This window comes from Vipera berus (genome assembly GCF_964194415.1).
Source record: "Vipera berus genome assembly, chromosome: 2".
Taxonomy (NCBI): Eukaryota; Metazoa; Chordata; class Lepidosauria; order Squamata; family Viperidae; genus Vipera; species Vipera berus.
Window position 1 is genome coordinate 161,707,033 of NC_138203.1, and position 483,425 is coordinate 162,190,457.

The 483,425-nt window shown below is 42.1% G+C and overlaps 7 protein-coding genes and 1 long non-coding RNA gene across 14 annotated transcripts; 5 read left to right on the plus strand and 3 right to left on the minus strand.

Annotated features, from left to right (window-relative positions):
• Positions 1–54,126: 54,126 nt before the first annotated feature.
• On the plus strand, positions 54,127–163,939 carry BAHCC1 (BAH domain and coiled-coil containing 1). Its single transcript, XM_081317299.1, has 29 exons — positions 54,127–54,293; positions 55,876–56,428; positions 58,516–58,885; positions 115,771–115,950; positions 120,204–120,326; positions 120,736–122,421; positions 123,669–123,774; positions 124,155–124,363; positions 125,834–125,992; positions 126,131–126,342; positions 127,846–128,161; positions 129,942–130,625; positions 135,065–135,264; positions 136,761–136,897; positions 137,208–137,333; positions 147,715–147,829; positions 148,654–148,918; positions 150,192–150,389; positions 151,189–151,496; positions 151,772–151,873; positions 152,453–152,585; positions 153,112–153,226; positions 154,671–154,746; positions 155,911–156,019; positions 156,158–156,277; positions 157,122–157,289; positions 158,648–159,729; positions 161,221–161,457; positions 163,396–163,939. The coding sequence occupies exons 3-29, from the start codon at positions 58,720–58,722 to the stop codon at positions 163,600–163,602; spliced, it is 7,539 nt and encodes a 2,512-aa protein (XP_081173425.1). The 5' UTR covers positions 54,127–54,293; positions 55,876–56,428; positions 58,516–58,719; the 3' UTR covers positions 163,603–163,939.
• A 16,471-nt stretch (positions 163,940–180,410) lies between these two features.
• SLC38A10 (solute carrier family 38 member 10) lies at positions 180,411–277,492 on the plus strand. 5 transcript variants are annotated; one of them, XM_081317288.1, is made up of 16 exons: positions 180,411–180,868; positions 197,608–197,725; positions 204,631–204,676; positions 207,727–207,820; positions 209,805–209,948; positions 212,686–212,810; positions 218,606–218,708; positions 220,506–220,688; positions 222,140–222,251; positions 223,999–224,105; positions 252,650–252,800; positions 267,901–268,068; positions 268,285–268,701; positions 271,886–271,987; positions 275,013–275,189; positions 275,714–277,492. In XM_081317288.1, the coding sequence occupies exons 2-16, from the start codon at positions 197,653–197,655 to the stop codon at positions 276,826–276,828; spliced, it is 3,117 nt and encodes a 1,038-aa protein (XP_081173414.1). In that variant the 5' UTR covers positions 180,411–180,868; positions 197,608–197,652; the 3' UTR covers positions 276,829–277,492. The 5 variants fall into 5 exon arrangements, with proteins under 5 accessions (XP_081173414.1, XP_081173413.1, XP_081173415.1 ...); XM_081317287.1 differs by lacking the exon at positions 180,411–180,868 and adding an exon at positions 186,766–187,045; XM_081317289.1 differs by lacking the exons at positions 180,411–180,868; positions 197,608–197,725 and adding an exon at positions 202,692–202,799.
• Positions 277,493–279,005: 1,513 nt separating this feature from the next.
• On the minus strand, positions 279,006–285,819 carry LOC308661979. The gene is made up of 3 exons (XR_014025064.1): positions 285,708–285,819; positions 280,727–280,893; positions 279,006–279,210 (listed from the first exon to the last, which is right to left on the minus strand). It is a non-coding gene; the product is annotated as an uncharacterized lncRNA (long non-coding RNA).
• Positions 285,820–286,176: 357 nt separating this feature from the next.
• TEPSIN (TEPSIN adaptor related protein complex 4 accessory protein) lies at positions 286,177–306,089 on the plus strand. The gene is made up of 13 exons (XM_081317292.1): positions 286,177–286,227; positions 287,560–287,632; positions 288,000–288,091; positions 288,229–288,322; positions 289,442–289,509; positions 289,623–289,701; positions 290,335–290,400; positions 299,984–300,187; positions 301,066–301,237; positions 301,597–301,710; positions 303,578–303,656; positions 304,200–304,334; positions 305,507–306,089. The coding sequence occupies exons 1-13, from the start codon at positions 286,183–286,185 to the stop codon at positions 306,035–306,037; spliced, it is 1,752 nt and encodes a 583-aa protein (XP_081173418.1). The 5' UTR covers positions 286,177–286,182; the 3' UTR covers positions 306,038–306,089.
• A 7,513-nt stretch (positions 306,090–313,602) lies between these two features.
• On the plus strand, positions 313,603–348,543 carry CEP131 (centrosomal protein 131). Of its 3 annotated transcripts, none has more exons than XM_081317283.1 (26): positions 313,603–313,847; positions 316,550–316,746; positions 323,497–323,594; positions 323,842–323,965; positions 324,830–324,933; positions 325,851–325,964; positions 326,412–326,573; positions 327,465–327,582; positions 327,905–328,027; positions 328,483–328,654; positions 329,110–329,210; positions 329,445–329,639; positions 330,082–330,273; positions 330,699–330,836; positions 331,981–332,106; positions 332,441–332,557; positions 338,316–338,418; positions 339,026–339,227; positions 340,042–340,149; positions 340,677–340,794; positions 341,957–342,031; positions 343,618–343,760; positions 344,808–344,985; positions 345,272–345,468; positions 346,312–346,372; positions 348,185–348,543. In XM_081317283.1, exons 2-26 carry the CDS (start codon positions 316,567–316,569, stop codon positions 348,257–348,259), a joined length of 3,324 nt encoding a protein of 1,107 aa, XP_081173409.1. In that variant the 5' UTR covers positions 313,603–313,847; positions 316,550–316,566; the 3' UTR covers positions 348,260–348,543. The 3 variants fall into 3 exon arrangements, with proteins under 3 accessions (XP_081173409.1, XP_081173411.1, XP_081173410.1); XM_081317285.1 differs by having other exon boundaries at positions 338,325–338,418; XM_081317284.1 differs by having other exon boundaries at positions 323,842–323,959.
• Positions 348,544–356,474: 7,931 nt separating this feature from the next.
• On the minus strand, positions 356,475–370,463 carry PVALEF (parvalbumin like EF-hand containing). The gene is made up of 5 exons (XM_081317293.1): positions 370,344–370,463; positions 364,530–364,639; positions 363,491–363,626; positions 361,510–361,625; positions 356,475–356,559 (listed from the first exon to the last, which is right to left on the minus strand). Exons 2-5 carry the CDS (start codon positions 364,633–364,635, stop codon positions 356,513–356,515), a joined length of 405 nt encoding a protein of 134 aa, XP_081173419.1. The 5' UTR covers positions 364,636–364,639; positions 370,344–370,463; the 3' UTR covers positions 356,475–356,512.
• Positions 370,464–388,790: 18,327 nt separating this feature from the next.
• Positions 388,791–389,316, minus strand: LOC308661975 (small ribosomal subunit protein uS10-like). The gene has a single exon (XM_081317294.1). It carries the CDS (start codon positions 389,225–389,227, stop codon positions 388,868–388,870), a length of 360 nt encoding a protein of 119 aa, XP_081173420.1. The 5' UTR covers positions 389,228–389,316; the 3' UTR covers positions 388,791–388,867.
• Positions 389,317–392,900: 3,584 nt separating this feature from the next.
• On the plus strand, positions 392,901–477,799 carry AATK (apoptosis associated tyrosine kinase). The gene is made up of 14 exons (XM_081317300.1): positions 392,901–393,471; positions 448,893–449,026; positions 453,225–453,366; positions 457,988–458,067; positions 459,220–459,338; positions 460,830–460,917; positions 461,393–461,526; positions 464,806–464,890; positions 465,906–466,027; positions 467,086–467,235; positions 468,782–471,722; positions 472,666–472,822; positions 474,413–474,646; positions 476,535–477,799. Exons 1-14 carry the CDS (start codon positions 393,384–393,386, stop codon positions 476,561–476,563), a joined length of 4,503 nt encoding a protein of 1,500 aa, XP_081173426.1. The 5' UTR covers positions 392,901–393,383; the 3' UTR covers positions 476,564–477,799.
• Positions 477,800–483,425: the final 5,626 nt, after the last annotated feature.

A 483,425-nucleotide genomic window follows, 5' to 3' on the forward strand; every position in this document is an offset into this window, starting at 1 on the left:
AAAATCTTGCTGCCGTAATTAAATTCAACATCAGTTTAGTATCTATGACAGTACAATCTGTAATAATACCCAACAGAAATAACTGTGGAGAAAACCTTATCTTTTTCTTAAATATCTTTTGCATGTTCCACTAAACTTTAATCCAAAAAGCTTTAACTTTTTTACAAGTCCACCATATATGATAATACGTTGCATCCTCACAACCACACCTCCAACATTTGGGCTGGCAGTTCGGATACATACTTGCTAATTTTTTAGGATCTAAATGCCATCTATAAAACATTTTATAAAAATTCTCTCTTAAATTTTGAGCCTGTGTAAATTTTACATTTCTGACCCATATCTTTTCCCAAGTATCCATTGTTATAACCTCCTGAAAATTCTGGGCCCACTTTATCATACAATCTTTAACAAGTTCCGTTTCTGAGTCAATTTCTATCAGTGCATTATATATCCTTCTTATATGTGCTTGACCTTGATCTCTAATTTGTTTTACCAAATTTCCATCAGTAATCGAAATACCAACTTTCTGATCTTCTTTCCATCTTGCTTGTAACTGCCCATACTGGAACCAAGTTTGTACTATCTTTCCTTCTTTTAAAATATTATATGGCTTTAATTGCCATACATTCCTTTCTATCCTAAGAATTTCTTTGTATGTAATCACATCATGTTTAAATCCCACATTTATATTTTCTATTGCATGTTTAGGTATTGCCCAAATTGGTATTTTATAATTTAACTTATGTCGATATTTTTTCCAAACTCGCAACAGAGCATACCTTAATATATGTGTCTTAAAAACATTATCCACCTTCTTGTCATACAATAAATATGCATGCCAACCAAATAACAAATCATAACCCTCAATATTCAATAATCTCCCTTGTGTTAAATTAAACCAATCACTAATTGATGATAAAGCAGCAGCCTCATAGTATAATTTAAAATTGGGCATTTTAAGACCACCTCTTTCACGTACATCTTGTATTATCTTAAATTTAACTCTTGGTCTTTTCCCTGCCCAAACAAATTTATTAATACCTTTCTGCCATTCCTCCAAATTTGAATCTTTTTTAAGTATAGGTATCATTTGAAACAAAAATAAAATTTTTGGCAAAACATTCATTTTTACTGATGCCATTCTTCCCAGTAAGGATAATTGTAGTTTTTTCCAACTATCTAACTCTTTTTGTATTTTTAACCATAACAATTCATAATTATTTTTATATAATTTTACATTTGAAGCTGAAAGATATACCCCCAAATATTTAATCTTTTTTACTATTTCGAATCCCATTAACTCTTCTAAAACAACCTTTTGTTCTATGGTCATATTTTTAGACAATATTTTAGTTTTTTGCATATTTATCTTAAATCCAGAAACTTTTCCATATGACATTATTATCTCCATCAAATCTACAACTGAGTAAGTCAGTTGACTTAATGTAATTACCAAGTCATCCGCAAACGCTCTCAATCTATAATCTTGATCTCTTATTTTAATTCCCTTAATTTTATTTGAGTCTCGTATCTTAATAATATTTCCAATGTTAAAACAAACAACAAAGGTGACAACGGACACCCCTGTCTTGTACCCTTTTCAATATTACATGTTTCTGTCAAACTACCATTGATTATTATTTGAGCTGTTTGCTTCTGATATATTGCCCTAATAAGTTGTAAAAAATTATCCCCAAACTCCATTTTCTCCAGTACCTTAAATAAAAATTGCCAGTCCAATTGATCAAAAGCTTTTTCAGCATCCAAAAAAATCAGCGCTGCAGAGACCTGGTTATTTCTTTCCAAAAATTCCAATAAATCTACAATATGTCTCACATTATTCTTCATTTGTCTACCACTTATAAATCCTGTTTGGTCACTATGAATCATTTGCTGCATTACCTTCATTAATCTATTTGCTAAAATATTTGCAAATATCTTATAATCAGTATTTAAAAGTGATATTTGCCTATAATTTTTGGTTTGGGTAGGATCTTGATCTTCCTTCGGAATCAGCGATATAAAAGCTGTTTTCCACGATGGAGGCACTTCTCCTCCAGATTGAATTGTTCTAAATAATTCTTTTAAAGGTTCCACCATTTCTAACTGTAAATCTTTATAGTAAACGGCAGTCAAGCCATCTGTTCCTGGTGCTTTCCCCACCTTTAATTGTTTAATTGCTAAAATAATTTCTTCATCATTTATCAGTTGATTCATCCCTTCCCTTTGCTCTTGTGTAAGAACAGGGATATTAACTTCTTGTAAATAACTATCTATATCTACATCTTGAATCTTATCCCTAACGTATAACTTAGAATAAAATTCAACAAAGGCCTTTTAATAAGATTCTGCTGAAACACCTCTTCACCCTTGTAATCTATTCTATCTATATTACGTGGCCTTTGTTTTTTCCTTAACAAGTAAGCTAACCATCTACCCGGCTTATTAGCATTACAAAAAGTATTATGTTTAACATACCGTAAATTGGTTGCCACTTGATCTGCCATCAACATATTAAACTGACCTCTTAACAAAGTAATTGCCTCTTTAATCTTCTTATCAGATGTATTCAAAATTAGAGCCTTCTCTTTCCTCTTAATTTCCTCCTCTAACTCTTTTCGCTTATATTCCAGTTTATGCCTATGTTTATTATTCAAATATATTAACACTCCTCTCATATAAGCTTTGCTTGCATCTCAAACCATTTCAATAGAAGTACTCTTATGCATATTTATATTAAAAAATTCTTTCATCTGTTTTTTACATTCTTCCACATTTTCTTGATATCTAAACAAATTTTCATTCAATCTCCAAGACCTCCTATCTCCACTCTCTTTTTCCAGTTCCAACCATACTGGACTATGATCTGATAGAGTTCTTGGACATATCTTAATCTTCTTAATCCTAGAAAAAAATCATTAGTAGTTAATACAAAATCAATTCTAGAAAAGGATTGGTGTCTATCGGAAAAAGGGTAAAATCTTTTTCTTCCAAATTTCTTTCTCTCCAAACATCTCTCAATTCCAAGTCATCTTTCATCTCAAAAAAAGATTTAGGCAATCTAGCATGATTTGGTATACTTCTGAAAAGACCTTTTTTGTCTTTTTGTGCATCCAGGACACCATTGCAATCTCCCATCAAAATACACGATTTATAATCCCATTGAATTATCTTGCTATGTAAAAGTTTGTAAAATTCTCCTTGCTGTTCATTAGGATCATATAATCCGACCAAAAGTATTTTCTTGCCTTCTATTAACAATTCAATTATAACATATCTTCCTTGTTTGTCTGTTTCAATTAAATTAGCTGTTAAATTCTTCTTCACGTAAATAACTACTCCATTTTTCTTATCTGGAGCAGACGCACTAAACTGTGTACCCAATCTAAAGTTTATCAAATATTTTTGATCAGCTGCTCGAATGTGCATTTCCTGTAAACAAATAACATCATTTTTAAATTGTTTCAAATACTGAAATACTTTCTTTCTCTTGTGTGGGGAATTTAATCCATTAACATTCCAGGTTAGAAACTTTGTCGCCATCTTTTGCAACCTGAAGCTTTTGGAGCGCCTCTTGTAAAACCACCTGCACCTGCCTCTTCGGTTTCGCTCCTCCCACTGCTTCACTATAAGTAGGTTCTTGAGATATGATTGTAGCTTTCTGTTGTTCTTGTTCTTGTCTCATTCGTCTAATTGCAGCCCGTGTCATTCTTTGTTCTCTAACCTCTTCTGATGGCATCTGGGACTAATCAGCTTCTGAAATTTGCTGAGATTCTTTATCCTTCTGCAAAGTAACTCCTTCAGCTCCTTGTATACTCTCCACTCGAGTGACGCTCTCTTTCGTCCTTCCTTCCTTTAAATTCTGAAGATGGCGGAGAACCTGCCTTCAATATATTAGAATAAAAATCTTGTGCCTTCAAAACTGTATTAAGACGATATCTCGTGCCAGCATAATTCACCACCAGGCCTACTGGAATCTCCCATCTAAACTGAAGCTGCCGTTTCTTTAATTCATTTGCCAAAAAAGCAAATTCTTTTCTTCTCCTTAAAATTCTTGGAGAAATCTCTTTCAGAATTAAAACTTCTTGCTCAGCAACTTTAAATCTATTGTTGTAAAAGGCTTGGATAATCACATTTCTGATTGATCTCTTTGTAAAATAAACCACCACATCTCTAGGTAATTTTCTTTGTCTGGCAATCCAAGAGTTAACATGAAATATTATGTCTATATCCCCCATAATATCTTCTGCTTGACGCTCCAAAACCGGTTTGAGGGCTTGTGCCAATAACTCTTTCAAATTTTCCTTAGGGTCTTCTTTCAATCCTCTAATCCTCACAACAAACTCCATATCTCTATATTGTATCATAACTACATCATCATCAATCTTTTCCATCACATTTTCAGCTTCCAACATTTTAGCATCCAATCTCAAATTATTTTGATTCAGCTCTTCCATGCGATCATCCAGACGCTCAATACAGACTGCAAGCCCTTGAAATGCAGCTAAAATGTCTGCTCTTATTTCAGTATTCTTCTCCTCAATAAGTTCAGCTATTTGCTGGGATTGTATTTTTAAAGCATCTTGTAAATCTTTTATTGTTAATGCGGGTGCGGGTGCCACAGGAGGAGGCATCAAAGCTTGTAGTGAAGAATGCTAAACTGGTGAAGCACCAGCACTTCTAGTAACTTTAGTTGGTTTAAAAGCTATCTTAACATCCAGTTAATTTCTGTTGCGCACTTTCACTTTCCACACCGCTTGCAACTTTTTCTTTCAAAGTAAACAGAGTTAAAGTTCGAATACTTGCTGTTTCAATATTCTCCTGCACAGCTCTGCCTGCATCCAGGTAATCCAAAGTTAATTGTTGATTGCAGGGATGGTTGCAGCATCCTGCTCCGCTCCAAAGCCTTGGAGCAGAGGAGTCCCCGAGTCCGGAGCTAATTCAGGCTTCGGGGGGGCTTTCACCCTTCAACCCCCAGAATTTGAACTCTGGGGGTCTAGGGGAGCTCTACTGCTACCTAAACTCTCACCCCCCCCTCTTCTCCCGAGGAGAGGGTTTCCAAGCCGCAAAACAGCTGATTGTCGCTGTTTTAGCGGCTCCAACGGAAAACAACGGGCTGACGGCTGGAACGGCCGCTATCAACGGAGCCTTGCCACCCGGAAGTCTAGGTGGCATTGTTTATACCATAGATGGAGCAAGCCACTCTGTCAGATCAGGTGTGGTGGGCAGAAATAGGCAGAGGCAGTTTTGAAGTAACATGATTGCATGCTGTGTAGGCCTTTAAAAGTGACAACCCATGCTTTGAATTGCATCTGGAAGCCTGCTGGAAACCTCTGCAACTCCATAGCAGTGATGACACATGGGCATACCACAATGCATTCCTAATTGAACATGCCACTGCATTTTGGACCAGCTGAAGCTTCCAAACACTCTCCAAGGGCAGCGGAAGGTAGAGTATATTGCAATAGCTCATTCAGAAGGAGAATAAGGTGGGAGTGTCCATGAGCAGCATCTCCTGATCTAAGAATGGGAGTAACTGGCACACAAGATGCATTTCTATGAAATACAACTGTTAACTGCTGCTTGAAATGGAGCCATGAGCCCATGTTGTGCACCGAGTGAGGGAGTGTAACTCAATTCAGGGTTAACAATGGAAAGTCATTAGATCCAGGGGACCCTAAAACCCACAGCCATTCATAGGTGAACCAAAGCTACTTCTTCCCTATCCAGATACACACAACCTCCAGGACTTGGGAAAGCATCTTGGCAGCATCACTTGACTGGTCCAGGGCCCAGGATGTATGACTAAATATAATCAGCATACAGTACTGATTGTGCTTAACTCCACATTGATGACTTCACCCAACGGTTTCATATACAGTAGATGTTAAAAAGAAGTAAGTAGGGAGAAAGTCAAGCACTGAGGCACCCTGCAAAGCAGAGGCCTAGGACTGGATCTCTCTTCCCCAACAACACTTTTAGAAACAGGCTTTAGAGGGGGAAAAACAGTGCCTCTTCTCCCACCCACCCCTAAATTGGTCCAGAAAAATAGCATGAATGATGATACAAAAAGCTGCTGAAAGATCAGAGATGGATATATTACCTCATCCAGAGCCTGCCAGAGGTCATTAACAAACATGATCAATGCCATCTCAGTGCTATACGCAAGGCTGAACCTCACCTGCCTAGACCCAGATAATCCTCTGGGCAGAAAATTCCATGGTTAATAGGGAGCAATCTGTCCATGACAAGGGACTGGTGGCAACCTCTCCCAACTCCAGATCACGTTGCCACTGCCCTAATAGGCAACCATCTAACATGCAACCACCAGTGCACTGACTAACCAATATGGAATGTGTTTATTTATTTGGTTGTTACTACTTCCATCTGTACTACCACCGTAATACTCATTTGCATAAATTCATCAAAATTGCTGATATTTCATACAATCCATTGCTATAATATTCCAACTGGGACCTAGCTTTTTCCATATTTCACAATTCTTTCTATGTTAGAGGAGAACAATCTTCTTGGTGTGACAAACAGAAATAATCTTACAGGTCCATCTGTCGCCATGCATGCATTTAAATTAGATTAATTTAGAATAAAAGATAAACAGATTAAACTATTTGTTTGTTCTCACCTTTTGTCCAGGAACTCAGAGAGGCAACAACCCTATGACATACGCCTGATCCAAGATCATCCAATAAGCCCTTGTTTATGAGGGTAGACTTGAATCTGGGTCCCTGAGCCTAGTCTTTCCTTCCTTGCCTTCTTCCTTTATTTATAAGCTTTATTGAATGCCTCAATCCTAAGGGATTCTAGGCAATGTACAAAATATAAAACATAACAAATAACGTACAATAATTTAATACAATATACTCTAGTCTACAACAACATACAGTATAACATAATTTCCCACTGAATGTAAGATTTTTTTTAAAAAAATAGAATAATTGCTGTGCTGCCACCACGTGGCTGTTTTGGAGTAATTACAATGTGGGCAGTCAGACCCTCCTACCCTATGATGTATTTCCTCTTCCCTCCCCTTTCTGGGATGGACTTCCTCCTCCTTTGTCTCTGGAGAGAATCCCATCCTGCATTGTCCAGCTAACGTGACAACAGCAGATGTGCAGTCGCTGGGAATATTACCATTTTCTGACCTTGGAGATACCTTGGAAATATCTTGGAAATGCTGTACAAACATCATCTTAATCTACATGCAATAAAAGTATTTCTATATGATAAAGGGTGTTTCCACGAGTTCAAAGTATCTGGAGAGAACTGTTAATGGTAATGGCCTGCTTATATAGACCATAGAAGTCTTATCAAAGGGTTAATTACAGTACAACGGCTTTGGATCCAGAATAATTGCTTTTTTAAAAAACAACTTATTTTATAATGCAAAAAACATCATACTGGTCAATACTCTATGATACATGATAATTTACAGATGTTGCAACTATCAGTTTCAGCATCAGCATCATCATGTTCAATATTGCTATTTACATGTTTCCGCAACCCAGTCTTATGTCTTGTCTCAAAAGAGCTTGGACCTCAGAACCACTTAGAATCTCAGTGCATTTGAGGGTAGCAAGTTGGACTGGTAGGAATGAGGAGAAGAGCGATTTGCATCTGCTCTTTCCCTCCCTCCCTCCCTCCCTATGTTTGAGCAGTGAAAGAGAAAACCATGTCTTAAACTCATTTAATATTCTCCCATCTGAAAGTCTGGCCAAGATCTGGAAAGACTGCCTCCTCCCCCAGCTTGTTGCCTGTTCACCCACATGACATCTTTGCTTTGGCCTTCTCAACATGGGAACTTCTGATGGTGAGAAGAGCTGGGTCTTGGAATCCAGAAACAGTAATGGGGTTTCTGAACACAGTCAAGAAAACCTGAGGCACTAGATCTCATATATCCCATCCCAGGGGCTATATGCAAGAATTAGTCAGTATGTGTAACATCGTCTGTGGAGTAATAGTAGGCAAGGAATCCATTTATCTATATCTATATCTATATATCTATATCTATATCTATCTATCTATCTATCTATCTATCTATCTATCTATCTATCTATCTATCTATCTATCCCCATACGTGAAGGGTTGTTCAGTTCAAATCTGAGAGCTGAATGCAATGAAATTTCATTTTAATGTACGCTGATTAGTGTACATTTAAAGTAAAAGTTATTCTATTCTATTCTATTCATCTGATTTAAGAAAAAAGGAAAAACAAAGAACATTGAAGTTGCCTATCAACTTGAGCTAGCAGCCCACTTGGGTGAATTCTTCCCTATGTCAAAATTATATTTATTGTATTTTTAAAATTCTGTCTCTAAATGAAACAAACTGAGGAAAATTATATGTAAAATTCTGCCCTTTCTTGGAGTCACTTTGGAGAAGTGGTTCCCTTACAGAAATTTCCTTCACAAGAAGGAGTGCAATTCTTTGTTCCAAATGTCAATACCATTATCTGCCCAATCCCTCCTAACGCTCTTTTTGTCCTTCCCCCTCTCCCACTTTTTTTTAAGTAGAGAGTCAGCTCAATTTTGCCTTACTGTATGTTGTTTTGAATATTGGAGAAGAGGGGAAAAAAGAATAGTTCAAATATTTGGCCTGTTATAGCTTAATTGTGTGTGGGTGGGTTTGATTTCACCAGTTCATTTTAAGAACAATAAACATCTCTTGCTAACAGGTCTATGCAGACTATGTGTACAATTTATCTTTTCTTGATGTTCCATTTGTTCACTGGTGGGACTTTGCAAGCTATTACTGTAAAAAAAAATCTGCACACTAACAGGAAGAGAACTATGGAAATTCTATATCCCTCTCCCTTGCTTATTTATAGACATATTAGGAAGCAATTCCATTGGAGTGGATGACTCAGTTACAACTTCAGTGTTGGAGATAAAGATCCCAAAAAACCCAACATCTTCCCACCCTTTTGCTTCTTTAAGTCAATCTTCTGTACTAGGACTAGGCAACAGGTTATGGAGTGTTCCCCACAACTGCCTGAGAAACAGACCATCCAGATGTCAAAGTATGTTAGGCCTCCACTTATATGGCTGGAAAAGCAGCATGAGGTCACACTTGCAAGAGACCAAGTGCATCTCATTGTTATTCAGCTGACTCATTTAGCTTTCATTATGTGGAGCTGTTCCAGAACAGGGAGGGTATTAGCAGCTACCAGTAAACAGTACTGCTTGGCTATGGTCCAAATGTTCACCCACTGTCCTTTTCCCAAGAATTTCAATACAGGTAGTCCTCAACTTACAACAGTTCATTTAGTGACTATTCAAAGTTACAACAGCACTAAAAAACATGACATGATTTTTTATCATACTTAAGGCACCAGGCTCGAAACCAGGAGACAGAGAGTTCTAGTTCCACGTTAGCCATGAAAGCCAGCTGTGTGATCTTGGGTCAGTCATTCTCTCTCAGTCCAATCCACCTCACAGGGTTGTTGTTGTGGGGAAAATAGGAGGAAGAAGGTGTGCTGGATATTTATTTATTTATTTATTTATTTGGTTTATATACAGCCCTATTCCCAAAGGACTCAGGGCGGTTTACAAGGCAAAATTTAAAAACAATCCAATATAAAATTAAAATAAATTAAAATAAATTAAATTAAGTCTAGCCACAAAAATTAAATCACAATTTAAAAACATTAAACCCCTCAGTCCAGACCAGATAGCTCAAAGAGCCAGGTTTTTAGGTCCCGGCGAAATGAACGAAGGTCGGGGGCAGTCCGGAGTTCCATTGGCAGTTGATTCCATAGGGATATGGAATCATATCCATAGGGATATGTTCACCACACTGAGTTATTTGTAAAAAATAATAAAAGTGCTAGGTAGGTAGGTAGGTAGGTAGATAGATAGATAGATAGATAGATAGATAGATAGATAGATAGATAGATAGATAGATAGATAGATAGATAGATAGTAGACAGACAGACAGACAGACAGAGCTCTGTCCCCACAAAACCAAAGTTCTTCTGAGCAGTTCTGGGTGCACCAAAGAGAAAAATGGGACCCAACACATGCCTGGTTAGTTTGGTGTTAGCCCATATTCTCCTCTCCTTCAAGAGAACCCAGGCTGCCTACTTGCTGGCTGACCTTTATGCAGCAAGCAATCCCAGCAGTAGTTAAAAGCAGGGACTGGTCCGCAGAATTGGTTGGCCTCCAGCTGGATGGATATATCTTGGGATAATATTGGGGAAAAACCCAGGCAAGCGAATAAAGAGACTCAAATAGGTCAAAGGAGGCTTGTGGCTAATTGTTGCTGGTGCTTTCCCCCCCTCCCGCCCCCACCCCTACCCCACCCACTCCAATCATGAAGAAAACATACTTTTGGAGGGGGAAAAAAGAAAAATGCTACCATCTGTCCCTCCCCAGTATTTAATGCCCACCCCCCCTTTTCAGCTCCCACCAGATGCCTAAGTTCCCAGTTCCCAGCTCACCCTCTGGCTCCACTCCAGAAATAAATCAAGGTGTCTCTTAAACTCATTTATGTTCTTTTGCTTCGGAACATCTTCAGAGCAGTCACTTTGCCAAAGCCCTCTGGGCAGAATCCTTGGTAGACATTAGCAGAGAGCACTTCATCTTACCGACTACACAGATCTGTTTTGTTTCTTGGGGTTGGGGGGGGGAGGAGTAGAACCTGGAAGATGAAGAAGAGGCAGGAACAGGAGAGACTTATGCACACTGGGGGGGGGAGAAGGAGTGGGGGAAATAGGTTCAATGCTGAAACGAAAAGGGCCTGAGTCAGAATAATGAATTGAGGACATTATCCTCGCTCTACCACACCGCTCAGAACTTTCCCAGACCTGCATGGGTGACACTGACCTTTAAAATGTCTGGAAAGATGCACAGTGAAGCATACTATAAGCAAAGATAGCCAGGCAGTGGGGGGAGGTGGCGGGAGACTTCACAATGATTTGTTCCCTGTTTCATTGCATTTGCACATCAGATGAGGACTGTAGCTCTGATGTTGAGGAGACAACAAGATCTTTGATCTGCTCAGCCAGGCAGGCAGGCTGTCATATATAAACTGCAAAGGCAAAATGGCACCACGGTTGTTCAGCATTGGTGCCACCAACATTTAAAGGAATGGCTAGAAGGGAGTCTATGAGCCATGTTCTGCATTGATTGCTCACTGCTAACTCTCACTGGGACCAGTAATTGAAAGGAAAGTCACATGGGTGTTCAAGGGGATGAGGGAGACAAATCATAAAATGACAATGACACAATTGCAGTGACCAACATTCTTATGAGTATATAATGGTGACTTTTGCAAGGTGATATCACTGCTCATGTAGCATCATTTTGGCATCATTGTTGTTGGTCATAGAAATATACCCCAAAGGTGCTTTTTCAAAAGGCAGCTGGACTTTGTTTTTCCTTGAAGATGTTTCACTTCTCATCCAAGCTTTTTCTTGGATGGGAAGAACAAAAAAAACATCTTGAATGAGAAAAAACAAAAAAACATCTTCAAGGAAAAATAAAGTCCAGTTGCCTTTTGAAACAGCACCTTTGGGACAACCATGACCTAGATGACTGAGAATCTCCATAGACTTCTAGAAATATAATGGTTGTTTCTACTATCCTTGTACCTTCTGTTCCTTTATTGCAATTAAATTTTTTAAGATTTTTTTTTCAGCAAGCTATTCCCAAGTTGCTTCCAAACTACAAAGTGTAGCAGATTCCCCTAGCCTAGGTATCCTTTAGATGTATGAATTTCAGCTCCCAGAATTCTTACCAGACACCATGCTAGCTGGGAATTCTAGGGGTTGAAGTCAACATACTTAGAGAATGCCCAGGTTGGCACACGCTGTTACATAGGATCACCAAATACTAACTCTAGTAAGGAAAAGTGAGTTTCTTAAAGGCTGGGATTACAAACTGAAGTAACAATTGGTTCAAGTAGAATATTCCTGCTGATCAGATAGCATGGTCTTCATTCTACCAATAGGCTCTGCAGTCTTGACTAGTTCAAAAGAACAGGCAAAAAAAACCCCTAAGATTGAGACAACTTGCATATTTCTCATTCATTCTGATAAGGCTTTCACTGTAATGTAGTGTTTCTCAGCCTTGACAACTTTAAGATATGTGAACCAACTCCCAGAATCTCTGATCCTTTACCACTAGATGAAACTGACTCTGGCTGATCTTGATGACTGTAAGCATCCGTTGGCATCAAGTGGGTTACAACTGATGAAGGAAAGATGACCAATGTTTCCACAAAGGTGGTCTTCACCATCACTAAATATTAAGAACCAAATTCAGTTTTCCAACCTCTTGCATCTATGTTGCAGCAATTGATATATGCAAACCCACGGCCACTCAAAACTGAGAGCCTGGAAGAATTCTCAGCTCTTTTTGCTTTAGGAAGTAGTCTGACTTCCGATACTTGGATAAGCATTGTTTAAATCTTGAGAAGAAGTTTCCATTTCCTCAAGAATTTGGCTTTGTGTATTCGGGATGACCAAGCCCATCAGTGTAGCTCCAGTGCCACCCTATACCTACCTCAGTAGCAATTTTTGAGAGGGGAAAATCCATCCATGGTGCTGGGCTCCATTGGCAGGTCCGTGCAAAATGAATGGCAGGCCATGACTAATGGGCCAACCTGACATGTAGTTCAGAGCTATCTGCAAAGTTCCCTTCTCCATGACTTCCTTTCCTTTTGGAACACCTGTAATTTAGAACAGCGCACCGCACACTTAGGCAGGAGGCTCAGAAATTGGGGGTGAAAGAAACACCTTGATGTGTCTTGTAATGAGGCGCAGCTTGTAAGCCTTACTCCAAGGGACACCAAATTAAACAGCCCTGTAGTACAACTGGACAGGCTATTTCTATAATCATAGAGCTGCAACAAACTGTCTTTGCCACAGGCTTTTATTTGAGATGCTAATAACAGGCTGTGGTTTTGAGGAACCGGAGCTCTCACTAGACAAGACAGAGTCTTGTCGAATTATTGACTTTGTAGTGTGTATCATTCCCCATTGCAGCAAGGTAATGGCAGCTCTCGCTAGCATTTTTGGAATACGTTAAGAAACTGTGCAGGGCACCGATGGAATGTTTCTGTTTTATCTTATTAGACTTATGCAATGTCACATTGCTATTCAGCCTAGCTAACGCTGTGCTGTTCAGGAAAAAGTCTTACATTAACGACTTTTGTCACAAAAGTCATTAACATAATAGGACTTCCACATCAAAATTGAATATTAATGCTACACCAGGCTGAGGTAGCAAGAGGGATAATTGCTCTAATACATTTTCCAGTCGGATTTTCCCGTCGTGGTAGCAATTGCATTAGCAAACCCGATTATTAACACATCTGATACAATGGTAGTGGCTAATAGGCGTTAAGTTGGTTCTTTTTTTTCTTCCTTTGACCCCCATTTGGGGCCACAACCCTTGTTCCAGAACTCAGATCACAGATGCTGCCAAACTCAGCTTCCACGTGTCGGCAAGAAACGCTTAAGAAGGGCAGTGAACAACACTGAGGTAAGGAAAGGGTTAGGGCTGTATGCAAAAGAAGACCCAGTGAGGACTTTTATTCCTCACTGCGCAAGGACACGACTTGGAGACCTGGAAAATGTGCTCTGGCCGACTGGAAAACTCAGCCATGAGGATCATCTTCATAGCAATGGAAAGTTTTGACAGGCCATATACAAGATCAATATAATTTGGGTGCAGGAGGGAAGCCAAGGCAGCATTCAGATTAAGTTATAAACACTAACAGTGTGTCTAGGTACAGTCTGGCTGCTTGATTCAGTGGGAATGAAGCAGCCTCTCGCAGGGTAAAGATGCATCTACTGTCATGGCCACAGCTGCTTTGAGCACATTCATTTTAGCACATTAGTGGGCCAATTCTAAATCAGGATGTGAGACCCTCTAGGTTCAGCAAAAGGCACTTTCAAGTACACAAGGCTATGAGTGTGCTTAGGATTCATAGCCTCACAATTTACCCTAACTCCTCTTGTCTGGCCCCTAGGTAAGGATCTATCAGGTTGCCTTTAGGTAAGGCGTTGCTCAGTTCCTTCTGTCCTTTCTCCTTAAAATACCCTTAGATTTTTATCTGTTCCTACTTTAACAGATAAGGAATTGAAGCAGTGGGGAAATGACTTGCCTAATTCCAGCTAATTAATATGTTTAGAGATTTGCAGAATTCCAATATTATGACAAGGCTGAGATGATTGAAAGCAAATATGAAGGGAGAACACCAGCTGGATAGTGCAGGGTGTGGGAAGAGGATAGCAAGGCGGTGGGGGAGAAATTATTAAGGGCACAGTAGTCCTGCCTTCAGTAATCATGTCTGCAAAAATTCCAACTTTCCTTCAGAAAATCAGATTCTTCGTCAGAGATCAGAATAACAGGGACATATATCTAAGTGAGAAGAATAAATGCAACCTTGAAAGATTAAAAGCTTGCCTCCAGAAATGTTGTGCTTCACAACGAAGAAGGGACATTTCTATCTAATGTATGCATGAAAGTGCCAGTCCCAAAACTCATTGGAGGTTTGTTCATCTATGTGAGCCTTACGCTTGCCACTGCTAGAAAGATTCTGAACGTACACATTTTGACAACCTTCCAACCTGTTGAACAGCAGGGGTTCAACAAGACAAGGAAATAGGAAAAGGGTACCAGCTTAATTCACAAACAGGGTGATGACTGCCTAGAGGCCAGCTTGGTTCTGATCACTGGCATGACTTCCCCAGTGTCACCTACTGCATTTTGCCACTTGAATATGCTGTGCAAATTTAAGTGTATTGCCTTCACTTAATGCTTGGATGCTTCTTTTACAATTTGGGTTTTGAAATACAGGAACGAGACAAAGGGCATGGTCATGTTTTCAGACTTTGCTTGTTACTGCTGGTGTCATTCCCAAGGCAGGAGGAGCTCCACTTCCTTGTCATCCCTATTGTCAAATAGGATTCCCCTCAGTTTTACTGTCCCTTTTCCAGCTTTACCAGACTCTTTCTCCCCTTGCCCTTTCACTCACAGGCAATCTTCCTATCCATTTATCTTTCTAGCAAGAATCACCTGCAGTTCATTTAAAAAAGAGAGAGAGAAAACGTGCAAATAAAAAAAAAAACTATTAATAAAAGTGAGTTGTCAGCAGTGTTCTGCACCATATGAGAAACTAGGAAGGAAAAAGAAAAATATTCTAAAGTTAATGAACCTTAGTGTGTTGCATAAAGATTTTAATTTGGCAACGGGCTATGTGTAAGATAAAGCTATTCATCAGGTGGCTTTATACTGGACTGAAGACTCAGCTCAGCCCTTGAGGGATATGCTGGGACCACACTCTAGAAATCAGTGGAAATGCTGTAGATGAAATGACATTTGTCTATGGAGATTCTCAGGTCATGGTTGTCTCAAAGGTGTTTTTCAAAAGGCAATTGGACTTTCTTTGTTTTTCCTTGAAGATAGTAAAGGTAAAGGTAAAGGTTCCCCCACACTTGCGTGCTAGTCGTTTCCAACTCTAGGGGCCGGTGCTCATCTCCGTTTCAAAGCCGAAGAGTCAGCGCTTGTCCGAGGACGTCTCCGTGGTCATGTGGCTGGCATGACTAGATGCCAGAGGCGCACGGAACGCTGTTACCTTCCCACCGTAGTGGTCCCTATTTTTCTACTTGCATTTTTACGTGCTTTCAAACTGCTAGGTTGGCAGAAGCTGGGACGAGTAACAGGCGCTCACTCTGCTACGAGGCACTCGGGATTCAACCCGCCAAACTGCTGACCTTCTGATCGACAAGCTCAGCGTCCTAACCCACTGAGCCACCACGTCCCTTCTTGAAGATGGTAGGCAGTAGATTGAGCAGCCCTCTCTCAACAGAGGGGGAAGGATCCGACACCACTTATCTCTTGTTTCCAGTACAGTCCTTTCAGCAGTTCCAAGAAGGTTCCACATCCATTTGCACTATTCAGGTAACCATGAGGGCACAGATAAACTTCCATGTGGCCTCAATGCCTCTCAGAGAGAATGCTAACAATCAGATGACTGCAAGGAATATAAATCCTTCCATTCTCCACCATTCAATCAGAACTGAAGAAGCTTCTTGGATGAGAAGCGAACCATCTTCAAGGTACAACAAACAAAGTCCAGTTGCCTTTTGAAAAAGCACCTTTGGAACGTTTGATTTCATTTCATTTATGTATTTCAATAAGTTAAATATTGTTAATGAGATTACTCTCCAATCAGATGTTGATTATTTTTCCTTCTGTCACATTAAAATCACAGGGGAATAACCATTTAGGAAGGTGGAAAAGGCTACCTTGTTAGATCACTCATTCTGAACCTAATATGAATGCACAGATCAGTTTTCATTTTGCTCAGTGCTGTGTTCAGTGGTGATTAATTTCCCTGTTGTTTTTTAAAAAATATATATTTTAAAGTAAGAAAATTTTATATTTTGAGTCCATATTAGCCTAGAATTAATTAACATGCACATTTGTGTAATAAATAATTAAAATAAGGTCTGGGAAGTCTTTGGAAGCTGGACTTGAGGTTTTTGGAAAAAGGCGGCAATCCAGAGGCCACAAGTTATACCTACCCAACACTACGTTTCTCTGTCCACTTTCACATATTTGACATTACAGTGAGCTGACATGAAGATAGAATTTGCCCAATAAATATCTACAATGAAAATTAAACGATTGTTTTTTAAAAAATTCAGAGCCCACAAGAATACAATTGTAAAATGCAGCGGTAGAAAAACAGCACAATTGTAAATGAATCCCAATGGCAGGCATGTTTTGTACAGGAAGGATTAAAAGCCTGGGAAACTGAGCAGGTTTTCCTGTATGGGCATCAAGAGAGGTGCCCAGTGAAGCTTGCTGCAGATCTTTGCTGGCCATCCACCGAAGACAGGGTTGGCCTCCTCCTGTAGCTCTTCTGTACAACTTACATGGGGAGGATTCTCTCAAAAAGACTGATTTTCTCAGCCTTTGATGGAAATGCAAAGGAACAAGGGGAAGATTCCCTACATGCCATGGCAGAGCAGAAAATGCCTCTCGTAGAGGAGTTGTTTACTGCAGTATCTCTCAAATGAGAGCTGCTTAGAAGGAAGCATCTTTTCTTATGCACCCTACCTCTGACTTTCACTCAGCCATTGCTTCTGCTGTTGAAATCTATCAATGAATCAATTAATTTATAAACTGCCAATCTTATGTAATTCAACCTCATGTGATTTACAAGCAATAATACAATAATAAATGCATGAAATCCACGACCAACAAAAATCCTGGCACCCCAAATACACCACCAACCCACATGTGTGTAACAAACTAGAGTTTGGAGTTGCTGTAGATGTAGATGTGGGATTAACACAGAAGGCTGGATCTATGCTGGCAGAGATATAAAAAGTGGGGAGTTCAGCTGATCCACCTGGATCAGCTGGACCCTCTACTTATTATATCTCTGCCAGCATAGATCCAGCCTTCTGTGTTAATCCCACTATTTGTATGTAATATGTAGAAATAAAGTTGGGGTGCAAAAGATCCAATTTCGGCTTAGAATTGTCAATGCTCTAGCTGGCACTTCACCCACGTCAAAAGAATATAATCCTACCAGAAGTAGTTGCAGAGGAATTCAACTATATAATGGAATAAAGGGTGTGTGTGTGTGTGTGTGTGTGTGAAGTAAATTTCACTCTACTTGTACATTTCTGCATGATTTGTAGTAGTTGGGCCATTTTCAGCTGAAAATAAACAATGACAACAACCTTCACATCCAAATTAGACTGCTGAAACAGATTTTATGGTGACTAGAGAGGAACATTTACAGGGTAAGCTCAGTTCAGTACTGGTGGTAAAAGAAATCTCAGGGCTCTGAATACGCTCAAAGCTATGCTTGCTTCATCTAATTTATTTCTATTTCTCCTGACTGATTGATAAACCTGAGTATTGGTTAAGCACAATATAGTCAGTGTAACAAACCTGAAACCTGTCCAGCTCTAACATTAAGACAGAACCTAGGAGTAGTGATTTTAACTTGAAACCAAAAGTATATTTTAAGTAAACCATTTCTTCATCTAGTTCAGGAAAAAATAATTTAGAAATATTTTACCAATATACAAAACGTATTTTGTTAGTTGCTACCAGTATTTGGATCATTATTCCAAATCTAGTAATCATTTCAGTTGAACAAGGGTTTGAACTTTTTTTAGAGAGATAGCCAGCTTAATCCTTTGCAACCAAACAATGAAAAATTTAGTCATACCTTAAAATTTAAAAACTCATTATCACATACATTGTTATGGACTACACATCATCAGATGCAAGAAGCGTACCGTATTTAAAATTAGTTCTTATTAATCTATGAAACACATTCTTATCTAGCATTCCCACTCAGTGCCCTCCAGGTAAGGTTGGACTACTATTTCCAACATTCCCAGTTGATATGGTCTCTGGGAACCCAACACATCTGGACAGCATTTAATCTGCCTTGGATCTGTAAATGACTACCAGCAATGAGGAAAGAAAATGACAATGTTCTACTACCTTCCAATATTCTGTTGAAGTTTTCAAGTTTCTAATTCCTTTACCGATGTTGGGGAATTCCTAGCAAGCTAAGGGGCAGGGATCAAGCAGGGAATTAGCCTTGAGTTGTTGTGGGGCCACAAGAGACTGACCCCCCCTCCCCCCAAATTCCATGGAACCTTGTTTGTTTGTCCCCAAGGAAAGGTGAGCAGTCTGGGGAGATTCTTGTAGTTTAGGTACAATACAATAAACTAGTCCAGGGCTTTTCTTTTCTTTTTTATTGAAAAGTTTTAAAATACATTTTATCTTTAACAATCCCCCCTCCCCCTCCCCTACCTATCCCTCCCTACCCCTCCCCCCTTTCCCCCCTCCCCCCCCCCGACTTCCCAGAGCTAAGTACAGGGTATAAAAACAAAGAACAATCATAAACATCCATATGCTACCAACAATAAATTCTTAAATCTATCACTCTCTAGCTCATATAAGATAACTACAAACAATACTAATATTTCATATAGAAAAAAAAAGAAAATAGAAAGGAAGACTTATTCAAATGCTAAATGAAACTTTTTAGTCCCATATTTCTTCTGGATATATTCAATCCATTTTTTCCACTCCATAATATAGCGTTCTTGCGAATGATCTTTCAAATAAGCCGAGATCTTTGCCATTTCTGCCAGGTCAGAAACCTTTAAAGTCCATTCTTCTATAGTCGGCAGATCCTCCTTCTTCCAATACTGACCTATTAAAAGTCTTGCTGCTGTTATTAAATTTAACATCAACTTAGTGTCCACAACAGTAGCATCTGTAATTATACCCAACAAAAAGAATTGCGGACAAAACTTTATCTTTTGCTTGAAGATCTTCTGCATATTCCACCAAATTTTTATCCAAAAAGCCTTGACCTTTTTACAAGTCCACCATATGTGAAAATATGTTGCATCTTCACCACCACACCTCCAGCATTTTGGCTGATAGTTCGGATACATACTTGCAAGCTTTTTAGGATCTAAATGCCATCTATAAAACATTTTATAAAAGTTCTCTCTTAAGTTTTGAGCTTGTGTAAATTTTACGTTCCTCACCCAGATCTTTTCCCACGTGTCCATTGTAATAACTTCTTGGATGTTCTGGGCCCATTTTATCATACAATCTTTAACCAGTTCTGTTTCTGAATCAATTTCTATCAATGCAAGATATATCCGTTTGATATGTGCTGGACCCTGATTTCTAATTTGCTTTATCAAATTTTCATCAGTCATTGCAAAACCAGTTTTCTGATCTTCTTTCCACCTGGCCCGTAACTGAGTATATTGAAACCAGGTTTGAACAATCTTCTCATCTCGCAAGAGATTATACGATTTTAAACACCATACACTTCTTTCCAGGCTTAAAATCTCCTTATACGTGGTCACGTCATGTTTGAAGCCAACATTTATGTTTTCTATTGCGTGTTTTGGAATTGCCCACAATGGCATCTTACAGTCTAACTTGTATCTATACTTCTTCCAAACTCTCAACAATGCCTGTCTTAAAATATGCACTTTAAACACATTATCTACCTTCTTATCATACAACAAATATGCATGCCAGCCAAATAACAAGTCGTGGCCCTCAAGATTTAATAATCTCTCTTGTGTCAAATTAATCCAATCACTTATCCCTGCTAACGCAGCAGCTTCATAGTATAATTTAAGATTGGGCATTTTAAGACCACCTCTTTCACGAGTATCCTGCATAATCTTAAATTTAACTCGTGGCCTTTTCCCTGCCCAAACAAATTTATTGATACCCCGTTGCCATTCTTCCAAATTAGAATCTTTCTTAAGAACCGGTATCATTTGAAATAAGAATAAAAATTTAGGCAGGACATTCATTTTCACTGCTGCGATTCTTCCCAACAAAGACAATTGCAATTTTTCCCAACTCTCCATTTCTTTTTGAATTTTTCCCCATAGTTTTTCATAGTTATTTTTGTATAACTTTGTATTAGAGGGTGACAAAAACACCCCCAAATATTTGACCCTTTTAGCAATCTCAAATCCAGTTAATCCTTCTAAAAGAGCCTTTTGCGATACTGTCATATTTTTGGCCAGAATTTTAGTTTTTTGTGCGTTAACTTTAAATCCAGAAACCCTCCCATATTGCATTATTATCTCCATCAGGTCCACAACAGAATTTTCTGGCTGGGTCACTGTAACAACCAGATCGTCTGCGAACGCCCTCAATCTATAATCCTGATCTCTAATTTCTATACCCTTAATTCTTTGCGAACTCCGTATTTTTACTAGTAATATCTCCAATGTTAACACAAATAGTAAAGGCGATAACGGACACCCTTGCCTTGTGCCCTTCTCAATATTACATGCTTCAGTCAAACTATTGTTAACTATTATTCGGGCAGTTTGTTTTTGATATAATGCCCTAATTGGTTGCAAAAATTTATCCCCAAAATTCATTTTATCTAAAACTTTCATCAAAAATTGCCAATTCAATTGATCAAAAGCTTTTTCAGCATCTAAAAAAATTAGCGCCGCAGGGATCTGGTTGTTCCTTTCCAAAAACTCTAACACATCAACTATATGCCTCACATTATTTTTCATTTGCCTACCCCTAATAAACCCAGTCTGGTCCCCATGAATCACCTGTTGCAGAACCCTCATCAATCTGTTAGCCAACACCTTAGCAAATATTTTATAATCTGTATTTAAAAGTGATATCGGTCTATAATTTTTAACTTGAATAGCATCTTGATCTTCCTTCGGAATCAAAGAGATAAAAGCAGTTCTCCAAGACGGAGGCACCTTTCCCCCTCTCTAAATTGTCTGAAACAGTTCCTTTAACGGCTTTGTCAACTCCATTTGTAAATTTTTATAGTAAACCGCAGTCAAACCATCCGTACCTGGCGCTTTATCCAACTTCAATTCCTTAATTGCTATGAGAATTTCTTCTTCTGTTATCAACTGGTTAATCTGCTCTTTTTGTGCTTGCGTAAGAACCGGGATGCTAGCATTCTCCAAATATACATCAATGTCTTTTTCATTAATCTTCTCCTTAGCATATAATTTATAATAAAAATCCACAAAGGCTTCCTTAATAAGATCCTGTTGAAACACAACCTTTCCCTTATGTTCAATTTTATCTATATTAGAAGCCCTTTGCTTTTTCCTTAGTCTATAAGCTAGCCATCTACCTGGCTTATTAGCATTGCAAAAAGTATTATGCCTAGCAAACCGCAAGTTGGTTGCCACTTGATCAGCCATCAATTTATCAAATTGTCCTCTTAATAGCTTAATAACCTCCTTAGTCTTCACATCCGATGGGTTCAAAATTAAGACCTTTTCTTTTTCCCTAATTTCATTCTCCAATTCTTTCCTTCTGGCTTCCAAAGTACGTCTGTATTTATTATTCATATATATCAACACCCCTCTCATGTAGGCCTTGCTAGCATCCCAAACCATGTCCATAGAAGTATCCTTATTCATATTAATTTCAAAAAAATCCTTCATCTGCTGTTTACATTCTTCCACATTTCTCTGATTTCTAAACAAATTCTCATTTACGCGCCACGAGCGCCTATCCCCATTGTCCTTATTGATCTCTAACCAAACTGGACTATGATCCGAAATAGTTCTTGCACAAATCTTTACCTTCTTAATCCTAGAAAAAAAATCATTAGTCAACAAAATAAAATCAATCCTAGAAAAAGATTGATGTCTATCAGAAAAAAAAGTATAATCCTTTTCATGTAGGTGTATGTCACGCCAAATATCTCGCAATTCCAAGTCGTCCTTCATTTCAAAAAAAGATTTAGGCAATCTGGCATGACTCGGAGCACGCTTAAAAGAACCAGCCTTGTCCATCTGTACATCCAAAACACCATTCCAGTCCCCCATAAAAATAAACGATTTGTAATCCAATTGAGTAAGCTTTGTATGGAGTGAGCTAAAAAAATCAGCTTGTTGTTGATTAGGAGCATACAGTCCAACTAAGAGCGTTTTTTTACCTTCTAACAACAAATCTATCATAACATATCTTCCTTGCTTATCTGCTTCAATTAATTCCGCTGTTAGAGTACTTTTGACGTAGACAACCACTCCATTTTTCTTATTCATCACAGAAGCAACAAATTGCGTGCCCAACCTTGAGTTCGATAAATACTTTTGGTCCATAACCCTAATATGCGTTTCTTGCAAACATATAACATCAATCTTAAATTGTTTTAAATATTGAAAAACTTTCTTTCTCTTCTGTGGTGAGTTTAGTCCATTGACATTCCAGGTTAGAAATTTAGTCACCATGCGTGGCATCCCGAAGCTTTTGGAGCACATCTTTAATAGCCCCTATATTTTCTTTGGGCCGCGCTCCTCCCACAGCTTCACTATAAGTACGCTTTGAAAGTTCCATAAACTTCTGCTGGTCTTGCTCTTGTACTTGTCTTGCTCGTTTTACAGTGGCGCGCGTCAACCTCTGCTCTCCAGCAGCAGCCGATGAAGCTGTAATTTGATCCCCTCCAGCACCATTCTCCTCTGTCTGTCCACCTTCAGCCTCTTGAGGTTTTCCCTCTCCAGATCCCTTTACATCTTCCATGAGTGATAGAGGGGTTGCTTTTAAAACATTATTGTAGAAATCACGCGCCTGAATCACAGTAATCAGACGATATCTTTTACCTTCGTGCATCACCACCAATCCAACTGGAATCTCCCATCTAAACTTAATATCACGTTGCTTAAGTTTCTGTACGAGAAATGCAAAATCCTTCCTTCTCCTTAAAATCTTTGGAGGAATTTCTTTTAAAACCAGCACTTCTTGCTCAGCAACCACAACTTTAGTATCATAAGCAGCTTGAATAACTTCATCTCTAGTTGCTCTCTTTGTAAAATAGACCACCACATCTCTAGGTAACTTCCTCTGCCTTGCAATCCATGAATTTACACAAAAAACTTTATCCATACATCCCTCTATTTCAGATGCTGGCTGGCCCAATACTGCTTCCAAAGCCTCAGAAATCAGCTGCTTTAGGTCTTCTTTAGGATTCTCTTTTAAGCCCCTGATTCTAATAGCATATTGCATCTGATGATACTGGACAAGACTCAATTCTCCGTCCATTTTATCCCTTAAATTTTCATTCTCCAGTACCTTTACTTCTAATATAGTGTTCTTTTGACTAAGATCCTCCATTTTTTCTTCCAAACATTGCACACATTCAGCCACGCTTTCCACTGTAGACAAGATGTCTACCCTCATTGCACTAAACTTCTCGTTAAACTTCTCTTCCATCCTCTCCTCCAATTTCTCCAGTTTCTCCTCCAACTTTACCATCTTATCATCCAGCATTTCTGACATTACCTGGGATTGCTTTGCAAAGGCATCTTGTAAGTCCTTAAGCGTCAATGCCACAGGAGGTGCAGGAGGAAGCAGAGCTTACAACGATGTCTGTTGCACCGGGGAAGTTCCCGCACTCCGAAGAACTTTAGAGGAAGATTTAGCCGCCATCTTTCTTCACTTTCACTTGTTGCGCACTTTCACTTTAAGTTTATAACGTCCATTAAGCTAGAGAGTAAGAATAAAAGTCCTCTTCCCCTTAACCTCCTGTGCCGCTTTGCCTGCTCCTTTTACTCCATAGTCTTTCCTTCTGGCAGGGGTGGTCGCAAACACCTGGCTCCGCTCCAAAAATCCCGGAGCAGAGACGCTAAGCAGCTGGGAGCAACCCAGGCTACGGGGGAGTTCAATCCTTCAGCCGCCCAAGCTTTCAGCTCAGGCGGCCCCGGAGAACTCAACCCCTACCTGGGGCCTCACCCCCTCCTCTTCTCCTGAGGAGGGGGCTTCAAATCCACCTAAACAGCTGATCGGCGCTGTTTTAGGTGGAAAAACTCAGCTGTGAAGCGGACAGCCCGAAACGGCTATCTTCGGCGCCGCGCCGCCACCGGAAGTCCTAGTCCAGGGCTTTTCAACCGGTGGTACGTACCTGGCTAGTGTTATGTGGCTGGTGGTACACTCTAGCGTGGAGAGAGGGAGGCCAGTCCCCATTTGGCCCGCCAGCCCCAGGAGAGCCCTGCGTGAGCGCCTCGCCAGCCACTGAAACCTGACTTTCAAGCAGGAGCAGCTGTCAAGCCCCTGGTTCGACAATCAATCGGGGGGGGGGGGCGAAATCCATGCAGCAACCCGGCTACCTGGCCTGCCAGCCGCTCTTTGCTCCACTGATCAGCTGGCTACCTCTCTCCCCCAGTCTTTAAAAATATTTAAAATAAAATACAGAATGTGTTGTTTCGGATGTGAGCTTCTCAAAATCTCTTGCATCTTGCCAAAAGCATGCATAGCCCTCTATTCAGCTATCCTCAATCACGTTTGGGCCCCTAACCTCATAAAAGCTTTTAATGGTTTCACAGATCGGAGTGGCTGGCAGGCCAGGTAGCCGCGTTGCTGTGCGGATTCCCCCCTCCCGGGTTGATTGTCGAGCCCGGGGTTTGACAGCCGCTCCTGCTCAAAAGAGCCTTGGTGGAGCAGTGGGCTAATGCCTCCTTAAGTAACACCAGCTGCCTGCAATTAGTGCAGGTTCGCATCCCACCAGCCTCAAGGTTGACTCAGCCTTCCATCCTTCCAAGGTAGGTAAAATGAGGACCCAAATTGTTGGGGGCAATAAGCTGACTTTGTAATAATGCCGCTTGGGGGGGGGGCGAAAGCCCTAATAAGCAGGCATATACATAGAATGAAGGCTACTGCTAAGCTTGTAAGCCGCCCTGAGTCTTCGGAGAAGGATGGGATATAAATGGAATTTAAAAAAAAAAAGCACCGGCGCTCCCAGCTGACTGGCAGCCCCGAGAGAAGGTTGCCGATGCTCCTGGCTGTTCGGCAGTGTCAGGGCCACCCGCCAGGACTTCCAGCTGGCGTCAGATCCAGTGTCCCAGCCTCCCAGCTGATCAGTGGTGCTCTCTGCTGGTCGGCGTCATCAAATCCAGAGTCTCAGCCTCCCAGCTGATTCCCCACCACCAACCAGTTGATTGTTGAGCTGTGGCTCGACAGCAGTCTTGCCCTGCTTGTCCTTGGCCGGCACCGGGAGAAGGAAGGAAGGAAGGAAGGAAGGAAGGAAGGAAGGAAGGAAGGAAGGAAGGAAGGAAGGAAGGAAGGAAGGAAGGAAGGAAATAAATGATGGAGGGAGGGAGGGAGGGAAGGACAAAGGAGGGAAGGAAGGAAAGAAGGGACAATGGGAGGGAGGGAGGGAGAGGGAGAGAGAGGGATAGAAATAGAAAGGGAGAGAGAGAAAGAGAGAGAGGGAGAGAAAGAGAGAAGGAGAAAGAAAGAGGGAAGGAGAAAGAAAAAGAAATAGAGAGGGAGAGAAAGAGAGAGGGAGGGAGATAAAGAGGGAGAGAGAGAAGGAGAGAGGAAGAAAGAGGGAGGGAGGGAGAGAGAAATAGAGAGGGAGAGAGAAAGAGAGGGAGAGAAAGAGAGGGGGAAAGAGAGATTAAATTAATAACATGGCTGTTAAGTGAATCTGGTTTCCCCACTAACTTTGCTTGTCAGAAGGTTGCAAAAGGCAATCTCATGACCCTGGAACAATGTGACCATCATAAATATCAATCGGTTGCCAAGCATCCAAATGTAAATCACATGACCTTAGGGATGGTGCAATGGTCATAAGTGTGAAAAATGGTCATAAGTCACTTTTTTCAGTGCCGTCGTAACTTTGAACAGTCACTAAGCGAATTGTTGTAAGTTGAGGACTACCTGTACTTTATCTTTTTTTTTTGGTCAAGTTTTTGACACTTTCCTGGGCGACTGGTGGTATTTGGACATTGCCTTATCCTAAAAGTGGTACAATGGGTGAAAAGGTTAAAAAGCCCTGAACTAGTCAACTGGAACCTTTCACTTATGGATCTTATTGCTTGTGTCTGATGACTCTCATCTCATACTACCTGCAGATTTTGGGGGGAAGTAGGGAATTGTTATAAACTCTTAAATCCATCTTCTTAGAAAGTTACTATCTAAAGAAGAAATGTCCAGACAAGAAATTCAAATAAATGATTCAGCGTGTTTTTTTTTCTTTTCCTGGGAAGTTCATATATTAATCTTAAGCGCTATCTGGATTAATTCAGGTCACATCTAAATGGAAATAAGGTGATTTCAATGCTGTTTAACCCATTGTGCTTAGCAGAACATGAATTTGATTTAGCTTCAGTTGAGGTTAAATAGTGCCACCTGTATCACATTTTCAGGCTCCAGAAAACATTATGCATACTAGGCACAGTCCAACTGGACTGGTAAACAGCCCAGCCAAAATGGCCATAAAGAGCTACCCAGAATTATGTGAGAAATGGTGAGCGTTAGGTAAATTCCAAAAAGGGCTTTTTAAAAGAAAAAAAATGGGTGGCGACTCAGAAAAGATGTCCTGCAGCATAAACAGCATGTGAAAGATAAGACAAGAATGACTGTCAAATACATCGGAGAGAGGTTATGCAAGAAGGCATGATGTTAAAGGATGATAAATAAGAAGATATTACCCAGATAACCTTTCCTTGCTTAACATCACAACCCTTAATGGAATATTTTGTCTTTTTTTTTAAAGACAAAAATCCTACACCACACTAAATCATCAAGTTGTTAGCTAGCCACTATGAAAATCATGTACTTCACTTATGCAAGGGACGCGGTGGCTCAGTGGGTTAGGACGCTGAGTTTGTCGATCAGATGGTCGGCAGTTTGGCGGGTCGAATCCTGAGTGCCGTGTAACAGAGTGAGCGCCTGTTACTCGTCCCAGCTTCTGCCAACCTAGCAGTTCGAAAGCACGTAAAAATACAAGTAGAAAAATAGGGACCACCACGGTGGGAAGGTAACAGCGGTCCGTGCGCCTTTGGCATCTAGTCATGCCGGCTACATGGAGACGTCCTCGGACAAGCGCTGGCTCTTCGGCTTTGAAACGGAGATGAGCACTGGCCCCTAGAGTCAGAAACGACTAGCACGCATGTGCGGGGGAACCTTTACCTTTACCTTATGAAAATCAACAAATGGAAGTGATAGGAGCATTTTCGTTTTGCTTGAAATATTTAGATGCTCCAAACCATCGTGTAACAGTTAAGACCCAGTTTCTGGTCATCATGGGATTTTCAGCCAGTCATTCTCTCTCTGTCTTCCCTGCAGAATAGGAGAACATAGCAGAAGGGAATCCTATGTAAGTCACCTTAAGTTCCTGTACCAGTCAGAACGAATGTAAAAGGAAGGAAAGGAAGGGAGGAAGGGAGGAGTAAAACAGAAGAGGTAGATACACAGTATAGATAATAGCAACGTAAACTGGAGGGAAACAAAACACTGATGACTCATAGATGAATTGAGACCTGTCAAGATCAAAATAATTTGTTGATTTTGTATCAGAACAGAATGGGAAATGGGCAGCCCTCCAAAGAGTTCAGCCAACATGAGAAATGGTATAAACTGCTGAGGATTAGGGATCAGCAATACTGGGGGACTGGATGAGAATAAAGATGCTTATAGAGAAGAGGTGAAGGCTCTGGTGGACTGATGCCATAAAAGTAACCTGGTTCTAAGTGTTGATAAAACAAAGGAGATCATTGTAGATTTCAGAAAGAGCCAGCATAGTCATATTCCACTCAGCATCAAGGATGCAGCTGTAGAGGTGGTCAACAGTATTAAGTAACTGGGAGTGCAGATAACTAACAATCTGAATTGGTCTCTCCACACCTCATCCTTAGTGAAGCGTGCAAACCAGCATCTGCATTTCCTGCCTCGGATGAGGAGAGCACATCTTTCTCCTTTGGTCCTGGCCACTTTTTACAGAGACATGATTGAAAGCATTTTAACAAACTGCATCACTGTCTGGTTCGGTGGCAGCAGTGCCTCAGATAGAAGGTCCATACAGAGAATGGTAAGAACAGCTGAGAAGATCACAGGAAGCTCCCTCCCTGGTATTCAGGATGCTGCTTATAAGCGCTATGTGCTTAGAGCTGGAAGCATTGTGAGAGACCCCACACACCCACTTCACGGTCTTTCTGTTGCTCCCCTCTGGGAGGAGGTTTCAAAGTATTTCTAGCAGGACTTCCAGATTCTGAATAGCTTTGTTCCCTATGCCAGGGGTCCCCAACCCCCAGTCCGTGGACCAGTACCGGGCCATGGCATGCCAGCAACCGGTCCACACAAACAAGCAAAGCCCCATCCATGGGATGCAGGCAGCACACAAAAAGCCATGCACTCTCCGGTCTGTGGAAAAACCTCTCTCCACAGAACTGATCCCTGCTGCCCAAAAGGTTGGGGGCCTCTGCCCTATGCCATCCGTCTGGTAAACTCACAAGATTCATTTTTCTCGCCATGCACATGTAGACATAATCCGAACTAGACTGTTGTTTCTCTGTGTCATATATGTGGGTATATGCATAATTCTGTGTGTATGTATGTATGTATTTTTGTCATATTTATGTAATGTATATCGGAGGTGGTAACCCTTTGAGAGCTGAATGCAATGAAATTTCATTTTAATGTATGCCAATTAGTGTACATTCAAAGTGACAATAAAGTTATTATCCTATCCTACCCTACCCTACCCTACCCTACCCTACCCTACCCTACCCTACCCTACCCTACCCTACACTATACTATTCTAGATGTTCTCACTCCTATATTTGGGTCTGTCAGGGACTTAGCAGCTCACTGTTTCTACAGGCCAAAACAGGCAACTGATCTAATGGCTGGATGATACTTGGTTTGTAGGAAAAAGATATTGAGACACTAGACAGAGTGCAGAGAAGAGCAAAAAAGATGATTAGGGGACTGGAGATTAAAACATATGAAGAATGGTTGCAGAAATTGGGTATGTCTAGTTTAATGAAAAGAAGGACTAGGGCTGATGTGACAGCAGTCTTTCAATATCTCAGGGGCTGCCACAAAGAAGAGCCACAAAGCACCTGAAGGCAGGACAAGGAGCAACGGATGGAAACTAATCAAGGAGAGAAGCAAGCTAAAACTAAGGAGACATTTCCTGACAGTGAGAACAATTAATCAGTGGAACAACCTGCCTCCAGAAGTTGTGCTGTGCTCCATCACTGGAGGTTTTCAAGAAGAGATTGGACAGCCATTTGTCGGACATGGTATAGGGTTTCCTGCTTGAGCAGGGGGTTGGACTAGATGACCTCCAAAGTCCCTTCCAACTCTGTTATTGTTTAAAACTACCTTTGATTCTTTTACTATGACAGGGGAATCAAGTTACACTGCTACATCCCATAAGCAGAATACTGTAGCAATCGTAGTAGAACATTAGTGAACTCCTTTCCAATTGGGAAAACCTAAACTTTCCAATAATGTGCCATAAACCTCTGCTCTCAGTGTTTCCCTAATCATTCAATAAGAATATAATGTGGCAGGTAGCAATAAAGGCACGTTGAAGAAATGCACATAGACTGTGAATGAATCAACAGGTGGTTTGAGATCCAGATATGAATTCTTCACTATCCTTCTCTGTGGGCGCCCCGGAACTATGGAATCGGTTGCCGGTTGAGCTCCGGACGGCGCCCGACCTTCGCTCCTTCCGTCGCGAGCTGAAGACACATTTATTTGAACAAGCCGGCTTGGCCTGATGGGGGATGGGTTGGGTTTTTTATTGTCATTTTTAATATATGTATTTACTGTTTTTAGCTTGGGCATATGTTTAATATTTTTTAACTTTTGTATTTTTGTATTTTTTATATCTCTGCCCTGTTCACCGCCCTGAGTCCTTCGGGAGAAGGGCGGTATATAAATAAAATTATTAAATTGTTAAATTAAAATCCTTGCAGACTGAAGCAGCACCTGGAAAACAAGGGGACAGAAACAGAAGTCTTCAGAGAAGGATGAATTTAATAGTAAAGGTAGGCAAGGAAACAAAATGTACAAACTTCAGATTATATAAATACCTTTTGAAGAAGATATCTATAGGAGGGATGGGCAATCTATGCTTCTTTACATTGTTTTTTTAGATTTTTATACCACCACCATCACCACCACCCCTTTCATTGGTTTTAGAAATAACAGAACCCAATGATCATAACTAATACTCCTTCCTCCTCCTACCATGTTTCCCCCCGCAACAATAACCCTGTGAGGTGGGCTGGGCTGAAAGAGAGTGACTGGTCCAAAGTCCCCCAGTCAACTTTCATGCCTAAGACAGGACTAGAACTCACAGTATTCTAGTTACTAGTCTGGTGCCTTAAATACAAACTTGTGGACTACAGAAAAAAATAGGAGTAGCGGGCAGGGGAAGATGTGCCTAGTCTGGCTCCACCCACTACCAACTTTGACGGCACCCACCTCAAACAGGCTGCTTGCCTGCCAAAGGTTCCATAACTTTGTCTTATTGTTGTTGGCTAGCTGCCTTTCTGAGTAAAGAAAAAAGCTATCAAATTTTTAGTTCAATATATCAGTCCAATCCCTCATCATTTGATGTGTTCAGACACTAGGCTATCCTGCACAGCAGCACAGCTTACATCTCAGTGGATTCAATTAATGCTGAAAGGCACTGGATTCCATACAACAATTCCTGGTAGTAGTGATCTAATTCACTTATGCCAGGGGCATTCTTATGGAATTTCACAGATTTAGCAGACCTCAATGCAAATCGATTTTAATGGAACTCCATATGGGCTTTTGAAGTACATGGATCCAAATGCAACTGAAGTAAAATATTCAAACTGCAGTAGACGAAGTGACTACAAAAGGGTGCTGCATTGGTTGCAAGAGCCATTGCACTTAATTTTCCAAAGTTTCATCTGACTGCAAAATTAGGCTGGTCGAAACATTCCTGTTTACGTTAATAATCCCACTTTATTTTTAACATTTATAGGAAAAGGTCATCTCAGTAGAATGCCTGGATTGCAAACTATGAGACGGGATAATTGAAAAACTCAACTGGCTTTTTGCTTCCTTCCTTCCTGGAAGGGGTCTCCAGGATAATATAATTATGCTAACTTGTGTTTGTATAAAGAATGTCTATGATTCCCATCTCAGTCTTGTGACCCTGGGCCACCAACAGCATATAAAGCATAAGATAGCAATACAAAATAAAACAATAAAATGCCACCAAAGCTCCTAATAAGCTGTCTCACAACTCATCACAATACATACCAGGCTCAACTAACACACTGCCCCCCCCCACACTTGAGGGAAAAGCCGGGCTTCAAGGCCTTCCAGAAGGCTAACAAGGTCACAGCCACTTGAATCTCATGTGGGAGGCTTCCTAGGGCAGGTGTCACAACAGAGAAAGTTGGCTTCCTGGTTCCCATTAGATGACTCAGATCATGGACACCCTGTTGGATCTGATGGGAGGCTCAGAGGCAATTGGAGATAGGTGGCGCCATGGAACTTTATAGGGGACAACCAGTACATGGAATTGTACCTGGAAGCCTACTAGTGCATCTCACAAAGCAGTGGTGTTGTCCGATCATACTGGGGTGTGCCCAAAACTGCCCGTATCATGTCATTCTGGATCAACTGCAGCTTCTGAAAGCTCTTCAAAGGCAGCCCCATGTAGAGCACATTGCAAAAATCCAACTGGGAGGTGAATAAGGCATGGCTGATCATGAGCAGAACCTCCTGATCCACAAACAGGCACAACTGGCATATACAATGGATTTGTGCAGGTGCCTCGGGGGCCCTGGCTGCCACCCACTCCTTGAGTAGGAGCTATCAATCCAAGCGGATCTCTAAACTGTAAATGAGAACTGCCCCATCCAGAGTCAGAGATGAAAAATGTCCAGTTCTGGAGAACTCCTAAACCTCCAGCCACTCAGCCTCACTAGGATTAAATAAAAACTGTTCCCATCCCAAAGCAGGAAGGAACCAGCATCATTTGCAAGGCCCAGGGCTGAGATATACAGCCTTGTATCATCAGCATACTGTTGATGCTTCAAACTGTGCCAATGAATGGCCTCACCCAGATGAGTTGGGAGAGAGACAAACCCTGAGGCATCCTGCAATGTAACACCAACACCAAGTATATCTGGCTTCAATGTAAGAACAACCACTGTAAGACTGCCCCCACTCCCAACCCCCTAAGCTGGTCCAGAGAGAGATTATTATCAGTGGTATCAGAGGCCAGTAAAATATTAATGAAGGGGCAAGGACAGATGCACCGTTCCCATCCTGACTCGACCAGAGATCATTAGTAAGTCGGTCAATGCTGTCTTATTACTATAGTCCAGCCTGCAAACCAGTTGAAATGGATTTAGATAATCTACCTTTTCCAGACCTTCTGGAGCTTCAAACTTTTTTTTTTAAATTCCATTTATATCCCGCCCTTCTCCGAAGACTCAGGGCGGCTTACAAGCTTAGCAGTAAGATAAAGATAAAGATTTCCCTGCCCGGTCATGTCTGTCTCTAGGGTGTGGTGCCCATCACCTTTTTTTGGCCTAGGGAGCCAGCATTGTCCGAAGACATTTTCCGTGGTCATGTGGCTATACACTAAAGGCACATGCTGTTACCTTCCCACCAAAGTGGTACCTATTAATCTACTTGCATTTGCATGCTTTCAAACTCTTAGGTGGGCAGGAGCTGGGGCTCACCCTGTTACTCAGCGCTTGGGTCCTACCACCCTCTTAATAGCATTCCCTAAGTAGGACGGTTGAAGACCAAATAAAAAATATCCTACTGCATCTAGCAATGACTTATTAAGGAGGCAGTGAGACATCCCTTCTTCAAATCCTACTCTAGGGAGGTGTTCTATGTAAATGGAGAAGTGTCCGGGGAAGGAAAGTGAAGATGGAGAGTGACTTTTCTGTAGGTAAACATGAAGAAAGCCCATCTTTTGGTGCTGGAAGGTCTGGCATTAAAAAAAAAATCAATTTCCCCCTTTTCTTCCTCCTCAGGCTCCTCTTGCCATGGGGTAGGAAAAGCAGGGGGAGGTAAGTGGGGTAGAAAGGCTTATTTGATGTCATTCCCAACTCCCATGGAACAATCTCCATAGGTTGGAGATTTAACTGAAGGAAGACCCATGGATCTTCTGCTCCCCAAAACTGGTACTACAGGCAGTGTTTCACACAAACACACATCCCTATTTCTGTTGTGGACAGAACCCCTATTCTGCTTCATTGCCAAGGCCACGTTAGGGTTGGAAGTGCAGCAGTAAATGTTTATAACAGCAGCCTTTCCTGCCATCCTGTGCAGCTTGGGGAATAGCTCTTTAACACTGCCAAGTTGAAGGGTCCTAGGTAAGTATGTAGTCCTGCACATTGGGAAAAATTTTTTACGAACAGTTCCTTTTTAAACCAATGAAGCTAAGTCTCTAGATAGCCAAAGACCATTGAGGGAAAATAATGAAAAAATGAAGGAACGCAAAGAGTTCCAAATAAAATCAATACAGTCAGCGTACCAAAATTAATTACATATTACTTGCTTGCATCAATGCAGGGGTTTCAGAATCTGTCTGGACTTCAGTGGAGGAAGGATAGCTGGGGAGAGATCATTTGGATGCTATTATACTCGCCCTCCTTCTTTTGTCCTTTATTCTAAGCATATCCTCTAGACTGAGGACACTTCAAAAGTAATTTAAAAACAAAAACAAAAAACCCTGCTCCAGATCTTGCACAAGTACAATTACTTACCGGAAAAAAATGATACTGCTTTAATGACTCAGTTCCTTAATACTACTCTTAAAGCAGCCACATCTTTTCTCAGGCTCTCACGCAAGCCTTAAAAAAATAATCTTTTATTAAAAACAGAGAGGGATTGTGCTCACATGAGGCCTGCAGAACTTTTTTTTTTTTGAGATTTGCAGAGCCCTATTATCCCCAAAGTTTGATCAAACATGGTGGACAAATGTAAGCCAGCTACTTTGAGGACATTGATTGTTGCTCAGCCCAATCAGGGCAAAATTCCACATCTGATGTAACTGGCTAAGCTAACAAATCAGGAAAGCATCTGAAGACTGAACCCACCTTCCTAAGCATTTTGTGATGGAATGTTAAAGGCACTAACCAGGTTCACCAGGTTATGCTATTGTGTGGAAAGGATTCAGTGGAGGAGTCCTTTCAAGGAAGGAAAGATAAACCATGCCTACTTGGGCTTCTCAGCAGGTAACCAACTAACCACAGGCTTTGTGTGTGTGTGGGGGGGGGACTTCTCCCATACAAATAAATAGTTCTTTGTCTAGGCATGAAAAGAAGGGAGAAGGTTAAAAGGGATAGAGAACTATCAATCTTTTTTTCAAGCAGGAGCACAGTCTAAGAAATTAAGCAAATACAGATTGGGTTTACATTTTCTGCTAAGCCATATTATTGCTAGTTTTGACTGAACATATTGTAGTTGGAAAGTCACAGTATATTAGCAAAAGAGTAGGCAATTTGAAGCCCCTAGCTACATGCCCCCTTGAACCTTGGGTGCACTTCTTGAGACCTCCAGAATGTGACAGAAGAGGGAACTGATCAAACAGATGACTAGATAGCAATCTGAGGAGCTGTTTTGAATTTTCAATCAAATCAAATTTAGTTGTCATGTTTCCCCCCCCCCCCACTCCCTTTTGGAATGTGGCCTTCAGCCCTCCATTCAAAGGCCCAATCAATCCCTTAGCCAAGAAAAAAAAATGAATAGCTTGGTTTAATATGTCACATGAAGCTTGCCAGTGGTGCTCTTTGCCACAAAAGATGGTTAAACTATGGTTCAGCACAGTGTATAAACCAAGTCAGAATTTTTAACACTGTATGCATCTGGAGCAGCATGTTATCCAAATAGGGACCCCAACTTTTTAAATGATGTTCCTCGTTGAGACTCTTCTTACCCTATGAAGAGTCCTTTCTGTAATTCTCTTTAGTTGTCTTCTGCAACTAGGCACAATTCAGACATGGTGAAGTGCAGCTGCCAATAGTGGTTTTTGGTCCTTGCAGTCCAATCTATGTATGTAGGGAACCATCTGGGAATTCCAGAGATGTTGGCTTGATTGGAAAGTTGCAAAACATCCTGGAAGAATGAACCACAAACCATTTCTGTCTTGTGGCCCAGAAGACAGCCTGGACATGTTTGTGAAATTGCCAGGAGCCAAGTTTAATTGAAACTCTTTTCCTTTCGTTGTGGAGGCTTCCCTACCACTTGTAGCATTGTATCTTTATCATGGGACTTTTCTAGTGAAAAGAACTGAATGGCTATGTAACATATGTCATGACGTTATAACAAAAGCCTAGTGCTGTGGTGGCAAACCTATGGCACGCGTGCCACAGGCAGCATGCAGAGCCCTCTCGGTGGGCATGCACACCATCGCCACACTCCTAGGCCTTCAGCTGGGTTTTATAAAACTTTTTTGTTTTAGTCCTCCGCAAAAATGTGCAAAAATAAAAAGGTTCAATCAATCAATTTCAACTTTTCGCAGGGAAAAAAAAGATCTCACAAAGTTGGAATTGATTGATTGAACTTTTTAGTCCCACCCAGTCTGCCATTACCATCACAGCCATGCCCACCCAATGGGCCACGCCCATCCAATCGTCCATGCCCACCCAGCACCCCACGATACATAAGTGGGTTTGGGGTTACAGTTTGGTCTCTAAAAGGTTCGCCATCACTGGCCTAGTGGTTAAGGTGCCAGGCTAGAAACCTGGACACGGTGAGTTCTAACCCCATTTTAGGTACAAGGCCATGTAGGTGACCTTGGGCAGTCACTTTCTCTCTGCCCCAGGAACGAAGCAATGGTCACTTCTGAAGAAGACCTAGACAAGAAAACTGCAGGCAGTTTTGGAGAATGGGATATGATTGAATGGTAGAATGGAAGAAAAAAAAAGGAAGAAAAAAAGTAGCATATATGGGTTTTTCAAAGGCAAATAAAGTATTGGTCATTTCTTCCACACAAAAACATTGTGTGGAAAAGAGAAGCTTAGGAGACTAATACAAAACATAATGCAAGAGCGTTATGAGTCAGCTTTCTCCAATCCAGTGCCATCTGAATATGTCAGGACTATGTTTCCCATAAGCCAGCATGTTTATTGCTATCCTCCAAACATACCTGCCCCCCCCCCTTGGGGAAGGTTGCCTTTAATATACAGCAGGGGTCGTCAAACTTGGCCCTTTTATGACTTGTGGACTTCAATTCCCAGAATTCCTCAGCCAGCATCGCTGGCTGAGGAATTCTGGGAGTTGAAGTCCACAAATCATAAAAGGGCCAAGTCTGAAGACCCCTGATATACAGTATAACGCGGGGGAAAGATCTGTTACCGAACTATTTCTTTCCTTCAGCAAGTGCGCGCGCGTTTGTGTGTGTGTGTGTGTGTGTGCGCGCGCGCGCGCGTGATGAGAATTAAGGAGATGAAAGGCAGATCTGAAAGGGGCCAGGACTGTGACGCTACACGCGCTCCCCTGCCGGTTGTCTCCCCTCCCCTCCCACCCCACCCTCGTGAGGTCAGTGACCTCCCAAGCTTAAACAGAAAGGAGGGGAGGGGGGGAGGGGAGGGAAGACCCGGGAGCTCCTTTGAAAAATGCAAACTCAGCGAGAAGGCCAGATCCATCTCGGTGGCTATTATGTCTGAGGTGCGGGAACAGCAGCGGAGTTGTAAACTTGTTCCAGACAAGGACGCTGAGATTGGGAGGTGGGGGATGGGGGTGGGGGTGGAGAAGAGCCTGAGGGGAAGAAAGAGAGACACGCACACCTAAAAAAAAAAGAAAAAAGAAAGAAAAAAGTTGAAAGTAAACGGCAAAGCTCTGGATTGTGTCCTTCTCCCTCCCCGCGTGCCCACCCACCCACCCCCGCTCTTTCGCCGCTGTCGTAGGTGCTTTACGTTGCGGGCTAGCGAGCGAGGCAATGGAGAGGAGCCCGCGGCCGGGGCTGCCGACCCGAGGGCTTCTGCATCGGGCGGCGGCGGCGGCGGCGCGGCAGTAAAGCCGGGCTGGAAGCAAGCCCCGCGCGGGCGGCCCCACTTTGGGGAAGCGGCCCGAGCGCTGCGAGTCTCGGTTTCCTCCTCTGGTTTGGAAGGCGGAGGAGCCGGGATTTCCTCCCCTCCCCCGCGCCGTTCGCAGCTGCAACAGGGACGTTACTTTGTCTCGATTCCAAGAGATCCTGTCAGGGCTCCCCGCCTGCCCCCCCCCTCTTCCCCCACTCGCTGTGCCGGGCGTGCGGGTTGGACGCCGAGGGAGCTTCTCTCTTCAAAGGCGGCGGAATGCAGCCGGGCTGAAAATGCAGCCCCCCGACTGCCCGCCTTGCCCGGGAAGGCTTCCTTTTCCTTTCGGCTCCCCTCAAAGCGTGGCCTAGCCGCGGACACCCGGGCTTTTCGCCTTGGGAAAGCGGGCGACCCCGACTCCCCCCCCCCCCTTTCCCTATCTCTTGCCCGGGAAGAAAATGCAACTCCGCACTAAAAAGCGCGAACCCAACCGGGTAAGTCCTCAGAGCCTCCGCTGGCCTCGACCCGAGGGAGGGCAGGCGGGGGGAAAAGAAAGAGAATATTGGAACTCGGGCGATCCTCATCTCAGCCGAGCCCAACGCTCGCCTCGGTTGTGTAGTGGAGGGGTCGCGAACGGGCGAGGAAGAAATGCCGGGGATTGGGGTCGGGAGGAAGCCTCGGCCATCCCGCTCCCCTTCTCGCCCCCAAGAGCGAGAGAAAAGCCTTCCTCCCCCATCCCCGGCAGCACCCCGCCTTCCCCTCTGCAAACCAGGGGGTGGGGTGGGGGGCAAGGTAGGCTGGCAGCGTCGGCGTGGAAGAAGTGGGAAGAAGAGATTAGATTTCGCTTCTCTCTCATCAATTTTCTGTTTAATGTCACTGGTCTCCATTGTGGGAGAGAGAGAGAGAGGCACGTCATCCGGCCATAAATTTGTGATTATAGAGCCTCCAGCTCCGTCTTGGTGCCCTAATTGAATGGATTTACTCCACATGGGCAGGTAGGGGGGGACCTTGGAGCTGGAGCAAAATACTACCGACCAAAGACGAAATTCATAATAGCGGCAGAGCCGGGACCGTCGTCGTAAAACCAGATTTCTCAAACACCCCGGCGGCCGGGGGAGGAGGAGGAGGAGGAGGGATGGGGGAATTGGGATCTCGGCGCACACAAGCAAAAGCCGTCCTCAATTTCCGCTTTCCAGAGGCAGAGAAGGCCAAGGGAAGCTCCAGGAAAGGGGACCCGAAGGGAAGAAAAGCCAATTTCTAACGTATTAGGCGCGCGCGTGTACTTCTCTCACCCATATCCTAAGACGGCGTTTTTTTCACCTATGGCTCGGATTGGGTGCCCTTCCTGTTAGGGTGCCCTTACTCTTTTGCCGTGAGGTCGGTTTTTCCTTTGGATTGCTTGGTGTCTGTGGCGTATTAAACGGAACGTTGACCCAGGAAAGCAGCGATCTGTAAGTAATTTTGCGGCGTCCGCGCCTGCTGTTTTGCATGCGTAAATTGCTCTTCTTCTTTTTCTTTTGACGTGTTGTCTTTCTTGATATTCCTTTTTTATTAGGAGAGGCACCATTTGCGCCGATTTAATTCTGAAGTGGGAAAAATGTCGCCTTTTCCTTCCATCCCACCATTGCAGGCTGTTTTGTTACAGCAAGTCCATTCCTAGGGCGATTTTTGCATTTATCTCTTTTCGTGTAACTTAATAAGGTTCTTGCACTTTTATCTTCGAAAACTCACATCATTAGCTAAATTCCTCTTTCCAAGCAAAAAATGTTTTATAAAGAAAACAAAAACAACAAAAAAACAATATAGTACTATCCCGTTAAGTACAATTTGTTCTGTATTTATTCCAAGATCCCATTTTCACTAATACTATCCTGAAAATGTACTACCTTAAGAAAAATAAATTTATTTCTTTTAAGTAATACCACTGTGCTTAAAGAGAAGGAAGAAACCATGTACTAATTCTTTCCTTTTTAAGCAATTTTAAAAGAAGTAATGAAACTTTATAGATCTTTTCCTACTGGATATCATCTCATTTGTAAATAGATTCAAATTTTGGTGGCTGGAAATTTACCCACATTTTTGCAGGCTTCCATCAAATCAAAGTCCTTTGCAAATAAGTATTACCCTTTTTTCAATTCTGAAATAGAAAAACTTCAGACTGCTGGATAGAGCACTGGAATTTTTAAAAATTGAATTACAAATTTAAGAGTCCATGTTTTTCTACTTTTTAAAGCTTCTTACCCTGGAAACCTCAAATTGCTCTAATAAAATTTGACACAAACCTACTTGCTTTCTGAAAAAAATCACAAAAATTGCAGCTCAAGTGCAAAAGAATTTGCCACAGTGCAACTTACAGAAAAGATATTTAAAAATTGCCTTTCCATCAAACCACAGCTGCATTTTTCTTTCTACAATTAAAACTGTCCTCTGAAGCTACCTGCAAAAATCTTTTAAAAACCATTTGCCGGTTTACTAGAATCACAAAAAACAAATGGCTAACTCTGACTCTCATCTGCTTAATTTAAATATTGCTGGTTTGTTTTCCACTAGAAAGAAGAGCAATTGACAATGTACAGTTGTGAATTTTGATTACTCGTGAGTGAATGCATTTACTTCTGTGTAAGTGGGCAGTTTTACATTAAGTCATAGCACACTGATCCTGGTTTAAGCCTTATTTTAGACAGTAAGTCTTGTTTTTGAATAAACGTGCATTAAGACTGCCCTATGAAAATACAAAATATGCAAAGAAAATTTATTTTAAAAGGAGAGAGCCGTTCTCTTTTTAAAGAACCTGATATATGGATGGGTGTGATTTAAAAAAAGCATTGTTTCTTGCTCCCCCATCCCTCCTCCTCCCTTCTGTGAAATCAAACTTATCTCCGGACCCTGCCGCTCGAGTTTCTGTCGATATCTTTTGCAAACTCGGTACAGAAAGTATATTTGTGCTAGTAAAGAGATGGATTTATTTAACGATTTTTAATTAAAGGCATTGACTTTCCGTTAACAAAAAGAGGTAGTAGCGAAAGAGCGGGCCTGGCTCGTCTCGAGCTTTAGGTGCGGCCGGAAGAGAGAAGCATCTCGCCCAGAGGAGTTAAGAGCAACCCGCAGGTCCGTCTTTCGTGGACCGCTCCTGCCCTTTGGGGAGACGCCCGGATGATCTCTAGGTCGATCTGATGACCCGAAGGCCGCCCGCCCTCCCTTCTTCTTCTGCCTCTTTCTGGCCCGCGCGGCGGCCCAGCGCTCCCGAGCGCCTTGATCGCCCGGGTGCCTTTTAAAGCAGGGCGCCAGGAATATTGGGGAACCCAGGAAGGGTCTCTCTTGCCTACTGCTCTTCCTCTCGGGGGTGGGCTGGGGGGCTCCCTTTTGCCGCCTTTTCCTCCAAGAAACCGTGACAAGGGCTTCATCTCCTCCTTCCCCCTCCCTCCCCCCCATGCTTTGATAACAATGTGATCCTCAAGGGCGATCAGGAGATAAGATCGTTCTTCGGTTTTTGACTTTTTTTTTTGCTTTCAAAATGGGGAAAAGGCCTGCCAGTGGTTGGATGCGGGAAGGGATCCCTCTCCGCTTGAGACGGCCGGCGCTGGATAAATACCCCCCCTCCCCCTCCGGCAAGCCTGCCCGCTCTGGCTCCTCTTCTCCCCGACCTACCCGCGGACCTTTTGCTCCTTGAACGCCTCGGGCCCGAAAAGCTGAAGAGAAAAGGCGGGTTCCCTTCCCGGAGGAGATTAGGCGGATAAAAGGAGGGCGTGGAGAGGACCGGGAAGAAGGCAAGGAAGATGGCTGGCGGAGAACGTGCTCCGGATCCGCTGCAAGCGACTTCCTCTCCGGCTTGCGAGGGGCTGGCTCTGCCGCTCCGGGAGTTGAGGCGGACTTCCTCTGCCGCCTTTGCGCCAAGGGGAAGCGAGGCAGCGGGCTTCTTTTGCTTCGGGTCGGTCCAACGGAGGCGATCGTTTGGTTGAAGTACTGGGTCCAAGGCCCAAGCGGCACCTGGAGGGGGTTTCTGGCGGGGCGCGGGAAAGAAAGAGAGAGAGGGGGAGAGGCTGGCCGGGCTTCTTCCACCTCGCGTGGAGCGGGAGTCGCAGTCGGTGGGGTTGGTTCTTCGACCGCAGGAACTCCCTCGCCAAGACAGAGGCGGGGATTTGTTTTGTCTGCAGAGGCCAAAGCGAAAGCACAAAAGCCAGCCTGGAACTGACGAATTTCCCTGCCTTTTCGTGCTCTTTCTGGGTCCGGCGAGAGCAGGGATTCTTTTTTTTACCGTTTCTTTCTTCCGCCCCTTTGCCACAGGAAACTCAAAGCTCTTTTGGGGGGCGCAAAGGGAGGAAAGTTCGCGTAAATTAAAAAAAAACTTAAAGCAAAAAGGAGTCTTCTATTCCTAAAGGAAGGATCAAATTTTGCCTCTCTTTCCCCGATGTTCCTCCACGTTCCATTACTGTAGAGTTCTTCAGACGGAGGATGTAAAATGTAATTTCTGTTCTGTATCCTATGAGGAGAGGGAAGAAATTTTTTTAAATCATAATAGCTCTCTGTCCCGAGCATTGGATGGAACCTGGCTCTCTTGGGTTAATTACAGGCAATATTTCATTCATTTATTACCTGAGGTTTAGAAGAGGGAGGGGGCCAAGGTGGAAATTATGGATAACTTTCCTCCTCCCTGGGGGGGGGGGGGTTGGGAGGGAGAAGGGGGTAGAGAATCAGGAAAAGTCATTTGCAAAACCTGGTCTTGATCTTTTTGAAGTAGAGAAACTGCAAAATTAAAAATCCCCTCTGCTCACTGAGATTTACATGATGCAATGTAATGAGTAGTATAACAATGGTGTATGAATGGCGACTCAGAGAACTAGACCAACATTTCATCAGCAGGAGGGGAAGATGCACGATGTGGCAAAGCCCTCAGAAATGTGTCTTTTTCCACTGAATTCTGGATCTTTAGAGAAAGAATATAGGGAAAGCTCAGAACTTTGAAAAGCAGTAATGTGTGCCACCAGGGCTGCATTCTATGAACTTTTTGCCTTTCACCAGCAATTTGTTGCAAAACCTTCAGGCCCTTTCCCATTTGGGGAACCTGAAGTTAAGCCAGCTAAAAGTTGCTCGGGTTGAAAAGGTTGGGGGGGGGAGCAAAAAGCAGAGATGTGTTGTCAGAAATAGTAGTTGTTGTTGTTGCAAAGTTCCATGGGCAGCGTTCCTCCAGGCCTTCCTGTCCTTTACCATCTTCTGGAGTCCATTTAAGCTCACGCCTACTGCTTCAATGTTTCCTCTGGCCCCTGAGTGAGGGATCCTCATTTATGGGCCCCTCATAAGAGATAATCTCTCCAAAGTGGAGCTGAGTCCACACAGTTCCCAAAGCTGCCATTTAAGCAGGGTGGGGCGTGAAAAAGAGAAGGGGCATTCTGTCCTGGGGTCTCCTTTCCTTGAGTCTTATCCTATTAGAACTCTAAATTAGTTAGCCTTGTTCCTTAACAAACCCAGCCAGGAACAGAGAGTGGGATCCAAACAAGGAATAAGATTGACCAGTCTTCCTTTACAGAGCAGTGGGTGAGGGCCATCTCTAGGAACTTCACCTACCACGTCTTTTTCCACTTGGTTGGTGACTCTGGAAAAGGATGGAGATGAAAAAAGGATGCCCTTTTGTAAAGGGATGGAGAGTTCTAGGAAGCTCAAAAGTTTGTTCCATTCTTCTGTGGTCTGAGACTCTGGTTGAGAGACTATTGGACTGGAAGCATTTGGAAAAGCTCCGGATCCTCCACAAAACCAAAAGTGGTGGTGATTTTGCCTGCTACACAGAAGCAAAGCAGCTGGGCTGGGGAAGTGGTTGTCTTGCCATAACTCTCCCCCCCCCTTTCCCCCCCTTTCACACACACACACACCACAGTTTCACCTCAGGGCCTTCACTTTACACAACAATAAAAGTAGTTAAGCGCCAACAGCCACTTTCTTCCCCTCTCCCACCCCCTCCCCAGTTAACCCCAAAGGGAACAGGGCAGAGGGAGAAAAAAGGCTGGTTTTGCTTCCCAGCAGCACCTTCTGAAATCAAGCCTTTCTCCCTCAGTTTTTCCCTTGCACAAACACCCAAATTTCCCCATGTATTTTTACATTTATTTCACATTTCAATCCCCCTCTCTTTGTGTGTGCATGCACTTGCATATGCTGCACATTTTCCTCTGCTTCTCTCCCCCCACCCTATCACCCAAACTAGCTCACCCCCAATTCAGCGAAAGAGGCTTTAATGATTGCTTGAAAAGTTCCGTTTTGTAAATCCGCTCCGATTGGATATGTGCTGCCTTGGCTATTATCTAAGTTATGCCTTTCTACCCAGCTGCACACACACATCCTGGCACTAATTATGTGTTTATCAAAACAGGCACCCTTTTGACATGTCACAACATGTTTGTGGGAAAACGGCCTCTCATTCACACACCACACACACATTCATCCCCTACACATGTACACACACACACCATACCCTGTTCCTAAATCTTGTTTGGATTATGTTGTCTCTTGGCTATAAAGAGTATGGTGGATGACAAGCGTGATCTGAGTATGAACATTCCTATATTTGCAGGTGAGCACAGAGGAAAGTTTGTGTGTGTGTGTGTGTGAATATTTCATTGGCAGAAGTACACCTCATGAAAAGGTTCAGGGGTTCTCTATTGCTCCCCAAAATACTGAGAAAAGGGGCTTATTTCAGCTCTGAATGTTCTAATAATGGTTGCTCCAAATACTAGTCTACTTCCAATTTGCAGAAAAAGTCCAGGCCTGGAATAAAAATGTTCTTCATCCAATCCCCAGAATGGAAAGAAAGAGTGAAAGAGATTTGGCTAGGCCTGGCACTGTTTATTAAGCTTGCTTTAATTTAACCCAGATGGGCTAGTTCCTTGATAACCTCACACAACAAACACATTCAATTATACTTTCAGTGTGTGAACACACTGGGATATATTTAACTACAAATTACAATTCTGCATTTAACAGGGGCTTTAACTAAAGGTTTAGGGGATTGAAAGCTCTTGGATACTTTTAAAAAATATTGTTTTGGGGGAGAAAGGCTGGGCCAGAGAAATGTACACTAGATCCACTGGTTGCATCTCACCCCATCAAGTGTGTGTTTGTGTATGTGTGCGTGCGTGCGTGCGCACTAGCATATGAAAGTCTGAGTGATTAATAAACTCTGCTAGGTTTGTGACTAATAAATGTGCATGTTTCAAGGGGCAAAATCACAGTGGAAATTGTAATGAGGATTGGTGGCATAAACATATGTTCATAAGAAATGTGCAAAACAAATCCTTGGTAATTATCAGTGGTCATTGTCTGAATAAAAACCCCTTTCTTGTGGAAAATCACTCTTTGTTGTATAAAATGTGTAGTAAAACTTTGCAATATTGGCTTGTCAATATAAACTTTTTATCTGTTTAGATTTCTATGATTAACAACTTTGTCAGTTACTCTTTGTACTTGATCTGGGTGAGAATTCCCTTCCCTGACCAAGACAGAAAACCTCTTGCTTCCTCCTAAATACCCCTCTACAAAAAAACACAGAAAGATAAATGCATCTGTCTTGGGAGATGGAGAAATAGCAGTTTAATCAATTAAATATCTTGATTGGGTCAGATTGGTAGAAAAAAATGGTTATCCTATCCCGTTCTCACATCTTTCCTCCTCCTCCTTTATTTCTTTGATTGGACTGTCCAGATCAAGGTACACAAAAATTTGCTTTAATCATGTCTTTGTTGCTGCTAAGACCTCCATTGTGTACTAGCTAACTTTTCCAGGTTTCATCCTCCTATAATTGTATTAAGGCTGATCACATACTATTATTGTTTTATTATTATTGATTATAAAATTCCTATTATAGAATTTAGAGGAATTCTAAAAAGGTTTTCATTTTCTGCTTGCGCTAATACTGGACTTGGGAAATGTGGAGAAAAAGCCACTGGGAACAGAAGCCTCTTGGAAAGTTCTTGGCTCTTGCTGGCTTTCCTTTGACTGAATAATAGGGTGGAAGCAAGATTAAATAAAATGATCTATCCTGTTGGCATTCCACATGGAGGTCAATTTGGAATGCCAGAGAAATAATGTTTTTCAGGCAATAAAAAACTGCAGCCCTTCTTTGCAAGATGAAGATGATGATAAGAGTAGTAGCGTATAATAAGATGATAGTAGTAATGACAATTGAACAATTTAGACTACAGGAGGAGATCAGGGGAGGAGACCCCACGCTTTTAATTTAACCTCCCTTTGCTGAAGTTGGTGGAACTTCACAATAACCATAAAAGAGAGCCAGGAATCAAGAATTTTGCTCCTGACTACATGGTTTGGGTATTTATTCTGTGGAAGTTAGTAGGGGGACTTTTTGAGGGAAGTGGGAGGAACTAGGATAAGAAAGAACAGTCAGCAGCTCCACTTTCTGTCGGGTTGCACAAGGAATATTCCCCAAAGCCGATCCGGCCAGTTAATATTCTCCCTTCCAGGAAAATTGGGTGAGGAGATGAAGCGACCCTTAATGGCGGGTGAGGGGGGGGGTGTTCCGGGGCTGCAGGAGGAAAGAGAAAGATTTCCTGAGTTGATGCAGTCAGTAAAACGGTGCTTGATTGAGGCTAAAGGTGTTTTGTTAGAAAAAAAACACGTCCCCACCCTGTCCTAAAAGCGAGATTTATCTTTTTAACCGCAACAGCAGCATTAAGAGTTTTTCCTCCTCCTTGGGGTGCTCACAAAGCGTCCCTTAACTTGAAGTCCGTCCCCCCCTTTTCTCCTCCCGGAAAGAAATGAGGAGCGGCAGTTTTCGGCCCGTGGAACTAAGCAAGGAAGAAGAAGCCTAGACTTTCACGCCGGACTAAGGGAAGGCCGATCACCTTTAGGCCCAATGGCGAGTGAGCAGACCTCTCCGATCTCCTAGAGAGCCCTTTCCGGGTAAAGCCCGCCAAGGTCCTGTTACAAAACAAAACAAAACAAAACGCACCCTTGCCAGAACCAGCGCGAGGTCTGCGAGGAAAAGTGGGTCAAGCTCTGCGGGGTTCGAAGCCTGGCGAAGCTTATGTTACGCCGTGGGAAGAGCGGTTGTCTTCGTTCTCCTTTCCTCTGCTCCCTTCCCACCCTCCGGCTTCGCTTTCCTGTTCGAAACAATTTGGATCGAAGTGGATCTGGCTAAAATGGGGCCGGGGGTGTGTGAAAGGAGAGATGTTTTTCCTTCTTTTCCCACCTTTTGTATCGGCCAGGAGTTGTCTGTTCAGTAATCGTAGGAAACAGGACGTGTTTGCACGGCGCTGTTGGCAGCAAAGGCGTAGCACGTGCTCGGCTCCCTTTCTCCTTTAGGAAAAGGATCGGGGGGGGGGGGGATCGCGAGGTCGTGCCTTGCTTTAGCCGACTTCTTGTTGCTTGTTGGAACGAGGAAAGCAGACTAGATCTGGCCTGATCTCAGCCGGACTCGTCAACTGCCTGGAGGCATGGCCGCAAGCCTGCGCTTCTTTCGCTATAACCTAGAGCTCCTTTCGGTACAAAGCACGTGTAAATTTAGAACGGGACCAGCCAGAGTACAGATCGCTTTGGACATTTCTCCCGAGTATGGACTGAATGGATTTCACCCTCCTGGCCACTTCCTCCCAATTTCCAGGGAACGTTGTATGTGCTACAAAAATGAAGAGTAACTCAAGCCAAGAAATTGTTTCTAATTTGCTCCTTGACCAAACAGCACATGGAACAATGAACCCGACCCAAACGATTGCATTAAGCGAGGCGTCCAATATACAATTACCCAAATGCAAAGATTTGCGTTTCCTAGCCCTTATTAGGCAATTATTTAGCGTGCTGTGTTAATCCATAATTTTATTTAACATACTGGGGGAGGAAACTCCCACCCTGGCTGCTGCTGCCTCTTCTCCCCACACACACACACACACACACACACACCATTTTTCCAGATGGAAGAATATTAAATTGCAATATTTTAGCACACTTCCCTAGAGTGTGAAGGTTAGCTGAGGTCTGAGAATTTAAAATGATTGCATATTCATTTAGACATGAAAAGAATGTTTCCATGTTGGCTACTTTGAGCAAAATTAAGAAGAGATTTTGTTATTTTCTTCCAGGCCACCTTGCTTAAAAGCTGGAGTCAAGGTGAATCTAATTCCCTGTACTTGTAGTTACAACATGGAAGGTATAAATTGGTCACTGAGTAAATATTTACCAAAATAGGAAAAATATATCTTGAACTTAATCCTGAATAATGTGGAAAGTGAATACCCGTAAAGAGAGGGCAGGCAAATTCCTGTTCCCAAAGAACATCCACTAGAATTGTTGCTAGCGAGGGGACAAATCCAACACAGTTACACATTATCATTTTAAATTGTAGGTTGAGGATGAAATGGCCAGATACTCCAGGGCGCTGATGGGGTTTGGAAGCCTGCAATCATTCCTTAGGGGAAAAAAAAACATGGTTTGCTCACCAAACCCGAATCTTGCAAATAGCTGTTGCCTAGATTCAAACAGAACTGAAAGGCAGTTTGGGACGCCTTTGCCTTTCAGGGAAATGTGCTTCACACGACTCCATAACCCATTCCATTCCATTCCATTTCCAGAGTGTTGTTTTAATAGGCTGCGCGTTATGGCTGAAAACAGCAGTTTAGCAGAGCCTTTGCTTTAGCCACTTCTAGTCTAGTTCCCCCTAGAGTCCATGCACTTTCTAAAAGACAGAGGGGATTTTGCTGACAGAGCCTTGATTCTAGTAAAAAGGCTTGTGGGGGTGGGGATGGAGAGCTTGGCTTTTCAATCTAGCCGTAGGAGGCGAATCAAATCCTCTTGATCTTTATCCTCTGAGGTAAGCAAAGTTCAGACTAGCACTAGAAATTGAGGCCTGAGCCAGACTAAACTGCAAGCCAAACTTATGCAAGCCTTACTTCTGAGTAAGCACCCACCGACCAAATGAAAGCTGATGGTAGGAGGACAGAGCATGATTATCCCCCAAGAAGAGCCCAGACCAGCTTTTGTGACCTAGAATCCAGGACTCTTAGTGCTTTTCCCTGAACCTGTATATTTTTAACTTCCCCCATCTGCCCCTTAAACACTGCAAACCCCAAAACAAGCATGGCTTAAGGGGTGTGTGTGAACAAATCATTTCTGCACACACATACACATATATACACACACACCGGAAGGTAGAGTTGAATCAGGAGATGAATGCGACTCTAAATATTTATTTCTAACTGCATTATCTTCTGCTTCATACAGAGCAAGCCATAGAGATACTGATGCTCTGCTTCAGTTAAATTAAAAACATTTGTTACCCACAGACAGATTTTAAAAAATAGTGGAAAGGGAAAAGCTCTAACCTTTGCTGACAATGTCTCGGCCTATCAAAAAGCTTGATGGAGTTTCCCTGCCTGCCTGCCTCCCTCCCTCCGGGTGGTACCATTCACTTCAGGAATACAAAAGGATTGCTTTAAAAAAAAAGGAAGGAAAGAAGAAACCTCCCCATCACCAGTTTTGTGTAAGTGAGTAGGCAGAATATGAGTTACTGGTAATTTGCCAACAGACCCCTGGTTTATACACCACTCCTGTCTAAAATTATTTGTTTTAACAACTGGCAAAAGAAAGAAAGAAGGAAAGAAAGAAACATTTTAACAAAAAAAAAAGACTGCAGAACCAAAAGAAGTTGGTATTCAAAATATAGGATATAATCAATAGCCATGGAATTTAAAGTCTGCTTTCATTTTTTTTAATGTGAAGAATAAATTGAGGAATGGGATTTTTTAATCTTAATTAAAAAAAATAATAATCCAAAGATATTTTTTTAATCCAAAATTTAAAAGGGTTACAAAAAATGAGAGGTGTGGGGAAGCTAATTTATTTACATATTAAACCAACCCAAGGCCAGTTTCCCCCATTTCCTTTCTCTTCAGCTGAGTTCATCTGCCCCAAGGTCCACCTCTGCCTTACTTGGCTGTGCTTTGTTTCTCTCTTTTTCTCTCCCCTACCCCTATTTCTTAATTTGGGACCTTGCCATTTGTTTTTAATTTTCAAACAAAATAATACTTAATTCCCTAGTCCAATAACAATTAGACTGAATATAGTCATCTTAAAATCAAAATAAAAGCAAGCTTTCAAACAATCTGAGATTTTGCCATTCTGGGCTTAAACTGGTGATAATATGCAGCACTGAGGTCCTTTGCCCCTAGGCTGAGAGATGGAAAAAAAGACTGTCAATCACTGGACGCTTCAGTGACCAGGGACAATCCCCTTTGCTGGACCGGCCTTCTTCAAGAGCAATCAGTCACTTTGCATTAATTACCCTTCCATCCATTTGCCACTGCAGGGCAACTGCTGCTTTTGCAGAGATCTGGTGCACTCACAACCAAACACCACCTGAAAGAACAAACACCCTAAACCATTTCTCTCCTGGCCCCAACCCACAACAAAATAAATCTGGAACTACTGTTGTTCCTGCACCCCAACTTTCACCTGTCTCCCTGTGTGCTTTGAAACAAACAAAATGATAATAAACACACACCTCACACAGTGGAGGAAGCCCTCTCCTGGATCAGTGTTCCTGATGAAAGTTTACCAAGAGGAGCAGTTCTGTGCACCAGGCCAAGAAATCTATCTTTCAAAGCTAAAGGATTGGGGGGGGGGGCTGGGGGGGAATTGCCACTTTTACAAACCAGCTATATCTGCCTGGAAAAAGGTTACCTAGATTCCAATGTACCTTTGACTTAATTTTGACTTCTTACAATTGTCTTAAACCTAACTAAAACAAGTGACTTCTTCTGGAGTGACATTGGCACTACAGTTTTGCTATGCTGGGAAGGGATTCCTGGCCGGTCAGGCATTTATTTCTTGGTAAATAGGATGGGGATCTTGCTGTTGCGCAGCTTTCCAAGATTACAAATAAATAATTTAATAATCTCTATTAAATAAATATAAATAAATCCAGACCAAAGTAGCCAGCCTTACTTACTCCAGGGAAATATATTTAGGATCAAGAGGGTCACCCTTCTTCACATGTTGCAATTTGTGTCTGTAATGTCTGAACAGAGCCAATTTTCTTCCATCGCAAAAGACAAGAGTACCCTGAGGTGGCATTTCCTCTTTTGCATGGGAAAGACATGGAACTGTAAGTCTTCCTTAAGTCTTTTTAAGACTCCAAACCTGGAAAACAGCAAGGATTTCTTATACCAAGGCCCACTCTGCCTTGCAGACACATCCCACTGGCTTGTTGTTGGAGGGCCAATGTAAGGAAACTGAAGGGCTCTCTGTCCATGGAAATGGTGGTGAGGTCAGGGTGAGAGACTGGTTTGACTAGGAAGCCATTGCCCATCTGAGTGAGAAATTTTCTCACTGCCGAGTGAGAATAAGGGGAAGCAGAAAGACAATCCAGTGATGGAAATGCAGGGCATGTTAAAGGAACATTTTAAGTCAGCAGGACCAGATGAAAACTCCCAGTCCCTATTCTTCTTTTGGGTTTGCTATTTGAAAATTTAGGACCTAGGATCGTTTAGGCAGATAAATTCTGTCTCACCATTGCTCCTATCCCCCAGAAGAATCTGCATGAATCGAAAGTTGCTTCACAGGTATTTTAGATCCTGTCCCAATGTGGCGATGTAATCCAGACATTACAGCTTTTTTTTTTTTTGGTAAGGCCCATTCTGCCTTGCAGACAGATCCAACTGAATCCCTTCTGACCCCTTCCCACGCCTACCAGCCAATGTTCTGGCAGAGGGCCTAGATAAACAGCAAGATCGTCTGCAGGTTGAAGTCTTTCGGAGGCCACCGTGCGCATACATAGACACACAGCTTTATCATTCTCTCCTGTTTGTGTATATATGCATATATGTGTGTGTGCGTGTGTGTATGTCAGATTTGCTGTTGCAAGTGTAGTTTTTTCCCCATTTTAATTTCAGCCTGCAGAATGGCCTCTTTCTCTTTCAAATCTCTGCTTTGAACCTGTAGGTCTTCTGATAGGGCCTTGTGTTCCCGGCAGAATGGATGAGTTGAAAAGTGCCTTTGATTTCAGTTCTTCTCTCTCTCTCTCCAGTTCTTCCCTCTCTCGGCTTTCACTTTTTATGAGACCAATTCAAGAGCCTCAACTCCCATTTCGAGGAACCAGTCCCTCCCTCCCTCGTCTTTCCCTCTGGCCACAAATAGGGTTCCTTTCAGAATTTATACACTCCCCTGCCTACTTTTTAAAATTCAGTTTTTATGTGCTTGTAATTTCTTTTTGGAATATATATTTATTAGCAGAAAGTCTATGTTTCTCAGGGTCTCCATGTAAATTTTATATCTAAAATATCTGGAAAGTAACGGGCCTAGCATGCTTGGGGTTTTTCATCTTGTTCGAACACTCTGTCTGGTTTGGGTATAAGACTGCAAACTGTAGATGCTTATTATAAGTTACTTACAATAATTGATCTATTAACAATGTGTTATAAAGAGCAGCAGTAGTGTTAATAACCGAAAACTCTCACTCTCACCATCACTTCGAAGGTGCTGATCCAAACTGAGTATTTTATCAGCACGTAGCGGGTTGGGACATTGGAATAATTCTTTCCCCTCTGGATATTCAACGTGTGTGTGGTTTCAGTAAACCCATCATCATCATCATGGAAAACGCAAGTTTTCTCTCCTTTAACTGAGGCATTGACATAAGCAGGGAGTATACACACACATGTTCACTCGCTGCTTTTTAATTTAATTCACTCCTCTAGTTAATGAATAGCTCCATTGTAATCTAATATCTCTTACGGGTTATTTTGATTTATTCTGCATTTTTAAATCAATTAGGCTCCTTTTAATTTTTTTTAAAATAATCGTAATCATGAGTATGGGGGGGGGACTGGAGAGAATTCTGTGCCTTCGAGCCGCTGCCATGGTATTGTGTGGGCGCACGCACGCACGCGCACACACATACACACATATACGTCCTTCAACCTCGTTCGATCAATGGAACTGACATTTCTCCCGGTTAGCTTCGCTATAGATTCCGCCTATGCCAAAGCTGGACGTTCTCCCGGAGGCGCAGAGTTTTGCACACTCAAGATGGATCTAGTTTGCTCCTCTGTCTGAAATTTGTGAAGCTCTGGACCGAGGTTATACATGCATCGGGGCATATGAAATCGACTTTTCCGTAGCGTCGTGTTCTACCCAGACTGAGAAGGCGGCTTGGTCGGCTTGCGGCTTCCTCGACATTCTCTTGCAGCCTTCTCTTCCTTGTCCCATTGAACAGCGAGACATTTCTAGCTTTTCTCCCCATCCTTCGTGGCTGCACCGCCGAGAGTCCTTAGACCACGAATCTGTAAAGGGAGGAGTCCCCGCTGATCAGTCCGCCCCTCCCCCCCGTCCCTCCGGTGATTGATGCACCAAACCTGCTTGAATGAATGGCTTTACTTTCAAAATCGCTAATGGGGACTCAGTCCGTTTCCCCTTTTCTTTCCTCCTTTTGATCCTCTCCACTCTTTGACCTTCTTTTGGCTCAAGGGACGGTGGGCTCTGCCTCGGGGAATGGGGGGAGTGCATTGGGTGTGTGTGCGCTGGAAACAGTCCCCAGCTTATCTCCTTTCATCAAACCAGCCCCGGGCCCCCTGCAAACCGCGGGGCCAGTAATTGCTTTTTTCAGGCAGCCCAGTGCGGACTGGCGAGCAGCCAATCAGCGCCTTGTTTACACTGGGTGATGGACAGCGGGCTGGGAGACTGCCAACCAATCAAGGCGTCTCCTGGAAGTGGGGAAGGAAAGACTGAAGGGGGTGGGAGAGAAACTAATGCCTCTGCGGTTAACCTCTCAATTGCCGGTACAAAGTCGTTTGAAGGCTTTATGTAGTGTGGTTTCTGCGTTAAAATAGGCCTCGGGAGTGATGGTATCATACAGGTAGGAAACGTGTATATGTGACTGACCTATTTACAAGAAAAGTGGCAATTTACCGAGACAGCATATCTTGGTGCAAACGGCAGGGGGTAGAGGTGGGCAGGGAGTCGTAACGGAAATGTGAAGCGTGGGAGACAAAAAGGAAAATGAAAGAACGACCGGATTACAAACAAAACTCCAGTTTTGATAAACCACAAAGGATTGTGCATGTGTTTGTGAGCAAGAACCTAGCAAAGGGACTTTCCTGAGTTTGCAAAATGCCCGTTTAAGGTGGCGGGCAAAGTGATTCGCCTATTCGAATTGTTTAAAAGACAAATGCACAGGCGGTGAAGACGCAGTGAACTATAAGAGCATACTTAGGACCTAAATCACTCTAAATCTCTTGGTATTTCGTTTGTCAAGTAACTCTTAAAAGCTGCCGGAGGGCAGGCAACGCAGTCTCTGACGTCCTGATCTGTACAGTGCTATGATTTCCCAGTTTTGCAGTTGTAGCGCATCGTCCAATTTATCAAAGCAAAAGGAGTACCAAAAAGTATCCCTCGCTACCCAGCTGATTGGCGTGAATGCCTGCCTACGAGCTGAAGCAGCTTTCTGGTGGGACTCCCTAGCTCCCCATTCTGCAAAGCTTCTCTCTCTCTCTTTCTTCCCCCCCCCCTCTCTCTCCCGCTTCGCATTGCTACGCATTTCCATTCAGCTAAGCAAAGGGAAGCTGCGCGAGGGGAGCTGCGCAACTGTAGGGACTTGAATTAGGCGCCATTGGATTGAGTAGTAGTCCTGCTGTTCTCTGATTGGCAGTTCTCTGGCCCCACGCCAACCTATTGGGAAGCCTGTTTACGCAGAGAGAGTGGCACGAGCTTATTACCGTGGAGGACAAGGCGTCCAATCAGCGAGCGTGCTCACCCTGAGTGAGTGGCACGAGCTTATTAGTATGCAGGGAGAGTTGCTTGTAGGACTGAGATGCGAGGCTGGGGAAGCTGAAGCTCGCGACAGGGTCTTTTTTCCTTTCTGCAAGGAGCAGCAGCCAGTGCATTTACAGTGCAACAGTCAGCACAGTGCAAATACCAATAGGAATACAAAAATCCCACTCACTGATTTAATTGTATTGCGTTCCCTCTGTGCAAAGGAACACCCCTCCCTCCAGTAAGTAACAAATTTATTTAGCATTTTGAACGTTCATGATTTGTTGATAAATTATGATTTATTGTTAATATGGATAACTTCACAATGTTCAATATATATATAATATTGACCATATATATATAAAAACCATTTATATTTATATTTATATATATATATATAACCATTGCTACAAAAAACCACCTTTGTTTGTGTGTGTGTATGTATGTATATATATATGTATGTGTGTGTATGTATATATATATATATATATATATATATATATATATATATATATATATATATATATATATATATATATATATATATATATATATATATATATATATATATATATATATATATATATATATATATATATAGCAATGCAAATACCTGGCGATTGAAAAATGTAACAATTGTATCCATTCCTCAACTAAATTGAACCTTTTTTTGAAAAAAAACACCCTTTCTTTGGGAAAGGAAATGTATATTGTTTCTAACGAAATGCAAACTTATGAGATATAGCCATATTCGTGTTTTATTTTTTAAATGGTTATTTCCTGGAAATTTTGTGCACTGCTCCGTGTAGTGCTAATAAAAATATGATTTTTCGCATATTTTTTACCTGAAATTCTAATCAGTTTGTCTGCTCTTTTTAAAAAATAGAACTGTAAATGGTTGCTTTGCAAGGAAAACAAATGGGCATTGTGGCAAATAGGCATTGTGGCAAAAGGAATTCATGTAAATTTGTAGCCTCCATTTTTCTTTAAAATGAATCAAATAGGGTCTTTGTGAATTTGATTCCTTCCTGCTGTATGTTCAAGATGATCTGCGTCATAAAATACTTGAATTCCTCAGGGTTCTAAATTAAACGAAAAATGAAAACAAAGAAAATACGCATTTTTATTTATTTACAAACCGGGGTGTGCGCATGTATACTGATCTTTCGCACAGTATGGTAACTGTTTTGCCGTGGAGGGAAACATGCCGTTAGGATCCCTCATAAGGATTTTTTTTGATTAAAAAAAGAAAATCCGTCTTGTTTGTTTGGGTTCAGTTTAAAACGGTGAACCGTGGTTGATTTTTCACGGACGGAAAAGGTTTCTCGAAACTGAATAATTCAGTGACACGCTTTTGTTTCTCGCCTTCCTCTTTCTCAGTCTTTCTGCCTGTGCGCGATGGTTGCGATAATCGTTTGATTTTAAAATGCCCCAAATGCTTTGGGTGGTAGCCTTATTGCTCAGCTCAATATATCGAAATAACTTCAGCCTCGCTTTCTTTTCATTAATAAAAATGATCATTATTACTTGGTAAAATTAAAAAAACAAACACGATTCTGGGGGAACCAAGCAATTGAATATCGAAGCAAAATGAAATTGTTCCAAATGCGTTTAAGCTGGGAGAGAAAAATCCCCACAATTTGGGAGAGATCTCTTGAGGTTTTTTAGCATGCTGTTCGCCTGCTGGAAGCCTTCGGGTTGTAGTAGTAGCAGCAGCAGAGCCTTTTGATGGCTGCCGCTCTCGAGAGATCTTCGATGGGCTAGGCTAGAGAAAGACTTAGCACGGCAAAGGCTTCCTTACCTTTTTTGTTTTTTCCGACAAGGCCCGAGAGCAGTGCGCCGAAGCGTTTGAACTCTGCCGGATCTGCAGTTTCTTTCTTCGTCCACCTCTTTGGAGAGTAGAACGTATTTCTTGTCCGCGCAAAACCTCGGCGACTCAGTACAATTGACCAGAGAACATACCGCTGGATTATTCTATTCTCTCAACCCCACCCCCGTTTCATTCCTTGCCCCAATTAAAACAAAACAAGGGAGGGGGCGTAGCTCTCTGGAGCCGAACCGTGCAAATTTACACCGTCCTTTTGTTCCTTTGGAAGTCCGAGCTCGGCTATTGATTTGAAAGTAACGTACCCTCGCTCTCTTCGGCGACGCGTCCTCCTGCTTGTAAAGAATCGTCTTTAGTTTCGGCCACGCTGAAGGGAAGCCAAGGAAGATCGAACACAGATCTCGTTCCTGGGTTTTTATGACTGGATCCGGAGACCCTCCCGCTGCACGCCAGCCCGTTTACCGGTTAGGAGAAAGGTTGATTTGACTTTTCCTGCTTCGGCTCTAGCAATTGCCAAAATGGACCCGACCTTAGAACAAATCCTCTGCACGGTACGTGGTAGCAAGTGCTGTTCCCGGAACGCTGATGCTAAAACTTTCCCTGGACCTATAATCAGGACTTCCAATCTGCTGCTATTTTTCAGTCCGATACAGTTCCCCCCCTTAAATATGCAAATATTTAAAAAAATCATAAGAAGGGGGGGAGGGGAGGTAAACTAATGTGCCATGTTCCCTTCATATTGATGTATCGAACTCAAACTTGCTGAAGTTGCTAATTTCCCTTTTGTCTTCCAGGCTTCAACTCTTCCACGACCCCCTCCCTCCAGTCCATTATTTTTTTACTGCTGCTTCTCTGGGAAGATTTTTACTGTTAAGCAGGGTGGGTGGAAGGTGATAAGAATATACTTTTTTCTTACAATTACCCCAACTGCAAAATATGAAATATTGGTAATATGCAATGATTAAAATTTCCAATAATAAACTGTTGTTTTTGTGCGTAGTGGTTCCATTTACTTACAATAGAAAACTATTTTTTTTCTATTTTATGTAGGTGTGTGTGCATACATACACACATGTGTATGTGTGCATGTGTAATCTTATCCGCTGTGCAAATACGTAGTCATTTAATACCTTGTTTTCAGTTATAGATTAAATCAAACACCAAGTAGTCGAGCAATGTTAAGAATTAAAAGCTTTATATCTAACCATTTAAAATAGTGTTCAGTAAATAAAAAAATATTGTTTCATTGTTCCAATCATGACACGTTAGGGTAAGCAAATGTGTTTTCCCTTTCTCCCAGATTGTTAATCAGTAAGCATGTTCAGTATGGAGTTGAATTCAGTATGGGTTCAATGGGTTGTGGATCCTTCAGACAATGTTCTTTACAAGAACAGATACATAGGATGAACCTCCTCACTATAAAGGAAGAAATAATTTTGGTACCCCACTTTCCCCCTGTGGAAGTATTAGATCTCCATTGATAGCTCAGTGAGGTTTTTTTATATGGGAGATACACATATTTTAGTTCCAGAAGCTAGTGGGATCTTTCAGTGCAGCACAAGTCTGAAGGGGGAAAAAAGGGGGGGGGCAGTGAGATCTTTTTATTCCCCCTCCTTCCTCTTGGCCTAATGTTACACACATTGGGTCTAAGCCAGAAACCCCTTATGTGTAAATGGAATGAATGCACAGGAAGAACCTTACATAACTGTTTTGTCTAAGAATACAGTTGTAGAATTTAAACTCCTGCCCTTGAAGGAGGAATGCAGGACTTTGCCACTCAAGTGTCTGCAGTGAAATATTTATTTCTGAGCTTGAGTAATTGAAGCCCAGCGAGCTCTTTTCCCCTCATCTGGGATCTACGCAAGGAACTCATTCTTTTGGACTGCATCAAGGCAACTGGTTTGTAAACTGGGAAGCCAGCAAACCAAGGATAATTCCCATTCCTTCCACCTGTACATACGTAATCACACTTAACATAGGGGCAACTGAAAGACACTCCCCTACTCCTAACAACATTTTTAAAACTATCCATTTGAAGGTTTAGTTTGTCTAGCAAGGAAATGATTAAAGTAATCATGGAACACTGAGCAGTTCAAAATAATAAATACCATAGTTGAACAGAACTACAACAAATAATAAAACTTAGAGCTTTTTCCTCCTCCAGACACCCCCCACCCCCATTATACTGGAGGCACCGCTCCTGTTTTCATCTTACGGGCCTCACTTTATCTGAAAATCTCCCCACTTCCCTGCCGTTGTAATAAAAAGTACAAGGCCTGGAAGCGCAGCATTGTTGCATTTTCTATTTTCCACGTAGATTTTTGAAAAGAGTTTGATGTATTTGTTTTCAATCTGGTGGTCGCCATGTTAACCCATAAAAACCAGTTGCTTCGTTCGACAAAGGAAGGCAGGGGCCAAACAAGGGAGAGACAGAAGGCGGCGCGGGCATCCGGCGGGGGTTTCGTTTCCACGACCTCAGGTTTTTTTTTGGGGGGGGGGGAGAAACGCATCAGCGGGGCTTCTAGGACGGGGTCGCCGCTTCTCGCCCTCGGGTACTGTTGCCCGCCGTTAATCTAATCCGTCCAGCGCCGATGGCTTCCTCACCCGCTTGATCTTCTCTTCTCCCTTTGCCTTGCAGAGAATGAGGCCAGCTCGCCGGTGCCACGAGAAGCGGAGGCCTCTTGGAGGAATACGATTAGCTTCGTGTTGAGGGGAGCCCTTCCTTCCCCGCGTCTGCGGCCTGCAGATTTCCCGGGGACGGGGCGGATCTTCGCCCGCTGCAAGGCCCCGTCCCGCAGCCCCTTTCCTGCCGGGGCTCCGGGCGCGGGAGTGCAGCCCCGGTATGGATGGCCGGGAGTTCGCGCCTCCGCCTCCCCTCCTGGCCGAGAGGGGCCATCGCAACAGCTCCAGCCGCCTGGCTTCCGCCGGGCACAACTCGGTGCAGCACGGAGGACACTTCCAGCCCGGGAAATACTTCCCCTCGCCCATCTCCATGGCTACGCACACAGGTCAGCGCGGAGCGCCGGGATGAAAGGAGCGGAGGGGATCGGAGGGGGCCTTGGAGAGCTGCGGGGAAGCTCGGGCGCCCCGACTGCGGAGGGGCGAGGGAGGGGTCGCCAGCGCCAAAGGAGGGGCGCCCGATTGAGCTGCCTTTTTCCCCCTAGGAAGAAAAGGACTCTGTGTGTGTGTGTGTGTGTGTGTGTGTGAGAGAGAGAGAGAGAGAGAGAGAGAGAGAGAGAGAGAGAGAGATTGCAGCAGATCGATTTTTGCATCGGTTGCTGCGAAGGGAGGAATCAAAACAGGAACGGTTTTACTTCTGCTTTCCAAATGCCCCTTTTTGCTATCTTATTTGAACGGCTTAGTTATTTTATTTCTATTTTATTTTATTTTATTTTATTTTTCTTCGCCCGGACAACGCATTCGCAGATAATTTCTGAGAGTCTCAGCAGGCGAAGGAGAATCCGTCCCCAGGCCTGCATCGGCGGCGGATCCTCGCGCCTGTGAGCGAGAGAAAAGCCGCCTGCCCTGCCCACTCGAGAGATTTCCTAGGCTCGGGAGGGTAAGAGAGAAGGGGAAGGAGGAAACCTTGCCTCTCCACTCTTTTCAGGGGGCTTTGCGAAATGGGGTGTTCAGAAGTGCAACGGAGGTGACCCTTTCTGACCCAGAATTCCCGGGACACACGTAGCTTTGTTTTGGGGCATGTGTGAGAAGAAGACGACATCGTATTTTTTGGCAAATCTGAATATTTCATTTTGGCAAGGAGCGAAACACTAATGTCCCCAGATCCCTCTCTTGATGGGAGTTTTTCTTTTTTAGTCGGAGAAGGCTGAAATAAAGGCTGTTCCACCTTCCTCCCTCTACCACATGCCCCTTAATAGAAGGCTGAAAGAGAACTGAGTGAACCCCCATTTTTTTCTTTTTGCATTAAAATTTTTTTGCATAAACAAGGCACTTTCTCTCCCCTACCCCACCCCACCCCACCCCGCTTCTTATTTGCTTGGGAAAGGTGAGCACCCTCCCCCCCCATGCTCTTTCAGATTAGGGGTAGCTGTATGTATAGGGTGAGCTTTAATGGAGCGGGTGGTATAAGACTAGAAAATCCTGTTTCTATATAAAGCCCTGAAGTGTCAGGGTGAGAATGGGTTTGCAGTGCATGTGTTAGTTTTAACAAGTGCTCTCGTGGTATCTTGCTGAAGACACAATGTTTGGCAAGAAAAATCAGGGAGAGGTGGTATGTGCCAGGTTCTTCAGAGATCGTCCATGGCATCCATTTTTAATCAATTAATTGCCTGGGACGGGGAGGATGTGCAAAATAGCAGGTGTTGGCTCCAGAACATTAGTGAGAACACATGGATAAAATGGGACAGTCGTATGCTAAAGCATCTCAGGATTTCAAGTTGCCCATCCCTGGTTTAAGATCTTTTTTGGAAGCAAGGTCTTGGGGAGCAAAAGGGGGCATTTGGAAATCAGAATGGTATATCTACGATTTAGAATAAGGTTTTATATATCAATATGCAAAAATCCAAACAATAGTATCTAGTCATTTCCCCCCCCCATACACACCAAAAGCGGGAATGGAAAAACTGTAATAAAAGTAATAGATGCTGAACAATGAGGGGTTTTGAAATTTACAAGATTCTGACTGTGCTTCAGAATGTCTTCCATTCATTGTGTTTTCACAGAAGCTGACCTAGGCTTGCTGCATTTGTTTTTGACTTTAAAAGACCTATCTGAAGTAAATAATTTGATGTTAGAAACATTTTATGTGTAACATTTCTAGTGTAACTTAACTAGCTTCTCTATTTAATCCACTCACTATTTGTGTTTCTGTCCTTAAGGTTTTTCTCATATGGTTGATTTTTTCAAATGTTGTGGCCAGCTCTGAATATGTTGTATGTACCTTCATTTGAGTGTACAGACTGTTTATGGGATATATATTTATGGAAGTATGGATTTAATCTTAGATTTACAAAACCACACACAGCCACTTAAGTTTTGTTTACAAGTTCCTTTAAACATTAGAAGAGGAAAATGTGTGACAGTTTTTATTTTTCTCTAAACTCAGTAGCAGCCATCGTCATTGCTAGCTTGACAAACTATGAATGGTAATAAAATTATATCTGCTTTAATGGGATTACAATTAGTATATGGATTAAAAAGAATGGCATGAGGTAAACCAGAATGGATAAAAATGATCAAACAGGAGTGCAGACATTTATTATTATTTTTTAAATGGCATATCCAGCTGCAAATTATTAATTAATTTTAGCATGATGAGATTTTTAAAAACTAACAATTGCAATGAGCTACACATACTTTGGGCTTTATTCAAAATGAAAGAATCATAATTCTGTAGGGTTTTAGAAGTTTTAATTTTTTTAACCTACCTTTCTTTTACATACTTACCTGCTCCATACAAAGTAGAAGATGCTCATTAGAGTGAAATCTTTAAAGAAACCTGTTGCATTCAGCAACAACAGAAAGGCATTTTAAAATGCAAACCTGGGTAAATTGGATGAAGAGTATGATTTGTGTCAATCACTCTGCTTTTCTTCCGTACTTTGGATTCAACACGCCTTGTGCTTCCAAGCTATTTGAAATCCTTCTATTGATCTTTTTTATACTTTCTATTTTTTCTTCCACTATCTGTGTTTTAAATATGAGTATTTTACTAGACTCATAATTAGAAATATTATTTTTAAAATTGTTACCGTGATCATTTTTAAAATACTTATAGAACATGTGCTTAGTTGAACACATTTTTCTTTTACATCAAAGAAGCAAGCTGACAATAAATAGAATAAATTATTGATGATATCTTGACACTGATGCACAATTATAATAGGGAAAGTCGTCTCCAGAACCAGAATTTGAAATATGTGAATACACAGACTAAGGTAATACTGAATTGCAGCCATTTTTAAATATTTTTCTGTGCTTGTTGTTAATATAAGGAGTGGCTGACTAATGTCTCCTAAACCTAATGTGTACATCTGTGTAATTTAGATTAATATAATGAAGAAACACAGAAGGCCCTGGTTCAAGGGAGTCATGATATATTAAAAAATGCAAAGGATAGCTCTTAAAGAAAATAGTTGGGAACGATTTGTAACCTACATTGTGGATACCAACAAACATTTTTAGGAAGTAAAAGAAGCAAAACATGTTAAAAGCAGAGCTCCAGAAGGCCAGATATAAAGCAAATCCACTGGGAAGAGACTGGAACGCAAAGTGCTCTACAAGAAAGGACTTAATTTTTACGTCTTCTCAGACAAAATTCCACAAGGCATACGTTCATTGATCAGGCATGTATTCCAACACTTCCTCCTCCCTACAATTGTCTCCTTATGGAGATAACTTGTACCCTCCCTGTCCTTACCCCTGAACAGTTTCTGTTTTAAAAGTGGCCATAGAGACCTTGAATTTTTGAAGTTAGCTTTTAATGTTCAGCAAATTGTTTTTCTTATAGCAGAGTGCTGATAGTTTTATAATCCCACTGTAGAAATTTTATGGTAAAGTGCTGTTTTAGTAACCTTGTCACAAAAGGTGCAATTAAAATGTTTTGTCTCATTATTTTTTTGTGCATTAGATTTGTGTGCGTAGTGCGTGCACACACATGCATCTCCCATACAGATGGTCCAAAGTCAAAGCTGTGAAATTTTTAAAGAAAGAAAGCGGGGTGGTGGTGGTGTATATTAGCAGTATTATTCATCATTATTCCTGCCTGAAGCTGTTTGGATTTTGTCATTGCTTTTGATTCTTTTATATGCTAGCAAGAATCTTACCAAAGAAAGATAGTAGAAGAAAACCTAAAAACTATTCCCTCTCACCAACTATGTATATACACATTGTTAAGGGTGGGGGGGGGGGTTTGGTAGTAAATAGGAAATATTTGAGATAACTTGCCCATCTATAAATGTAAACAATAGTGTCATCCCAGTTAACTAAAAAGAAGAAAAAGTAATAATTGTTCAGGATGGACATAGTGTTGGTAAGCCTGGCAAAAAATCTCAGGCATTTTGTTTGAATGAAAATGGACATAATAATTCTAGGCTTGGGGGGGCACTTTGGAAAGAGTACTAGAATTTTAAATAGATTTAGTTTTATTATTAAATAGAATAGGGGGAGTGACCAGGGATTTTAAAGAGAGGAAGGCTCTAAAAAGGATTCTCCCTCCCCATTACAAATTATCTCTTCCTTCTTGGCCCCCACATTTCTTAAAAAAAACAAAACAAAATTTAATAAATACTTGACAGCAATCACTGTTTCTGCAACATAGTTGCCATCAGTGAATAGGTACTAAAGGAGTTAATATTCAAAGGTGTGTTCTAAAGACTAACCATCTTTACTTATAAACGACAAGTGGCATGAGACATGAAAGGCAATGCAGAGATAATAACTAGAAACTGCCAGTGCTGATCTTTTGCACAAGAATGGCAAAGCACACATAGTTACACAAGGCAGTTGTGGTTGTACATGAGTGACTGCGCGCATGTGCAAACACAAATTAAAGTTCCATTTTTGAAATGTACATTGTTCCATTGGGATTTGCTCCATTATCTTGTCTGATTATTCATATAAAAGATTTTTTCACCCACAGTAGCAACTAATCCGTGTGTGCTAATTTAGGGGCATAGCTGTATTTCCATGTGCAAAGCAATCGTTCCAGTGCAAAATTTACACGACTGCATCTTCAAAACAGATCTAGCCCTGCGCAGAGGCTGCTCAACATATGCAAATCCAAATCGAGGAAGACTTTAACAAGCAGAAGCCTAAAAATATCATTTCAGAAAGTCACACTTCCTTTTATATTAAAAAGAAAGAAATGCCAAATCCTAGAACAGAAAGATCTAAAAATATTTTGGCAAGGTTCACAAAGTTAAATAAATTACAGAAGGGCCATTCATGGGAAAGATTCTACTTCTTATAGGAACATTGTTCAAATTAATAAAAATTGTAGATCACTAGCCACCAAGCTATTTATGACTTTTCATAAGTCTAAATTTAATTGGTCAGCCTTCTGGAGTCCATCATTTCCTGCTGAGAAGAACAATACCAACAACAAAAATCAATCCCAAATCAGAATCATGAAATAGCATATTTCTGGACCAACATGATTGTGAGGGGAGGGAGTCTCCCTTCCTTCCTTCCTTCCTTCCTTCCTTCCTTCCTTCCTTCCTTCCTTCCTTCCTTCCTTCCTTCCTTCCTTCCTTCCTATTTTCTTCACTCCAGCCACACAAATCTGCCTTGCCTCTTGCTTGCTTCAGAAAGTAAGATTTGTTGTGAAATGTAGAAATGTAAGGGGTACCAGGAATGCTGGTGTACAATTTAGATATTCCAAGCCCTTTAGAACACAGCAGAGTTATTTTAATTTGATAAATGATCGGGCACCTTTAAGAGTGTGTTTGAACAATCAAGATACACTTCAGCAAGTTGATAGGATGTATGCTGTCAACTTGCATATGCCATTAACGCAGACTGCACGCATAAATAATGTGAAAGCACAGCATCTCTCCTTACCCTTCATTTCTCTATGCAATACCCATTCACAAAAATGCCCTTTGCACATTAAACCAGGGGTTTCAGAGCCAAGAATCAACATTTTTCTTTTCCTCCATTTTAAAAACAGATTTTTCAAGATGGGTTCTTTTAAAACCAAAAAGTATTGAGATTATTAAATGTACTAAGTTGATTCTATGGATTGTCCTTGTGTGGGTGTACACGTGTGCACGCCTGCATATATCCATGCATGCATGAGAGAAAGAGGGCGGTCCTGTTGTGAATGCTGCTTCCTTATTATTTTAGTTTTACCATGTAACACCGTTGCATTCTTTTCAATGTTTTGCCTTTGGTATGTAAAACAAGCTGGTAGAATGGTTTGTGCAATGTGCAAGGGAGACTGGCATTTAAAGTGCAGCTTGTAATATTTAATTAGATTGACAGAATTAACACCAATAATTCCCAATAAATAATAAAATAAAGCTATCAGTAAGTTTTGACTTACAAGTGAACATCAGAAAAGCATTTGTGGTAATTCATGGAATTTTCTGTGTGTGCACGTGCAAAAGGGAGAAATATCTTGATAAGAAGTCTTGAAACTACTGCATGGGAGACAAAAATCTATCTGCCTTGGACAAGAAAAAGTCTGTTGGCAGAATTCCATTTATGTAATAAGGATGTACGTACTTAGAGGAGCTTCGAGTCACTCAGACACCTGAGGGTGCAAAATTGCTTACTTTTCCTAGTTTTGTTCATTGTTGATGTGTACTTCAGGAATTACTACAAACCATGCAATTTTTCCCTTACATTCGAACACATAAACACCTAGAACATTATTGGAATCAGGAGTGCAAATTGGCATATGATTTATAACTTCTGAGTGTATATAGATATGTGTATAAATGAAACTCGTGAGTTTCTATTTCTGTGAAATATTAAGCACTTAATTGATTTCAGACCAAAGATGTGAATATTGGATCAAAGTAAAATTAGAGGAACTGGTCAGAATCACCCATAAAACGTAATTGTGTACCTTCAGAAGATAGTTGTCTTCATGCTCTATTTCATACTTGGAGAACATTAAAAATAAACAAGTCTGAATACAGTAGTTTAAGGATTCTTAGTGCAGTAATGTTATTCGTTTACTCATCAAGTCATTTCCCACTACAATCAAAATCCCTAGTTCTCCCCCACTCAAAAGTAAACTGTACGTGCAGTATTTTGAACTGAATTTCTTTAATTTATGAGTTATTGATTTGTGTAATACCTAAGAAATTTCCATTAATGTTGATACATTCAGTTCATATTATCAGAGAATACTGTAAATTGGGCTGGTACAGCCTGTAGATGGGATGGTATATAGGTGATATTTATAGTGTTCCTCTGCTGATGATGGAATGCTCTGATTTAGCAGAGAGCAGTGGAAAAGAGGCACTTTTTTTTGGTGATTTCCCCTGCAGCCATTCAGCTGCAAAAACCAGTGTACAAAAGTCTTCTATAAATCGGGATACCAACTGGATGCAAGCCAGAAAGATGAACATTAGGACTCTGGGCTAAACAGCAAAGAATCTTCCCTATGAAAGATATATTTAAGCCAAACATGAAAAACTTGCATATCATGGTTTTAGAGTTTGCAGATAGAGGTAAAATTCAAGGCTTGCATGTAGTTGTAATCTTAAATAGTGAGAACATTAGCATATAGCAGTGGGTATACTCCTGAGAAATTTATGGCCAATATAACTTTTCTCCTGATATTTTTCTTTTAGAAAGTTTGTAAAAATAGCGAACAAGACACTTTTTAGGCTTCTAGATCTACAGGGCCAAGTTTTGATTATTCTTTTAAAACAGTTGAAATAGCTGATGCGTCTAATTAGAATGTCATAATAATAGCACATACTAGTACTAAAGCCTTTGAGCAATTAAAATTCTCTCAAGTGTCTAAAAAGGGCTATTACAGCAAGCCCACAATCACCTTATGGATAGAGGGATATCATATAAAGACAGAAGCCTTGAGGCTGTTAAACTTATTTGGGATAAATTAAAATAAAGAAATCAGATTTCTTCTGATACTCTTATAGGGGCATCTGCCTTTACTCTAGAACATCATTTCAGTGCTCTGTATGAACATATCAGTAAGAAAGACCAGGTAATAGCAGAGTCCTAGGAATTGGATGCTTAATGTACAAAGCCCAAATGAATTTTATCCCTTTTATGTATTTTTATTTGTGTAGTAAAGAGAACATCTCTATTTTCAAAGCTGAGACTCAGGATTGTCAAATCTCAACAATAGATGGTACATCACTCCATTTTAACAAAAACTTTTACCCTTGATAATCTGTTTATCCATTTTAACAAAAAATATTATCCTTAAATTTGGATGTCCTCCAGAGCACACAGATAAATAGGATGCTACTGTACATAATACCATGTACAGTAAGTACTCTTATTCTGTCCATTCAACAATGCTTTCTGCTCGATTTAATAATAAATAATACTTGTGGATAAAGCAGCAAATTGCTTTGCTGAGAAGAGGCTTGCATAAGAAGCAATGGGAGTTTTGCACAGGCAATCTCACGCGTGTAAGCAAATTGCTGGACAAAAAGGAGATCATGTCAGCACTATTTTGGCTAAACGTTCCTGGTAAATTGTTTATTTCTTTTGCCCGTTGGATGGTTGCATTCAGGGCCAAAGTTCCTAATGACTCCCCTTCAATAGATTGAATTCCAGACTAGAATTAGAAGCTCCTGAAATGGATAGTGAGGTGATGACGTTATAGGGAAACTGGCAGGACTGAAAGTGGTGGGATTGCATCCTGCTCTGAAATATTGAGAGGCAGAGTTGTGACTTTTAATTTCAGAAGACTTGGAACAGCAGCAGAGAGGGTCCTTGTCCCTAGAGACAACTGGTGGTTCAGGGAGGTAGGATCCCTTATCTCTCTTCTATAGTGCAGTGCAGTTGTGTCTCCCATGCAAGGCCATTGAACATGGTAAAAGAAAACAAAAGCCAGTTCTGGGTGGGAGTGAATAGACCTTGAGCTTGAGCTAAGCTGTATTTAAACTTTAAAAAAAAATCCTTTTAAGATTTCATCTTAGCTGTAATAGAAGCATGGGTTGAAACACTCTTAAGTTAAAACCAGCTAGCTGCAGTGTGAGATGATCAACCATCATTGTTTATGGAGCAAGCTTGGAGTTTCAGTTAGCTATTTATCATCCTGGCAGGAGCTTTCCCCCAAAACACACACTCATCTATTTTTCCTCTTCTACTACTACTTTCCCATATTGATATCTCCTTGCCTCTTGTGGTAGAGCAGATTCCCCTGAAAAATAATTGTATACTTCACACACACACACACACACACACACACACACACCAAAAGAGAGAGAAAATAGATGTGTGTGAAAGTTAAAACAGATTTGAGATTTTACTTGTCTTCTCCTTATTAGTGGCACTTCTTCTGAAGATTATAAAAAGGATGAGAGTAAGGGTGGCTGTGGGAGGGAAAGGCACATGTCAGGCTGAAGGAAAGCAGAACATTTAGAAACAGAAACCTTGTAGAATTACACTTGTGTAATTTTGCCTGTTTGTTAGTTTTATTATTTAGATCTGGGACATTTTGCTGTTTGCTTGCTTCTGCTAGAGGTTTTAGTGGGATAGGTAGGAATAATTTTGGGTCATCTTTTATGTGCTCATAGCTATCTTCTAAAATTTGGTTGAAGATAAAGCCTATGGCTTTGTTCCAAAAAAGCCATTAATTTAGCAACAGACAGCTCAGATGATCAAGGTTTTGTTGCAAAACAGAGTCATTATCATAACGAAAGTCCAAGCAGCTGCATTTGATTACAATAGAGGCTGCAAAAGGTAAATGTGGATCTGTTGGTAGACCTCTGGGTGGCTGTGAAAAGCATTTTGGGCTCCCAATTTAACAGTAGTAATTAAAAATGACTTCTCCCATCCTATGCTATGCTGCTGAAAGGAAAAATATTTTGGACAACGGTGTTGAACTTTGTGTGAAAAGAGATGACCTCCATTGGGTTTAAGCACTTGAATCAAATTTCTGGATGAGGAATTATCTTGGTGGAAAAAGCACCTTTGGGACAACCATGATGTAGAATCTCCATAGACATCCAGATAAATGCTTTTTGCACCAGGATCTGCTTAATGGACTTAGCGTCCAGGTTTTTTTTTAAACAAAGTACAGTTTCCTAACATTTTAAACTGGAGAAACCCATGAAACCTAAAGCTGACACTTCTCAGTTTTAAGATGGTTCCCCCCCTCCCGCCAACTTACCTTCATCTCTGATGTGCCTTGCTCACTTTGCAACCTAAAGTTATGGTAAGTGCAGCATTTGCCCAGCGAAATGTTTCCCATCCATGCCATAAGTCTATCTATTATCTGAAGCAGTATGTTTGCCTACAGTAGAGAGACAGTGAAGCAGAATAAGCAATACGTTATTAAAATGTTTATAATAAACAATTGTTAATTTAATAACAGATACTTTCATATTGGTATAACTTGGTCCTGAAACATTCCGTTGCTTGTTAAATAAAGGGAAGGAAGGTAGCTTTGGTACCTCAAGTCGATTTCATTAAAAACATGTGATGGATGAGGGGAGATGAGTTACTCCTATTAGGTAAAGGTAAAGGTAAAGGTTCCCCCGCACATGCGTGCTAGTCGTTTCCGACTCTAGGGGCCGGTGCTCATCTCCGTTTCAAAGCCGAAGAGCCAGCGCTTGTCCGAGGACGTCTCCGTGGTCATGTGGCCGGCATGACTAGACGCCAAAGGTGCACGGAACGCTGTTACCTTCCCACCGTAGTGGTCCCTATTTTTCTACTTGCATTTTTACGTGCTTTCGAACTGCTAGGTTGGCAGAAGCTGGGACGAGTAACAGGCGCTCACTCTGTTACGCGGCACTCGGGATTTGACCCGCCAAACTGCCGACCTTCTGATCGACAAGCTCAGTAAAAATTATTAACTTCTGCAGCTGCACATTCTTAATGTAAGTAGGGGATGTAGAAGCTTCTTTGCAGTGATTAAAGGGATGAAAATATGGAAGAGAGCATACATCTCAATTGTTGAAATTCATCTGATGGAAGTTTGCTTGTTTGTTTGCTTGTTTGTTTGTGCTGTTTATCCTTGCCTCAGTTCTGATGGATTCTAGGTGGCTCACACATATTAAAATAATAATAATAATAAACATCTGCCTATCCCAGGTCCTTGGGAAGGACTTGATGGGTGGACAAAAATGCCCAATCCCAGTCTGAACATCTGGCTGACTGTGCAATGAACCATAATAATGCATTATGTTAAATCATTAAAATAAAAACATAGAGGCGCTTGTAACTTCATAGTCAGCTGAAAATTCCAGGTGGTCTTCAAGGCCAATCCCAACTAGAGCAAATTACAGTAATTGAAGTGGGCAGTGATGAAGTCATGAACCAATATCCTCTGTGCATTCTGCTCTAAATAAGAACCAGGTAAGGAATTTAACATGAACAAGCAATGCTTGAGGGAAATAGCAGGCAGACTTCCTCAGCCTGAGTTGCCCTAGGCTTTTTAGACAACCGTTTCCACTACTCTTGATAGTTGTTATACTTTCATAGGGCGGCTGATGGGAATTGTAGACCCAAAATATTTGGTGCAACCTAGGTTGTGATGAAGACTGATTTAGTATTACCTGTGATAATTAATTGGAGGTGCCACTTTCAGAGAAAGTATCCCCAGTACGTTAAAACATGAGAGAGAAGAACTGGATTTCTCCTAATTGTCTTGCTTCTTCCCAGAGCTTTTAGGAAACAAAATATTGGCTCAAACAAGTTTTTAAACTCAACTTTGTCAGCTGCAGTTGAAAAATCACTTAATCCACCAAGAATACATCAGAGTTAAACTGAAGGGACCATAGCTTTAAAAGGAACAAATGCCAAGTAACTTTAAAAGGAAGAGTTGTTTTTTTTAAAAAAAAAAATTGTATTCATTTTAAGCAGATTTTATGATTGGGCCCTGAGAAGTAGCAGACCATGTCATGTGCATGCCTTTGAACCAGAAAGAAGTTATCGCCACCCCAAAGGGGTTTTTTCCCCCAGTACAAGCAATAGTGATAGATAACTTCTCAAAACAATGCCATATCCCAGGGCTATGCTTGCACATGAAGAGACCCGAAGATTGGAGGTTTATAGTACTACAAGGCTACTTGAGTACTAAAAACTCAGAAGGAGCCTGAGTTAGATAAATGCTTTGGCAAAAGAGAGACAGAACAGAACAAAACACAACAGTCTCGCCTAAACACTGGGGATATCTGCCTTCTGCAACACTTCTGAAGTGTGGTTCAGATTCAACTTCACATTGTGTGGGTCTTGTTTGTTATTGTGAGAAGATAGACACAGATGCATTCATGCACCCAGTGAGGCAATGAGAGAGCCCATGTGCAGTGTGGTGATAGTCTAATTAAATATTAAAACATCCTGGTATTGCAGCATTTTTAAAATGTACTTTTCAGAAGCATATTTATGACAGCTCATTTCTGTGAGGGCTGACTCAGCTGTCTCCTGAAAACGGGTGAACTCATCTTTGGCAGGCAGATTTCCCTTGATCCTTTCTTCTGTGCTGAAGGGGAAGAGAAGGAGAGGGAGAGGTGTGAGGAATGGGTTCCTGAAGTATATTGCCAAGACCTCTGATGGATGTCTGGATACACAAGATACCTTCTTCCATGCTGAGCAACAATAAAAAGCTTGTGTGCCAAAGATACTCTGTGGGAATGAATGGCTTTGATAGGATATGGTTACAATGTTCCCATTCAATGAAGAATAAACTCCAAAATCTTCTGAGTATGCCTGGTGTTTACCACACAGGTTTCCAGTGTGGCATTGGTGGCACAGATCTCTCGATAGCTACTGCTTAGGAGCAAGAATGAAGTATGCCATTATCATTTGCAATGTTCTAGCTGGCCACCTAAGGAAACTAGACATTGGAGCAAAACAACTATTTTATTAGGGAGAGCTTATGTCCTAAAATTCCACAAAAATAATTTAGTAGTGCCCACTGAGCTTCTTAATCTTCTGTGCCCTTTTTTGATGGACAATGCAGTTGAGGACATTTCCATAGCCAGAAAAGACTTAGATAACCCAAAATTTAGCTTCTGATTATTAAATACAGAGCTGAGAATACTGTAGTGCCTTAGCCTGATGACTTGATATCCGTATCAGGGCTTCATTTCAAAAGAAGTTTGTATTTGAAATGGTGTCATTCAAACTGATGCAAGTATCTTAATAGTGAAAGGATTCAGTCCTGTGCATAGTCAGCTTCTCCTGAACCTGGTGACACTTAGCAATCAGGCAGAAGAAGTGATTTCTAGGGCAAGATTCACAATCTGTCTTACCGTCTCTCTTTTTTTGAGCTGCATTATAGACTTGAAAATCACCATTCACTGAACTTGAGTTTGGGATGGTCTTGTATAAGTTGAAGATAGAAGAGAGAAGTTTTTTCACAACCTTAAATAAGATTCTTTTTTCCATCAAATATGGGCCCTATAGTAAGCAAAGAGATTTATAGAAGGACTGGTAATTTCCTTGAATATTTTAAAGGGCAGTTTCAGATACACTACTTTTTTTCTAATCATCTTTTGAAATAAAATGAAAATAGAAATAAACAGGGATATCATTCCGTGCATTTGTATGCTTGTGGTTAGATTATTTTGTTTGCTATTTGGACCTTTAAAAAAAAACCATGGACCTTAATTTTATCTCCTTTGCTCTTTTTATAAAAATGCACGTTATTTGCTTTTCTCCACCTATTCCATTCTGCAAAACACACAAGCATCTGATGTTCGCATCTTTTGCAAATGCATAAGCTTACAGTCATACTAGAAAAGACATTATTTTCAAGGAGATAGGTTGCCTGCTCACCAGGATCAAATCAAGTTGCCCAGATCACTGACTTACGGTCTGCTTTTTAAAGTTGCTCCTTAAATTTACAAATTAGAAATAGGCAAACATTATTTTATTCATACTTAGTAGCGTTTGAAGGACATGCTTAGTTTTGAATGAATATAGGATGCAACTGTTGGTACACATGCCTGATCTGAGTTTTTGGACATGCATACATGTGCCAGCAGCAAACAGGTAAATTAACCCTCCCTCACTTACACCTATTTTGTTATATCCTTAAAACAAAAATAAAAATAAATAAATATAAAACATGGATCATAAATCTTTAAAAGGCAAACATTCAAAGTTTCCACTGAATTTTTTTGTTTGAATTCCTCTATCGGGTACTTTTCTCTTTTGAACTCTTATTTCCCATAGTTCCCAGCATACATAGTCAACAACCATTTTGAGAGAGAATGATGGGGATGTGGTCCAATTTATTTCTGGAAGGTACCAGATTGGAAAAGTCTAACCTGAAAAACAACCACTCTCATCCCATGTAGATATTGCTGATAGCGAGATTCTGTCTGCTTGTAAAGATGTTCTGCTTCTGGAAAATTGGAACTGAAAAGCTCATTTTTATTCTTTCACCTCCTCCTCCCTACCAAAGAGCAGAAAAAAATGTGAGGGTAAATTTAAATAAATATAATATTTACTATTTAAATTAAACATATTTAAATTAAATGAAAAGCCATTCTCTTTTGCTAATCCACATGACATAATCTAAACTTAGCATATTCAGTTGTAGTGCCTGTTACAATGATGAAATGAAATGTACTATTTGTTTTATCTATTTTTAGATACCTTTAAAAGTAAAACTCCTCCCAAACAACTCATATGCCAGTTTATTTAGATATAAGACTAACCCTGAAGAGGGGAAAGGAATGTGTTTCCAGATTCTTTTTCTTTTGGCTCTTCAAATCTTATCCAGGTGCGTGTCTTTCTCTGTGTCTCTGTGTGTCTGTCCTCAATTTTCAACCATTCGTTTAATGACTGTTCAAACTTACTTATGACCGTTTTTCACACTTACAACTATTTCCGCATCACCACAGTTATGAGATCAAAAGTTGGATGCTTGGCAACTGGCTCATATTTATGACGGTTGCAGTGCCCTGGGGGGTGGGGCGGGATGTCATGCGATCACCTTTTGTGACCTTCCGACTAGCAAAGTCAATAGGAAATCGGATTCACTTAACAATTGTGTTAGTAACTTAACAACTGCAGTGATTCACGTGATAGCTCTGGCAAGAAAAGTCATAAAACGGAGCAAAACTCACTTAACTATCTCACTTAGCAATAGAAATTTATTTATTTATTTATTTTAATCCCATTTATATCCCGCCCTTCTCCGAAGACTCAGGGCGGCTTACAATTTAAGCACAAACCAATGTGCTTAGCAATAGCCTTCGTTCTATGTATATGCCTGCTTATGTTGAGGACAACTTGTAGTTCTGTTCATTCTAAGCCACCTGTCCTCTTACTACTGCAGTAATTCCTCCTCTTCAAAGAAGCGCCAAGTTAAAATGTAACTAACTCTATAGGTTAAAGAATATGCCTGCTTAAAACAAGGACAAAAGTCCCCATATTAAGGCAAATTAAGAGCAATTGCAAATTTACCCTATAGCTTATTGTACTAATCATATTCCATTCCTATCTACACTCAGCATCATTATTATATTTCAAGGTATGGTTAATTTCTTGAATCAACTGTAGCAAGATTCTGTTGAATCTGGGAAGCTGGTTAAAGGAGGGAAGGAGGAAGGAAGGAAGGATTGATTCTGCTAAAGGAAAAGAAATACCTAAGAATGCAGATAGCAGATTTTATAATATGCACATGGCTATATAGTTTTTCTGAACCATTAAGTATTTCAGGAGAAAAAAAAATCTGCTTTCCTTTTTATTCCCTCTGTTTTCAATATTACCAGTGTTTTCTTCTAATTCAATTGTATCTGTATTCTTTCGCAATTACATATTCCTGTTCCAAATCTGGTTATACTTTATTCACTTGTATGTTGCTTTTCATTTATCTACCTGCATGTAATCAAATAACACAGCAATGAAGAATCTCCCTTCTTAAAGTTGAAGTTGATTTATAGAATAAAACCAATATTTATCTTACTGGTGGTTGGAAAGCATACACCTATAAATTTGGTTTTATTACATACGTTCTGTTTTGGTAATTCCTTATAGCCATTCTCCTTTTTTTCCTTACCCATGTGAGACTTTGATTTGGGGAGTGGGAGGGGAGAAAGCAAGGTTCCCCCCCCACTGCAATTAAGTATCTCTTTTTTGGATGAGCCATTTCTTGGAAAGCATTTCACAGAGGTTAGATTTCAGCTGTTAAAGGTGTCCTGATTTCAAGCTTCCGAGAGGTCCTTACTCGGAGTGGAACCAATACCATATGGGTGCTTCAACACTGGAAATTTTAAACAAGAGATTGGACAACCATTTGTCTGAAATGATATAGGGTTTCCTGCCTGAGCAAGAGGGTTGGACTAGAAGACCTCCAGGGTCCCTTCCAACTCTGTTATTCCGTTAAAAGTTTGGAAGCCTCATGGAGTGCTAGTTATTCTGTAAATTGCATGATTTGTTTCAGGTCTAGAACCCATGCTTCTCAGAAAGTTCGTCCCATGTCAAGTTACCCAATGAGAAAGTGACAGTAAAATATTGAAGAATTTGGCATTTGATTTCAAATGAACAGTGAGCCAAACACATAATTGCATTTGGCATACACTACCCAATTGTCTTGTACAGCTCAATAAAATAGTGAGAATCCAATTTGCTTGTAGTCCCTACTGAGGATGGCCAACTTTTACATTTTCAAAGGCTACCGCATTACCAAAATGGGGTCTCGATGTTTATTATCTTCCTCTCAATTTGTGGTCTGACTGTCCATGAAAACGGGGATGGAGAAACAGTTGACTATAACTTGATTCTCGTGTAAGCAGAACCGTAAGAGAGAAATAAATTTCCTCAGGCATCTTTGGGTTGCCAGTTGGCTATCTTTGGCTTATACTGTTAGTTTGCAAGCAGCAATGAATATAATCAAAGAGAAGATATGACCATTGACAGCATTTAGCAATAGTAGCCTTCCCATATCTGGTCCATTCCAGGATATTATGAATGCAGCTTCCAGAGTAATCAGTCAGAATTGCTGGACAGCATAGACAGAATGGGCTCTAGAAGCTGTGACCGTTAGGTCCACAACTCTGGCCAGGCTAATTGCAAATTCTGGGAACTGCAACTCCCATCTCAAAGGTGCCAAGTTGGGGCAATGGGGACACCAAAATGTATTATCAAGAGCTACATTTCGAACCTTATGTACATACATGTACACCCACATTAATGGATTAGTTTTTTGTGTGCAGATGGTTTTATTTCTGCTAGTCTTAGCAAGGGAGAGAGAGACTAGCATTGGAACACCATCCTGCCCTCAGAAGGTCTGGTAAAATCCCAAATGCTTTATAGAGAAAATGCTGCAGGGGGCTCTATATGGGTTTGGCCTAGCAATCTCTCCCTTTCAGTCAGGTAAACAATCTCCATTTCCCCTAATATCTTGCCCGATAGATCAAATTTGTAGGCGATAATGGGTGGTTACATTCATCCTCCCCTGAGGATGGCGCCTTTCTTGTGCATTTCCATTACTTATGAAAATGAATGGATGTAGTGCTGATTTGCTCAAACCCAAGATAACATCTGTCTTGATTCAGAATTATTCTTGGGGAGAGGGTGGGTAGACTCATAAAAAGCATGTGGATAGAAGGTCAAAAAGATTTTGGACTTTCTTTTTTGTGCTGGCTTACAGTGCTGCTAAGGAGGCGTGAAACTTGCCAGCATCACAGTAACAGTACTTTACACTTGGCCTTGCAGAGTGTGAATTATACCACCTAGGGTGAAGAGGGAACAATCACGAGCTGAAACCCATATAAGAAAACTTCATAGATACAGGAGGAACATCCTCTATTTTCACTAGGTATGATACCCTATTGCAAGGTGAAATAAAGGTTGGTTGCTGCATAGTTATCGTTATAATATGCAACCCAAAGGTTTGAGACTAAACACTGCTTAACTGACTACTAAAACAAAGGCTCTGTTTAAGGCAGGTACACACGTGTATGTGCACACGTGCAGTTTATTCCTGGAAACCTGCATTTGTTTATACAAAGAAGAGCCTTGAGAATGATCTGAAGTTTGCATTAAAAACAAAAATCTAAGCAACTAAATTTTTAAAAATTCTATAGAGTGCTAAGCTTCACGTTTCTGGTTTTCAGCAGTAGAAGCTCCAGAGTTTTCACAATGTCCTGATGACCCCCAGGGTCCCAGTTCTTGATCCATGAGTTGCCAGCCATCTTCCGATATGGCCTGTTTCAGCTGCCAATCTCTAGGTCTTACAAAACCTATTGGCAATTTATATATTCTTCCTCTAAAGGTTTACATTTTTCAACATGCATAATTGCAGTGTCTCTTAGATGTTTGCTTTGTCCATCAGTTGCCCTCACTCTTGAATAAACATTAATAGTTTTATTTCTGTGTTGAAGATGTGGTTTGAGGCTAGATCTTGTTTCCTTTATTTTGAGAAGCCTCTGGGATATTAAAGAATTCCTCTTCATTCCCCTGGGAGGAAAAGCATAATAATCATAATCACAGTAATGACAATGATACAATAGTGATGATGATGATGATATAACTTTGCTAACATATGGATTACAGCATATCTTCTCTTGCAATTCTATATAGCAAGCCCGTTTTTCTTAGATTTAGGTTGCAAAGTATCACTAAACACACATTGGTTATTTTTTATTTTGTAAACTACAAACTATCCATCTATCTGATTAGATCAGATGGAAACAAATGGAAAGAAGTACAGGTAGTCCTCAGATTTACAACCACAATTGAGCCAAAAATTTCTGTTGTTAAGTGAGACATTTGTTGAGTGAGTTTTGCCTCAATTTATGACCTTTCTCACCACAGTTAAGTGAATCACGGCAGTTGTTAATAACTTGATAACGTGAAACCTGCTTCCCCGTTGACTTTGCTTGTCAGACGGTCACAAAAGCAGATCACATGAACCCGGGACACTGCAACCGTCATAAATGTGAGTCAGCTGCCAAGCTTCTGAAGTTTGATCACGTGACCATGGGGATGCTGCAACTGTCATAAGTGTGAAAAATGGTCATAGGTCACTTTTTCCAGTGCTGTTGTAACTTTGATCGATCATTAAATGAACTGTGGTAAGTTGAGGAATACCTGTATGCCTTTTTACTTTCACTTTTATTAACGTTATTAATAAAAGAACAATAAAGGTATTGCTATTCTGACAACATTTTTCATTAATGTTTAGCAATATAAATACAGAGCTTAAAACTTTTTGGGTGGGTTTTGCAAACTTCCATGATTGCACCAATCTTTAAAAATCAATGCCACAGAGAAAAATATTTTCACATCTATAAGGATTGTTACACAAGGCCTCTAAATACATCTAGAGGAGACAAATGAGTGAAGTGGAATGTTAAACTTTGTTTTGATTTTGTTCTTCTAGAACAGGGCTTTTCAACCTTTTCACCCATCGTACCACTTTTAGGATATGGCAACATCCGAGTATCACCAGTCGCCTAGCAAGGTGTCAAAAACTTGATGACCCAAAAAGAAAAAAGTGATGAAGTACAGGTAGTCCTCGACTTACAACAGTTCACTTTGTGAATGTTTGAAGTTACAATGGCACTGAAAAAAGTGCCCTCCAAGCCACAGCCGAGCAAGACACCTGCCTGCCCGCCCGCCCGGCGGCACTCTTCCTCCTGTCTGAGGTTTTCATTGTTGTGAGCATTTATGTTGAGGATTAGCAGTGGGGGTAGGGTGGAGGGGTGTTTGGTTTTTATTCCCCTCCCCCCCTCTGCTGGGTGGTTGCAGGAGGTTTTGGTCACTTCACATGACCCTGGGACACTGTGATCTTCATAAATGTGAATCAGTTGTCAAGCATCTGAATGTAAACCACAAGATCCTGGAGATGCTGCAACATTCCAGCAGGAGTCTGGCACTGATCCTGGCACTTCTGCTGAGCCCTGACAGTCCCAAAGAAGCGCTGATCTTGGTGCTTCCGCTGAGCCCTGACAGCCCTGCAGCTCCAGCCATGTCTTGCTCAGGTTAGGGCGGTGCTGCCACTGATTCAGCTCATTCCCCTCCCCCGCTACCACTTTTCTAGGATGGTCGCGTACCACCTGCCAGATGCCAATGTACCACAGGTGGTACCCGTACCACTGGTTGAAAAGCCCTGTTCTAGGACTAAGTCAGACATGTCAAACACAAGGCCCGGGGGCCGGATCCGGCCCGCGAAGTGGTTTCATGTGGCCCGCGAAGCCATCCTGGAAACAGTGAGGGAACGGCCCCCACTGCCTTGGCCCTGGCCCAGAGACCCTCCTTCTGCCAGAGACCCTCAGATCTGTCCCACTCCTGCCCAGGCCCCCATAGGCACCCTTGATGTGAACGATGTAGAGCTGGCCACGCCCACCCAGTAGGCCATACACACTCTAGCCATGCCCACCTAGTAGGCCACACCCACTCAGGCCACACCCACATGGCCCCCTGAGGGCAACCGCAATGCTGACGCGGCCCTCAATGAAATTGAGTTTGACACCCCTGGACTAAGTACACTGCTTATTTTTCAATAGAAAAAATAACTACTATGCTGATAACAGATATGAAAAAATACTTTGGATTGTGTAAGAACTCATGTGGCCCCTGTTTTCCAACTCTTTAATGGAGCTGTGTCTTAACCTGAGATCATGTGGCTGCCCTTCATAAGCTATGTCAAAAGATATAGCTGCTTTAAAGAGTGTGTGCCTCCATATGCTCCAAATAATATTTTGGAATCAAATCTGAAATATTGCAGAGCTTTACCATCTTTCCTCTAATTTAGCAAAATTCATATAATTGAATTGGAGAGCTGGTTATTTCTCTATATCCAAATTCAAAATAATACTAGATAACATCATTGCATGATGACCAAACTACTTATTGTTCTTATGGACACCACTCAAGATTATAGCTTCACCTCTTAGTCAGAGCACTACTCATCCATTTAGCTGAAACAGGAATATGATCCATCACAGAGTAGACTTAGTTTGATGACAGTCCCGCATATTAATTCATTGATGGTAGTCTTGCTCCTTGGATTGTTTAAGTTGATTCTCAAGTTGGAAGTCTATCCCAATTTTAAATTGTACATACTGTATTGATTTTATAGACAGATCTTTTGACTTACTGAACTGAAACAGGTTTTAAAAACTCCAAAAATATATATGAAGTGATAGAGGTGTCTATGTGTGCTACCCAACTTCGTTTCTTTCATGTCATCATGAACATTGAGAAGGTACAGCATTTGAAAAAAAACACCACCCCAATTATTTAATTCAGCTTATTGCTACACAAATTCAGTGCAGAATAGTAATTTCTGCCCTATTGGAATTTACAATGTACTTTTTAGGTTTTTAGCTCTTGCCATGGATTAGATATATCCACTGCATTTTTTCTTTTTCTCTCCCGCTCCCTCATTCCCTCTCCTTCTCTGTCAAAAGGCGACAGATTGCAAGTGGCACTTATAACATACAGACTAGGTTGTGATTACCCATTGGATAACATTTTAATTGTGCTTCTGGCATTCTGTCAAGCAAATTTGAACTGCATTTCAATATTACAGCATTTATTTAGAACCATAACAATATGGATTAAACTTAAATTATAATACAGGGAGAATTCTGTTGAATTTATTTCCTATTTGCTAATGTTTAAAAAGGAGGTCCTAACAGGAAACAGAATAGAAACAAAAAACAAAAACGAAAAATTATTTATCCAGCCCTGCATAAAACACACTTGAAATGGAGGAATAAGTTTCATTTTTTTTAAAAAATGGATTAGAACTTTTGATGATTAAAGTGAAAGAAGATCAAAAACAAACTTTTAAAATCCATTTCACTTTCCTGGTCCTGGTGGGAATGCACAAGGCAATACAATACAGCCATGTTATACAGTGGCTGTTTTCAGTTTGTAAAGGCATTAAACCTTGGTTTACAGAGTGAATTTTGCATCTAAGCACAGGAAACAGTTTTGAGTATCTTTAATAAACACAAAAATATGCACAGAAAAATAACATTTCAGCAAGAATAAGCCTGCAGCAATGCCTATAACGGTCACAGCTATAAAGTACGTGATTGCAGGTTAAACGTTATTGGGCCTATAGCCATTTTCCTCTAGTTTATAGTTTACACATTTCTTTGCACCACTTGGGCATCCTTCCCCATTTTCTTGACAGGACTGGGGGACTTTCCAGCACAATTTGGCAGCAGCCTTGGGGGGGGGGAGCGAGAGAGAGAGCAAGGGAAAGTCCAGCTTATAGCAAGCAAAAATCTTGCTTAATATCTGGTGTAGTTCTTGATTTCAGCAACATCGAGGGAAAAACGCAACATTGGTATCTTGCAGCAATGGGGAAAGTTCAGAATAGTTAATTAGATCTCCAGTTACTGCATATTTGAAAGGAAATATCATGAGACGTTACCCAAGCTGGTGTTTTGTCTTTGGCTTTCTTTGCCTGAGATTTTAGGAGTGGCACCAGGAGAATATGTCTGCATTTCCTTCTGTCCCAAAGGTTCTCTGGGAGCTTATTTTAAGAAGAGAGGTATTGGCTGAGCCCTCTGCTCCTTGCTGGCCAGCAGCCAGTTAGACCCATGTAATTATACTGAAAATCAAAATAATCCTCAGAGGTCTAAATCTTTAAATCTATCTAGACAGCCAAACGTCTGTTAGAAGCTATTCCCTGCTGAAGTGGATATAGCTCTTTGGAGATGAGGACTGCCAAGGGAGGGGCCTGGAGTCATGCCGTGTACTATCTGAGGAAGGAACTAGACCCTTACTGGGAGTAGGAGCAGGCCAAAGGTCTCAGCAATGGGTCACTGACATGATAAAGATCCCACATTGTCCCTACTTGCGGCAGGCCATTAATTAAAGGAGCTGCTAAGTGGGTCCCTCTCTGAGGATGCATCCTTGGGGACAAGAGTCCCTCCAGGAAAGATCTTGAAGGCAGCTTGGAATTAATCCTTCCATTGCAATTTGAAGTGCTGGGCCAAGTGGCCAACTGGAAGAATAACAAAGTTGGAAAGGACCTTGGAGGTCTTCTAGTGCAACCTCCTTCTCAAACGGGAGACCCTATACCATTTCAAGAGCTGTGGTGGCGCAGTGGTTAGGATGCAGTATTGCAGGCTGACTCTGCCCACTGCCAGGAGTTCAATCCTGATGGGGCTCAAGATTTACTTAGCCTTCCATCTTTACGAGGTGGATAAAATAAAGAACCAGATGGTTGGGGGCAATATTATAAACTGATATTATAAACTGATCAGAGAGTGCTGTAAAGCACGATGTAGCAGTATTTAAGACCAAGAGGTATATAAGACTAAGTGCTATTGCTATTTCGGACAAATGGCTGTCCAATCTCTTCTTGAAAACCTAGTGAGATAGCCTACCTTTTGGGACCGATAAGAACGTTTGTCTCCTGGTATTGTATGTCTTAAAGATTCTGGACATAAAAGGGTCTTTACTGGAATTGTTTTACCTTTGCTGCATGTTCACTGCAGCCAATACTGACTTGTGGTACTGTGAATTTTTAATGTGGGGAAGGAAGGTTCAAAACACTCAACTACGTCAGCATCTAAACTGGATAGGGACTTGGTTTGATTTGTGACCAAAACTGAGGCAAAAGCTCAGTGGAATATGCAAAGAAATAATGAGATGCTTCTGAACATGTGCGAAGAGGTTTTCTTTGTCACCATATTAATAAGGTGATCTGTAGTGAAATCTAGTCAGTGCTTGGTCTCTCCCCTTCTTGTTCTTCAGTGTGGCTTCTCTTCTCTCCAAGGATCAAGTGCCCTCTTCTCTTGTCATCCTCCTGTGAAGAAGCAGGATTGCTGATGAAGAGTCACAGCTAGTTTGACTGTGCGCGGAAGGCTAAGCGCAGGTCAGCAGTATAATAAGGACACCAAGCAAAGCTTATCTGCCTGGGCTGCAAATACACAGGTTGCATTAACCTCAACTGTTTAATTATGTTTCTGAAAAGTATGATAAACCTGTGACTTTCATGGATACCCACCAAAGCCTACTATACTTTTTTATCTCATTTATTTTTTTATTTAAAAATCATTTTACTACAATGAAACTAATAACTGAGCAGCTGGGAAGTAGCAAAACTTTGCCTGCCAATCATCACATCAACACACACACACACACCCTTTTGCTTCCCTTGAAGTGTTTCTGGGCCCCCACATAATACATGTTAAGGAAGAGGAGAGGGTTGATGGATGAGGGTCATTGAAGAAAGAGATTTGGAGCATTAGGGAAAATGGAGGGCATCTGGAGGAACTGGAGAGGGTTGGGGAGACCCATAGGCCAAGTCACAATGGGATTGAACAAACCAGATATAGATAAGGCTGGGGAATCCACAAAACAGCTAGAGGAAAGACCAAAGGGGAGATAGAAGGAGTTAAGCAGGCAATTGGAGAAGCTGGGGAGCAGTCTGTGGATGGGGTGGATGGACAAAGGGGGTTATGTTTACATGGTGGTTGAATGGGGTGCAGTGTCCTGTGATTGAGAAGGTAGGAGTAGTTATGTGTGTTTCGGAGTGATTCAAGAGATGGAGAAAGAAGAGATGGGTAGGTAGGTGGGGTGGGATTTTAGAGCAATTATTTTTTTTCTGTTCTAAGGAAGTAGTTGGGACAATGTTAAAATATTTTACTAAAAAGGAATTGGTTTGTCATTCAGGGATATCAGTGGTGTGCTGATGGGCTATGTTTATATTGGTCTTTCAAATTTTGCCATGAAGTTTCTGTTTAGATAGGTAAAGGTAAAGGTTCCCCCGCACATGCGTGCTAGTCGTTTCCAACTCTAGGGGCCTGTGCTCATCTCCGTTTCAAAGCCGAAGAGCCAGCGCTTGTCCGAGGACGTCTCCGTGGTCATGTGGCCGGCATGACTAGACGCCAAAGGCGCATGGAACGCTGTTACCTTCCCACCGTAGTGGTCCCTATTTTCCTACTTTCATTTTTACGTGCTTTCAAACTGCTAGGTTGGCAGAAGCTGGGATGAGTAACAGGCACTCACTCTGTTACGCGGCACTCGGGATTCGACCCGCCAAACTGCCGACCTTCTGATCGACAAGCTCAGCGTCCTAACCCACTGAACCACCGCGTCCCTTCTGTTTAGATACATAGTGGTAAATTATGATAGCCAGATTGTCATTTCCCTTTCCATGGTAGCCATGTTCACCCCCTAAAAGGTAAAGGTAAAGGTTCTCCCGCACATGCGTGCTAGTCGTTTCCGACTCTAGGGGCTGGTTCTCATCTCCGTTTCAAAGCCGAAGAGCCAGAGCTTGTCCGAGGACATCTTCGTGGTCATGTGGCTGGCATGACTAGATGCCAAAGGCGCACGGAATGCTGTTACCTTCCCACCGTATTTTTCTACTTGCATTTTTTACGTGCTTTCGAACTGCTAGGTGGGCAAATCTTGTAGCACTCTTAAGCTGTAACACGTCAGATAATTCCATCCTATTCCATGTTTGAGACTTATGCTTCGGCATTTTGTGGCTGTTCCCAAAGTTTTAAGTGTCATTTGAAAAATGTTCCCAGTCTTGGCCAATATGGGAAGAGACTGCAGCTCTGTGATCAGATGTACATATGTTGTCTACCAAAAGTCCCTGCTTCAACCTGTCACTTCCATTTTAAAGGATCAGGAGTCAGAGAATAGGTACAATCTCTCCTTGAACAGAACAATTGCCAGAGTAGGTAGGACTGGGCAGGGTAGCAAAATATGTTTCAACCTAACATAAGACAGTCATTTGTACAGGCAGTCCTTGACTTAACAGCCATTCGTTTAGTGACTATTCAAAGTTATAATGGCACTGAAAAAAGTGATTTAATGCTGTTCCTCGCATTTATGACCATTGCAGCATCCCCCTGGTCATATGATCAAAATTTAGGTGGTTGATAATTGGCATGGAATTATGACGGCTACTGCATTCTGGGGCCATGTGATCACTATTTCCCAGCTGGTTTCTTACAAACAAGCCAATGGGGGAAGCTTGATTTGCTTAACCAATGTGATTCACTTAGCAACTGCAGTGATTTGCTGAACAACAGTGGCAAAAAAATAATAATAATCCTAAAATCAAGCATAACTCATTTAACTGCTTTGATTTAGGAACAGAATTTCTAGTTCCAATTGTGATCATAAATGAAGGATCACCTGTATTCCTGGTTATAGATTTGTGTATTATACTGCAATCATAATAGTAATCCTAACTTGTATTCTAGCATCATGAACCATTTTAACCTAGTGTGATAAAGACTTTTTCCAGGGGGTTGTATCGATAGGCCCCTCACAAATGGAAAGGATATTTTCACTAACAGCCTCTTATTTTCACAATACACTCCCTGGAAAGGTTGCAGGGCACCACCATCAGGAAGATTTTCTTTTAAATTAGGGTATTTAGGTTTTCAGTTTGAAAAAAAAGGCTTTCTGTGCTATTTAAAGTTCTCTAAAACAATAGATTTTACTTTGGTTTTCTTCTGCAAGTTGTTTTAAAACAGGATATCATATGCTTGGATATTTTATGAAAAGAACCTTAGCTATTGATAGTACAGAAATGTAGTAAATAAATATTGGTAACCACAGTTTTGATGAGGTATTGCAACATCATGTCGTCTCCGTTAGAGCCCATGTAGTATCTCCAATGATCTTTACCTAGAGCTCCAATAGTCACGTAATTAACCAATAATGAAATTTAGCAAAACAGATAATTTCATGCAAGCCGCCATCTCTCTTTCTTCCTGGACTGCCTGCATGTCTACATCAGTCTTCAGTACCTATAAAGTACAGGACTTCCAAGCTGCAAAAATGGATTTGGCTGTGAGTTTGAGAGACCAGCTCTATTACAAGAAACAATTATTTATAAACCGTATTTTAAATCTACCATTTAAACTTTTACAAAGTTACATCTGAAATTGGAAAGGAATGTGACACATATAGTGATGAATACATGCATGGGGCCAAATCCACCATATAGACAAGTGGGTTTGTATAACATGCCTCTTTTCACAGCTCCTAGAGGTACTGAAGTATCTTGTGATGGATTGCTTTGGAAGTCTGCCAGCTAAAAAAGGAAAAGAAACCAAGTATTGGTTTACTCAGATGAATAAGTAAACAATCAATTTATGAGTTATGATTTGCCCTAGTCCCTATTATATGTACCTTTGTTCACATATGCAAATTTGCTCTTGCAGAAAGTAGGAATACTTTCTGGTGTACACAATTCAGTATTTCTGAATATTGATGGCCGGCCAAAAGAAAAGTAGTTTCCCTTTTTATATCAAAGCTTATTTTACCTTACTGGGTTGGCGAGTGTTGAATTAAAATTTCTGAAAGAGGTTCTCTTCTCTTCCCACATTTTGTGTTTTTCTCTTTTCCTGATTTGATACCCATAATTTATTGTAAAAGTATTCATTACATTGCAATTTACTTTCTAGTTGCCAACTGTTTTTGCTATCTCATTCTCTCTTGAATTGATATCCTGGCTCCATGTTTGTTCCACTCTTGGTCCCCTCCCCATATTTCTTCTAATTTTATTTTTTTTATTATTATTATCACGGTAATCATTGTTGTCATTATTATTTTGCTATAAATTAGGAGGCACAATCAATATTTGTAGAGGCCAAGTGAGATTTCTTCTATTTGCATAAAGTGATGAAGTGGATGTTTCTCTGATATTTCAGCCTGTCAAAGGACTTTATGAGACAGGATGATTGATTAAGCAAGACAGGGTAAGATTACATTGGTAAAGGCTTGCTTAAAAGGAAATTCAGATCTTATGAGTTGGGGGAGCTATGGGTGGGTGGGTGGGGAGAGTTCCTAGCCTGTCTTGCAATGCGACTTGGGTGCTAATTTGTAGCTGTTGGATTTTCCATTCCTATTACTGCACCTGCTATACTGTTTGCAAAGGGAGCTGGCAGATTGCTGGTGTCCCTGCAGGCCATTTCACACTTTTAGGGCCAAAACTTTAGAGAGATTGTCTCAATAAAATATAGTGTTATCATCTGAGAAAGCTGTGGAAATGAACTGCATTCCCTAACATTGATACTGTTCCCACCCCTTTCCCCACCCCCACCCCAGTAATTATGGGGTTTTTTTTTAAAAAAAAATCCAAAGTAATCTACAGTCAATTGAGCCACTGGCCTTTTCATTTATTTCCGGTGTTTCTCTTCTCTCTCCTTTTCTCTAGTCTAGCTCTCCATGCATGTTTTCAATAATAAAACAGCCTTTGGGATTTTCATAGTATGTGGGTTGAAAAGACAGTACAAATAATCTTTGACTTACAACCATTTGTTTAGCGACTGTTCGAAGTTACAACGGCACTGGAAAAAATGACTTATGATCGTTTTTCACATGACCATTGCAGCATCCCCATGTTCACGCGATCAAAATTCAGACCCTTGACAACTGGCATGAATCTATGATGGTTGTTGCAGTGTCCCTGGATCAAGTGATCACCTTTTGTGACCTTCTGATAAACCAACTAAATAACAACTGTGTTACTAACTTAACAACTGCAATGATTCACTTAACAGCTGTGGCAAGAAAGGTTGCAGCTGTCCTGCTTAGCAACAGAAATTTTGGACTCAGTTGTTGTAAGTCAAGGACTACCTGTTCTTCTGAGTGCCCAACATACACATAGAGACTGAATCAACATAGCACAGCAATTAGGCTTTAAACTTGTTCATTCTATCTACAAGGCCATCCTTGTGGACTCCATTCCTCCTGTTGCATTCCTATCACTTGGTTCCTTAAGTCTGCACTTATTGAAGAGTTATCTTGTATAGCCAGAAGGGTGTCTGCCCTATTTCAAGGGACATCTATTGTAGTTTAAAACTACTGGAAAGATACACGAAGATTTACCTAAGCAAAACTTTTGATTTGTAAGATTTGGATTCCAATCCATGAAGCTATGGACTGACTTGTTTCTAAGTAAGCCTCAGTTTTTCTCTCTGTAAAATTGAAATAGGAACATCTCTGATGCAAGCTAATTATATGGATGACTGAATTTAGGAATTAAATTCATAAATTCAAACATGTGGTGCGGGTGTTTAAATAAAAATACAGTACTTTGCCGTGTAACACAGAGCCAGTTGCATTCACAAGAGCTAATCTTTTCAACAAAGCTCACAACCGAAGTATATTTAATGTGATTTTACAGATGGGAAATGGAGTCCTGGGGAATAGGAATCATATGTCAAATTCATTTTTAAAAAGCACAAGTCTTCTGCAACTTTATAAAGCAAATATTTTGATACACTTGTCACCATATATATGATGTGGGGAATTTTGTGTATCCATTCAGGATAGGTTGACCCTTTTTGACTACGCATGTACTTTTTTTTTCCAAGTCATGGGATGATTCAGCAGACTAATTATAACATTAAAAGGTATCGTAACCCATACATGCTTTTAGACTTAAGGGATAAAGAAATGTATAGCAGAAAGATGATTCTGAAGCAGAAATGAGGTCACGGAATCCCATAGTAATCTCACAGTGGAGGTTGTTACTGTGAGCCAGTGCTACTGATTATTTAAGATATCCAAATTCTGAAATAATAATTTTAAAATATTTATTTATAAGTAATATGCATAAAGCCGCCAGGCTCTAGGCCAGGGGTGGATAACTATGGCAACTTTATAACCTGCAGTCTTCAACTCCCAGAATTCCTGAGCTCCACAGGTCATAAAGTTGCCATAGTTGCCCACCCCTGCTCCAGAGAGCAAACAGCAATAAATCCTGAATATAGAAACAGTTTATCAGAGAGAGAGAGAGAAATGTAGGAGGGAACAACCCACAACCAATCTCTTGTATTTGCTTTCTCTAAGGACCCCTCTGCTCATTCTAACCCAAGGCCTGGGGGGAAAAGCCAGCTTTTCAAGCCTTGTTGGAAGGAGAACAATAGGGGCGGTATGAATCTCTAGGGGGGAATGCTGATCCAGAGGGAAAGCAGATAAAAAGTCACACTTTTCAGGTCACCCTAAAAGAGCTGCTAGGTGGCTTTCTGTAGATGTAGCAAAAAGGGGGAGATGTTTTCTCGTTCTTATCTCCATAATGAAGTCCCCAATAGGAGGTTTTATACCAGTTTTGATGCCATCAAAAGAGTAAAAGAATTGAAATGGAAATAGGCTGGTCACATAAGCAAGAAGAACTGATGGCAGATGGGCTAAGGCAGGGCTTTTCAACCTTTTCACCCATCGGACCACTTTTAGGATAGGGCAACATCCGAGTACCACCAGTCGCCTAGCAAGGTGTCAAAAACTTGATGACCAAAAAAAAATAAATAAGGAAAAAAGTGATGAAGTACAGGTAGTCCTCGACTTACAACAGTTCGCTTAGTGACTGTTTAAGTTACAATGGCACTGAAAAAAGTGCCCCCCAAGCCACAGCTGAGCAAGACACCTGCCCGCCTGGTGGCGCTCTTCCTCCTGTCCGAGGTTTTCATTGTTTTGAGCATTTCTGTTGAGGATTGGCAGCAGGGGTGGGGTGGGGTTGAGTTTGTTTTTTATTCCCCCCCCCCCATCTGCTGGGTGGTTGCAGCAGGTTTTGGTCACTTCACATGACCCTGGGACACTGTGACCATCATAAATATGAATCAGTTGCCAAGCATCTGAATGTAAATCAGAAGACCCTGGAGATGCTGCAACATTCCAGCTGATCGGCGCTTCATCTAGGCTCAGAAATGTCAGGATCAGTGCCGAGCTCCAGCTGGAGCCTGGCGCTGATCCTGGCGCTTCCACTGAGCCCTGGCAGCCCCGAAGAAGCGCTGATCCTGGCGTTTCCGCTGAGCCCTGACAGCCCTGCAGCTCCAGCCATCTCTTGCTCAGGCTTGTGCGGTGCTACCACCGGTTCAGCTCATTCCCCTCCCCCGCTACCACTTTTCTAGGATGGTCACGTACCACCTGCTAGGTGCCAATGCACCAGAGGTGGTACCCGTACAACTGGTTGAAAGGCCCTGAGCTAAGACAGTCATAGAACGGACCCCACATGATAAAAAGCATCCACGAAAGAGACTTAAAACAAGATGAAGCGATGACATCAGCAAGTATTGCAGGTCCAACTGGCTCAAGACCACACTTGTTGGAAACATGCTAAAGAGACCTTCATCCGGCAGTGGATAGACAATGGTGATGATGATGATGATTGTGATACCAATTTTTCATCACTGTTTATATTCCTCCAGCAAGTTTCTAGCCATTTATTTTGTCATTCCATCACTCAGAGCGACTTGGGGAAACGAGGAGGCTTCTGGGATCAAACATGGAGAGAGATTGCATAGGAGCAGTCACAACCTTGTCACGTGTCCATTCCAGGTTGAGACTATAAGGGCTCAGTCAAACTGCACACCAAATTCCCAGGAAGAAACTGCAAGCTTCCTGTGGAATTCAGTACCTGTCCTCCACCTGCTGATCATGTCACACTTGTCTGAGATTATAACCGGATCTAATGTGTAACTTTTGGTATGCGTTGGGCCCCAAATGACTGGAATCAGGATTTTCACAATGGCCATGAATTATTAATTCACACATAATTTGAATGGAACAAGGAGTCCAAATCTGTGGCTTCTGTGTTATTTTCAGATTTTCCAAAATTTAGTGGGAGCCAAAACTTATTTGTTTTATCATACATGCATTAAGCATAGCTCCTGTTTTGTTTTCACTTACTGCAACAATAGCATGTTATGTCTTTTCTCTAATGCTGTCTATTAATGGATCTTTTTAATTCCTTTCCTTCATTCTGGTCAGTTTTTTTGTTAAATGGATCAAACAACAATAGGTTGCATTTATGAGAGCAAACTTCTCCCCTTTGATGGTACTAACCCTATAAAGTTAATATATAGAGTGTATATAGAATGGTATATGTCATTACCTGGCTAATTGATTGCTAGTTATGAATCTTAGGCACAGTTTTGCCAAGAATCATCAAGAACTCTTGGCTTACAGATAGGCCTAGATTTATAGGCCGATCCTGGAAAAAAACTTTTTAAGAGAATATTACTTCCAGTATATTCATCTACCAAGAGTCCTACACTCTTTTGCAAGATATCAAATTAATTGACATGGACCTAGATGTCAAAAGAAAGAGAACTTACCTTTCTTGGAATAAGACCCTAGTGATCCAGATAGATGCTAATTTAGCTGGTCTTTTCTTGGTGTTAGGTAAGTTTGGAGATTCTTAATTGCTGAGCTATATATTGGCTACCACAATAAAGTTGCCTTTAGATGTACGTATGCCATTTATGGTTCCTGTTTTTTGCACCAGTTGACATTAATCTTTGGTGATTGCACCTGATGCAGAGCATTGTAAAATTTAGCAAACTGTTATGAATAATAGAGAGATACCATTATTGTTTCACCATCTCAATCTGTAATGATTACTACCAGTGCAACTGTAACAGATTGCCAAGTTCATTGTCAATCCCTTTGGATTTGGGAGCCATGGTGTAGTACTGAGTTGGTTGTTCACATCAATGAGCTTTTGCTTCTGGGTGTATTTAAGGCATTTGGAGCATTCAAGAATTTCCTACTACATTGAATATACTATCAGAAAATATTACGTTTACACAGGATAAGTCAATAATCGTGATAGTGTGAGATTGACTCCTTTGTTAAATCACAGGAAATATTTTTGGAATTGGTGTGCTGTGTGGACAACTCCTTTGGTGGTAATTCAACTTGCTGGGAAAGGCAATCTGCTGGAAATTACTTTTTTTTAACTTGTCAATAGTCACCAGTTTGCTAATGAATTCACTATTGTAATATGACCAGTTCAAAATATTATTGTAAGGTACCACAAAATCTGTCATAGTAATGCACATTTCTTTGCATCCTTTGATAGTAGAAAATATTGCCTTTTTCAAAACAAGTAAATCACGTATTTCTGGCAACCATCCCTTGGCATCTGGAACAATACCACGTTTCTATTCATTCTTTTCAGTCATTCCCTGGTTTGATGCAAACATAATGCCTGATAAACAGTCAAATTCCAAAACTTTGGTATATAGTTCAACATTATCCAGCATCTAACAGTTGAAAAGCTTCCCATAAAGCTTTTTACATACATGAACGTATATTTGAAAAAGATAGCGACCACATTATTTTTATGTATTAAATTTATTTGCCACCCATTTCGCTACAAGGCTACAAGATAACATGACCACAACATGTGGAAGTGACCTGAGCTTTATCATCCACTTCCCATGACTGGTTCATATTTTTTGCAAGTGGAGTGTTCTGGCTACGAATGTCTTCATGGCCAGCAACAACTGATTGAGCAGCAATACTGCAGCAAAAATGGTTCTGGGTTCAATCCAAGGGATGTGTTCTTCTTCTGTTAGGCATGCCTGCTCCTTCATATTTCCATTTCATCCTCCTGACCAAGATGCCATGAAGCTCCAGAGGGACAATATGAATGGCATTCTGGTATCTTACCTTGCCAAAAACATTTTCCTTATTTCCTTTATACAAGGCCAAATCTCCTTTAGTGGTTTTGAACTTGTCTTCTCTGTGCTGAATTTTGGATCTCTCATCCAGACCTCCTCTGGAGGAGCCACCTTGAAGAAACTATGTAGCAGCAGTCTGTGGTCACTATATGCCAAAGGCTCCAGAATGCTGTTGCCTTCTTACCTAAGTGGTACCTATTTATCTACTTGCATTTGCATGCTTTGGAACAGGTAGGTGGGCATGAGCTGGGCCAAGTAACGGGAGCTTGCCCCATCACATGGTGCTTAGTTCTCAAACCCGGGCTGTCAGCTTTCCAACTGACAACTCAGTGTCTTTAATCACTGAGCCATTGTATCCCCTGCTTTCAAGATAGCCTGTATCAATGTAAGTTTAGTTCCAGCTATTCTCTTTCCTGACCTGGCCTACCTCGAAGAGCTGATTCCTGCAGACTTTAAAATTCCTTGTGTTGATGATTCACTCCTACAGCATCTCCACCTTCAGGATTGTAGACAACACTTTGTTGCAGATGAGGAAACTTTCTATGAGAAAGACATTTGCAACCAAATGGTATTGCTTCCTCACTTTTGCTGAGTGGGAGTATTTTGATCTTATAATTTTCAATACCTATTACATTCTTTTTCCCCCCCTCAAGATGCTTACTTCATAACATTGCCACAATATGGCTTTTCCCAGAGAGGAATCTTACATTTGGACTCATTGCTGAAGCATTTTATGAAAGGTTTGTTCCACATGTACCCACTCTCCCCCTCTCCTACTCTGACCTGAAATGTATTGTAGGATTTATCAATGCTTATCTCTCAACATTTTCAATCTAATGGCCACTTATCTTAACTACTTGCTCTCTTGAAAGATGTCCTTCTTCATTGCAGTAACTTCATCTCAATAGACAAATTCATTATAGCTCACTCTGAATCTCCTTGCTTTGCTTTCTATATAAGGGCAGATTGGTATTATGGACAGGCATCTCTTTTCTTCCCTTTTCTTCATATTTTAGTCTTACTTGGAATATTCTTCAATATTCTTCTTTGACACTACAATATCTCTCAAATAATCACTGCATATTCTATATATATCTAGTGGATGGTGGCTTTCAGTTTGAAGCAATAAGCTATGTTTTTGTATATTTAGAAACTACAGTATATAAAGGATTGGCCCAGTTTTTATAGTCTCTCTCCAGATGGGTCATGGCTGCTATTCATCCTTGCTATGACTTGGTGAAGGACCTAGTCCATATCCCATTAAGGTGCATTCCATTATGAGCTGTTATCTTCTGCTCCTTTCAAAGTTCCACTGCCGGAACTGCATTTGTTTATTTTTTTCTTTTAACAATACTTACAATCTGCCCTAATCCTGAAGGACTCTGGGCAGAATCCAGTAAAAACAAAAAGCAAACAAGCAGACCAAAAAAGAAAAACAACCATACGGATAAAACCCAAGGCAGATGCTATCCTTGAGCTCTCCCTTGCTCAAGCCACATCACAGCTGTTTGCACGGCTAAAATGCCTGGAGGTTGGACAGACAGCTGGATCTGTCTCTCCCCTTAGCTGTTCCTGGAAAGCTGTAGTTGCTGTCTTGTGCCTTTCTGATGGCTCGTAGAGGTGGCAGATGCTCTGGTCTGCCTTTCATTGAAATTTAATCTCCCTGGCCTCTAAGAAGCCCGTGTCTTGGCCTTTTGAACATCTTGCTGCTTACAATGAATTTGTGCCCTGGTGTGCTCAATCTTGCCAGTGTTCAGGGTTCTGGTTCCTTTGCTAGCACCAGGGCTAACTTTCTGTCACATCTGACTCCTTGGTGGAGTTCAGTTTATGTCCTTTGTGGTGCTCTGTCTCTACTATGTCTGGCCACAAATAGCCCTGTCCAGCTGTTGCCACTCTGCTGAATTATTCCAATCTCTCTTCTTGCTATTTTCTGACTTCTCATCCTGATGCTGCCACATTTTGCATGGTAACTGGGCTCTTTTAAATAGCAAGCTGTCTCAGAATTGTAAAGGCAGGGTCCTTCAAGGAGACAGGAAAAAGTAGGACAGGGGCATCCTTCATTAGGGATGCTTTTTGTAAGCCTATTTAAAACAATAGGCTTACAAAAAAAAAACCATTTCTCTATTAAAATTATAAATTTGAAATGAAATTTCCCCTTATTAGAAAGCATTAAGGAGGTAAAGGCAAAGGTTCCCTCGCACATGCGTGCTAGTCGTTTCCGACTCTAGGGGCCGGTGCTCATCTCCGTTTCAAAGCCAAAGAGCCAGCGCTTGTCCAAGGACGTCTCTGTGGTCATGTGGCCGGCATGACTAGACGCCAAAGGCGCACAGAACGCTGTTACCTTCCCACCGTAGTGGTCCCTATTTTTCTAGTTGCATTTTTACATGCTTTCGAACTGCTAGGTTGGCAGAAGCTGGGACGAGTAACAGGTGCTCACTCTGTTACGCGGCATTTGGGATTCGACCGACCTTCTGATCGACAAGCTCAGTGTCCTAACCCACTGAGCCACCACATCCCTTATTAAGGAGGTACCTGAACCCAAATGGCCTTGCACACATTTTTATTTATTTAGCATTTTGTAATTTCAAAAAGGTTAAAATAGCCCTTGAGAAGACCTTGAACACCTCTGATATCTAAAACAATTTGCAAAGAATTTAACTCTCCAACCCAAAAAGAAGTCAGAAAATTCTTGCTCTATCCACTTTGTACAGGTAGTCCTCGACTTACAACAGTTCATTTAGTGAACATTGGAAGTTACATGGCACTGAAAAACATGATTTATGACCATTTTTCACACTTACGACCATTGCAGCATCCCCATGGTCACATGATCAAAATTCAGAAGCTTGGCAACTAGTTCATATTTATGAGGATTGCAGTGTCCTGGAGTCATGTGATCACCTTTTGTGAACTTCTGACCAGCAAAGTCAATGGGGAAGCCAGATTCACTTAACAATAACTTAACAACTGCAGTGATTCACTTAGCAACTTTGGCAAGAAAGGTCGTAAAATGGGGCAAAATTCACTTAACAAATGTCTCGCTTAGCAGTAGAAAATTTGGGCTCATTTGTGATCGTAAGTCCAGGACTACCTGTATTGTCACCTGTCTGCTCTGAGCCTCCATCCTCAAAAGCCTTCCCATTCTTGTTGCAAAGAGGCAGGTTTCAGATTTTAAAAAAAACTGGTCAGGCTTGCACACTTGAAGAAGCAGCATTGTTAAACCTTGCTGTGCGCTTTGCTACTCAGTTTGCCTGCGCAAGGCCACAGTTACAGTATTGCAAAGTTGAAGAATCCTTGTGATATATAGATTAAAAATAATGATTAAATGTACGTAGTATATTTATTTCTTGCTCAAGCACAACCTCAATGAAATCATTCATTTTATATTTGGGGCTATGGGCCGCAGGGGATGTTGCACAAATTCACTTGCTATTTTAAAGTGTTGCAGTACTGCGAAGTTTTTAGAAACCCTGGTGTCAGCTGTCCTAAGTCAGAAAGTGGCTTACCCAGAAAACTTTAGGAAGGAGCCAGGATTTGAAATTATCTCTTTCCCAAGCCCTAAAAATGATCTAGATTCTGGCAAACATGTTTTATTTTCCAATAAACCTTTCATAGCCTTGGCATCTGCTACCACAGACTAACATTAAATGATTAGATTATTTTTTTTCCAGAGCTCACCCTGTTCTAAGCAATTCCTGGAGATGCCATCCCTTTGATTGAAGAAGTATTGCGTATATAAAACAAACGTCTGCACCCAACACAACAAACTTTTACCCAAAGAGCAACTTCCTGTATAAGGCAGGGAGTACCTTACCGCTGGTTTCAGTCTTGCATCCATTATGAAACTAGGGAGAGATTTTAAGACAGACTCCGGCTAAGTGTTCTACTGGGGCTTCCTTGGCCCACCTCATAGTGAGCTTGCATAATGTCCTTTCTGACTTTTGGCCTCCTTGGTCACCTCTTCCCCACTGTTACTTTTACCCATGCAGTTCCCCTGTACACAATTACAGGGAACATTTTGCTTAGGGATTGCTAAACTGTCCAGAAGTAGTTTTCTGGCTGTCTAACAGGGGAATGGGTAGAAATTTGGGAAAAACTGGAACCACAGTCCACTGGAGATTACCATAGAGGTGCAATTTTGTGTAGGTATTGATGCTACGTTTTGCAATTTCCTGAAGAGAGAATGCTTAAAGAAACAGGAAGTTGAGAGGAGGAGGAAGAAAAAAAATGTAGTTAACTCTGACCTGTCTTTTCCAGGTCGGGGGTGTCCAGTTAATAGACTCAATGAGCAGAACTTATCCAGCAGTAGTTGTAGGTAGAAATTCAGCTTGTAACTGTTTCTACCACCATTGTGTTTCCTTGATAGAAAATACTATCTGCTACGTTTTTAAACTTCAGCTGTTGAAGAGACTAAAACCCTGAGGATGAAAGGGTGACAATCAATATACATATATTCTGATTACCTTTGTCTCTCATGTTCATGTGAACTTTTGTGTTTGATATCTTAAGAAATTCTGAGCAATGCTAAACATACTTCCTTGAAAACAAACTCCTTTGTGTATAATGTGGACGAGACCCAGGAAAGTGCCATCGGATTAGCAGCCTTATCTATCTTCTTAAATCAAATTCTAGCTTTGGCAATTGCTGCAAATACTGTAGCTAATGGGCTATGTCTGGTGAATTTGCAAAAAACAAAGGAATTACTGGAGTTAGTCAGCAAGTGCCAAAGCTTTAAAGTTTGAGCTAAGTTTAAATCCCAAACTTCAAAGTTTGAGTATTGTTTTCCTTAATTGTAAGGTTGGGGGGGGGGACACATTTCAATAAACTGTGATTTGCTTAACCATGGCTTAGTGAACAAAACCACATGGTCAGGTTCCCAAAATATGCTTCATTGCAAACAAGCAAATAAAGTTTCACCCGTAGTATGAAGAGTGAGCTCCTTTTGTTTATCATTCTCTTTATCTTGCTGAGGGACGCGGTGGCTCAGTGGGTTAGGACGCTGAGCTTGTCGATCAGAAGGTCGGCAGTTTGGCGGGCCGAATCCCGAGTGCCACGTAACAGAGTGAGCGCCTGTTACTCGTCCCAGCTTCTGCCAACCTAGCAGTTCGAAAGCACGTAAAAAATGCAAGTAGAAAAATAGGGACCACTGCGGTGGGAAGGTAACAGCGTTCCGTGCGCCTTTGGCATCTAGACATGCCGGCCACATGACCACGGAGACGTCCTCGGACAAGCACTGGCTCTTCGGCTTTGAAACGGAGGTGAGCACCGGCCCCTAGAGTTGGAAACGACTAGCATGCATGTGCGGGGGAACCTTTACCTTTTACCTTTATCTTGCTGACTATCTGTTTGCCATTTCAATGCTTTTCTCTCTCCATTCTCCTTTGCCCCCATTGCTGCCTTGAGCTTCTTGTTGAATAGTTTTCATATCCTTTGAAAAGGGGAACCAATCAATGAATGTATTCAGATTATTATTATTCAGATTGGAGAATTTGAATATTTGTATTACACAATTTTGAACTGACTTCAGAGCACAGGTCATGCTGACCCAGAGCAGGAGTTACCAAAATGGATACTAGAGAAGCAATAGTGTGAAACCTGATCCTGGTGCCAATTCACTTTTCTAAAATTGGGTTGCGATGTTATTATAAGACCAAGTACTCCTATGTTATGGAAGGAGCTGATGGATTTGGTTCAACATGTCACACTTCTTTCGAATTTCTTCATGTGGCTGGGGGAATTTTGAAATACACACATCAAAATTTCACACTAACCTGTATAACAGTCTGAAAAGACTCAGAGTTTATATCCAATTACAATTAATATACCTGTAATTCAGGCCAGTTTGAGGCTATTTTTCCTCTTAGGCTTGCCAGTGTCGGCTATTAAGCTGGGCATTGATTATAGACCTTGCTTAAGACATCCTCTCAGAGGAGATTCACAGGCTGGGAAGGGAAGAAACAGGAGTCCTGAAGCTGATAAAAGCCCCAATCCAGAGAAGAAAAGGGGGCATAATTGGACAGTTAGTGTTTATATTGTATTCAAGTTATTTTCTCACAGTGCCAGGTATATAAACACAGAAGGGTCTCATTGGAAAGCAATTGGGAGAGCAGGTTGGTGCCTGGGGAATTTTTATGGCTTGTTTGTTTTGGAAAGGTAGAAATTTCTCACATGCCTTTGAAGGCAGGAAATTGGCTGCACAATCCAATGCTGGGCACATAGCACAGCTGGCTGGAGATGTATCTGCGGAGAGTCTGGGCATCCTGATGCTGAGCTATGCCAAGGATACATAATGCAAGCTGGATGGTTTTTAACAAGTCTTGTTTGCCAAGAGATGAAGCCTAGAACCATGCCCCACCACATTACCACTAGCACTTACCAGTTGAAACTGGTAACTTTCCATAAAGTACTGGTAATCCACTCCTTTGCCCCCATCTTTCATTTAGCAATAGTTGGTCTTCAAAGAATTCATAAATTAATTTTCCAGTGCCTTGGGATCACTTATTTAATTATGCAGCTAATATAAGAACTTGACAGAGGATGTCAGCCCTTTGAGCCCAAAGTCAGGAATTCTTTACATAGAGTATAGAAAGGAGCAATTTAAATGTATATAAAGCAGATTATGCCAAATGCGTGTCAAACCTTAAATTAAAAATGCTAAAGTTGTGAGTTTTAAACACCATAATTACCTCTTTTTCCTTTTCCTTTTTTGTTTGTATATTAAATGTTTAGGGCAAAAGCTATGCTTATTTTTAGGCAGTTTTCTGTGAAGGCAAAGTATTCCTCTTGAATAAAAATGTTTTAAATTAATGCCTAAGTTCTCAAATCTCACAACCAACCATGAATCTCTTTTTAAAGAGAACTAGTTCATGGGTTTGACTACAAACTAGGCTGAATTTCACTAGCTTTTCTCCTCCATCATTATCGAAATTGTATGAAACAAAAAACACTTCTGTCATGTGATCCTTGACGTGGTTTGCTTGTAGTAAGTCATAGTTTAGTCCACCATGGTGTATTGAACTGAGCACAGTTGGCTGGGTTTACACAATATACTAAGCCATAAAGTATGGTTTATTAACCACGGTGGCTGGGTTCACACACATGGTTTAATGTGATTGGTGAACCTAAGTCTAAAGCATTGTGCTATTGATGGTATTCTAATCTTCCAGTGTATGCATACAAATTAAAGAAATACTCAGAGGCACTTTGATGCTGGTTGCCTTTACAAAGGGAAAAGAATTATACTTCATATATACTCAAAACCACTTAGGCACTAACCATTCTTAAGATACATTTTTCTGATAAATAAAAGTTGATATTCAAAGCATGCAATTGGCTTCAAACTGGCCTCTCTACTTGCTTGGAAATACAGGGCTGTTTCTCAGGCCTCTTCCTTCCTTAAAATTTCCTCCAAAAAGAATAAATTAATAACTATAACACTAGAGCCAAGTTCTGCTTTCATTACACCCACTAGCACAGTATTACATAGCCATTCTCTGACTCATTATGGCAGATCTTAGGGGCCAAAGAGTTTGCTCTGAAAGAGAGAAAAAGTAGTCCCCTTTCACATAGGCCCTCATTAAGCAGGCCTGGAGACGGACCTGTACTAGTAATTAATTAAAGACCCCTGTGGCAAGTTATTCCTTATTCTGAGCCACCCTTCTCCAAAGAAGCCGGGAGAGAATACTTTTCAGTGTACAGAAAGCTGTGAATCTTCTCTAATGATAAATGCTCTGCATTTGATGGTTAGGTGTGAATGGGTCAGTTTGCCTGTCCCCTTCATTGTGTAAAATTGGAGCAATCCAATAGTTGATGCAAAAAAAAATCTACTTATTTCACAATAGCAAATACATCACAATTCTCGGCATTCCTCTGAGGACTGTTGAAATATACACTTCTACGAGATTGTATGAGATATATTTACAAGAGGTAAGATGTATTTAGCTTTTCAGGGTTCCGGCTTCTCATATGTAACTTTGTTCAGTCCTCAGCTTTATACCACTGTTGTTTAGCAACATTATTTAAGTGTAGTCCCCCTGTTCTATTCCTTGTACTATGTATACATTTTATATTGGTATAATTTATAATTGGCTGCACCTCTGGTTTTGCGTTCATGGACAGGCTTTTAGGTGGGTAGTTTTCCCATTGTGAGAGCACACGAGATACGCAAGCATGCATCATTTCTCTGAGGAAAAAAAATGTGCACTAAATATAATAGAGAGCTATCTCTGGGGAGATGGGTGGCATATAAATTTAAATAATTAAACACATTAATAAATAACTAGTGAAGAGCCTCATATGAGCTGGGTAGGCCAGGGCCTAGTCCTTGAATCTATTTTCCAGAAAAAATTGTGAAATAATTGTGTATTTGAAAAAGTGGAGTATGTTTTTAATCTCTAAGCACAAAACCCATGGGAAATGCTTGCATTGTTCACAGGCTGTTAGAAATAAAATATTACATTTGAGGGGTCGAGACGATATAGAGTAACTTGATATATTAAAATATCTAGGAATCCATGGCAACTTTTCTTGTCTCTCAGTTGGTAGAAGATCCCAACTTTAGAAATTCCAGTTGGGATTGCAATAGATTGGCCATATGGCTAGGATAGTTTTCAGTTTTGAGTATGACCATTGAAGGACCTAGTTGGTTGTTTTTACTTCAGTGTAGGGTTGAATATGGAGTGATAAGGTTTTGGAGGCAGTGGGAAAAGTAATTGAGGAAAAATCATTGGCATAAACAAGCTGTCACTGAACTCTGAGTGAACAACAACAACAACAACAAAAGCTGCCATCCAGCAGAAAACCAGCAACCTGGGACAAAATGGCCACCTACGCCAGTGATCAGCTGCGGGAAGGCACAAGATGGACCGGGGTAATACCAAATGGAGCTGGGGGCAACACTAAATCTAAAGTAAACATTTACTCTAAAGGGCTCCAGCCTCTTGAGCTTCAAAATATGGATAGAATGTGCTGGGAATCAGTGGAGGACTACTGATACGTTATCCATTCCTGCCCTTGAGAAGTGGTGGTAGCCAATTCTGGGGACAAGCAGAAAGGGTGGCTCTGCCCTGAATCTCAAAGGAGTCTTTGCAATTGAACCCAGGGCTGACGATTCTTTTTGAGCCTATTCTGGATGCTGCATCTTTTCCCAGCAAAGCTTTGTAGGCCTAGACTTATCTCTAAGGATTTATCTTCATCCTCCCGCCACTAAAACCAGAATGAGGAGCTGCAAAGGTCTCCCCTCTACTCCCAAGACTGGGGTTGGGTGAGGTCTCTCTTACCCAACTATTCCAGTTATGCCTTGCAAAACTTCTGATCCGTATCCTAGATTATGCTACTACGTATTCCAACCACTTCACTTTTCTTCTGATATTGGACCATGAATCCAGCAATGGAGTGGGAAAAGCCTAAGTAGTTTTGGGGACTGACTCTATAAGTGGGATGCATAACAGTGGGCCCAAGGCTGGAGGCTTTTTAATTGCCCTTTTTGTGGTCAGGATTGCTGAAAATACACGCTGCTGTTTCTTGTTATTTTGTGGAGGTGACAGATGAAAACTATAATGTAAACTCATATAAACCAGGGCTATCACTAAAGACATTTTTTTAAAAAAAATCTTTCCATTTGTCCCCCTTTTTACAGTATTTTCATCTTGGCTTTGTTCACACATTGCAATATCTCCTCCTCCCTCTCTGACCTGCATCACACCCACACCTATCTTCTAAGGTTGTGGAATTCAGAGCATGCAAGGGCACGCATGTTGCACCTGTCTGCAACCCTTTAAACAAAACATGGCTTTTCCTGAGGTTGCATAACAGCTGCAGAGAGGCAGCCACAGGAGCTTAAGAAGTTACAGACAAGTGTTACACAAGCACCTTCTTTGCACTCCAAAGTCCCTTTTTGCCTTCATATCCAAAAGGATGTAGGAGGACCTAATATCTTCTTTCTTTTATTCAAGTTTCGAGATTTCCTCTATTTCAGCTTCTTTTCAGGTCACAGCTGGTTTGGAATGCAAACTTCGTGGAGTTTTGCCAGATCTATCACATTGAACCTGCAGATCCACTGTGATGTCTCAAGCCAGGGTAAACGTTTAGAATAGTCCTTAAGATTTGCTTAGCACTTTTGCATATGAATGAAGCTATGGAAACTTTGCTGTTTATAGCCATTCCATTTTGCATTTTGGTGAACAAATAAACAAATTGTTCCTCGTCGTGTTTAATTGGTTTAAAGACATATGAGTTGTGCCATGTGTACATGGAAATACGAAATAACAGAGGAAAACCTATAATGTAAAATAGGAAGATTACAGTTAAAGCGATAAAAAAGTCCTACAATTTTCCTCCACCCCTTTACAGTATATTCTTTCTGGTTTTGTTTACACATTGCAGTGTCTCTCCCACCACCATCTCTCAGCCCAGCCCACCTAAGGCTTGTTGTGGGCAAAATAAGAGGAGGAAGGAATACTATGTATGTTCATTGCCTTGAATTACTTAGAAAGTACAACATAAATATGTTGTAAATACTTCATAGTCTTGTAGATGAACAGCTATTTGGGGTTGTCTGAAACCAGCAGTTGTATTTAATAACCATTTTGATCCATATAATATTAGCAGAATTTATTGTTCTTTTTCTGCATGAATTTTTCTTTTGTCACTCAAAGGTTGGCCCAATGAAAGATGCACATCACCTATTTTGTATTTCCATTTTGTAATACTTTTGCCATGTGTTGTCAAATTGGAGCTTTTCTAGGCTATCTAGGCAGGAACAGGATTAAATATTCTTGAAAAAAATCCAGAAATCATTCTGCTTCCCCCATATGTTGTAATGTAACCCACACCAGATACTGTGAGTCACAGATGTCTGAGCAGGAGACCTATTGTCTACTACTTCATTTTTGTGAAGGAGATATGCTCTGAACTAAAAAACAAACCAGGATCATGGATAGGTTGGTGTCCAGAAAAATGAGCTGTGCAGCCTGATGGGTCTGGAGAACAATGCTAAACATTCTTTACTGTGGTAATGGCAATCAAGGCCAACTCTGTGGAGAATATGTGGTCTATCCTGCTTCAGCTGATGATCTTGGGACCGATTTAGTTGCCTTGGTAAAACATAATAAATGGGGCCAAACTGGATTTAGCCCCTTGTTCACTAATTGCAGTGGTGGTATCGCTTCTGAAGTCTCATTAGGATTGCCAAATATGAGTTTCAAACTAAACAGGACCCTGGAACAACAATATCTGCAATTGTAGACAACCTGGAGTGTGTGTGTGTGTGTGTATGTGCGCGCGCGCACACGTGCAAATGGGGTAAAGAATTATGGGGATGTAGCACCTTTAAAATAAGAGGATCTGGCTGCCAGAGGCTTCAATAGCCCACGGCCAATTAACTAGCTTTCTCTGAGTATTCATGCAGATGAATCTCTGCCCTTTCACACACAATGGCTAAATTGTTTGATGAAAGGAGTGTTGAATCTCAGAATCAGGGCTTTGTAGTGTCACTTTCTCACCCAAAGCTACAGATGTTTTTCATACTCAACTATTTAGGGGATCCTCTCTTAACATTCCCCATATTTTCCCCATTCAGGAAGTACCAACTGAAGAAGAAGGGGTTGTGTGGCTTTGGACTGGAAGAATATTTCAGCCTCAGGTCTTGAGGGGGGAAAAAACAGAAGGTCCATCAACTTTGGGATTCAGGGATGTAGGGAAGGTTTTAAATGAAAAGCAGCCAGAGAGTAAAAACTAGGAGTAGAAATAAGTATCCGGGTAGTATCCCATCTGGAGCTGTTTGCTTTCATTTAACTATAATTGACTAGAGGCTCTGCTGATTCACAACGGGAAATTGTTAGGTGTGGTTAGCCCTAACGCATGCATTGCAAACCAGCGAAGCAGGCCAGACATAGGTCTTGCTAAACTGAGTAGTCGGGGCTTTTGCAAACACAAAATATATCTGGGAGCAAGCTCTTTCTTCCTTGGCCGCTAGCTACAAAGTGTAGCTGGTTGCCTGAATCGGCTTCTTCTTGGGAGAGGATGTCCTGTTCTTTTGCTTAGTTAAATTTGACTCTCTATTTTTAAGAGAAACACTCCCTCTTAGTATTTATTCCACAAAGCTGCTCCCAGCTTGGACCAGTGGGCAGATACTGGCACTTGGCTGTATTCGATTTACTGTACTCCCTCCCTCCCTCCCTCTCAGTGTGTTTGTGTGTATTTACAAACGTCCAGTGTCAAAAGACTTTCTACAATTTATGGTTAGTAAAACCTGGCTCTCCTAGAAGAGAAATCACTCTTGTATCTTTGTGAATTTAATTAAATCTTGGGTGGGGTATCTTTCTCTCATCCAAAAGAAAAAAGTGCTTTTTGCTTCTGGTGTATAGAAATGGTCTCTATGCAGGTCAGGCTCGAGGACTCGTGTTAAAGTCTTTTCAGGTCCTTTTAAAAGAAAATTTGAATTTCCTCTTCTAAAGTTGAGCTAGATTCCACATTTAGTAGTAGTATTCAGGCACCTTTTTTGGCAGCACACCTTGTTCACATCATGCAGCATGAAATGCTCAGTGTTGTTTGCTATGAAGAGTAGCATTACAATTAAATCAAGTCAAAAAGAAGAAACGGAGGGTGGTAACCTTGGGAATCTTGAGGGTGGGGTCATGCACCTTGCTAAGAGATTCCAAGACTTGTTTGGTTGTAACTTAGCATAGTAATCCAACCATTGTATTTTATTAAACATTAGTTTATAGCTGTAACTTTCTCCAGCTTGTTGCTCAGCTGCAATCTCCTGAATTCCTCACCCAAATTGAGAAATGCTGGCTTAATGCAATGTGGCTTATTCAACAATTCATGGCTTAATGCTGAGGGTGAACCCATTTTGAAAGTTGGTTTTGACTGTATTATGAAAGAATTCTTTGTTTTTCCTTTTATTTTGCCATCTGTGTTGCTTTTGAGTAAGTAACCTTTGTAGTAACTGGGTTACTTCTTAGCTTGGGGAATCTGTCTGCAACATCAGGATTCAAAAGTACAAGATATCAAGCAGAAATAAAGCATGCCATTGATTGATGGGACCTGGTGAAGGTAGTCCTTGTTTAGCAGCTGTAGTAAAGTAATTGTTCAAAGTTAACAACCAATCCCACAAACTTAGCAGGTCCGTAAAGCAAAGGAAAGCTGAAATAAGATTATAAACAGAGTTGCATTTTCACTTAGTGACCGCTTCACTTATCACCCAAATTGCTGGTCCTAATTGTGGTTGCTAATAAGGTCTACCTGTAAACATAAATTTGTCAAAATTATTTTTTCTTCATCATTAAATAATCATAATAGTTGTAACTATAGAGATCAAGCTATATGCTACTTTAATAATTACCAGTTGTCATTTTCCCCTCAAAATGATATGCATTGGATTTGATCCATATTGTGCAGCCTAGGGAGAGATTAATTCTCCTCTTAACAATTGTAGCACAGCAATTTAGTATGTCAAAAAGTGGTCTGTTCAGTGTAAACTGCATTGTTCAATGCAAACTGCACGCACACATCTTAAATTGGGATTGCATCATATTGTCGAGCAGAGCATCCCTATGGTTCTGTTACACTTACTTTTACACCAAAAAGGTTGGTGGGAGGGGAAATCAGCAAAAAGCGTGACTTTCTAATTGGTGCTAAACAATTTCCAGCAGAACCAGCAAAGGGGGATGATGCTGGGACTTGAACAGTGTGAGGGTTCTTCATCCTTGCTTTGAAATAATGTGTAGTTTGACCCTAGATTTGGAGTTGGGGTTTTCAAACCAGCGAGAGCCCTTCCACTCCTCAGCTTGAACACTGAATGCTGTGCATCAAAGAGGAGGAAAATGCAACAAAGGGGACAGAACGTTGAACACAATTGGACCTCCTTCTATGAGGCTATTGGTTTAAATATTCTGTTGTCCTTGAGACAACTGCTGCAGCCTCTACACAACTGACATTATGGAAGAGATTATAGTAATTCTTGCCCAGTGGGAAAAGAAGGAAATAGACATTTCTTCTTCTTTAAGGTGGAAATTCCCATTTTCTGCTACTCGTCGAAGGACCAGGAAAACAGTGCAACTCAGTTTTTCCACAGACTCTGCTGTATGGCACTGCTCCCAGTCCTAATGGTTTGCTTGCTAAGAATTTGGGGGCTTGGTTTGCTACTATGAGGATTTCATTAGGCCAAGATTATTAATTTTCCTGCCTTCCAGTGGCCGGAGATGAGTGAAACCTCCTGAAGAGAGGAACCCACAGAGATCTGTTTCCCGGCACTCACAAGAGAGTTTTGAAGCAATGGGAAGCCATGGGAAATAGTTGCTCTCTCAGCCTTTCTTGTATAGTTAAAGGCATGTTTCTTTCATAGACATCTTTCTCTCTGCCTGCGTTATCCACAGCTTGTAATGAATCCACTACATAAAGCATAGTGAATTTAGTAGGACTAAACCTAAATTCTACAGTGTGTGATGCAGGCAAACTTTATATAGTCAAAGATTGCAGTGTATAATGTCCTCATTGTTAACTGACTGGTGCTTCTCTTCTTAAAGTACTGAATCCCAGAAGAGTTTGGAATGCAAACAATTAGCAATTCACATTATTCGATGTAGAAAAAAATGGGACATTTGTACTTGAGCCCCCAGCAAGCCAACCCAACCAGATATTTTCTTTCTTTTGAAACTTTGAAGTGTGTGTGTGTGTGTGTGTGTGTGTGTAGGGTGAGGGGTGACATGATAGCAGTGTTCCAATATCTCAGGGGCTGCCACAAAGAAGAGGGAGTCGAGCTATTCTCCAAAGCACCTGAAAGCAGGACAAGAAGCAACGGATGGAAACTAATCAAGGAGAGAAGCAACCTAGAACTGAGGAGAAACTTCCTGACGGTTAGAACAACTAACCAGTGGAACAACCTGCCTCCAGAAGCGGTGAATGCTCCAATGCTGGAAGTTTTTAAGAAGAGACTGGCCAGCCATTTGTCTGAAATAGTATAGGGTTTCCTGCCTGAGCAAGGGGTTGGGCTAGATGACCTCCAAGGTCCCTTCCAACATTATTATTATTATTATTATTATTATTATTATTATTATTATTATTATTATTATTATTATTATTAATGTATATGTATATGTATGTATGTAAAAAAAATTTTGGCTTGCTAACAAAGAATAAAGGCAAGCCAAAAATAAAATTTACACAAATATGAGCTGCCACTGCTGTGGCTACTGCCTGTAGATGGCCTTGGGCTAGGCTGAAACAGGAAATAAGATTTGTCCCGTGTCTGGGACCAAGCAAGTATATTCTGAATGCTTAACAAACATTTAACACACACAAACACACACACACAAATATAAATGGAGAGGGGGCATAGGATCTCCTGTAGAGCTTCACATGTGCCTTTATACGTATCCTCCTTCATAGGTCTTTTTCAGGGATGAATGGATTCAAGACATTGTCTTTACTTGTAGAACTTTTGTGTTTTGGTGTTGCTGCTTCTGATCAGCATCACCCTTCCTATTCCTCCTCTTGAGACAGTGGAGTTTTGAAAAGTAGCAAATATTAAAAAATAATGCAAAGGGTTCTTCTGCATTGCCCACTAATGACCTGTGAGAGACAAGTCCCTGCAGTTTTCTTTGTAACGTTTCAGAAGTGGTTTGCCATTGTTTCCTTTCTAGGGCTGAGAGAAACTGGCTGGTCTAAAGTCCCCCCAGCTGGTTTTGTACCTAAGGCAGGACTAGAACTCCTAGTCTCTCGGTTTCTAGCCTGGTGTCTTAACTACTAGACCAAAGTAGCTCTCATCTGCTGCAGGTTACTGTTACTAAAGGGAGTCGTTTCTTACCCTACCTCTCTGCTGCTACCTGCAGCGTGAATAGAACTATCATTCTGCTTCTTTACTAAGGCCCAACTGGGATCCTAAGGGTGGGCAGCATTTTTGTGCCAACAAATTTTCCCACCCAAACTGAACTGCTCTTCCGAATACTCAAACGCATTAGGGGGATGGAGTTGCCCAAATCTGGATTCCAGTTTATGAGCACTCCAGTAGTGTGTGAGAGGCTCAAGCCTAAGGAGGATGCAGTTTGAGAAGGGAGTGGGAAGTTGGCGAGGGGCTGATCAGCTGCAGAGTCAGGGGAGCAGGAGCTTGCCAGCATTTTGTGACTCACAGGCTGGGAAACGCTGGCAAGCGTGAGAGAGACGAGGCACGGGGCTCAGTTCTCAGGGAGATGTAAGCCAAAAGGCTGCACTCGGCCTTCTCGAATAGACTTGGTCTGGAACCGGCAACTGTTCCCCTCCTTCCTATTTATTCCGTCTCCTTGGCAGATTAGCGCGAAAGGGCAACTGTTCTGCCCCAAGATGGCATCAGGATTTGTGAGGCCTAATGCAAGGGGGGAAGGATTATTTTCAGTAACACAGCCTGGCCTTGCAAGTATTATCAGTATGCCACACAGCTGGAAGGGTTTTGGGGGGGGGGAACAGCAGGGAAAGAGTAACTGCTGCAGCTGTCTGAAGCAACACTGACCAGTTAGAGAAAAACCTGTAGGCTGTGGAATGCTGTGTGGTCTGGGACTGGGAAACCGAGTGGGTGGGCAAGCTCTTGATTGCATGACAACCAATTACCTGATTGGATATTAGGACTGCAAACAGAGCTGATTTTTGAAGAGGAGGATGCAAAAAATATTCTCTGTAGCCAGAGGATGGGGAAAGCTTTTGATCCCTGTTTGTTACATCATTACTCTAGATGTCAGGTAGACTGTAAGGAAAGAAGATTTCGACTCTGCTGACCTTGAACCTGCAATCTGGCTGTAGTTCCATAAACAGCATTTCCCCTAAATCATACGTAAAAGCATGTCTCCCTCTGTATGTGTTTGCTGGTGTTTTGGCCTTCAGGTGGAATAAGTCAGGTGCTGTAGATTTAATTTACAGCATTTTTTTAAAGCTATGTTCCTACACTAGATGTTCAGTTTGGAATAGCCATCCTTTGTTCACTCCTGTTTTTACAGGGTGTCTTCCTGAAGTTATAATCAAACCAAATCTGTTCTTCCATCTCTGGAAACTGCAGAAACCACTTTTATTTGGGGGGAAAAAACCACAATGATAATGTATCCACAAATAAAAATTTCTTTAGTGGTATTTCTCTATTCTTTTTAAGAGCCAGGATTTTGATAGCACAATACTGTAACACAGACATGTCAAACACAAGGCCCGGGGGCCGGATCCGGCCCGCGAAGTGGTTTTATGCGGCCCGCGAAGCCATCCTGGAAACAGTGAGGGAACGGCCCCCACTGCCTTGGCCCTGGCCCAGAGACCCTCCTCCTGCCAGAGACCCTCAGGTCTGTCCCACTCCTGCCCAGGCCCCCATAGGCACCCTTGATGCGAAGGATGTAGAGCTGGCCACGCCCACCCAGTAGGCCATACGCACTCTAGCCACGCCCACCCAGTAGACCACGCCCACCCAGGCCATACCCACCCGGCCCCCTGAGGGCAACCGCAATGCTGATGCGGCCCTCAATGAAATTGAGTTTGACACCTCTGCAGTGTAACATATCCCTATGCCCTGTATCCTCTCTGACATACTTTCATTATTACCTTTCTATGGATGGCATTTTATCTGCTTGACTTTCTGAAATATATTCTAGGTTTTAAGAGTTCGATATATATATTTTTTTATTCATATCTCTACCAAAGAATGTCAGAAGTCATTCTTTTTCTATTTTTCTTTTTCTTTTTGCACCTCTTCCCTCTCTCTTGATCTTTTTTCTTTTCCAAATCTTTTTTTCTTGTCTGTTTATAGTTTGACCTTGTGTTTTTTGAAAATCAATAATTTTTTATATAACTTTATTGATTTTTCAAAAAACTACAAAGATAAAAAGATAAATAGACATAGAAAATTAAAAAAAGACTCAGGAAACAATAAAATTACAGAGAAGGAAATAGAAGAAAAAAAAGAGAAGGGATGATTTCTGACTTTCTTTGGTGCAGCTACAGATATAAGAATATATCAAACTTACTTTAAAGTGTTTAATGTTTGTCTGCATTATTTCAAATAATCCCAGGTAATACTAATAATTTCTCCATGAAGATCTGGCCATTTACATACATCTTCTGGGCACCCACCAGAATCAGGTCATTAGTCTTAACACTGGTTATGAATGTTTCTGTATCCAGTTTTAAAATTGCTCATTTTCATCCAATCCTATAATCCTAAATATGTATTATACACATAAACTTCATAAATAAGGAGAGAGTAAAAAGCCTTGAATCACTTCATTGCCAACCTGGAAGAGGTTGTTTCACGACTTTCTGTGGCTTTCTGACCTTGTGTATAGTTTTCATATGAGGACAATTGAGGAGCTCAGTCTTGCCCTTTTTTCTTAAGCACATCACACAGTTTCTCATGACGACACAATTGAAGGGTTTTCTATAATCAATGAAGCACATATTGACTTATTTGGGGTATTGTTTGGATTTTCTCAATCACCCATTGTGCATTGGCAGTAATGTCTTGTGTTCCTCAGCTTTTTCTAAAGCCAGCTGGAACATCTGGCATCTGCCTTTCCATGTAGGGCTCTAATCTGTGTTGGATGATCCCAAGTATTATTTTGCTAGTGTGTGTAACATAGTGTGTAACATAATTTGCATATCCAGTTCCCTCTCCTTTCTTTGGTAATGGCATGGAGATTGACCTCTTCCAGTATGTTCACCATTTCATGGTTTGCCAAATTTGCTAGCATAGTTTGCTTAGAACCTTTACTGATTTTTCTTGGAGCTTACCATATTTCTATAGGTATTCCGTCAATTCCTGTAACCTTCTGACTCAGTAAAGACCAGTTAAAGGGTCCCAAAGGTGCTTTTTCAAGAGGCAGCTAGACTTTCTTGTTTTTCTTTGAAGACATTTTGCTTCTCATCCAAGAAGCTCCTTCAGCTCTGACTGGATGGTGGGGAATGGAAGGATTGTTAAATCCCAGTTAAAGGGCCGATCTAACTTTATCTTCTAGTACTAGAGGTGCTTGTAAGCAGAGAACATCTTCTAAGTATCATGGATGTTGACATCTCGGCTGTATGGAATTCCAATGTATTCCTTTCATCTTGGTTTGATCTTCTTGGAATTAGTTGCTATATATCTGCTGGCATCCTTTAGCATACCAATAGGAGGCTGAAACCTCCTTCTGAGTTCAGAGGAATTTTGGAAGACCTTCCTTCTTTTTTCCATGTCTGTTTTCCTCTTCAGTGTCTTTTCAGATGTTGTTGTAATACTGCGTTCTGTCTTTCCTAGTAACTTTCTGAAATTCTTTGTTAAGTTCCTTCCTGAGATCTTGGCTTTGGCTTCATTGCTGCCCAATATAAAGGCCTGTTTGCTTTATTTGGGCAGCTGGGATGACCTTCATGCCTTGGGTGACCCTGCTGGGAGCACATACATAGCATACACTCCCAGAATTCAATACTCATCCTACCCAGGAACACATATAACCCGGCTGTGATGAGGCACCACAGCAGAACGGGGGGGGGGAGGGGAGAGGGAGGGAGGGATGTTTTATTTATTTATTTATTTTAATTCCATTTATATCCCGCCCTTCTCCGAAGACTCAGGGCGGCTTACAAGCTTAGCAGTAGCCTTCATTCTATGTATATGCCTGCTTATTAGGGCTTTCACACACACCCCAAGCGGCATTATTACAAAGTCAGCTTATTGCCCCCAACAATCTCAGTAAAGAATGTGAATAGTATGTATGAAATAAATAGGGACACAACATACAGTCCTTTAACCATTGGCCCTTGGAAGATGGCCCTCAGAAGGGATGGCTTGTAGCTTGCAAAGCATTTCTGACCATTGTAAAATGTTACACCCTCCTTTCCCCCAGTCACATGACTATATTTTAGGTGCTTGGCTACCAGCTCACATTCATGACTGACTACAGCATCCTGCATTCACATGACGGTTGATTTGTGCTGGGGTTTTTTACTCGTTTCTGACCAAAAAAACCCATTTAGAAAAAATGGATTCAGACTTACAACCACATGATTCATTTAATGACCACTATAAAAAACATAATAAAATCTGGTCCAGTCATGTGGGTGCCTGAACATAAGTCTTTCATGATTTACAACTGAAATTCACTCTTAGCTGTGGAGAGGAGAGGAGGGAGGGGGAAGGAGGGAGGGAAGGAGAGAGAGAGAGAGAGAGAGAGAGAATTCAATGAGAGAATGAGAATTCAATGCTCCATTTTCTAGGATTAGTTGCAACATTTTGAAGGAACCTGTGGAGGAAATATACTACATGAGTTGTCTGCTAGGAAGGGAAATTTAAATCCTCCTTTCATTTCTTGCATACTCATGGACATCTTTTGCCTTCTGACAAGTTGAGTAAGATTGCCCACTAAACATAAGGAATCGTTGACATGTATCAGCCATATTCCTAAATGGAACGCAGTACAAAATTTTGCCTAATGCCACTTGGGAGAAACAAATTCATAAATTTTCAAATGTTTGGGATTGTGTTTGGCACTTAAAAGCCATTGCCCTTTCTGATTCCTTTCCTGTACTTTTAAAATTCTACTCATTACTTGTTTCATTATTTCAGCCTAATTTTGCAAGGGCAGGGTGGGGGGAGTTATGAGGTTTGTTTTGCCCTGGACCACTCAGTAGCTAATAGCTGAGATGGGATTGGAACCAGCATGTGGTGCAGGTGCATTGCCTTTATTTGTACTGAACTGTGCAGGGGATTGCAAGGAAGCCACAACCAATATCTCAGTGGCTATTGGACAACTTGAGAATTAAGAGGCTATGTATAGACAACATATCTGGATGAAACTACACTCTGTACGTGTGTGAGAGACAGAATGCTGCGTTTCAAGGGGCAAACTAGATTTGGGAATGTATGGTGGATTGAATTTCATGGGACAGGATAAAAAGGGCTCAACTGTGTCCAGGGCAATGCTTTCTCTAGGAAGCAGATGTACAATATAATGTATTCTCTGCAACCATTGCGTTGACCTGGACAAACCTGGACTGGATGGGGGGTTGGAGACAGCAAGCCTCGACTGGGGCGGGTGGCAGCTAATTGTTTTATATACTTTGCATGTTTAAGCTCCCCAAATTATAAAAAATGAAGTTACCTATTTTGATTCAACCAAAAATCTAATTGTTGTAGTATAAAATACACGTTTCAGAGGATATTGAAAAAGTAAGTTAAACAGGAATATCTGAGTTGTGATTTAATCAATTTCGTCCCCGATTCATTATTTTGAAACTGAAAACTTTTAAAAATTACAGATTACTGATCTACTGCAATGCTGGCTTCAGCCTAGCTCCCAGGGCCAAAGCCCTCTCCTTTGTTTCTCCTTTGCTTCCCCTTTTCTTTCCCACTGCTGCTCAAGTTGGCAAAAGCTCTGCAGATTTCCGCTGAGCTGGATGAGAAGTTTCGTCTCCTCACTATCCCTTGCCTTTCCCCCCCCCCACTTTCTCTCTTTCTCTTTCCTTTCTCTGCTTACCCATTTGTAAAAACATATTTCCCTAGAGTGTCATCTTTGACAGTGAGTGGAAGACTTAGGTCCTGCATGCAAGTGTGTGCAACAGCCTCTGCACTCAAGCCACAGCTTTAGAGGGAACATTGGTACAAAGATAAAACCAAGTGAGGCTTGGTTTGTAAAACAAATCCGTATGGGAATTATAAGGTCATAAAGGAATTTACAGGTTAGGCAATGATAGAGATAGAGAACTACATACACGAAGGGGAGGGGAGGCCTGGGATGAAGGAGGCCTGCTGCATTTTCTTTGGAGGGTTGTAAAGACCTCAGATCTGAATGCTCCTTGACAAAGGCTGGCTGTTGCAAGAGAAGTTCTACAGCTTCAGAGAAATCTTGATTCTCACTATATCTCTTTGTTCAGCCTATGGTAATGAGCTCTAGGAACACCAGCCTGAGTGTACATGGAGCCCTCCAGGTTTAACTTTGACCACTTCATAGTGTCCAGAAAGGGACTTTCCTAGCTAATGCCTAAGTTCCCATCTCCAGCCCAGCTGTGGGGAGTGTCTTTGGCCATGCTGTGTAAACCACATCCCCATACTCATCACTGAGGCATCCCAGTGGGATTAGCTAGGGAGCGTGGGCTGGCTTAAAGTGAGAACTTCCTGCTTCTTAGTTGAATGCTTCATCAGGCACTCACCCACGTCAAATACCTAGGGATCATGACTAAAAATCCAGGCCCATTGCCATAGATAGTACAGAGCTTTATTAGCAGCCTCTATAAGATCCCTCATACAATCACAAGGGTACTGTTTTAGCCTCCTTTTTAGCAGGGTCACACATTTTCAACAACGTTGTGACAAGTATAAATTTAGGGGTATTCCCAGCACGTAAAGAACACTGCCTGCTTGTTGTGCTAATGCTGAAGTCACAGAAACCATATCAAACTTAGGACATATCCATTCACGCTTAATGCATATTTTGGTACCTGTGGGTCTGGGAAGTTTTTAACCTAGTATGGCACATTAGAAGTGAAGAAAGCACAGAAGAATTGGGGAAAGCTTTCCCTCCAACTGTTGTTATATTATACAAGAAAGATATAGCAGTGATTAATTGATGCTGGAGACCCAGATGACCTCTGTAAATTATAGATATTTCTTAGTTTGTGTTTGTTCTGACAATCACAAACTGGAAAAAAACACCCTTTCATAGACAGTCTACTTGCATGAGTAAAGGAATACAGGTGTATATCATCACATCACCTACTCTCTTCCACGAACTGCATTCACTTCCCCAAAGATACTAGCCAATCTCACATAAGTTCAGTGTTCCCACCTTACGGTACTCACAGAAGAATAAATGTCTTTGCACAGCAATAGTGTTGCAGCCTGTCTTTCAGAACTAATTGTCAGGCGTCTCATTAATAGGTCAAAAAAATACATAAGTGATTGAAACAATAACAACGGAATCAGGCAAGGGCCCCTTGCCAAGAAACCTGGAAGACTGTTTGTCTTTAAGTGAAGAGTTTCAGTGATTCAAAATATTGAAGGTTGGGGCACTCCCCTCCCCTCTCCATTTCTGTGAGGCATGTATGTGATGTAGAGTTTTTATATTGTGGCTTTGTGTTTTTTGCATTTAGGTTTATGATGCACTTGTAATTTTTGAATATATCTTGCGGAGGAGAACTTGGTTCTCTCTCATTCATTTTCCCATGACTATTTTTTTTATTTTTTTTCCATTCTGGAATGGCAGTGGAAGAACTCAATATGCTTGTGCATGGGTGGTTCTCATTAGCTTGCCCTCCAGGACTCATGCATTAGTGTTGAAACGCCTGGTGTTGAGTTGAAGTGTGATTGCTGACAAGGTTGCAGGCGTGTATTCCAAAAGGGTTCTTTGCTCCTTACTCACATTTTAGTCTCAGTGGGATTACATATGTACAATCACTTGTTTTCTGATAAGTAGGTATGTATAGCTATTAGTAGAAAATGACACTCCTATCCTTTGCTTTAATGGGAATGTAGCATACTTGGAAGATTTAGCCAGCTCGAGACTCTGAGAGGTCTTCAGTGGGCCCTAACATTAATGCCAACTCCTTCCCCAAAGTTAACAGCAACCACATAATATGTGCCCATCAGAGTTGCCAGATTGAGTGGCAAACTGTTTATACTTCTAGAGACTCTGTGTGAGGGCATGTAGGAGGGGTATACATCTGCTGAACGTATTTTCCCCTCCTGCTAACCCAGTGCCTGAAACAAACAGAATTTTTGATCGAATGAAATCAGCTACTTCTAAGCAAAAATATCAGTGATGCTATCATGTATTTTTTTTTTGCTCAGAGATGAATGTTCATATATTTGATTTGCCAAATGTTGCAGGAGTAGGTTTTTAAAAATCAGAATTAAATGTGCACAATTATGGGGAGATGGCTGAGCATCGTCCGTCCATTTCTATGCTGACACTGTCCTTCCTTCTTTGTGCACCCAGCAGGAAGTGGGCTGATGGGAAACTCACCTGCCTCATCCTTTATGGGCAGCTTTCTGAGCAGCAGTTTGGGCTCAGCAGCACCTCCGCATCCTTCAGGACCGGCATCATCCCCATCGGAACCTACTTTCCACGGCCCACACTCTGGCACCTCTCAGATTTGGTTCTCACATTCACATGAAGGTAAGGAGGATTGGTGGAGGCACTTGGGTGAGATGGTACCATTTCTAAATAATAAGGATGTTCTTAGAGGTGTCTTTTCAATAGACAGATGGGCAGGGTATGAAGGTGCAAGATCTTAAGATGTCTGGTACTGCAGATATTGTCTGACCGTCTTCACGTCACTGGCACAGTCTAAAAATGGTTAAATCAGCCGAACTTTTTCAATATTCTGCACAGGTAGAATAATAAAAGATATATAGCCCTGATCTGCAGGGGCAGAGGAGATCTCATTAATTTGCCCTACAAGCATGCTGGTAGCTTCCCATTGTTCTACAGTTTTCTTAGGAAAAAAAAAGGACTGTGCAGAAAGGAGAATTCAGGTGTAAGAATTCTCAGTTGCTTGGCATTCTGGCTGTTGTTAGATAGCAAGAAGAAGATACAGTGGGATGAGGCAAAGCTGTGGATTGAAGTAGAAACAAAAATGACTTGACAAATCGGCACCCTGAGGCATTTTGATATGGTGGATGGGTAGGAGACCCTCTGATTTTGGAGTCTTCCCCCCATCCCCATCCCCCTGACCATGTCATGTCAGGAAACAGCTCCATTTAACTTCACACAGCCTGGAGTTAGAGCTGTTTTTCCCCTGATTTATGCTGTTAGCACACTGCAGAGAGGGAGGGGGTTGGTTGGCAAGGGAATCCAGGGAATTACCTGCAGTTTCTCCTGTACTGTTGAGGCACTTCCTTTTTTCCTTTTCTGTTTTAGCTTCAGGAACCCTGAAAGTATTTCAAAAAGCTCTCTCTTCTCTCTCCTGTTTCTTAGAGGACCCTTGGGCCAAGTGTTTGGACTTGGAGAATGAATGTGCAGCAGGTCTGACCTATGCAATAGATAGATGGATGCCTTGTCCACCCCCCACCCCCCCAAAGCTGTTGCCAGCCCTCACTTCCCCCTTGAACCTTCCTGCGATTGTTCTGGGCCTGAACTTCCCTTTCCACAGCTCAGCCAATGTTCTTCAGGCTGTCCCCAAATGCAGCTACTCTGTCACATCACTCTCTGCTTATCAGTGGAACTTTCTCTCCATATGCTTTAGCCAGGCCCCTCATCCCTAAGACAGCCTGCCTCCCCACCCTTTGGACTGCCAAGCCACGGGCCTTCCTGATCGCCCCAAGCCCACCCACCACCCCAGCCCACCACCACCTTCCCACCCTTCCCGCTGTGCTGAGCTGGTGGCCACACAACTATTTTTAGTTTTCTTCATGCGCTTGTGCTTTCTCTCCCCTGCAGTGGCAGCCTCTTGTCGTGCCCTTCCCCCAGCGTTTCTCCCTTCTTGCAAGATGCAGAAAGTTAAAAGTGCGAGCGGCAAGGTGCTGCTGGCACTGTGCCCTGGCAGTCAGCCCGACTGCTAGCTTGAACGGCTGCCAGCTAGCTTCCGGCATGTTGGGTCTGTTGGGGGCGGGGTGCAGGCAATGTTGTCAGCGTGATGCTGACGGGCAGCCGGTCTAAAGGGGGTGGAGCAGTAGAGCTACTAGCTATGGGGAGCAGCCCGCTTGTTGGGGGAGATTAATCCGGCAGGCCAGGGGTAGGGAAGACTGCCTTCATCCTGCTGTGAAGGAACCATTGAAAAAGAGAATTCCACAGGACAGTCAGGCAGGAACTTCTAGGAAGGAAGGACTTGGCTTAGATGCTCCTGTCCTCATGGCTGTTGTTTAGCCTTTAGCCTGGGAAGCTCTGAGTCATGATGGGGTGTGTGTGTGAGGGGAGGAAGAGCTGTTTCTCTGGATTCAGCTACAGTATGCTATCTCTGAGAGGATGAGGATCATGCTCACTGTCTGGTTGCTCATCTGTGCAGTGCACCTTTCTTGTGTTGAGGATATACGTGCATGTACATGCATATGCAAGCATGTACACGTGGACACGTTTGGTATATATTCATTTTCTTTCTACATGCTTCTTACTATTAGGAAGACAAGGTGATTTTTTTTAAATATAATTCAACATCTTTAAAAAGTAATACTATTTTCCAGTCTCTCTCAATAATGTAGTGTTCTCCAAATGAACGAAATAAATAACAGATTTCTTGGGGAATTTTTATATCATCATCATCATCATCATCATCATCATCATCATCATCATCATTATTATTATTATTATTATTATTATTTATTATTATTATTATTATTATTTCTTCTATTGTTTCCAGTTTAATTTTACCAACCTCAGTCAACCTTTCTTTTTTTGTTTTCTTAAGCCAGTCCTATATCTTTTTAAAATGTTCAGCAAGAGGTAATTTCATTTTTTTCAACTGATATAACAGCAACCCTTTCCCTATCCTTTTGGTTGCAAGGGTTCTGGTTGTTGTTGTTGTTTGCTTGTTCCTTTTGTTGTGTTGATCTTTACCGTGCCTGGCAAATCAGTAATTCCCCTCCTTTTGCAAACTGGGGGATGAAGCTGACTTGCCTCTTTTTGCTGAAGCAGCTACACCTGAACTTGCTCAGGAAGTCTTGGAATGGCTGAGTGGTCTCAGTCCCTTTACACCAGGGGTGTCAAACTCAATTTCATTGAGGGCCACATCAGCATTGCGGTTGCCCTCAGGGGGCCGGGTGGGTATGGCCTGGGTGGGCGTGGCCTACTGGGTGGGCGTGGCTAGAGTGCGTATGGCCTACTGGGTGGGCGTGGCCAGCTCTACATCATTCGCATCAAGGGTGCCTGTGGGGGCCTGGGCAGGAGTGGGACAGATCTGAGGGTCTCTGGCAGAAGGAGGGTCTCTGGGCCAGGGCCAAGGCAGTGGGGGCCATTCCCTCACTGTTTCCAGGATGGCTTTGCGGGCCACATGAAATCACTTCGCAGGCCGAATCCGGCCCCCGGCCCTTGTGTTTGACATGTCTGCTTTACACACAACACACCTCTAATGCTGGGGTGACGCTCCAACAGTGCAGTTGCAACTAGCTGCCATCTTGACATTTTTTGGAAACACCCCCCCTCCCCTGGACAGCCCTGATCAAAAGCCTATTTTTGAGACTACAGTGGGCAATTGTAGTAATACCTATCTTAGAGGTTTTTCTTTTTTACTATTCCTTGTTTTTCTCCAAATAAAAAGTTTACTGGAAACATTTGACTTAGAACCAGAACTAGACTGTAGGAAGCCAAGAAGATGGACTCTAATAAGGGCAGTGGTGTCAGTGGTTATGTAGATTTAATCTGTTTCTGCTAGAGTACCCAGGCATGGAATAAGATTATGCCAGCCAGATTCTTTCCGTTTTCTAACCATAGCCATTTCTAGACTATGCCAGGAACTCAGAGCAGCAACTGCAATGGCTAGATTAGGATCATCAGTCCTTCTATTACTCCTTGTTCTTTGCTTGTGGTGCTCTTCATGTGCATACCCTTGCTAATAAGGCTGTTCTCACTTCAACCCTTACCAAAGCATTAAAAGGTTATTTGAGAATGTGATGTTTTCAAGAACAGCAAATTTATGCAGATATATACCTAAGCATAATATTATTGTCTCTGCAGAATTTTAGTCATCTGGGTGCAAAATTTTGATATATTTGGCAAAACAGCCCCAGCCCTGTTAGCCTGTGTTATTTTCTTTCACAATTTTCTGCAGAAAGCTGGAGATGATATTTTTCCTCAATTTTACTAAGAAGCCAGAGATCAATATCCATCAAGGGTTTCTTATGATAGCAGTATAGCACTTAGACTTATATACCGCTTCACAGTGCTTTTACAGCCCCCTCTAAGCGTTTTACAGAGTCAGCCTATTGCCCCCAACAATCTGGGTGCTCATTTTACCAACCTTGGAAGGATGGAAGGCTGAGTCAACCTTGAGCCGACGAGACTTGAACTGCTGGCAGCCGGCAGTCAGCAGAATCAGCCTGCAGCATTGCTTTCTAACCACTGCGCCACCATGGCTCTTAATCAGGGAATAGCGGGTTTTGTTCCCTCCATTTGTATCTGTTGTTCCAGGCGTCTTCTTCTTTTTTTTTTTTGCCAGATGTGCTTTGTGAGAACCTTCTGTCAAACTAGCATCAGAGAGTTTTCTGGTTCAGTACCAACACTATTAGCTATGGTCCATCCCATAACTGGCTACTGTTTGAAACCTAGCAGTGATTAATATAGCCAAAGTAATAATCTGACAAAGGACTTTGAATTCACCCCAGCAATCCTCTTTCAACCTACGCAAAGAGACAGATCAGACTAAGGCCCAGTGACTTGGCTTTGTGACTATTGTGTTCTGACATGGTCCTGTCATTCCTCAATGCCTCTTGTTTTAGCTCCAGGTTACCCGAGGTTCTCTGGGAGCTTAGCATCCACTTTTCTTCCCATGAGCCATTTGGATCACCATGGAAACAACAATGTCCTGTATGGCCAGCATCGTTTCTATGAAAGCCAGAAAGGCAAGTATTGGTTTGACTGTGTGATATTTCTGCCTCTGCCTCAAGGGACAGGAGAACCATGGTGTAATTGTTATCTTACTAAGGACACAGATTTAGGGAGCAACTGCAGAGAGAAGGTAGAGGAAATGAGGCAAAACTGACTTTTCTGGAACTGAAGTATATCTGATAGCCTGCTTCAACTCCACTAAGACTTTCAGGTGGGCACCTGACCTTTCACTAGATCAGCCACTGCTTTGTAAATGTCCCTTTGCAAACTGGGGAGTTTTTATTTCCAGCGTGACTTGGTGCCACAAGGCATGGGCAATTAGAGCCGCTGGGCTATTCTTAGGACTGTGATGGTTGCATGTTGTGATCTAGGCCACATTGTTGTCTGGGAGACTTTTCTTAACCGCTTCCCCTCTTTCTGTAGACAATTTCTACCTGCGGAACCTTCCGGCTCAACCTACACTGCTTTCAACCAATCACAATTTCCCCAGCATTGCCCGGGCAGCACCAGGGCATCCAATTGGCTCCTGCAGCCGAGACCGGGAGGTTGGGCACGGACAGAAGTGGCACAAAGACTATGAGCGCTGTGCGGTGTCAAAGGAGAAAGGCGCCAAGGGTGACAGCAAGGAGCGAGCGGCTGAGGAGGAGGCGGCCAAGGAGCGGCACAAGCTGGTGATGCCTATGACACCGGAAACAAACTGCAAGGAAGGGACTCTCCAGCGGGGCTCTTGTGACAACCGGCCCAAACACTTGCCCTCATGCCTGCTCAGTTCCAAGGTACTGAATGGTGACTCGGGCAAAGCCGTCCTCCCCAGTTGTGGCGGAGGCCTTTTATCACGCCATGCTGTTGCCCAGAGCCGTTGTGCCAAGGACCTTGGCCACCATGAGCCTCCTCAGTCCTACAGTGAGTGCCTGGAGCGAAGACAAATGTTGCACCACTCGGTCTCCTACACTGTCCCGTCCAGTCTGCCTGCTGGGCCCCCTGCCCTGAGCACGACAACAGGCAGCTTCCCCTGCCTGCAGCTTCATTCCAGCCCAGATGGGATGTGTCCTCTGCAGGACAAGGCGAGCCGGGAGCTACGGATCAGCGGGGCCACTTTTGTGCCTTCGGTAGGCCACTTGACTGACAAGAGCCGCTCCTTTCAGGTCCCTTCAGAGCCCTGTGAGGGCAAAGAGCGCCCCCACGAGGTGGGCCCAGAGCACCCCTCTACCTATGGGCACCATCCTTTCTCTCACCTCAAAGCTGAGGGCAAAGTGGAGCGGAGGCTGGACTGGCCCCAGAATCCCAATGCCCGGCTGAAAGGGCTGGAGTACCTGAATAGCACTGGTTCTGACAGCCATTTTGGCAGCTTGCCTCACCAACCTAAGGGTGGGCATTTTGAGATGATACCACCTCAAGATTGTGCCCGACCTAACTCCCAAGAGACGCTGTGCAAACTCAGCCAGTCCTGCTGCACTTTAGACAAGGCCCCTAAGGAGCCGCCAGTTTCCAGCACCCAGAAAGTAGCTCGCATCCGCCACCAGCAGCACTTGCAGACAGAGATGGAGCAGGCAGGCACTCATGCAGAATCCAAGCGCAAATCCATGGAGCTCAGCTCTCTGGGCTACAGTGGGCCCCACTTGCCACCATGGCCAGTTCAGGGCCAGGGCCCTCCTTTGTCCATGGCAGAGGAGAGAAAAGGCTCTTACTTGGACCCTTTTAGCAGCAGCCTCCAACAGGCTGCGCTCATGACCCAGGGTTCTGTGCTCACACAGGAAATGCAGACCCCGCCTGACGAAGTGTCAGCCATGAAAAACTTGCTCAAATACAGCAACCAAGCACTTATTGTGGGCCAGAAGGCTCCTTATGTGGGGCTGGGCAGCCTCAAGGCCAGCTGTGCCCATCAGGATGGGGGCAAACATCTGGGGACCAAAGGACAGCAGGACCTGGAACGTTCAGACTGTGCCCGCAGCAGAGACCATGACCTTGGCCACGGAGATGGTGAGGTGCGTCAGCCTCCAGTGGGCATTGCTGTGGCTGTGGCTCGTCAAAAGGATACATTAAGTCGGCCAGAGCCAGCCTATGGATCTAGCTCCAGTCGGCAGAGCCGGACTGCCATGGGCCTCAAAGGTAACAAACGTTAGAGAATAAAGTAAAAGGCAGTTGATGTCTTAAAAAGTATGTGATTGGGAGGAGGGGCATAAGCACATACATTGTGCTTCCTTTCACAATTCTATCACTACTCTCTGCTACAGGAGGCACAAGCATTGGCTTAAGCGTGCCTTTTCCTGTCCTGTTCCCCCCCCAAACATAAGTACCATTAGTTCTCTGTGGTTTTTATGATTGAACAGGGATCCTCTCTTCTGCCTTGTACATTAAAGGGCTGGGGGGTGGGTGTTAGCCTTGGGAGATTGGGAAGTGGGCAATAGGAGACCTATCAGGGGTGAGACTAGGCAGTGGCGTGCCCCGCTTGATTCAAGAAGACCCTTTTGTATGAACATATGAAATGGGCTTCAGCCTGAAGCCAAATATTAAATATATTCAGCTCCTTCCCTCTCATTCCTGGCCTTCCACTTTGGAAATTAAACCCTCCAGCAGTTGAATTTAGCTAAAAACTTCTGGCTGGGGAGGGAAGTTAGATCCTGGACTCTATCTTCACTCTTGTGGAAATCCCATCTGGATGCAGAATGGACACATGAATGTGAAAGGGACGTCGTAGGGCTTATTTTCAAGAGCATCTTCTTCCTCTTTTCCTGGGTTTTGTTGTCAGCTCTGCTGGGTAAACCAGACCAGGGATACTAGAATTACTTTTATCGAGATAGGCTGTGGTAATAGAATCTTGCAAGAATTATAGTGCTGTACTTCCCCATCTCCGTTTCAAAGCCGAAGAGCCAGCGCTTGTCCGAGGACGTCTCTGTGGTCATGTGGCCGGCATGACTAGACACCAAAGGCGCATGGAACGCTGTTACCTTCCCACCGTAGTGGTCCCTGTTTTTCTACTTGCATTTTTACGTGCTTTCGAACTGCTAGGTTGGCAGAAGCTGGGACGAGTAACAGGCGCTCACTCTGCTACGTGGCAGTCGGGATTCGACCCGCCAAGCTCGACAAGCTCAGCATCCTAACCCACAACCCACTGAGCCACCGCGTCCCGTGTGTGTGTGTGTGTGTGTGTGTGTGTGTGTGTGTGTGTGTGTACACACATACATATATATATGTATTTGCGGGGGAACCTTTACCTTTATACACACACACACACACACACACACACACACACATAATTTCTTAGAGCTCAAAACATGTTTTAACCCCTTTGTCTTGGTAACGGTTTCTTGCACACCTCCATCAACATCTCTGCTCTCCCGTTCTGTTTTTCACAGCTGGTACTGCGAGGCCTATGCATGTCATCGATCTAGATGCCGAGGAAGAACGGAACCGGCTGTGTGAGGAGCGTTTGGGGCTTGTGGGGAGAGATCTCCTGCTTCAGTAAGGGCCTTCTTAGCCCAACTACCGGAGAAGGGAAGGGGGATTAAACACTGTCTTGGTGGTGGTTAGTAATAATCTGTAATTAGACTGGGAAGGCGAGTGAAGGGCACTTAGTAAAGCTTACTTGCATCCCAGAAAAAAAATCACTGACATCTTTCAATTAGCATTAAAATTGTCAAATGGTGTATCTTTCCTTCTGAGAGCTACTTTGTTGTTATTGTTGTCATTGTTATTCTGCAATCCAAGCCATCTCCCAGGGTTAAGATTATAAAATAATTATACATTACTGGATGATTATACTGTAATTCCTTGGCCAGGCCAAGGGAACTCTTTATCCCAGCTGACCTGCATTTCTTTTATCTGTACTTCTAACTTGTCAGGGATAACAAAGATCTTGTGGAATTTGCCCGAATCCACCCATCAAGTAGTTGTCCTGGAGACCTCACCCCTCATCTGATGATTGCAGGCAGTTCCTCATTGCAGACCAGCCAACTGGGAGGAGATCCAGCAGCCCATACCCATCCTGCTCATGCACATTGGTTGCCTCGGACACGCAGCCCTTCACTTTGGATGGGTGGACACTCCTATGGTGAGTCAAGCAAACAGTCTGTATCTAAAACTGAAATTTTATCTGGATTTCATGGCTTCGTGGACTTGTTCTTTTATTTCTGACTTATCAGGGAAGTCCTTCACTCCTGATCTACCACTTTTAATCCAGCCTCCCACAGAATTCAGTCCAAAAAGAGTCTTAGTACCTCTTTTTGCTTCAAAAACCTGTCTTCTTGTATCCCATCCCTTACATTTTCCAATCTCCTATCACTCCTTTTTGCAGAGATGAACAATCTGTAGGTGGCCAAGAACAGAGGTGACATTTTGTAGTGGGCAGAATGCAGAGAGCAAGTGTTACACATGGGAAGGGCTGGAATTTTTGAATATTTTCCAATTTTATGAGGGTGAGAGGTATTTTGCTTTTATTGTTATACCTATCTTAGATCTTACACTAAGTTTCCATGTCTCTTGTGATGAGAAAATCCATGTCCCTGATTTTGACCAATCACACATCGAAAATTTAATGAACCATAAAAAAGAAGCTTGAGTCTGCCTTTTCCCCATGCGCTGCTTTAATAAGAGATCTAAACTGACCTTAACTTATAAACATAGGTACGATTGGGGTCAAGGGCTAATGGGGTCAAGGGCAACTTTGCTATTCCAACCGAATAATTGTACTATTCCAGTATTACAAGAAACCTACATGGTAATTAATCTGCAGTAATGTTTGGATCATACTATATCCAATCCTTCAGTGTTCAGCAAGAACCTGAATAGACATAAATGATTTCCTATATAGAATTGTATAACGTGCAGAGAAACTTCAGAATGAGCCTCTGGATTCTTGTATTCATTTCTGTCCAGTGATTTAACTCAGGTTGGTAAAATGGTTAAGCTGTTAAACTAGGAGTGGGATGACTCTGATTCTAGTTCACTCTTAGCTTTGGAAGTTTTTTGGGTGTCTTATAGCCTTCATTTCTTCACAGGGTAGATAATTGTGAAGAAAAATAGGAGAAACTATTGCTATATATGCCCATCTTGAGAGAGAGAGAGAGAGAGAGAGAGAGAGAGGAGAGAGAGAGAGAGGGGGAGAGAGAGAGAGAGAGAAAGAAGAGGCTAACTGCATGGGAGAGACAGGTGGAAATAGCAACACTATACTCAATTTTAACGTAGACCCCCCCTTTTATTGCTCAATACCGTGTTTCCTATTGGTGAGTACTCAAAGCAATTAACATGCTTGTCAAAATAAAACAGAATATAAAAAGTTAAAATACATATTGAAACTGATGCTAAAATCTATTAACAATATGTTATCTATGTTGTTCCATGTGATAAATCTACACTCAACCTATGATGGATGAAAAGTTAAATGAGAAATGTGAACAAGCAAAAATGTGTCCTTGTAAAACGCCTTTCCCTGGAGAATATGGAGTTGCTATACACATAGGTGAAATAAAGTTGGACTTTATCTCATGTCAACAAAAATGTTTTCTTTCCTAACTTATTCCAGGAATTGGGCACCCTGCTTTGCATCAAAACCTACCACCTGGTTTCCCACCTTCTATGCCCAGTGCCATGCAACCCGTCTTCCCTCTGTCACAGGAGCCACCTGCTCAGCTCGTTATTCTGCCCTCGGAGCCTCCAGCCCATGGAGCCCCCCACACCCTGGGTAAGTGACAGCCAGAGAGAATTAGCTGTGGCATATTCCCTGGGTTAAAGGTAAAGGTCCTTCTCCTGTAAGAAGAGGCAATGGGTGTGCCTGCAGGCTTTGTTTACTCCTCTGATTATCTCTCTTGCTTCTTTGCAGCTGAGGTGATGGATCAGGCAACTATCTGGCCATCCATGTATCCTAGCCGTGGGCCTGGTTCTCACTTGCAGCACACAGGACAACTCCCTGTCTACTCCCGGTCTCAGTTCCTGCGTCAGCAAGAACTCTATGCCTTGCAGCAGCAGCAGCAGCAACAGCAGCAACAGCGTGCAGCACAGGCCTTAGAAGTGCAGCGGCACACTCACAGCCAGGTAGGCATGTGAAAAAGATGGTATTATTGATGTCACACTTCTTGCTAACTCTTACTGGGAAGTTTGAAAAATAGCAAAGAGACCCACCTTTATGAGCATCTGGATAATCAGGGTGTAGGAATTACTGACAATCTTCCTTAAGGTATCCAAAACCTGGCTTTTTCCCAGGACGTTGTCAGCTAAGAAGTTGAGAGCCCATTTTTAGGCATTGTGGAGGTTGATACAGTTGTGCTGCCCTAGCTGTAATATGTTTTGAATTTTATTGATATTTGTATTGCTGATTTTTGTTGCTTGCTGCCCGGAGCTATTAATAATAAATAGGCAAACAGGGAACAAATCTCGTTCTTTGTAAAATCATCCAGACATCATAAAGCTCCTTTAATATAGATTGTTCCATGTGGTCCAGATCACAGGATGACGCAGACCCACCTAGATTTATTGCAGGAAGGTGATCGTTTAAAGTAATTTAGCCATTTACAAAACACCTATGTGCAAGAGAAGATGAATAAAATGGAGAAATTACATTCCATCCAATTGGGTGTGATGGGAAAAAAACCCCATCTAATCTTCAAACAATAGTGCTTGGCCAGATCCCGAATGAAAGCAATCTCCTGAATTCATCTCAAGGGAAGTGATATTGGCTAGAGATCCATACTAACCTTCCTCATGCTTGTAGTTGTGTGATTGTGATAATGATGAAATCCAACAGCATATGTGGAAGAAGAACTTGCTTTCTGACTCCAAAGTCTTTCTTTTAAGGCCTTGTGCTGAGGCTTTGAACAAGTACAAAATAATGTGTGCCCTGTTGTGTTGACCCTTTGGATCCAATTTTATGTTTGGCTCATTCAATTTCCAAAAAGATATTCTTGAAAAATTATGGGGGATGTTAGTTAGAGAGCTGGTTAATTAAAATTGCCAGGTTCAGAGAAAAGGGCTTCTTCTCTCCATGTAGGTGTTTGAGTAGCAGCCATTGAAACATTGTAGAGGAGAAAGTTCCCTACTTAATTGAATTTGCATGATTTTTTGTTTGCAGAACCTGAATGCTTTTAAGGCAGAATTCTACTCACTTACCATATAAGCCCAGTCCCGGTTCCTGCATGCACAGTCCAAGACAGAAGAGTAGAAAACATAAGCTAGCCAACCTCTCAAATGTATCTGATTCCCCGCTCATTGAAACTGTTCTTCCTGTTACTGCTCTGGAGGGATACAATCTCCAAAAGACCACCGAGTCAGCCTAAGGATAGGATTGCACATTGGCTATGATACCAACCGCGGTACTGTGTAAGGTATATCGAGAAACAGAAAGTGAAAGAATACACAGTGACATGCTCCATGAATCAATCCTGAAGTTATAGGTTGTTGGAACCACACGGAAGTCTTAAGACATGCACACTAATAGTACCACTATTGAGCTTATTGCTGCCATGTCATTATTTATTGATGTACTTGATTGATACACTTATTGACTATCCATCTCTTTCTCTTCCATCACCTACTTAATAGCGGAAGCCTGAAGAGCCTCCACCAGAGCTAGAGTTGCCGGGTCCTGAAAAGCCACTCAAACCATCTCACAAAGCAGTTGCCTTAAACGCTCCCCCGAAGGGCCTGTCCCCAGCAGCTGCCTGCTCAGTCAAGCGCTCCTCATGCTGCCATCCACCCAAATGCCCGGGTCCCTGCACTTTACCTGTCTGTCCTGCTGTGGTGCCACGCTCCCCTGCTGTAAGTCCAGGGCCCTCCCAGAATTCTACGGGTCCTGAAACTGAGGATAAGCAGCCTGAAGGGCGGCCAGCCCAGGACTATCCTAAATCACTGGAACCAGGTAGAGATTCAGTCATGGCAGGCTGAGAACTGGAATGAGAAATGCCCCCTCTTTTGTTGGTTTTGCTGTCTGTTGGGTTATTTTAATCTGGTCTATCTGTTGAATGCTTTAGCTGTTTTTATGACGGGGGAGGGGGTGTTTCTACTTTTGGTACGTTACTCAGAGTCCATCGGATTTGGGTGGCTAATAAGTTAATCATAATCTTAATAATACACCTCTGGACCACGATTTGAAGACCATTGGCATTGACAAAATCATCAGCAGTCAATTGCAAAAGGCAGCTCTCCTTGAAACAGCTTACATCCTGAGGCAATACCTTTAATATTATTAAATGACAACGTCTACCTGTTCTGGGTCCTTGAGAAGGATTGACAGGTGGACACAAATACTAAATCCAAACTAAATCTCTAGAAGACTGTGCAGTTCACAACAAGTACAAGGCCACACTGCTTGGATCTGCATATATGCTATCCCAATACATTATGACATCCTAGGTTCTTGGGAAGAAGTTGATGCATATGAAGACCAACACCAGCTAAAGAACTGGCAGCTGTGTGATTTCACTTTGCTCTGTATATAATGATAATAATAAGGGTCTAGCAAACATTTGGTATAGTTCTGTAATCCAACAGTTTAAATTCAATTAAGAGCACACTGAAGAAAGGATGAGTTGCTAGTAAGGATTCTGGAAAGTATAAGGGATGTTGATCAATAATTTTTTATAGCACTGTCTTGTTTCAGGTTGTTAAAATAGGGCAAATACAAACTCTTGTGGTTATAGAGAGATGCTTGACAAATGTAGTGAAAACAGGAAGGTTTTCGAGGTTGGACAACTATGTTAAAAGTCTTCGAACCTGGAGATGGAACCTTTCAAAGGTGGTTGGAACCAAAGTACACTTCACCTACTAACAATTACTAGGAAAGGAACAAGGACTTTTACACATGGAAGACCGCTCTTCCACGTAGCTCCCTGCTGTTGTTGAATGTTAAGGAAGCAGCAGTGTGTTTAAACTCCCCCCCCCCCCCATAGCTGATCATGAGCAGCAGTAGGGGGGATTACTGTAAGAGATGGAGTATGGACACATAGGCTGCCTATATTGTACGTATTGTAGTCTCAGAAACCAGAGGGACTTATGTAGTATTTCCATTGTTTATAATCAGGACCTCAGCATCTTTTTGTCCCTGTTTTTGGATTTTCCTTTCTCAACTTGAATTTCCCTCAATCTCAGCATTTCATCTTTCTTTCTTTCTTTCTTTCTTTCTTTCTTTCTTTCTTTCTTTCTTTCTTTCTTTCTTTCTTTCTTTCTCTCTCTCTCTCTCTCTCTCTCTCTCTCTCTCTCTCTCTCTCTCTCTCTCTCCCTTCCTTCCTTCCTTCCTTCCTTCCTTCCTTCCTTCCTTCCTTCCTTCCTTCCTTTCTTTCTTTCTTTCTTTCTTTCTTTCTTTCTTCCTTCCTTCCTTCCTTCCTTCCTTCCTTCCTTCCTTCCTTCCTTCCTTCCTTCCTTCCTTTCTTTCTTTCTTTCTTTCTTTCTTTCTTCTTTCTTTCTTTCTTTCTTTCTTTCCTTTTTTTTTTGAGACAATTCTGCAAAATATATCACGTGAATTTGAGCAATTTAGTACAAATAGAATTTTTGGAAGTAATCATACAGTCCGTAGAGAAAAAGGAATATTGTGTCAAGTGGTACTGCTCCTTGTGGGTTCTATATTTGAGACTATTAATATTTGCCATGGATTAGCTGGCCCCCTGCTATGCTTTACACCGGGACTCTTCTTCTCTTTGTAGATCTTCCTCCTGGTTATACCTACCCTGTGGCTGGTCTGGGCTATGCATCACCGTTTCCCCGGGACCCAGCTGATCCTGACACTATGCAAACTGTTTCTACAGCAGCTGAGCCTGAACAGTCACGCACCTTTCCACCAGAGCAGGAGCCACGCTGCGAGGCAGAAGCTAGCCCACCCAGTGGGACTGGGGACTCTGAAGTGGAACCCACCCATGCTCACCCTCCACATCTACTTGTCCATCCCCAGAGACCAAGCTCGACTGAAACGGTTAAGGATACCCCAAGTTGCTCCCTGCTGGTCAGGGATAGCTCAGATGACTTGGATTCTACCCAAAAAGAACATCAGGACGAGCCTAGTTCAGATGCTGCCACGCCAGGACCTTCTCCTGAAGTGATGACTACGGAAGAGAGTCCTGTTGCAGCATTGGAAGTTGACTGTCAGGAAGCGGAGAGTAATGCTGTCTTACCCGATGATCCATCCACACATACTGATGTACAGACAGCACCATGTGGCCTGGATGCCCTTATTGCTGCCAGCATCAACTTGGGTGAACTCCCAGACCTGGAATCCCCGTCTTCTGCAGCTTCCCTTCCCTTGCCCTCTCCGTGCAGCTCAGGGATGCCTGGCATTGCCCTGCTCAGTGAGCTGGCTGAACTGGAACTCTGTCAGCGGCACTGTGATTCAGGTAAGGAAACAACGGGTCATCCTGTCTTCGATTCCTTCCCTCCACCTCGGAGCAGGGAGGTGGAAAAATCAGCATTTGCTTCTTTCTTGGCACCTCTTTTTATTGGTATCTGAAGACTGCTGGCTTCTTCGGCTCACGAGGGCAACTTAACAACAAAATTGCACTTCCCATCTAAGGCAAAGGCAGAGCCAAATATCAAATGTCAGCAAAGGAATGAGAAGCTCCTTTTTCCCATACCCTAATCCTGCCTCCTGATTAGCCAGCAGGGAATTGATAAAGGAATACGGTACGAACGAACTGGATGTTGAACATTTGCTCGTGATGTGAGGATTGTCCAGGGACCAGAACTAGAAATTCTAGAAACTTTTCCCAGATCTTGGAAAAAAGATGTCCATGCTTGTCCTCTTGGGATATGTAATAATGGTTTTGCACACATACTAGGGTCTATTCCCCTATTTCCTTCCATTAGCTTTTCAGTGTTTCATGGAACAGCTGCTAATCAAATGTCAGATTCACATGCATGATGGTATATAGTTCTCCCTTCTCATCAGGTGTCACTCAGATAGTCTCATCCAGAGTTGTAAAGTAGGAGGGGATCCCAAAGGACACTAGTCCTTTTTGTAAAATAATAATTTTATTAAATATTACAATTGAAAAGCAAACAATACAAATGAAACATAAAAGTAAAAAGAATAAAAAATAGAAAAGAAAGAGAAGAGAGAAAACTATTCTCCTTTAATTGTAATATAGCTGTAGTAAATAGTTCCTTCTGATTCCTCTAGTATTCAACCTTATCATGTTTTTTTAAATAATTCAGAATAGCAGCATTTTCTCACAGGAATATTTCTTATAAATAATTTCAAAATCTTATTTCAAATTGGGACCCTTAGTCCATCGCTAAGTTTCCAAAATCAACATTCTAATCATCTTTCTGCTGTTTATTCAAAAATATTTTTTTAAAAATCCTTATATTTATATTAAGGTTTGAAGGAAACTCACCCTGTGATAAAATTTTGCATATTTGTTTTTCAATTCAAAGATTCCTAATAATTGGAAAAAAATTAAGAAATATTTCCAAAAGATATCAGGCCTGAAAAATTTTATGTCCACATAGGCTACCTTATAGCTGTGAGCTTGGTTGAAATCCCTCAACTCCCAGCTGCTTGATTCACAAGCTGACCATAAAAATTTGGCTCATGTAGTCTACTTACAAGGAGCAGGTGTCTGGAATACATCACTACCTCTCCTTCCTCCAGAGAGACTTTGTCAACCAGAGTTCTGCTATCTGGCCACCAGTCTCTGCTCCCATGCCGTCCTGTTCCTTCAGGGATGACCATGAGTTCTTACTGGAAGTCCTCAAAAGGTCACCTAGCTCAGTCCATCATTGATGAAGTATCTCTTCTGCTACAACTATAGTTTCTAGATCCCTTCATTAGACATCTGTTCATCGCAGATCGCTCTCAGGTACACGACTGGTTAGGAAGGAATCTCCTCTTTCTCTTTTTAGAAAAATAGACCAAAGATTGTGTCACATCTGTCCTAATCATGATCAGGTCCCAGATTGGTTAGGAGATAAAGTGAACTATTCTGACATGAGCTATTCCTCTTCAATGCCCCCTACTTCTTTTTTTTCAGAGGAACTGTATTCTTCCTTAGAATCCTGCACCCTGATACTCTATTATCCCACTCTGACTTTTGAGCACAGCTGGGTTTACAAGCCATCACTTGCATAATCTCTGGCATTATGAATAACTGAATGCTGTGAATTAGTCCATGTAAACAAAAATGGCACATAAATCCATGTAGATCATTGTTTTAGATATACCACGTTAAGGCAGTATAGACTCTTTGAAATGCATACAACTTTGAAAGTATCAGAAATCAATAGAGGAGGCGTGCACCTCTCAAAATATTCACCAGCAAGGAGAGACTTGCCCATCAGGCTACTTAAGACTAGCACCAGGGAATCTAGTAAATTCCCACTTAGAGGCTGAATTTGGAGGATTGCCCAACAACCAAATGAAATCGGGGCAGGTATTAGAATTGTTGCACTTGCTTGGGTCTTGCTGATGATCAACATGCCTCTTACTTTTGAAAGCTTAGAAAGCAAGAGCCTTGGACTTCATTACTGTATATTGCATGTAGAAAGCAGTAGGGTCAGGGGGATTTCCCTTGTTGGGTTTTGAATTGTGAATTAATTTGGGATGGGGTTTGCTTATTATAAGCATCCTAGACTGACCTATTACTATGAGGCCTTGCATGCTTGGAAAGCTGGAGAACGGCATATTTGACTGGTCTGTTACCAGATTTATTTTGATGTCTCCTGTTTTCAGAATGTCTTAACTCTCGAGAAGTATCTCACATTCCCTGCTTATGAATAATAATGGGTTTTGCTAATGCTAATAATAATCACAACCATCCAATATCATTTGAGTAGTGAAAGTCCTCCTTTTTTGTCCCTACACCTTTCCACTGCTGTTAGAAGCCTCCTACTTCCTGCCTCCCCAGTGGCGAGGTTTACACCAACCCACATATGCAGATGGTTATCATCCCCTGTGGCTAAGCGACGTCTGTGCTTTTCATCTGTACACCAACGGTTATTGCTCACACACCAAAACCGTTCTTGCCCACAGTGGAACGGAAACCGCATACAAGGACTCCCCTATGCGCCTTCTCATACGTGTGTGCAGGCACATTCACAAGCAGATGCACTTGTATACAAAGAGCAACAGCCCATGCGGGAGAGGTGTATGACTGCATGAGTCTTTAAAGAGATACACCCACACATGCATATTGCAGGGTTTTTTTAAAACAACAACAACAACAACATGTCCGTGGTTACCCTTTTTCCACTTATATATCTTCATGCGCAGGCTGGCCCTTTCAGCTCTCCCTATTGGAGCAACCGTTTCCCTCCTTCCTGAACACGTCTTCCACTTTTGAGGCTATTTCCATTAGGCCCCCTTTTCCTTAAATTCTGGCAATGCTAGATTTTGCTTGCTGCCCCAAATGGGCTTCTCAGGCCTCCTGCTTGGGCAAGTGACATCCTACGGCAGGGGTAGGCAACCTTGGCTCTTTTATGACTCATGGACTTCAACTCCCAGAATTCCTGAGCCAGCATGGCAAGCATGCAAACCTCTCCCTTTCCCCTCAGCATGGCTGGCTCAGGAATTCTGGGACTTGAAGTCCATGATTCATAAAAGAGCCAAGGTTGCCTACCCCCGTCCTACGGTAACAACTTTCCCTCTGTGAGAAAGGACATCAGATGTATTCTGCAAATAAATACAAATAGGGACCTGGTGGTTTTAAGCTATGGTTTGGGAGGAGCTTTCTGCTTTTTCTAAAATGACCATAGCTTGCAAGCCAACGTTTTCTATGTCATGGCTCTCTTTCAGGCCTTCCTATCTGGGGGTGGGGGGGCGGGGGGGAAAGCAGCTTGATGTTTCTTCCCAGGAAAGATAGGGTCTTTTCAAGAGATGGGCTAGATTGTGAGATGCCGCCAAATATACACAGAAGGCCAAGACACATACCTTCATCCAGTCACCAGAATTCAGAGATGTTACAAGATGAAGTATTTATTATACAGTTGAAATATTTTGAGTGTCTTCTTTACTACGGGGCCTTTTTGTTTGCGCCCTTCTCAGTTTTCCCTCTTTGGTTTCTGCCTTTTTCCTTCCTACAAATGAAGGCAAATATACATGTCCCAAGGGACGCGGTGGCTCAGTGGGTTAGGACACTGAGCTTGTCGATCAGAAGGTCGGCAGTTTGGCGGGTCGAATCCCGAGTGCCGCGTAACAGAGTGAGCGCCTGGTACTCGTCCCAGCTTCTGCCAACCTAGCAGTTCGAAAGCATGTAAAAATGAAAGTAGAAAAATAGGGACCACTACGGTGGGAAGGTAACAACGTTCCGTGCGCCTTTGGCGTCTAGTCATGCCGGCCACATGACCACGGAGACGTCCTTGGACAAGCGCTGGCTCTTCGGCTTTGAAATGGAGATGAGCACCGGCCCCTAGAGTCGGAAACGACTAGCACGCATGTGCGGGGGAACCTTTACCTTTTACCTTATACATGTCCCAGGATAATGTTGCTGGATCCAATCTGGGTCGGTCACCGGGACCAGAGGTTTAGTCTTCCGAGCTTACGGACTCGTGCAGGAGCCCCATCTTTGGATAGGAAGGGAAAAGAAGCCCTTTTTCCTTCATATCCGAGAATCTGCTAAGCAGCAAAAGGGGCCGTAACAAACTGATGCTATATGATAGAGGAGGGGTGTAGAAGCAGGCCAAGAAAGCAAATTTAGTCTGGAAGCTCTGAATATGATGGTTTCTTTGATGTGACAAGATTGAGAGCCCTAGGTGGGAAATGTAAGCTCATAACCTATTAATAACCTATTCTGTGAATGAGAATTGATCGATTCCGACTGTATCTTTCTGTTTTCCACAGTGCTGGATGAAGACTTGGCAGCCTTCAATTTGCAAAGTCTAGCTACCCTCACTGCTGCCTGGGCTCTTGTGGAAGCTGCTGGCTTCGAGAGTAGCCCACCTGACCTCCTCAGTCTGGCAGATGCCGCACCATGTGTGAATCTGCGCCCTCGCATGCGGGTCTCCCGACGGAAATACATCTGGACCCCTAAAACAAAGCCTGTAAGTCTCTTGTGTTCAAAATGAACGACAAAGCGGATGGACTGAAAGATTACCTGCTAGCGTTCCGATTTTGTAGCCATAGTTTGTCTCTTGGGACTCGTTCTTGGGAGGGGTAGCAAGGTGAGCAAACAGTGAAACTTTCATTATGATGTCACGGTGCAAATCCCTCCCCTTTTGTACATTAATCATAGTCACATGCGAGAGGTGGAGCTTGTGTGACATTGCAATGCATGTTTAATCATTCTAACAAAAATGTGGCTTGCTCCGGAAACCTCTGGATGAGACAGCAGGATTAGGCAAGACTGCTGTATTCTATAAGCAAAACTGTGTGTAGAAGATTTTGAAACCTTGGAGTGCATTTTTTTTATTCCTGTTTTTATTTATTTGTTTGATTATTGGACAATTATTAAGGCTCACCTTAATCAACTTTGCAGGATAGCTTTTGCTGTATCAGCCTCTCCAATTTTAATAATCACATTGATAGGGAAGTTTGGCTAGGTAGAGTGTATGGAGGTTAGAATGTTAGGCTTCTGATTGGGTACAGATAGTCCTTGACTTATGACAATAATTGAGCTGTGAATTATGGTCATAAATTGTTGCGGTTGTAATTTGAGGCATCATATGAATGAACCTGACTTTTTTGACAGTTTTTGCGGTGGTCGTTATGCAAACACCGCTGTTGTTAAGTGAACACCGCAGTTATTAACCAAATCCGTTTCCCCTGATGGGAGGTTTGTTTTTTTGCCAAAAATCAGAAGTACTGTAAACAGGAGAAACTGGTAAAAAAAATGGTGCAAACTGCCGGAAAGTTAAGTAAATTGCAAAGCGCCCAAAATGTGATTGTGTAACTGCGGGGGGAGGGGGGAGAGATAGTTTGTTCCCATTGTAACTATGAAAAGAAGACATAAGTAGCTTTTGATGGTCCGTCATAAAGCAACCAGGTTATAAGTTGAGGACCACTTGCAATCTGAGAACTGAATACAGTTCAGCAGTATTTTGTGGACTGCTTCTGCTTGAGTTCCTAAATGATAAGAATGTCCATTAAGAGAATGGGAAATCTCTAAAGATCTCTGTGTTTTTGGTATGTGCAGCAAGGAGATAGATCGTTATCAAAGTTAATCAACTAGGGGGGGGGGAAGAGAAAGAAGAAATTTCAACAGAAAGTATTCTTGTTACAATTCTGTTTTGAATTCCAGAAATCCCCTCACATTAATTTGTCTTAATTACATTTCTTAGTAGTTGAAGATGTTGGGTGGCCAAAATGGCTTTCACTTGGAACATGAATGAAGATCACAAAAATAGTCCCTTAAAGGTCATCCTACAAGTACATAAGTAGAACCAATTGGCCTTCTAAATTTGCTTCCTCAGTTCAAGAGTGCAAATAAGTCTCAGGGCATATAACTACCAGGAGCGAAAGCATGAATAAAACATGTTATGCGCCCTGTCACCTCTTGCTTTCCTCTGTGGCTAAGATGGCCTTTTCTCTCTCCCCAAAGGTTTGCCCTCTGAAAGCAGCAATTGAGAATTTGGACACACAGGAAGTGGAGATGCGCATGCGCCTAGCAGAACTGCAGCGATGCTACAAAGAGAAACAGCGGGAATTGGCCAAACTGCAGAGGCGGCATGACCATGAGTGAGTGTCTGTTTTCTTTAGTTTTCACAATAGGTTTCTAGGATAAGCACCTGAGTTGCTTGCCAGAAGGAATAGGGGTAAAGCAAAATGGTGCCAGGAATGATGTCAGTGGGTGAGGGGGTGAAATGACTTTGAATCTACAGGTTGGTCTGTTTACTGTAGCATCTGAAGGCCAAATGATCCCCTTGGTCAAAGACCTTCCCTGTCCTCTAAATTAGACTGGCGCCCACATCCAAAGAAACCCCCAACGTACGGGAGCAGGGCTATTCCTGACTTTTTGTTCTGTGTTTAATATGGTTATTACCTGTAGGCGAGAGGAGAGTTCCCGGAGTCCAGCTCGACGGGGACCTGGGCGGCCTAGGAAACGCAAGCACTCCAGCACGCTCAGTTCATTGCGACAGGTTTCGATGGGCAAGAGTGACAGCAGGAAGATCAAGTGAGTGATCTAGTATGATTTATGGTGCTTGGGGTTGGGGAAAGCACTATAAATGTGTGCAACGTTGCCTGTATGCTTGAAAGCTTGAGGGACCCAGTGGATGCTGTAAGAAGGGTCTGTCTGTGTGGTTGTTAAATGAATGGAAGTGCTTCTGTGTGCATTTCTGCAAGGATAGATCTACAGATGGGTCTATCAGGCCATTAGCAGGATGGGAGAAAGGTAGAACTTTTCCTGCAGCAAATGCTGTTCTCCTCATTCCCTCCTCCCCTTCCTCCTAATACCGTGGGATTCTCTCCCCCGCCCTCAAATCTGGAATTATTAGCTGGAATGAGGGGCATCGATGATAAAGGGGTTGTGATAGGAAAGGTTTTAGCCACCTGTCTCTATCCTTCATTTTCCTTTTAGAAATTTCCTCTCCATCCACTTTACAGGTGTTTGCTCTGTATAAATTTATCAGGCTAGACAGTATGAATGAGACAAAGTGTGAGCCTGTTTGCATTTGTGTATGTATGTCACTGGGGATCTGTAATTAGATTTTGGGGAAGGGAAATTTCACATAATGAAGCCCTTCCTTCCTTCCTTCCTTCCTTCCTTCCTTCCTTCCTTCCTTCCTTCCTTCCTTCCTTCCTTCCTTCCTTCTTTCTTTCTTTCTTTCTTTCTTTCTTTCTTTCTTTCTTTCTTTCTTTCTTTCTTCCCTTTCTCTCTCTCTCTCTCTCTCTCTCTCTCTCTCTCTCTCTCTCTCTCTCTCTCTCTCTCTTTCTTTTACTCTTTCTCAGCCTATATTTTTTTTTACATCCAACATGCTGTATAGTGTGTTTCTTTATACTGCTTTCTTGTATTTGTACACTATAAAAAGCGGACTCTTCCTCCCAGAACTCTGTTTGTAGCATAATAATTACAGACCACACTGGGTAGAGGCATGAGAAAAAGTGGTGGTGGTGGTGATGTTTGGTGAATATGTGGTGATCAAAGCATTGCTTGTTGTTTTGGGTTATTACTGTTGCCTTCACCCTAGAGGTGACTGCACTTTAGCACTAAACATGGGGAAGGCCTTACCCATCATAGTGGTCATCAGATCCGGAAGAATAAGAGGGCCAAAGAGATGCCTGTTCCTCTGTGCTCCCCTGCCTCCTGTCTATCTTGCCTCCTGCACTGCTCTGGGGGAAGAATTGCCCCTCTTTCAAAAGGAAGGCAGTGTTGCATAAAAGCCTCTTTATCTGTGCTGTATAAAGTCATTGGTCACGCTGCAGTGGTGTTCATTGCTGCTGGCGCTTTATGATTATCCATTAGCCGCCCGGCACAGTCATTCCCGCACTCACGGGCCCTGTATAATTGTCCTTCTCTGCTACAAATTGCCTCTCCCGGCAGGCCCATTTGCATAAATCCTCCAAGCTAGTCCAAACATGATTGGAGCACGCGTGTGTGCGCTGCATCAATCCTGATGATTTGGTAATAATAGTTAAATCTGTACTAAATGGTTCCTTCAATTAAGACAGAAGAAAAAAATTAATCTCTAGGTTTTATGTCACAAAACATTAGCAAATGTAGTGAAGGTTACAGGGGGAAAAAAAGCAGTTAGTGTTGGCTTTGGGTTGCAACATGGCTCCACCATATGGCTCATGGAAACCTTCCAGGACTCACTAGAGAACTTGCTTGCCTTCTCCCATTCCTCTCCACCCCAGTCCTTTATGTAGAATTATCCTGGGGGGGGGGAAAAGTAGGAGAATCCCTATTCTCGCTCCAAACCTTGAAAAGCTGTGCGGATTCATGCAAAATTAAATATAAGAAGGAAATCCATTCTTTAGCTTATTGGGAAGACGATCCCAGCTTTGGCTCCCCTAAGCTTCACTTCCCTTGCATTTTAACCCCACTTCTGTACGAGTCCAAATATCATCCCACCAGGATGGATTTGCCAGCAAATCTTTAAAAGCTGAAAGAGGAGATTCTGTGATTCCAGAACAGCATTCCAAGCGCTGTTTAGTATAGCGGCACTAAAGTGCCGTTATCTAGGATGAGAGCCAACACAAAAATATGCTGGTTGTAAGAAGTGCTGACCACATTTGGACCCAATTCTGCTTCAGCAGTGAAGGGGAAGAGGGGTTGTGTCCACAAGAGACATTCAAGGTGTGAGATGTGGAATATAGCTAGTACTCGTTTAACAATTGCCTCGTTTAGTGACCATTTGCAGTTAGGATGGTGATGAAGAAGTAACTTTACGACCTTCCTCACACTTATCCCCTTCGTAGATCTGTAAAATGAGAGAAAGCAGAATAAAATGGTAATATTATGATGTTTCACTTGACAACCGAGTTGCCGGCCCCCATTGCAGTTGCTAAACGAGGACTACCTCAAAGTCCTCTAATGCCAGTTACTGGTTGTAGAAGACCGATGAGTCTCCTGATGTCTGTTCTCTGATCCCATGGGTGGGATTGACACCAAGTAACCCATTCTCTCCTGCAACTTTCCCACACTTTCATCATATCTATCCGTACTTCTCCTTTTGCTCATGGTGAGAAAAGCAGTGCTGGAGAAGAGAGGCCTATCCCGGTTTCTGTCTTCCATAAAATGTCCTGGGTGAGAGTCCGAGTGAGGGTAAGAAGGACAAAAAGTGGAACTTCTCATCCTATCAACCCCGGGCAGGTGACAAAGCAGCTATTCCCAGTACTCGGGATAACAGCTCTGCTTTCTCCTTTCCCTTCAAAGGTGTCACTGCACACATGTTTAAAATGTGCCCTTCCCCTCCCGTTCAGCACTGTAATACTGAAGTAGGAGAGAGAAGCTGCTGAATTAGAGAACAGGGCATCCTCCATGGGGTACAGCCAGTAACCCTCTGGAGGGCTTGTTGAGCTGCAACGTTGAGGCTACAAAAGGGTCATTTTAACCAACTGCATGGTAGAGCACTGGGACATCAAAGCGATGTCTGTCTAACAAACTTCCAAAAGGCTGCCGGACAATTGGTTAAAACACGACTCCCCACCCTTATGGAACTCTGGCGTCTATAAGCGGTGCGGCAGGGCAGGGCAGGGCAGAGCAGGTGCAAGAGGAAGTGATTCTGCAGGGGATATCGCTGTGGCAAAGCAGACTTTCCATGGTGGGAGCATGTCTTTTTGGCACCAGGGGGCAGGGCAATGGGAGTAAGTGAAAAGTTGTGAGGGAGAACAGTTTCTTTGCTGTGATTTCCTGATCCCTCAGTGTTCAGAGAACTGAATACAGAATAACAGAGTTGGGAGGGACCTTGGGGGTCGTCTAGGCCAGGGGTAGGCAACCTCGGCTCTTTTATGACTCTTGGACTTCAACTCCCAGAATTCCTGAGCAATCCTGGGAATTGGAGTCCACGAGTCATAAAAGAGCCGAGGTTGCCTACCCCTGGTCTAGGCCAACCCCCTGCCCATGGAGGAGACTTTATACTATTCTGGACAAATGGCTGTCCAATCTTTTCTTATAGAAACTGATAGTAGTCAACACACTTTGTCCTCTTCTCTCCTGTGTGAGGATAAGTGATTTTTTTCTCATGCCAGAAGAATTGGCGCCCTCAAAACACCTGTGTTCCCTCCTTCTCTTCCTGCTTTGCCTGCCATCTGTGAGCTGGCAAGAGAGGTGGAGAGATGGTTGCTTGACAGTTCACAGCAGGCTGACCGCTTGGCCTGACTTGCACAGAAGTGGAAAAAGTAAGTTTGGAAGGAGATCACAGAAAGAGTGAGCAAAAAGTGCCTTTAGGGTGGGCTGGGGAAGGGTTGAGAAGAAGGTGCACACGCATTTAAAAAAAAAAGGAGACTTAGATTTCAGTCCCACCTTAGGCATGAAGCCAGCTAGGTGACTTTGGGCCAGTCACTGTCTCTCAGCCCAACTCACTTTATAAGGTGGCTATTGTTGACAAAATAGGAGGAAGAAAAAGGTATGTTCTCTGCCTTGAGTTATTTATAAAAAATAATAAAGGTAGGATTAAAAAAAACCCTTAAATCTAAATCTATACAAAAGTATCCTCCACCAACAGTTAGCAAGGAATTTTTGCATCTGGGAAAATGGGATATGTAGATGAGCCTTAAGGCTGAACTCCTGTCTGGGAAGTGTAGTCCAAATCATTTGATGGGCGTAAGATTATGTGGCACACTGCTGTGGTCTCCACTCAAATTTTTTAGCCTGTTTTTAAAATTTCCAGAAAATTTGACTTCTGGATTATTTTGCACGCATTAATTGCAAATGAGATTATGCCTGTCTGAAGTATCATCTCCTCTGTTCTTTTCAAAAGTCTCTGAGCTTTAAAGCATTTGGTGCTTTTTTTGATCTTCCAAAATGGGCTCAGCACAAAAAATGCCCTTCCAAAAGGCCATGAAGCAAGTATGCCTTCATGCAGCCATTTCTCTGAATGCTCACATGTGAGCACTTGTCAAGCTGACCCTTCGTCAGAGATCACAGAAAAGTCCCTTAATCATATAGCTCCCAGAAAAACAATTGGCATAGGTATACCGCTTTGAGACTGAAATCTTCACCTGAGTGGTAATCCTCTCCGCTTCCTGTTCTGCTCTTTTACGTTTGCACATTTGTATGTCTGCCCTTGTAAACCTGCCCGAGCAAACAGCTATGGCATAGGATTCCTTGATCGAGTGCCAAGGCAGGGCTCCTAGCCATCATGGCATCCCTACCCTGTGTCGGGTGGAGGCTTTTGGCCTCACTGAAGCAACACATGTTTCCAGAGCAGCTGCAAGCCTGGTCCCTTGGCCTCCTTCCTATCGAGAACATTCCTGTTTCTTGAACTTCCCACGCTAGGCGGTGATATCTGCCAAGCTTGCCTCCCTCCAGTCACTCCCCAGAACAGAGCTGTGGCCTTGAGCCATGGTAATTCCCTACTTTAGAGTAGGCTGAAGTGCAAAGGCTGAGGGCTTGGCATTATGGATTGCTTGCTGCTCCTAAGACAGCCCATTTTTCTTTCCCATCCATGGCCCTTGGGGTGCTCCGCTCCCTGCCTTTGCTTAACCAGGGAATTCCCTCCTTCCTTTCCTGTGATGCCTGCCAAATTAGAATTTGGCACCAGCTCTGGGGTCAAGACTGGGCCAAAAGGTGGAAGGTACAGGGTCAAGGCCCAAGAGAGAATCCCTAGGGAAGATGGGGGTTGTGCAGCTTCAGGTCCTGGGCCGCATTCCCATGCTGAAGCAAACAAGAGGCTACTTCTTAGGGACCTGGGTGCTAGAGTGGAGCAATTAGGGTCGAGGAGGATTGGAGATCAGAATGGGCCACCAGCCAGCCATGGCAGCCGGGACAAAGCCTTGAGAGTGCTAATTCACTTCCTATTTACTCTGCCAGGAAGACACCTATGAGAGCGATGCCAAAAGTAATGTGAAGTCAATCATTTAGTAGACGTTGGAAGGTGACTCAGCCCACATAAAGTCCCAAATTAATTCCTTGTAATTATTGTCATCGGGAGTAGCTCTTTACTTTCCCTTTCTTATCTGGACTGATTGCAACTTAGTACAATCAGCTATGGTTGCCTAGGGTTTTTTTCCCCCTTTCTTTTTCTCAGTATCAAGCCACATACCCCTTCGTTTTCCTTTCAATGTTCCAGATGGGATTAATTTGACTCCCTTCTTATCCCACCAAGCCAGTCTGATCTGGCTACACAATGACCCTGAAGAAAAAGGAAGAGTTTGGAACTGGAATCATAGGCAGGTACTAGTAATGAGAGTGTTGGTATGAGGAGCCTATGTGGCAGCTGCCAATAAGAACACAACTTGGAGTATGCTGTGATTCAGTAAAAGCACAGAAGGGTAAAATCTTATTTTTCATATCTTGAGCTTTCACGTACACCAGGGGTATCAAACTGCTGGCCTGCGGGCCGGATGGATCATAGCGAAACCACACCCACCCCATTGTCGGCAATGGGGAAAAAGTCGCAATACGTCACGACACGTCACGTGACGTTGTGAGTTTGACACCCCTGACGTACACAAACAATTTTCTGGTACTTGAAGTTGCAAAAATAAACTTGAAACCATGTGATCCCAGAAACAGGATTTGCAGTGATGATAGAAACTGGATTTATGTGTGCTATATAGCTCTGCACTCTTCCCCGTGACCAGCAAAACCAGAAAACCTACGTAAAATTAAAAATATCCCTGAATAAATTATACAACATAAGATCACACAAACACGGTTAATTTGCATGATTTATATAGGTCACTGGATTCTGTAGTGCACAATTTTTTCATTTCATTAATGTACAGTGAACCAAACCAGATTCAAGCTACTGTCTATATACAGTATGTGTGGAATATATATACTGAAAAATTATCGGGTTCTCTGACTTCCTACTCATGTCACATGTAATCTGCAAAGTAAGTTCAGTATAAAGCTAAGAAAAAAGATATGGCTTTGAATGGTCAAGATGAGATAACTTACTGTTTCTCACAGTAATAATTCTCTTTTCTGTAACTGCCTATCCTGTCCTTCTTCTCTTCAACAACCTACTCTGCTCCTTATTTTTCCAGAATTCTCTACAATTTTTCTCCCATCACATTTCCTGTAGAAAAAAATGTATAATATTCAGAAAAGAGAAATAGCACAATCAGCATCATGTACTTATTCATCAAGTGCTATGAAACTAGGGGAAATTTAAAATCCACAATACCAGGCTGCATATCTAAAGCAACGCACACATTCCAGTGCTGCTTCTACAGTCTTGGTTCTTCTAAGCCAGAGGTGTCAAACTGTGGGCCAGATGCATCATGCCGAAACTGCACCCACTCCATTGCCGGCAATAGAAAAAAAGTTGCGACACGTCACTTGACGTTGTTGACGTTGTGAGTTTGACACCCCTGCTCTAAGCACTAAAACCCACCCTTCTCCAACCACCTCAGTGGAAATTCATCTTTCCCCAAATATAGCAATACTTCTGCTGTTGTGACTTGAGTGGTCTGAGCAAGCGCTGCCCTGCACTTCTTGTGGCAATCTCTTTGCAAGTAAAATGCAGTGAACCCAGCTAAAAGAGGTGATTGTCCCAAGGCCCCCTCTGAAGCTAGTGAAGTAATGAGTTGCAGCAAAAGCAGCAGCCAGAAAGTTGTTGGAAGGCATGAGAAGTCTAGGAATGTCTCTTCCCTCTCCTAGAGCAGCCACGGGACATGTGGGAGGGATACACAATAATTATGCCATATTCTCCTCCTCCCCCACAGAGAAATATGTAAAGGAGGGTTTGTTCAATGTTCTGTGATCTGTTTAGATTCTCTAAGCAAGAGAATTCACCACTATGTGGCTGTCCCCCTAGAAACATCTTCTCCGTGTGAGCCTGCATATGCCTCTATAAAGAGGATATGCTTTAGATTCCTTCTCAAAAGATAGTTTAATTTACCAGTCATTCGGGTAAGGATCTACCATTACAGAGCAGTGGTCCAGTTTAGTTTGAGTCTCCACGTGCCACAGGAAATCCTGGAAACCTATTAGTACTTCGGAAAGGGTTGGGATACAGCACGAGATACAGTGCTCTCTGCTTTGTATGTTGTTTTTTTTTTAGTGCCCTCCAATTTTTGTGTCCAATTTTCTGCAAAACAAATGGGCAAGCTGCCTTGTGGGCCTTGATCAAGCAAGGAGTAAATGTGTTTCTGTGCATACGTGTTTAGTAACTCTGGCTATTCTTATATGTGTGGGGAGAAATTTGTTCTCCTTTTTTTCACAGCTATCACAAATCCATCTTCATCCAAGCTGCTTCCTGAGGAAGCAGTAAAATTCAATAGAAGCCAGATGTTTTGGCAGAGCATTCCTGCTGTGCCCTCTTGCTCCTGAGAGATGGGAGGAAGAGGGGTCGAGTTCTGTGTTTGAAAGTCAGAAGAAGTAAGAACCTTTATGAATACCAAGCCTTAAGACAGCGGCTTCAAGGGAAAGGCGCCAGGCCATAAAAAGTTACACCTGCCAACTTGTTCCCTTCGTATACTGGTATGGCAACCTTAAAGGAATAGTTTGCCTTAAGTTTGCCTTAAAGCCAGAGTTTGCCTTACTGTTAGCAGAGTTAAGCAACTATAACAGGCTGCAAATATTGGCGGGGCCCCAGTCACTTCCTCTAAGCTCTCTGGAGCCTCCCCTTGTTGAGGCATGGAACAGAATATGCCCTAACACCTGTCTTGAACTTTTCAATTGACCTGGAACTTCAGGTGTGATAGGAAATACCAGTCCAGTATATACCCGTCCAGTCCGTCTATGCAATTGGAATGTGTTTGGCTTATTTTGTTAACTTGCCTCAGGCGATAACTTCTCTTGGGCTGGCTCTTATCAGGCAACTTACAAATTTCATCTTACAGTGCATTGTGAAAGGTGAATACATGTTAACATAATTTGGGGTGGTTATGTAAACTTGTTAAAGCCAAATGTGTCCTCCTGACCAAAAATATATGGGCTGTTGATGTATGTATAAGATGTAAGGTGAGAAGCAGCTGGAGATTGTATCCAGAAAGTAAGTGGGAGGCAAGCAGGATGTCTAGATGGGCAAGTGGGCCAGAAATATTACTACCTACAAAAGTGATTTTTAGGTAGCATATTGCCTCTGACAGTTTACCTACAGCAGAGGTGGGGAATTATGCCCCCTCTATGACTTGTGGACTTCAACTTCCTGAATTCCTGAGCCAGCATGGCTGGCTCAGGAATTCTGGGAATTGAAGTCCACAAATCATAATAGGGCCATAGTTTCCCATCCCTGACCTAAAGAATGTCATCATCACTGCAGAACTGATTGTAGGGTGCCCATCCGTAGTAATCTTCCTCCAAAATGTTGTCCTATGTAGTGTTCTGGTATAAAGAGAAAGTCTAGGAGATACAAGTCTACGTAGGATATCCAGGAGCCCTTAGGCCCAACTACATCTCAGTTACCAAGAGGAGGAAATATTAGGCCAAGTTATAATTCATACAGTACTTGGTAATATTTATGGAACTATTTTTCATTTTTCTGTAACGGTATACTTTGATTCCAAATCTTGTGAGTGTCTAGCACTCACCAAAAGCTTAGTGTTTAGTGTACACTCAGATGTATCGATAGTAGAGCAGGAATATATTTCTTGAGCTTTTTATACCTTGTATTTTCACAACAAAAAAAATCACAGCCATATAGAGTAACAATGCAAGGGAGATGTAAACAATTATTTACCAGTGCTTTCTTTGTAAAAGAAAAAGGTGCCGGAACTCACACATGTCATACAACCCGCCTTGCCTACCCTACAAGGTTCCATCCAAAAAAGGTGCCGGAACTCCGTTCTGAGCGTTCTATGAGAAAAAAAGCCCTGATTATTACAAATGGTATTACACTTTAAAATGAAGAATAGTAAAGCAGATACAATATCCAAATCTTAAATAAGATGGAGTAGTATGTTTTCACACTAACAATAGCCATAACTTCCTTCCTTCATATAAATTGTTTCATTTTCTTCTAAAATAAAACATCTTTGTTTGCTGAACTTTTAGAAACTACTCAGGTTTCTAATTTGCTTCAAGTACCCAACTTCAGAAATAAATTAATGCACGTGTTTAATTGCTACCGTCTCCATTTTTACAATTAGGCCTGGAAAGGGCTGTCATGTTTGAATACTCTTTCTTCATTCAGAACTTACAACACTCTTCACTGTGAGTTAAGCCATTAAATGAAGAATGGAGGAGTCAAACATGGCAGCATTTTCCAAGGCCTAACTGAAAATGGAAAAAAGGGCAAGTCAAACAGATACATACTGTACATACATCATACATACATACATACATACATACATACATACATACATACATACATACATTATTTCTGAAGAAGGGCTATTCGAGCCATGTGTAAAGTTCATCAGAGTAGAAAGAGAGAATGGATTAGTTACAAAATAAAGTCATGATTTATAGCATATAGGAACTGTTATGCTGAAAACATGTTATCCCACCTTGTGGGGATTTGTATTTTGTAGTCTGGATCTGCTTTATTGTATGAACATTAGACTTTGGATGTTGATAGTCAGGGAGGTTAGTGTTTCTTTATGTGTAGTGATATCTCAGGAATGATCAGTCTATGCATAGACAAGGGAAAATATATCTAGTTGGAGGTAAAAGATCACCATAATAATAATCATGATATACTGATCCCCACAACAATGAGACCTGGGTCCAGAAGATGTGTGAGTAAATATCTAATGTATACCCATAACACATCTATCAGATTGCCATGGTTGGCTGTAAATAATGATCTAGTAGCCTAAAATATACAAGTTTAAATAAATAGAACTAAAAGAGATCAGGTCTTTTTACAGGTATGCTGTATGTTTGTTCGAGGCTGTTTCTATTAAAAAATGCTTAGATCCTGGGCCTGTAAGCTCCTCTATTGCTCATCTGAAATGAACTTTCTTTATCCAACTTGTGTATTCTTTTTCATTCACAGGTCTGTAAAAACTAGCTTATCCGTACTGTGTACAGAGCTGAGGGCCGAGGGGGAGCCCAAGAAGAAAAAACGGAAAATATCTGAAACAACTTACAGCGGCATCAAAAGTTCCCAGGTGCGTAAACCTTAATATCTTTACCTTTCTGTCTACATTGCATTTGGAGACAAAATAACTTGCTGCCTTTAGAAAATCAAGACAGCCTTATTCTTTCCATGGTTTTAAAACCAATTAGACGGTGATATTCACATCAGCTATGAGAGAATTTAGGGCCCTAAGATGAACCAAACTGGATGGGCAGATGCTCTTTCGGCAGATGTGAGAGGAATAGTCACATCTTTTACACCTTACATTTTATGGCACACCTCTCCCCTGCTGTTTACTAGGATGAGTTATGCTTATTTACCTTGCTTCAGAATTTGCATGGCCCAATTAAGTAGAAGTATAAAAAAAACATTTCATCTTAAGTTTTTCACGAGGCTTAGGGAGCATTGGTCATTGTTTTCAAGTATTTTATTACCTTAAAAAGAAAAAAAAAGATCAACATTACTTGTCAGCGAACAAAATAGAAACTAGGTGCTTGCAAATAAGACCATAAAGGTAGAATTTTCTTACCAACAGAGCGGTTGGTATAAGTTTCAGGATCTCATTGAGATAACATTAAGCAAGATTCGGTTATAGGTAGTATCCATTTTATCTATTAGTTAGCCATTTTTATTTTGGGTGTGTGTGTTGCATTAAGTATCCATTTTTATCCATTAGTTAGAGGTAGTATCTAGTATCCTCACTATTTGTGATAAGGTTTTTCGATTCTTTCCAAGTTCCCGATTCTAACATAGACTTCCCTTCTTGTGCAAGAGAGAAATAACAGGCAATAAGTATACTGTGCCTTTATTTTTACCAGCAGTAACACTTTTACTTTTTTGCCTTTTTTTCCCCAGGAGAAAGTTCGTTGCAAGAAGAGCAGTTCACAGAGCAAGTTGGCTTCCACAGTAGTACACAAGGCCTCTCATCTCAAGCAGAAAGTCAAAAGCAAAGTCTTGCCCACGAGCATTGGTCCCTTCCGACGGAAAGAGCCTATCCCTTGCACCCGTATCCAGAAGAAACTTTCTCGAACCAAGAGCTCCAAAGCGGCATCTCCCAAATACCCACAGCAGGATCTCTCTCCCTCCGAGGCCAAGCCTAGCACGGGAATTGCTGAAGCAGGTACAGACTCAGACTGAAGGTCTATGGAGATTCTCAGTGCTCCAGATCACGGTTGACTCAAAGGCGCTTTTCCAAGAAGGCAACTTAGCTTTCTTGGGGGTTTTTTTCCTTGAAAATGTTTCACTTCTCATCCAAGAAGAAGAAGAAGAAGCTACTTGAACTGGAGAAGCTTCTTGGATGGAAAGCGGAGGAAGGAAAACCAAGCAAGTCCAGCTGCCTTTTGGAAAAGCACCTTTGGGACATTCAGATTGAAGGGAAGGATCACTTGGCACCTGGGAAGGAAAGATGATAATGGGAAACAAGAGAATGCTATTCGCAACCCTGCAGTTGTGAGCATGTTCTGTCTGTTGCTGCTAAAAAAAGGACCTGGGCCTGATGTTTACCTGCATAGCAGAAAGGGGATTAGTGTCCAATGGATATTTTCTGAGCTCCAGACCATTTAACAGGCCTCCCAGGTATTCATCTCTCCACCGTGCCACTGAGGAAGTGCAAGTACAATTAGCTTCTCCCAGGCCCATTCCTAGGCGAATCCACCCTTCTACAAAGCTCTTATCTTCAGCTCTGGTGAGGAGCTTGCCACATAGCATATTTCCTGCTGGCAAGCAGAGGAAACTCTGGAATTTAAAAATAGCTGCACATGATGTCCTCTAATGGGGCCAATGTCCGCTCTCGTTTGACTGCAGGCTTATGGCTTCCCCTGAAGCTCCTGGGGCATCTTATCAGGAAAGCAATGCTGAGACAGAAATCCTGCTTCCACTCCCCAAAGCCAAAAGAACAAAGACTCATTGTCAAAGGGGCAAGAATCAGGATATAGAAGCCAGGATTGAAAGGCAGGTTTATAGCCAGTTCAATTGGGAGGCTGACGTCGAAGGAGGGAATAGCTCAGCCAAAACATATTCAGAGTTCTTGGATTGTTGGCTGGATATTTTTTAATAACCTTTACTCTGCTATTTTTATTCACCGTACCAATACAATTTTACCAAATCCTTACACGCCAGGCCTTGCAGCAATAACCAAGTGAGTCCTAAGTGGTGCATTGATATGAGGGTCACACTATACCAGCAGAGATAGATTTGAACAGCCTCAATCCTTTTGATAGCTCTGTGTTAAGATATTAACCTTAGAAAGAATGCAGCGACGGCCTTGGTTTTACTTTCATGATAGAAATAAGTGGTTTATAATGAAACAAAGTATCAGAATCCTCTTCTCTTCTTCAAGTGGCCCCTTTTTTCCTCTTGCCTCAATTTGTCTTGACTCTTCTTCTCATTTACAGATGACAATCACCACAGAGACTATCAAAGTGACGATGGTGGTGGTGGTGGTGGTGGTGATGATAACTTGAGGAGCGGCAACAGCTCCCCCATCCATGTAACAGTGAACCCTCCTGTAATTGGCCCTTCTCCTTCCTCTGTGGTGAAAATGGAGGCAAATCAGAAAGCAAAGAAGAAAAAGGAGAGGCAAGGTTTGCTAGGTAATGAATTGAAAGAAAGCTCTATTGGTGAATTGCTGAATTTATCCAAGTTGATGAAGGGAAGGGCAATGAAGCTTCATGAACGTCATGAAGAAATGGCTGAAATTATATCCAGCCCTTCTACCTACTATCATATCATTTTGTTTGATTTATGTTTGAGGGGGGATGCACAGTAAGATGGCAGTGAAAGATCTTCCTGGAACCAACTGTTTCTATGTTACACCTCTTCCTTCTTTTAAGCTAAAGGGGCATTTGGAGTCTTTAAAAACCAGATTCTGCTATTACATGCTGAGCCACAATTCTTAAAAAAAAAAGATAGCATTGGCCAATCTCACAAATTGCTAATTGATAAGGTTCTACCCAAAATCAGCTTAATTGTATTACACTTGCCTGGAGTGCAATTTGCATAAGCAAAGGGAAGCACTGGCTTATGCACTAAGGCAGGGGTGTCAAACTCAATTTAATTGAGGGCTGCATCAGCATTGCGGTTGCCCTCAGGGGGCTGGGTGGGTGTGGCCTGGGTGGGCGTGGCTTACTGGGTGGGCGTGGCTAAAGTGCATATGGCCTACTGGGTGGGCATGGCCAGATCTGAGGGTGTCTGGCAGGAGGAGGGTCTCTGGGCCAGGGCCAAGGCAGTGGGGGCCGTTCCCTCACTGTTTCCAGGATGGCTTCGCGGGCCACATGAAACCACTTCACGGGCCGGATCTGGCCCCCGGGCCTTGTGTTTGATATGTCTGCGCTAAGGTTCTGTTCTGCTTTGCCTAATTTTTTCATTGCTATAATCTCTGGATCTACCTAGGGCCCTGTCGAATCCCCAGTCCTGAAGGCCAAGTGAAAATAAAGAGGCGGGCAGTGAAGCCAGGCTTAGGGAGGTTGGAAAAGGTGCCAGTATGCCGAGCGGGATCTTGTGAGAATTCTAGCAAGAAAAAACTAAAGAGTAAAGCCAAGGAATTTCACTGTGGACCTGGAACATCAAGCACCGGTGACGGACTCTTCTCCAGCAGCCAGGCCCGCTCATTTGCAAATCGTGACGATGCAGGAAAACTCAGCAGTGAACGCCTCAAGAAAGCCACACGCAAGAGCAAAGTCCTGCAATCGGCCCTCAGAGTAAGCTGGGGCAGTAAGGGGCTGGATATGGTCCTCAGTGAAAAAGGATTCGTGATGATCTGTTTTGGGAGTCAAAGGGTACATTGGGTAACAGCAGACCTTCCTCAACAGAACCCTCTTTTGGCTGAACTTAACTGGTATCATAAAGGGCCACCAAGAAAGAGGAAAGGGTCTTTTTCCAGTTGTAACTGTTAACTTAGCTACATTGCAGTATGCTAAATATTTGTCCACTGCATGCTGTATTTGATTATTTTATCCTCATTTTCTTTCGGCAGAGAAAAAATGGAGCACTGACCCTCTCTCCTCGCAATGCCAAGGCCATCCTCAGCAAGGGCAAGAAGCTGTCTAAGGTTAAGAACAAGGTGGTCAGCAAACAGGTAGGAAATGTGAAAATGCCTGCAGTAGTGCAGGTCTTGGATAGGTCAGATACAGCTGACCTTTTGTTATCCAGAATAAAGGAGGCAAGCAGACGGTCAGGGCATTTTTCAGGCACCATTGTACATTGGCAGGGGTGCAAACCATTTTTAAAAAAAAATAATAATTGAAAAGCGGCATTAAGATAGTCTGTGAAATTTTAGCAATTTCATCCCTGAAATCTCATGAGATTTCAATTCTCTTACCTGAAAACCTCTGCCAGTGGGTTCTTTATTTGGTGTGTTGCTGTGGCTGTGTAAAACAGTAGCCCATTTGTAGAAGGTTTCAGATAAGAATATACATGTGTATGGGGCCCTGCAGAATCGAGGTGAAAATATCGCTGGCATAGCGTCCTGCTCCTTTTATTCCAAGCTAAGCCCTTCAGTCAAAAGCCAGAGTGATGCTGTGGATTAAGAATGAATTGAGGCTAGAACAGGCTCTTTTGTTTAATCCATTCTTGGCCTAGCCAATTTAACCTTAGTCTTGTGCATAAGAGGCATGCCTCTGTAAAACAGGGAAATATATTTTGCTTTGCTATGCAGTGCAAAGGCCGGGCAGTCAGTCGGCTGATGGAAAGTTTTGCCATTGAGGATCATTTTGAGTTTGATGACAATAGCAGCTTCTCTGAAGAGGAGGAGATGCCACCCACTGGTACGGAGGAAGATATGACCTCTGGTAAGTCACCGCACACACCATGACCAAAGAGTACCCTTGGGGGGAGCAATTAACAAGGCCTAGTATGGTCCAGGTGAAAGAACTACTATTAGCCATTTAGTGCAGTAGTCAAGAACAAAAATAAGGATAATGATGAGAAGAAGCATTAGAGATGGAATATGGTGGGATTGTATAGCTCAGGGGTAGGCAACCTCGGCTCTTTTATGACTCATGGACTTCAACTCCCAGAGTTGAGTTGAGCTGAGTCAGCTATGCTGACTCAGGAATTCTGGGAGTTGAAGTCCATGAGTCATAAAAGAGCCGAGGTTGCCTACCCCTGATATAGCTCCTAAAGTGAACTCTGAAGGCAAGATAAAGGTAGCTCAGAAAATTGAAGTGGGTTGTGCAGATCAAACCTGGATGGTGCCGTGTAGTCCCTACTTCAGGCTTGACTTCTTCAAGCTTTGACCTCTGCCTGAAGTTTCCAAATATAAACAAATCAGGAAGAGAATTAACCATAGATTCATGCTTTGTCTTATGGCTGCAGCCCAGTCTTGTACCATCCTCAAAGAAGATCTTCAGGATGGACTGCGTGTGCTTATCCCCAAAGAGGACAGTCTGCTCTACGCTGGCAGTGTAAAGAGTCTGCAGCCACCTGACATGTAAGGACCTGATTCCTAAGCATAAATATGGACAAAGGATACCGTAGAGAGATTTTTCAAGCTCAATTGGCTCCATTGCTGTTGATACTGTATAGTGCAGGGGTAGGCAACCTCGGCTCTTCTATGACTCATGGACTTCAACTCCCAGAATTCCTGAGCCAGCCAAGCTGGCTCAGGAATTCTGGGAGTTGAAGTCCATGAGTCATAAAAGAGCCGAGGTTGCCTACCCCTGGTATAGTGCATCTGTCACTTAGAACTATAGGCATTTCCTTTTTTTGCATTCCAAGACCTTCTCTTCTATCCCTTATTATCCCACATCTTTATAATGCTTATAGAGAATTGCGGTAACTGATCACAAGAAATCCAGGTACTTTCTTCTTACAGTAATTAACCCAAGACTTGCAACCTGATTCCTCTTCCTTATGAGTTTCTTGTAAGATCTTAGGGAAAACTATTTATTTATTATTTTATTTTATTTTAATTCCATTTATATCCCGCCCTTCTCCGAAGACTCAGGGCGGCTGACAAGCTTAGCAGTATTGCCTTTCTTCATCAAAACAAACTAGTATTTATTTATTTATTTATTTATTTTATTTTAATTCCATTTATATCCCGCCCTTCTCCGAAGACTCAGGGTGGCTTACAAGCTTAGCAGTATGCATGGAAGTCAAAGCATTTTGCTGGATCTAAAGCAGGAGACCCCAACCTGTGGGCTGCAGCCCACTACCGGGCTGTGGCCTGCTGGTCTCCAGGCTGCAGAACAGGCCGGCCAGTGCGTGCACCCCCACTCGCACTAGCGCCACTGCTGGTACAAAAATGGTGCCACGCAGCAAAAACGGGGTGCCGCGCGGCAAAAACGGGGCACTGCAGGGCAAAACCAGGGTGGTGCTAGCGAGTGTCACGCGGGTGCTAGCACTGCCCCATTTGTGTGCACGTGCATGCGTGCATAATATGCTTACCCCTCCCTTTCCCTCCGGCCCACCAACCGAGAAAGGTTGGAGACCTCTGATCTAAAGTATGATTTATGGGAAATATTCCAACACCCGGGGGGAGGGGGTTACCTGTAAGTAAATCCTATTGAATTCTGTGAAACTTGGGGCAAAAACCATGAGTAAATAAATACGAAATTGTTTAGTGTTCTTAGCTATAGGGTGGGAAGTGGGAGTTACAATTCAGCACATCTGGAGAGTAAGTGGTGTAACATTTCTTTCTTCTTAAATTTTAAACACTTGCGTACTAACGCTCTTACTAATCTGGGAACTAAATAGCACCATGCACTTCAATTGTACTGTGCTAGTTCAAAAGGGAGGACCAACAGCCTGTCTCCTGCCAACCAAGAATTGAGCTTCTCGTTAAATAACTATCAAAATTAACCAAGCTAGCTTCTCCTCTATTTCTTCAGATCATCACCTGTATAAATGCTTGTCACTTATTTGTTCCACAGCTACAGCATTGTCATTGAGGGAGAGCGAGGGAATAGGCAGAGAATCTATTCCCAAGAGCAGCTGTTGCAGGAGGCGGTAAGTCTCAGGAAACTAGACACTGTGATTAATCAGACTGACTGCGGGCATGGGCAGGGGGAGAGAAGCTGGACTCCCAAGAGTAATACCTATAGAACTTACTTGAGGGATAGGGGGCAGAAAGTGTGGCTTTCTTTTGCAAGTGTGCATGGATTTGCTACACCAGGTATTTCTTGCTCCTGATTTAATGACTGTAATTGGGACCAGAATTTTCAGGACTAGGCAAAGTGAAACATAACACATTCTGAGAAGAATACAACTATACTTAGATGAATGAATCAAGTTGCACTAATTGACCTGTCTTCTAGAAGAACTGATCCTCCAGCACCTCACAGCTGGTGGGAACAATCATGGGGCCTATGTGATTTGTAGTTACATGCAACGTCTTGAATGTCTGTGGAGAGTCTCATTCCTCCAGGTGATGGTTGTCCCAAAGGTGCTTTTCCAAAAGGCAACTGGACTTTCTTCGTTGTTTTTTTCCTTGAAAACATTTTACTTCTCAGAACTGAAACTTTTTGGACGAGAAGCAAATGTTTTCAAAGAAAAAAAACCCCCAAAAAGTCCAGTTGCCTTTTGAAAAAGCACTTTTGGGACATCCAGTTTTTTCAGTGCCAGAGTTTCTGGAGGACGGGATATTCATGGACACTTCTGTGTATTCATTTGTGAATCATACTGTGCATATAAATATAGGGGGACATGCAGGCCTCTCATTTCCTAGATGTAGCCTTTCAGAAGACAGTTCTACAGTCAGATATAGTCAGATGCCAAGAGGTTCCTGCACAGAGCACATCAACCCATTGCACAAAATAAAACATAAAAATCAAGACTGTATACTGTTACAGAAAAATCAAATGCTCTTAATTAATATTTATCCCAATAAAATATCTGGAAAATATTAGGTCTGAAGAACAAGAAGCCTTCTTGCTAGAAAAACAGGATACACTCGATATCTTGGGAAAAGGCAAAAGTGAAAGTAGTTGTTTGGTGACCATGAGAAAAGAGCAGATGCCAAAGGAAGGCACAAAACCATTGCAATCTGCAATTTTTCTTGGTTAAGCTCAAGCTTAATTGTAACCATAACTGCACGATGAAATAAAATAAACTAGTGTCTAAGAAGGTGGTGATCTACTGTATATGCCAATCATGCCCTTTGTTTTTCTCCAGGTTCTAGATGTACAGCCACAGTCAAGTCACAGTCTTCCACCTGGCACACGGGTCTGTGCTTATTGGAGCCAGAAGTCTCGCTGCCTCTACCCAGGCAATGTCATTCGAGGTGAGCAAGCTGGTAAATAATGACCTCATAATGGGGAGTAAGCGAAAGTATACTGTAGGCAACCAGATCATGGAGTCAGAGCTTCTTCTGTGCCTACAATGAAACTGGCCTGAAAGGTAACATGGCTTCTGTCCACAGGCTCTTCAAGTGATGAAGAGGAAGACGCAGAGTCAGTATTGGTAGAATTTGATGATGGAGACACTGGCCACATTGCATTGTCTAATATCCGCATGTTGCCACCCGACTTCAAAATCCAGTGTAAGTGTGCTTGAATGGATTAATGCTAGAATTATAGTTACCATGCTAGCCCGCGTGAACCCATCTGCCAGTGATTCCAGATGATACTGTTTTGCTGGGGGCCTTCAAAAATTAATTGAAATATTACCTAACATTCTAAGAGCCATTCTATGGGCACAAAATGTTCTGTGCAGTAGGGTGGGAAGGACCTTGCCTATCTCAGGTGGGGAAATCTAATGTGGATATCGGCAAAGTACAGGTAGTCCTTGACCTACAACCACAACTGGGATCGCAAAGTTTTATGATTTTTTTTTGCTACAACAAACTTATGGCTTTCCCCGCTGGCTTCCTCCTTGACTTTGCTTGTCAGAAGCCAGGTGGGAAGATCACAAAAGATGATAACATGATCCTAGGACAAGGCAATCATTATAAATGTGAACCTGGCTGCCAGGTATCCAGATCGCAATCACATAATTGCAGGGACACTGCGATGGTCGTAAGTGCAATAACTAATCATGTCATCAAGTGTCATCATAACTTCAAACAGTCACTACACGAATGGTTGTAAGTCAAGGACTACCTGTAGAAGGCTTGGGAGGCAAAGAGATTCAAGAGCAGTTTCAAGAGCAATATTGGTATTTATCTGGTGCATCAGAAGAACTCAAGGAGCAGCTTAATAACTGACCAATATAGTTATTATAGCGTTAATCTTTTGTGGCCTCATAGAATGTTGCATCATACTCTAGGCAAGAGAGAAGCAGATGCTTAAAAGCAGAAGTCAGAGGAAAGTGAAATCTAAATGAGAGGAGACAGTGATCTTTCATCTGAACCTGACCATGACACTTCTACCTTAATCCTTCCATAGGCACAGAGCCTTCTCCTGCGTTATTAGTCTCCACCTCCTGCCGTCGTAACAGAAGGTCTTCCAGTGATGTTCCCCATTCCAGTGAATCAGCACCAAGCCTTTGTGCTGAGGGATGTGAAGTCTCTGAGTCAAGCACAAGTAAAAAGATGATCAGCAAAGAAAAGACTGGTAAGTCAGTTTCTTTTGCATTTTTCCCCCAAGGGTTTTGTTATCCCATCTTATCCTGCCAGAAGGCTGTGAACTTAAATTCAGTTTGGAATATGATTTGCTCAAGATTATACCGAGAATTGTGGCTGGGCAGAGACTGAATTTTATATTTATTTTAAATTTGGGTTTTGTCTTTTAGATGTCTACTGTATATTCAGTTGCCAACCTACAGAGATGACAAAGAATACATCTCTGATTCAAAATAAATCCTCATTCATTTTTTTAAAAAAGGGGAAGTGAAAAATATAATGTAAAAATGAATTATCAGGCAAAATTCAACATTCCATTACGTATGCATGTGTATAATACTCTGTATTGATTAAAACAAACAAAAAAGACAAGACCACAGCCCTAAATTACAATATTACTAAATAAACAAAATTGAACATTAGCAAAAACATAAGTTTCTTAACAGTGAAATAGAAAACAATAACCTACAGCATTACAAAATATACACACGTAGGTGGCTCTCAGGTTTAAGATTCTGTTCAGTAGGCCACAAGAACTTGATGGGAAAATATCTAAAAAAAACGTAGACAAGGAGGTTAAAGCTAAAGACGGTCTAGATCACATTTAAGAGAAAATAATCAATTACAAGGAAAATATTTATGCAAGTCCCTATAAACCGTTCACTAGCATCTCCCTGCTTCAAATTACAACTGTCTTGAACCAACCTCTTTTCATAACTCTTCAAAACCATTCCTTTGCCCTCTGATAATGGCTACTTCAGCAGCTGCTTTTCTATACATTTTCACTAATTTTAGCCTGGATTCAGGGATCATGTACTAGATTTGATAACATACCGGTGCACCAGTCAGACTTAGCTAATTGCTCATATCATTAAGAGAAAATGAAATCCATTTAAAGTGAAGGTAATACATCCTGTGTTGGCCATTCAAGACATCCTAGGGATTTGGAATGATCTGCAGTAGAATGTAGAATTCTTGGTTTAAATAGTTACTTTACTACCTAGGTCTGTCTGTCTGTCTCTCTTTCTCTCTCTCTCTCTCTCTCCCTGTGTCACATATATATATACACACATGCACACTCACTCCTCCTCCAGAAATGCAACATCTTTTGTTTCAAATGGAATTTGAAAGGTCAGGGACATCAAGGGCTTGACATGAGAGAAAAGGAAAAAAGTGAGGATCAGACCTAAGAATTTCTGGGTTCCCCCTTCTGCAATCTGTTTTTCTACTTCCAAACCACAAGAAATGAAGGAAGCTGTTTAGGAAAGGCCATATACAGATTTGAACCAGTTCCATAGCACAGGTGACAGCGTCCACCTGTACTTTTATAACACTGTCCTTTCCCTGCAGGTAAATCTGATATGCTGCATTCAAGTTCAAAAGCCCAGCCTGGAGACCAGTTCTTGAGTCGTCGTAGCAACTCTCTGCTAAGTTGGACGGCTGTGAGCCAGAACAAGCGCAAGACATCCAGCAAGGGCACAGCCATGCGGCAAAACCTCTTCCAGCTCAACGGGAGCAGTAAAAAGCTGCGGGCCAAAGAGGTGCTCTTCCCTGTGCACAGTGTTGCTGCCCCCATATTTGGTAATGGCTTTGGCTCTGACTCTTTCAGCCGCATTGCCAACTCCTACTCTGCTTTTGGAAGCTCTGGCCTGATTCTGCCCTGTGCTCAGAAGCTTTTGCGTGCCAAGAAAGTTGAACGGTTGGACACCGAGCTGGGCAAGGCCGGTCGTAGGAAAGTTGGTGGCGAGTATCTTGTCAAGCTGGATCATGAGGGAGTGACGTCACCCAAAAACAAAAACTGCAAAGCCTTACTGATGAGCGACAAGGACTTTGGGTCCCTGTCTGGCCACGGCTATGTTCACCCAGGCTTGGGGATCAAAGAGAAGAAGAGCACTCTGCCTATGGGGCTGGCATTGCGCAAATACACTGGTCAGACTGAGTACGGGCTGCACTGTGACAGTGATTGTCACAGCTCTTATTCAGACATGGACGAAGACGAGGTGGATGATCTGGCCGGCAGTGTCCCCTCCCGCTTTCTGACACGGCTTTCGGTCTCCTCTTCATCTTCTGGATCATCCACTTCCTCCACTTCCGGCTCTGGCTCCACTTCTAGCCTCTGCTCATCCGACAACGAGGACTCTTCATACAGCTCTGATGATGAGGACTCCACGCTCCTCGTGCAGACCTGTCTCACACACCCAGTTCCAGCCTTGCTGGCTCAGTCCGAAGCCCTGCGCTCAAAGAGCAGCACCTTGCAGAGGTGTTTTGGCGCTGGGGCCAAGAGCAAGCTCAGGCGCAAAGAAACTCTGAGCTTCTCTAAAGCCAAAGAGTTCTCCCGCCGGCAACGGCTGCCCTCGGTGGAAAACCGGCCAAAGATCTCTGCTTTTCTGCCAGCCCGCCAGCTCTGGAAATGGTCTGGGAACCCCACTCAGGTATGGGAAATGTCAGGATTCTCTGTGTGATGAGTCTGGAGTATATAATGCAAGCCGAGGGAAATGGCTTGAATTTGCTTTGTCTGCTAGTGAAAACGATACTATTGAAGGTAGTTCTGGAGGTTTTTTGGCCTGAACTCTTGGGACAGAGCTAGGAGGAAATGCTGGAAGGAAGTGATTCATGCATTTGGTTATTGATCCCAGTCACTCGGTGATTTTTGAAAGGAGGGGAGGCTAAACTTGGGAAGCTTCCTCCCAGCTTCAGACTATCTTCCTGTTGGTGATCAGAAAGGAAAGGCCAATTTCCCTTTCTCTAGTTGTTGACAAAAGAACCGTAAATTCCTGTCTTCACATTGTTCTAAGGCTAACTACTTGAAATGCTAATGCTGCAGTCTTCAGCATACTTGTTCAGGATGTCCCAGTCAAAACAAGCAAACTTGCTTATTCTATAAATATTTGGGCTGTGCATTGTGCTGAACACACATGCAAGAAGGCACTTAGTGCTCATATCTACATGCCTTTAAAGCAGCTGCACAGTTCCCCAGAATTGCTCAGCGTCCAAGATACAAATGAATATCGGCATCCGTTGTTCTGTACCTCTTTTTGAGCAGAAAACAAACCAAGAAGTTCTTCCTTCAGCTATAATCTCCTATTAATGGAAACCTTTACCGAGTCGGAGAAAACATCTTCAGACCATGATTTTATGGCTTGTCCTGAAGCGTTTAAAAAGGAAATCATAGTTAAGTGGCACTTCCAGGCTTGTCTGTTCACTTACTGCATGCAAAAAGGAATAAAGCTATGTGCAGGAGAGCAAGGGGTGTTCGTATTTTGACATATTTAACCAAGCAGCCACTGTTCTAACAAGATCTGTGGCTTAGCAGCTGACAGTCAGTAGCCTTCCCTGTTTTAAATAGGATATTTCTAATACTGGCCACGTTCTGCAAATGTGCTACCAGTGCAGGATGGTAAAGGGTTTCCCCCCCCCAACTAACAGCCTCCCCTGAATCATTTTTCTCCAGAGTGGAGGCTGTTTGTTGCAGCTGTACCTGGCTGGGGCAGATGCAGTGGGCTCCCCTTCGGGGTCTTTTGGACAGCCAAAGCATGGCCATTTCCTGTGGGGTGCCAGACACGCTCTAGGAGGCTTATTCTTATTCCTGGGCTGCACTCCATGTCAGTAAATCCCCTTAGGACAGCAGTACAGGATGTATAAGGCATTTGCCAACCCCATTTGTGTTTCCTTGGTTATCCTCTCTCGGGCCTCCTCAGGCAAAAAGCATTGGGGTCTCTCTTGGTAGCAGAGGCTGGTTTTGCTGTAGTTAAGCTCAATTGCTGTCTCGAAGCTCTCCTTTGGAGAGCTTTGTTTCCATGGCAACCCACAGACTCCCTGGAGGATCTCTTCCAAAGGCCTAACAGCCAAGAGGCAGGGGCATCCCGGGTGTCATGCAGGCCACTGCTTATTCTGCTTCTGCATGCTCTGTCCCTGTCCTACAGCGCCGTGGCATGAAGGGGAAAGCACGGAAGTTGTTCTACAAAGCAATTGTACGGGGCAAGGAGATGCTGCGCATTGGCGACTGTGCGGTTTTCCTGTCAGCTGGCCGACCCCATCTGCCCTACATTGGCCGCATTGAAAGCATGTGGGAATCCTGGGGCAGCAACATGGTTGTCAAAGTAAAATGGTTCTACCATCCTGAGGAGACGAAGCTGGGCAAGCGACATAGTGATGGCAAGGTGAGGGAAGAGACCAACAAATGTGGCAAACAGGAATGTCCTCCTGGTGCTGGATCAAAAGGCATAATGAGCTGGAGCAGAACAGAAATCAGGACCTGTAGAGAGATCACTGGCTGATTTGCAGTAATTAGCAAGGCTTTCTTTAATGACTACAGCAACTATCGAATCTTCTTCTTAAATCAGACATGTCAAACTCGCGACGTCATGTGACATCGTGCAATGTATCCGGACGGTTTTGCCATTGCCGGTAATGGGGTGGGCGCGGCTTCCGGATGACGCATCCGGCCCACGGGCTGGCAGTTTGACACCCCTGTCTTAAATGATGTGGTTGATCCATAACAATTCAAATGGACACCTCTGCTATCAATAGTAAATCATCCCATGATATGCTTAGTTAGTGGAATTAGTAATTTGCCTTGGCCACAGGGTTTTTTTCCCTACTTCTTTACTTTGGGGTTTGCTTGGTAGATTTTGTGGCACCTTTAAAAAGGAAGTAGCTTCTGTAACTCTGCCTAGGTTACAGGAGTGCAAAAAGGAGCTATAGAAGACACTTCTTAAGGGGGAATGAACCTGCCATCTCTTCCTCAGTAGCAGCATCTCTAGGTTTACTGGACTCAGCCTGTAGTTTTGTACATCTGAGAGTAACTCACTTTAAATTCAATTGGAACTAAGTATATAGAGCTACCATGTTTCCCCGAAAATAAGACCGGGTTTTATATTAACGTTTGCTCCAAAAGACGCATTAGGGCTTATTTTCCGGTTAGGTCTTATTTTCATCCATCTGGCTGACGATCTTAACTAGGGCTTATTTTGGGGGTAGGGCCAGTGGTGGGATTCAAATATGTGAACAACTGGTTCTCTGTGTGAATGCCGCTTCCGGAAGTCCGTTCTGGGCCTGGGCAACAAAAAAAATAGCTACCGGTTCTGCCAAACTGGTGCGAACCAGCTGAATCCCACCACTGGGTGGGGCTTATATTACGAGCATCCTGAAAAATCATATTAGGATTTATTTTCCGGTTGAGTCTTTTTTTCCGGGGAAACATGGTAGTAGTTCAGAATTTATTGCCTTTCCCTTTGTTCTTTACGTTACCTTTGTTTCATACACCGCAACATTATAATTTTACAAGGGAACAGCCAGGAGCCAGAAAACATCAGCATTCTTTGACAGGATTGGTAAACTCCCCCAGCTCCACAGGCGCACATCAATATACACCCAAAACCAATTGGTTTTTCTGGCTTATTTGGTCAGTGCTTTCAACTGGGACACAACCAAGAAAAGATTTGTAGGATGGGAACTATTTTCATATCACTCTGCAAATTCTTTTATAAGGGAAATTTTCAGTGTTTGGAATGTTATAACGGAAAACAAATTTGAGGAGGAAATGAGCCAGAGAATATGATTGTGCTTGGTGTGGAAACAGGGGAGAAAGAGAGGTTTCCCTCTATTATCCTACAAAATAAAAATAGTGGCAGGTTCAGCCCTCAGCCACCCGCCCCCTTCAAATACAGTTCAAAATAAGGAACCTCTGGTAAGAGTCCTGCAATATCTGTTCCTTATTCCTTACAGAGTGCATGGGCAAATGATAGAAATGACTGCTATAAGATAGTGTGACAGACACTACTTGAGATGAAAAACCAAATAATGGAGACTATTAGTGTCTACTGGCCATGCTAGTCCAGCAGGATAGAAGCAGCTTGCTTTGAAGACCAGTTTTGAGGGAACAAGAGCCTTTCATGCTCTATAACCAAATACCAGTAGGTACCTAATTGGCCACTGTGAGATTTAACAGACCTTATTCAACAAGTCTGCTATTCTATTTGTGCAGAGAATTTCCATTATGCTGGGGAATTGCTGTCTTTGTAGAGAAATTTTTGTCCCTTAAAAGTGGAAGCCATGTTATCCTTTCAGTCCTTCATACCTCTTTCTGGTTTCTGCAGAATGCGCTGTACCAGTCGTGCCATGAGGACGAGAATGATGTCCAGACCATCTCTCACAAGTGCCAGGTAGTTGAACGTGAACACTACGAGCAGCTGACCCGGAGCAAGAAATACCAGGATCGGCAAGATCTCTACTACCTGGCAGGAAGTTACGACCCCACTACAGGCCGGCTTGTGACTGCAGACGGTGTGCCTGTCCTGTGCTGAAACTGTGGGACACGACCACTGCTCTAGGGCCAGAAAATGGCTAAAGGGGAGGGCAGAAGGGCCAAGGGACAGTGGAAGGGGCCAGTCTCCTTATATGACTTCCTGGCAGTTGCATGCAAGGCCTGAAATTATGCAAGGTGCCCGGCTTTGCCATGCCGGGGTTGCAGGCTGATCCCGGCTCCCCACATGGTTCTGTACAGAGTTGAATCCAAGCCATACTTTCCCTAGTACCTCTGACTGTTTGCCGCAGGCCAAACACAAATCAGGTTACCGCTCTATTTATTTTATGTGTAAATAATGTATTTCTGGTGGGAAGTTTTATGGAAACTTCCATACAGGCAGGTTTGGGGAGGGGTGGGTGGGAGGTGAGGGTCAATGGGTTTAATTTTTTGTTCAATGCACTGTTTTCCCTCCAGCTTAGCTGGGGGTGTGGACGCCAGGCAAGTGTGTAAATACAGAAGGGGGCACTTGAACGATGTGGCAGTGAAGTCTCCAAAAGGCTATGCTGTCCTCACAGGACTGTGTACTATAGACTTGCCTCACTCTTTCTCTCCTACCATTTTTTATTATTATTATTATTGTTATTATTAATTATTGTTATTCTAATGATAAATATTCTGACAATGTCTGCGGATGTTAATATGCTCCTGTTAAAGAGAAGATTATATATATTATTATAAAATCAGGATCTTGCATTCTGGTCTCCATCTGGGGATGGGAAATAGATTTAGCTCGATTTATGTCCATAGTTCAGGGACGCAGATCACGCTGTACATGCAGAAAAATCTCAGTTCGACCTATAGCATTTCTGACTTTGACTGAAAACTTGGAAAGCCACTACCTTATGTCAGCAGTGCTGAGTGAGATGGACCGATGGTCTTTAACTCAGTACAAGCAAACTTCCTATCTTCTGTGGACAGAAACCACTTGTCCTGTCACATGAAATACAATTTAATTAAATGATCTTTTCTGTGGAGGCCCTACTGGGGTGTCTGAATGGGAAATAGACATTCTCACAAATATCAACTAGTGTGAGCAACTCTATGGGAGTTATGTATGAGTTTCCCCCCCAACCCCATTAGAATGTGGCTAGTACGCATTGGTTTACTTGACACTATTTCCCTGTGGGAGCAGAATGTACATACAACCAATATAGATGCCATCCTACATTATGAGGCTGAGTGCAAATGCACTTATTTGTGACAACTGGTTTTCTTCCACTCCAGGCAAGTCATCTGTTCAAAGTTTGTTCAGAATTAAGCTTGCCTGAATACAAGTTGTGGCACCTGTAACCGGAATGTCTGATGTAGTCAGTCTCCGGCATTTGGATGACACCTCTAAACAATCATGGATCAGTAGTTTCAGGGAGAGGAGACGGTAGCTGTAAACACTTAGGTTTATGTTAAGCAAGCTATATTATAAAGGTGAGCAATTTGATTCTCCAGATATTGAACTCCAATTCCCATCATTTTAGCTGGCAAGATGAATTATAAAGATTGACAGGAGCTCTGTGGTCCAATAATATTCAGGAGGCCACACACAGTGTCCTTTCTAATAATAATAGAATAATGTTCAGGTCATAGATATCACAGAAAAGTTCATTACCTATTCCATGAGCGTTCCTTGCAGCATATTGGATTAGTAAATTTGATGAATGCATAACTCATAATGCTTTAATAATTTTCCTATTTGTGGGTAGGGGTTTAAAAATATACCACTAAATCCAAATCAAATTCTGTTCCTTTACAAATATGTAACTCATCCCTATACATAGATTCATGAGAAACTGCAAGCTGAACTATTACTTTTGAACAGCAAGTGAAATGTACTAGAAAACTAGCAAACAAATATACTAAAGCAGGGGTCCCCAACCCGTGGGCCGCAGCCCACTACCGGGCCATGGCCTATTTGCAACTGGCCCACGCAAGCGGTGGGCCAGCACACACACACACAGTGTGTCCACATCAACTTGCGTAAGTCAAGCTGTGCATGCGTGTGCGTGCCGGCCCACCGTTTGCGCAAGTTGAGCAGCGTGCATGTGCATGCCAACCTGCCCCTTGTGCAGCCCGGTTCCCCCCTTCCCCGCCCCACCGAGCAACCAAGCCACAAAGGTTGGAGACCGCTGTACTTGAGTAAGTTTTCTTCATATTCAACTTTATTCTTTAAAATACCCCTTGGATTAAGGTGAGTACCCAAAAGTAAATCCTTTTTTTTTAAAAAAAAAAAGCAGAGAGAAAGTGGTTTTCTCAACCTATTTCTGGATTATTCTAGCTACATGATAAGCTTTACTATTAAGCTCTAACTGCAATTAAGTTATTCAGACCATTTGTTCAATCTTTCTGGAGACGTTTATTCTCTCCCATCAAATTTGCATTTAATCAAAGCAAAAATCCACCCAGCCCTCCCTTTCCTAAAAAATATTTACTTGTTGAAATTCCATATGCTCTACAGCAGTTAAAATGTGCTGTTAGGAATCCTCTTCTGCCCACCATAGTGTAGATGCTTTTATAATCTCATTTCTGCCCCTGCCCTCCTTTCTCATTCTCTTGGAATGAATTTTTTATTTCATACAACTCTTAGTAACTGTTCATCAGTTGATGCTGGTGATTGCACAGCTAAGATGTCCATTGGTAAAGTAAGCCATTTTAGCTCTCCCTGAAATACAATTCCGTACAAGAGCTTCTTCCTATCTCCCAAGATTACTTCCACGTACCAGCACATCCCAACTGCGATTCAGTAAACAGATTCTTGTGACTCATGCTTTCAGGGGGAAAAATGATCTGCATTCATAACACATCAGGACCCTCCTGAAACAGAATCATTCAAGGATTGAATGAAAATGCCTCCATCTTCATGATTTTAGTTTAGAGCTATTTTAATAAGAAACAGAAAAATAATTTTTGAAGTGAACTCTTTTGCTATCTGTATTTACTTCTCTAGATAATCACTACCATTCAGTACATGCTTCTTCCAAAATGCACAAATTTCTTAAAGCTATCATGAAAAAACTGCTCTTATCTCCTCAATCACATCCTGACATTCCTTTTCACCTCTTCCACTTCGAAACAAGAATTCACCAGTGTTCAGAACAAAAAGGAATTTTTGCTATAACCTGACAGCCACTCAGGAGGCAACTATGAAGTTGGATATCATTCACCTAACCCAGCTGCTATACCAAGAGCCTTGGTGAAGCAGTGGGCTAATGCCTCCTTAAGTAACACCAGCTGCCTGCAATTAGTGCAGGTTCGCATCCCACCAGGCTCAAGGTTGACTCAGCCTTCCATCCTTCCGAGGTAGGTAAAATGAGGACCCAGATTGTTGGGGGCAATAAGCTGACTTTGTAATAATGCCGCTTGGGGGGGCGCGAAAGCCCTAATAAGCAGGCATATACACAGAATGAAGGCTATTGCTAAGCACATTGTGCTTTAGATTGTAAGCCGCCCTGAGTCTTCGGAGAAGGGCGGGATATAAATGGGATTAAAATAATAAAAAAATACATCATGAATTTCTTTCTTGTTGTTGTTAATTGCCAAGTCATGTCCGACCCATCGCGACCCCCATGGACAACGTTCCCCCAGGCCTTCCTGTCCTCTACCATCTTCTGGAATCCATTTAAGCTCACGCCTACTGCTTCAGTGACTCCATCCAGCCACCTCATTATCTGTCGTCCCCTTCTTCTCTTGCCCTCAATCTTTCCCAGCATTAGGCTCTTCTCCAGTGAGTCCTTCCTTCTCATTAGGTGGCCAAAGTATTTGAGTTTCAACTTCGGGATCTGGTCTTCTAAAGAGCAGTCAGGGTTGATCTCCTCTAGGACTGACCTGTTTGAACGCCTTGCAGTCCAAGGGACTCGCAGGAGTCTTCTCCAGCACCATAGTTCAAAGGCCTCAATTCTTTGGTGCTCAGCCTTTCTTATGATCCAACTTTCACAACCATACATTGCAACTGGGAAGACCATAGTCCTGACTATACACACTTTTGTTGGCAGGGTGATATCTCTGTTTTGTAGTGTGCTGTCTAGATTTACCATGGCTTTCCTCCTCAGGAGCAAATGTCTTTTAATTTCTTGGCTGCAGTCCCCATCTCAGTTGATCTTGGTGCCTAGGAAAATAAAATCTGTCACTGCCTCCATTTCTTCCCTATCTATTTGCCAGGAATTGAGAGGGCCAGATGCCATGATCTTGGTTTTCTTAATGTTAAGTTTCAAGACAACTTTTGCACTCTCCTCCTTCACCCACAACAAGACGCTCTTTAGTTCTTCACTTTCTGCCATTAGAGTGGTATCATCTGCATATCTTAGGTTGTTGGTATTTCTCCCAGCAATCTTAATTCCAACTTTTGATTCATCTAGCCCTGCCTTTCTCATGATGTGCTCTGCATATAAGTTAAATAGGCAGGGCGACAGTATACAGCCTTGGTGGACTCCTTTCCCAATTTTGAACCAATCAGTGGTTCCGTGTCCAGTTCTCACTGTTGCTTTTTGACCCACATATAGGTTTCTCAAGAGACAAATAAGATGGTCTGGTACTCCCATCTCTTTAAGAACTTGCCACAGTTTGTTGTGATCCACACAATCAAAGGCTTTAGCATAGTCAATGAAGCAGAAGTAGATGTTTTTCTGGAACTCCCTAGGTTTCTGCATGATCCAGCGTATGTTGGCAATTTGATCTCTAGTTCCTCTGCCTCTTCGAAATCCTGCCTGTACTTCTGGTAGTTCTTGATCCACATACTGCTGGAGTCTAGCTTGTAGGATTTTAAGCATAACTTTACTAGCATGAGAAATGAATGCAATGGTGCGATAGTTTGAACATTCTGTGGCACTGCCTTTCTTTGGAATTGGAATGTAAACTGATCTTTTCCAATCCTGTGGCCACTGTTCAGTTTTCCAAATTTGCTGGCAAATTGAGTGTAGCACTTTTACTGCATTGTCTTTTAAGATTTTGAATAGCTCAGCTGGAATACTGTCACCTCCACTAGCTTTGTTGTTGCTCAGCTTTCCTAAGGCCCACTTCACTTCACATTCTAGGATGTCTGGCTTGAGGTCAGTGACCACCTCATCGTGGTTATCAGGGACGTTAAGCTCATTCTTGTATAGTTCTTCTGTGTAATTTTGCCATCTCTTCTTAATCTCTTCTGCCTCTGTTAGGTCCCTGCCATTTTGGTCCTTTATCATGCCCATTTTTGCATGAAACATTCCCTTCATCTCTCCAATTTTCTTAGAGATCTCTGGTCCTCCCTATTCTATTGTTTTCTTCTATTTCTTTGCACTGTTCATTTAAGAAGGTATTCTTATCTGTTCTAGCTATTCTCTGGAATTCTGCATTCAGTTGGATGTATCTTTCCTCAGTTGTTTGCAAAGCTTTCTCAGACAGCCATTTTGCTTTCTTGCATTTCTTTTTGTTTGGGATGGTTTTAGTTGCTACCTCTTGTACACTGTTACAAACCTCTGTCCATAGTTCTTCAGGACTATCAGATCTAATTCCTTAAATCTATTTGTCACTTCTACTGTATATTCATCAGGGATATGATTTAGTTCATACCTGAACTAAATATCATTAACTATATATCATTAAAACTCTTGCGTCTGTAACCTTTAACTGGGCAAAATGGTGCATGGTAGGCCAAAACTTTTTCAATCAAGATACCTCAAACAGGCTAACTTATAGAATGCATCCAAAATCTATGACCCATGGCTCCTGTGGAATTGAAATTTGGCAAATTTTATATAATACTTTATGAAATAATTATCATAAATAATTATCACATAAGGTAAAACACTGCCTATGGTCAACTCCTGATGTTTGACTGTGCTACAGAGTTCAACATGGGCTACCTTCAGGGCAAATACATCTTTGAATATCTCCCTGAATTTTAAAGAACTTTTCAAGTACATTATTGTTAAGCCATTCTGGTAACAAAATATCTCAGAGGTGATGACCCAATGAGGGTTATGGGTTGTCTAGTATTTTCCCAAAACTGAATCACTGGAACATTTGCTTGATTCAAATGGAGAGAGGAGAAAATATTGTCCAGACTTGGTTGACAAGACAACGCGGAATTCTTTTGTGACAGCTTTAAGAAATAACACCTTTATTTTATATTTCTGACAACCCCACAGTAAACAGAAATGCAGTAGCCAACTTTTCTTTAGTACTGTTTTATCATGATGTGGATAGTTTCATGTTAAAACAAAAGCACTGCCTAAGTGTGGTGCAGGAAGTGGGAGGATGACAATCTTGACTATCACTGCAGGATGGCAAACAGTTAACTAAGATGAAGCAACCATCTCTAGAAGATCCATTTCGTCTTCTAAGTAGCCAGCAAACCTAAGGTCTTCTACCTCTTGTATTTAGTGGAGGAGGGAGGTTTCCTGGCCTAGATTGAGGACACCACTTGCCTAGGTTAGCACAGTGCAAGACTTGTGGAAAAGTTAAAAACAAACACCTAGTCAGCTCTTATAGCCAGCCAACACAGCAACCCTTTAAGAAAACTGGTGGTGACGATGTACAAGTCTGCAGCATGTTGCTAGGTAGGAGGAGGGAAATAAGACTGTACGTTGAAGGGGGCAACTTGGCTTTCTCTCATGGTAAAGCCAGTCTTCTGCTCCCTCAGGAAAAATGCATCTTCCTAATGATGCACATTTTTTTTCTTTTTCACTTAAGACTCACAAGTCTCCTGGGGAAAACCATCCAGGCAGCTACAAGCAGGGACTAAAGGAACTTCTGCAAACTTAAAAGAGCAGCAAGTTTCTTGTTTGGGCCAGTTTATCAAAAGCTGGAATTGTTAGATGACAACAGGAGACTCGTGAAATAAAGAGGGGAAATGGGGCCAAGGATGAAAGGAAGACAGACTTTCCAGGGCCACAAAGTCTTTGGCATCCTGCCAAAAGACTGCACATCTGTCACTGCTTTCAGCGGCAAACTGGTTGAGAAAAAGAAGCTGACTTCATTTCAACTTCTGGGCACCACACTTTGAGGAGGATACAGAGAAACTGGAACCAGACATGCTAAGATGGAGCTGCTTTGCCTGAGGGACTGGCAGATGCTTCGCTAAGGAACAGTGAGGAGTAAATTTGCAGCAAATTTTTAAGAAAAGGGTAAACATTGAAAAGAAGAAAGCCAAACTTAGAATGAGTTTTGAATGTGCAAAGCAAGGAGAAAAACCCAAAGGGAGTTCTGACTAGGCTCTTCCTGTGGGCAAAACATGGAAACCAGGAGCTTCTTCAAAGCTTGTTCCAACCTTACCTGGGCAATCCTGCAGTGGACAGGACATCTCTAGCGAATTTGAGAAATGATTAAACCTTTTTGTCTAATAATCCTAACTGTATGCCAACTATTATTATTATTATTATTATTATTATTATTATTATTATTATTATTATTATTATTATTATTATTATTAATTTTATTTGTATACCGCCCTTCTCCCGAAGGACTCAGGGCGGTGAACAGGGCAATACATGTTAAAAGACAAAATACAAAAATTAAAAGAGATTAAACAAATGCCCACAACTCTTACAATAGATTAAAACACATTAAAAATAATAAAAACCCAACCCCATCCCATCAGGCCAGGCCAGCTTGTTCGAAGAGATACGTCTTTAGATCGCGCCGGAAGGAGCGCAGGTCGGGCGCCAGTATCACAGTAGTATCACTTTATTTTATTCACGAGGTCAGTCATAAAAATTCGTTTATCATTTTAGGAGTAATGGTATCAGAAATTTAGAGCACTAGTTCAATGTGATGTGTGCACTTAGCAAGTGAGTTGAATTAAGAACTCTACAAAGAGGGCCTTCCATTTTGTTACAAAAGTACCGGTAGTCCTCATTTTACAACCATTCATTTAGTAACCATTTGAAGCTATAACAGCACTGAAAAAAAGTAACATGACCGTTTTTCACATGACCATTGCAGTATCCCCATGATCACATGATCAAAATTCAGATGCTTGCCATCTGACTCATGATGCTTGCAGTGTCCCGAGGTCATGTGATCAACTTTTGTGACCTAACAAGCAAAGTCAATGGGGAAGCCAAATTCACCGAACAACCATGTTATTAACAACTGCAGTGATTCACTTAACAACTGTGGCAAGAAAAGTTGTAAAATGGGACAAAACTCACTTAACATACGTTTTGCTTAGTAATGTAAATTTTGGGCTCAATTGGGATGGTAACTTGAGTACCTGTACAGATGAAATTTCTAAGCTGCAACATATCCCATAGTGGTGTTGTACAGGTACCCTTTTGGATATTAGCCATAGGTTTTCATGTCTGAAGATAGCCTGCTTTCTCTTTTTTGGGAGGGGGGGGACTAGGATATGAGAAACATTAGTGAAAAAGCCTATTACCATATCCCTTACTCCAGAGTGCAGCCTATGGAAGGGGTCCAAATCCTTTGGAGGAGAGACCAAAATAAATACAAAGAATAAAAAGGAAGCTGTGACAATAACAGGAATGTCACCCTTCCATTCTCCCAAAGACAATTAATGCCTTCCTTTGAAGCTCTTCAAGTTATTCATGTGCAAGGACTTAATTCCTTCTCCATCCTGATCTTTTGTTCACTCATTACTCTGGAAGTGCACAGAAACCTCAGTATGTTTATCTTAGCCATTAGCATTGAAGCACTTGGAAAGCCAGAAAAAAATAATTGTGGTGAAAGAAGAGACCTCAGTTGCTCTTGGGGGAGCAGCTTCAAAGAGAGTTGCTAAGAGGATGCAAGAACCATTTAATGATTGGTTAGCATTGTTCTCCTGTCTTGACAACTGAAAAAAAAACAACTACTGGACCTAAATCAATTATATATTTATTTGAATAATTTCTTATATCTCTCCCTTCAGCATGAAGTCCCGGGACAATCATAGTATATACAATCTTTTTCAATACCAATAAAATTCAAAATCATGTTTTATATAAGTGCAAAAGAGCCAATTATTAATCAAGGGACTGACAGAAAAGCTTCACCTTTACCTACTGGCAAAAGCTAGCTGATGCAGATACAATCTAATCTCCAGGAGAAATATATTGCACATCCCACAGCAGGCATGCCATTATTCAGAAGGTGCCATATGAGTCCAGAAGTTCTGTTTGATTACTTTATCAGCAAAAGTGACTCCCAGGAGTTTTCAATGCATGAGCAGAATAATATTCAGTCTCAACTTTTTATACATCAAAGCTAACACTGTGGATCAGATTCAAATGACAGATTGAATTCACATAAAGAACTGAGTCATGATTTGTTTAGTTATAGTTTACTAAATCACTATTGGCTGGCTTCACACACACATTAAACTTTAAACTGGTTTATAAATTGCTATGGCTAGCTTTGTACAAGCTACTAAACCAAAGTTGAATAATCTGCTTGATGGCTCAGCGTGAAATGTGAATCCAGTCAACTGCCTGCTAATATGGTCTTTAGGGATCATAGCAATGAGCTCTTTCACTGTAAATCAGCAGCCAAATCATCTAATTGTGTACGAGCTTCAGTTTCCAAACTTTCTTCAATAGCAGCCCTTATGCAGCACAATAACAGAGCATATTACTGTAAACAACTGCAACGGGAAGTAGGCATGGCAATACTTCTGCAACAGAGTTTAACCTCCCATCAATCAGGAAGGAACACTTCCAAGCTATGGACTTACTCTACTGCTCTGCCCAGAGGAAAAAAAAATCCTTCCTTGGACCCACCAGTCCTCTATATTTCCATATCCCCAGAAATTTTATTTTATTGCTTTTCATTCAAATTACCCCTCCTCCAGGTTTTAAACAAGTACCATCACAGTTTCATCAAATTCCATTGGAAAATAGAAAGAGAAAGAAGATTATTGGTGAATAATGGAATGCAACTACCTCATAATGCTTTGGCACAAGAAGTATTCAGAGTGTGTGTGTGTGTGTGTGTAAATATGAATATGAATATAATTTTATAATTATTGTTTCATCCCAAATTTCCTGTTGTTCTGACCCATTGGTTTTATACAAAGTAAATGTTAAGGAGGACAAGGGAGGCGCTTATGGGACTCCAGAACATAAAGCGCAGCTGAAAAGGGGCCATGTAGTCAGCCAACCCAGTCAAACCTTTCCGGAATAACTCTTGGAGTGAGGAACGGTGGCAAGGCAATGCAAAACGTTACCTTTATCTTCCAATCTACAGAGCCACTCCAGAAGTATAACTGGGCCAAAAGTAAAAATGAAACAGGTCATGCTTGATACATTGTTCATAACATTTAGCATTAAAATAATCCCTAGATGGGACCAAAGCTGTTTCAGATCAAAACCAGGCCTGAAGTCAGATAACAATGAGTCTCAATCAACTTGGTGTCCTCTGGGCTTCAGCTCTATTTGTGCTTGACATCTGCGCCTTTCTGCCTTGTAAAATAGGGGGGGGGGAGAACCATAGTGGGTGAAATTCTTGCCTATATCATAGCACAGAGGTTTAATTTTTACCAGATCCAAAGTTGCATTTTACTTTTGAGTGGCGTGCTAATAGCTGTACAACAAAAAGCAGTAGACCAGACAAAATGTAAATCTGATTTAAATTTTCATGTATAGTAACTAAATATATTAAACTAAGTTAATATAGCTGCTTTCCAATCATGAATTTTAATCATGAAATTAACTAGTTCTCCTTTCTGTCACATTAAAAATTTGGCAGTTCCATTTGGAGGTGTCAGGTTCCCTGCCTTGAACTTGACAGAGGTTTCCCAGGCACTTGTCACAGTACTAGATAAAAATCTTCCTTGTGCAGTAGGATGAAGCCATTTAAAATAGTTGGTTGCCCTCTGTCAACACAAAACAAATGCTATAAGATAACATTTGTCCTTTCACTTTCTCCATCTGAGTATAGATGATGGACAGGTAGAACGTCACATCCAATAGTTGAAACAGGGCCTGCCAAAAACATGGTATGAATTGTGAGTTTTTGTCAGAAATCAGGTGATGGGCAGATTAAGGTTCCAGAAAACTTGATGAATTGACAGGTTGTTTCAATAGTGGAAGGCAGACCATGACTGGGAGTCAAATAGGCCATTTTAGAGAAGAGGACCTTGAGAGTTGGTACTTCAGTTACAGAATCCATAAAAATAAGTACCATGAACTTGGAAGGGGAGGGGAGAGGGGAGGATACAACAAACCAATAATGTAGCCACAGGCAAGATGAAATGCAATTCAAAGTTCTTGATCCGATAGAAGGCTGGCAAAAGACATCGAAAAAGCTGCACTCTTAAATAACCCTTAATTAACAGCTAGCTACCTGTCATGTTAGAAGGGGGGGGGGAAAGTACTGCACCTTTACAACCTGTGGACTTCAACTCCCAAAATTCCTGAGCCATCCATGCTGGCTCAGGAATCCTGGGAGTTGAAGTCCACAGGTTGTAAAGGTGCCACAATTGCTCACCCCCGTGCTAGAGTTTTAAACTTCCTCCGTCAAGATATATATAGCTGACCATTCTGGTTAAGCTTCCCCTTCTCCTTGATAAAGGGAGGGGCAAATGACAAAGTTCCTTAAGGTCATCCATATTCACCTGCATGTAAGGGTCCTTCCTTTAGAGATCAGGGATTCAATCTCCTTCCTAGCAACAAGAGTCTTTAGAAAGCTCCCAAGTTTTTTCCCCATGTTGAATGGAGGCTGAAAGAGGGCAATAAGGCATCACCCCACTTGTTCTGAGTGTTTGGAATATAACAGATTTAAAGATCAAAGTGAGAAAAAAACCAAAATGCTTAAATGAGATTTGGAGAAACCTATAGATGTTCTAGATTTATCTGACCTATTTCAGGAAATGGTGCCAGGCTTCCTCCGAGACAAAAATACAAAAGCCCAATTTAATTCAGCCTGTAGCAGGTCTTAAGGGACACCCCCGCCCCCATAACCAAGATTATTTGCAAATCATGAAGCAGATTATATAATGAGCTCTCAGGGTGAAGTCTAATTTCTTTTTGACACTTGGTTCCTGCTTGCATTCTTGTTTTCCCTTATCTTTCTGCTCCCATAGCTTGAGCATTCATGTGGACTTCCCTTCTTCCACATTAGCTCCTCTCAATTCTTTGCAGGTCTTCTACTACTTCACCTGAGGCCCTGCTTCTTACTGCCCTTTGTGCCTGAAATTGCCTGCAGAACATCTATATAATGTTACTTTTTATATTTTTTAAATGGTTCTTTCAAATTTTCTTTTTTTCATGAAGATACATAACCCCACCATCTCCGCTGCTTGACTATAACTCTCTCTCTCTCTCTCTCTCTCTCTCTCTCTCTCTCATTCTGAAATAAACATATTCTGTTTTCCTATGTACCTCTGATTTCTTTTTTCTTTTCTTTCCACCAATCCTGGTCAGATTTTAAGGAGTCATCTTCTAAGCGCAGCCTCTGTTGTTTTCTATTTTATAAAATGCCATGGCAGCACATTTATGGTGGGTAATGAGGAAGAAAATGTTTGGCATAGTGCTTATGGCACCAGGCCAGAAACTGGGAGACCAGGAGTTCTAGTCCTGCCTCAAGCACAAAGCTTGCTAGGTGACCTTGGGCCAGTCACTCACTCTCAGCCCTAGGAAGAAGGCAATGGCAAAGTACTTCTAAAAAATTGCCAAGAAAATTGCAGGAATTAGTCCAGGCAATTGCCAGAAATCAACACTGATTTTAATGTGCAAAACCCAAAAGTAATAAGAAGGCTGTAAGACTATGCAGGTTTGGGGATCCTATTTTTTTATAAGAGAAAATAGGCTATCTTTCTTGCCACTGAGATTTGCAAAGCAACTGCAGAATTTCTAGAATTTCTGAAAACCCAGACCATGTCATTTTCCACTTGTAACCTTTCTTTTTTTAAAACATGGCTTCATCTACCTTTTTTTTCCTTACCACCAGCACTCTTGGAAAAAAAGGGGAAGAGAAGGAATGTCACTGGTAGACTTTCACTGGAAACACCATTTATGTTTCAGTGGGCAAAAAAGAAAAGCTTGAGCTGGCTATTTTTGTGTGAAGTCAATGTTTCAACAACACAAGAGACAAACAGAGAACAAGCTAACACTATAGAAATAGACAGAAACCAAGAAGAACTTTGGATGCCAAAGGTGGCCCAAGGGAAAGATTCAGTGGGAAAGAGACTTAAACAGAACACGGATGGGTGAATTTTTAGCCTGGTGGGATTGAAGTCACAGTGGGCAACTCTCAACCCAGAAGCTACATGCAGCGGCATATCCCATTTTTGCTGCCCCTAGATTGTTCTGCTAAAACTTAGTGGCATGGCAACTTACACTGGGACAGAAATTAAGGGGTCATATAGGTACATTCTGCTTTCATCAGATTTAAGGCACCATCAAATCCCCGCTGAACAAAAATTTAAAATTAATATCCTTCCCTGCACTGTTGACAACAGAAACCATTTTTTCCCCAAAAGCACAGTGCATAGTAGTATTACAAAATATTGGGTTTCTATGGATTATAGCAGTGATGGTGAACCTTTTAGAGACCGAGTGCCCAAACTGCAAACCAAAACTCATTTATGTACTGCCTGGTGCTGGGTGGGCATGGTCCATTGGATGGGTGTAGCCCATTGGGTGGGCATGGCTGTGGGGGTCATGGCAGACTGGGTGGGCATGGCCGGGATGGGCGTGGTCACCTTGATGTTGCTCATAGGGAGGGACACCTGTGGAGGCCAGGCAGGGTTGGGGGAGATCCAGGGGGTCTCCAGCGGGTGGGACGGTGGGCAGGAGGCTCGTCCTGCGGGGTGAGGCGAGGCAAGGCAGGGGGCAGGGCAGGGGTGCCATTGCCGCAAGGCAAGGCGAGGCAGGGGTCGTGGCAGCTGCTGCCTGACACTATCGGCCCCCGCACATAGTGAGCGCATGGGGGCCAACTGTGTCCATCAGCAGCCACAGCCTGCCAGCCCCTAGATTTCAGTGTGATGTGGCTGTTTGCCTCTGGCCGTGGCCATTTGCCACCTTGCACGTCGCACCCAATGCGGCTGCCATGAGGCCACAGAACCAGCCGGGCAGAGGTAAGGAACCGGTATACTGGTTTCTTACTGCCGCCCGGCTTGTTTCGCGGCCTTATGGTAGTGGCACTGGGCAGGAGGCGGCAAACAGCCGGTTTTGTCGTGATGCAGCTGTTTGCTGCCTTGCGTATTGCACCCAATGCTGCTGGGTCTTGGCCGAAAGCGGCTGTGGAACAAGTGGGGCAGGTTTCCCCCTCACCTGTCCATTCAGCTAAAGCTTTGGTGGCTCTGTAGGTAGAGCTGCGAAGTTCTCATCTAACAGAGAAGAGAACTTCACAGCTCTGCCTACAGAGCCGCCAAAGCAGCAGGTGGAGCGCCGGAGGCTCGGGGAGGGAGGGCACTGAAGTGGGCGGTCGGGCCATTGGCAAGAGCAATGCGTCTGAGCGGAAAGCGGCCTTGGAACAAGCAGGGCAGGTAAGGAAAGAAATCCTCACTCTCCCCAGAAATTGCCTTTCTTTCCTTACCTGACTTCCAGCCCTGTTCTGTTTCTCCTTCGCAATCTGCTGCCGCTGCTGTGTGCAAGGAAACAAAGGAAGGTTTTTTTTGGGGGGGGGGAAAGTCAATCAATCAATTCCAACTTCGCCCCTGCCCAGATGCCCTCGCCTCCCCCAAGCGTTTTTTTACTGATCTGCCTTTCAGCTTGAGATCTTGCGAGAAGTTAGAAAGTCTGATGAAACTTTTTTTTTTACCGATAGTCCCACAAACACGCGGCGAAGGCTGAGAAGTGAATGGAGAAACGGAATGCAGCTGAAAGGCAGATTAGTAAAAAAAACAACACAACACTTGGGGAGGCGGGGGCAGGCACGGCAACCTTACCCTGCATGGGTATTGATGCAGGTTGCTCATGGACGGGACTGAAGGCCTAGGACTGGGGCGACGCCGCACGTGCCCACAGAGAGGGCTCTGCATGCCCCCTGTGGCACGCGTGCCATAGGTTTGCCACCACGGGATTATAGGAATAGAAAGAATACTGATGCACAGACACACGTCTACAAACGCTTCTCCAAAGGGAGGTTTTCCCCAACACTGCTGTCACCTTCCATTTGTGCAGTGTCATTTTGGTTAAGATGGCCCGCGGACTGGACACATCACAACAAAACTGCACCCACCCCATTGCCGGCAATAGGGAAAAAGTTCCAGTACGTTGTGCAATGTCACGTGACGTCGCAAGTTTGACATGTCTGGTTTAAGTGCTAATGCTATTCTATAAGAATTGTGACAAGGAAGCAGAATTGTAATGGCAAACTGTTATAATTTATATCTCTCTCTCTGTGTGTGTATATATATATATATAGCATGTTAGTCTGTGTGTGTGTGTGTGTGTGTGTATGGGTATATACAGTGCTTTTTTGTAAAAGAAAAAGGTGCCGGAACTCACACATGTCATACAACCCACCTTGCCTACCCTACAAGGTTCCATCCAAAAAAGGTGCCGGAACCCCGTTCTGAGCGTTCTATGAGAAAAAAAGCCCTGGGTATATATTTTCTTTTGAGAGCGGGCATCAGAATTTCATTTTTAATGTGTCCCAGAGTGTTCACAGAAAAAAATCAAAATAAAGGTTATCTATCTATAACACAGAAAAAAATCAAAAAAGACTATCTGTCTGTCTGTCTGTCTATCATCTGTTCATTTATCTATCTATATTTCTATCATTTAATCATTTGCAGCCTGAATGATGGAAACAAAAGGAATTATTCAAGAATGAGTTTTAAAAGAACCATTTAGTGGCATCCTCCTTCCAGAGTACTGATTTTTGCCCTGGTCTAAATCAAGAAACCTGCTGATTTCGAGTTGCAAGAATTTAAGTGGCACCTGGAGGGAATTAGGCAGAAATTGCCTACCTCCTTGCAGGCCTGCGAAGAACAAAGTCTGGTGGCTAGCCAGTGCAACTGCAGCAAATTATATAAACAATGTGGAGTTTGTTTCAGTGGGAGTTTGTTCCAATGGGACTGTGCACTTGGCTCAAACAGAGCTAATCTGACATCATACGTGGATGTGTGTGTATACACACATGCCCGGACACAGAAACTGTTCAAGATCTTGGTCATGTCCAAGGGGATAGAAACAAGCAAAGAAATTGGTTATAAGAGTCCTGAGAAACACAATAACTTTTGTCTAGTATAAACAAAACATTTCTATGCATTTTGTAGCCCAACCATATTTGGATTTCAAATACAGCAATCTCACTACCCAAATTAATGGGGAATCAACAGATTTGCATATGCTATTTTTTATACATTAATTAAAAACAATGGCTATAATTTTAATACAAATGCAATTCATTTCATCATATAAAGTAGAGTTCCCCAACCTTTCAGGATTGACAGCCTGGAGTGGGGGGAGGGTGGAAAGAAGGTATGGTTTTATGGGAGGGGTAAATATGTACGCGCATGTGCGTGCAGACACCCATTGCTTGTGCAAATGGGGCCACAAGTGCCTGTGACGCTTGCAGCAATGCTTGTGAGTGGGGCTGCAAACGCCTGTGACTCTCATGCAAGTGGGGCCTCAAATGCTTGTGGTGACTCTCATACGAGTAGGGCCAGTTTGTTGTTTGTTTGTTGTACGCTCATGGTGGTGCTAGCATGAATGAAGCCGCAAACACCTGTGATACTTGTGATGGTGCGCACACACACCAACCAGCCACTCACATGGCCTGGTGGCCAATGGGCCATGGCCCACAGGTTGGGGACCCCTGATATAAAGTATCCTTTATTAAAACTTTTAATTCCTTGAATAACATATATATTGATCAGGATAATTCTTATGTTGGACTAAAATGAAATTTTTGAGAGAATATAATTCTCTCCAAGATTTTTGAGAGTAATAAGATTTTTATACTAATAGGAAACCCTTCCATAAGGTCAGATTGAGCAACCAATAAATGCTTAGATTTCCTCAACCTTCGGGATTGACAGCCCGCAGCGGGGGGGGGGGGGAGGGGGGAAAGAAGGGATAGTTTTGTGGGAAGGGGAAACGCACACACACAAACACCTGTTACTCGTGCAAGTGGAGCCATGAGCACCTGCGATGCTTGCGGTGACGCTCGTGCGAGTGGGGCTGCAACTGCCCATACTTGCAGCGACACTCATGTGAGTGGGGGCACAAATGCCCATAATGCTGTCCTGCGTACATATGGCCAATTTCATGATTTCTCCTTTTTTTGAAGAGACTTCACCAGCCAGAGTTCATCTGACTACTGATCTCTACCACAACACTGCCGCTACTACATCAGGAATGTCTAGTTCATCATGAATCCTCATCAGAAGCTGAACTAAACGTCTTGCTCCGGTCAGTAAACATGCTGATTTGTGCTACTCTACTATTCTGCAATTGAACTTTTTCATGGATCCAATGACAACCCTAATGCCAGAAATGACATCTGCATGATTGATTCTCAAACTGTAGAAACAGTATAATTGTCCACTATATAGGAAGGACCATTTATCTCAATCCAGTGATTAAATGCACTAGAACAGGAAGATTATGAAGTTTTGTGGTTACAGTCCAAAACATCATAGTTGCTTGTTCCTGGTGCTGATAATAAAGAACTAAGTGGGCTTATGTCAGCACTACCATATCCAGTACCCTAGAGAAGTATAAATTTAACACACAGTGTCACATACATTGTCCTGAAAATATGCTTTTAGAAACAATTTGACAGTTCTTAAGACTGTGGAGGTGGGTATTATAATACATTGGTAATGTCTGCTGAGATTTCTAGAATTCAGAAGAATTTTAGAATTCAGGTTCTCAAATCCTTACATAATTCCTTGCCTCTTTATCCAAAGAAGAGCAAAATGAATTATGTAGCTTATGCAACTATATGTAAATTTGCCTAATATACATAATGGTACATGTTGCAGAAGTCACTTTTACTAGATGCAGAATAGGTATGGGTCTGTCCATCTGACAAAGTATTTATGTATACGCCGTACCCCAAAGTCATGGATGCTGGAGTATTGACTGGGCCAGATCCTTTATCATTATTTGTCATGCCAAGGAGTATAATAGCATAAAGGAAAAACAGAAGTCTTCTCTTGTTAGATCCCTCAACCTAAACACAATTATACGTACATGTATTTTTATCATTTAGAACTCCAGGTTTAATCCTAACCACCAGTCCTGGGACAGTATACATGGAATTTCATTTTAGCATATAATCTAATTGAGAAATCCCTGGCTATAGCCCATCTGTGATTTTATAGGGCTGCTGGCAGTAAATTAGATCCATCCCCCTCTATTGGCCGTGTTGTCATTTTTATGACTTTGGGGGGTTACATAAAAGGGGAATGGGGAAAACAGGAGCAAGGGAAAGGCAGCCAGTTAGTCAAAGGACTAACCCATGGTGCCAAACTCCTTTCCCCCGTTTGAATGTTTAAAAATTCTGGTTACTTTACAAAAAATCACACTCAGTGTCAGTCTTGGCTGGAACACAAATCTTGTTGAAGTGTAGAACAAGAGGCAACTTCAAACAGCTGTTGGCTTGTGTCAGAAATGATAAAGTGAAATAGCAGGTTGGGGCTCCTAAGTCACAGGCTACAGCAGAGAAGCAGAATGTTTAGATTACAGAAAATTGTGCATAAACATGCATACAGCATATATTGTGCATCCTTACAGATTCTAATAAAAATCAAGTTAGAATGCTTTGTTCTTGTTCTGATTTTTTCCCATTGTATACAAAATACTTGTGATGACACCGTTCACTTCAGTGAAGGAACCAATTCGGCAAGTAGAACCACACTTGCAGCTGAAGAAAGCTGAGAAGTGTTGGAGATGGAATAACTCTGTAGGCAACGCCGCAATCATTGGGGAAGGATTTTCAGCCCGAGATATTTATGTAGCGTTGGGCAATTAGTCAGTCTTCCTGTCCACTGCTCACTGAGAATTCAATGAATAAAATAACACTGCCTGTCTTTATTCACAGCGGCCGTAGATGTGGCCTACAATGTGGGGCCAATCTGGCATGAACAAAGTCAATATAGCTTAGCCATGCTGTCATTGTAAAATTAGTTAAAACTACCAATAAAACCGATGAAGAAACAAATACACACATACAGTATAATGGTGATGGAAAAGCATCTGGCCTGCATAGCAAGGTGAAATTCTTTAAGATAGAACTTTTTGATGCAAGATTCAAAAAAGGATTATCCCTTGGCGAAGCTGTATGATCTAGTCTGGAAAATAATTCTTAGTGTATTTGTAGTTATCTTTCTCTTTAAACCCTTATCTTCATGGTTAATTTTGAAAGCAGAAGATGGAGTGATTTGTATATGCTTCCTCTTCAAAATTAACCTTCCAGTATTTTTTTTACAAATGTTCAGTTTGCAAGAAGCCTGCATTTTGTTACTTATCTATGCAATTCATGGGAACAACAATGCAGCATACATGATTCCTGTGTTTTGTTTAGCAATAGCAGGAATATTTGGTCTTAGTTATAAATTTTCCCACCTGCTGTTCCAGGATTCAGTCGTTGGATCATGCTTACTCTTGTGGTATGCATTAGGTTCTCATGACGTTAAAGCTTGTGATATGTAGCATGCAATACAATATCTATTGGTGTAAATAGTAGCAGAATCAGCCCAGGAAATAAGACAATCTCTATCTGATCTGAGTTATCCTGGAATATCTTAGTAGCTAAATATAAAATCCTGATAGCCCTTCTTCAAATTAATCTGCCCAGGATGTAATCTTTCTAGAAGTTATTTTATACAAGTGAAATGAGTTTTGCTCTATACATTTGCTAGAATATATCACTTAGCATGAATTATCACTGGTGAGTAGGTAAATAGGTATATCATAGAGAAAAGTTCAATCTAGCTTTCTCCCTGATTGCTTGTTTGCTAAATGCAGGATCTCCCTGTGGGGAGTTCAACCCCCCCATAAATGAGCATTCAAGTATGCAACCTCCCACCTGCCACCTGAAGTGGCGCACTGCAATAAAAGTGTTACTATCTGATTGATGATTGTATAAACTTAATTAGTCCATAGATTCCTACATACTGTGCAATAGGTATTGGGGAGCTTCAAGGATGAAAGATTTCTCCAAATGCAAAAGATTGCCATCGTCATGTAAACAGCTTTGGGGCTAACTCAATATTTGTGGGGAATGTATTAATTCCCCTCTCCTTAATGCTAATTAATTCCACAACCTTGAGCTCATATCCCTAGAGTAATCCACACTGCTCCATTGTCCTTTCAATTTCTTAAAGGATCTTTGCCCAATTTTGTATACTTCTCAAAAGTCTATGTGATAAACCTTAATAACTGACATTTTGGATAGGAAAAAAGTATTTGTGCTGTAGCCCAAAACTTACATATATTGCACCAGGTGGTGATCAGGTGATTATAATTCCTACAGCCAAGACATAGCTTTCTTCCTTCCTTATATCCCTTGTAATGTCCAATAGGTAGTCCTCGACTTACAACTATAATTGATCTTGCGGGGCGGGGAGGAGATTTTTAGGCTGTAAGTTGTGCCAGTCATTAAGTGGATCACATGACCACACCTGATTTTATAACTTTTTTTTGTAGCAGCCATTAAGCAAATGCCACAGCTCTTAAGTGAACCCCTTGTATCCATTGGGTGAGTTTTGCCAGAGGCTGGAAAGAAACTGGTTTATGGCAAAAAAAGTGTTGTAAATTGCATTCCTGTGATTGCAGGGGACATTGCAAATGGTGATAAATGTGGGCCTGTTGCCAAGCGCCCAAAATGTGGCTGTGGGGAGGGATGGGCACCAGCCATCAGAACTTCAAAAGCGGGAAAATTGATTATAAGCTTGAACAGTTGCTAAGCAACCAGTCGTAAGTTGAGGACTACCTGTATGTCATAGTTATCTTTTTTTGCTCCAGAAAATGATCACCATTAAACCTGTCATAATAGCATTCCTGTGATATTCCACTCAAACATCATGGATATTCAGAGTTGTACAGTGAGAGCCCCGGTAGTGTACTAGTTTGCATGACAAACTGAAATAATGGAATCTGATTCAAATATCTACTTGGATATTCGCTCTGTCATGTTATGCCGCCTACCCTTCTTTCAGCCTACCCTAGCTCATGTTATTCTAAGAATGGGGATGGGGAAAATTTGGAGGCTGCTCTGTACTGGTTGGACAAGAATCCAATCCATCCCAGAAGGTTGTGATATGGGGAAAATAGGAGAAGGGAGTTCAGATCAGTACAGGTAGTCCTCGACTTATGACCACAACTGAGCCCAAAATTTCAGTTGCTAAGTGAGATATTTGTTAAGTGACTTTTGCCCCACTGTACAACTTTTCTTGCCAGTTGCTAAGTGAATCACTGCAGCTGTTAAGTTAGTAATACAGTTGTAAAGTGTAACTAGTTTCCTCATTGACTTTGTCAGGAAACTAGGTCCCAAAAGGTGATCATGTGACCCCAGGACGCTGCAAGCATAAATATGAACCAGTTGTCAAGCATCCAAATATTGATCATGTGACGGTGGAGATGCTGCAATGGTTGAAAGTGTAAAAAATGGTCATAAGTCACTTTTCTCAGGGCTGTTGTAACTTGGTCACTAGATGAACTGTTGCAAGTCGAGAACTACCTGTATATGAAATATAAATTTACATCATAGACCCACTGATTCCTACTTAGTTGGACAATTTCTTGAACTCTTATCCAGATTTTGATATTTTGGGGTTTGTTTATTATCTTTCTTCTAATCAGCCCTGGGGAAAGAAGGAACCTAAGATAAAATAAGAAATAGAGCTGCCCATCTTTTTGTTCAAAATTAATTTTTTGCAATGGGATTTCTTCTCTACCACTACATATGTTCTGTTTAGCTGCTATTAAGCTGTGCTCCCAAAACACACTTAACCAGGTCAAGTAAAGACTTAGGAGCTGCTTTTGCACAACTTGCCAACTTTGGGCAAGATTAACTTTAAGCTATTTTTGTGGCTTTGTTTTCTGATATAAATCCAACGATAATGTACTTCCCTTTACCATGTGAAACAATGGACTTGTTCAGTACCCAGGTATAGCATGTTGCGCGAATGTAGCTGAAGAGTACCACATGGGTGCTCTGTCTCCTTCATATTCAACCTTGAAATTCAGTATACACCTGACAGTTCCTGGTGTCCTCATCAGCTGCAGGAACTGAGAAGGAAAAAGGGCTCGAGTTCTGTAACCAGGCAACAGTGCTCACACTACTGGTAGTCCTCAACTTCCAACAGTTCATTTAGTGACAGGACTGAAAAAAGTGACTTATGACCATTTTTCACACTTGCAGCATCTCCGTGGTCACCGCCCTGAGTCCTTCGGGAAAGGGCGGTATATAAATCTAAATAAATAAATAAATAAATAAATAAATGATCAAAACCCAGATGCCTGAGTTTATGACGGTTGCAGCGTCCTGGGGTCATGTGATCACTTTTTGCAACCTTCTGACAAGCAGCGCCAATGGGGAAACCAGATGCACTTAACAATGGCGTTACTAACTTTAACAACGGCACTGGTTCACTTTACAACTATGGCAGGAAAAGTCGTAAAGCGGGGCAAAACTCACTTAACAAATGTTTCACTTAGCAACGGAAAGTTTGGACTCAATTGTGGCCGTCAGTCGAGGACTACCAGCTTGTAAGCCGCCCTGAGTCTTCGGAGAAGGGCGGGATATAGATGGAATTTAAAAAAAAAACAACTTTTGCTCAAGCCTTTACGGGTTGCGGGTGCCCTTTGATGCTTCTCTTGTCCACGGAGGGGGGGTCCTATCGCATTCATCTCCCATAGGATTAGGTTGACTTGTCTTATTCAGAAATTCAGCCTGCCTCATTCTCTCGAGAGTAAGGCGCCGCTATTCAAACCACATTCGAGAGAGGTTCCTGGCGTGCCCACGTTGCCTCGTGTCGCTCCGTCCGCGTGGAACCGTCGCCTTCGCCTCGGTCTTCCCCGGCGAGCCTCGCTGCCAGCAGCATCCAAGGAAACCGCCGCCCCCTCCCTCTCCGCCGCGGTCTGGGAGGTGGCAACTGCTGGCGTCACGAGCGGTTGCTATGGCAACTTCGGTTCCCTCCCCCCCCCTCCCCCTTTCCCCCCTGGCTTCAGTCAGGGAGTCCTCCGGGGGGACGTCAAAAAAACGCTTGCTCCATTTGTGCCGCTCTAGGCGACGACCCTCGGTGGTTTTTGCATCCCGGAAGCGCCAACAGAGCAAGGGAATTAGGAAGTGCGTGCGACGTGTGCTTTTGGAGCCGGCTTTACGGGAGAGAGTTTGTTTTGGTGGGAGGCTGGTGCTGAAGCGGCGCCCTGACCTCGCCGTTATCTGGGGCCTGGAGCCGTCATTTCCCTCCCTCTTCGAGGCTCCCTTCCCTGTTACCTGCCCGCTCTCCCTCGCGTCCCTTGTTTTCGGCTATGGCTTCCTCCGCGCCTTCGGGTTCCCACTGGGGCCTGATCATGAACATCGTGAACAGCATCGTCGGGGTGAGCGTGCTGACGATGCCCTTCTGTTTCCGACAGGTCAGTCTGATTTTGCGCGCGCATCCCCTCGCCTGGTTAAATGTGGCGGGGATTACGGGGCTCCAGCGTGTCCGGGGTTCCCCTCGAGCCACCTGACCGCTTCGTCGCTCTGCCTAGCAGGGTGACCTTTCGGTAACTGCCCTTCTTTTCTCTTCCTGAGCATCTTTGTGTCGGAAAGGTTGTTCCTACCAGTAGTATTCAGTTAGTGCAGGGGTAGGCAACCTCGGCTCTTTTATGACTCATGGACTTCAACTCCCAGAATTCCTGAGTCAGCTATGCTGACTCAGGAATTCTGGGAGTTGAAGTCCATGAGTCATAAAAGAGCCGAGGTTGCCTACCCCTGAGTTAGTGGATGGACCCTGGGAAGACAAGGGGAAGAGAAACTACTCGTTTTAATCACTGTAATAATTTTGTTCTCAATTTAAAGATGGGGTTGGTTCTTGCCCGTTCAAACCTGGTTGGTCCTTATTGTCACTCTCTGCCTCCCCCCCCCCTTTTATGCTAAGCTTTATGCTGTTTCATTACTTGCCTTAACTTTTACAGGTATTCTGTAGTCATCAATTCTAAAGAGCCAATTTGGTATAGTGGTTAAGGTACCAAGCTAAAAACCCTGAGGCACAAAGCCAGCTGGCTGACCCTGGGTCAGTCTCTATCTCTCAGAATTAGGAAAGAGGTAATGGCAAATCATTCTTGCCAAGAAAACTGCAGGGACTAAATCAGGTAGTTGCCAGGCATCAGCACTAACTGAGAGGGACATATTTCTCCATGTGTGTGTTATGTTCTGCATATTTGCATGGTATCAATTTTGTGAATTAAAACTGACATCCTTGTACTTCATTTTCTCTTGATCTGGGGTTAATTCTTTTTTTTTGGGGGGGAAAATATTTTAAGCCACTTCCAAACTATAATCTATTTAGTATGATCTTGCATTAATGGTTATTATATAAAATATATAGGTTGAATATTCACCTTAGGAGCAGTAGCATGTTATATTGCTCAAGGATTGTGTACCTTTTTATTCTTATTTCATATTCTTTTTAGATTGACTTATATTGTCTGTTCTTAGAACATCTATCTTGCATTATTGATATAGAAGAGGATAGCATATAAAAGTAAGAGTTCTCTCGATACATGAATTCCAAGGTTCATTAATTTTTTAAATGCTTTCTCTCTCCTATATAGTTTGGTCATGTTTGTTATAACCAGGAGCTTAGACGCCTATTCATCTGTTCATTTGTGTCTGACAGACACTAAAATATAGAATTTGGGATTAAATTTTATGTTTCATAAATTGAAGAATGACAAAGTCTTTTTGTTCATCATTAAAGTAATCTTATATCTATATGAGAGTCATATAAATCTTGTTTCTTTTTTTTTCTATTTTTCTTTCCCCCTCATCATTCTCATGTATTACGTTCCTGGATGTTGAGAGGTTTTCAGATTGTGGAATCCAGTATAAAGCAGATTTTAGAAACATATGCCCTCAGGTTATTTCATATTAAGAAATTACCTATGTGCTCCAGATACATTTCTTAGGAGCCATTTTGATACAGTGGTTTAAGGCATTGGGCTAGAAAACACGGAGACTGTGAATTATAGTCTCACCTTACTCTAGTCCCACCTTAGGCCCGAAGCCAGTTAGTGACTCTCACACTCACTCTTTCTCAGGCCTAGGAAGAAGGCAGTGGCAAATCCCTTCTGAAATCTTGCCAAGAAAACTGCAGAGATGTTTCCAGGCAGATATCAGGATTGACTTGAAGGCACACACATTACATGGCTTTAGAGGATAAAAGGCCCTGGAATATGTTGTTGTTTTTTGCAGTAATGAAGAAAAATGTATAATCCTTTTTTGTTTAATATGGATTATGTTATAGGTACATCACATACACCAGCGTGGCTGGCTGGAAAATTCTTGGAGTTGAAGTCCACATATCTGAAAGTTGCTAAGGTTGAGAAAACACTGACATACACAGAAGTGAAACTGCCTGTCCAATGAATAAGTGGCATACATGTTATAATTTATGAATATGCAGCTTCCTATAACTGCCTTCCTTAGCTTGGCACCTTCCAAATGTGTTGAAATTCAACTCTGTAATTCCCAGCCATTGCAACCGTTCAATAAGTTGGAGATAATAGAATTTCAAGGGTGTCATTTTATCACTGTTCCCCTAGGACAGGGGTGTCAAACTGCCGGCCCGCGGGCTGGACGCATCATCCGGAAGCCGCGCCCACCCCATTGCCGGCAATGGGAAAACTCTCCCGATACGTTGCACGACGTCACGAGTTTGACATGTCTTCCCTAGGAGATAAACTTACAAAGGGCTTCTATAAAAGATTTATTTAGCCCAGAATACCACTTTCCATTGTGCTAGCCAAATGCCAATGAAAATAGGCATGCCAATGTAAATAGGACATGAGGTCAATAGTCTACACCAGTGCTGCATTCTTCAGTTAATATTCAGAAGCATGTCATCTCGAGTTCCCAATTCTGCTACACTTTGCAATGTAAGGTTTCTCAACATATTGTCCATTAGATTACATATCATATAAGTGAAGACAATAGGAAAACTCAGAAGAGTTCAATCTGCTGATATGGCTGACAAACTGCACTCAATGTGCAGTCCTCAATGGAACTACATCTACATGGAAGGAAGGAAGCAGTAGGGTACCCCAACATTCTGTTTTAGGCCCAGTACTCTTCAACATCTTTATAAACGATTTAGATGAGGGAGTAGAAGGGGAAATCATCAAATTTGCAGATGACACTAAACTGGCTGGAATAGCCAACACCCCAGAAAATAGGCTCAAGATCCAGATGGAACACTGGGTCCTATGTCACAAAATGAAATTTAGTGTAGAGAAAAGTTAGGTTTTACCCTTGGGCAAGAAAAACCAAATGTAGCATTCTCATCGAGAAGCTGACTGACTTGAAATTCTCCCCCGCCATGTGTGATTGGATTCAAGACTTTCTTAGCGACCGGTTACAAACAGTGAGGGTCGGGTCTGCTTTGTCCACCTCCCTGAAGCTTTGCACCGGCACGCCACAGGGCTGTGTGCTTAGCCCCTACCTGTACTCTTTATACACATATGATTGTGTATCATCTGACCCATCCACTGCGATAATCAAGTTCGCAGATGATACAACTGTGGTGGTTCTTATTACAGGTGGGGATGAGACAGCATACAGGGCGGAGGTACAAAAACTATCCATATGGTGTAGTAACAACAACTTGCACCTAAACATCGGCAAGATGAAAGAGATGGTGTTAGACTTCCAGAGAAAAAAGGAGGAACCTGCCCCACTTTACATCAGGGAGGACTGTGTGGAGAGAGTTTTCTCCTTTAAATTTCTGGGAGTCTACCTCTGTGAAGATCTGACCTGGAAAGTTAACACAACCCAGGTGGCTAGAAAGGCCCAACAGAGGCTTCACTTTCTTAGGGTCTTGCGGAAGAACAGGGTAGAACAACAGCTAATGACCCTCTTTTACCGGTCTACTATAGAGAGCGTCCTCTCGTATGGTATTGTGGTTTGGTATGCTGGTCTGACAGCCACGGACAGGAAAGTAATACAGAGGGTAGTGAGCACAGCACAAGACATTGTGGGCTGTTCCCTGACACCACTGGATGACATCGCCAGGGCTCGTTGCCTTGGAAGAGTGAGGAAAATTCTCAGGGATGACTCACACCCTGGACGGTATCTCTTTACTCTCCTACCATCGGGTAGGAGATATAGGAGTATAGCCAGCCGTACCAACAGGCTGAAAAACAGCTTTTATCCATAGGCTCTTAGGCTTTTGAATGGGATATAATCTCTGTGAACTTATGCAGAGTTGACTTGGGAGGCCGGTGTGTGGTGTAGTTGGTTCACATGGTGTGGTAGGATGGAGGGTTTGTTGTAACTGTGTGTTGGGGGGAGGGAGCACGGGGGGGAGGCTCAGCTAATCTCAATGTACACATGTTGTACTTTGACAATAAAGGTTTATTATTATTATTATTACAGGTACAGATTAGGTGAAACGTGACTCAACAGCAGTAACTGTGGGAAGGATATTGGAACCCTAGTGGACAATCACTTAAATATGAGTTATCAGTGTGTGGCAGCAGCCAAAAAAGCCAATGCAGTCCTAGGTTGCATTTACAGAGAGATAGAATTAGTAATAATAATCGCTTTATAAAAGCCTTAGTAAGACCAAACTTAAAATTCTCCATCCAGCTTTGGTTACCATATTATATAAAAGATGTAGAGACTCTGAAAAGGTGTAGAAAAGAGCAACAAAGATGATTAAGGGACTGGAGACTAAAACATGAAGAATGATTGTAGGAATTGGGTTTGTCTAGTCTAGTGAAAAGGATTAGGGGTGACATAATAGCAGTATTCCAATATTTGAGGGACTGCCACAAAGAAGGGGTCAACCTATTTTCCAAAGCACCAAAATGCAAGATAAGAAGCAATGGATGGAAACTAACCAAGGAGAGAAGCAACCTAGAACCAAAGAAAAATTTCCTAGTGAGAACAATTAACTAGTGCAGGGGTGTCAAACTGCCGGCCCGCAGGCCTGACGCGTCATTGGGAAGCCATCCCTCTCCATTGCCGGCAATGGCAAAAAAGCTCGGATACATTGCACGACATCATGTGATGTCACGAGTTTGACATGTCTGAACTAGTGAAATGGCTTGCCTTCAGAAATTGTGGGTGCTCCATCACTATAGGCTTTTGAGAAGAGTGTGGACAGCCACTTTCTACAATGGTATATGGCAGGGTTCCCCAACCTATGGGCCACGGCCTGGTAGTGGGCCGTGGTCTGCTGGCCACTGAGCCGCAGAACAGGCTGGCCAGTACACGCACATGTGCATGCACCCCCCCTCATGTGCCGTAGCCACAGGGCACAAAAACAGGATGCTGCACCTTGGGGTGCAAAAACAGGCTGCCGCCATGGGGCAGGGCACAAAAACAGGCCACTGCCGTGCCTTGGGGCATGAAAATGGGACGACAATGTGCCATGGGGTATGAAAACGCCACCACCGTGCCTCGGGGTGTGAAAATGGGCACCGCTGCATTGCAGGGCGCAGAAATGGGGCGCTGTGCAAGAACAGGGCAGGGCTAGTGAGTATCACGGGGGTGTTAGCCTCGCCCTGTTTGTGTCACGTGTAAAATGCTTCCCCCTCCCTTTCCCTCCAGTCCACCAACCAAGAAAGGTTGGTGACCTCTGATATAGGGTCTCCTGCTTGAACTGGGGGTTGGACTAGAAGACCTACAAGATCCCTTTATTATTCTGTAAAGATTCTGAATTCTTCTGAGCTTTTTTTCACTTCCCAATCTAGCCTAAAAGCTTGGGATTTTCTGTCCAAGCTCCATCAGGTCCAACCTTCTTTACTTTTCAAAACCAGCCGGGATCAGCTAGGTGCTACTACTTATCTAGTTAATAATTATTACAATATAGATAGCTACTATCTAGTTAATAATTTCTACAAAATGTCAGCTTGTTCTGTAATGCTTTGATTTAAAGCAGTTTATGAAATATAATTGGCGAAAGGGAAAATGTTCATACGTTGTAGGCTGATTTTGAAATAAGTTACACACAGCTGAAAGCATTATGAAGTTTCCTCAAGTTGAGCTTGACTCCTGGAGACCAGATGAAAACAGTACATCCATGTTATTCTCTTGGCAACATTAATGAAGGTTTGCCATTCCCTTCTTCTGGGATCTTGTTTGACTTCTCAGTCTAGTTGCTAACCAAGTTCGCCTAGTTTTTTCAGGCTCATCCAAGGCGTCTGGCACATGATTTGTGTTTATTACACAACAACTGAACAGAGGGAGAAGAAGGTTCTTGTCACATCACATACAACAGCAATGCAAGAATGTTTATGTCAGACTCCAGCAACAGTTTTGTGAATTTCAGTTTAAATAAGTTATTAACTCTGTCTGCAGCTCTTGCATTTTATCTCCTTCTGACCTTGCTGTTTACTATTTCCTCCTATCATCTGTGTGTGTGTGTGTGTGTATGATTGACCCATACTCTTCATTCTGAAGTTATCATTTTCATTCAGGTTAATATTCTGTGTGTAAAGTGGTGGTCTATAAAAACTTCATGCCACAGATAGCTTTATTGTTTTTAGTCCTGATAAATATGTAGTCCTACAACACAGGTTTTAAGAAAATAAGAAACTAAACTTGTTGACTACATTTTTTTTAAGTTGCTAAGAAAATAGATAGCCTGACATTGCTTTTTTTTCAAAATCATTAAAAGATTGGGGAACCATTGTTGCAAAAAATTAAAATTGTTGTTATCAGAAGATTTCAACCAATCAAGATGTTAACTGTTGGTTAGTTCCATCTTTTTCCCAACAGATGGTATTAACATGAAGCAAAGCAAAATACTTGAGTCATTTAAGTAGGTCTGTTAACAGATGGCACCATGATGTGGTTATATTTTTCATATGTAGATCTACATCAAGGTATTCTTGATGGAATAGATGATTAGTCAAAAATGAACATAGTTCTTTGATCAAATTCATACATCTAAAGGTCTGCTATTGTCAGCTTTAAGTTAAATTAAGAGATATTTGTTTGTTTGTTTGTATCCTGCCTTTATTATTTTTACAAATGACGTAAGGCAACAAACATACCCAACACACCTTCCTCCTTCTATAACAACTTTGTGAGATGGATTGGGCTGAGAGAGAGAGACTGGCCCAAGGTCACCCAGCTGGCATTCATGGCTAAGGTGAATATCAATATCTGCTGTTTGCAGTTAGCTGTTTGTTGAATATGGATTATATTCTGCAAACAAGTGTTAGCTTGCCTTAGACCATGGGTAGGCAACCTAAAACACTCAAAGAGCCACTTGGACCCATTTCCCACCGAAAAGAAAACACTGGGAGCCGCAAAACCCTTTTGACATCTAAAATGAAGATAACACTGCATATATTGTTTTTTACCTTTATGCTATGTATAAAAAAACTACAGTGTGCTGCATTTATGAAATCAATGAACTGCTACAAAGAAAACAAATCTTTATTTCTGCATGCAACGAAAGCATTTTGAACTCCAAAAAAAACAGATGCTGGGTCGAAGGTTACTTTCAGATAAAATACTCAAATGTCTATTTGAGTCCTCCTCGTATTTATGAAATAAAAAGTCAGTGCAAACTATAAAAACTACAAATAGAAAAATAGAAAAGAAAAAGAATTGCAGGTGGTGGTGAGAAAAGGACAGGAGACAGAGGGGGGAAAAAACTTTCTCCTTCATCCCAACAGGTAAAAACAATTTTAGTAGCTTATCTACCATCTTTAAGGGACGCAGTGGCTCAGTGGGTTAGGACGCTGAGCTTGTCGATCAGATGATCGGCAGTTTGGCGGGTCGAATCCTGAGTGCTGTGTAACAGAGTGAGCGCCTGTTACTTGTCCCAGCTTCTGCCAACCTAGCAGTTCGAAAGCACGTAAAAATGCAAGTAGAAAAATAGGGACCATTACGGTGGGAAGGTAACAGCATTCCGTGCGCCTTTGGCGTCTAGTCATGCTGGCCACATGACCACGGAGACGTCCTCGGACAAGCGCTGGCTCTTCGGCTTTGAAATGGAGATGAGCACCGGCCCCTAGAGTTGGAAACGACTAGCACGCATGTGTGGGGGAACCTTTACCTTACCATCTTTACCTTCCCACCGTAGTGGTCCCTATCTTTCTACTTGCATTTTTACGTGCTTTCGAACTGCTAGGTTGGCAGAAGCTGGGACGAGTAACAGGCGCTCACTCTGTTACACGGCACTCGGGATTCGACCTGCCAAACTGCCGACCTTCTGATCGACAAGCTCAGCGTCCTAACCCACTGAGCCACCGCATCCCTTGCATGAAGGTAACAGCGTTCCGTGCGCCTTTGGCGTCTAGTCATGCCGGCCACATGACCACGGAGACATCCTTGGACAAGCACTGGCTCTTCGGCTTTGAAACGGAGATGAGCACTGGCCCCTAGAGTTGGAAACGACTAGCACGCATGTGCGGGGGAACCTTTACCTTTACCTTTACCATCTTTAAATACAGCATAATTATCCCCATACCTCTCCTCTTATTAAAAAAATCAAAATATTTCATTAAACGCTCTTTATTAAAAGTCCAGTAAGGACAACCACATATATTCATATTCTCTCTCTGCCTCCCTCTCTTTCTCTCTCTCTCTCTCTCCCCCCTTTCTCTGATCTTCTGCTTACCTGGCAAGCTGGCTTCATGCTGTTCTGGACAAGCTGAGAAACATTCTTATTGGGCTGGCTCTCCTGCCCTTGAGAGCTGCTGCTTTTTGCTGCTTCCTGCTTCCTGTGAAAACCCAGCTAAGGCAGGAGCCCCGCCCAATAAGCTTGTCAGCTTCTCAGAGGACAGCGTGAGTTACACACACACACACACACACAGAGAGAGAGAGAGAGAGAGAGAGAGAGAGAGGCGAAGCGCAAGTGCCTCTGTGTCTCTGTCTCTCTCTCTGCAAACTGGGAGCCACAGGAGAAGGCTGAAAGAGCCGCATGCAGCTCCAGAGCCGGGGTTGCCGACCCTTGGCTTAGACCGTGTTTCCTTGTAAGATACCTATCCTTCGAGCATTCATTGGTTTTATGCATTCCTTATAGGGAAAGGAGATGAGGATTTCTGGAGTGATCTGAATGCTCCAGGATGTATACCTTTGATACATGTATCCCATTCAACTTTTGCTGTTGCATTTCTTAAGAAGTACTTGCTGTATAAAAACCAATGGTAGTGCAATCTTACATATAATTTCAGAGAATGCTGTTCTACTTAACAAGGCTTGTTCTGTAAGTACAAATGTAAGGATGAAAATTACATAATCCTAGAAAAAGGTGTATGGGGCTGTTGAAAGAGTTATTGTGCAAGGTAGCAAGGACATTGGAGAGAGTTTATACCTATTGAACTTGTAGAAGATTTGTATGCGATACTGCCTTGTTTGGCATCACATACTCTTCTTCATCTGTCTGTCTGTTTATAATTCTGATACTGCTGCTGCAGCAAAGAGCAGTAGAGATTAGTGTCCCCCACTGATAATTAAGCAAGACTGCCTTGTGCTTGGGACATTCACAGTTGATTTTTCTGTATTGGACTTAACAGGAGGTGGACTGCTGTTAGTAATTAAGTGCTTGTGGTTATAAAAATGCTTACCACCAGTGATATGTGGTTATGCACATGAACATCTGGTCACAGATGTTTTCCTAATGCATGGCAACACTTGTTGCCAGATGCTGATAATAGATGCTGTGGTCTTTGCTTGCATGAATGGTATGGGGGAAAATCACGATAGTAGCATGCTAACTCCTTTAAAACTTCTGCCCAGTAAGGTTGCATGAATGTACCACACTTTCTACGAGCAGCTCCTGTTTTGCTATATCTGGAAATGGCTGTCGATAATCTTTATTTTGTGGGGTGGGGGTGGAAATGGGCTGTGGCAGTTTCTTTAAGGCAGGGGTCCCCAACCCCCGGTCCGTGGACCAGTACCGGTCCACAGCATGCCAGCAAGCGGCCCGCACAAACAAGGAAAGCCCCATCCACAGAGTGCAGGCAGCGCACAAAACCACACACACCCCCCTCCAGTCCCTGGAAAAACCTCTCTCCACGTAACTGGTTCCTGGCGCCCAAAAGGTTGGGGGCCTCTACTTCAAGGAACATTTTGAAGGCTTTGGTTGTTAATACCAATACCAGAGCTGCTAACTGATGTCAATAAACCTTCCCTTGAAGAAAAAGGCTTTTCCAGCTCTCTGGATTTAAAGGGTCCTTAGAATAGGTCATATGCATACAGTTGCCAGAAGCTTCAAAAGCTGCAGCTCCTTTGATTAAAACAGAACAAATAGCAGCTGTGATTAAAATGTAGCACCACTTGTTCCTGTCCAGTGTCATGCATTGTTTTCACAAATGGTCAGCCATTCAGGTTCTCTCCCCCTCTTTCCCCCAAACCTCTTCCACTTCCTCTGCAAATGTGTCTAGAGAGCAAACCGGCACAGTGCTTTCAGGACAGGTAGCTAACAGGGTAATTTATGTTTATGCTGTAAGTGGATAGAAGAGCCAGTTTTACTTGCACAGAGGAGTTCAAACCCCTGGATCAACAGCATGCTAACTTGTTTAATATGAATCTGGTAGTAGTAGCTAGAGACAGATCACTCTTCTGGAATAGGCCCAAAGCCTGTCACAACAGCAGGGCAGGAAGGTTTTTCTCTTCCATAAATTGCTTTGGCTTCTCTTTCCAAGCAAGGAGTTATTGCAACTGAACCATTTAGTAAATAGGTGGCTGCTCTATGTCTTTGCCATAAGTGTGTGTGTGTGTGTGTGTGTGTGTGTGTGTGTGAGAGAGAGAGAGAGAGAGAGAGAGAGAGAGAGAAAGTTCATATTTCACGTTTTGGCTGATTCTTGCTCAGAAGTAGGGGAATCTCCATTGTGTGCTTGCAATTAAAAACCTGGCAGCCTCTGGGTGACATGGAACGGCAGTAAGGATACAGAAAAGAAGAACTGAATTGGGGGAGGGAGGGATGTTGAGTATTGCTCTAGTATTTATATAATTTCCCCTTCCTATTTTGTAGTGTGGCATCTTTCTGGGAGCCCTGCTGCTTATTTTCTGTTCCTGGATGACTCATCAATCCTGTATGTTCCTAGTGAAATCAGCCAATCTCAGCAAACGTAGGACCTATCCTGGACTAGGTGAGCATGCTCAGCTTGAGGGTGGTTTCATCCCAGTCTTTCCTTCCCGTTTCCTCATTTGCAACTTCGTACTTGCTATGGCTGAATTATTCACAGTGTATAAAATGGTGTCCCACACCACCAAATATTTCTCTTCTCCTTCATAGAGCAAACGTTCTTAGTGTACAGCAGGGGTGTCAAACTCAATTTCATTGAGGGCCACATCAGCACTGCGGTTGCCCTCAGGGGGCCGGGTGGGTATGGCCAGGGTGGGCGTGGCCTACTGGGTAGGCGTGGCTAGAGTGCGTATGGCCTACTGGGTGGGCGTGGCCAGCTCTACATCGTTCGCATCAAGGGTGCCTGTGGGGGCCTGGGCAGGAGTGGGACAGATCTGAGGGTCTCTGGCAGAAGGAGGGCCTCTGGGCCAGGGCCAAGGCAGTGGGGGCCGTTCCCTCACTGTTTCCAGGATGGCTTCGCGGGCCACATGAAACCACTTCGCGGGCCGGATCCGGCCCCCGGGCCTTGTGTCTGACATGTCTGGTGTACAGAGTTAATTCTTCAAAAAGGATGCAGAATGCTTCAGTTCAGTGGACTGAAGAAGAAGGGGACGGTCCAAGCAGAGGTTCTTCATGTCTGCTATACATGGTTGGGCCTCTGCTCAAACCCACTCCCTTCCCCTGCCCAGCGTACTGTCGAGGATGCTGGGTTCTGCCAGGAGGGACCCTAGTGTGGTCTTCTTGGAGTGTGTGCTTAGCGCAGCTTAAGGGGGAGGTTAAGGGAAACAGCGTTCCAAGTTTCAAGCGGCCAAGAACACTGAAACATCTGCAAGATTCATGTGTGGCTTTTTGGCAAGGGCCAGCAGTCCTCTTCCTCTTGGTTCGCTGTTATGTCTTGGCACCGGGATCACCGTCTATTTTTGACCTCTCCCCTTGATTCCCAAAGATTGAGGGGTGGGTGGGTGAGTGGGTGGAACAGCGGAGCAGAGCGGAGCAGAGCAGATACGTGGCCAGGCCTGAGGAGTCAAAACGTTTCTGCTTGGTATGCATTCTCTTGCTGGAAAACAAGCCGTGAGTGAGCCAGGGTGGGATATTCTCTCTCAAACTTTTCTTTTAAGCGGCTGCTCCAGAAGGGCCGAGCGCCTTTACCCATTTAAAGTTTGCTCGTTTGCAGAGGTGGAGTTTGTCTCTGGGGGTGGCGGAGGTGAAAGATTCTCATGACAGGAGATGCTGTTTTCGGCCCTCCCACAGCTGTAACCCCATCATGTGCTTCCTGAGGTGCCTCTTGGGGAGTCAGAGTGGGGAATTGGCTGGCTTCTCTGCTGAAAGGAGGATTTAAAGCAGTGTGCAGTCTCCTTAGTGACTGCTGAAAGACGGCTACCCCCCCCCCCCCGTTCCTCTGTTGCCCGAGGCTACCTCATTTAGCTGCACGGTGTAAGCATAGCAAAATATGTCCATTGGCAGCAAGAAAAAAATAAAAACCCCAACAAGACCTGTGGTCTTGAAGGTTAAACCTTAATGGCAAAAATATATGCTTAATTATAACTCTTTTCTCTTGAGGGGAGAGGAAGAGGGGGATCAAATGTAGCTCTTCCTCCTTAACACCAGATGCCCATAATCATTGATTTCCCCTTCTGTGTCACAATAAGTCTTTATACGCTTCCCCCTTTTGACTGAATACATTAAGTCCTGTTTACCTTGGGTTGTCTGCCAGGAATAAGAGGTTCCCTTCACTTTCTAAAACTAAGCAGCTTAGGAACACAGAAGGGTCAGTAAATGCTTCCAAACTTTCTGGCACATAAACATTGGTGCGGAAAGAAATAGCTTCCCCCCCTTTTTTGCCTGCCTTTGCCCTGGGAGAGATGCCATCAGCCAAAGTGGGGAGAATGCCTGGGAAAAAGGCATCCCTTAGCCCAAGGGAAGGCTTTGCTGCTAGAGTCATCCCGATGCCTCAAGGTTGAGCAAGTACACACAGCAACCTTTGTCATTGCCTTTCTTCTACACCGGTCCAGCTGCAAGCGATCCTGGCAGAACCTAAGCTGATTCTGTGGGAGGCTTTGGCAGCTTTGAAGGATGCATGAATGGTTTACAAATTAACTTAATTTAAGCTACGTCTTCCGGAAGAACATTCAAAGCTTTGCCTACAAGAGCCAAAGCAGCCAAGAAACAATAGGAGTAAACAAAACACCTCTAAACATTATTTGGAAGGGGGTTGAAGGGTGAAGGAACATTTGTTATGAGTCCAACAAATCAGCAGTGTTTGTTAGAAACTCAGAACTATGTCTTTTACATTTATTTTTAAACCATTGTGGAGCTATGAAAGGATAATTTAAAATAACTTATCCTTTAATGTTGCCTGTGTATTTTCTAGGCATAGATGTGGAAGTTATAACAACAGTGTCCAACCTCGATTTATCTTTGTGAATCCAGGTTCTCCTGTATATGTGAAAACCAGGATGCCCTTATTCTAAAATTATGCTGGTCTGTTACTGTAACAAAGATTTGATTGATACTCTAGAACAGTTCTTGCAGACATAGAGATAACCCTGTACACCGTCACGATTCTGAAGATAGAGAACACCATTTGCTTAACAATTCCCCACATGCTGCCAAGTTGAAAGACCAGTCCATTTCAAGAAACAGGGCTGGCTGTGCTGCAGTTGTTCCTCTTAATGGTACAGCAAAGGTGGAATCTAGCTGCCTTGGACGAAGTTAAAAGGGTGAAGTCATTTTATTTAGAACCAGATTTGGAACTTGCTTTCTCATTTTGGCTACTTGGCTTGAATTTAAAGAGATCTGAGACTGGTTAGCACCTCAGTAGAAAAAGATGGGGTGGGGCTGCTTTGGATACACTGCCTTAAAGGTATATGAAATAAAACAGGCAAGGTATAAATGTGTATAATGCCTAACACATACATAGTGGTACAGATAGTCCTCATCTTACAACCATTCATTTAGTAACTGTTTGAAGTTATAAAGGCATTGGAAAAAGTGACATGACTATTTTCCACATAACTATTGTAGCATCCCCTGTGGTCACATGGTCAAAATTTGGATGCTTGGCAACTGGCATGTCTTTATGACACTTGCAGTGTCATGGGGTCATGAGATCACCTTTTGTCACCTTCTGACAAGCAAAATCAATGGGGGAAGCCATATTCACTTAACAACCATGTTACTAACTTAAAAACTGCAATGATTCACTTAATAACTGTGGCAAGGTAGTTCATAGAATGGGGCAAAATTCACTTAACACCTGTCTTGCTTAGGCAGTTTTGGGCTCATTTGTAAAGATTATAATGAATATATTTTACTTTGATTGAAAATATTTTAATTATATGTTATAAGTACAGTAGGTATTGGGAGATTTGGAAGGTATTTTACTTTTATTTATATATTTAACTTGGTATAAGCTAACTAGCAGTTTCAGCAGTTAAAAAAATAATATTATTTACCTGGAATCATTATTAATCATGATTATAGAATTCTGTATGACTGAAATTGTTAAAAAGCAATAAAGAGATATGAGGGCCTGAAGTTACATTTGGGATAGATATTCATATTTAATATATGAGACTAAAGCTTAATATTTTCCTCCCCATTATATCTGACCACCTTAAATTTTGGGTGTGAACTTATTTGAAAGCCATCTTCACTCAGTTATGAAGCTTCTTTGGATACTTTGGGCCAGTCCCTCTTTTTCAACCTAATGTACCATACAAGATAGTTGCTGTGTAGATATAATGAGGGGAACCCTCATATGTCCTACTTTGAACTTTCAGAGCAAAGGTGTGATAAATGCAAAAAAAAAGTGTCCACAGTTATAAACTAGAGGGCAACCTCTTCCAACTTGACACCTTTTAAGAGGATTGGAGTATAGTATTAACCAACCACCAGTAGTCAGAATGTGCTATTATGGTTACAGTTGCTAGGGATAGTCTGGTAGTCCAATGCATCTAAAGGTATCATCCCTAGTGTGGCATCTTGATTGTAATGATCACTTGCTACCGTAGGTACTAGCCAGTAGGAATAACTTGACCTCCTAGGACAGACATGTCAAACACAAGGCCCGGGAGTGGTTTCATGCGGCCTGCGAAGCCATCCTGGAAAGAGTGAGGGAACGGCCCCCACTGCCTTGGCCCTGGCCCAGAGACCCTCCTTCTGCCAGAGACCCTCAGATCTGTCCCACTCCTGCCCAGGCCCCCATAGGCACCCTTGATGCGAACGATGTAGAGCTGGCCACACCCACCCAGTAGGCCACGCCCACCCTGGCCACGCCCACCCAGCCCCCTGAGGGCAACCGCAATGCTGATGCGGCCCTCAATGAAATTGAGTTTGACACCCCTGTCCTAGGACCTTGAACAGGGGTGGGGAACTATGGCCCTTTTACGACTTGTAGACTTCAATTCCCAGAGTTCTGAGCTGGCTCAGGAATTCTGGGAGTTGAAGTCCACAAGTCATAAAAGGGCTATAGTTCCCCATCTCTGTCCTAGAACATTGCTCTCCTTAGTTATTTCCAGTTTCTGTCAGAACCCTTCTTTTTATTCTGTCCATCACTTTTCCAATTAAGAATTTCCCCCCAAACTTTACTCCAAATTCTCTTCTGAAAGATTGCTCTTTCTCATGCTATTGCCTAGTAGTCAGTTGTTTTTCTTCTGACACTGACGAGATGTCCAGTGAAAATCTGAAATGATGATGATCTTGGGCACGCACAGATGAATGAATTTGGTTTATTAACTTGTATTTACAGCTGGGTTTATTCCTAAGGACTTGGTCAAGTAGGTTCTTCCTTTTCTTATGACAAAAGCAGGCATTTATTCCTAAACATCAGTGGGAGGCTATACGGCCTGGCTTACATGTTTAAATAACTGCTCACAAGCAGTTTTTTTTTTTCATGTGAACAATAGAATGCCAGAGAACATTCGTATAGACAATCCCAGTGGCTACTTCCACGAAGAATAAAAACCAGATTTCTCATTTCCAGCACACCCATTTAACTCAAGTAGCTACTGTGATCTTCTGGAAAGACCTCCCATGAAGTTATACTGAGCATGCAAATTGACCACCCATGCAAGTAACAATTTCCATAATCAGATAAAGTATGAACTACCTCTCGAGTGTGTGACTTACTCAAAACTGTTAGTATTACTCTCCAAATTTCCTAAACGCCTTTCTAAAGCTTCTCTATGCTGAATATTAAACAAATGACTCCCTCTGTCAGATTTTTTTTTTGGTCTGTTTTGGAAAGAGGCAGGGAGGCAGAATTTGGGCAAATTTCTTTCCCTGCCAGCATTTGGTTATTTTGGCTCTTTTTACTTTCTTCCACGAAAGCATGTGAAGATAAGATTCTCAAATCAACAAAGTTGCTAATCCCTTCTGGATTGTATGTTTAGACTTTTATAAGGCCAGAGAAAGCAAGAATCTAAAACGTTCGTAATATGAACCCCCACCCCAATAATTTGTGGAAACAAATCATTAAAATTTATCTTAAGGCTTCACTTACAAGTTTGCTCTTGGGACTAATTTTTCTCTGGCTATTCTATATTGGAGCCAGGGAAGTAAGTCTGCTCTGTACTTAAATGTATACATTCACAAACATTTTTAAAGCAAAGAAGAACATAGGAAACCGATATTCACAAATGCTTTCCTTGGAAAGCTAGTCATTGAGACTTAAATTGGAATTGTAACATGACATCACATGAAAAGTAAATCATAACTGAGCTTTACTCCAGGTTTGTGATGGCCAGCCAACTTGCCACTCTCAGCTAAACTGGGCTTGCATCGAAATTCTCTTTTGAAATAAATTTGAACGACTTTTCTGTCCTCCCTCTCCTTCCCTACAGATTTACTGAGGATGAACCATCAAGGACATTTTCCTTAACGGGCCTGCCTTTGTTGTATTCTGTTTTCTTACTTGTTTTAATTGAAAACCAGTGATTCTTTTTCAATTGAGAAATTGATTTCTAAGGAGACTTTATCCTTGGCCTTTTATGTTGTGAAGGGAGACGCTTTCTCTTGCCTTTATCTTTCTTCGGTAACATTCCTGCACTGGGGTAACTATTTTTTTTTAAAACAACAACAAAAAACAACAACAACAACACCGATTTCCCCAAGAGAATAAGTACATTCTGCAAAGTGAGGTTGAAAGCCAGCTGCCCTCCGTAAGCATTTCACACGAGTGTGGCATTAGTAATGGTTCCAGTTAAAAAGGTTCTCTCTCAGAATTGGAGGTGGTAATTTTCCTCTTACCCTCATAGTCAAATGGCTTTTGAAAATGCAAGCTGAGCTTTCCGGAGCAGCAGTGATTTCAAGGATGTTGATTGTTTTGTGTGGCAACCAACGATCAGTGTATGAAATGGGGGGAAAAAAATTCTATCAGTTAAATCCCTTCGGTGTGGTGGTGAATCCTGGATACAGTCAGGGCGGTTGAGGGTTCTGGGCACCCATCTCGGTCCTCCCCTCAGCAGCACAAAGTGGTTCAGCTACAAAGGGGGCAGGGAGGAATAAAATCAGGAACCCCACTGAAATTTTGCACTGCAGTAACTTCGAGCCACACAATCTCTTAAGGCCTGCATATTTTCAGTGTTGCCTTTCTTCTTTTAATGGTTACCATGTGTAACTCCTACTTAGTTGCTGTTGGGTTGGGGAGGAAGGTGGGGGGGGGGTTGAAGGAGGGAAGAAGAACCTGTTTTGAATCTTTCTTCCAAATTTGTTTTTGTGTGGCTTCTGATTTGTGAACGGTATGTCAAGGGAGAGGGGGGCGGGGAAAGCCCCAAAATGGTGGTGGGATGGAACCAAACTAGCAAACCCTGCCTTCTGAGTCGCTTCTGGTGAGCGATGTTCGTTTTATACATGCCACGTTTTGAACACATGTTTGAATAACAATTGTGATAATGTGTTTTCCCCTCCTCACTTTTTCTTCCCTTCTAGCCTACCACGCCTATGGAAAATCTGGTAAAATGCTTGTGGAAACCAGGTACTTATTTATTTTTTTTGCTCCTTTTGTTGCTCAAGATTTAAGTATTTCAAATTTTTGTTAACTGTTTAATATGCAACTCGTTTTTATCCCCGATGTTCTGGTATTTTGTCTATAGTTTCATGTTCTTTTTTTCTACCTAATATCTCCTTTTGTGAACTTGGCACATTTATCCAGGTAGGGGTAAGTATGGCAGGGAAAACAGATAATGTATATCCCCAAGTCCACTTTTTAAAAGCTCTTCCTAGGACTTTTTCTAGCCCTCAGCGCTGAGTTGTCGGGAATGCTGGGAGAGAAGCATACTTAAAGGTTCAGAGAAAACATTGTAGTACAGTACCTCTGACTGGCAGAAGATATTTACTCATGAGAATGACTTGTCTGCATTATAGATATGTAGGCCTTCCATCTTCTATGTATCCAGTTAGCCATTTCAACCATGACAATATAGTACATGTACAGTTGTTCCCTTGTAATCTTATGGCAGTTCCCTACATTTGTTAAAGATGTTCTTAATCTTTTATTTCCACTTTTTTCTCACAAATTTGGTTAAGGTGGTTGGCATAAAGAGCTGTATTTTCAGCTTCAGTATTTTCATGCTGAAGACGATATTCCACTTGAAAAGCTCAGGATGCATAAACATTTTTGCTGCCCATCCAAGTCTATAAATCATGTTGTGAACTGGTTTTTCACATGGGGAAAACAGTTGAGTGGTCCCACTTCAGTCGAAGGAGAGAGCTGTGAATAATTCAGTAGTGTCTTTTTATCTTGTTTGTGGTTATTTCCATCTCTGTAGAACACGAATAACACTGGTCCACATTAATGGGTTTGTTGACAATAATATGGCATGATGCTCCTGCCATCGTTTGAAGACCCATACTTCTTCTAATAACTTTTCATTTGCAAAGGGAAATGTCCCTAACAGATTCTCAACATGGTTCGCAACAAGCTTGAATTTTAAAAGAGGAACTTTGACCTTTACCATATATTACGCTTCTCAAAATAAGAAGAGGCATTGACTTGGATGATAGTTTGATATGAATGGGCTGCTTTTAATGACCGAGATGCTCAGTCTGTCGTATGTCATGAGTTGTCTGGTCATGTGATCCTGGCCTGCTTCTTTACGGTATCACCCAGCTTTGAACTGTTTTGAGAGATGCCTAAAAATATTCTCTCATTGCCATTACTCTCTCATGTTAGCAATTGTTATAATTGCCATTGGGGTCCTATGCAGTCAGAAAAGAGAGGGGAAGTGGTCCATGCTTTTGTGACAGGGAAAGTGCAGGACCTCAAGGAATGATATCCTAATTAAACTGCTGCCTAATCCACTCTTCACTGAGCAAGTATTGGCTTCTGTGTGGACTTTGATTGTATACTCAGTGGAATTCCCTAGACTATTCTAAATATGTTTCTCACATACATGCACATGCACATGAACATCCCCACTTGTACATACAGATGTCCTTCATTGAAAGTAAATAAATGAGTAATATATTTCTCCCAAAATAAAACTTCCATCTTAGTGGAAGTTAGTGGAGCCTTGGTGGAGCAGTGGGCTAATGCCTCCTTAAGTAACACCAGCTGCCTGCAATTAGTGCAGGTTCGCATCCCACCAGGCTCAAGGTTGACTCAGCCTTCCATCCTTACGAGGTAGGTAAAATGAGGACCCAGATTGTTGGGGGCAATTAAGCTGACTTTGTAATAATGCCGCTTGGGGGGGGGGCGAAAGCCCTAATAAGCAGGCATATATATAGAATGAAGGCTACTGCTAAAGCTTGTAAGCCGCCCTGAGTCTTCGGAGAAGGGCGGGATATAAATGGAATTTTTAAAAAAATAAAAATAAAAAAAATATCTGGACAAGCATATATTGCTGATATGCAGCAATCTCCTTGCTGACTGGATGCTTATTTTCTCTTCTATTAAAGTCTGATTCAGCTAATGCCTCACATTTCCTTTTCCATCCTCTCCATAGTGTCAGACTCAGACAGATTGAAACTATTTTATAAAACAGTTTCATTGCATTAAAACAGTTGAATGTATGTATGTATCTTGATATCTGTAAGAGGGAGGGAGAGAGGAAGGAAGGAGAAGGAAGGAAGGAAGGAAGGAAGGAAGGAAGGTTTCTAAGGCCACCCAGTTTGCCTATTATTCTGGAAGTGTACAATATAGCACAAAGAAGCACAAACAGAAATAGAAAGATGGAACAAACATACACTAAAAATAATGCTACTTTGGTGGATAAACACTGTTGTTTTTGGAAATGTTTATCAGTACTTTTTCTCTTTTATATGGATGCAGCAATCTATCCCCATATCTGCAGAGAAGCAAAATAGATTTAGGCTACCTCATTAAAATGTGCCACATGAGAATGAAATTGAGAAGTGCTTCTTTCCAGCCTACAAAGGAGAGGAAGAAGACATGGCAGTAGATGTTATGCTGGGCCACCTAGCCTGTGCAAGAGATCCTTTGGAATGCTTAGGTAGCCTGTGAGGATTCTGGAAGGTAATAGTTAATATTAGAATCATAAATATATGCAGGCCCCTTTAGTCAGTATTGGCTGCTACCAATATTCTTGAGGCACGCCAAGCCATGGCATCAATATGTTACTATTAACATCCAGCAGCCCTTAGTAAATATAGTTTCCCTGGAGTCCTGTCATGTCTCAGTGGTTAGTTGCTTCCCTTGAGGTACATTTTCTTTAGATCTGGTGATACCAAAAGCTAGTGCAATTGAGATGAGTGTATGGTTTCCAACTTATTTCTCTCTGCTGTGTTTGTAGGAGCCCACATTGGGTGCATGAAGAACAGCACCTTGGTATTGGGGGGGGGGGGGAAGATACCCTTCAGCATACATAATTAATGTTTCTTCTGAAACTGTCCTGTTTGCAAGATGGTGAGAATACTGTTGTCATCTAGGGCATTGGCAGCGGAAGATGGCTATATTTAGAGAATTTCTGAACATAGATCCCACATGAATTCAGCATTTAGCACATAGGTAAATAAAAGTTTTATTTCACATTTTTCTGGAATGACCAGTCCCTTTTGTTTTTACAGCATGATTGGATTGATGCTGGGGACCTGCATAGCTTTCTATGTTGTTATTGGAGACTTAGGATCAAATTTCTTTGCTCGATCACTTGGACTCCAGGTAAACTTGCTTTTTTAATGACCTTATCAATAGCAAATTAGATCAGTGCCTCTTTCATATCTATAGATAGGATAACATAGGACATATGGAATCCTGATTTCACTGCTAGTACTGAATATGTTACCTAGTTGGGTAATGAAATATCTGGAAGAAAATCAATCTCGGAGAGTACCAGGGACTCTGCAGTCCAACCTTGAGCTACAAATATTCTCTATTATTGATAACATAAGTCACATTTGAAAGCTTGTCTGAATGGTGTTGAGGTAGTATACACAAGCTGCCTGCCATTTTCAAAATTAATAGCCAGTACACAAACTGCAGAGCAGCCTACCCCACGAAAACCTGATTTAAGGCTAATTAAGTGCATTTAGTGATAAACTTCATTCCTAAGAGTATTCTCTCTCTCTCTCTCTGTCCACACACACAGACATACACACTCCTTCCTTCCTTCCTTCCTTCCTTCCTTCCTTCCTTCCTTCCTTCCTTCCTTCCTTCCTTCCTTCCTTCTCAAATGTTTGTATTTCCTATTCATCAACGTGGGGTGAAGGTAGACCAGGATCATGTGTGTAAATCATACTGACTTACAGTATGTTAGCAATGACTTCAAATGTTTAACAATGACAGTATTAATGTGACTAACCCTTGCTCATTAAATTATGCTGGAGAATTAAGAAATCCCAAAAGTTTAGGGTGCTTTTTTTTTTTAGCAGAAATGGGATTATTCAGACATGGTATTTAAAACTGGTTTCAAATTTCAGTGTTATGGTTGTTTAATAAAAACAAAGTAGCTTTTGCAGAACAGAAAATTGCTTAACTCTATTGTATATTTCTCATAATTTACCAGCAAGATTGTCTCTGCTTTTAGTTTATTTAGCCGTTTCATTTATGACTGCTCTCACCTACCAATCCTTCCCAATTATGGGAAGGATAATTCACACCTCTCCTAAGATTTACCATGCTTTTAACTTGAGGACAAGACAAGGCAGAACTGGACCTATTACTGGATGCTGAAGCAATCAACAGGGAACTTCCAGTTTGAGATGCTAAAGTTTGTAGTATCAAATATCCTGGGGACGGAATTGGGTAAATGTGAGCAGGGTTTTGTAGATTTATACTTTCAGATCTGTCAGCTCATTTGTTAATCTCATACTGTCAAGTAGGAATATACAACCCGATGGTGAATAACCTGGCAATCCAGGTCAAGAAAGTGCAGCGTTGATAGCATCTCTGCTGTTGGCCTTTTCCATGCAGGAGCAGTTTAATTCCCAATGGATAAATAGGAACCGAAGAAGTCCCTGTAGCAGGAGAGACAAGCCAGGAAAGCTACAATGGACATTCAGTAGCATTCAGGCATGGTTTTTATCTGCTCCGGCCTGATGTAGTTAAGCTCTGATTAAGGACCTAAGCAGCTAAAAAAAAAATGCATCATAAGCAAAGCCAAATTAGGTATTAAATATTTTGAGGCATTTCCAAGTTTTCTGCTATAATAAATGTAAAAAGCTGCTGGTTAATTTTCTGGGTCAGAATTTCCAAGACTCCCCTCGTTTCCCTTTTTAACAGCAAAGTTAGTTTTCATTTTATTTGCTGGAAGTACATAAAAGATATTCAAATAACGTGTTTGGATTACCATTTAAAACAGGCAGCGAGCCTTTGCCGTAAAACGGTTTTGATAAGTACTCCATAGAGCAACAGTGGCACCCAGTGTCTGTGTGGTCTCATCACAGACGCTCTGTGAGAAGCCGCTTTCTTGACGTTCCAGGTTTTTTCCTTCCTTCCCCTTCTGTTTGTTTTCAGAGTGAGTCTTAACCTTGGTCTACAGCAGAGTGGATGGTCATAGAATGTTGATTTTGAATACACTTTCTTCCTGGGAGTGCTGCCTGTGTAATTCTGCCTTTCTTGATGTGTGGTAGTCAAAGTGCAACACGTGTGAATGACATCTGATTGAAGAAGGCTGATGTAACTGTTCCTCCTGTTCATCTTTCAGGTGAGCGGCTTATTCCGGATCCTCCTGCTTTTTTTCATCTCCCTCTGCATTGTGCTCCCACTGAGTCTCCAGAGAAACATGATGGCTTCCATACAGTCCTTCAGTGCAATGGCTCTCATTTTCTATACGGTGTTTATGTTTGTGGTCAGTATTAATGATGGGAAGCTTTTGTTTTCTTCAATCTGGTGGTTAATTCCTTTGTGGGAAACCACAATGCATATTTAAATTCCAGGGTGCCCAAACATTTCATGTGGGTGGGCTCTCCGAGGACCTTTAAAAGGGAGGCCTGGTCTGTTTGTTGGCAACACCTCATCCTTTTTAGGGTTTAGTTTGAAAAGCTTTCTCGATTATTGGCACTACCTAGTGAGGGAAGACCACTACCAGTAACTGGGATGCTATTTGCTCTTATATGCAAACCACAGGCCCAGCAATGTGTCTCCCATATGCTACTCAAAGTTATATATTCTTCCAGGGAGATCCTGCCATGTCCTCATTTTCCAGCAAGTCAGCATTTTTATAGTAGTGTATACAACAGGATCTTAGGCCACACAGATTGTCAGAGGGACCCCTTAATGCTTCCTTCACTTTTTGTTTCACAGTGTTTAATCAAATGCTTCCTTCAAAGCTTTCTCATTGACCATTTGCCAGAGAGGCCGCTAACAAATTCCCCTGCAGTAAGACTCCTTCCTCAGTTTCTTTTAACTTCTCACCTCTGATATTGGTCCTAGAAATTCCTGGCTTTATCTCGTCTCTCTGCCATTTTCATCTTTCTTTGGGATACCCTTTATTTAGGGACATTCGAAATGGCCTCAAGCTTAAAGACTTAAAAAAGACTTTAAAAGGCTTAAAAGACTCTTAAGCGGTGCGCAAAAAGTGACAGCTGAGCCTCACCGCTAGAATAAACACATGCAGTAGGTTATAACCATTTATTTGCCTTTGATTATTTGAAATAATTATACATACCGACATATGGCACCAATTGTTTCCGTCAGTTAGAACTCAGGGGCTTCTTTAGGAAGGTCCCGGAGGCTCTAAGAGTGGCTCACTTGGTTCATAGGAGGGGAAATTGCCCGGGGAATGCCAGGTTTGGGTCTCCCTCCTCCATGCTTGCTGATGGGTGGGCATCTTTGGCCAGCCTTCCCTGAGTCACATCATAGCCATCTTCATGGTTCCCTGTTGTAAATACCTGTGCAGCTGGTACATCAGCCAAGCTGGTAAGGGGTATATAGCGCCATCTTTTCTTAAGCTACAGTTTAGAAGCAGAAGACATAGGCATCCTTAGCAAGCTACAGTGATATCAAAATAATGATTCAGGTAGCATAACATTGGCAGCCAACTGATACAGTGATATACTAGAGCAGGGGTAGGCAACCTCAGCTCTTTATGACTCATGGACTTCAACTCCCAGAATTCCTGAGTCAGCTATGCTGAGGTTGCCTACCCCTGTGCTAGAGGCTGACATCTTACGCAGGTATGTTGGTTGCATCATTTGTGCCATGACACACGTATTGTCATTTCCATTTCCATCACCCTCACCCTCACCCAACAAGTAATGATCTCGGATTACCTTGATAATAGGCCAAATAAAAAATGGTGCCTTGTAACAAAGCTTATAACAAAACGGATTATTATTATTATTATTATTTTTGCTATGTACAAACTGTGTGTTTTCTGAGTTGCTCAGTTGGATATTAAAGAGTTATACAATTCACTCCCCCCCCAAAAAAAGAAAGAATATTGGTTCCTCCCAGTAGGCAGCTTATTCTAAGATGGGGATGGGAGGTCAGGGAAGAAGGAAAGATAAGGGAAGGAGGGAAGGAGAGAGCAGCATAGAAAAGCAATTTTCTTCTATGCAACAGTTGCATTTGGAGTTAGCAGTTCAAATTAGGGGATATACTATAACAGCGTCAAGGGACGCGGTGGCTCAGTGGGTTAGGATGCTGAGCTTGTCGAACAGAAGGTCGGCAGTTTGGTGGGTTGAATCCCGAGTTGCCGCGTAACAGAGTGAGCGCCTGTTACTCGTCCCAGCTTCTGCCAACCTAGCAGTTCAAAAGCACGTAAAAATGCAAGTAGAAAAATAGGGACCACTACGGTGGGAAGGTAACAGCGTTCCGTGCGCCTTTGGCGTCTAGTCATGCCGGCCACATGACCACGGAGACGTCCTCGGACAAGCGCTGGCTCTTCGGCTTTGAAACGGAGATGAGCACCGGCCCCTAGAGTCGGAAACGACTAGCATGCATGTGCGGGGGAACCTTTACCTTTACTATAACAGCCTTGCCAGAAGTAGCAGATTTAAAAGTGAGAAGGAGGTGGCAGGTGTCTAGAGGAAGAGCAATGTGCAGTACAGTTCCTTCCTTGCAAAACTGGTGCTGGGGGTTTAGAACACATAGTGTATTTGGGAGGCTGTTGGCTGCTAAAGTTGGGAGAGCTCATTATTACCAAAAGCTAGAATACAAAAAGCCCCCCGAAAAAGAGCGGTTGGTTAGGAGATGGAAATGTATAAAGTTGTTGAAAGGACTTAATACTAGAAATGGAAGGGACTGAATGCCAATGAAGGGATTTGCATATTTTTATCGAGCATCCAGTTGAGAACATTCAGTTGGAGGAGAAGCAATTCTTGCACCGCCCTTTCCTTGTGATGCAGGTTGCTGCAATTTACCCAGGACCCAGAAACCCCAGATCTCCCATACATTTGGTGCGCTGTGATGCAGACCTAGGAAATGTGGCTTGTGGTGAAATATCTGCTTGTGAGCTTCTACTGTCCCTTTGCTGTTTCCCAGTTGCTGATAAAGTTGATGCAACCTGGGTTGTCAGTCACTGGGTTGGCATGGTGTCTCTCTTGTCTTGATTGTAACCTCTCTTTTCTTTTCCTTGGCTACAGATCGTGCTCTCTGCTTTCAAACATGGCCTTTTTGTCGGGCAGTGGCTGCAGCGGGTCAGTTATGCACGCTGGGAGGGCATTTTTCGCTGCATTCCTATCTTTGGCATGTCGTTTGCCTGTCAGTCGTAAGTACCAGCAGTCCTAACTGCTTGGAGATTGTGGGGTGGAATGAGTTTTTTTTAAGGGCAAAGGGTCAGGATGGCCTGTATGGGATAGATACCATCTGGTCCCCTTGTCTTGATTTTAATCAAAATATTTTACAGCCCACTGAGGTATAGCATCTGACTGGGTTGTGACCCTTTTGTTACCTAGCTGGGAGAGGGAGTTATATTTCACTCTGGACTCATTGTACTTGAAAAGCTTCTTGTTCATAGGAGGCAAATACATCTCCGGTGTAATTTTCCATTGGCTTTAATGTCTGGTACTTGGGACAGTATTGACCCCTGTTCTTGAGATGTAAGAACTTTAAGCAGAGATAATTATTACCATAGCGGGTTTCCAATGAGTTTTGTGGACAACTTTGTAACATAATGTTTTCACAGAGAATATTTAAGGAAAAGGTAACTGTTCTTAAGTCAGATTGATCTTCTGGATTATAAAGTCCCATTTACCCTTAGAGATGTAGGACAGGGGCTGGCTCCAGGCATTGTTTTGGTGTGTTGCACAGTGCAAAGCCTATTCCAGAATTTGGTTCAAATCTTTCAGTTCTCATTTAACACATTTACACATCCCTTACACAAACACACAATTTTTAAAACTTCCCAGTATCGGACTAGAAGTGTAAGTTTCTGGCATCTTCCTATACAGAAACCCCAACTTTAGAAACGATGTTTTTGTACCTTATGGTTTCCCTTGTTCTGTTCTTCACTGTTCCATCCTTCCATTTTCTGATTCTGCCATTCTTTTCCCCCCCCAATCCTTCAGTATGTCGGTTAAAAAAAATGGAAATCCACGCTGCATGTTGGCATAGTTTATTTTGGATGAAGAACTTAAAAGATTTTTATTTTTTTTGGTATAACACATGCCTGCCCTTAGTTGTCATACTTATTCTTGTGGCAGATGTAAGCTTTCATCCACAGATAATTCCCATTTCCATTCTAGTAGCAATACTTCTATCACCCTTTCATTTGTGGCTGGACTGAAAAGTCGCCCAGTGAAACCATAGAAGTGTGTGTGTGTTCAGTTGAGGACCTAAAACGGATCGTTAGCATTAGCTTTGATACAGCTGGACTCTCCTTCTCCCTCCTCTGCCCACTCCCCCAATTATGCTTCTCAGATTTAATGTGCTTCACTCAGTTTTAAGTGTCTGTGCTATAATTGGTGACAGAAGGGTTGATTCATTCTTTTATAGCTACCTAGTTACCACAGTGGGGGTTTATAAAATCCAAATTTGTCCTTTTTCTTGTGGACATTCAGCAACCAACCTTCATTTGGTGGGAGTTGGAAACAGCAAAATTATATGTTCCGGACTAGTATATTCACATATCTCTCTAAATATAGATTACTACACCACTGGTGTGGCAAGCCAAACTGAAAGTTAAATCCTATCAATTTTCCCAAGGGCAAGAATAACACAACGTTTCTTGGCCTGTGTGACGTCGCGCATGGATGGATGCCGGGGTTGCCAGGCTTGTAATAACTGACCTTTCAGTCGATTCACCCCCAAACTTTAAGAAGTGTTAGACAGAAGCAAAGAAGTAACATGCATTATTGATTGGCCACTTGCTATGGCTTCCGAATGCACAAGTATGCTTTGCTTGTAGAGTTGGCTGTCTCTGGCAATAAGGTTTGTTGTCATTGCCAAATTCAAAGAGAAATGCCTCTGCGTCCCCTTCCCTCCCCCCTCCCTCCCCCGCTCGTGTGTGCAGCATATGGTTTAACAGACTGCACAGGAGGCTGGGAGCCAGGAAGACTAGAAATATAACATTAGCTCTGCTGCAGCCTTCCTGTACGACCTCAGGATAGTGTCCCTGTCGTTAACTCTTTTGTAATACCAGCTCTACTGGTGTAAGCTTTGAATCAGACATTTCAGCCAGAGATATATAGATGTGAACCAACTGGAATGACTGGCACCGTTCTTAGTTTGGTGTCACTGCTATTGCAATATGAATGGCATATTAAAGAATTGGGAATGAAGACTCTGCATATTCTCTGCGTCACTTTCACTTGTGGCTACCCACATTTTATGACCATATGGCCCAATTTCTCCATTAATCAATGATCTTTAAAACAGTAATAGAAGTGCATTTTCCATTTGCTTTCTGAACCTATTTTTCTTTTATTACATGTAAGTTTATTTACTTACATACAGTAAAAGTAGAAATTGAGAGAGAGAGAGAGAGAGAGAGGTCACCAGGGACCGTTTACGTGGAGAGAGGTTTTTCCATGGACCAGAGAGTACGTGGTTTTGTGTGCTGCCTGCATCCTGTGGATGGGGCTTTCCTTGTTTGTGCAGACTGGTTGTTGGCATGCCGCGGCCCGATACTGGTCCACGGACCGGGGGTTGGGGACCCCTGGCATAATAGATGTGATGTAGACATTTAAAAAACAGGCTGGAAAGAACAAAATTTGGTAGAGAAAAAATTTGCCATGTGCGTCATTCGGAGGGGGGGGGGAAAGAGCAGTTTTTAATTAAGATTTGCAAAAATTCAATTCCTCACATCTTCTTTCATAGCACGGTAGCCCCACTCAGAGTCATTGGCTGGCGGGCAGCCTTAGATAGTGAAGTACATAAATACATATGCTTCGCTCAGGGAATTACAAGGGACACATTCCACTTTACAACTGAAATGTAACGCTGGAGGAGTAAGCCTATATCAGATGAAGCAAGATGCTATCTAATTCCGATCAAATATTCCAAGTGTTTTGTCCCGAGGCTTCTGCATTTTGCAGAATTGGGACTTTTCTCTGAGCAGCACTCTCTCCTGCCCAGAAAAATCTAAAAGAAACCCTGCAATTTTACCTTTTCAAAGTTCTGCAGGCAATGGGATGTTTATGTTTAATAAGATGGAAAAGTGGTCACCCAAAAAAAAACACCCCTCTTTTTTTTTTCTTTTTCCTTCACCAAGAACTATTTCGGGCTCTGAAGCTGCTCGCCTGTGCTATTTTTCCTCCTTGTGCTCATCTTGGAAATAGAGAGATACGGTGTAAAGCAGACATGTAAAACACAAGGCCCGGGGGCCGGATCCGGCCCGCGAAGTGGTTTCATGTGGCCCGCGAAGCCATCCTGGAAACAGTGAGGGAACGGCCCCCACTGCCCTGGCCCTGCCCCAGAGACCCTCCTTCTGCCAGAGACCCTCAGATCTGTCCCACTCCTGCCCAGGCCCCCATAGGCACCCTTGATGCCAACGATGTAGAGATGGCCACACCCACCCAGTAGGCCATATGCACTCTAGCCACGCCCACCCAGTAGGCCACGCCTACCCTGGCCATACCCACCCGGCCCCTTGAGGGCAACCGCAATGCTGATGCGGCCCTCAATGAAATTGAGTTTGACACCCCAGGTGTAAAGGCACTTGGACTAAATATTCTTCTTCAGTTTGCCCTGAGAGCAGCCTTCTGTGATTACAAGTGTGGTGAAGAATCCCTGTAGCATAAGGAAATGTTTATCAGACAAAGGTTTCTGCTCCCAAATACCTTGATCTTGACCTGGCCTTCCGGGTGGACATTTCAGCTGAAAAATAAAATCTGTGCACAGCAAGGTGCACTGCTTGTTATGCATCTTGGCGTCTTGATTGGCAGAGAAGGTTTGACTTGCACATCTGATGGGTTTGAGAGTCTTTCTTACTTCTGTGTCTGGAAAGCCAAAATGTCTTGGGGCTTGTTTATACAAAGCTGGGGTGGTGAGGGACTTCTGATCTTCTGTCTCTTTGAAACACCATCTTTTTCAAAAAACCCAAGAGCTTCCTCGTTAGATCAGACCAAAAGCTCTTTTAATCCATCCCCCTGTCTCCCAACGATATCCAGGCAAATGCCATGGGGAAGTTCACAAGGAGAATATGGTGGCAACAGTACTTTTATGATTTGTTCTTTGGGATTAGCCAGTCAGAAGTCCTTTGCCAGGAAAGTTTTATTTTCATTCTGCATTGCATACCCAGAATTTCACAAAATACTTTCATATTACTTGTCCAGCCTCAGAAGGAATGAACCAAGTAGAATCAAGAAAATTCATGAACATTCATGTTTTACTTTAAAAAAAATGAGGTAGGCACTAAAGAGCTAAAGAAGAGGGGGCTCATTCTCCCAGTTCCCCATTCTCTGAAAGGGCTCTCCTTATTAAAAAAATCAACTCTGCATCCATCATAACGGTGGGGACTGAGGTTTTAATGAAGAAAAAACAGGAATTAAAAAACAACCTTCTCTCAATCAGGGGACAATGCTTGCTATTAATATTTTTTTAAATGCAGGATGTCTGATCTGGTTCATAGGCTTTAAAAGGGAATTTGTCATTAGCACCTTCCCCACGTGCAAAGCTGCCTGGGTACAGGCTGTGTTTCAGGATTAGCATGTAGTTTGTTCTATAATTCTGGGCTGGCGGCGGAAGGATGCAAGGTTTTGTCCTTTTTAAATTTTTCCTGAAGCCCTAGTAGGATTGTTAAGAACAACCCAGTTGGATTGGTTTTATTTATAGATCTCTCCCCCCCACCCCACCCCTTTATTACATTTACAAATGATTCAAGGTGGCATCTTGGAGCCCATAGCTTAGCTGGGCTGAGAGAGAAAGAGAGTGACTGGCCCAAGGGCGCCCATCTGCCTATCACAGCTAAGGTGGGGTTTGAACTTAACGGTCTCCCACTTTCTAGCCTGGTGTCTTAGCCACTATCCCAAACTGTCTCAAGGTTCAGACTGCCTTTTATAGGAGAATGCTTAGAAAAAGAGGTCTACCAGTCAGATTTTAAATTATATCCCCTAACACACACACACACACACACACACACACACACACACATCCCAGTTCATAATTCTGATCTGGGGTAGTTTTAAAGGTGGGAATAAGAGCGGTTTGTGCTTTTAGAGGCTCCCGTTTCCACCCCTGCATCTAAAATCCTCTTTTAAAAAAGCTGGAACGTATTTATTGTGGGGGGATTTGATGCTGTTTTACGAGTTGGTCTGGGAGTAGTTTACTTCTGGGAAACTTCCCCTCCCATTGCTATCCTTAACCTTCCCACAAAGCCAAAAATGGCCAAAACAATTTTAGCCACACCCCTTCCAGGGATGATACTTAGACATTACTGGATTAAAAAAAAGAAAAGAAAAAAGGTTTGTGCTGCCCCCAACCATTCAAACCTTGCCAGACTCTGAATTAGATCTATGCAACCTCCAACTGCTGTAGTAAATTATATACCTGATGTTGGGAACAAGCTTATATAAGCACCCAAACCCCGTGTAATTGGCTCCTTCAGTTTTCTGGGAGCTTGGGCTCAGGCATTAGTGCTGAAATATGACAGGCACAGTGTTTAGTTTTGGTTGTTTAACTTTTCTCTTTGACAATCCGATGCTTTCGCTCCTTCCCTGCTTCTTATTCTGTAAACACCGTATTGCTTTAATTATCAACCCAGGATGCTCCAAGAGCAATAATCCTGAGAGTGCTTTCTGGAGCTCTGCCACCGTTGTTTGACTCAAACAAGTGGTCATTCCAGTTGCAACGTCACTTTCCCCCCCCCTTCTTTTTTTCGAAATGTGAAATATTTACATTGTACACGTGGCAGTGGCATAGAGGAGGAGAGCAGGCATATTTGTGTAACACTTAAAACTTGGGAATGTTTAAAATCTCTTGGCATTGGCGATATAAACCACCGTAGCGTGACAGGAGTCTTGTGGGGATATGATGGGATTACCTGTATAGTGGCAACTGTGCACTGGATTGAATATTTCTCTTCCTGACAACATTTTCTAACCAATGTTTGACTGTGTCTTGCAGCCAGGTCTTTCCAACTTATGATAGTCTGGATGAGCCATCAGTTAAAATCATGAGCTCCATTTTTGCCTCCTCGCTAAAGGTGGTCACTGCCTTTTATGTCATGGTGAGAATTTGTATTTGTTTATTTTTTAAATCTTTCCTGCCCTGTCCCCTTCTGTACTTTACAAAAACAAAACCATTAAAAATATTCTGGGGTAAAAACTCCTTAAAAATTAACTGTGAGGAGCTATAAACTATTCTGCCAATTCAGGATTTGCAACACCGTAAATTCCATTAAGCATGGCTGGAACATGGTATGTGTGATTAGTATTTAAATTTCCCCATATCTTAACTAAGCAATTATTTTGATAAGATGGATTAGCAAATGCTGCCAGAACTGTCTGTATAAAACAAAAATACTGGAAAGAAAGAATCTGCTTCAGCAACAAAGCATCAATATCTTGTCCTTTGTTGAGTTACTCATCTCTGATAGAGCCAAAAAAGAAAATTGTGAAAAGTCAGTCCTTCCTTCCTTCCTTCCTTCCTTCCTTCCTTCCTTCCTTCCTTCCTTCCTTCCTTCCTTCCTTCCTTCCTTCCTTCCTTCCTTCCTGACAGCGAACATAATTAATATTCTTTTGCTCCAATTTTCCCCACAACTAACAACCCTCTGGGGGGGGTTGGACAGAGAGTGAGTGACTGGCTCAAAATCACCCAGCTGGCTTTCATGCCTAAGGCGGGGTACTAGAACTCCTGGTTTCCTAGTTTCTAGGCCAGCACCTTAATCATTACTAACAATGTATGTATATCTAGACCAGAGGTATGCACTCTTTGATTTTTCAGTGATGTGTCAAAAGTTTCACCCCAAAAAGTGGTTAACTGAATTAATATTAAAAGTCCTAAGTGCAATTTATGTGATTATTCCATCTAAAGTTTAATAAGTTCCCCGCTTGATACATTCAGCAATGACATTTGAAGGGATTATATGAGATGCACTGGCGGGGGTGGTGGGGCAATTTGTGCCTATCTGGGCAATGCTTGACGGTATTTACATTTCTCAGTCGTAGCCATGTCTCAATACCATTGAGCTATTCATACTTGGGGCAGGGCAGGAACAATGAGCTTTGCTTGTAACTCTCCCAGTGCTACATTGTGAAATAAAGGACATTATTTTCTGATAAGAAAATAACCTGAAAACCTTCATGTTCCATTATGGGACCCAGTTAAAATACATAGCTCATCCTGGCCAGGCATGATCAGTTCATGTTGCTGGATATATTACCATACCTACCTTTTTTTTAAAAAAAGGAGTTAAGTTACCATCTTGCCTTCTGTGATAGAGGTGGAACTAGTTTGAAGAAAGCTTGACAAATTCTTCATTCTCTCTGTTTCCATCCTGATAATGTGTGACAATATCTTAAAATGCATTTAAGTTGATGGAATAAAATTGGAATTATTGTAACGTTTTTTACTTTTGGGAAAGCATTGCTAGACATTGTTATTGCCAAGTGCTCAGATTGACTTAATGGCACCCTCATCTTCCTATCATATTGGAACCTAATGTTTTACTCATAAGTCTATTACATGATTTACATACATACATACATCTATTCCTTTAAATATTCCCCACTCCATCTGTAAAACATATCCTGGAATTTGGAAATGTACAGGAAAACCCACTATAGATAATGTGATATTCCTGACAGCTTTCTTAAGAGACAGATTTGAACGGGTGATAAGCATTCCATTCTGAGGTAAGGGAGGAATAAGAAGAATATAATGAATTAAACGATGAAAGAAAAAGCTAGCTGTTTCTTAGTCTAGGGGGCAGGCCCAAGGGTTGCCTAAATTTATTCTCTCTTCAAAAATAAATAAATAAATGTATGTATGCTCCGAAACTAATTTCTGTTTCTTGTTTGAACAGGTTGGGTTCTTTGGTTATGTGAGTTACACTGAAGCCATTGAAGGCAATGTACTTATAAACTTCCCTTCCAATGTAGTGACGGAGGTGATACGTGTGGGGTTCATGATGTCTGTTGCATTTGGATTTCCAATGATGATTCTGCCATGCCGGCAGGCTTTGAATACGCTTCTTTTTGAGCAGCAGGTGAAATTGTATAAACTAGATTTTAGGCTTATTCTCCATGGTTTATCCTAAACCAGACATGTCAAACACAAGGCCCGGGGGCCGGATCCGGCCCGCGAAGTGGTTTCATGTGGCCCGCGAAGCCATCCTGGAAAGAGTGAGGGAACGGCCCCCACTGCCTTGGCCCTGGCCCAGAGACCCTCCTTCTGCCAGAGACCCTCAGATCTGTCCCACTCCTGCCCAGGCCCCCATAGGCACCCTTGATGCGAACGATGTAGAGCTGGCCACACCCACCCAGTAGGCCATACGCACTCTAGCCACGCCCACCCAGTAGGCCACGCCCACCCAGACCACACCCACCTGGCCCCCTAAGGGCAACCGCAATGCTGATGTGGCCCTCAATGAAATTAAGTTTGACACCCCTGCCCTAAACTGAAGAAATTGTGCTCACACTGCCCCTTCCTTCACTTTTTATATCCCATGCAAAAGGAACAAGTGGGATTTCCCCACTTTTTAGGTTTGGAGATAGCATTCAATTTGGTGGTGTTTTCATCTGATTTCCCATGGTTGCTTTATTATAAAAAAAATGGTTAGGAAAACAATTTATCAGTATTTGTTCTTGCATGGAATCAGTTTTGCTGGGGTGGGAAATGCCTGGAAAAAGAGCAAGAAGTAATGCATAGGATAACTTTATCAGGTAGGTTGATTAGGCCTTGCTGAGCATGAGTTTTATGCCTGTGAAGACAGTAGCCATTGACTGCTAGGTACGAAGTTGAATTTAGCCTAAAGTTTCATAATATCCCAAAAAATAAAGAAATTTCAGTTGTTGTGATGATGCCCTGGTCTCCTTTCTTTTGTTTTACCATTTTTCCCCCCCAAATGTAACCCCTTTCCTTAAGAAGGTCAGTCTCTGGTCAATGACTGAATCTTGTGCCATTCAAATGTAGTGTGGTATAATCCATTTTTACCATGGCCATTATCACTGTGTAGCTCGTCAAGCACAATAATTTTGGCCTGCTGAAGCTATGATGAATCTTGCCCGCTACTATGCTGATTTGTGATATGGCTGACATTTCTTTGAAATATAATTGCCTTAACATTTGCTCTACTACTTTGAAGCATAATTTGTTTTGCAGCACATAAAAAGTTTTAAAGACAATTTTAAACAGTTAACGAGAGTTACAATTAACAAGAAAAGACAAATGGAAAATATGGTATTTCATTAGTTATACTGGCTTGTTATCTTTCATACTGGATGATTTTTCAGAAGTCATTAAAGCATGCTGGCTGGATTATTTTAGTTTTCGGTCTAAAGTTTCTGTAAATAATTTCCAAAGAGTAATAAAATGATTGGTCAAGAGAAAGCATTGGGAAGAGATTCCAATTTACAGGGTCCCTAAAGAGATCCCTGGTAATTTGCAGGTATGTGTGTTTGTAGGCTTGTTTTATTAATCTTTTCTCTTTTTTAGCAGCAAAAAGATGGAACATTTGCTGCAGGAGGTTATATGCCACCTCTCCGATTTAAAGCTCTGACTCTGGCAATTGTGTTTGGAACCATGGTTGGTGGCATCATGATCCCAAATGGTAAGGGAAATTTTGGACTCTTAATCCCTGGTTTTTAAAAGCTCTTGTGTATTTTTTGTGGTTGCTGCATATGTGGTTGCTGTATATGAGCATATATTAGAATAAGCCCAATATGTGTGTGCGGTCAACTTTCGTGAAAGGTACATGCTTTGCACCTATGAATACATTTAGAATGATCACATTTATACCATGTAATCATTACTTCATGTTTATTTTCAAACTTTTTTTGCTTCTTGTTCCCAGTAATTTGTATGATCTTGTATATGTTGCCTTGAATTTCAGTATCTCTAGACAAAAATATGCCTGGTTACACCTTCCCTTTCTGAGATGCCTGTAAATATCTTAATATGTATATGGTGCTAACGGCTACCTGTTTAGAAAGACGAGATACATTGATCTTTTTAGCTGTTCTATACAATGGTAGTCCTTGACTTAACATCCAGTTGCTTAACGACCACTCGAAATTATGATGGGCACACAACAAATGCTTTGCAGCCTATATAACACTCCTGTCCATTGTAAAATATTGTGTCTCCATCCCCACAGTCATGTGGCTGCATTTTGGAGGGTTTATGATAATTGCCGCATCCCATAATCATGTGAGTGTAATTTGCGATGGGTTTTTCCAGTTATTTGCAAACCCCCCCCCCGCTCATTTGGACAAATGGATTCATACGTACGACTGTAGCATTTGCTTAATGACCACTGCAAAAATGTCAGACAATCAGGTCTGGTCATGTGGGTGCATCAACTCATGACCTTAACAACTTACGGTTCTAACTGGAGTTGTAAGGGTGTAAGTCAAGGACTAGCTATATTGTTATTTTTCACCAGGGAACTGGTTCAAGTAGAGAAGTGAATATATTATACTGTGTTAATGATATTATTTTAGGTATCACACTGAATAACTTTTCTAGAGAACACCAGGGCCAGTGCTATAGAAAGAAAAAAAAATACCAGGGGAAAATATGTGGGTTTTTTGCTTGCTCTCAAATCACGAGATTCTGCCATGTTAGAACTCCAGAGTAAGATGCCCTCCAATTGTTTTGTGCCTTCCGAATGATTTTAATTTCAATTCCCATCAGCCCTTATCCAGTATGGAAGGGCTTAAGGAATTTGAAGTCATCCGAGGGTATCACTTGCCTATTCCTATCCTATATTTCTACAAGAATGAATATCTGGATCTATACTAGAACTATAATCCCACCTCTGAGGAAGTTCGGTGGTTTAGACATAGGAAATATAAACAAACAAACAAACAAACAAACAAACAAACAAACAAACAAATAAATAAATAAATAAATAAATAAATAAAATAATTTCAGTGTCCTCTTAAGCGTTCTTTGTGATCAAACAGAAGCATTGTGACAAGTGTATGCTTTTCACTCTATTTTAATGCATACTTAAGGATGAAGTAGTATCCTAATCTACTGTATTTATGGTAAGTATGGAGCTAAAGATGTTAGTTCATCACATTATGAACTAATTATTTGCCGATGTGCTTACTTTTATCACAGTCAGTGATTTAGATTAAAATCTCTGCTTCACCGATAGGCCCAGAGCAGAAAGCAGGAAAAGTTCATTCTTTATAGTCTGGAGACCGAGAGTGGCTAAAGGGATCTAATTCGTATTATGTGACTTTGAGCATATGCCCCCCAGTTTTCCCCTGAGTCATTTCAGTGGAAGAGTTAATTCCTATGCCGTTAACTGGAGCTTCTAATAATTTTCTCTTACTCTTCTCTGCTAGTGGAGACCATCTTGGGCCTGACAGGTGCAACGATGGGAAGTCTCATCTGTTTTATCTGCCCAGCTCTAATTTACAAGAAAACCCACAAGAATGCCCTTTGCTCACAGGTCAGTGCCAGTTGTAATTAACTCTTACTCCATCTCCTGCTTACAGTAGAGTTTGGGCATCTTGTTAATTTCTCTGACGCCGAGGAACCCAATCGACTCCCTTGTTCCAGATGAATGGCAGACACGGTAGGCAGGGCAAGGGTCCTAACTACCGCACGTCCTTATCAAGAAGTCAGCATTTGTGGCAGTATACCTGCATCTTCTAACCTTGGGATGCCCCTATTTTTATGTCTGGCAGACTGCAATGCATTAATAGCCGATTCCCGACGCTGCATCAGCCTGTTCCTTGCTATTGTGTTCCCAACATGGAGAATTCTGGCAGCATTTCAATTGCTTAGTCTGCTTCTTTGGGACTGTGGCTGAAACAAATCCATTTCGGCACTATGGGCCTTGCTCATGATCATTGTTTTTTTTTTTTGTTTCATCCCCAAAATAACTGCAGAAAAGGTGCACGCATACAGACACAGGCGCGCGCGCGCGCAAACACACACACGCACACACTTATTATAGAAATAGATTTCTCACTGTAGAAATTGTTTAAAAAACACGCCCAAAGCGCCCTTGTTTTTTCAAAGATAGAACTGGTTCCACTTCCTGATTTATTACAGCCACTAATTTTTAAATGGAGCTGAAATTAAGGTTTTTACTATTCCCTCTGACCATAATATAGTAAGCTGACATTTTCAGGGAAGTTCATCATTTCTCTGAGAAGAAGTGGGTGATAATGCTTTTTTCCACTGCTTATTCTCTGTGTCTTTTCCTCCTTGAAACATAGATTTGTAGCATCTTTTTTTTTTTGGATGGCATGCAACATTTTAAGGAAAGGGATTGGGAGTTTTCAGAAAACTTGTTGGGTTAGGTCTTTGATGTTATTTTCTGAAGCCAGCCCAATGTTAGGCACAGCAGACTGGCATCACAAGACCAACGAAATAGCCATCTCTATTTTAGGATGAAACCTTATGTTGCCTCATTCTTCTCCTCTCTTGACACTTGTAAACAGTTGCAGCATGTGTGGCAGGCAGTAGAACAAAGGCAGCAAAATAACATTTGATTTTTAATCGGATACTATTGTATTCCAGTTCTGCCCCCTCCCCCACAATGCTTTTTGGCACTTTTTCATTGCAGGCTGTATCGTATCCAGTTCATCTTCAAGTTAGTTTAGATAGACGTTTGTGGTCTTTGATTGCTGGGGTCTTTTGTTGTTGTTGCAAACCATCCAGAGTATCTTTAAAATGGCTAGTGTGTCTTTTATCTGTCTGCATAGAATGGATATGGGTGTGGATGTTTGTGAGTATGCATTTAAATGCATTTGTAAATCACTCCTCAATTGAAGAGATTTTCCTTTCAACTCACACAGATCATTATTAACATTGGGTCAGTTGCCAGTTATGCTGCGATGATGCAACGGAATGGGCTATTGACTTACCGGTACTTGTCCTGGGGGAGGGTACAAGTGTCACAGTTCAAGGTGCAGCTTTGGAAAGCTGAATCAAATATGTACTCCTCCCAATTCTTCTTAATCAGAATCATTCCCGTGGAGAGGGGGGGGAATGTATCCCCAGTTGTTTTTGTTGGTTGGGTATCTAATGCCACCAACCATAGTTAATTGTTGCAGACAGCTGGTCAGTCAACAGTTGGCAGTGAGCCAGAGCCCCAGAAGGCAGGGTGGATTAAACAATGTGGGTAGAGTTCTCTTACAAGCTTTGAATGCTGGAAAGTTGATTCAATAATTGAGCAACTGGGGGGGAAGTGCTAAGAATTCTGCCAGACTTGTGAAAGAGCTGATAACTTTTTCTTTCCTGTGGTTCTGCTTGTAAGACTATATATTATTTCCTTGGTATGGCAGGGAAGGAGTACACTATGGTAGACAGTACGGTAGAGACTGTCATTTGAAAGTCTGTAAGTGGCTTTTCTGATGCAGATAGCTTGCCTGTGCTCTCTCAAACAACTTCTCAAATGAGAGAGGAGTCCCTGAATATGCTACATTTAACACAGAGGAGAAAAAAGCCAAGAAACTCTTGACTAGCTTAGTGCATCTTTTATTGGCAAAGATGCTCAAAAAGATAATGGGCTTGTTTCACTACCGTACTGCACTTTATATGGAGTTATCCTTGTGGAATGTCCAGAAGCTCTACTTGGTAGAAAATGTGAGGTTTTGGTTGCCAACAGGTTGCTAACAAGTACATGATATCTTGACTCCAACGTGGTAATGTTGAAATATTTGCAGTACTTGTCAATAGTTTTCAAAGGTGGTTCTTTGGTTTTGAGGAACTCTTTCTCTGTCTTCATATGAATTACCCTGATGTTTTAAGTTTTTCAAGGTAGTCTTCCAGTTGTGCCTGGAATCTTTTGAGTGAAGGGATTGTTAAGTGAGGTGCTACATGACTGCTTCACTCAATGACCATGATCCTAGCTCTCTCCGTTGTGGTCTTTACACAACTGTTAGGGTCATTAAATGGACAGTTGGGGATAGGGCTTGAGCTTCCCATCACATCTGAGAGGTCGGGCCGCTCTTTCTGCCCCACTGGGGAGAATGCCGAAAGAAACCCTTGGTGTGCTTGAATAACGGACTTCAAGTCTGGGAAAAACATTAGCAAACCCCTCCATTCTGAGGCTGGTATTTACTAGCATTTTCCTTTTTGGGGAAAGGAGGGAAATGGATAGATGGACTTTATTAGGTGAAGAAACCCTGTATAGCCTCCTCATGAGGCATGTGTCTGTACAATGAACCAGAAGCCAGGAGTTCAGATTCTCTACTAAGAGGTAATATATATCTACTCAAGAGTTAGCCATTTTTTTTTTAATTCCATTTATATCCCGCCCTTCTCCGAAGACTCAGGGCGGCTTACAAGCTTAGCAGTAGCCTTCATCCTATGTATATGCCTGCTTATTAGGGCTTTCACGCCCCCCCCAAGCGGCATTATTACAAAGTCAGCTTAATTGCCCCCAACAATCTGGGTCCTCATTTTACCTACCCCGGAAGGATGGAAGGCTGAGTCAACCTTGAGCCTGGTGGGATGCGAACCTGCACTAATTGCAGGCAGCTGGTGTTACTTAAGGAGGCATTAGCCCACTGCTCCACCAAGGCTATTTTAAAAGAATTTCTGCGTAACAATTTGAAGAAAGGATATTTTTTAAAAAATTTTTTGGTCTTTTACAGCTGCGCCGGCATTTTTCTATCCCTACAAGGTCCTGAATAGAGTGTAACCGCTAGGGATCTCTACCCGTTGCTTCTTATTTCATATCTCTTGAACGGCCTTCAGAAGGCACGCTATTTCATGAAGTCGGATTTGAGAGACACGTACCCTTTGATCACGAATGAAAGAGAGACACAAATATTTAACACCATTCGGGAACAGCCATGACAAATTTGAATACACAGTAATACTTTTGGTTTGGTTAATTATAGGGTAGTCTTCTCCATTAAATATTTCCTGATGTTTGGGAAAAATATGTTGTGGTTTACTGGATGGATATACTGATCTTTTCAAAAGATCTATCTTTACATGAGAGATGTCTTAGAACAATCCCATGAACCTAGACATTTTATTTGGTTGGAAAAATGTGCACTCAAAAACACAGTCTATAGCTAAGAACCTAGAAATACGAAGGATGCCATGCATTTTCAAAGCTTTATGAGAATGTGTATAAAAAAAGTCATTCCTAACTTTGCAGCATGTATAAGAGTGCTGTCTCAACTCTTAAACATAGGACAGTAATTTAAAATTGTCTACTCGAGAGCAAGCAGCATTTCAATAATCGCAAATCCTTTTCACAGCCATTACTCAAACATCTCTAGACCCCTCCTGCCCCCTTGTGGTGGAAACAGATCCCTCAGGTTTGCCCTAAGAGCCCATTTTTCTCCACACAGTGAAAAAGGTATGGATTGGGGGCGGGGGGAGAGACAGAGACAGAGAAATCTGCCACGTACGGGTAGTCCTCAACTTACAACCGTTCATTTGATGACTGATCAAAGTTACAATGGCATTGAAAAAAGTGACTTATGACCATTTTTCACACTTATGGCCCTTGTAGAATCCCTTGGTCATGTGATTAAAATTCAGTTGCTTGGCAGCTGGTTCATATTCATGACAGTCGCAGTGTCCCAGGATCATATGATTACCATTTTGTCACCTTCTGACAAGCAAAGTCAACGGGCAACCCAGAATCATTTACCAACGGTGTTACTAACTTAGCAACTGTACTGATTCACTTAACTGTGATAACAAAGATCGTAAAATAGGGCAGAACTCAATAAATGTCTCACTTAGCAATAGAAATTTTGGGCTTCATTGTGGTCAGATTTGAGGATTCCCTGTACATTCTATATCAGATTTGCTTCTCCCAAGCTGAATGAAATCATGACATTTTCAACGAAGAAGTTGCTTGCGATAAAAGTTGTGTTCCAATGACAGAGGCATCTGCTACATTGAGCTATTCATCCAGTACCAGTAATCCTTGACTTACGGCCACAATTGAGCCCATAATTTTAAGCGAGACATTTGTTAAGTGCCCCATTTGCCCCATTTGACGACCTTTTTTGCCACAGTTGTTAAGTGAATCAAGGCAGTTAAGTTAGTAGCGTGGTTGTTACATGACTTTCTAGCTTCCCCATTGACTTTGCTTGTCAGAAGGTCGCATACGTTGATCATATAACCAACCCCAGGACACTGCACCCGTCATAAATATGAGTCAGTTGAGAAGTATCTGAATTTTGATCACATGACCATGGGGATGTTGCAGCAGTCATAAGTGTGAAAAACAGCCATAAGTCACTTTTTTTAGTGTTCTTGTAATTTTGAACAGTCACTAAATAAACTGCTGTAAATCGAGGACTACCTGTATAGGTGCACACAGATCACAGAAATTTGGAAATTCTGCAAGAAGCACCATATCTTACACCTTGGTGGACACAGGTTTGTTTTTTATATTACCCATATTCCTGGCTCATAGAACAAATTATCAGAGACACTATTTCACTTATTAGCCCTGGTAGCAGTGTGACTGTCTCTGAAGGCCATTGCTGAGAAAGTAGTGGGCGTCCTTGTGCAGTTGCTTGGCCACTATGAAAACAGACAGTTGGACTGGTTAGCCGGGAATCCAACCCAATAGGGCATTGCTTATGTGCTCATATATCTGAATGTAATGTTCCATGCTCATGTGTCTCTACATGCAGCCAAGCAACTGTAACCTCCCCAGAGATTAGATCTTCCAGAAATATCGGAGGTTGGAATACAGGCCATGATCTGCTAGGTTGGATTAGAATGCAACAATAATAGGTTGCATATGTCAGGGCTCAAATGGATGATTTCTAGTGAACACCATAAGCCAAGTCTTCAACTTTATCTATGAATGATGAGCAGTCGTTCCATCTGTGTTCCTCTTCCTTTAAGGGAATAGGTGTTGCAACTCTGCCATGACAACAGAACTGCTGGACATGATGTAGGGGTCACTTAAAATTTTGCACTGGACAGAGGAGAGCTATTTTGGCTGAAGATGAAAGCATGCGTCAAGGATTGTTTCGTCTTGTCCTATTTGTTGCTGGTCCAAGATATTCCTGGAGAGCTGTTTCGCTTCAGTTCTCCTTCACCAGTTGCATCGTGGGACTTTATTACCGATTTTTTCCCCCCTGTACAGGGTTAAATAACAATTTTTGTGGCGATGGATTTGTTTACCAAGATTGCTCATTTCGTTCTTTGTAAGGTCCTTTCATCAGCACAACTGTACAACTTTGTGTAAACTGCACGTTTAGGTACAGGATTTCAGTCATGTGTGATCTCAGACCACGCTCCTTCCTCAATTAACATTCAGATTTTGGAAGGCTGTTGTAAGATTTTGGAAGGCACCTCCCTGGTTATCTAACAGATTATTCCAGTGGCTTTTAGTTTGCAATCACCTGCTTCTATGGAAGTTCATCTTCTTCCATTGGCCACTACTTGTACTTGAGGATCTTCCTGCATCTGGCATTCTAAAATTGTTCCTCCTCTGTCTCCCCCCCCCCCATTTTGGGAAAATGGAGAAAATATCACGTAGAATGCATTCTAGTGCAAGAAGAGGAGGAAAACTGAAAACTGATTCACTGGAAAGGCTACCCTGAATCAGAAAGGTTGTGGGAAACCACAACATATGTCCTTGCCTGAAGTCTTGTGCTCCAGTTTCATTTTAAATTCTTGCACACGCCCCTTTCCCCTGATCTCCCACCACTGTAAATAGACAGTGAACCACAGGATGAAGGGGATTCTGTGCTTCTTACCACAGTGCCAGTGTTTTCTTTGCTTAGGGTGGGAGATTGAATCTAATGGGGAAGATAGCAATAGCATTTAGACTTTTATACAGCTCCATAGCACTTTACAGCCCTCTCTAAGCAGTTTACAGAGTCAGCATATTGCCCCTAACAACCCAGGTCTTCATTTTACCGACTTCGGAAGGATGGAAGGCTGTGTCAACCTTTAGCTGGTCAAGATCGAACTGCTGGCTATGGGCAGAGTTTTGCCTGCAGTACTGCATTCTGCCCACTGCGGCACCGTGGGGCAAGTGATCTAGAGCAGAAGTCCCCAAGCTAGCACACACACATGCACAAACGGGTGCTAATGACCATGCACATGTGCAAGGGCCACTAGCACCTGCGTACCTGTGCAAACAGGGCCATTAGAGCCCGCATGCATGCACAAACGGGGCTGCTAGCAGCCATGCGGTGGCTAGTCATGGTGATGCTAGTTAGACCTGCCTTGACTCTTTTGGGAATAAGAAAGAAGGAAGGAAAAAAGAAGGAACATCCTTATGAATGGACCATTGCAGTACATTGTGCATGGAGCTGCCTTTGGTCCACTTGAAAACTTACAGCTAGCCCAGAATGCGGTGATATGGGCAGTAATGGATGTGCTGGGGTATGTCTATGTGACAGTTCTGCTCCACGAGCTGCACTGGTTACCAGTTGGCTTTCAGGTTGAATTAACAGGACTAGTTACAGCTATAAAGCCCTCCATGGCACAGGGCCTGATTATTTAAGGGGACTGCTTTATCTGATCATTTCTGCCTATCTTGTAAGATTGGGCAGAATGGATATATATCTGGACCCTTCAATTAAGCAGTATCATCTATCAAGGCCTAGAAAGCCACAGTGCCTATCCTCTAGAATAAGATATGGCTCCTACCCTGGTGATGTTCAGAAAGTCACTGAAAACGTGGCTACTCTCCCATGCTTTGAGGTAGAGTGGGCATCAAGCCCCTTTGGATTTGTAATTGTTATGGATTGTTGTCTATTCTATTTGTTGTTGCTATTATTTTCTTTTAAAGTTCTAACCCACCCAGAGTTTTTATAATTGGGCAGCCTTTAAGTTATTAAATTAAACTAAGCTAAAACTAAACTAAAATTTCACTACACTTCTGTTCTCTTAATCCAAATATTCTTCCAAATGTGCACTTGCAACTTCCATTCATGTTTATTTTACCAATTTAAATTTCAGGATTTCTGCATGCATCATCTATCCCACATAATTTTGCAGCTGGTCCCACTTGGAATATTTATGGAATTAAGATGAGACTAAACCATTTCTAACTGGATCTGTTTTTCCACTCTTGATTTCACAATTGGCACCATTTCTGAGTCATAATGTTTTTCCACTTTTATACATTGAGTGTTATATTCTCACCAAAGTGGTGCTTGTTTATCTACTTGCATTTGCATGCTTTTGAACTGCTAAGTTAGTAGGAACTGGGGTGAGGATGGGAGGTTACCCTGTTGCGTAGCACTTGGATCTCAGACTTGGGCTGGCGGTTTTCCAGGCAACAAGCCTAACGCCTTAACCACTGAGTCACTGCCCAGCAGTGTAACAGCGCTCTGTGACTTTGTGCTGACCACATGACTGCAAAAATGTCTTCGGACAGCACTGGCTCAACTGTCTTGAAACGGAGTTGAGCACCTCACTCTCTTTAGTCGGTAACAAACGGCGGAGTAGTAAAATCCACAGAGACTCCTTTACCTTTTTAAAAAATATATTGATTGTACTTCTCAGTCAGTTTTCTGTCAGAACCTGGAGTTTCTTCTCTGGATTCTCTGAACCAATTTGGTTCTCCTGGGCATGAAGAAGTTTGGGACAGTTGTCATTCTGCCTTTAATCACGCGAAAATGGTTTGCTCCTTTTTTTGATCTTTATTATCTTCGAAGAGATATCCTCAAGAATTCCTTCTCATATCATTGAAGTTGCCACAGTTTTTTTTTGTAAACAGTATATCCTGACAGAGTACAGGTAGTCCTCAACTTAAAACAATTCATTTACTGACCGTTTGAAGTTACGATGGCACTGAAAAAAAGTGAGTTGTGGCCAGTTTTCACACTTACGGCTGTTGCAGCATCCCATTGGTCATGTGATCCAATTTCTGACGCTTGGCAACCGGCATATATTTATGACAGTTGCATTGTCCTGGGGTCAAGTGATCACATCTGGCTTCCCCAATTACTTGCCTTGGTTTCTGACAAGCAAAGTCATTGGGTGAAGCCAGATTCACTTAATGAATGAATGATCCACTTAACAACTGCATTGAGATTCACTTAACAACTGTGGTAAGGAAGGTCGTAAAATGGGGCAAAACTCGGTCTTGCTTAGCAATGGAAATTTTGGGCTTGATTGTTGTTAAGTCAAAGATTGCCTGTACTCATTGTGTTTCATTGTTGAACCTGGTGAGCCTGTGACCCTTCCAGAATATTTAATAGTTGTTGTTCTGCTTGTATTGTGTACAGACCTCCGTGCAGCTGACGACAGCTTCACCTGCACACCTGTGAGGCTTCACATGCACTTTACTTTTTTCCCTTTGGGCATATGTTACCTTAGTTCATTGTGGAAGATGATAATTTTTGTTTCAAGCAGATTCACTTTACCCTTCAAAGGAAACAGATGTTCGTTTTTTATGGGTATACGGACGTGGGTGTGGATGTATTCATGTGGTTGCAGGAACTCTTGCCTCTTTAACGGTTTTTTTTAACAGCAGGTCTTGCTTTCAGAAGAGGCCAGCACTCATAAAGGTTGCACATTCTTGGCTCTATATGGGCAAAGGGTGGGTGACCGTCTGGACGAAACAATTCAGTCAGGTCTGAAAAATGTTCTGCCAGGATATTGGCCAGGTACATCAGTGTAGGGATGAGTGCACCTATTTCCAATCCTAAAGCTGGAGCAATTGCTTCAATATAACTTGTAGAGCAGGGGGGTCTTCAAACGTGGCCCTTTGATGACTTGTGGACTTCAACTCCCAGAATTCCTCAGCTAGTGGGCCTGCCTGAGGAATTCTAGAAGTTGAAGTCCACCAGTCACAAAGGGGCCAAGTCTGAAGACCCCTGTTGTACAGTATGTGTTTCTCCAAGTACTTTTTGCAGTCAGGCACTATTGAGAGGTTGGGTTTTGTTTTTTTTGTTTTTTTTACTATCTTTCGGTTGGTTTCTAATTCCTTAATCTTAAAAGTCTTTTTCTTCCCTTTTCATGCTTTGCACCAATTCAGTCAGCACTGCTGATCTATTCCAAAATTTCTAGGAGACATCTAACCTTCCCCAGCCCAAATGCCCGATAGACAGATAGGCCTCAACTTATGATCACAATTGTGCCCCAAATTTTTATTACTAAAACATTCGGTTGTTAACTGAGCGTTGCCCCCATTTTATGACCTTTCTTGCCCCCGTTGTTAAGTGAATCACTGCAGTGGTTAACTTAGTAACATGGCTGATAAGTGAATCTGGCTTTCCCATTGACTTTGCTTGTCAGAAGGTCCCAAAAGGTGATCACACGACTCCTGGGATGCTGCAGCCGTCATAAATATGAGCCGGTTGCCCAGTATCCGAATTTTGATCATTTGACCATGGGGATGCTGCAATGGTTGTAAATGTGAAAAAAAAAAGTCATAAGTCACTTTTTTCCAGTGTTGCAGCTTTGAATAGTCACCAAATGAATGGTTATAAGTTGAGGAGTGTCTGTACACCTCTTTCTAGAAAAGCATCTGCTGTGGTTCATTATGATTCTGTGACAATTTTCTTCTACAGCGCGTTGGTGACAGAGGCACAGGCAAAGCTACTCTTTTTGCCCCCTAGTTCAGGGGTCGGCAACCTCGGCTCTTTTATGACTCGTGGACTTCAACTCCCAGAATTCCTGAGCCAGCTATGCTGGCTCAGGAATTCTGGGAGTTGAAGTCCACGAGTCATAAAAGAGCCGAGGTTGCCGACCCCTGCCCTAGTTAAATGTTTTTGCTACCCTCTTGTTAATGATTTTGTCAGCATTACGGGAAGCTCAAGAAACATCTTTTTTTTAAAAAAAAACAAAATTCATTGAAATCACTCTCGCTCATTACATACGGATGCCTTGTCATCTCCGTTGTATTTAATGGGGTGTCACTTGTAAATGGAAAAGGAATTTTTTAAAAACACTATACTTTTTTTGTAAAAAAAAATTACTTTGGAGAGGGAGATTATTATATCGTGCTTTTTTCCAAAAGGGGGAAAAAACTCGGCATAGCTTGAAAACAGTTTTAAAACGTCATGGTAGTGATATCCTTTTTCAGATAAATAATATGCTAAGGAGTTTTGTGATGGTAATAATTTCTCTGTGCTGGTTGGTGGAGAGCTGTTTGATTTGTCAGAAGGGCGGCTGATCAGTTAGAAGGCCCTCTGATTATTATTGAATGGACTGTTTCGATCTCAGGATTCTGTTTGCCATTGATTGAACTGCTACCGTATTAAACTGCACAAGGATCGTGGCAGTACAAGGTCCTGAGCAAGACAAAATGCAGAGGAAAATAAGCTATGCAAAGAAGATTGTAATTGATTCAGAAAGTAAATTAAATACTAAGGGAGGGAAAAGAAATTAGAGAAGAGAAACGGAGAGAGAAAATGGCAATTTCGTGGCAAAGTTCAGAAGCATGTGAAGAAGGTTAATATTCCTATCTCAGCCTGAATCTCTTGCTGGAAAGCTATAGTCTTGTTAAATAGACTTAGTTAAATTTCTGACCAAGGCCAAGAAAATAGCAAAGGCATTCTGAAAAGCAAATGGTGGAAATCTTGATCATAGCAAAGATCACTGGATTTCCAGGTTTTAAGTACATTGAAACATAAACATTGGGACTTTATTGATTTGCACGTGCTGGCTTTGCAGTTAATGGGATTGATACATGGAACAAGCCAAATCCAATTAATTTTTCATAGAGGACAACATATATATATATGCATTGAGGGGAATAGCACATGATGCCAGAGTTCTGGGTTTTGTTTTGCTGCAGTTGTTCCCTCTGCCTAAAAAGATGCTTTTCAAACAGAGAAATAACTTTCCTCATTTGTGATGGGGGATGGCAAACACAAAAAATAATAAAGTAAAATTCTAGCTCTTAATATGCAATTCCCTTCTGCATATTCATAATGCCTCTTTAAATGGTTCCTAATAAAGCTTGCATCTTGTAGAGGTGTGCATTTGTTTTTACTTCTTTGTACTTTAGGTAGAAAATGCAATTTAAACTCCAGTCCAAATAGGAAAGCTAATTTTATTTGGCATCTCCAGTGTATCGGTTTTATTAACCAGGAAGCCCACTCTCCCAAAGTATAAAATCCCAAAAGCCTAGCTTTAATTCCTGATATAATTAAAAGCTTAAACTCAACAGTCTAGCATCCTAATTTATTTCAGTTTTTGAAATTTCTTTTAAAATAAGGAAGTATGATCACTTTGCGATAGTGCACATGGTTTGCATAATTGGAGAACTCTCAGGGTTTATGTGTAGCACGCAGGTTAAAAGCTTTAACGAGTGCTTAATGGAAAAGTCCTCTGACTTGAGACCTTTCCAGATCCCCTGCCAGTACAAAAATGATTCTAGATCCATTAGAGCAAGATTCTGATTCCTGTGTTTTAAAAGTGCGTAGCCTAATTAATCCATAATAGCGATCTGGACAGATCTGTAACTCCTAGTGTCCCATATTATATTCTTTTGTCTTATTTTATTTTTATAATTCTCATCTTTCCAAAGGAACCAGAATAGTATACTGTACAAGCAACAAAAACAATCTTTAATTTAAAAAGGTTAGATAAAACGGTATCTAATAAAGCCCTTAATCATAAAGCAAAACGATCAGAATGCAGCAATTAAAAACAAAATTAATTTTAAAAAGCAGTATGCTCTTGGAGCTGTTCTTACTTGCAAATGCATGTATGAACAAGCAATTACAACGATATTTTAAATTTGCTTTGGATTAAACCTATACTTTGCTTTCCCTTGAAGGAGCACTGGAATATGTAGATTTAAGTTAACCTTGGGAAGTAGAGTTAGTTGTAGTGATTAATATAAAGCCGGTCACAATAGAATTTATAATAGATCTACTAATCTAAGAACATATCTGCTCCTATCCTGTGCTGATGCTGTTTTACTCTAAGATAGCATAAAGAAATTCTTTTCCGAACTGGGATGCTTTGGCAGCCTTATAAAAAAAAATAAAAATCAGTCCAGACTACAGGCTGCTATGGCCATTAGACAATTCCCCTGCTGTTCTATGCCCTCTTTCCATTCCAGGAAAAACAATTCTCAAGACTTCTTTTCTTTTTTTTTCTTTTCCTTTGGCGTGCACACGCACACATATGTGTGTTTGTAATATGTATACGAACTTGAATTTATATATACAGTTAAAGCATCAAAGCACACGTATCAGGAAGCATGCAACCAAGTTTAAAGTAAAAAATTCCTTTCTTGTATTTTTCCAGCTTTTCCTCAAGGGAGCTGCGGATGAAATGTTTCTACTTCAAGTAACTAGAGAATTAATAAAATAGTGCCCAACTGTATTTACTAAAATAATAATAAAATAAAGGCCCAGAGGAAAAGTAAGTAACTCAAGGAAAGAAAAATGATATTTTTAAAAGTTTTGCTGGGTTTTGAATTGACGACATGTTGCCCGTGAAGCCCAGCATTATAGGGGTACTGCTCAGCTAATCACAGTAATTGGTACCAGAACTTCCATCACTAAGCAACACAGTGTAAATTGTGATATCATATGATCATGCTACTTTAGGGTTAGAAATTTTGGCACTTTTATATATAGTGTGTATGTGTGTATGTGTGTATGTATGTATGTATGTATGTATGTATGTATGTGTGTATATATATATATATATATATATATATATATATATATATATATATATATATCTGTGTGTGTGTGTGTGTTTTCTGAGGTTTTCGCGGGTGTTTGTATGTGGATCTTTGGTTATTCGGGTTTTTCCCCGCGTAGAACTAAAGGTGTAGGCGCAACGTTTCGACGGAATCCCATCCGTCATCATCAGGCTGGTGGCTTTAGCTTCCTTCTTCTGGGAGAAGCATGTGGCTGTTTGTTCCTCTTTTTTAAACTGCCAGAGGGGGTGTGTTCTGTGGGTGGAGGTGTGCTCTGATTGGGTGGGGGACCAAGTGTGTTCTGATTGGGTGGGAGTGTGTTTTGAATGGTGGGTGTGTTCTGATTGGGTGGGGGTGTGTTCTGAGTGGATGGGCTGGTCTCAGCTGCCAGCCCCAGACCTGAGCTGGTGAGTTGTGCTGCTTTTGTTCGGCTTCGTGTTTGTGGAGGTGCCATGTTTTTATAGTGGGTGTCAGTTTGCTTATTGTGTGGTTTGGAGGGGTTTAAAGTGGCTGATGTTGCAGCTGTAGTTAGGTTTCTGTTTTGTGGTTGTGCCTCATTATCATTGTGGGTTTGGATTTGCTTTTTGAATGGTTGTGTGGTGGTGATGTCATGTGATGTTATCATGAGTTTGGGTCTGGTATCATTCTTGGTGGTTGGGCCTCGTCTTTCAATCAAGGCAGGTTTCCAAATGGCTGGTAGGCGAGAGGTATCATCTCGAGATATATATATATATATAGTGCCTGGTGTACAGCGTGTTGTCTTGATTTATATTTTAAGAAAAAAAGGACAATAATTAATTAATCAATAATAGATTTGATAATTCCATAATTAATATATTAATTATTGATGCATTTCTTTGATCTTCCTTTCTCCCTTTTGTATTCTCCTTCAACATTAGCCAAAATATAATTCTTAATATTTTCAATAATAAATGATTAGATATAGGCATTTTTTATATTTATACAAATAATAATAATCTCTCTATATAACATTTTTTCAGCTTATATTATTCTCATAACCATCATCTCATTAGTTCAGCATACATCCTATTTTTATAATTTTTGTTCGCTTAAATTCCCTTATATTCAATCCAGTTCTTATCAGTCATCATTTCTTCATGTTAGTCATCTAACTTTCCAAATTTCCCAATTTAGGTACATCCTCCCAATATTTTATGTCATACATTATATGATATTTTATATCATACATTATACTATGCTTTTTATCTATCTTATAATATGTAGATATGACATCCTTTTCAATCAGTTTATATTTCACTTATATATTAATAAAAGTTACACCAATCTACTATTTTAACATTTCATATATTATAAAACTTACTATATTACTTAAGTCTCTTATTCTTGTTTTAAGGCCCCTTTGTGTTCAAAATTTTCAGTTCTTGTAGCCATGTTCAAACAAATGTTTATTCACATAATAGTCCATCTGGTAGGACAAGTCAAACCTCTTGTATCTGTCTCTGGTCTTCTTCTTTTGCCGAGTAATTTTCCAAGTTGATGTAATCCAGTTACCCAGCAGTTCCTGTATTTTTACAAATGTGGTTGGGAATACAAAAGATGAAGTAACATAAATATTTTCTGTCTCCCAAATTTTTCTTCTTGTATTAGGACCTTGAAGATTTTTTCCTGTTTGTGTCAAATTGTAGTTCTTTTCCTTTGTTGTTTCATCAATTTGATCATACTCTTCTAATTTGTAGTCTGCTGCCTGATTTATTTGTGCCTTTGTTGTTATTTCCTGGGTGTTTTTTAATTGTAAATTTAGATTGGAAATATCCTTATTTAAATCATCAAAGTTGTTTCAGGTTTCCTCGTGGTTTGAGTCTGTTGTCATTTGTATTTGTCCTAACATTACATATATTTCCTCTTGGAAAGTATTTAAATCTAATAAAGGTATATAAATCTAAATAAATAAATAAATAAATAAATAAATTTATCTTGCCTCGAAGTATTGCTTCTGGAGGCCCTTGATTTTCCAGGCTACGTCCTTCAGGAGAAAATATTGAACATGGCAACCTGTCATTTTTTAATACGTATATGATATCCATGTGGTCTCCCCCCCTTCAAATAATCTTTCATCAATGTTTTAATTCAAAAGTCAATTTATCAGTCAAAATTACAGTTCAGTATGTTAAGCTGCTTTAAATCCTTCCTACAGATTCTCCTCTAAAAGATTAGCCAAAAAGCCAAGGTTTTTCTTTTCCATAAACAGTTCTTAAATTTAAGCAACAGGCCAGGTGGGTTTTTTTTCTTTCCAAGCACTTTTTAATCTTATAACTGGCTCTTCCTTTGTTCCCAACTGTCTTCAAGGTTATTTGCAATTCAAAGGAACAACTTTTTCTTTGTTTTTAGGCACTCTGTCAGTTTCTGAGTCCTTATTGTTAGTGTTCTATTCTCTGAGTCTCCACTAGATGTCAGCAGTTATTTCTTTTTTCAGTTTTTCTTTCAATCAAAAAGTTATTTTTGTTATATATTTTTATAATTCCATCAAAAAAAAATAGGGTATAATCTTGACAGTTTTTTAGTTCCTAAATTTGTCCAGACTGAAATATTTTAAATCAAATTTTAATACATTTCTTCCCTCCTTTAATATTAATTTGCCGCTTCCATCTCTAAGGGAATGGGGATATAGTCCCCTCCCTTCACTTCTGGATATTTTCTTGTTTTGGGGATCTTTTCAAGGATTTAGATAGTAGATAGAAGAAAGAAGGTCAGTACTGTCACCAATTCCAAGCACACTGTTTGCCGATGTTTAGGTTCATGCTCTGGGACTTCGGCTGTAAGCAGCTTGGGCTAGACGCTGATCTCATGTTAGCCTTTCTCCTGTCGGGTTCGGAGGGTTTTCCCCAGATCAAGCGAAGCGATTGCCGTCGCTTCATGATCAACATGGCGCCCCTCCTTTACGTTCACCTCTCCAGGGAAACTTTGGACCCATCTAGGGTCCCCCAAGCAGGAAGAAACTAGTGGTGGGGAGCGAAGGTCCGCTCTCATGCGGCCATGTGCTGCAGGCGCAAAACCAGAAGCTTCTAAATTTCGGCACTTCTGTTTGTGTTGTGGAAGCGAAATAAATACATTTAGAATACTGGTTTGAAACTAGGCAAGGTGGTAGAGAAAAATCTGAAAACAGAAGACTAAAACAAATTCAGTGCGGATGGTGTTGCTGCTGATCCTTAAGGCACAAGTGTTGAGAAAATAAGCTTAAGCACAAGAAATGGAAATATAAACAAATCTTTGACCTCCGGGGAAGAAATAATGAAGACAGTGAAGCCAATGACTGCAGCAAAATGAAACAAGCCAGCAAGTAGACCAACTGTTTATAATTACCCTCTGAACAAGCAGGCAGCTTTAGATTGCCCACAGGTGCTACAGACAGCTGCTCCTTAGGAGGAGACAGCAAGACAGTGGTTTTCGATGGGCTTAGAGTTCTGAAGATCTTGCTCAAAACATGGTTGTGCCTTCAAAAGGATACCAAATTTGCATACTTTCTAATCATCTTCAGAAATTGCTTGTTAATTGTCTTTCAGCTATTAGGAATCTTAGGAGCCTAATACAGTATTAGGAACAACATGTTTTACAATACTGGGTGAGTTTCCTTCAATCCTTAGTGAAAGAAATCTTAATTATAATTTTAAGTAATTTTTTTGTTTCAAAGGTTTTTTTTAACCAAAAAGATCCTTAGAAGTTTGGTTTTAAAAAGTTAAAATGGAGAACAGATCCAGATAAATTTGAAGTGAAAATTTGGAATTATCTATAAAGACTCCTTCCCATGGGAAAATGCACTTGTTTTGAACGTTTTTTAAAAGAAATTATAAGGTAAAATTTTAAGACTTGGATACTTGAGGAAATTAGAAGGAACTATAAGGATTATAATTAAAAGAGAACAATAAACACATCTGAATTGAATGAAGCAAAATCTTTTATCATTAGACATATTGAAGGATATTATTGAACCATGTACCCAGAAATTAATTTTATTTGTGTCTGTCTCTATGAATAGACTGTGTTTAAAAGATGTTATGGAACAAATTCTATCTGACAAGATAAAGACTGATTTGAAAGTGGATTTTTAAATGACAGGCTAAAAGAATGACATGGAGAAAGGTACATGATATGCAAATAATATGCAAAAGAAACCAGTTGATAACTTAATAATTAAAAAGAATGTATAAATAAACTGTACAAATAAACTAAAAAAGTGACCTGGATAATTTTCCTATTTGGATTTACAAAAGAGACTTGTTAAAAGGTTTTAAGAATTTTGTGAAAAGAGACAAAAAAATAATAAATGGAAAAAAAAACAAGTTCCAGGATCTTATTTGCAGGGACTAGAGTCAGGTGCAGGGAGTCCTTGATTTACAACCACAACTGAGCCCAAAATTTCTGTTGCTAAGTGAGAAAGTTGTTACGTGAATTTTGCCCAATTTTACGATCTTCTTGCCACAGTTGTAAAGCGAATCACTGCAGTTGTTAAGTTGGTAACACCATTGTTAATTGAGTCTGTCTTCCCCATTGATTTTGCTTGTCAGAAGGTTACAAAAGGAGATCATATGAGCCCGGGATACTGTAACTGTCATAAATATGAGTCAGTTGCCATGGGGATGCTGCAATAGTCATAAGTGTGAAAAATGGTCATAAGTCACTTTTTTCAGTGCCATTGTAACTTTGAACAATCACTAAATGAACTGTTGTAAATCAAAGACTACCTGTACTCAGAAGAAAAGAAAGGAAGATAAAGTTGGTTTAATTGATCACGGTTTATATATATATATATATATATATATATATATATATATATATATATATATATATATATATATATATATATATATATATATTAACTTCATTGATTTATTTAGGCTTCATTTAGAGAGATGGGATATGAGAAAAAGAGATAATTTATTGTATTTTAAGAAAAGATGATAAGATACTAAAATTTCTTATATTTTGACGAAAAGGAAAGTCACTCTCTATATAGTATTACTTTACTGTATTTTTATCTTTTTTTCTATTTCTCATTCTATTTTTTTTCTGCACCTTACATTGTTTCTTTTTATTCTTTTATATTTTAGTCTGTATTAGTTTTTACTAATTGTAAAATTGTACACTTTAATAAAATTACTATTTCTAAAAAAAGATGTTCATTTAGAAAGCCTCTTGACACCCCTGATTTGGCTTCAGTTATTGAAGGTGCTGTTAAAATCCATGGAATTAATCCAAAAATAGTCCAATTTGACTGAAATCCATGTATTTGTAGTTCTTATTCTATTATCCTAATTTGACACATGATAGTGATTTTGCAAATGGAATTACTGTACTGTGCCTCCTTGAAAAGTTTCCCTTACTCACCAAGCATAAAGAATTCCAGGTCTCTGGCAGATATTATTTAAAATATTGTAAACTATCTAGCTCATCCTAGTTTACAATTTGCATAAAGAACTACAAACTTTTTATTTCCTAAGGGGGGGAAAATAGTTTAGTATTGCTTTTCCTTAAAGCATTTTGGTGTCTAGGGAGCCAAATGCAAATATTCTCTTTTGTATTGTTTGTTGCTAAACAGTTAGACATTCAAAAACTCAAGAAAGTTTGATTTTTTTAAAAAAAATAACCGCATAATAAGAAACATTTCTCTGCCACCACCACCCAAAACCCACAGAAATTACACAGAAGCAGGGCTTTTTTTCTCATAGAACGCTCAGAACGGAGTTCCGGCACCTTTTTTGGATGGAACCTTGTAGGGTAGGCAAGGCGGGTTGTATGACATGTGTGAGTTCCGGCACCTTTTTCTTTTACAAAAAAAGCACTGCACAGAACCAATTTTTTTTTGTTAGCAGGTGGCTTGGATTCTGTTTTCATTTATACCCCATTTAGAGGCCTCAGAATTTGGGACCAGCATGAAATAATGTAGGTGAAGGCTGAGGACACACATTGCAGATATAGGGAATCTGTGAAAATATTGGTGGTTCTTACACATCTCACTTATGGTGAGATTGTTTGGCTTTTGCACATATCAATCATGCTTTAAAAATGGCCAAATTATGTGTTCACACATTCAATTCAATTTGCCGTTCCCTCTCTTCTTCACTTTCAGTCATGCATGATAGTCCAAACATTTATTTGATCTTTTCATTCTGTATGTTTAGGTCTGAGGATGGTTTTTCATAAGCAAATGTTGCTAATTCCTATCTTGGAGTGGCTTTCACTTAACCCTTGGATATGGACCAGCTAATTTTAAATTTCAGAATATTCAGTGTCATGCCTTCCAGATCATTTTTCGAATAAAATCTGTGAGAAACTGCTTGTTGAAAAAAATTCTGTGACATGTCTAGAAGTGATTGCCAGCTAGTTTTGTCCTGGGTTAGCCTCTGTAACACTTTTTGTGATTTCATGCTGTTCTTTCCTAGATTATTTATTTTATTTATTTATTTATTTATTTATTTATTTATTTATTTATTTATTTATTTATTTATTATTGGGACTTATATGCCACCCTATCTCCCGAAGGACTCAGGGCGGCTAACAACAATAACATACAATAAATACAGAAGTTAAGATAAAATTAAAATTAAAGGCCTCTGTACAATAAATTAAAATTAAAATTAAAATAAATTAAAAATTAGAGTTAAAAAAATTAAAAACATAATACTGATTATGCAGTTTCTTATAAGTCTAGCAATGTTTTCTTTGTTCCAGTTGCTTGTAATACTATAAATTGACAATGTTTTCCTCTTTAGAAAGCAGCACAAAAACACTTGATTGTGAATACTAGACAGTGTGTGGGTTTAGTTTGTAATGAGAATCCATGAGTGGAATAGAGAACATAAAGTATTGTTGTCTGCAAGCTGTACCTTAGGTAAGATTGGGTGGTAGTTAAGGTGTTGGTCTAGGATTGTGGAAATATAGTTTATGTGCACACTGAATCATAGAAGTAAGTTTTGAGCCTGTCCTTCAACCAAGCTACTTCCCAAAATTACTGTTGTCGGTATAAAATTGGAGGCAGAAGGAGAACACTGCCTTGAGTCTCTAGAGAAAAAAACAGATACAAATCTAAAAAAATAGATAATAGTAAGTAATTAGTGATATCTGAATTCTTTACAAAACCAGACAGTTGCTACACAAATGTTAAAAAAATACAAACTGACTGTTATATGACCCTAACTGGTATATGACCCACACAATGAATCTGAAGTAGTGGAGGCAGCCATAAAGAAGTAGATTCTCCTGTGAAGATTCTATTGGATCCATGAAGGAAATTTCTAAGGGGAACAAATTTTTGTGAGCTACTTTTCATGAGTAAGTGAAAAAGATGATTGTTCAGTATACAAGGACCTTGACTACTGTCGTTACGGTGATGATCAATTCTGCTTCTTAGCACCTCTTGCAAATAGGATTTTCCCCAAATCCCTAATGGACTACCATTACCCTGCTTGATCTAATAACTCTTTGAAGACGGAGAGGATAAATACAGAAAATTTGTTATGCCTTAATTGACCCCTCTTTCTCCATCCCCTTTGCCTATTTTGTTACCTTCTGGCTAGCATTATTGGCAACTTTTTTTAAAAAAAAAGCATGCTTTCTCGGTTTTCCTTGCACTTGTAATAGTGGCATAGTTGACACGCAGACCAGGTTCCACATCAAACCCTTGCAGTGACAATTACAGTGATTAACTAGGTAAAAAATAATGCATCAGAGTTTAATTAAATCTCCTTCACTGTCAGCCAACAATCCATCCACTTGTCTCTCTCTCTCTCTCTCTCTCTCTCTCTCTCTCTCTCTCTCTCTCTCTCTCTCTCTCTCTCTCTCTCTCTGTCCTTTTTTTTATTTGGAGCTTGGTAGCTTGGCTAAAATTCTTGATGCCAATATTGTTTATCAGTTATTATTGTGTATCTGCTTAGTTGATCAACCCACAAATCATAAATTACGGAAACTTCAAGGGATAGCTTAAATCAAAGTGTTCTCTCTCTGTATGTGGGTTCACTGCAAGCAGGTAAAGCTGTGTAATAATAACCAGGATGTCTGGATTTTACATCTAAGAAACATCAAACCATTCCATTTCTGTCACTTAATTTTGTAATCTGTTTTGCAAATATTGTTCCCTTGTTTTCAAGCCCTTGGTAAACATGAGAACTGAAAACTTCTTGTTTGTTTGATGATGCGTTTAGAGTTTTTCAGGCCTTTTATAAGCCACATGAGAATGTTGTGCAAATTGGCTAGTTGGGATGGAGTCCCAAGTGGACTGCACTGTCTTCCTTCCTCTCCTTTGCCTTTCCTTCTCTGAAATTAAAAAAGGCAACTTGACGCTTCCTCTTAATTGAAATAGGAGCTACAGTAAATTAATTTAAATTAAATCGTGGCTGTAAGTTTGGCCACCTGTATTTTGGACTCATGCCCCTCCTGGTTGAGTAAGGCCTGCCAGGGTGTGGCTTCTGACTGGGTTCAAGTGGGGATTAATGTCTGTTTATGGGGATGGGGTGGTACTGCCTGCCTTGAAATAGGTGGTCGTGCCCCCCCCCTTTCTCAAGAGGCCTTTCTTGGACCCAACTGCATTAGATAATTTTTGTCAAGTTTCCAATCTTCTGTTTTGGGGGAAGGTTATTAAGAGGGTGGTTGTTATGCAACCCTAACCGTGGATGAAATGGATTATCTGGACCCTTTCCCAGTGTGGGTTCAGACCAGAGTGTAGCACTGAGTCACTTGCTGATGAATTTTGGAGGGCTAGAATGGGGGTGATGCAACTGTCCTGGCTCCCCTGAATCTCTCAGTGGCTTTTGATACCATCAAATCCTTCTGAACCAGCTCCAGAGGTTGGGAGGGGGAGGTACTGTTTTGCAGTCATTATCCTCCTTTCTCCATGGCTGGGTTCAGTTGGTGTTGGGATAGGAGGAAGTGTCAGTTCCTGCAGTGTGGGATGCCTTGGGACTTCAGTCTGTCGCTTCTCCTGTTTAACATTTACATGAAACTGCTGAATTCATCTGATAGGACAGAATGTGGTATCATCAGTACGCAGATGATACCCAGTTATGCATCTGCGGGGTCGATGGTGCACTCTGAGCTTGCCTGTTTCCTGGCAGACGTTTCATTATCCCAATTAAGTAACATCAGCAGTGCTAGTAAGGAGTGCTGTTTGCTGTCAGTTTATATTCTGGTGGCTTCCCTTGTCAGGGTTGGTGGAAGTGGTCTTAGAGATTCTTTGGTTGGACTGTTGGCTTTTGGTAGTTTCTTAATTGGGGTATTGTTTACTTGATTGTTTGTCTGATGTTAACTTTGGAGTTAATCTATGCGGATCTGGGTGCTGATTGCTGGTGGAGAGGTGCTTGGGTCTTTTTGTTCCCTTTTGGGCTGATTGACTGTCTCTTTTGCATAGTCTATAGAGGTTGTTAACATCTATGTGTCTGTTGATCGCTAATTTGTCAGAGTGCCAGGCTTCCAGAAATTTCCTGGCGTTTTTGGGCTTGGCCTGGTCTAGGATGGTCACATTTTCCCAATTGAAACTATCTTTAAATCTGTCTATAAGTTGTGAAATTAAAGAATTTTCATCATTTCTTCTGACAGCTAGTTGGTGTTCATGGATGCATTCTGCCAGTCTTCTGCCTGTTTGTCTTACATAGTGGTTGTTGCAGTTCTTACATTGTATCTTGTAGATCGGGGGTCCCCAACCTATGGGCTATGGCCCAATACCGGTCCATAGCCTGTCGGCCACCAGGCTGCAGCAATGGCTGGCGAGTGCGTGCATTCACCCCCCTTGTGCTTTCACTGCTGCGAGGCGCTATCTGCAACGTGGACTTTAGCAGCCCCGTTTGCCCATGCATGTGGGCACTAGCACTGCCACTAGCACTGCCGCAGGTGTGCATGGCTCCATTTGTGCATCCGTGTGGACGCTAACACCACTGCAAGTGCATGCAGCCCATTTGCGCATGCGCAGGTGTAAATTTGCCTGCTCCTCCCTTTCCCTCCGGGCCACCAAACTGCAAAGTTTGGGGACCTCTGTTATATGCGCAAATGGAGCTGTGCATACCTGCGGCGGCACTGGCTTCTATAATGTAAACCATATTTGCTGTTTGCAAACCTGTTTCTCCAACTTGGAGGTATCTTTTGAGAGGCTCTTCACTAGCCCTTGTTTTAAAGTATCCCAAATAATTTACAAAAATAGATACCTGATTCCTCATCCTTAATTCCAGATCATTTAAAAAGGTTTGGTCTTGATAAGATCTTCAGGATACCTTAATTTTTTTTCTCCTAACTCCATTGTTAGGACTTTTGTCCTACTTAGTTTTATGTTAACTAATTAGTTATGAACCACAAGAAAACATATCAAATAACTATTATTTTTTTCAAGAAGTCTAATTCTTCAGGATCAAGTAAACAATATCTGCTAAAACTCTCCTCTTGGTTTCATATTTGCTGATGCTCTCAAAGAATTCTAAGTGATTCAAATTAAACCTTAACTTCACCGAAGCTGTGCTGCTGTTTGTCTGCCAAGACTTGTCTTTCTGTATATTTGTTGATACAGTATTTGACAATATTTTCCATCAATTTAGTTGGAACAGATTTCAAACTGTAATTTATTGGATTTCCCTGAACCCTAATTTTAAAAATCTTATATTGGTCCCCTTTTTAATCTGCAGGATTATATGAACATGTGTACATGTTTAGAGTGTCAGGTTAGTCACTGCACATTTGAATGTTAAAAGTTCTCTTTGATGAATGTTGTCTGGACCCGAAAAGCTTATTTATTTCCAATTTGTTAATAAGATCTAGAGCTTCATCTCTTTACGTCTGTTAGCCTCTGTTCCTCAGGTTTCCTTGCTAAAAATGCTCATTTATCTATAGACATGTCTTTAATAGTTATATGCATATTTTGTCATCAAATATTTATTTAGTGGTTCCATAAATCTCTTACACATTCTGAATACTTTTTCATTGATTGCTGTGAGCATCCTTACGTTACCTTGGGGCATTGGTCGCGATTGGTGGTAAAAATATGCCAGAACTGATAAATGTTGACTTTAACATTAGCAGAGAATGACTGTAACCTAATTTACGGTTTTCATAAGTGAACTGTGAAAACCTGATATCTGTGGACCTATTTAGTGATGGCCATAGCATATGGAAGATTGCAGTTTGGAATATAAAGAAAAAGAAAGAAGCCAGGAGAAAAGGGCAGGATGTAATAGATCTGAATGAAGTTTGTCTGATCTTGTGTGGGGGGATTGATGAATAAACACAGGGGAGTGAAGGGATGGGTTTCATTATGAATGAAAGGCTGAAATGGGCTGAAAAGCATACTAAAATGTATGACTCAGTGTCGTGTAGGTTATCATAGTTAGGTATGGAAATTGGTGGTGAAAGTTACATGTCACACTTCATTTAACATTGATAATGGAAAGAACAAAAATGTGTTTGGACAAAAATGTGTATTGTTCTGAATGAACTTAATTTGGAGAAAAAAAATAGCTGACATGAATGGATGGGTGGGAACGAGACAAGAGGATACAAAAAAAAAAGTATAGAGCCATTCTGATACCCAAGAATGAAAGAAAATGATAATTGTTTAGTGAGTTCTTGCTTAGAAAAATCTCTCCTTCAATATGTGGTAAGTCTGTTCACAAATACACATGGCAAAAGAATAAATATACATCCAGATTCATTATTGGTTTGTTTAGGAGGAGTGAGAGAATGAAAAAAGTAAAAGAAATAAGAAAGTTAAAATGCTTAGAAAGAAAGTACAAGTCCTGTATGAAAAAGATTACAAAATAAATTAATCTTCAAATATAATTAATGAAAAACAGTGATAAAGACGATGAGTAAGCTGCTTGGAACAGTACGAAAAGAGTCATATTACAAAGTGTGAGAGAATATGTGGTGTTATGCTACTGAAAATTTTAAAAAGATTCTTTGTGGAATGATGAAGTGAAAAAGGCTGTACGCGAGAAAAGAATGCATTAAGAGAGAATGATAAAAAGTAGGTGTAATGTCCACAGAGAGAAAGATAGTTGCAAAGAATCTTGTTGAAGAGAAAGATACAATTAAGGTTAAAAGAAGTGGAGAGAATGCAGAGCAATTTTGATGGAAATTCAAATATTGTCTTAGAAGTAGATGAAAAGGGCCAAACAAGAAGCCTGTAGCAGAGTAAGTGAAATTAAAAATAAAAATGATGACATGATGTGGGATGAAACTGAAGTGAGGGAAAGCTGGAAGGAACATATTAGAAATCTGTACAAATGGTAGCAATATGTCAAAAATGGAATTGAAATCCTATAATTAGGGGCACTTCTAAGACTAAGCAACCAAGACAGTCACCTAGAGCACTAAATTTTAGGAGGTGCCCAAATTGGAAACACTACTGAAATATACAATATGAATATAAAATCTGATAATCTTTCCTCGTCACTTTAGAAATTTTTCTTTCTGTGCTTTTAAAAAACACCCGCAAAGTCGGTTGAGTGATAGTGAATAGCACACTAACCAAGATGTTCAAGTCATGAAAAAGAAATTATTACTGTACAGCTATGCTCCTCAGAAAACTGAAAATGTTACCAAAGCAAAACAACGCCCTAATGGGAAGGTACTGAATGAACAGGTTGCACGACTGTCAACTTATCAAAGTTATATCTGGAGAAGCAGAAATGCCCCCACCCCCCACAGGCGTCCCGTGACCTGAGTGATTTCGAGCTGGTCACGCTCCCCCCTCCGGCCAATGACTTCGCTTGTCAAAAAGTTGCAAAAGGTGATCACATGACCCTGGGACATTGTGACTGTCTTAAGTATGAATCAGTTGCCAAGCATCTGAATGTAAATCACATGACCCTGGGGATGCTGCAACAGTCATAAGTGTGAAAAATGGTCATAAGTCACTTTTTCAATGCTGTTGTAACTTCGAACAGTCACTAAGTGAACTGTTGTAAGTTGAAGACTACCTGTACTTTATCGCTTTTTTCCTTTTTTTTTTGGTTATCAAGTTTTTGACACCTTGCTAGGTGACTGGTGGTACTCGAATATTGCCATATCCTAAAAGGGGTACAATCTGTGAAAAGATTGAAAAGTCCTGATCTAATCAATGTTGAAAGAAGTAACAGGGCTGTGTAATAAGAGTGCTTCTCTTCACTTTTCACATATTCAATAAGTTGAATACGTTTTAAGTAATATAACACAGAGGTCCCCAATCTTTTGGGCACCAGAGACCGGTTCCGTGGAGAGGGGTTTTTCCACACACCAGAGGGTGCGTGGTTTTGTGTGATGCCTGGATCTCGCAGATGGAGCTTTGCTTGTTTGTGCGGACCAGTTGCCAGCATGCCGCACCCTGGTACTGGTCCACGGACCTGGGGTTGGGGACCCCTGATATAACAGATCAGCATCCTCCATTTTGTAACAAGCAGCCTCATTTTTCTTCTTCCATGTCTAGATCAATCTTTAAACTGCCAGAATGAAGCCATCTTCTTCGCTTTGTTGTTGACAAAAAATAAGTCATTATCTGTACATGTTTCTGGTATCATAGTAGCCGATGGGCTGGGCTCTGTGTCTCCATATTCACACAGCGTGTTGTTATCCGCTTAAGAGGCTCCACTTGAGCATAATTGGTTTTACACTTAGGCATTCCAACTCTCAACCTATTCAGAGTCCTCCAAGTAGTATAAGGAAGGTCAGATCCTTCAGCCATATCCTCCTTTAATTTTATTCCTTGCTTGATGGTCTCCTTCTTCTGTCTTTTAATTTGATATTCATTCCTATCTATCTAGCTCCATTCATATCTAAGGGTTGTCTTTATAAACTATGGACTGCCTATGTATGCATGTATTATGTAACATTGACCTTATTATTATACATATGTTTCCTTAAAATATTTGTTTGCATCTCATATTGTTTCTTTGTTGCTAAAGAAGTTTGGATTTCTTTTCAGTCTTCTCTTTGGGTAGAATTTCCATTTTCTCAAAAAACTTAAGTAGATGTTGCTATAACTGTACTCATATATATGAGGCCTGGATAATTACTGAAATGAGAATGACAAAGTTGGTAAAACCTTTGTAGCAGATTAAACGATTTTGCCTAATAAATAACTGACAGCAACAAATAGCAAAAAGACAGAGTTAATTCTGCAAATGTTTCCCCCCCCTACTGACAAATGGACAATACTGGGTTTTAGAATTCCACATGCTTCATATATGATACGGATGTGCTTTGGAATTTGTGTGAGTGTTGTATCTTTCTCTTGCTCATTAAAGCATGTGTGAGCCTGAAAAATGTTCCACTACCAGTTAAAATGACATGTATTAATTGACTTATTCAAGCAGTGGAAGCCTGAAAAAGATGATTATACTTCAATAAATAGTAGATGCTTAGAGTCCAAAGCACGTTTTCATAATTGTTTTACTATCATACAGTATATATTCCTTTCAATGTAGCTCAGTACAATCCAGGACTAGCTTCTTGAGTTCTTTCAGTATCAGTCCAATCTAATTGAGTTTAGACCCTATTTATATTATAGCACTTACCCTATTTAATTTTTACTGGATTATGCAGTTAGTGTGTTGAGCTTAAAGCGTAATTTAATTTTGATGTGACATGTGCTATAATGCGCTAGGTGTTTTTGGCTGGCGCTGATGAATCCTCTGGCTATGATACAATTGACTGGGATGTCTTAAAATCACAAAGATGTTGCAGGACAGAAAAAAATGGTCTCCAGCAGCTACTGGTTGAATTACTTAGGTTATAGTAAATGATAAGGGAAGATAGGAGGAAATTGCTGATAGAAGTAGTAGAATTTTAAGAAATGAAAAGAAGGAAGAAAATAAAAAGCAGAAAGCAAGCCAATTGGGAATAGGAGAAAATAGTTTTGAGGAAAAGAAATGAGGATAAGGAAGGAAGATTAAAGAAAATATAGGTAAGAAGACTGGGAGATAAAAAAAGAACAGTGTGTATTGTCAAGGAGCTGAAATGCTGAAGAAGTCTAAAGATAAGAAAGGTATACAATAGGTGCCAGTTGTTCTCCATGAACAAGCCTCTAATGTGTCTCAAAGCCCCTTTGTTTCCTCTCCCCTCTCCCCTTTATATTTGGCATCAAAGAAGGATAGACTGGGGGCCATGTTTAGTAGGGTAATAATGCAGGATGTTTTGAAGAATAATAACACATAGGTTTTCATACACACACACACACACACACACACACACACACGTTTCTTTAATTTGTACGATTACTTGGAGAAGTTTCTTAACTATATAATATTTACTATTAACAAACTGGAGAATTGTTACCTCTTCAAAACGCTAAAAAAATTATGCTAACACTGTTTGGTAATAGTAGTCAGGGAAGGGTCCTGAGGCCCCCCAAAACAGGTTGGGGAATTTTGTGGGGCCTAGGGGCTAGGAATTGTCCATCTCTGCATTCAAGATTCTGAATTTTTGTTGCACAGATCATACTATGGATTGGTTTGGGAGTATTAATTATCAGCACTTACACAACTTTATCAGCAACTCAAGAGATTCCAACAAAAATGGAAGCCGTGGAACCAGACCATCTGCCTAGAGAAATAAATAAGGAACAGGACTCTGCTAAAATTTCAGGTATGTGACATGTTCTTGGAAAACCATGCTGCAAAATGCTGAATAAATTCCATTAAGTATAGTTGCACTCCAATCGATTCATAGGATCACAGTGTTGAAAAATCATATTTCTAGAAAAGATAATGTAATGACTATAATCTCTTTTGTTTTCCTCACAATTGTTTTTAAAATTAACATATGGGACATTCTTTTTCTTGGGAGGCAGATTTTTAGTAGGGAAGGTAATACATTATATCACCTCCAACCTTTAAATGGTTAAATCCATTTATCCATATAAGTATTGCTTGAGCAGGGTGCGCAGGATTGTCTGGGACACTACACATCTTCTTCACAACCTATTTTCCTTGTTAGCTTCTGGGAGGAAGGGGCTCCGTGGTATCCGAAGCAGAACATACAGATTCAGTCACAGTTTTGTTTCATACAGTATTAACCTTGTGAATTCTCAAGCTTCCTCTTTCTGCTATGTATTCAAGATGGACAGTGATTAATATTTATAGGTGTATATATGTATGGGTGTAGGTATGTACATGTGTTGTATATAGCATGTTTATATGTGTGTTATGTACGTGCACACTTTTGAGAGCAGGCAACAGAATTTCATTTTTAATATGTGCCAGTGTGCCCACAGTAAAAAATGACAATAAAGGTTATCTTACATATCTTATCTAAATATCTGTTGGAATATGGCTCTAATCTTTCTTTTTCTTTTTCTTTTTTTGAAAACCCAAGAGCAAATGTGTAGTCATGGTAACTGAACCTTTATCTTGTTTGCTATATAACAATGCAATATTTTAAAATAAATAAGGTATATAAAAGATGACTTGACACCTTGCCTAGTATTTCAATTTTAAAAAAAATCTTTTTGCGATACTTCATCCCTTATCAATAATCAAATTGTAAAAGCCCACCACTCAGTCCTAATCAGCAAAGTTCTACTAAGAGTTACCAGAAATATTAATATACAGTATTTTAATCTTAATTAAAAATCCATTTGTAATCCAAACTTACCACTTTCTTTAAGAAATAAAGCAAAAGAATTCTTGTCTGGCTTCTACACAGATTCTTAAAACTTTTTCATACAGTTCTGGTCAAAAGGAAATTCTGTTAGTAGTTACCAGAAACCACAACATACATATTTTAACCCCAATAAAATAGATTCATTTCATAGAACACCTGTTTACTTTTTAAAAGCTTTAATCCTGACATGTAATGTCCATAAATTGACTTCTTATCATTTTCTCTTTGTCTCCTTGTGTTTGTGTTTGTGTGTGTGTGGGGGGGTGAGTTGGTTCCTTAGTTTCATATATTCCTTTTGTAAATCCTAGCTAAGAAGACTTTCCAGATCATTCTTTTGATTATTATTTGTATGACCCCTTTAATTTTTAAGAAATCAACTGGTTTCATCTCTAAATCTATTTTGGCATCTTTTTCCACATTATTTTTCTACTCTGACATTTTACAAACTATTTTCAGATCCACAACAATTTTTTCCATATTACTTTTGTAATCCATCATTTTTAAAACTCCAAATCCACATTCAAATCAGTCTGTTTTATGCAAATGAAGTTTGTTGTTTGTCTGTATCCTCTGCAGTATTATAAAAAAAAAGTAAGTAATTTTTGAGTACATTGTTCCCAATCAGCCTTAATTTCCTTTATAGTAAAATAGTATTGCTCCATTGTATCAATAGGTCTCTTCTCCTTTAAATGAAATTGTTTGTTCACTGTGGTTTCCACTAGTCAGCCTTCAAGTCCCCACTTATCATTTATTTATTTTCCAATGAACAAAACTTTCTTACATTGCTTACATATTGATTTCGAAATCTTCATATATTCTTTAATAAAAATGTTAAAAGCCCACATTTCAATACCATCAAGCCCTCTTAGCTTTCCAAAATCCACTTTCTGGTCCCTCCTTTTGCTGTTTTCCAAAAAAAAGCAAAGCTTTTTCTTTTTAATCCATAAACTTACATTGGAGCTTCGTTCATCCAGGATACAAGGAGATTTTCCTCATAATGGTGTAAAGCTAGCCAGGCCTTCGGAAGGTTCTTAACTTGAAAGAAGTTAACGTTAAGCAGCTTCCTAAAGTAGCAAAGAGGAATTAGGCAAACCCCATGTCTTTTTGAAAGGCACAGAACCACACAGCCTAAACAGGATATCCTCCCCCCCTTCCCCCCCCCCCAGCCTCTAGAGTTCTCAAACCTTCTGGAGATTGCAATTTTACAATCTCTTTGCAAGGAGTTTCTGGGTGGAGGAAATGTATGGGTCATCCTTGTCCTCAATCCGAAGAGGAATTCCAAGGAGCCGATCCATTCATTGGCATCTATTTTGGGTCATCCTTGTCCTCTCCTTAATCCGAAGAGGAATTCCAAGGAGCCGATCCATTCATTGGCTTCTACTTCCACCATGGTTGTTGGCTCTGCAAACAAGCAGGGTAGTAATCAGTTGGTCATTGCTATTCCTGGAAGTCCTTTTCTTCTTTCTTTTCCCTTTTTTTTTCCTCTTTGCACTTTTCCCCCCTTTTCTTTTACTTTTTATATTTTTCTTACTTTGTATTAGGCTTCTATCTTTGTATTTGTAAACTTTAATAAATTTATTGTAAAAGTAAAGATCTAGCTTTAAATATATATATATACATATATACATATACACACACACAAACATACACACACACACACACACACACACACGTGTTTGTTTGTTTGTGTGTGTGTGTGTGTGTGTAGTGATTTTCAATATTTTGGTCAAAAGTGGCAAATGTATCAAACCCAGCATCTAGCGGTTATACACACGACAGTTTTTTATTTTCAGGTTGATGAAAGAATATAATATGTACATTGTTAATTATGTGCAAACAAAGTATATAATTAAATAATACCGGTAGTTATTCTAGATCATGCTTTATTTATGGTGTGGACTCAAGTCTGAATTTTTTATCTTTTTTTTTTTTTGGATTAAGAAAGCTTGCTGTGTTGGAAAACAGCAAATCATAATTTTTCCTTCGGAGAGGGAACTACACAGTATGTGAGTGTTCTGCTGCCACTTTTATACACCGATATGCATTATAGTCCCTAAAGTTTATCAGCCATATTTCTGGGTTATCACCAGTTAACTGTTAAAACAAGCATTTGTCAGTTTTGAAAACGAACAGTCAAGGAAAACTGGAAAAAAAAATTGAATCTCTCTCACATTACTAATGTCATGCACGTGCGCGCGCGCACACACAGACACACACAGACACACAGACACACACATATGTACATATACATATACATATACACAGTGCTTTTTTTGTAAAAGAAAAAGGTGCCGGAACTCACACACGTCATACAACCCGCCTTGCCTACCCTACAAGGTTCCATATATACACACACACACACACAGATATATATATATACATATATATACATATACATATACATACATACATACATACATCATATATATATATATATATATATATATATATATATATATATATATATATATATATATATATATATATATATATATATATATATATATATATATATATATATCCAAGGAAAACAATAGGAGCTCACACGACTCAGCGTAGCTTTTGTACTACCGTATTTAATTGATAATTCAGGTTCACAAATAAATTCATTCAGTTGTTGTTTAGATTAGCAGGGTGAATCAAAGCTTGGTGAAAAATACTCATGGGCTTAGACATATGCTACAAATTAAGAAACACGATGCCTTTGAGCACATGCTCGGTTTAGGCAGTTTGTGATCTAGAAAAACCAAGGCTTGACGTTCTTTCCTCTCCTGGTTTTCCCCCCAAGCATTCTTTCATGATATTGAAATTACAAGAAGGAGGCACTGTGTTAATGGACAATGCGACCATACAAAAAGCATCCCATCATTGTTATTCCAGCTTGTATTAAAGGGAGTGACATCTCTCTAGGAAAATAAATGAATATTTAAAGAAAGAAAGTTTCCTGAGGATTACAGAGGAACAGAGACAGGTTATGAATGGAAAAGGACATTTTCCATATTTTCTTTTTCCATATTATTCTATATAATTCTTTCCTCTCCTGGTTTTCTCCCAGACATTCCTTTTCGGTAGTGTAATTTTAAGTGGAAAACATTTTTGAACTGTTCCTATTGTTAGTTGTTTGAGTATTGGGAACCTTTCCCAATCTGTTGTAAATCATCTGGAGATCTATAAATATATAATAGTCAAGCCAGGTTTAGATATACAGCCCCATCTTCCAAATGCTAGTTTAGGAAAAAGAATCCGTGAAAGAGAATAGGATTGTTGCATTCCCCCCCCCCCTTTTTCCAGCTTTTCTGGAGTTCTATTTAAGTAGATCTTAGAGTGATTCCTGATGATGCCAGGGTTTAACAAAATGAAGTGCTGTAACAGGTGGGAAATATCCAAACATACGTCTCTCTATGCTTTAGTGAGGCAATCTGACAGCCACAGAAGATAACATTTAAGGAATCTTTGGTGAAACTTGGAGATCATAAGAAACACACCCAAGGGGAGAACGTGGCTTTAAGTCCAGAATAGTTCAGAGAACTAGCATGGACAACAGAGTATTGTTTTAATGTATTTTGTTAATCTGTCCCTATTAGTTATATTAACCATATTCCAAAGCATGGAAGGTTTTCTGACTGGAAAGATTGCAGCCTTTTTGCCAGTGGGGTCAATGGGCCGTATCCTAGCCATTGAAAGCACAACTCTATTTAAGCTATGCATAAGAAAGCGCAGTCCATTGTAGCCCTCAGCGAGGTATGAACGAAAAATGTCTCCAAAGACCACAAGCAAAGCAGTGAAATCCATTCTTGAGGCACTCTAAAGGGGTGTCATCCCACAGCATTAGAAGATCTCCTTGCTAGGGTGTCAGAACCTGCCATCTTTCTTTCACATCTTATAACAGTGATGGCGAACCTTTCAGAGACCGAGTGCCCAAACTGCAATCCAAAATCCACTTATGTATCGTCAGGTGCCGGGTGGGCGTGGCCCATTGGGTGGGCGTGGCCCTGGTGGTAACGGCAGACTGGGTGGGATTAAAAAATTCAATCAATCCCAACTTTGCGAGATCTTTTTTTTTCCCCGCGAGAAGTTGAAATGGATTGATTGAACCTTTTTTTTTTTGGCACACGGCGGCAGAGGCCTAAAGCGAAATTTTTTTTTAATAAAACCCAGCTGAAGGCCTAGGACTGGGGCGACGGCGCGTGTGCCCACCGAGAGGGCTCTGCGTGCCCCCTGTGGCACCCGTGCCATAGGTTCACCACCACAGCCTTATAAGGTTATCTTTTAAGGGATGCTTGTGTGCTAAGGCACCATCTCCTCCGCTCTCTGTTGGAAATAATTTTGCAAAAAGAACCTGCTTCCCAGGGAGCTGCATTCTGTCATTCAAATCACGTATGGGGCTTCTGGGTTACTTGGCTGTCACTAGTACCCCCTCTTTCAGCCCACATCTGTTTCTCATTCTTGCACGAGCCTCTTGCGGAAACACATGGCTTTCCTCTTCAGGCAGCGTGCAAGGACTCTTTTCCCAGCTTGTTTCTGAATTTGTCCCAGCCCGGCCCCCCCCACAACCACCAACAATTTTAATTCGTGTTTGGCTTGTAAAGGCGGTCCTCATCGCTACACTATGCATTTCAGATATCTGCCTTTACCATATCATACCATACACATCAGTAGATGCTGGGGCTTGGGGTTGTTGTTGTTTTTAGAACTGTGGCTTTTGAGGATGTAGAGCCCCGAATTGTACAGACTTTCATTAAACTCTGCCCCATGGGTTTGGAGATGATGAATATTAGAATGCTGCCCTTTTATGTGAACACATATTGACCAGAAAATTTTGAATCATGCTTTTATTAATGACTCCCAAGTGCCCATTACACTCCCATCTGTATCTATAGGTGTTTACTGTCAGCCACTGCTTGTGAAGGTATAAAAACCCCTTCCAGAGCAAGGCGGCTATTGCAGGGCATGCAGATGTTAAGAGGTTGCTAAACTGCCTTTGAAAGTACGTGAAGGAATTATCCATTAAAAAAAATCTAATTAAGCAATTTCTTTTCTTCTTTTTTTTTTGCTTTTGAAAGATACCCTCCCCTTCCCCAGAGGGTCTTCCTGGGTGGATTACGGTTTTTTAATATTTTGCAGCTCCCTGCTTTAAAATCGTTCCTCAGAGCCCTCTTTCTGTTCCATCCCTCAGCGGCTTTCCATAACGAAGGTCTGATTCGCTGTCTCTCTACCCTCTTCCTAGCTAGTCCAGAAATGAAAAAAAAAACAATTTGGTCTCCGTGATTCACCGTTGCCATTAAAAAAAAATGTCTATCCATTCAGATTTAACATTTTTTGCCTCTGATGAGATGTGGCTGGGTCTTGCTTGGTGTCTAGTGTGCGCTGTCAGTCTGTTCCACTTACGGTCATCATGTGCAAAAAGCCCACAGTTCTGACATCTGTGTTAACAGGCGAGGGATTTAGAAGAAAACGTAGGGAGGCCTTTGCGAGCTTCAAAGGTTACACCTGTAATAGGCATTTTGGATGCACTTACTTTGTCATTCCCGTCTCGCACTGCCTTCTCCTCCTCCTCCTCCTCCTCCTCCTCTCCCCCACCCCCAGCTTGTTGGCTATGCAGAGAAGAAGCTGGAGCTCGTGTCTGAAATGGATTACCACCACCACCCCCCATTCCTCCCTCAGCTTCTGATAACTGCTGGAACAGCTTGGCTTGTTGGAGCACTCCCTGGTGCTTTGGGAGAACAATCTTTTAATAGCTCCTGTGACACAGAAAAAGGAGCTATTGCCCTGCTGTCATTTTTTGTTCAGTTTTACAGTCTGCATGTCAGGAGAAAACAGTGAACTAGTTTCCCCCCCCCCCTGCCATTCAGTCACCTTGTAAAAGTGTTAATAGTTACCATTTACAGATGTTCTCCGTGAAAGTATGTTCTCCTTATTGGGCAAGCCTTCGCAAACTTATCTGCTGCCCCCCCCTTTTTTTTTGTTGTTGTTGTCGTCTGTTCTTGGGTTTGAGCCCAAGCTATGCACCTGCACACAATCAAGGATTTGGGTCAGCTAAATGTCCTAGGAGGTGATGACTTTTCTGCATACATTAGGGAAGAACTGGGAACATTTTTTTCCTTTTTAAAATGCCTGTTAATGTGACTGCCTCCTTCCCAGAGTCGAGATAGGAGCGGAGCAGCGGTCTTCTGAACGTCTTCCCATTTGGAATGACAGAAGTAACAGATGATGTAGTACCTATGGATTTTCTTGGTTCCCATAGATTTCTCTTGTCAGTGGCCAGAGATTTGTGTTGGTGATCATGTCAAAACCATCTTTTTTTAGATGCTGTGAGACATATTAGTTCAGAAGCCTGGGGTAACATCAGATGAATTAATTCCTTCTCTCTACCAATAATTACGCCATTATCTTCATGTCCTTAGCTATAACTCTGTATTTATTGTCTAACAGCACGAGGGATTACTAGTTGGCATTGTGGATGCTGCTGAAATTTTACTTTGTTTCTTTACTAAAGAACTTTTAATTGTTTCTTTACTACAACAGCCTCATATTTGTCCATTAACACAAGTAAAGATTTTGCTACCTTAAAATAATCTGTTCTTTTTAAATTGTTGGATTTTCTTCTTTCATGATCTTCCGAAGCAGGGAAGGAGTAATAAAACAGGGTGTATGATAGGTTAGTCTAGAACAATATTTCCCAACTTGATGCCATTCAGATATATCAAGTTATATATCCTAGAATTGATACTGAGCTTTCTTTAATTTATTGCATTCCTCATGAATTGGGAGATAATGACAGTACAGGTAAGAGCCCGCCAAATTCAGCAGGCACCAGCTTGGGGAAAGCTAAAGGAATGTATTCTTCAATTCACCAACCATGTTAACTCTAAAAATTACCACCAGACCAAGAGAGGCAGTAGATTGCAGGAAATGCAAGCATGCACATGAATAACCCAGAGCAAAAAAATAAGAGTTCATTCATGTTTTCCTCAGCATCTTTAGAGTTTTAAACTGGCTACTCTTTTCTCAATAGACACCTAACTGGAAACAAGCATTTAAAATGTGTTACTTTTGTAACTGTTCTTTCCCTTTGCTGGTTAAAAATAAGCATGTCTATGTTTACCAATTAACAATTGCTGTGTATCCCCTCCCATTTTTTCTTTCCTCAAAATTTGAAAAGAGTAAAGACTTCTTAATATGTTTTTGTCCTTTCATAGGAACCAGAGCATTGATAATGTCAGAGGAGAGATGATGCTGGTTGAAATTGTGGGATAAGTGCCTTTACCTCTAGCACACAAGCTGTAGGTTTCATTCATTCATTCATTCATTCATTCATTCATTCATTCAATTTCTATAGGCGCCCATCTCAGTCAATGACTCTTCAAAATACAGTTTAAAATATATTACAATTAAAAATATTAAAACATTTTAAAAGCAATAAATACATGCTTTGTAGGGGATTGATTTTGCGAAAGGAGTGGGTGGCAGTGTCCCGGGGTCATGTGATCACCCTTTGCAACCTTCCGATATGCAAAGTCAATGAGGAAGCCAGATTCACTTACCAACCCTGTTACTAACTTAACAGCTGTAATGATTCGTTTAACAGCTGTGGCAAGAAAGGTCGCAAAATGGGGTAAAACTCACTTAACAACTGCCTTGCTTAGCAAAGGAAATGTTAGGCTCAACTGAGGACTACCAGGACTGAAGAACATGAAGAGGTTTGTCCTGGCACTTTATTTGAATTATTCCAGGATAAACTGCAAGAAGTACGAAGCAAAGCAATTATATTTTTCTTGTAAGGAGCTCTTTACCTGGGATATTTTGAAACAAAATCAGCTGCCATTGTGGCTTTAGAGGCCACAAAGAGCATCAGATGGGTTTTTTTTCCTCCTGCAGATCTGAATTGATTGTAATGCAGTGGGCCAGACAGTGCAATCCTCATCTTCCTGGGAGCAGAGCTGCCCCCCCTTAAGTCAAATTCTTGGAGAGAGTATTGGAAAAGCTTTTAGGGTTGCTCGCTCGTGATGAGATTTTATTGCAGCCCAGAGGGACTGGTTGGTGGGCCATTAAAGTAAAAGTGGATGCTTCGGAAAACCCTGTGGGAAAAGTCCTTCCCTCGCTCACCCTGTCCAATGCAGCCAGAGGAGTAGCTTGGGTTGGCTCGGTGTGAGCCATCATTCAGCCACTGGTCCTTGGGTGCACTCCCAACATTTGGAGGTTTTCATCTCTTCCCTACCCCCCTTTCTGCCTGATCTTTTTTTTTCCCCTTCTTCTGCTGTTTTTATAAGCTAAGAAGCTTTTTACAGCCTCTTTGCCTTTTTCCTGTCAAGCCCAGCACCCCTCATAAAACATTAAGAGGCACAACATTACTGTAACATTATCCGAAGGGACCGCAAGGGCGACTCCACAGTTTCAGTGATTATTACACATCCTGGGCAAAATGGTTCTCTCCAAACCACATATAGCCCCTTATAGATTTCCAAGCAGCATGAGAGGCCGTTAATTCACGCCCTGATGATGAACTTAATTTTGCTTCCTGCTGAGAAAATGACAGCTTTGAGGCAACTTTGTCTTATTACAGAGTGGAGACTTTTTTATCTCTTTTTTCCCCCTTTTGTTTTGCTCTGAGTGTCACACTGCATGTGTTTGCGTGTGTGTGTTTGCGTGTGTGTGTGTTATATATGCAAAGCCAGAGGTTTTAGATACAAGCTTACTAGTTATGTTCCACATTGTTGAACACAACTGGAGCATTAATAAATTAATGCCAAAACCCTCCACCTTATCAGAGGGGAATACAAAGCTGAAATAAACAAGGAATGTGCTGTATCTGTTCTGCTTTTCCCGGCGTAGGTGCCGTTTAGTCAAATGACCTGGAGAAAATCAGCTTGTGACAGTCCCAACATTCTAGGCCAGGTGAAAGGATCATGGTCCAGGTGATAAAGTTAAATTCCTGGTAGAAGCTGCCAGTGTTATTTCAGAAGCTGCTGAAATAAAGATTAATCCAGGGCTTGCCACTAAGCCCTGAACTTAAAAGGGGAAACATACATGTAACATGTGTTCCCTTTTAAATCTGCAACTCACTGACTGTGCCTGAAAGCTCGTCCGGGTTGTTTGGCTGCACAGCAGTCCTGCTGTGAGAAACAGGAAAGACAGTGTCCATTCCCTGTTTCTTTCAGCTTTCTATTCCCCTCTGATAAGGTGGGAGTCTCTGGCATTAATTCGTTAAAATGCTTCAACCATGGGTTTTTTCCAGCAGGGAATGCAGCTAGCAAGCTTGTATCTAAACTTCTGGCTTTGCAGCTGGATTTTCTCCCCCTGAGTTATTGGTAATCAGGGTTTTGGGGAGAGAGAATGTCCTTGTAAGTCTGCACAACTACAAAATTTGACACGTATTACATTCAGTCCACTATTTTTGTTTAAAGTAAGTTCCTTTAGACATATAGTAAGGGTAAAGAAACTTGGATGTTTACATGCAATGCATCTTCATGGCTCAAAACTGCTTCACTCTGATTTTTTTCCCCCCCTACGTGGCCCGTGGAAGGGAAAGCATATGCCACTGTGATTGAAAATTGCATGCTACGTATATCTGAGTTACAAAACAACAGTATTCCCAGCAGCATCCAAATATGGACGTATGGTTTGAAAAGTAGGGTTTTTAAGGTAGGGTTTCAACTCGCCATTCATAAAGGCCATTTTAGCTTGAGTTTCTGGGAACTGTAGACCCAGTGGAATGCTGGAACCAGCTCATACAAGCTTGCAAAAGCTGATTGTTAACTTTTCTGGAATTCTATGAGCCACTTGAGAGCAGAGCTGAGTCACAATAGAGCAGGCTGCTTAGCTGTTCAGTGGCTAGTAGTACAAACACTGTGGCAGCAATAGATCTGGAGATCCAATTGTTAAACATTTACCAGCACACCACTTAATCTAGACCCAATGTATATTTTGAAAATACCAACTTGGGGAAGATTGATGTATGTGGTTTCTTCTCCCCCCCCTCCTCTCCCCCCCCATCCCATGTCTGGTTTAAAAGTCTTCTTAGTCTGGGTTGGACTTCACAAGTCAGAGAGCAACTTTTCAATCTTATACTAAGCAGTGCCTATCTTATTGCCCATTAATATTTGTCCCCATCCCATTTTCTTTTCTTTCTACTCCCCAAGTCCAAATATGGGTAACATTTTAGCCGGGTGCTGCCATTGGGTTATATGATGATCGCCTCACCGGAAATTTGGGGATGTTTTTATTTTCCTTTTAGGGGTTGGGAAAGCTTATGGAAATAGGCGTGACAGGTATTCCCAGTGACTTAATGCATTTGCTTTATGCAGTAAATTGTAAGAGAGGTAGACATGCCTGGTTGAAAATTACTGTTTCTTTGCTGATGTTGCTGAGTTCTGGGAATTGCAAAAATATTCCATAAGTGGCCCAAGGGCTGTAGGATGCCCACTCCTGCATGGTCCCTAAACGGTATAGACAGAACTCAGCAGCCTGAGCAAGGATAATGGAAACAGAATGATTTCCTGTTTAAAACAAAATGTATCCTATCCTCATGTTGTCACATAAGAGCTCCCAGGTTTAAGGATATGAAGCAGAGTGCCTACAGGATTCTGTCCACATTTTCTCTGAAGAATCATGAGCTTAAGGTGGAAGGGGTCTAACTCCCGCACTTGGTACTCTGGTGAGTGGATGTGGAAGACAAGTCCTCTTACTTCCTTTCTTGAATCTTGCAGTAGGTAAAGAATGGCCCTGTCTTGAGAAATCAGATTTAACATATATTTAGCATCAGATCCAGCATGCAGAAGCTACTGTGCTTTAGGGAAAGTTTCCCAAATAATCTGGGCAATGAGCCATACCAGACCCTGAGCCTACGTTGTCTCACTTTTGGTTTTCATTTTATCTAAATCAGGGATGGGCACGCACATACAGAAATTGAGGGGGGGGAAATAGCGATCGCTTTCAAAATAAAAATCCATGTGGGGCGGACAAGGACAGCCAAAGAGCTGGATGTGTCCCAGGGGCCATAAAATGCCCACGTCTGGTCTAGATTATAAAGGTAAAGGTCTCCTCTGTCCAGTCATGTCTAGGGAGCAGTGCTGATCTCCATTTCTCATCCGAGGGAGCTCACTTTGTCCAAATATATTTTCTATGGTCATGTGGTCAGCATGACTATACGCCAAAGGCGCATGGAACACTGTTACCTTCCCACCACAGTGGTTCCTATTAATCTACTTGCATTTGTGTGCTTTCAAACTGATAGGTGAGCAGGAGCTCATCCTGTTGTGGAATGCTTGGGTCTTGAACCCGAGCTGTCAGCTTTCCAGCAGACAAGTTCACCATTTTTAACTGCTGAGCCATCTTGCCCCCTTCAGTCTGCATATATGCCACTGAGATCATAACATCCCCAACATATTCTGGGACAGGGACGGCTAGTCCCACTAATTTCAGCAGAAGACTTTGGGGAATGTTTTTGCAATTGTTGTAGCTACAGACTTCGTTTTGTTATTTGCTTCCTCTTGCATTTCTGGAAATACTGGTTATCTTTCTTATATCATGGCTGCCAGACATTCATATTGTCCAAATATAGTTCCTTACAAGTCAGTTTCTTTTAACTTGCAAATATCAAAGTCTCTGAAGTCACTATAATTGTGCCCTGTGCTGGTGATTTGCTAATCTACCGGATTCCAAAAGACCATGGAGTTCTAGTTTAGTTGTGGTCCCTGACAACATTCAAACAGTTTTAGAAACCCAGAGGTTGGTAATCATAGTAGTCTAGGTAATGTTTTCTCCTACCCATCCTCATTCCCTGATAGCTTCCTTTGAACAAAAAAGGGGCTATAGCAGGCATGCTGGCTGAGGAATTCTGGGGGTTGAAGTCCACAAGTCATAAAAGGGCCAAGTTTGAAGACCCCTGGGCTGTAGTTTGAGGTTGCTCATTCATTTGCACCTTGTTGCCTGTTGGTCTAGTTCACGGGTGTCAAACCACATCACATGACGTGTTGCGACGTATCGTGACTCTTTTTGCATTGCTGGCAAATAGGGTGGGCGCGGCTTCAGTATGATGAAACGGGCACGCGGCCCAGCAGTTTGACAACCCTGGTCTAGCTAATCTGAGCCTCTGATGCCTAAATCAGCCTTCCCTAATCTGGGTTCTCTCCAGCTGTATGGATTTCAAAATTTTCCACCCAGGGAAGCTGTTGTTTAGAATTCTGGGAGTTGAAATCCAGACAACATAGCAAGAGTCCAAGTTGGAGAAGGCTGGAACCCAGCCACGCAGCCACCCACCCCTACCCCAACTTGATGTTCTTTTAGACTGAGATGTGAACGAGAGAGAGGGACAGAGAGAGTAGAGTGAGGGGGATGCAGCTTGAATGGAGAACATGTTTCCCGAGAGCTCTCTGGAACATGGAGCCAGCTTGGATTGGAAGTAGGACTTTGGCTGTAATTCTTCAGCTGCATTACTTTCTCTTGCATTTGGTCTCCCTGACAATGCTAAGGCAGCTTCATGAAGCCAAGTACAGTACTCCTGTCTTCCCCCCACTGTGTTCTGTTCCTGGCAGCAGCCTACTCCAACTTGTGTACCTGCTGAAGATCATCTGCCCCACTTGGAAGGTGTGTGGGTGGAGGCAAAGTTAATGTTCACAAGGAGCTGAGAATGAAAATGGGACAGGGTGGGGAAGGGTGTTCACATAAGTGTGAGAATGACTATTTCAGACTTCAACTCTGCAGAAATGCTTGGCGTGACTTCAGCTGCCAGAAGTGAGGGAACAGTCTGAGCTGCGCTATTTTTTTTTGGGGGGGGGGCGTTGATAAAGCTAACTCCTCAGGCTGTTTCACCATGTAGGCCCCTGATAATGGGAGATTTAGTCTTCGTGTTCTCATGTATTCACTCTTTTTTTTTAAAAAAAAATGACTTTCAAGGTGAATGTCTGTGGCTTTGGTCGGATGGGAGAAACATTGAATGTATTCTTAACCGTTTAGTCAGTAAAGCAGCTGGAGATGAGAAGGATCTGCCCCATCCACCTGCAGAATTTCAAAGCCCAGGAGTAGGACTGTCACTCTTCCTCCTCGCTGCAGGCTGCTTTCCTGCAGAGAGCAATGTCAGGCTTTTAAACTAGAGGCATAATTGGGAAAGCCTGAAGCCTCTTCCCCGACACCCTATCTCCCTCCTGTTAATTCTGGTTTTAACAGAGAAGAGCTCTGCCTGTATCTGCAAGCAGGGAGAGAGGCTGGCAATTCCTACAGCAAGAGGCCTGAATAAACAGGCCCCAGACAGCCTTCAGCTGCCTCCTTTCTTCACTCTGCCTTTCTTTCTTGGTTTTCTCCCTCCTGGGAATTTCTCTTTGCTCTCTACCTCTTTCGCTTCTGTTGTAAACCAGCCCTTTAGTATGTTTCTTCTAGGTTTGCTAATTCCAGCAGGTAACTTCCCTCAGCCATGCCTGGCATCTTCGCTGCTTGTCATGCATAGCATGTAAATGAGCAAGAGCAATGCTGCCATCTAGTGTCCACCCACCCCAAACAGCAGCATTTTGTTTATACTAAGAATCCAGCACAATTATTTGTGTGTGTGTCTGTGTACAGTATATACCCAGGAGAGTTGTGATTACTTTTCTCTCTTATACTATAAAATGGAACAGTGTGTGTGTGTGAGAGAGAGAGAGAGAGAGATGGATGGATGGATTAGTGTCACTTCTTACACCTAAAGAATCTCTTGAGTTTGCACTTACGCTCATATTTCTCATTGGCAGTATGGTGGTATATAGATGGGGAAGATGGCGCAGAGTAAAAGGGAAGGTTGTCTCTTCCCAAGCATAATTGATGCCATCAAACTAACAACTCGTTTTCCACGACAGTTTCTTCAAAGCCGAAAACAACAGGAGATACAGCCACAAGAGAAATGGGGAGCTTGGTTGTATGTCAGATGGGCAGCCTGTTTCCTTAATCATTTCCAGTGCTTTTTTTGTAAAAGAAAAAGGTGCCGGAACTCACACATGTCATACAACCCGCCTTGCCTACCCTACAAGGTTCCATCCCAAAAAGGTCCCGGAACTCCGTTCTGAGCGTTCTATGAGAAAAAAAGCCCTGATCATTTCTTAACTATGTTTTTCAGATCAAGACCCTGCAATTCAAGAAGTGGCTGATAACCGTGACAGACCCAAATTGGTGAATGAGAAAGAAGAGGTGGAGCAACCACAGATCAAAGTTCCCATGGATATGCCTAAGAGAGAAGACAAGGAGAAACCAAAGGAGGAGGTACAACTGGACCGGCCTGATCAAGGTAGTGTAGAATTAGAACTGGAAAGAGCAATAGAGGCTAGAAATATTGAAGTCAGAGAAGCAACAGATTCACAACTTGTTGTAATTTTCGGTTCCCATTTATTTGATCAGAGAGCCCTGTAGACGTCAACTTATAAATATGCATGAATTGTATTTCACCAAATGCGTTGCTTTGTATGCTGTTCTTGATTGAGAGTCTGTGTTTCTTTTCCTATAGGCATTGCACAACCTGTGGGAGAAGCCCATCGCCATGAGCCACCAGTACCCCGTGATGGGGTAGCAGTGGATGAGGGCCAGGACCGGGAGGAATCTGAACAGAATCGGCCACCGGCAGACAAGGATGTCCTGGTAGAGAACAATGCTGTGGTGGAGAAGGAAGAACTTAAAAATGTTCCCAAACAAGCCGATGAAGAGAATGGCCAGAAAAAGTTGGAAGACCAGCCCATAAAAGATCACAAGCCAGTGCCCGACGTGGTTGCACACAAGGATGATCAGTCTCCTCAGAGAGAGGTTCAGCTAGAAAAGCAGAATGAGAAGAGAGACAAGGCTGTGGGCGGGAAGAATGGTGCCAATTTGCAAGGAGTTGAACATGGCAAAGAAAGGGTAAAATCCATGGAGATGGAAAATGAAGCACGTAGGTACTTTTCTCTGCTTCTTTTGGTTCCAGGGGAGTCTAATGTATTACCGTATATACTTGAGTATAAGCCGACTCGAGTATAAGCCGAGACCCCCAATTTCACCCCCAAAAACTGGGAAAAGTTGTTGACTCGAGTATAAGCCGATCCGCCGTTCTGCAAGCATCCGCCGCCGGCGGAGGCTGGATCCGCGCTCTGCAAGCCTCTGCCGCCAGCAGAGGCTCGATCCGCCATTTTGCAAGCCTGAATACACAGGAATACCCTGTGTGGCCGCGGCTCTCGGGGAAGCCCTGGCTGTCCGCTTCCTCACTCCACGCTGCCATTCGGGGCCCGCGCGTTCCCCGGGTAAATCGCGGCGCCCAGCAGGCGAGGAAACACGCCCGTTCCAGTCGCCCCCCCTTCCCTCAGGAGACGCGAAGCAAGTGACCGCCCGGAGCTTACCGAGGACTTGCGCGCGGCCGAGGCTTCGGTGCTTCCAGGATCGCGCGCACCTCTCCCAAGCTGCCGCCGTCCGGAGACCTGCCGAAGTTTAGGGAGGTTTGGGGAGGTGCACGCGCACCTCCCCAAACCTCCCCAAACGTCGGCAGGTCTCCGTTCCTCCGCGCAGACCTGCCGACGTTTGGGGAGGTTTGGGCGCCTCCCCAAACCTCCCCAAACGTCGGCAGGTCTCCGTTCCTCCTGCCGACGTTTGGGGAGGTTTGGGCGCCTCCCCAAACCTCCCCAAACGTCGGCAGGTCTCCGTTCCTCCGCGCAGACCTGCCGACGTTTGGGGAGGTTTGGGCGCCTCCCCAAACCTCCCCAAACGTCGGCAGGTCTCCGTTCCTCCTGCCGACGTTTGGGGAGGTTTGGGCGCCTCCCCAAACCTCCCCAGGTCTCCGTTCCTCCGCGCAGACCTGCCGACGTTTGGGGAGGTTTGGGCGCCTCCCCAAACCTCCCCAGGTCTCCGTTCCTCCTGCCGACGTTTGGGGAGGTTTGGGCGCCTCCCCAAACCTCCCCAGGTCTCCGTTCCTCCTGCCGAAGTTTGGGGAGGTTTGGGCGCCTCCCCAAACCTCCCCAGGTCTCCGTTCCTCCGCGCAGACCTGCCGACGTTTGGGGAGGTTTGGGCGCCTCCCCAAACCTCCTCAAACGTCGGCAGGCCTCCGTTCCTCCTGCCGACGTTTGGGGAGGTTTGGGCACCTCCCCAAACCTCCCCAGGTCTCCGTTCCTCCGCGCAGACCTGCCGACGTTTGGGGAGGTTTGGGCGCCTCCCCAAACCTCCCCAGATCTCCGTTCCTCCTGCCGACGTTTGGGGAGGTTTGGGCGCCTCCCCAAACCTCCCCAGGTCTCCGTTCCTCCGCGCAGACCTGCCGACGTTTGGGGAGGTTTGGGCGCCTCCCCAAACCTCCCCAAACGTCGGCAGGTCTCCGTTCCTCCTGCCGACGTTTGGGGAGGTTTGGGCACCTCCCCAAACCTCCCCAGGTCTCCGTTCCTCCGCGCAGACCTGCCGACGTTTGGGGAGGTTTGGGCGCCTCCCCAAACCTCCCCAGATCTCCGTTCCTCCTGCCGACGTTTGGGGAGGTTTGGGCGCCTCCCCAAACCTCCCCAGGTCTCCGTTCCTCCGCACAGACCTGCCGACGTTTGGGGAGGTTTGGGCGCCTCCCCAAACCTCCCCAAACCTCCCCAGATCTCCGTTCCTCCTGCCGACGTTTGGGGAGGTTTGGGGAGGCGCCCAAACCTCCCCAAACGTCGGCAGGTCTGCGCGGAGGAACGGAGACCTGGGGAGGTTTGGGGAGGTGCCCAAACCTCCCCAAACTTCGGCAGGAGGAACGGAGACCTGGGGAGGTTTGGGGAGGCGCCCAAACCTCCCCAAACGTCGGCAGGTCTGCGCGGAGGAACGGAGACCTGGGGAGGTTTGGGGAGGCGCCCAAACCTCCCCAAACGTCGGCAGGAGGAACGGAGACCTGCCGACGTTTGGGGAGGTTTGGGGAGGCGCCCAAACCTCCCCAAACGTCGGCAGGTCTCCGTTCCTCCGCGCCCTGCCTGCCTGCTTCTTTCCGCTGTGGAAAGAAGCAGGCAGGCAGGGCGCGGAGGAACGGAGACCTGCCGACGTTTGGGGAGGTTTGGGGAGGTGCGCGCGCACCTCCCCAAACCTCCCCAAACTTCGGCAGGTCTCGGACGGCGGTGGCTTGGGAGAGGTGCGCGCGATCCCGGAAGCACCAAAGCCTCGGCCGCGCACAAGTCCTCGGTAAGTTTTTTTGTTGACTGGAGTATAAGCCGAAGTGGAATTTTTCAGCCCAAAAAGTGGGCTGAAAAATTCGGCTTATACTCAAGTATATACGGTACTTGGTCTTCTGAGATTTTGCATTTATACACTTGACATAAATTATTACAGAAATTGATTTGTGCCATTGAACGCCTGGAAGAACTGCCAGAGACAGTTAAAGCCACACCCACCCTAATCTGCTAAAGTCTGAGCTGGGCTTTTCAGGAATTTTTCAAATTCCTACTGTATCGACCTGCCCTGTTCACAGCTGTTTCTTTGCCACAAGGCTTCTGTCCTTTTATTTACAACGTCCACCTTGTGCCGGTGTTTTCTCCCACGTGGTCACATCCTAGCTTTTACTGAAAGAAAGAAGTCCACTTCTGCAATAAAAAAAAAATGTGGGTTTTATATCTCAGGCAAAATAATTATGAATTGCTTCGTTTGCAGTTAAAAAAAACAACTTATGTGTGAAATGTAGCAATGAATTCCCAGAATCCTGCTTGCCCCGACTTAAATTCACAATTTTTCTTTGTATAGAGGTACCACTGAAGAGCCGTTTCAGTCGTTGCTTGGGAAAGGGGGTGCACTGAATTATTGGCCATGGCTCTTGTGCGATTCTTCACTTTGCTAAGCGTCACATGCTACCCCCATTTTGGTCATTGGGGATTCAGAGCCAGATCTTGACAGGTGCCTCATTGCATAAGTGCCCCATTGCTGAGCTCTCTAGGGCTCGGGTTTGCATTTTTAATAGGCTTTAGGCAGTTAGCAGTGGTTTCTTGCCAGCAGGCTATAATGCTGTTAAATATTTTTTATGACTTTTTCTTCGGCAATCAAGTTGGATAGAAACTGCAAAGAGGAAGGGGGGGCAGGGGCAGGGGCAGAGAACATCTGTCATTTTCTTCGCTCCATCCAGGAAATATCTGTCCGTTTCTTCTTTTCAGATGATAAAAAAGATGTAGCTTCTTCGGAGAAGTTTGGTCCGGCCCAAAGTGAGCAGAGAGAGGTTCGTAACGCAGAAGACAAGCCTGAGAGCAAGCTCGAAGGTAAGCGTCCTTCCTCCACAGAGACAGACGTGTATATGCACATGCACGTGTGCACTCACACACTACACGTGTGCACGCTGAGGTTACCACCTGCTTCTCTGTCAGCCTTTGGTGCGCAGGTGTTATGCTATATATGCCTAGGCCAAATTCTTTAAGCGTACTGTGAGGGAGAAGCTAGATAAAGGCTAGACGGCAAGGCCAGGCCACCTTGTCTTTGAGGTGATCTCAGACTGTGTGATCTGAGGCTACAAGCACCAGAGCGATGCTCTCCTGCCATTTTGGTGAAAAGTAAACCACCAGGTCTCGTAGAGCCATTTGCTTCTAATGAAGCCACATTCCATTTAAGACTGCTGCTAAGTGAAGGAAGAGCCTTCTCCACCAGTGTCCCCAGTTCCTCAAAACAGATGTGATTGTATTGGGGGTACATCTGAATAGGCCGTATTTTAAAACAGAGCAGCCTCGCCTCTCCTTTCCTCCCTTTCTTTTCTCCCAACACTTCAGAAGTCGCCAGCATTAGGAGAACTGTTGGGCTTCAGAAGCTCTTCCCTTTTCAGTCAAAACTGCAGCGCCTGCCAGTCTGACAACTTAAACATAACCTTCAAAGCAGGCTCCTGTTAGACATCCTCAAATTCTTGTTTTATATAGGACTGTGAAGGCCATCGCACATTTGCTAAAAATAGTTTTAGTCTTGCGAGTTCTCTGGTGTTTTGAATACTCCTATATACATTTTGTGCAGAAATCCTCCAGGCATATGAGAATGATTTTGTCCCCTTGCCAGTCAAAATCTTCTGATTTCCCTAGACTGTTTGCCAATGGGGTTAATGCTAAGACCAGCTGATTATTACCTTCTATCCCTTTTCTGTAATCTGTACCCCTACTGGCAATTAACTTTACATTAATTTCCTCCCCATTGTCTTGATAACATTTAATGTGTTTACAAGTTGCTAGCAAGAGATCTCCAGGTTGTCAATATATAACTGGCTGTTCTAAAATATGTTTGCTTCTTTGGAAAAGAATAGTTCTTTCTGAACTATTGTGTTGTAGGGCCTGAAACTCTTCTGAGCTAAATAATGCCTATGATATTCAGTGGAGCACTTGTATTCTAAAATAAGCATTTCCTATTTAGTTTAGTGTAGGTAACAACCAGGTCTCTTCCAGTGAGTTCTAAGGACTCTTGGGTGCATTATATTTTACGCGTGGAGTCTGTATGCCAAGAATTAAATGGTTGTGAACTCAGCTGAGAAGAGAATGATGGGGGGGGGGAGATATCCCTGTAGGTAAGAGAAAAAAGCTGCACTTAAAAGATGTGAAAGCTTGATGAAAGCAAGAGGGTAGATTCCCCCAAATTGATTTCCAGATATGCTGGTGTTGTAGCTCCTAGAATTCCTAGCCCAGGGGTAGGCAACCTCGGCTCTTTTATGACTCATGGACTTCAACTCCCAGAATTCCTGAGTCAGCTATGCTGACTCAGGAATTCTGGGAGTTGAAGTCCATGAGTCATAAAAGAGCCGAGGTTGCCTACCCCTGTCCTAGCCTTTTGTTTTTTCATGCTTTCAAGATACCATCTACTTCCTATTTACAATGCAGTCCTTTTAGCAGTCCCAAGAAGGTTCTACACCCGTTTGCACTCTGATTCAGGTGACTTTGAGGAGACAGATGAAACCCCCCCCCCCAAGTGGCCTCAAGGACTCTCAAGAGTGCTAACGACCAACACTCAGAGTGCTAAGAATACAAATCCATCCATTCCCCACCAGTTAGAACCAACCAAAGAAGCTTCTTGGATGAGAAGCAAAAAGTTTTCAAAGAGAAAAAATAAAAAGGAAGTCCAGTCATCTTTGGGGTTGGGGGTGGTGGCGGGGCGGGGTGGGGGAAGCATCTTTGAGACAACCATGACCTGGATGATGGAGCGTTTCCATAGACAATTTGCCTTCAAGACAGTTTTGATTTGTGTCACACATGGAAAACTCCTTATACTGTAGTTTTCTTGGCAACTTTTTGGGAAGTGGTTTGCCTTCTTCCTTCTAGGGCTGTGAGGGACGGATTGGCCCAAGCTCATCCAGCTGGCTTTGTGCCCAAGGCGGGATCCACAGTCTTCTGGCTTCTAGGATGATTTTTTTTTTAATCCCATTTATATCCCGCCCTTCTCCGAAGACTCAGGGCGGCTTACAATCTAAGAAGCACCAATCAATGTGCCCTTTTCATGGTTAGTGAGAATTCTGGGAGCTGCGATCCTAACTCACGGAGGACACCAGTTTGGGGGAAAGCTGCGTATAGAAAGCTGCTTAGGGTATCTATATATGTTCTCACTTATTTCCTATTAAACAGCAGTGACCACGGTATCTGAGAATGTAAAATTGATCCAAATGATACCCAAGTGAAATAGGGAAGACTCCTGGACAATGAGAAAATGTGGGACCATTCGGGAGGGCCCCTTTTAAGTCTACTTCTTTCCCATATTTGCCTTACTTACTTAATAAACTAGAACAGGTAGTAAAAAGTAAAATTATAAAATAAGAGAAATGAAATGTAGGGATTCCCATGCCTCTCTCAATGTAGGTGTCTGGATAACCAACCATATGTGAACATAAAGGTGTATTTCTTTCCAAGTCCAATTCTTTTGACTATGTGACTGTTAAGAGTTCTTTTGTTTTTACATTCCCACTTTGCCTGTTTTTACTTTACATTATGCCAGGATGTGTAGTTTGCTGAGATTATTACTTGGCTGTCCTTTGGGACAAGAGTTCCTTTTCTGCTTATTTGCACAGTAGGTTGTTGATCTTCGTGGTGTAGATCAAGAAGGAATGCCGTATTAATTATCCTTTCTGGCAAAGCCTTTCTGGAAGGTGATTGGGAAATCAGATTTCTTGAGGCTCAAGCTTAAGGATGAGCATGTTACCTCTAGATTAAAGAAGCACAGTGTCTATATGCAAATATGGCAGAGACCATCTTCCTGATTTTCTTCTTGAAGATCTGCAGTAGATTCCTTCTAGCCTCAGTTTCTTCCCCCCACCCCCACCCCTTCCAGGAGATGAGGAGAAGCAGCTCGACCATGCCGTCCTGTTGCAAGTGATAAAGGAACAGCAGGTTCAGCAAAAGCAACTCTTAGATCAGCAGGCAAAATTGTTAGCAGTGATTGAGGAACAACACAAAGAGATCCACCAGCAGAGGCAAGAGGACGGAGGCGAGGAGAAGCCAAAGCAAGGTAACACACACACACACACATACAAAATATTGTAGAAAGATGCTTGTGGAGCTGTTATAAAATCTGCCCAGAGAAATCTCCCTTCTCCAGTGACTTCTACAAGCAATAGGTTAAAAGCTGACTTAATTCTGGAAGCTAAGAGAGCAGCTTGCTTCATGATTTGAAAATGCTAGGATACACACACACACACACACACACACACACACGGAAATGACAAAGGAGTAGGGAGTCAGTGAAGTAGAAGAAAAATGATATTAGAGTTTGAGGAAATCTCCACGCATCCCAGCACTTGTTCAAAACTATAGGAAGACTATAAACTATAAAACAGAAGGTACTGCTTAAGACACATCTTATTTATAATTTCACAATTAATGCAGTAACTTTGGCAGTCAGATGTAGTAGGGAGGGTACTGAGTAATTCTCCGAGGGCCTCTGGCTAAACTGTTTAGTTGGTGATGAGAGTTTTCTAGTTTGCTAAATTGCGTATACAATCACTGAGAGCTCTCCCCTTCTCTTTGCAATAGAAATCCAGCTGGAACATGGCCTATCTTTGACCAAGAGTAAAGAGAGAGAAGATCACCCTGACAACAAAATGGAAAATGCTCCAAAGAATATACCAAGTGATAACCTGGGCCATCCTTTGCATCTGCCTGAGAACCAGCCCCAAAATCCTGATGAAATTAAAAGACAGCAGGCCATTGGTCCAGGAGACTTAAGACCCATACAAAACAAATTAACTGAAATTCCCCCTAAAAATCTTATGGCTCAAATAAACGATGATGAGAAAATTGTACAACATCAAGATAATGCAAACCACAAAGCGGAGTTAGAACCAGTCAGGAGCAATTCACAGATTGTTAGGCCTGATGGACACCACCAGGAAAAGCAAGCCAAGGCTGAAGACTTGAAAGGGCAGGAGATTCAAGTGGCGGACAATATTGAGAAAAGAAAGGAGGCTGTGAAAAGGGTGGAAAGCCAAAGAGAGATACCAGAGGTAGCCAACATCCACGGTGCTGAGGGAAGGATTCCTCACATAGCTTCTGAGAGTGAGTCCCTTGACAAGGAGGCCAAAAAAGACTTCCATGATCCAGAGATTCCACTTAAACCAAAGATTGCTGGTAACGGACCAGGGAAATTGGAAGTCCATGAAACTGTGAAAGCTGACCAAGGTGGGGAAAGACAGAGGTTACCTTTGGACCAGGTTGACAGATTACAGGGCCAAGGGGCCAAGAGTAAAGAGAGGATGGCCACTGGATCCCATCATCCACAGCTGAGTCACACCAATGGTCAAGGGCACGATTCAAAGAGAGAGCAAAGGATCCCAGAGAGCTTGCAGGAAGCTGACAGTGACCATATCTTACAGGCAGACATAGTTAGGCCTGAGTCCAGGGATCATGAAAAGGTCAAAGCCAACAGAGACCTCAAGCTACAAGCAGACCTGGACCTACGCCGCAAAAGGCGAGATCTGGAGGAAGAGGTGGGAGGTGTAATATTTGGACTTAACCCCGTCCCGGATGTGAGAGTCAATGACCTCCGTAGTGCATTAGACACTAGGTTCAATCAGGCAGCAGAAGGTGCCCAACAAGCCCTTCACAGCCGACAGATTAAACAGATAGCAGCGGGAGAAGAAGAGGCGTGAAAGTCTTTGCACTCTAGGGAAATGTAGGAATCCACCAGCTCCTTAAAGGTGTCTGTTATGCAGCTAAGTGCCATTGGTATATAACCGTTGGCAGCCCAGGTCAATCTGAACTGAGCCCCAATGACCGAGCATTCTTTGCTCTGGCAGAAAGAGGAATTTCCACGCTGCCAGCCAATTTCATTCTTCAAAGATGCTCTTCTCACTCTGCTGGTAGCTTGTGTGCAAAACCCCAAGTTCCTCTATTTTTCCTGGGTTCTGAAAATGCTTTACACTTGCCATCTTTCCAAAGAAGCATGCACCTTTTTAATTCCTGCTCAGATACTTTTAATGGTTTCATTTCTATGTCTAGTGTCCGTTGACTTATTTTATCTTGTTGGAAAATGCCTTTATGGGTACGTGGATGTTACCCGCCCTTAAAATTAATGTTTGGATTTTTGTGTTCTACCATTTGCTAAATGGGTTGATTGGCTTTTGGAAATGGTTGCAAGAAGATGAAAGAAGTTCTGTAAACGTCTGAAAGGGGAGCATCTCTTCAAAGATAAAATCTTAGGAATATGGACTTGGTTGCTAACAAATGCATTTTTACAGCGACTTACAAACTGCTCTGATCGTTTTCAACCAGGTCCAGCATTAGCAATAATAAAAGTAACCTATTTTTTCTTCATTTTTGGTTATCAAAATGTAGGTCTGTTTTAAAAAAGATATCCGTCTTAAGTGCATTATGGAACCTTACTGTGCATAAAAGCCTTGCAAGATGCTTGTTTAAATGATTTCAAAGGGGCACCATCAGAGTAGGCCAGGGGTAGGCAACCTCGGCTCTTTTATGACTCATGGACTTCAACTCCCAGGACTCAGGAATTCTGGGAGTTGAAGTCCATGAGTCATAAAAGAGCCGAGGTTGCCTACCCCTGGAGTAGGCCGATTACCTCTTTCCTCCATTTTGTGAGTGCGTATAGGTTAGCTTAAAGCTGTCCCCCTATATCCCTTCTTCAGTTCTTCAGGGGACTCCAATATGTGAAGTCTGATAGTCCTGTCCTAAACTTGGCAAGCTTCGACATTTGAACACAATTGATTTGTTCTAGGTGTCCTTAAACAGTCCCAAGGATTGTGTTAACAAATGATGCAGCAAATTTAAGCTCTGGACATTTGATCATCGCTAATATCCAGATATTTGGAATTTGGCTATAAACTATTAACTATCAAAGTCAGTTGTCAGTTTCTTTTCCTAGAACAAGAAGAGAAAAATAAAGCGGATGTTGAGATTTGGGGAGGGGGGGGCAATGCCATTGTCCCATCTTGCCTGTGAAGTGTATTTGTTGTATTTCCATTCAGGGAGACAGAGAAATGTGACTGGTACCACTTGACTATTGCAAGGGGCACTTTTTCTTGTTACAAACATTACTGTTCTAACTTTTCCTCAGGCATCTCATTAGTCCTGTTTGACCATCATATTAAACTGACTTTAGGCGATTGTAATAAGCTGCAAAGGGCCTTCAGCTTACCTATAATCCCCTCCCAAGCCTCCACCCCTAAAGGTCAGATGACGTTTAGAACCTTATGCTTCTGTTTTGTTAGTCTCCAAAAGAAATTATGGTCTTTGTGTATCAAACTGTGGTTAGCACTGTCCATTTAGCCGTGATGTAACGGAAGTCACAGCTAAATGGAAACTAGAGATTTCAAACTCCTTGCAAGTCATATTTGAGAATAATATGTGTGCATTAAATTCATTTTCATCGTAGTAAACCAGTAGCCAAGCTGAGTTTTAGTCATTTTGGACTACAAACCCTATAAACTCAATCAGCATGACCAGTGATGACAGGTGTTATAGTCCAAAAACACTTGCAAGACATCAGCTTGTTTACTCCTGGGTTTACTTGTGGCTGGGGACAACATTCCTATCCCAAAATCCCTGGATGTTTTGCTATTCTCTGAGTTGGCTGGGCATCTTGGAATTAAAGGGGAGGGTTAATTGGGGAAAGACGAAATTAATGTGATATTCCACACGACCAGTGAACAGTGCTGGCCAAAGCACAATTAGTTTGTGGTTGGATTGCTGTTACTTCAGTATGTAAATTCAGTATGTAAATATGATTTATTTTATTTTTTGTAAATATCAGCCAAAATGCTTTAATGTGAAGGGCTATGAACGCCCTGTCATGGTTTCTCTGGCCACAGTGTGACCGTCTGCTGTAATCGAAGGACCAAAGATACTTCTGGCATTCCTCCATAGAACAACCAAGTTTTTGAAACAATCCATCTCCAAGCAATTACAAAGAAAGACAGACAGAAGGCAGCCCTGCATTTCATCTGGAATTCCTCACTTGCTGTCACAGCAAAATGTCCAGTGTTGTACAATGACCAGTCCCAGGGATTGTGGCTGACCTGCACAAATCAATAAAAAAAAAACCTGAAGCATTTTAACAGAGCCTTTTTTTCTTCTTATTGGAAATAGCTGGTTTACACAACACAGGACATCAAGACTGCTTAGTTGCAGACAATATACATAGCTGAGGAAATGTCTGTTGATCCTGATGCATTTTCTAGCTTTTACACTCTGGTTTGATTTTGGATGCCACCAACAAAAGTAGCTCACTACTGTATTACAGAGCTTCAAGTAATCTTATTAATCACCCTGATGACATACATACTGGGCTTGTTCCCAGCTAGAATACAATCCAATTATTTTCTGAGACATGGTCATAATAAACTTGACAGATTTGTAAAAGATACTGATCTATGATTAATACTTTATAAACTTTTTTTTCCCTAGCATTTTTCTCACAAGGGCAGTGTTCCTCCCCCGCCCTGATCCCCCCCCCCGCCGCATTTTCCTCCCAGATCAACTAATGTTGGTCCATTGGTTGCGACAGGAATTGACCAATGAACCAGCTTGTTGCCTGAGCTTGACAATATGGGCCAAGACTGACTGGCCCAAGATCAGCCAGCCGGCTTTCATGCTTAGACAGGACTGGAATTCAGTTTCCAGCTTTCTAGCCTGGGGCCTTAATCATTAGATAAAACTGCTTCCATTTAATATTTTCACAAACATTCATTAATACTAATATAAACATTTGCGTTTTGTGACCAAAGTTGCATTCTAGAAACCTACCTAGTTGATATTTGACTCTAGAACTGAGCGGAGTTTGACAAATCCCCAAGGAGTTTTAGAAACTCAGGAACCTTAACATGGAAGCCTGGCATTCCTAGCCAACCAAGAAGTAAGCTCTTCCCCAATCTTCATATTGTTAGATTTTGAGCTGTTCTGTGGAACCTTGGCACACATACGCAAACACATTTTGGTCCTTAGGCAATTTCACTGATTAGATTTTTTCCTCCCCAAAGCATTAGTGAGGAAATTCATATTCAGAAGGGAAATCAAATATTCAGAGCTGCAAATATCAGGATTTTTTTATATACCATAACTGGATATTTTTGGGTAAATGACCAATGACTGTTAGGGAGTTGGCCACTCTGGGCTTTCTTTGCCCCAATTTTTCAGGAGCTGGAATTAGCAATATAAAGTAGCTTAAGCAAGATCTACAGGAGTATCTTATTTTATTCCTGTAAATAAGGGAATTAGTAAGTCCTCAGGGCCAAATTGGTACAAGTACCTAATTTAGCAGACACTCCACTGATAGGAGAAGGCCACTGGTATATTAATGCCATATTTTACCAAAGGGAACCTGACATATTTGCTAATAGAAATTCTAACATTACAAAAATCTGAATTAAATGGTATTTATATACTTTCTGGCTTTATACTTCTAGGTCTTGAACTTTGTCTCTTGCCCCTCTAAGAAATTACACTGCTCATCCCATGTTTAAATTAAACCTCCCCACACACTGAGTCTTACATTTTAAAAAAAAAGGTTTTCGAGAATGTGCTTACAGTACACACATGCATAAGTTGAAAAGCCATTAGTTCTTGGCACATTGGGAAATACTCCATTTTTGGACCTCAGTATACGACAGATGGAAATGTTCTTTATTCTTCTGTGCTGAAAACAACTATAAATCCCAGATTTGCCATCAGTATCCATTTCAGGTCTTTACATTCCTTTTTGCCTGCAAAGAAAGATCAATTTTCTTAGAAAAAAAATATTAAGAATTATGTAAATATATTTCTATCAATATATCCTGTAGCATAAGGCCAATGAGATTTTGAAATGGGCCAGTTGTCTGCTATCCCTCTTATAATTATAATCCTTCTTATAGTTAATGTGCAAAGCAAATATGGGACAGGGTAGTTCTTGACTTACAAACATTCAAAGTTATAATGGCATTGAAAAAAAGTGACGTATGACCAGTTTCCACACTTGGAACCATTGCAGCAGCCCCCTAGTCATGTGATCAAAATTGGAGTGCTTGGAAACTGGCATTGCAGTATCCTGGGGTCATATAACCTTCCCACCTGGCTTCCGACAAGCGGTCAATGGGGGAAATCAGATTCATTTAACTGCAGTGATTTGCTTAACATTTGTGGCAAAAAAAAGTAAAACGGGGCACAATTCACTTAAAAACTGTCTTGCTTAGCAATTAAGTCATGGACTGCCTATATATCTAAATACACAGATTCTCTTAACTTCCATATTAAGTGGGATAAGCTTGTCCCAAAGAAACAGTTTTTTAGAAGTTTCTTTCAGACGTTTCTTTGGTCAAACTCTTTGTAAGCTATAACTAAATGAACAAAATCCCCCGATAGCAGTTTCAGATAAGTAAGTTTCAGTTAAGTCCACATGTTTCTGTCAGGTAAGGTGGTTACCAACCCTTGAATTTCAAATGCAGGTAATCCTCATCAACCATTCATTTAATGACTGAAGTTGCAACGACACTGAAAAAAGTGACATGACAGTTTTTCACATTCACAACCACTGCAGCATCCCCAAAGTCATGTGATCAAAATCTGGATGCTTGTCAACTGACATGTATTTATGACGGTTGCAGTGTCCCAGGGGTCATGTGATCATCTTTTACGACTTGACAAGCAAAATCAAACGAGAAGCTAGTTTCACTTTACAACCACGTAACTAACTTAACATCTGCAGTGATTCACCTAACAATTGTGCCAAGAAAGGTCATTAAATGGGTCAATTGTGGTCATAAGCCGAGGACTGCCTGTATAAACAGATGCCTTCTTACAAATACAAAGTTTCTGGACACTCTGGAAAGTAACCTCCCCTCCCAAAAACTATTTCTTCTGCCAAAGATACAGAAACAAGCCTAAAAGCGGTAAAAATGGACAACAGTCAAGAAAGAACAATTCAGTGTGGTAGTCCTGAAAGCAAAGCAAAGCAAAGCTCTAGCAGCTGTTGATGCCATTTACTACTGTACTTCCTTTCAATTTGTAGGTGCTATAAATTATTTGCAGCAAATGTGATCTTCTATTTTAAATAAGAGGGAGGGGGGAATGGAGAGAATTTTAATGTCCCTATGCCTGTAAATTAGGATTATTTCCATGATTCCTGCATCAGCCCTCTACATTTCCAGCTACCCAAAATAGAAAAAAGGACAACAGCACATTTTTATGTGCCTCTGTATTTATAGCATGTTTTGCTCCTAACAGGCTCCCAAATGAAAAGTTAAACCATGTGAAATGAAAAACAAAATGCAAACTCACAGCCTCTGTGAAGCAATCCATCAGCATTGCAAATTCCTTGGCGCACACATCCTTTTTCAAGTTTCCATGTTCAGTAGTATTGGAAGCCATACATTTGCCATAAACTGAGGCCTGCAAATATTAGCTCTAATTAGATGCAGACTGTGCAAGGCACATTCAAACTCTGATAAACCCTAAGCAAGTTTTATCTTTGTAGGTCTTTACTGCAGTAAACATCCACATTCTTAAGAATACAAACAATACTTAAGAATATACAGAGACCTAAATTCTTCAATAAGTCACAAGGAATTAGTCAAGTAAGTACATATGTACTAAATATTATCTCAATTTTACTGTTACCTTTGGGTTTTTTTGTTTGTAACTTAAAATATTTTCATAAACAACAAACATTTAGTATTCCCTAGGCACTGTGTTTATGAGATACCATAATAATGTACTATTCTGGGTATGTATTTGGTTTTTCCAATTTGTTCCGCTTTGGCTTTTAAGCAACCTAGAGCAGGGGTGTCAAACTCCCGGCCCATGGGCTGGATGCATCACACCAAAACCGCATCCACCCCATTGCCAGCAAGGGGGAAAAAGTAATATATCACAACACATCATGTGATGTTGCGCATTTGACACCCCTGACCTAGAGATTTCTAACCTCTGCCAAACTTTACTCAAATGAATAGGATTAACTCATACCAGTCTGTCTTATTCAGATCTTACAAGACAGCTCATCCTGGTAGGAGATCTGTTCCCCAGCACAGCAAAGACAAATTCTGCAGTGCTCTCCCTTTAAAAAGAAGGCATACATATAAATACATGCCTGCATGCAACAGTCTAGAAATGGACAGGATCCTGAACAGACAGCAATCACACCTTGAAGGACTGAGTGACTGACTGTTTCTCTCTCTGACATTTATTTATTTCCTTATATGGCTGCCTGCATCATGTATTTATTTATTTATTTATTTATTTATTTATTTATTTATTTATTTATTTATTTATTTATTTATTTATTTATTTATTTATTTAGATTTATATACCGCCCTTTCCCGAAGGACTCAGGGCGGTTTACAGGATATTTAAAAGAAAATCAAAATCAAATAAATGTAATGACTTTAGGTGCCTCACAATCCATAAAAACACTGATAAAACAAAAATACCCTTCCCTTTAGGTTCCAGACCATCTTGGTCCAATGTTTATAGGAATAGTAAGCTCTTTGTGGCCCTCTGGAACGTTAAGAGTAGGAATCTCTCAGATAGGAGGCTATTCCAATGTGGTGGCCACTGAGGTTTACCTTTGAGGTCCAATCAGCTGACAACATTTAAGAGAGTGAATTTGGAGTGGACCCACCCTAACCTAGTGGGATGGGCAGAGAGAGGCAGTTCTGCCAATAACCCAGGTTTGGGCCATAAACAGTATGTTAAAGATGGTGATAACCAGCACCTTAAACTGCATCTAGAAAGCACCTTGGAGCTACTGCAGCTGGCACAACTGTAATGTTGATCAGGTGCAGGGCACCCAAAACTATGTTTCCCTGCATTCCTAACCAGTTGTAACTTCCAAATGGTCTTCAAAGTGCAGCCCTATATAAAGTGTTTTGCAGTAATCCAAATGGGAGGTGACTAAGGTATGAATGGGTGCAATTGGTGCACAAGATTAATTTGTGTAAAGTTCCCCCCCCCACGCAGCTGCCACCTTCTCTTTCAGGAGGGCCCCTAAATGTTACCCCATCCAGAGTCAGAAATGTCAACTCTGATCCAATGGGGGGGGGGAGAGACAAAGACCCACAACCCCTCTGTCTTGCTAGGGTTGAGTTGCAGCCGGCTCCTACCCATCCAGGATCTTACAGCTTCTAGGCACTAATTCACCATCTGAACAGCATCACTTGCCTGGCATGGAAGAGAAGTATAGCTGATGATCCCAAACCCCATGCAGCTTAAATGTGTATGTCAATGTTTTTCAAACTTGTCAACTTTAAGGTGTGGTGGACTTCAACTCCCAGAATTCCTCAGACACTATGGGGAGTTCTGGAACGCCATAAGCTGGAGGATTCTGGAAGCTGAAGTCCACACATCTCAAAGTTGACAAATTTGAAAAACATGTAGATGCTAAATAGGAGGCAATCGAAATTACCTAAAACTCTTTTCTCCCTTCCCGCCAGAGGAGCTTGACCCATCTAGCTTCTTTCCTATTATATTATATTGTATAATATTACACATTATATTTAAGATCTAAGATGGCAGCGCCTGGAATCGCTGCGGCTGCATTGGTTCTTGAAGGAAGATTTTAATGTGTTTGAGCAACATGGTGGAACTAAGGTAACATACGACATACGACCGACAATCTTTGCTGGCATGGCAAGTTTCTAGTTGTTTTGGAACTGTTGGTGAGACCGTTAAAAGTCGTTGGCACTGTTTGAATTTGTTCTACCAGCAGCAAGATCTGACTGCTGGCCCAGTGATGGATTCTACTGCAAATCAGGGCTGTTTCCAGAGGAGGCAGAGGAGGAGAGGACCTGGAGCTTATGGAGCGAAGGAACTGGATGAGGCTGTCGGCAGGCCCAGAGGAAGGGAGTGGGGCTTTTGGAGGAGTTGATGGTGGTGGCAGCAGCGTGCTCCAAGGGTGAAAAGAAGCAAGGCCTCTTTAAGGAAAAGGTGGAAGAGTCAGGATCAGAAAAAGGAAAGAAGGCGAGGTTGTCAGAATACAAGCGAATTTGAGGGCTAATCCACATGGAGCCCCATTTCCATCTGTCCTGTGTGCCATCGTTCACTCCCTAGAGCAGGGGTCTTCAAACTCGGCCCTTTTATGACTCATGGACTTCAACTCCCAGGTTTCCTCAGCCAGGCATGCTGGCTAAAGAATTCTGGGAGTTGAAGTCCATGAGTCATAAAAGGGCCGAGTTTGAAGACCCCTGCCCTAGAGACTAAAATGGACAATGTGAAATTTGAGCGGGCCACGAACAAGAAGTATATATCGGAGGTGGTGACCCTTTGAGAGCTGTATGCAACGAAATTTCATTTTGATGTATGCCGATTGGTGTACATTCAAAGTGACAATAAAGTTATCATCATCATCATATTACATTATAAATTTAATTAATTACTACGGTGGTGTGCCATCAAGCCATTTCCCAGTCCTAGCGACCACACAAACAGATTTTCTCCAGGACGGTTTCTCCCCAAACGCTATCTGGGTGAATTCAGGTGCCGGAGACGCTGAGCCTTGCTGCCCCTGCAGTCGGGGATGCTCAGCCCCTTCCGTGCCCCTTACCTGCTCCCCACAACTCGCCAACAGCTCAGGGAAGCGTTGCACCCTCGCTCGGACGCGTTCCCAGACTGCTCGACTGGACATAGCCGGAAGGAGTGAAAACCAGCCTCCTTAGCTACCGGCTGGAAGCGGCCATAAGCAGGGCCATCTTCCGCGAAGCGGCGCTTTTTAACCGCCCTTCACCACCGGCCTGGATCCGGGCCTCAAACATGACCCCGCTTTCCGACTGGGAGACGGCTTCACGCTCCTTCTCCCCTGATTGGGTCCCGTTCTGCACCAGAAGCTTCCGATTGGATGGGAAATGGAAAGCTGCGGGTCTTGGCTCTCGCCGTTCGTTGGCGGCGTCCGATGACGACAGAGACAGCTGTTTGCTAAAGTACGTGATTGGCTGGTTCGGGATAAGGTCGCCGTTCGATTGGAGTATCTGGCGTCCCGGGAGGCGGAGTATTGAAGCGTGTGGCCGGACCCGGAAATCACCATGGCGGCTGTACCTTTGCGAGATCGTTTGAGTTTCTTGACTCGGGTAGCGTGAATAATACGATATTGCGTAGGGACGGGCTGTCTGGAGATTTAGAGTATTAATTTACCCTAAAATCTCTGCGGGAGGGTGGAGGTGAATAAGTCAGATGAAGTTATGATTTTTTTTAGAGATGTATTAGATGCTTCAGTTCTTTTGACAGCTTTATACTTCAGCAGAATAAGGCAGAGAAGAAAATAAATATTGTTTATGGACTATTTTATCAATGCAAAGTGTAGACTTGGAGCTTGTACGTTGCATGCTGCGCAACTGAAGAGGCTTGCAGAATCATTCCCCATAGAGGCTTGTTTGCTTTCAGTAACGTCAGGCTTGGATTTATTTGTAAACGAGAACATTCAAACATACATTTACTAAGTGAAGTAATGCAGCCCCTGAAGAGCTCTACCAGCAGCATATGTGGGTTGGGATAAGAAATAAAGACATCTATTGTTCTTGTCCCTAAGAAAATATATCCAACTATCTGGTTTTCCTCCCAGCAGCAATACTTTACAGTTTCTATGTTATATGTCAGGGATACAATGATAGTGGCCTACAGCACTGTGATGCTACCAGAGAATTTAATTGAAATAAACGTTTTTGAAGAAGATTGTTAAAGCTGGATAAATTATACTACCGGTAGCCAGATAGTAAGTTCAGCAAGGCACAAGCCACAAGTAATATTAAAGTTCCACTTAGTACTGCAAACATTGGATGACCCTTACTTTTAAAAAGAGGTGTTACCAGCTGCCTCAAAAGTTACCAGTGATAACTTGAAGAGATGTCACAGTCAGCCAGTGTGCAGAGAAGTCACATTGTATTAGGTTGCTTGAAATTAAATAAGCATTTAAGCATTTGGAAGCAAAGGAGATAATTTTTCTTCCACCTGTATTGGAGACTTTATTGCAGGATCCAATCTGGGTTGATTACCAGGACCAGAGGTGTACAGGGTTTTTCCCCCCAGTGATCAACCCAAATTGGATCCTACAGGGTTTTGTGGAGTTTTTTGCCCTTTTTGGGCAGAAAAAGTACACGTTTCATTCTTTTATCATACCAACTAAAATTAGAGACTTGTAAAACATAAAATACTTTTTTCTACAATCAGGGTGTGCCATATACTATTACAAAGTATGAGCTCATATTAGATATTAATGCTCTGCCTTATTCAGGGAATGAAAAGGTCTTGATGGTACTATTAGCTTATCTATATTTTCTCATTGCTATTTCTCTCTCTCTTTAATTTCTATTGCTTCACAGTGCCATTGATTGTTGATACTAACAATTATACATCAGGAAGAATCCAAAGTGTCTTTTTTTGTATGTGTGTGTTCTTTTCTTCAGCTACCCACTCTAATCAAAGGCACCTCAGATGATGAAGTTCCATGCCCAGGTTATCTGCTTGAAGAGATTGCCAGTATCCTTTGATCTTTAGAACAGTCGGATGATCTGTGTGTGATCTATTCTTGAAATCATTTTAGTTATATAGTACTCACTTTTGTTAATAGCAAAAATGTATGGCTATAACAAAGCCTAATATAGTTAATGATCTGGAATCTTCCAACAGATTAGGAGAGCAGTACAGTAACTACATTTTTTTTCAGTTGTATCCCCCATATCTCCTTAATTCCATACCTATATATTGAAAATCCATTGTATTAAAAAAAATCTTATTCTAGCAAGCCAAGAAATTTAGGACTTGGGAGAGAGAGCACGAATGTTTGAGCGATGGTTGTCTGTCAATTCCTTTATTTTGATAACTCTTTAACATGACAAACTTCCAGAAATCTCCCATGAATCAACAGGAAGCAGTCACTGTCTTATTGAATACCTCCTCAATCGTCTTCAGAACAACTCGTGCCACATCAAGCTGAAGGTAAAAAAGTGGTTTGAAAGAATGTGGCCAAAACCCACACCCACACTGGAGCAGATATCCTTAATTTTGAAACAAAAACAAAGATTTATACTTTTAAATCTGTTTTCACAATCCCAACTTAGCTTCTGCATTCTTAGGTGCTTAAGATCCTGCTCTATATGTGCACCCATGGCTCGTCACCTTTCCTTCTGCAGCTTAAGAGGAATTCTTCATTCATTCAGGAAGCCATAGGTAGGTCAGAGATTCCAACAAGAATAACCATGTCTTCCTAATAATAGTTATATAATGTCCATTCAGCACCTCTGTGATCTCAGTAAACTTTACGGTAAAAACAGCAGCATGGTTAATGTTATTGTCAAATATTACAACTGAAGGGTTTGATACTGAGAAAAGATTGGTTTGCCTAAAGCTAGTTAGCAAGTTTGAGTCAGAAAATGGCTTCTTGATTCACAGCTGAAATAACTATTAGTTATATAACCATCAGGGAATAGGTCCCACTGTTTTCCTGGATTAGGCATACATGGAAAAATGCTCCTTGACACTACACTAGAAGCAAATGAGAGAACACAATTTGCCTCTCCAGATCTCGTAATCAGTAGTCCACAAGGGGAACAGAACTGTCATTGTGATATCAATTCTAAATTATCTTACCCTGCCAGGAAGATTGCTCCAATAAAACAAACATTTTGAGTTATTTAATTTTTCAAATAGGTTGAAGGTGTTGCTCTTAATGGACTTTGATGTTTGATGTCTCTCTTGCTCTCTTTCCTATGGCATAGGGAAGAGGGGGGTGGAGATGGATTGGCAACTATTTCTGGGTGTTGTAGTTCCCACACACATTTGCATGCATAAAACCTCATTTATTATTCTGCATCAATATGAAAGTCACAAGTGATCTTTATTATATCACTATTTTTGATTGCGGTACTTAGGAGCCATGGTGTCACAGTAGTTAGAATGCAGTATAGCAGACTAACTCTGACCACTGCCCGGAGTTTGATCCTGACCTGCTCAAGGTTGACTCAACCTCCCATCCTTCAGTAAAATAACGACCCAAATTGTTGGCGGCAATATGCTGACATTGTAAGCTGCTTAGAGAGTGCATTACGAAGCGGTAGATAAGTCCATGTGCTATTGCTATTACTTTCTCTGTCGGGGGCATGTTTTGCACTAGGATTGTTGATATGGAACTTGTTGTATAGGGTATTTTTCATTGCCTGCAAAACAGACTCAGCTGCTTTGGTTGATGCAGTTGTTATTTTTAGGAATCTATAAGGAGTGAAACCTATGCAGGGCACGCAAGGATTCTGCTCTTTCACTGCCTCACCATCTCTCTCCTTTGCCTTGTAGGATTCACAGGGCCTCCTGATCCTCTCCATGGCAACAGCTTGTATCAGAAGGTGCGGATGACTGCACAGGTGAGTGGCAAGACCCAGTCATGAGATCTAGATACTCTCAAAGCCTACCATAGAGAAGGGCTTTCTATATGGCCGTTCATCACATTGCCCTTTGCTTGCCTCTCTCCTTGTAGGACCTGGCAGGCACTTTATTTTCAGATGTGCTGTTGCCTCAGTGTGTTACTCACCCACCTAAAGAACTGCATTCAGCAGGTAAACCAATAGTGCAAAGATAAAACTGTAGTGCCTGTATAGATCCCCTGTATTACCTTTTTTAATTAAAAAAATATGTAATTTTATTTCCCCTTTTCTCATTTTTCCTCCTTTCCTTCCATGCTAAGGTGAGCATGATTTCCTGGGCCTGAATAACAGAGGGAAGAGAATATTACCTTTGAGAATGATGCTGTCCAATTACTTCTGGTCTGGGGGTGTTGAACCATCTATTTTGTCTTTTTCAAATATTCTGGAGTAAAGCCACACATTAGAACTATAATTCTAGGCCAAATTATTGTGGTCAGCTGAGAGTAGTTTCACTGTAAAGCCCCTTACAGCAAAGCTTCAGCTGAACTGAAGGAACAGGAAAGCCAGCTGGGTGACTTTGGGCTAGTTCCTCGTTCTCAGCCCAGCCCACCTCACAAGGCGGTTGTTGTAGGGACAATGGAAGGAGAACTAGATATATTTGCTGCCTTGAGTTATTTATAAAAATAATGATGGTAGGATAAAAATAAATAAAACTGTTTTCATCTGATGCTGATAAAGTGGAGAAAAGCATGTGAGCTGCCTGCAGCAGCACCGTGCTGGATTCAGTCTTCTTTTGTAAAGTTCTTCTCATGTCTCTCTCCCTAGGTATGGGAAATAGGTCTAGCCCCCATGGCTCTCTCGAAGGCTTCGGTTTCGAAAAGAACAGCCCTGGTAAGCATTGGGTTCAGGAGCTGAAGGGACATGACTTCTTTTTTTAATTTTTTTTTAATTTATTTATTTTATTAAAGAGTTTTAAAAAAAATTTTTTTTACAATACATATACCCAAAACCCACCCACCCCAAACCACCCCCCTTCCCCCCCCACTTCCCAGAGCTGAATACAGGGTTATAAATACAATAATCATATTCTAACTAAAATTATCCATTATAAAATTAACCAAATTCATAATGTGCTTTAACTCCCCTTTAACATAGATACCTTCAAATTATTAAAAACATAATGGAACTTTTAGTGGAACTTTTTAGTCCTATATTTGTTCTGAATATAATCTATCCATCTTCTCCAAACTGAAATATATCTTTCTTGCGAATGATCCTTCAAATAAGCAGAAATCTTAGACATTTCTGCAAGATTCAATACTTTAAGTACCCATTATTCTATAGAAGGCAAACTATCCTTCTTCCAATATTGTCCCACCAGTAACCGTGCTGCTGTTATCAAATTCAGCATCAGATTGGTTTCTTTAGTATCACAATCTACAACAATACCCAATAAAAACAATTGTGGAGAAAACTTTATCTTTCTCTTAAAAATCTTTTGAATGTTCCACCAAATTTTAATCCAAAAAGCTTTTATATTTCTACAAGTCCACCACATATGAAACTAGGTGGCATCTAAACTACCACATCTCCAGCATTTAGACTGTAGGTTAGGATACATGTTAGACAACTTTTTGGGATCCAAATGCCATCTATAAAACATTTTATAAAAATTTTCTCTTAAGTTTTGAGCCTGAGTAAATTTAACATTTCTAACCCAGATTACCTCCCAAAAATCCAACGGAATTGGTTCCTGGATATTTTGTGCCCACTTTATCATACAATCTTTAACTAATTCCGTTTCCGAATCCAATTCAATTAAAACATTATATATCCTCTTTATATGCGCACGATTTAAATCTCTAATTTGTTTTACTAAGTTTTCATCTGTAGTTGTGATGCCAACCTTCTGATCCAGCTTCCACCTAGCTTTCAATTGGGTATATTGAAACCAAGAGTAACTTATGTTTTCTTGTTTTAACTCATCTAATGATTTAAGTTGCCAATTATTCCCTTCCAATCTAAGTAATTCCTTATAAGAAAACATATCCAAACTCAACCCCATAGATACGCCTTCTATCGCGTGTCCGGGAATTCCCCAAATCGGTATTTTATAATTTAACTTATAATAATACTTTTTCCAGACACGCAGCAAGGCACTTCTAAGAATATGAGATTTAAAAGCCCTGTCCACCTTTTTATCATAAAGCAAATATGCATGCCATCCATATACCAAGTCCCAACCCTCAAGGTGAAGTATTCTTTTATTAGTTAAATTAAGCCAATCGCTAACCCATGTCAAAACCACCGCATCATAATACAATTTCAAATTAGGCGCCTTGAGTCCCCCTCTTTCCCTAGCATCTTGCAAAATCTTAAATTTGACTCTTGGTTTTTTCCCCGCCCAGATAAATTTATTAATACCCTTCTGCCATTCATCAAGGTTGGCATCCTTTTTCAATATAGGTATCATTTGAAACAAAAAGAGAAACTTCGGCAGAACATTCATTTTAACAGCTGAGATTCTTCCCAATAGAGAGAATTGTAATTTTTTCCAATTATTTAAATCCTTTTGTATCTTCAACCATAGTGTTTCATAGTTATTCTTATGTAATTTTGCATTTGAAGCTGCAATATACACTCCCAAATACTTAACCTTTTTTACTATTTCAAAACCTGTTAATTTGGTTAACATTTCCCTTTCACTCATAGACATATTCTTAGACAATATCTTGGTCTTATTACTATTTACCTTAAACCCAGAAACCTTTCCATACTGACTTATAATTTCCATCAAATCTATAACCGATTGTATCGGTTGAGATAATGTCACAACCAAGTCATCAGCAAAAGCTCTCAATCTATAATCATTCTGTTTTATTTTAATTCCCTTTATCATAGAGGACTCTTGAATTTTAATTAATAAAATCTCTAACGTTAAAACAAACAACAATGGTGATAGGGGGCATCCCTGTCTTGTACCTTTTTCAATTTTAAATGTCTCTGTTAACCCCCCATTAATTATAATTTGTGCAGTTTGTTGTTGATATATAGCTTTAATAGAATGTAAGAATCCTTCTCCAAAATTCATTTCCTCAACAACTCTCAATAAGAATTGCCAATTCAATTGATCAAAAGCTTTTTCTGCATCCAAAAATATCAATGCTGCAGGGACTTGGTTGTTCTTATCCAAATATTCAAGCAAATTTACAATTTGTCTTACATTATATTTCATATACCTCCCAGATATAAATCCCGATTGATCACTATGAATCATTTGCTTTAAAACTTGAATTAATCTATTAGCCAATACTTTAGCAAAGATCTTATAATCTGTATTCAAAAGCGATATAGGTCTATAATTTTTAGGTTGAGTAAGGTCTTGATCCTCCTTTGGAATCAATGATACAAAGGCTGTCCTCCAAGATGGAGAAACTGCTCCTCCAGTCTGAATTTCATTAAACAACATCTTTAAAGGTTCAATCATTTCAACCAACAACATTTTATAATAAATTGCTATTAATCCATCTGCTCCCGGTGCCTTGCCCACCTTCAACTGTTTAATAGCTAAAGAGATTTCCTCTGATGTTATTAAGCGATTCATCTCAAGTTGTTGTTCTTTTGAGAGTCTAGGAAAATGTGCTTCCTGTAGATATTTATCTATATCTAAAGCTTGTATGTTTTCTCTAGAATATAATTTCGAATAAAAATCTAAAAAACTCCTCTTAATCAACTTTTGTTGATAGACTTCTTTTCCTTTATATTCTATTTTATCTATAGTACGTAATTTCTGTTTCTTCCTTAATTGGTAAGCCAACCACCTACCAGGCTTATTAGCATTACAAAAAGTATTATGCCTAGCATAATGCAAATTAGTTGCCACTTGGTCAGACATTAGCATACTAAATTGTTCTTTCAATAAATGTATCGAGGTCCTTAAATTATTATCCAATGGATTCAAAATAAAATCTTTCTCCTTAGATTTAATCTCTTCCTCAAGATCTTTACGTTTTTGCATTTGCTTACGCCTATAAGCATTATTCATATAAATCAAGACCTCTCTCATATAAGCTTTACTAGCATCCCAAACCATTCCCATCAATGTACCTTTATGCATATTTATAACAAAAAATTCTTTCACATGTTCTCTACATTTCTGCAAGAACACCTCATTTGTAAATAAATTTTCATTCAATCTCCAGGAACTTCTATTACCATCTTCAACAAAAAACTCCAACCAAACAGGACTATGATCCGACAATGTCCTAGGAAAAATCTTAACGTTCTTAACCCTAGAGCACGGGTCGGCAACCCGCGGCTCCGGAGCCGCATGCGGCTCTTGGAGCCGTCTCCTGCGGCTCTTTGAGCCGTCTCCTGCGGCTCTTTGAGCCGTCTCCTGCGGCTCCCAGCCGCCCGGTGCGCGCGCACCTCTTCAAACGGGCAGTGGTGCGCGCGCACCTCTCCAAATGGAGAGTGGCACCGCCCATTCCGAGAGGTGCGCGCGCACCTTTCCGAAGGTCGGAGGTGCGCGCGCATCTCTCCAAGCCGCCGCCGTCCCGTCCGGAGACCTGCCGCGTTCACGGCGGCTGTGCAAACGGGATGGCGGCGGTTTGGAGAGTGCGTGCACACTCGCCAAACCGCCGCCATCCTGTCCGGAGACCTGCCGCGTTCGTCAAACATTGACGAACACGGCAGCTGTGCAAACGGGATGGCGGCGGTTTGGAGAGTGCACGCGCACCTCTCCCAAGCCGCCACCGTCCGCAGACCTGCCGACGTTTGGGGAGGTTTGGGGAGGTGCGCGCGCACCTCCCCAAACCTCCCCAAACGTCGGCAGGTCTCCGTACCTCCGTGCGAACGGGCAGTGGCCCTGCTTGTTGCGAAAGCTGCCGCGGCCCGTCTGCAAAGCTGCCGAAAGCGGCAGCTTTGCAGACGGGCCGCGGCAGCTTTCGTAACAAGCGGGGCCACTACCCATTCTGAGAGGTGCGCGTGCACCTCCCCAAACCTGCCGACGTTTGGGGAGGTTTGGGGAGGTGCGCGCGCACCTCTTGGAATGGGTAGCGGCCCCGCTTGTTGCGAAAGCTGCCACGGCCCGTCTGCAAAGCTGCCGAAAGTGGCAGCTTTGCAGACGGGCCGCGGCAGCTTTCGCAACAAGCGGGGCCACTGCCCGTTCGCGCGGAGGTACGGAGACCTGCCGACGTTTGGGGAGGTTTGGGGAGGTGCGCGCGCACCTCCCCAAACGTCGGCAGGTCTCCGTACCTCCGCGCGGGTTCTACTATAGACATATGGTGTCATACTAAGCATGCAGGCACTACTAGCAAGCCTGGCAGTGCTGCAACTTTTCATGGTGGCTGAAGTGTGAATCAGGTAAGCCATTCCCCCCCTTCCTCTGAATCTCTCTTCTGCTATGAATTGCCTCTGTGTTTTGGGGAGAATCAGATTGGGGAGGGGAGCAGTGCGTACCTGAAAGTGTTTGTACTAACACTGGAGGCTCTTGAAAAATCCTCAATGGATTGAGGGAACTGGAGCAAAACTTCAAAAAGTCCATCCCAACACCTGGAAACTTCCCAGACTCGACGTCAACTGACCCCTCTACTTCGGGCACTGCTGCACCCCAGTCTCACGGGGGTGCGGGCCGTCCCGGGCGCCTTCCCCTCGAAGTGGCCCCTCACCCCGCTCAGAGCGGCCCCTCCTCTCGCCGGTGAAGGCTCCGGGCACTTGGACGTCCTTGGAGTCGGCGCGCGGTGCGGGAGACTTGGCTTGTGCTCGGCTAGTTTCCCTCGCGCTGGGCTGCCTCGTACTGGCCAGTTCCTGCGGCAGAGGTGGGGGGGGCGGCCTCGCAGACCCAGCTCCCGGCAGGATGGAGCCTCTGCAGTTGCCCCCGCTTGGCGCGCGGCGCCTGGAAAGAGCGCGCGCGTTTTGCGCTCTCTAGTCCTGCGCGCGGCTTCTTTCCCTTGGCGCAGGGCTTCTAAGCGGACCGTTGCCTGCACGGAACGCCACCCAACCCGGGAGTGCGGTTGCCTGGCCTGCCCACCTCCGGGGGACGGCTTGGGCTGGCCCGGGCGTCACACCTCTGGGGCTAGAGAAGCGAGGCGTAGTTCTGTCTGCACCGTTGGAGAATGCGCCACCTGTCTCCGCTCTGCTCTGTTCTAGGGTGCAGCAGCTACTTTGCAACTACTGGGAGGAAAAGATGGGCAGCATTTTTTAAAGTAATAATAAAATTAAAGATGAGTGCGTTTGGGTGCAAAAAAAGGGGACACTGCACAGGAGCTGGGGAGCCGCAGATATGGGGGATGCAGAAATGCAGTACCTTAAATCCCCCCCTTTGATTTATGACACTTGGCCACCCATCCATAGGGCACCGCCCGTCCTTGTTGGCAAAAGGCGGCGGTGGAGGGCAAAAAGGATTTAAAAATTGGCCCTCCACCTCAGGTAATAGGAAAGGGATACCCTGGGACGCCCCGCCTCCGCCTCGCTTCCCGAGGAGGCCGCTTTGCTGCAACCTCGGTCGGGTGACTTGCAAACTCCTCACGGCCGGGACCTAAGTGCAAACCCTTCGCGCCCCCCCCAGGTTGCTGTTACTAGGATTGATGAAAAGCTTCGCGCGGGTTCGCGCGGAGGTATGGAGACCTGCCGACGTTGGGGAGGTGCGCGCGCACCTCTCGGAATGGGTAGCGGCCCCGCTTGTTGCGAAAGCTGCCGCGGCCCGTCTGCAAAGCTGCCGCTTTCAGCAGCTTTGCAGACGGGCCGTCGCCGTTGCGCAACCGGGAACCGGTTCCATCACACATTAAAAAAAGGCAACGGGGGGAGGTAGGGAGGGGAGGTAGGGAGGGGGAAGGGGGTTTTTTAAAGGAAAACTGTATTTTTAAAACTTTTAAAACTTTTCAATTAAAAAAAAAAAAAAAAAAAAAAAAGGCAACCGCGCGCGTCCGCGCATGCGCAAGAAATGTTTTTTGCGCATGCGCGTGCATGGACGCACGCACGCGGCTCCCACTTTTTTTTATGTGTGATGGAACCGGTTCCCAGTGTCTCTTTTCCTTTTTCGGGTTGCCGACCCCTGCCCTAGAGAAAAGATCAGTATTAATTAAAATAAAGACAATCCTAGAGAAAGATTTATGTCTATCCGAAAAAAGTAAAATCTCTGTCTTTCATATTCCTTTCCCGCCATACATCTCTTAGCTCCAGATCCTCCTTCAAATCAAAAAAGGCTTTGGGCAGTTTCGAATAATTAGAAGGGTTTTTAAAAGATCCCTTCTTGTCTTCAGATGAGTCCAAAACTCCATTCTAGTCCCCTATCATAATAACAGATTTGTAATCCAATTCAATTAGTCTATGATGTAAAAAATTAAAAAACTTTTGCTGTTGTTGATTTGGAGCATATAATCCAATAAGAAGAACTTTCTTTCCTTGTAACATCAAATCAATACTAACATATCTCCCTTGTTTGTCCGATTCAATTAATCTAGCCGATAAATCTTTTCTTAAATAAATGACCACTCCAGCCTTCTTGTCCAGAGCAAAAGCTGCAAAATGTGTTCCCAACCGGGAATTAACCAAATACTTTTGGTCCTTTAATGCAATATGAGTCTCTTGTAAGCAAACTGTCATGTTTATGTTGTTTCAAATAATAAAATTCTTTTCTGTGGTGAGTTTAAGCCATTAACATTCCATGTCAGGAACTTCACCATCTCTGGTGACCAGGAGCCTTTGGAACATAACCTGAAGATCACCTGTTGCTCTCTTTGAGCATGCTCCTCCCACAGGCTCTGAAACAGCCGCATCTTGCGTAGTTAGACCAGATACAAGCTTCTGTTTTTGCTCTTTTTCCTTACGCTCGTATGCAGCCCTAGTCATCCTCTGTTCTTTCGGGTCCTCCTTTAATGCCAAACTCTGCTCCATAATCTCCGCCTGCCGCATCTCCTCAAGAGGCAGTGACATTGCCCCTTCACTCAGTTGTTTATCTTCCTGTCTTACTTCTGTTCTTTTAACTCGAGGAGACGGTGGTGAGCCTGCTTTAAGGACCTTAGTATAAAAATCTTTTGCTTTTAGAATTGTGTTCAGCCTATACCTCATCCCTGCATAATTCACCACAATTCCAATGGGTATTTCCCATCTAAACTGAATTTGTCGCTTCTTAAGCTCATCAGACAGAAAGGCGAAGTCTTTCCTTTTTCTAAGAATTTTTGGGGGTATCTCCTTTAAAATTATAATATCTTGGCCTGCAATTTGGAATCTTTCCCGGTAGAAAGCCTGGATAATTGCATTTCTAATTGATCTGCTGTAGAAGTAAATCACTACATCTCTAGGTAAATTTTTCTGTCTGGCAATCCAGGAATTAAGCCTAAATGTCTTATCCATCTCTTTAACTAATTCTTCAGGTTCACATTTCAAGCCACTGCTTGCACCACTTCCCATTCCAAATCTTCTTTAGGGTTCTCTTTCAAACCCCTTAAAAAGGGACGCGGTGGCTCAGTGGGTTAGGACGCTGAGCTTGTCGATCAGAAGGTCGGCAGTTTGGCGGGTCGAATCCCGAGTGCCGCGTAGCAGAGTGAGCGCCTGTTACTCGTCCCAGCTTCTGCCAACCTAGCAGTTCGAAAGCATGTAAAAATGCAAGTAGAAAAATAGGGACCACTGCGGTGGGAAGGTAACAGCATTCCGTGCGCCTTTGGCGTCTAGTCATGCCGGCCACATGACCACGGAGACGTCCTCGGACAAGCGCTGGCTCTTCGGCTTTGAAACAGAGATGAGCACCGGCCCCTAGAGTCGGAAACGACTAGCACGCATGTGCAGGGGAACCTTTACCTTTACCTTACCTTCAAACCCCTTATACGCAATGCAAACTCCATGTCTCTATATTGTGAGATGGTGACTTCATCTTCTGTTCTGTCAATTTTACTCTCTGCTCTACTTTCTGTTCAGCACTGATAATTTTATTTTCCAAATTCTCAACATACTCCATAACTGAATCCACACGAACATCCAGGCGTTCAATATGTGCAGCCAAGCCCTGAAGTGCAAGCACTATATCCTCCCTCATCTGCTTGTTTTGATTAACAAATTCTTCCTTTGTTTCCTTTATTTCTTGCTGTAATACTTGCGTTGATTGCATCACAATTTGCTGAATATCTGCCAATGTGAATGCAGGTGGTGGTGGGGAAAGTGGTTGTGCTGTAGGTTTCATTGTAGTTTGCCCTTCAGCTTGTGGTACAGGTGAAGAAATTGCACTTTTGGAAATTGTAGGGCCTCCCCCATGCCTTGCAGCCATCTCTTAGGTTTCGATTTCCTCTTTCTTCCAGCAGAATCAAAGTTCAAAAAAAAAAAGAAGGGAGAAAAAATTAAAGTTTTTCTCCCAAAGTTCCTTATCCTTCAGAAAAAAAAGGGAAAGCTCTCAAATACACAAAATCTGGTACTGGTTATAATCAATTGCAAATTGTATCTCTTGCTATGTTGCAAAATGTAGCAACTTTCCAAAACTGTCAGTTCATACAAGAAAGCAACATTCCAGCACCATTTTTACTCCGTTTCCATCAGCTTAAAACTTGAAGAAGATAATGAGTCTGAGTTAAAGTTAAAATCCAACTTGAAAATTCAAATCCTCCTGTTTCGCTCTGCCTGCTTCTTAAAGAAAAAATACTCACAGTCCCGTCTAAGCAGCAGATGTAGTTGTCGCATCTAGTTCCACTCCCTTATGGAGCGAAAGCGTCCTGGGAGCGGAGAAAGCCTGAGCTCCGAGGGAGCTCACCCCGTTAACCCCCAAACTGGTTGAGGGAATCACAGGGGAGCTCTACCTCTACCCAGACAAACTCGTCTCTCCCTCTTCTCCCGAGGTAGAGACTTCGGCGCCACAGGACAGCTGATTTTCGCTGTCTCTGAGCGCTCTAATGCTTCCTAAGGTCGGGCGGCTTCTAAAACGCCGCCATTCGGCACGGCAGCGCTACCGGAAGTCGGACATGACTTCTACAATACCCCCAGGTCCTTGGTCAAGAACCTTCTGCATGCCTCCTAGTCTTCTGCTTCTACCTTGCCTGCAGAACTTTGCTATTCATCCTATTCAGAAGCTTTCCTCTCCTGATTCGTACCACTATCCAGCAGTACTGCTTGGGCTCAAAGCCGCCCTGAGCACTAAAGCAAGTTGAGCTGTTCGGAAGAAATCAATTGAATACATTTCCAGAGATCTTGCGATTTCGCCTGAAAATTCTGTAGTTTGGAAGGACATAAATTTGTTTTGTTACGAAGGAGAAAACGTATCGCCAATGCAGGCTTAGCAATATAGGACATAACCTCACTATAGGACATAATCTTCTTATTTTGGACTCTGTGGCTTAGCCCTTCTCTTTTCTGAACAAATGGATATAAATACATGCCTATTAGAAGTTATTCCTTGGGTCTGGCATTTTTTTCTCCTATAGTTACTTCCCTAACGTAACACAGCATAGATTGAATCTGTATAAATGGTTTCCTTTTATTGCTTTTCCAGTATCCCCTGGCAAAGGTCTGCTGGCTACCATCCAGAAGGCAGCTGAGGTGGTTGCCAATGTGGTGCTCCCTGGCCAGGAACTCACCTGTCCCCCTCAGAGGGAGCTGGCGGACAATGTCTACGAGCCAGTGATGGCACCTTCTCCTGGCAAAAGCTCTGCCGTCCTCACTAAACCACCAGCAACCCTAGCCAAGAAGATGCGAGGTAGCAGACATCTTCCATTCAGCATACGTTAAAACTTTTTATGTTTGGCTGTTTTCGAGAGAGAGAAAAAAGGTATGCATGTAGTCCTTGACTTATGACCAAAATTGAGCCCAAAGTTTCCATTGCCAGGCGAGACAGTTGTTAAGTGGGTTTTGCCCCATTTTACAACCTTTCTTGCCACAGTTGTTTAGTAACACGGTTAAGTGAATCTGGCTTTTGCAATGGCTTTGCTTAGCAGAAAGTCACCAAAGGTGACCACATGGAAAAAATACAAGCCAGTTGCCAAGTAACTGAATTCTGGCCGTGTGACCATGGAGATACTGCAATGGTTACAAGTGTGAAAAATGGTCATAAGTTTTGTTTTTTCAATGCCATTATATCTTTGAATGGTCACTAAATAAACTGTTGTAAGTCAAGGATTACCTGTAGATAATTGAGTGTAGAGAGCAGGCCATATAAGTTCACCAACTAAGTGCTCCTTGGCAGACCCCCCCCCCAAGTCAACATCCACACATTTTTCAATGTTTTCCAGTGTTTAGTGGTACTTTTAAACTAATTTCTTTGTATTTTGTTTGGGAGATGAGGGCGATGTCAACTGTTTTGGATTTTTTTTAATGCCATATAGTTATAGGTTGCCTTGGATTCAGAGATTTTTCTGGCTGGCCCTGCCCACTTTCTAAGTAGCACCCCATTAACGTTTGGCGGCCCTTTGTTCTTGAAGTGTAGGGAATGTTGTTGAACATGTTTCCTAAGCTCTAAGCAAACTTGGCCAACTGCTTGTAGATTTTGAGGCATAGCAATAGTGATGAACGAATGCCATTCCTGGCTATTAAAGAAGTCAGTCTTATTACCTGATTCCTTTGCAAATTCTCTCACAGTGAACCATCAACCTGGGCAAGCAGGAGGTGGGTGGGAGGAACTGGACACGGGGCTCAGCTCCCAGAATTCCTTGCAAGAGAATAGCGACCTGAGCAGAACTTCGGAATCTGACAGCAAAGCAGGCAGTGATAATCATTCCAGCACCCTGGAGCCAGGCAGTGCTGCTGACAGGTAAGAGAGAAACTGGGAGAGCTAATGGCTGGGCCTAGGCCAAGTGGAGAATAGCCAAAAGAGAGCTGATTTTTTTTTTAATTTGGACTGGGGAGAGTCTTGACTACAGAGAACTTTGGGCTACTTATTATCTCTCAGCCCAATACCACCCAGATTGTGGTGGTGTTGGTGGTGACAAAATGAAGGAAGACACCCCCTTTCCCCCCCCTTGAGCTTCCAGAGGAAAAGCATGTTATGCAATTAATAAATACAAACATGTTCACAATGTGGGGGTCCAGTTGGAAGGCAGGATGTCTTGTGAGGCGGAGGAAGGGAAGAAAAAGGAAGTCTCAACGTTATTTTTTCCCTATTGTTTTTAGAATGGAAGCGGAAAACCTGAATGATTGTCTTCAAGAAATGAGTCTTGTCACTGGATTAACCAGGGGTTCCAAAGTCTTCCTGACTCGTGAGGAAAGCCAGCACTTCATCAAAGAGTAAGAACCCCACATTCTCTCCATGTCCCAAAATAGGGCTTATCCCTGTTCATTCCCACTTTTTCTGCATTACTGGATGGCATATGGCATCCATATACTTACCCTTATCTTTCAACAACAACTCCTTTAAATTTCTGGGAGTCTACCTCTGTGAAGATCTGACCTGGAAAGTTAATACAACCCAGGTGGCTAGAAAGGCCCAACAGAGGCTTCACTTTCTCAGGGTCTTGCAGAAGAACAGGGTAGAACAATGGCTAATGACCCTCTTTTACCAGTCTACTATAGAGAGCATCCTCTCGTATGGTATTGTGGTTTGGTATGCTGGTCTGACAGCCACGGACAGGAAAGTATTACAGAGGGTAGTGAGCACAGCACAAGACATTGTGGGCTGTCCCCTGACACCACTGGATGACATCGCCAGGGCTCGTTGCCTTGGAAGAGTGAGGAAAATTCTCAGGGATGACTCACACCCTGGACGGTATCTCTTTACTCTCCTACCATCGGGTAGGAGATATAGGAGTATAGCCAGCCGCACCAACAGGCTGAAAAACAGCTTTTATCCGTGGGCTGTTAGGCTTTTGAACGGGAAATAATTTTTATAAACTTTATGCAGAATTGACTTGCGAGGCCGGTGTGTGGTGCAATTAGTTCACATGGTGTAATAAGATGGAGAGTTTGTTGTCACTGAGTTGGGGCGTGGGAGCACAAAGGGAGGCTCAGCTAATCTCAGTGTATACATGGTTGTACTTTGACAATTCATCAAGTTTTGTAAATTGTTGCAACTTAGTCCTTGTTTTCAGGGCTAAGAGCTAAGGCTGAAGCAGAGAATCCCATTGAACCCCGCCCTCTGTTTATTAGGAGTACAGTGTCATGGTTCCGATAGATGAGACCAGTAAAAACAGAACTCCAAGTTCCCTCCCAAAGGTTACAGTGTTACAAAGTTGAACTCCCCACCCCAGCATCATGTGATAGATCATATTCCCCAATAAACTACTTTGGCGGGCTTTCTAACGGAAGGCTCAGCCCACCAAAACCCAGGCAGCAATGACCTTGGTTCCCACAGGAGAATTTATTGTTTAGTCTAACCTTAAAATCACTCATCCCCCCTCCCAGTACTGTGGCAACCGAAAACGAAGCGGAAATGGCTTCAGCCAAGATCGTTGCAGTGTTGACATACAGGCAATCCTCAACTTACAACCACGATTGAGCCCAAAATTTGTGTTGCCAAGTGAAACATTCGTTAAGTGGGTTTTGCCCCATTTTGCAATTTTTCTTGACACTTTTGTAAAGTGAATCACTGCAGTTGTTAAATTATTAACACCTTTGTTAAGTGAATCTGGTTTCCCCATTGACTTTGCTTGTCAGGAAGTTGCAAAAGGTGATCACGTGACCCCCGGGACACTGTGACCGTCATAAATGTGAGTCAGTTGTCAAGCATCTGAATGTAAATCACATTAGGAAGGGGATGCTGCAACGGCCATCAGTGTGAAAAACGGTCATAAGTCACTTTTTTCAGTGCCGTTGTAACTTTGAACGGCCACTAAGCGAACGGTTTTAAGCCAAGGCCTGCCTGTACCAAAATTGAGTAACTGCCATTTTGGCACCTCATAATGACGTCCCACCTCGCTTTGTCCTGCCTGATGTTCATATGAAGTGGATGAGAGAGGCTTCAACTGAACAGAGTGCATTTCTTTCTGAAACATCTCTGCTGGCTGGGTAAAACTGTCACAAACATTCCCCTTTTGCACAGCATTGCTTGGGGATCTCCAGAGATCCGGGAGAAAGCGGCTGGCATTCTTCCTTGCCTCGCAGAATTGTTCCCTTTTCTTCTCTCGCTTCTTGGGCTCCATGCTGCCCCTCTCCACAGGTGCGGACTGCTGAACTGTGAAGTCGTCTTGGCTTTGCTTAACCGAACCTTGAAGGACCCCAGCGAGTGCATCTGTATGGTGAGGAAACTCCTAGGAAACTATCTACTTCAGCAGGTTGCATTAAATCTATCTTCAGTTTGGCAGATGAGCATTATTTTCTGAAACTGCAGCCAATTAGATAGAAGTGGAGGTTTCTGCAGCTGTCTCCTTTGGGGCTAAGGGCAAGGATAGGATTTCTTTTTTTACAAGTGTAAGAATACTAGCGTAATGTGGAGCAACAGCTGCCTGGGCTTATTCATTTTTAGGGCAACTTATTAAGGCAAGGCTCAGACTTGAGTTCCTCATAGCAAGTCTCTTAATTACTTTCACAACAGGTGGCAGCACCTGTCTGTCTTTAGCTGATTTCTAAAAAGTTAAGCAATTAGGCTGATCTCAAAATTCAACACTTAAACGGTACTGTACAGTGCTAAGGCTTGCAGACTAGGCTGAAATAATAATAAAAAAAATCTCAGAAGGCAGTAGTGAACTCCCTCTCTCTTTTCTGCCATTGTGGCTGTATATTTTTGAACATAGCAACCATTTCTCTCCCTAACCATGTGCCTCTTTCCCCTTCTTCCACAGAGGGCGATGTGTGCCATCTCTTCCCTTATGTGTTCTGACTTGCTCTCCCAGGATCATATCTTTGCTGTTACACAGCAACACTTGCAGGAGCTTAGTGAAGGGAGCCCAGGGTGTGTAGCCAACAAAGCAACAAAGGTAAATCCTGTTTTTGAAATGTCCACTTTCTAGAAAACTAGGCCATCTAGCAAAGGCTGTATGTCCCTTGTACTTTGGCATTATGTGGCATTTCTGCATTCTGAAAAGGTCTGTGTGGGTTGGCGTATTGTGTGATTGCGTGCATACCTTTGTTTTGACACTGCAGCTTTTCAGGGGGTAAGGAACAAAATAAAAAGCCAATTTGATCCACTGGACCAGCTGAGTTGTAGTCTTGCCTCAGGCACAGAAGCCAGAGTGATAGCCTTGGGCCAGTCACTGTCTCTCAGCTTTAGGAAGAAGGCAAGGGCAAACTGCTTTGGAAAATTTTGCCAAAAGCAGCAGAGACTCACTCATCTACCCACCAAGAGTCAAGATTGACTCGAAGGCAAAGGAACAAAAAATCTGAATATTTTGTATCTCTCTCAATATTTAATGTATTCTAGGAGACTTTGCTTTGGAGGCGCATGTATCCTAGAGATACTTTTGCTCGTATAGCTAATGCACATTAGCTTTAATAGAAGCAATAGCATTCACTGCAAAGGATGCTCTGAGTTTCAGAACCCCTCTCCCTGCCCCCCTGCCCCCCCAAGGCTAGGACCTCATAGACAGTGCTTGCCTCTCAATCAGTAAAATGAGAGCATCTAGCACTGTAGCTTTGTTGCAACTAAACAGGAATGGATTTCATATTCTCTGGATGGAAATCAACATTAATACATGCACTTTCCAAGCTAGATGTTCAAACTGAAAATAAAATAATGCTTGTCTTAAAGGAAATCAACCCCGATTGTTGTTTGGAAGGACAGATACTGAAGCCAAGGCTCAAATACTTTGGCTACCTAAGGAGGAGAAAGGACTCATTGGAAAAGGCCCTGATGTTGAGAAAGACATGAGGCAAAAAGAGAGGGTTAGATAGTGCCATAGACGCAGTGAAAATGAATATGGGCAACTTCTGGGAGACGGTAGAGGAGTGCAAAGAGTCAGACATGGCTTAGCGATTGAACAACCAGCACAAAATACTGTGCTGAGTGAACACAAATCCAGCGTGGGAAAGTTTCTCTATGAGCTCCTTGAATGTGGTTGCCTTCTTAAGTGTTAGGAAGAAGCTCTTCTTCCCTGCTGCCCTTGTTGTTCTTGTCAAGTTCTTTTTTCTCTCTTCTGTCCCACTTAAACAGATATCGCGACAGTTCGAAGCCCTCTGCCAAAGCCGTTCCACTTCCAAGAATCCACCGCCGGTTGCTGCCTCCTGTGTCTCTGCCAAGACCACCTTGGAGCACGCTGACGACCTGCTGACAAATACGGTGCCCTTCTCAGAAGACTCCTTCCTGAAGCCCATTAACCTCTCCCCGCAGCCCTCCCAAGTCCCTAAGCTCCTCACGAGTAACACGTTCCTGCCAGCAGGCCAGGTGACAGAACCTCTGTCCTGTGGCCAACTGGATATCCTGCCACCTGATCTCAGCCAGCAGAGGGCAGAAGGCAGGCTGCCAGACTCTGACCCCCAAGAAGAAAGGCCCCCAAGGGGTGATCCAGATGGCACCGTTTCTTTATTTGCTGGCATGGAACTGATCGCACCTTCAAGCCTGGCACTAGCAGCATCTGTGCAGGGTTGCATTTCTCCAGCGCCACACACAGCATCCTACCCTGGGATTACTAGGGATAGTGAGGACAACCAGCAACTCTCCGCTTTTCCCTTCCTTCACGTATAGCACTTCCCCGGTTCTGTGTGTGTGTGTGTGAATAAATGAGCAACAAACCAGCTGTCTTTCTAGCTCTTTTCAATAGGTTGGGGAGGGTGGGGCGGTCTTATAGGATAAGCAACTGCTCTAGTTAGGGACTGCTGAGCCTCAGTACAGGTAGTCCTCGACTTAAAACTGTTTGCTTAGTGACCATTCAAAGTTACAGCAGCACTGAAAAAAGTGACCCTTTGACCTTTTTTACAATCTTTGCAGCATCACGATCGTGTGATCAACATTCAGATGCTTGGCAACCGGTTCATATTTATGACGGTTGCAGCGTCCCAGGGGTCATGTGATCACTTTTTGCACCCTTCTGACAAGCAAAGTCAACGGGGAAGCCAGATTCACTTAACAACCGGGTTAGTAATTTATCAACTGCAGCGATTCCCTTAACAACTGTGGCAAGGAAGGTTGTAAAATGGGGCAAAACTCAACAAATGTCTCACTTAGCAGCAGAAACTTTGGGCTCAATTGTGGTCGTACGTTGAGGACTACCTGTAGTTTGTCTGATCTTACTAGGAATGTTATCATCTTTATTCTTGACAGATCAGGAGAGGGCAAAGCTGGTTTCTGTCATTCTATTCTGAAAACAAGGTTGATACGTCCCACTAATGTATATTCTTACTGAATCATCTGTGAGAATGAGAGAGAAGACTTGAATCCCACCTGCTGTCTCTTAAATGGGTTATTTTTATTGAGTGAGAAAATAAAGAAAATCATATGTTCTCATGAAGAACGATATATAATTGGTTCTTATGAAAAATATTACTTTCATTACTAAAACTGAATTCCATTTTATATTATTTGTTCTTGTAGGTTATAATTCAGGCTATGTCACCCCTTTATCTCACTTCTTTCCCTTTGACAAGAGGCAGTTCCTCACTTGAGGTGTTAAGGGCTATCAAAATTGTTAAAAATAAATTTTTTAAAAAATGAATTGGAAATGAATTGAGGGAGTTTGCCTATTCCCTACCATTTTCTGTTCCTTGTTCGTCTCACCATATGCCGCTAAGGTATGGAATAAAGCAAAACGGACAAAGTATCAAGTGAAGACCCATTTTTCCACTCTGAGACTTTGTGACAGCTCCAGCAACTAAACAAGGAAACAACCTTTGTCAATGCTGTCATCCTTAGGCAGCATAGCTAACTGTGGACAATTAGTTAATTCCTTCCAACCCTCACTCTATTGGCTAGCATTAGAGAGGGTTCACACAGCATGCTAACCCTCAAGTGTCAGAGGCCATTGTTTTAAATTCTGCATGTAACAGAGAAGGTCTAGAACAGGGGTAGGCAACCTTGGCTCTTTTATGACTTGTGGATTTCAACTCCCAGAATTCCTGAGCCAGCCGTGCTGAGGGGAAAGGGGTAGGTTTCCAAGCTGAGCTATGCTGGCTCAGGAATTCTGGGAGCTGAAGTCCACGAGTCATAAAAGAGCCAAGGTTGCCTACCGCTGGTCTAGAAGAATAAAGATTACTGACTGTGCTAGTGACCTCTTCTGCCCATTCTGGGAAGGAAAGCTAATTATGGCCCACAAAAAACCTGTTGCTTTTAAACATCCTCACAAGTCTCTTGGTCAGGTGACTTTGTAAACTTTATGATCCCACCGCTACTTGAAACAGAGCTAGCCCTGCTTTGCATCCAACCTTTTCTTGTCTTCCCTAACCATTACCCCTGCAAACAGGAGGGCTAGAATAAATTTGCTGTCAGAAGCTTAGGTGGAGCTTTCAGTACTCAGATACAGAAAATTACAAACGGTATTATGTGGGTCAGTATCCAGATTTGATTTCATCTGATAGCCCACAGCTCCTCTAAAACTTTGACCTGAAGAAGTAAACGCTTTTGATTGGGCAGGAAATCCAGACTCAGGACTCATGAGCCCCATGGTACCTGTTGTCCCCCAAAGAAGCACTGATAGTCCTTCAAAACTGTCATCATATAACATAGCAAGACAGCAAGGCTTAAAGGGCCACTGGTCATGCAAAATATATATTTTTTATAAAAAGTGGGGTACTCTTAAATAAATTGTGCTTCTTCTCTGGAGGTCTTGTATTCATTTCTTATTTATGGGTTCTTAGATTAAAATTTTCCAATGCTGAGCAAGACAGTTGTTAAACAAGGTCTTCCTCATTTTATGACTTTTCTTGCTACAATGCAATTGTTACGTTAGTTAGTAACATAGTTGTTAAGTCAATCTGGCTTCCCCATTGACTTTGATTGTCAGAAGGTCACAATGACCCCGGGATACTGCAACCATCATAAATACATACCAATTGCCAAGCATCTGAATTTTGATCATATGACCGTAGGAAAGCTGCAACGGTCATGTGAAAAATAGTAATAGGTCACTTTTTTCAGTGCTGTTATAACTGAGTGGTCACTGAATAGCTATAAGTTGAAGACTACATGTTATATGGTTGTTGGTTGATATGTCTATGGACAATATATGATCATGACACTGAGGCAGCTGATCTTTATATAGAAAAATAAGTCGTGACAATTTTGCCGGTTGCATCAAGGCATTAATTCCCCAGTAGTTGTCATTAGCTATTTGAGGAAAAAACAGTGGGTTTCTGAGAACAGTTTCTGTAACTGTGGTGTTGCCATGGATTTTTGATGGCTGTGCAATCTGCCTAGACATATTTACAGTACCGTATGTCTGAAATCAAGGATTTGGGGACTTCAATTCACACAAGAAATGAATTAGTCTTTATTTTTCAAAATAATCTAGTCTACACAGAGGCCAGTAATCCTCTATTTGCTGCCTTAAATGGTTCCTGGACAAAACAAAGTTTTATGATTGAGTTCTGTTTGAAGCTGAAAGGCATTTCAGAACATAGTATGTTTGGGATCTCTCTCTTTAGTGATTCAGTAACATGGTCAATCTGGCAATAAAGCACATAAAAATAGAGCATTTTTGAGATTTTCGTCAGTAACACATATGTACTTTGCCTAGGAACCTGGTTTCAAGAATTGCCATGTTACATGGGATGTTTATTTTAAGTCAGAAGCAATTCAGTTTTTAGAAAATGCCTCTTAAACTATCAAGCAAGCAAGTCTGAATCCAAGGAGCTGTATTACATAGAGGAAGATTTGTTTGTTTTTACCTGTATGGTTTTTAAAAACATATTTTTTCATCTGTGACAGCAGTGGTGAACCTTTGGCACGCGTGCCAGAGGTGGCACTCAGAGCACTCTCTGTGGCCATGCGCACTGTCGCCTAAGCCCTGCCTCCCCCCGCAGCTCCCTCCTCATCAGCAGCCCCCCCCAGAGGAGAGTTGCCCTCGGGTGCAGCCCATGTGGAGCAGCGCAGCCAAGGACATGGCAGCCAGGCAGCCAGGCAGCAAGGACAAGATTCCGCCCTCACGCCCTGTCGCGCGGAGATGATGCTGTGGGATGCAGGAGGAGGGTGTGGCCACCATGGCGATCTGTTACGGCGGGCTGTGGAGGCGGTGGGTGGCCATGCAGGCAGGCAGGGTGTGTGGGGGGCGGACTGGTTTTGGGGCACTCAGTCTCTAAAAGGTTCGCCATCACTGATCTATGAGGAAATCATATTGTGCTGATATATTGTGGAATGTAATGATTCATAGCAGGACCAAGTCCTGCAAACCTATCTTTCTCCTGCTACAGCACGCTGATTGGAGGGTGTTTTTTCCTATTGACTTATGATGTGCAGATCAGAAAGGACTGCAAAGCTGAGAAATCCATCAATTATTTTGCTCATTATCTGCTGCACACACATCTGGAAGGGTGATTTAATACTTAAATTCCCCTTAATACTGGGGTGTCAAACTCGCAACGTCATGTGACGTATCCTGACATATCGTGATTTTCCCCCCCCCATTGTTGGCAGTGGGGTGGGCGAGGTTTCGGCATAACGCCTCCAGCTCGCGGGCCGGCAGTTTGACACCCCTGCCTTAATGCCAATCAAACATTCAAACTTTTTTCTGTAGGAAAAATTTGCATTGCCTATAATTGTGAAACAGATTGAATTAAAAATCTTATTTTGTAAATTGACCAGGATGTATTAGGAGCATTCAAACTTCTTAATTATTATCAGTATTGGAATATGCTTCACATAATCCTAAATATTTAAAATGTAGTACAGGTAGTCCTTAAACTTCATTTAGTGACCGTTCAGTTACAACAGCGCTGAAAAAAGTGACTTATGACTGTTTTTCACTCTTAATGACCTTTGTAGCTTCTCCATGGTCACAAGATCAAAATTCAGGTGCTTGGCAACTGGTTCATATTTATGACGGTTGCAATGTCCTATCAGCTTTTGCGACCTTGTGACAAGCAACGTCAATGGGGAAGCCAGATTCACTTAACCATGTTACTAACTTAACTGCTACAGTGATTCACTTAACAGTTTTGGCAAGGTCACATAATGGGGCAAAACTCACTTAACAAATGTTTCATTTAGCAACATAAATATTGGGCTCAATTGTGGTCATAATTCAAGGACTATCTGTAGTTAGTCTTGAAGCCAACATACCAGGTATTAAAGCTCAACCTTAATCCTGGACTAGGATTCTAATATCAGGTTTTAGAAACACATTTGATTCTACAGGCCATTGTAAAAGTCCCCATTGGTGTGGGCTGGAGGGAGGGAGGGGTGTTTGTGTGTGTGTTCCTGTTGGTTCTAGTGTGTGCCTCTGTCAAAAGGTCAATCTTAATTGTCCTTCAACGTGTCTGTTGGCTTGTCTTTGTTGTGTAGAATCGTGTCTGGGTATTTATAGGTTTGGGGAAGTAGGAATGAATGGATTGTCTGGTTAATTACTCTTGTTCAGGTAATTGGTTTTACTATTTATCAGTTGATTGAGCAATCGTAGCAGATCTTTGTTTAAATGTACCTATTTGATTGCAACATAGTTTCTAGTTCTCATGAATTGAGACAGGGGGGGAAAGAATCATATGTGATTATTACTGATTATCAATATTCTTTCCACAACTTTTTCTATAAAAAATATCATTTCCTCCACCATTATTAGTATATAACAGTGTTTCAACCCATATAGACCCTGGTCTCTTTTAAATCCCTTTCCTCTCCTTCTCTGGGATTTCCTTCTATTGCTATTTTTTGCTTTATTAATGGGCAGCAGATAAACCACTGGCATCTTCCCAACATTGGCCTTGGTTGTGCTACTTCTTTTTCACCAGTCCAGACCCTTCAGTCTCTGTGAAGAAAATTCCTTCTTTTATTTGTCTACTTTTTATAGCTGTGGCTTTTCCAAACCCACACATCCCTCCTCCATCTGTTTCAAGGTTGCAGCTTTCATAAGCAATTTTGCCATGCTGACACTCGGCCAAAAGCCTCAAATAAATGAGCAAAGCAGTCCAGGTGCCTGCAATTTTCTCAGCAGCCTGTTGTTCCACACCCTGTTGTGATTGGGTAATGGGTTCCTCTGTCTTCACCCAAAGATAAACCACTTTTATCCAATTTGGGATAATTTACGTGGGTTTGGGAAGCACTGCCTTCCATATGGAATGACAAAGACTATTGCATGTATTTACAAGCATTTTTGAATTGTTTCAAAAATGTGGAGCTTATCGCAAGGAAAAACTATGGATTTTGGATGACAGATATTTTCTGTTTATGGGATAGATTTTATGATCAAAATATATGTTCATTATCTTGTATCTCTAGCTTTAATTATGTTTAAAATGAGGGTGAGTTTATATGCCTCATATGCAATAATGTCTTGGTTATTTTTTAGTGTTTGGTGTCTTTTTCTCTCTTTGCTGTAACACTCGTTTGCAACCCAGATCTGATAGCCTCAGGTTAACTCTTAGATACGCTACTTCAGTGAAAAGTAACCCAGCACAAATCCAATATGATTAAAATTGCACAACACTTCATTTTTCTGTAGTTGAATCCTATCATTTTAGGTGTGTTTTTTTTTTTTGTCGGCAGTGTCACCATGTATTTTCCTACAACTACTTCTTGTAAGCCTTAGTGCAATTTGTTGGTATTTTGGATCCTAGTTACAGGCAGCTTCATATTGGTGGCTAATGAACAAATGGTTACTGCAAACACATGACATGTATTTCTTTATTTCCAGCATGGTTGGTTGTATGGCTGCCGAGATAGTTTCTTTGTGGAGGATTTTTTTTTGTTTTGCAGTTCACAGTACAGTATCAGTCACTGGTGCACAGGCACTGCCTGTAGAGAAAGAGAATATTTCGTTATTATATTACCACAACTGTGACCGGGTAACATAAATTCCTAGAGGAACCGGTTGAAGTCAGGAAAGCAGAACAGCAGATAGCAGAACAGATAAAGCACCGAGCGTTGCGTTTACTCATGTGCTCTTCCTATCAACACCGGAAAGTACAGTTTGAATCATATTTATGTTTCGCGATTATATTTACCTTACGCCGATTTCTGTGGAACTTGGGCTGCAACTCGCAGCCCTCTCGCGACCGTCTTCGAATAACTTGGGGTTTCTTACGCACTTCCTTGCCCTTCAACGCTGTTTGCCATTACGACTAAAAAGTCCATTGCGAAATGAAAGCACCGGGTGGAGGCAATTGGGGTAGCAAAGCCGGTTTAGTTACTCGGTTCGATGGTTAGGACCCAGCCGCGTAGTTGCACCGCTCAATACCAGGAGACCACTGGGGATGGGGAAGAGGCGCCAGCATGCCTACGGGGTGTTCTGGCGCCCCATCCCCGTCTACAGTAACACATCCCTCCTTAAGTAACACCAGCTGCCTGCAATTATTGCAGGTTCGCATCCCACCAGGCTCAAGGTTGACTCAGCCTTCCATCCTTCCGAGGTAGGTAAAATGAGGACCCAGATTGTTGGGGGCAATTAAGCTGACTTTGTAATAATGCCGCTTGGGGTGTGTGTGTGAAAGCCCTAATAAGCAGGCATATACATAGAATGAAGGCTATTGCTAAGCACATTGGTTTGTGCTTAAATTGTAAGCCGCCCTGAGTCTTCGGAGAAGGGCGGGATATAAATGGGATTAAAATAAAATAAAATAAAATACAGTCCCTGGGTTGGGGGGAAGAGGGAGTTTTCTTTGAAGTGCACTTGCCCTACTATTTCTGCTCAAAGGCTAACGTAGCAAAGGGGCGGAAATGCAAGACCACCGCGGAGGACCCCCCCCCCCGCTCCTTCGCTAAAAGCGGCCAGAAGGGTTCCGTGCGGGAAGAAGGGACGGTCTTTAGGCAAAGCTCCTCCTTTGCACGAGCTTTCGGCTCGCTACGCCTGCTTCTCCCTCCCTCCCTCTCTCCTCCTTGCGCTGTCAACCAAGCTCTGGCAACTGAAGGACACGGAGATTAGCCGATGAGGAGGCCGCGTCTCCCAAAACCGGCCAATAAGAGCATCGGGGAGGGGCGGGAAGCTCAGCCAGAGTCAGTGCGCCTGCGGATGGTTGCTAGCGGCGCTTCCCCCCCCCCCGTCTCACTTTTGTTGTGGCTCGGAGGGAGGGAGGTTGAGGTCTCGGCGTCAGCGACGGGGAGCTTTCCTCCCCCCCCCCTCCCCGTTTTGGTTTTGGTGGGCCGGCGGTGGGGCTGGGGGAGAAGAGGAGGGGGAGGAATGACCCTCTTTTGGCGGAGAGCCTCCTCAAGGTGCAGCTTGCTCGGGAGTAGGAGGAGGAGGACGACAAGCTGCCCCGTGTGAGGACGGCTCTTTCGGACGCGGGGTCCGAGCTAAACGAGGAGCCCTCTCCCCACTATTCCTTCAAAAGGCCGAGAGAAAGGGAAAGCGGCCCTCCATCTCCTGAACTTCCCAGTAAGGGTCCGGGGGGGGAGGAACCTCACGTGTCCATCTGAGGTAAGGGAAGAGATGCGGGTGTGTGTGTGTGTGTGTGCGTGCAAGGGGAAAGACACAAGAGATTTTCCCCTTCCTAAATTCTCCCTCTTGTGTTATGGAGGGGGAGCCATCCGGTTTCCCCATGGGGGGGAGGGAGGGGGTTCCCCACTTTTTTTTCCCCTTCTCCTGCAGCGTCTCCTTGTTCGGCGAAGCTTTGCAGATCTTTCCTTTGCAAGGCTAGTTCTTAAAAGGGACCCAAGATGCATAAGGGCTCTTTGCTTCCCCCCATGACTAGACAAAAGTCTTTCTTAAAAGAGGAACGGGTAATGTTATTGGCTCCTGCCTTATACAAAATTCTATATATATATAGATATGTGTGTGTGTGTGTACGTGTATATATGTATATAATATATATATTATATAATGTGTTATATATAAAATATAAAGAAAAATAGAAAGGCGTAAGAGCTCCTGCTTACTTTTTCCAATCTGTTCTCCCTTGCCTCTTTTCAGCATTTTGAGGAATTCAGAAAGTGAAAAGCGTTTGCTCACTTCTTTTTTGTTGGTGTCCCCAAAGACCATGTCAAAAGACATGCCTTTTGCCTCCTTGACTCAACATTTGAAAGATTGCTAAATTTATTTGTGCAGAACTTTATGAATCATACCGTAGACCGTGCATAATTTTGCCGAATTAACACACAAAGTACATCCTTTCAATGCTTTGCGACACTTAAATGTAGTAGTTTCCTCATTTAGCAACCAAGTCAGAAGTGATATGGTCACTAAGTGAACACATAAGTGAGAGTAAGAAAGAGACATTACTCTTGCTCTAGTATGCATTGTCAGGTGCACAAATTTGGGCATAATTGTGTACACTTGTCTATAAATCTTTAGGTTGTAAAAATCCAGATGCCCATCATATGGCAGCAAATAATTTTTGCAGCCTAGATCTAGTAAACATAATACTTTTTGATGTGGTTTTCACACTTGATGTAATTGGGATTACAGAACCAATCACAGTAATAATAAATTTTCTTTGTAGATTCACATATGTATAGTGGCTGAATCTATGCATTTGTGGAATTTCAAGAGTGATTTATTTTTTCTGGTACATACAATATGTGTTTCAAAGACAAATTTAAGTGTATGTTGCTCATGTGATCTTATAATTTCAAATAAGGGTTTGTCTTGTTTGAAGTCACTCATCTGAAAAGTTTAAAGGGTACACTATTCTGGTGGCAAATATGTTAAAAGAAGAAATAGTTTTAACTGTAATCTCTGTGGATGAACAAATTTCTTTCATTTGATATTTGAGGTACTTTTTACACGCTTTTATCAGATAAATGATATAGTATGTCAAATTTATTCTATATTCTTTATCCCATAAAGTGTGTAAAAAGTACTTCAAATATCAAATGCAAGAAAGAATATTTCTAATTTGCTTATTTGTAATTTTAATAGTATCTTTAAAACGTGGGATTTCATTGTCACTGATACAATTACACATTACAGTGAATATATGAAGTTTCCTTATAGTGCACACTTTATATTTTTTAGCTAATTGAAAGTTTAGGGCAGTTAATATGGATGAATGGTTTCAGTTCTATTTTTTTTAAAAAAGTAATTTCTAGATAAAATTAGAAGCATATCTTTCAAAAAAATGTAAACATGCCCCTAGAAAATAGCTGAACCTAAAAGAAAAAACACTTAAGATTATAAGTAATCTCTTTTCTGTTGAATCATTCCCATAGGGAATAATTTTGAGGAAAGACATAGTGGGCAAGAATGAAGGGGGTGGCAGAGCTGAAGTTAAATGTGAAATCTTTTCTCTCTCTGATATTTCTCTTTTAAGCTCCGAAATGGGATAAACAGCTTCTGTTTAAAGTCTGAACAGATTGCTTGCAATAAATAAACAACAGTTTGGGATTAATAAATGAGAGCTGGTGTTCAGTACAAACACTTGCATGAGTTTAAGTCTGATACTATAACCTCTCTTTTGAAAAGCAGTTTTGGCATAAAGATAGTTCCCTTTAATTATAGATTTTTCAGATAATTGGAACTGTCAAGCAGAAGGAATAGCTGCTGAGGTAGTACTGTACTTGTCTAATTTGTATTCTTTAGAATTTTGACACAAGAAAAGGTTAATCTCTTTGAACAAGGATGATTTGCTTAGCATTGGATGAGTGAACTTCAGGGCAAAACTATTAACCTTACATTCCAACATTCAGGTTTTATTTTGTGAGTTTTACTAAACAAATCTGATTCTGGTAACTATTTTCTTTTTTCACCTTTGTCCACTGGAAATTACCCTGATGGAACTTTTTGTCTGCAAAGAACTAGGTGCAAAATCCATGTTTGTTTCCCTTTACAATTAGGAAAACAAAACATTTTGCCAGTCACGGCTTCTGCTGTATTGCAACAAATTAAGAATGAATTGTCTCCAGAAAAATGCCCATGCTTTCTTGAGGTTGACCTTTAGATATTGGGATTAGTCATCCCTGTATGGATTTAGCAAATGGTTAATGTAATTCAAAGGGAGAGAATTTGATGTTGCCACCTTGTACATTTTTACTAAATCTCATTAGGTGCAGCTAATATGACCAGTGCAAGAGATTTTAGTAATTCCAAAACATGTGTAAGTTATTATTACAGTGTTGAATAATGCACATGGAATAAGCAAGACATATGGATCAATTTATTCATTATTTTCCCTTTATTTACAGAGCTTCACTAATTCAAAATGAAGAGTGCCCGTGGCAGCAGTTCTTCTTTTCAAGGAAACGGTGTCAATGGTGTAGACCTCATTCTTACAGGACTGCCTATGCAAGTGCTTCAGCGCCCTAGCAGTGCCTCCCCAGGCAAACACATTGCTCGTTCCATTTCTGTCATTACTGAAAACAAACCCAAGAGGAATATCCTGGTGAGTACTGATATTGTAACAAGCTTTCTTCCAAAGCTTATGGTTTATATTCATTTCACTCCTAGTGAATAGATTTGCTTTAAATGTAACCTTTAACTTCTATCAATGTACAAAGTAATAATGTGCCTTCAATTTGTCTGGATGAAGAGCTTTGTGCCCTGTGATTCTTTTGGTCAAATCAGAGAGAGAGAGAGATGAGCCAGTAGTATAGCACAGGGCTTTTCAACCTTTTCACCGATTGTACCACCTTTAGGATATGGCAGTATTCGAGTACCACCTAGGAAGGTGTCAAAAACTTGACTAAAAAAACCCCACAACCCTATTCAAAGTTGCAATTGCACTGAAATGACTTATGATCATTTTTCACACTTATGACCATTGCAACATGCCCAGGGTCATGTGATTTATGCTTGGATGCTTGGCAACTGATTCATATTTATGATGGTCACAGTGTCCCAGGGAAATGTGATCCCCTTTTGCAACCTTTTAAGAAACAAAGTCAATGGCAGGGCTGCTGGTGGCCAAGTGCTAAGGCGGGATTTCCCTCCCTCCCTCTTTCTCATGCCCACCTCCTTCTGAAGGAAGAATTTGAACCCCTCCATATTTTCTCTCTTCTATATATTCATCAAGCAAGGAAAAGCCTCCAGAGACAGAAAAGACAAGCTGCTGAGTGAACTAGCTTAAAAAGGCACATTCCCCTTTAAGAATTAGCTACTGGCTAGAAAGGAAAGTTACAGAGGGCAGCCATCACTTAAGGAAGAAAAAAAATGTAGTAAGTATTGGCTGCGGGCTAAGACAGCCTCCTCAAATGGCTCCATTCAGAAGTAAAGGAATGCTACAGGCAAAATCCATTCAGGAGAAAAATGCTTCAAAATCCCTTGCAGCAAAACTTACAGCTAACAACAATAGCAGAGCAATAGAAGCTAACACAGCCATCAGCCAAATAGAAATTGCCAAACACTCCTTAAGAACACAAAGCCCATATTGCACAAATCCCAGAACTTCAAAGTCACAAAAGCACATAATCCTTCCACCCTCCATCTCCCTCCCCTCCCTCCATTTCTCATCTCCAGCTGCTGCTCCCTTTCTTCATTTTTCATTCTTCAACACCTCCCCCTCTGCATTTCTTGCCTGTTTGTTGCTGCCAGCACAGGTGGCTGCCACAGAAGTTGTAGATCGCCTCATGGCTGGCCTGCTTTGCATGCTTGATTTCCTCCCCCCCACACACACACCCTCCTCCTCCTCCTCCTCCACCTCCTTTCCCTTTGGTGCAGCTAGAGCCCACTCCACCTCCTCCCAAGGCTGCTGCTTTCTTTTCTCTCCCCCCCCAACTTCCTTCTTTTACAGCCTCTCCTGTCTCCATCCCCCCTCCTTTCTCATGGGGGAGGATGAGCCAGAAGTGAGCCTGGGGCTTTTGCCTCGCCCCAGCCACTCTGCAGCTCTGGAGGATACTCACTGTAAGTCCTTGCCTGCACTGACTCTTTCCCTCCCCCACTATACTTGGCTAGCCAGGGCTGTGTACCACCTGCCACTCATTAATGTACCACAAGTGGTACATGTACCACTGGTTGAAAAGCCCTGGTATAGCAGATAAGAGGTTGGATTAGCAGTGGAGAAACCCAGATTCTCTTCACTCTCAATCACAGAAGCTCACTATGTAACTTTGGGCCAGTCATTGCCCCAGGCCAACCCACCTCACTAGTTGTGTTTTTGTGGTGAAAAAGGAGGGACCTCTATATACCGTGCTTTGTATAACCTTTGGAGCTAACAAATGAAAGGCAGGATGTACATCTAACAAAAAGAACCATAGTTGCCTTGACAAAATACTTCACCTTATCTAGAAACATCCCTTTTCTCTCTTACCTCTGTCACAAAAGGCAAAAGAAGCTTCTGCATCCCTTTTGCAAATGCTGGAGAGTGTGGAGAAAGCATTGCCTTCCAATCTTTGCTTAGGTTTCCCCAGCACTAATCAGAACCAGATAAGGGACACGGTGGCTCAGTGGGTTAGGACGCTGAGCTTGTTGATCAGAAGGTCGGCAGTTTGGCGGGTCGAATCCCGAGTGCCGCATAACAGAGTGAGCGCCTGTTACTCGTCCCAGCTTCTGCCAGTTCGAAAGCACGTAAAAATGCAAGTAGAAAAATAGGGACCACTACGGTGGGAAGGTAACAGCGTTCCGTGTGCCTTCGGTGTCTAGTCATGCCGGCCACATGACCACGGAGACGTCCTCAGACAAGCGCTGGCTCTTCGGCTTTGAAACGGAGATGAGAACCGGCCCCTAGAGTCGGAAACGACTAGCACGCATGTGCAGGGGAACCTTTACCTTTTTAATCAGAACCAGAAGATGCTTCCCTGCAGGGGTTTCATACATGGGGAAGTTCCTGCTTTTTGCAAATTCTACAGGATGCTGGGAATTCTGGGAAACAGAAAAAGTGAAGCGTTGTTGCTCTTTTCTGTTAAGATGCAAGAAGGCCAAGTTTCACAAAACACTTTGAAGAGGGTGCTTTCCTCCGGTCTTCCTTGAAGTGAATACTCCTTCAGAGACTGGCAAAGCCCTGAATCCTAGACAGTCTAGTTTTCAAACATTTTCAAGGGCAGAAACTTAAAACCTTAATAATCATTTATCTATCTTTTATCTTATCCCTTCTTCCCCTCCCTCAAGAGGCAAAGCATAATTGATGGGAAATTGGCAATAAAATAAAAAGAAAATGCAAAATTAACATTTCTAATGTACCCCCCCAAAAAAATAAAACATGAATTTTAGTGATGAAGCAGGAGCGGATGATTGAGTGCATTTAAGATCCTTCTCTAACCCCACTGTTCTCCCATAGGGAAGTCTGTAACCCACTTTGAAAACATCAGTCTGGTAAAAAACTACAGAATCATAGGAGATCACAAGAGAATTTTAACTTGAGTAAGGCTACAAAATTGCACCATCTCTTATAGTAAGCATCCCTCTGTAGAAAGTTTTTCCATTCATGTATGCCTTATAGCCAAGGGAAGTTACGTATTATTTTGGATTACAACAATGTACTAAGAAATTCAATCAACCAGACTTATAAATTGGGTTGGGGGTAGAGCAGAACTCTAGCTGTAAGTTATTAAAAGTCCATTTCATGGAATTGTGAAATACAGGAAACTCATGAAAGAAATGTGTTTGAGAAATCAGCCATCAGTGTTATAATGCAGTCTGTTGCTCTGCTCAACAATAGATAGGGATTATGTAGAGTTTATAGGCATGTGTGACATTCTATCAATTCTTTTTTCTGTCCATATTATGTCCATATTAAAACCTTTACCATTTAAGTGAGAGAGTACAGAAGAAACTATGGGACACACTTCATGACCATCAGTGGGGAAATTTCCCAAAATTTTAAAATGGAAAGGATCAAACAGTTTTCAGAACAAGCTGTCATGATAGTCAGGAGAGAATGAAAGAAAAAAGCAGAACATAGATTTCCAGAGACAAGAAAAAACAAACCAACCCAATGAAATTGGCAAATCAAGGAAAATAAGGAGATAAAATACTTTTTTTTAAAAAAAAGAACAGAGAAAATATGAGAAAATCTATAGCTAGCATGGGAACATTGAATAGTTATTACAGAAGAAATCTAGTGGAGGCAAAATAGGTTAAACAAAGATAGACAATACTGAAAGTGTTCAAATAGAATTACAGAATGATATAAATGTTCGCAAAGATAGAAGATTTAAAAAGTTGACATGAAATACAGACACTGAAAAAGAGTGAGAAAAAGAGAGACATTTAAATTGTAGACCTGGAGGTGGTTACTGAGAATACCATTGACTGACTATAAGAACAATCTAATCAATCCTACATAAATAATCCCTTCTTCTCTAGCCTTGGCCAATATTGTGACTCTGTATTGCCATACACTTGACCAAGCTGATGAATCTGTTCTGACACAAGGCTTTTTGCCTCACTAGATCAACACAAAATATACAACTCTGTGGAGACTTTAAAAACCTTTTTTTGCTGCTTAAAAGTTAAAGAATACTTTCAAGACAAAAAATCCCAACACATTTAGTCATTAATTCAACACACCCTGGGACTACACAGTACTGTAGATTATACCAAATCCCAGATGCATAAAAAAATAACAGTACGTGAACACCCCCAGATAGATGTAACACTGAATCAGATAATTATATTGAATGTTCTTGCCTGTAAGCTTATCAGTAATTTTTTAGTTTTTCTATTTATAAAAAATTTATAAAATTTATAAAAACGTTGCTAGTAGGGCAAAACAAAACGCCATCTGAGACCTCAAGAACAACAACATTAGCAAGCTGATAAGAGAGTCATTTGTCATTATGAATAAACTGGATTATTTCAAAGAAAGTGAGAAACAGCCATCTTGTAATAACTTTTATTTTCATATCCAAATGGCAGTATATCAGAAAAAACTATGCAATCTGATGAAAGAAGGGGACACAAGACCATATTTATGTAGACTTGTAGAGGCACCTCAGGAGCCCAGATCTAGTATCTTCTCTACCTCAATACACAACCCTGGGCTTTTGTTTGTCAAGCATTGGAACCCATTACATGCTGGAATATCGGATAATAATAATAATAATAATAATAATAATAATAATAATAATAATAATAATAATAATAATAATAAAGTTGGAAGGGACCTTGGAGGTCATCTAGTCCAACCCCCTGCTCAGGCAGGAAACCTTATACCATTTCAGGCAAATGACTGTCCAGTCTCTTCTTAAAAACCTCCAGTGTTGGAGCATTCACCACCTCTGGAGGCAGGTTGTTCCACTGGTTAATTGTTCTAACTGTCATGAAGTTTCTCCTTAGTTCTAGGTTGCTTCTTCTTCTCCTTAGTTCTAGGGTTACATGGACTTAAATTTTATGCCATCAACCTCCCAGCTTACATAAGAGATACTGCAACTTCCTAAAAAGATTGGTTTCTATGGGCAATCTCCTTATCATCTTTTTAACTACCGTGGATGTTGAGGCACTATATGCCACCATCCTCCACAAACAGGGACTTCAAGTCATCCATTATCACTGATGCCAACATAGCATCCCTTGCTTTCAGACCCAATCATACCTACATGTATAGCTTCACTACTATCCCAGTGTCTTTTGGGCTGATAATGCTTTCTCAACTTCTGCCTCCTTTAAACTCTCCTTTCCTTGGGATTCATTGGTTATGTTTTCATCAACTAGGCCTTGGGGAAAAAATAATCAGATTGCATTATGACTTCAACAATATCTATCCAACCATCAACCTTAGCCTGTATGCAGAACAAATCCACTTTGTGGATGCAGTGGTCAAACTACACAATGGGTACATGAACACCACTTTATACAGAAAGCTTATAGACCATTATGCATGCCTACATCCTTCTGCCTTTCATTTAGAACATCAGCCCAAATATATCATCTTTACTCTAACGATCATTCTCAACATGGGTCATAAGGCCACCCTCCCCAAAGGAATCATACCATATTTCTAGGAGCCGAAGGTCTCTACACAGTACCATTTAGATTAATAAACATAAAAAATGTTTAGGTACCGTTTTTATAGCTAACGGGGACAATGAAATGTGTCACAGACTTAAGTGAAGCGTAGAGCCTTGGTGGAGCAGTGGGCTAATGCCTCCTTAAGTAACACCAGCTGCCTGCAATTAGTGCAGGTTCGAGTCCCACCAGGCTCAAGGTTGACTCAGCCTGCCATCCTTCCGAGGTAGGTAAAATGAGGACCCAGATTGTTGGGGGCAATTAAGCTGACTTTGTAATAATGCCGCTTGGGTGTGTGTGTGAAAGCCCTAATAAGCAGGCATATACATAGAATGAAGGCTACTGCTAAGCTTGTAAGCCGCCCTGAGTCTTCGGAGAAGGGTGGGATATAAATGGAATTTTTTTAAAAAAAAGATGGGGGCCATGGGCAAAAAAGGTAGGGAATCTGCTCCAACTGCTTGTATATAAACAAGTACCCGCAGCGAAGCAGATTCTCAAGGGAATGGGAAACAATACAACAAATGTGACATTAGCACTCAGAATAAGGGCAAAGTAATATTAGAGCATTTCAGCCTTCTAGGACACTCCATTACAAATCCCAGAGTAGCCATTTGGGGAACAAAGAAACTTTGCCAGTATAATTGTGCAAGAAATTGCTGAACTCATATGTAAAAAAAGGTTCAAGTTACCTCTGAAGGCTTCAACAAACAATGGATGTTTAACACTTTATTACAATTGATTGTGTAATTTGCATCTGCATAATCCATCTGTCTTTCCCATCTTCCCTCCTTGCTCCCCATCCCATTAAAATCCTATATCAGTCTAACCATTCATTGTAGCTGAAGTCACCAATCCTAAGCCTTTTAATTAAAAGTCTGAAAGATGCTCCCTCTGATGTACAAAAATACAATAAACTGTAAAATTATAGTAGAAAAAACAATCCAATACAAGATGGCCTTTTCCTCAATATAACGTGCATGTCTTTGAATATAATTTGGTTCAATGCTGTTGGATAGGTGTAATTCTTTGTGTAGTAGGTGCTTTAGCTTTTTTAAAAAAGCTGGTGACATGTAGTTCCTCCAAATGAATTCTTATCTTTCCACCGAAGATAATGCTGTTCTGTCGTTTGTAGTTAGCTAGGCTGGAATGATAGAAATGAGGCAGTTTTAATAGCTGCGTGAGATAATTTTTGTCTTGATAAAATACAACGTGTAAGTACTATTTTGTTTGTTATAAATTGTCTGTCTTTCAGGAAGATGCAGGGCTTGCTGCCGCCTCTAGAGCTATGAATAATTTACGAAGATCCAACAGTACAACACAGGTTAATCAGCAAATGAATGATGCCATAATGTGAGTGTTAAAACACTTCATATTGAAAAATAAACTAGCCTGGAAGGCGTCTTAGAAGCTTTTTTTTGTTCCTTTGAGTACTCTGGGAAAGCCGAGTATCTTTCTTTTGGGATATATCCTTTAGACTGAACATAAAATATTGGGAGTGGGTTTATAGGAATAAATATCTTTCAGAAAAGCTCAAAGCAATGCTATGTGTCGACGTCTGCTGGATTCCAAATTAATCTCGTCATTTTCCTTTTTATAGCAGCGCAGATCACCACGATGACTTCCTCACGTTGTTTAATAGCAGCTCAACTGGAAGAAAAAAGCTAGCAAGTCTAAGCAAAGATTCCCCAGAAAAGAAAACTACCTGGAACGTGCTAGTAAGGGTTAGAGCGCATTATTGCAAAAAATAAATAAATAAATCCCAAATTCTTAGCTCATCTGCTGTGTTAAAATTATATTTCCCTTAGGATACTAACATTGCCATTTGACTTTTGGGAAAATGCAAGGTACCCATATAATGTAGTTATCACACATGCCACAGTAATGAGCAAGTGACTTATCATGCCTAAGTGACTATCACATAACAGCTGCCGAGTAAGTTTCGCACTTGCCTCCGGGCAAGAATAGACTTCTGTCCATAAAGAGAAAAAAAAATGGTGGGAAAGCTGCACTCTACAAAAACAAACTTGCCATCATTTTTCATAGGCTTTATGGAACTAAGTGCTGGTGGAGCAGGAAGAGTCAAACCTGGGTTCGAAAAGATTTTATTATACCACAGATGAATAGACTTTTACCAAAGCTTTTCTGTTGACCAGAAAAATTTAAACTTTTTTTTTTACATTTTCAGCATCTTACTCTGCTTTCTTTCTATCTGGTTTAGCTGTCATCAGCACAGCAATTCCTCAAAAGCTATATAGGGGCTATGGTATGGGTGCTTTTGATTCCTATCTGCTTTTGAAGTTCCTTTGACTCTGCTCTGATTTAGGCATGCTCATGACTCTGTCCAGAAACTTCCACACTCAGCATCAATCTGTTCGTTTTAAAGCACTCTTAATTTGATTTAAAAAAAACAGCTATCTACAAAGCTTTGAAATCTGCTACATTTATTTCACTGGTTTGTAGCAAAAACAGGTGAGATTGAGCAATTTTTTTGCTTGAGGAATTAAAAAAGTTTTTGCTAAAATGTGTGTAGTGAAGATCTGTGTATTGTTACTTTCATGTATACTTACTTTTGGTTATTTGGTCAGGATGAGCAGCCCAGGATATTTACTGCCTCATCCAGCACTCCTGGAAACATGAGGAAGAAAGAATTCTGTGTACCCCTTGCAGCCAATTTCACCGCTAATAATAGGTAAGAAATATGTGTAGGTGGTAGAACTTAATGTCTGGACATTCAGCTAAAATGCTGGCATTAAGCTGCAGAAAAATTCCCATAGCTTTGATGGTACCACTTTGATTTAACAGTTGAATATGGATGATACTTTGAGAGTAGGCTCAAACTGCCATATCTAAAGATGAAGCAGGCACGTAGGCACATAAGCAGGGTGGACAAAAGGCAGAAATCTTGTTTAAAAGATCCCTTGGGGGAAGTAGATAAGGAGGAACTAAGTCGTTAAGGAGACAAAAGGAAAAATGTCACATGAGCCAGACAAAAGAAGTTTGGCCTGAGCACATGAGAAACCCCTCCCCAAATTTCATCACCAGCTACTAGATTTGTAAATTAAAAAGAGAAGAATAGCTGCCAGTCTTGTGGATCCACAAAGCAAGCAAGCACTTTGAGGGATAAACAGGATCCTTAAGCCCATTCCTTCCAGTTGTTCCCTCCAGCCAAAACCTAGGTAAGTATGGAGTGTGTGTGTGTGTGTGTGTGTGTGTGTGTGTTGCGAAATAGCATATATTAGATATGGATATATTTTAACCAAGTGTTCGGTTGAAAGTGATTTTGAGTGTTTTTCCAGAGCTGTGTGTGTATGAATGAGTCACCATAACTTCCACCTGGGAACACACGTAACAATACCAAGTCCTGAAAAACAAATACTCCTAGAACCTAAAAAGGTATATTATTGGCATAGTTGTGAATGCTGAAGTTCGTTATTTGAGAGATACCTCTAGGTCATCCGGAATGCAGCTGATTCCAAAAATCTGGCTATCTATTGAATATGAGACAGTTATTAAGTGGCAAGGCACCAGAAGTCTGATCTATTTTGATAATATATTGGAGAAATTATTCTGGAAGCGTGCTGACATATTTTTCTTCTATTTTATGAGGAGTAACAAAGGCGCCATGGGCAACTGTGTCACCACTATGGTGCATAACAATTACTCGACTACAGACAAAACATCTGTGCCAAAGAGTTCCAATCAAGCGACAACTTCGCTCAAGTAAGTCTTGTATATTCCTGTCGTAGCTTTCCTTCAGTGATGGAGTTAGGAGCAGTTTGTTCAACATTTCATGCATGAATGAGATGCTGGAGATGAGAGAGAAGGTTTGTTTTCAAGAAGAGAAGCCTAAATAGACCACACCAAGTAGTCCTGAACTGCATGCTTAGTCTAATAACAAAGTTGTACTTTTAATTCTTTTTTCATGTTAATGCAGTGTGTCACATCAGCAGTCACTGGACTAAATGTGAGCAAATAAGAGATTGTCCAGCAACTGCTAGAGTATATGTTGTATATAGAAGTAGTTCTCAAGGATAGCAATCCCTGAGAAATCATAGTATAAATTAGTATGAAAAATGGGAAACATTCTTTTAGTATATCCTAAACTGAAGAGACTTGCAGCATTTCATAGGATCCTATTGAGCAGTGTATTATTGTTTCTTTCCTTAGCAACATCATCAAAGCTACCTCTAATGAAGATACAGACGGCAGCAGTTACATGAAATCTCAGAAGAACTTTTCCAGCAGCAACATCCAGGCTTGGAATAATAACACCAGTAGTAGCAATCCCCCAACTAGGATACAAGAAGTTTCTGAGGAGGAGGCTGAGCGGTAAATCTGAGAAAACTGACAGGAAGAATGATGATAGGAAGAAGTAACAAATTATGCAGAAAAATCAGAGGAAGTGAAATGAGGGCATATAACTGGGTTACTAGTTAATTGCCATATTTGATTTGGCAATTTTCCAGTTAATAGCTTGTGGTTGTTTTTTTTAGCAATTAGGTAAATTTTGGGCAGTAATAGTTGCAACTCAGCCTGTGTGTTCTGAAGGATGACAGAAGCCATTCAGTTATACTATGAATTCACTGGAAAAGGCCGTCTGAAATGTTTTGTCCTTTTGTGTGTGTGTGTGTGTGTGTGTGTGTGTGTGTGTGTAACATTAAGAGTGGGGAGAGGAGTAGGAGGTCTTCCAAAGGCAAACCACTACATTTTGGTTTTTAAAACTACCTAAATCCCAACCAGATAGGCCTTTTGTGGCCATTTTCTTATCTTTAGACGGTAGTTAGGTGACAATTGATGTGAAAGGCCTCACAGAGGAAAACTGCATCTATTCTACCATTAAAACTATTCCAAAACCAGAAAAAAATGGGCTGAAAATGAACTGTCAACATTGGGCCATTTTGCCATCAATATTCGCAGCCCCATCTCGGGATGCTTGGATACAAATGAGGTGTTGGGTGGCTGTGTACTATTTTATAGAGTGTTACTTGCAGTTATTAGTATATTTTCACACCTTCCTTAGAGCGGTGTATTTTGGAACCCTGCTTCTGGATTTCTAAAAACTGGAGGTAGGAGTGTTTGTGTGAATATAGAAGCCTTGTGGTCAAGATCTGTTTTTCAAGGATGTTTTTCTGTGCCTTTCTTAATATCAGGAACTGTTTTGCTTGACATGGCAGTTGGAAAGCAATAGTCATCTTGCATGATTTTTTTTTCCTGTTTTAGATTTGTTAACCAAGTCAATTCGGCTGCTGTGACAATCCAGCGCTGGTACCGGCGGCATTCTCAGAGGCACAAGGAAGGTGTCGCTCAGCTTGAGCGATTGTTAGCTTCCAAGAGAGAGGTTTGTTGTCTGTATGTATTGTATCAAAAACTTCTGAAGGTGCTGAAAGGATGTTTTGTTTTGAATGAACTGTTTTGCATAAGCTTTAAATGGGGCTTGTTAGTTTAATCATTTTTAACATTTGTATTATTGTGTTTTGTTGTTGTTAGCCGCCCTGAGTCCTTCGGGAGATAGGGCGGCATATAAGTCCCAAAAATAAATAATTAATTAATGAGGTATGGTTCTAGTTAGATTTTAGGGAAGTTAGTTGGCTTTTTTCTCTCTCCTAGAGATAGGGTCGTGATCATGTAGTTTTATAATACTTGTGCTGTATGTTTTTAAGGAAAAGCAGCAGCAGCAACTCGCAGATGAGGGCAACATCTTGGATTTGCAGCAGAGAAGAGATGATGAGAGGAAAAAAATACGAGCGGAGAAAGCTCGCCTTGCCAGAAGAGCAGCCATCCAGGTAGCCATTTGCTTATTGATATTTTTTTTTATTTTTATTTTTTTAATTCCATTTATATCCCGCCCTTCTCCGAAGACTCAGGGCGGCTTACAAGCTTAGCAGTAGCCTTCATTCTATGTATATGCCTGCTTATTAGGGCTTTCACACACACCCCAAGCGGCATTATTACAAAGTCAGCTTAATTGCCCCCAACAATCTGGGTCCTCATTTTACCTACCTCGGAAGGATGGAAGGCTGAGTCAACCTTGAGCCTGGTGGGATGCGAACCTGCACTAATTGCAGGCAGCTGGTGTTACTTAAGGAGGCATTAGCCCACTGCTCCACCAAGGCTCTTGCTAGTCCTGGGCATAGTCTTGATTGATTTATTGGTTTAAAAGTTAGACCAAGTATGTTTACTGGTGCAGGAGGAAGTGGGCCCTAACAAAACAGAAATGCGAGTTAGTGTTTTGCTTTAGGAGCTGCAACAAAAACGAACCCAAAAAGCTTTAGAAACGCAGCAGCGTTTGGTGGAGGAGGAGCTGGCACTACTTAAAGAAAGCAAGAAAGCCAGAAGAAGGAAAGGTGAGAAAGCCAGCTCTTTAAAAAACAGCAGTCCTGCTAACAGCATCATCAAAGCCAACAATGCAGGTGAGAAATAATGGAAGATCTTGGAACATTTGGCCTGGGGGCGGGGGCGGGTGGAATCTCCTAAACTGCATTTCTCAAAATTCAGCATGCACACTGAATCTGTTTTAAATGCAAAACGTTTCTATAGCGTCGTGGTATTATTTGGTCTTACATGGCAGTGAGGAGCAACAAACAAATAGCATGCTGAAAATAAGAGTAAGTTCAGAAACATTTAACTTGCACACAGGCAAATAATGATAATGGAAAAATATGGGCAACTGATGTATCCTCGTAGACTCATAGTGAAAAGCTGATTCACTGCACTTTAGAATTGCTTGGAAAATTATTTGAAAAACAAACGGGCTTAACATACTCCCATTCTCGAAATAGAAAACATAGTTAGTTCTCATTTAACAAAAAGATCAATTCTGAATTCTTATTCTTACTAAAGCAAATGCTTTTTGTTGCTACTGCAGGTGCCAACTTCCACTTTGCAGGAATAGATCTAGACGAAGCTTCTGCCATGGCATCTCTTTGTCGCTCAGCACAAAACAAAGGACTTGAGGAACAGCCACAGGTGTTGTCTTCTTCTGATGTTCCTGGAAGCCCGAATACTTACTTACTTTTATGATTTGTATAGTTCCCAATTTCTGCACTTTTAAATGTTTTGGTTGGCTGGGAAGTATAAGATTTTGCAAACCTTAGAAAGGAGATGGATGAGCCCTCCCTCTATGTCAGTGAAATATACTGATAATGTTTATTTGGAGTTCTTCGCAATATTTCATGCGCATGGATTTTCTCTGTTTCCCAGGATGGGAGCTCCGGGAAAATGGCCAGTGAAGATTTGGATGGTATGATGAGCACAGCCAGTAGGATGCATTCCAAAATAACCTTTCATGACCTACTAGACACCCTAAAGCTTTTGGAAGCGGATCCAGAATTTCTGCCACCGCCACAGTATCAGCCACATTTTTTCAAGGATTACAAATATGCCTGGATAGATGGGGTAATTGAAATATAAATATTGCGTTGTCTTTTCTCTGTAGATCCTTTGAATGAAATTGTACAGAATTTGTTTGGGCTGGTGTGAAAGTGGTTTAGGGAAGAGATGAGAAGCACGTACCCAACTGATGCTTCTTGCTTTATGTTACATATTCTGCTTAGAGCAAACTTTTGGGAGTTGTGAGCTGGAATATTTTTGTCAAACTCAAGGACATTTGTAATTGTTTTCCAAATATTTACAGTTAATCTCCCAAGACAAAAACTGGTGAAAGTATCCCTACTTTTTTGAGAAGCTCCATTCCCCCTTTCTTGAGAAATATTTTTAATCAATGGAATCACACAACAATTCTCCTTTTTCCCAACAGTCGCAGATTGAAATCATTCTGTTTGGTACTGCCACAGTAGTCTATATCTGTTGATCCCAAGAATTTTCCCCTGCAATACAGGATTTGGACTCAAATTCTCTAACCACTGACAACCTAGAGAAGTTTGGAAAATTGAACTGCTCACTGGGAGCCCCTGAAGAAGGAACATTATTGTCAGAAACAAAACTTCAGAATATAATGAGCTTTTTGGATGAGATGGAAAAATCTGAGCAGGAACGACCCAGATCTGTTGCCTCAGCTTCACAGCAAGAGGTGAATATGGCACATTTAATTTTTATTGATGGGGTGGGCTGGTGGTGTGTGTGTGTGTGTGTGTGTGTGTGTGGGCAGACGGCTGTTTCAAACAATGTGTATTTTGCTTTCACTGATTTGAAACAAAATATTTGAAATTAAAAGCTGTTCAGTTGGTATTGGCATGATGGCTTCCAATAATCTGTTCTTAAGAGTTGAGAAGCTTCAGATAGTTGGATCTGCCTCAGGAAATGAGGAACATAGTTTGCCACGTGTAAAATGGCAATTTTATGATGGCGTTTGTTACGACGAGCAAAGTTTCCAGTATTAGCGTCTTATTGCACAGAAGGAATCTTTCATTCCCACCCTTAAAGGAGATTGGGTGAAGGAAACTAGGGTTGTACCTCAGTCTGACTATTCCTTTTGCTGCTTATCATACCTGCTAGGGATTATTGCCAGAAGAAGAGCTCGCCCACTTGGATCAGGTCTCGGCAGTTGCCACAGAGGTCACCAGCTCTATCCAGAAGCTGAGGCTGGAAGTAGAAGAAAAGAAGAAAGCTGTTGCTCTTCTACAAAAAGCACTGGTGGGTGACCAGGACTTGATTCTCTACAGGAAGGGTGTCGGCATTACACAACCCAATCTTTTAAGCTCTGTTGAGCGGAAGGATGCATGAACTGTCAAAAGATTTAAGGTGCTGGTACTTACCTTTAAAGCCCTACATGGCTTAGGCCCGGGATATTTGCAGGACCGTCTGCTGCCGGGAACAATCTCCCATCGCCCGGTACGCTCACACAGAGGGCCTCCTCAGGGTACCGCCGGCTAGACAATGTCGGCTGGCGACCCCCAGGGGGAGGGCCTTCTCTGTGGGAGCGCCGGCCCTGTGGAACCAGCTCCCCCTTGAGCTCCGGATGGCCCCGGATCTCCGGTCCTTTCACCACAGCCTTAAAACATTTCTTTTCCATCAGGCTGACCTGGACTGACGACAGGGGTTTTAATAATGTTTTTTTTTTATTTTTAACTCCAATTTTAATTTATTCTATTGGGGCTGTTAATTTAATTCTTTTTAACTTTTGTATTGTTGTATTTTATTGCTGTTAGCCGCCCTGAGTCCTTTGGGAGTTAGGGCGGCATATAAGTCCCAATAATAAATAAATACCGTATTTATCGGCGTATAACACGCACTTTTTCTTCCTGAAAATAGGGGGCAAATGATGTGTGCGTGTTATACGCCGATATAATGTTAATGACCCATAGTAAATACCGCACAGCAGCGCGAATGGATGTGATCGGCGGTGCGTGTTATACGCCGGTGCGTGTTATACGCCGATAAATACGGTAATAATAAAAAGAGGGAGTGTCTGTCTTTAGCTGCCTTTTCAGGTTCCAGCAGAGTTGTTGCTGATGAACAATCCATACCAAGAAACGATCTGCTTAGGAATCCCAATGGCTATATTTAACATATTTATTTATTTATTTATTTTAATCCCATTTATATCCCGCCCTTCTCCGAAGACTCAGGGCGGCTTACAATTTAAGCACAAACCAATGTGCTTAGCAATAGCCTTCATTCTATGTATATGCCTGCTTATTAGGGCTTTCGCCCCCCCCCAAGCGGCATTATTACAAAGTCAGCTTATTGCCCCCAACAATCTGGGTCCTTTGACTGACTAGATAGCATAACTTTTAGGTTTCCTTAATTGCCCTGGTTTTGCCCTTTGTCCCGACAGGCTCAACAGCAGGAGTTAACTGGGCAGCATGTTAAAGATGTACAGAAAGAGCTGAATCACCAACTGACTGTGCAGAGGGAGCAGTATGAAGGTGCAATCCAACGGCACCTGGCCTTTATTGACCAGGTATTTTTTTTTCTTTCCTTTTTGTTTTTCCTTTCCTTTCCATATAGAACTTGGGAATATCGGTATACTCTATTTCCCTATCTTGCAGCCTCTATTTACTTGTATTGCTGGCATGTCTCTTCAGAAATTTCCGTGGGCATCAGCTAGCAGTTAGCATTCTAAGTTGAAATGCTCTCTTGGGAGCTTGTGGGGGGTAGTTTTGTATCCATTTCTACCTGAATAAGATGGCAGCTTGATTCCAGGTACTTTCTGCTAGCTAGCTAATGCTTCACGTTAGTACAAACAATGGATAGAGTATGCTGTTAGTAATACTCTCTTGCACCTGTCTCTACAGCTCATCGATGACAAAAGAGCTCTGAATCAGAAATGTGAAGCTGTGGTATCTGAATTGAAGCTTGTAGATCAGAAATATACAAAGAAAATTACCCAGATGCAAGAGCAGCATGAGTTGGTGAGGAAGTGACATTGGTGTAAGGGTTAAGGGAGCAACAGAGCAACTAGTTAAAACATATGGCTGGACTTAAGTTGGACTGAAATTTGCACAGTGCAAATACCCTCCAGAAAACATGAGCCAAGAGAATGTTGGAAGCCATTTGAATGTTAGAAAGTTAGAAAAAGACTGTTTGAAATACTAATTTTTATACCATTATGGTTTTTCTTCTACATCTCTCAATGTTTCTCAACTTTGGTAACTTTAAGATACATGGATTTCAAGTCCCAGAAGTTCAAATCTATGGGTCTTAAGGTTGCCAAGATTGAGATAGATAGATAGATAGATAGATAGATAGATAGATAGATAGATAGATAGATAGATAGATAGATAGATAGAATTAATTTCTTTTGTGACTTAATTATTCACAGTAAGACAACTTCAGCTAGAGCAAAGACAACTTTGCTATAAATATTAATTTGGGCCAAGTAACCTAAACTAGCAGGTACTGAGAACGGATGACCTCAGTAAAATTGTAGCATGACCTCAGTAAAAATTGAGTATGATCTCAGTAAAATTGGACGTACATTAGGATTATTCCTGCCTTGCAATGCACTTTGAACAGATGCAATATTCCCAAAATGTTAAGCTCTTTCCCTTGGTCAATTTGTTTGATCCCTATGATGAGAGGTAATCTGCACTCTGCTTAAGCTGTATCCTTGCTTTTTTTCTTCCAACTCTCTTTATTTCCCACTCTTCCATTTCCCCATTTCTCTCTTCTCTCATCTTTCCTCTTTCTGTTTAGGTCTGGCGCACTCTGGGCCCCCTCTGTGAGGTAAACTTTGTGCATGCTGTTAACTTCAGCCTTTGCCTTTTTGCTAGTCTGGATCCTTTAAATGTGATTTTTCGTGAATTTCTTAGAGGCTGCTGTGCCTATATCTCTCTCGGTATAGGCATGGCAGATATTGCAATTTGGTGCAAAGTGCTATTCCTTGACTTTGATAATGATGCCCTCTTCAGCTTCTCTACTCAGTGCCCAGCTGAACAGGCTTTGGTGTTTATGAAGCAAAGGCAACATTTCCTAAAAGCTTGAGTAATTCATTATTGCCTACATGCACATTGTTTTGATTGGTGTAGGATAGACATGTCAAACTCGCGACGTCATGTGACATCGCGCGACGTCTCGGAACTTTTTCCCATTGCCGGCAATGGGATGGGCGTGGTTTCTCTGTGACGCTCCAGCCCGCAGGCCGGCAGTTTGACACCCCTGGTGTAGGAGATTGGATAGATCCAGAGTCACATATCCATCTGTTTTTAAATTTCAGGGGATAAATGTGGAGGTAGATTATAGATATCAATTATTTTCATGACATGGGTCCAGGTTACTTGAGGGACCATCTCACCCCACTGGGATTGGCCCGTCCCATTCGTGCCAGCAGAGGAGGCATGGTGTAGGTCCCATCAGCCCGATTATTCCGGCTGGCGGGGTCCAGCAGGTGGGGCTTCTTTGCGCTGTTACTCCTGCCCTCTGGAACACCTCGCGCCCAACCCTCCTGTCTTTTCATACGGACCTAAAGATGTGGCTCTGCCAATTGGGAAACAGCACAGTGGAGGTGATTGATCGAGCAATAACAGATCCCACCTCCCCCCCACCCTTCCCATGTATCCTTAGGTTTTAACATTGATTTTAATTATGTTTTAATTGTACATGTATAGCCATATTTTTATGACTGTAAGCTGCTCAGAGTTAACCTATGGTAAGTTGGGTGGCCAGTACATTTTATAAATACATAAATTTTGAAAGGCATTGCAGATGGCCTGTGAAAGGGGATAAAATGATATAACTTTGCATTATATAAAAGTACAAATATTAGTTCTATGTGTTGCTATAAGCTTTTGGAATAAAATAGTAGCATTGTTCTTCAGATATGGGTAGTCCTTGGCTAACGATCTTACATTCAGCCACTGTTCAAAGTTATGGTGTTGCTGAACAAAGAGATTTATAATCAGTCCCCAAGGTTTATTTTTTTTATTTTTTTTATTTTTATTTTAATTCCATTTATATCCCGCCCTTCTCCGAAGACTCAGGGCGGCTTACAAGCTTAGCAGTAGCCTTCATTCTATGTATATGCCTGCTTATTAGGGCTTTCACACACACCCCCAAGCGGCATTATTGCAAAGTCAGCTTAATTGCCCCCAACAATCTGGGTCCTCATTTTACCTACCTCGGAAGGATGGAAGGCTGAGTCAACCTTGAGCCTGGTGGGATGCGAACCTGCACTAATTGCAGGCAGCTGGTGTTACTTAAGGAGGCATTAGCCCACTGCTCCACCAAGGCTCTTTCTGCTGGCAGCTGCTGGCCCCACGAGGCTTTCTTCTCAGGGTTGTGCACACCAATTTCTTTATGCGATTTTGGAGAAGATGGGCAGTGTGGCCAGCAGCTGCCTCGTGAAGGGCCAGAGCAGACCCGCTTTGTCGGTATAGGGCAGAGGCCTCCAACCTTTTGAGCACCAAGGACTGGTGTGTTGTGATTCAGGGTCAGCCTGTGGGTTTGGCAGTTGGGTCGGATGACTCAGAGGAGGAGGAGGAGGGGGGTGTTGAAGAGCTTGATGAGAGTCCTCAGCCAGGCCCCTCTCACCTGGTCACGACGCAGACCCAGCTGTGTGAGCCTGACAGCGTGGATGAAGATGACCCACAGCTGGCCCTGTTCAAGGACGCCCGACGCAGGAGGCAGTCAATCAGGAGTAAACAGAGGAAGGCAATGGGGCTCCTCCGAAGGAGGCAGAGAGAAGCCACACCCTGAACTCTATTTAAGGGGGAATGCGTGGGAGGGCTGGTTTGCTGAAGGCAACCGCTTGTAAAGCTCCTGTTTCTTGGTTTGTGTCTTGTTCTACTGTATTTGTTTTTGTAGCAATAAATTTGGCAGGCGTAATTCCAGCCTCTTGCCTTCTTGTAAAAGGGGTTGTCCCTGCCTTTTCTGCAGGGCCGGTAGCAGGCTGGTACAGAACAGTGTGCTGTGGAGAAAGGTTTTTTCCGTGGACCAGAGGGGCGTGGTTTCACGTGCTGCCTGCATCCCACAGATGGGGCTTCGCTTGTTTGTGCGGACCGGTTGCTGGCATGCTGCGGACCAGTGCCGGTTCACGGACTGGGGGTTGTGGGGACCCCTGGTATAGGGAACAAGAAGATGGCAAACATCAGCTGGGATAGTAAAGTGCAGGGCTGCAGGGTCCTCAGAGCGCCGGGCAGTGAGGGTAGCTGAGGCTTCCTGGGGAGGTCAGGACTTGGTGTTGTACTGCTGGGGGTGGCTGTGGTTTCCAAGAAGGGCTGTGGCTTAGTGTGGTGCTGTTGAGGCTTCCCAGAATGCTGCAGCTTTGCACATGCTGTTTGGACTTCCTGGGGCATTAAGCTGGGGCAGCCGGGGATTCGCACTGTGTAGTGGCTCAGGAGCTTCTTACAGCCTCAGTGCTGGGCCTGCTTGCCACCCAACAAGGCACAGTACAGGGCAGCCTAAAGGGCAGAGATGCTGCAGGGGAGGGGGGGAGAGAGATGGGCAGGTGGGGAGAGTTGAAACCCTTCCCTTATCTTACCAAGGTTTGGGGCTGGAAGGGACCAAGCCTAGAATGGTTCGGCCTGGGAAGGGGCTTCAGCTAATGACCAGTGGAATTTGCTTAGTGACTGCCAATGGGGAGTGCCGGGCCTGCAGTTGCTAAGCAATATGGTCATGTGATTTTTCACTTGTATGAATGCATTATTTAGCAACCGAAATTTGGATTCCGGTTGTGATAAGTCAAGAACTACTTATACAGGTTTAAGGAACCATCTTAACTTTTGGTGCCCCTCAAAAATTTAAAGAATTAAAATATTTAGCAGGTCAGAAGTCCTTAGAATTGCTACTAATCAGAATAGAAAATACTTGTCTGTCCATTCGATTTTTCTAAGTCTAGATTTCAAGAATGCAATAATTGGACCTGACCTGTTTCAATTCTTCAAGGAGCTACTTGTTGGGGAAGGGAGTGTTGGAATCGGTCACTATCAGATTTGCAATTAACCACTTGCTGTCAGGCAACCATTTACTGTTACTGCTACAGTCATGTAGCAACACCTGCGGCCGGCGTCAACTTCCCTCCGTCCAGTGCGCTCCCACAGAGAGGGCCTCCTCAGGGTGCCTCCGATCAAAGAATGTCGATTGGTGGCCCCCAGGGGGAGGGCGTTCTCTGTGGGCGCGCCAGACCTATGGAACCGCTTGCCGGTTGAGCTCCGGATGGCCCCCGACCTTCGCTCCTTCCGACGCAATCTAAAAACGTATTTATTTGAGCAATCTGACCTGGTCTGATGGGTTAGGGTTGGGGTTTTAATATGTCTTAATTATTGTTTTAACCTTGGGCATTATTTAATCGTTTTTAACTTTTGTATCCTGTTTTTGTATTTATTGCCCTGTACACCGCCCTGAGTCCTTCGGGAGAAGGGCGGTATAAAAATATAATAAATAAATAAATAAAATGTTAAGGGCAGAGGTATCTGTTGAGAGACATTCTTAGTTTTATCTGTTGTTTCACTTTCTTGTCTTCCAGTCTTCTGGCCTGGATGGCAATATTATCTTGAGTTAGTTGACCTGATCTAATAATAACTATTTACAAAGGTGATCTGTTTATTTCTTCATCAGTCTCAAAAAGAACTGATAACCTAATAGGAAAAAAACATTAGAATTCCTTATGAATGTCTCTTCCCTTTGCACACAGACCATTTATGCTGCTGCAAGTTATATATCACTCCCCCCCCCAAAAAAAACCCCCCAGCTCTTGAGAAAACAACCAGCTGCACTGAATTTGGCACACTCCATCTCTTCAGAATTCTCCCATTTTCCTTCAGATGTAACTCAGCTTTAGTTAAAAAATGTTTTGTTTTCAAGATTAGTCTGCAAAGATGATGGCGCTTCATTTTCTTATCTTGCTCCTAATCTGAACATTGATTAAGGTCAGACTCCCTCCAGGGTGATGCAGATCAGACTTGACCTTTTCCGGAACTCCAGATAGATTGACTCTTACAAAATAAAAGGCTCAGAGCAGTAATTTGAGGCTGCTGTGGTTTGTTCAGTGTTTTTTGTCTCCCAAATTTTAGGAATGAAAAACTTAAAGATTCTCTTAATTTTCTTGGCCCAAACTATTGCAGTGGAGAAAACAGATTTACTAGATGATCTGTTGTTTAGTCGTTTCAGAGCTAAAGCATTTTTGTTGTTGTTCGGAATTCATATCTTGAGATTTGCCTTCTAAAATTGGAGCAGAAGAAAATGCCATTAATGTGGCATTGTAAAAAAAATGATATCCTGAATTAGTTTTTTATTTTAAATAAATTTATTGTAAACAAATGAATGAATCAAGTTTTATTTATTTATTATATGTACGCATAGGTTGTTATATAAATAAGTATATAAATTACACAGAGAGACATACACAAATAATATAAAGCATATAAACCACACGTGTGTCTTCATGTGCATTGGTGGGAGGGGGTGTTTAGTTTAGGATTTTATTGTGAATTATTTGTAAGTAATGTCAATTCATGCATTGCATACCTTGAAATTTAATTCAGAAAATTCCAGGAAGTTCAGTTGGCTATCTTACTGGATTCTTTTATCTCTTGCAAAGAATTCTCCTCTTCTGAAGCAGTTCTGATGCATTGGAGATTTATTGAAGAATCTTTCTTCTTTCATAGATACAGGATGGAATTTAATGAAACTCTTACATAGGTCTTGCTTTTTCTCTTTTTAATTCACATAAAGGAAATAAAGAAGCTGAAGCAGCTGATGACTGCTACAGAAAAAATCCGCCGAGAAAAATGGATTGATGAGAAGACCAAGAAGATCAAAGAGATAACCGTTAAAGGTACTGTTGAGCTGTCGTTATTTCTTCAGATTCTTGTCTCAATAGCAGACATTTTAGTGAGAAAATAACCTGGTCCATGGAACTGCTCCCAGGTAGAACTATTTCGTAAGCATATTGTCTTAGGATTGTAGGTCTGATTCTTCTTCCCAGTTCCCTTTCTTGGCTTCAGCTTCGATACCTGAACTGTCATTCTCTCTCTCTCTCTCTCTCTTTAATTTGGGGTCATTATTAAAGGCAAATGTGCTTTGAAGTGGCAACATTTTTATAACTAGTTATGGCAGGGAACAATTTACAATAGTTCTTTTTCATTAAATGTAGTCAGACATGTACATTATATGCTATCTGGTCTGTTCTACTAATGATAAAGATACAGTTTCATTCCAATTACACTTGGCTCCTAGTAATGTGATGATTATGTGCTATAAGTCAGGACTGCACAAAGCTTTTAATATATTTTAGTAGCTCCATTCACCTTTTGTCATCTTTGATTAATATAACAACTGGATCTGTAGGAAGGAGAGGGGCGTGTATAGAGTGGAAATTCTTGCTTTCATGCAGGCCCTTGAGGTCTACAATCTATCTCCCTTTTGCTTTCTTCCCCATTCAGGCCTGGAGCCTGAGATCCAGAAGCTCATTGCTAAACACAAGCTAGAGATCAAAAAGTTGAAATCACTGCATGAAGTAGAACTACTGCAGTCGGATGAGCGTGCAGCTCAGCGCTACATACGACAGACTGAAGAGCTGAGAGAGATGCTGGAGCACGAGAAGGAAGAGCAAGGACAGCGCGAGAGAGAACTGGCAAGGCAGCGGTATGAAGGAGGGAGCAAGTAGGAAGATGTACAGCAGGAGAACGAGGATCTGGAAAAGGCTATTGCAGATGTGCAAAGGGGGAGAAAAAGGGGCAAAATTCCTGTGTGTGGGGAAAACAGGAGGAGGAAAAACTTGTGTAATATTTATTGTTTAGGGAAGGAAAACTTATGATGGCCTAGAAGACAGTGAGGCACAGAACGTGCATTCATACTTGGTAACAAGATGACTTCCTGCATTTGGTTAGAAAAGAGAGCAGTCCTGCAAATTTGTGAACAAGTTGACATCAGGATTTGGTGGAAAATATTGAGAGTATGCCATTGGGTTTCTAAGGGCAGAATGGAGGTATAGGAGAGGTCATCTGTGGACAGAGAGGCATCGTGAAACTGCTTGTTTTATCTGTTTAGAAACAGGAATATAGTGCAGCTACTGCTGTTAAGCATGTACCTAATACAGTATTGTGGGAGGAAAGTAATAGGCAAACAGTGCAGTTTGGGTACCATTCGCTGAAGTATCTTTTATGTGCCGGTTCATGCATTTGTAACTGAGCCGTTACTCCAGTTTATTCCGTCCCCTCTGTTGCAGGGCTTTTCCATTTTGCAACTTCCACATCTCCTATGAAAAATTTGGTTTCTCTTGTTTGAAGTCTTTGGGTGGTTGTTTTTTTTTAATAATAAATTTGCATTCCTCCAAGGTATTATTTTTCCCCCCTCCCAGTTGTGGAAATCTTTGGCTTTGTATTTTCTATAACATTGGATCAAGCCAAGGATATTGATGACTTGCTAAGACTTCCTTTGAAAGGCTCCCTCTGAACAGGTATGAGAAGCAGCTGGAGCAGGAGGAGCAAGCTCTGCAGCAACAACGGCGCCGGCTCTACAGTGAAGTGGCGGAGGAGAAGGAGAGACTAAGCCAACAGGCTGCCAGGTGAGAGAAGGCACGTGTGGGGTTCAGAACTGGTGGGTATGCTGAGCCACTGGGCACTGACCATTTACATCGACAAGGCAGTGTTCAGGAAAAAAAAAACACGCAAGATCTTGAATTCCCAAAGGTAAAAGCACATGTATTGTTCCTGCATGTATCTTCTTCTCTTACTACTAGAGCCTGGAGAATTTTCAGGTGGCCTATTCATGCGGCAGTGCTACATGAATTTTATAGCCTGTTTCAGGAGCATTATTTCAACCAAGTTCTATTTAGCATTTTTCAGTCTAAAAGCTGCAGTTATTCTAGCATGCTTGGAGCTCCACTCCAGGTGGATAATGCACAAAATATTTTATTGGAAACAGATTAAATTGAAATAATACCATTGACATGGTTACTTCCAGTGTATGGGAAATATTCCAGTTAATCACTTCAGAGGGTCAGTGGGAAGCACATTAAGATTGTGGGAAACGTATACATTGGTATCTGAGTTTGAACAATCCTATTCTGTGGCATTCATTTCTGATTCCCAGGCAAAGAGCTGAACTGGAGGATTTACGAAGGCAATTGGAAGAGAACAATTCAATTGTTACCAAGACTTTAAAGGAAGAATATGAGAAAGGGAAGGAAGAACAGGAACGACGTCACCAGGTCTGTTATTTCTAGACTTTCTACATAATTTTGCTGTCCTCTTCATTGCTCGCACTTGAAGTAAATTTACGTTGGGGGTCACATAGCCTTTTTTGGCCCTGAGCAGCCACATTGAAGTATCTCCAAATGTGCATTTTCTTATATGAGATCTTGTGAAAACTTTGGAAAAAATATTATTTGAGTAGGCTGGGGGCCCTTTTTAAATATCTGCATCATTATCTTTATTGCACATCAATGCAATGCTTATTGTGTACAATTAATTGTTTTTTGCTTGCTTGCAAGATTCTAGTTTGATCTCTGGTTTGTGTCATTTGTAGCTGAGTGGTTGTTTTTTTTCACAGTATCCTGAGGTCTTTTTGGTCATGTAGGGCTGCTCTCTGAAGTAATGTGTTATTCAGAAATCTTACGTAACTAGGGCTTATTCTCATTACTTCAGCACATATTAGATAAGATAGAATAAAAGAGGGGTATGTAAGGCAAGCAAGATAGAGCTAGATCATTCCAAGCTTTTGGGGGAAGGGGGCAGGACTGAAAAACATAATTCACATATCAGTAGAGGCCACAGGAAACTGTTTTCATAATCTGTGGTTGAAATTTAAATCCAGATTAAATTAGTTTGGGGTTTGGGCTGTTTTTTTCTTCACAAAGTGCTCCAGCCCTTTTCTCCTTGAGGGAGGGAATTGCAGCTTGACGAGGCTACACGTGGACTGGGATATTATCTCATCAGTTTGACCGTATGACTTTGAAGACTATGGAACTAGAAAGGTGAAGCTGGAGATCCAGCTTTAAGCCATTTGAAGTTAGAGCGACAGATTCCTTTGATTTTATTCTCATTTTTCCTTTCTAACCAGAATAAGATTTAGGTAACTTTAAAGGTGGTCTCTCTCTCATATCAGTGTTGGCTCTGACTAGCTTAAGAAGCAGGTATATGCCCCCACATAGCTATAGACCAAAGCTATTCTCAGATTCATGACTGTTGCAGAATGAAACGCAGAGTGAGCCCAATTCATTATGTGCCCCCTTAGTGAATAATCTGATAGCATCCTCTTCAGACTTGCAACTTGGATCCCTTAGGTCCGTCAGGTGTTGTGTACTGGAGATTGGAAAGGCAGTGGAACTCTGATCCCTTTCTTTTCCTTATACTTTTTTTTTCTTTCTCAAGGTAGAAATAGAGACCTTGAAGATGCAACTGGCTATGGAGAAGCAGGCCTGGGAGGCCAGTTACTTGAAAAAAGAGGTAATATTTGTAGCTTCCTTTCCTAAGCCACACACTCATCATCTATCAGTGGCTCAGGGGAAGTTCCCTGGTGTTAACAAAATATCCCCAACTATATACATGCATACTTGTTAAATATTGATTTACAAACTGATCTCCCATTTGCAAGGGCTTGTGAAAACCTTTTCATGGTTGCTTATAGGAAATCTGAGACCAAAGACAAAGCTTTAAAAAGTTAGTATGGTTCATTACAGAACTAAAACAAGTTCAAAATACATATCAGGGGACTTAGAATCACAAATCATACTGATTAAAGAACAGTTACACAATAATAAATACGAAAAAGGCAATGCAGGTAGTCCCTGACTTACGACCACAATTGAGTCCAACATTTCTGTTGCTAAGCAAGACAGTTAAGTGAGTTTTGCCCAATTTTGCAACCTTTTTTACCACGGTTGTTAAGTGAATCACTGCAATTGTTAACTTAGTAACATGGTTAAGTGAATTTGGCTTCCCCATTGACTTTGCTTGTCAGAAGGTCAGAAAAGGTGATCACGTGACACGGCAACAGTCATAAGTGTGAAAAGTGGTCGTAGGTCAGTATCATTGTAACTTTGAACGGTCATTAAATGGTTGTGAGTCATACGGTAATACAGTAAGATCCAATGAAAACAATACTTTTATTTGAATACTACAGTATGTCTGTATAATTCTTACAATACTATTTTTAGAAAGGAGAGAATTACAACAAAATAGCAAAACTAAGAATTACAGATTTTTTTTGTGGGGGGGGGAAAGCAGGAAAAATAGGAGTGACCTAAAAGCAGATTTGGAAATAATTCTTAAGGAAAAGTGCTAAGGATAAACATTGCATGCAAGTTTTAAGAGGTATTGCAGAGTTTGGATTTGTAGGGGGAAAGACCCTTTGAAAAGATACACAGAGAAGAGGTTATTTGGTTCATTGAAGATTAATTGAAAGGAATAGGAAGTAGAAAAAATGCATGTGTTCCACTCTCTGTGGAAGTTGGCTTAGCATTTTTGGAGAAAGGATGAAAGAAGTAAATTGCTTTTACGTTTGGGCTGGGGAAAGGAGAAAGAGCAAGAATGTTTTAGCTATTAATTTCACACAATGTATTCAACTTCAACCTGCAAGAGACAGGATACCTCAAGGATAATCCTAAACAAAGTTTTATTGAGAACCAGATGTAGCTACATCAGCAGGATGCGAATTGACTTAGTCTTTCTTTCAAATATAAAATAAAAAAATATAGCTGCACTGGCACAAATTGATGCTTACACACAACAAAAACCCATCCCTCCCTTTTTGGCTTAAATAAGAAGGTTCAAGTCAGCATAAATAGAACTTGGCGACTATTTCTATATCTTGTGTCTGCCATTTCAGAGGATTTTATAGGGGATTGTGGAAGCATTGAAGTAAGGCAACATAACCCATCAAAGGTGCTGGCAGAATCCTGGGGGGGGGGAACATACATCATTCTGCTTGATACGTGTCTTGCCTAAGTTACACCTTTGTCAAGGTAGAATGCCTTTCAACAGAAAGCTGTTGTAACAGGGTGGGGGGCGGGCTTTTTGTGTGTCCTCTTCAGGAGGCCTGGCTGCTAACTCGAGAACGGGAGCTAAGAGAAGAAGTCCGGAAAGAAAGGGACAAGGAGATTGAGCTAGTCATCCAGAAGCTAGAAGCTGACATGTCCTCTGCCAAGGATGAATGCGAAAGGATTGCAGAGAACAGGTAAGATGCTGGTAGATGAAAGTCAGAAATGATGGTCCAAGAGCCTTGGTGGAGCAGTGGGCTAATGCTTCCTTAAGTAACACCAGCTGCCTGCAATTAGTGCAGGTTCGCATCCCACCAGGCTCAAGGTTGACTCAGCCTTCCATCCTTCCGATGTAGGTAAAATGAGGACCCAGATTGTTGGGGGCAATTAAGCTGACTTTGTAATAATGCCGCTTGGTGTGTGTGTGAAAGCCCTAATAAGCAGGCATATACATAGAATGAAGGCTACTGCTAAGCTTGTAAGCCGCCCTGAGTCTTCGGAGAAGGGCGGGATATAAATGGAATTTTTTTAAAAAAAAGAACCAAAGACATTCTGAGAGTGAATACTCAGAGTGGCAATTGGTTGACTTTGTAGTAAAGCACTATAATGATGTGATACTTTTTGAAGTTCTTAACAGGAAGCTGATATGATGATGGTGGTGATATGCTTTATATGCTTGAATCATGGTGTAGATACGTGTGAACATCTTGAACTCTTTGCTGTAAAACTAAAGAAATTAATTGTAAGCAACAGAAGCCTGAAAGTCCAGGACAAGATCCCTTTTGGAAGTGGCTCAGGCAGTCACCTCCCGGATTCGTTGAAGTGTATGAGGGGAAAGAAGGAAGAGCACAATCAGAATTTCAGGAATCTGTTATCTCACTAAATAGTTTTAGGCTCTCTGTGGAGTTCTTTCCTGTTCTGGTCTATCTAATGGGGCTGACGTTTTCAGAATTTAAAAAGATGCAAATTGTGACCGCAGCCTTAGATAAAGCCTCTCATTTCCATACTTAATTTTTCATGCCGTGTTAAGTCCTATAAAGAGTGGTCTGAACTCATACTGCAGCCCAGATCTGATCCCAGTAGCTGAACAATTTGCCACTGTGCTATTGTATTCTTCACAACTTGTAAATTCAGGAAAATTGTGTTTAAAACAATCCGGTACATTAAAAATACCTTGGACTCTATACCTCTATTGGTCTAGACTAGAGAGCAATTAATCGAATAATCTTCCTTTCTCTGTTCAGAATAAAGAGAATGCGGGACAAATACGAACTAGAGCTGCGGGAATTGGAGCTGTCGGAACGTAAGTTTCAAGAACGTTGCAATGAGCAGAAGGGCCATTTGCTGGAAGCAGAAAGTGAGACCATTCGTCTCCAAGGTCTTCTACGCCAGAAAGAACAGGAAGTTGAGGACATCCGGAAGGTGAGTTGATCATAGGAAAGAGGACTCCTAAATATGCATTTTTGTTCTGATAAGCTCCTTTTCTCCCAGTATTCTTAACTTTAGTTAAGCATGTTCAGTTCTAATGCTTCAGAACCTGTGGATCCCACGCTATATCTTTCTGGATAAAGGACATTGATCTAGCATTGGTTCATACCTAAGGACAAAAAGAAAAGCTAGAACTGAATGAAGACAGCATGCAGGCTGATTTTAAGCCTTAAGCTTTCTCACAGTAAGAACCAACCTTTTCATATGCTTACGGTCGTAGGTGAAAGACCAGTTAGCTCAGGAGCGCAGCAGCCTCTCCGAGGTTATTCGGCAAGAGTTTGCAGACCGACTGGTGAGCACAGAAGAAGACAACAAACATCTCAAGATAGAAATGGCTGAACTTCGTGCCCGCCAGCGCTTGGAGCTGGACAGAGTGATGCGAGACAAAGAGGAGGAGCTGGAAGAGGTGCATAAAAGGTAACAACAGTTCTCTTCTCCACAGAAGTTTAGTTCTGACCCAAGATCCTACTGGAGTCCAGCACTGGTCTATCCCACCTGAGTTAACATTTCCATCCTTCCCAAGCCAGATGCGCAAAACGTAAATGGTGGCCTTGTGCATTTGGCAAGCTGTGCCAAGATGCAGTTTTAACAGATGGGGTGTGTTTGTGTGTAAAAAAGGAAGAGTTAAAGCAGCATTCCTAACCAATTTAAAATCAAGTGTGCCTGATTCCCTTGCTTATTGAACTTTCAATCAAAGCAAAGAACAAAGCTAACTGCTTACTCCTGGTTTACACACTTTTGTTGTTTATTGCCTCGCCTGTCAATGCACCCTATTAAATTTATATAGGAGTGATTCATTCATAGACTTCAGAGGAGTATGAAAACTGTAGGATTGAATGGAGACCTTCTGCCCTGCAGGATCTGAGGTGAAGGCATTTCTTCTGAAAGTCTATTGTTATGTGTCCCAGATGGAACACTTCCAAGCACAGTTTCTATTTAAGCCTCCTTGTAGTTTCTTCCCAAAGAAGACACAAAGCAGCCCAAACTGAAGAGAGCTGAATTGCAAGAGTCCTATCTGGAGTGTTTCCAGTCCTGGTTTTGACCAAAGATCCCAACATTTATGCTGTTCTGAGGAGTATGTCCAGCCAAAAAAAAAATCTGCTCAAGGACATAATAGACAGTTAGTTTTTGACTTGTTCTTGTAAGCTACATGTAGTGCTTATTTAGGTAAGCGGAAAGGTGGAGTATGCATTTAATGATTATGCTAATGAAGAAGTTGCTCGGTTATCCAACTGTTGTCTCATTTGACCTTCTATGTAGAGTGAAGGCAGCAATTGTGAAGAAAGAGGAGGCCGTGAACAGCTTTCGAAAGCAGTATGAGGTGAGGTTCTGTAAGGCCTGCCAGTTCTTGTGAAGAATGAATAATAATGGTTTTAAGATAGGAGAATTCCAAGAAAACAAATGGCGAGTGTTCCATGAGGACAAACAAGCTTGTGGAACTGGCTCGTTACAGAAAGGCAGAAATTGGATGAATTGGGGTTTTTCCCCCCCTTTCCCTGTTTTCTTTTGATGTTTTCCACCGTCCCCTCCCTTTCTATCCATTGTTGGAAGGAAACCAACAACATTAGTTCTACCCAGAGTAGTGTAGTTTTTTGCTGTCCAAGGGTTGCATTGGAGAAATCGGAGGACATGGAATGTTGGAGACCTACAATTTTTCCTTTTTTGTCTGTTGGACCATTTTCCAGTTTGCACGAGGATAAAGCAGCTGGGCTCCCTGTGTTAATCTGCACATTAGCATATCTTACATGTTTTTCCTTTCTCTGCCTGGTAACAGGGACAACCCTCTTATTTCTTAGTGGGGGAGGGTGTCCTTTCATCCATATAATAGGGCCACATTTTTTTTTCCTGAGCGCTTCAGAATTTCCAGTCTTCCTTGGTCTTTATTGCTAAAGTCCATCAGGGATGGATGGGTAGCTCCTTCTTCACCCCAAATTTATGGATGAATAATTTATAGTTTAGATACCTGCCATCTCACCAAAAGTAACTCTGGTTGAATATGCAGGCTGGAAGGTTTTTTTTTATGTGTGTGTAATTTTGGAGATTCAATCTGTTCAGCACCAAAAAAGATGCTTTGTATTCAAAAGTTCCAGCTTCCCAAAATAAATGACTAAAATACACTACAATTTTATTAAGAGTTTGGAGAAAAATAGTTCTCCAGTTTTTAAAACTTTATCTAGTCTGATCTGCAACGTTTTGACAATAAACCCATTGTCAAAAACAAAAAAAAACCTATTGAACCTGGAAATTTATGGAATTCAGAATTCCTTAGACGATTCAAGAACCAATTGTGTAACACCTCAGCAAATAACCACTTTGGTCTATCAACAATTAAGTGACCATTGTTTTATATTTGTCTGGTGATAATTCATTTATTTTTGAAATAAATGTTTTTGTATACAATGCTTGTACAAAACACAGATCAAAATAAGATAACAGCCACAGATATTTAGTTTGCTATTATAGTCTTATGACTTTATATGTATTGTGCAACATGCAAAGAATATATATACCTGAAAACTTCAAATATTATAGCGCTTCTATTTAAAATTCCATTTTTTAATTTTCTCTTCAAACTTGCAAAAATTTCCTGTTTGGTTTTCCCGACTATATGAAAAAAAATCTTTAGAAATAAGACTTTTATCTTGCTTCTCTGAGTTTCTCAATAAACAAAAGTTTTTACCAATGTTTTTGTATTCGTGGTTCTGAATGTTAAACTTCAGTCAGATTATAATCCTATATTGCTGATGCAAATATACTGAAAAACTGTTTCTGCTATGCTCTCATGAGATTTGATTTGGTTATTTTCTCTTGCTATCTGTTATTTTACTATATCTTATATATCTTATAAGATTCCAGACAAGCCTGGCCACAAAAGATTTTAACCCCACAAAATATAGTTTGGGATCATTGGAAGAAGGAATGCAAAATTACGTCTTCTTTATTTGCCAAGGATTGTAAATCTCAGGGAAAGACACAGACTACCTCAGTCTATCTTGTCACTAATGGTTATCAAACGTGTCAGTTTTGTAAAGTACACCTAGAAGGCACTTTCTTCCCTGAGATGTAGGGCTGTTTAGATACAGTAGAGCCCTCAAACCTATCAAGCTTCAACTAAGCTCTCTTCTCATTGCAGGCAGCCATGAAGAGGGCAGAGCATCTGGAGTCGCTCTTGGAGCAGCAGCGTAAGCAGTTGCTAGCAGCCAAGTAGCAGCTGAACCAACCCTAACCAGTGGGCCCTGTAAGGGTTGAGTCAAATGATTGTGCAGAGTAGCAGAAGAAAACGGCTTCCTGCAGTCCAGAAAATATGGAGTCAAAATGAACACTAATCTGTTTGTTGGTGGGGGAGAGGGGTAAGGTCTTTTTTCCCCCCTCTGATTATTATTTTTTTAACTTGTTCTGAGATCTGTCTTGAAGAAAATATCTGGAAAAAGATGGTATACCATTTCTTGACATTGTATTTTAACAGTAAAATACAGCTAATTTGTAAAATGATTGTCTAGAACTGTGTTTTTCTCCTCTTTTGGTCAGAATATAATAATAACTTTTTAATACTTCTTAATACATCTAATGTTTTTATAACCTATCCTGTCTAACCATCGAAACCATAAATCAGAATGCCATTGTTTTTCATTTTTATGCATAGCTCCTATAAAAGATATCATCCTTATAACAGTCATTAAACAACCACACAAAGGACTACCAGTGTCTAGTTTTAGGGCTTGTGTGGAGAGCAGATCACACTTTAGCTCACTTACACAGAAATAATGAAAATTCAGAAGAGTTCACAAACTTTTGAGCATCATTGTATGTTAATATTTAAGATATCCCTAGCCTTTGAAATACAAGTTGTTTGTTTTTTGTTCACCTATATACTATATATGTTCTCTTTGGATATAAAATCAGTTTATTTATGTGATGGTTTAGAACCATAACGTACAGGTTTTTTGACACCCATCCAGTTATGGACACTCTGATTTGGTATTATGAAAAATGTCAAGTGCAAGAAATCAGGAGCCAGGAAAGAATTCAAAAGCAGTATGAATTTATTTCATGCTACCTATTAGGTAAAGGTAAAGGTTCCCCCGCACATGCATGCTAGTCGTTTCCAACTCTAGGGGCCGGTGCTCATCTCCGTTTCAAAGCCGAAGAGCCAGCGCTTGTCTGAGGACGTCTCCGTGGTCATGTGGCCGGCATGACTAGACGCCAAAGGCGCACGGAACGCTGTTACCTTCCCACCGGAGTGGTCCCTATTTTTCTACTTGCATTTTTACGTGCTTTCGAACTGCTAGGTTGGCAGAAGCTGGGACGAGTAACAGGCGCTCACTCTGTTACGCGGCACTCGGGATTCGACCCGCCAAACTGCCGACCTTCCGATCGACAAGCTCAGCGTCCTAACCCACTGAGCCACCGCGTCCCTCATGCTACCTATTACACAGCAGTAAAGGCAAATTGGCAACTGACTGCAAGGGGACTTACAGGTGGACATAGGAACTCCAAACTGATGGTGCGTTTGACCCCGCCCTCAGGCTCAGTCATCTCTTACAAAAATAATTGAAATAAAATAGAAATACAGTAAAATGAATGTTGTAGTATAGGGCATTCCAGTGATAGTGTGGTCTCCATAATTTACACTCTATAAGGGGAACAAGGGAATTGAATAAATATTCTACTTCATGTTTTGAATAGTTCACAAAAATAGGAGACTTTTGTTTTTTTAGACACTAGGAGATGCTGGAGAATATTATGCATCAAAGCACTAACTGAATGTCCTGTTCAGCAATTTGCTCTTCTGAGATTCCAGAAAGACAAAACACAAGAGCTAGAAGCTGCTTCTTAAAAGGAATTAAATGAAATAGAAAGTTTGAGATTTGCAAGACGTAAATTCCATTTCTATTTTTGGCTCACCAAATGGTGAATTAAGATCTGAGGCAGGGAAAAAAAGTGTTCTGGATAAAGAAGAAAGAACACAAATGAGGTTTTGCAAGTTTGTTTACCTCACTCTTGTCCTTTGGGAGGATTCCTGATTCCTAACTAGTAAATATTTTATTCCTAAATTCTCCAACCGCTTAAATTCCATCCTGTATTATTTCAGATTACTTTTAATTTAAAGTCACTAAGGAATTCCAGAGAAGTAGTAACCATAGTGATTCATCTGAGGAGGAGGGCGGTTTCCAAGGGCTGATTGGCTTTGCCAGCTGTCTCCTACCAAGCCTCTCACAAATGGAAGATCAGAGGAACTTTGACGCTGACTTCCTCTTGAAGAGAGGGCAGATATAAGAGGGCATTTTACCACAGTTCTGCTGCAGAACAGAGAACCTTTTTAAATGTGCACACAAAAAGGAGAATAATGGGGGCATCCCTATCAAGTTCCACTTTTAAGACCCATTATGCAACCTACTTTTCATCTTCTGCGATATAGTGCTTTAATTGGAACTGAAACTTTAATTTGGATTCTACCCTGATTTATCTTAATGGATTCACTCGACTCTGATTCTGTGATTCTTCTTTTTCTACTTCTCACTTCAGCAAACAGGAGTGAGGATAGTCAGATAAGGTCCTGGAGGAAAAGTAAGATTTATTCAGGAAGGGAAGTCCAATATCAGTACAACCCACCCAAAGAACTCTATGGACCTACAGTTGTGTAATAATAATAATAATAATAATAATAATAATAATAATAATAATAATAATAATAATAATAATAATAATAAGAAGAAGAAGAAGAAGAAGAAGAAGAAGAAGAAGAAGAAGAAGAAGAAGAAGAAGAAGAAGAAGAAGAAGAAGAAGAAGAAGTTGGAAGGGACCTTGGAGGTCATCTAGTCCAACCCCCTGCTAAGGCAGGAAACCCTATACCATTTCAGGCAAATGGCTGTCCAGTCTCTTCTTAAAAACTTCCAGTGTTGGAGCATTCACCACTTCTGGAGGCAGGTTGTTCCACTGGTTAGTTGTTCTAACTGTCAGGAAGTTTCTCCTTAGTTCTAGGTTGCTTCTCTCCTTGACTAGTTTCCATCCATTGCTTCTTGTCCTGCTTTCAGATGCTTTGGAGAATAGCTTGGCTCCCTCTTCTTTGTGGCAGCCCCTGAGATATTGGAACACTGCTATCATGTCACCCCTCACCCTTCTCTTCATTAAACTACACATACCCAATTCCAGCAGCCGTTCCCTATATGTTTTAGCCTCCAGTCCCCCAATCATCTTTGTTGCTCTTCTCTGTACTCTTTCTAGAGTCTCGACATCTTTTTTACATCGTGGTGACCAAAACTGGATGCAGTATTCCAGTATTCTTTCATCTCTAAACAACAACAAAACATAAGTCCTCAAAGCCCTCCTCGGCGGTCAATTCCAGAAGGAAAAAGGATGGGCCATCTGATGAATTTTTCTATCTGCAACCTCAGAAACTCTTTAAGGCAGAATGTATTAAAACTACTGGCAAGGCAGCACAAAGGTCCTTCAACTGGATTGGTCAGACACTGCAGCAGCTTCCAATCCAACCCCCAAAAGTTTTTGAGGTATTCGCATTGCTGCCTTTTTCCACAGTGTTTTCTAATTTGGGCTTCATAAAAGCGTAGGCTGCTTCAGCTCTAAACAACAAGGCTTAATCTCTTCCAAATAACATGGCTTGTGTTTTCAATTATATGGAGTTTATCTTGGGCAGTAGCCCAGCACCTATAACTGTGATTAAGCTTGGGTTGGGATTCACATTATCCGCTATAATCCTAGACCCAAGGCTTGCTGAACAACAAATTCATCTCAAAATGTTATTTATCATCCAGAGATTCGGTGAACTATAATTTTCTGGCATTTAAATGCACGATGCAAAGCTACAGTACTTCATAGAACACTGGTTGGTTTTGGTAATTTTGAGGGTAGCAAATTTCCATGGCAACAAACAGTTCACGTGACTTGGGGAGGCTCAAAAGAAGAGGCTGCTCCACTAGCAATTTTTTGCGTATTTTTAGTATATTCCAAATACGTGCTACTTCTCAAGCTGGAACAAACGTCCCATAGCCAGAATGCAAGTAGAATATTTCTCAAAGCTTCAGGAACTACTGGAAAAGTGGCAAAACGCAATGTGGGCCTTTCCCTGTTCTCTTTCTCCACTGTCCCAGGGAGGCTATTGGTTATTCAGCATCGTCATCATCATCATGAATGGCCTTCTGATGTGTGGGCTTATATTGCCCTCATGTGGGCACTGCATTCTGGAAAACGTCCATGAGCTTTTAGCCACAAGGTGATCAGCTCAGTACATGGTTTACAAGGAGTCGTTGCTATACAGGTAGTCCTCGACTTAACAGCCACAATTGAGCCCAACCTTTCTGTTGCTAAGTGAGACGTTTGTTAAGTGAGTTATGCCCCATTTTGTCACCTTTCCTGCCACAGCTGTTAAGTAAATCACTGCAGTTGTTAACAACACCGTTGTAAAGTGAATCTGACTTCCCCGCTGACTGCTTGTCAGATAGTTGCAAAAGGGGATCACATGACTCTGGGACCTTGCAACCGTCATAAATATGAGTCAGTTGCCAAGCATCTGAATTTTGATCAAGTGACCGCAGGGTTGCTGCAATGGTCATAATTGCGAAAAATGGTCGTAACTTTTTCCAGTGCCATTGTAACTTTGAACTGTAAATAAATGAACCATTGTAAGCATTTTCTGAATCAACGACCCTGCCAATATTTCGTGCTTGTGCTTGGTAGTATTTCTAAGCCCTGCTGTAGCATAGGTGACAGCGGATGAGGCTGTTCTGTGTTTTGCAGAAGCTGGATTATTTCTTCGGCTGTGCCACTCATTTGGCTTTGCACACTCGTGGCAGCCCCTGTATTTAATCTTTCCCCTCTTCTGTAGCCATTCTATCTCTAGCGCAGCTTGCCAGGAGCCTCTACCTGAGCTGACAACTTCAGCCGCTTCAGCCGTGGCTCTTAAGCCAACCATGAGATAACCTCCTTGAGTTTTTTTTTCTTCTGGAACAGGAAGCTCAAACTCTTCTAACAAATTAATGTGAGATGGGACACACTCTTTTCCCCAGCCTGTTCCCCTCTAGATGTGCTTTAACTCCATAATCCTCAGCTGCAAAGCACTTATAGGAAGGAATTGCAGGGTAACAGTTTGGGGAAACTGTAATGTACCGCCTGGTTGCAAATGGTGTCAGCTTGGCTCTATAAGGTTAGGTTCTTCCCAGAAGTGGGTACCGGTATCTCCTACTGGGAAGTGAACTTGGCAAAACTGTTGCACCAGCTCTGAAAAGGACTAAAAACCCACCACCCTTTACTTTCAGTGAAAGATATGTCAATGAGTCTTCTCCAGTCTGGTATCCTCCAAATATAGTGGAATTGTAGCTCCCAGACCCAAAATAGACCTGCAGTAGGTGCAGGTAGCATTCCCATAACGTGACAGTTTCATTTAATTACCGTTCAAAGTTAGGATGATGTTTAAAAAAAAAAAAGGTTTTGTGACCAATCCTCACATTTCTGATCATCGCAGCGTCTCAGGGCCATATGATCACCCTTTGGGTGCTTCACCATTGGCTCACAAGAAACAGTTAACGGAGAAGGCAGAAGTAAAATCCTAAATCGTGATCATGTGATGCTTCACTTAGGGACTACAGCACTTAGCAAGGGGGTTGTTGGTCTCAACTGTGGGTTGCTAATCACTAAGACTTCCTGTACTAGAATTCTAGAAATTGCAACCCAATATTTCCAAGGCAATACCAACGTGTAGAAAATGGAATGCAAAGTTGCACTCAGGACTGAAAGGTTTTTAAGAATGCGAATTGTATCAGCTGCAGGAAGTGATTATAGCAAGGAAATGGTGCTGTTATGTCTGGCTCTCCTTTCAGATTAAAGGCCAAAGCCCTCTACCATCCCTGTAGGTGTTTTGTTTTTTTTTGCTTTCAAGAAGACCAAAGGGGTTTGTCATTGTTATCTTCTAGACTTTTTTTTCCACTTCTCCATCTAACCTACAAGCTTGGTATCTCCTGGAGGTTTCCCATTCAAATATTAACCTTGATCAACCATATTTAGTTTCCCAGCTCGAACTTGGCCAGATGATGTCATTTGAGGAGTTACAAAATCTGTGGAGCTCTCTAAAATTATCTAGACAGCAACAAAAAAATTGGGACAGTGGAAAATAGTGATATGGTCAGGTGAGAGTTGACTGCTGCTCTTTTTTTAATTATCAGAAACCTTTTGAATATTTTAGGATAGTTGTTTTCTCTGGTATGTACATATTACAGATATTCTTTATATACTGTATTACCCTTTCATGCAAGAACAGAATGCTAATTCCTAGTCAAATGGTTTAATGTCAGGGTGGCTTATTCTTAAAATGTGTTGATTTGTCAAGTGTAAAACTGCATAAGTCCAAAGTTTTGTTCTTTTAAATGGGCAACTGACTCTTTGCCTGCCACCCTCGTATTGGAATATTGGTGCTGTGTTAAAGCATAGGGTTTTTTGGGGGTGGGAATAGACGTTCATTGTGTGCTTTCTAAAGAAAACAATTTATACAGGTTTCTAAAGCTATTCCTTAAATTCAGGATCTAAAAGCGGGGAAGGCTCCTGTGTGCAGACTTGGAATTTTGATTCCAATGTATGGGTACTTAACAGAATAACAAGAGTTGGAAGGGACCTTAGAGATCTTCTATTCCAACTCTCTGCTCAAGCAGGAAACCCTGTACCATTTCAAACAAATTATTGTCTAATCTCTTCTTAAAAATTTCCGGTGTTGGGAGCACCCACAGCTTCTGGAGGCAAGTCGTACTTACAAGGGTGCCACAGTTGGCATGGCTAGTTGGACAATAGCCACCCAGGTCTTTCCGCGGACTTCTTTTCTCCTGAACAAAGGGCATCTATCCAAATAAAACACTGGGGTACAGGCCTTCTCCTTGCTTAGTAAACTTGCCTATGAAATGAACGTGAGCACAGAGAAATGCAATTTATGTGTGAGATTTAAGTTTTCCTTGCCCCTTTGTAAAAATAAAATAAAGAAGCTTGGCAGATGCCATGGGAGGTGTTTGCAGACAGGTAAGTGGCATAGCAGTGACCAGAATCCAAAAGGACTTGTGTTAGCCCATTGGGACAAACCCAGATGCAGAAAGCACTCCGGCTTTATGGAATCAGCTGCCGGTCGAGCTCCGGACGGCACCTGACCTTCGCTCCTTCCGACACGGTCTGAAGACCCATCTATTTGAACAAGCCGGCCTGGCCTGATGGGGATATGTTGGGGTTTTAATGGGGATTTTTATATTGTTATCGACTGTTTTAGCTGGGCTACTATTTAATTCTTTTTAATTTTTGTATCTTGTATTTTTTATGTATGCCCTGTTCACCGCCCTGAGTCCTTCGGGAGAAGGGCGGTATACAAATACAATAAAACTAAACTAAACTAAAGCTTTCCTCCCTTATTGCAGTCCTCATTCTCTGAATTGAGTCTATGCATTGGAAAGATTCCTTCCCCCCCCCACCCCCGGTTGCTAAATTCAGTAGCAGCTCTGGTAGTAGGTCTTTGGAGCTAATCCACGATGCCCGTTGTTGACACTTGGTTTGCAAAAGAAAATTAGAGTCACCATTTCAGGACCCTTTTGTGATAGACTAGATCTTCAGAGGGTTTCACGCAGGCATCTGTCTTCAGTTTCCCCTCAACCCCTCTTCACTGATCAAACACGTCCTCAGACAAAATGTAAGCCACAGCCAACGTGCTGAAAACATGGCATTTACTTGCCTCGAAGAACATTTTTCTTTTTGTGGCATAAAACCTAAGCAAGCATTCCTAGTTCCGTGTTGCAAGGCCAGCAAAGGATTTAGAGGAGAGGGAAACATGGCATTAGGAGGGAGGTGGGGTTTTAGAACACGTTCATCCAGGTGTCATTCAGCCCCATGTTTTCTGTAACCAGAACTGTCCCCACGGCACATTTTGCACACCGACCGGTCTCCACTTCCCCGAAGAGCAGAGCCAAGGAAAACAGGATTTAATCCTCGAGGCAAAGGGAGCAGTCAGGGCACTGGTAAATTTAATGAATAAAGACTAAGGAGAGGGGCAGGTTGCAGCAAAGAGTAGGGAAGGATAGGCCTCCTGTTCATCATTGTTCTAAGAGAAGCTGGTCTTGCTCTGTTACATGTCTTCCACTGGGCAAGTATAGGCTGAGGAGGAAATGAGATTCCCGTTCTCATGTAGCATAGTCAGGAAAGCCGGTTCAAAAATTGGGCAGGGCATTTCATAACACACTGCTTGCCCCAAAAGATGTCACAAAGAAATGCAATGAATGCTTTGAATTGTTTCTGGTGCACTACAGAGGACATTTACCAAGCTGCAGATGTGCCCACCCCCTCCCCCCCACAAATCTCCCTACCAAAAAAAAAGGTACTTCAAAAAAAAAATAGAGATACAAGTACCAACAGATCCCAACAACCATCCAAGCCCAGCACACCACTTTTGAGTAGAGAAGTAAGAGGTAGGTTTATTTTTCTCTTATTTTTTCTCTGGAATCTTCTCCTTGGTGACCATATCAGTAAACTCTGCAATGCAATAAGATAATCAGAGTTGAGTAGGTTCGGCATTCAAAAAACAAAAAATTACATAAGGCAGTAATTCTGTGCGTTCTACTTCCCAAGCCCTGAACCCCAAATCTTTTTCGTGGGGTGGGTGGGTGGAGAGACCATTTCCTAACCTAGCTGATGAATGGATACTTCTCTTTCAGCTAGGTTGCCACTCTTAATAGTTTACAGATGGAGGTAATTTAGAAAGGTGAAACAATGCTTTATTTGCCCACCACCAAAGCTTAGCAGGGCAAGCTGCTTATATAAACAGAAAGCAAAATCCTCATTCACTTGCACTGATGATGTTACATAATGGGGCAATGAAAACAAACAACCAAGCTCAGAGAGTACCAAGGACCCTACAATGCTTTCTTTCTACAGAAAATGACTTTAATTGTGGCAGTTTTACCACTGGATGTTAATTATTCGACACAGCTGTTTCAATGGTTTTCAGCAAGTGGTAGTGTGGTATAGCAGCCCTCAACCATCACCACTCTGGCCTACACTTGGTCTGAGCTTTGTAAGTAAAGAAGGTGGTTCTTTTAAGTCAGTTGGATTAGTTTTTTTAGTTTTTATTTGATTTGTATACCGCCCTTCTCCCTAGGGACTCAGGGCGGTTCACAGGGCATATATAAATAACAATACAAAAGTTAAAAAGAAATTAAACCAATGCCCAGTTAAAAAACAATAATACAATACTAAGAACACCAATTTAAAAAACCCATAATCCCCCATCAGGCCAGACCAGCTAATTCAAACAAATGGGTCTTCAGGCCGCGACGGAAGGTTCGGAGGTCTGATGTCATCCGGAGCTCCACCGGCAGTTGGTTCCATAATGCCGGAGCGCCCACAGAGAAGGCCCTCCCCCTGGGGGCCACCAGTCGGCATTCTCTGATCGGTGGCACCCTGAGGAGGCCCTCTCTGTGGGCACGTACTGGGCGGAGGGAAGTTGACGCTGGCAGCAGGTGGTCCCTGAGGTAACCCGGACCCATGCCATGTAAGGACTTAAAGATCATAACCAAGACCTTGAACCTCACCCGGAAGACAACTGGTAGCCAATGCAGCTCGCGGAGCAAGGGTGTAACATGGGAGCACCGGGAAACTCCCAAGACAACTCTCGCAGCCGCATTCTGTACCAGTTGGAGCCTCCGAGTGGTCTTCAAGGGAAGCCCCATGTAGAGAGCATTACAGTAGTCCAGGCGAGAGGTCACGAGCGCATGAGTGACCGTACACAGGGCATCCCGGTCCAGATAGGGCCGCAACTGGCGCACCAGGCGAACCTGGGCGAAAGCCCCCCTAGTCACGGCCACTATATGATCTTCCAGGGTAAGCCGTGAATCTAGGAGGACTCCCAAGTTGCGAGCCCTATCCACGGGGGGTAAGAGCTCACCCCCCATAGAAAGAGATGGAACATTTTGAATGTCCCGGGATGCCGGGATGTACAGCCACTCAGTCTTGTCAGGGTTGAGTTGAAGTCTGTTCCTCCCCATCCAGACCCGAACCGCCTCCAGGCAACGGGACATCACAGCGAGGGCATCACTGGGGTGGTTTGGGGTCGAAAGGAAAAGTTGGGTATCATCAGCATATTGATGATACCCAACTCCAAAACCACGAATGATCTCACCCAGCGGTTTCATGTAGATGTTGAACAGGAGAGGCGAGAGAACCGACCCCTGAGGAACTCCACAAACGAGAGACCTAGGGGCCGATCTCTGCCCCCCTGCCAACACCGACTGCGAGCATCCCAGGAGATAGGAGGAGAACCACTGAAGAACTGTGCCTCCCACTCCCAATCCCCTGAGACGCCGCAGCAAGATACCATGGTCGATGGTATCGAAAGCCGCCGAGAGGTCTAATAGGACTAGGACAGAGGAATATCCCCTATCCCGAGCCCTCCAGAGATCATTCACCAGAGCAACCAATGCCGTCTCCGTGCTGTACCCGGGCCTGAAACCCGATTGGTAGGGGTCCAAATAATCTGCTTCATCCAGGACCAAAGGGAGCTGATGCGCCACCACACTCTCGACAACCTTCGCAAGAAAGCGAAGGTTGGAGACTGGACGAAAGTTGTTCAATACAGCTGGGTCCAGGGCAGGCTTCTTGAGGAGAGGTCTCACCACCGCCTCCTTCAAGACGGTGGGGAAATAACCCTCACTCAAGGAAGCAGATATAACCGCCTGGAGCCAGCCTCGTGTCCTCTCCCTAGCTGCATAAACCAGCCAGGAAGGGCACGGGTCCAACAAACATGTGGAGGAGCTCAGCCTCCCCATAATCCTGTCCACTTCATCAGGGGTCACAGAATCAAACTCTTCCCAGGTAACATTGACAAGACCGCCCGTGTCCTGATCGCCTGACTCTGCCCAGTTGGAGTCCAAACCGGTCCGAATCCGAGCGATTTTATCCGACAGATGTTGACTAAATTCCTCGGCACGACCCTGCAAGGGATCCTCCCTCACCTCCTGATTAAGAAGTGAGCGAGTCACCCTAAACAGGGCGGCTGGGCGATTATCTGCGGACGCGATGAGGGTGGAGAAGTAATTACACCTCGCCACCCTCATCGCTGCGAGATAAGACCTAATATAGGTTCTTAACCGCAACCGGTCGGGTTCGGATCGACTAGACCTCCAACAGCTCTCTAGGCCCCGTTTCCGACGCTTCATCTCCCGGAGCTCTGCGGAGAACCATGGAGCTCGCTGGGATCTGCGCCGGGTCAGGGGCCGCAAGGGTACAACCCGGTCAAGTGCCTCAGTGGCTGCCCTTTCCCAGGCTTCCACTAAGGCATCCACCGAGCTGTGAGCAATGGAGGCAGGTGGGGACCCCAGCGCCGCTTGGAATCTATCAGGATCCATTAAGCGTCTGGGGCGGTACCATCTAATTGGCTCCGTACCCCCACTGCGGGGGGTGGCAAAACGGAAGACCAGCCGCAGGAGATGATGATCGGTCCATGACAGGGGCATAATAAATGGAGAGCCCCCACCAAGATCATCCAACCACCGTCTAGATAAAAAAAATCAGGTCAAGGGTGTGGCCTCCCTCATGAGTTGGTTCAGAAATTACTTGCGTCAGGTCCATGGCCGTCATGGAAGCCATGAACTCCCGAGCTAGCTCAGATGAACCTCCCAGGGATGGTAGATTGAAGTCTCCCAAAACTATAAGTTTGGGAAACTCAACCACCAACCCCGAGAGGATATCGAGCAGCTCGGGCAGGGCTGCCGCTGTGCGACTAGGCGAAATGTACACCAGCAGCAAGCCCAACTGCGCCCCAGAACCAAATCTCACAAAGAGAGACTCACACCCGACTATCTGAGAAACGGTAGCCTCCCGCGGACATAAGGTCTCCCTAATAGTAACCGCCACTCCCCCACCCCTACCATGAGCTCGTGGCCGGTGTAGCACCCGGAAACCTGGTGGGCAGAGGTCAACCAAAGGGACCCCACCCTCTGGGCCCAACCAAGTCTCCGTGATGCAAGCCAGGTCCGCATGCTCACCCTCAACTAAATCCCTGACGAGGGGAGCTTTGTTAACCACGGACCTGGCATTCAGGTACACCAGCCGGAGCTTAGGAGGCTGCACATCCTCGCTCCCGGGACCTCGGGGAAGAAGCAGAGGGTCGGAGCGCCTCACCGCTTGCAAGTAGCGGAGACGGCCCTCCCGATAGCGATACGGCCCCCTGTCTATCCGCCTGCTGCCATTCCCCGTCGTGGGAATTGGTAATCCCACGACCCGCTCATGAGCCCCGGAGACAACGACACCCCGTTCTCCCCCCGTGCGGTCAGACCCGAGTCTGGCCTGAGCCATGGTTGATTGGCCACCCCCCACAGCCAGACAACCCCTATCTCCCACCCCTCTCCCTAACCCTATAAAAAATTTTGATAAAAAAATAATCAGAGGCCTTCTATTAGATTTGCGTTGACAGCCCCTGCCCCTGCCCAGCCATCTCTCAGGGACCCGAAACTCGGGCCCGTCATCGAGGTCAAAAATGTTTAAGGAGGCGGGTCGCACCCAGGAGAGGGGGGCACCCCTGAGGGCGTATAGGTCCGTGCTGGTATATTGCCGCATGAGTCTAAAAAGTCCAGGAGGTCCAGGATAGGCATCCCTTTAATTGTCCATGGGAGGATCGAACATGAAGACAGATGTCTGAGTCCCCACCCAACTTCACTGCCACTCAGTTGGGTGCCCCCAGAGACAGGCCCCCAGAGACAGATTAAAATATGCCAAGAAATAAACAACTGGCTCTAATCTAAGAATGTTTGTAAAATATGCAGTACCTGACCAATTCAAAGTGGATATTAATATAGCCATGCCTCTGGGAAGGTCTGCATTATGCTGTAGTTCCCAGCTCCATTTGTTTCATGGGAACCTAAGGCATCTTTCTGAAGATGGTCTGAAAGCCTTTTCTTTCTTTTTGTACCCAGTCACACCCACCATTTTGATGTTGCTCTCTTCTGAAGTCATGCTTCTTGTTCCACGATCCTTGCTTTTTAAAATTGAACCAACTTTGTTACAAGCTCTTCTGACTTTCTGGTTCTAATATTGTCCTCACAATTTGTCCTAGATGTGAACATTGCAGAACAGTGACCACTATGATACTTCCTTTATTATTTGCCACAAAACAGCCACGTTTTCCTTTAAAACCGTTGCAGCAACTGAGGGCCAAAATGTTCGCAGAAAACTTGAGCACGTCTTATAGAGTCCATCTAAAAATTAAATTACTCTTTGTGATGTGACAAAGCTGAATTTGTAGTTTTTGCTATGGGGAACAATTACACAGATAATATTTAATTTGTTTAATTTAATGTCAAGCTAAATCAAATTTGGCTTTTGTTTTGGCCCTGCCTGCTTTTTCTGTGGTCTTCTGTCTAAGAAGAATGAGTGCATTTTTTCTCTGAAAAAGATGCTACTTGTGTACTTAAGCTCTGTTCTGCCCACCTTGAAAATCAATCCTCCCGTCGCCATCTGTGTCTGCAGCCTGGATCATAGCTTCTGCTTCTTCGTCTGATAAGGGGACAATTGGCTTGTTACTGGGCACTGCGGCTAGGATGTACCTGTGGGTGGGAGAGGTGGAAACTAAGCCGCAGCAAGGAGAGGCTCATTGGGCTTAGTAACTCCCCATGCACAATTTTGCATCACCGTCATCACGATCATCCTCATCCTTGCCTCATCTCTTCCTTCTTTCCCATTTTTACTGAACTTAGCCAAGAGCAAAGTAGTTCCAAAAACGAATATTCTGGCTTGGCAGGATAATCCATTTTTCCCCTAGCCTGATGTGCTGTAAGGGTTGAATGATGACACTTGTAGCCCCCAACTATATGGGTTGGCGGGATGACAGGAACGATAATCCCAAGGAGCCTATGTTTGAGGAACGCTGCACTGTCTTTCACAGCGATATGTTATTTCCCCCTGCCCTGGATTTCTGCTCACCTTATTTATCTTTTCCTCTTGACCTCGGGAAAGGATTTAAGCAAAAATGGGAAAAACTAAATTGTCCGCAAATGTGGATAGAGTGGGCTTTTGAAAATACATCACGTCATGTGAAATTAAGATTGTGATTAGTAAATGGACTAAAAATATAACAGTATAATGATGAGGCACGAGGCGCTTTCTTAGCTGAGAAAGGACATTGGATCTAGTCCTATGTAAGGTAATCAGATGCAACAGAAGACAAAATTTGAACAGGCACGTGTAACAGGATTCAACACACGCAGTGGACATGATGAATTGGCAAAGGTTGCATCTGTTAACCTTTTCTCCATAATTGTTACAGCGAGAATTCTGTTCCATTTAATTGACTCTTAACACAGGAGGTAGCAACAGTCTTGATAGGAAGTTCCAATTCTGCCTTTCAATCGACTTAATTCTGGGATAAGAAATATAAGAGAATCCACAGAAAACAGGATTGGTCATATCCATTCCTTGATATAAGGATTAACTCTTATGTGAAATGCACTGTCATAGCTGTATAATCTCTGGCAAAGCTGTCCAGTTATGACTCAGACTAATTTCATGTAGCTATTGATGTGATTTCAAAAGTTCATTGCAGGGAATCAGCTCAAAATTCCAGCAAGAGAGATAGAGATAGATATATTTCTAATTAATCTAGTAATGGGACTCATCTAGTTTATAAACATGGCTTAAAGCATGTATTAAAAGGCATGCATTAAATGGCTTAAAACATAAATTAAAGGATCCTCAGAAGTATAGAGTTTTGAGATCAATAGAGGACCTCAAGAATCAATGCTTGGAAAATACATTAGAATGGCTTCAAGGATCTCTAGAAAGCCCCTCATCATCTGAAGAACCAGACCAGTTTTGGAAAAATAGCTTCAAGAATCCTTGAAAAACCTGGAAAAGATAGGGCCTGAAACATCAAAACAAGCTGCCAAAAATGGCTTGAAACACCTGTAAATAACCTTGAAGGGAAGAAGAATGGTGGCTCATGTGGTTAGGATGCTGGCATGATGATTGGCAGGCTGGCATTCGAGACCCGGTTGCTGCTGCGGGATAGGGTGAGCTCCAATTCCTGCCAACCCAGCAGTTTGAAAGCAAGTGACCATGAATAGAAAGATCCATACCACATTGGTGGGCAGCTTAGCGGGGACATGAAAGGAGCCCCCAACTGGATGTTCTCCAGGCATTGGTGATGTCACCAGCTAATCCTTTCAACCCAGAAGCGCTTTGGTGCTCCTGACATGATTGTAGTAGCTTCTAAATACTGGTAAGTCCTGAATCCAGCTGAACCTAGCTCCTCGGAAATTAACCAATTTAGTTTATGAAATTAAAAATAAAATGATGAGGTGACTCTACTCCAACATTTTGTACCTCTCCATCTGTAAATAAAGCAAGCAGACACGTCTCTCCTTATTAATTTCCCCCTTGTGCTTTGTAGCAATAGACACCAATGTTATCTTACTTGATTTCATTCCATTCAATGAAACCACTGTCATCCTTGTCAAGCAATTTGAAGGCTTTTCGCAAGTGAGTCTCCTTCTCCTCCGATGTCAGAAACTTCTGCATGTATTCAAAGAATTTGGTATAATTGAACGAAGCTGCAACAGAATGGATAATTTTTAACTGATGAATTATATTGTTAGCATGATATAAATATGGTCAGCAGTACTTTATTGACACTATTGTATGTGAAAGCTCTTATTTTCATATGTTGGACATAACTATGGCTCAATTCACATCTTAGACAGAAACAAGCCCAGATTTAACATTGAAAACTACAGTTCTGGTAGTCTGTGACCTACACCCATTCATTTAAATGTCTATGGAGATTCTCTATTTCTATCGGACACCCATTCATTCAGATCCTTTGAATTTACAACAGAGCTTTAAAAAGTGACTTATGACCATTTTTCACACTGATGACTGTTGCAGCAGCCCCAGGGTCACATGATCAAAATTCGAACACTTGGCAACTGGCATGTATTTATGGCTGTTGCATAGATAGATAGATAGATAGATAGATAGATAGATAGATAGATAGATAGATAATAGACAGACAGACAGACAGACCTTTCTTGTGTTTTTTTACTGTGGGCACAATGGGCACACATTAAAAATGAAATTTAGTTGCTTGCTCTCAAAAGTGTACACATACATAACACACATTTACACGTACTATATACAACATATGTATAGACTTACACCCTTACATATAAGTAACATATGTGATCACCTTCTGACAAGCAAGGGGGAAGCCAGATTCACTTAACAGCCGTGTTCCTAACTCAACAACTGCAGTGATTCACTTAGCAACTGTGGCAAGAAAGGTCATAAAAATTGGACAAAACTCACTTAACAACTGTCTTTGGCTCAATTATGGTCATAAGTTGAGGACTACCTATATATGCAAATGCAGGTTATCAATTAATCTGCATATGATATCCGATATCCTTTAGGAACCTACTGCAAATTCAGCCATTTTGGTTTCTTTTGTTCCTTACCGTGGTGCCTCATTTCTGAGGGCAACAGGTCGAGATCTTTGTCCGTCAGGGATGCACCCATGGCCAAGGCCACTTTTTTGAATTGGCAAGAAAGATCCTCCTCCATGCTGCTATTGATTGTAAAAAAAAAAGAATTTATGTGAGTGTTAAAAAATGTGGCAGTACTGTACCTCTCTTGCACATCAGCAGTGGTAGTCTGACACACCCCAACCAATTCTAAACAAGCTTCTTTTAAAACAGTACTTACAAAAGATACTTTTTCCAGCTCAGTTTTATTGGTAGCACCCCTCTAAAATAATCAGCTGATATTATCCATCCTAACAAGAGATAACAGTTTATAGAAATCTGAATAACTTTAGGGGGGGAAAAACCTATTGTGCAAAACTTCCCAAAATGAGATATACGTTTGCCTGGGGGCCACATAACACTGGTAGGAAATAGCAAAGCAAGAGTGAGAAAAATAAGTAATAAGTAAAAATAAGAGTAGCAGAGGAGAAGGCATGGCTGGCTGACTAAAACACTGGAGCACAACACATTTCAACATGTGTCCCTGCGATTACGTGATCTTCAGGAACAACCACAGCTGTGTCCTAATGTGATTCTTTTCACGGAAGCCAAGTGAGCTTGAATTATGGCATGATAATTTAATGAGAATCTCCAGTTTTGGACTTCATGCTAAATCCTGGTAAATCCTGAACGGAAGCTTCCCATCTTTTTAATTTCCACCATGCTGATGAGAAGGAAGAGAATAATTCCTTTTTGTAATGCTAATCCATAATTTAGCATTCTGTGTAACACTTCCCCCCCCCCACACACACACTACTATTGCCATGGTTTCTAATATTGTTTTCATATTCTTATAAACATATCAAGATTTTTTTTGACAAAAAGTCACATATGATATCTTTTCGATTCAGCACTAGGGTTATAATACCCCAGAGGACAAACAGCTAGAACTATAGAGATTTGAGCATCTTGCTTTCAAGCATAATAAGGGAGCTGAATTCTATTTTAGCGAAGGGGCATAATTTCTGTCACTGATTGTATTTATGAAGAATGCAAATGCTGCCCATGTTTGCTTGCCTCAAGTCAGGTTATATTTAAGACCCTGTTTAGACCTATTTGTGTCTTCCTATGACAGTTCCCTAGGTCAGCCTTCCCAACTTATCATTTTGGCTTTGTGGCTGGCTGAGATTATCATTTATTTGTTATTTATTTATGGAAACCATGTTCCTTTTTTCCACCAATGGATGGTATCAAGGCAGCCAACAAATTGTTTTTAAAAAGTAATTATAGCAATTATAAAAAATCACCATAAACCCCCCCCCCCCCATAATGGCCTTAACTTCATCAGCTAAAAGTCTGTTTTTGCACCAAAGTCCTGCCCAAATATAAATATTTTTGCTATATTAATAGATTACCTCTCTTTATCGGAAGTTCTAAAAACTGGGAGTAACTAATGAGAAGGATTTTTCCAAGCTGAAGTACTTCCATCAGTAGCAGAATTTTGGGATGAGATTCTGCTGAAGTTGTTGATGGCCAAGCAGAGTTGTGCGGGGGACACTGTTTTATAGATAAAGTTTGAAAGAGAGTGCAACCTGGGAAATCTGGCACTAAGCCCTTCAGCTTTCATTCCCACGCACAACAGGAATTCCTACCAATTTCCACAGATAAAAACCCCAGTCATCCAAAGTAGATTTCAGTCCTAAGTGAAGGGGCAATATTGGTTACTGTGATTATCTTCCATTTAATCCAAACGAAAGAAGCTTTCAATTGGCTGCTAAAACCACAGGCAGATTTCAAATTCCAGTAAATCCTATTGCACTGAGCTAGCTACTGATCTTGCCAATGATGCTGTCAGCAGTTCATTCTCCCTGGCACCTACCCCATCGCCAGCAGCCAAGTGACTGATAGCCGAGGTGAACTTTGAAGTGAGTCACGCTTACTTCCCACACTGTGCATCGCATTCTTCATTTAATAACACAAATGGAAATCCCTACACAATAGTTGGATGGCAAAGGGGCATGAATAATCAGAGGGAAGATTGCTAATAACATTTCTGGAAAAAGAGATCAAAGACCAGGTGGTAGCCTAATCTGTGTGGTGGGACAGGGGATCTAGCAAGGCCACGTCTAAAAGGAGTAGTCTCTCTCGCATTCAAAAATTATGAACGAGGTATGTCTAATATTTTAATATTGGAATATTTGGGCTGTTGTGGAGCAGAAAAAAAATTGGGGGGGCTGTCCTTGGTACACTGATGATGTTAACTAGTTTGATTAATGAAATGTCTGCAAGAAAACAATCAATCTCAGAGAGCACCAAGGACCTCTAGTTTCAATCCTGAGTAGGAGATGCCTAGGCTGAGCCCGAGGGAGGAGTCAAACATGTCATCAGTCATGAGCCCCTTCACGCCCACAAGAGATCTAAGTTCAGCCTGTCTTGACTTCCTTCTACTCTTATATCCAACTAATTTCACTTGGCCATTAGTAGTTCAGAATCTTGTAGAGAGCGTAAGTTTGCAATAAACCTTTATATCCATTTGAACTGTCTGGATCTCCTGATTTTCCTGGCACTTGACATATCCAGAGCTACAAACATTCTCCTTTATCAGCAGCAAAAACTATTTATGCATGTCAAGGAGGAAAGTCCCTTAATATTGCTAAAGTTTTCTTCCAAGTAAAATGGTAACCTGCCACATCTTTGTCTTGTTCTTTGGAGGCCTGATGAAACTGCATGCAGATTCACAAGCTGTCAGATAGCCATGCCATCCATCAATCACTCTCAATTTAAATTCAAGGATATCTGACAACCAAAGTGGGATGTATCTGAGAAAATTCTAAAATTCTGCTCCTTCTTAAAGATAGGTAAGCTAATGTTAGGTCTCCAGTTTTCTCTTCATTGATTAATGCAAGGAATAAATATTGTGATTTAGCACTGCCTTCTTCCTTTTCCACAAAATGAACTACTTTGTAAGTAATTCATATTTTCTGGCAACCCTTCTAAGTCATTCTTATTCTAGATTGCATGGACATCATTTAAAAAGCCCTTTCAAATTCTATCTATGTATAATTGGAGAAGTTAACATTCTAAACACAACAGTATCTATTTCTCAGGCAAATCCAGCAATCCAATCTTCCTTCCAAACTTTTCTAAGCTGCATCTTCAGCATAATATTATAAATGGAAGATGGGGAGCAGAAGCCAGAAATGCTGAGATCAGATTGTTATGACAGAAGAATCATCACCTATAGTTTGTTTGTTCGAGGCCACCAAGATCATGCAGCTTTTTGGTGCAGGTTGAAAATGCAACTAGGAGTAATGGTTGAGAGCAAACAAAAGGAATAATGGCTGGTTACAAACTTCTTGCCAGGCCCCTAAAAAAGAGGTTGGAACAGCAACAGACCAGAAAATGCACGTACATAGCCAGATCAGAAACAGAGCTGCATCCATTGTGGCTTCTCAGATGGAAAAGCAGAAAAATAGTGATTCAGTCTAGCAATCAAAAGACATCGAGGTGAGAGGCTGCCAAGCTGGCACAACCATGGCAGGTGTCCCCAGGCCACTCCTTAAAGGGCACTGAGGTGTTCATAATGGCAATGAGATCAGTTGGTTTGTTTACAAGCGACCTTTACAGAGTAAATCCTCTACATGAGCTCTGAAAGAGTACCCAATGCTTGGCTGCCTGTCCCAATTGCCCCTCCCTCCCCAGTGCTGTGCTTCAGAAGGTGAGATAATTGGAGATTGGCAACAAGCAGCCCCTGAACAGTCATGACTTATGTAGTGTGGACCACAAGCCTGCGTGTATGGTGTGAACTTAGGAATAGCAATAGCACTTGGGCTTATATACCACCCCATAGTGCTTTTACAGCACTCTCTGGGTGGTTTACATTGTAAGCCTATTACCCCCAACAATCTGGGTCTTTCTTTTACCGACCTCGGAAGGTCGAAAGGCTGAGTCAATCTTGAGCCCCATCAGGATTGAATTCCAGGCTGTGGGCAGAGTTTGCCTGCAATGCTGCATTCTACCCACTGCGCCATCAGCCTAGCATCAACCCCTCCAAATCTTTTGCTTCCGTGCTTATAAAACAGGGATGGGAAAGACTGAAGCTTTGTCTCGAGCTGACTCTCTCTTTTTTAATGCCAAATAACATGAGCAGTGGTGCCTAAAGCTCTTTGCTGGTTGTTTGGTCCTGGAGCTCAACTTGTGTCCTGAAGAATGCTGGCCCTCCTCTCTGCATTGTGACCCTTCCATTCCCTCCTCTTAGGGAATCTTATATTCACAAGGCAACAACTTGTGATGTGAACCTGTTCTAGGATTACACTCAGTCTAAATAACTCAGCTTTCCCCACGGACCCCCTGATCTGCCTGCCAAGAGTTTATTTAGGAAAGCAATTCTTCTCTCCCTGAATTTGGAAAGAACAGGCATTCTCAAAGGAGATGTTTTGCCTTGGAGGTCAGGCTGTTCCCTGCTCAGAGAAAGGCAGAGGGAAACAATCCAGGTGAAGGCATGAGATGCGGCTATGTGAGATCTGCTGTTTGGTTCAAAGTTTAAATAAAAATCACAGGTGCTGCTCATCAAAATAAGGCACCCTGCCGAAAGTACTGTTCCCTCTTGTCATAATTAGGTTTACGAGACCAAGGGTCCGTTAGATGTTGTGTGTCATCATGTCTAATACGCATTTTTTCCAGAATTCTACATTTTCCTATCCCTTGGGAGGTTTACTGGCTTGAAGGCCATTTGCACGGAATCATAACAAAATTTTTTTTTTGCTTGGATCTGTTGGCTTTTGGCAGACCCCTACCCTCTGCTTGGTTGGATTGTACTTTCCCTGCCCTTTCTCTTCATCAAACTTTTTCTTCATTATCATGAGCATTTGAGCCGTATTTTCTTCACACCCACGTTTTTGCAAATCACTCTCTCCCAAAATTCTTTCAGAGGCAGCATTGACATTTATCTGCACAATAAATATAAAATAGTATTTTCCGCCCCCTCGCCAGTCTTGATTTATTCTGTCTTAATTAAAAAAACTGCACTTAGCAAGCTGTTGGCATAGGATCACCAGAAGTAGCAACCAGCAGCCAGAGCTGCAGTAAGCTAAAAGAAAAGACAGATCTGGAGTCTTGAACTCATGGATATGTATAACCCAGCCTTTCCCCAAATGGTTTCATCAAGATGTGTTGGATTACAACTCCCATCATCCCAGAAAGCAGGGTTGGGGAAAGCTGGATTGAAAAAATAGGATATACACAGCATATTAACGTGCTCAAAATTTGAAAATTAAAAATTCAATATGAATTAATCACTATCTTTTCATGCCATTCCTTCTAATGGCAATGCTACTATTAACACATGAAATACAGCCTTCACACAATGGTTTTGGCATTAAGTAATAGCTTGTTTTCGGTTCACTGACTTTCCTAGGCAGGTAAGTTTCTAGTTGTCCATAGCTTTGTCAGAATTGTTGTCATACTGTAAAGGTATGGATGTAAATATTACTGATTTAAAACTATATCCAACATTACTGATTTAATCCCATTAAACATCTCTCTCTCTTTTGCTTCTGAAACATCACTAGAATGGCGCTTCTAACCTGTTAACCGGGGACCATAGGCTTCTTCTAGAATTTAACTGACTGACTTGGTTCCCTGGTTTCAGAATTCCCCTTTTTCAATGACCAGAACATTTCCTGATTACGACTCCAGTGCTTTGGGGAAAACTTAACTGCACTGTTCTTCACTAACTAAATGTTCTCCTGGTGACAACCACATTCAGGTTGTTTCTTTTAGGCATTGCATATCCCAGCAGGTACTTACCTGCCCCAGATGTCCTCTGTTTGAAGCTGGCAAGATTCTTGTTGAAAACCTAAACTGTGTCTCTGGCTTTTATATGGCCCATTGCTCAGCTTTGCTATTTAAGGGAAGGTGCATCTGTCAGGGATACATCCTGTAATTCTCCTGAGCCCTTTCAAGACACCATTGGGTCATCTTGGTGGGTTGTGGTGTTATCAGTTGTCACTGGCACTTGGATGCCCAGCATCAAATATCATCTTGGGCAGGGCAAAATCTTTAGCACAGACTCCACATGATTAAAAACAACAACAACAACAACAACCCAAAACAACTTCTCTGTTATGTGATGTGATGGAGCATCTTCCCAAAACTTGATCAAGGGAGGGATATGTGTGTCATCCTTGTGTTTATCGTCCTTGTGTTTATTTCCTTTTCTCAATTTCCACAAGTTTGTTTTTGTTTTTTTTAGGTTGGCCAGTTTCACAGTAGAAGAACAGATGAGTCTCCTTTGCAAAGGTTCATTCCAAAAAGTTTTATTTTCCTGCATGTGTGTTGCAGCTTCAGCTTCAGACATTCCCAAGGGGCCTGGCAATAGAAAATATAATATCAGTCACACAAAGATAAAAACAAACTTTTGAATATGACCAATGCTAGAATTGGGTGGGCAACTTTGGAATATTAAGCAGATACCCTAGTAGGCATGGAGCAGACTCTACTTAGCAGAAAGCAAAACTGTTGAATTATTTTCCTCCCACCCCACCTTATTTTTATTTTCTAAGAATGCATTGGCAGCTGAAATGGGCTGGAAAATGCAGAATATTATTTATTAGATGTTTTTTATCCTGCCTTTATTACTTTATAACTAACTAACTTAAGACAGTAAACCTATATAATACTCCTACCTCCTCCAGGTTTCCCCACAACAACTACTCTATGAGGTGAGTTTGGCTAAGAGATGGTGACTTGCCTAAGGTCACCTAGCCAGGTTTCATGCCTAAAGGAGGACTAGAACTGACAGTCTCCTGGTTTCTAGGCCGGCACCTTCACCACTACACCAAATTGGCTCTCTGTATTTAAGACTAGAGTTTTACTCTGCACCATGCTAGATTTCAGTTTTTAAAGGAAATCAGCAAATACAGCCTATAAAGGTAAAGGTAAAGGTTCCCCCGCACATGCGTGCTAGTCGTTTCCGACTCTAGGGGCCGGTGCTCATCTCCATTTTTAGCCGAAGAGCCAGTGTTTGTCCGAGGACATCTCCGTGGTCATGTGGCCGGCATGACTAGACGCCAAAGGCGCACGGAATGCTGTTACCTTCCCACCGTAGTGGTCCCTATTTTTCTACTTGCATTTTTAGGTGCTTTCGAACTGCTAGGTGGGCAGAAGCTGGGACGAGTAACAGGCGCTCACTCTGTTACGCGGCACTCGGGATTCGACCCGCCAAACTGCCGACCTTCTGATCGACAAGCTCAGCGTCCTAACCCACTGAGCCACCGCGTCCCTAGTAATACAGCCTATAGCTGTAATCTATTCATCATTTCACTCTTTTTCTGCCCAAATTTGTCATTTTCTTTCTGAAACCAATATCCATCCTGGTTTTAAAAATCTTCTACAGTACTATTTTGCTAATTGCTTTTGTTATGTACTGGGCTTTTGGTACATCACCACATGCGTTGCTGGAGAACTAACGGTTCTCCAGCAACCCAGACAGGACATCTCCAGTCCTGCAATTGGACAGCTTTGGGCGGCAAGCATGGGTTCAATCTGATTGGTTGCTACCAGAGGGTCTGCCTATATATTGTGGCAAGGTGCACCCAAGTTCTCAGTACAGTTCCAGCTTAATAAAAGAATGGGTTTCTCTGTACTCAGCTGTGTGTCTTCATTCCTGCTCATCAGAGCCCACGACTGAATAGCTTTTTTTCTGCTTTTTATTGCTAAAGGACAGTTAAATATTAATTTTATTTAGGGAAATCTTGACTCAATTTATTTGAAATTTGAAAGAGTAAAATAATGCCAAAGGAGTGATCGTTGGTTTCAGCCAATGTTCTCAAGACATTATGGACCAGTAACTTGTGCGATTTAGAGGTCGGTGAGTTAAAATCAGTATGTTCTTCATCATTCTCTGTTCCTAGACCTTCCTTATCTTTGAAGGTTGCTTATGTCTACTTTCTACCTCCTTGAATCTTCATGTATTTTCCAAAATCTAATTGCATTTACAAAACATGCTATGTTTCGGTAGAGCTCACCTATGTGTATTAGATAAGTTGTTTGGTTAATATGGGTCAAAGTATTATGCGCATCCAGAGAATAGATTTGTTCCTTGACCAGGTTAAATATGCCTGGTTGTTTCTCTCATTGTCAGAATATTAAAAGGACACTTATTTCTCCTCTTCCCCTTGAGGCAAATCACCTTGAATAACAAAGCATCATTTCTAAATCTGTAAATTAGAGAGATCTGTTTCTTGCCTTATATTGCAGCCATGGGGGTTGAGATGATAAAGTAGGACATAATTGTTACATAATGTAGGGTTTCTGGGGAAAAATATTCAGAACTGACAATGTTATATAAATTTCAGGGATGAGTCGAGCGTCCCAATCTTTTTCTATGTAAACTATTTCTTTTGCTAAGGCAAAACTGTGCACAAATTCTAAAGAAGTCTCTGCCAGATTTTGCCTTTCCTGTGAATATTTAAAGCGACTTAAGGGTAAACTTAAATTTATTATTTGAATTGGCACATAGGTGGCTTTTTCCATGGGCAGCAATAAGTGCTCCTTGCTTTGATTAGAAATAATTACCGTTAATAAGGCACATCTCAGAATCTGATGTACAGCAGCACAATGATTCTGCAACACTGAGGAGCTGTTCCAGGACAGCAGATCCTAAACCAGGGGTAGGCAACCTTGGCTCTTTTATGACTTGTGGACTTCAACTTCCAGAATTTGCAGGACTGCATCCTGAAGTGAGTTTAGGCAGGGGTAGGCAACCTTGGCTCTTTTATGACTCGTGGACTTCAACTCCCAGAATTGAAGTCCACGGGTCATAAAAGAGCCAAGGTTGCCTACCCCTGCCTAAACTCACTTCAGGATGCAGTCCTGCAAATCAAGCGATGCCTTTCTGTTATCTCTGCAGTGATGCCCATTTGCCTGCACAGTGCTATTCCAGCACATCAATTCAAGCAGCGTATCCCTTGCATGGGTGTTTTTTTTTGTGTCACTTTTTTAGGCTGTGTGAAATGACAGATGTTACATCCTTTGCAAAATTAGAGCGTAGGATTGCTTCCTTGCCTTGATTTGTGTTCTAGGCATGCAGCAGAAATAAAAAGAGTTCTGAGCACAGGAGAAGATTAAGAAGATTATGGGCTTCAGTCTCTCTCTCTCTCTCCACAGACACAAACCCCTCCTCTATTAAGAAATAACTATTCAACACTGCACCTTTATTATGCCAAAAGTATTGAGACCCAAAGGCCAAAGTAGAAGTGATGAAAAGCTCTCATGAGTTGTAATCAACTGAATACTACTCTATTTTTTAATTAAGTAATAACAGAAAAAACGACATAGTAAAAAATACATATATTCTCAAGAAATACTGCATAAAAGTGCTTTAAAAAAGTAAAAAAACCCCTAAAGTATAACATATCATTATAATAGTTAACAGATACGTTTCTCTATATATTTATCTAATGCAAATATTATTGGCTATGTATTTATTTCTAATACATTTATATAGCTATAATTACTTTTGACCTCCTATATTTTATAGAAATGAATCCCATATTTTATTATAGTGGTCCATACAAAGTCTAGGACTCCAGGTCTATAGGCAATCCACTCATAGGTGGCAAGTATGCTCAGATTTTCAGTCACTGAGTAAATAGATCCGTACAGTTATCTTTCCAATGTTGCAATATTAATATTTTGTCCATAGTAAGGGTGTAGAGAATCCATTTATGTTGCCCATTTATCAAATTCCATGAAATAGCTATGTAATTCAAGAGAATATTATCCTCTGAAAGTTTTAGCTTTTGTCACAGTCATAATTTCAGTACTTCCCAAACCTGAGTAAACTACCTAAAATTGGGTAAAAGTGTTTTTTCTTCAAACCCATTACCCATCACAACAGGGACATTTAAACTGAGTTAAAGACTGTCATGTGTAGTAAAATATATTTGAAAATCTCCCAAAATATTCCTATCAAGATGAAAATCAATGAAATCACCTATGGCAATTTGTTGAACTGACATAAAGTTCATTCAATGATATTTTTTATAATATAGGTAGTCCTCAAGTTATAGCCATTCGTTCATCAACTGAAGTTACAACAGTAACGAAGGAAGGAATTTATAGGCAGTCCCTGAAGTCTGATAAGAGCTTCTGATAAGCAGTTTTGGGTAATGAAGGAAAAATTGTGGGAATCTCTATATTTATATACTCCACTACTAAAACCTAGTAAATGTATAGAATATTGTAAAAAATATGTATTTTGAAGAAGAATTTAATTTAAAAATTAATTTAAATTTTAAAATATTTAAAAAATCCTTTACACTTGAAGTGATAAAAGAAGAATTATCCTTATTGTACCTCCAACAGAATGCTGTCTTAGTCCTTTTTTATATGGAGTCCAATTAATTCTAAATATTATTTTTGTTGTATAAGTTGTAGTTTGTCAATTAACATTATTGCTATAGAAGTTAAGATTCTATCTGTCTGTCTGTCTGTCTGTCTGTCTATCTATCTATCTATCTATCTATCTATCTATCTATCTATCTATCTATCTATCTATCTATCTATCTATCTATCTATCTATCTATCTATCTATCTATCTATCTAGTGCTTTTTTTGTAAAAGAAAAAGGTGCCGGAACTCATACATGTCATACAAACCACCTTGCCTACCCTACAAGGTTCCATCCAAAAAAGGTGCCGGAACTCCGTTCTGAGCGTTCTATGAGAAAAAAAGCCCTGTATCTATCTATCTATCTATCGATCGATCTATCGATCTATCTATCCTCCCTTCCTCTGTCTGTGTTTGTGTAATACTATATCAGAGCAGACAGAATTCATGCTAACATGTCTGTGACAGAAATACTAAGAGGAGGGTGAAAGAGCCAGCAAGATTTTGGTTAATTGTTTAAAGCAAAAGAAAGATAGGCCAACAATTTCAACTATTAAAGGTGAAAGGGATGAAATACAGTATATAAAACTCCAACAATTATAAACTGTCAATTTTTTAAAAAATTATTCAGAATTTTACAGCAAACTAGGGAATGTATCAAATGAAGACATGAGGTCTTTCTAAATAAAGTTAACCTATCACATTTGGATGACACTCAAAAACGATCTTTACTTGTTCCATCATGTAGAAGTAGAGATTAAACAAACAATTTTTTAAAACGGCAAATGGTAAAACACCAATATTGGATGGATTCCTATAGAACGGTATAAAACATTTACAGACTTTTGGTGCCAATTTTTGTGTCACATATGATGAACTTTTGATAAGGGGATTTCATCAGTGACAATGCAATCAGGCTTCTATTGCAGTTATACCAAAAGTAAAGATCACACTGTGTGCTAACTGTCGTCCCGTCTCATTGATTAATGTTGATACAAAGATGTTAACAGCAGTGTTAGCAAATAGGTTATTGCAAGTGATACTGTTCATTATTAAGGACTGACTAGTACCCAGGCAGGAATGGGCAAAAGTGAAATGGATGACAGCGTGAAAGAATGATGTATTTTTCCAGCTATTTTTAAATTAAAATCGCTACTGGCCTCTCAGGAGAGGAGAAAATACAGATCATTCAAAATATCCCTAAGCATGGATAAAGGTTATAGCCCTTCAAACTCTTCTTCTGTTGGGCAGACATTATCTCTTTTCTAAGGGACAGATAAAAAATGGACAATTAAAGATCAGCTGAGCATCAGGAAAGAATGGAATGGACACCAGGCTAGAAACCAGGAGGCTGTGAGTTCTAGTCCTGCCTTAGCCAACTGGATGACTTTGGGCCAGACACACTCTCTCAACCCACCTCAAAGGGTTGTTGTTGCGGGGAAAATTGGAGGAGGAAGGTGTGTTGGATATATTTGCTGTCTTGAGTTATTTGTAAAAAAAAATAAAGGCAGGTTACAAATAAATAAATAAAATTCTCTTTCCCAGAGTCTTACTTAGATTTCCCAATCCATAGCTGTTAACATTGGAAAGGAAGATGAAGATTCACCATACCAAATAGACCTTAAAAATACGGTGATTTACCAAACGCACCTGAAGTCCATGCAGAAATCTCCTACCTGCACACTAAAAGCTTTGCTGCTTCCTGGATCTGCTTAACTCCAGGGCCCACATGGATGGCCAATGGGTTCCACTGGCTCAGCCACATGTTCATACATGTCAGGCCTATTTCACTAAAGACGAGCGTCATAAAAAGATGTTAAAGGCTGTGCTTTATCTTTGCTTTTGCAAGCAAATAAATTTTTTAAAAGTTGCAGCTTGTCAAAAATACAAGCAACTTTCATGCCTTTTTATGTATAGGAACATGAAAGATTGTATTGATGAGGGCTCATTTTATTATTGAGTTTGTGTTATATTGTACGTGTTTTTTTCTTACCTTAAGTACTACCCATGGGAATTACTAACTACTCAATGTCTAATAGACTGAAATAGCATTGAAGCCTAAGAAATATGTCAATTTACATGAGTTCAAAATGGTCACTTTTTAGTATAGTCTCTCTCTCTCTCTCTCTCTCTCTCTCTCTCTCTCTCTTTCACATCTACCTATCTACCTACCTGAGATAGAAAAAGATAGAAATAGATAGATATGAGCCCACCTCAACCCACCACCCACCATATGTATTCTACCTCATGGATTTGTAATCTGCATTTTTACTATTGTTATTTTAGCTGTATGTTTTATTGATTTTTTAAAAATATTATTAATTTATAGTTTCAGTTCTACGTGCATGCTGTAGGTATATTGACCATAAAGGTCTAACTAAATAGTAATATATGTATGAAGATTAAAAGGTTGTCTTTGGAACAAGGAAGTCCCACGTCTTGAGAAAAATACAGTAACCTGAGATGACCTCAGTTAACAAAGATGTGGCTGATGAAATAATTTTGTAAATTGGATTGATCTAATTGAGATGCGACTGCTATCCCTATTATGTACACAAATACGCACACACACACACACACAAAACATGTATGCACTATTATTTTGTAGACTTAAGTAGGAGAAACTGCCCTTCCACCCTACCACTTCCAGCTCCACTCTTTGTAACTGGGGTTGGATTTCTAATGACTTCAATTCAAGTGAGTTGATTTGGTCCCAGTGGGGTGATTGGGCTGGTGGAACAGACTTGGGCATGCATTTTGAGATGTCTTCGCTAGTTGGACAAAAAACAAAAAAGATTTCACATTGCTAAAGAGCATACCGGGGAGATATTAACCTAGCTAGCTTGTCAAATCCAGAAATAAGAATAACTTTTGTATGTGCATATGCCTTTTATTTCTCCTTTAAAAATAAAAAAAAGAATTTAGGGAGAAAAATTGCCCATCAAGCTGCTCAAGGTCAAGCCCAACAGTGTCCTTAAGACATTCAAGAAAGGAGAGGAAAAAAGATATACATAACCCTCAATTGTCCTCCTGGGTTCACTTGATTCCACGGCTGTCACCCTGTGGAGGAGGACACCAGAGAAGCTCAAGGCTGGAGGTCTCAACCCTCTTTTTTCACAAGCATTCTATGTCTTCACACCATGGCCCTGGTTCCTCTTTTGGGATAGCAACTTGGTAAATAACAATAACAACAACAATAATAATATTGGGAGGTACCTTGGAGGTCATCTAGTCCAACCCCCTGCTCAGGCAGGAAATCCTATACTATTTCAGACAAATAGCTGTCCACTAAGACTCCAAGATCCCTCTCACAGTTGCTACTATTGAGCAAGGTACCATTTATATACTATACCTGTGCATTTGGTTTTTCTTGCCTAAATATAGAACCTTACTTTTTTCACCATTGAATTTCATTTTGTTAGATAGCACCCAATGTTCAAGTTTGTCAAGATCCTTCTGCATCTTAAGCTTATCTTCTGCAGTGTTAGCTATTCCTGCCAGCTTGGTATCATCTGCAAATTTGATGAGTTCCCCATCTATCTCCTCATCCAAATCGTTGATGAAGATGTTGAAGAGCATTGGGCCAAGAACGGAGCCCTGTGGCACCCCACTATACACTTCCCTCCGTGTAGATGCAGTTGCACTGAGGACCACACGCTGAGTATGGCCGGTCAGTCAACTATGAATCCATCTGGTGGTGATGCTGTCTAACCCACATTTTTTTTATCTTATCAAGTAGTAGGTTGTCGTCTACTTTATTAAATGCCTTACTGAAGTCCAAATAAATTATATCCACGGCATTCCTCTGGTCCACTAATTTTGTCACCTGGTCAAAGAATGCAATAAGATTTGTCTGGCATGATCTGTTTTTGGCAAACCCATGTTGGCTTTTGGTAATGATTTTGTTTGCCTCTAGGTGTTCGCTGATTCATTGCTTGATTATCTTTTCCAAGATCTTCCCAGGTATTGAGGTCAGGCTGATAGGTCTGTAGTTTCCTGGATCCATTTTTTTCCTTTTTGAAAAGTTTTACAAAATTTAATAATAACCCCCCCCTCCCCATCAGCCCTCCCCCCTTCCGTCCCCCCCAGACTTCCCAAAGCAGAATACAGGGTATTATATACGTATAACAATCTTATGCAAACATATGCTAAATATCTATTAAAACATTAACAAACCTTCCACTCTTTAACTCCCTTATAACAAAACTAAAATTATTATGATAATACATCTATAATTATTAAATTATAATTATTTTTTCCTTTTTGAAGATGGGAACAACTTCAGTTCTTTTCCAGTCTTCTGGTACTTCTCTATTGCTCCAGGATCTTTGAAAGATATAGTTCAGTGGTTCTGAGATCACATCTGCCAGTTCCTTGAGAACTTTGGGGTGTAATCCATCTGGTCCTGGTGATTTGAACTCGTCTAGGGTGGACAGGTACTCACTTACCATTTTCTTGCCTATCTTAACTTGTGTTTCTAATCTGTTTTTTAGAGTACTGTTTTTGATAGGTTGGACTGTTTTTCCCCTTTGTGTAAATATGGACGCAAAAAACGAGTTGAGTAGTTCTGCTTTCTCCCTGTTGCTTGTTACCTTCTTGCCACTTTATCCCACTAATGGACCAATCATTTCCTTAACTTTTTTCTTGTTTTTTACATGTTGAAAGAAGCTTTTTGGGGGGTTATTTTTGACTTTTGTTGCAAGCCTTAGTTCATTTTGAGCCTTAGCTTTCCTCACTTCATCTTTGCAGGCTTGGGCTATTTGCTGATCTTCTGCCTTAGTTATGTGCCCCCCTTTCCACTTTTTATACTTGTCCTTTAGTTGTTGGTGTTCTCTTCTGCTGGTGATCTCAGCAGGCATTATCTCCTTAACTTTGACATGGGAGAAGAGAGAAGAGGCTTTCACCAGCTGTGCAGTCATTCTGGTATATGAGACATTGTGGGGAAAATGGGAAAGTAATGAAAAAGGGACACTAGGTGTATACAATCAAAACACAGAAGGAAAATCCATTGGAAGCTGCTGTTATACGTAAATAACGTCTCCAGCCAGCTGGCAAGATACCTGGGTAGAAGCATTTTGAATAATTCAAAGAGAATTTGTTTATAAGTAAGGGTTGGAATTATCTCCTACCCAGTTTCTGAGATTTTTGTTTTATTTATCTTATGACTGGCATTAAAAATACCTTAACAAAGTCTGAGTGGTCTTTATGTCCTTGATTTACCCAGCAGTGTTGGACCTGACATTTTTATTAAAGGGGTACGAGTCATTGGGAGCTGGGTGGCATATAAATCATGATAAAAATAAATTAATCCATGCAGCAATGTTGACAGACTTTATTTACCAAGGAAAAATAGGAGGAATGTGGAATGTTGCAAGTACATCAGAAAAAATGGCAATGGAAGACTGTCATAAGGACAGTGAAGAAGATACACTGAAGCTAGTATACCAGGAAGGCTTATTGAATGCGGGAGAGACCAAATTGGCCTACAAGAAAGACTAAAGGAAGACTAGAAAAGAAACATGGCAAGGCAAAGTATTACATGGCCATTACATAAAAAAAAGAATCCTAGCAGGCAAAGCAGATAATGATAAGACCTGGCAGTGGCTAAGAGCAGGAAAGTTGAAAAAAGAGACATTGGGGCTAATTCTGCTTGACAAGACCAAGGCTTAAGAACATGCATACAAGGCTAGAATTGAGAGGACAGCAACAGATAGCAAATGCCACCTTTACAAAGAAGCTGAAGAAACAGTGGATTACCTAGTTAGCTGCTGCAAGAACTGCACAGAATGACTACAAACAGAAGCATGACAAGGTAACAACAATGGTATATGACAAACAACTGCCTGGCAAAGTAGCATTGGAACATCTGCAAGAAATACCATTTGCCTGCAAGACAGAACTGGTGGGACTTATAAAATAGACAAAATAATAGAAAATGAAGAAAACTAAAGTGGTCTGGGAATTTAGAATTCAAACAGTCACTTGCCACATAACAACCCAGACTTAACAATTGTTGATAAGAAAGCCAAAAAAGTCTGGACATTGTAGTATACGGAGACAGCAGAAGACAAGAGAAAGAACCAGGAAAAAAAATCACAAAATACAAAGATCTGCAAATAGAAGTAGAATGACTGTGGCAGGAAAAAAAAAGATAGTACCAGTAGTAATAGGTGTCTTGAATGCAGTTCCAAAACATCTGGAGCACTATTTGAGCACCATCAGCACTGACAAAATCCCCATCAGTCAATTGCAAAAGGCAGCTTTACTTGGAACAGCTTAACACCATCAAATAAAAACATCTACCTATCTCATGTCCTTGAGAAGGACTAAGTGGGTGGTTGGATGTGTCAAGTCCAGTCCAAACATCTTGCTAACTATGTGATCAACCATAATAGCAATCTTCTTGTATAGTAGATTATGTACTCAGATCAGTCTAGAAGATTGCACAAATTGGTTGTAAACAATGACACAATACACTTGCCAAAATTATTCACTGGAACTTCTGTAAAAATTATCATGTGCTGATAATGAAAAATTGATGGGAACATGAAGTTGAAAAAGTAGTTGAAAATGTAACAGGTTAAAATATTGTGGGATTTCTGAATATAAACTGATAAGTCTTGGCTCATAGTACATGATAGTAATTATGGTTTAAAAGAAGAATGTAGTTGATGTGGCAATACCAGGGGATGGTAGAATAGAAAAGAAAGAACTGGAGAAGATCAGAAAGTATCAAGATCTGAAAATTGAAGTTGAAAGGTTATAGCACAAACTCTCTCTGGTGATCCATGTGTATTGGCACCCTGGGCATATCAAAAAATCTTCGATGCTTCTTAGATAATGTGTCAGTTACAAAGGCTTGATCCTGCACATATACTACATTAATACATTATGACATCCAAGGTTCTTGGGAAGAAGTTGATGTGTATGAAGGTCAATACCAGCTAAAGAACTGGCAGTTTTGATTTCACGTTGTTGTGTATATGCTGATGATACCCAGCTTTTCATTTCAACCCCAAACCACCCCAGTGATGCCCTCGTGATGTCCCATTGCCTGGAGGCGGTCCGGGTCTGGATGGGGAGGAACAGGCTTCAGCTCAACCCTGACAAGACTGAGTGGCTGTGCATATTGGCATCTCAGGAAATTCAGATTATTCCATCTCTTACTATGGGGGGTGAGTTATTACCCCCCGTAGATAGGGCTCACAAATTGGGGGTCCTCCTAGATTCACAGCTCTCCTTAGAAGATCATATAGGAGCTGTGACTAGGGGGGCCTTCGCCCAGGTTCGCCTGGTGCGCCAGTTGCGGCCCTATCTGGACCGGGATGCCTTGCGTACAGTCACTCATGCGCTCGTGACCTCTCATTTGGACTACTGCAATGCTCTCTACATGGGGCTGCCCTTGAGGACCACTCGGAGGCTTCAACTGATGCAGAATGCAGCCGCGCGAGTGGTGTTGGGGGTCTCCCGATACTCCCATGTTACACCTCTGCTCCGCGAGCTGCATTGGCTGCCAGTTGCCCTCTGGGTGAGATTCAAGGTGCTGGTAATGACCTATAAAGCCCTACATGGCATGGGTCCGGACTACCTACGGCAGCACCTGCTGCCGGTGTCAACTTCCCTCCGTCCAGTGCGCTCCCACAGAGTGGGCCTCCTCAGGGTGCCTCCGATCAGAGAACGTCGATTGGTGGCCCCCAGGGGGAGGGCGTTCTCTGTGGGCACGCCAGACCTATGGAACCGCTTGCCGGTTGAGCTCCGGATGGCCCCCGACCTTTGCTCCTTCCGACGCGATCTAAAAACCTATTTATTTGAACAATCCGGCCTGGTCTGATGGGTTTGGGGTTTGGGTTTGGGTTTTAGCATAGTTTTAATTATTGTATTATATTGGGCATAATTATTTAATTCTTTTTTAACTTTTGTATTTTGTATTTCGATATTTATTGCCCTGTACACCGCCCTGAGACCTTTGGGAGAAGGGCGGTATAAAAATTTAATAAATATAAATATATATAATAATAATGATTTCTATAATGCAATTTCCTGGATATGTAGCGTGCGCACACACGCGCACACGTATGTGTATGTATGTATGTGTATGTATGTGTACACACACACACGTGACTAGGAGTTTCAGCTCTTCTTCCTCTTATGGAAAAAGATCAAACTCACCAGAGTTAACACAATCAAACTTTATTTTGAAAAGAAAATAAGAGATAAAAGTCTGTAAATTAAAAAAAGAATGCAGTGATCCAGGCTAGCCATAGGATGATACTGGTCTGTTATAAAAGAGACAGATAATGTTGCAGTTTAAGGTCACAGACTACCAGAATAATAATTTTCCCACCAACTTAAAGTGAGGAATGCAAGACCAAGATTATAATGCCTATTTCCTAATTTATACAAAAAATAGGAACCATAGGTGGACATACTGAGATAAAGAAAATAATCCTAATATATGTCCTTGGCTAGACCTTTTATCTATTACTCTAAAATGAAAATTTTCTTGAGAATCAATGTTCCATCTGGATCAATTATCTGGCCATCTTCCAGATTTCTGAGAAATTCAAACTTTAATCAGAGGTTATATGAAATGATGTTAGTCTTGTGTTTTGCCAGCTTTGTTTCCCATATTATTTAATTTCCCCAATTCTGCCTTTTGTTGTTGTTGTTGTTGAAGGAATCCATTTTCTACCCATAGAATAAAGGGAGGGGCTGAAGTATCCATAATATAAAACAGAACTCTCTTTTGTGGGAATGTATATTTTGGATGCGGGAAGCAGCTTGTGTACTGTGAGTGTGTCAATTCCTCGTCTTCGCCGGATCGACAAGCCCACAGGAAAAACCACGACGAAGTACGGATGACTGGAAAGAGTACCTTTAATAGCAGGACCTCTATACCTTAACAAAGTCAGCGTTGAGAGCCACACGCTCTCAACGCACCTTTTATTCTGAATCTGTAACTAGGTAGCAGCCCCACCCCTAGACTCCACCCCTCCCCCGTGCAGACCAGCATCCGCCTGGCCTGCGTAAATACTCCACCCCCCTACTCCTTCAACCCACGCCCAGCTCCCTCCACCGGCACCGTGCTTCCCAGCGTGAAGGTAAGTACAAGCCCACCCCCCTCCTAACAACCTGAGCGTGCTCCCCTCCACCAATGCATCTCCCCGAGCCACCCCCATGACCCCCTGGCAGCCCCCAAGGTCCGGGTGCAGCTGTTCAGCACCCCGCGTCGCTGCCGGCGTGTCTGCAGTAACAGCCACCGGGTCCATAAGGCCATCACCCATAGTCACAACCGCCAGGCCGTCGTCAGCTCCAGAAAGTGTTATGCTGCTTCCGCGGCCGTCCGTGGCTGTTCTGGACCGTCGCTCAGCTGACCAAGCTGCACGAGTATCAGCGGGCATCCCTGGCCGCCCCTCAGTGCCTGCCCGCCTGGCAGCTGACTGTGCCGGCGCGGGCCGTCTCCCTGCTGGCTGCCCCGGCGTAGCCATCCTGCAGCCACTCACGACCGCCCTCAGCCACCTCTCAGATTGCGGCACGCCCGTGGGTCCGGCGCTCGCCCGCCGGACAGCTGGAGGGTGTGGGCGCAGCTGGGCTCTCGGCGTCGCACAGCTGCTCGCCCGCCGGTCAGCTGAGGAGCTTGGGAGCGGCTGGGCCTTCGGCGGCGTGCGGCTGCTTCCCCCCCGGCCAGCTGGTGAGTTTGGGAGCGGCTGGGCTTTCGGCGACGAACGGCTGCTCGCCCGCCGGTCAGCTGGGGGGCTTGGGGGCGGCTGGGCTTTCGGCGACGAACGGCAGCTCGCCCGCCGGACAGCTGACGAGCGTGGGCGTGGCCGCTGCTGTTGCCGAGGGCTGCGAGCCGAATCCCCCTCCCGGCAAGTTTGTCGAACCCGAAGGGCTCGACAGTCGGCCCCTCCTACCAAGGCTCCTCCTGAAAGGCAAGGTAGAGAAGTCAGACAAGCACTAAGGAGAGCAGCAGTTTCCCCTCGACCCCCTCCCGAGGGTTTACCAGGGTGCTTCTGGTGGAACGCCTTAACCAATCTAGGGGCCTGAACGTTTGACTCCGCCACCCAGGATGCCTCAGTTATTGGGTATCCTTTCCACAGCACCAGGTATTGCAGTCGCCCTCTCCGCATCCTGGAGTCTAAGACTTCTTGTACCTCATATTGCCCATCACCCACAGGCCCCGGCCCGACTGGCTCCCCCCGAACAGGAACAGGGGCTGGTTTCAGCAAGCTGCCGTGGAACACGGGATGCACTTTGCCTAGAAACTTAGGCAGCCGAAGGCGCACCGTGACCGGATTGATGATGTGGGTTACCTGGAAGGGGCCTATGTACTTAGGGCCCAGCTTTTTACTAGGTATTTGTAATCTCAGGTATTTTGTGGATAAGTACACCCAGTCCCCAACCCCTGGGGTGTAGAACGGTTGGCGCTTCTTATCCGCTTGGGCTTTTACAATACTGGCTTGCTTGTTTAGAGCCTGTTTGGTCGCCGCCCATGCTTTTCTGACTTGTAGCATCCACTCCTGGGGTTGACAAGAGGAGGCCGACCCCTGGTCACACTCGGGAACAGGAGGGAAATCGTAGCCAGACACCACTGTGTACGGTGGGAGACCAGTACTGCTGTGCACAGCGTTGTTGTGGGCGATTTCTGCAAACGCCAATAGGTCAGCCCAGTCTGCCTGCTGGTACGAGACATAGCTGCGCAGGTATTGCTCCACTGCCGCGTTGGCCCGTTCTGCCGCGCCGTTTGTGCAGGGATGATACCCCGAGCTTAGTCCCTGGGATGACCCGATGAACTGGAGGAATTCACGCCAGAACCTGGCGGTAAATTGTACCCCTCGGTCCGAGATAATACGTCTAGGCGCCCCGTGTAAACGGTACACGTGGGTTATAAAAAGCCAGGCCAGACGCCGGGCCGAGGGTAAGCCCCTTAACGGAACAAAATGGACCTGCTTGGAAAACAGGTCAACTATGGTCCAGATGACGGTGTATCCCCGACTCTCTGGTAGGTCTACAATGAAATCCATCCCGATGTCCTGCCATGGCCGGTAGGGGTCCGCCACCGTCTGTAACAGCCCTGCCGGCTTTCCGGGCTGGGTTTTCGCCATGGCACAGGTGCGGCAGCGCTGGACATACTCTTTGACCTGCCGCCTCATCCCGGGCCACCAGAACTGACGTCTAGCGAGGTGCAGTGTTTTCAGGAACCCGAGGTGGCCGGCCTGCTTGGCATCATGACACCTATAAAGCACAGTGTTTCGCAGGGTTTCTGGCACGTATATCTTACTCCCATACCAGGACAACTCCGTAAGGCCACATCCAGCTCAACCGCGACCCGCAGCCAGTCTTGAAGCCTGGAAGGAATTCCACGGACGATACAAGCCCGGAGGAGGTGATCATCCAGACCGGCCCGGAATTGGTGAACCAGCATCCTTTCTGGCCAGGAACTGAGCCTGCCGGCCACTTCACGGAAGTCCTGCACATAAACTGTCGCTGGACGGCCGTTCTGCCGCAGGCCAACGATCCCAGCCTCCGCTCGATGCGTGCGTGTCACATCCTCGAAGCGTATTCGCAGAGCTTCGAGGAAAAGGCCGACGTCCCCCAATTCACGGGCACGGTCGCCGTAGAGGTTCGCCACCCAAGCCGCCGCCTCCCCTTGCAATGCCGTAGTGACGGCCATCACCATCCCCCACTGGGATGTATACAAAGGACCATACTGGTAATATCCAGAACAAATTGCAAGTAAACACATGTGAGTTCTCTTTCTATATTGCACGCGAAGCTGCTAAATTGATGCATGCAGTCTTGATAGATATAGATTTTACAGGCATGCTGAATATCCAGGGCAACAGCCTAAAATAGAGGCTGGCTTTGCTGGTGCCTGCCGTATTGATAAAATGCATGCATTCATTTTTCTTCAAGAAAATGAAGACTTGGCTACCAAAGGGAACATATCGATGCCAAAGCCATTATCACTTAGCACATCTTTTTTGTGGTCTGGGGGAGAGATTTGAAATATGGGCTACATTGGTGTTATGCACAACAACTTGCTTAGATAAAACATGTGAACTCTGAATATTATTATTATGTTATTAATTATTTGCTTAAAGAATGCAATGGCTATTTCTCTACTAATCCAGAGGGACAATATTTATACACTTGTTTTCAGGACAGAAAAGAGAATGTAAACAAAGAAGTTAAATGTTATTAAAGCTACACTACTTTCTTTTGGTGAGAGCCAACTTAGTGTAGTTGTTAAGGCATCAGGGAGACTGGGAGTTCTAGTCCTGCCTGGGCAAGAAGCCAGCTGGGTGACTTTGGGGCAGTTGCTTTGTCTCACCCCCTAGGAAGGAAGCAATGGCAAACCACTTCTGAAAAGCCTTGCCAAAAAAAAAAAAAACCCCGCAGACGCGACTGAAGAGATGAAAAAAAACAAAACCTTTCCTTTGCAGCGTTGCCTCACCATTTGATCATTTTATTGCACTTGGTTCCAAATTTTTGCTCCAATTCAATACTGTCATCCATTGCTCACCTCTTTCTTCGTATATACATCAGAGAAACTATATTCTCATCCTTCTCCCCTTGCAACAAAACTGCCCTCTGCTTTTGTATGCAGCACTGGAAAAAAAAATGCTGTCTCAGCTGGAACAGGAAAGGGTTTTCCCTTCCATATCATAATTCCTAAGAGGATTCATGTTAATTTGACACAACATGCATGTAAATGCACCCCCTTTTCCTGGGATTAAAAGCACCATTTTTTGTGACATCCCAAAGAGGCTGCCTAAAACAGCCGCCTACTCAGCTTGATGAAAGGCCAGCTCTGCTGTCAGGAGCTACTGCTAGATCTAGAGCAGGTCTTATGCTTGTATATAACATACAGACCAATTAAGTGTTTTTTGGTGAGACTGGTCTATCAGGGCGACCTGGTCTACCCCAACTATGGGACAGAGCATACTGCTTCTGCTGATGAGAGCTAAATAGCTCGAAATAGCTATACTATCTTCCTTTAATTCTTCATCGGTAACTTTAAATTTAATTCAGACCAATCTTTAAGCAGTGGAGGAGCTCCAATAGAAGAGAATATCTGTAGCTCAGGGTTAAACTGTGGAAGCTTGGTGGTCTCTCTGAGCTTGGTTTTTTTCTTGCAGACGTTTCATTACCCAACTTAGGTAACATCATCAGTGTGAGTGAGTGTGGGATTTTCTGCCTGCTTATATGCAATTTGCTCTGCCAGTTTTGGTGGTTCCCTCATTACTGTTTTCTTCCTGATTGTCTAGTGCTGATCCCTGCTTATCTGAATGAGGGCTGCTAGAGGGGATGTATTGTAGCCTTTTTGCTTCATTCCTAGTCCAAAAATAGTCTGGCTGACAGGATGGAGATCTGTGAAGTGTATTTTGGGGAGCAGGAGTGGAGTGTTTTTGGTACATCAAGATAACTCTCCTTTCCATCACAGCTCCTCCTTCTGCACATCTGATCTATCAATTGCCCTATTGCTGGACTTGAGGTTAAGTGCTCCTTCAAAGGAGCATTAGCCTTGGTGGAGCAGTGGGCTAATGCCTCCTTAAGTAACACCAGCTGCCTGCAATTAGTGCAGGTTCGCATCCCACCAGGCTCAAGGTTGACTCAGCCTGCCATCCTTCCGAGGTAGGTAAAATGAGGACCCAGATTGTTGGGGGCAATAAGCTGACTTTGTAATAATGCCGCTGGGGGGGGGGCAAAAGCCCTAATAAGCAGGCATATACATAGAATGAAGGCTACTGCTAAGCACATTGATTTGTGCTAAGATTGTAAGCCGCCCTGAGAAGGGCAGGATATAAATGGGATTAAAAAAAAATGTGGTCGTATGTTGAGGACTACCTGTACCCTTCCCTTCACCCCTACTGCGGGAGGGATTTTTTTTTAATGATAACAACTTAACAGCTTTTATTGATAAACGTAACAATCACTTAAGCATCAGCAATAGTAACTTCAGCTTCCACCCCAGGCTTAATGCTGATAGAAGTTATTTGTTTGACAAACTCTGAAGGACTGTGTAAATCAATGAGGCGCTTATGTATACACATTTGGAAACGATCCCAAGTTTTGGAACCTTCACCACATGGTGTTTTTCTCGTAGTGATTCGCAGAGTCTTAGTAGGCATGCGAACAGGGCCTTTCACTTTCCGATTTTTTTCTTTAGCACCTCTGATGAGATCTGCACAAACCTTTTCAAGAGACTTCACATTGCGACTTGTCAAAGTAATTCTTATTCGATGAATTGCTACTTCTTGTTCCACAGGGGCCTTCCCAGTATCTTTAAACGCCATAGCTGCCGCGAAGCTTTCCTGACTGACTTAATCCCGGCCGAAGTGAGCACTAGAGGCCCAGGGAACAGTGGTGAGTCAGGAAACAAAGAACAAAAAGCAACGAAGACACTCGCCCAAAAAAAGCAGGGAATTTATTATGTCTGCTTTTTGGTCAGCTTAGTTTTGGGGTTGGTTTGAGATGGAGAGTTTTAAGCTGGGCTGGATTCCTATAGGTATTTGGCTCTCTTCAACATTTAACCCATATTTTAGCCACACTATCTGCAAAAGCCCCCAGTGAGGCAGGCTCAGGGACAAAATGTTCCATTATTAACCAGCTAGAGATGGAGGCTGTAGAATTCAAGGTCCCTCAAGAAATCCTTACAGACAACAGAGACAGCTCAATAAACCAAATTAAGAATCTAACTCTCTCTGAAGTTGTCAATAGTTTTCTAGGATTCATTCTCCCTTTTTTTCCTTGGGGTCTCCAAACAAGAATAAAATTCGTTTTTCTTAACTTTGAAGAGGCAGCTGCCTTCTTACTGATGAAAAGGAATATTATTTAAAAGCAGATTGTGTTCTAAGCATTTCTGCTCCCACTCAGGCAAAATGGTTCAATGGCCACCCATTAAGAGTTCTGCATTCTGATTTTTACAAGTGGGAATTGTAGCTGCATACAATGCAATATTATCCTGTACCCCAGGAAGGAAAAGAGTACCGTAAGTTTGAAAAGCATCAGGGGTAGCCTTTCAGAGAACATTTGTTCACAAGGAGACCTTTATTCCCCCCCCTTTTAACATAAGATCTATTTATGGTAAGATGACATCTGCAGCATCATGTTCTTTGTGAGCCTGGATGCTCTGAAAAATTGTGTATAGGAGCCCAAACTTTAAGCATTAAAATGGGCCGTGAGAAAATACAGCCTCCTTGCTAAATTTCATCATATTTTCAGCATATGAGTATATGATATATACTATACTGAAAACATTCTGGCATTGGGCTCTAATTAAAGTAGCTCTCAAGACAAATCAGCTTCTATAACTATTTTAATTGTGTATTTAGCCCTCATTTTCTGTACTGATCATTTCTCATCTCATCTGAGCATCCAGTTCTGAAAACCTGCTTTTACATCAAAATGATACTCCCATCCACAAAGATGAGAGCAGAATGTATGTTCATGATAACATCCATGGAATCTGTCACCAGGACAGATTCCTTCATGGGAAATTCAAAATGGTGACAATTGTACTTTGGTAAACTGGAAGTGTTGACAACATCTTATAGAACCAAAAAGCCATGGATTTCAGCATCTGATTTATGTGATATAGTGGTTAGTGGATGCGACTGGATGTGATGATTTGTGTTTAAATCCATTCTATCTTGAAGGTCATTGGCAACCTTCAGTATTTCTAAGCCTTATTACTGGGTAATTGGTGAAAATAGAAGACTTCACAGGAGAACCCTTTCTGTTTTCTTTTTAAACTGCCTACAAATTCAGAACTGCCTCACTTGTATCATCATCCAGGTTGCTGAATACACTTCACTTAGCACCATGCCATGTCTTAGCACCCCATGACCTGTATGTAAATTCCAGGCCACTGGTATAAGATTGTGTAATACTTGCTCCCTGCCATCTATTTCTGATGGGAATAATAATGGACAAGGTGGCTTTGTAGAAGAGGAGTTTTATGCAAAGTAAATCTGACTTTTAATACATGATACATTGAACATATTGCTAACATCTTCCTGCTTAGGAATCCAACAAGTACTTTGCTTTGGGCCTCTAGGCTGGAGTTCAACCTTCACCCCTTGGCAAAGCTCATTGACAAAGGTTAGCAAAGGGGAAGGAATTCATGCTACAAAATAGAAAGGCTGCAAGTCTCTGCTCCTTCTCCTTTTTTCCTTTTGCTCTATGTGTGAATGCTAGAACTTACTTGAACTGTCTATTGCTGAAAAACTCTCACCCTGATTGGTGGGCCTTGGTAGTGTTTCCAGGGTCACTGGAGGCAGGGGAACTGCTTGTCTTTTTTAATGCTATTTTTGGATTTTCTGTATATTGTGTGCTTTCTTCTCCACCCTTGCGCTATCCTGACGGTCTAAGTAAACACTCAAGGTTGTTATTGATTTATTTCACTACTACACTGTTTCTCCCTCCATGTAGGCATGCAAGATGACTGATAAGATTTAACAATATCTCAAAAGCAGTGCAATTAAAGCACAACTGAACATTCTACATTACGACATCATGTTAAAAAGCTGAACTGCATATTCTGAGTATGTAGAGTTAGAGAGGGCATATATGCCTGCCTTTTTTTAACCTGGAAAACTTCCCATAATCCCTAGCCAGCTTCGCCCCCCCCCCCCCCCCCCCCGTGCTGGCTGCCAGCAATGGGAGATGGATTCTGATACATCAGTCTGGAAAAGGATGATGTATGCCAGACCTGTCGGCGAAATTGCCATCTGACACCATTTGCTTCTGGGGATGCACTTTGGGTCAAAGCTTTTTTTTTTGGGGGGGGAAGGGTTTTTCTCATATCATGAATTAATAGTAAGAGGGCCACCTCAACATGACTGTGTACTATGCATGCATCACACCGCAGAAAGTAGTAAAAAGCACCCCAGCTCACTAACGTATCTACCATGGGGAAGAGGGGGTGGGGTGTAGATATGAACGCTGCTTGAAAGGTGTCGGAGACCGGCCTTGGGATTTTCACGAGAGTCCCCATATCCCTTTCCCGCTATAACTCCTCCTATATAAGAACGCCAGAAATAGAGGCGAGCAATTAGCTCTTACATTCGCAGTGCGCCGATTTTGCAATAAATAAATCAATAAATCAATAAATCAATAAATCGCCTGCTTAGCCAACGTCGCCCGAAAGCCATGCTGCTGTCGGAGCCGTGGGTGAGCCCGGACTCAGTAAAGGCGCCACTCGGGCTCCAAACCCCTCGAGGCGCGCAAGCGTTACGTGACGTGGGCCCCCCAGTCCAGACACGGTTCGAACCCCGCTCCGAGCGGGAAGCCGTCGCGCTATCTAGCGCGTCCGGGAATGGAGGAGCGCGTGGGAGCAAGGCTCGCTGCCTGGCCTGCCCTGCGTGAATCGGGCAACGTGCGCGCGCGGCCCCGCTCGGGCTGGAGTGAAGGGCGCGAGCGAGGGCGAGCGCGAGCTCAGCCGGGTCACACTCGACTGCACGTGCAGCGACGACGCCCCTTCTTCGCCCCGGCGCGCGCCAAACCGGTGGCCCCTGGACAAGCGCTGCCCGGCCGCCTCTTCTCGCGCTCTTCCCCCCCCCCCGCCGCCGCCGCCGCCGCCGCACCGTTCCTTTCCTGCTGCTTACTGCAGTGTTGGGGGGAGGGCAGATCTGGACCAAGATGGCGTTGCTGCTGTTGCAGTTTCTCCCAGGGTCAGCACTGGAACAGCTCCTGCCTTTGCTTTCCCGTTAGCGCCGGCGGCAGCGGCTCGGAAGTTGTGCAGTCGCTCGGAAGCCTTATTCCCGCCCGGGCGTTATTGCTGCCTTCTGGCCGCTTCGTCTCGCCGCTCTAGCCTCTCTCTACTGTGGAGGCTCCTGTTTTGATGCAAAGCTTCCCTGGCAGCCGGACTTGGGGTGGGGTGGGGTGGGAGCTGAGGGTAAAACCGTATTTTGGGGCTCTTGCAAGCGCTCACGAGGCTGTGTGCATTCTTTGGGTGACGGCAGCAGTCCGACCCAGCACAATTTTATTTTGCTATTGGCATCGTCTTTTGTTTTGATTTGGCACTGCAGCCCCGAACACCAGGGTGATTGCATTTTTTGGCCTCAAAAAACAACCCTCGTCGCCGTGTTGGTGGTTGTTCTTTAAGTGACTCTCTCTAATGTTACCCTTCGCAAGTGTGGCAATTTCTAGCCGAGCCCACTTCATCCCGTGGGTACCTGAAGGAGACGCATCGGGATAATAACATGGAGGAAGAGGAGGAGCTGCAGTCTTGAATTCCCTGGCTGTGCTGTCAAGAAGAGAGGAGATGGTGATTTTTAATGTGACACCCGTGCAACTTCTGGAGTTGTGAGAGCTTTTAATCTCCCCTGCATCCCACCGCCTCACCTGCCTGGTGCCAACCGCCTTTGCTATTTATTTTTTTTAATCTAGTTTTCGTTTTCTCGTCTTCGTACTTCCCACAACCCCCCTCCCCACTTTACTGCTTTTGCCATGGGAATGGTGGCAAATCTCTTGGCTATTGTCATGTCGGCTTCATTTTTCAACCCCAGCTTTGCCTTCAGTTCGCACTTCGACCCTGGTAAGTTGATTTACTTTTGGAGCTTTGGAGTAAAAAAAAAATCCCCCCAGATGCTCAGATGACTTTTTCACTTTGCAAAATGACTATGTTCCACTGGCCTTCCTATTTCCTCTCGGGATTTTGTATCCTTGCTTTCCATCTCTGCTACCAAAAAGGAGATGAATTTTGAGCATGTTATTCCCTTGTTTTGCAGGTTACCTGCTCCCCCTCCCTTCCAGCCCTGGTCCTTGCGGCACTTCTTTGCATTGTTTTAACCATTTGCTGAAACTGTTCCATCTTATATAATAGTTGATGGCAGGCTGGCAACTAAAGGGAACAAACAACAAAACCCTCACACACTGCTTTCGTCGTCGTGGGTGTAATGATTTTAGAAAGGTTCCAGAAGAACAGCTCCTTTCTGCAAAGTTACATCACCAATAATCAGTTATTCCACCCTTCTCACCGGCCTTTTTGGCAAGTTAGAGTATGTAAAAAGAATTCTTGGGCATTTCAGTAGGAAACAAATAGACACGGAGACCTAATTGTTCCTGAAAGATGTGCAATATCCTTGCATGTTATAAGATGTTGACCATACCAGCTGTTTAAAGATAGTGGGTTTGAGGAACAAGCTGTGAATTTCCTTTCTCTTGCCTGGAAAGTTGCTTTGAATTGCACAGGTAGAATTGTAAACAGGTTTGTGGTCAGAGATGTGTCTCTGCATTCTTGAAATGCTGCTTTGAATAAAGTCAAGAAAAATAAGGGAAAAGGTAGTTATTCACCTGGGACTGGGCCTTCTCTGTGGTGGATGTCAGACTGAATTAATGTCCCCCTGGTGGAATGATTGATTTACCTTAGTCACCCATCAACCTTTTGGCTAGGTAATTGGTAGCCCTTCATTTGTGGAAGAGCAGCATGTGGTCTTGGCAAAACCCAAATTGTTGCAGTCCCTGAGCGACTTACATTGTCTAGTGGTGGGTTTCTCTGCTTTTTCCTAGCCAGTTATCGTCAAAGATAGAAACGTATCATTTCTTCAATCTTCCAGTTTCTTCCTAGAGGGGTTTTATACCTATCATCTTAATTCTTTTTTGCTTATGGTTGTTGAAATGAACTACAAGGTTCTGTGGTTTTCATATCACTCCCTCCCACCCTCAAACCCTCATCTCTTCACTGATTTGTTGGTTCCATGGATCTTATCTGTATAAACTGTTCAAATGACTTAGAAACAGGTGTGAATAAGACAAATTTGGCTTTTAACACCCTCGAATGTCACTTTTCTGCCCTCCAGTGCAATCTTCAAGTGAAACAAATTGCCTTGTTCTGCTGTGATTAAAAGATGTTGGCACATTTTTCTAGATTCCATTGCAATTATATCTGGCAGGCCTGGAGTGAGCTTTTGGGCTCTGTTATGGATTGAAAGATCTCCTTAAAGTCATTGATTGGGTAATAAAAATGTATGTATATTTGGGGGTGGGGTGAAGGAATTATAAAAAATAGGACTTTATTTCTTATGACCCAGGTCGCCTAGGCAGAGGCAGGCTTCGATAGAGACCTTCATTGCTCTGTTAAATTCCACAACAAACAGCCCTACAATGGCTGGTAAGGCTCCATCCCACACTTCCCTGAAGGCAGCCATCCACAGTCCCACAAACAAAAGCCACTAAGCAACAAAACCAATTTGCAAAGGCAGAGAGGAAATCCAAAGACAAGGTGCAAGCTCACAGGACAAGGTCCAGAATCAAGGTCCACAGGGCAGGGCAGGTCCACTGGGCAAGGCAATTCCATGAGGCAAAAGGCAAGTCCACAGGGCAAAGGCACAAGGCAAGGCATAGGCAGAAACATGAATCAAGACTGAGTTTTTTCAAAGCCAGGGGAGTGCATGCCAAATCAAACAATTGTTCTTCTTAAGTCAACCCAAGTCAGCTGTTCGTTGTGAGGAGGGGCGGGGCGACCTTCTTCTGAGCAGCCTTGCAGACCTCCTTTGAGCTTGCCTCCACTCTACTCTAGGTGCCCTCGGATTGAGTGGGGGAGGAAGCTGTTCCTCATCAGAGGGGATCTTCTGCCTATCAGCCCCACTGCCTGTCTGCAGCTGATCCTCCCCCATGTCTGTGGACCTGGGACAGCACCATCGTCCTCAGACTCTGGCCTCTCCAAACATTCCGAGGGAGCTGTGCTTTCTCCATCGGTCAGTCCCGGTTCCAGCTCCTCCTTCTCCTCCAAACTGGGATCTGATGTGGCCATGACATTATGTTTATTAAACATTTGTATTTCCTCTGGCCACTTTTGAGCCATACCTTGCTTGGAATTATCTTAAGTGAGAATCTGTGACAAGGCTATTGCATAAAATACAGAGTTAACATCTAAAGAGTATGCAGGTCCATCATGAAGGCAAGAGAAAAATTCTGTGTTGTATAGGTAATTATATTTCAGGTTTTGTGTTAAATTTGTAGAACAGGCCAAAAATAAAAATGGAACTCTTCCCTTATTTACGTATATTACAATGGCTAAGAGTGTTTCAGAATTATATTCCACCCATCTAGCTACCAAAGGAAGTTGACAAATTGAGTGAAATAATTATGTTTTTGCTTCCCATCTCTCATGAATTCTAAAGTTTAGGGCCAACTGGAGTTTCAAAATGTCTTTGGCTGGAGCTCTTTACTAAAAGCAATATAAATATTCAATCTTTCATAATGGCAGACACACATTAAGGAGAAACATTATATTATATTCGTTTTCTATATTGTGAACTTTCATATTTAGGGAGAAGAAAAATATATAAGCATAATTTATAAAAAGCATCCAGGAAACATTGTTCAGTGTGTGTAACCATTAAATGACAAACTTTGTAGAGATGGTGAGAAAAAGAGGGGAAAGGCCATATAGAAAAGATAAGAATAGACACTTTAGTTATGCTTTTTTCTCTTGGTATGATCTCTGCATGCTGTTTGAATAATAAATAAAACTTTTAGTGCTTTTTTATATAGAAAAAATAGCCTTGGAAAATGGAAAGTTTTCTATATTAGGAAGCAAGAGAAAGAAACTTGTTTTCATTTTTTAACACGTAAATCGAAAAAAAATAGGAGTTACTTAATTATATATAATCCTTCAAAGAAACAGAAGTCAAGAAGTTACTTTAGAACTTTATCCCTAATTTGCAAATCTCATTCTATACTAAAGCTTGGTCAATATTAGTAACTAGAGAGGATGAATGGCCAGATAGCGTTTATATTGGATTTTCTGCAAATTAACTTTATTTAGACCATACACCAACATGCAGGTGACCTGCCTACTAGAAACTGGATTAGTTGTAATATCAGTTCTGCATTATCTTACAGCTTTAGGAAGTGGTATCACATCATGGACAACATAACTTTTCTGATTTTTATAGAACACCATAAACAGTGCTACCTTGGATTTTCCCATTCTTCATCATTATTGGGGGGATATGGGGCAAATATGTGGGACAGTTCTTGGATGCTTGACTGTTCTCCTCAGTTAAATATTACGCAAGGAAATGGGGTGAGTAACATTCTTCAAACCTGATCCGTTGCCATTGTTGGATTGGGCAAGTTGTCTTCATTGCTAAGAAAAACATCTTGAGCGAATGATTCCTGATTTTATTTTTTCTCTGAGCGTGATCTGAGTCTCTTGCCTGAGTCATCTGGAGATATTTTTCACTGAATTGCTATTCTATGATTATAGCACAGAATATACCCTTTATTATGATTTAGGATCAGAAAAGAGAATTGCTTGATATGTGGATTGGCCTACTTCATAGAAAAGCGGCTAGATTTATAGCACTCTTAAGCAAAATCTCTACAGGTTTAGTGCAGCATATGGTAATATCTATTACTGATCTAATCATTAAAATCACTACTGGAAGTTTAGGTACCCTAACTCCTAAAAAAAAAACTGTGACAAGACGGCACAATGCCACATTTAAAAGTATGTAAACAGTTTAGTTTTATTATAAAGGACCTAAAAAGAACTGGTTAGCAAAGGGTATGTGGATCTTTTCTACATGCGTATGGCAAGAGATAGGGACGCGGTGGCTCAGTGGGTTAGGACGCTGAGCTTGTCGGTCAGAAGGTCGACAGTTTGGCGGGTCGAATCCCGAGTGCCGCGTAGCAGAGTGAGTGCCTGTTACTCGTCCCAGCTTCTGCCAACCTAGCAGTTCGAAAGCACATGAAAATGCAAGTAGAAAAATAGGGACCACTACGGTGGGAAGGTAACAGTGTTCCGTGCGCCTTTGGCGTCTAGTCATGCCGGCCACATGACCACGGAGACGTCCTCGGACAAGCGCTGGCTCTTCGGCTTTGAAACGGAGATGAGCACCGCCCCCTAGATTTGGAAACGACTAGCACGCATGTGCGGGGGAACCTTTACCTTTTACTATGGTAAAGAGGTGGTCCATTAAAACTTCTGAATGACATTGGGGCAGGTACCTTGGGCTTTGCATGTTAGTTTGATGCAATGCAAATTTGTTTATATTCTTACAAATCTCCAGTTAAGGTTGGTATCAGGGATAACGGGCATTTGATGAAATTTGGGATCCAGAAATTCACGATCCTGCTACTTCTCCAATCTCTTTCTATGGATTCATCTACACTTTCTAATAAATGAGCAAAGACAACACCCTACTTTTCTCATTAAAGGAACTTTGTAAGTTGGGTGCCGCAGAAAGAAAGTAGGTGAACAGAAGTGGGGAGGAAGTGGGACTATTTAGAGAATTTGTTTTTGGGACCACTAGCGATATTTTATCTAAGAATCATCAAAATCCTAGAACCTAATTATGACTGTATCCTTGCAGACACACATGCATATACTGTTAATTTATTTATGAACAACACAATAATTTCCTAAAGGATTTCAGGCCTCTCAGTTGAGGCAAGGGATGGAGGACAGAGATGATTGATAGGAAAGATAACAGAAGAACAGAATTGGAATTGACTTTGGAAGTCTTCTAATCCACCCCCCTGCTCAAACCTCTAATGATGGAGCACCCACAACTTCTGAAGCTAAGACATTCCACTGATTAATTGTACTCACTGTCAGGAAATTTATCCTTGGTTCTAGGTGGTATCTCTCCTTGATAGTCTTGAAATGGATTGTGCATGCTTTTTCAAAGATATGGTGCTCTTGGAAGGCTGCTGTTTTGTAAGGAGCTGAGATAATCCACTTCTCATTAGTTATATAACATGGGGGAAACAAAAAGGGGAAACATGAAGACCACAGGGTAAAATAATTGCACCTGAATAGTCTACCATTGTGCACATATAGTGTGCATAAATCCAATGAAGTACATAGACATGCGCAATGCAGAATTCATGTTATCATTAGGGATACTGGTTGGTGTTTCCAGATTCATACAATGGTGGAGAATCACAGGAAAAGACACAAGAAAAAAGAAAAAAAAGGATGTGTGGAGGGGAGGGGAAAGTACGTGGTATAGTCAACACCAACCTGCTGAGGTTAATGAAAATATGGAACCACCTATGCAGTGTGTCAGACTTTATACAATGTACAGGTAGTCCTCAAATTATAACCATTCATTTCATGACTGTTTGAAACTACAATGGCACTGAAAAAAGTGACTTATGACCATTTTTCACACTTATGACCATTGCAGCATCCCCATGGTCACGTGATCAAAATTCAGATGCTTAGCAACAGCCATGTACAGTATTTATGATGGTTGCAGTGTCCTGGAGTCATGTGATTACCTTTTGTGGCCTTCTGATAAGCAAAGTCAAAGGGGAAGCCAGATTCACTTAACAACTGTGTTGCTAACCTTGACAACTGTGGCAAGGAAGAACGTTAAAAGAAACCCTCACTTGACAGCTGTTTTGCTTAGCAACTATAGTTCATGGTTACTGACTTTGGAGATTTTTTTTGGGTTGTTTTTGGCATGTTCAAATGATAACTTATCCCGGTAGAATACATAGATTGTGGCCTTGATGTCATAGGGTCTCCTCTGTGATGGTGTACCTTTCCATTTGGGGACCACAAAACATCCTACATCTCTGCATGTTTATATGAACCCCAAACATTCATTTCCTTATTTGTTAGGTCTCATATTTTAACAACCTGGCTTAACTGGATGGGGTTTCAGTTTAATCTAGGCTTCTGGGTTCCTTTCAAGCACACAGTAAAGGAATAAACTACTGGGCACCATTTTATATATTGATAGTGCTTCTCCACAATTTCTGTGAATGCTGAGGATTTATGTAGATAACTGAATTGACTAAATGGATGGAAGATCTGAACCGTGTTAAGTCTTTTGAGAGAGCACTTATGGAATAGAACAGTAGTAATGTAACATCAACCAATAATAATCTGACACTACAATAATAGTAGTATCTAAGACAATAGTAAAAAAAAAAGAATTAAGGATGTAAACTTGAAGAATGCCAAGATGCTCAAAACCTACAGGTTAAATCTGGAGGTCAATTTTGCTCTTTATCCCAAACTAGCTGTATCAAGCAGCATTGTCGGGCCCACCAAGTGAGGGCAGGCAGTTGATGGTTTTCTTTCTTCAGTTATAATGGTAGCTGCTGCACAGTACAGGATGACTACAGGATATTAATGGATTCAGCATGAGTCATCAACTCCTCTGGTCATTCATTTAGGATTCTTTATGTCGCAAAGGGAGTGTCTCTGGAAAAATTCAAATGCCTTCTCCTCTGCTACATGCCACTTCCTCCCTGCCAGAACCAAGCAATATTTGATTGGCCAGTGAGAGCCTGTGGGAGGAAACCTGCCAAAATTGGTCTTTAACTTTGACCCTTAAGCTATATTCATTAGGAGCCATTAAGAACCGAATTGGAGTTGCAGGGGCACCAATTTCTCTTTGCTCATAAATTCTCAGAGACCTTTGTTATTCAAATGTTACCACATTGTAGTCTGTACCATTGATTTCTGCTCCCTTCGGTTTTGCCCATTGAGTCAACAACGGTGTGACCTGCTGAGAAAACAATTAAGACAGGTGGACCATATTTCAACACAGTAAATATTAAATACAGGGTAACTTTGCTTATCCTTCCTCCTGTGTGTGTGTTCTTATTTGTTGATGTTTTGATCTCTCAGGGGCAGGGGATTCTGTTGTTAGTCCACCATTCCAATGAAATCCCTTGCCTACTTGGTGCAATCTTAGCCTTCAAAATGAAAAACCTCTTCTTCCAAGCAGAGGTTTTCTCATGGATGGTAGTTTTCCTTAATGTGCTGTGATTTTTAGACATCTAATATCAATGATAGGAACTTTTCATTTAGCCTTGTTTTCTTCTAATATGTCTATATGGATGAGTCTCTCACCAAAGAATCTCTACTTCCTGCCACCACACCAAGTTATACATATTGTACTTTGTGTAGCCTTTTAGTTGGCTACAGCCAATTCATCACCAAAGCCTACCTCTCACTGAACCCCTCCAGATGTGTTAAGGCTAAAGCTCCCAGACATCCCAGGCAGCTTACCTTTTTTGGTCTGGTCTCTACATATCTGAAGAACTCAAGGTTGAGAAAGTTGCTCAACTGAATTTCTTACTCCAAATCCAAAGCAGTTGTACTTTTCAGAGGTTTTTTTTGGAGGGGGAGGGAGGGAGGATGATGATGATTAACCAGGTTAAGGATATTATATTATTATTTGTCTTGACAAGAAACAATGGTTTCAAAGAGAGAAGCAACCTGGAATTAAGGAGAAACTTCTTGACAGTGAGGACAATTAACCAGCTTGCCTCCAGAAATTGTGGGCGCTCCATCACTGGAGATTTTCAAGAAGAGGCTAGACAGTCACTTGTCTGAGACGATATAGGTTCTCCTGCTTGAGCAGGGGGGCTGGACTAGAAGACCTCCAAGGTCTATTCTATTCTATTCTATTCTATTCTATTCTATTCTATTCTATTCTATTCTATTCTATTCTATTCTATTCTATTCTATTCTATTCTATTCTATTCTATTCTATTCTATTCTATTATCTGAATTTTGACTTTACAAGCAAAAGTGTACCCTGGTTTAAGCATGTTAATCCCACCTGGGGTCAGGTAATGATTGCTTCAGAAGGTAGATTTTTATCAGTCTTCTGCCCCTAACCCAGGCTAGGTTTCCAAAGACTCTATACATCTATTCCAGAATAGTTTTTAAAGGTCATACCTGCCTTTCTCCAGATTTGGCCAAGCATATAGAGCTGGAGGCTAAGATACAGATTACCTAAGGGCTTTATAAGTCTAAGCATGCTTAATATATTGCCTGTCATGATCGGCCAGTTGTGTCTTCTGTAAGAGACATGCGGGCATGGGCTGGCCATTCAAATAAATCATATTAAGGTAATACCTGCCTTAGGCAGTTGTGAAGCTTTTGAGTTTTATGCATCTTTATCGTACAATATAATAATAATAATGATATATCAGAATTATGTCTGTTTTTAAATTATTATCTTAATGAAATATGAAAGCCTGAGAAAGACAAGTCAGTAAGAATAAGCAATAAAAGTCTTAAGTAAGGCTTAATATAAAGAAGCAAGCAAGTGTAATTTCACATTTTTGGATATATGAAAAGCAACTATTAAAATTATTTTTCCACGTCTATGAAGCTTGGGGGATTATGGAAGTTACAGTTTAAAGTTTTAGAGAGCACCAGACCAGAGATGATTCCTTTGAAGGATTTTCTTGGTTACCTATTTATTTGCATCTCACCATTTTCCCAAAGAGTTACAGTCTTTTCCACATTCACTAATAATCACCAGATGATGAGAGAAATCTGGTGATTTGAGAGAATCATGGTTATGTGGTGCCCAGGAAGGCAATATTAGCAAATACAATGTTCTGATGATTGTGGAGGAATGATCCTGATCTCGATAGGTTGGATAGGCAGCCTTACTGATTTTTATGAACTTATAAAGGTTGGTGCTATGTTTGTATAGAACAGGTAGTCCTTGGCACTGAAAAAACTAACTTATGACCATTTTTCACACTTAGGACCGTTGCAGCATCGCCACGGTCATGTGATCAAAATTCAGACACTTGGGAATTGGCATGTATTTCTGAAACCTTGCAACTTTCTGAGAAGCAAAGTTAATGGGGAAGCCAGATTCAGTTAACAACCGTGTTACTAAGTTAATAACTGCACAGATTCACTTAACAACTGTGGCAAGAAAGGCTGTAACATGGGGCAAAATTCACTTAACAACTGTCTTGCTTAGCAATGGAAAATTTGGGCTCAGTTGTGGTCATAAGATGAGGACTGTGTGTATGGTCTTCAAAATCTGATCAGAGTCGAAAAGTGACAGTAGGATAAGATGGACCAGAGGAATTAGTAAAACAGATAAAAAGAAGGATTCTAGGTTGAGAAAGATTTCTAAAATACTGATGGCAAACCTGAGATGGGCTAAGCTTGGAAAAACTTGTTTATGTGCTTTAAGTTTAAACTATAGAGATTGTGTACAGTTCTTATTAAGATAAGGATACTCTGCTTCCTTCAGTGTTAGTACAGTTTTTCCAGGCAGAAAGTTTGATGTATTAATAGCAATGGGTTTTACTTAGTGTTTTTCTGTTTTGATTATGGATCTAGTACCTTAACATTTTAACATCTAGCTTGGTTTAGGCCTCTAAAAACAACATTTTTCAAGATTTCCTTGTTATTCTTAGAAGGGGATAATAGTTGAAACACAAGGATGTCACTAAGACATTGATTATCTCAGGAAAGGTTTGAAGCAACATGTCTGACATACAACTTACCTTAAACAATTCTTTACAGGAGGGACGTTGTGACTTCAGTAATCCTCATGAAGTTTCTCTGTGTATAGAATTATTGCAGATTCGATGTATTGGCGTGGAGATAAATGACATAGAATGCCAACAGGGTTGCATTACAACCTTATCCTCCCCAAATTAATTCATGAAAAATGCCATTTTTTTTAAAAAAAGTACTGTTTCAGTGTGCTGTTCATAAAGAGATTTTGTGGCTTCAGTTGTTAAGGGTTAGAATATTAGATAACTAGAAAAAAATTGTCTTTATTGTCAGCATTCAGAAATACTTCTTATATTGGAATATTAATGGGATGGAGCTTGAAAACCTGAATTAAAGCATGCCCTACACAAGTATATTAAAAGGAAAGATGGTTATTGTTGTTAATGTCACAATAAAATGGATGTAAAGATTTACTGTACTTCAGTTTAAAAAACCTTAATGTTTTAGCTAGAATATGCTTATTTATATGCATTTTCTTGAAGTTATGTTACCTCTGTTTACTGTAATTATTTGATTGAAGGTTTATCATATCTGAGCTGCAAAAATCCAGATGAAAACTACGCAAAACTAGTGCTCTGTTATCATCTGTGGCCATTCAGAATTTTGCAGTCCATATATGGTTATTTTATTTTGGAGATCATATTTGGACTGCGAATAGTTTTTCAGAACCAGATAGCCTCAGATCCCTAATCATTTTATCATTCAGAGTTCTTTGGTTACCAAGATAAGGACAGAGTTTAATTCAATCTAAAGAAACAAATGATAATATCAAATAAAGCAGACTGCGTAACAGATAATTTAATTGCTCCAACAATTAAATTAACCAGTAGTTTACAGAGAAGGAAAAACAGCTTGGATCCATGTCTGTGGAGATTCCCAGTCATCCAGGTCATAGTTGTCCCAAAGATGCTTTTTCACAAGCCAACTGGACCTCCTTGTTTTTCTTTGAAGACATTTCGCTTCTCATCCAAGAAGCTTCTTTATTTTATTTATTTATTTATTTATTAAATTTTTATACCGCCCTTCTCCCGAAGGACTCAGGGCGGTGTACAGGGCAATAAATATCGAAATACAAAATACAAAAGTTAAAAAAAAATTAAATAATTATGCCCAATATAATACAATAATTAAAAACTACGTTAAAACCAAACCCAACCCGGGCTTCCGGTGGCGACGCGACGCCGAAGACAGCCGTTTTCGGGCTGCCCGCTCCGCAGCTGTGTTTTTCCATCGTAAACAGCGCCGATCAGCTGTTTAGATGGATTTGAAGCCCCCTCCTCGGGAGAAGAGGAGGGGGTGAGGCCCCAGGTAGGGGTTGAGCTCTCCGGGGCCGCCTGAGCTGAGAGTTTGGGCGGCTGAAGGATTGAGCCCCCCCGAAGCCTGGGTTGCTCCGAGCTGCGCAGCGCCCCTGCTCCGGGATTTATGGAGCAGAGCCAGGCGTTAGCAACCACCCCTGCCAAAAGGAAATACTTTTGATTGTCAAGATGCAGGCAGAGCGGTACAGGAGGTCAAGGTGATGTGGACTCTTATCTTTACTCTCTAGCTCAATGGATTTTATAGCTTTAAAGTGAAAGTGCGCAATAAGTGAAAGTGGGGGAAGATGGCGGCTAAAACCTCTAAAGCTCTTCGGAGTGCGGGGTCTTCCCTGGTGCAACAGACCTCATTGCAAGCTTTGCTTCCTCCTGCACCTCCTCCGGCATTGACGCTTAAGGATTTACAAGATGCTCTTGGAAAGCATTCACAATTGATGTCTGACATGATGGATGAAAAGTTGAAAAAGCTGGAGGAGAAAATGGAGGAGAAAATGGAGAAATTGGAGAAGAAGATGGAAGAGAAGTTTAGAGCAATGAGGGTGGACATGTTGTCTATGATTGAATCTGTAGCTGAATGTGTGCAACAGCTGGATGTAAAAGTGAAGGATCTCAGTCAAAAGAACTCTATATTAGAAGCAAAGGTATTAGAAAATGAAAATATAAGGGATAAAATGGACGGAGAATTGAGCCTTGTTCAGTATCATCAGATGCAGTATGCTATTAGAATCAGGGGTTTAAAGGAGAATTGTAAAGAAGATTTAAAGCAGCTGATTTCTGAGGCTCTGGAAGGGGTATTGGGCCAGCCAGCATCTGAAATTGAGGGAAATATGGACAAAATTTTTCGTGTAAATTCATGGATTGCAAGACAGAGGAAGTTACCCAGAGATGTGGTGGTCTATTTTACAAAGAGAGTAATTAGAGATGAAGTCATTCAAGCTGCTTATGATACTAAATTGGTAGTGGCTGAGCAAGAAGTCTTGGTTTTAAAAGAGATTCCTCCGAAGATTTTAAGGAGAAGGAAAGATTTTGCATTTCTTGTACAGGAACTTAAGAAATGTGATATTAAGTTTAGATGGGAGATTCCAGTTGGACTGGTGGTGACGCATGAAGGTAAAAGACATCGTCTGGTTACTGTGGCCCAGGCACGTGATTTTTATAGCAATGTGTTAAAAGCAACCCCCCTATCATGTTTGGAAGCTGTAAAGGGATACGGCGAGGGAAAGCTTCAAGATGTTGCAGATAGACAGATAGAGGACAATGGTGTTGGAGGGGATCAAGATACAGTTTCATCGGATGTTGCAGGAGGCCAGAGGATGACGCGTGCCGCCCTAAGAAGAGCGAGACGAGAGCAAGAGCAAGACCAGCAGAAAGTTATGGAATCTCCAAAGTGTACTTACAGTGAAGCTGTGGGAGGGGCGCGGTCCAAAGAAGTTTTGGGGGTCATGACAGACGTGCTCCAAAAGCTTTGGAGCGTTAAGATTGGTGATTAAATTTTTAAATTAGAATGTCAATGGATTAAATTTATCATAGAGGAGAAAGAAAGTTTTTTTTTAATATTTAACACAATTTAAGATTGATGTTATTTGCTTGTTAGAAAAGTATATTAGGGTTATGCACTAAAAGTATGTGTTGAACTAAGAATGGGTATGCAAGCTCCTAATTAACAACAAGTTGTTTTACAGACTGCTTAAACCTTTTTTTTTACTCTTTTTATTTGAACTCAAGGATGATTTGGAACTGCGAGACATTTGGCGTGATACATGCAAGAATTATTTTTGATCATAGTTTAGTTTGGTTGGAGATTATTAAGGTTAATAGAGATAGGCGCTTTTGGCGCGTAACTGAGAATTTGTTTAGAAATTAGAGAAAGGTTGGAGAATGTAAATAGTAGGTGAAAGTTTTTTTTTCTTTTTTTTTGAAATTAATATGAATAAGGACTGGGATTAAGAAAATCTATTCTGAGTAAAGCTCTTTTTCTGTTTTCCTCTTTTTCTTTTTTACTTTATTTGTAATATTAATATTGTTTGTATTCATTTTATATGAGCTAGAGGGAGATAGAATTAATAGTTTATTGCTGATAACATAGGGGTGCTTATGTTTGTTTTTTGATTTTATACCCTGTATTTAGCTCTGGGAAGTCGGGGGGGGAGGAGGGAATGGGGGAGAGGGATAGGGAGGGTTGGGTGGGGGTGCGGGAGGGGGGATTAAAGTCAAAATGTATTGTAAAACTTTTTAAATAAAACCAAACCCAACCCCAAACCCATCAGACCAGGCCGGATTGTTCAAATAGATAGGTTTTTAGATCGCGACGGAAGGAGCGAAGGTCGGGGGCCATCCGGAGCTCAACCGGCAAGCGGTTCCACAGGTCTGGTGCGCCCACAGAGAACGCCCTCTCCCTGGGGGCCACCAGTCGACATTCTCTGACCGGTGGCACCCTGAGGAGTCCCTCTCTGTGGGAGCACACTGGATGGAGGGAAGTTGACGCCGGCAGCAGGTGTTGCCGTAGGTAATCCAGACCCATGCCTTCTTCAGCTCTGAATGGTATGAAAAAGCATCTTTGGAACAGTTTGGATTCATGTTTGTTCTGCAGCATCAGGGAAAAAACTAAAACAGTATTCTATGCAGAAAAAACTCCTGAAAAGTAGACCCAAGGCTATATGCCTTTTCCTACCATGAAGAATTCATTACCCCTAACTAAGTCTCAACTTACATGCTTTGATGTGGAAATTCCCATTTCCCCTATTCCAACTGCATTTGCTTATAAATATTCCAGGCTTAGAAAAAGACACAGTACAACCAAAATTAAGTCTCTAAAGATTCAGTAGAAAATGCAGGCCTACTAATCTCTCTTGTTTAACTCAACAGGACTTAAAAACGCTTCATTTTGATTGGATCAAGGTTATTTTTGCCGCTAGTTGGGGGATCTCTGTATCAGAATTGAATGGATTAGTATTTTTTTTTATTTGCAAAAAACAGTTTTTATAGAAATGGGAAAATGGCATGTCTGCTGAAATGTAGCTTTATTTACTTGGTCCAGCAAGTTAATAAAGGTGTTGTTGAACATGTATGAAGATGTGCTAATAGGGAATCGGGTTTGCTCTCAATCTATATTTACTCTCAATCTATATATTCTAGTGGCTTTCCTGTCGATGTTGGTGGAAGTGGTTCAGCTGTTATTGTTTGCTTATTTGGTAGTTCCTTGATTGGGGTATTGTTCACTTCTTGATGTTAGTCTGATGTTAATGGTATTAATCTATGCTCATCTGGGTGTTGATTACTGGTGGAGAGGTATTTTGGTCTTTTTGCTCCCTTTTTGCTTTATTGATTGACTCTTTTGCATAGTGTGTAGATGTTGTTTATGTCTATGTCTTTATTGATGGCCAGTTTGTCAGAGTGCCAGGCTTCTAGATAGATAGATGAGAGGAGGTAGGTAGGTAGGGAGGGAGGGAGGGAGGGAGAGAGAGAGAGAGAGAGAGAGAGAGAGAGATATTTTGTGGAGTACAGCCCACATTTTCAGCTATATGAAATATCAGTCTACTATATTATTGCAAACATTGAAAATGCTTGATGTCTATGGAGTTTCTCAATCATCCAGATCATGGTTGTTCCAAAGGTGTTTCTTTTCTCATCTAAGAAGCTTCTTCAATTCTGACTGAATGGTGGGGAATGGGAGGATTTATATTCAGATGACTGCAAGAATATAAATTGTTCCATTCCCCACCATTTAGTCAGAACTGAAGAAGCATCTTGGTTGAGAGGAGAAATGTTTTCAAGAAAAAAAAACTAAGAAAGTCCAGTTGCCTTTTGGAAAAGCAGCTTTAGAATTCAAAATGCTTGAAAATCCACAGTGCTTTCTAGTGGCAATGTTAAATTAAAATGAATATGTCTGAAATATGTAAAGGACTTTAAAGAATGTCAAACAGTATTTTTTCAACACATGAAAAAACAGGTTTAGCATCTCAAAGGTACAATAGTAGCCTGAGTTCCAAGCAGGAAGTTTAAGAACTTCCAGTTAGAGAATAAAACATCTCTTTAAGAGGAACCCTTGTATTGCTTCCTTCACAGTGTAATTCTTCCACCTATATGAATAGATAGAAGTTCAAATGTGTTACTGTTTTGATAATGAAAATAATTATAAGATTAAGAATGAAAAAGGCAGCAATTAGAGGGAAGTACATGGATTTATTTTATTCATGAAAGCATTTTTAAAGTATCTTCACTTTGTAAAGCATTCTTGTTTCTTTGCTAGTAAGCAAAACGTATGTTTCTTTATCAGGAAAAATGTGGATGGCGTATTCTTAATTAAATAACATTGGAACAAATACTGTAGAAAGACATGTCATTATGTGAACCAATCTGGCAAAGAATGTTGCCATTGTTTGAACCTGGCCAATCCATTTTAAGTAGCCTAATATTCTACTCAGATAACAATATTAGGTACCTAATATTATAAAAAGAGAAGGTTTTTATTTACTTGAACTCCAGTACATGCCATATATTTTAGCATGGTTGAATGAATACACACACACATAAACACATACATACACATCATACACATCTGTTTACTACTAATTATTACGGTGATGATTAGCGATCAGGAATTGTAGAACGAGAAAGCCGGGAAGAAGACTGGTAAACTGCTCACTGCTTTTCTTTATACTGTACTCTCTCCGTATGTTCTCCAGCAGACATGAAGCTAGAGGCTAAATAATTGCATATATGTTGTCCACCTGTGACCTCCATCTATCTATTTTTTTAGAAAAAAATAGAGCCAGTTTGGTCTAGTAAAGTACCAGACTAGAAAGCAGGAGATCGTGAGTTCTAGCCCTCCCTTAGCCATGAAAGCTGGCTGGATGCCGTTGGGTTAACTAAGCTTCCTAAGTCCAACCCACCTCACAGGATTGTTGTGGGGAAAAGAGATGGAGGAAGGCGTGTAGGATATGTTATTTGTAAAAATAATAATGGCAGGATATAAATAAATAAATGAAATTATTTTTATGAAGCAGCAGGAGATATGGACAACATTGTAAAGACTAATTCCAGGTAGCGTTTATTTTGCCCATCCCTTCTTCACCTGTTGTTTTTTTACTCTCTGCAGATAGAGCTATAGAGTTCAATGTAAAAGCTTCTGAATACAGAGCTCCTATTGTTACTAGTCAAAAGGAATCTGTCTTAATGAATGTTATGTCTGTGTGAATAAGTAAAAAGCTGAAAAAGCAATAGCAAAATGTGGGAGTGTTAAGGCGAAAGATAAGAATACTGAATACTTTGTAAAATTTTGGCTGGAAGAATCTATAGGGTGAGTAACACAGAATACCTTAAGCGGTTATGTAGTTTATTTGATTTTTGGCTTACTTTGTTAAAAGAACTATTCGTAAGGTTTATCACATTATGTGAATGTAGACAATTGTAGTTTGTAAATCAATATTTATAGCACTGTATAATATGCTTTAACATTGTGCTTTAATCAGCAAACCATCTCTTAGTGCAATGTGCAGTTTTCATCATTTACTTTTTATTATTTATTTATTTATTTTTCGCATTTATAAACCTGCCATCTCTCTCAAAGAAAAACTCTGAGTGCTCTGCAATAAAATGTTGGACTATAAAAACAGTATATAAAAATTAAAAAAATAAAATAAAATTTTTTTTTGAGTGAGGCAAGAATAATTAAGCCCAGTTACAGATCAATTGAAAAAGTGAAGAGAGAGGGCTCTTGGGGCACCAACCAGCTCCATGGCTGCGTGCTTCTTTGGGCTCCCCACACAAGGCCATAGCCATGTTTTAATTCCCCTTCGGCAGGTCAGGAGACCAGGGAGCCAGCCTCGCCTCTGGTGGGTAGAATGTTCCACAGGGTGGGGGCAACAATAGAGAAGGGTCTTCCTGGATTCTGTCAGTCAGAATTCTTTAACTGACAGGGTGCAACGTATCTTTCCTGCTGGACTGGCCAGTGTAATGGAATGAATGTAGGTAGCCTGGCCCCATATCATGTAGGGCTGTAGAGATTACAACCAATACCTTGAGTTGGACCTGGAAGCAAACCAGCACACATGCAGCTCGTGGAGCAAAGTTTTTATGTATGTCCTTTTTTAGGTGCTCGATATAGCTTGTGCAGCTGCATTTTGCACCAGCTGAAGCTTCTGGATATTTTTCAAGGGTAGCCCCATGTACAGCACATTGCAGTAGTCCATATGGGAGATGACCAGGGCATGAGTGACCTGCCAGTCATTATTAATGTGACTGAGGTAGTCAGAAAGTAAGCTCTCCTGGTACAAGATAGATTTGAAGAAGTGATGTCAGTTCATTAGTTTAGACTTTTATTGAAACATTGGATAAGTGAGAACAGAGTGTTATTGGAAATACATCACTTTTAAAACATGGACCTTTAGAAACTGGTGAAAATAGTAATATTTTGATGGAAATTATGTTTTTCAAAACAGCAACAACAACAACCAGGGAATGAGGAAGGGTAGCAAATAGTTTTGAGCCAAAGAGTATCTGCAAACAGATAAGCATACGAGGGTAAATACTTCTGTGTCTGCAGGCGGGTTGTGGTGATGGTTTGTGGCTTGTTTTTTCAAACACTGCACCAAAGTGATAGAAGATTAATTCTGTTGGACTGTTCTTGGTCTTAAAAATTAAAGCAGTGAATGGTTAGAAAGAGCTCTACTGTAAGCTTGTTCTGGTCATGATTTTTTAAAGCTGTCTTTTTTCTAACCCTTGCTGATTTCCTTTGCTCTTCTGCCTGGCATGGGTGATTACCTTTTGGATGATGACAATGCAAATTCCTGTCAAAGTAAATTAAGAGAAACTTACCACAGAAGGTTTGAAATGGCTCAAATCTCTGGAATTGTTCAGAGTACAAATTATGACTCATGACATCCCATTTTCCCCGTTGCCTTCAGTGAACTAAAAAGGTTTGGGTGTGAAAGCGAGGACAACTTTTTTCGGCCTACTGCATTAATGAAAGAGAGAAAATAGGGTTTGGATATATGACATTCACAAGCTTTTCTGGGTTTGAAACGGAATAATTCCAGTATGAAGAGAAACCTACTTCCATTTCATTTGTATCTTTTATACTTGCATTCCTGAAACGCCCATCAACCTTTCCCAGCAAAACCATGAAACAAGCATTTTATGTTTCTACGTATTTCTGCAAACAAATTATCAAAATAAAAAAATGAAAAACCCAACAGCCTTTGTGAACAAAGTTTCCATGTATTGTTTTATGAAAAGAATTTGTATTTGAAAATTCTGATGTTCTGTACGATCTGAATAAAATGTGTCATTTTTCTTTTCATTTTAAATCTGAAATTTATTGGATTTAACTTTAAATTTAATTTGTAGCTATCCGATGCATTTCCAACCTTTACAGCTACCTTTTTGAGCACTATGTATAGCTGAAAAAACAAATAATAATATTAAATGTTTTGGTTTATTTGTATAGATTTTTATAATATGTAGCAGAAAATAACAATAACAAAAAGAAGTACAATCTCCTATATCGTTCGGAGGCACATAAGTCAAATAAATAAGATTCTTTTTTTTTTGCTTTGTATCTTTAAGAATAGAGGCACATTTACCTAAAATGTCAAACATGTATGGCGTATTACCAAATCAAATTTGTTACTGGACAGAATTAGATAATTATTGAATGAAGAATAATTTTATGAATCTTATTAAGGTTAAATGCAAAGCAGTGTGATTTTTCCCCCTGTCCTGACTTAAACCAGTACATTTTGGAATGAGACCCACACAGTACTGAATAAGTTGCACACTTCGTTTTACACCATAATTACAATTTGTTTCACTTAGTCTACAAAGTAAATAATTGTGATGGAATTTCTAGACTGTGTTAATGTTGTGGTGTGTTCCTGAGCACATTGTTTCCCTAGCTACCGTATTTTCCGGCGTATAAGACGACTGGGCGTATAAGATGACCCCCCAACTTTTGAGATGATTTTCAAGATTTTTCGTCTTATACGCCGGAAAATCAGCGAGCCCGGGAAGGCACGCCCTCCCCTCTCACTGTGGAGGAAGCAGGGCAGGCTGGCGTCTGGCGGGAGCCGGCAGGGAAGTCCTGCACATGCGCGCGCTCCCCGGCTCCTAAGGAGTCCTCGGGGAGCCATGGCAGGCGCCTCACGCTCTTCCCTCTTGAGGCAGCATCGGCGGAGCCGTCCGGCGTCGGGCGGGAGCCGGCAGGGCAGTCCTGCGCACGCGCGCGCTCCCCGGCTGTTAAGGAGCACTCCTTAGCAGCCGGGGAGTGCGCGCATGTGCAGGACTGCCCTGCCGGCTCCCGCCCGACGCCGGACGGCTCCGCCGATGCTGCTTCAAGAGGGAAGAGCGTGAGGCGCCTGCCATGGCTCCCCGAGGACTCCTTAGGAGCCGGGGAGCGCGCGCGTGCGCAGGACTGCCCTGCCGGCTCCCGCCAGACGCCAGCCTGCCCTGCTTCCTCCACAGTGAGAGGGGAGGGCGTGCCTTCCCGGGCTCGCTGACTTGCAGCCAAGCCGGAGCCGAAAGGGGCTTTTCCTTCCACCCACCCTTTGGAATAGACGCAAGAGCTCCCGGGGTCTGGCGTTTGCAAGGGGGAGGGGAAGGGGCTGAGAGGCTCTTGGGGGTGGGAAGGGAGAGTCACGTTGGAGCGGGGACTGGACTAAGGAGGCTTGAAGTTGCTTTGCAAGAATGGGGGCGCTCGATTGATTTATGTACTATTTTCCGGCGTATAAGACGACTGGGCGTATAAGACGACCCCCCAACTTTTGAGATGATTTTCATGGGTTAAAAAGTCGTCTTATACGCCGGAAAATACGGTATATACTACTAAAATTCTATGGTCTATTTGTCTGTTTGTAACCTTCAGTTAGTCCAGTCATGGCACAAAAGTTTTTGAATAAAGTTACCTAGGTTCCATTAACTTAAAAAATGCATAGAAAATTGGGACCCATTACTCCTGTGTAATTGAAATTTCAAGGATCTTCGCACCAATTGCATTTGCAAAGTTTTGGCTGTTTGTAGCCTTATCACAGTCAGCTATGGTCATGGGATTGTGACTCTTGACATTCCTTGCTAGCTTCCCACAAGCAAAGTCAATGGGAAAGTCGGTAGGAACTCAAAAGTCATTCCTGCTTCAACTGCTTTTTCTGTCTGCCTGTGATCATTCTGCTTATCTGTTTAGGTAAGGAAATATCTCTGAAAGGATGACCCAATGGTTGTCTAGTGACATATAAAGATACAAAGTACAGGTAGTCCTTGACGTATGACCACAGTTGAGGCCAAAATTTTTGTTCCTAAATGAGACATTTGTTAAGTGAGTTTTGCCCCATTTTACGACCTTTCTTCCTCTTCTTAAGTGAATCGCTGCAGTTGTTAAATAAGTAACACGATTGTTAAGTGGCTTCCCCATTGACTTTGCTTGTCAGAACGTTGCATAACATGGTCACATGACCCTGGGACACTGGAAACATCATAAATATGAGACAGTTGCCAAGTATCTGAATTTTGTTCACCTAATCATGGGGATGCTGTTATGGTCATGAAAAATGATCATAAGTCACCTTTTTCAACTTTTAACGGTCACTAAATAAAGTGTTGTAAGTCAAGGACTTTCTGTAATAGATGCATTGCCTTCTTAGCCTTAGGTGGGTCGGAGCTCATGTTGTCATATGTATGAAGTATTAGTTGTGGGAATGGCAGTGTCAAATGGCCATTGCTCTAACAAAGGTTGTATTTAGCTGTGTTATGTCAACTGAGCCACAGTTATCCTTACTTTATTGGAAGAAGAAACCCCAGGTTCTGATCAAACACTAATGCCTATAATATTATTCCCAAAAGGGTCACAGTTACATAACATTGTGTATTTGAAAATAGCCATTTTTGAAGAATGTACTTCTTGTCCTGCTTTTGGCATCATCAGAGAGTTTTATAATTTATATTATTACCTCCCTCTGGACATCTTGTTTCTTGGCCATGATGCACAACAGTATTTTTTTAACAAATATTGGTCTTTATTTATTTAAACAAACTAGAAAAAAAGGAAGAATGGAAAAATAAAAAAGCAAAACAGAAATTATGTATCTAAACCCTTCATAAATGTTTGTGTATGTGTGCATGTATTTGTGTGGGTGTATGTATATCTCTAAATGATAAGAAGCACAGTAACACTCATTATCCATGTAATCATCACAATTTATAATATATCTCTGTATTCATATGGAAATATTTCTTTTATAAATAGATTTTACCTATTCAGATATCGATTCTATATAAATGTTAGAAAAGCTAAAATGTAATAATGTGAATGAGAAAAAAAATAGTGACAATGACAACAAAAAACTGATTTTTTCCAGCTTCTCTTCCTCCCCAAGGACATTTTATCTAATTAAGTATTTTTTTAAATAATGCATCAGATGCTTTAAAGAAAAAAACCCACCCATTCTTCTAGTAAAGCTGCACTGCTACTGATCTCATGGGCTCATCCATACAGTGTTCTAGGTGACAATATATAAGTATTTTGTTAGTTTCTTCTTCTAGATTGTTTTCCTGTGTTTCCCATTTAGTTACTATAAATTTAATCCATTTTACTCTTGAGTGACAAAAGTATCCAAGTGATGATTAGGTGAATAATATGTATATTTGATTCTTATTCTAGTGTTAATTTCAAAATGTAGAAAAATTAGTATCAACGTTTAAAAACTACTACTTTTAAAATACTAAAGATATATAATGTATAGAAAGTGTTTTATGTAATTAATTATCTGAAAATGCTTTTACTTCATATCCCCAGAGCATTAAACAAATCCAGTAATAGTAATAGTAAATATGTAAAAGTAGTAATGTCCCATTAAAAATGAAAGCAGGACAGTTCTACAAAATTAAACTCTGTGTGTTATAATTTCAGTGTCCTTTATTTGCCTTTTTGTTTTATGTATTCAACTGAAAATATTTTATGCTTTGTTTCTAACTTTAAACACTATTTTCTATTAAAAAATAAGGGACGCGGTGGCTCAGTGGGTTAGGCCGCTGAGCTTGTTGATCAGAAGGTCGGCAGTTTGGCGGGTCGAATCCCGAGTGCCGCGTAGCAGAGTGAGCGCCTGTTACTCGTCCCAGCTTCTGCCAACCTAGCAGTTCGAAAGCACGTAAAAATGCAAGTAGAAAAATAGGAACCACTACGGTGGGAAGGTAACAGCGTTCCGTGCGCCTTTGGCGTCTAGTCATGCCGGCCACATGACCACGGAGACGTCCTCGGACAAGCGCTGGCTCTTCGGCTTTGAAACGGAGATGAGCACCGGCTCCTAGAGTCGGAAACGACTAGCACGCATGTGCGGGGGAACCTTTACCTTTACCCTTACCTTCTATTAAAAAACACTGAATTTCATATTTAAAATGGTACTATTTGGTTATTTTTTCTTTTTTATTTTCAGTCATTGATTTGGAGAAATCGTGATAAATGTAAAAGCAGTGCAAGCCTGCATGTCTGTCCTCAGAGATTACTCTTGCTGAGTTTAATGGGACTGGAAGTATGGATCGGAAGTTAAAGTCTCTGTTTATGGAGAGATTTAATACTATCTGGCTAGAGAAAGAGAGTTACTAGGAAAACAGCTTCTCCCAAGTCCCAGTTAATCTTCAGAGACATCCAAATAAATCATTTACATTCAAAGTTAATTATTTTGCTTTCAATAAATTATTATTTTTGTATTAGAGAATTTAAGATGATTCTCTGTCATTTCATTTTTTTGCAGAGAAGTCTTGTCCATACCTGTCATAGATGTTCACCTTAATCCTTTATGCATGTCACCTTGTCTTTTGTGTAGGTCTTTTCCATACTTTTCCATACTCCACTGAGCAGAGTGAGCGCCTGTTACTCGTCCCAGCTTCTGCCCACCTAGCAGTTCGAAAGCACGTAAAAATGCAAGTAGAAAAATAGGGACCACTACGGTGGGAAGGTAACAGCGTTCCGTGCGCCTTTGGCGTCTAGTCATGCCGGCCACATGACCACGGAGACGTCCTCGGACAAGCGCTGGCTCTTCGGCTTTGAAACGGAGATGAGCACCGGCCCCTAGAGTCGGAAACGACTAGCACACGTGTGCGGGGGAACCTTTACCTTTACCTTTACCTTTACCTTTCCATACTAAACCGTGATTGCCAAAGTTTTCCTGAGTCTTTTTCCCCCCTTCTTGACATTTCTTTAAAAAAATAGTAAATCGTCAAATTTATTACAGCAGCAACACAGTATTAACTATATATTAAAAAAATTGTATTCAGATCTCTCATACACATAAACAATACTTTAACCAAAAGTCCAAAAAGCAATTTATGTTATTAAATTTTTGGTCATTATATTTATTAGAAAAAGTGTAAATAAATATATAAAAAGCATAAAAAACAAGTAATACATAATTAGTAGCATAACATTGTCTAGTATGGACATTCTGACCAATAAATTCTAACATTTTAAGATAGAAAGAAAGCTAAATTTTAGTCAGGAAATGGCAATTTTTCATCCAGTCCCCAATGAAAGCACACTTGCCATCAGTTTATAAAAGTTAAATTCCTGAAAAACAAGTTTATGAAAAATGAGCAGTTCCTCTTTTAAAGGTTCACTGAAAAGTGAGTGTTCCATGTTATTAAATATACTCTTTTAAGGCCATCCTTATTTTCAACCAGGGATGAAAGAAATAATTCCAATGAAATGTTTGCCTCTTCAGTTAGCATCCCTGTAAGGTATACAGTAGTAGTCTGGCCATTAGGACTATATCTTTTTCAGAATCACACACATAGAAGTCTGAAAAAGGGCTTCTATTGAATAGCAGATGGATATATGCTTATGTGAAATTGAAAGTACTTCTTCCAAACCATTTCTGAAGGGTATGTAGCTTCGAGAAGGACATCTAGAGAGTTTGGGCTAAGGTGAGTTATTATCTAGGGCAGAGGTAGGGAACCTTGGCCCTTTTATGACTTGTGGACTTCAACTCCCAGAATTCCTGAGTCAGCATGGCTGGTTCAGGAATTCTGGGTATTGAAGTCCACAAGTCATAAAAGAGCCAAGGTTCCCTACCTGTGATCTAGGGGATTTTTGGCATGCATACAAGTAGTTCTTCACTTACGAACACAATTGAGCCCCAAATTTCCATTGCTAAGCAAGACAATTGTTAAGAGGGTGTACCCCATTTTATGACCTTTCTTGCCACAGTTGTTAAGTGAATCACTGCAGTTAAGTTAATAACACAATTGTTAAGTGAATCTGGATTCCCCATTGCTTGTCAGAAGGTTGCAAATGATGACCACATGATTCCGAGACACTGCAATGTCATAAATACATGCCAGGTGCCAAATATCTGACGTTTGATGCCGTGACCATGGGGATGCTGCCATGGATGTAAGTGTGAAAAACAGTCACAAGTCACTTTTTGCAGTGTTGCTGTAATATCAAGTAGGTCATTAAATGAATGGTTGTAAGTTGAGAACTACCTCTATTTTGATACCATTATTTTATGATCGTGGAAAGTGGAGGCCCATTTTGCTACTTGGTATATAGCTGAAAGGGAAATCATTTCTATAGAACGTGTGCTAATCTTGTGCTTCTGTTTTAAATTATATCTAGGGTTTGGGAATTTTGAATCAGAACAGGATGATAAAAGCAAATCGATTAACATACAGCTTTGGGTTTAGCTTGTTGCACATGTTCTTTTCAGTACAGTCTCCTGCAGTTTCCGGCTTGATACATTTAGCAAAATAGATGTTTGCATTCTTGCTTGCTGAAATTATTTTTGGTTCCCTTCTTTTTTCTTCTCTCTTAAATAGATTACTTTGCATTGAAGCATATTCTCTAAAGGATGTACATTGTACATCCTGCTGTTGAGAACAGCCAGCAGAATCATAGAAAAGGCATAATCTTTTATTTTTTCTGAATGCAATGCTACTAAGGCCAACTTAAGAATTACTTTTGACACATGCCTTTACAAAATTATGCACCTGAGTGTTATATAATAATAAGATGTTTGAACTACACTGAGAAAATGTTAACCTTTATATATTGGTAGTCTAATACTGTATGTTGCCAGCTGTGGTGGAATCTCCAGCTAAAATGTGTGTGTACGTGGGAAATAGTGGAGAGATTGGCAAACTTGGAGTCCTTGAAGGGGAAGAAGCAATGGAGACTTGACCCCCTCTAAAAACCCCGAAGCCTTTGTCTGGCTGTTCCCAAAATAATGCAGTCAATCTGGTGAGATTCTTGTAGATAGGTAAGCAGCAATAAAGAAGCAACTCTGATCAACTCATGGTGTCATTCTGGTTCCTTGCATCTGATACCATCCCTTGTAGAAGAAAGAATCTTTGCTGCAGAATAGGGTGTATTGCTGTTATCCCCCCAAATCTTCCATGACTTGTTAATCTGAGCCATCCTCATTTCTTTTGTTGATTTATAATTTTTCAAGGGTTGTCCTAGACAACATTATTTGGATCTATCAAAATGTGATAATTATAGATCACTGTTAGATGATGATTCCTCATTACTATTGTGGCTAGTAAAGTTTGGAGTTACAGAGCAGATGTACAGTGAAATGCAGAAAATATAAACTTTGGGAAAAGCAATTCCTTTTTCTTTATGTGGATCAGACTTTATCATTGAAAACTGAATATGCTTAAGAACCATACATAACTGAGAAATTAGCCACATGTTTGCATCATCAGGGCCTGCTGAATCTTTCTGCTTCAAATGGCATCTGTGGAACAGCCAAATTAAATGTTAGTTAATTAGAGGATTAAATGGCTTCAATATTGCAACACTTCCAAATCACTTGAGATTTTGGTATTCCTTCCATGAAATCTTATACATTAGTTAAAACCATGCCCATGCTCTTAATCTTGGGAAAGGGGGACATTTTTGGAAAATAGTGGGGATGATGGTGATGTTCTTTACAGTGACTTAAAGACCTTGTTTTCTGTTGCCATAATTATATCCACAGATTCCTTGAGGCTATTTTTGGCTGTTAGAAAATTACTCAACCCTAAGGACTATTCAGAGGATGATAATGTAGATGGCAGGTGTTTTGAACAAATAAAACTAAAGAGTAGTATAATTAAGGTAATAATTTAATTTGATTTCTTGTCCTTCTATTGCTGTTTCATACAACTTCATATTATGTGTAATGTTATGTTTATGAATACTGTCTAATTCTGTAAATATTTGTTCAGGAGTTAAATCTATGAATTCAGTGGAACTTATACTCAGTTGTGTGTCTGTAGTACAGGTAGTCCTTGACTTATGACCATAATTGAGCCCAAAATTTCTGTTGCTAAGTGAGACATTTGTTGAGTGAGTTTTGCTCCATTTTACTCACTTTTTGCCACAGTTGTTGTGAATGTTGCATTTGTTAAGTTAGTAACACAACTGTTAAGTGAATTTGGCTTCCCCATTGACTTTACTTGTCAGAAGGTTGCAAAAGGGGATCCCATAATCATAATATGATTCAGTTGCCATGACCATGTGAACATTGGGATATTGCAACGGTTGTAAGTGTGAAAAATGGTCACTTTTTTCAGTGTCATTGTAACTTTGAATGGCCACTCAGTCAAAGACTACCTGTATTCTCCTCTTTTCAAAGTTCTGGTTCATCTAGATCAGACATGTCAAACTCGCGACCTCACGTGATGTCACACAACGTATCGGGACAGTTTTGCCATTGCCAGCTATGTGGTGGGCGCCGCTTCCACATGACGCATCCGGCCTGTGGGCCGGCAGTTTGACACCCCTGATCTAGATGCTGATTTTTAAAATGCCTTTATTTACAATCCCATTGTAAATGAAGATGTGTTAACTAACCTTATAAGTCCTTTAATCATAGGTGATATAAGTTTTTGGAAGAACGGTGGGAACATCTATGTAATTAACAAAATGCCAAATCAGTTATAGAAGTAGCTGATTTGGATTAGAGAAGTAGAGTATGGTCTCCTTATTTGTTTTTTTTTTCTTTTCCTCATGGCTAATACTTTTAGGAGAAGGTAATTTTCATTAGAGAATTAATGTGGGGAAAAAGAATTCACAGTTTCGACTAGTTTCTTCACACAATTCTTTCCAGATCTGTATAAAACACTTAGAACTCCTGCCACAAAATCCCAGATTTGGATCTAATTTGGCTTTTTTGGTCTTTTTGGTGTGGTAGTTAAGGAATCAGCTGGAGACTGTCAGTTTTAGTCCTGCCTTGGCTGTGAAGCCGCTTGGGTGACCTTGGGCCAGTCACTTTTGCTTAGGCCTAGGAAAGAGGCAATGGCAAACCAGATATGAAAAACCTTGCCAGGAAAGCAGCAGGTTCTTGTCCAGGTAGTCTCTGAGAATTAGACATGATTGAATGGAAGAAGAAAACTTCAATAGTATAATAATTTGGACATCCTACCTAGTGCTTACATTTATATAACATTTATATTTATATATTTATACAGCGTTCCGTGTGCCTTTGGCATCTAGTCATGCCGGCCACATGACCACGGAGATGTCCTCGGACAAGCGCTGGCTCTTCGGCTTTGAAACGGAGATGAGCACCGGCCCCTAGAGTCGGAAACGACTAGCACGCATGTGCGGGGGAACCTTTACCTTTTACCTTTATTTATATATGGTGTCACCATCTTTTTCTTTCCTTTGGAACTAAAGGAAAGAAAGCCAGAGGTCCCCAACTTTTTGGGCACCAGGGACCAGTTCTGTGGAGAGAGGTTTTTCCATGGTCCGAAGAGTGTGTGGTTTTGTGTGCTGCCTGCATCTCGCAGTTGGGGCTTTGCTTGTTGGTGTGGACCAGTTGCTGGCATGCCTCAGACTGGTACTGGTTCGTGGACCAGGGGTTGGGGACCCCTGATCTAAGCTAATTCATTCCTCTTGGATGGGTTCTGATCAATCTGCTAATCAGCACAATTGAAGAAAAAGTTGGCAATTTTCTGAAAGATTTTAGAAAGAGAAGCCTGCCTTAATCAGTTAAAACAAGAACAATTAAGATTGTGGTCCCTCTAAAAAACAGCAACTGATGAAATTGATAGTTTTCTGCAAAATGTGCTTTGAGGCATAAGAGTTGTTATTTAATTGTCTCTGGGTTTGATCTTACTGGTAGTTATTGAAGTTCATCTTGTGCCATTCTGTCTTTAAGGCAGAGGCTAATTGTGTCAAATGTTTAGTGCAGAGATAAGTATAATTTCTGAAATCCAAGCCGCAAAGATGTTTTGGGGCTTGGAGTGATTTTATTGTTGGAGGATTTTATGGCAATTTATAGGGTGCCTTTTGCTTGCTTATGTGCTTAAAACAGGGGTGTCAAACTGCCGGCCTGCAGGCCAGATATGTCATAGCGAAACTGCACCCACCCCATTGCCGGCAATGGAAAAAAAGTCGAGATACGTCATGACATGTCACGTGATGTTGCGAGTTTGACACCCCTGGCTTAAAAGCTATGAAATATATTCTTTTTTCCCCTCTCCCTCTATTTTTGTCTTTCAGTTTCATTTTTAAAATTACACATAGTCCTCAATTGCAGCCACAATTAAGCTCAAAATTTTTGTTGCTAAGCAAGAGAGTTGTTAAGTAAATTTTGTCCCATTTTACAACTGTTCTTACCAAAATTAAGTGAATCACTACAGTTGTTAAGTTAGTAACACAGTTGTTAAGTGTATCTGGCTCCCCACACTGACTTGCTTGTTAGCCAGCTGGGAAAGTTACAAATGGTGACCACATGATCCTGGGACGGTGCAACCATCCTAAATACATGCCAAGTGCCAAGCATCTGAATTTTGATCATATGACCATGGGGATGTTGCAAAGGTCATAAGTGTGAAAAACAGTCATAAGTCAGGGCAGTTTTTCAGGGCTGTTGTAACTTTGAAAAGTCACTAAATAAATGATTATTTTCTTGTGTTGTTCTTGATAGAAGAACTTGATGCTCAAAATACAGCATAGTAATTTGAACTGTATAGTGTCATCTGGTTTGAGATGTGGCTTGTGACACTTGGTTAGGTGTCCTGTAATCTCTGTAATCTTACTTTTTGCTCTCCCTGGTGCAGTTTTCCTATGATGCTTGGTGTTGAAATTTCGATCATGATATAAAAGGAGTCTGGCCTAGTACCTAAGCTAGGCATGGGCTAGGTTAGAATCTGGAGACCGTCACTCTCTTTCAGTGGGGAAAACAGCAGGAGGAAGAAATATTAGATATACAGGTGAAACTCGAAAAATTAGAATATTGTGCAGAAGTTCATTTATTTCATTAATGCAACTTAGAGGGGGAAACTAATATATGAGATAGACTCATTACATGCAAAGCAAGATAGTTCAAGCCGTGATTTGTTATAATTGTGATGATTATGGCGTACAGCTCATGAAAACCCCAAATCCACAATCTCAGAAAATTAGAATATTGTGAAAAGGTGCAATATTCTAGGCTCAAAGTGTCCCACTCTAATCAGCTAATTAAGCCATAACACCTGCAAAGGGTTCCTGAGCCTTTAGTTGGTCTCTCAGTCTGGTTCAGTAGGAATCACAATCATGGGGAAGACTGCTGACCTGACAGTTGTGCAGAAAACCATCATTGACACCCTCCATAAGGAGGGAAAGTCTCAAAAAGTAATTGCAAAAGAAGTCGGATGTTCCCAAAGTGCTGTATCAAAGCACATTAATAGAAAGTTATGTGGAAGGGGAAAGTGTGGAAGAAAAAGGTACACAAGCAGCAGGGATGACCGCAGCCTGGAGAGGATTGTCAGGAAAAGGCCATTCAAAAGTGTTGGGGACTTTCACAAGGAGTGGACTGAGGCTGGAGTCAGTGCATCAAGAGCCACCACACACAGACGGATCCTGGACATGGGCTTCAAATGTCGTATTCCTCTTGTCAAGCCGCTCCTGAACAACAAACAATGTCAGAAGCGTCTTACCTGGGCTAAAGAAAAATAGACCTGGTCTGTTGCTCAGTGGTCCAAAGTCCTCTTTTCTGATGAGAGCAACTTTTGCATCTCATTTGGAAACCAAGGACCCAGATTCTGGAGGAAGAATGGAGAGGCACACACTGCAAGATGCTTGAAGTCCAGTGTGAAGTTTCCACAGTCTGTGTTGATTTGGGGAGCCATGTCATCTGCTGGTGTTGGTCCACTGTGCTTCATTAAGTCCAGGGTCAACGCAGCCGTCTACCAGGAGATTTTGGAGCACTTCATGCTTCCTTCCGCAGACGAGCTTTATGGGGATGCTGACTTCATTTTCCAGCAGGACTTGGCACCTGCCCACACTGCCAAAAGCACCAAAACCTGGTTCAATGACCGTGGGTGATATGTATTCATCAGTTAATTGTTATAAGTGTTCAAATGTTAATAACATATTATTTAGTTATGTTACATCTAGATTAGAAGAGGTTCGTGAGGTAAACCTCCCTTGACAGTTCAGCACGCGGCAATTTGACAGCTGTCAAATTGCCGGCAGCTAACACGCAGGCGCAACGTTGACAGCTCCACACGCGGACCCAAGCTGTCAGAAACCAACGCAGACGATTGGCCCAGCCGTCGAGCGGGAAAGCGGCGGGTCCAGGGATTGGCTGAACCAACATTCAGCGGACTATATAAGGGAGCTGTAACCCCACGGTCTTGCCTTGGTGTACCTCAATAAACCGAGAAGTTGAACCTGCTGTCTCCGCGTAATCCTTACCTCCCTACAACCCACTGGCGACGAGGGTGGGATCGGCTTGCTAAGCTGAAGTCACTGAGCTTAGGAAGGGTTCCTTCTGGAGGCTCTGAGCTAAGTCACGGGAAGTTGTAACTTCCACCTCTAGCAAGCCGAAGGAGAACCGAGACAGCATGGCAGCTTTCGGCCAGATACGCGAGTTTGATACTCGATTTCCCGAGCGCTGGGAATCGCACCTTGGCCAAATTGAAGGCTACCTGCTGGTCAGCAAGATAACCGACGACCGGGCTAAGGCGGCTGCACTCTTGTACCTCAGCGGAACCGCGGAACTTGCTAAGCTGAAGTCACTGAGCTTAGGAAGGGTTCCTTCTGGAGGCTCTGAGCTAAGTCACGGGAAGTTGTAACTTCCACCTCTAGCAAGCCGAAGGAGAACCGAGACAGCATGGCAGCTTTCGGCCAGATACGCGAGTTTGATACTCGATTTCCCGAGCGCTGGGAATCGCACCTTGGCCAAATTGAAGGCTACCTGCTGGTCAGCAAGATAACCGACGACCGGGCTAAGGCGGCTGCACTCTTGTACCTCAGCGGAACCGCGGTATACGACGTGGCCGTCGGTCTATGCAGCCCAGAGCCGGTCGCGCAGGTGACCTACGCGGAGCTAACAGAGAAGCTCAGCAAGCACTACATGCCGACCCATTCCGAAATCTACTGGAGGGTCCAGTTCGCGAGGCGTCGCCAAAGACCCGGGGAAACGGCAGCAGACTTCGTATCGGGAGTGAGACAGGCCGCCAGATGGTGTCACTTTCCGGACCTGGAGGACCGGATAAGGGACCAACTGGTCATCGGCCTCCGAGACGAGCACCTCCAAAGGAAAATAATGGCAAAACCGGCCCTGAATCTAGCTGAAGTCACTAGAGAGATTCAGGCATACGAAGACACCCACTCCGAAGACTTCGCCAAGGCTCAACAAAACCAAACCAGGGCCGCGAATCAAGGGGAAACAGCCCCCAGAGACCAAGGCGAAATAGAAGATCTCACCGACGTGGACGCCATCCACCGTCGATTCGAAAAGCTCCAAAGCCGAAAAACCGACAACAAGGAAGGGGCAAGACCCAAGAACATCAACCGAGAGCCCCGAGTCACTTGTGCCAGCTGCGGAGGGAACCACATCAGGTCCTCCTGCAGATTTAGAAACGCCCGGTGCCACAACTGCGGAAAATTGGGGCACATCAAAACCGCATGCAGAAGTCGCAACCGCGGGGAGCTTCACGAAGTTGAAACAACGTCCCCAGGTATGACACCCCGAAGCTGGGAAAAAATCAGGCCCCCAAGCCACCTAGTACAAGCTATTAACAAAACGGAAGGAGGGGGGGGCAGCCACAAGTTAACCCCTAAAGTAAAAATTAAAGCCAAACTACAAGGGGTACCTTGTGAACTAGAGGTTGACTCCGGCTCAGCCGTCACCCTCATCTCAGGGCAGACCTTCAAGGAAATTTGCCGTAAAAACAGGAGGCAAATTCCCTTAAAACCTCCCCAGGTGAACCTAGCAGATTACCAGAAGTCCCCAATACCCCTGAAGGGCCAAGCAGAAATTCTAGTGGAATTTAAAAAATTCCGAGGCCCCCTCAAGGTCCTAGTGACACAGGAAAACAGGTCGAACCTAATTGGCCTAGACTGGTTCAGGGCACTAGGCATACAACTAACGGGCATCAACAGGGTACAGGCCGCAAACCTCGAAGACGTCTGCAAACAATTCGCAGACGTCTTTGACGGTTCCCTAGGAACTTACACAGGGCCCCCCATCAACCTTAAGTTAAAACCGGACATACCTCCCATTAGAATACGAGCCCGTAGGGTCCCGTTCGCCCTCAAACAAAAAATTGAGGACGAGCTGGACCGCCTCGTCAAAATAGGAGTCCTAGAACCCACCGACGGAGGGACCTGGGAAACCCCTATAGTTACACCTATAAAACCTAATGGCCAAATTCGCTTATGTGCCGATTATAAAGCTACTCTAAACCGGGCACTTAACGCACATGCTTACCCGGTCCCCGCGGTGAAAGACGTCCTCTCTTCGATCAGGTCCGGCGCCATCTTTGCCAAACTTGATTTGGCGCAAGAGTATTTGCAGCTTCCAGTAACTCCTGAAACCGCAGATGCGCAAACAATTGTAACTCACCGCGGGGCTTTTAAAGTCAAACGCTTACAATTTGGCATTTCGGCAGCCCCAGGAATCTTCCAAGAAATAATGGAAAAAACTTTAAAAGGAATTCCTGGGGTATGCCCCTATTTTGATGATGTCCTAATCGCAGGCGAAAACGAAGAAAATTTAGCAGAGCGCCTGTCAGCTGTTCTGACAAGATTCAGAACAGCAGGTCTCAAACTTCACAAACAAAAATGCCAGATAGGAGTCCCCTCAACAGAATTTTTAGGTTATAAAATTGATGCCCAAGGGATACACCCCACTGATAAAAAAGTTAAAGCTATCAAAGCAGCCCCAACACCAAAAAATAAGCAAGAGTTACAAGCGTTCTTAGGACTCTTGAACTTTTATCACGCATTTCTACCACATAAAGCTACCCTAGCCGAACCATTGCACCGCCTCTTAGATAAGGGACGGCCCTGGCTCTGGACATCGGAACACGATGCCAGTTTCACAAAACTCAAAAACGCCCTGTGCCATAGTTCTACAGTAACACTATTCAGGGAGGACCTTCCCCTCTGCATCGCCTGCGATGCATCTCCATACGGTATTGGGGCAGTATTAAGTCATCTTTCAGACTCAGGAGAACAAAAACCCGTAGCATTCTATTTGAGGACCCTAACAAAGACAGAAAGAAATTACGCCCAGATTGATAGAGAGGCGCTAGCCATCGTTGCGGGGGTCAAAAAGTTCCACGACTACTTATACGGTAGAACGTTTACCATATTCACCGATCACAAGCCCCTTCTGGGCATATTCACATGGAACAAACTAACCCCGCAAATACTTTCACCCAGAACATTACGTTGGTCAACCTTTTTGTCAGCTTATTCATTCCAATTAGTCCATAAACCAGGGAAAGAATTAGGACACGCTGACGGGCTCAGCAGACTTCCCCTGCCTGAATCTGACCCAGACCCAGCTCTGGCAGGGCGGATCCTGGCGATCTCAGAACTGCCAGACACCCCCCTGTCAGCTAAGGACATTTCCACAGCTACGGCAACTGACAGAATATGCAGCAGAATTTACCAATGGGTCTCCGCAGGATGGCCAACCTCGTGCCCAGGGGAGGAATTTAAACCATACTACGCTAGACGACACGAACTGTCAGCACACTTAGGGTGCCTTCTATGGGGAAACAGAGTGGTAGTTCCCCAAAAGCACAGAGAAAGGACATTAATAACACTGCATGAGGGCCACCCAGGGATCGTAAAAATGAAAGCCCTAGCGAGAAGCTATGTTTGGTGGCCGGACATAGATAGCAACATAGAAAATTATGTCGCAGGCTGTTACCCTTGCCAGCTAACAAGATCAGCCCCACCTCAAAACACACCACACAGATGGGAAGCAACAAAGAACCCATGGTCCAGGGTCCATCTGGACTTTGCCGGACCATTCCAGGGGCAAACATTCCTTATAGCTGTAGATAGTTTCTCTAAATGGCTTGAAATTGCCCCAATCCACAGCACCACCTCTATCAACACAATTCAGGCTTTACGGGGTTTTTTTGCTACTCATGGCCTCCCTGACACCCTTGTCACTGACAATGGACCCCAATTTACATCCCGCGAATTTCAGATATTCACGAGGGGCAACTCTATTAAACACGTTACATCAGCTCCCTTCCACCCCTCCTCCAACGGGATGGCTGAAGTTATGGTGAGAACCACCAAGGACGCCCTCAGAAAAATCGTTCAAGGCAACTGGCATTGCAGACTCTCCCAATACCTTCTCGCCCAGCACACCACACCTTGCACCACCACCGGAAAATCACCAGCGGAACTACGATGGGGACGAAGACTGATCACCCGTTTAGATAGAATGCACCCAGACAGAGGCAACATTGAAAACGAACATCCCCTTCCATCAAGAACTTTCTCCATTGGACAAACCGTATGGGCCCGTAACTATGCCTCGGGACCAAAATGGCTGCAAGGCACCATAACCGACCAAACAGGGCCACTTTCATACATTGTTCAAACCCAATTCAACGAACACATCCGCAGACACTTAGATCAATTGCGGAATCGACAACCCCAAAACATTCCACCGCCTACCCCGCCCCACACACCACCACAAATGGCAACCGAAACCCGGCAAATCCCCACATTCTACCAACCAGCACCAGGGAAAGGGGAACAAGAGAACGTCGGAACCCCAAGACGCTCCAGCCGAAGAAGACAACCGCCCGCATATTTACGAGACTTCGAATGGGGGGGCAAAACACAACAACGGAGGGAGAGGAACGGCACCAGTTCAGGGGAGGGGTAAGGGGTGATATGTATTCATCAGTTAATTGTTATAAGTGTTCAAATGTTAATAACATATTATTTAGTTATGTTACATCTAGAAGAGGTTCGTGAGGTAAACCTCCCTTGACAGTTCAGCACGCGGCAATTTGACAGCTGTCAAATTGCCGGCAGCTAACACGCAGGCGCAACGTTGACAGCTCCACACGCAGACCCAAGCTGTCAGAAACCAACGCAGACGATTGGCCCAGCCGTCGAGCGGGAAAGCGGCGGGTCCAGGGATTGGCTGAACCAACATTCAGCGGACTATATAAGGGAGCTGTAACCCCACGGTCTTGCCTTGGTGTACCTCAATAAACCGAGAAGTTGAACCTGCTGTCTCCGCGTAATCCTTACCTCCCTACAACCCAGTGGGATTACTGTGTCAGCAAACTCGCCTGACCTGAACCCCATAGAGAATCTATGGGGCATTGCCAAGAGAAAGATGAGAGACATGAGACCGAACAATGCAGAAGAGCTGAAGGCCACTATTGAAGCATCCTGGTCTTCCATAACACCTCAGCAGTCTCACAGGCTGATAGCTTCCATGCCACGCCGCATTGAGGCAGTAATTGCTGCAAAAGGGGCCCAAACCAAGTACTGAGTACATATGCATGCTTAGACTTTTCAGAGGTTCGATATTGTTGTATGTACACTCCTTGTTTTATTGATTGCATGTAATATTCTAATTTTCTGAGATTGTGGATTTGGGGTTTTCATGAGCTGTACAACATAATCATCACAATTATGACAAATCACGGCTTGAGCTATCTTGCTTTGCATGTAATGAGTCTATCTCATATATTAGTTTCCCCTTTTAAGTTGCATTACTGAAATAAATGAACTTTTGCACGATATTCTAATTTTTCGAGTTTCACCTGTATTAGGTATAAGAAAATAAATAAAAATGCAATATGAGTGGCAATTTACTTTAACAAAAACAAAATGTGCATATTTTTTCCCCTTGTGGCCATTTTTTAGTCTTAAAGAAAATGTAAACTTATTCTTCTTTTTACCTCCCCAGAAATTTGAAGGTACTAACTGATTTCAAACTGCATTTGAAATTTCACCTCATTTTCAAATAATAAATGAGATGAAATAGTTTGGAAGCTCTTGGTAGGAAACGGTTAAACAGTAGAATTCATATGGCAGAAATAGTGGCAGGAACAATTAATGGAAGAATTATTGACTCCCTTCCTACAAGAATATTTATGCCATACCAGGAAAGCAGTAGCTTAATTAATTCTCTCTTTAGCAATAGATGTACTGATGGTTATTCTAGCTAAGGATATAAAATGGACAGGTTAAATTTAACCAGAATGACTATTTTTTGTGAAGATGTTCCATTTTATGGGGACTTTATATTATGCCATTTTTACTACTAAATTGGCTAATTTTTTTTTCAGAAAAAGAGAGAGAGAGACCTTTGTTTATTACTGGAGTCAGTTGTAGAAAAATCTAGAATAAGACTTTTCAATGCTTACAGATTTTGATTCTGTGCAAAAGAGAAGAAGCATTCCTTCAATTAAAGGGATCGCTCTTAAAAATGAGTGCTGTACTTCTGTCAAACCTATAAGGCAGTGGCCAGCAATTACTTTTAGTCACCATAGTAACCTTAACACAATCATTAGAACATTACAGGTCCTATCTATTTAAGAAGAAAGGTTATACAAGGAGATTGGAATAGTCTTGCTTCCTGTAGCCAAATGTGATAGCGAAAAAGTTTACTTGATGATAGTTACTTATGTTTACCTCATGATAATTACTTCGGAGAGAGAACATTTAGTGCAACCCAATTTGGGGGAAAATTTTCAGAGGCGATACTCCAGTTTTGCTAGGCCAAACTTGAATTAAAGAAAAAGTAGAGACATCAGTTTTGGTCAACCATATCAATACTGTATACACAATATTTATTTATTTTTATTTATTTTTATTCCATTTATATCCCGCCCTTCTCCGAAGACTCAGGGCGGCTTACAAGCTTAGCAGTAGCCTTCATTCTATGTATATGCCTGCTTATTAGGGCTTTCATACACCCCCCCAAGCGGCATTATTACAAAGTCAGCTTAATTGCCCCCAACAATCTGGGTCCTCATTTTACCTACCTCGGAAGGATGGAAGGCTGAGTCAACCTTGAGCCTGGTGGGATGCGAACCTGCACTAATTGCAGGCAGCTGGTGTTACTTAAGGAGGCATTAGCCCACTGCTCCACCAAGGCTCATATATGCATCTTCCTGCATGCTTGTTCAGAAATAAACAAGAGTATCATTTAAAAAGCTGCTTCTCAGAAGTGCGTCTCACTAGATGTTTCTCTGACCTAATATTATTCCCTGGATGCTATTCACTATATAATCTCAAAGGTGTTTTTTAAACGGCAAATGGACTATTTTTTTTTCCTTGACGAAGAAGACATTTCACTTCTCATTCAGGAAGCTTCATCATTTCTGACAGGATGGTGGCAGGGGTGGGGGTGGAAGGATCATATTTCTTTGCAGTCACCTGGTTGCTAGTACTCTTTCTGAGAACCTGTTGGGGCCACCTAGGGGTTTTAACTATTCCCTCCTTTCTTAAGGAAGGTTTATCTGTGTCTTCTACCTCAAGGAAAAAATATAGTCCAGTTGCCATTTGAAAAAGCCTTTGAGACAACCATGGCCTGGATGACAGAGACTCTCCACAAACATTCATTAGATAATGTGGCTCACTGCAAAATAAGCTTATTTGGCTTATTTCCAGAAGAGCATGTATAAGATTGTAGCTGTCTTATAGTGACTTAAATAATAAACTGTTCAAAATGGTGTTCAAAGTTAATGTATTGTTTCCAGCTGTTTTTGAGCCCAATAATTTTCCAAGACGGAATTCTGCTGTGGCCCCAGATATTGAAAAATCTAATGACATTGGAAAATGTATGAGAGAGGATGGTTAGGTAATTAAAGGCAAACTAAATACCTTTGTTTTCTGAGCAGTTTTAGTCATGTTGCTGAATTCTTGATTTGGCTCTTATTCATGGGTGAACTAATTCTATGCATGCAGTGACCTTCTGTCTTAATTTCTTGGTATAATGTAGGATTAATGATCTCTACCTTATGTGCTGATGATGAAATTGGGTCAACATTGTAAAGTTGTTTGCGTAATGAAACTGGATCTAGCATTGACACCAAGGCAAAGTAATAAATTAGCTGCAGGCTATCCAGGATCCTTTATTTCAACTATAACATCAGGAGTGGGTTCTTTTATGCTTTGTTAGAAATTGTGATGAATGTTGAGCTGGCCACAGTTTCTTGCTTTATAGCTAGCTGATATTGGTGCTTATGTGTGTTTGAGCAAGGAATGAAGGGCTGAATTATGACATGCATACACATCAATAGAAGAAACTTTATCCAACACATTATCTACATTTATTGGTAACTGGAAATCTCTAATGGACTTTTTGGTAAAAATGAAAAAAATGAACTATACAATTTGATGATTAGACAGGATAGATATGAAAAAGAGTATTATGATATAACTTTAAAAAGGTAAAGTTTCCCCCGCACATGCGTGTTAGTCGTTTCCGACACTAGGGGCCGGTGCTCATCTTCGTTTCAAAGCCGAAGAGCCAGTGCTTGTCCAAGGACGTCTCCGTGGTCATGTGGCTGGCATGACTAGACACCAAAGGCGCACGGAACGCTGTTACCTTCCCACCGTAGTGGTCCCTATTTTTCTACTTGCATTTTTACGTGCTTTCGAACTGCTAGGTTGGCAGAAGCTGGGACGAGTAACAGGCGCTCACTCTGCTATGCGGCACTCGGGATTTGACCCGCCAAACTGCCGACCTTCTGATCGACAAGCTCAGCGTCCTAACCCACTGAACCACCGCGTCCCTTTAGAGAGGTTTAATTATAATTAAACTTATAACTGCTGTGAAGAATATCAGAAGTCACTTCTTTATATCTTTTTTCTTTCTTTTCTTTTTCTTCACCGTTTTTCTTTTCTTGCACTTTTTGCTTTCTCTTTGCTTTCTTTTTTTTCTTTTTCCTTATTTTATACTAGTTTGTATTAGCTTTTACCCTTTCTTTTTTGAAGTTTTGATTATATATCATATATATGAACAATGACCCTTTTATCATGAGCAAATAATTCCAGTGCATTTCAGCTGCTCTGTTGCTTAGTGATCAGTTAGGCTTATTTGTGGATCATACTCTTCCTCAGTGGAATTGTTGCCATGAGAAGTATTCATTTTGATATGATTACATGTGATATGTCCTCCACCCCAGATTAAAAGAGAAATGGGTAAAAGAGCTCCTTGTGATCTTCTCAGGAATGATTGAGTCACTTTTCTTGGGTGTATGATCAATTAGAAGTTGAATTGAATTCAGTGTTTGAATATCTTATATTAATAGATTTCACTAACAGACTCTTGCAGAACTGAGATGACTTTGGACTTAATTTTATCACTAGGTGTAGGGGCTTGATAGCACGATAGAAAGTCATACTAAACCCTGACAAATGACCACTTTGAGTCATGAATGTGAAATCACATTCAGGCCATATGTTATTTAAGCCAGAAGTCTATAGGTCCAAGAATAAGAGATTCTTTGCTTTGCTTTGATGTGATGTGACTGTGTGCTGTATGTTTATAAACTGAATATGACCAGCTATATTCCTTCCCAAATGGGATTTTTATATCTTCCAGGCCCAGTACCTGGAGACACAATAGCATGTTACAGTGACATACATTAGGGACTTAAGTGAAGAAGTCAGCAAGGATATTGTTGTTGCAATTATCTGTAGTGATAAAACACTGATAAGGTTTAAGAAGTTTCCTTTATGAAATATCCTTAATACAGAGCCTTCGCTGAGACAGATTCCATTAGTTTTAGGTTGCCAAGTTGAAACAATTTGTTTAAGCTTTTAATATGCAATTATGTTGATTTTAGGGCTAAGATGAGATTTTATTGACTATCACTTTCCTTTCCTGCATTCTGATGTTGATTAATTTTATGGATTTTATAATTTATAGATTTTTTTGCAGTGATTGTCTTTCTGTAATTATCTAATTTTCTAGACTTACTAAATGCTTTATATTTAAAGCTAATATATAAATATTTTAAGTGCAGAAATGTTTATTAGAAAAAAACTGCAACATAATATTCTTTGGCATGTGTATCTAATTAATTTTTAGCATGTAGAGCTATATTCATAAAGCACTGTCGGAATGTAATGGAAGACAATTTTGTTTTATTTCATTTTTATTAAATTTCTATTAAGTTTCTATGCTATCTACTTTCTTTAAAATGATATATCGTTTGTTTGATTATAAAAAAACTGAAGAAATTGATGTTGACGGAGGAGGCGATGTTTAAAAAATAGACAGGATCTCAGTTGCCAATCAGTGTAATCAAATAGAAGACCCAATCTCTTTTTTACTGTTGTTCTTTATGAGTAGAGTGGATGCTTCTTGAGGCATAAAGCATAAATTTGGCTTTTTGCTCTGTGAGCATTGAGATATACTTTTGTTCTTGGCTGTCTTCATTCAAGAGCAGTACTACAAATATTTTTTGATGAGACGTCCTTGGTGCTCTCTGAGCTTGGTTGTTTTCTTGCAGATGTTTCATTATCCAAATATCATCAGTCTTGGTAGAGAGTTGGGTTTATTCTCAATTTATATTTTAATGTTTGTGGGAGTGGTCTGGGTGGGGTTCTTTTTTTTTGTTGGGCTTTTACCGTTGGGTTGTTTGTCAATTCTTTGATTGGGATATTGTTTGCTTCTTGATTGTTGGTCTGATAGTAATAATAATAATAAAGTTGGAAGTTGGAAGGGACCTTGGAGGTCATCTAGTCCAACCCCCTGCTCAGGCAGGAAACCTTATACCATTTCAGGCAAATGGCTGTCCAGTCTCTTCTTAAAAACCTCCAGTGTTGGAGCATTCACCACCTCTGGAAGCAGGTTGTTCCACTGGTTACTTGTTCTAACTGTCAGGAAGTTTCTCCTTAGTTCTAGGTTGCTTCTCTCCTTGACTAGTTTCCATCCATTGCTTCTTGTCCTGCTCTCAGGTGCTTTGGAGAATAGCTTGACTCCCTCTTCTTTGTGGCAGCCCCTGAGATATTGGAACACTGCTATCATGTCACCCCTCACCCTTCTCTTCATTAAACTACACATACCCAATTCCAGCAACCGTTTCCTATATATTGTTAAGATGTTAATCTTGGTGTTAATCTATGCTCATCAGGATATTGACTGTTAGTAAGAAGGTGTTTTTGTCTTTTTGCTCTTGTTTTACACTTGTTGATTGTATCTTTTGCACAGTATGGAGAAGTTGTTTATGTCTATGTGTCCATTGATACCCAATTTGTCAGTATGGCATTTCCAGTATTTTTAGACTGGACTTGGTCTAGGATGGTCATGGTTTCCCAGTTGAAACTATGGTTAAGTCTGGCCATATGTTCTGAAATTAAAGAGTTTTCATCATGTCTTTTGACTGCTAGTTGTTGTTCATGGATACATCCTGCTAATCTTCTGCATGTTTGTCCTAAGAAGTAGCTGTTTTTTTTTAATCCCATTTATATCCCGCCCTTCTCCGAAGACTCAGGGCGGCTTACAATCTAAGAAGCACAAATCAATCTGCTTAGCAATAGCCTTCATTCTATGTATATGCCTGCTTTATTAGGGCTTTCGCGCGCCCCCCAAGCGGCATTATTACAAAGTCAGCTTATTGCCCCCAACAATCTGGGTCCTCATTTTACCTACCTCGGAAGGATGGAAGGCTGAGTCAACCTTGAGCCTGGTGGGATGCGAACCTGCACTAATTGCAGGCAGCTGGTGTTACTTAAGGAGGCATTAGCCCACTTTGCAGTCTTTATACTTTCAAAATTCTATTATATAGCCCAGGGGTGTTAAACTGCCAGCCCGTGGGCCGGTTTCATCATACCGAAGCCATCCTCACCCCATTGCCAGCAATGCAAAAAGATTCACGATACGTCGTGACACGTCACGTGACGTGGCGAGTTTGACACCCATATTATAGCCCATCTCAGTAGAAGTAGTTCTGGTTTCCAGTAGAGTTGATTTCTTGGTCTGGCCTGCCTAGGTCAATGATGACGAACCTTTTAGAGACCAAGTGCCCAAACTGCCACCCAAAACGCACTTATGTATTGTCGGGTGGCCGGTGGGCATGGCCCATTGGGTGGGCGTGGCCAGTTGGGTAGGCGTGGCCCATTGGGTGGGAGTGGCTGTGGTGGTAACAGCAGACTGGGTGGGACTAAAAAGTTCAATCCCATTGGAGGAAAATTCCACTTAGGGTTAGGTCACCATGAACTCACAGAGCAAAATGGGCATCACCAGTAAAGTCAGAGTGCTTGAGTATGGTTAGGAGGGCACTTACTGTTCTGGCCTGCCCTATCTATGTTTCCTGGTACAGTACATGGGAAAATCCTCTAGGAGGAAAATTCCACTTAGGGTTAGGTCACCATGAACTCAGAGAGCAAAATGGACATCGCCATTTTTCTTTTGCACACAGTGACAGAGGCCTAAAGCAAAAAGGTTTTATAAAAGCCAGTTGAACGCCTAGTACTGGGGTGATGCCGCGCATGCCAACAGAGAGGGCTCTGTGCCACCTGTGGCACGCGTGCCATACGTTCGCCACCACGGTTGTAGTCTTTGGTTGGATATTTCTGTTTGCTTATACCTATGTCCCTTGAGCTAAAGGGCATGTTTTGGTGTTCTGTTTTTCTCTACTTCCTATTAATTAATGATCTGTAAAAGGACCACTTTTATCTACCTTCTCGGGGGGGGGGGAGGAACTCCTGCTCCAATGATCACAGTTATTCAGAAAAAAAAGTCTGTGCAAGTCAATCAATCAGTGCCAAAGCTGCAGCCATGCACGTACCAATTTTAAAATTATGTAGTTTTATTACATAATTAACCCTCTTTGGGTCATTTTGTTAGGGTAGTCCTTTATTGAATAGCTGCAGACAAGATGGGTTATAAGCAAGGTGCTCTCACTACTCATTGAATCCAAAACTAGGGAAAAGTTGCTGTTGGCACAGAAGCCAAAGTTGTATAAGCAGCCACCATCTGTAAATCCATTGTTAGATGGAGATGAAAGCACACCTTCACACTATAAACATTCCAGGGTAATGCAGCACCCTAAAAAAGCATGCTTCATTTCACTCCCCAAATTCAGTTTTGGTAGCTGGTAATGTTATCTTAGGGACGCGGTGGCTCAGTGGGTTAGGACGCTGAGCTTGTCGATCAGAAGGTCGGCAGTTTGGCGGGTCGAATCCCGAGTGCCGCGTAGCAGAGTGAGCGCCTGTTACTCGTCCCAGCTTCTGCCAACCTAGCAGTTCGAAAGCACGTAAAAAATGCAAGTAGAAAAATAGGGACCACTACGGTGGGAAGGTAACAGTGTTCCGTGCGCCTTTGGCGTCTAGTCATGCCGGCCACATGACCACGGAGACGTCCTCGGACAAACGCTAGCTCTTCGGCTTTGAAACGGAGATGAGCACCGGCCCCTAGAGTCGGAAACGACTAGCACGCATGTGCGGGGGAACCTTTACCTTTACCTTTACCTAATGTTATCTTATCTTATCTAGCATAATAATGGTACCCGACTCTAAAGGTCTGAATTATCTCACCCAGTAGTTTCACATTGACGGCGTAGCAGACAAAATAAGTGCCCTTTGAGATACCATAGATCTACTGTCTTAAGTCTTGAGCCGTAGACCCCATACACCACCTGATAGGAAGAACTAGAACCATGACGTGCAAGGGTACCCAAAGAGTCAACCCTAATAGAATAATTAGCTAAATCTAAGGGTGATAACAATAAAAGTCACTGAGCGGATCAAGGAAAGTAGCAGGGTTGCATTTTCTTTGTCTGGCTTCCATCATAAGTCCTCCATCAAAATACCATAAGCAGGATAAGATTCCTATTGAAATGCCCCCTCCCCTGTCATTTAAAAATAGATGGATTCGGATTTGTGAAGCTACAATTATGTCAATCAACTACATAAGAATGCAATATTTGAGGTTAATCTATAATTACAAAGATTACCTCATTCAGGTTTGTGGGAGGCACTATGTAATGCTTGATTCCAGACTGATAAAGATTCACGAGACTGTTTTATAACCAGTTGCCCTGCATGTTTCTATTTTTGTCAATGAAAAAGCTACTCAGTTTGCCAGTTCACCCTCCTCCCCCCCCCCCAAAAAAAAAAATTCCAGTAAAAAGAAAATTAAGAAGAATCTGCCCTAATGTACGTTCAGGATATATTGGTTGAATCTTGGGAAATAGTTCAGTTGGAATTCTTGTAGCCCCATCCCTTTTTAAAAATAATGCTTTACAAAAGAATCGTGATTCGGAAAAAAATAACTCTTGGGTTTTTTGGCAGAAGCTGTTTGATTACGTGAAAATATTACATAACTGGCTCTTTTAATTAGGGAAGAATCCATCTCACATTCAAGCAGTCATTAATCACCTCTCTTAACAAGGGAGACAATACTAACCTGGCCCATTTAATCAGCTAGAAAGAACAAGCGTTAGCCAGAAACTGGTGGCCCTCATCTCCCACATAACCTGTTGCACACGTGAAATCCTCAAGCTGAAAAGAATCCATATATGCAGCAGTGACCAGAGGTATCTATAATCCACCCCAGTGCTCAAATCCAAATTAAAATGAAACCAGGAGCCTTTCCCAAGAACAATGCAAATTGCTCACAGTGAATCTCTGATTGTTCTAGCTACTCTTCCTCAATATCTTGATATAGGAGATCCTAACTATCAAATATGGATAGCATCTCATTCTTGCTCCATTCTGTTGGCAGAGAATTAAGCACCTTTCTCTTCAACCACTACCATGGAATGAGATTTCAGATGGCCCTTCAAAAGAGCCCCACTCAGTGTTTCCTTTGATTAATGCCAAGAGCTCCTGCATCTGTCTCCAGCCCATTAGAAGCTGCCAAACTAAAACTGACCAGCCAGCCAGGAACCTGAAATAAGATAGGACGATTATCAAAATACCGTGCAGTCTCATTCTACAGCTAAGGCCAAAAAGTGAATGGCAAGAAATCTAACGAGGAGCACAGAATTTAAATGCCCTGAAATGAATATCTTGCAATAATTGGTTTTCTTTGTTCTTACTGCTTCTTTAGTATCTGCAAAAAGTCTTATCCTTGCTAGCTTCTGATTTCAGATTTAGGTTTCCTGGGAGAGTGGGAGGCAGAGCGAGATTGCTTTGCTGTGTGTGTGGAGCTCTGTCAAAGAGAGCGATTTATCCATGACAATGCAATTATAGAAAGCTTCTCCACTTTCTGATCAGCAGTACCAGCTGAACAGAATAGCGGGTCCAGTGTGTGCTCTGCTGAATATGGGTCCAGGTGCTAACTGGGACATTATCACAGCAGTCATGAAATTGTGAAACATTCCTGTTTCTGTATATTCAGCATACACATTTATGTATTTGTTAGATCATACCCCACTGTTTCTTTAGGAACTCAGGGCAGCATACACAGCACACCCATCTCCACTTCCCCCAACAGCATGTTGGTTGGACAGAGAAAAGAAAAATCAATTGGCCATCAGTTACTTAGTGAACTTCCATGGCTAAGGGTGGACCTGAACCTGGATGTTTCCATCCAACATTTTAATCATTACAGCAGACTGGTTCACATTGAAGTCTGCCAAGATGAGAAGACTAGAGTAGCTCAGTGTCAGACCAGAGATGACTTCACCTAGCTCAGGAAGACTCATTGTTGTGAAATGAGGTGACTCAATATACAACCTCTAGCATCTTTTTCTTTTTCCAATTGCCTGCCTACCCTTCTCTGCTAGCCATTCTTTCGTCTGCATCTGCATTGCTCCATTATTTTCCCAATATGTGCTGTGCTAAGGTGCTTCCTGTTTTCTCTTGATAGTGACTCTTCTCAGATACTGAGACAAGCAGTCCCTCAAATAGCTCTATGCCATGTAGGGATTTATAGGTGATAAACAGCACCTTGACTTTTGCTCCAGGAAACCAACTGCAGCTAACACAGTGGCAGTGTTAGGTAGGCATAGAGGGCTGTCCATTACTGGCAAATGCTGCCATATCCTGGATTATCTGTACTTCCTACATGGTCTTCAAGGACAGCCCCAAATTAAATTATTTGATATGAACTCAGCTCCTGGTGACATCATGAATTTTTCCATGTAATTTTCTTGGCAATAATTCAAAATGATTTGCTATTGCCTTCTTCTGGAATTTTTAAAAATCTCCTGCTTTAATCTGCAGCCCTCAATTTTTCTGGTGTTTTCACATCCAAGTCTAACCAGATCCAACTTTGCTTAGTCTTTTTTTGAGATCAGACAAGGTAAGTTAAATTCAGCCAACCACTGAAGACATGTATGTATTTACAAACAGCCCATGTTGGACTGGGAAATGGAATACCTATATTCAAGACCCCCTCAGCTTTGGAAGATCATTGGGATGATCTGGGGATTAGTCACTAGCTCTCAGCCCAAACTATCCCACATTACCCATTTATGGTGGGGGGAAAATGGATTTACATTTTTTGCCCTGAAGTCATGGAAGAAATGTAGGATAGAAATCTGACAAATTGAATACAAATATTTAAAAACACAGACAGTCTCTCAGTTCATTCTGAGATAAGGATGTAAATGAGGGAGCAGAAAGCACCTGTGTGTCTGAACCCAGCAAGGATGCCGTACAGAGAGGTGTCCTTCGGGAGGACATGAGCTGACAGGTCTTGATCCTCTCCCAGCTGCAGTGGTAGCTAGTGTTGGAAAGGCATTGGTTATGCAGGGAAGAAGTCTAGTGAACCAGAAAAAGTCAGGCCAAGGTCATTAGTTTGCTAACTTTTGTTCTGTAATATAAAGTATATATTGCAATCCAAGGCAGACTAATAAAGCACAGGAATTTGCTTAATATTTTTATTTTTTGCTTCCAAAGCAGCACCAGCATGTCAAGACTGGATCCTGTGATTTGAGAAAAAGAATGAATATGTCCCTGGTATCAATTTAGTGATTTAAACTTTGCTACCCAAATATCTGTTTACTCTTGATTTTAAAAAAATATAGCATATTGTCTGTATAGACAGTATACTGTCTTTGGTGGGCACACCGAATCCTTTTGCAAGGGGTAGGCTATTTGAGAGAGAAAGAGAAAGAGAGAATATTAAACTAAGCTATCTTGAATTAAAATAGGATGGGAAATATGGTTGATCTGGAGTAAACAAAAGTTTCAGGACACTCTGTGATAGATCTTCCATCTATTTCATTCTTTTACATGTACTTCCAGCCCATTTGACAGACATCAGGTTCAAGAAAATGTTTCTTTTATTTAACTTGACTCTCAGTTCACACAAACCTGACATCTGTTCTTGTCCATGGTGCTGATATTGGTCCCTTTAACAATCTCACGTTTTCAAATTGGGTATATGCAAAATATTGCAAGCTTTAATTCTTCCATGCCTGAATTTGGTTTCAGGTGCCCTGTTTGAAAGTGTTCACAGAGCAGAGTGTTATGCCATACTGGTAGAATAAAATCACATTACAGCTATAGAGGAGAGAAAGACTTTGCTCTACTATCCCGATCTCTATTTTATTTTATCTGAAATGTGGAGTAATCAAAACATTTGGTAGCTGACTCAAAATTGCATAACAGAATTTCCTGAATATGTGTTTATTCTGGGGCTTCAAAAAAGATTTCCTATTAGTTCTAATGTAGGTTGACATTATGGCATTAGACAAGTGCTTTTCTAGTTTCTTCACCCAAAATTAGCCCCAAAATCTAAGTCATTTGAATCTAGTATGTTTTCTCTTCACTGTTTACTGCATGGTTATTATTATATTTTTATCCCATTTTAAAAAAAATATTTAGCCATCTCAAGGCAATGAGCCTACTTAAATATTCCTGCCTATTTTCATATGATAAGGCTATATCATATTTGTTTGGAGCTATTAGATTTCATGAGGATATCTTATATACACCAAAACTGTGCATGCTTAAAAAATTATTCAGAATAAGTGCTTCAGATCTCATGAGAATACAACACTTTCCTGCTATTTTTAAAGCTGCTTTCCAGGCTTCCACACAAATCTGAGGAAAAGATGCCATTGCTTTCAAAAGTCCATTCTATAAAGTTAACGTGATTCCTAAAACATCAGCCTCTTTTTTTCCACGCTTGCACAGAAACCTTTAAAAAAATTGGTCTGCTTTAATGAACAGCAAAGTTCAAGGCTCTCTTTTAGAGTCACTTTTAAAATGTATGTGTCATTCATTACAGCAGCTGGTTGTACCCATACTCTGGTATTTATAGCATCATCTGTCTTTTCATTTGTAGCTCCAACCACCTTTGCAGATTAAGACCAGTTCAGCAACCTTGGCAAGGCTGCAGATTATCTGTCCTGGCCAGCCTGGGTTTATCCCTGTACGCTGGAGAGAGAAGAAATGGGATTCCTCCGCACTTCCTGAGCGGCTTCTGTAAAATTGGAGCTGACAATTCTCCTGAGCGGTTGCCTCTCCCGTCTTTGCCCTCGTTCTTCCTCCCACTCTAAACACTCCATTTGTTGTGAGAGGTTCTGGAACAGCACTCTGATAGCCCAGCTGCATCTTCAAAGCCAGGGATCTGTGAGGAGAAGCGACCCAATCAATGGCTTATAAAGCAGATGCACAGCTGAGCCATAGACTCCCTGTTGATCGCTGATCTCGCTGCAGGTGGCCCCATAAACGTGGTGCATGAAGGCCCTTTTTGTCGGGGATCTGTAAGCGTGGCCTTCCCCAAGCCTCCTCTTCCTCCCAGAGCACAGATCCTCTCAGCCAGCTCTGCTCAGAAAAGGCTCAGCACTTTAACACAGGAAGGGCTTGCTAGCAACAAGGTCTCCCCCCCCCGCCCCATCCCAAAAAATTGCATCAGTCCTTTTTATAAGGAACGGTTGTTAGCACAACATATGGGCAGGTGTCCTGTAGACAATTGGATCCTATTGCTTACGTGTGAAGAATTGTTTCCCGGTAGGAGAGTGTTGCATTTTTCAGAGTATCATAGCTAAGAAAAATGGAATTCTGTTACCATTCCTTCAAATATTGCTGCTTGTAGCCTCCCCTAGGTTGTGTTGATGCTAAGGAGAAATTTCCTGACAGTGAGAGCCATTAATCAGTGGAACAGCTTGCCTCCCAGAGTTGTGGGTGCTCCAACTATTACTGCAGTTCTGAGCAAGCACAGATATTGAGTTGAGGTGACATCCATTATATTACAATCTTTAGATGAATTTAGTTATCTAACCCATGTCTGTGATTGTAACACTTGTGCTCTGTTGCTGCAAGATAACATCATGGAAGGACCAAAGTGAACATTTCCTAGTTTCTGAAACAATGCAGAGATACCTGATAGTTCCAAGAGAGAGATAGCTGCATGTCTCACTTGTGCACATAAGCAACAGCGGGGAGAAGCAAAAAAGAGTAAATCACAAAATATCTGTTGCATCTTTGTGATGCAAATTCCAGCCTTTTTTGTGAGCCTGTCCCACACAAATATGTAAGAGATGGAGCTTATATCATGACTTTGCAATCCATGTTTACAATAGAGTAGAATAGAGTTGGAAGGGACCTTGGAGGTCTTCTAGTCCAGCCCCCTGCTCAAGCAGGAAAATCTATACCATTTCAGACAGGTGACTGTCTAGTCTCTTCTTAAAAACCTCCAGTGACGGAGCACCCACGATTTCTGAAGGCCAGCTGTTCCACTGGTTAATTGTCCTCACTGTTAGGAAGTTCCTCCTTAATTCCAGGTTGCTTCTCTATTTGATTAGTTTCCAACATTGTTTCTTGTCCTGCCCTCTGGTGTTTTGGAGAATAATTTAACCACCTCTTCTTGGTGGCAATCCCTAAAATACTGGAATATTGCTATCATGTCACCCCTATTTCTTCTTTTCTTTAGACTAACCAAACCCAAGTTCTGCAGCCGTTCCTCGTATGTTTTAGTCTACAGACCTTTGATCATTTTAGTTGCTCTTCTCTGAACTTTTTCCAAAGTCTCAACATTTTTGTTTTGTAGTATGGTGACCAAAACTGGTTGCTGTATTCCAGGTGTGGTCTTACTACAGTTTTATAAAGCGGTACTAATACGTCGCGTAATCTTGATTCTATGCCTTTGTTTATACAATCCAAGAATGTATTAGCTTTTTTGGCTGCTGCTGCACACTGCTGGTTCATATTCAGGTGATCATCCACTAGGACTCCAAGGTCCCTCTACAGTTACTGTTTTTGAACCAGGTCTCACCCAATCTGTACTTATACCTTTGATTTTTCCTGCCTAAATGTAAAACATTGCTTTTTTCCACATTAAAATTGTTGGATAGGTCCCATTGTTCAAGTTTGTCAATAACGTTTTGGATCCTGAGCTTGTCTTCTGGTGTGTTGGCTATACCTGCCAGTTTAGTGTCATCTGCAAATTTGATGAGTTCCCCTTCTATTCCCTTATGTAAGTCATTTATGAAGATATTGAAGACTACTGGGCCTTGTAGCATGAAAATGCTACAAGAAGTGAAAGAAAATGTTTTATACTATCAAGCAGTTGCACTAACATGGTTAAAAGAATGGATAACCCTTAGAAATAAAAGATTATTATACCTAGAGGGGCATGACCTACAACTTGGATAGCATGCCTTTCTATGGTATGGGAAGAGCAAAATTCATAAATACTTTTAAAACCACTATGTAAGAAATGCATTGCTTTTGACGTGGAAAAAGTCAAAATCGAGAATTTACATGAAAATACCAGGATGGATTTTATTATTATTTATTTATTATTTATTAATTCGGTTTATATACTGCCCTACTCCCAAAGGACTCAGGGCGGTTTACAACGCAAAATTTAAAAACAATACAATATAAAATTAAAATTAAATTAAGTCTAGCCGCAAAAATTAAAATCACAATTTAAAAACATTAAACCCCTCAGTCCAGACCAGATAGCTCAAAGAGCCAGGTTTTTAGGTCCCGGCGAAATGAACGAAGGTCGAGGGCAGTCCGGAGTTCCGTTGGCAGTTGATTCCATAGGGCAAGCGCGCCCACAGAGAACGCCCTCCCCCTGGGGATTGCCCGTCGGCAATCCTTAACCGGCAGTACCCTGAGGAGGCCCTCCCTGTGGGAGCGCACAGGACGATGGGAAATTGATGCTGGCAGCAGGTGCTCCCTTAGATAATCCGGGCCCATTTTGACAATGGAGGCGTTTGTACACCCAAATTTAATTATGAGAAACTTGTGGCTTATAAAGATATTTTGAACACTGGGGGGAAACTACAAATTAAACAAGAAATGGAAGAACAGGGCATAGAGCTATCGTGGTGGCCTCATTTGCAAATGCAAATGAGATATGAGAAAGATGCAAAAATATATGGTTAGATGGTTTTTACAAAGATCAGATAGTGTTTGATCAGATACTATTGTCTGATTAAGAAATTGTACAGTTTTCTATTAAATTTAAAGATGGAAGATGAACAAGTTAAAGAAACAATGATAACTTGGGCAAAAAAAATTTGGGCACAATGTAGAGTTAGAAAAATGGCAAAACCTATGGGAAAGCAACCATAAAATAAGGGCAACTAAAGAAAATTTATACAAAGTGTTCTATAGATGGCACTTACCACCTGCAAAACTAGCAAAAAATGTTTAAAAATATGTCTAGCAATTGTTGGAAATGTAGACAAAATCCAGGCACATGCTACCATCTTTGGTGGACATGCCCTAAAGCAGAGGTCCCCAACCTTTGGGGCACCAGGGACTGGTTCCGTGGAGAAAGGTTTTTCCATGGACCGGACAGTACGTGATTTTGTGTGTGCCTGCATTCCATGGATGATGCTTTGCTTGTTTATGCGGCCCGGTTGCTGGCATGCCACGGCCCGATACCCGATGCAAGTCCATTGTAACGGTTGGGCTCTTTGGTTTAGATGGGATCGGGAGGGGGTGCTTTCTCTGGAGCAGGAAGGGTTAATTTGGGTCTGATGGGATTAGACAAAGAGAAAAACTTGCTTTGCCCTGTCATATCTACAATATGGGGTGGGGGAGGGATGCAGTCTCCATTTTGTTTATTTTTTCAGGTAGTGCTCATTTAACAACCACAGTGGGGACTGGCAACTCAGCTATTAACAAGAGCCTTGGTGGAGCAGTGGGCTAATGCCTCCTTAAGTAACACCAGCTGCCTGCAATTAGTGCAGGTTCGCATCCCACCAGGCTCAAGGTTGACTCAGCCTCCCATCCTTCCGAGGTAGGTAAAATGAGGACCCAGATTGTTGGGGGCAATTAAGCTGACTTTATAATAATGCCGCTTGGGGTGTGTGTGAAAGCCCTAATAAGCAGGCATATACATAGAATGAAGGCTACTGCTAAGCTTGTAAGCCGCCCTGAGTCTTCGGAGAAGGGCGGGATATAAATGGGATTAAAATAAAAATAAATAAAATAAATAAGTGAAGCAATCACTAAGTGATTGTTGTTATGATCTTCAACTTTCCTTTGCTTTATAAACCTCTGAAGGTCATAAATGTGAGGATTGGTTGTAAAGTTATTTTTTTCATTGGGGTTATAACTGCAAAATGAGCCAAGTCACTAAACAACTACCTGTTCAGACACCAGAAAGGCATCTATGTTCTCTTCTTTTGTTCTGAGCTGCTGCTGCCCTACATATTCAGAAGAACACGGTACAATTCCTCACTGCACAGGTGTCAGGCAAACTACAGGGATGGGATATTGTTACAGTATTGCTGTTCCTGATAGGCTGGTTTTCCAAATGCAGGGAACCATATAATTAAATCCTAACCTTAATCCTAAACTCTTCCATTTTAAAGGGCTACAATCTCTTACAGCAGGGCCTGTAAAACTATAGGTCAGCAGTGAGGTCAGACAGTAAATGGCTCTCTTTTTCTCTATTCCATTCAGTTAATGAGTTTGATTGTACACTTTGTTCTGCCTATTAGAACAATCGGTTTTACATTACGGTAGATTAGCCGATGTGGTGTTCCTTTCTTCTCCGAATCATGAACCTAGTTTCTGGGATGTCCCCTTCAAAAACAGCATGCTGTTTCAGACATTTCCAGCTGTGCTGTCACTTCCCACTCAGCAGGCATGTCTTTTGTGTCATTAATTTACCCCTGGGTTGACCTCCCTTGAAAGAGCAGCTGCAAGGCTTCAGAAGGGCTTGACACTTGCTAGAAATTAGAGCCATCTATTAAAATTAAATTATCCCAGTGGGCCATAAACTAGGAATAAGGGAGTAAAACACCCTGCTGAAATTGTTCCCTTTTAAGACCTTAATCCAATCAAAGGGACATTTTCAGTTCCTAACTGGGAGTCCACACCTAGACAACGGGCCAGAAGAATCTCCTCAGTATCCTTGCAGCATGGGCATCTATGTGTTTTCTAGTTCAAAATGTATTGCACTTCTCTCTCTCTCTCTCTCTCTCTCTCTCTCTCTCTCTCTCTCTCTCTCTCTCTCTCTCTCTCTCTCTCTCTCTCTCTCTCTCTCTCTCTCTCTCTCTCTCTCTCTCTCTCTCTCTGTGTGTGTGTTTATGAATTAAATATTTTGCAAGATTAGTGCCCTAAACACAACTTTGGAGGCTGAAGAATTTTAATTTTTTTCCTTCTATGGCATAGAACTGTCAGAGCAGCAGATTCCTAAGGCATCAGCTGTATTACACACAGCAGTATGCAAATGAATTGCCAGTTTCTGGCCTCAGAAGGAAGAGTGCCAGTCATGACCCAAAGTTCCTATGCCCCTGGGCTTCTCCCTTGGCTGACAGAAACAAGGATGCTTTCTTGCAGAAAAGTTAAAATTCCACTACTGAGGATAATCAAGGAAGGAAGAGATACTCATTACTATGGTAATGCTGTCATAAGGGGACCCCCCCTCCCCATTTTTTCGTATATGTGGAATTATAAGCTGCTAGAGCACAAAGATTTATGACCGCGCATGTGTTGTAGCATCTACTGTGTTGTCTAATATGCCTATACCTAGTCAAGAGTTTTCCCTTACAGCACAGTATATCCTTCATCCTCCTACTTAAGCATGCTATAATGACCTCCCACCTATATTTTCCTTACCTCCAGGGTATTTATTTATGAACTCGTGGAGCAACCAGTCCAATCATTTCCTTGGTACTATATAAAATGCCAGATTAATTATTTCGCATTACAAAGCATTCTGGACACTGTGATTGGGCTGCCTTTAATCTTTCCGCTGCTTACCGACCTTCCCTTTTTCTCATCCTGTGAGGTTAATTTTTGTGTCTTCTGTTTTCTTATCTCCTCTTTAGTCTTTTGAAAGCCAGGATGTATGTCCGTCTTAAAAAGTAATGGATACAGTGAGCCTCCAAGACAGAGCATATGTGTCCATTCTTTCCTCCTTGTGAAATCTCTGCAATTTTCTCAAGATCCTTCATGTTTCAGGAGAAAAAGCACTCTTAAGTTTAACGGAAAGTACTTTTTTCTCCCAAAGTGAGGCCTTCGTTCAAAGCCATTGCTCAATTAGCCAGCCAGTTGGCTGATCAAAAATTGAAACTTGCCCTCTGCATTTTCTGAATGTGTTGCTTTGTGCATATTGGCAAAATGATGGGCATCGAAAAGTGCCATGAATTCAGGCCGTGAAACATACCGAGGCTATATCTGTACACATAACAATTACAAATCAGGGAAGTGCAGAGTAGAGCAGATTGATGGGAATCATCCAAGCTGTGGGAAGTGGGAGGTCAGGGTTACTCAGTGACCTGAGAGTGTTAAGGCATCAGCATCCATGATTACGGTGCTACATGGATAAAACCGCATGATGCGGTAGGATTTCTGCCTTGCTGAAACTCCGTGCCTGTCCAAGCTGGGAGGCCACGAGATGAGCTTGACAAGCCTTATTTTCTTCATAGATGGAAAAGCCAGGTTGGCTGTTTGCTTCTTTTGAGCCGCTGGATTTAAACTGGCCCATTTCTGGGAGCAGATTAGGAGAGCAGCTGGGAGAACAGAACGGCATCTTTCCTTTTCTTTCAAACAGGATTGAAAGGATGGTGGATTTGTCAGAGACAAGTGGGTGTAAGAGAGCAGGGAATACAGCAAGAGGGAATCTTTGATTTCTGAACTTGCTTTGAGTCTGCAAGAAAGGGGAACTAAAGCCGTGCAAGATGTAGACTAGAGGCCTCCTGCTGGGCTCCGTCCCAGCTGCACTCTCTCTGGCTTGGCTTTGCAAATATTTGGTCCTCCTCCCAACACTCTTTCCTGAATCTTCCTATCTCAACTTTACCCTCTTACTTATCTCCCTACAGATGGCACTCCCTTGAGTGAGCTCTCCTGGTCCTCCTCTCTGGTGGTGGTGGCCGTTTCCTTTTCAGGACTCTTCACCTTCATCTTCCTCATGTTGGCCTGTCTGTGCTGCAAGAAAGGGGGCATTGGCTTCAAGGTAAGTTCAGGGGGAAGTCCAAATCTCTCTGGCTGCCTGTGGCATAGCCGAGCCTCAGACAAAGTCTTCTGCTGTGTCCTTGACGTCCGTTGCCATCCTGCTGGCTTCTGGATACATCGCTGGGGTTTCTGAAGTTTGTCACCTAGCTAATCTAAAGGCCCCCAGGCTGGGGGAAGGTTACAGGAACATGTCCTCTTCTTTGCAAGGAGACGGAAATAATGCTCGGCGTGAAGACAAAGCTGGAAACTGCTTTTACCGTTACGTCCCTATCAGAGTAGTCCTGAAGAAGCAGCGTGGGCCACCCTGGAGTATAAAGCACAGGCAGAAAATAAAGAGTCAGAGGGACGACGTGGTGCATTTATGTGTTAGAGGCGAGAAGCGCGAGTCAAGCCATCTCAGCAGCAGGGGTTGCAGCAGGGGGGCATTCAGTGGGGTAAGGCGGAGATGAGGGCTGGGACATCAGATTAAAGCCTTGTGGCAGGGGAGGCTTTTTTCAGCAAGCCTCCGAGCACAGCAGGGGATGGCTGTCTGGCAGCGTGATAGAAGTAAAAAGGCCTAACGAGCTTTTGCAAGCCAGAGGCAGAAGCAGATGAATGAGAGCATAAGAAGCCATCTTATCCGGGTCAGATTCTTGCACATCTAGGTGTGATCAACGGCATTTTTCCTGGGGTTTTGGGCAGGAAAAGGTCCTTCCCGTGACCTGCTACTTCCTTTCGCTTAGTAGAAGATACCAAAGTATACATGAGTTCCGATCTCTCCCTACAGAAGCATTGTGAGGCAAAATGTTGTGTCAATGCAAGATGTATTTTCACTCTTTCTGAAATGTTATATAGAGGCTTAGGCCTGGCTTTGGCTTCCAGGAACATGGCTGTTATAGAGAAACTTTCTTTTTATACATTGAACAGTTTGACTCCATTATGAGGTACCTTTCTAGTCCTGCTCTTGTGTGGTTTTAAAGGTCTCTTTCATGATGGAGTGAGGGCGGGGGATGTCCTCATTCAGGAAAAGTTTAGGAATTTTTTTAGGGAAAGCAGCATCCTGGGGTTGTTTTATATCATGAGGTGCAGATGGGAGTCCTAGGGGGAAAAAAGTGACGCATCAGTAGAGAAATGTAGAGAGAGGAGGAAAGAGTTAACAGGTTGACTTGAAATAGCAACGGGGTATTCTTGAGTGTGATAATTGGATGCAGTTCCATCAAGAGATGATGCTCAGAGTTTCCAGCCTATGATGTCTATGGAGATTCTCAATCATCCAGGTTGTGGTTGTCCCAGAAGTGTTTTTTTTTTCCAAAAGGCAATTGGATTTTCTTGTTTTTTTTTTCCTTTGAAAACATTTAGCTTCTCAACCTTTTCAAAGGAAAAAGAAAAAGTCCAGTTACCTTTTGGAAAAAGCATCTTTGGGATGTGTCCTGCCTGTGATCTATTTCAAGTGCTTCTCTTGTAGGCAAAGGACTCTAAAAGCAGCCCCCCCCCACTTTCTTTCAGCCCTCTACCCCTTCACAGAATGAGTTTATGTGCTCTGTTGACTTCATCAGGAGCTAGAGGATTTGTGCACATTGCGTTACATACTGCTCAACAGAGAGCGGAGCCTAATACTGTGAACCAGGAGTAATTCTCTGTCCCTTCTTATCTGAGTACTTGCCTTTTAGTCCTTAAGAAAAATCTTCCCAATTCGGCAAGAATCTCCCAAGTGTGGTAGGTTACCATGTGCTCTAGAAAGACCCAAAGGAAGTGGGCAGTGATGTGATTTCAGAGGCACAGAATGTGCTGGAAAATGCTTGCCCCATAGCTGGCATTCTTGTGGAGGCTCTTGACCAGCCATGGAGGAGGAGGAGGAGGAGGAGTGTTCAGCCTGGAGTGATAGACAGTTCTGTCACAGCTTACAGAGGTAGCCAGGTTCCACAGTGGGAACAATGAAGCACTTCAGGATCCTTCCCACTCTGCCTATATAGGGGCATGAAACAAATCTGTGAGTGGGCTCTGTGCTTTCCTCTTGGAACAACCAGGAAGGCAGCAGCTCACGGTTATCCAAGCTTAAGATGCTCACTGGGAATGCTCACCCTTTCCTACCTGATTGCTTGGGCAACCTTCAGTAGGAAAAAGTTCATCCAGGTAATTAGAAGAACCGACTGGTCTCACTCTGCAGGAGAACTGAACGAGAGCAGAGAGGAAAGCAAAGCCTTAAGCAGGGATGGGCAGGTGGGTGGATGGCTGAGGGATGGGCAGGGTTGATGGGGCTGCCTTGAACTCCGCAGGCAGTAGTGAGGGGAGCAGAGCGCTAAGGGATGGTGCACCTATTAACACTCTTTCTCTGGGCACTCTTGCCTAGAGCTGGAGAAGCCAATCCCGGGAGAAGAGGCTGAGGATGGTTTTGAGGTGTCTGCCCTGCACGGGGGCCAGCACAGTGCCCAAAACAGCCTGTAATGTAGAACTGGGGAACCCTGGGCAGCCCTCCCCCTGCCCCCTGACCAAGGTGAGGCTGCTTCTCCCACAACTGTGCTTATGACTCTGTCTTTCACGGGGGGGGGGCAGGGGGGAGGGAGCAGAACAGCCGCCGCTGACCACACTTTAAAAATCGGGGGATCGAGGTGGGATGGCAGGAGAAGGCCACTAGGCGGGGCGATGGGTCGTTGCTCTTCGCTTGGATCCCCTGAAGTCTTCCTACTTCCCCATGCAAAGGCAAGGCGGGGGTACGGGCTGGAAGCAGTAGCTCTGGCTATGACCTGCCCCGTGGACCTGCAGAGAGTCTGGCGGGGAATGCTGTCTTTATTTTGCTTTTGTCCTCTCTTTCAAACCTTTGTCTCCATGGAGCATCTTTTTTCTTTTGGAGAAAATCTGAAATTGGCTGTCATGAAATACATTAGAACTGATCACTTTGGGCTTTGTCCTGAACCCAGCACTACATTCCCCCACATGCATAGATCTGTGGGTGAAAAGATTAAAAAAAGAAGAAGAAGAAGAAAAAGAAAAAAGAGTGACTGAGTGCACGGCTGTCTCTGTTACCCCCCAATTCTAATGGGGCATGTCTGTAGCTGGATGGGAAAGAGTGATTGTGTAGTTTATGTGCCTCTGTCTTGGTGTGCATATCTCCTCTGCTGTGGAGGTGGTTATCTGAAATGGAACTGCACAGATGGGAAACTGTTTGTGTGAATCAGCTCTTTCCCCCAGGGGCAATAAAGTAGCGCGCTGAACCTTTAGGTTGCAGTAGTGATCCTTAGCCTCCCAAAGTGTGCGTGGGATCATCTTCACACAAAATGGTTTGCTACTACCGAAAAGTGTATGTTCTGCAATTCCATTTCAAGCAGCTGGATCCATGTTATAGGACTGAGTGAGGGTGTATATGTCCATTGGGCTGTGTCTGCTCTTTTTCCTAGTCTGTTATGGGTATTTGTTAAGCCAGATTATGGGAGAAAATAGCTCAGTTACAGTACGGTTACACTAGTCCACATGGACACATGGGCATATAGATGTGAGGACTGTAGATTCAGTTCTTCTCACAAGTGTGTAACACAACTGTGCGTGCAGAGATTCCTCTGCTAGTGCTGTACGGCAGTGAAGGGACGACATTTTTCTTTCCCTTCAGTGTGATTATTCACACATTGGTTACCTGTGCCAAAGAATGGCTGTGAGTTCTTTGCACTTTTTCATGTGTATTTAGGAACCCAGTGAATTGCCTTGTATCGAATTGGCCCATTGATCCATATGGTTTGGGATTTAATAAATATTTCAGGCAAAGCGTCATCCCCAGCCTTTTCTGCAGATAGCAAGCACTGAGTCAGGGGTTCTTTGCATGCAGAATTATGTACTGCTGTGGAATATCTATGAAAGGTCATCCATGTGTGAGCACATAAACTGCTGGTGGTAGTCAGGATGGTATTTCAAAGCAGCCTTCGTCAGTCCAATGCCTGCCTGATATTTGTTAACATAACTTCCCCAGTTCCCAGTTACTATTGAAATGACTAGGATGTTTAGGGATGGCGATCCAACAACTGGAGTGTACCGTAGCAGGTTGGGGGAAGGCTGCTTGAATGAGTCAAAGTTGCTTTGCATGCTTTATTGCCATAATCCTCCCATTGAGAGGAGGATTATGTGTCTAGAGATGACCAAATGCATGTCTCAAACCTTCTCCTCTCCACATTTGTAACATTGCTCTATTGCCCCATTCTACACTTTTATTCTCCTTATCTTTCTTGCCCCAGGAATTCAGTAATGCTGACGGGGAGGAATATCCTAGTGAATTCTCAGCCCAAGGCTCACCAGCCACACAGAATGGCCCCGAAGTTTATATTCTGCCTCTCACCGAAGTATCTTTGCCAATGTCTAGGCAACCTGGGCGCTCAGGTAATCAAGTGAAGCGTCTGCATTAAGCTTACTTCATTAAACTTTTTTTTCTCCCTGTGGATACTTGCAGTAGTGATTTTCATGCTTTGTGTGTACAGCAGCATTGACAAATTTATGTTATCCAGATGGATAGGACTACAATTCCCAGGGCTCCAGAATTCCTGGGCACCGTGTTCAGCAAGTCCCACAAATCTGGAGATTTCCATCTTAGAGAGAAGTGACACCTGGATGGCATCTGTGTGGGAAAGGGAGACAGCAAAACTTTGAATTCTTCTGTTGCTGGCAGTCTTGGAATTATCACCTAGATTTTGTGCTTCCGAAAAGAAACAAGGAGCCCAATTTCCCACTACTGTCGGAAGAAATCCTCCCTTTAATTATTGTTATTGTGCTGTAATGAACTGTGAGAATAACCTTGAAGAAGAGGAAGTGCACGTACAAATAAATACTTTAATCAAGTGTAATGTGGTCATCCCTTTGAGATAGACCATACTTGAATGGCAAAATCATGAATATTAAAACTACCTTTATTATAGGGTGACAGTCAACAGAATCTTGCCGTTCTGAGTATATTTCCCCTTCTCTACTTTTACCCCAAAGAGAACAAGGGAAGATCCAGTCTGAGATGTTTTTTTCTAAATCCATTCCTGCTCTGGGCTCAGATTTCTCTTATCATTGCCTTGGGTGTTCTCTTGTCTTCCTCCTCTTCCTCAAAGTTATTCTCACAGCCCATTGACACATGCAGGTTCAAGGTGATTTTAAAAAAAGTGAGAGGACAGCATTTTTGCACCCAATCAACTCAGTGCTCTTTAGGATTTAAAATACTGATATTATTTTAAAGATACAAGCATTTGTAGCGTAGAGCCCACCTCAGCAAGTATTTCTCTCACAATAAAAATCTTAGACTTTAATATGCTGTAGGACTTCTCTAACAGGGACGCGGTGGCTCAGTGGGTTAGGACGCTGAGCTTGTCGATCAGAAGGTCAGCAGTTTGACGGGTTGAATCCCGAGTGCCGCGTAACAGAGTGAGCGTCTGTTACTCGTCCCAGCTTCTCCAACCTAGCAGTTCGAAAGCATGTAAAAAATGCAAGTAGAAAAATAGGGACCACTACGGTGGGAAGGTAACAGCGTTCCATGCGCCTTTGGCATCTAGTCATGCCGGCCACATGACCACGGAGTCGTCCTCGGACAAGCACTGTCTCTTCGGCTTTGAAACGGAGATGAGCACCGGCCCCTAGAGTCGGAAACGACTAGCACGAATGTGCGGGGGAACCTTTACCTTTACCTTTAGGACTTCTCTTTTTTCTTCTTCTGCATAGGTATTCCCCCTGCACATTCTTACTATGTTCCTTCAGTAATGGTACATATCCTTCCATAGAAAAAGATGGCCTCAAACAGTGGGATGGAGGGGGAAACATGATAGTAATAGCACGAGTACCTCCACTATTAACTATTAAGAGCTGCATACAAATAAATAGATAAATATGCCATTCTGGTGCTGTATAGAATGACCCTGAATGTCTAAACTTTACATCCTCCATATGTACGGGGACTAAATTCATGGAGGTCTCAGAGATTGCCTGGACATCCTGGAAATGTAACTCAGATGCTTTTAGAGGGCACAAGTTTATTCACACTTCTTCTTCTTCTTCTTCTTCTTCTTCTTCTTCTTCTTCTTCTTCTTCTTCTTCTTCTTCTTCTTCTTCTTCTTCTTCTTCTTCTTCTTCTTCTTCTTCTTCTTCTTCTTCTTCTTTTCTTTCTTTCTTTCTTTCTTTCTTTCTTTCTTTCTTTCTTTCTTTCTTTCTTTCTTTCTTTCTTTCTTTCTTTCCTTCCTTCCTTCCTTCCTTCCTTCCTTCCTTCCTTCCTTCCTTCTTTCTTTCTTTCTTTCTTTCTTTCTTTCTTTCTTTTCCTACTCCTTCCTCCTCCTCCCACCTCTCTTTAGAGTTAGATTTAACAAATAATCAGGATAGTTTCTGCTCAATATTCTTAATAATTTTAATACATATAAAATATTAAGACTATATTCTATCATATGAAATAAATGTCATTCCTTTTTATGTCCTCTATTCATCATCCAAGGCTCTGAGTATCTTTTATGGGGTTTTTTATGTAATGATCTTTCTACCTTGTAAAACACAGATTTGGTTTTGATATCACAAACCCCAGTGCTTTAGGTGTCTGCTTAAAAACCGTTTTTAATGGAAGTCTTTTATTTACAAAATACCCTTAACTCATTTTGTTGAGTGTGTCAGTTTTGAATTAACATAGTGTATTTTTTTCCAATGTTCTGCTTTTTAGTTTAATATTTCATTGCTATAGGCTATGGAGCTGAAATAATAAAGGCTACTTTGGTTAGAAAGGTCTCCAGATGTGTGGATTTCAGTTCTCAGAATCCTGTAGCATGCATGACCATGGCCAAAAATCTTGAAAGCTGAGGTCCATTACATTTGAAGTGTGGCCAGATTGGTAAAAGCTGCTATAGTGAGATGGAAGCTTTTGAGTTATACTTCACCAGAAAAGCAGATGTTCTGTTTAAAATGAAATCTTTTCCCGTGTAATATTGCTTGATATGTTTTATACATATCCCCAACCTCCATTCAGAGTTCTCAATTCAGTAGAGGGAATTAAAACTAACGTAACAAGAATTGCTTGCAAAGAGCTAAAGTGGGATACACTAGCCTCCTAATGGTATTTATCCAACATTCTAAGCAGTGGTCTGCAGAACAGGATCTTGGGAGAATAAACCAAGAATTATTCTCCAAAGATCCCGTTCTGCAGACAACTGCTTAGATGCCTTCTGTCCTTTTGGAGTCAGCCATCTTTTTTGTATACTGCAAATCTCCAGGCTTTATATCCTCCAACCCACCTTTGTCAAGGGAATGCATAAGCTTGGCTGGATTCCCCCACAACCCACTTGCAGCTGCTTGACAGAGAATATGTTGAGGTGGATCAAATCCGCTTCTAATCATGGGAATTCGGTTCCTGTAAAGGCCCAATTCTCTCCTGCGACGTCAATGCTCTGTTGCCATTGGAAGCAGCTGAGAAGGAAAGGATTTTTGTCTAAGATATTCTTCCCCTGTCAATTTGTTTGGAGTACCTAAAGGCTTGATTCTTGAGTCCCGTTCCTCTGTATATAGTCAGGCTTTGTCATGCATCTTCTCACATCCAAGGATGTATTTTCTGCCTCGGTTGCATATTTCTATTGAATAGCCTAGGCCAGGGGTAGGCAACCTTGGCTCTTTTATGACTCGTGGACTTCAACTCCCAGAATTCCTGAGCCAGTCATGCTGGCTCAGGAATTCTGGTAGTTGAAGTCCACGAGTCATAAAAGAGCCAAGGTTGCCTACCCCTGCCCTAGGCTGAAGGCCATGTATTCCTCCTTCCCTACCTTCTACTTCAAAATCCTGTGGTTTGCCCCTAAAGCAAGAGATCCCTAATCTTGCTTTAATCATTTTAGTGCCAGGTATAAACAGAAGAGGAGAGAGAGCTAGTAATGGCAGTCCTTTCTTTAATAAGAGCCTGTTGCTCCTTTCTTGGGTGCTAGAACTTTGTACCTACCTATTGCTCAACAGCATATTTGTGATGATACTCCAAATTTTCTCCTTTCTCTGCCCTCTCCCCTCTCAACTAGTATCTTCCAGATTATTCTGGTTTCTCACATAAGTATGCTGTGTAGTGTGAGTTGCCAATGCCATCTTGTGGGCTCAAAGGGGCAAGGCATTCTGATTTAGGGGACAGAGGAATTTGTAGGGCACCTTCCCTATGTTGGATATACCTGGAGAACAGGCATACAGCCTGAGCAGCCAACGTCCTCCATTAGCTAGCTGGAGAGCAAGCAAAAGAAGAAGTAATGGAGTAGGCTTGCAGATAGGGCATCTGCCCTTGATCTTTTCACCTCAGCAGAGGCTGCTGCTTGTCCTGCCTGAAGGTTTGTTCTCCTCCACTACATTGGAGACAAAGGGCTTTTTGATCCCAGATCCCACGGGCCCTGCATTCCTTCCCATGTGAAGCCACTGAGGAATCCGAGACTTGTCCCACTGGGTAGGAGGGAGAGGGACGAGCCACTTAGCCATGCGATGGCTCCGCTCTGCTCTGCCCACACTGTGTAGCCCAGTGATCCAAATGGACCCCATAAAGAATGGATTCAATGTTTAGCTCTAGCCACTGCTGCCGAGGACAACAATAAAGCCTTTGCTTCTCGGTGTGATGGGAACAATGGTGTCTGGCACTGCGGGAATGAAGGGTGGCATTGCTGCATTTGGGGCACTGGAGAGCCTGCTTGAGTAGACCCTGAACAGATGCTTTCTAACGCCTGGAAGCTCAGGCAGACATCTGATTGTAGGAGAAAGCTCCTTGTTTCTTCCTGTGCTTGGGAAAAATTCTTCGGCCCCGCCTTGATTCTGCCAGTGTAGCAAAGAATTGCAACGAACCTGGTTCCAGAAGTTGACATCTCCACTTTTCTCTGAGGATTTTCCTGTATCTGAATCTGCATGCAGCTGTTGTCCCAGGCCTCTTCTGCAGAAAGCTAGAATGAGACAGCATGGGGTCAAGCTGGTACAGCAACCAATTTATCAGAAAGAGGAGGGTGCAGAAATTCAGACTGCTCTATGTGTTCTTTCACAGTGCAGTTGCTCAAATCCACTGACCTGGGACGCCACAGTCTGCTATACCTCAAAGAAATTGGCCATGGATGGTTTGGCAAGGTAAGCTGGGCTGATCCCCAATCTGCAATTAACACAGGAAGGATGGGAAGGAAGAGACAATACAGAGAAAAAGCCAAAGGCGAAGGAAGTGAAATTAGTAAGTTGAAAGAATAGAGTAGATTTCATTCTTAGGCATCGGCCGCTGTCCCTTTGAGTAGTGCTCATGGCAGCAGAGGAGTGAGAGCGTGGAACAATATATGTTAACTTACAGAATTAAAAATGGAAATGTCAATTCTGCATTAAGTCCCAGTACATAAAAGTGAGCAATTTAGTGGAAAGACCAAAAGGCTGTTATTGTTCTACTCAATGAGGTGCAATTGCCAAAAGAGGAGAGGCAGAGGATAAGGATAACTCTGGAACTAATAGATTAGATCTGGCACTTCCCATAGACCCCATGCAGCATTACTGATTTTCCTTATGTTTTATTTCTATTGCCTCCTAGTTGGGCGTTATGGAAAGTTTGCCTAGTTTTCCATTAAATTGCCATGGAAAGCCAGTTGAAGAACTGATAGCAAAGTTGCATTAGGACCCTGGAGCCTAAGAGCAGGGTAAACAAGAATATGTGTGCAGGGAAGTGGTGTGTAGGACATAGAAACCAAATGACTCTTTTATGGTGCATTATAACCTGAAAAATACTTGAGAGCTAGACAATGGAATAAATATAAACAAAATAAATACATGAATTAAATTTTTATGTGGAACATAAAAACTTAAGCCCAGCATATAAAGATAATTTATATTAGTGGTTGCTGCGTGAACTTGTGCTTTTGCAGAAAGCTTCTGTTGTGGTTGCTAGTGGAACATTAGTAGTTACCCATTGGCAAAATACTGATCCAAACGTTGGCTTGGTACTGTGGATGACTTAATTGACTCTTATGCATGAAAGTTTCCCAGTATTGTTTAAGAATGTCCATAAATGAAAAAACCGAGGGCAAGGAGGGTTAGCAAATTTCTTATTCTTGCTGTATTATAAAGTTGCAGTAAATTTCGTGATGGAACTCTGGTGGCTACTTAAGAGGATGCTGATCTATTACTACAGTTTTATACGACAACTATTGTGACTCTCCCTAGCTCATAAAGTCATTATCATCCTAAATCAGAAGTGCAAGATCCCAGATCAAGGTGACTGTATATCGCTCTTTTTCATTTTAGGTGTTCCTCGGTGAGGTAAATGCAGGGCTGAGCAGTACTCAGGTGGTGGTAAAAGAGCTTAAGGCCAGTGCGAGCGTGCAGGATCAAATGCAATTCTTGGAAGAGGCACAGCCTTACAGGTAAGTTCTCTTAGGTCTTTCAATAGCAGGCTATGGACTATCTAGATTTCCTCAGCATTTGGACAAGATTTCTGTGGAGCTGCACCTGTGAGCATACCACAGGTGTTCTTTTATTTGTGGCTATTACAGTTCCAGCCAGGATCTGTATAAGAGATGTGGGAACATAAGGCTTATGTGAATGGAAACTATCTGCTTCCCCAGGGCTGGATCATGAGAGATGATGATGAAAATATCTCTAGGTCAAAGCAGAAGCTTTGGTCTGACGCTGACAAAGGAGCGAAAGAGAGATAGCTGAACTTCAGAGCTTCCTGAATGTAGCACTCATACCTTTTGTAAAATAAAATACAAATGTTAAGTTTTAAAAAATTAAATGACCCAAATATAAGATTCTTGTGTTATTTTGAAAACTGGCAAATTCCAGCCTTCTTACCCAACATATTATGAAACCTCAGTTAAGATTATCAAAATCTTGCAAGGTTTGAGGACTTCCAAAATCTGGGTATTTTGTGGTGTCCCTCCCTCAAATGAATGTTATTAAGAAGTTATGAGAGGATCTACATGCTTGTAATCCTCAAAGATAAGATTTTAAAATAAAGGCATCCTTGAGTTGAGCTTTACTCTGGATGATACATCCATGACGTTTTTACGGCAGTTTCACAAAATGTAGTTTGCTGTTGTCTTTCTTCAGGGCGGTTCTTTCAACTTGCTAGTCAAACCTACAGGTTCTTCCCAGACGAACTAGGCTTGGTCCTGTTTTAGCTTCTGAAATGTCAAGATAGCTTACTCTGTATTCCATCTTCTCTCCCAGTATGAATCCTGGAGTAGCAAAGAAATCTCCTGTTGGTATCCAGAGAATCTGACCAAAATACACAGAAAGGGGAGGGACAGTGCTGGGGAAGCGCAATGAATTACTTTACTGACTCGTGAACAAACAGCTCTCATTGTTTCTGAGGTAGCTGGCACAGCTTGGGACCATTTATTTAGTGCCAGTTTGTGATCGTATCGTAGGAGCCCTTCCCTGTCCTTACATAAACTGACGTGAAAGTAGCTTGAAAACCTAAAGAGAGAAGAAGCCCCTTCAAACAAAGTCCTTTCTCGGCTAACTTAGTTGAGGTGTCACCTGTAAGCCTAGTGTACCGTATTTTCCGGCGTATAAGATGACTGGGCGTATAAGACGACCCCCCAACTTTTGAGAAGATTTTCAGGGGTTCAAAAGTCGTCTTATACGCCGGAAAATACGGTACTTCTTCTTAGCTGTGACCATCCTGCTTCTTGCTTTCTCACTGATCCTTAGCTGTTCCCCCACTTCTTTAGTTTCTGAGCCCGTTGATTTCTCTCGTTCTATAATGCTGTTGCACCGCAACCAATCTTGACCCAAATGGCCTGCCCAGCTCTGCACATTTTTTCCAAGCCCTCTCTTAATTTGTCTCTGGACTGCCACTTGCTTGCTTCCTTCAAGTCTCACTTCTACCTCTTACCTTTGCTGTCCAGGGCACTCCAGCATACCAATCTCCTGCAGTGCCTGGCTCAGTGTGCGGAGGTGACACCCTATCTCCTGGTGATGGAATTTTGCCCACTGGTAAGTCATTAATGGAGGGGGGGGGGAAGAAATACAATTTCCCCTCTTCCCCTCAACTTTGGGACAGGAAAGTGACAAAAGTGTGGTTGGTTGAAGAGATGTTCCTCTTGTCTCCTGACTCTTGCTGGGGTCATCTGAAAGCATTGGTTCAGCAGGTATGTTTCTAGTTTATAGAAGCGTACTTTTTCATTCTCTCTGCAATGAGCTACTTTGGCTTGCTATCAATGGGTGATGTCTTTCTTTAACCCATGGAAGCGAAATAAGACACTTTCTTCTGTCTCCCCAGATAGGCAGAATTCCAATATGGCCAAGAATCCGTGAACACCCCTCCATCTTGAGGGGGCAAATCTGAACCGCCACGGTCTCATTTTTTGACCACGTTGCAGAAATGCTCCTTCTTCAACCACTCACACCTCGCAGAGAGAGATCTTTAGGCAGTTATAGTTGTGGGTAAACACTATTGCCACTCCAACAGGGTGACCTAAAGGGCTACCTACGAAGCTGCCACACTGCAGAGGCTCTGGCACCCGATCTTTTGACGCTGCAGCGCATGGCCTGCGAGGTATCCTGTGGCTTGCTGCATCTTCATCGCAACAACTATGTCCATAGGTAAGTTGAGAAGATTGGTTTGCTTGCCACGACTTCAGGTTAAGCGCATCAAAAGAAAATGGAAAATGGCTCTCTTCACGAATTAGCAGACGGAAGATGGTTAGAGGGAGAACTTAGAAAAAAAGAAAGATCTCAGGAGAACTTAGCAAATAAGGAAGAAGCAACACATGCTATCTTCAAAGCTATCCTGTGGTACCTACCCATACATCCATGCATCTGTAGATCTTTAGATATACTGGTTTAGGGTTAAGGCCTAATCTTTTTGCAGGATTTGAGAAAGGAGTCTTTTCTAGTCTTGCCTGGGGACTCCAGAACTGTATCTGCTTCCTCTTTTGCTGTGGAATTGATGATGACAGTGATATTTCGTATGATATCCAAGGCCTGGTGACTAGGTGATAATCCAAAGGCATGTTTTGTTTTGTTTTTTGAAAACAAATGTTCAAAAAACACAAATTGGCAATTCATGGGCTATGTGTCATGCCCCACCCCATTTCCTTTCAAATGATGCTGTCTCCTGCTGAAATTTGGAAAGCAGGCTCTCTAAAATGATTGGGGTTAGAAAATAGAAGCTGACAAATGTAAAATATTGAGGAAAGTATTACATTTATATAAAGTTAATCTTCAGAACTACATTGGAATTTATCTTCTAATCACACCATTCTCATGCTTTCAGAGGCATTTCTTCATGACTATAGATGCGTCCATTTAAAAATTACAGAGTTTTGGCACTAAGAGTTGCCCGTCAGGGCTTTTTAAAATTTGACAAAGATAGTAAAAATATATATGAAAGTACGGTATTCTGTTCTGCTGCTAAGGCTTTCATGCCCCCTTCTGGATTCCCCCCCCCCCCCCCCGTACAATTATCTGGCTGGCTACACTGAGTCTGACTTTTCTTACACTTATTCTTTTATCATATGTATTAAATATTAATGTGTTCCCAACCTTTTTTTTTATTCTGGCCCCACACTGGCCCCATTGTGTACTGTGGTAACTGAAGTTCTGTGTGCTTTAGGTGAGGATACACAAAGTATGCTCTCTGTAACATTGACTTTCCAACCAGCTTTCCCCTCTCCTGTGGTCCTGTCGGGAAACACGGGTGGCAGCATTTGGCTTCCAGCAAGAAACCAGACAAGCCTGGTTAACCTCTGCAGTTCCTGCTGTCTTCTTATCACCCGTTCCTCCCCGTCAACAATATCCTGGTGCTGAGTGAGTGGCACTCAGAGACTCCAGCATCAGTGATTTTGTTGAAGAGGGGGTGCTTTGCCATCTCCTGGACCATCTTTTGTGGACACGAACAGAGGGATGTCATAGATGTCTCAGGCTATTGAGCTGGAAGAGAATGGTGCCTAGATTACCTTTTGCTGCTTTGACGTGTCTCTCTTCTCTTCCTCCCTCCCCTTTCTCTCTTCTTATTTAACATAGCTATAAGAACTGGCACTATCTTTCAGAGTCCATATAAAAATTTGATGGAGTAATGTTTAAAATGTCACATAGCCTTGCAGACGAAGAGAAACAGGCCCGTTTGCGCTCTACTGGACTTCTCTCCAAGAATAACAAAGGCAGCTGTGGTGATGGTTGGGCTCAGCAATTCTTCTGAGATCACAAAAGAATGGGGAAAATAGATGTTGATGTAAATGTGATCGATACCACATGGGCCACATCAGGCTTTCGTGCAATTGGAAGAATAGCTGTAACTACCATCATGATCACTGATAGAAAACGATGTGCCAGCAGTGGGAAGGAAAGGCTAAAATTGCCTTTCCCCCCTCAAAAAAACCCCTCTGTGGCATGGCCATTTACTACATTTTTCAAGGAGACATTTTCTCTTGAGGGAGGGAGCTAAGATAGAGTACAGAATAAGGATCCAAACAGAATTAAGGTGGGCAGCTGTTGGTTTTTTTGGTGATTCAGCAAAAAATTTTTTTAGTGTCCATGTGCTTTCTTAGGGGAGCATCTCTGTTCTGAGAATCCTCAACCCATGTTAAAGAACAGTACAGGTAGTCCTTGACTTACGACAGTTCATTTAGTGACCATTCGAAATTACAACGGCACTGAAAAAAGTGACTTAGGACCGTTTTTCACACTTAGGACCATTGTAGCATCTCCATAGTCATGTGATCAGAATTCAGGCGCTTGGCAACTGACTCATATTTATGACGGTTGCCGTGTCTTGGGGTCATGTGATCCCCTTTGCGACCTTCAGATAAGCAAAATCAATGGGGGAAGCCAGATTCACTTAACAACCGTGTTACTAACTTAACAGCTGCAGTGATTCACTTAGCAACTGTGGCAAAAAGGTCATAAGATGGGGCAAAACTCACTTAGCAAATGTCTCACTTAGCAGCATAGGTTTTGGGCTCTATTGTGGTTGTAAGCTGAGGACTACCTGTAAATTCAGGGATTGTGGATAAACATGCAGCAGTTTTGTTTTAAAACAATTTAAATCAGAAACAAGAGATTTCACGTGGCGTAGTTTGTTAAATCTTGCAGAGTACAGACTCATCAGAAGAGTGGGAGGTGGGTTCCTCTTGTTATTATCGATAACACTGGAGAAGAGCCAAATGCTGGGAAAGATTGAGGGCAAGAGAAGAAGGGGACGACAGAGAATGAGGTGGCTGGATGGAGTCACTGAAGCAGTAGGCGTGAGCCTAAATGGACTCCAGAGGACAGGAAGGCCTGGAGGAACGTTGTCCATGGGGTTGCGATGGGTCGGACACGACTTTGCAACTAACAACAACAAGAAGAAGACCATGTATAGGGCTGGCCTTGAAAACTCTACAGGCAGTGGTGGGATTGAAATACCTGAACAACTGGTTCTCTTATTGGATGCGAGCCTGGGCCTCTGAGGCCTAGAACGGACTTCTGGATTTAGCTACCGGTTCTGCCAAATTGGTGCGAACCAGTTGAATCCCTGTCTGCAGGTGATCAGTTGCATCCATCTGTCAATCATTTAAATGCATGGTTTGATGGTAGGAGGATCTTGCTGGAAAATCAAAGGGAGAGAAGCTGAGAGAAAGCAGAATTTATCTCAACTGGTGTATTGTTGTATAGTGGCTTGGCTTTCTAACTCTTATTTCTTTCGGAGGATTCATTTCTTGACATATTTCCAGGCCTAATTGGAGATATTCCTTATTGCCTTTGATAAGCTAAGTAATACAGACAGATTAGCAATTCTGCCCTGCACTTCAGCTGCCACTCCCTAGTTTAGGGGTTCTGCTGCTAATCTAATCTGCTTCATTACTTCATGGATAAACTCTATTGGATATTTCTTTTGTCTAGTGATTTGGCCTTGCGGAACTGCTTACTCACAGCTGACCTTACCGTCAAAATTGGTGACTATGGCCTTTCTCACTGCAAATACAAAGTAAGTGTGTTTGGGGGTAGGGAGCTGGGGTGGGGTGGGGTGGGGGACATGGAGTGAGAGCACTTGCTATTGGCAGGATTTGGAGAGGACTTGAAAGGTTGACAATAAAAGCAGCTGTCTTTCCAGGGATGGTTGAGAGAGGATATGGGGAAGGAGGGAAAATGGGTAAGAGACAAATTACACCAAGTTACATCAGAAGCTAATATACATTCATGCACAGGATCTTGTGCATATACATTGTGAATACATTTTTTTTCATTCATATATAAATATATGTGGCTGCTTTAAAGGTGGCTCAAAAATTTAAGTGGATGCAGAACATGGCTGGGCCAGTATTGTTGAAAATGAGGTGAATCTGTCAATGCATTACCGAGCTGCATTTAATGTGTTCTTTATAATATTAAAAAAAATGTTAAAATCTTTGCAGCCTACTAACTTAATAAAGCACCTGCACCCACTTGCTCATACTTTAAGACTGCAAAGAAGGCTTTTCTTATTGGCCCGATTTTTAGCAGCAATCATATTGGCAGCTGCAAGAGAAAAGACCCTTTTTGTATATATAGACACATATTTCTTGAATGATCCTGACAAATGAAGTTCAGGAGGCCCCATCACTAACGTTTGAAAGACTTACCTGTTTTCTATGATCTTCCCTTAAGTGGTTTTAGGGGAGATTTTTTGGGACGCAATGTTTGCTATACTATCATACATTTTTTAAATTAAATTGTATAGATATTGTTTTATTCCATAAGATGCTTTGGGAAGATCTGTATTCTACAAAGCAGGCTTAGAAGTATTTTAAATAAAATAAAAATTAATAAACCAGGGCCAGATGACTGAGTTGGAGAAGTGAAAAGGCTAGGAGCAATTGGAAGAGATATTCAGTAGTGCCAACCATATTTTTCACGGGCAAAAGAGCTAGGAAGCTTCAACTTTGGACCAGGAACGAGGGGGCAGGTGGCATTGTTGCTGGTTTGATGGATGTGCTCTCCCTTTGGCCCTGCATGCCTGGCAGGATGACTACTTTGTGACCGCTGACCAACTATGGGTTCCATTACGCTGGGTAGCCCCCGAATTGATTGATGAAGTCCACGGCAACCTGCTGATCGTTGACCAGACTAAGACTAGCAACATCTGGTGAGAAAAATTTGGGTTGATGTATGAAATCCACTTGACATGGGAAGACAGTCCTGGCGCCGAATGTTTTAGACAAACAGGGTTAGAGCCAGGTTAGTCTAGTGGTTAAGTCACCAAGCTAGAAAGTAGGAGACCATGAGTTCTAGTCCTGCCTTAGCCATGAAAGCCAGCTGGGTGACTTTGGCCTAGCCCAATCCACCTCACAAGGTTGTTGTTGGGGAAAATAGGAGGGATAAGGTGTATTGGATAGGTTTGCCATACTGATGAGTTGTTTGTAAAAATAGCAAAAGTGGGATACAAATTAAATCAATAATAATAAATGGATATGTTGAAGATGCAACTGCTGTAGTAAAAGTAATCTTGTTGAAGCATCTAATATTAATTGTGTTTAAACTTTACTGATTGTTTATTTCTCGGCTAAACTCCAAATTCTGGTGCTTGTTTTTATAGTTTAGGGCTGAGTTATATAAAAGGGAATTTCCCCTCTCCTCCCCAATGTATCCTCTTGCTCATTAAGAAAGTAGGACAGTGTTTTAAATGACAGTCTTTGAAGTACGGAATTAACCCAACAGTTTTTACAAGACTTAGGCTCTGGGTTATTGCAGTTAGAGGTTATTGATAGGACTGCTGAGCGGGCGGTGTGTTCATATGTATCACTGGAGTGACCCTGCTTCGCAGTGTTCCTGGAATTTTTCCTATAAATTGGGTTTCATTTCTGTTTTCCACGTCGACGTTTTTTTTTCTCCCGATGGTGAATTACAAAGGGTGCTTCTAGGTGAGACTTTTTTAAGCAATTGTCTTGCCTCTGTCACAGGATTTTCTGGAAAATACAGCTGTTTTTCTTCTGTGTCATGCACCCTTTCCATTTGCTCCTACTACTCCTGTCCATTGAGGGGAAAAAACCACGGTGTACTGTCTCATCTGGAAGCACCTGAATATTTCAGTAACTAAGAGAGACTGCTCTGGCATCAAAGAATGGGATCTTGTGTATCAGTCTCGCATTCTGGCTATCGTGTTTTCTACTGCTCTAGGCATTTTCATTTTTCCTCTCTTGGCAGGTCTTTGGGTGTGACTATCTGGGAGCTGTTCGAACTGGGCGGCCAGCCCTACTGCCATTATTCTGATCGGCAAGTCCTCACTTACGCTATCAGAGAGCAGCAGCTTAAACTTCCCAAGCCACAACTTCCACTCTCGCTATCTGATCGCTGGTGAGTGACTAGGTGGGACAAGGTTTTTTTTTAAGGAGGACAAGGAAGAGAAAAGAGTGATTGGAATATAGGGACAAACATGGTGTAGGAAAGGAAAACTTCTTGCGTACGTGTTCAACCTACTTGGAACATGTAGGCCAGACATGTCAAACACAAGGCCTGGGGGCCGGATCCGGCCCACGAAGTGGTTTCATGTGGCCCGCGACGCCATCCTGGAAACAGTGAGGGAACGGCCCCCACTGCCTTGGCCCTGGCCCAGATACCCTCCTTCTGCCAGAGACCCTCAGATCCATCCCACTCCTGCCCAGGCCCCCATTGCCACCCTTGATGTGAACGATGTAGAGCTGGCCACGCCCACCCAGTAGGCCATACGCACTCTAGCCACGCCCACCCAGTAGGCCACGCCCACCCTGGCCATACCCCCCCCCAGCCCCCTGAGGGCAACCACAATGCTGATGCGGCCCTCAATGAAATTGAGTTTGACACCCCTGATGTAGGCATTCATGTTTGAATAAGTAAGTATCATGTTTTAAGGTTAATGTGTTAAATCTTATACAGTTGAAAGAATGAAAGGTGGATGGACAGACAAAGGTAGCCCTTGCTCAGCAACTGGTCACTTAATGACTGAAGTTACAACGGACTGACTCAGAACTACATACCATCCGCTTTTGAAGTTCCAACACCTGCCATCACCTGATTACATTTTGGGTGCTCAGCAACCAGTTCGCATTTATGTCTGCTTGCAGCATCCCGTGGTCATGGGACTGTGATTTTCTCTGTGTGTGTGTGTTTGGGACTGGTTTCCAATGTTTTCTTCCAGGGTCTGGCAAAAGAAAAATGCCCACTGGGGAAAACGGACTCAGTTTACAACCATGGTGCTTGCTTAATGACTGCAGTGTTTGCTTAACAATTAGAATAACGGAATTGGAAGGGACCTTGAAGGCCTTCTAGTCCGACCCCCCTGCTCAAGCAGGGCACGCTCTACCATTCCAGTCTCTTCTTGAAAGCCTACAGTGATGGAGCACCCACTTCTTCCGAAGGCAAGCCGTTCCGCTGGATAATTGTTCTTACCGTTAGGATCATGGCAACAGGAGTTGTAAAATTGTTGGCAAGCGTGTGGTGATCCCCTTAATGGCTATCGTAATTCTGGGCTTGGTTACAGTTGTAAATCGAGCACTACCTTTGCCTCAGTGTTCATGGGACCAGGATGTTGACTGGAGCTAAGAAGCAAATCCGATCAGAAAAAAACCTTGTTTTCTTTTGATGCTATTTTCTCTGACTTTTTTTTTCTTACCCAGGCCTTTTTAAAAAAATATTTTTGCATGAAGCTGTCATTATTGCCTGTGCCTGTCTTCAAGTGTATTTTTGAGGATGGAATAATAATGTTGAGAAGAGAGGACTAACTCCCATACAAACAGCTATATTTTAGAATGAATTATGCACTAATGGGGGAAGGGTAAGCTCTTTGAGGGGTGCAGAATAGCCACTTTCCTGACAGCAAGGGACCTCATTTGGCTCACGGCTGCTCTCTCCTTGCTATTCACAGGTATGAGGTGATGCAGTTTTGCTGGCTTCAGCCAGAGCAGCGCCCCACCGCAGAGGAGGTGCATCTTTTGCTCTCCTACCTCTGTGCCAAGGGGGCTTCCGAAGCAGAGGAGGAGTTTGAGAAGCGCTGGAACTCCATGAAACCCGGAGGCACCGGAGGTTCAGGTTCTGGCTCCAACCACATGGGTTTGGAGCTTTCCTCCTTCCCTCTTCTGGAGCATTTCTCCAACGATGGTGATGATGTCCTCACTGTGATGGAGACAAGCCATGGCCTCAACTTTGAATACAAGTGGGACCAAGGGAAAGCCGAACATCTCCCAGCCTCAGCTATGAGCCCTGGTGGAGCTGCACGCTATCATGATCTCTACTACTCAGCTAGCAGCAGCAGTGGAGGTGGGGGTGGGCACCTCAGCCTGGGGGTGTCCCCCTCTTGCTATGATTGTAAAATGCAGGGGTGCCCTGGTCTACACACACCAGGGGTGGTCCCTGTGCTGAGCGCCCATAGCCCCTCTCTGAACAGTGAGTACTATATTCGCATTGAAGAGGTGGCGTCTGAAGGCAGTGGGAATGACCTTGATTATACCGTGTGTTCCTACAGCCCCGAGTTTAGCCATTCATCACACTGGCAAACCAAGGAGGACCACTATGAATCCAACAATAGTCCCACCATCTCACTCACCATGGAACCCCTCCTGGGTCAATCGGCACACACTGAAAGCCACTGGGAACCCTCTGATTATTACTCCTATGGAGAACAAGACAATAAAGAGGCCCCGTTCTATGAGGATTCCCCGAAGGATAGTGCTGAGGACTACCTGCTCAAGGATCCCAATGCTTCTGAGTGGCCTGGTCTAGCTTTGCAGAAAACCATTTTTGCCGATCCACTGGGTGTGTCACCGTCAGTGAATTACGCTTGTAAGGAGGCCATATCGGACTCAGTCATTCTGGAAGTAGCAGAGGAGGAGCGCTTGTGTGATAGTCCTAAAAGTGAAAGAAATGAAAATTCTGAATGCCCATCTTCAGGCAAGCATTGGACATCCAACACTTCAGCCAAAAATGATAGGGATCACCTACTGCCATCATGTGAACCACTTGACAAAGATAGCTGGTGTTACCGGCATATGATCACCTTCCAGGGGCTAATGGCACAGCCACTGTGCACAGTACCACGGGATGAGCCAGCGTTAGGGATCAAAGATCTGCGAGCAGCTCTGCTAGGTGGGGAACACTTGTCATCATCTCACATAGGCTCCCCATGTCCAGACAGTGATTTGCCTGCAGAGGAAAATGTATCAGTTGAAAGTGCTGCGACATTGTCTGGTGTAGAAAGCTCTACCGATCCGTTGATAGACAGCAAAGTGGAGAGCCCACCAGCCACCACTCCACCATCAGGGGAAGCAGTTTTGATGGCGCTGTCATCAACATCATCACTGTTATCTTCCAAGGAAGAAGCTACCAGCAGCATGGAGGCCATAGATCCAATTCTGCTGGATGAATCAATAGCTGAGGTGTCAAACATAGAAGAAGACCCTATGGAAGAGACCTCCATTGGATGCTCACCTAAATTGCCACAGGAGATCAATATAGAAAGTGGCAAGAACACCAGTAGTGAACAAGATAGAACTCCAGACAAGACTGTTTCCAGTACCAGTTTCCCTGACTTGGATGAGGCCAGTGATGAGGACTCAACTGATCTTACATCTGGTGTTTTTACTGACTTCCCAGTTGACTGTCTTGAGCAACAAGATATAATCCCCACTCTCAAAACCTTACAGAAACAAGTAGGAACTCCAGATTCACTAGATTCATTGGACATCCCCTCTACCACCAGCTCCTGTGATACATTCAGCCCCATAGCTTACATATCCTCAAACCAGCCTAAGGCTCTGGATAGTGGCTATGATACAGAGAACTATGAGTCACCTGAATTTGTCCTCAGGGAACCTCACGAGTCACGGGAATCCGAAGGATCTGATAAGCTGGGAACATCTGAAGATGATAAGGATGATCAAGTCAAAGAGCAGAGTCTTTCTGATTCTTTTACTGCTGAGCTGCAGGCCTTGAATGAGAAGAATCCTTACCGTGACTCCGCCTATTTCTCTGACTATGATACTGAAGGTGGAACTCGGGAAGATGGGGAAGAGGACAGTGATGCTTCTGAGGAACATGAACTGGAGGTCTCCCAGTCACACACTGAAGAACTAAAGGAAAACTCTGAACAAATTGGCAGGACAGACGAGCCTCTGCCAGCTGGTCTTGAGCCCATTTGTCCACAGGAAGACTGTGGGGGTTGCATCTCTCCAGGAACAGAGGACCAGGACATGGGGAAGGACAGAGATGTTAACTTGTCACAGGAACTGTTGAATGAAGCAACTGTTGATGAGTTCGATTCAAACTTCATTCAGGATAAGAAAAATGGGATCGTTGTGCAATCCCAGACACCAGCTCCCACCACCAGATCTTTCGTCTTGTCTCTTGTGGTCACCAGTCCAGAGGAACCCACTGTAGGTGGTGAAGAAAATGAGGTAAAGGATTCAGGACAGGAGAATGCGACAAAGAACACTGAACAACCTAAGGAAAGACGGGCACTTGGCCATCCCAAGGAATCTCAGAGCAATATTGGGCTATCACTGGAACTGTCACGGGTACCATCCCAGCTCTCATGTAGACCCACTGATCTTGAAGAGGAAGAAGAAGATACCGAGGACAGTGATGAGTCCGATGAGGAGCTGCGGTGCTACAACATTCAGGACCAGAGTGAGGAAAGTGAGGAGGAATTACCTGCTGTGCCCATTGTAGTGGCTGAGAGCCACAGTGCCCGTAACCTGCGCAGTCTGCTTAAGATGCCCAGCCTAGTGGTGGAGACCTTTTGTGATGACCTTGAGCGCAAGAAGAAAGCTGTTTCCTTCACCGAAGATGTTACTGTCTACCTCTTTGACCAGGTAACTTGTTGGGGAGGGGTTGAAGAGACAACATAAAGTAACTTAGAAAAGGACTCGGAACAGAGTGCATCCTGTGCTAAGCATCCTCATACCAGGAGGCCAAAATATGCAACCTGATTCCTCCTAGAGGTTTTAAATCATACTGTTTTGCCATTGCAAATCTGGGGAGGCTGATGGGTATCCAAAGCACCTAGAAGACACCAGGTTCTTTATGTTTTACATCTACCACACCTGAACTGCAAAATCCAGATTTTTCTCCATTTCTTTGTGGTCAACCGGACGTTTGCAGTACAGATCTGATTATTCTGCGTACTTCAACCAATTGTTTACTGGCTTCTCGTTATAATATTCTGTAATCTTAGCCATAACAATACCAGCCAGTCTCCTCTAACCTCCCACCCTCCTGATGAATTGGAATACAAATCTCATCACCCATACAAACATGATTAAGCCCTTCCTAGATGAGCAAAGATTGGGAGGGCAGCAAGTGCCTGACTATAAATAGGGCTAGCAGAACTGAGCTGTGGTAGAGTTTTCTGTATCTTTGTAATATGCTGCTATATAGTACTCAGATGAAGCCCAGTTAATCTGAGTAATGTATAGCAGCATAGAGTAGAGATACATACAACTCTAAACACTTGGCTGTCAGTGGCTGTCTGGAATGTTGCAACCTGGATTAAATAGTCTTACGCAGTCCAGACCAACACTAAAACGAGCTGCACGTTCCAGCTAAACCTTAAAGTTAGACCTCACATTTTTAATTAACATAGAAATGAGCCGTGAAAGAGGGAGGAGGTTGTTACGGTTATAGCTTCTTGGATGTTGAAGGTACTAAATAAGTAACTTTTGATTTTTCACTGGGTGTCCCTGAATAATAGCAGAGTACAGTTTTCTCTCTCTCAGGATATGAACTGATTGTATCCATTGCATGTTTTACGTGCAGGAAAGCCCCACAAAGGAACTTGCAGAACAGCCTTTCCCAGGAGTGACAGAAGCTTCGCCAACGCCACCTGGGCAGGTGGAGAGCAAAGGTTCCCCAGCAGATGGGATATATTCACCCAACAGCAGCTCAGAAGGGAGCTCTTCCGAAGAGAATAAAAGTACGGATCAAATGAGGAATTGAGGCCTATGAGCTCACATTAGACCCTCATCGCTACTTTTACAGTATCTTGAACTCAGCTCATTTTGCCTTTTTTTTTCGTAGCAAGATTGATTACTATATCTTCCATAAATAGTTACGATTAGAACAGAATATGACCTGTTTGGATTGGCAGAATGCACGTACCTATTTCGACTAAACCGATGTGTTTCAAAATAAAACTGAATAAAGGTAGTCCTTGACTTACAACGCAAATTATAACGGACCTACCTTACAACATGGATTCCCCTGCAGTCACATGACTAAACTTTGGGCGCAGAGCAACATGGCCACATTTACGGCCGTTTGCAGCACCCACGATCATGTGATTGCATTTTACAACGATTTTGCCAAAGCTTGTCACTTCTGGTTTTGGGCAAAATCGTACCATAGCAAAGCATTGGTTTCCTTAACCACAGCAGTGTTTGCTTAACAACCATGGAGGCCACTTATGTGCTGCAAAAAAAAGTCATAAAATGGGGTCAGTCACATGACCGACCCATTTTGCAACCATCACAACTTACTATTACGATAGGCAGACTCCATTACAGTTCTAAGTCAAGGACTCTGTACTTGGAGTTTGTTGCTGCTGCTTCCATATGTGTATTTTCTCAGAAGAGTCCTGCAGATTCAGATAATTTATCCCATTTCCATAAATTCCATCTGTCATGGACAGAAAAAATCAGAAGGAATCTGGACTCATAGAATTTTGCAGGCCAGAATAGTGCTGGTCAGTGGTATACCTGGTCTCTTTCAATGTCTGCCGTATTTCAGATTCCATATTTGACTTGGGAACAAGTAGATATTTTTAGTTTTCTCTTATTACAAACTAGTTTATGAGTAGGAATTTCCAGCTTGTAAGTTTGGTTGCTAAAAGCAGCTTGCTTAAGAGTTTGTGATGGCCATCATAAGATCATAGAGAATGACGTTGTAGTAATGTACAGGCAATCCTCAATTTACAACCACAATTGAGCCCAAAATTTCCAATCCTAAGCTAGACAGTTGTTGAGTGAGTTTTGCCCCATTTTATGATCTTTCTTCCTGCCGTTCTTAAGTGAATCACTGCAGTTGTTAAGTTAGTAACACGGTTGTTCAGTGAATCTGGCTTCCCCATTGACTTTGCTTGTCAGATCGTCACAAAAGTGACCACATGATCCTGGGACACTGCAACCGTCATAAATACATGTCAGTTGCCAAGCATTTGAATTTTGAACACATGACCATGGGGATGCTGCAAAAGTCGTAAGTGTGAAAAATGGTCATAAGTCACTTTTTTCAATGCTGTTGTAGTTTCATACAGTCACTAAATGAATGATTGTAAGTGAAGGATTACCTATATTTTGCACAGCAATTTCCCCCCCCAAGCCCTCCAAGTGTGCTTAAACTTCTAGGGAGCCTGGCCCAAATCCAGCATATCTGGAAGGTGCCAGACTGACGCCTGATACAGGAAATCCTTTTGGACTTTGGGAAGCTTTGTTGTGTAGTGTGGGTGAAGGGAGTAGCCTTCACATCAGTCTCTTCCTCTTTCCTACATCTATCCTTTCCATTTCAGGTGGTGGCTTTGGATGGGATGTTGACCTTTCCCTCATTCCTGTGAAATCACCTGTCCTGTCATCAATGACTTCAGAAGCAGCTGAGGAGAGTCTCCCCAGACTGTCACCCGCACTAGTATCTGCTCAGAAGCAAGTGCTGCCCATCCAGTTTTCACGCTTCACGGTTTCACCTGCTGCAGTATCACGGTTCTCCATCACACATGTCACTGACTCAGATGTGGAGCCGGTAGGAGGTAAGGTCCATGTTGACGTTACAAAAACTGCAGAAGAGAGTGGCCTTAATAAAGAATGGTAAGCCCCCAAATACCCCGAAGTTTCCTGGTCTTGGGGCGAGCACTGTGGATTCCGTATGATCTGATGTAGAGGTCTCGTGATTAAGGCTAGGAAATTAAAAATAAGATTGAAACTCTCGATAGGACATGAAGAACTGTTCTGAACTGGTTACTTTTATCCCGTGCACTGAATCCTGCCCCAAGCAGGGGCCTCTTCTAATTCTTGCCTGAGTCACATTTTAAACTCAGTCTGAGGATTTGTTTTACTGAGGCCACGTTAATATGAAATTATTTCAGTTTTCCCAAAATTTTAAGAGCCTGATTGCAATATTTGTGGCATTAGATTAAAGGAAAGGAACAGCAGCGTAGACGATGGCATTGACAAACCTCTTCCATAGCATTGCTGAGAAAACAATGTAAATATAACCTTACGGTCACCAGGAGTCAAACTGGAGTCAAGCTTGACTCAAGAGAACTTGATTTATGATTTATTTTTTTTAAGCAGGAGTATGGAGACCTACCTTTTTGTAACCCAGAGCCATTCATTCTTATGATAGTAGGAGGTTTAGGATCCTTCTTCCATACTTCCAATATTTCTTTTTCCACCAGTTTGGCGGTGTGATTAAAGTGCTGGCTTAGCAATTGGGAAAGTGAGTTCTAGTCCCACCTCAAGCATGAAAGCCAGCTGAGTAACTTTGGGCCAGTCCTTCTTTGTCAGCTCAACCCACCTCGCAGGGCGGTTGTTGTGGGGAAACAGGAGGAGGAAAGAGTATTTGGTACTGTATGTTAACTGCCTTGAGTTACCAGTAAAATAATAAAGGCAGGATAAAAATCTAATTAAAAAAAATATATTCAGATAGAAGCCAGACTGGCACAAATCCTTGGAAGGTAGTTGACTTGCCTGTGGAAACTGGGAAACTTTACCCCAGTTCTTTTTTTTTATTGAAAAGTTTTACAATACATTTTGGAATACAACCCCCCCCTCCCCCTCCCCTCTCCCCAACCCCCCCCAACCCTCCCCTCCCCCCTCCCGGACTTCCCAGAGCAAAATACAAGGTATAAAAATACAAACAAACATAATCTAAAATATGCAAACAACAATAAAATATTAAATTCTATCGCACTTTAACTCTTGGTAAAATAACTACAAGCTAGTTATACATCATATATATCCGCTACTTATTCAAATGCTAAGTGAAACTTTTTAGTCCCATATTTATTCTGGATGTAATCAATCCATCTTCTCCACTCCACAATGTATCTCTGTTGCGATTGGTCTTTCAAATACGCTGAGATCTTTGCCATTTCTGCCAAGTTAGAAACTTTTAAAGTCCACTGTTCTATAGTCGGCAGTTCTTCCTTCTTCCAATATTGCGCTACTAAAAGCCTCGCTGCCGTAATTAAATTCAGCATCAACTTAGTGTCCACAACGGTGGTATCTGTGATAATACCCAGTAAAAACAGTTGCGGAGAAAACTTTATCCTTTTCTTAAATATTTTTTGCATGTTCCACCAAATTTTAATCCAAAAAGCTTTAACCTTTTTACAAGTCCACCATATATGGTTTCTCTTCAGATCGTATAAATCTTTCGCCTTTTACTTTACCCCAGTTCTTAAAACGTATCTGACTAGGAAGGAAGTTGTGAATCCCTTTTACACACACACACACACACACACTATAAAGCTTCTGTCCATATGTCATGAACTGAATTCAGTCTGTGGCTTACAGTCCTGAGGCATCTGGAAAAGACCAGGTGTGTTGGGAAAGCTAAGAACAATACAAGGAAAAGGGCCACTGAGGCCTCTAGTTATGTGGTTGCAATTTCTAACAGCTTCTTCCCTTTTCTAGGCAAGAGTGAAAATGGCAACAGAGAGTGAACTTGGCTATCTCTCCCTTTTGGACTTCCTATTTCGCCCCCATGGCAGAGTTTCCGCACCAGGGGACATGAGCACGGATAAGGCCCAGGAGCTGGCTGGAGCAGAACTCATTCAGGGCCTCATTCAGATTTTATTGGACAGATTTTGACTGCTGCTGGGCTGGAGCCACTCTACCACGAGGTGGTTTGCGACGGTTGTGCAAACATGAGTGTGTGTTTGCGCGTGCGCACCCCCCCAAGAAAGTGTTTGTGTACAAATAGACATATATAGACATATAGAACCTATAGCATTTAAAGGGTAGATCTGTGACCTTGCTAACATTGCCACATAAGCCATTGTAATAGTCCTAGCTCATGCCTCTTGATGTTCTGACCCACACTGACTTCCCCCCAGTTGGGGCACTGCCCTGAGACCTCTTCTCCCTGCCTGTTCTGTGAGCTTATCGTGTCTTCTTTCCACACCCCAGAGGGGATATTGAGAGAGCACGTAGCCATGCGCCTTGTGCCATTCTGACAGGCTTCAGGTGGGTCCTCAAGCACTGGTACTTCTGTCTTGCCACAGGGGGCAAGCTGTCCTTGTCCTTTCTTCAGTGTGCTGTGTCCAAATATCAGGTGGAGTTGATGGTCCAGCGGACAGAATCAATTACTGGAAGAGCCAGAAGCAAGTGTAGGCCAAACACCTGAAACAGGTAGGGGAGCCAGCTGAAGTGAAGGTCACATTTAATGTTTTGAGCAGGGAAGACTCCTGGTCTCAGCAACCATTTCCCCCTTTTGCTTATGTTTTTTATTGACCCTGGGTCGCTCTGTTGCATCATGGTTGCGGAGCTCAAAATTGTCCCCACCCACCTCCTTTTGGGAATCACGGTCTTGTCCCAGGTACTCAGCTCTACTGAAGACCTTGCCTTCCGTTAGGAGCAGGATCAACATGAACATCTGGATAGCCTTCAGCACTTCCCATTTAGCCTTGAGAGAGCAGCCTGAATCCCAGGAGGTGGGGTGGGCGTATAGGAAATAAAAAGCAAGCTTATTTAAATGTTTCGTTGGCTGGAAGAAACTGTGGTGCTGAGACCTATCAATGCTCTCTTCCCATTTTCTGACTTCTTCATCCTTTCTCTACTACAGCATTATTTGGGGTGGGGTGGGGTGGGGTGGGGTGGCTTCCTAGGGAGCCATGATATGACTTGCTGAGAATCTGAGGGGAACACCAAGTCTTAAGGGTGGGGTTTTTTCCCCCAAACTTCCTTCGTCACCCTTCAGCTGCAGAAAGAAACGCCCAGCAGATGCATAGCAAAAGCAGATCAAACTGCCATTGAGACTATTTTTGTACAAAGTTTACCCATTAATATATCACCTGCCCTAACAGAGTGGCAGATTTAAGTTATTGTTGCCAAAGAGATGTAAAGAGTTAACTTTTATCAAGGCATCTTGGGGAGGGTGGTGGGACAACTGGGGGAGGAGGAGGAAAATAATAGTTTTGGGATTAACTTGTTAGATTTTGACTAGTTCAAGATTTAGGATAATCATGCAATTTAGACTGTGGGGTAAAATGGAAACGAGTCAGAGGCCTGTTGCACTTAGGAGTTGTGGCTTTTGGGGACTGTAGACCAGTCACTGGCTTTGGAAATTGGGGGTGGGGGGTGGGCAGGTAAACAGAAAAGAGCAAAAGGCAACTGGTAGCTACTGGGCTATTTCCTCACGGAGTCAGAGGAAACAGGAAGGAAGTGTTGTGATTCAGGGTCAGCCTGTGGGTTCGGCAGTTGGGTCGGATGACTCAGAGGAGGAGGAGGGGGGTGTTGAAGACCTTGCTGAGGGGGTTGAAGATCTTGCTGATGAAAGCCCTCAGCCAGGCCCCTCCCACTTGGTCACCACGGAGACCCAGCTGTGTGAGCCTGACAGCGTGGATGAAGATGACCCACAGCTGGCCCTGTTCAAGGACGCCCGACGCAGGAGGCAGTCAATTAGGAGTAAACAGAGGAAGGCAATGGGGCTTCTCAGAAGGAGGCAGAGAGAAGCCACGCCCTGAACTCTATATAAGGGGAATGTGTGGGGAGGGCTGGTTTGCTGAAGGCAACCGCTTGGATAGTTCGTGTTTCTTAAAGCTCCTGTTTCTTGGTTCGTGTCTTGTTTGTTTTTGTAGCTATAAATTTGGCAGGCGTAATTCCAGCCTCTTGCCGTTTGTAAAGGGGTTGTCCCTGCCTTTTCTGCAGGGCCGGTAGCAGGCTGGTACAGAACAGGAAGAGACAATACAGAGCTGCAGAATGTCCATGCGTTGTGCTTCGTTGTGCTTCCAGTTTGGAGTATGTTTTGACTACAAGTGGCAAGCTTGACACTGGTACTGATACCTGAGTCTGGTTCATGAGCCCAGCTTTCATTTTCATAGTATACGTAAACATAGCCATGAGGCAATGATTCATCATCCCTCTATTAGGCAGCGTCTAGGTGATAGTGACAGCCCAATTCTTTTTGGCTTCCTTTCTCCTGCCACTGCTACCCACATCACTTCCAAGCACTGGCGAAGTGTTTAATAAGGTGCAGTTCTAAGTGTATACTTACTGGAGCAAGACATCTTTAAGATGCTGCATGCTTTCAGCCAGTTATGCTTTCTTCCCCAATAGTCTGAATACTTTCTATGTCTGACATTTTTTGCTAAGATCCTCCTGTGAGATTTGTTGTCTTTGTTCAAAGTGGTATTGGATGTGTGAAAGGTTATCAGGATCTGTTCACAGCCTCCTTGGGTGGTGGGAACCTATAGGCCTTTTGCTCCACTTCTTCTGAAGCCCACCGTGGGCAACACAGATGCTACTGTCTCATTTCTCCTGCTACTGGTTGGTGAACCCAAATGAATAACACTTGTCCTTCCTTGGAGTACCATATAGTTCCTTAGCACGATCAGAACACAACAGCCTGCTTGTGGGTTGAGGGCACTTGCTTTTTGGGGGGAGCTCCTGAACCAGAGTGCTTTGAGAAAACAAATATTGTGCCAGGCTCTAGTATGGAGCCGGAGTTAAAGACAGCATTCCTATTCCTTCTTGGTTTTCCCCCTTTTTGTTTAAGGGCTTTTGATGCCAACTTGAGAAGGAGGCAACACTGGAGCCACCACGACCCACACCCCCAGCTACTGAACCCAGAAGCCAGGGAGTACTGAAAGGAACCTCTGTGTGCTTTGTTGTCTGCATTTTGCCCACTAATATCAAAGGAGAGATAGGATTATTTCTCTCAGCTGAACTGTGTGCATTCCAAACTTTTAGTCCAAGCAAGTCCTTCTGTCCAATGGCTTTGGAAAGAAATGTGTGTGAACTATAGACGTTTTCTAGAGAAGGTGTCATTTATTGGCCTCTGTGGCTGAATGCACTTTCAAAATACTTCACTGTCACAAACCAATTTGGGAGCAGCTGGGATGTATGCCGTGACATAGGTTTAGTGGAACTCGACTTTCCCCCTCATTGGGTGCCAAGCACGTTGGCATTGTCTGGAAATGGAAAGTAGTGGTCTACATTTCCCATCCACTCTCCATCCTTCTGCAAACCAAAGTGGTGGTATATAATTCTCTTGAGCATTCAAGGACTAGAGCCTGGGTTGGTTAGGGCAGGTTGAATGAGAAACAGATAGCATCTTGGCCTCTTGGTAATGGATTGACTAATGAATAAGAATGTATTTGACCCCCAAGGCAATTCTTCAAACATACAGCTCACTATCTACCACTTTTATGGGGTGGGGGTAAATACCATGGTCAGAAATAAGGTAGCCACTGAAATTCTTAACTAGACAAAAATTCACCAATGAATTTGATTTTGAAATTTGAAATTCGTGATTTTCTGCAATATACCCAGAGTTCCTTTTCCATCCCCAATTAGTTTAGAAAAATCCACATGTGCTTTGGAATACCAGGCTTGTAATAAATCCCAAACTGCATCTGAAAGACTGCAGATATCCTATCCTTACCTGAGCGGCTTTTATATAGGGCAGTACTTCAACTTGTTAAAAATGCAGTCAGATGCATTTTCCTAATGGGATTAGCCCCATTGGAAGTCTCTTTCCTGACCTCCCACAAATAAAAAAAAGGACAGATTATTGTAATTGATTTCTTCCTTTCTTTGCATTCTCAGATCTGTTTTTGGAGCCTGGAATAAGAAGAGTTGGGGACTTAATAGGCAGGGGAATAAAGGCTGCATCCACCCATAGGAGGAATCTTTGCTTGCTCATTTTAAACTAAGCATCTCTATGATGCTGTCACAACCCACCCACCCCGGCTCTTTTTTCCTGTTTCTTCCATTTCTATTTGAACTTTACCAACATCACAAGTGTAAGTGAATTTCAACTTTTTAATGGCTTTGACATGTGCTGTCTGCTACACTAATCTGTTGGGCACCGTGCTATTCACTTTCGTAGATGGATAGATGAAAAATTGCACTAAAATGCACTTTCCCTGAAAATGAATAAACATTTAGCAATAACTTGAAATACAAAGCACTTTACCCCCAACTTTAAAAAGACTAAAGGGGGAGGCTGCATTTTTGTTTTCCTATCCATATAGCTTTATGTCTATGTTCTTCCTTGTGTATGTGAAATATTGCAGAATGTGCCCAGGCTGATCAAGTAGGATTCCAGTCAAAGGGTGGTTTACTTTTTCTCCCTTCAGGCATTTTACTGAATGCATCAGAAACTTCAAACTGGTTTTAAGAAAAGCTGATCTTCTGTTTGGAATGGATCAAGTTGAGTGCTGTACCTGAATTCAAGCCCAACTAAAATTCTCCTTCCTTCAGGCTGTCAGTGGTCAGAGAAAAATGAGTGTTATAGGCATATCGCTTTGTTTACACGGTAGTGTTCCCCAACCTTAGCAACTTTAAGATGTGTGGGCAACTCCCAGAAATCCCCAGCCAATATTGCTGGCTGGGGATTTTGGGGAGTTGAAGTCCACACATTTTAAAGTAGCTAAGGTTGAGAAACACTGGCCTACAATGTGCAGCTTTCCATACATTGAGTTGAGCATCTAAAAAGAGGTCTTACCTGAGATATTTTCGCATGTAGCAACAATTGATTAGCACCAGAACCCTGCAGTCTGAGTGCACCCTGTGCATTTGGGAACATCATTCTCATAATTCTGCATACTTCCCACCACTTCATCTTACATACCTGGTGAACCAATAGAATGTTATTGCCAAATGCAGAACTCTACTCTGTGTTTGGGGAATGTAACTGATATCCATCTGGATTGATGTAGCTAGTGAAAATGCCTCTGCCCCCAGAGGTGAGGGATCCTAGGGCTTTACAGATACTGTCATTCCAACTTACCCTTGCATCTGGACATCAAAAACTACCTTGTAGGTGCAAGGATAAGACTAAATATACTTCCACTATACCTGTTAAAACTGAAGTTGCAACCTGAAGCAGTTGCAACTTCATTAAGATTTCCAATGGCTATTTCTACCTTGAAATAATGGGCATGTTCTGAACATGCCAATTAACACATCTTTACAATCAGTTTGTATTATATTCAAATCAAGCAAACATTTGTGGGGCATGTATAACTTAGGCTTCTCTGATACTCTGAGGAATGCAAAAGTGTCATTAATCCTCATACTTCTGAGGGTTGTTGTTTCCCCTTTTGGCATACTCACCCTATTATTTCTTAGCTCTGGTTTTTCCCTCTGCAGTGCCATTAATTAATGCTGAACTGGAATAATTTGTGGATAGCAAACAAGGCTGTATTACCTAAGCAGCCAAGATAGCTTGGGAGGGGGAAGTGGGTTAGGATGCTCATGACCAATATTATCTCTCCTGGAGTGACCCAGAATGCTCTGGTATGGTACAGCATTTGCTAGGTTCCATACACCTTTAAAATAAATATTTAAAAAGTGCTGCATTCTGTAATCTACAGACAACCCCACCCATCACTTGCATGGGAGCCTTCTAAGCTCCATCAGAGCAAATGGATCCAACCTCCCAACCCTGGACCTCCTTTGGTTCCTGGTCCCACTCACTTTTAGAGAATAGCTCTCAGCATGCCACACAATACCTGGAGCACCAAAAAAAAAAAAGCTGTACATCTCACCTCCAATTCATGAGTGTAATGGAGAGGAAGGAGGACTGGGATTCTATTTTTGAAGTGTTCCAATGTCTGAAAAAACCAACTCCAAAGACTGAGAGAGGCAGGAGGAGAAATCTGACCTAGAGTTTAAATAACATCCATTTCTGAACTCAAGAGAGGGAGAAATGCCACGCTGTACGGCAGCGGGATGTCATTTGGACAATACTGATCTTTCTTAACTAGAAAAAAACTGTAGTCAGACAGTGGTCCATACATGTGTGGTGGAGCCTGGAAGATAATGCAATGCCCACATGTCAATCTTTCTTTCTATAATACATGAAAGTGAATTTTGCAAAGTACAGTATAGGTATGCAAGTTGCAGGATTCACACAAGTTACAGGACTTAGATTTGTTTCAAAGTGTGCAAAATACCCTGTGGTTTGTTCTTTAATACCCTATGTTTACAAAATGCCCTGTGGTCTGAGAACAACTAACCAGTGGAAACTGCTTATCTCCTGAACTTGTGGGTTCTCCATCACTGAAGGCTTTCAAGAAGAGACTGGGCAGCCACTTGTCTGGAATGGCAGAGGGTCTCCTGTTTGAGCAGAGGTTTGGACTGGAAAACCTCCAAGGTTCCTTCCCACTCTTATTCTGTATTCTGCTACTGTGATGTACAAGCAACTAGAGCACCAGATGCCTTTAGGGAAAGGTAGTAATAAGTAAATTGGGCGTAGATGAACTTAAATCTCAAAGCCCAAAGTGACAGTCCTCCATCCCTTTTTGCGACATATCTTAACTTGCCACAAGATAGACTTTTTACTACAAAGCACTCCTC

Coding starts and splice junctions, on each gene's coding strand:
- BAHCC1 (XM_081317299.1), top strand. CDS start 58,720: ATGGATGGCCGGGAGTTCGCGCCTCCGCCTCCCCTCCTGGCCGAGAGG. Junction 58,886..115,770: donor CTCCATGGCTACGCACACAG/GTCAGCGCGGAG, acceptor TTGTGCACCCAG/CAGGAAGTGGGCTGATGGGA. Junction 115,951..120,203: donor GTTCTCACATTCACATGAAG/GTAAGGAGGATT, acceptor CTCTTGTTTTAG/CTCCAGGTTACCCGAGGTTC.
- SLC38A10 (XM_081317287.1), top strand. CDS start 186,941: ATGGCTTCCTCCGCGCCTTCGGGTTCCCACTGGGGCCTGATCATGAAC. Junction 207,821..209,804: donor CTCGATCACTTGGACTCCAG/GTAAACTTGCTT, acceptor TTCATCTTTCAG/GTGAGCGGCTTATTCCGGAT. Junction 275,190..275,713: donor CGAGGAGAAGCCAAAGCAAG/GTAACACACACA, acceptor TCTTTGCAATAG/AAATCCAGCTGGAACATGGC.
- TEPSIN (XM_081317292.1), top strand. CDS start 286,183: ATGGCGGCTGTACCTTTGCGAGATCGTTTGAGTTTCTTGACTCGG. Junction 288,323..289,441: donor ATTCATTCAGGAAGCCATAG/GTAGGTCAGAGA, acceptor TTTGCCTTGTAG/GATTCACAGGGCCTCCTGAT. Junction 303,657..304,199: donor CCAGCGAGTGCATCTGTATG/GTGAGGAAACTC, acceptor CTTCTTCCACAG/AGGGCGATGTGTGCCATCTC.
- CEP131 (XM_081317283.1), top strand. CDS start 316,567: ATGAAGAGTGCCCGTGGCAGCAGTTCTTCTTTTCAAGGAAACGGTGTC. Junction 328,028..328,482: donor CCAGAAGAGCAGCCATCCAG/GTAGCCATTTGC, acceptor GTTTTGCTTTAG/GAGCTGCAACAAAAACGAAC. Junction 340,150..340,676: donor CTAAGCCAACAGGCTGCCAG/GTGAGAGAAGGC, acceptor TCTGATTCCCAG/GCAAAGAGCTGAACTGGAGG.
- PVALEF (XM_081317293.1), bottom strand. CDS start 364,635: ATGGAGGAGGATCTTTCTTGCCAATTCAAAAAAGTGGCCTTGGCCATG. Junction 363,627..364,529: donor CTCAGAAATGAGGCACCACG/GTAAGGAACAAA, acceptor ATTCTGTTGCAG/CTTCGTTCAATTATACCAAA. Junction 361,626..363,490: donor ATTGAATGGAATGAAATCAA/GTAAGATAACAT, acceptor TCCCACCCACAG/GTACATCCTAGCCGCAGTGC.
- LOC308661975 (XM_081317294.1), bottom strand. CDS start 389,227: ATGGCGTTTAAAGATACTGGGAAGGCCCCTGTGGAACAAGAAGTAGCA.
- AATK (XM_081317300.1), top strand. CDS start 393,384: ATGGGAATGGTGGCAAATCTCTTGGCTATTGTCATGTCGGCTTCATTT. Junction 449,027..453,224: donor AAGGGGGCATTGGCTTCAAG/GTAAGTTCAGGG, acceptor TTCTTGCCCCAG/GAATTCAGTAATGCTGACGG. Junction 461,527..464,805: donor CGCAACAACTATGTCCATAG/GTAAGTTGAGAA, acceptor TCTTTTGTCTAG/TGATTTGGCCTTGCGGAACT.